This window comes from Moschus berezovskii, chromosome 12 (assembly GCF_049115385.1).
Source record: "Moschus berezovskii isolate FMDL1 chromosome 12, NW_MosBer_1.0, whole genome shotgun sequence".
NCBI lineage: Eukaryota > Metazoa > Chordata > Mammalia > Artiodactyla > Moschidae > Moschus > Moschus berezovskii.
The window spans coordinates 59,255,328-59,700,741 of NC_142471.1; the positions used below are offsets into that span (position 1 = coordinate 59,255,328).

At 39.3% G+C, this 445,414-nt stretch overlaps 4 protein-coding genes and 2 pseudogenes across 10 annotated transcripts; 3 read left to right on the plus strand and 3 right to left on the minus strand.

The window, feature by feature from the left end:
* Positions 1 to 7,219: 7,219 nt before the first annotated feature.
* BTAF1 (B-TFIID TATA-box binding protein associated factor 1) lies at positions 7,220 to 100,260 on the plus strand. The gene is made up of 38 exons (XM_055425091.2): positions 7,220 to 7,549; positions 21,427 to 21,550; positions 26,563 to 26,677; positions 28,351 to 28,497; positions 37,531 to 37,694; positions 40,614 to 40,750; positions 42,352 to 42,481; positions 42,737 to 42,805; positions 43,797 to 43,886; positions 44,797 to 44,892; positions 44,999 to 45,175; positions 45,878 to 46,018; positions 46,837 to 46,961; positions 49,408 to 49,528; positions 61,335 to 61,439; positions 63,162 to 63,311; positions 63,596 to 63,738; positions 64,335 to 64,509; positions 65,832 to 66,035; positions 71,079 to 71,505; positions 72,476 to 72,666; positions 74,530 to 74,683; positions 75,095 to 75,204; positions 76,571 to 76,772; positions 78,404 to 78,552; positions 83,472 to 83,624; positions 83,858 to 83,979; positions 84,070 to 84,237; positions 86,245 to 86,322; positions 86,458 to 86,587; positions 87,443 to 87,584; positions 87,733 to 87,863; positions 90,238 to 90,363; positions 91,732 to 91,884; positions 94,001 to 94,212; positions 95,434 to 95,593; positions 96,107 to 96,277; positions 97,616 to 100,260. Exons 1-38 carry the CDS (start codon positions 7,536 to 7,538, stop codon positions 97,757 to 97,759), a joined length of 5,550 nt encoding a protein of 1,849 aa, XP_055281066.1. The 5' UTR covers positions 7,220 to 7,535; the 3' UTR covers positions 97,760 to 100,260.
* LOC148776003 (uncharacterized) lies at positions 12,122 to 137,207 on the minus strand. 2 transcript variants are annotated; one of them, XM_088842139.1, is made up of 3 exons: positions 136,950 to 137,207; positions 48,109 to 48,187; positions 12,122 to 12,257 (listed from the first exon to the last, which is right to left on the minus strand). In XM_088842139.1, exons 1-2 carry the CDS (start codon positions 137,202 to 137,204, stop codon positions 48,131 to 48,133), a joined length of 312 nt encoding a protein of 103 aa, XP_088698265.1. In that variant the 5' UTR covers positions 137,205 to 137,207; the 3' UTR covers positions 12,122 to 12,257; positions 48,109 to 48,130. The 2 variants fall into 2 exon arrangements, with proteins under 2 accessions (XP_088698265.1, XP_088698266.1); XM_088842140.1 differs by lacking the exons at positions 12,122 to 12,257; positions 48,109 to 48,187 and adding an exon at positions 114,575 to 115,569.
* A 1,317-nt stretch (positions 137,208 to 138,524) lies between these two features.
* On the minus strand, positions 138,525 to 340,162 carry CPEB3 (cytoplasmic polyadenylation element binding protein 3). 6 transcript variants are annotated; one of them, XM_055425088.2, is made up of 10 exons: positions 340,053 to 340,162; positions 292,265 to 293,280; positions 253,815 to 253,974; positions 246,243 to 246,299; positions 216,063 to 216,230; positions 214,256 to 214,345; positions 193,774 to 193,892; positions 179,975 to 180,089; positions 170,635 to 170,816; positions 138,527 to 143,507 (listed from the first exon to the last, which is right to left on the minus strand). In XM_055425088.2, exons 2-10 carry the CDS (start codon positions 293,267 to 293,269, stop codon positions 143,280 to 143,282), a joined length of 2,124 nt encoding a protein of 707 aa, XP_055281063.1. In that variant the 5' UTR covers positions 293,270 to 293,280; positions 340,053 to 340,162; the 3' UTR covers positions 138,527 to 143,279. The 6 variants fall into 6 exon arrangements, with proteins under 6 accessions (XP_055281059.2, XP_055281058.2, XP_055281063.1 ...); XM_055425087.2 differs by lacking the exon at positions 340,053 to 340,162 and adding an exon at positions 339,811 to 339,963; XM_055425085.2 differs by lacking the exon at positions 340,053 to 340,162 and adding an exon at positions 296,061 to 296,218.
* MARCHF5 (membrane associated ring-CH-type finger 5) lies at positions 340,091 to 394,162 on the plus strand. Its single transcript, XM_055425090.2, has 6 exons — positions 340,091 to 340,410; positions 357,068 to 357,270; positions 383,279 to 383,409; positions 389,535 to 389,718; positions 389,841 to 390,007; positions 391,263 to 394,162. Exons 1-6 carry the CDS (start codon positions 340,376 to 340,378, stop codon positions 391,377 to 391,379), a joined length of 837 nt encoding a protein of 278 aa, XP_055281065.1. The 5' UTR covers positions 340,091 to 340,375; the 3' UTR covers positions 391,380 to 394,162.
* Positions 370,368 to 377,717, minus strand: LOC148776004 (glycine cleavage system H protein, mitochondrial pseudogene; annotated as a pseudogene).
* A 9,557-nt stretch (positions 394,163 to 403,719) lies between the features above and the next one.
* LOC148776005 (cytochrome c oxidase subunit 6C pseudogene) lies at positions 403,720 to 404,144 on the plus strand (annotated as a pseudogene).
* Positions 404,145 to 445,414: the final 41,270 nt, after the last annotated feature.

Sequence of the window (445,414 nt, forward strand, 5' to 3'; positions counted from 1 at the left end):
AGCAGATTAGCTTTCCAAATGATTTGGATACGACTCTGCAAAGTATAATGGCAAGCCACTCCAGTACTCTTGCCTAGAAAATCCCATGGATAGAGGAGCCTGGTAGGCTGCAGTCCGTGGGGTTGCTAAGGGTCGGACACGACTGAGCGCCTTCACTTTCACTTTTCACTTTCACACATTGGAGAAGGAAATGGCAACCCACTCCAGTGTTCTTGCCTGGAGAATCCCAGGGATGGGGAAGCCTGGTGGGCTTCCGGCTATGGGGTCACACAGAGTCGGACACGACTGAAGTGACTTAGCAGCAGCAGCAGCTGCAAAGTATGGGCTTCCCAGGTGGCGCTCGTGCCAGTGCAGGAGACATAAGAGATGAGGGTTCAGTCCCTAAGTTGGGAAGATCCCTTGGAGGAGGGTATGGCAACCAGTATTCTTGCCGGGAGAATCCCATGGACAGAGGAGCCTGGCGGGCTACAGTCCATAGGATCCCAAAGAGTCAGATACGACTGAAGCGACTTAGAACACAGGTTTTCTAAATAAATAACGCTGCAGTGAACAAGATCTTGTGTACTGGAGTGTTCCCTAGAGTGGTGATCTTTAAACTGCAGTGTGTGTACTCCTGAGAATACCAAAAACTTTTCAAGAAGTTTTTAGGCCTAAGTTGATATTTTTAAAACTCAGTTTCAAGATCCTCAACCTCCATATATGTGCTTTCCTCCATATGTTTATTTCAAGCAGTCCTGGGTCTAGGCCTGTGGTTGGGTGCTGTGCAGGTTGTCATTTTCTACCTCCATTCACAATTGCTCTTCTCTCACCTGACTACAGAAAGGCATAGTTCTTGTCCATATCACCTTTCATTTGATATTTTATGCATAAAATTTAAAATTTATGTGTTCTATATTAAATTTTTATCTTGAAAATTTAACCTTTTAATCTATCTAAAATATATTTTTGTTTTTAGCATGAGACAACAATGTAATTGTAAATCTAATGACTTTGACATAATAGCCTAAATAATACAACTGGACACTTTATACTCTAATATTCATATCAAAGTCTCTTTGGTCATATGAGAAGTATAAAGTTTATGGAAGTATCATTCCACTATCTTCCTAAAATTCCCTGAAGTTATGGTGGCCATATAAGACAATTCTGGTCATGAGATATAATTCTGTTAAGAATTGGTGGAAGCTTTTTGCTTTCTTGAAACAAGCACCACTCTGTTTCCTTCTTCTTTTTGGAGTATGACACCTGATGGCAAAGGAGCCATCTTTCCAGCTCATCTTTCCAGTAGAGCTGTTATCTCAGGGGAAGCTGACTCCACTCTCATCCCCTGGACGGTCTAAGGATATATTCCATTCCCATTGCCAGAGATTGGTTTAGTTTTAGGTGTGACACAATTCTGTATACTCATGTTTGCTGTCAGCTTCTGGGAAAGTTTATACCTGCTCTTAAAAGAGACTCAAGGAAAGCCAATCTTCCTCCCCCTTCCCTTGGATACTTTTCTTTTGCAATATACAAGTTTAGTCAGTTCAAGTTTATGTTTTTTTTTTTTTCCCCTGAATGTTAAGTATTTTTTGTGCATTGAGAAATACTTTCCTACCCTGAGGTAAAAATATTCAACATAGCCTCCTAATAGTTTCCAAGTTGTGCTTTCAATTTCAGAACTTTAATCCATCTAAGATTTATTTGGGGATATGATATGAAGTAGGGATTTGATTTTCCCCTCCACATGGAAAGCCAGTGGTCCAACATTCTTTATTTAATAGTTATTTTGCCGTTGATCTTTGAAGCCACCTTTCTGGTGATAAAAAAAAAAATAGCTAAAATTTATTTACCACCTAGTATTTTTTAAGTGTATCATGTATCAACTCATTTGATCCTTACAACTACTTTATAAAGTACAGGTTCATGATCCATTATTTACAATTCTGGAATTGAAAAACGCATGAACATGATACTTTAAAAAAATTCATTTGGGAGCAAAACCTGACCTAAACTTCCATGCAGCTATTTATTTATTTATGTTTTTGTTTTTTAAAGATATTTTCTATTTATTTACGTTTTGGCTGTTCCTTATGACATGCAAGATGTGAGATTTTAGTTCCCCATGGAACCCATGCCCTCCGCATTGGAAGCACAGGGTCTTAACCACTGGCCCATCAGGAAAGTCCCTGCCATGCAGCTATATAGAGTCTCTTATGTAGTCCTCTTAGTATGGCTATTCATACATTTTGCTGAAGAACTGTAAATTGTACTTGATTATTGGGTGCTGCCCTAGAAGATTTTGGGGGGGTGACAAGGTATATGCATTGGATTACTTTTCAAAACCTAAAACGTTCTAAATTCAGAAAACCATTTAACCAAGGTCTCAGATAAAGGTTGTGTTGTTGTTGTTTAGTTGCCACTAAGTCATGTTTTCTTGCAACCCTGTGGAGTTGTAGCCCACCAGGCTCCTCTGTCCATGGGTTTCCCAGGCAAGAATACTGGAGTGGGTTGCCATTTCCTTTTCCAGGGGATCTTCCCGACCCAGGGATCGAACCTGCAACTCCTGCCTTGGAACACACATTCTTTACCACTGAGCCACCAGGCAAACCCCAAAGGTTGTGTACTAGTACTATTTTTATTCCCATTTCACAGCTGAGGAAATTGAGACATAGAATTTAAGTCATTTGCTTAAGGTTGCATAGTTAACCAAAAATTTACTCAATGGCGTTAATAACACTTTTGGGTGCTTAAAGTTATATCACTTGGTTAAATGCTTTATATTCATTATTTCCTTTAAACCTTGGCCAATAACCTCAGATATGCAGATCACACCACCCTTATGGCAGAAAGTGAAGAAGAACTAAAGAGCCTCTTGATGAAAGTGAAAGAGGAGAGTGAAAAAGTTGGCTTAAAGCTCAACATTCAGAAAACTAAGATCATGGCATCTGGTCCCATCACTTCATGGGAAATAGATGCGGAAACAGTGGAAACAGTGTCACTGCAGATGGTGACTGCATCCATGAAATTAAAAGACGCTTACTCCTTGGAAGGAAAGTTATGACCAACCTAGACAAAATATTAAAAAGCAGAGACATTGCTTTGCCAATAAAGGTCCATCCAGTCAAGGCTATGGTTTTTCCAGTAGTCATGCATGGATGTGAGAGTTGGACTGTGAAGAAAGCTGAGTGCGGAAGAACTGATGCTTTTGAACTGTGGTGTTGGAGAAGACTCTTGAGAGTCCCTTGGACTACAAGGAGATCCAACCAGTCCATCCTAAAGGAGATCAGTCCTGAGTGTTCATTGGAAGGACTGATGTTGAAGCTGAAACTCCAATACTTTGGCCACCTGATGTGAAGAACTGACTCATTTGAAAAGACCCTGATGTTGGGAAAGACTGAAGGCAGGAGGAGAAGGGGACGACAGAGGATGAGATGGTTGGATAGCATCACTGACTCAATGAACATGAGTTTGAGTGAACTCCGGGAGTTGGTGATGGACAGGGAGGCCTGCCGTGCTGCAGTCCATGGGGTCGCAAAGAGTCAGACACGACTGAGTGACTGAACTGAACAACCCTATAAGGTGCTATCATTGTCCCCATTTTCCTGGAGAAGCACTTGAAGCTTAGAAAGGTTATACATCTTCCCTGGACACACAACTATTAAATGTGGTGAGGAAGGATTTAAAAACAAGCTATTCTGACTAATGTATTTATTACAGTATGCCTTACCAGTCTGTTTAACACCTCTCTTCTATATGTCATTTAGAACTACATATCGTATCTAATCACCTCTTGGATATTAAAGAGTAAGGTTTTTTTAAAATGCATATCAGGTCATTTTACCCCCAAGCTTAAAACCCTCCTATGACTTCCTATTGATTTCAGATGCATGCAGCAGTAATTGGCAGCGTGCAGCGAGCAGGAGCTGGAAGCAAGATCTTAGTTTCCCAGACTGGGAGTCCTAACCACCGGAACACAGGGGCCAGCAGTTAGGGCTAGAGGCCCTAGTCTTTGCCTGCCTAATAAAGAATGAATTCAGGCAAGAAGGCAGAAGATAAAGAATAAGTAAAAAGTTTATTTGAAAAGAAAAGTATGGGCAAACTCAGAAGAGAGTCGCACCTTTGGAAAGTTTAAATCCTTTAGAGGACAGTTTTCCAGGTCTTTGTCTTCCTTCAGGCCAATCATCTTGCTTTGTTTCCCCACCCGCCAGGGGTTAATGTGTCTCAGGACCTTCCCCTGAGGTGTGCATGCACCCCTCAGCCAAGATGGTCCTCAAAGTGAAGGCTTCTCGGAGGAGCAAGACTCATTGTGGCCTGGAATTATCCCCCTGACTTTTGACCCCAGTGAGCCTTTCTGCATATATGTAGTGTCTCCCTTGTCCCCAAAAGGGGGGAATGGAGATCCCTTAATCCTTTACTCAAACAGGGTTTTGTCCCTGTTTGTCCTTGCCATTGGCTGAATGAAGCACAAGCTGGAATCAAGATTGCCAGGAGAAATATCAATAACCTCAGATATACAGATGACACAACCATTATGGCAGAAAGCAGAGAAGAACTAAAGAGCCTCTTGATGAAAGTGAAAGAGGAAAGTGGAAAAGTTGGCTTAAAACAACATTCAAAAAACTAAGATATGGCATCCGGTCCCATCACTTCATGGCAAATAGATGGGGAAAACAATGGGAACAGTGACAGACTTTATTTTCTTGGACTCCAAAATCATTGCAGATGGTGACTCCATCCATGAAATTAAAAGACGCTTACTCCTTTGAAGAAAAGCTATGACTAACCTAGACAGCATACTAAAAAGCAGAGACATTACTTTGCTGACAAAGGTCCATATAGTCAAAGCTATGGTTTTTCCAGTAGTCATGTATGGATGTGAGAGTTGGACTATAAAGAAAGTCGAGCACCAAAGAATTGAGGCATTTGAACTGTGGTGTTGGAGAAGACTCTTGAGAGTCCCTTGGACTGCAAGATCAAACCAGTCAATCCTAAAGGAAATCAGTTCTGAATATTCATTGGAAGGACTGTTGCTGAAGCTAAAGTTCCAGTACTTTGGCCACTTGATGTGAAGAACTGACTCCATGGAAAAGACCCTGATGCTGGAAAAGACTGAAGGCAGGAGGAGAAGTGGACAACAGCGGATGAGATGGTTGGATGGCATCACCAACTCGATGGACATGAGTTTGAGCAAGCTCCAGGAGGTGATTATGGACATGGAAACCTGGACTGCTGCCATGGGGTAGCAGAGTTGGACACAACTGAGCAACTGAATTGAACTGTCCTTGCCATGATTATTACCTTGACTATTGCCATGACTATTACCTTAAGGTATTTACAAGAGAGAAAGACTGGTTATTTACCCTGTTTTTGTTGTTACTTTATTTTGGAGGGCAAAGAAGAGGCTGATTGTAAATTCCTCAACTAGAGCCCCTCTATCTTGTCTCAGGAAACGTAAACAAGAGGCTAGTTTTAAGTATTCAGTCTGAAACCCACTTCTTCATACCCCATGAAACGCAAACAGGAGGCCAGTTGTAAATATCTAACCTGGAGCCTATCTCCTGCCTCACTACTGCTAGACAAAAATCCAAATTCCTTACAATGGCGCCTTTCTACCTCTCCCATCTTGTCCCCCATGATAGCCAGCTTCTTTTAGATTTTTACCTGAGGTGTATCCCCTACCTGGAAGACTCCCCAGGTTTTCACATAGCTGACTCCCTCCTGTTAGTCAGGCCTCAGATTAAGCTCCTCCTTGGTTTTCCCCTAATTACCCAGTTTGGAGTCTCTAATCATGCTCTCTATCCTATCATTCTGTTTTACATAGCATATAAACATGGTATTTTCCCATTTACTTGTTCACTCTCTTTCCTTTCATTAGAATGTAAGTTCAACTACAGTGGGCACCTTATCTGTTTTGGTTTCTTTTGAAGTCCTAATCTCTAGTATAGAGTTTAGCATAGCATGTGATAAGTACTTAATTTTGGCTGAATAAATTAATGTAGTGTATGATCAGTAAATGTACCTGTTAGTTTCAGTGGTGGTATATGAACTGAGAAGGCAGGTGGGAGGAGCTGGTGAAATATGAAGGCATTTAAACATCAGTTTTTGTCTAATAGCATAAATAGTGCCTAACAGAGTGTTTGGCATAGAACAGGGGCCAAATTAGTACTTGTTTAAGAATGAACAGTATATATTATTAGTAGCTTGGCTCTTGGGCAAATTTCTTAACCTTCCTGAGCTTAGTTTTCTAACCTATAAAGTGAAGATTAAAATTTACTTCACAGGATTAGCCTACAAATTATATGAGGTAATGCATGCCAAATGTCTAAAACATAGGTTTTTAAATTTCTTTCCCTTTACACTTTATAAACTCTTGTAAGCTCTTCTAGCTGCATGACCTCATTTTATTTCTATAGTGATTCTCATAAGTCTTATTTTATGGATGAAAAAGACTCAGGGGCTGAGGCAAAGCTTCTTCAGGTAATGACAAGCCAATGGACAAGTTTTATAAGCAGAGGAGTGACTCGATGAAAGCAGTGTTTCCTGAAGATTCATCTGTTGGAGGCCTTTAAGATGGGCTCAACTGAAGAAGCTGGAGAAATATTACTTTGACTACTATCTTAAAAATCAAGTTTAAGGTGATAAGGGCATGCACTAGGTGACAGAGAATGTTTGAAAACCTAACAAATTAAGAGACTGAACAGCTACACAGCAAATAAGACACAAATAAACGGCTGACAGTTTTCAAATACAGTTGAGAAAATGATGGTAACAACCAACAACCTAAACAATTAAGATAGCAAACTTTGCACAATGGTTGGCAAAAGTTCTTCCCTCTAATACCTATGCAGAACATACGGCGGTTACATGGCAAACACTTGAGCCGTGTCTTCACTGCCGTTGCACACTTTTGTGGATTTCACCCTCCCACTGGGATCGCCATCTGGACTAGAGCATCATATGGACCTGTGGATTCGGTTTTCTCTAGGAGCAGTCTGGTGAGATGAGAATCGGGGCGATGAAGAATTAGAAGTAAAGGTTTTGAACTCTGAGAGTCTCGGCTGGATCGACTTTTTTCTTTCTATAAAAATTAAGTCCTTCAAGACTTAACGACCCGCTCCGCAAGAGCACAAACAGCCCTTTTGGCAGCTCGTACCGCCAGGCCGCAGTGGCTCGCACTCCCTCGGCTCAGCAGCAGAGCGGAGCACCTCGCTGTGAGCTGACGTCACTTCCGGCGCGCTGACGCTCAGTCCGGCGTGCCGACGCCTGCGTCAGCAAAGAGCGGGGCTGGGGGCACCCGGTTTGAAGTCGTGCGGGTCGGAGCACTGCCGCCTCCGCCGCTCTCTGAGACCCCCTGTTCCCGGGCCGCGGCGGGGAAGAGCTCGGGTAGGCGGCAGGGCAGATGCCCGAGGGCCCGCGCCGGGACGTTCCGCCCCGCACCGGCCGCTCCCCTCTGCTCCGCGGCCTGGGCCTGCGCCGCTCAGCTCCCTGGAAACTAGCGCCTCGGCTGCGCGGCTCGTCGCTCGCGGGGAGCTCCGAACCGCCGGCGTCCGGCCATGGCGGTCTCCAGGTGGGTCTAATTCCTCCAGGGCGAACAGGAGGTTCCCATTGTCACTGGGCTCGGGCGCCTTCCTGCCTAGACTCCGCGGTTCGCCCCTCAGTGTGCGGGGCTTTGGACTCGAGTTACTCCACATGAGTCAGTTCAGGAATGTCTTTTTCTTGCTGAATAGACCGTTTGGCACGTTAGAGCTAGTTTTTCTTTCCTCACCATGTTTGTCTTCTCTGGTTTCTCTTCCCTCTTTCAGTTCTAGGAGAATCTTTTCTCTTTCTTAGTATTCTAAGGCCGATCCCTAACCTCCATTTCACGGGAAAACTTGGTAGTAACTGACGAAGTCGGGGAGACTTTGAGTAACAGTTATCTAAGTGACCTTCTAATTATGTTAAATTTTGTGTTTACGGCTTTAGGGATATGTTCTTACATTATAGTATAATTCCTCGTTTTGTTTGGCAGTACATATTCAGTCGTCAGCTTTGTAATCTTTAGCAAATTATTGTATTAGTATCATCTTTAACCAAGGCGTGAAAGATGTATCACGAATCTTAAATTATTTTAAAGTGATGCCCCCTCGATAGGAAAGTATAGGAAACTATAGGGAGATCAGCAAGACATTTCTTTGTATAGGTAGCAAGAAAGTCGTCTTTTTCTCCAATATGAGAGATTGGGGTGGGGAGTACATTTTGTCAGAGCTTTGACATTAGTGGACATTTATATTTGTAAGTAGGGGATAGCCCCTTCTGTCTGATAGCAGACAGTAAGGGTTCACCAAGTGTCTTAGTTTTCATGAGAAATGGGTCCTTCTACCATATAGACTGAAAGGGAAAAAGGATGACAGTTCAGAAAACATAGTTTTTGTTCATTTTTCAGAGTTAATTGAACAGATTCCTATTTTGCAAGCAAAAGGATAACCCATACCTCACAGATTCCCTAGATAACTGATGAAAAAGTGTGTGGGAGAAACCCAATAGAGTTTGAGTGTGAGGGGTTGCAAGGTACCTGTAATAGGGGGCATCTAATTTTTATTTCATAGATTATTTGATTCCATTCAGTGTGAGGAAATTCTTATTTTGTGATGTATAAAATAGAGAAAAAAATCAAAAGTTTAAAGAGCACCTAATCTGCTTGACTAATGCAAATCTATTTACAGAAGTTTAGGGCACCTACTTTTCTGATTGAAAGAGTTTTCAAAGCAGCTGCTTTTTGTTCTTGACATTGGATTTCAAAGGGTGGTGCTCCCTTTTTTTCTGTAGATCTTATTTAGCTTGCCAAAATTCTGTTAAATTCTACCTTAAAAAGAAAACTTGTCATGGTTTTATAAAAGAGCTAGTCCTGGGCTTATTTTGATAATATAAGAGATTCATGGAAAACACTTTTCAGACACTTTATAATTTGGGGATACTGCCAGTCCTTGACTTTTTCATGTGAGAATTCACTTTGAATAACAGACTCTAGTTTTAAACTGACGTTCTCCATGCACTGAGGACACATGTTTATGAATTACATTTCCTTTCTCTTCTTGGTGTGAAATACAGACTCACTTGGGCTTCCCTTGTGGCTCAGACAGTAAAGAATCTGCTTACAATGCAGGAGACCTGGGTTTGATCCCTGGGTTGGGAAGATCCCCTGGAAGAGGGCATGGCAATGCATTTCAGTATTCTTGCCTGCAGAATCCCCATGGATATGAGGTGCCTGGTGGACTACAGTCCATGGGTCGCAAAGAGCCCAACATGAATAACCACATACACATACCTACAGATTTATTTTAATATTTTATTGTAGAACAGGTTGAAAATGGTTGAAGAGATAAAAATCATTTGTGAGAATCAAATCTAAAATATTTTTTGCACTGTTTGTATCAGTGTGTGACTGAAAAGAAATAGTAATGTTTTTATAACCTTTAAATATTTCCAATAGGAGGGAAATGTTAAGTTCAGATTGCCAGATCCGGAGATCCAGGAATAATATTTGACTTTGCCTTCCCTTCCTTTCCCCCAGTCTAGCCAGTCCACAGATCCAATCTTGTCAGTTCTACCTTTATAATCTTTCTCTGGCCAATCTTTTCTTTCCAGGCCATTTATCACAGTCCTACTCAATACCACCATCATCTCTAATCCAAGACACCTGTCACAGCAGCCGTTCTGCTCTTCCTGCCTCCATTGGTGTCTTTCTAATTTATTCTTTGCATAAGTTATATTATTGTTTGCTAATGTTAATTTTAATGTCGTCTTTTTTTTTTTTTTCCTGTTTAAAACCTTTTAGTTTTCTGTTGCCTTAAGATAAAGGACAAATTTTGTAACAAACACATCTTACCAGATCATTTGTGATCTGGTTCCTGCTTTACTTTTTTAAGCTTCATCTTGTCAAGTTGTTTTGAGTCTCTCTCTCCCTCTTTATTCTGAATCTTTGTTCTTTTTCACCTCCTAGTCTCTAAAACATTAATTCCTACCTTAATCTCTGATACATTAATTCCTACCTTCTCCTCCTACCCCCAACCTTAGTTTTTAGATCTAAACCCTAAGCCTATACATGTGTCACTTTGTTTGGGAAGCCTTCTCTGGTATTACTTCATCTCAGCTGGTGAGATATTGTCTTGCCAGTCATATTTATCATACTTTGTGATTGTTCAACTGTTCGCTTTCTTGCTTGAGTTAACATCAACTCTGTGAGAGAAGTGAATGACTTTACTCTTTCTTTCCCCAGGAGAGTTTCTTTTCTTATAGGTGCTCAATACACTTTTTAAAAAATGGGTGATTGTTTTCTTGTTTAATTCCAGTCATGATTTTTCTGTAACTTTTGTAGAGTATTTCTCGTGTTTTTCAGTAAGTGCTTCTGAGTTTTACAGATTTCCCTAAGAGAGAAAAGCTTTCATTATAGGTTTGAGTATTGACCAGAATTATAATTTAAAAAACAATAAATATCGTCAGAACTAGTTTTATAAATTTATAGTCTAGTACAATTCTCTGATAGCATGGTCTTTTATCATGCAAATTGGATATAATATAACTACATTTTGTGTAATCAAAATTTTTAGACCCCACTTAGTTTTTTAAAAATTATTATTTATTTTATTTTTGGCTGCATCAGATCTTTGTTGCTGCAAGCAGCCTTTCTCTAGTTGTGGTGTGCAGGCTTCTTATTGCAGTGGCTTCTCTTGTTGCGGCCCACGTGCTTAGATGGCTCCAAGGCATCTGGAATCTTCCCAGACCCAGGATGGAACTTGTGTCCTCAGTTTTGGCAGTCAGATTCTTAACCACTGGACCACACTTAGAAGTGTGGGAAGTCCCACACTGAGACTTTATAAAGGCTTAGTTTTCACGTAGTATTTTGAATTATAAGAATGGAGCAAATGGTAAAATGTGTGGTCAACTCTTGATCCCCTGTGGGTGAATTAAATCTTGCCAGAAACACATACCCCACCCCTCAAAAAACCCCACAAATCTTTGTGACTCTGCAATTGCAAATACAATGATAGCATTTGAAGTTCTCCATAAAATGCAGTGAAATATTACTAAAAATGTATGAGTCCTTTAGACCCCTAGTAAAAGACTATACACATGTAAGAGAACAATGTTGCCCTTAATAAGTGAATGCTGGAAAGTCAGCCAAACTTACTCACTAGCTACTTGACTTGCTCTCATAACATCAACCCCAGCCAAAAAAAAAAAAACAAACCCAACAAATTAGTATATATTACAGGCTTTCAGTGTTGCTTGCAAGCAATTTAAGTCATAATTATTAAATCTTTGAGTGCTGTGTTGTTTTGTAAGCCTCTCTCCGTGTATCACCCGTCACTAACTGGAGCTGAGCCACCAACAGTAAAGGTAACTTTAGAGGGACTGTTACAAGTTACGTTCATTACAGAAGGTGGTGGGTGAATCTGTAAAAACGCTGGGTTCCATGGCTTGATTTTTTAAGATTGTTTTTGATACCTTCGCCTGTTTATCCCACAGTTGGTGGTGGTTGTACGTCGATTAGCTGTTATGAATTTAGTTTTTCCTTGATCATATGGAGAGAATGTAAAAATATAATGTAAGAATTTTCCATCAGTGATCTCTGCTATAAAGGTCATGTCTAAAATATGTAGACAATAGTTATGACTTGACTGTTGTAGAAGCCATACCTTAAGTCGGTGACACACATATTTGCAGTTTAAAATGATGCTGTGTTCAGAAAAGATTCTGAACATACCCTTTTATGGAAGAAACAAATTGCTGCCTGTGAGCAGAACTTTGCTCTGTTGTGTTAATTCTCTCTCTGCTGATGCTTCAGAGAAACATTGTTTCAATGACCTATTCTGCACAGTAAAGGGAAGTGTCTTGATGTGGGGGTCCTTGCTCTTGACAGGGAAAATGCTAATATGATCTTACCTGTAGGAGAGCAGAGGTGTTTTTTGTTTGCTAGGCCTTTTCCTCCATTATTACTAATTTTTATCCATTAATAAGATTGCCGGGAGACACTGTTGTAAATTGTAATATATTAAATATATTGTACTTTAAAAATGGGGACCAAAGCTAGGAAAGGTAGAGGAGGCATTATATAAGTATATCCATTTTAATCCGTTCCGTTCTGTCACTCAGTCTTGTCCGACTCTTTGCGACGCCGTGGGCTGTAGCCTACCAGGCTTCTCCGTCCATGGGATTCTCCAGGCAAGAATACTGGAATGGGTTACCGTTTCCTTCTCCAGGGGATCTTCCCGACCCAGGAATCGAACCCGGGTCTCCTGCATTGGAGGCAGACGCTTTAACCTCTGAGCCACCAGGGAAGCCCATCCATCCCTTTGGTTAAATTCCTCCCTGTTCTTTAGTCTGTTTCTCAAAGCACTATACACCTAACAATTCACCATTTTAACCGTTTTAAAATGTACACTTTCAAATGAAGTTTTAATCCACTATACATTTTTTCCCCCTGAAAAATCTAGATTATTATGTTTAAGATAAAGTCGTACAAGAGGCAGAGGTTAGGAAAAAAAAAGTGTCCTGAAGGAAATAATGCACCTTGGCTGTACTTTTCAGCACTCATTTAACAAGTATTTACAGAGTGCTTTCTGTGTTCCAGGTGCTGGAGATACAGCAAAGAATAAAAATGGATTTCCCATTCTCATGGAGTTCCTGTTCTCAGCGGGGGGATGTGGGGAGAATGTAAATATCTAGCACACACCTGCCCTTGCATCTGGCTTTGGTGTTGTTTCACATCTTCATATTTGTTCTCACTGTTCTTTGTGGTATTTCAAATTAATCTACTTTCTTGTAGCATTAACATAGTTTCAAATAACCCACAGTAGGAACTTGAAGGCATACATTTTAAAACATCAGTCTAGGCAATTTCTTAAGTCATTTCTTTTGATCATAACTTCTTTGCTTAATAATGTTATGTAGGACTAAGCACAGTGTTGATACCAGATATTTATGTTCATATTCCCTAAGTAACACAGAAAAGAAAAGCCTCACATAGTAAATGTAAAAATGCATGGCAAAATGGGCAAACTTGACTCATCATTCCCTTTTAGTTACAATTACAAAGCCATCTCTGATGTATCCTGTCAGTTGACCTTCCATAATTTTTTTAGAGTGATTAAATTTATTCAGAGAATACTGAGATTGAAAATAGATTGCGAAAGTTATATCTTAAACACTTTCTTACTCCATCCTCAAATAGCAGAAATGCAATATATATTTGTTTATTGGTGTTGAAGTAGTAGTCTAGGACATTTTTATAGTTTAGCATGCATATTATTTCTTTTTATATTCTTACTTTTTGAATTATGATAACACAAACAGCTGAAGAGAAGTTAAATACCAGCATAACCTCTACAAGCTCCATGTACTTTACTTTTTCTAACAGCCGGTTTTTTTAAACCACATTTTCTATTTTAATTTGAAGTATAATTAATTTTCAATGTTGTATTAGTTTCAAGGATATAACATAGCAATTCAATATTTTATATGTTACATATCATTTAAAGTTATAATAAAATAATGGCTGTCTTTCCCTGTGCAGTACAGTGCATCCTTGTTGCTTGTTTTATATATAGTAGTTTGTGTCTCTTAATTCCACACACCTATCTTCTCATTTCCCTCTTCCCTCTAGGCAATCTTTAGAGCAGTTTTCTGAAATCACAGATTCATAAAATAAACATGGATCATGTCTTTTCTAGTTATTTCTCTGAATTAAAATCCAACTGAAAATGGGCCAGGTTATCATCATCAATAGATTCATAACCAATTTTTGTTGTTCAGTCGCTCAGTCGTATCCAGTTCTTTGTGACCCCATGGACTGCACCGCGCCAGGCTTCCCTGTCCTTCACCGCCTCCCTGAGCTTGCTCAAACTTACATCCATTGCATCGGTGATGCCATCCAACCATCTTGTCCTCTTTCGTTCCCTTCTCTTCCTGCCTTCAATCTTTCTCAGCATCAGGGTGTTTTCTAATGAGTCGGCTCTTTGCATCAGGTGGCCAAAGTATTGGAGCTTCAGCTTCAACGTCAGTCCTTCCAATGAAGATTCAGGACTGATTTCCTTTAGGATTGACTGGTTTGATCTTGCAGTCCGAGGGACTCTCAAGAGTCTTCTCCAACACTACAATTCAGAATTATCAATTCTTTGGTGCTCAACATTCTTTAGGGTCTAACTCTCACATCCATACATAACTACTGGAAAAACCATAGCTTTGACTTTTGTTGCAAAATGATGTCTCTGCTTTTTAATACACTGTCTAGGTTTGTCATAGATTTTCTTCCAAGGAGCAAGCATCTTTTAATTTTATGGCTGCAGTTGCCATCTGCGGTGATTTTGGAGCCCAAGAAAATAAATGTGACACTGTTACCATTGTTTCCCCATCTATTTGCCATGAAATGATGGGACCGGACGCCATGATTGTTGTTTTTTTAATGTAATCAGTGGATACTGTCAAATATAATTACACCATGTTTTATTTAAAGTGTTCTTCTACAGTCTCTGGTATCTTCTGTTCAGCTTGACATTTATTACCTCTTTCTCCTCCATTTGTCTATCCTTTGGAGAATGAAGAGTAGCATTTTTTTTACTGTTAGCTGTTATGCAACATAAGCTTTAGCCAAAAGAAGTATTGTGGTGAGTACTGTGTTCCCTCAATCTGCCCTTCTTTTAACTTTCTTTTGATCACCTGGCTTCCTTCAGACCTCTCCCTCACAAGGGCCCTGTCTGCCCTCCAGCATAATACTGGCTCTGTCTCATACCCTTTCCCTCTGCCCTACCTGTTCATTATACCAGTCTTTTCCATTGTATCCTGACCCTGTGCTTACCCTGCTTGCCTCATAGCTGGCTATCCTGGTGTAATAGGTCAGATTGCCCTCTTGTGAGATCCTGGTCTGCTTATCCCTTTGTTGTTCCTTTTGTGTGGCATCTAATCTGTTATCCTGGAGAGAAGAGTGAAAAACTCCAAAAGGGGCTTTGAGTCAAGAGCACCAAAGATGCATTCTTGTGTCCCCATTCTTCTATTCAGGGGGTCAAATATGACTATCACAGGGTGGGAGAGGTGAGAATAGACAGGTCTGGAATTGGATGAGAGGATGAGCTGATCTCCCCTCAGGGCAGTTGACTGGTGAGGGAGCAGAGGTGACATGACATGGCATTGGGGTATAAGGCTTTGAAGAAAGGAGAGGCAAGAGGAACTGTGCGGTTGTGAGGCAAATTCAGCATTAAGTTAGAGGAGTAGAAGGTCTTTGGGCAGGAGTATGTTTCTGCAGAGGACTAAAGGAAAGTTTAGGAAGGGTAGAAATTATTGAAGGAATACAGTGCCTACTGCCCAGTCGTTTTCAGCTTGCTGTTTGTGGCAGCCATAACTGCCGTGATGTTCAGATTGCTAAACTACTGCTTTACTCATCTTTTTACTTACTGAAACATTGCTTTAGCATCACTTCTGTTATTTTTATAACTTGTTTTTGTGTAGTATAGCTATGACAGATTAAGGATATTTCTCAAAGGAAGCAAAAAAAATATAGTACTCTCTTTGTTTAAAAATGGTGCTTCAACCTGTCCCCAAGAAACCTGAATTTTTCTTTATCTATAATTTTAATTACAGTAAATACCAGGTACTCAACAAATATTTGAATTCTGTGCAAAGACACTTTGCACAATATTGTGGGGGACGAAAAGAATCATTGAAGAAGGTGAAGCCTAATAAGCGTAAGACAAGGGGGCGGGAGGAGAAGGGGACGACAGAGAATGAGATGGCTGGATGGCATCACCGACTCGATGGACATGAGTTTGAGTGAACTCCGGGAGTTGGTGGTGGACAGGGAGGCCTGGCATGCTGTGATTCATGGGGTCGCAAAGAGTCGGACACGACTGAGCAGCTGAACTGAACTGAACATGTGACAAATGTAAAGACACAAAAATGCATAGCAAGTGCCAAAATAGTTATGCAAAATGAGAATCCCTGTGGATTTTAGAAGAGGATGTAATTGTGTAGTAGTCCCGTGAGATGGTGTCAAGAAGGTAAAGAACTTGAACTGAACTTGAATGGGTGGGAGTGAGCTGAAGAATTGGACCAAGAAAAGACATTCCAAGTAGAAGAAACAGTGTAGACAAAATTGTGGAAACCAAAATGGCCCTTGTTTGGGAGATACTTTCTTGTTTTTGATTACAACCTGTTAGGTAAGGGTCGGAGAAGGCAATGGCAAGCCACTCCAGTACTCTTGCCTAGAAAATCCCATGGACAGAGGAGCCTGGTAAGCTGCAGTCCATGGGGTCACTAAGAGTCAGGCACGACTGAGTGACTTCACTTTTCACTTTCACACATTGGAGAAGGAAATGGCAACCCACTCCAGTGTTCTTGCCTGGAGAATCCCAGGGATGGGTGAGCCTAGTGGGCTGCCATCTTTGGGGTCGCACAGAGTCAGACATGACTGAAGCGACTTAGCAGCAGCAGCAGGTAAGGGTGAGCCATTGAAAGTTTTAGAATAAAGTAATAATTTGATTACAGTGTTCCAGGAAGTAAACTTAGCATTGAGATCTTATTAGTATGGAGTTTGGCTCATCAGGCAGTTAAAAGTTTGCACTTGAGCTCCCAAATGGGCTAGATTTGAGGATTATTTGTTCTGTGTTATAGTGTAAACAGATTAGCTTCCTACAGGAGAAACTGATGAGAGATGGACAGCCAAGGATTGAATTTGGGAGAATGTTCTTACTAAGAGTGTTAATAGGGAAACCATGGAAAGAATTAAGAGATCAGAGAAGAACAGGGTAATAGAATGTTTTGAAAACTTAGGAAGGAAAGTATTTTAAGAATGGGGTACGTGCTGAAATCAGATGTCACAGAAGAATCATGAAAATTGGATTTCCAAAAAGCAAAGCTATTGGTTTTAGAGCTTAGAAGTTCATTGGTGACCTTCAGGTGTGCTATTTCAGTAGTAGAGAAGGATAGAAACTTGATCTATAGGGATTAAAATGTATGTGGTGAGAAGATAAAAAAAGTGATTTTAAACACTTGTTCAAGATGCTTGGCAGCAAAAAGTGTTCTGGAAGATGGAGGTCAAGCAGTTTATCTTATTAAAGATGGACCTCTGTATATTTGAAGACAGAAGAGAGTAGGTTAATAAGGCAGTGATGTAAGATATTAGAGAAAGGATAATTGAATGAGGGTAGAAGGAGGTGGTATCAAGAAAATGGTGAGACGTTATGCAAGTCTTGAAGAAAAACAAGGACTGTCCTTTCATCTGAAATTGAAAGGATGAGTGTAAAGACCTTTAAAGGTAATAAGTGAGACGAGATAGTTTGTATTCTAATAACCTAGGGATCTACTCAGTCCTTTCATTTTTAAGGAATAGGTAATGGCAATTGGGACTTGAGGAAAGTGGAAATGATGGGGGTGGGGAACTTGGAAAACTCAATTTTAGCTATTTATACTTACAAACAGGTTAGTATTGTCACTTCCTTAGAGTGTTCATTTTGCAGCCAGCTTTGCTTTTCATGACAAAAGCAGGAACTCCATCACTGAAAAGGAGTTATGAAGTATTGGGCTGGTTAAAAAGTTTGGGTTTTTCTGTAAGATGTTACAGAAAAACAAACGAACTTTTTGGCAGATCCAATAGTTGAAATCTATCCAGAGGTGCAGTCTAAGGAACTTTGCATCAAATAAACCAAAGATATGACAAACATGATATATAAGGGGGAAAAAAACTATGAATAGTTGCAGTGATGTGAAGCTATGAAATATGACTAAATCTAGTTTTGCTTTATAAAATAAGAGGTTAAGTGAAGTTAAGTGAGTTTCTTCTCTAAGCCTTCTAACAAGTGACAAAAATAATACTTTTAAAGATCTCCTAACTTCCAGCCTAATTGTTCTACCATTTTGCAACTTTTCCTGTAGGAAGGTCCTGGATTTATGTAAACTATACACATATGGTTTATATTATTATAAAGGATACATACATCATATACAGATATAAGTCCATTGTTGCATAAATATGACTTAAGACATAACTTTTATAATAAAACATTTAATTTTTGATAATTTTGCTTGTCATAGAATATAGATTTAAAATGAATATTTATTTACCTTGATAGAAAATTGTTGTAGATATTAAATTTTCTTTTTGCAAATTTCTTTTCATTGAGCAGAGGCATTCAAAATCAGTCCTGGCAATAGGCATATATTTGTTGTGAAGTTTCAGAGACAGTTTCAGTAACTTTAACATCACAATCAGTTATAAAGATGAAAATACATCAAAGAGCATTCTTAGAGTTATGTATGGGATGTAGGAGGGAGGTAATTTTATGGGAAGAGGATTTGGGATCCGACTTAGTGTTAGAATTTTATGAAAACCACTGTCAGAAGATTTTTTTCTCCCCTTTGTCCCATTATCTCTGAGTCATTCTTCACCAAATCCTGTAGCAAAGCCTGAGGAGTAAATGAGTGAAGGGAAGTATTTAGGCAGCCTTGGATGGATAAGGAGAAATATTGTGTCAAAAGGTGGGGTGTGTCTATGCACAGTGTTTTTTCGGAATTAATTTCTTTACAATCACTCTGTGTGCCATTCAGTGTATAGGAAGCAAACATTGTGTTGTATTACTCTTTCTTTCTTTATGTCAGTGGCTTTAATTACCTCATATTTTGTTTAAAGTATGTCCTTCTTACATACCCTTAACTGTAAAATTTGAACCTTGCCTCTTAGTATTTTATTTTGAGTCAGTTGAAAAGTTTTCCTGGTACCCTTAGCCTTCTTGACTGAAAAAAACCTATTTTAGTTGCATGTATGTGAAAGTTGCTCAGTCATGTCTGACTCTTTGTGACCTCATGGACTATACACTCCATGGAATTCTCCAGGCCAAAATACTGGAGTGGGTAGCCTTTCCCTTCTCCAGGGGATCTTCCCAACCCAGGGATCGAACTCAGGTCTTCCAGATTCTTTACCAGCTGAGCCACAAGGGAAGCCCAGTTGTGTATATGTGTGTGTGTGTGTATATATATGTATCTTTATATATATTTTTTACTAGTTACCATGATTTTATGTTTATTAGTGACTGGCTAGTTTGATAAATACTGCCCCCTCCAAAGGGCTTCCCAGGTGGCTCATTGGTAGAGAATCTGCCTGCCAATGCAGGAAAAGATGTGAGTTCAATACCTGGGTTGGGAAGATCCCCTGGAGAAGGAAAAGACCACTCCAGAATTCTTGCTGGGAAATCCCATGGACAGAGGAACCCAGCAGTTCTACGGTCCATGGGGTTATAAAAGAGTCGGACTCAATGACTAAACAGCAACAATCCCCTCCTAAAGAAGAACTACTAAGTCTCTTCAGTCATGTCCGACTCTGTGTGACCCCATAGACAGCCTCCTACAAGGCTCCCCCATCCCTGGGATTTTCCAGGCAAGAACACCGGAGTGGGTTGCCATTTCCTTCTCCACCAAAAGAAGAAAAGACACTGCTTATTTCATGTGACCCCTTATAGCTTTATATTTTGTTATAAAGGGATTTTAGAGCTTTGCTTTCTAATTTTTTAGCTCTTTGTTAAAGAAAAATAATCCCAGGGGTAAAAGATGAGCCTCTTTGCAGTTTATTAATACTTAATATTCATGCTTAACTTTGGGACCTTGCTTTCTTTCTCTTCCTCATTAGATGAGATTTAAAGGTTTGTTCTCGAAATCTCCCCTCATATAGGATTGGGGCACAATTAATATCACTTTCTCCTTTTCATCCTTCATCTTGTATAAATACCCATTTGTTCTGTATATGAGACTGCCTTCCTTTCTTTACCTGTGGTATCCATTTGCTTCATTGAACCTGATTAATACTGGGGTGGAAGGGCTAGACCTATATGACACATGGACAGCTGGTAGTAGTTACTGGTTTCTCTTTTTCAAATCTTAGGATTTTCCTATATCCCAGAAACAAAGTGACACAGTTTTCCATTTTCCCCCACTTATTCCAGATGTAAGAGGTTGTGATTTTATTCCAAACTATTTATTGAATAAGTGTCAGAACTTTGAATCGTGGTGCTGTGGCTCTAGCCAATAGTGGTGTTTGTCTTTTACAAACTGTTTCCTCAGAGATCTTATTGCCATTCTGTCACTTCTTTGCAAATGACTCACTTATCTATATACCTTTCGTCTCAACTTTCTTCTGAACATCAGATCTCTTTTCCAGCTGTTCTTTTTGCTTTCCCCTAGCTTTCCTGACCCTGCCACTGATAAACTTGTCATCTTTCCTCAGAAACATTGCCTCCACTAGTTCTTCACATTTCTTTAATGACATCTTCATTTCTAAGATTGAGTCTCAGAATCCTTTCATTTCCTTGACATTACCATGGTAATTCTGCAGCATTTTCCCCAGCTTCTTTCTAGTCTTGTAACCATGATTGTCGTTCAGGTCTAAAGTTCTCATAAAAATTTCGTTTTTACTTCACGCTTCACCCTGCTGCAAGACTAGCAGGGTGAAGCATAGCTGCAGTCCCGTGACTTTCTTTTTTAAAAAATAATTTTATTTATTTGTTTCTGGCAGTGGTGGGCCTTCCTTTCTGAGTGGGGTTTTCTCTAGGTGCAGTGAGCAGGGACTCCTCTCTAGTTGTGGTGTGTGGGCTTCTCGTTGTGGTGATTTCTTTCGTTGTGGAACCGGGGCTCTAGGGCGCAAGGGCTTCCGTAGTTGGAGCATGTGGTCTCAGTAATTGCATCTCCCCGGCGCTAGAGCACAGGCTCAATAGTTGTGGCTCATGGGGTTAGTTTCTCCTCAGCATGTGGGATCTTCCCAGATCAGGGATGGAACCCTCGTCTCCTGCATTGGCAGGCAGGTTCTTTACCACTGAGTCACCAGGGAAGCCCCCATGTCTTTTCTGATCAGAGTCTTTTGTGGCTGAGCTTTCTAGCTGCTTTTATAGCTACACCTTCTACTATTCTCTGAGTGTACCCTGAATTACAACCAGACTGTGATCCTCGCTTCTCTAAATATAGCCTCTTTGTCTTACTGCTGTTCTCTTCTTATTCCCTCTTCCAGATGTTTCTCCCCTTTTTCCCTTTTACTGCCTCATTTTCACCAGTATTGAATGTTTTTTGCTACCATTAAGGTCCAACTCATACACCATTTCTTTTAGAAAGCCCTTTTAATATTATACAGTTGGGGATATAGTATTTGTTGCCTCCATTCCATCTTCTCAAAGAACTTTCTCCTTTTCTGACGTGTGCTTATTGGACATGTATATGCATGTACAATTCCTATATTATACTCTATATTCTAATTATTTGTGTACTTGCCTTACCCACTCACCCCACCTCCATAGCAAGTTCCTTAAGAGTAGATTAGTTTATCTCCTACAACTCTGCCATAACTCTTTCTTCATAGATGCTGAATATGTACATTTATTGACTCAAACATATATGAGGAAACATTTCAGAATAACCATTATATTTTTATTATTTTAGGCTTGACCGTCTTTTTATCTTGCTGGATACTGGCACTACTCCAGTTACGAGAAAAGCTGCTGCACAGCAACTTGGAGAAGTGGTGAAACTTCATCCCCATGAGCTGAATAATCTATTATCTAAAGTAAGAATTCTTTTTTCCCTTTTAGTTTAATACAGTTGTAGAAATTTATCCATGGGTAAAAACATAAAAGGAGAGAAGGAAGTTGTCTTATTAGTGACAGTTTGTGGTCTTCAAATTCATTAAATAAGTCCAGTATTTTCCCAAATATTTAAAATTTTTTACTATTTTTTTGTCATAAGGTTTTATGTCAAGTTTTATTGTCAAAGGGATTTGATAATAAAGAACCTTTGGCCTGTGGTACAAATTTGAATCTGATCCAATGTGGTAATGAACTAAGTTGTTAATCTAGTTTGTTAGTGGTCTAACTTGTTCTTAGCAGCTAATAATTATATCAGTTGACAGTCTTCAAATGGATGAGTACTCATGGGTAATGGTGGAAATATATGAGAAGCTAGTTGTCATTACATTCTTAGTTATTAGCTCTTTGAAAGTGGAGGCTTTCTCCTTTGGTGGATAAGTGTTTTCATAATCCTAGCCCATGTTCTTTCCCTAAGCAGTTGCTTTATTTTTACTGATTTCTGTGGGCTTGTAGAAGTGTGCCTGTGTGATGTGCTCTGCTCAGTCGTATCTGACTCTTTGTGACCCCATGGACTGCAGCCCACTAGGCTCCTCTGTCTGTGGAATTTTCCAGGCAAGAATACTGGGGAAGGTTACCATTTCCTACTCTAGGGGATCTTCCCAACCCAGGGATAGTAAGCAGCAAATTCCATGTGTTTAATTCTCTGGCATGCAAAATAAAAACAGGAGTGTTGGTGTGTATGTTTAGTGGGAGTGGGGGCAGTGGATAGCAGATGGGATGGGAAGCAATATGGTAACCCAAATATTGGAAGACCCAAGATACCTCTATTCCCACCAGTCTTATCTCCTCCTCTAGTTCTGATTTGTCCCTCCCTGATTCCTATGAGTAGGAGTTCTAAGCCCTCGTCATCCTATACAAATCTGACCTCTATTCCTGTCATGGGGGCGAACAGCAACTCTATCTGCAACACACTCCTCACTTAGATACTATCAGAACTTTCTAACCAAGACATCCATGGAGAGAGAGTGATTTGACATCTACAGGTTCCATGTTCTCAGAATGAAGAAAGATGCACATTTGACAGTACTGTACTCATGTGTTAGATGTGGGGATAGAGAGGCACACCCGTTTCTTCTCATCCCAAGGGAAGAGATGGAGGACTGAGTGAACTGAGACTGGAAACAGTGGATAAGACTAACCTCTGCTGAACTGAGAAAAAGTTTCCAGCCTTCCAGTGAGTTGTGTCCTTAACTCAGACCCCATCGTATGACTGCCATCAAATAATTCTAAAAGAGGCAAAGTTTGTTTTTAGCACTTTCTCATCTCCTATCCCCTCTCTGCCCTCAGTGTTTTCCTGTTGTCTCCAGTTTTATTTTTGTGAAAAATAGCTTTATTGAATGGATTTTATATACCATGTAATTCATCCAGATAAAGTGTACAATTCAGTGATTTTTAGTATATCCACAGATACGTGCATCTGTCACCACGATCTAATTTTAAAACATTTTTGTGTGCTAAGTCACTTCAGTCGTGTCCTACTCTTGGCAACCCTATGGACTGTAGCCCACCAGGGTGCTCTTTCCATGGGATTCTCCAGGCAAGAATACCGGAGTGCGTTACCATACCTTCCTCCAGGGGATCTTCCCTACCCAGGGACCAAACTCGTGGCTTCTGCTGTACAGGCCGATTCTTACCCACTGAGCCATTGGGGAAGCCCTGAAACATTTTTGTTTCCCTCAAAAGAAACCTCAGGCCTATTACCAATCACACTCTATCATTCTTCCTTCCATGCCCAGTCCTAGGCAACCACTAATCTACTCTCTTTATAGACTTGCCTGTTTTGAACATTTTATATTAAATATGTGGTATTTTGTGATTGTTTTTTCACTTAAATGTTATTTTCAAGGTTCTTTCATATTGTGTGTGCTAAGTCACTTCAGTCGTGTGCAGCTCTTTGTGACCCAGTGGACTGTAGCCTGTCCATGGGGTTCTCCAGGAAGAATACTGCCATGCCGTCCTTCAGGGGATCTACCCAACGCAGGGATCAAAACCCATGTCTCTTTATGTCTTTGGCATTAGCAGACAAGTTCTTTACCACTAGCGCCACCTGGGAAACCTTCTTTCATATTTTTGCATGTTTCATTTTTCATTCTTTTTTGTTTCCAAATATCATTCTTTGTATGGGTATGGATAATGTTGGATATACCACATTTTATTTATTTCTTTATCAGTTGATGGACATTTTAGTTGTTTCCACTTTTTGGCCTGTTGTAAATAATGCTGCTATGAAAATTTGTGTGCAAGTTTTGTATGGATGTATGTTTTCATACATGGGTGTATACTAGACAGTAGAATTGCTGGGTCATATGGTAACTGTGTTTAATTTTATGAGGAACTGCCAGACCACCTTCCAGACTGGCTCCACCATGTTACATTCCCAACAGCATGTATGAGAGGTCTGATTTCTTCATATCCTTGTCAGCACTTTTTTTTTTTTTTTATTTTGTTTATGTATTTTTGGCTGTGCTGGGTCTTTGTTGCTGCATGTGGGCTTTCTCTAATTGCAGCAAGCAGGGACCACTCTCTAGTTGTGGTGTGCGGGCTTCTCATTGTAGTGGCTTCTCTTGTTGCAGAGCACAGGCTCCAGAGTGCAAAGGCTTCAGTATTTTACTAGTTTCTAGTAGTATACTAGAGCTCGCAGGCTCTAGAACGCAGGCTCAGTAGTTGTGGCACACAAGCTTAGTTGCTCCACGGTGTGGGGAGTCATCCTGGACCAGGGATTGAACTTGTGTTCCCTGCATTGGCAGGCAAATTATTAACCACTGTACTACCAGGGAAGTCTCTATTACATAACTATTAACTGACTGTTTATATTCATACCAGTGTGTATGAAATGATACTATAGTTTTGATTTGCATTTTCGTATGACTTATGATGTTGAACGTCTCTTCATTTGTTTATTGACCATTTCTATATCTTCTTTGGGGATCTGTCTATTCAGATCGTTTGACCATTTTTAAGTGGGATGTTTGTTCTTTTATTGATGAGATGTAAGATTCTTTATACATTTTAGATTCAAGCTCCTTATCAGATATGAGGTTTGCAAATTCATTCTGCTAGTCTTGAGGTTGTCTTCACTTTCTTAATGGTATCCTTTGAAGCACAAAAGTTATTAGTTACAATGAAGTTGACTTTATCTTTTTTAAACACATGACCTGTGTGCTCTTGAGATCATATCTAAGAAACCTTTGCCTTATCTAGGGTTACATAGGTTTATCCCCATGTTTTCTTCTAACAATTTTATAGTTTTAGTTCTTATTTTTAGTCTTTGGTGCATTTTGAGTTAGTTTTTGTGTCTGGTGTGAAGTAAGGATTTTATTTTGTTTTTATTTTTTTTTTAATTTTTATTTATTTTTGGCTGTGCCGGGGTCTTCATTGCTGCACGGGCTTTTTTCTGGTTGCAGCGATTGCAGGTTACTCTTCATTGCGGTGCACGGGTTTCCCATTGCAGTGGCTTCTCTTGTGGAGTGCGGACCCTATGCGCTCAGACTTCAGTAGTTTGGCATGTGGGCTCAGTATTTGTGCTCCCTGGCTCTAGAGCACAGACTCAGCAGTTGTGGCACACAGGCTTGGTGGGATCTGAGGCATGTGGGATCTTCTTGGACCAGGGATCAGACCTGTGTCTCATGCATTGGCAGGCAGATTCTTTACCACTGAGCCACCAGAGAAACCATGAAGTAGGCATTTTAAGTCATTGTTTTGGTGCTGTAGCACCATTTGTTGAAAAGAACCTTTTTTCCCCATTGAATTGCTTGACACTGTTGTTGAAAATTGGTTGACCATAGACACACAGTATTATTTTTGAACTAAATTCTTTTCCATTGATCTGTTTATCTGTCCTGCCGTTACCACACTGTCTTGATTATTGTTGCTTTGTAGTAAGCTTTTAAATCAAAAAGTGTGAATCTGCCAACTTTATTATTTTTCAAGATTGTTTTGGTGATTCTTGGCATCTTAAATTTACATATAAATTTTAAGATCAACTTGTCTATTTCTGAAAAAAAAAAAAAAAAAGCTGGGATTTTGATAAAAATTGTGTTGAATCCGTATTCAGTTTAGAGGGTATTACTATGCTAATAAAATTAAGTCTTCTAATCCCTGAACATGAGGTGTTGTTTATTTGGGTCTTCTTTAATTTCTTTCAATAGTATTTTGAATTTTTTTTAGTCTTCATTATACAAGTCTTGCACTTTTTTGGTTAAATTTATTCTTAAGTATTTTATACTTTTTGATACTATTATAAATGATATTTTCTTAATTTCATTTTCAGATTGTTGAATGTAAAAAAAATACAGTTGATTTTTGTGCAACGTATTGGTCTTATATCTTGCTCTCTTGCTGTGCTTACTTACTTTTCTGATGGTTTTACAACTCTTGCATTAAGTAATGGGACTTAGTGACTAGTACGCACTTTGCTTTTTAGTATGTTAAAGACTTATTTTTTAAATGCACTTAAGCATTCTTTTATTTATTAAGTTTCCTGTTTCCTTTTTTAAAAAGTTAATTATTTATTTTTGGCTGTGTCTGGTCTTGGTTGTGGCATTTGGGATCTTTTGTTGCGATGCTCGGGCTTCTGTCCGTTGTGGCACAGGGACTCAGTAGTTGTGGCTCGAGGGTTTAGTTGCCCCATGGCATGTGGGATCTTAGTTACCCAACCAGGAATTGAACCTGCATCCCCCTACATTGGAAGGCGGATTCTTAACCACTGGATCACAAGGGAAGTCCCCTTCCTGTTTCCTTTTTTTAAAGTGTAGTGATATTTCTTGTGACTGATAGAAAATCTTATAAATGATTTTAATAATTGCAAAGTGTTTTGTATAAATTTGAGAGCTGCTAAATTAGAAATTAATAAGTATGTTTGTGTTCCTCTCTTTTGACTATTTAAACAAACAGTATTTTTTGGTGTGTAACTTTTGTTTTACAATTTTTTAAGGTGTTGATATATTTAAGGAGTACAAATTGGGATACTCGGATTGCAGCAGGACAAGCTGTTGAAGCTATAGTGAAAAATGTACCTGAATGGAATCCCGTGCCAAGAACCAAACAAGGTGCTTTTAAGAGGAAAAAGTAGTTTGTAGTAAAAACTATACATTTTATGTTTTACTAATTCCACTTTTAAAGGCTTAATTTTCATACTTCTAGGTGCGGTCTTGTCAGGAAATAAAATTGAACAAGGTGCTTTTTCACCATGTTTTAAAAATTGTACCAGACAATTTTAAATTATTAATTCTACAATATGGTTGATTTGCAGAGATTATTGCTTCCCTCAAGGATTTATGCCCTAAAAAATGAAATCAATTAAGTATAAATATTTTATATTTAAAACAGTCAAATTTTTCTTATTGCTGTGAGAATAGGGTAGTTGTTTACTAAATTTAATAAGCACAATTATGTGTGGATATTTGGAGAGGTCAGTCTTTAGTCCTTTTATGCCTTTTAGATGTCTTTTAGTGGAAATTACTTGTTCTCTGGTTATATATGACACTTGAATGTATGCTTTTACAAATTTATAAAGGTACACATTTTAATTAAATGAGAATTTAATATGGTGTAACTGCATTTCATTTTCAAGTCAGTTTTAGTAATACAAGTGTTATCCTGTCTTAACTTGTCTAAAATTTTTACTTTAATTTGCTGCACCTATTATTTTGAGGGATTGTGTTAGTTTGTCTTCTCTCATCAAAAGAAATACATAACCAGAAGTTATAAATTGTTTTAGAAAAGAGCCATTTTCTTTCCAGCTTATTACCCCTGCTTATTTTGGTATACAGAGATACTAGGACTTAAATTCTTTTCAAAAAAAAATTTTTTTTTCCCTTCGGCACAACCTTGTTAATGAAATCTTAGTTCCCCCACCAGGAATTGAACCCAAGCTCATTGCATTGACTACATGGAGTCTTAACCACTGGACTGCCAGAGAATTCCACTCCCCAAAAAAGCTTTAAATTCGTTACACTAGCATTAAAATACATAATATCATTAGTATCAAATATATTGTCATCATTAGAAAACATCAAGAAATTCATCAAGTTCCCTTTCAGTTTAGCAAGTATACTTTAGTTTGTAGAGAATTATATGCAAATGACCAGCTCAACAAACTATTGTCAGTGAACAATTTATAGTATATATAAAATTTTACAATGGCATAACCTTTTTGGGAGGAATACAGAACATTTTATAAATAGTTTTAGGCCCCAGATAGATATTTAATTTTAGCAGTTTAACAGGAGATTGTAATTTGCTTATGTTATGAGAAATGAGTCCTATTGATTGAGTAGTTCCTTTATGTCCTAGATAGTCCTAGGTATAGGGAGTGATGATGCTCATTAGTGTTATTTATGAAAATTTATATGAATATGTTTATAAACTGAAAGGTTTATTACTGTGATAAATTACCTTGGTATCTTTCAACTAACAGATAACATGATTTTTATTGTACATATTTCAACATGGGGATACATTTCTTCATGTAATATTGTGCATGTACAGTCAAAAAGTTACACACCCACTAACATTTTGATAGTTTGTAGAAAGGGAGCCATCTGCTAAATAGTTTTTTCGTAAATAAGAACTGATCATAAATAAATCCACAATAGCTTTTCTACTTCCTCCACATTTTACTTTTCTTAAAGTACTACCCACCCACCTGAAGTAATGCTATTTTCTTTCATTCTGCGCTTTGGCTGTATAATCAAATTGAATGTTTTCAAACCTCATCTAGAAACTACTTCAGAAAGTGCTATGGAAGACTCATCTACTACAGATCGATTGAATTTTGACAGATTTGATATATGTAGATTGTTACAACATGGGGCATCACTTTTGGGATCTGCTGGTGCAGAATTTGAAGTACAAGATGAAAAATCAGGTATGTAATAGTCCTGTAGAAAAAAGTCTGAAATGTGTGTTCAAATCAGTTTGTTACTTGGTGTGCTATGTTATCAGTCATACAAAACCCCACAGATGCCATGAAATGTACATTCACAGAAGTTTGCAGTTTGAGATGTGGGGCTTAGGGAGGGTGACCAGGAGCACTTTGTCTAAAACAAATAGGAATATTTTTCATCCCTTAATGGAATATGTGCTATATATATATACATATATATATATATATGTATGTATTGTTAATAGATATTAGTATGTCAGCATACATATTAATATTTTAGTATTTCAGTATAGAAATTGTAAAGTGGTACCCAAGAGCTTTAGTTGAGTAGATTTTAAAATCCAGGATTAGCACAGATTGTGGTAATGTTTTCAGATTTCTTGAAATTTAAGAGACTATGACAGTTCTTTTTATCATATGTTTTAAATATTTAAGTAATTAGATCTACTGATGCTAATGATCAAAGCAAAAATGAAAAATAAGTCTTAGATAGGTAATTGTCCCATTATCTTTAAACTTACAGAATCCATCTGGATATAAAATAAATGTTTTGGCCATTCAAGATTGATGCCTTGAGTGGAAAAAACCTTGATGTTTTTAATGGATTTCTGTAAGTAAATAAATTACTTTTTTGACTTAAACCAAAACAGAACAGTGTTTTGTTTTGTTGCTAATTAATCGTTAGTCAAAGCATATCTATCTAGCTAGATTAATGAAATGATCTTCAGTTTGTTCATCTTAAAAACAAAGTCAGATACTCATTTTCTCTTGCCTGATACGCTTTCTATTGAAAAATCTAGTGTAGTTATTTATAGAGAGAATAAAGAGAAGAATTTGCTTAAGTTCCAGAAAAGCATAGTTTTTTTAAATAAGGGAAGTAGAAGTCTTCAAAAACTTTAAAATTTGAAAAAAGTTATCTCTAAGTTTACTAATCAGTTTACGAGTCTTAGTAGAGTTCCCATAAACATTATGAGAGGTTATTGACCCTTATCTAGGGAAAAAAGTCAGTGTGACTTTTGTCACTAAAAAAGAAAGTGTGCTTGGGACGTGTCTTAAAGATGCTGATTTAATACATCTGTGGAGAGTTCTGGGAAATTGTATATTAAAAGAAAAAACTCCACAGATGACTGATATGTCAGCAGTATTGGGAACCCCAGTTTTTTTAGAATTCAGGTTTTTTCCCTGTAAGTCAGTATGTTAATGTTGATAAGTCATAGCGTGCCGAAGAGTGCTCATTAAAACCCTTTAATTAGGTTTTCTTTAAATGTTTGTTCATCTGTGTTGATCTCTACATATTTATAGATGACACGTACATGATTAGCATAGGTGCTAGTCTGGTTCCTTTGCAGTTGTGTTGGTTATTTTCCCCAGTAGAACTTTCCCTGAAATGGGAGGACTAATTTGGAGCTCTTTGTGAGTGTACTGAATTTATGATCCAGAAGTTTTCATGTTGGATGCCTAGTGCTTTTCCCTCTTGGGAGAGCAGCCTTAATTTTTTTTTCTTTTACTGTAGCTATCAGTTCAGTTCAGTTCAGTCGCTCAGTCATATCCGACTCTTTGCGACCCCATGAATCACAGCACACCAGGCCTCCCTGTCCATCACCAACTCCCAGAGCCCACTCAAACTCATGTCCATTGAGTTGGTGATGCCATCCAGCCATCTCACTCTCTGTCATCCCCATCTCCTCCCATCCCCAATCCCTCCCAGCATCAGAGTCTTTTCCAGTGAGTCAGCTCGTCGCATGAGGTGGCCAAAGTATTGGAGTTTCAGCTTCAACATCAGTCCTTCCAATGAACACCCAGGATTGATCTCCTTTAGAATGGACTGGTTGGATCTCCTTGTAGTCCAAGGGACTCTCAAGAGTCTTCTCCAACACCACAGTTCAAAAGCATCAATTCTTCGGCGATCAGCTTTCTTCACAGTCCAACTCTCACATCCATACATGACCACGAGAAAAACCATTGCCTTGACTAGATGGACCTTGGTTGGCAAAGTAATGTCTCTGCTTTTTAATATGCTATCTAAGAGAGGTATAATTCACATGCCACATAAATCACCGATTTTAAATGTGTACAATTCAGTGAGTTTTAGTGTATTTACAGTTTTGTGTAATTTTAGAACATTGTCATTACCTCAGGAAGAAACTCGATATCTTTTATCACACTCCTATTCCCCTTCACCCCTGCTTTTTCTTCCCAGACCTAAGGAACCATTAATTTACTTCCTTTATCTATAGATTTGCCTATTATGGGCATTTCATATAAATGGAATCGTATGTAGTCTTTTGTGACTGACTTCTTTTTACTTAGCAGAATTTTTCCAACATTTATCTATATTGTAGTATACATGTTAGTACTGTTTAGATTTTTTTTCTAAATAGTGTTTATTACTGTTATAGGGTATATCCGTTTTTTAATTTTGATCAAATATAGATAACATAAAATTTACCATCCTAATCATTTTTAAGTGTATAGTTAAGTAGTATTAAGTACATTCATATTGTTGTGCAGCCAATCTCCAGAACTCTTTTCATCTTGCAGAATGAAACTTTATACCTATTAAACAATAATTCTCATCCCTTTCTCCCCTCAACCCCCCCGCCCCACACCAGCAATCACTGTTTTACTTTCTGTTTTTAAATTTGACTACTCGAGGTACTTCATCTGAGTGAAATCTGTGGTATTTATCCTTTTGTGAGTGACTTTTTTCACTTAACATAATCTCCTTTCACATAACATAATGGAACAACAGACTGGTTCCAAATAGGAAAAGGACTGCATCAAGGCTACATATTATCACCCTGCTTATTTAACTTATATGCAGAGTACATCATGAGAAACCCTGGGCTGGAGGAAGCACAAGCTGGAATCAAGATTGCTGGGAGAAATGTCAATAACCTCAGATATGCAGGTGACACAGCCCTTATGGCAGAAAGTGAAGAAGAACTAAAGAGCCTCTTGATGAAAATGAAAGAGGAGAGTGAAAAAGTTGGCTTAAAACTCAACATTCAGAAAAAAAAGATCATGGCATCCAGTCCCATCACTTCATGGGAAATAGATGGGGAAACAGTGGCTGACTTTATTTTTCTGGGCTCCAAAATCACTGCAGATGGTGACTGTAGCCATGAAATTAAAAAACGGTAACTCCTCGGAAGGAAAGTTATGACTAACCTAGACAACATATTAAAAAGTAGAGACATTACTTTGCCAACAAAGGTCCAGCTAGTCAAAGCTATGGTTTTTCCAGTAGTCATGTATGGATGTGAGAATTGGACTATAAAGAGAGCTGAGCACTGAAGAATTGATGCTTTTGAACTGTGGTGCCGGAGAAGACTCTTGAGAGTCCCTTGGACTACAAGGAGATCCAACCAGTCCATCCTAAGGGAGATCAGTCCTGGGTGTTCATTGGAGGGACTGATGTTGAAGCTGAAACTCCAATACTTTGGCCACCTGATGCGGAGAGCTGACTCATTGGAAAAGACCCTGATGCTGGGAAAGATTGAGGGCAGGAGGAGAAGGGGATGACAGAGGATGAGATGGTTGGATGGCATCACTGACTCAATGAACATGAGTTTGAGTAAGCTCCTGGAGTTGGTGATGAACAGGGAAGCCTGGCGTGCTGCGGTTCGTGGGGTCACAAAGAGTCGGACACGACTGAGCGACTGAACTGAACTGAATCTCCTTTCATGTTTATCTGTATTGTATGTATCAGAATTTCCTTCCTTTTTAATAAGGCTGAATAATAATTCCGGTGTATGTTTATACCATGTTTTGTTTTATCAATTCATCTGTCGTTAGATACTTGGGTTGCTTCTACCTTTTAGTTGTTGTGAATAATGCTACTGTGAACATAGACATGCAAATATCTATTCAAATTCCTGCTTCCAGTTCTCTTGGGTCTATGCCCAGAAGTGAAATTATAGGATCATATGGTAATTCTATTTTTGATCTTTTTTTTTTTTACAACTGCCATACTGTTCTCCATAGTACCTGTTTCATTTTGCATTCTCACCAACAACCTGTGAGGTTTTCAATTTCTCCACATAACTTTATCAGCTGCTGTTATTTTGGTTTTTTGGTAGCAGCCATACTAATAGGTATGAAATTATTTCATTTTCTGGCTGAATAACATTCCATTGTATGAATATAATATTTTGTGTATTCATTCATTGTTTGAAGACATTTGGGTTGTTCCTACCTTTTTGGCTTTTATGTAACGCTGCAATAAATGTTCATGTACAGATTTTTGTACATGTATGTTTTCATTTCTTCTGTGTAGATACCTTTTGTTGACTATGATGGCTACTCCATTTCTTCTAAAGGATACCTACCACACTAGTAGTTATCATGGTCCTTTGACTGTGCAGATCACAACAAACTGTGGAAAATTCTTAAAGAGATGGGGATACCAGACCACCTTACCTGCCTCCTGAGAAACCTGTATGTAGGTCAAGAAACAACAGTTAGAACCGAACATGGCACAATGGATTGCTGTAAAATTGGGAAAGGAGTATGTCAGTGTTATATATCATCACCCTGCTTATTTAATTTGTATGCAGAGTACATCATGTGAAATGCTGGGCTGGATGAAGCATAAGCTGGAATCAAGATTGCTGGGAGAAATATCAATAACCTGGGAGAAATATCAATAACCTCAGATATGCAGATGACACCACCTTTATGACAGAAAGCAAAGAGTAACTAAAGAGCTTCTTGATGAAAGTGAAAGAGGAGAGGGAAAAAGCTGGCTTAAAACTCAGTGTTCAAAAAAACTAAGATCATGGCATCCAGTCCCATCACTTCATGGCAAATAGATGGGGAAACAAATGCAAACAGTGAAAGACTCTTTTCTTGGGCTCCAAAATCACTGCAGATGGTGACTGTAGCCGTGAAATTAAAAGATGCTTACTCCTTGGAAGGAAAGTTATGACCAACCTAGACAGCATATTAGAAAGCAGAGACATTACTTTGTCAACAGTGGTCCGTCTAGTCAAGGCTATGGTTTTTCCAGTAGTCATGTATGGATGTGAGAGTTGGACTATAAAGAAAGCTGAGTGCTGAAGAACTGATGCATTTGAACTGTGGTATTAGAGAAGACTCTTGAGAGGCCCTTGGACTGCAAGGAGATCCAACCAGTCCATCCTAAAGGAAATCAGTTCTGAATGTTCATTGGAGGGACTGATGTTGAAGCTGAAGCTCCAATACTTTGGCCACCTGATGCGAAGAATTGATTCATTAGAAAAAACTGTTGCTGGGAAAGATTGAAGGCAGGAGGAGAAGGGGACGACAGAGGATGAGATGGTTGGATGGCATCACCAACTCGATGGACATGAGTTTGAGCAAGCTCTGGGCATGGAAGCCCGGCATGCTGCAGTCAGTGGGGTTGCAAAGAGTTGGACATGACTGAGCAACTGAACTGAACTGATGTAGATACCTAAGAATGGACTTGCTGGGTCTTGTGGTAACTGTTTTACCGTTTGAGAAACTGCCAGACTATGCTCCAAACTGGCTTCACCATTTCACATTTCTCTGCTGCTGCTGCTAAGTCACTTCAGTCGTGTCCGACTCTGTGTGACCGCATAGACGGAAGCCCACCAGGCTCCCCTGTCCCTGGGATTCTCCAGGCAAGAACACCAGAGCGGGCTGCCATTTCCTTCTCCAATGTGTGAAAGTGAAAAGTGAAAGTGAAGTCGCTCAGTCGTGTCCCACCCTTAGCGACCCCACGGACTGCAGCCTACCAGGCTCCTCCATCCTTGGGATTTTCTAGGCAAGAGTATTGGAGTGGGGTGCCATTGCCTTCTCTGTCACATTCCTCTAGCAGGATACAAATGTTCCAATTTCTCCACATCCTTGTCAATGTTTGCTTCTTATTCACTGATTTTGACTCTTACCTGTTTTTGACTCTTATCTGTACCAGTGACTATAAAGTGATACCTCATTGTAGTTTTGATTTGCAATTTTCTGATGACTAATGATATTGAACATATTTTCATGTGTTTATTGACTATTTCTATATCTTGTTTGAAGAGTTGTCTATTCATATGTTTGCCCATTTTTAAGTGGGATGCCTGTTCTTTTGTTAATGAGGTATAAGAGTTCTTTATATATTCTGTATATAAACCTCTTACCTAATAAATTATTGACAGATATTTCCTCCAATTCTATGCATTATCTTTTCACTTTCCTGGCCTTCGAAGCATAAAGTTTTTAATTTTGATGAAATCCTGTTTATCTTTTTCCTTTTGTTTCTCAAGCTTTTTGATATCGTATGTTAGAAGTTTTTGCCAAATCTGAGGTCATATTTATGCCTTTGTTTTCTCTAAGAGTTTTATAGTTTAACTCTTACTGTTAGGTATTTGATCTATCTTGAGCTTACTTTCGTACGTTGTGAGTCTAACAGTTCTTTTTTTTCCTTTTGAGGTTGTTTTTGGTTGTTAATTATTATTTCTTTGGTTGCACTGGGCCTTCACTGTTGGGCAGAGGCTTTCTCTCTATGTGAGTGGGGGCTACTCTCTGTTGCGGTGCACAGGCTTCTTACTGTGGTGGCTTCCCTTGTTGCAGGGCACAGGCTCTAAGTGCGTGGACTTTAGTCGTTGCATCACGCGGGCTTAGTAGTTGTGGCTTGTGAGCTGTAGTTGCCCTGTAGCATGTGGAATCTTCCTGGGCCAGGGATCGAATTGGTACCCCCTTCATTGGCAGGTGGATTCTTAAAAACACTGTACCACCAAGGAAGTCCCCAATATCATTTTTCACATGTGGCTATCCTGTTGTCTCAACACCATTTGTTGAAAAGATTCTTTTTCCCCCATTGAATTGTTTTTGCATCCTTGTCTGCAGACATGTAGTCTTATTTCTGAACCCTCAATTCTGTTTGATTGTCTGTGTCAGTATTTCATTGTCTTGATCACTGTTGCTTTTTAGAGGTAATTTTTAAAATCAAGAAGTATGAACCTCCAACTTTGTTGTTCTTTTAATGATTATTTTGGATATTCTTGGTCTCTTGCATTTCTGTGTGAATTTTAAGATCAGTTTGTCAGTGTCTGTAAAAACCCAGCTGATATTTTGATAGAAATTGTTTTGAATCTGTATATCAATTTGAAAAGTATTACTGTCTTACTGTTAGGTATTCTGATCCATGAATATAGAGTGTTCTTCCATTTATTGAGATCTTTAATTTCTTAAACCAATATTTTGTAGTTTTCAAAATATAAATTCTTAAGTTTTGCTTTTGATGTTGTTAGTAAAATTACTTTGTTATATTTAAGTCATTTGTTTATTCAAATCTGCCTTCCCTTCCCTGTTCTTTAGATGAGGGACTTTGTATAGCTTTACCTTTGAATTCACTTATACTTTGTCCTGTTATCTCAATTAAGTTGTTAAGCACATTTGTTGATTTAAAATTTTCAAGTATTGTATTGTTTAGTTCCAGACTTACTTAAAAAGAAAACTGGCATATTTTGCACATATAAGTCACCCTTTTCAAGTGTATGATTCTGTTTTTAAAAATAGTTTCTGTAATGAGGTATCCTGTCTTCTCATTGTGACAGTATCTTCCTTTACATTGAATATTGTTATATTAGTTATTTAAAAATTTTGTCTTCCAGTTCCAACATCTGGGTTACCTAAGAGTTGATCTCCATTAACTGGCTTTCTTTTGGGATGGGTTACATTTTCTTGATTCTTTGTATGTCAGTTATGTTGGATTGCATTTCTCACATTTTAAATGTTTATACTGCAGGCTAGATTCTGTTATATTCTTCCAGAGAGTGTTTTGATTTGTTTGGTTTAGTTTGGTTGTTTTTGCTTGCTTGTTTTAATAGGTATTTAATTTGATGAAACTCAAATTGCAAACTCAATCTCGTTTGTGGTGGGCAACAATTCAAATCTCAATTCAATTTTTAGCTTTATTTGGACTATTTGGAGTCTGTGTTGTCCATGCATATTTCAGAGATCATCCAGAGATTTGGCTTTCTGTCTGGTTCTCTTCTTTCTGGGTTTTCTCTATTTTCCAATGGTTATGCTGTTCCCAACTCTCTTACCTCTGGTTCTTCAAGCCAGACATACTGGGTTTTTTACACAACTTTTAAATGTAGACTATGACTGCACAGCATACCATAGACTGGGTCTACCTTCACGCTAAAGAGTTCAAGAATGGGAAAGTCCCTTAATACCATGCTTTCTTCAAGGCACTGATAACTCCTCCAAGTATATGCCTACTTTTGTTCTCTTTCCAGTGCCTTCAGGTGGTTGTTTACTTTTTTTTAAGCTAGAATTTGTTTGTTATCTTTGGAGGGGTAGTCCAAAAGAACTTAGCTATTATTGGAAGCTAATCATGATAGAACCATATCTTGCAGCTTAAATATTTTAAGCCCAAATTTTTATTTTCAGAATGATACCTTTTGATCTGTTTTTGAAATATTGAGGGATTTTACTTGGAACATTCAAAATCTACTTTTATGCCTTTGTCTTTTATTTGGGCTATCAAATAGATTACTAAATAAATATAGGAATGTGTCATTTCAGAATACTGTAAAGGCCACACTTGGAATAAGCTTGTATTTGAGAGATCTTTTCTGTCAAATAGAGTCTAGATTGTTTTTTTTTTTTAAAGCCTGGTTAGATATTTCAGAGAATGTACAAAGGGTAGCTGTAAAATAATAAGATGGGTTTATCTTCATAGGAATAGATCTCATTTTATATATACTTGATAATTGACAGGACTTAGCAGCAGCAGCAGGGCAGTGGGGTAACATCAGTGAGTGATATTACTCCTAGAGTGTTTTTGTTAGCTAGAATGATATTTTCCAAGGTTCAGTAAAATACTTACTCTAGTAGGTAATAAAGTTTATGACATGTTCAGAGATTGTGAGTGGTGTGGTTTGTTTTATTATCAAGAGAGGTGTTCTAATAGTTAAAATTTTTTTTTAATTTAATCGAGTTTGATCTTCATGTATTAGAAAGCTTCATGTATTAGAAAGCTGATTTGAAGAAAATATATTTCTTTTCTGTTTAAAGGTGAAGTGGATCCTAAGGAGAGGATAGCACGCCAACGAAAGCTATTACAGAAAAAACTTGGCCTTAATATGGGAGAAGCCATTGGAATGAGCACTGAAGAGCTCTTTAATGATGAGGATTTGGATTATACCCCAACTTCAGCAGCCCTTGTAAATAAACAACCTGTAGGTAAAACCTTTGGATGTCTGACTGCAACTAATAATATGGGCGATTTGCTTTTATTTTGCTATGCAGTTGCAACTAAAAAAAAAAAAAAAGTATTCTTTATTTCTGCTCATTGTTGCTTGCTGCTGCTGCTAAGTCACTTCAGTCTTATCTAACTCTGTGTGACCCCATAGACGGAAGCCCACCAGGCTCCCCCTTCCCTGCGATTCTCCAGGCAAGAACACTGGAGTGGGCTGCCATTTCCTTCTCCAATGTGTGAAAGTGAAAAGTGAAAGTGAAGTCTCTCAGTCGTGTCCAACCCTTAGCGACCCCACAGACTGCAGCCTACCAGGCTCCTCCATCCATGGGATTTTCCAGGCAAGAGTACTGGAGTGGCTTGCCATTGCCTTCTCCGCATTGTTGCTTAGTGTCACCATAATTTACTATCTCCATAAGTTGAATTTCTAGTGATAGATTCTGAAGAGATAGAAGGTAGCATCTGCCTGCCTCATAGGTGCTAGACTATTAGATAAAAGCTGTGGTGGACCTTTCAGGAGAAATTGGTGTTGAGAAATCATAGTTGCACCAGTTGCTCTTTCCTTTATTCTTCAATGAAGAAAAAAAAATATTTCAGAGGGTAGGAGATAGTAAGGGCTATCATAGTTATCATGCTGATACTAGAAATCTTTAGAGCTGATTCTTTTGAGAAAGAGCAAACATGATGAAAGCTTTCAAACAGTGCAGAAGGACATACGGTATGAAGTAAGTTTCTTTTCTGATAAATGATGGACAAACATTTCCTTGTGTCTCACAGCAACCCTTTTAAAATTATTTGTCCTTTTTTTCCTGAAATTTTCTGTGTATGCACAAGTCCTTTTTAAGCCATGCCTGCCTGTATGTGTGGGCTTCCAAGGTGACATTGTGGTAAAGAATCCATCTGCTGATGCAGGAGACGTGGGTTTGATCCCTGCATCAGGAAATTCCCCTGGAGTAGGAAATGGCAACCCACTCTAGAATTCTTACCTAGAAAATTCCATGGACAGAGGAGCCTGGCAGGCTGCAGTCCACGGGGTCACAAAGAGTCAGACATGACTGAGCATGCATCCACACCCGTCCATATATATAGACTGATCACATTGTTTTTTGATAACTTCTTTCTGTTTGTAAGGCTGTACCATAATTTTGCTCTGTATTTTTCCTGTTTCTATTTTTCCAATTCCCAATGGATCCCTGTGTGCTTCTTTTTTTATACATTAAAGTACTCATAAGCTCCAGTAAAAGCTGTGGCTCTCTCCCCTCAGAAGAATGTACATACATGTGAAGTAGTACCTCTCAGGGGATTTAGTGCTCTTACTTCTTGGCCTGTTTTACATGAAACCCATATCTTCTCATTCCCTTGGCCTTTCATTTTGCTTAAGTGGAGAATGGTTCTATTTGCTGTTATTCTAGTTATCCTCTAAATCATTAGAATTTGTAAGTAAGTTTTTTAGCATTGAGGAGTGTGTGATGATGATGGGACTTCTGTAGACAAGGAGGAAAAAGCAGATTCTGGAGGGAAGAATGGCAGAAAATATAACAACAGACATGAAGGAACAGAAAGATGGAGTATGAACTGAAGCATAAGATATAAATAAAAAACAATAGAATAAAATAAACGAAAACAAATGTGATCACAGTGTGGTAATTGGATATTGTGTAGGGAAATTAATAGGTAGGGGTATTAGAGAAAATAGGCTATAGACAGAATAATTGGATAGGCAATGGCAGCAGCAAATTTGGCAGGATCCAAATTTGGTTGACTTTAGATGTCAGGGACCTTTGGGAAGAGTTGTTGAGGTTTATTGTTGTAGTTTTCATCACTGCTCCGTTACCTTATATATATGCTAGTGGTCCCTGGACCAAGTCTATAGCAAGGCACCCACACCAGTGACCCTGACTGTTTGAGGTAGTGTACCTTTCAGTTGAATCTTAAATCAGTTAAGGGCAGAAGGATTTTTAGGCTGTATTAAAGCATTTTTATTCACAGCCTTAATAATGTCTCCTATGAATGGAAGAAGGAGCAAAAGTGGTATGCAGTGAGTGGTTAAGAGGGAAAGACCAGTTACTTATCAGGTCTTCATTCTTAGTTGTGTCCGACTCTTTGCGATTCCTTGGACTGTAGCCTGCCAGACTCCTCTGTCCATATAATTTTCTAGGCAAGAATAGTGGAGTGGGTTGCCATTTCCTGCTCTAGGGGATCTTCTCAACCCAGGGATTGAACCTGGGTCTCCTGTGTCTCCTGTATTGCTGCAGAATCCTACCTGCTGAACCATCTGGGAAGCCAGTTACTTATGGCTACAGTTATTTTTATATTTTCAGTAGAAGATAATTATAATTTTTTTAAAAATTGACATTCTTTATGCTTACATTACGGCTTCCCTGGTAGCTCAGTTGGTGAAGAATATGGCTGCAGCGCAAGAGACCAGGGTTTGATCCTGGGTCGGGAAGACCCCCTAGAGAAGGAAATGGCAAACCACTCCAGTATCCTTGCCTGGAAAATCTCACGGATAAAGGAGCCTGGTGGGCTGCAGTCCATGGGGTCGCAAAGAGTCGGGCATGACTGAGTGACTTGAGCGACTAACTCATTTATATTATGCTTTTTTTAAAGTTTCACCTCTTCTAAGTCCTCACTGGAGTCAGGATCATACTTTGCCACATTTATGACATAAAGTTAAGAAACCCATGATCTTTTCCCGGCAACTGGAAGAATAGGGAAGAAAGAAAAAGAGAGTAAAATTATGGTACAGCTATACAGCAGAAGAGCATAAATCTGTCAAAGAAGAATGTAGTCAGTTTGTATGTAGTGAAACTTACAGACTTTAGTCCTCTTTTGAGGCTGAGACTGTGGATATATATTTTAACTTCAGAAGTTCAAACTGCATATTCTTTTATTCTTTTAGACTCTCCAGGCCGCTGAACTGATTGACTCAGAGTTTCGAACAGGAATGAGCAATAGACAAAAGAACAAAGCTAAAAGAATGGCCAAATTATTTGCAAAACAGAGATCCAGGGATGCAGTAGAAACAAATGAGAAGAGGTAGTAATCCTTTGTTTGCTCATTTATATATTTATTGTTATACCATTTTATTTAATTAAAATTTTTTAAATTGGAGGATAATTGCTTTACAGTATTGTGTTGTTTTCTGCCATGCAGCAGTGAATCAGTCATGACTGTGTGTGTGTGTGTGTGTGTGTGTGTGTGTGTGCACGCCCCCTCTCTCTTGAGCCTACCTCCCACCTCACCCCCATCCCATCCCTCTAGGTCGTCACAGAGTGCCAGACTAGGCTCCCCATTGTATATAGCAGCTTCCCGCTAGCTGCTGTACATGTGGTAGTGTAAATATGTCAGTGCTACTTTCTCAGTTTGTTTCACCCTCCCCTCCCCCCACTGTGTCCATAAATCTGTTCTCTACATCTGTATCTCCATTCCTTCTCTGCAGGTAAGTTTATCAGTATGATTTATGATTTTTCTAGATTCCATATATATGCATTAATATATGATACTTGTTTTTCTCTTTCTGACTTACTTCACTCTGTATAAGGCCCTAGGTTCATCCACCTTACTACAACTGACTCAGATCTGTCTCTTTTTATGGCTGAGTAATATTCCATTATATGTGTGCATATATATATTTTTATATATATATGCAACAACTTCTTTATATTCATCTGTCATAGACATCTAGGTTGCTTCCATGTCCTGGCTTTTGTAAATAGTACTGCAGTGAACACTGGAGTACATGTGTATTTTTGAACGGTGATTTTTCTCAGAGTATTTGCCCAGTAGTGAGATTGCTGGGCCATATGGTAGTTTATTCCTAATTTTTTAAGGAATCTCCGTACTGTTCTCCTTAGTGGTGTATCAATTTACATTCCCACCAACAGTGCAAGGAATTTCCCTTTTCTCCACATCATCTCCAACATTTATTGTTTGTAGACTTTTTCGATGATGGCCCTTCTGACTGGTGTGAGGTGATACCTCATTGTAGTTTTGATTTACATTTCTCTAATAATGATCCATTTTTTTGCTTATTTAAAACAGTGATGTTGGGCTTAACTTAAATCTTGGTCTGCTTGATTTCCAAAAATATTTGGATGACATTGCCTTTAGCTGTGGAGTACCGTTTGGATTGTTTTGCTCAATTATCAGAGAGCGTATTTACTATTACTAGAAACTAGGACAACTTCCCCAGGAAGATCCATATATGCAGATTTTTCATAATAATTACGAGCTCTGAATGAGGATTGAAGATCTTCCAAGGGGAGTGCATTCCAGGTAAAGGGAACAAGTGTAAATACCTGAATCATGTAATCAAGAAACAAAAAAGTTGTGTGGCTGGGATGAGTAGACTGAAGTAAGAGTATTAGAGAGTGAATTCAGAGAGATGGCCTGAGGGCTACAAGTTAAGACTGCTACTTTTGTAAGGTGAGAACTGTCACCGAATTACATCATCTGTTCCTTTGGCTGAGGGCTAAGCCAAATGGTAGGTAATAATCCAGGCTTATTTACCTAATCCTGTTGTAGGAAAGCTCTGTGGGTGAACTCACTGTCCTTACTCTCTTATATTCATTGTGGTTCACAGTGTTCTGTATTCACTTCTTTTAAATAAATGGTGACCTTTTTTTTTTTTTTTTAAGCAATGATAGCACTGATGGGGAACCAGAAGAAAAGAGACGAAAGATATCAAATGTTGTTATTAATCAGTCTGCAGTTGATTCCAAAGTTCTGATTGATAATATTCCAGACAGTTCTCCCTTAATTGAAGAGGTACTACTGAATTACCCTGAAGCATCCTTTGAAATCATTTATAATTTTTTCATACTAATGTGTTAGTAGATGGTATAATATAATAATCTGTTAATTGAGAGAAATTTTGTTATTAAAAATCAAAGTACTTTTTGTTAGTAACATTTTTTGATTATTTAAAAGCCTATTATTATTAGTCCTGCGAATAAATACGCTTAAATTAGTAGCATAAAATAGATCTTTTTAATTAGTATTAATTTGGTTTTTCTTATTCAGACAAATGAATGGCCTTTGGAAAGCTTTTGTGAAGAACTTTGCAATGACCTTTTTAATCCCTCCTGGGAGGTAGGATTTCTTCATTACAATTTCTCTCAACTCTTGTTTTCTTTGCTAATGATAGGAACCATATCAATCATAATCTGTCTTGTCAGAGTCCTTATTTTTCCCCTATGTCCCTCTCAGAACCACTTGTCAGGGCACTTCATAGAGTTGCATATCTCTCTCAGACAGTAAAAAATTTCCTTTGGAAGTGGACAATTTTGATTAAAACCAAGCAGTTTGCAAGCAGTAGCTTAGCCTCAGAAATATTTCTTCTAAGAAGATCTTGAACAGGTCTCAGTATGTAGCAGAGATGAAAGTGAAGTTCTTTTGGTTGAAATTGAGGGTTGGTAATCTCAAAAGATTCTTTGGTTGGTCTCTGAGTAATTTTAAAACACTGTTTTGGAATACCTTTTAGCTTTACCTTTAGCTTTCTGCTCCCAGATGTACTTCTGTTCAGTGCTGTTCAAGTTTTAACTAAAACGGAGTTTTTAACAAGTGGGGGCAGTGTCAGTGGCATGTTTCCTCCCTTTCAGATGACACTGCAGAAGGCTTCAGGGCTACAATTAAGTATTAGTCATGAGACATTTTATTAAATTGTCTTCCTTTGATGTTTAACACTGGGCTTTGGAACTTAGTTTTGATGTATTTATTTCTAAAATATTGGTGTTTGGACTATAAGGAACATTATATAATACTTCTTTTCTCTCCTTTGCTGTGGATAATGCTGAAAGCAAGTAGAAAGTAGAGGAGTGACAGCCAAGCAGATTAGTATCTCAGGAAGAATTCAGAATAGCTACTTTTTGCCTTTTAAAAAATAAAACCCATATAATCAAACTTGTGAGATAAATATATGTAATTCTTCTTGGATAATAGAAGAAAAACACATTCTTGTGAAGTCCCACTCAGTTTGTTCCAATTTCTTAAAAATCTAGTATCCCTTTTTCATATTGAAGAAAAGTTAAACACTGTTTCTTAAGCATTTAACCTCCGATATTTGCTTCTTGGTTCTTTTTAGGTTCGACATGGTGCAGGCACTGGACTTAGGGAAATCCTTAAAGCTCATGGGAAAAGTGGTGGTAAAATAGGAGATAGCACTTTAGAAGAGGTAAGTTTAAGTGTAGTAAATCAAATTATCATCAGATTTCAGTGGATATCCTCTTTCTAAGACAGGAAAGTAGCAGAGCATGTGCCATGAAGTAGAAATGAGAGGTAGATAGTAAGAAATATGGAGGGGTGAACATAAGGAAAAAGGTTAAAAAATTAGGAAGAGGTTTATTTATATTATAGATAGAGAAAGAATGAGTTCGGGGAAAGATATGTTCAGAAATATTGAGTGGAAAAGTATGTAGAAGCACTCATATTTGAGCAGGGTATAATGGATTAGAATATAGAGTAAGATGAATGAGAGTATAGTTTAAAGGGCAATAAGCAGTATGACTGGTGTAACATGGAGGCAGTAGTAATAGGCTAGATAACAGATACTTTGGCCACCTGATGCAAAGAGCTGACTCGTTGAAAAAGTCCCTGATGCTGGGAAAGATTGAAGGCAGGAGGAGAAGGGGATGACAGATGATGAGATGGTTGGATGGCATCTTTGACTCAGTGGGCATGAGTTTGAGCAAGCTGTGGGAGTTGGTGATGGACTGGGAAGCCTGGCGTGCTGCCGTCTGTGTGGTCGCAAACAGTCGGACACAGCTGAGCGACTAAACCGAACTGAAGAGATGTAATTGATATTACAGCAACCTTAAGTGGTTTCTCAATTTCTCTGGGAGTGCAAGTTAAATAATAGAATTCATGAATTTTATAGATTTTGGTACAGTGTATCTAAATAATCATCAAAGAAGATGTGGTTAATATTGAAGATAGTAATTGGGACTATTCCATAGTTTGGTTTTTGTTCCTACAGCTAAAATAATCTGTCCCAGTGTTTTGTTTTAGTTTGCTGTGATAGTTTAGTCTTAGTTTTTGGACCTAATATGTTTTAATATGTTATTAAAAAGTGATTATTTTAACAGATGATTCAACAGCATCAAGAGTGGTTGGAAGATCTTGTTATTAGACTCCTTTGTGTGTTCGCTTTAGACAGATTTGGAGACTTTGTTTCTGATGAAGTAAGTATCTCCTAAGGGAGGCTTTACCCAATCAGATTTCAGATTCTTAAAATATATATATATATATTTTTTGCAAATGTGAATTTTCTTGCTTTCTCATTTTTAGGTTGTGGCACCAGTTCGTGAAACTTGTGCTCAAACATTAGGTGTGGTGTTAAAACACATGAATGAAACAGGAGTTCATAAGACTGTGGATGTGCTGCTTAAATTACTTACACAAGAACAGTGGGAAGTTAGACATGGTGGTCTGCTAGGAATAAAGTATGCTTTGGCAGTTCGTCAGGTAAACATTTCAGTTTTGAAGCATGTATGGGAGAGTTTTTTCCCCTTTTATTCTCATTAAATGGAATGGCTCTAGATTCTTAGTGTTACAGATAAGCCAGTCCTTCAAAATTTGCCTTCTTGAGGTAGTATCATAGAGACCAGTGATGCTAATAAGAATTTAAGTACGAATTAAAAGAGAATTATGCTTGGAAACCTGTTTCTGTTTCATAGCAAGACCAATTCTTGGTGAGATTTCTAGTGTATGATCACAGGAGTAGCCTTTGGGGGCTGACTCTATTGGGGCAATTGAAAAGAGGGTAGTTTGGAGTAATGAGAAGCAGGAAGAGATGGCTTTCTTTTTTCTTTTCTCTCATATTTCCCTCCCTTTGGTTGTCAGTGGTATTGAATGAGATAGAAGTTCAGGTTCTAGCACAGGAGTATATATGTATGTGTATTCACACTGGGAATTCATGCTTCTGCCTTAAAACATGTCCTAATGTTTCAAGTCACATTGAATAATGAAGTATTAATACTGTTATGTTCTTTTTCAAATGAGATTAATTACATAGGCATCTAATGACACTGTTTTTCATTTCTGTTTACGTGATTCTTTTAAAATAAATATTGGAATTTATACTTTTGTATGTTAATTTAATAAAAGATTTTTAAGCACATCACTTGTACTATAGAAATTAATCAGTTTTGGTGTACTCTTTTACAGGATGTAATTAATACTTTGTTGCCTAAAGTTTTAACTAGAATAATTGAAGGACTCCAGGATCTTGATGATGATGTCAGAGCTGTTGCTGCAGCATCATTAGTACCAGTGGTAGAAAGCCTTGTGTATCTTCAGACACAAAAAGTAAATATTTTTGCATTTTTTTCCTATAGAGCCTTTTACATTTGTTATGTGGCATGTTAGAGAAAACATTGAGGTTGGTTTTTGTTTTTTTTTTAATATTCTTCATTTTTCTTATGACAGCCCTCTAATGCATAAGATCTTGATATATATATTCTTGGAAAGAGTGAATTGTGTCTTTTTGTCTTTCTGTTTCATGTACAGAATATGTAAAAAGAAAGCAACCATTCCTTGTTCATTTCATTCCTGGTTTTTCGGCATATGAGATTTTTGCTTGTTTTGATTTTGATTTTGACTTTTGATTTTTTATTATGTTTTCATTTTTGAAATGTGTCTTTTAAAGTCCATCTGATTTCCCTCTATTGTTAAAACCAGAACATGTGTATTTGAGAGTACTTCGAAAGCTCAGAAACTAAATTTGTCTTTTCATGATGATTAAGGACGTTTTAACTATATTAAAATTGCTAAGAGGGTCCTGACATGTATGTGTAAGCTGTATTGTTTTCAAAGTTTACGTTTTTTTTTTTTTTTTACGGAAAATACAGTTGGAATATCTTATTTCTTGAATTCTCCATCCATTATGAACCTTGCTAGAAAGGTAAATGCCAAAGTGGAGCTGAGTGGCATTAAAAAGAGGGGTAGAGATTTGTTGAAGACGAATAATGTTTCCTCTTTAAATTTACTCAGAACTGGGATTATCCAAGGTCATTGGGGTTGTATATGTTGTTAAATCAGTAGTGACTCCTGAAATACAGTTTGGCATGGATGGTGAATATTTCTTGCAGAATTAATAACTGTATTTTTGATAACTGATCTTATAGGTACCTTTCATTATAAATACATTATGGGATGCTCTTCTGGAACTAGATGATCTAACAGCTTCAACAAATAGTATTATGACTCTTCTGTCATCCTTGTTAACTTATCCTCAGGTTCAACAATGCAGGTAATTATTTCTATTCAATGGGATAAAGTAGAAGGTGTTTACATACAGTTCCAGATAATTAAAAATATGATAGTCTAGCGTCTTTTAGAACAGCACTGTAAGTTGGGGATGCCAAAGACAGTTATTTTCAGGACTGTTCTTCATTCTCTAGCCACCAGCTCTTTTGGGGCAGAAACTTAGGCTATGTTCTTGGGTTAATTCCATTATATAATCATTCAACTTGTTCATCCTGTGATAGTTAACTTTAGATAAACAGTTATACATTTTATTTTCACCTCTAGTTCTAGACTATAGAATTTTGTAGCCTTTGTGACAGTGGTTAATAGAATTATCAGTGAACATCAGTTTTACATTTCCAAATTTTGCTACTCTATTTTCTTCGTAATGGTCACAAAGAAATATTTTCTTGATTTCAGTAATCACTTATCAGGAAGGGAATACATAATAATGTAATATAATGTTCAAAAGCAGAGAATGGGTAAAGCAAATACATAAACCGAAAATTTAGTGTCATTTATTTTCCTCTCTTGATATCTGAAATGAAGCTTAGCTAATTAATGTATTCCCTACCTTTTAGACTGGCTCCTAAATATTAGTATCCTTGGAGGTACAGAAAAAAGGAATTACAGATGAGAAAGTTAATTACTCTTCTTAGGCTAGTGAGTTTATTCAATGAATGTTTATGTAATTGTAATTATAAATGATTTCTGGTTCTGTGAGTAAATCTGTTTCCAATGAAAATCATTGATGTGTGAAAAACATGGAGAGAATGTTTCAAATAATACTGACCTGTGGTCGTCCTTCAGTGTTAAATTTAGGCTAGTGGGACAACCCAAAATTGAAATAGCAAAATAAGTGCCTATAAAGTGAAGAGAAAAATTGAAATAGTAGTGCATATATGGTGTTTCCTAATTTTCAGGCACTTTCTTTGGTATAAGGGTTAAATGAGTTCATCTGTGTGAAAGCCCTTCTCAAGCTACAAAATGCAAGAATTCTTAATTATTATTATATATCAGGGGTTGGCAAACTTTTTCTGCCCAGATGTGAGGCTTTGGCTTTGTGGCCATATGATCTCTGTCAAAGCTATTCAGCTCTGTCCGTGTAGCACAAAAGCAGTTGTAGATAATACATAAAGGAATGAACATACCTGTAATCCAATAAAACTTCATTTAAAAACTCACGTAAAGTGAACTTGAACTGTGAGCCTTGGTTTGTTGGCACTTGCCCTAAAAAAAAAAAAAAGGCTTTGGACTAAAAATGTATGTATATAATCAAGTGGACAGTGTTATAAAGCTAGATAATGTAAAAAAAATCAAAGAATGTAGTGAAAATTCTGTTAATTCAGTGTGAAATAATGTAGTTTTTGATTTTTTTTTCAAAATTGCCTTAGAAAATTTGCTTCATATGTTGTGATATTTGGCAGATACTTTCCACCTTATGTAAGAAGAAATGCAGCATGTATTTGGAGCATGAAGAGTTACACTATTAACAAGACCTGCTATAATGCTTTTTCATATTTGAGTCTATTTTATGTCTGTGTGTGCATGTGTTTAAGTTGTAATTTTATAAGTAAATTTACTCGATGTGTAAATAAATGTTAAAAGGTGATGTTCTTATAAATCTGCAAGTAATGAAAATAGCATTAAAAGACGGACCTCCTGAGAGGAACCAAAAGAACAGATAATTACGCTGACATATTCTTCTTTCCTCATGTCTTTTTCTACCGAGGTATATATTTCAGATGCTACTTATAAATAATTTGCTAATAATTTGAGGTAACTTTTATAAATGACTTGTGGATGTGACAAGAATCCTATGGTCCAAGTTGTTAACCAACTCATACCTTTGCTTGCTTTCACATTTAAAATCTAATCTGTGAGAAGGAAGATAATTTGAGTTTTCTTAATTTAGTAATGCTAGATTAGGATAACAAATTCTGAAGCTACTACCATACCATCTCTTGCTTCTTTTGATATATGATAGAGATGGCCCCAAAGGGGGATATACATTCTGTGCACCTATTGGTTACCCGTTGGAGCTATCAGTAGGAAAGGAGTAAGGATTAACAGTCTTGATATTTGTGTAGGCTGACTGTCAACTAAGATACATGTCCCATTTTCCTGAGTGAGAACAGACTGAGAATAAGCGCAGTTATACTGAAAAGTTCTAATTTGATAGAGGTGATTCATGGTATTAGTGCCACAGAATAACCTCATGGTAATGTTTCTGCTATTCTTTATGACTGCATTTGTTCTGTCTATTCTGGTGTTATAACAACAGTTTTGTATGAGGATGTTAATCAAGTGTTCACAGGAAAATTGTATTGTCTTTTTAGAATTTATTCATCGAAAAAGTTGCTAGGTCCATAAGGAAATGATATTTAGATGATGTATCAACAGAATTTCAACTAAGAATGAATAACATTAATCTGTGTCTTCTTTATTAGTATTCAGCAGTCACTCACAGTTTTAGTTCCACGTGTCTGGCCTTTTTTGCATCACACGATATCATCAGTTCGAAGAGCAGCCTTGGAAACTCTGTTCACTTTATTATCAACACAAGACCAGGTAAGAACTAATAACTACAGTAATCTTGAAATTTTTAGAGATTAATTTTGTGAGATCAATCTGACCACCAGGTTACCCTTGCTTCACATAAAGATAAGGAGAATGCTAGGGCTAATAAAATTGGTATGGTGACTATGTAGATACATAAGAATATAATCATCATAAGGGCAGAAATATTTTAATACTGTTCTAGATTGTATACCCAGCCCATGGAATATTGCTCAACACAAAGGTGGTTCTCAGTAAGTTTTTGTTGAAGGAAAGATTGACTCATCCCTTCCTGTCAAAGATCACGTTATTCATTCTTTGCCTGCTCTATGTGACTGACAGTCGGATGGTTGGCAAAAACCATCCCAGGTTAGAAAGCTACCTGTGAAGCTCTGCAGTGTGACTTGAAAAGACTGATAATACAGTTGCTCGGCACTTACTTCCTTTTAAGGAATACTCAGTCTTAAGAGCATTTTATTTCCAAGGAGTAACACATTGAAATGCCTACAGAGAACCTTCAGGTAATATCACTGTGTAAATAGAAATCTGTTATGAGCTGAGTGATCCTTGCCCTATCTGTAAAAGGCTTCACGTTCCTGCTTTAAAAATAGTCCTAAAGGTCAAACAGAATACTACAATTTAGGGAAACATCATAAAGAATCCATTTCTTAATGCTGTTATTTATGGGTGCTGCAGTTTGAGCCAGTGGTCTTTAAAAAGCAATGGTTAATTTTTTTTTAGACAATATATTAATACTGTGGATAAATGTCTCTTTTGTGTTCACCAACCATTCATTCCTATGTGAATTAGGAATGTTCCATGTAGACCTACTTTAATCTATAGCACGGTATTGTGTTGCACTACCATGAATCAACATTTGTAAATTTCCTTTTGCATTATTGTTTTTGTCTGATCAGAATTTTCTAAGAGAAAACTATCATGTCCATTTTATTAATATAATGCTTAGTTGATCAGGCATGGGTTCATATAAAAAACTGCCGGCATGGGTTCTGAGTTTTCACATTTTTTTTTTTTTTTCGGTTTTGTGAGTTTTGCCTGAATGTTTTTGATGTAAATATTCTTAAATTCACTTTAGGGAGACCTGTTGAAATTATCAAATTTCTTCCCTTCTTGTTGTTGTTTTCTGTGTTTTTAATACACTTTACTTTTAGGAGCAATTTAGGTTTACAGAAAAGCTGAGCAAAAAGTGCATAGTTCCTATATGCCCCTACCCATATGCACACAGTTTCCCCTTTAGCTGACATCTTGCATTAGTGTAGTACATTTGTTGCAGTTGATGAACCAGTATTGATACATTATTAACGGAAGCCCACAGTTTACATTAGGGTTTACTCTTTATAGTGTAGATTCTATAGGGTGACGTATGTACAGTGCTATGTGCTCACCATTAGAGTATCATACGGAATAGTTTTGCTGCGCTAAAAAATGCCTGTGCCACACCTATGCATTTCCACTTTTCCTCCCTTCAAAACCTTAGCAATTACTACTCTTTTATTGTTCTCATACTTTTGCCTTTTCCAGAATACCACATAGTTGGAGTTATATAGTATGTGGGCTTCCCTGGTGGCTCAGATGGTAAAGAATCTACCTGCAATGCAGGAAACCTGGGTTTGACCCGTGGGTTGGAAAGATCCCCTGGAGAAGGAAATGGCTACCCATTCCAGTATTCTTGCCTGGAGAATTCCGTGGACAGGGGAGCCTGGCAGGCTGCAGTCCATGGGGTGGCAGAGAGTTGGACACGACTGAGCCACACACACATGTAGTATATAGCCTTTTAATAATGGCTTCTTTTTCATTTAGCATTACAAAATTAAGGTTTCTCCATGTCTTTTTTATAACTTGATAGCTCATTTCTTTTTATCACTGAGTAATATTGCATTGTATGGATGTGCCACAGTTCATATTTTCACCTATTAAAGGATATTTTCATTTCTTTCTGTTTTTATCAGTTTGAACAAAGTTTTAAACATTTGTGTGCAAGTTTTGTATGGGCATAGTTTTCAGTGCACTTGGGTAAATACTAAAGTGCACAGTTGCTGGATCATATGCTAAGAATATATTTAATTTTATAAGAAAATGTCTTCCAAAAGTGTCTGTACCAATTTACATTTCCACCATAAATGAATTAAGAGTTTCTGTTGCCCTATATCCTTTCCCAGCATTTGATGTTGTCAGTGTTGTTGATTTAGCCTTTCTAATAAGTGTGTAGTGGTAACTCACTATAGTTTAAATTTGAAGTTCTCGAATGATATATGGTGTTGAACGTCTTTTCATATGCTTATCTTTAGTAATTTTGTTTTGTTTTGCAAAACCATAAATCTTTATAAGGAAGATAGCCTGAATCTTACAACTTACCCCATCATAAGTATGTATGCATATATGCTTATCTCTAAAATGTTTTTGTGTAGAACCACAGTTAATAAGTTATTTATAAATTCTCTTTTTTCTTTTTTTAAATTTATTTGCCTGCACCATATGGCTTCAGTTCAGTTCAGTCGCTCAGTCGTGTCCGACTCTGCGACCCCATGAATCACAGCACGCCAGGCCTCCCTGTCCATCACCAACTCCCGGAGTTCACTCAAACTCATGTTCACAGAGTCGGTGATGCCATCCAGCCATCTCATTCTCTGTCGTCCCCTTCTCCTCCCGCCCCCAACCTTTCCCAGCATCAGAGTCTTTTCCAGGGAGTCAACTCGTCACATGAGGTGGCCAAAGTTTTGCAGTTTCAGCTTCAGCATCAGTCCTTCCAATGAACACCCAGGACTGATCTCCTTTAGAATGGACTGGTTGGATCTCCTTGCAGTATAAGGGACTCTCAAGAGTCTTCTCCAGCACCACAGTTCAAAAGCATCCATTCTTCAGCGATCAGCCTTCTTCACAGTCCAACTTTCATATCCATACATGACCACGGGAAAAACCATAGCCTTGACTAGACGGACCTTTGTTGGCAAAGTAATGTCTCTGCTTTTTAATATACTATCTAAGTTGGTCATAAGTTTCCTTCCAAGGAGTAAGCGTCTTTTAATTTCATGGCTGCAGTCAGCATCTGCAGTGATTTTGGAGCCCAAAAAAATAAAGTCTGACACTGTTTCCACTGTTTTTCCATCTATTTCCCATGAAGTGATGGGACCAGATGCCATGATCTTTTCTGAATGTTGAGTTTCAAGCCAACCTTTTCACTCTCCTCTTTCACTTTCATCAAGAAGCCTTTGAGTTCCTCTTCACTTTCTGCCATAAGGGTGGTGTCATCTGCATATCTGAGGTTATTGATATTTCTCCCAGCAATCTTGATTCCAGCTTGTGCTTCTTCCAGCCCAGCGTTCCTCATGATGTACTCTGCATAGAAGTTAAATAAGCAAGGTGACAATATATAGCCTTGACGCACTCCTTTTCCTATTTGGAACCATTCTGTTGTTTCATGTACAGTTCTGACTGTTGCTTCCTGACCTGCATACAGGTTTCTCAAGAGGCAGGTCAGGTGGTCTGGGATTCCTATCTCTTTCAGAATGTTCCACAGTTTATTGTGATCCACACAGTCAAAGGCTTTGGCACCATATGGCTTAGAGGATCTTGATTCCTTGACCAGGGATGGAATCTGGACCCTGAGCAGTTGAAGCATTAAGTCCTGACCACTGGACTGCCAGGAAATTCCTGAAATCTCATTTATATTAGACTCTTTTATGACATACCTTGGCATCTTTGAAGATAAATTGTTTAATCCCTGTGCCTTTATCTCTGATGTTAACATGTGAAAGTATTGGCAAGTCTGGCTTCTTAGCGAGTATGAAATAAGAATTTTTAGGCAAACCAAATTAATTTTATTTGGTAGTAACTTAAAATCAGGATGTAACTTTTTTTTTTTTGGCTGAACTAAGCTTGACAAAGTGAAGTAATTTATCATTTGTTTTTCCTTTTTTTAAAAAATTTGTTTTTATTAGAGTATAGTTGATTTATCATGTGTGAACTTCTGCTGTTTTCTGAATGTTGAGCTTCAAGCCAGCCTTTTCACTCTTCTCTTTTACTTTCGTCAAGAGGCTTTTGAGTTCCTCTTCACTTTCTGCCATGAAGGTGGTGTCATCTGCATATCTGAGGTTATTGATATTTCTCCCGGCAATCTTGATTCCAGCTTCTGCTTCTTCCAGCCCAGTGTTCCTCATGATGTACTTTGCATATAAGTTAAATAAGCAAGGTGACAATATACAGCCTTGACGCACTCCCTTTCCTATTTGGAACCAGTCTGTTGTTCCATGTAAAGTTCTGACTGTTGCTTCCTGACCTGCATACAGGTTTCTCAAGAGGCAGGTCAGGTGGTCTGGTATTCCCATCTCTTTCAGAATTTTCCACAGTTTATTGTGATCCACACAGTCAAAGGCTTTGGCATAGTCAATGAAGCAGAAATAGATGTTTTTCTGAAACTCTCTTGCTTTCTCCATGATCCAGCGGATGTTGGCAATTTGATCTCTGGTGCCTCTGCCTTTTCTAAAACCTGCTTGAACATCTGGGAGTTCACGGTTCACATATTGCTGAAGCCTGGCTTGGAGAATTTTGAGCATGACTTTACTAGCGTGTGAGATGAGTGCAAGCCCAACATTCAGAAAACAAAGATCATGGCATCTGGTCCCATCACTTCATGGGAAATAGATGGAAAAACAGTGGAAACAGTGTCAGACTTTATTTTTTGGGGCTCCAAAATCACTGCAGATGCTGATTGCACCCATGAAATTAAAAGACGCTTACTCCTTGGAAGGAAAGTTATGATCAACCTTGATAATATATTAAAAAGCAGAGACATTACTTTGCCAACAAAGGTCCGTCTAGTCAAGGCTATGGTTTTTCCCGTGGTCATGTATGGATGTGAAAGTTGGACTGAAGAAAGCTGATCGCCGAAGAATTGATGCTTTTGAACTGTGGTGCTGAAGAAGACTCTTGAGAGTCCCTTGTACCGCAAGGAGATCCAACCAGTCCATTCTAAGGGAGATCGATCCTGGGTGTTCATTGGAAGGACTGATGCTAAAGCTGAAACTGCAATACTTTGGCCACCTCATGTGACGAGTTGACTCACTGGAAAAGACTCTGATGCTGGGAAGGGTTGGGGGCGGGAGAAGGGGACGACCGAGAATTACATGGCTGGATGGCATCACCGACTCTGTGGACATGAGTTTGAGTGAACTCCGGGAGTTGGTGATGGACAGCGCGGCCTGGCGTGCTGTGATTCATGGGGTTGCGGAGAGTCGGACAAGACTGAGCGACTGAACTGAACTGAACTGAGCTGCTGCTGTGCAGCAAAATGAATCATATATATTCATTTTTTTTAGGTTCTCTTCCCATGTAGATCATTACTTGTTTTTACTTTCTATAGACTGTATTTATTCATGCAGGTTTATCTATGAATGTATATGTTTATCTGTGAATTACTTTCCTGGAATGTCTAGATTAATTAGTGTTGATAACCGCTATCTTTAATAGTGGTTTTAGTCAGAACTCAACTATGAAACTATATTCTGGACATTAACCTCTAGTTTAGCCATATTTTGTTGACTGGGTAAGCTTTTCCATCCTGTTTGCATCAGAGTCACCTTCTGAGTCATTTGAAAATTTTAGTACATAAAGTATTGATTTTTATTTGAAAGGCAAGCATTAGCATGATGCTTATAAATTTAGCATGAAGATATACATGAGATTGAGTTGGAATTTGGGGGCATATTTAGTCCAGGAGGTAAGAAAATTTAATGTATGCATATGTAGAGAAGGGAATAAAGACTAAAAAAACAGAGTTGACTTGAGACTTTGGCATTTGAGAACATCAGCATAATTAGGTATTGGTCAGATTTTATAAAGGTATGAAAAGAGAGCAAGTTTAAATATTTATCTGACTTTCAATGAATACTGGTTGGACAAATAAATAAAACAAGGTGTTTCAAGTTGTCTAATTATAGAATTGGGTTTTGTTTTTTGGCAATGGGCCAAAATAGGATTTCAGACCAAATTAGTAGAGGAGCTCAGAAATCAGTATGATTCATAACTTTGTTGTAGCATCTTTCCAGATTTTCTTCCCTGCAACCCCGTATCATTTGATATGGAGATAGAAATGATAATTCCTACCAACATGAATCAGGTGTTCATGGTAAACGATAATCAGATTGCTGCTTCCCCCCTGCCCACCACCACATCTGCACACTTTATAGGTGTGCTTGTCGGAAGATAAAAGAGGGGGCATAGCAAAAGGGTGCTGTCAAGATTGTACCCCACCTAAGAGGCCAATTTTGCCAGTTAGGGATTTATTACCATTCTACAATTGTGGAAAGTTTTGCATATTACCAACTATTCCTTGTGACTTTGACTACTCTCATAATCAAGGTGGATTTGTTCAACGGTTATTTTAGTGCCTACAATTTTCTAGATACTGATTTGTAAGAGAAAAGATCTGTTTCCTTCTGTAGAGCTTAAAACAGGAAGCTAAGCAAGACAGGAGAAGACAACTAGACAAGCCCTTATAATTACGTAGTGGCCATTTTATAAAGCCATCATTACATAATGAGGTAAGGATCTGGTCGGGGAAGAAGATGGTGCTACTGGTTCCTTACTAGTAAGGTGAATAAAGGTCAAGGAATTGTCTTGCTGAAAGTACATTTGAAACTGAGACCTGAAGGATGAATGGAATTTAACCAGGTGAAGAGCAGGGTAACAGAGGAAGAACGTGTGTCAAACTCTGGGAGCAGGAGTGAGCATGATGGCACTGAAGAGGAAGGAAAAGGAAACTGGTCTGGCTGAAGGACTGAGTGTAAGGGGATGTAGATGGCTAAAAGTTTCACCTTGATTTTGTAAATATAGTGACATGTCCGATGGTCTTATTTTTGTTTGTCATCAGCGTTCCTTATTCTGAGTTCCACAAAGGCAGAGTGAAGGCGGGAACACCAATCTGAATGAAAGAGCTGTACAGAGACTGCCCCATTCTCTTTACACTGAATAACTATCAGTCATTGCCCTGAGTATTCCCACAGATGCCCACCCCTCCATCTGACCCTCATTATAAAAATGACATAAAGTGCTAATACTGTGTCAATTATTTAACATAAACCAAAATATTTATTTAAAAGCCCTCTTAAAACATGAATTCACTTATAAGTTGAGTTGTAGTAGTATCAGTTCAGTTCAGTCGCTCAGTCGTGTCCGACTCTCTGCGACCCCACGAATCACAGCACGCCAGGCCTCCCTGTCCATCACCAACTCCCGGAGTCCACTCAAACTCATGTCCATAGAGTCGGTGATGCCATCCAGCCATTTCATTCTCTGTCGTCCCCTTCTCCTCCCGCCCCCAACCTTTCCCAGCATCAGAGTCTTTTTAGTGTAGTAAGCTGATCGCCGAAGAAATGATGCTTTTGAACTGTGGTGTTGGAGAAGACTCTTGAGAGTCCCTTATACTGCAAGGAGATCCAACCAGTCCATTCTAAAGGAGATCAATCCTGGGTGTTCATTGGAAGGACTGATGCTGAAGCTGAAACTGCAATACTTTGGCCACCTCATGCGACGAGTTGACTCACTGGAAAAGACTTTGATGCTGGGAAAGGTTGGGGGCGGGAGGAGAAGGGAACGACAGAGAATGAGATGGCTGGATGGCATCACCGACTCTGTGGATATGAGTTTAAGTGAACTCCGGGAGTTGGTGATGGACAGGGAGGCCTGGCGTGCTGTGATTCATGGGGTCGCGGAGAGTCAGACACGACTGAGCGACTGAACTGAACTGATAGCTTATAGTTAATTTAAACCTGGTGAAGTAAACAGTCTGTGGTAGGAATTTTTCTGTAATTTGGATTATACTCTGCTAGACTACTACTGAAGTCATCAAAACTTTCCAGACTTTGCCTAAGATTAGAAGGGAAATTTGTGACTAGTAGGCTTCTAGTTAGTAGCATACTAGAAGTCCACTGACTGTTTTTTTTAATTTTCGAATGGAAAATCCGAACGTGGTTAATTTCTAAGCAACTTAAAAGTATTGTACCCCTCACTGTACCCCACTCCTAACCAATTCAGTTTAATAAACCTATAAATAAAAAGCAACATTAATTATAAAGTAGAATTTACTAGATTAACAAAGTTTATAGCCTGAGAAGACTACTACAATTATATTACATTCACTTTATTAATATGGGGGAAAAATCTTCATCTGTAGGTATGGCCTTGGGGTCTACAAGCAACTGTTTTGATTTCCAGTGATGAGGTTAGGGGTGGAATAAGAATTGGTAAATATGGTAGAGGGAAATGAGAAGAAATTATAGGAGAGATGCAGATGAGACCACCCTTATGGCAGAAAGTGAAGAGGAACTAAAAAAAACCTCTTTTATACAGAGTGAAGTAAACCAGAAAGAAAAACACCAATACAATATACTAACGCATATATGGAGAAGGCAATGGCAAGCCACTCCAGTACTCTTGCCTAGAAAATCCCATGGATGGAGGAGCCTGGTAGGCTGCAGTCCGTGGGGTCGCTGAGGGTCAGACACGACTGAGTGACTTCACTTTTCACTTTCACACATTGGAGAAGGAAATGGCAACCCACTCCAGTGTTCTTGCCTGGAGAATCCCAGGGATGGGGGAGCCTGGTGGGCTTCCGTCTATGGGGTCACACAGAGTCGGACACGACTGAAGTGAATTAGCAGCAGCAGCAGCAGCAACGCATATATATGGAATTTAGAAAGATGCAAATGATAACCCTGTATACGAGATGGCAAAAAGACACAGATGTATAAAAGTCTTCGAGACTCTGTAGGAGAGGGTGAGGGTGGGATGGTTTGGGAGAATGGCATTGAAACATGTATATTATCATATGTGAAACGAATCACCAGTTCAGGGTCGATGCATGTTACAGGATGTTCGGGGCTGGTATGCAGGGATGACCCAGAGGGAGGATAAGGGGAGGAGGGAGGTGGGAGGGGGAACTCATGTACACCCGGGGCGGATTCATGTCAGTGTATAGGTTAAAGCGTCTGCCCCCAATGCGGGAGACCTGGGTTCGATCCCTGGGTCGGGAAGATCCCCTGGAGAAGGAAACGGTAACCCACTCCAGCATTCTTGCCTGGAGAATCCCATGGGCGGAGAAGCCTGGTAGGCCACAGTCCACGGGGGTCGCATAGAGTCGGACACGACTGAGTGACAGAATGGAACGGGATGGCAAAACCAACCAATATAATATTGTAAAATAATTAGCCTCCAATAAAAAAAAAAAGTGAAAGAGGAGAGTGAAAAAGTTGGCTTAAAGCTCAGCATTCAGAAAACTAAGATCATGGCATCCGGTCCCATCACTTCATGGCAAATAGATGGGGAAACAGTGGAAAGAGTGTAGATGGTGATTGCAGCCATGAAATTAGAAGACGCTTACTGCTTGGAAGGGAAGTTATGACCAACCTGCTGCTGCTGCTAAGTCACTTCAGTCGTGTCCGACTCTGTGTGACCCCATAGACAGAAGCCCACCAGGCTCCCCTGTCCCTGGGATTCTCCAGGCAAGAACACTGGAGTGTTGCCATTTCCTTCTCCAGTGTGTGAAAGTGGAAAGTGAAAAGTGAAAGTGAAGTCACTCAGTCGTGTCCAACCCTTAGCGATCCCACGGACTGCAACCTACCAGGCTCCTCCATCCATGGGATTTTCTAGGCAAGAGTACTGGAGTGGCTTGCCATTGCTTTCTCCGATGACCAACCTAGATAGCATATTAAAAGCAGAGACATTACTTTGCCAACAAAGGTCCATCTAGTCAAGGTCATGTATGGATGTGAGAGTTGGACTGTGAAGAACGCTGAGCACCGAAGAATTGATGCTTTTGAACTGCGGTGTTGGAGAAGACTCTTGAAGAGTCCCTTGGATTGCAAGGAGATCCAACCAGTCCATCGTAAAGGAGATCAGTCCTAGGTGTTCATTGGAAGGGCTGATGCTAAAGCTGAAACTCCAATACTTTGGCCACCTCATGCAAAGAGTTGACTCATTAGAAAAGACCCTGATGCTGGGAGGGATTGGGGTCAGGAGGAGAAGGGGACGACAGAGGATGAGATGGCTGGATGGCATCACCGACTCAATGGAGATGAGTTTGAGTGAACTCCAGGAGTTGGTGATAAGACAGGGAGGCCTGGCGTGCTGTGATTTATGGGGTCGCAAGGAGTCAGACATGACTGAGTGACTGAACTGAATATTAAATTATTTGCTTTATTGCTATTAACAGCTTTGCTAATTGTGCCTGTTCTCTCTGCTGAGGAAAGAAGAACTTTTCTTCTTTCCAGTATCCCTTTCCCTTTCAATGAAAAGTAGGTCTTTAAGGCAGCCCCTGTCAGTGAGTAGGCCCCCCCGCCCCCACTGATGATTTTGCAATCTGTTTTAAATTTCTTTGAAGCCATTTTGAGAAACACGTGAAGAAAAGAAGACCAGGGTTATGAGTTTCCTACTGGTAAGAGAACTGTAGGTAGCTTTCTGAGTTATGCATTATCCCTAGACCTTCTCACTCTCTGGAATTTCAGTTAAACATTTTCCAAATTTCTCTTCAGTCTCTTCCAGACAGTTCAGTTCAGTCTCTTAGTCGTGTCCAACTCTTTGTGACCCCATGAACCGCAGAATGCAAGGCCTCCCTGTCCATCACCAACTCCCTGAGTTTACCCAAACTCATGTCCATTGAGTCAGTGATGCCATCCAACCATCTCATCCTCTGTTGTCCCCTTCTCCTGCCCTCAGTCTTTCCCAGCATCAGGGTCTTTTCAGATGAGTCAGCTCTTTGCATCAGATGGCCAAAGTATTGGAGCTTCAGCTTCAACATCAGTCTTTCCAATGAATACCCAGGACTGATCTCCTTTAGGATGGACTGGTTGGATCTCCTTGCAGTCCAGGGGACTCTCAAGAGTCTTCTCCAACACCACAGTTCAAAAGCATCAATTCTTCTGCGCTCAGCTTTCTTCCAGACAACATAGTTTTTATTTTTAAAAAATTGTGGAAGGATGTGATGTTAAGTACTGTGAACTAGTTAATAAAATTTTTAGTTCTTATTCAACGAGCTTGTAATTTGAACAGTAGACAGCATGAGGTTCCTTTTCTAAAATTGTGAGCACACAGTGGATTTAGTTAAGCACCATTTGATTGCTTGATTTGGGTGGGCTTTGATTTGTTGAGAAATTCCTTAGATTGCGGTTTTAAACCTGAGCTTAGGGAAATCCCTGACGCCGAAAGCAAAATATTATACATAAGTATGTATATAAGTGTATTTTTCTAAGAGAAGATTGTGCATAGTCTTTCCCCTATTTTTAGAGGGTCCTTAACCCAAAATAAATTAGGAACTTTGGCTTTAATTTTGTAGTGAACTCAAAGTTGAATTTTCTAGGTTGGATATCATCTCACAGTTCTTTTCTTGCATTAATGATGAGCACATACAACTTAAGCTGATTATCTAGCACAAGAACTGTAGTGTGATCATTTATCAAATTTCCCTGACAGAGCAGTGATAAACAGTGAAACCAAAGAGATGTCACTGGTTAGAGCTTGCTCCCATATACAGGATGATTTCAGTTTATTAGAAGCAAAATTCAGTGTTGTTAATCATAATCAGACTTTCTCCAGGTTCCTAGAGACTGTATGCCATTTAATTTCTCCAAATCATTGGAATAATACGGTGTTTGTGCTCAGAATCTTGTCAAAATTTATCACCAGTTGAACGTTTTTAATGAAGTCGTAACAGTCTTTTCATGGTAGTACTTCTGTTATTTGACTTAAAACTTTTAAAATAAGCTAATGCTGAAGAATTATAATTTTGATTTGCTTTTGTTTTTAGAACTCTTCATCTTGGCTTACACCTATCCTTCCTGATATGCTTCGACACATATTTCAGTTTTGTGTTTTAGAAAGCAGCCAGGAAATTCTGGACCTCATTCACAAGGTATGTGGTGAATATATCTGTACTCCTTTTCCCAGTACCTTGGTAGATGTAAAATTTTTTTTTCATAATTCTGTACAGTTGTCGATCAGGGATTTAAGAAATTAGAAATCATCCAAGACATTTGAATAGTCTGGAGATCAAGGAAATAGACTTTTTATGGATTATAATGGTTAAGTCCTGGTTAGTTGTGTGACCCATTAGGCAGGTGTTTTAAGCACTTTCTTCATAGCCTCAATACAGAAAATAAAAAATGAAGAAAAGACAACTTTTTTCCATCACTTACTTTGCTTCCTATCAGGGTGCTTATCTGTCCTATAGAGTATCTTTTGGGATTTATTGGTAATATATAGAGTCTGATTGTCATAATTTAGACTTGTACTTTTTCCTTTTATTTAGGAATATTGGTCATATGTGTTGGAACCAATAAAGAATAGCCACTTAATATGTTTAATAATATTTATGGGAGGAAATGGCACTGTTGTACCTTTAATACCTGTTAACATAGTCTTGAATCATTGGCCTCTGAAGTGGCTCATTGTTAACAACTGTGGGTTAACATTGGTGGTGTTTCTACATGCTGGCCCTAGCCCATTTAATGTTAGGCATCAAGAAAAGTGCTTTAGGGCTTCCCTGGTGGCACACTGGTAAAGAATCCACCTGCCAATGCAGGAGACTTGGGTTCAGTCCCTGATCAGGAAGCATCCCACATGTCTCTGAGCTGCTAAGCCCTCGCGCCACAACTGAGCCTGTGCCCTAGAGCCTGGGAGCCGCAACTACTGAGCCTGAGTGCTCTAGAGCCCTGCTTTGCAACAAGAGAAGCCACTGCAGTGAGAAGCCCCTGCAGCACCAAGGACCCAGCACAGCCATAAATAAATAAATAAATTTATTTTTTTTTAAGTGCTTTATTGAGTAAGATCATGAATCAAGATTTACATTGTTTTTAACTTATACTAGGATATTACTCTAGTATATTACTCCGATATGGCTTCCCTCATAGCTCAGTTGGTAAAGAATCCGCCTGCAATGCAGGAGACCCCGGTTTGATTTCCTGGGTCAGGAAAATCTGCTGAAGAAGGGATAGCCTACCCACTCTAGTATTCTTGGGCTTCCTTTGTGGCTCAGCTGGTATAGAATCCGCCTGCAATGCGGGAGACCTGGGTTCAATCCCTGGGTTGGGAAGATCCCCTGGAGAAGGGAAAGGCTACCCACTCCAGTATTTTGGCTTGGAAAATTCCATGGACTGTAAAGTCCATGGGGTCACAAAGAGTTGGACATGACTGAGTGACTTTCACTACTCTTATAATACTGGATATTACCTGGATATTACTCTAGTATATACTAGATTTACAGGAGCTGTTATATATTGAAGCATGTATTGAATATAGGAATGCATACAGAGCTTTATGATACAAAGAAAGGATTCCAGATATTTACTGAAATTGTGATAACTGTTTTTATGGGTATTTATAAAATGATTTTTATAAAATACTGAGGAAAATACTTTCTATTCTTTTTTAAACTTTCTTTTGTATTACTTTTTTTTAGCATACAAACTTATCTACCCTAAAACAGTATGTCGAAGTAAGCCTATATGTTGAATTTTAAAATTAATTTTTGTGCTATTTCTTTTGTTTTTTTCAATTCAGTTATCACTAAAAGTATTAGGTTTTATTAGGCCTTGCTAGAAACATTTCATTTTCTTGTTCCCTTCTCATTCTGCAGGTTTGGATGGAATTGTTGAGCAAGGCTTCAGTTCAGTATGTGGTAGCGGCTGCTTGTCCGTGGATGGGTGCATGGCTTTGCTTAATGATGCAGCCTTCTCATTTACCTATTGATTTAAATATGTTGCTGGAAGTAAAAGCTAGAGCCAAAGTAAGTGTCGAGGAACATAATGTATTTGTATGTTCAACTCATAATTATTAATACAGTAACTGTGTTAAAAAATCTGTATGGCTTTATTATAAGTGTGATATTATTATAACAGAAGGAAAAATTATTTTATTGGAACCTTGAAAAAATGTATAGTAATTTTTATCCATTGAAGTTTTGTAAACTGTATTCTAGTGGAATTGTAACAAATGAGATTATTTTTTATGTTGTCTATTAAATTTTAATGGTAAATCTTTAATTATTGTTTTCCCCCCTTATTCACTTAGGAAAAAACAGGTGGTAAGGTGCGCCAAGGCCAAAGCCAGAGTAAAGAAGTACTTCAGGAGTACATTGCAGGTGCAGACACCATCATGGAAGACCCCGCCACCAGGGACTTTGTTGTTATGCGGGCCAGAATGATGGCAGCCAAGTGAGTATACATAAATTCAAAAGTCATTTATCCAAAAGATTCCTCCCATGTGTCTGTCAATCCTTCCTGCATCATACTAGAGTAAGAAAAAAATTAAAATGTAAGAAAACATTTTCATTCTTTTGAAGTTTTAAAAATAAGATTTGTATTTTTTTGGTGCACATATACTTTAATATTTAAGCTTAAGTGAAGTCATCTTAAATGGCAGATACTAAAATTTGTTTGGGAAGGCAACCCAACAATTGCACAGTCCACAACAAAATTTGAACATCTAGGCCACATAACTATGTTTTCAGGCCTAAAAATCTCCTTTGTTTGTTTTGTTGTTTTAGTCACTAAGTCATGTTGGACTCTTTGTGACCCTGTGAGCTGTTGCCCTCCAGGCTCCTCTGTCCATGGGATTCTCCGGGCAAGAATACTGGAGTGGTTTGCCACTTCCTTCAAGGATTTGTGTTTTTTTATGAAGATAAGATAGGAGTTAATTTTCCCTGGGAAAAGTTATAGCTTCAGTAGGGGAAACTTTTTTATAATTATATAAAGTAATTATAATTTTATAAAGTCATTTTTATAGTAACTTCTTTTTTTCTCCCTCTTAGGTTGTTAGGAGCCCTTTGTTGCTGTATTTGTGATCCAAGTGTAAATGTGGTAACCCAAGAAATTAAACCAGCTGAATCCCTTGGCCAGTTACTACTCTTCCATTTGAACTCCAAATCTGCCTTACAGAGAATTAGTGTAGCTTTGGTAATCTGTGAATGGGCTGCTTTACAGAAGGTAAGATTTTGCCCCCAAATAAATGAAGACAATCTAAACTAGGTTCCATTAGCTATTAGGATTATTTACATTGTATTGTACAAACAGAAAAGTGAAAAATTTTTCTGTAAAAAAAATCAAACATTTATAGAAAAAAGTATTCCAAATTATACTGAAACATTGTTTCTCTCTCATTTGCCTTTAACACTAGCCTTTTTTCCTAGAACCCCCAGTTTTGTACCTGAGAACTACAAAACATAAGAGGCTTTGAGAGCTAGAAGTCCATTTGTATGAGTAGTAGCAAGGGCAGATTTTTGGTCACAGGAAGAATAAAATCAGCACATTTAAACCCAAATTTTTGTGTTTCCAAGTAAACCATTCCCTTGCAGCCCCTTTAATTTTTAACTTCTAGTAAGATGTATTGATTTTGTGTAAGACTTGCTTCTGTAAATCAAAGAAACTTCCTGCTGGCTTTGTTTATTCCATTGACTGGAATTCTGGAAATTTAACTGTCTGCACTTGCTGTGAGAGTTGCTTGTTACTGCCTCTTAACAGTTTGTCAAAGCTGTGTCTAAAAGTAATTGAGCCATGCTCTATTGCAACTGAAACCCCAGCTTTGCCTCTGGAAAGAAGCAAGGCTCATCTGTTTTTAGGCAGGACGTGGTGTGCTGGAGAGGCAGTGATGCTGTGTTTTTGTGCCTCTCAGACTCAGCAGCAAGTGTTGACAGTTCGGTTTCTGGACCCTCACAGAGCTTCTCTGGACTTACTCTGTGAAGCCCAGGCTGATCACCCAGATCCCACAGAATCCCTCATGGCTCACCACTGAGGTCATTCCCCCTCTGGTTGGGGCAGGCAACAACCAGAGAGAGTGGGAAGGGTTAGTTAAATTTGGGGGCAGGTGAGTAGCTTTTAAATTATATATCCATTTCTACAGTATGGCATGTGAAACTATGGGTTCAATTGTTAAGAAATCTAATGAGTTTTGAAATAACATTTTTTAGTGCATGCTAAGTGTTCTTTTCTGACTGATTTCTTTTTACAGTTGTATATTTTTAAATCTGTCTTGGAATAAATTCAGAATAAAGTAAGAGTAATTAGGTGGAAAATTTAATGGAATTGTAATAGTTCCATGTGCATGTTCTGTAGTTATTCATATTAAAATTCTAGAGTAGTTTGGGTGTGATACCTTTTTTCTGTGAAACTAACTACGTTCTGGGAGATAACAGAATATAGATTCAAAAACAATAGAAATTTAGACTTGGTAGTTTGCAAGTGAAGATTATGCATTTCTAGAATTAAATTTACATATTTGCCCTGAATATTTGTTGTCTGTTATATTTTAGGAGTGTAGAGCTGTTACCCTAGCTGTGCAGCCACGTTTACTTGATATCCTTTCAGAACATTTATATTATGATGAAATTGCCGTTCCGTTTACACGAATGCAAAATGAATGTAAACAGCTTATTTCATCATTAGCTGATGCACATATTGAAGTTGGTAATAGAGTAAACAACAACGTTTTTACAATTGATCAAGCTAATGACCTGGTGAGTAAAGAAGTGACTTTCTTAATTTTAGAGCATGAAATAAGAAATTTGTCAATGTCATGTTTACCACAAAAACACTTAATTTGTTGAATCTGTTTGTGGCTTGGTAGTCTATCATGTATTCAGAATAAGAGTAATTAGGTGGAAAATTTAATGGAATTAAATTCCCTTTGGAAAGGTTATTTCATTGTGTTGACTTTTCTTCAAATGAGAATGGGGAAGGGATTTTTTTTTTAAAAATCTCAGCTTTGACAAACCAATACACATTTATTAGAAAAAGCTGTTGCCTTTTGTCACTTCTCAGTTTTGCCTAAGACTGGCAGAGTAAAGGGGGGAAAAAAGTTTCTGAGTATTTCTCCTCCCCCTTCCTAACTTACAGTGAAAACATTCAAACATAAGAGAATTATACAATGAATACTCATGTACCTACCAACTAGATTCCAGTTAACACTTTACTAAATTTGTTTTATCATATATGTATTAATTGTAATATGTAACCATTAATCCATATTTTTGATGTATTTCTCAATAAGTTGCAGACAGCTATCGGTACACCTCAACCAAAATCCAGGGTTTTCCCTTTTTTTGCTCTTTTTTGTGTTGTTAACTAAAATTTAGTTTTTATGGTGATTTGCTCTTTCTTTGAGGTAAAACTTATGTTCTATGAATTGTACAGATCTTCAATGGAATATATGATGAATTTTAACAGAAATGTATACCTTTGAAACCCAAACCTCTGTCAAGAGACAGCCAGTGCCATACCCACTCCCCAGTCAATCTCCTGCCCTCAGAGAGCTCTAGTTCTGGTTTCTCGTGCACCATAGATTACTTTTGCCTGTTCTTGAATTTCATATAAGTGGAACCATACACTCTGTGCTGTTCAATGTAAGGATCTTTTTCAGCATAATGTTTTTTGAAATCATCTGTGGTGTTATATGTATCAGTATAGTTCATTCTTTTGTATTGCTAAGTTTTCTTTCATTGTATAAACATGCCACATTAAGTGTAAGCCCTTCTCTTGATGAACACTTGGGCTGCTCCAAGTTTTCAGCTGTTATGAACAGAGCTGCTATAAACATTTTTGTATAAGCTTTTTTTAAGACATGTTTTCATTTCTCTTGGGTAAATACATAGTAGAATTGCTGGGTCATAGGCTGAGATGTTTATTTAGTTTTATAAAAAACTGCACTTTCCCAAAAGTGGCTATATCGTTTTACCTTCTAATCAGCAATTTGAGAGTTTTGGTTGCTCCACGTCATCACATCACTCTTTGTAATTTTTGCCTTTCTGGTGGTTGTGTGACAGTGGCATTGTGGTTTTAACTTGGCATTTCCTTGCTGACTAATAAGTGTAACACTTTTTTATGTCTTATTCACCATTTGTTGATCTTCCTTTCCAAAATGTGTGTTCAGCTCTTGTCTATTTTTAATTAGGTTGTCTTTTTATTGTTGAGTTGTAGGAGTTTTTTAATATATTTTGGATACCAATCCTTTATCATATAGATGCTTTTAGAACATTTTCTCCCAAATATGAGGCTTGCTTTGTCTTTGAATGAGCAGGTATTTTTAAGTTTGATGAAGTCTAGTTTATCAGTTGTTTTCTTTTATGGTTATTGTGTTCTGTGATCTAAGGTACCTTTTTTTCCTCCAAGTGGCGAAGGTATTCACACACATTTTCTTCTAAAGCATTGTAGTTTTAATGTTTAATCATCCATATTTATGTTTATATATAGTGCTAAATAGAGACTGCATTGTTTCATATAGATACCTAATTTTTTCATTGTCATTTATTGAAAAGATTTTCCTTTTCCCATTGTATTGCTTTGTTTCCTTTGTCAAAAATTATTTGAAATGGATGTGTGGTTCTGTATCTGGGCTCTATTTGTTCATTCTGTTTGTCTCTGTATGCCAGCAGCAGTGTTTTCATTACTGTGTCTTTGTATTTAGTAAGTCTTTGAGGTTAAGTAGTGTGACTGAGTTCTTCCTGAGTTATAGAATCAGAAGTTCAGCTACTTGAGTTGATCCTGTGAAGGAGCATATTTCATTTCTTATCCCCCTTTCTTATTAAAAAAAACAAACCACAATATAGTTGAAATTGTTTTTGGTCTCACCTGTGAGAAAAAGCTAAAATTGCTCCAATTTTTATATAATTTCACCTTTTTGCCTCCCCTTCCCCATGCTTTGCTTTTTTAGAATAAAATCTCAAATTTTCTTTAAGGTCCGGGGTCCCTTTTTAGTGTTTCTGACAAGATTTTTTTAAAGCTATTACATGGCCTTTTAAAGCTTTTCTTAATTCAGACCTCTTAGTCCCTAGTGGAACTACTGTTTTGTTTCATCAACTTCCTTAGTCCAGTGGTTTTGACCTAGGATATCAGAGTCTCCAGAAGAGCATATTTGAGGGAAGAACAGTTTTAAAAGATTAATCTTGGCCCTGGCTAAGAGTTGCTCTTTGTATCTTTCTTTGCGTTCCTATTTTTCTCTTACCTGCCAGATACAGGCATTTTCTGATGGTCTTCCTTTGTCTCTTACCATTTGCATAATTTAGTTCTTATCCAAGGGCTGTACTGTCTTCTTTTGATCTTTTATGTTCTTCAGTTAGGCATTTTTGTTTGGATATCTCACTGTCATTTCAAACTTTACCACCACCAAAACTGGAATTTATTTTTTAACAGAAAATAGCGCTTTTTATCCACAGCCTCAAATCTTGTTAACATTTCCTTTCAGAAAGTTTCATGTGTTTATTCTTTCTCTGTTTCCATCACTATAACCCAGTTAAAGGCCTCAGTATTTTATGACTAGGTCCTGACTCATCTCTAAGGCTCCAGGCAGTCTCTGGTTCATTTCACCCTGCCTGCTGTGCCAGACTAGTGAAGTTCTTAGTGCCACTCTGAACACATCCCTCCCCTACTTAAAAACATTATTTTCTTTTTCCTTGATTTTGGTTTTTTCCTTTCTTACTTTCAGCACCACCTCTAAACTCCCCATCTCTTTTCTCATTATTTCTCAAACTTCCTCCACTTAAGCCTAGTTTTTCTCTTGTAAAAGTACACCACCCTTGCTCACTTTCTTTACTTCACTTATTCTCTCTTCTGTGTTTGAACTGCTCTTCCCTTTGCCGAAAATTCCCTACCCTCAAACGTCTATGTCATCCCAAGTTCATTTCTTGACATTCTTTCATCTAAACCCTGTGCTTAAGCCATGATGACTGCTGTCAGTTCCTTGAACACTGCCTCGACTTCCACTCAGCTACCTCAACTCTTTTTGCCAAGATGTCCTCATAACTCCAGACTTAACTATTGTTTAAAAACCTCGCATAAGTGTTAACTGCCTCTAACAAGCTTTCATTGCTTTTGTCATATGAGAAGAGTTAAGCTACCCTTGTGCTACCACAGCAATTTGCACTTAACTTAGTTTCATGTTATATTGTCTTTAATTGTTTACCTGTGTATCTCCCACATTGGTCTCAACATTTTTTTGAATGTATAAAGACATTGGTTTTACTCATGTTTTAGTATTACTCATTAAATATTCGTTGACTGAATGAATGAATGGAATTGGAAAGTTTTACCTAACTAAGCTGCCTATAATCACTGAAAATTGACAGAAGCATAGTGTATTTAGGACAGTGTTTTTAAACTTTTAGTAGTGAAACGCTGTTTCAGATAGTTTTATGCAGAGCTTGAACACATAAAACAGACAAAGCAAAGTGGAGAACATAAGCTAGAAGTGGTATATGATCATGTTTCTTTGTAGAGAACAGATCATGATCAAGCAGATAAAGCTCAATTTAAAGTCTTTCATATTTTATAGTGATAAAAGATCTTAGAGTCTTTCATATTTTTAGTGATGAAAGAAGATCTTATCTGTGTGCCTGTTTTGCTTGTCATAGTAAGAGTCTGGCATTATCAGTCTTGCCCATAAGAAAGTTGATCATTTCTAAGTCTGAAAAATTGGGTTATCCATTTTTAAAAAGTTAGGTTCTTTAATGTTACAGACTTTTCTGACCAACATTGATCAGATTGGATCCATTTATAGAACCTTTTTATGACTCCAGTTATTTATCAAAGAAGAAGACTGTTTTTCTTACATAAGCCATCATACTATCTTTAAATGGTAATTTAAAAAACATGTGCACACAAAATCTTGTACATAAATGTTCATAGCAACATTATTTGTAATATTAACTAAGGTGGAGCCAACCCAGCCATTCATCAGCTAATGAATGGAAGAATACAATATGGTATATTCATGTAGTATAATATTATTTAGCCAAAAAAAGGAATTAAGTAATTATACATGCTAAAATATCAGTGAACCTTTAAAGATGCTATATGAAAGAATCTGGTCGTAAAAGATTATACATTAGTTTATATGAAAATGTCCAGAATAGGCAAATCTGTGAAGATAGAATGTAGATAAGTGGTTATACAGGATGGAGGAAATGAGGTGTTACTATTAATAGGTATTGAGTTTCATTTTGGAGATGATAAAAATGTTCTAAAATTGTGGTGATGATTGTACAATTCTGAATATAGTAAAAAACATTGAACTGTACACTTTGAATGTACTGTATGTGAGTTACATCTCATTAAGTTGTTTAAAAAAGATAAAATGAACAGTCTTTTAATGGAGCTTGTAAAGTAATCTGATGCCACAGTCATAGCTTCAGGCAGTTCTTGGTAATTAAAGAATTAACAACTGTTATACCATTCTCAAAGAATTGGTTTATATTTGCTTACAGTGTTATTTTACCAAAGCACTATGTGGGTATTATGTGTGATTTTTCGCTCAAACATAACTAAATATAAGAAGTCTCTGAAGAGATTGTGTCTTTCTTAAAAAAGTATAATACAATGTTAAATGAAGTCAGATTAAAATAAAGTTTACTTGGAAGGTTTTAGACATTTAGTTTACTGAATACTAAAATGTGCTAGTTATTGTAGAATTTACAATTGAAACAGAAAGCTTGCTGTCTTCTGTTTAAGAATTTGCAGGCTACTTGGGGTTGATGTCATTAATGATTCTTGATTTCTCTCTTTAATAGGTCACTACTGTTTTTAATGAAGTCACATCATCCTTCAATTTAAATCCTCAAGTATTACAGCAATTAGATAGTAAACGACAGCAGGTCCAAATGACAGTTACAGAGACCAACCAGGAGTGGCAAGTGTTGCAGTTGAGAGTGCATACTTTTGCTGCATGTGCAGTTGTGAGCTTGCAGCAACTTCCGGAGAAATTAAATCCTATTATAAAACCATTAATGGAGACAATTAAAAAAGAAGAGAATACGCTAGTGCAGAACTACGCAGCTCAATGCATGGCCAAACTACTTCAGCAGTGCACAACAAGGACTCCCTGTCCCAATTCAAAAATTATTAAAAATCTCTGTAGCTCACTTTGTGTGGACCCATATCTAACTCCTTCTGTCACATGTCCAGTACCAACACAAAGTGGCCAGGAAAATTCTAAAGGTATATATCTAAACCTTTATTTGGGGTAGAGAAAGAATTAACCATTTAAATTTGTTTACAGTTATCTACAGGTATAATTTAAGCAAAATCCAGTTTATGTTGGAGCTTTTTACCATTTTGAGAGAATTTACACTTATTGCTAATAAAATCACAGCCCTCTTAACTCATAAGTTATTTATAAAAGACCTGATATGTTTTAGGTCTTTAAGTTCTCACATTTAAGATGACTAAATCCTATAAGACAGGTATTAACCCTTAACTTCTCTTTCAAGATCATCATTGTAGTGTTTACTGTTAACAAGGCTAGAAAACTTAAGTATCCAATGGTGATTGAAAGTTCTTCCAATAAAATTCTGTTTTCTCTGATTTAGTACATGTCTTATGAGATAAGTGGACTCTGTTATCAAATAGTGTTTAAACAGCTTTTATGTTTTCCTCCAGAAAATTTATATGTAAAGTAGTAACTGCTGTTTGTAGTCTAGTCTGAAGGACCAGTGTTTTGTCACATGCCTTAGTCCTAATTTCCTCCCATCCCCCTGAGAGCTAGCTGAGGCAACAATATTTTGCATTGGTTGGTGTTTCTGAATTCATGGTTAGTATAGACTTTTTTTTTTTTTAAGAGAGGATTTACTTGCAGTATTTTTTAATGTGTTTTTTTATGCCTGGAAGAATTAATGTACTTTTAACAGAAGGAGGTATAGTCAGCCTTGCATTAGATATTTCTGGTTGTTAACAGGATTCTGCAGCCTTGGTTGTATTAAGTATGGTCCTGTGCAGATATCAAAATGTTTAACTTAATGTTGCAAATTACTGATTTTTGTGACCATTTCATTGTCTAGAGAAAATATCATTGGCCTATAAAAATTGAGGCTTAAAAGACAGTTTTAAAATGTGTTGTATCTTTTGGAGCAGGAAACATTTGGTCACCTATATTATGCTTTAAGGATTATTTGACTTTTTTCCTTAATAGGATCCAACTCTGAAAAAGATGGAATGCATCATACTGTCACCAAGCACCGGGGTATAATTACACTCTATCGGCATCAGAAAGCTGCTTTTGCTATCACAAGTAGGCGAGGTCCTACCCCCAAAGCCGTCAAAGCTCAAATAGCAGATCTTCCTGCAGGAGGTAGTGGAAGCCTCCTTGTTGAACTTGATGAGGTAAATAGTTTTTCTTCTTTGAATACTCTGATTTTAAAACAAAATTTCTTACAGATTGAGAGCTAAATTGTTATATCAGCTTCTAGAATTATATATTTAAGTGAATGAACTGGGGCTAATAACTTTTTGGAGTACTTCAGCAACAGAGTTCAGAAAAACTACAACCTTCAAATTTCTCAAACTTCTTATTTTTACCAGTTTAGCTTTCTGATTATCTTCCTAGCAAGAAACCTTCTCAGTAGTGGGTGTATAAGTCATTCATGAATATGAACTAATTCACTCCTGTAACAGTGACGATGGAGATGTTAAGTAATAGTGAAAGCTAACTTTTCTCAGTCTTATTAGTGTTAGGAATTACTGTTGATATTTAGAGGATATGTTTATAGTGTTGAATACCTTGTTACCTTTTAGTCAACTTGAAATTTATTAATTGATGTGAAGTAGGTATCTAAATTTATTTGCCCATAGGAACAACCAGTTATCCCGTCACCGAATCTTTTCTTCCCTAGTTGATGATAATGGCTCCTCTGTTATATATCCGGCTTTTCCTATATGTAAGGATCTCCTTGGGCTTTCTATTTTATTTCATTGATCTACTTGTTCTACAGTACAGTTTTTAAAGACAATTTAAAAAAACATTTGGTGGGACTTCCCTGGTGGTCCAGTGGTTAAGACTCCATGCTTCCAGTGCAGAGTGTGCAGGTTTGATCCCTGGTCAGGGAACTAAGATCTCACACTGCTGTGTGGCTGAAAAAAAAAATGTTTTTTAACTGTTTGGTTTTGAAAAATCTTATAGTCACATTGTTAACAATGGAATTCTCTAGGTAGCTCTACTGGTTGCAAGACATAGGAACTTACCTGAGTTGAGCAATAAACTAACAGTGCTAAAAGACATGTGTTTAGTGTATTTCTATAAAGTATAGGCCTATTTTGTTTTTTTAAACCAAAATCTTATTGTCTATATTCCTTTTAAAATATTCTGTGAATGAAGGCTTTTTCACTAGGTATATTATTCTCATGTTAATTTTAATAAAAAATGTATACTTCGATGATTTGCATAGTTCCTTCACGTAAAAATATAATTGTATCTTTCTGGGGGGGACTTTTTTTGTATTTAATTATTGTGAAATTACTGCTGCGTATGAGGTTATATTAATCTTGTTAAACAGATGCTTATATTCTCTACCTTGAAAGTGAAAGTCACTCAGTCATGTTCGATTCTTTGCAACCTCCTCGTGGACTATACAGTACATGGAATTCTCCAGGCCAGAATACTGGAGTGGGTAGCCTTTCCCTTCTTCAGGGGATCTTCCCAACCCAGGGATTGAACCCAAGTCTCCTACATTGCAGGCAGATTCTTTACCAGCTGAGTCACAGGGGAAGCCCAAGAATACTGGAGTGGGTAGCCTATCCCTTCTCCACGGAATCTTCCCGACCCAGGAATCAAAACGGGGTCTGCTGCATTGCAGGCAGATTCTACACCGACTGAGCTATCAGGGAAGCCATGCTATCCCTTAAGCAAATATATACAAGGGCAGGTCATGGTAAGTTTCTTTGGGGTAGAGAGAAGAAAAAACCATGTCACTTAGGACTGTCTCTAGAAACAGCACGTATTCTTCTATTTCTTTTCTCCAACCCCCAAAAGTATTTTACTTTGGATGTAAAACTCTAGCTCAGGATTTTATGCCTATGTAAATTTATTGAGAGGTGTTTTATAATTATAATAAATATGTCCAGTAATTGCTTCATTGGTTAATGGTAACACTGAATTCTTAACACTGATTTTTAAATTGTCTTAATAACATTTTGAAAGCATTATACTTTTTTCTGAAATAGTGTTTTCACCTAACATTTAATTTTTAGGCCCAGAAGCCTTACTTGGTACAACGGAGAGGAGCTGAGTTTGCCTTGACGACTATAGTGAAGCATTTTGGTGGTGAAATGGCAGTGAAGTTGCCACATCTCTGGGATGCGATGGTTGGCCCATTGAGGAATACAATAGACGTACATAATTTTGGTGTGTACATATTTTTCTGAGTTGGGATTTAAACAGATTTCAGTGTATATCCATTACATATATCTTTATAAAGTAACAGTGCCTATTTATCCCAGGCTAGCTGGTAAGTTTTTAAATAGAAGGTTGGTAAAAACATTGATTTTCATGTCATTTTGTATACTTTCTTGCTTTTTACTTTTCCTGTTATGTATTTAGAAAGAGATTTGAAATGGATCATTATATTAAGCTTCTTTAGTTCTTTAGAAGTAGCACCTCAGCAGTTAAATTAAGGGTGTGGTATTTCATTTTACGTTATAAAGCAAAAGAGACTCTCCCACAGTAGCTGGGGGAGTGCTAAGACTTTTTGTAGGCTCTGGATTTTGAAAGACTATTTGTAAGGTAATATGCACTTAAATCAATGTATCTTAATAGATGGAAAGTCCCTCTTGGAAAAGGGAGATGGCCCTGCCCAAGAACTGGTGAATTCTCTGCAAGTTTTTGAAACAGCAGCGGTGTCAATGGATTCTGAGCTTCATCCCCTGGTAACTAACTAATGCAAGTGTAGTTTTTTTTCTAATAAAACGAGTAGTCCTATTAGAAAGACTTAAGGCTTGAATTAAAAGTGCAATTATGATGTCATCCCTTATGATTTCATTTTCTTTTAGATGCTATAACTAGATTCCTTCTTTTCCTGACAACTTAACTCTTCCAGGCTTTGAGGCAGAGCTGGGTGCGTGAATGAGAGAAAACCCACTCTGAGAGCTTATAATACAGGACAGTAGGAACAGGGCTCTGATGACACTGAAGCCAGCTGCAAACACAAAGCTGCATCCCTGTTCATCTGGACCATTTTAATAATATAGTCCAGGAACAGAAGAGTACAGGTGATAAAACCTCTTCCATAGATAAATGTAATGGTAGGAGGAGGTTACCTCTCTGAGATGAAACTAGTCAGTGGCAAAGATAGAACATGGGTTTATTTTTTGACTATTAAAATATCTCTCACCAAAAAATTAGAATAGAGGGAGGAGGAACATAGACCAGAGAATTAATTATCTGGTTTTTTCCACTGAAGAAAGTATTGATATTATTCTTTCCATGTAACTGTAATAGGAAGCTCTCTGCAATTTATAACATCATAAAGGTTGCTAGCGTCAATTCTCTTCATATAGGAGAGAGTAGAGGGAAATTTTTCTGTTTATATAGTAATAAAGCATATTCTTTTAGTTGTTAAATTTTGTGAATTTATCGTTAGTAAAGAAGGGCAGAATTCATCTGTATGTGCTCAGCCTCCATGATCAAACAGGATGCATTCAGTTGAACTGTAAGGCTAGTTTGTTGAGCAAGTACCTGACTCTCATCAGCATTAATCCTGGCTTCTATGCATCAGACATTTAATAATGGGATATGTCATGTTCTTGTGATTATATTGCGTATGGAAAACCAGGAAGTTAAAGTGGAAAATAACTACCAGAATATGGTGCCTAGAACAAATGAGGATCACCCAACCCAGTGAATACAAAGTATGTACTTAAACCTAAGCCAGATTTGGAGGGGGCTGATGATGTGTAGTGTCATTTTCCAGCCTCAGTAGGAGAATCGTGCAAGTGCCTTTGATGTGTTCCCTATGAATTTTGGAAAGTATTGAGTGTTCCCTGATGCCTAAGAGAATATTGAACAGGGGAGAAGTTCTGCATCTATCAATTCTTTTTAAAAGCATTATAATAATGTAGATTTAGATTAAATTTTTATTGAGTATGTTCTGACAATGTTTTGAGGTAACTGGAGATAATTCTTGGATTTAGCATCACTTGGAATATTGACAACCTCTGAGTAAGGGCCATTATAGTTGTATGTTAAACATTAGATTCCCTAATGAGTCTTCTGACTTAAACTTTTTGTTTTTAGTTGGTACTGCATTTGCCTCATCTTTACATGTGCCTTCAGTATCCCAGCACTGCAGTGAGGCACATGGCTGCTCGTTGTGTGGGCGTCATGAGCAAAATAGCTACCATGGAAACAATGAATATATTTTTGGAGAAGGTTCTTCCATGGCTGGGAGCAATTGACGACAATATCAAACAAGAGGGTGCAATTGAAGCACTTGCCTGTATCCTTTTTCACTTTGAAAAACTACTCAGAAATTATATTTGCTTTATTTAAGAGTGAATAAAATAAAATTTATTCAGATATATACTGGCAGTCCAGTGGTTAGGATTCCACACTGTCACTGCTGATCAAGCCATGTCGGGACCTTGGCAGGTGGGAGGAGAACAAGCCAAAAAAAAAAAACAGCACCAAAAACAAATGTGCACACAACCTGCCTTGTTCCAAAAAAGAAAACTACTTTTTTATATATTTTTTCGAAGTGTTATTTTTATTGCATTATACCTGTATTTACATTTTATTATAATATTCACACAAAAAATTGAATTACTGTTAATTTTAAGAGATATTTTTATAAGCAAAACATTTATAGTCAGTATGTTTTTAAATATTCAGTTCAGTTCAGTCGCTCAGTCGTGTCCGACTCTTTGCGACCCCATGAATCACAACATGCCAGGCCTCCCTGTCCATCACCAACTCCTGGAGTTCACTCACACTCACCTCCATCTAGTCGGTGATGCCATCCAGCCATCTCATTCTCTGTCGTCCCCTTCTCCTCCTGCCCCCAATCCCTCCTAGCATCAGAGTCTTTTCCAGTGAGTCAACTCTTTGTATGAGGTGGCCAAAGAATTGGAGTTTTGGTTGGCCAAAGAAGTTCATTCGGCTTTTTCTATATGATGCTATGCTACTTTTTTTGGCCAACCCAGTATTAATCAGATACTATGTAGGTATTTCTTATAAATTTACTATGTTTGCTTTGTTCATTGATTGTCTGGCAAAAAGATTAATTAACTAGAAATATACAGACGAGCTTTTTTACCAGGGGTATGACATCCACTAACATTGTTTAACGCAAAATACCTAAAAGATATTTTGGTCTAAGAGCAAGAAAGATGGATAGAGATCAAACCAGTAGAAACTCTAGCTAAGAAATGCTAAAGATTATGGGACTGAACTCACTGGGCCTGCTGTCTCCAGTTCAGGGTTGCTAAGATCCTGGTGGGAAAATTGGAATTAATCTTTGACCCTTTAGTTGTGCTCCCTTGCTTGCAGTGTAAATCAATTTATTTTGATATGTGAATTCTAGAAACTTGTAGGAATTTCTCTATGGAAAAAATTCTTAGTAAAGATTTCTTCCAGCATTCCTCAGATGAAAAAAAATCATCTTCTTAATCTTGAGAAAGTTACATAGTTTTTACAAAAGAGTAACCCTGTATATACTTTGGCCACCTCATGCGAGGAGTTGACTCACTGGAAAAGACTCTGATGCTGGGAAAGGTTGGGGGCGGGAGGAGAAGGGGACGACAGAGAATGAGATGGCTGGGTGGCATCACCGACTCTGTGGACATGAGTTTGAGTGAACTCCGGGAGTTGGTGATGGACAGGGAGGCCTGGCGTGCTGTGATTCATGGGGTTGCGGAAAGTAGGACACAACTGAGCAACTGAACTGAACTGAACTGAACCCTGTATATATGCTGTTATAATTGAATCATACACCTTGAGGGATAGTCAGTCCCACATAATACAGGTAAGCAATGAGGAACTGTTTTAGATGTCACAGTCTTGGTGTATCAGTTTATTTATGAAAACATCTACCTTGGAACCAGTTAGAAATTTCCTTAGTAACTTACTCAGGTGTAATGGAACAGCTGGATGTTGGTATTGTTCCATATATTGTACTCTTAGTTGTGCCCGTGTTGGGAAGGATGAGTGATCAGACGGACAGCGTAAGATTCATGGCTACACAGTGCTTTGCAACACTAATTAGACTCATGCCACTTGAGGTAAGTTGATAATAACTTGGTTTATGAACTTAATGTTTTCAATAACATCATAATAATTGTAACACCTTATAAAGAACAGGTTTTAAAGAAAGGTGAATATGTTTACATTGTAAGTGTTACAACTTTTATAATAGGTAATTTTTTTAACACTGTTTTAAATAAAACTATGGTTCGTAAAAGAATGATAATTCTTCAGGTGATGCTAAATTTCTAGATGCTATTATAGAAATAAATTGTGTTCCTGAGTATCCTAGGTAATATCTGAGATTCTCTTCTGGAGTTTACATGAAAGGTAAATTTGAGAGATGGAGGCTGCCCTGGTGGCTCAGAGGTTAAAGCGTCTGCCTCCAATGCGAGAGACCCGGGTTTGATCCCTGGGTTGGGAAGATCCCCTGGAGAAGGAAATGGTAACCCACTCCAGTATTCTTGCCTGGAGAATCCCATGGACAGAGAAGCCTGGTAGGCTACAGTCCACGGGGTCGCAAAGAGTTGGACGCGACTGAACGGAATGGACGGAACTGAAAGTATAAAAAGCAAATGGTATGTCTGTTGGATTATGGAGAAAGCAGAATGCAAGGCTGAAGTTGGACAATTTTGGAGTATATTTATAGGACAGAAATAATACATGTGGCCAATGCATGAAATAGAAGTGGCTTGAAGCAAGAGAAAAGCCAGGGCCCTGTCACTTAGCCACTTAATATATTTTTATGGGATTTTTGTAATTCAAGAAATAAGTATATATGCATTTCATCCATTTTGTAGTATGTATCCAGCAGTTCCTTTTTAGGCCTGATAATACACTAGAATACCACATTTTGTTTATCCATTCATCAGTTGATGGGCATTTGGCTATTATGAGTAATGCTGCTTTGAGCATGCACTTATAAAGTATTTGGGGGTAAGCTTTTTTTTTTTTTTTTTTCTCTTTTTGATTTCTCTGTGAGGCACATGGGATCTTAGTTCCCTGATCATGGATCAGACCTATGCCCCCTTCAGTGGAAGTGCAGATTGTTAACCACTGGAGCACCAGGGAAGTCCCTGCTTTTCTTTCTTTTGAGCAGACATTTAGGAATGGAATTACTGGGTCATATGATGTTTAACTTTTTAAGAAACTGTCAAACTGTTTTCCCAGAAAACTGTACCATTTTCTATTTCTACCAGAAAAGTATGAGCATAATACTTTGGAACAGTCTCTTGGGGGGGGGTTGGGGGGGAAAGTTTGACTATATCTGGTAAAAAAAAACAACTTTGAATCAAAGGACCTACCACAGGGTACTGAATACAGTCTTCAGAAGTACACTGCCTGAGTAGTGGCCCCAAATTAACCCTTGCGAGATTGATTTGAACCCACATTCAGTTCAGTTCAGTCGCTCAGTCGTGTCTGACTCTCTGCGACCCCATGAATCACAGCACGCCAGGCCTCCCTGTCCACCACCAACTCCTGGAGTTCACTCATACTCATGTCTATCGAGTCGGTGATGCCATCCAGCCATCTCATTCTCTGTCGTCCCCGTCTCCTTCCACCCCCAATCCCTCCCAGCATCAGACTCTTTTCCAGTGAGTCAACTCGTCACGTGAGGTGGCCAAAGTATTGCAGTTTCAGCTTTAGCATCAGTCCTTCCAATGAACACCCAGGATTGATCTCCTTTAGAATGGACTGGTTGGATCTCCTTGCAGTCCAAGGGACTCTCGAGTCTTCTCCAGCACCACAGTTCAAAAGCATCAATTCTTCGGCGATCAGCTTTCTTCACAGGCCAACTCTCACATCCATACATGACCACGGGAAAAACCATAGCCTTGACTAGACGGACCTTGGTTGGCAAAGTACCCACATTAACAAAGCCTAAAAAAGCAAGCCTTAAAGGATTGAATTGGTTTCAGAGAATTTAACTACATCCCAGAAAAAATTTAAAAAATCTAAAATATTTAACCCCCAAAAGTTTAGCACCTAACAGCATAAAACTTAGGATATTTAGCACACATCAAAAAATTAACCAGAGGGAATTCCCTAGTGGCCTACTGGTTAGGATTCCAGGCTTTCACTGCCATGACCAGGGTTCAATCCCTAGTTGGGGAACTGAGATCCCACAAGCCATGTGGTGTGGCCAGAGGGAAAAAAAGAAGTTACCCAGGAGAAAAGTCAGTTAATAGAAGCAGACCCTGAAATGACCCAGATAATAGTATACAGGGTCATTAAAATATGCTTAAGAAGGTAGAGGGAAAGCATGAGTGTAATAAAGAGTGAAATGGAAGAAATAAGAACAACCCACACTGAACTTCTTGAATTGAAAGATGCAATTACAAATAAAAACACACTGGATAGGATTAATGACAGAGTAGATGCTGTGAATTTGAAGACACAGCAGTAGAAACAAGAATTCATGCAGGTTAATTCCTATTCCACTTTATCTTGGTTCGCTCTGTTACATTTTCATGAGAAGAATCATGTACTTTTCTTTCAAGGTTTCAGGCAGTGGGTTTGGATAGAAGCTTTTATTCCTTGCACTGTTAGTAACTCTTGCTGCTTTTATAGGAATTGGAGTGAGGAAGATATCAGTGGAAGGGTTCCTGGCACTGTACAATATTTATTCCCTGGTGGCTCAGAGGTTAAAGCGTCTGCCTCCAGTGCGGGAGACCCAGGTTCGATCCCTGGGTCGGGAAGATCCCCTGGAGACGGAAACGGTAACCCACTCCAGTATTCTTGCCTGGAGAATCCCATGGACGGAGAAGCCTGGTAGGCGACAGTCCACGGGGTCGCAAAGAGTCGGACACGACTGAGCGACGGAACGGAATCATTGTTAGGAAATGTACCACATTGTATGGCCTTATGCTAAGTCACTTTAGTTGTGTCCAACTCTTTGTGGTCCTGTGGACTGAAGCCCCCCAGGCGTCTCTGTCCATGGGATTCTCCAGGCAAGAATACTGGAGTGGGTTGCCATTTCCTCTTCCAGGGGATCTTCCCAACCCAGGGATCAAACCTGCATCTCTTATTTCTCCTCCATTGGCAGGCAGGTTCTTTACCCCTAGCACCACCTGGGAAGTACGGCCTTATATCTGGTTGTTATTTATTAAAAGGTCCATGAGGATAAATGCCTGAAGATTTGTTACTTCCATGTAAAGCACTGTGCAGAAAGGCCTCATTTTGATGGTTATCATTAGGATATTGAATGTGTTAAAATGTTAGTTTCTATCTTGATTAAGTTGTTAATTCTAAAACCTTTTGAGGGAAATCCCTGGTGGTCCAGTGTTTAGGACTCCGAGCTTCCACTGCAGAGGGGACAGGTTTGATCCTGGTTGGGGAACTAAGATCCCTTGAGCTGCACAGCATGGCAAGAAAAGAAAACCCCTTTTGAAACTATAACATATAATCATTTTAAGACAATATATACACCTCACTCCTGATACTATTTCTGGTATTATAAGAAACATATATTTGAATTGAATTTAATTAAAGTTCTGTTCTCAGAATGTTACTTTTCTTAACTTTTAAGTTTACATTTATTAATCATAGGGCAGTAGTTTTCAGAGTTTTTGGTCTCTGTACCTCTTTACACTCTTAAAAATTAAAGACCCCAAAGAACTTTTGTTCGTCATATTTTCTGTAGTAGAAGTTAAAAGTGAGAAGTGAAAAAAGGTTTATTGATTCATTTAAAGAATAAATCCATTAGACTCCTGAATAGACCTTTTACAGATACATGCTTTGTAACATGCACTGGTCATTTAGAGAACACTGGCTCACTGAGTTATGTAAATCTTTTAAAGGTTGATTCATATCAGCATACAGTAGCAAAAAACAGACTCATTAGTATCACCAACAGAAAATTTTTAAGTATTGGGAAGCACCTGCAGTGCTGTTTCTTTTGACAGCTTGCATTTTATCATTGGCAACAAGTTGTGCCACTCATTTTCCTTGAAGTGACCAAATTTTTTAAAGAAAATAATCTGCCAAATACTCAAGTCAGAATAACCATAGTTTGTCAGTCCATTCAAGTAAACTTGTTCTGTAAAAAATAGCTAGGTCAACTCACAATTTTAAGAAATCTTTCAAGTGCTTTTCCTGAATATTTTGTATTTCAGTATGCATGGTATACAGCTGAAATACTTTATGGAATACTTCATATTTTGTTGCACAGAATGTTAGAAAAATGTGCCATTCAAAGGTTGAGGTTTAATAAAATTATTTTTACTGCTTCAATGACATTCTTAAGTGAAACCAGCTTTTTTAAAAAAAATGGCTGTTGCATGGCTGCAAGTAATAGTGACTTCTCGTATACTTGGTGTCACCTCCTTGATTCTTTCTGAGGCAAAAACAGTCTTGCCCACCATTACTTTTGTGCATCAGAGCAAAAGTCAACACAGTGAAAAAAGCAAACAATGTCTTATCCTTTGTTATGAAATAGCTGCAGTGAGTAACCCTTTGAAAAGGTGTTAGAAATCCTGAGGGGTCTGCAGACCACATTCTGAGAACCAGAACCCTGGGTAACCGTTAACACTAAAATTCTAGAGAGGCTCTGTAGCAACAGCATTCCACTTAACGACAAAAGTGTATTGTTTGTTTTATCAAGTAACACATGGTATGGGAAAAATAAGTTGTAGCTGTGTTCTTAAAATAGCTTAGATGTGCTTATTTAATAATCTCATTATATAGTGCTTTTAATACCTGTCTGATTCTTAAATATTTGTCTTCCAGTCATTAAAATGATACTATTTTTGGATTGGTTTTTCTTTGCATATATATGTGTGTGTGTGCGCGCGAGCGTGTATTACCTTTGGTATTTTTTTAATTGAGAATAGTTGGTTTACAATATTATGTTATCTCTGCATTTACATTTTGATAAGACTTGAAATAATTTCATAATCTGGGGATGGACAAATTAATAGTAGCAAATTGTTTTAATACAATTAAACAATAATTTTAGGCAGGCATTCCAGACCCTCCAAATATGTCAGAAGAATTAATCCAACTGAAAGCCAAGGAAAGGCACTTTTTGGAGCAACTGTTAGACGGGAAAAAGTTAGAAAATTACAAGATTCCAGTACCAATCAATGCTGAACTCAGAAAATATCAACAGGTAAAGTTTTATACTTATTTTGTAAATACTGATTATTCTTTTTAAATGTACCTTGAACAATTTAAAGATTGATTTAAAAATTAAAATTCTTGTGTTTGGTGTCTTATATCCATTTATTTCTCCCTGCCTGTAAAGATACAGTGTGTTTGGTCTTTGTAAACATGTTCTTTACAGAAAAATATTTTTATGATTTGTTCACATTTACCATTTTTCTCTTTCTCCCAACCTTTCAGGATGGTGTGAACTGGTTAGCATTTCTTAATAAGTATAAGCTTCATGGAATTCTGTGTGATGATATGGGTTTAGGGAAGACTTTACAGTCCATCTGTATTCTAGCAGGAGATCACTGTCACAGGTAATCTTAAATGTTATTTTAACAGAAGGCTTTCAGATGCTGAGCAATATAAACAAGCTGGTTAATTCATTGTGTTTTGCTGTTGTAAAGGGCCCAGGAATATGCAAGATCAAAATTGGCAGAATGTATGCCGCTTCCTTCCTTGGTGGTTTGTCCACCAACATTAACAGGTCATTGGGTGGATGAAGTAGGTAAATTTTGCTCCAGAGAATATCTCAATCCACTGCATTATACTGGACCTCCTACTGAAAGAATAAGGTAAGAACTGTACAGCCAAAAAACGTTTACTCTTTTGTTTTAAGTAGTTTGGAAGAATAAAATTAAAAATGAATTCTAGTTAGCTTTTTTGGTTGTCAGACATAGAAACTTACTTTAACTTATTTAAGAAAGGTAAATGAACATAATAAAAATATAATCAATGAGACTCATCACAATTTAAGAAGTTTCGGGACTTCCCTGATGGTCCAGTAGCTAAAACTCTGTGCTCCCAATGCAGGGGGCCTGGGTTCAATCCCTGGTTGGCGAACTAGATCCCATGTGCTGTGATTAAAAGCCACAGCTAAAACATGGCATAGCCAAATAAGTCATAAAATAAATACAAAGTGTAAGGACATTAACCACTGTCAACAATCAGTTAGGCTCTAAGTTTTTGGAGCTAGGAAACTATCAAGAACCAAAACTGTTCTTGGTGCCTTTCCTAAAGTCTTATGATCATAGCATCTCTTAGGTGCTTCTGTTACTTCTTCATTTTCTATGCACTTTCCCTAAGAGCTACCTCTTCCTTCTTCCCTCTCCCCAAAAATGCTTTTGATGCACAGTGGTTTGCTCTAGCTGCTCTAATCCCATAGAACACTATAGTTCTATTAATACATCTCTGTTCCTAAATACAGATGTTGAAGAGTGGTATATCATTAATTTCAGTTTGTCTTTTAAACTTGGATAGTCACAGATTTCTGATTGGTCTGTAGATTTGCTGCCTTTCTGTGAATTAATAGCTAACATATACTGAGCACTTACCAGTCAGGCATTAGATATTCTAAGCCGTTTTATTTGCATTTATGTAATACCATGTATTCTCTTAATTACCTTATGAGGTATGGGTACTATTATTGTTCCCAATTTGCAGATGAGGAGTCTTACGACATGGGGCCTGGGGAAAAGATCACTCAGCTAATTAAATAGAAGGTCACTAGGTGTAATTAAGGAGAAGGCAATGGCAAGCTACTCCAGTACTCTTGCCTAGAAAATCCCATGGATGGAGGAGCCTGGTAGGCTGCAGTCCATGGGGTCACTAGGGGTCGGACACGACTGAGTGACTTCACTTTCACTTTTCACTTTCACACATTGGAGAAGGAAATGGCAACCCACTCCAGTGTTCTTGCCTGGAGAGTCCCAGGGAGGGGGGAGCCCGGTGGGCTTCCGTCTATGGGGTCACACAGAGTCGGACACGACTGAAGTGACTTAGCAGCAGCAGGTGTAATTAAATGAAGATTTGAACACGGGCAGCTTAAGAGTTTGTACTCTTAAAGAATTTACTGTAAAGGAATTCATCCATTTATAAGTGGTAGAAACTCAACTCAGACTAGCTTAAGCAAACAGGAAATTCATTAATTAAACTGAGCATATTGGGGTGAATTCTTGCTTCAGGTATATTTGCATTACTGTTCTTCCCCATGCATAGCTTGTTCTATTGGTCTCTACTGGACTTTGGTCTACTGTTGGTGTAGATAAAAGGTCATGGGCAGTCTTAGGCCTACATTCTCCTAGCTTGGCAACTGTATTGAACAGAGATATTCTCTCAGACTGGCTGGCCTTGATTGCTTCATGTCCCCAAACCAGCATCCATGATTGGGGAATAAAATATTGTGAATGGCTTGATCTGATTAAAATGCTTCACCTCTTTGGTGATTATGGGGACATGTGATTGATGGCTTGTGCTCAGCCCCCAGCACAACATGGAATGATGAAGGAATAGTGCCTCCAAGGAAGAGGTTTTGGCAAATAAAGTTAAAATGACCTTCACATTGTGAGTCAGGTACTTACCTCTTTTCTAATCAGACTGAGTTAGGGCCACATGACCCAGTTGTAAGGAGAATGGCCTTCAGGTAGCAGGGTCATGGATGTAGAGTAAGCAGAAAGGAATATTGGGTTTGGCTGGCAGATTGAGATCACTTTATACAACGGCATCTGTGCTTTCCCCTTTGAAAGTATATTACAAACTTTGCAGATTCCCCATTTTCTAATCTTACTTATTTTTAAATACAGGTTACAGCACCAGGTGAAAAGGCACAATCTTATAGTGGCTTCATATGATGTTGTGAGAAATGACATAGATTTCTTTAGGTAAGAATTAAAATTTTTTTTTAAAGGAAAACAGTGCCAAATTCAGAGAGAATGAGTATCTTTCTGCCTCAAAGATTCTTTGTATTGTTCCTGACATGTAAAAGATGCTAACATTTTTTGTTTGTTCTTCCTTAGAAATATTAAATTTAACTACTGTATTCTTGATGAAGGCCATGTCATCAAAAATGGTAAAACAAAATTGTCAAAAGCAGTAAAACAACTGACTGCTAATTATAGGATTATTCTTTCTGGAACACCAATCCAGGTAATTATTTACCTTTTCTTTACTTGACATTTGACAATGAATTAAGAGGTGTTTTGTTTTTTTTTTTTTTTTTTAGTTTTTGGAATAATTTCCAATAATTATCTTGCTTTTATAATGGTTCATTTGGTATGTAGCAGTATCTGAGCAGACCAGGTTTTAAATCTCATACTTAAAATGTGATTTTAGGCTATAGTAGCCCATGAGTCAGGAGGCAAAGCCCAAGTGCAATTAGAAGGGTTTCACTGCAGGAAGGCAACCCACCACGGTGAGCCAGAGCTTAAGCAGGGTGAGAAGGGCTTCTGGAAGGGGTAAACAGATAAGATGGTACCTTAGGATCCAAACATATTGGGAAAGCATCCAAAATGGAAAAGTGTTGGGGTTTTCTTTTTTAGTTTCTGTTTTGTGAAACTCCAAGTAGAATTGGAAAGAACCTGTGCTTTTTCTCATGACCCATAAATATTGGGTAGACATGACCTATAACCAAACTCTTCTAGGTTTTCCTGCGTTGAATAAATGGTGATGTTGGCCAAATTTCTTAAATCTTGCTGTCTCAAAAAAAAAACCAGAAACGTATTCATCTTTCTGCTCTATTTACTACTTGATAGAACCAACCAAAAATATTTAAATACTGTGGACCAAGGCTTATTGTGGTGGAAAAGACTTGAAAGTTCCTCTAAATAGGATAGAGTATTTTCTCCAAATTTTACACAATAAAATATAGACTCATATCCAGAAATATAGTGATAATCTCTCTCATCTATGTCATTACAGTGGGCTTTCATTAATGTTCCATTTTTAAGTGTAAGGAAATAATCCTAGTACATAAGATAACTGGTGTTCCTTTCTTATATTCAGAACAACGTTTTGGAGCTGTGGTCATTATTTGATTTCCTCATGCCAGGATTTTTGGGGACTGAACGCCAGTTTGCTGCTCGGTATGGTAAACCTATATTAGCAAGTAGGGATGCTCGCAGCTCCAGTCGAGAACAAGAAGCAGGTAGGAAAAAGAGATACCATTACATATTCTATGCAAGTGAATGTAATTTATATCTAATTTGGGGGAAGTCATTTAATTTTATTATTAGAGAAATTAATAAGAGAATAATAAATAGAATAAAATTAAATCGGTTAATAATTATTAACAGGTGTTCTTGCAATGGATGCACTGCACCGCCAGGTCCTGCCATTTCTTTTGAGAAGAATGAAAGAAGATGTTTTACAGGATCTACCACCCAAAATTATTCAAGACTATTACTGTACTCTCAGTCCTCTCCAGGTTAGGAGTTTGTTGATTGTGGTTGTTGATGCTGTGTTTATTACTAGAATGCTTTGAATAAGTCACAAAGTAGTGAGTGAAGGGGTTTTAGCCTTTGGTTTTATTGCTCTAATCTAGCTTCTACTTCCTTACACTTCAGGAATACTCTGTTTCAAACAGGTGTAGATAAAACCTAAATGAAACTGGGTATATAAGTACACATTTGGGTTTGTGCATTTTCAACACAGCATTAAAGCAAAATCTATTGTCCATAATTGCTTTGTTATAAGTCTCAAGTAAATTGGAAAAGTTGGAACGTTAAAATGATAAAGAAGAAGTAAGCCAGTGTTTTTTAGGGCCAGAAGTCTGCCTGTGATGTCTTTTCCTTACAGCAGCATTATAGGAGCATACATCAGGGCTGAGTTTGGAAGTGGGACCTCATCTCTTCTAAAGTATTGCCAGTAAATTTTCAAGTAAATTTTCAAGAGAAGTATTGGCTTCTGCCCAGTTTTGATTTTGTACATAGAGACCGTTGTCAAAGGTGTTTATTGTATGCCTTTCCTTGTGTAGTATTTGTGTGTGTGTGTGGTATTTTTGTAAGGGGAAGCTATCTCTTGTCTTAGTAAAATATGGCCTATAAACAGAATTTTCTCTTTGAATGTTTACATTGTGTTCTAGGTTAGTAAGCATCAGTCTGTTTCAGTATCAGATTATTTCAGTTCACTTGCATCCGACTCTTTGTGACCCCATGAATCGCAGCACGCCAGGCCTCCCTGTCTATCACCAACTCCTGGAGTTCACCCAAACTCATGTCCATCAAGTCGGTGATGCCATCCAAACATCTCATCCTCTGTCGTCCCCTTCTCCTCCTGCCCCCAATCCCTCCAACCCCTCCCAGCATCAGGGTCTTTTCCAATGAGTCAACTCTTCGCATGAGGTGGCTAAAGTCTTGGAGTTTCAGCTTCAGCCTCAGTCCTTCCAATGAACACCCAGGACTGATCTCCTTTAGGATGGACTGGTTGGCTCTCCTTGCAGTCCAAGGGACTCTCAAGAGTCTTCTCCAGCACCACAGTTCAGAAGCATCAATTGTTCGGCGCTCAGCCTTCTTCACAGTCCAATTCTCACATCCATACATGACCACTGGAAAAACCATAGCCTTGGCTAGATGGACCTTTGTTGGCAAAGTAATATCTCTGCTTTTTAATATGCTGCCTAGATTGGTCTTAACTTTCCTTCCAAGGAGTAAGCATCTTTTAATTTCATGGCTGCAATCACCATCTGCAGTGATTTTGGAGCCCAAAACAATAAAGTCTGTTACTGTTTCCCCATCTATTTGCTGTGAAGTGATGGGACCAGATGCCATGATCTTAGTTTTCTGAATATTGAGCTTTAAACCAGCTTTTTCACTCTCCTTTTTCACTTTCATCAAGAGGCTTTTTAGTTCCTCTTCACTTTCTATGATTTAGTATGGGTCAAATGAATAAAAGATACACAGACGTATCTGCAAAATAGCTCCTTTCCCCTCCATGTATAGATAGTTAACCTTTTAGTATTTATCTATCCAACTTCAGTTTTGTGGACAAAACGCTAATTTAAATGCTAAGACCTCTGTGATATTATCTACGTCATTTCTCAACTTCCATCCCTTGTTTGTAAAAATCGGATTAATATTTCTTGAAAGAAAAATTAGAGGTAGTGAGATGAAGACTTTAAGTATGATAAAGAAAAGGTGCCATGTGAAAAAACCTGAGATATTATAGTGGTATTATAACATCAGCATAAAACACATTTAAGTAGTTTGGAGGAAGGGAGCTGGAGAGGGAAGTGACATCTGGGTTTGTTTTGCACCTGCAGGTTTTTATTCTCTTGACTTCTGTTCTTTAGCACTGTAGATTTCTTCCCTTTCACACTGTTTTAACATATACAAGGCAGGAACCCAGACTCATAAGGAAATACTTTAAATTTGGTGTGGGTTCTGTGGTTAGTATCTTTTTTAAAACTGATCTTTTGAAACATACCTGTTAGGATCTTGATCATGTAACTTACGGAAGATTTCCTCATTTAAAATCTTGTAAAAGTTCAGGTTCTCTTTTATTGGTAACTTATTTACCTTCTTGAATAGAGTGGAAAAATTGAATTTAGGATTATTTGAGTATTTTTTAAAAAATAATTTAGCAGCCAAACAATGTGTTAAACTTGTTTTCTAAATGTAATTTAAAAGGAATCTACCACGATGTAGTGGATCATCTATATATATCAACCTATATAAGTAGGTTGCGTAATTTATTTTCTTTGATGAGGGCTGATTTACATTGCTGTTCTCACTGGCCTTTTCTAGTTATGTTTTGAACAACTGAAAAAAATATACTTACTGCTTTTGTGGGGGAATTTACAGGTTCAGCTCTATGAGGATTTTGCTAAGTCTCGTGCCAAGTGCGATGTTGATGAAACAGTTTCTTCAGCTGCACTTTCTGAAGAAACCGAAAAACCAAAGCTTAAAGCTACAGGTCATGTATTCCAGGTACATATTATAGCCCACTTTTTAAATGCTGTTGAAGAATGCTCTTCAATACAGCAATATTTATATGAAGCATTGAAATATGGGTTTATCTCATTTTTTAAATTTTGTGTATACATTCTTGAAAATAGGTAAAAATGCCAATTTTCATGTTCATAATTAGTAATAGGTAATTTAATATTAAAATTAAAGTGAAAACTGCAATATGTTATTACATGAAGAATTTTAAAATAGAGAATTTTTGTTTCCTATTCAAAAAATATTTGAATACCTACCACAAGGCAGCAATTTTTCTAACCTCAGGGGTTAATTAAAGCAGTGAACAAGACCCTAGGGGTGAAAAATATAGTAAAAAACATGTATCATGTAAAAGAAAATCAACTATGGGCTTATACAGTATAGGAGTCAGGGTAGGTTGTAGTTTTTCAACAGGGTGATCAGGGATGTACTGAGAAGGTGACATTTGAGCAAAGATCTGAATGAAGGTTGGGGCATATAGATTCGTGGGAGGAAATGATTCCAGGCAGAGATATTACATACAGTACAGAAGTCCTGAGACAGATGATGAATGAGTTTGAGAAAAAAAAGCGTCAACTCATTTTTTCCTTCCCTTTTGAAATATTCCACTGTAGAATATCTCCCAACCCCCCCTTGTCACCAAGATATTAAAGTAGTACAGCATTTTAAAGATAGAAATGGGAAAAGGCGACTTTGAAAGCTCGTACCTCCCCCAGTTTCTATCATAGTGCCCAGCAGTGGAGCTTACTGATACAAATCTGTGTGCCAAAAGTGAGACACAAATCACAGGTGAAGTGAATGACAGACAGGAAACGAAGACCTTAGAGGGTTTTGATTCTCAGACACAACTACATAGTTCCACCTTCCCTTTCCCACCACCAGACCTGTTGAATCAAAATACTGTGTAGAGGGGAGAGATTTACAGATTTAAAAGGGTCTTATGAAGTTTTCATACCCACTAAAGTTTGAGGAACCTTCCTTTAGGAAATAATGTCTTAATTCTAGAATCATCTAGCAACATTATCAGGCACTTTCAGTTCAAAAGGGTTAGCTATAGGAACTAACAAGACTTTCTGTCATGAGAACATCACTGGTCTAGTGGGAAAGATAGAGATAACAGTACAATTTATATATTATAAATTCTCTCACAGAAATAAACACAAATTGCACAAGAAGCACAGATGAAGACATCACAGATGAGATATTTGAACTGATTCTTGAAGGATGAATAGGAGTAGTAAGAAGACGAAGAAGGGCATTCTAGACAGATGCAGCAGCACAGGAGAAGATGCTGAGACACAGATATCTGTGTCATGTGAAGGAGACTTACATGTACTTTTCTCTCTCTTAAAGGCATTACAGTACTTACGTAAACTGTGCAACCATCCAGCATTAGTCTTAACACCTCAGCATCCAGAGTTCAAGAGTACCACTGAAAAACTTGCAGCTCAGAATTCTTCTCTCCATGATATTCAGCATGCCCCTAAACTCTCAGCTTTGAAACAAGTAAGTACATCTTTTAAGTGTTAGATGTGTGCTGTACATTCCTGATCTGTGACAGTAGGTAAATTTGCTTTTCTAAAAGATTACTGATGTGTTTACCATTTTCAAAAAATTTGGTTTGTTAAATTTTTGATACAGCTTTTTAAAAAATTGTGGTAAAGTATATAACACATGCCACTTTAACTGTTTTTGAAATGTAGAATTCTGTGGCATTAATTACATTCAGTGTTATATACCCATCACCACTATTCCAGAATTTTTCCATCATCCAGATAGAAACTCTGTACCTATATTTATTTATTTTTGGCTGTACTATTCAGCATACAGAATCTTAGATTGAACCCGTGCCCCCTGCATAGGGAGTGAGAAGTCTTAACCACCTGGCTGCCAGGGAAGGCCTGAAACTCTACCTATTTAGCAGTAACTTCCCACTCTCCTTTCCATAACCCTGGAAACCTCTAATCTACTGTGTCTGTATAAATATGCCTGTTCTAAATATTTCATGTAAGTGGGATCACATATTTGTTCTTCTGTGGTTGGCTAGTTTCACTTATTTTCTAGTTTCCTTCACGTTACAGCATATATCAGTACTTCATTTTTATGGCCAAATAATATTCTTCTATTGTTGCTGTTATTACCACCACCACCACCACCATGACGTTGTGGGTTTCCCTGGTAGCTCAGATGGTAAAGAATCCACCTGCAGTGCAGGAGACCAGGGTTCCATCTCTGGTTCAGGACGATCCCCTGGAGGAGGGCATAGCAACCCAGTCCAGTACTCTTGCCTAGAGAACCCCCTGGACAGAGGACCCTGGAGGGCTATAGTCCATGGGGTCACAGAGTCAGACACAACTAAGCACAGCACAGCAAACCACATTTTGTTTATCCAGTCATGTGTTGATGGACACTTGGGTTGTTTCCACCTCTGGCTATTGTGAATAATGCTGCAGTGAACATTACCTTGCAGTGAACATTACCTTGTAAGTATCTGTTTGAGTTCTTTTAGGTATAGATGTGAGAGCAAAACTGCTGGATTACAGTTATTCTGTGGTTAACTTTTTAAGGAACTACCAAACCTTTCCACAGTGGCTATAACGTTTACATTGCAACAAGCCATGTGCCAGGGTTCTGATTTCTCTACATCCTCCCCAAGATTTTCCTTTATTTAATTTAACCATCACTGTAGGTATGAGATGGTGTCACATTGTTGATTTGATTAGTTTTCCCTAATAACTTATAATGGTGTTTTTTTCATGTACTTATTAAGACATATCTTCTTTGGAGAAATACCTGTTGAAGTATTTCAACTTTTTCATTGGACTGTTTCTTTTGGTTGAGTTTTAGGAATTTATATTCTAGATGTTAAGCCTTTATCAGATATATAATTTGCAGATACTTTCTCCAGTTCTATAGATTCTTTCCACTTTCTTGATAATGACCTCCATGGCTTCTGATGAGAAAACAGGTGTTAATCTCATTGAGAATCCCTTTCACATGAAGTCACTTCTGGGCCTTCTCTGGTGATCCAGTGGTTAAGACTCGGCACTTTCACTGCCAGGGCCTGGGTTTGATCTCTGATGAGGAAACTTAAGGTCCCACAAATCATGCAGTGCAGGGGTGGTGGGAGTCACTTTTCCCTTCCTGTTTTCAAGGTTTCTCTTTGTCACTGTGATTATCACTCTGATTATAATGTATGGTCTTGTGGACCATTTGAATTTATTTTTCTAGAAACTGCTTACTCTGCCATTTTGCTCCTATCACTTGTAGTACATCATATCACAGATTGTGAGCTCCTTATTGCAAAACTCAGCTTTTAGTTTATCTACCCTTAAAAAAAAAAGCCTGTTTTAAAATCTGGACTTCAGTTATTGTTTTAGCTTTTATAGCTTTTCTGGCTTAAGTTTTATTGAGAATAACTAATGGATGAACAATAAGAGTTTTGATTTCACATGGGCTAGAGTAGAAAATATTATATAACGATAGCCCAAAATGCTAACCTGTTTTTCAGGTCACAGGTAAGTTAACCTTTTCTCACCACAAAGAGAAGCATTTATTTCAGTGAGATTGATTGCCTGCTTTTATGGGACACCCGTATATAACAAGTGATTCTTTCTTCAAGTTGCTGTTGGACTGTGGTTTGGGAAATGGCAGTACTTCCGAGAGTGGCACAGAGTCTGTAGTAGCCCAGCACAGGATACTGATCTTCTGTCAACTTAAAAGCATGCTTGATATAGTAGAACATGATCTTCTCAAACCTCATTTACCCTCTGTCACTTACTTGAGATTGGATGGTAGCATACCTCCTGGTCAGAGGCATTCCATTGTTTCACGGTAAGTGTCTTCTAAAACTCATAAATCAAGTTATAGTCAGTGTATTTGTTACTTATGTAGAAGTTTGCCCACAAACTACTTTGACTAAATATCTGAAAATGTGTTTTATTATTATATAATTCAACTCAACTAAATCTTTAGCTTTTTAAAATACAGAACTGCAGAAATGTAATTGAGTAGTTTGTTTAGCTAGGGGGAAAGAATTGTATTAGGAAAGCATCCTTAAGGGCATGAAAGAAGTTTAAGGCATCAAAACAGAGAGATAACTATTTTCCCTTCATCTGTCTTTGGTGGCTGGGGGTAAGAGGTGGCAAACAGGTGGCTTAACTAGCATCTCTATCCTCATCTCCCCATCTGCACTGAGAACAAGTTGGAAGCTGGCCTGGCTTGGAAGCAGTCTCTGAGTGCAGTGTTTCTTATATGTGGTCTGCTTTAGAAATCTCAGTGGTTCATTTTTTAAAATGCAGATTCCTAGGATTTGTCATGCAGGCTGCTGACTTCAAAGCGTTTTTAACAGGCATTCCTAAGAGATTTTAAGGCACAAAACAGAGACCTAGGAATGGACTTAAAACCCAGGTTTGACTCCAAACTCCACCATCAAAGCAGTGTTCTCTTGGGCACCAATGTTTATAATCCACACAGCCTGGGTGTCTTTCAAATAGTAATATCGTTATAGAGCTACTGTAACAAATAATATAAAGAATATCAAGTAAAGCCTGGTGTTTGTCTCAGTCAGTAATAAATGATAGCTTGGTAATGTTAGTTTTTCTTTTTCCTAGAAGCTACTAGATGTCTTTTGTCAATATCTTCTAGGACTAGTATGATTTTAGCAACCCTTACCACCCTCATCTTCTGCCTTCCCTGACTGATCAGACCTTTTCCCACACTATTCTGTCTCCATATGTTAAAGGTTCATAGTTGGGTTTTGTCTTAGTGTTCCATTTTTGAAAATTACTCAAGTACACTTTGCAGTTGGACTGAATTGCTAGCTATGGAATTTCTAATATGTTCTAGAATACCTTTTTTCTACTACTAAAGATGTTATGTATATTTAAAAGAAGATAGTCTCAACTCTAGTGGTCACAGAAATGACTGTATCATGGATTTATAAAGCAATGTTCTTATTTGTGCTCTTTAATATTTATTAAACTTTTAAGTGTCTATTATTGGAACTTTAGGAAGCAATGTACTAATTTTATTTTTTAATATCTGTGTTTTTAGGTTTAACAATGATCCATCCATAGATGTTCTTTTACTTACAACTCATGTTGGTGGCCTGGGGCTTAACTTAACAGGCGCTGATACGGTGGTATTTGTGGAGCATGACTGGAATCCCATGCGTGATCTACAAGCCATGGACCGAGCCCATCGCATTGGGCAGGTAAAAAGTCAACACTCACAGGTGTTAACTTGCACACTGGGAGTAATACTCCCCCCAAAAGACAAAGTCTTGGTTTGAGTTCCTATTTTTATGTTAATAAGTGTTGTGACATTAGTTCAGTTCAGTTCAGTCGCTCAGTCGTGTCCGACTCTCCGCGACCCCATGAATCACAGCACGCCAGGCCTCCCTGTCCATCACCAACTCCCGGAGTACACTCAAACTCATGTCCACAGAGTCGGTGACATTAGGCAGGTCACTTAATTTTGTTGCACGACTTCCTCACACATTAAATGAGGTGCTTGGGCCAAGAAAACCTGGGATACTATCCATTCCTAATATTCTGTGATTGCAGACATTTTAAGGTCTTAGGCACAGATTTTAAAAAAACCTGCAATCCTAATTCAGTAGTAGTCAAGTACCTAAAACAAGCATACAAATCCCCCTGATTTGGTGAGTCTCAAAGCTTATCCATTTATTTGTGGTACAGTTGCTTAACTTCTTTTTCTCATTCAGAAACGTGTGGTTAATGTGTACCGATTGATAACCAGAGGAACACTGGAAGAGAAAATAATGGGTTTGCAGAAATTCAAGATGAACATAGCAAATACTGTTATTAGCCAAGAGAATTCTAGTTTGCAGAGTATGGGGACAGATCAACTCCTTGATCTGTTTACTCTTGATAAGGTAAAGAACTTACACAGTTTTTGTATTTATAATATATGTGTTCACAGACTTCCTGGCACTACTTGGTAAAAGTATTAAAAGGGGCAGCAAAGGTGTTCACTTTAGTATCAACTAGATAACCCTTTGAGGGCATTTTTGATGTCCATGTAAACTCTCAGGTAGTAGGGGATGTTTGAAGTTTTGACTTTCTGATTGATGGCTCTAGTGTGCTCCCTGGTTTTCTTTCCTTAGCTGTCCTTTAGCAGGTAGGAACTATCTCGAGTCAGCTAGACCTGACTCTCCATTCCTTGCCCTGCCTCCTATTAACTGGTGACTCGAGGCAAATTAACTTCTCTGAGCATCTTCAGCCTTGGCAGGATAACAATGCCTATATTACCACAAAGGTATGAAGATAATAGTTATTTTTGTTATTGTGGATGATAGAACTAATAGATAACAATCCATTAGCAAAGAATGCACCAGCTGGAAATACTGTATTTAAAGTCCTGTGTAGGTTCAGAAAATCAATTGTACACTCAGTATAAATTGTGGTAAGAGATGGCTTTATATAATGCAGTTAAACCAGCTGTAATAACAGGGTTATCATGTCCAAATTTTAGAGAAAGTAGTTCCCCTCTGTATGTTAAGCCACATTTAGAATTTTATGTCTGATTCTGGGTGTGGCATCTGCAACAGTAACAATTTAGTCCCCAAAAGGTAGCCAGAATGGAGACGGGTTCCTTAAGAGTGTCATGTAAGATAAGGTAGAGAGAACAAGATCTGTGTAACCTAGAAAAAAGGCTCAAAGAAACATGGATTGCTTCAAATGTATTTTTATTTCATCAGAATATTCTTATGGGTGACTTCTTTCATCAAGCAGAACTGGGCTCAAGGGGTCTTCCAAGGAAGCAACAGCTGTTGCCATATGTCTTAATAGCAAAATCTGAATATATGAGATCTTGATTTTTGTACTTTGGTTATATAAGAGTGTCCTTGTTCTTGGGGTAAAGGGGCATAAATAATATCTACAACTTTTACTCTGAATTGGTTTGGAAAAGGCTGATAGTTTATATCCAACTTTGTAATATTATACAGGGAGGAAGAATGATAGAGCCCAATGTGACACAGTTAACAATGAATTCTTTTCAATGTTCTTAAAATTCTTTTCAGAGAGCATAAAATGGTAAATTATTAGGGCAGTGGAAAATAGAATAGGCTGTCTTACGAGATATTGAGGTTCCCCGTAGTTTGAAGTGTTTTCAACTCTGTTGAAAAAGTGCTATGTTAGAAACAAGTGTGGTATTTTAAAGAAAAATAAAATTTTTGAAATCTTCCATTTTATCTTTCTTCCAATTAAAGGATGGCAAAGCAGAAAAAGCTGACACCTCTACTTCTGGAAAAACAAGTATGAGATCAATTCTTGAAAACCTGAGTGATCTTTGGGATCAAGAGCAATATGATTCAGAGTACAGCCTGGAAAATTTTATGCATTCTCTCAAATAACTATCAAATATTTTAAATGCAATTGCTGCTAGTTCAGTAACATTTCTGCTGATATTCAGCAAATTTCAAAGTTTATGGTGAACTTTTAGCTCAATTTGTAAATAGATCTGAAGAATATTCAGCATAACGCTGGTCCTTGTTTCACTGGGGGGAACAAGTTATTCTCAAACATTTGCACTGTATTAAATTTAAATGTTAATGTGAAAAATGGTTTAAATTTTACATGCTGAATAGCTGCAGAGCAGAGGAGCCAAACCAGGTTTACATGTGTTACCATGGGGTGTTCTTATAGGGAACGAGCCTCCTATCTTTACATAGTCACACTTTGTACAGGATAATATCCATGAGTACGTTAGTGTTCATGTACATTCTTTCATGTACATTCTTTCTTTTAAATAGAACTTGTTTTTTATAAATGATTAAAACTAGGGCTTTTTTTTTTGTATAAAAGCCTTAATGAGCCATAATTTTAAGAATAATGACTACAATTATTGGTTACGCTTGGAACATGAGACTCTTAGAATGAACTGAACCAGGCCCTTGCTGGAAACGTTTATATATTTAATGCAGAGGCATAGTGTTTTTCAAATCTGTAACATCATTTTGTCAACTTTTAAAATATTATCAACTATTCTAAATACAGGTAATGTTCTATTTAAGCCTATCATAACATCCTGTTAAGAGGGTGTTTTTTTAATTTATCTAAGGGCTAGGATATAGCCAGATTCAGAGAACATATGTACTCAATAGGTTTCAATCATATATATAATATATTTTTTGTAACTATGAACATATACAGTTTTCCAGAAGTAGATTTTACACTGTTTAGAATTTCAAAACCTATGGTGAAAAGACTGTTTATTGTAGTAATGCATGACTGACTGAAGCGTAAAAGGGAGAAATGATTCCTTTATGTCCACAAACATACATAAATACACATATCTATATGCACAGGCAGACCTGTCCTGCATCTGAAAAGGTGCTTGTTATTGGCACTAAAATCATGTAGTTATACTGGGCAGCAATAATTGGGCATGAAGCTGATTAGTGTTAGAAAAGTGAGCTCAATAGCAAGGGTGGGTATATGTATATAGATATGCGTGTATGTATATAATTTTATAAATCTCACATAAATTAATACATGCCTGTGTGCATATAAATATGTATGGATATATTTGTATATACATGTACAGGAAATAGACATCCCCCAGGTTTGTGGCTGGCCATACACATAGGCATCGGTTTAAAAACCATCAGACCTCAGCTGTAAAATAACTTTGTTTAAAGTTATACTGTTCTGCAGCATTTAGACATGGACATGTGTCACATTTCAGTAGCTTTGACAACCATACTGTAACATTAAACATAGCATTCCACAAGAGAATAAAAAAAAGATTTAACTGTAAAATATGTGTAACTGTGTGTTATTTGTAGGAAATGATCACTAGAAAAAGCAAAAGATTAATTTAGACAGATCCTAAAAAAAAGAAAAACATCTTTTTTCTTTCTAATGGTTATTTTTTTCACTATTGAGAATTTATGTCAAATTCAATAGAAGACCAAAAGGAAATTCTTGACTTTATATAGAACATCCATTCTATATAGCACACAGTAAAGCTGTTTGGGAATGTGGCCACTTAGAGGCAAAAGTGGGGAGACTATAAGAACATAATAGAAATTACAGAAAAATAAAAACCACTGTATCCAAAAAAAGCACTGTTCCAGATACTTAATCTCAGTACAGTCTTACACGTCCTCATTAAAGATCAGTTCAGTCGCTCAGTCGTGTCTGACTCTTTGCGACCCCATGAATCACAGCACGCCAGGCCTCCCTGTCCATCACCAACTCCCCGAGTTCACTCAAACTCATGTCCATCGAGTCAGTGATGCCATCCAGCCATCTCATTCTCTGTCGTCCCCGTCTCCTCCCACCCCCAATCCCTCCCAGCATCAGATTCTTTTCCAGTGAGTCAACTCGTCGCATGAGGTGGCCAATAAAGATAGACCTCCTCAATTTCCCAGAACGCTTGCTGGCATCAGTGGAATCTAAGTGAAATTGACTGTAGGAGCATGTGTTACCAACTGCCAGAGTAGACAATGTGAGGCTATAAAGCAAAAACTTGAGTCGTGCCAATTAACAAAGTATTTGCCATCCAACAAGTCAGTGTCAGGCATCAGAAACTGCCTCTTGGGACTTACCTGCTGGTCCAGTGGCTGGGAAAACTGGACAGCTACATGAAGAAGAATGATATCAGAACACTCCCTAATACCACAGACAGAAATGAACTCTGAATGGATTAAAGACCTGAATGTAAGGCCAGACACATAGAACTCTTAAAGGAAACCATCAGAACACTTCGTGATATAAATCACAGCAAGATCTTTTTTGACCGACTTAAGCATAATGAAAATAAAAATAAATAGGACCTGATTAAACTTAAAAGCTTTTGTACAGCAAAGGAAACTATAAGACAAAAAGACAACCCTCAGAATGGGAGAAAATATTTGCAAACAAAGCAATTGACAAATGATTAAAATAACAAGCAATTCATGCAGTTCAATATAAAAAAACCAGCCCAATTCAAAAAAACATGGGTGGAAGACCTAACTTGACATTTCTCCAAAGACAACATACTGATGGCCAACAAACATGAAAAGATGCTCTACATTGCTAATTTTTAGAGAAATGCAAGTCTAAACTACAATGAGGTGTCACCTCACTGGTTAGAATAGTCATCATCAAAAATCGACAATAAATGCTGGAGAGGGTAAGAAGAGAAGGGACACTTATTAATGAGAGTGCAAGTTGATGGAAAACAGTATGGATGGTCCTTAAAAATTAAAAATAGAACTACCACATGAACCAACAATCCTATTACTGGGCATATACACAGAAAAAACTAGAATTCAACAAGACACAGGTATGCCAATGTTAACTGCAACAATATTTACAATAGCCAGGACATGGTAGCAACCTAAATGTCCATAAACAGAGGAAAGGATAAAGAAGATGTGGTGCATTTATATAATGGGATATCACTCAGCCATAAAAAAGGAACAAAATTGGGTCATTTGTAGAGACATGGATGGACCTAGAGAGTGTCATGCACGGTGAAGTCAGAAAAACAGATACTGTATATTAACATATATGTGGAGTCTAGAAAAAGGGTACAGATGATCTTATTTGCAAAGCAAAAGTAGAGATGTAGAGAACGAATATACAGATACCAAGGGGGAAAGGGAAGGGGAGCATTGGGAGATTGGGATTGACGCATATACACTACTGATTGCTGTTGTCATTCAGTCGCAAGGTCATGTCTTACTCTTTTGTGACTCCATAAACTGTAGATTGACAGACTCCTCTGTCCATGGGATTTCCCAGGCAAGAATACTGGAATGGGTTGCCATTTCCTCCTCCAGGGGATCTTCCCGATACCAGGTATCAAACCTGAGTCTCCTGCATTGCAGGCAGGTTCTTCATCACTGAGCCACCAGGGAAGCCTATTGATACTATGTATAAAATAGATAACTGATGAGAACCTACTGTATAGCACAGGGAACTCTACTTAATGCACTCTGGTGACTAGAATGGGAAGGAAATCCAAATGGGAGGAGATTATATATATATATATATATATATATATATAGTTGTACAGAGGAAATTAACACAACATTGTAAAGCAACTATACTTCAATAAGAATTTTAAAAAGTTGCCTCCTGGGACTTCTTGGTGGTCCAGTGGGTAAGACTCTGCACTCTCAATGCTGGGGCCCAGATTTGATGCCTGGTCAGAGAACTGGATCCCACGTGCTGCAACTAAAGGTCCTGCATGCCACAGTGAAGATCTGGTGCAACCAAATATGTTTTAAAATTGCCTCCTCTTTCAAGAAGGGGTTCCTACCAATCTCTGATAAATTCCCTCCAACCAATGAAGTTCCGTTGAAGAATATAGAGGTTGAGATCCTATTATCTGTGTAGGGGCAAGAGCCGTGGTTTCTGGCTTACAGGAGAAAGAGGAGCTATAACTGAATTCTCTCCATAGAGCCACAAGGAGTTCATGTATTGAAACAGGACAGGCAGAACTGTCCATGACCCAGAATCCCCATGTCACCTAAGAGAAATCAGAATCCCAAAATACCTGCACCACATGTAAGCTTAAGGCTGGGTTTATGCTAAGCATATAGCTATAGGAACCACAAGCCAAAAAATAACCAATCAACTCTAGGACCCTTGCAGAAGCAAACAGAAAACTTCCCTACAGGAGCAGTTTCAGATAGGGTCCCATAGGATTACCTTGGGGGGAAGATTCCAAGATTACGCTCACACACAACCTACAGGAGGCCATGAACTACCAGGAGGAAGAGTCAGCAGATGCAAATAGAATTCATTATTTAAAAACTGCAAAGAGAATAATTTGAAAGACCATAAAATAATAATTAAATATGAAAATACAGAAAACATTATTTAAAAGTTAAGCAAATTAAAAAAATTTTTTCTTTTATACTGGGGTATAGCCAATTAACAATGTTGTGATATTTTCAGGTGTACAGCAAAAGGGCTTGGGCTTCCCTGGCTCAGCTGGTAAAGAATCCACCTGCAATGCGGGAGACCTGAGTTCTATCCCTGGGCTGGGAAGATCCCCTGGAGAAGGGAAACGCTACCCACTCCAGTGTTCTGGCCTGGAGAATTCCACGGACAGAGGAGCCTGGTGGGCTACAGTCCATGGGGTCGCAAAGAGTAGGACACAACTAAGCGACTTTCACTTGCTTTCAGTTCAGTTCAGTTCAGTCGCTCAGTCGTGTCTGACTCTCCGCGTCCCCATGAATCACAGCACGCCAGGCCTCCCTGTCCATCACCAACTCCCGGAGTACACACAAACTCATGTCCACAGTGTCGGTGATGCCATCCAGCCATCTCATTCTCGGTCGTCCCCTTCTCCTCCTGCCCCCAACCTTTCCCAGCATCAGAGTCTTAAAGGACTCAGCCATACATATAATAACTTAATGTAGCCATTCTCCCTCAAACTCCCCTCCCATCCAGGCTACCACATAACACTGACCAAAGTTCCATGTACTATACAATAGGTCCTTGTTGGTTATCCATTTTAAACAGCAGTGTGTACATGTCTATCCCAAACTCCCTAACTTTCTCTTACCCCATCCTTCCCACTGGCAACCACAAGTTTGTTCTGTTAAGTCTGTGAGTCTGTTTCTATTTTGTAAATAAGTTCATTTTTATCCTTTTTAGGTTCCACATATAAGGGATGTCATTCGACATTTCTCTGACTTCACTCATTATGACAATCTCTGGGTCCATCTATGTTTCTGCAAATGGATGCTGCAAACTTTCTATTTGATTAAAAGTTAGGCAAATCTGAAACAGATTCATAAATGAAATAAAAGTTATTGGAGTTCAAAATTTGATGGTTATCAATGGAGATTAGAAACAAGCAAAGAGAGAATGTGACTTGGGAGATTGATGGGATATAGAGATGAACTGACAGAAACTGAAAGGAGTACCTCAAGGCTGTATATTGTCACCCCAATTATTTAACTAATGTGCAAAGTACATCATGTGAAATACTGGGCAGGGTGAATCACAAGTTGGAATGAAGATTGCTGGGAGAAATATCAGTGACCTCAAATTTGCAGATGATAGCATTTTAATGGCAGAAAGCAAAGAGAAACTAAAGAGCTTCTTGATGAGGGTAAAGAGTGAAAAAAGCTGGCTTAAAACTCACATTCAAAAAACTTAAGATCACGGCATCTAGTCCCATCACTTTATGGCAGATAGATGGAGAAAAACTGGAAACAGTAACAAATTTTATTTTCTTGGGCTCCAAAATCACTGTGGATAATGACTGCAGCCAGGAAATTACAAGCTGTTTGCTCCTTGGAAGAAAAGCTATGACAAACCTAGATCACATTAAAAAGCAGAGATATCAATTTGCCAACAAAGATCTGTATAGTCAAAGCAATGGTTTTTCCAGTAGTCACATACAGCTGTGAGAGTTGGACCATACAGAAAGCTTCATCATACCCTACCATATTTACTGCAGTCCAGTCAGTCTGTCTCCCTGCTAATTCCTCAATGTAAAGCTAAGTGTGTGACATTTTGGTATCTTTCATCTGACCATCAATATCAAATGTTCCCAAACATCACCTAGCATCATGATTTACAATGAAAAAACTAGTCCTTATGTCTTGTGGCACTCTGAATATCTTATGCCATGATACTATAGCAGTATCAAGAGCATTTTATGGAAAACTGGGATAGTGTCTGTGGTCAAAGTTAAAGAACAAGCAATCTGCCTTGTGGGTTTTGCAAAGATTAAATTTTTTTGTTTAATATTTATTTATTTGGTTGTGTTGGGTCTTTGTTGCAGCCTTCGAATTCTTAGTTGTGACATGTGGGATCTAGTTTCCTGACCAGGGATCGAACCCGGGCCCCCAGCATTGGGAGCACAGAGTCTTAGCCACTGGACCACCAGGGAAGTCCTTGGAAAGGTTAATTCTTAACAGTCCATTCACCCCACTGAGACCCGTTCTAGCAGCAGGACAGTTACTTACTTGAAAAGCAGTACCCAAATGCTTTAAGTAGATTGATATTGACCATAATTTTTTAGATTCTTCAGAGTTCGTGTAAGCCTCTAAATCAGCTTCCAGTTGTGTTTCATCGTCATCTGCATTTTATTTGGTGTTTGAAGAAAGGAAAAGAGGAAAGCAAATATGATTTGTACTGTTTGTACTAAAATCTGTGGGATTTGTTGGTAAACTTATTTCAGAGTAAAGTGTTTAGAAAAACAAAGATTTGTTTCTCAGGCTGAAGGTCTCAGTGATTATAATACATTTGACTTGTGATGAGAGCCTGTTCACTCTTTCACATGAACATGCTCTGCAAACAAATGAAGAGCGCTGGCCTCCTCCCCCCCCCAACTACGTGTTCAGGTGTGGCATGCTCCTGCTGCATTCCAGCTGGAACCCGTGTGCTACCCTCTGTTCCTGCTGCTGGGTTATTCTTTTCTCTTTATTCACCAAAGTGGACGCAAACAACATGATCCCAAAGAGAAGCCTAGTTAATTCCAGCTGATTGCAGACCATAAGATTTGTAAATGGATGGTTTGATGTTACTGCAAATAATAATAATACAAAACAGATCTGGGGAAAAAAAATGAAACCAAATGTGTCTCCATCTCCATTTTGGTTCTTGCAGAGCTGGGTAAATGGTGTCATGAGGGGATATGGAACACTGAAAAAGGAACAGATTGGGAAAGGGGAGAGTAGAAAATCAAGAATTATCTTCTGGTTGTTAAATTGAGATCCTTGTATCAAAGGAGAGATGCTGATTTAAAGGAAAGGTCAACCTGGAAATATAAATTTAGGGAATACAGTATTTGTAAGACATGTGTGGGACCGAATGAGATCTCCTGCAGTATTATTTATATAGTGAAGTACTATACAGCAGGGAAAAATCAATGAATATAATAAAACATGTATAAGTCTCAAAAACTTGAGGTTGAATGTGAAAACAATATGTATAGTCAAGTCTATTTATATACACTAAAAACAGACAAAAATGAAACACTTATTTGATATATACAAATAAATCACATATATTGTTATTTCACATTTGAAAAATAAAAAACTGAGTGACATTCATATGAACAACGCATTGATTATGTCCTACTCTGGTGATGGAAGTCGAATGATGTAAAGAACAATACTGCATAGGAACCTGGAATGTTAGGTCCATGAATCAAGGTAAATTGGAAGTGGTCAAACAGGAGATGACATCAAACAGGAGAGTGAACATCGACCTCCTAGGAATCAGTGAACTAAAATGGACTGGAATGGGTGAATTTAACTCAGAGGACCATTATATCTAGTACTGTGGGCAAGAATCCCTTAGAAGAAATGGAGTAGCCATGATGGTCAACAAAAGAGTCCAAAATGCAGTACTTGGATGCAATCACAAAAACGACAGAATGATGTTTGTTCATTCCCAAGGAAAACCATTCAACAATATCACAGTAATCCAAGTCTATGCCCCAACCAGTCATGCTGAAGAAGCTGAACGGTTCTGTGAAGACCTACAAGACCTTCTAGAACTAACACACAAAAAAGATGTCCTTTTCATTATAGGGGACTGGAATGCAAAAGTAGGAACTCAACAGATATCTGGAGTAACAAGTAAATTTGGCCTTGGAGCACGGAAAAAAGCAGGGCAAAGGCTAATAGAGTTCTGCCAAGAGAACGCGCTGGTCATGGCAAACACCCCCTTCCAATAACACAAGAAAAGATTCTACACATGGACATCACCAGATGGTCAATACCGAAATCAGATTGATTATATTCTTTGCAGTCAAAGACGGAGAAACTCTATACAGTCAGTCAAAACAAGACCGGGAGCTGACTGTGACTCAGATCATGAACTCCTTATTGCCAAATTCAGACTTAAATTGAAGAAAGGAGGGAAATACACTAGACCATTCAGGTATGACCTAAATCAAATCCCTTACGATTATACAGTGGAAGTGACAGATCTAATAGACAGAGGACCTGAAGAACTATGGACGGAGGTTCGTGACATTTTACAGGAAGCAGGGATCAATACCATCCCCAAGAAAAAGAAATGCCAAAAGACAAAATGGTTGTCTGAGGAGGCCTTACAAACAGCTGAGAAGAGAATCGAAAGGCAAAGGAAAAGGTATACTCATTTGAATGCAGAGTTCCAAAGAATAATAAAGAAGAGATAAGAAAGCCTTCCTAACTGATCAACACAAAGAGAGGAAAACAATAGAATGGGAAAGGCTAGAGATCTCTTCAAGAAAATTAGAGATACCAAGGGAACATTTTATGCAAAGATGGGCTCGATAAAGGACAGAAATGGTATGGACACAACAGAAGCAGAAGATATTAAGAAGAGGTGGCAAGAATACACAGAAGAACTGTACAAAAAAGATCTTCACGACCAAGATAACCACGACAGTGTGATCACTGACCTAGAGCCAGACATCCTGGAATGTGAAGTCAAGTGGGAAGCATCACTACAAACAAAGCTAGTGGAGGTGATGGAATTCCAGTTGAGCTATTTCAAATCCTGAAAGATGATGCTTAAAAGTGCTGCACTCAATATGCCAGCAAATTTGGAAAACTCAGCAGTGGCCACAGGACTGGAAAAGGTGAGTTTTCATTCCAATCCCAAAGAAAGGTAATGCCAAAGAATGCTCAAACTACCGTACAATTGCACTCATCTCACATGCTAGCAAATTAATGCTCACAATTCTTCAAGCCAGGCTTCAACAGTAAGTGAACCGTGAACATCCAGATGTTGAAGCTGGATTCAAAAAGGCAGAGGAACCAGAGATCAAATTGCCAAAATCCGTTGGATCAATGAAAAAGCAAGAGAGTTCCAGAAAAACATCTACTTCTGCTTTATTGACTATGCCAAAGCCTCTGACTGTGTGGATCACCACAAACTGTGGAAAATTCTTCAAGAGATGGAAATATCAGATCACCTTCCTGCCTCCTGAGAAATCTGTATGCAGGTCAAGAAGCAAGAATTAGAACTGGACATGGAACAACAGATAGGTTCCAAACTGGGAAAGGAGTATGTCGAGGCTGTATACCGTCACCCTGCTTATTTAATTTATATGCAGAGTACATCATGCGAAATGCTGGGCTGGATGAAGCAAACTCTGGAATCATGATTGCTGGAAGAAATATCAACAACCTCAGATATGCAGATGACACCACCCTAATGGCAGAAAGCAAAGAAGAACTAAAGAGGCTCTTGATGAAAGTGAAAGAGGAGAGTGAAATAGTTGGCTTAAAACTCAACATTCAGAAAACTAAGATCATAGTATCCGGTCCCATCACTTCACGGCAAATAGATGGGGAAACAATGGAAACAGTGACACACTTTATTTTCTTGGACTCCAAAATCACTGCAGATGGTGATTGCAGCCATGAAATTGAAAGATTTCCTTGGAAGAAAAGTTACGACCAACCTAGACAGCATATTAAAAAGCAGAGATATTATTTTGCCAACAAAGGTCCATCTAGTCAAAGCTATGGTTTTTCCAGTCGTCATGTATGGTTGTGAGAGTTGGACTATAAAGAAAGCTGAGCACCAAAGAATTGATGCTTTTGAACTGTGGTGTTGGAGAAGACTCTGGAGAGTCCCTTGGACTGCAAGGAGATCCAACTAGTCAATCCTAAAGGAAATCAGCCCTGAATATTCATTGGAAGGACTGATGCGGAAGCTGAAACTCCAATATATTGGCCACCTAATGCGAAGAACTGACTCACTGAAAAAGACCCTGATGCTGAGAAAGACTGAGGGCAGGAGGAGAAGGGGACGACAGAGGATGAAATGGTTGGATGGCATCACCAACTCAATGGACATGAGTTTGAGTAAGCTCCCGGAGTTGGTGATGGACAGGGAAGCCTGGTGTGCTGCAGTCCATGGGGTCACAAAGAGTTGGACACAACTGAGCGATTGAACTTAACTCTACCAAACACAATGGGAGAAGCTTAAAAACCAGTGAGGAGCGAGGATACCTAAGCCAACAGCTGATACAGTTACATTAACTTCAGAAGTAGACCTCGAGGCAAAAAGAGGGGTATCTCATAATGATAAAGTGATTTCAGTTAACCATGAAGTCAGAACAACTCCATATTGATATACACCTCAAAATCCATAAAGGACAAATAGACAACTACTTAAAAGGAAATGGACAGAATATTAAGAGTGTTCTTGCCTGGAGAATCCCAAGGATGGCGGAGCCTGGTGGGCTGCCGTCTATTGGGTCGCACAGAGTCGGACACGACTGAAGTGACTTAGCAGCAGCAGCAACACACCTCCTTCAGCAGAATAAGCAGACCCTCCCACTCCCAAAAAAGGCAGTAGTGTATAAGTAATTTGAATAATACAGTTAACAAACATGACAACTGACATAACTGCAGAATACATTCTCTGGAAGCTTATGTGCAACATTCACCAAAACTGACCATACGCTGAGTCATAATGCAAGTCCCAGCAAATTTTTAAAAAATTAAAATCATATATACAGTGTTTACTTTCTCCACTCCTTTTGAAGAGTGTAGTATTGGCATAAAGACAGATCAAAAATATGTTTGAGGCCCTTCCTTGTGTAATATGGCAATAAAAAAGCACACACATCAGAAAATAAGATACACAACTTCTGATTTACAATGATTGTCTATGTAGAAAATTCCGAACAGTCTACAAGAAAAGCTACTAGAATTGAATTTAGGAAGTTATCAGGATACAAAGTCAACATACAAAAATTAAAATGTATTTCTATACATTTGGCAATAAAAAATTGGAAACTGAAAGTTTTAAACATTTATATAATAGCACCAAAGTCCATAAAACAAGTCTTAGAAGATATTTAAAAGGTGTGCTGAAAACTACAAAATGCTCATGAAAAAAATAAAAAAGATCTTTAAAAACAGAGATACACATTACATTCATGGATTCAAAACTGTTATTAAGATTGTAGTTTTCTCCATATAGGTCTACAGGCACAAAGCAATTCCAATCAAAATTCCAGGAGAACATTTTGTAGAAATAAAACGGACTCTAAAATTTATATAGAAAGGCAAAGGAGGGTGTCCCTGGAGGCCTAGTGGTAAGGAATTCGCCTGCTAATGCAGGAGACACATGGGTTCCATCCCTGGTCTGGGAAGATCCCACGTGACGCGGAGCCTGTGAGCCCTGGAGCCCGTGCTCCACATCAAGAGAAGCCACTGCCATGAGAAGCCCAAGCACTGCAGCTAGAGTGGCCCCCACAACTAGAGAAAAGCTTGCGTGCAGTAACAAAGACCCAGCACAGCCAAAATAAAATTTCGAAAGGCAAAAGAACCACAATAACAAACAACTATGAAAAAGGAAACAGCTGGAAGACTTAAACTGCCAGATTTTAAAGCTTACTGTAAATGTAATCAATAGAGTGTAGTACCGGCGTGAAGACAAATTACTGGAACAGAATTGATTGCCTACAAAAAATGACACTAAAATTCTCTATAGTAACACAAATTACCAATTGATTTTCAACAAAGGTGCTAAAGCAATTCTTTTTTTTTCACACTATTACTTTATTTATTTATTTATTTTTTAGTTTTCATCACAGATTTATTCAGGACTGCTGATAGTTCTGTGTCCAGGAGAGTGAAATAACAAACACTTTTTTTTGTTGTTGTTACTGTTATGGTACCTGGCACCATTTTTTCAATTATGTTTCTCAATCATCATCTGGAAAGAATACATTCCAGAATAACGTCATTAAAAAGAGATCTGATAAAGCACGATCACTACTACATATCATAAAGCAGGTACAAGATATTTTACATTCACAGAGGTATGATACAGTACTGTCCTACATCTATAATACTAGAGGATATAATTAAAAAGGCATTATTTGAGACTTGATTCTACTTTTCCAGCAGAGGGCCCAAAGGATGGTTATGACACAGCTCTGGTACAGAAATGCACCTTTTTAGTTCATGTATGATAATATACATGTTTCAATGTCATTCTCCCAAATCATGCCACCCTCGCCCTCTCCCAGAGTCCAAAAGACAGTTCTATACACCTGTGTCTCTTTTGCTGTCTCGTATACAGGGTTATCATTACCATCTTTCTAAATTCCATATATATGCGTTAGTATACTATATTGGTGTTTTTCTTTCTGGCTTACTTCACTCTGTATAATAGGCTCCAATTTCATCCACCTCATTAGAACTGATTCAAATGCATTCTTTTTGATGGCTGAGTAATACTCCATTGTGTATATGTACCAAAGCTTTCTTATCCATTCATCTGCAGATGGACATCTAGGTTGCTTCCATGTCCTCGCTATTATAAACAGTGCTGCAATGAACATTGGAGTACATGTGTCTCTTTCAATTCTGGTTTCCTTGGTGTGTATGCCCAGGAGTGCGATTGCTGGATCATATGGCAGTTCTATTTCCAGTTTTTTGAGGAATCTCCACACTGTTCTCCATAGTGGCTGTACTAGTTTGCATTCCCACCAACAGTGTAAGAGGGTTCCCTTCTCTCCACACCCTCTCCAGCATTTATTGCATGTAGACTTTTGGATAGCAGCCATTCTGACTGGTGTGAAATGGTATCTCATTGTGGTTTTGATTTGCATCTCTCTGATTATGAGGGATGTTGAGCCACAGTCATCAAGACAGTATGGTACTGGCATAAAGACAGAAATATAGATCAATGGAACAAAATAGAAAGCCCAGAGATAAACCCACGCACCTATGGACACCTTATCTTTGACAAAGGAGGCAAGAATATAAAATGGAGAAAAGACAGTATCTTTAACAAGTGGTGCTGGGAAAACTGGTCAGCCATTTGTAAAAGAATGAAACTAGAACACTTCCTAACACCACACACAAAAATAAACTCAAGATGGATTAAAGATCTAAATAAGACCAGAAACTATAAAACTCCTAGAGGAGAACATAGGCAAAACACTCTCTGACATAAATCACAGCAGGATCCTCCATGACCCACCTCCCAGAATATTGGAAATAAAAGCAAAAATAAACAAATGGGACCTAATTAAAATTAAAAGCTTCTGCACAGCAAAGGAAACTATAAGCAAGGTGAAAAGACAGCCTTCAGAATGGGAGAAAATAATAGCAAATGAAACAACTGACAAAGATTAATCTCCAAAATATACAAACAGCTCCTTAAGTTCAATTCCAGAAAAATAAACGACCCAATTAAAAAATGGGCCAAAGAACTAAACAGACATTTCTCCAAAGAAGACATACAGATGGCTAACAAACACATGAAAAAATGCTAAAGCAATTCAATGGAGAAGATAATCTTTTCAAAAATTGTGTCCATATGCTAAAAAATATCCTCACAACTCCAAACATACATCTTGTGCAAAATTTATTTCAAAGTTAATCATGGACAAACATAATAAACCTAAAGCTGCTTAACTTCTGTAGAAACAGAAAACATCAGAGAAAAAGTCTGTGATATTGGGTTGGGTGAAGAGTTCTTAGAAATGATACCAAAAGCATGATCCGTAGAAGAAAAAATAAGTCGAACTTCCCTAGTGGTCCAGTGGTTGGGAGTCTGCCTGCCGATGAAGGGAACCCAGGTTTGATCGCTGGTGTGGGAAGATCCCAGGTGCCGTGCAGCAACTAAGCCCTTACCACCACTACTACTGAGACCATGTTCTAGAGCCCGAGAGCTCCCACTGCTGAAGACAACGTGCCTTGGAGCCTGTGTCCTACAAGAGAAGCCACCACAAGGAGCAGCCTACTCACTAAGATGAGTAGCCCTTGCTTGCCACAACAAAGACCCACTGCAGCCAAAAATAAATAAATTTTTTTAAAAGATGTACTTTGGAAACAATTAAGAACTTCCACTATTTGAAAGACACTAGAAAGAATGAAGAGTCACAGCATGAGAGAAAATACTTCCAAATCACATATCTGATATCAGGCTTGTATCTTGAACATATCAAGAATACACAAAGAACTTCTAAAACTCAGTAAGCAACCAAATTTAAAAACAAGCAAAAGATCTGAACAGGTACATCACCAAGTAAGACACACTGAAGATAAGTAGGGACACAGAAGATGGTCAAGGTCTTTGCCAACAGTGTATAGTGGTATATCCACCACAAGTACGCCCCTGCGAGAAGAACTCAAAATTTTAAAACCGGACCATACGAACTGCTGAGAAGATGCAGAGCAAAGTGTATGGCCACTTTGGAAAAGAGTTTGGCTGTTTTTTTAAAAAGTTAAACCAATCCCATTCCGAGTTACATACCTGAGTGTAATGAAACATGTTCACACAAAAACCTGTACAAAAATGTTTATAGCAGCTTTATTTATAAATAGACAAAGGGTGCAAACCACCCAAATGCCCATTAACTGACAAATGGATACACTTGACAAATGATTTTTTTGGCCATAAAAATGAATAAAGTACTGATATATGTGACAGTATGGATGAACCTTGAAAACATTTTCCTAAGTGAAAGAGCTTAGTCACAGAAGACCACATAGTACATGCTTCCATTCGTATGAAACTTCCAGAAAGGGGAACTATATAGAGATACAAAGAAAAGTAGTGACTGTTAAGGCTGGGAGTGTGGTATCAGGTGGGTGATAGGGAATGGGGTCAGATTTCTCTGTGATGAAATGTTCTAATATTGACTGTGGTGATGGTTGCTGTATCTGTGAATATATAAAAAATAACTGAATTGCACACATAAAATGGGTGAACTATATGTGAATTTTATCTCAAAAAATTGTTTTTGGGTTTCTTTGGCCATACCACATGGCATATGGGATCTTAGTTCCCAGACCAGGGGTCACACCCATGCCTCCTGCAGTGGAAGCATGGATTTTTAACCACTGGATTGCCAGGGTAATCCAAAAACTTTTTTAAAAGATAGTTTCTAGGGAAACTCAAAGGAAAGAGGAGAGACAAAAACAAGAACACTAGAGGAAACTGAAGCCCCAACACCTACAGTTCAGTTCAGTTCAGTCGCTCAGTCGTGTCCGACTCTCCGCAACCCCATGAACCACAGCACGCCAGGCCTCCCTGTCCATCACCAACCCCCGGAGTTCACTCAAACTCATGTCCACAGAGACAGTGATGCCATCCAGCCATCTCATTCTCTGTCGTCCCCTTCTTCTCCCGCCCCCAACCTTTCCCAGCATCAGAGTCTTTTCCAGTGAGTCAACTCGTCGCACGAGGTGGCCAAAGTATTGCAGTTTCAGCTTTAGCATCAGTCCTTCAAGAAAATTAGAGATTCCAAGGGAACATTTCATGCAAAGATGGGCTCAATAAAGGACAGAAATGGTATGGACCTAACAGAAGCAGAAGATATTAAGAAGAGGTGGCAAGAATACACAGAAGAACTGTACAAAAAAGATCTTCACGACCAAGATAGTCACGATAACGTGATCACTGACCTAGAGCCAGACATCTTGGAATGTGAAGTCAAGTGGGCTTAGAAAACATCACTACGAACAAAGCTAGTGGAGGTGATGGAATTCCAGTTGAGCTATTTCAAATCTTGAAAGATGATGCTGTGAAAGTGCTGCACTCAATATGCCAGCAAATTTGGAAAACTCAGCAGTGGCCACAGGACTGGAAAAGGTCAGTCTTCATTCCAATCCTAAAGAAAGGCAATGCCAAAGAATGCTCAAACTGCTGCACAATTGCACTCATCTCACACGCTAGTAAAGTCATGCTCAAAATTCTCCAAGCCAGGCTTCAGCAATATGTGAACCATGAACTCCCAGATGTTCAAGCAGGTTTTAGAAAAGGCAGAGGCACCAGAGATCAAATTGCCAACATCCGCTGGATCATGGAGAAAGCAAGAGAGTTCCAGAAAAACATCTATTTCTGCTTCATTGACTATGCCAAAGCCTTTGACTGTGTGGATCACAACAAACTGTGGAAAATTCTGAAAGAGATGGGAATACCAGACCACCTGATCTGCCTCTTGAGAAACCTGTATGCAGGTCAGGAAGCAACAGTCAGAACTGTACATGGAACAACAAACTCCTATGTTAATAGCCCCCTTCATGTATCACAGCCTTGTTGTGATGAAGGGGCTTGCATAACTCAGTGAAGCTATGAGCCACACCTTGCAGGGCCACCCAAGACAGATGGGTCACTTTGAAGAGTGCTGACAAAGCGTGGTCCACTGGAGAAGGAAATGGCAATCCACTACAGTATTCTTACCTGGAGAACCCCACAGACAATATGAAAAAACACAAAGCTATGACGTCAGAAGATGAGTCCCCCAGGTCGGAAAGTGTCCAATATGCTCTGGGGAAGAGTAGAGGGCAATTACTAACAGCTCCAGAAAGAATGAAGTGGCTGGGCCAAAATGGAAACAATATTCAGTTTGGAGATAGCATCACTGGCTTAATGGACGTGAATCTGAGCAAACCCGAGGAGACAGTGGAGAACAGAAGAGCCTAGCGTGCTACAGTCCGTGGGGTCGTAAAGAGTCAGACGTGACTTCGCGACTGAGCAAGAACGACAAATGTTAACGGCAATACTACTTACAACAACCAAGACATGGAAACAACCTCTATTATTTGGACAAATGTCCATGGACAGGTGAGTGGATAAAGAAAATGTGGTTCATATAGTGGAACACTCCAGTCATAAAGGAGAATGCAATAATGCCATTTGCAGCAACACAGTTGGACCTAGAGATGATTATACTAAGTGAAGTCAGTCACACACAAAATGTCAAACACCGTTAAGATACCACTCATATGTGGAATTTTAAAAAAGACACAAATGAACTTATCTATAAAACAGAAACAGACTCACAGACATAGAGAACAGAACTGTGGTTGCTAAGGGGGAGGAAGAGAAGGGGAGGGATGGAGTGGGGATCTGGGATTAGTAGATGCAAACTATCAGACACACAATGCATAAACATCAAGGTCCTACAGTATGGCATAGAGAACTATATTTATATTCTGTGATGAACCACACTGAAAAAGAATATGAAAAAGAATGTATGTATGCACACACACACGTATGTACATATATAAATAATTTAGTCACTTTGCTGTCCAGCAGATTAACACAACATTGCAAAGCAACTATACTGCAATAAAATTTTTTTAAAACAATAAAAATGTTTTTAAAAAGAAAATGTAGAAGTGAAAAACACTGTAACAGAAATGAAAAATACCTTTGGTGGACTCACAGTAGAGTTGACACTGAGTCAGTGAATTTGAAGATGTGTCAATAAAAACTTCCCAAACTGAAACGCAAAGGGGAAAAAAAAATGAAAATGACAACACTATTCAAGAATTAGGAAACAATTATGGTGTAACATGTGTAATGGAACAGCAGAAGGAGAGAGAGAGTAAAGAGCAAAAGAAATATTTTAACTAATAATGATTGAGAATTTTCCAATATTAGCATCACAAAGCAAACCACAGATCCAGGAAGCTCAGAAAACACCAAGCAGAATAAACACTCCCTCACCCCCAAATCTACACCTAGGCATATCATATTTAAAGTGTGGAAAATCAAAGACAAAAGTTTTTGAAAGAAGCTAGAAGCAAAAAAGACCTTGCTGCTGCTGCTAAGTTGCTTCAGTCGTGTCCGACTCTGTGTGACCCCATAGACGGAAGCCCACCAGGCTCCCCTGTCCCTGGGATTCTCCAGGCAAGAACACTGGAGTGGGTTGCCATTTCCTTCTCCAACATGTGCAAGTGAAAAGTGAAAGTGAAGTCGCTCAGTCGTGTCCGACCCTTAGCGACCCCACGGACTGCAGCCTACCAGGCTCCTCCATCCATGGGATTTTCTAGGCAAGAGTACTGGAGTGGCGTGCCATTGCCTTCTCCGAAAAAAGACCTTACCTATGGAGAAACAATAATAAAAATTACACTGGACTTGTCTTCACAAACCATGCAAGCAAGTATAGAGTGCAGTAAAATATTTAAAATGGTGAAAGAAAAAAACCCACCAACTTACGAGTCTGTATCAAGCAAAAGTATCCTTCAAAAATGGAGCAATAAGGAGTTTCTCAGACAAACAAAAACTGAGGGAATTTGTCACCAGCCAACCTGCCTTGCATGGAGTATTAAAAGAAATTCTTCAGAGAGAGGGGAAATGACAAAGTAAGAACATGAAAGGAAGGAAAGTGAAATAAAATCTTTTAGTTTCAAAATTCTTAATCTAGTAGTAACTATTCAAAATAATAGCAACAATGTATTTGATGATTATAGCTTATGTATAAGTGGAATGAATGAAAGCCATGCTACAAGGGACGAGGAGGAGGAACTGGAAATACACTATTATACGGTAACAGCACTACCCACATGGCTTCCCTTGTGGCTCAGATGGTACATAATCCGCCTGAATGCAGGAGACCTGGGTTCAACCCCTGGGTTGGGAAGATCCCCTGGAGAAGGGAACAGCTTACCCACTCCAGTATTCTGGCCTGGAGAATTCCATGGACAGAGGAGTCTGGCAGGCTACGGTCCATAGGGATGCATGAAGCACAGAACAGTGTTATTTGAAAGTGGACTTCAGTTCAGTTCAGTCCCTCAGTCGTGTCCGACTCTTTGCGACCCCATGAATCACAGCACACCAGGCCTCCCTGTCCATCACCAACTCCCGGAGTTCAGTATAAATGCAAACTGCAAATCCTAGGGCCACTAATAACAAAAAATTGTAAAAGAAGTACAACTGAAGTTCTAAGAAATAAGAGAAAATCGAATCTTATGATTTACTCGATAAATGCATAGAAGGCAGAAAAAGAGGAAATTTTAAAAGAAACCAAAAATGAGAGCAATGTATAATAAACAGCTGTGAATATGATTGCTATTGATTCAACTACATCAAAAATCACTAAGTGTAAATTACCTAAATACACCAATTAAAAGGTAGAGAGAGAGTAATGAGTCCCAATTATATGTTATCTACATGAGATCCACTTTAAATATAAAGATATAGATTAGAAAGAAGTAAAAGGATGGAATCACATCACACTCATTAGGGTAGGTATTATTCAAACAAAACACAACAGGAAACAACCAGTATTAACAATAAAGTGAAGAAACTGGAAACTTTGTGAACTCTGGTGGTGGGAGTGTAAGATGGTGTAGCCACTATTGAAAACAGTACAGTGATTCATCAAAAAATTAAAAATATAATTACCACTTGGATCTAGCGAAAACACTTCTGAGTATCCAATAAAACTAAAACCAGAATCTTAAAGAGACAGTTGCACACCCATTTTGATAGCAACATTATGCATGATAGCCAAGAGGTAGAAGCAATCCAAGTACGCATCAATAGATGGATGAATGGATAAACTGTGATACCAACAAGCAATGGAATATTACTCAGCTTAAAAAAAAAGGATATTTTGACATATGCTACAATATGGATGAAAGATACTACGCTAAGTGAAACAAGCCAGTCATAAAAAAAAAATTACTGTATGAGTCCACATAAATGAAGCATCTAGAGTAGTTAACATCATAGAAACAGGAAGCAGAATGGTGGCTGTCAGGGGCTGGGGAGGAAGACAGTGGGGAGTTGTTGCTTAATTGCTTAATGTGTATAGCGTTACAGTTTCACAAGAAGAAAGAGTTTTCAATATCCACTGCACAACAATGAATATACTTAATACTACTTGAACACTTAGAAACGGTTCAGGTGGTAGGGCTGTGTTATGTTAGCTTTTTTTTTTAAACCACAATTAAGAAATTTTTTAAAGTAGAGACAAAGAAAGATACATCATACTAACACAAATCAAAAGAAAGCTGTAATATGGGACTTCCCTGGTGGCACAGTGGATAGGAATCTGCCTACAAATGCAGGGGACGTGGGTTCAATCCTTGGTTCAGGAAGATCCCACATGCCGTGAAGCAACTAAGCCCCAAGCACCATTACTGAGTCCACACGTCCCAGAGACAGAGCTCTGCAACAAGGGAAGCTACCAGCAAGGGAAGCCCGGCCACCGCGACCAAGAGCAGCCCTTGCTCACTGCAACCAGAGAAAGCCTGCCTGCAGCAACAAAGTGTCAGCACAACCAAAAACCAACAATAAAAAAGAAAGCTGTAGTAGTTACATTAATTTTAGACACAGCAACCTTCAGAATAAGGAAAATTATCCACAATAGAAAGGGGCATTACATAAATGATAAGTGAATCAAGTCTCCAAGAACACATAACTATGCTTAGGACATGGCTCTGACAACAGACCATCCAAATACTTGAGACAAAAACTGATAGAACTGAAAGGAGAAACAGATAAATCCACTGTTACAGTTGGAGGTGTCACCACATCTCCATCAATAACTGAAAGATCCAGCAGGCAAAAAATCAGTAGGGATATAGTAGAACTGGACCTAACAGAAGCAGAAGATACTAAGAAGAGGCAGCAACAGTACACAGAAGAACTATATTAAAAAGACCTTAATGACCTGGATAACCACGATGGTGCGATCACTCACCTAGAGCCAGACAACCTGGAATGTAAAGTCAAGTGGGCCTTAGGAAGCATCACTGCAAACAAAGCTAGTAGAGGTGATGGAATACCAGCTGAGCTATTTCAAATCCTGAAAGATGATGCTGTGAAAGTGCTGCACTCAATATGGCAGCAAATTTGGAAAACTCAGCAGTGGCCACAGGACTTTTGAAAAGGTTAGTTGTCATTCCAATTACAAAGAAGGACAATACCAAAAAATGTTCAAACTACCACACAATTGCATTCATCTCACACATTAGCAAAGTAATGCTCAAAATCTTTCAAGCTAGGCTTCAGTGGCATGTGAACCAAGAATTTCCAGATGTACAAGCTGGATTTAGGAAAGGAAGCAGAACCAGAGATTGAATTGCCAACATCCTTTGGGTCACAGAAAAAGCAACAGAATTCCAGAAAAACATCTACTTCTGCTTCATTGACTATGCTTAAGTCTTTGTGTAGATCACAACAAATTGTGGAAAATTCTTTAAGAAATGGGAATACCAGACCACCTTACCTGCCTCCTGAGAAAAGCAACAATGAGAACCAGACATGGAACAACGGATTGGTTCCAAATTGGGAAACGAGTATGTCAAAGCTGTATATTGTCACCCTGCTTATTTAACTTACATGCAGAGTACATCATGCAAAATGCCGGGCTGGATGAAGCACAAGCTGGAATCAAGATTGCCTGGAGAACTATCAATATCCTCAGATATGCAGATGACACCACCCTAATGGCAGAAAGTAAAGAGGAATTAAAGAGCCTCTTGATGAAAGTAAAAGAGGAGAGTGAAAAAGTTGGCTTAAAACTCAACATTCAAAAAACGAAGATCATGGCATCTAGTCCCAGCACCTCATGGCAAACAGATGGGGAAAAAGTGGAAAAAGTGACAGATTTTATTTTCTTGGGCTCCAAAATCAATGCAGACAGTGACTTTAAAGTGCAGACTGCACTTTTCGTGCAGCCACGAAATTAAAAGACAATTTACTCCTTGGAAGAAAAGCTATGACAAACCTAGAAAGTGTGTTACAAAGCAGAGACATTACTTTGCTGACTAAGGTCCGTATAGTCAAAGCTATGGTTTTTCCAGTAGTCATGTACAGATGTGAGAGCTAGACAATAAAAAAAGGCTGAGCACCAAAGAATTGACGCCTTCAAACTGTGGTGCTGGAGAAAACTCTTGCGAGTCCTGTGGACTGCAAGGAGATCCAACCAGTCCATCCTAAAGGAAATCAACCTTGAATATTCACTGGAAGGACTGATGCTGAAGCTGAAGCTCCAATACTTTGGCCACCTGATGCAAAGAACTGATTCATAGGAAAAGACCCTGATGCTGGGAAAGACTGAAGGCAGGAGGAGAAGGGGACAAGAGAGGATGAGATGGCTGGATGGCATCACTGACTCAATGGACATGAGTTTGAGCATACTCCGGAGTTGGTGATGGACAGGGAAGCCTGGTGTGCTGCAGTCCATGGGGTTGCAAAGAGTTGGACATGACTGAGCATCTGAACAAAAACAGCAGCAGAATATATGTATTTCTCAAATTGACATGGATTATTGACCAAGACAGGCCATATTCTCAGCCATAACACACACTTCAACAAACTTAAAAGAACAAATATCATACAAAGCATGCTCTCAGATCACAATGGAATTAAACTGGTAATCAACAGAAGAAAGATAGTTGGAAAATTAAAAAAATATTTGGAGATTACACAACAAATTTATAAATAACATGGGGCAAAGGAAAAAATCTCAAGAGAAATCAAATTAATATTTTGAACTAAATGAAAATACAAATTATCATCTTACAATATTTTATATTACAAATGACAAAAGATCTAAAATCAAAACTTAAGCTTTCACTTTAGTAAACTAGAGAAAGAAAAGTAAATAAACCTAATGCAAGCAGAAGAAAAAATGAAATGAAGTCACCATCATGCTGATACCAAAAGCAGACAAAGACACAAAAAATAAAATTGCAGGCCAATATCTTTGATGAATATGGATGCAAAAATTCTCAACGAAATAAAAGGAAGCCAAATCCAACAACACATAAAAATGGATATACACCATGACCAGCTGGATTCATCCCAAGGATGAATTCATCACAAGGATGGTTCAGTGGGATACACCACATAAACAAAAGATAGGAGAAAGCCACAAGATCATCTCAATAAATACAGAAAAAGCACTTGATAAAATTCAGCATCCATTCCTGATAGAAAGAAACAAAGTGGGTATAGAGGGAACACATCTCAATATAATAAAAACTATTTATGACAAACCCACAGCCAATTGAATACTCAATGGTAAAATCTGGAACAAGACAAGGATGCCCACTATCTTCAACATAGTATTGGAAGTCTTAGCCACAGCAAGTAGACAATAAATAAAAGGTACACAAATTGGTAGGGCAGAGGTAAAGCTGTCATTATATGCAGACAACATGACACTATATACAGAAAAAACTAAAGACTCTACACAAATACTACCAGAACTGATCAGTTCAACAAGGTAGCAGGATACGAGATTAACAGACAGAAATTGGTTACTTTTTTTACACTAACAATAAAATATCAGAAAGAGAAGGTAAATAAACAACCTCTTTTAAAACTGCATCCAAAAAAACCACTCAGGAATAAACCTCACCAAGGAGGTGAAAGATTTCTATGCTGAGAACTATAAAATATTAATAAAGGATGCTAAACATGATTCAAAGAAATGGAAAGACATACCATGCTCTTGGATTGGAAGAATATTGTTAAAATGCTAATACTACCCAAAACAATCAACATATTTGATGCAATCCCTATCAAATTACCGATGTCATTTTTCACAGAATTACAAAAAATAATTTTATTTATTTTTAGAACAAATAATTTTAAAACTTATATGGAACCATAAAATACCCACCCCTTCATGGATCACTGCTTTGTCGTGGCAAAGTGGCTTGAATAATTCAATGAAGCTATGAGCCACGCTGTGTTGGGCCACCCAGTGGGAGGGTCAACGTGGAGAGTTCTGACAAAGTGTGATCCACTGGAGGTAGGAACGGCAAAACATTCCAGTATAATAGCTGTGAGAACCCCATGAACTGTCAGTTCAGTTCAGTCGCTCAGTCATGTCTGACTCTTTGCGACCCCATGAATCGTAGCATGCCAGGCCTCCCTGTCCATCACCAACTCCCGGAGTCCACCCAAACTCATGTCCATCAAGTCAGTGATGCCATCCAGCCATCTCATTCTCTGTCGTCCCCTTCTCCTCCTGCCCCCAATCCCTCCCAGCATCAGAGTCTTTTCCAGTGAGTCAACTCATCGCATGTGGTGGCCAAAGTATTGGAGCTTCAGCTTCAGCATCAGTCCTTCCAATGAACACCCAGGACTGATCTCCTTTAGAATGGACTGGTTGGATCTCCTTGCAGTACAAGGGACTCTCAAGAGTCTTCTCCAGCACCACAGTTCAAAAGCATCAATTCTTCGGCGATCAGCTTTCTTCACAGTCCAACTCTCACATCCATACATGACCACGGGAAAAACCATAGCCTTGACTAGACGGACCTTTGTTGGGAAAGTAATGTCTCCCCTTTTTAATATGCTGTCTAGGTTGGTCATAACCATGAACTGTAGAAAAAGGGAACAAGATATGACACCAAAAGGTGAGCCCCCCAGGTCAGAAGATATCCAGTACGCTACCGGGGAAGAGCAGAGGACAACTACTAAGAGCTCCAGAAAGAACAAACAGGCCGGGCCAAAGCGGAAACGACACTCGGCTGTGGATGTGTCTGGTGATAAAAGTCAAATCCGATGCTGTAACAACAGAACTGCATAGGAACCTGGAATGTTAGGTCCATGAATCCAGGTAAACTGGATGCAGTCAAGCAGGAGATGGCAAGAATAAACATCGACATCTTAGGAATCAGTGAACTAAAAATGACAGGAATGGGTGAATTTAATTTGGATGACCATTGTATCTAAGAATCCCTTAGAAGAAATGGAGTAGCCATCATGGTCAACAAGAGTCCAAAATGCAGTACTTGGGTGCAATCTCAAAAACGACAGTATGATCTCAATTTGTTTCCAAGGTAAACCATTCAATATCACAGTAATCCAAGTCTATGCCCCAACCAGTAATGCTGAAGAAACAGAAGTTGAACAGTTCTATGAAGACCTACAAGACCTTCTAGAACTAACACCAAATAAAGATGTCCTTTTCATTATAGGGGACTGGAATGCAAAAGTGGGAAGTCAGGAAATACCTGGAGTAACAGGCAAATTTGGCCATGGAGTACTAAATGAAGCAGGGCAAAGGCTAACAGAATTCTGCCAAGAGAATGCACTGGTCATAACACCCTTTTTCAACACAAGAGATGACTTTACACATGGACATCACCAAATGGTCAATACCAAAATCAGACTGATTACATCCTTTGAAGCCGAGGATGGAGAAGCTGTATACGGTCACCAAAAACAAGATCTGGAGCTGACTGTGACTCAGATCATTAGCTCCTCATAGCAAAATTCAGGCTGAAACTCAAGAAAGCAGGAAAAACCACTAGGCCCTTCGGCTATGACTTAAATCAAATCCCCTATGAATACAGAGCAGAGGTGATGAACAGATTCAAGGGATTAGATGTAGCAAACAGATTGCCTGAAGAATTATGGATACAGGTACATAATACTGTACAGGAGGCAGTGAACAAAACCATCCCAAAGAAAAAGAAATGCAAGAAGGCAATGCGGTTGTCTGAGGCACTTTACAGATAGCTGAGGAAAAAAGAGAAGCAAAAAGCAACAGAGAAAGGGAAAGGTATGCAGAGTTCCAGAGAACAAGGAGAGACAAGAAGGCCTTCTTCAATGAACAATGCAAAGAAACAGAGAGGAAAACAACAGAAAGGGTAAGACTATAGATCTCTTCAAGAAGACGGGAAATAACAAAGGAACATTCCATCCAAAGGCAGGCACAATAAAGGACAGAAACAGTAAAGACCTAATAGAAGCAGAAGAGATCAAGAAGAAACGGAAAGAATACACAGAAGAACTGTACAATAAAGGTCTTAATGACTCGAGTAACTACAATGGTGTAGTCTCTCACCTAGAGCCAGATATTCTGGAGTGTGAAGTGGGTCTTAGGAAGCGCTGCTGCCAATAAAGTTAGTGGAGGCAATGGAATTCCAGCAGAACTATTTAAAATTCTAAAAGATGATGCTATTAAAGTGCTGCACTCAATATGTCAGCAAATTTGGAAAACCCACCACTGGCCACAGGACTGGAAAAGGTCAATCCTCATCCCAATTCCCCAAAAGAGCAGTATTAAAGAATGTTCAAACTACCGGACAACTGCACTCATATCCCATGTTAGTAAGGTCATGCTCAAAATCCTCCAAACTAGGCTTCGGCATTATGTGAACTGAGAACTTCCAGATGTCCAAGCTGGGTTTAGAAAAGGCAGAGAAAGCAAAGATCAAATAGCCAACATTTGCAGAATCATTCCCATGATTTCCCAGAAAGCAAGGGAATTCTAGAAAAACATCTACCTCTGTTCAGGATTATGCTAAAGCCTTTGCCTGTGTGGATCATAACCAACCATGGAAAACTTATAAAGAGATGGAACTACCAGACCATTTTACCTGTCTCCTAAGAAGCCTGAATGTGTGTCAAGGTATAACAGTTAGAACCCTGTATGGGACAATTGACTGTTTCAAGATTGAGAAAGGAGTACGATAAGGCTGTTTATTATCACTCTGCTTATTTAACTTATGTGCAGAGCACATGATGCGAAATTCTGGGCTGGATGATTTACAAGCTGGAATTAAGACTGCCAGGAAATACAACCTCAGATATGCATATGATACCACTTTAATGGCAGAAAGCAAACAGAAACTAAAAAGCCTTTTGATGAGGGTGAAGGAGGAGAGTGAAAAAGCTGGCTTAAAACTCAATATCAAAAAACTAAGATCATGGCATCCAGTAACATCACTTCATGGCAAACTGAAGGGGAAAAGGTGCAAGCAGTGACAGAGTTCCACTTCTTGGGCTCTAAAATCACTGTGGATGTTGACTGCAGCCATGAAACTAGAAGATGACTGCTTCTTGGCAGGAAAGCTATGATAAACCTAGACAGTGTGTTAAAAAGCAAAGACATTGCTTTGCCAATAAAGGTCCGTATAGTCAAAGTTATTGTCTTTCCAGCAGTCATGTACAGATGTGAGAGTTGGACAACAAAGAAGGCTGAGCACCAAAGAACTGATGTTTTCAAACTTTGGTGCTGGAGAAGACTCTTGAGAGCCCCTTGGAAAGCAAGATCAAACCAGTCAATCCTAAAGGAAATCAACCCTGAATATTCATTGGAAGGACTGATACTGAAGCTGAAGTTCCAATACTTGGAGCTGAAGCTCCAACTCAGATGGAAAAGACCCTGATGCTGGGAAAGACCGACGGCAGGAGAAGAGGGCAACAGAGGATGAGACGGTTGGATGGCATCACCGATTCAATGCATATGAACGAGGGCAAACTCTGGGAGATGGTGAGGGACCAGAAGGCCTGGTGTGCTGCAGGCCATGGGGTCGTGAAGAGTTAGACACGACTTGGCGATTGAACAAACACAACCTAAAAGACCCAGAATTGCTAAAGCAATCCTGAGGAAAAAGAAGACAGCAGGAGGCATAACCCTCCCAGACTTCAGACAACACTATTAGATTGGTGCAAAAGTAACTGTGGTTTTGCACTGTTGAACTTTGTCATGTGATACTGGAACACATTCTTAAATGTGGTTATGTTATACAGCACTTTAATGCCTATTTTTCACTTTGATTTTTTGCTAATGACTTATTACTTGCTTTTTATTTTACATGTATTTCAGATTACGGAAATGATGTTAGACAAAAAGATAATACAAGTGATTTTCTTATTTGAGTTCAAAATGGGTCATAAAGCAGCAGAAACAACTTGTAATATCAACAATGCATCTGGCCTAGGAACTTCTAACGAATGTACAGTGCAGTGGTGGTTCAAGAATTTCGGCCAAAAAGACGAGAGCTTTGAAGATAAGGAGTGCAGAGGCCAGCCATCAGAAGTTGACAACGACCGATTGAGAGCCATCATCAAAGATGAACCTCTTACAACTACAGGAGAAGCTGCTGAAGAACGCAACGCCAACCATTCTACAGTGGTTGGTATTTGAACCAAATTGTAAAGGTGAAAAAGACTGATAAGTGGGTGCCTCCTTAGCTGACTGGACATTTAAAAAGTGTCATTTTGAAGTGCTTCTCTTATTTTGGAATGGGAAATGGCAACCCACTCCAGTATCCTTGACTGGAGAATTCCATGAACAGAGGAGCCTGGCAGGCTACCATCCGTGGGGTCGCAAAGAGCTGAAAACAACTAAACGACTAACACACACACACATTCTTATTCTATGCAACAACGACGAACCATTTCTCAACTGGATTGTGATGTGTGATGAAAAACAAGATTTTATACAATGACAACCAGAGATGACTAGCTCAGTGTTTGGAAACAAGAAGAAGCTCTAACGCACTTCCCAAAGCCAAAGTTGCACCAAAAAATGTTAACAGTCACTGTTTGGTGGTTGCTGCCTGTCTGATTCACTACAGCTTTCTGAATCCTGGCAAAACCATTATATCTGAGAAGTGTGCTCAGCAAATTGATGAGATGCACAAAAAACTGCAATGCCTGCAGCGAGCACTGGTCAACAGAAAGGAGCCAATTCTTCTCTGCGACAATGCCCAACTGCACGTCACACAACCAATGCTTCAAAAGTTGAACGAATTGGGCTACAAAATTTTGCCTCATCCATCATATTCACTTGACCTCTTGCCAACCAACTATCACTTCTTCAAGCATCTCGACAACTTTTTGCAGGGAAAACCCTTCCACAACCAGCAGGAGGCAGAAAATACTTTCAAAGAGTTCGTTGAATCCTGAAGCATGGATTTTTATGCTACAGGAATAAATAAACTTATTTCTTTTGGCAAAAATGTGTTGATTATAATGGTTCCTATTTTGATTAATAAATATGTGCTTGAGCCTAGTTATAGTGATTTAAAATTCACGATCCACAACCACAATTATGTTTGCACAAATCTAATACAAACCTATGGTAAACAAAACAACATGGTAATAGCACAAAAACAGACCTACAAATCTATGGAACAGAACAGGGTGCCCAGAAATAAATAGAGAGCCCACATGCCTACAGTCAATTGATCTTCAACAAAGGACGTAAGAATATACAACGGAGAAAAGAAAGTGTCTTCAGCAAGTGGTGTTGGGAAAGTTGGCCAGCCGCATGAAAATTAATGAAGTTTCATCATACACAGAATAGACTCAAAATGGCTTAAAGGCTTAAACATAAGATACAACACCATGAAACTCCTAGAAGAAAACACAGGCAAAAAGTTATCTGACATAAATTGTACTAATGTTTTCTTAGGTCTGTCTCCCAAAGCAATAGAAATAAAAACAAAAATAAGCAAGTGAAACCTAATCAAACTTACAAGCTTTTGCACAGCAAAGGAAAACATAAAAAACATCTTTTCTATGAAAAGAAAACCTACTGAATGGAAGAAATTATTTGCAAATAATGGGACTGACAAGGGCTTAATATCCAAACTATACAAATAGTTCATACAACTTAATAACGACAACAAACAACCCAATCGGAAAATGAACAGAAGACCCAAATAGACATTTTTCCAAAGAAGAAACACAGATGGCCAAAAAGCATATGAAAAGATGCTTGACATCACTAATAATGAGAGAAATATAATGAGACAAAGCCTCACATCAGTGAGAAGGGCCATCATTAAAAAGTCTACAAATAACAAATGCTGGAGAGGATGTGAAGAAAAGGGAACCCTCTCACATTGTGGTAGGAATGTTAATTGGTGCAGCCAATGTAGAGGTTCCTCAAAAAACTAGAGTTGCCATATGACCCAAGAATCCCATTCCTGGGCATATACCCAGAAAAAACTATATTTGAAAAGACAGACCTACTCCTATGTTTATGGCAGCACTATTTACAATAGCGAAGACATGGAAACCTAAATGTCTATTGACAGATGAATGGATAAAGAAGATGTGGTATATATAAACAATGGAATATGACTCTGCATCAAAAGAATGCAATAGTTCTATTTGCAGCAACATGAATGGACCTAGAGATCATCATACTAAGTGAAGGAAGTTAAAAAGAGAAAGACAAAAAACCAAATGATATCACTTATATGTAGAATCTAAAATATGATACAAGTCAACATATCTACAAAACAGACTCACAGAGAACAGATTTGCGGTTGCCAAGGCTGGGTGTGGCGGGACAGGGAGGGGAGGGGAAGAATGAGAGTTTGAGATTAGCAGATATATAGGATGGATAAACAACATGGTCCTACTGTGTGGCACAGGGAACCATATTCAATATCTTGTGACAAATCGTAACAGAAAAGAATATATATACGTGTGTGTGTGCATATACTTACATAATTGAGTCATTTTTGCTATACAGAAGAATTAACACAACATTGTATATCAACCATACATCAATAACAATTTTTAAATAAATTAAAAATGAGAGCAAAAAAAATCAATGACATCAAAAACAGGAAGATACAGAAAATGAAACCAAAAATGTTGGTTCTTTGAAAAGATCAATAAAATTGATAAACCTCTATCCAGCTAGGCTAACCAAAAGAAAAAAAGAGAGAGAGAAGGCATTGATGACTAATATCACAAGTGAAGGAGAGCCCACCAGCACTGAGTCTATGAACGTTAAAAGGTTAATAAAGGATTGTGAACAACTCTCTCTCTATGCCCATAAATTTGATAATTTACATGAAACAGACCAATTTCTTGAAAGGTACAATCTACCAAAACTCACACAAGGAAAAACAGATAATCTGAATAGACATATATCTATTAAAGAAACTGAATCAACTGTTAATAACTTTCTAAAATAGAAAGCACCAGACTCAGGTGGTTTCACTAATGAATTCGACCAAACATTAAAGGAAGGAATGACATCAATTCTCCACAATATCTTTCAGAAACCAGAAGCATAAGAAACAAATCCCAATTCATTCTATGAGGAGAGCATTACTCTAACATAAAATCAAATAAAGGCATTACGAGAAAGCAAAACTGTAGACCAGTACCTTTCATGAACACAGATGTAAAATCTCCAACAAAATATTAGCAAATCAAATCCAATTATGTACAAACAAAATTATACACACCATGGCCAAGTGGGATTTATTCCAAGTATAAAAGACTTTTATACTTAAAAATCAAGAAAAACTGTATCATCATCTCAATAGATTTAGGAAAGACATTTGGCAAAACCCAACGCCTATTCATTACAAAAAAACAGCAACAGAGAGGAACTTTCTCATCTCAATAAAGAACAATTATGAAAAACCTATAGCTTACATCATACTTAAGGCTAATAATTTAGATGCTTTCCCACTAAGATTGGAAACAAGGTAAAGATATCTTTTTCTCACCACTCCTGTTCACTATTATATTGGAATTCCTAGCTAAAACAATAAGAAAAGAAAAGGAAATAATGGGAAGGAAGACATCAAACTGTTGTTTGCATTTAACACAGGGTTATCTATGCAGAAAACCTCGAAGAATTGACCAAACAAAAATCCCTGGAATTTGTGAGAGATTATGTAACAAGGTTTCAGGATATAAGGCTAAAAAATAAAAAGTTCATTGCTTTTCTATATATCAACCTTATCACCCCAAAATGAAATGCTTAGGTATAAATCTAAACTATATATGCAAGATTTATATGAGGAAAACTACATATTCTACAAAAAGAAAGGAAAAGTAAAAAATGGAGATATATTTCATATTTATCCATAAGAAGACTCAACTATTAAAGGTATCAATTCTTCCCGAGCTGATCTACAGATTCAATGCAGTCCCACCCAAATGCCAGAAAGTTATTTTGTGGATCCTGATAAACTGATTCTACAGTTTGTATATAAAGGGAAAGAATCTACAACATCCAACACAACACTGAAAAGGAACCAACTTGTGAGACTGACACTACTGCTGCTGCTGCTGCTAAGTCACTTCAGTCGTGCCCTACCTGACTTTAATACAATACTATAGTAATCAAGAGTACATCATGAGGAACGCTGGGCTGGAAGAAGCACAGGCTGGAATCAAGATTGCTGGGAGAAATATCAGTAACCTCAGATATGCAGATGACACCACCCTTATGGCAGAAAGTGAAGAGGAACTAAAAAGCCTCTTGATGAAAGTGAAAGAGGAGAGTGAAAAGGTTGGCTTGAAGCTCAACATTCAGAAAACAAAGATCATGGCATCTGGTCCCATCACTTCATGGGAAATAGATGGAAAACAGTGGAAACAGTATCAGACTTTATTTTTTTGGGCTCCAAAATCACTGCGGATGCTGTTTACAGCCATGAAATTAAAAGACGCTTACTCCTTGGAAGGAAAGTTATGACCAACCTAGATAGTATATTAAAAAGCAGAGACATTACTTTGCCAACCAAGGTCTATCTAGTCAAGGCTATGGTTTTTCCCGTGGTCATGTATGGATGTGAGAGTTGGACTGTGAAGTAAGCTGATCGCCGAAGAATTGACGCTTTTGAACTGTGGTGCTGGAGAAGACTCTTGAGAGTCCCTTATACTGCAAGGAGATCCAACCAGTCCATTCTAAAGGAGATCAGTCCTGGGTGTTCATTGGAAGGACTGATGCTAAAGCTGAAACTCCAATACTTTGGTCACCTCATGTGATGAGTTGACTCACTTGAAAAGACTCTGATGCTGGGAGGGATTGAGGGTGGGAGGAGAAGGGGACGACAGAGAATGAGATGGCTGGATGGCATCACCGACTCTATGGACATGAGTTTGAGTGAACTCCGGGAGTTGGTGATAGACAGGGAGGCCTGGCGTGCTGTGGTTCATGGGGTCGCAAAGAGTCGGACATGACTGAGCGACTGAACTGACTGAATTGATAGTAATCAAGATGGTGTAGTTCTGGCCAAAGAATAGACAAATAGAACAATGGAGCAGAATGTCCAATTCTTTGGTACCCCATGGACTGTAGCCCACCAGGGGATTTCCCAGGCAAGAGTACTGGAGTGGGCTGCCATTTCCTTCTCCGGGGAATTTTCCCAATCCAGGGATAGAACCCACATCTCCTGCATTGCAGGTGGATTCTTTACGAATGAGCCACCTGGGAAGCTGATGAAACAAAATACAGAGCCCCAAAATAGACCCTCATAAATGGGGTCAACCAATCTTTCACAAAGCAGCAAAGGCAATTTAATGGATAAAAGATGGTTTTTTTCAACAAATGGTGCTGGAACATCTGGACATCCACACGCAAAGAAGTCAATTTAGATACAAACCTTACACGTTTCACAAAAATTAACTCAAAGTAGATCATAGACATAAATGTTAAAAGCAAAAGTATAGAACTTCCAGAAAATAACACAGATGACCTATGGGTTTGGGAGTTTTTACATACAACATGAAAAGCATTATTCATGAAAGACAAAATTGATAAGTTGAACTTTATCTCCAAAACATATAAAGGACCTGTATCTAATATACACAAAGAATTCTAAAAAGTCAACAATAAGAAAACAATGTAAAAAATAGGCTTTAAGAACTCAACAGACTTCAAATCAATGATAATACAGATGGCAAATAAGCACACAAAAAGCAACCTCATATATCATCAGAGAACTATGAATTAAAGCAATGAGATGCCACTACACACCTTTTAAAATAGCTAATACCCAAAACCCTGATGGAACCAAATGCTAAGAAGGATGTAGGGCAACAGGAAGTCATTTCTGGTGGCAGCGCAAAATGGTACAGTCACTTTGGAAGACAGCCTGGCAGTTTCTTACAAACCTAGGCATGTGTTTATCATATGATCCAGCCAGCAACTGTGCTCACAGGTGTTTACCCAAATTAGTTGAAAACTCATGTCCACACAAAAACCTACACATTTATAGCAGCTCTATTTATAACTGCCAAAAAGGAAGCAACCAAGATGTCCTTCAGCAGGTGAAAGAATCAGTAAACTGTGGTACATCCAGACAACGGAATATTATTTAGCACTAAAAAGAAATGAACTTTGAAGACATGAGAAGGCTTGGAGAAAACTGAAATGCATATTACTAAGTGAAAGAAGCCAGTCTGAAAAGGCTTCGTACTGTATGATTCCAACTACATTGACATTTTGCAAAAGGCTGAAACTATACAGAGAGTAAAAAGAAGAGTGACTGCAAGGGGGAAGGGGAAACTCATGGAAATTTTAGGGCAGCGAAACTATTCTATATGATACTATAATGGTGGATGCATGACATTATGCATTTGTCAAAATCCATAGAAATGTACAACATAAAAGTAAACCCTATATATATATATATATATATACACACACACACATATATAGAATGGATAAACAACACGGTCCTACTGTACAGTGTGTTCAATATTCTGTGATAAAGCATAATGAAAAGAACATGTATGACTGGGTCACTTTGCTGTGCAGAAGTAACTAACAAAACTAGTTCAACTATCCATCAATAAAAATAAATTAAAAAAAGAATAAAGCCTAACATAAACTTTGGCCTTTAGTTAATGATTTATCAATATTGGCTGATCAACTGTAACAAACGGACCACTGTAAGGTATTAACAGGGGCAAAGTATCAATAGCGGCAACCTGAGCGGAGACGACTGAAAGGGGTGTATGGGAGCTCTGTACTACTTGATCAAGTAAAGTGAATAAAAAATGATAAAAAACCACATGATAAAAAACCCCAAGCCAATTAGAAAATGGGCAACAACAGAGACGTCTCACTGAGGAGGACACAGAGATGACAAGTGTGCACATGAGGGAAATGCACGTTAAAACAACAGCGGGCTGCAACTGCACACGCATCAGAATGGCTAAGCTGAAAGGCAGCGACAAAACCAAATCCTGGATACAGAGAAACTGGATCATCACACATTGCGGTTAATGTGTAAAAAGGTACACTGGACTCTAGAAAACATTTTGATAGCTTCTCCAAAAGTAAACATGAAAATACCATACGATCCTGTGACGGCACTCTTGGGCATTTACCCCAGAGAAAATGAAGACATGTTCACACGGAAACCTGTACATGAATGTTTACAGAAGCTTTCTCTCTCATAGTTTGAAGCTAGAAACAATCCAGATGTCCTTTGAACAAGTGGTTAAACGAACCATGGTGCATCCATGCCATGAAGGCTGAGCGCCGAAAAATTGATGCTTTTGAACTGTGGTGTTGGAGAAGACTCTTGAGAGTCCCTTGGACTGCAAGGAGATCCAACCAGTCCATCCTAAAAGAAATCAGTCCTGAATATTCATTGGAAGGACTGATGTTGAGGCTGAAACTCCAATACTTTGGCAACCTGATGGGAAGAGGTGACTCATTTGAAGACCCTGATGCTGGGAAAGACTGAAGGCAGCAGGAGAAGGGGACGACAGAGGATGAGATGGTTGGATGACTCAATGGGCATGAGCTTGAGTAAGCTCCGGGAGTTGGTGATGGACAGGGAGGCCTGGTGTGCTGCAGTCCATGGGGTCGCAAAGAATTGGACATGACTGAGCGACTGAACTGAATCAAAAAGAACAAATTACTGATAAAGACAACAACCAAGATGAATTTCTAGAGAATTATGATTGAAAAAAGCCAGTCCCAAAGGTTATACACTGTATGTTTCCATTCTTTTTTTTTTCTGGCTGAGCAGCATGCTGGATGCAGGATCTTAATTCCCTGACCAGGGATCAAACCTGTGCTGCCCTGAAGTGGAAGCATGGAGTCTTAACCACTGGACCGCCAGAGAATTCCCTATATTCCATTCTTGAAATGAGACAGTTACATGACTGGAGGACAGATAAGTCATCACCATGGATTTAGGAGGATGGGAGAGGGAGGGTAGTAGGTGTTCTTATGGTGATGAAAATGCTTTTCATTTTGTCCGTATCGATGTCAGTATTTTGAGCATAATATTTAATACAGTTTTGCAAGATGGTAGGGGGAAACTGGGTAAAGAATACATGGGATCTCTGTCTTATTTCTTACAACAGTATCTGAATCAACATATATCTAAAAATAAAATATAACGTTAAAAGTCAATCAAGGGACTTGCTGGTAGTCAAGTGATTAAGAAGCTGCCTTCCAAAGCAGGGGACACAGGTTCGATCCTGGTCGGGGAACTGGGTTCCCACACGCTGCAGGGCAACTAAGCCTGCACCCTGCAACTAAGACACCCCCCCAAAAATAAATAAATATTAAAAAATGTCAATCGGGCTACATGAATGTGGAATTGGGTCAACAGATCTTGCATGTTAAACAAGACTGCATGTAAGTCAGTCAGCATATGTACGTATGAGATTAAATGGCTTTCAATGTCTGAGGCTCAACCATCAACTGCAGAGACTAGTGGATGGAGGTTTTTAAAGTCCATTTCTCTCTTCTACCTCTCTTTCCAAATTGACTAAATCAAAACAAATCCTCCTGGGTGTTGGTAAGCTTAAGGAAGAGTGGAAGGGAGCCTAGAGATGGGAGGGAGGAAGCTGGGGAACAGGGAGACTGAGGTTTGGGTGATTGGGAAAGCGGGCCAGTATGGATGGGCTCCCGGTAGCAGCAATAGCCAGAAAAGAAATCGGGTCCAGGGGTAGGAAGGTTGCCTGGAAAGAACTGCATTTGTGCCAAGCATCAGCTTTTACCTTTCACAGAGCCTCCCTTTTTCTTTTAATGCTCCACTGAAACAGAAAAGTGCAGAGATCTCAGTGTATGGCTCAGTGAATTTTCACGAACTGCACACACCCTGCATGCAATACCCAGATCAAGAGAGTTACCACAACCCCATTTCGGTTACTCCTTCCCTGTTTATATACATGGGAGTCATATACATGGGGTTATGTACACTTTGTCTAGTTGATTTTGATCAACATTGAGTCTATGGCACACATTTGTAGATTTTCATTCTTATGCTGTTATACAGTATTCCATTTGTAGCCATTCTAATGTGCAGGTCATGGGGAGAGCCTCCAGATGGGGGCTGTAGGAATAAAGCTGCCTTTCTCATAGTGCCTTGGGAACAAGTTATACATCTCTGTTGGGCTTTTGCCCCTGAGTGAGAAGACAGTCACAGGATATACACATTCAACCCTTGTAAACAGTTTTCTAATATGGTTGTACCACTTTATACCTCTATCAGAATTTAACTAGATTCTTCTTGATACTTAATAGTTTTGGTCTTTTAAATGTTAGTCCTTCTTGTGGGTATGTGTTGGAACTGTGGTTTTTTGCTCATAATGTAAAGTAGTGAAATTGAGCAGAAGGGCCCTTTTGAAAGGAGAGACCAGGTGCACAAGATAACTTCCTGCCTTAGGGACCAGAACTGGACCAGGGAGTCAGGCCTCCAGTGAAGATGACAAGCTGGAATGTTTTCCTTATACTTAGCATTAGCAGTTCAGCTCAAACCCATCTTAACCAAAGATTCCACCAGAAACAGCAAAGAAAACGCCATGACAACGTGGGCCATAATTAAATACTAAGGTGAAGGTACACACAGTCACAAACACTTACACGTTTGTCTTTATCTAAACACAAACAATGCCCAGACTTGGAATTTTGTTCCCTTCACAATACTATGTAATGGGACAGGACACAGGTAACTTTCAGTTACCTGTCCTAGTGAGTCATTCCAGCCATTTATTTGTGAGGACCCCTTGGACTCCCAGAGTTGATGCGAAGATTAATTTAAACCTAAGACATCTGAAATTCAACAGATGCAAAATAAGCATTTTCAAAGCTTCCCTTATCCGACTAAAGGCAAAAGCTTCTGAGAGTGAGGTTGGAATCAATCAATGCTCTCTCCTGGGGAGTTGCACTCACCAAAGAACACAGAAAACGCTTGCACCTGCATAAACAAACATTATCACAAACTTTTTTAGCTTCCATTTATTCCCCTAAAAACCCGTCTTCCCTAAATCTATAAAAATATTGAATCCCTATGTTGTACACTGAAACTAATCATGTAAATCAACTATAGTCAAATTAAGAAACAATTGCACTGGAAAGCTTATTTAAAAAAGAAACCATTTGATCTTCCCATAGAATTCCTTTTCTCCCCCTATTAAATTAGATTATAAACATCTACCTCTAATTTGGAAGGACCACTTCTTTGCTGGATTTATGTGCATATGAACAAGCTTTGCCTTTTCTCCTGTTAACCTGTCTTTTGCCAGTTAACTCACAGGCTTCTAATCACTGAGTCTAAATTAGAGCCAACAGTTTTCCTTCCCAACAGTCCTAGAGCCAACAGTTTTCCTTCCCAACAGTCCTTTGAAGAACAGGACTCCTCAATTCGGACTCCCCTCATCTCATGAGTAATCATGAACCTATTTAGTACACTTGCTCTGGTTAAAATATATTGTCTTCCTATTTAAGTGTCCAAATGACCCCACGTGCCATGGGTCTGGTACAATTTTTAGTGTGTCCATCAGCGCTTGCGTGTAAGGTTTTTTTCTTTCTGTAAAGGAGGTACTTTAGACATAACCCCAGCCTTCTCAGCAGGCAGGGTCTGTCCCCTCGGCGAGGGCTTAGTTAGCGTCCAGCCAGGGGGCTGCTTCAGAACCGCCGCTTCCAACCACACGCCCCAGAAACGCCAGGCCTCCTGGCTTCTCCTGGAAATAGCCAGCTGATCGTCATCTCAGCACCGTTCATTTACCTACGCTGCCTCCGAGCCAGGGTCCCAGAATCCTTATGCCAGGAGATGGGGCCCAAAGCAGACTAACATTCTGAAAATAGGATTCCATTTGTTGTTTAGGGCATAATATATTTTTGGAAAACAAAGCGTAAAAGGGACCTGAAACAGTAATTCTCTTCCCCTTTGGGAAGGGGCTGCACAAGGTACAGTCACAGAGCTCCAAATGGTCGATGGAGTCTGCAGACGCGGCTGCGCTGAACCCCGGGCCTCCCGCACGAGCTTCAGGCCTCGGGACGCAGCCCGCCGCTCGGGAGGCGGTTGCTGAAGCCACAGCGCCCGAAGCCCGAAGCCCGGGGGGAGGCGGGTGGGAGTGAGCATGAGTCGCGGGTTAGCTTACCTGCGGGACGCCGCCACGCGCGGGGGCCACCGGGGAAGGGCAGCCTGGGGCCGGTTCTGGGGACCAGCAGCGGGAAGGGGCGCGAGGCGGGGCGGGGAGGCCCGACAGGGAGCCTGGCGGCCCCGCGCCGCCCGGCCAGCTCCCCTGCGAAGCCGAGCGACTGGAGGGCGGAGCCGGGACACCCCGAGAGGCGGGGCGCTGCTTGGCACCGGCCCCGCCCCCTCGGGTGCCCGAGGCTCTTGGGACGGAAAACATCTGCGCCAGATCCCACACCTCACCACTGAACCGCTCGGGGTTGGGACGCTGGTACCTGAATGTTATAAAAGCGCCCGGGGGATTCTTTCGTGCGGCCACTCGGGGTCCGCTTTCTAAAAGGACCGAAGTTAGTGCCAACAAGAGAGCTTCTGGCATGTCCAGTCACTACAGGATTGTAAAAAGACCCATTTTCCGAGAGGACCCCTGAGAGCCTAGCGTAAAAATTAAAACAGAAGGGGGCGTACTTACGTTTTCATTGACGTTCTTGGTTTTGATTTTGAAAATTGGTTTCCCGTGGCAAGCGCTGGCATGAAAGCCCACTTGCACCTTAAAATCTTGCATACACACACTCACTTGTGTCAACAAACACCTTCCTGTTTCAAATACACTAGTGTTATTTTTTTTAAACGAGTGTTGTTCACGTCATTAAGAAGGTGAATGTTGCTGCATTGAACCTGCTGTGAAGGAGTTTGTCCTCCCTCCCCCTAAAAAAGCTCATCAAGCAAACGAGTGTGCAGATGATCCCAGACGCAATCCATATACTCCAAGCTACTCCTTAGCAAGTGCAAAGGATGACAAGTGTCAGTACTTCATACAACTAGATTTAATAAGTTGTTATTACAGAAAAAAAAAGAAGTCCAAACTACAAAGTTTAAGCATTTGTAAGCAATAGCTGCATTGAGCTCCATGGTTAGTCACAGTACTGCAGTTCCACACAAGCAATTATCAGTCCAAGCCCCAAAGGCGGAAGCTGAGTAAGGGTTACTAGCAAAAACAATCTAAGAGAACAGGTAATAAAAGATACAATACATTTAAAATTAGTTGTTAGTTGAAAAACAAATACAGAGATCTTAGCTGTGAACACTCTAAAATTTATGTCCATTATTTTGACAGCAAAAATACAAATACCTAATACTTTATACCCCAACAGAACTATATCCAGAAAAGAAAAAGAGCAGAAGTTGTCCTGTATTAGCACCCAGGTTTTCTACTTGTGATTAACTTCATTGTCATACAAATTGAAACACCCCCAAATTACATATCCATTTCTTGACCCTTTTGGGGTATAAAGTCAACAGCATTAATTATAAAATACTCTGTGGTAAAATGGAACACTATTGCAGCTGAGATAGAGTTTGGTTATTATAAAAAAAAAAAAACAGAAAATGTTAGATGACATACCATACAAACTGGTGAAAAAGCAACAGTTCATACAAATAAGCCAGTTTTAACAAAAAGATAACTTTTTTTCACTAATCTGTGACTAATCTTTCACTCAAACCTTGCAAGTAGAGATGTCACAATACTCAAATATTTAGGTAGGAGCTTTACCCAGTTAAATGCCATTTTGTTGCTAATAGATAAAAATGAAAACTAGCAGTTATTTGCTAATTGCATAAATGCAGTACATTCTGCATTAGCCCATGCCTCACTAACAAGCTATAAAACACAAGATATAGGCAGAAATCTAAGCATAATCTTTATAGCACTAAGCAAATTTTTCCAATTTCTTTTCTTCTGTTCCTAATCACTTATTTGTAGTTAATGTAAAATTCCAACCAGTAGTATCCAATTTGAGTTAAAATTTTACATCACAACTTGATCTAATCTATATATTATTTACAAAACTGAATACATAGAGCATACCCAAGAGCCAACCCTGGACATGTGTTTCTCTGAGTCATTGATAACCATGCTTCCTTGACTAGGGCCCTGGAGGAAGCTGTCAAGGACTGGGAGAAGCACACCCTCTGTCGAGAGCAAGTCATAGGATGTTCTGTTTACGCAACACCAGTTTTGCAGTTGTATGATTTTTGTTTAATTTTAGGTGCCATGACAGTGACACACTGCCTTAATAGCACAGCTTCAAGGTGAGTTTGGGTGTTGGAAAAGCAGCAGGAGGGCAGACAGATCATGCTCAGAGTGGCCAGATGTGTTGCCACAATAAGGGACAGACAAGGGCCACCATTAACAGGGAGCAGGAGGGGTTGGGGTGGGGGGTGGGGTGGAGGAAGACGAAGTCTGAGGCTATCCATGTACAGTGGTGACCTCCGAGTGTGCCGCCTCGCCAGGTCACCCATGTGCTCGGGGAGGTCACTTGGGCAAGACACTGAGATCCAAGTCTAGCCACCCAGAGGGCTGGTCCTCTCCAAGACTTCCTTTCACTCTCAGACGTCACCACTGTAAATACAAGGCAAAGATCTGGCCTGGTGAAAGGTACTGTCTCATACGTGGACGGCAATCAGTGGCAGATTCTCACACACACACACACATAACACACACACAACAGAATGAAGAGTTAGAGGGGGGGAAAGCAATGGACCACTCTGTTGACCTGACCAGGTTCTCAACCTGGTGGTCTCTCAGTAACGGGTGACTTCATCATCAGGGCCACAGATTTGGCTGCACCTGGTGTTGTATAAATCCACTGTGACATCCCCAGAGGACTGTACTGTGACATCCCTAGTCTTACACTAAACCACTGCAATAAAGGAAAAGGCTTGTCAAAATCTCACATGTTCTGCTCATTCTGTCATTTTATTACCCAATTATCCATTACATTTTCCAATCACTTTACATAACCAACCATTTTCATCGTTGTCACACTATTGTAAACCACATCAGCAAGTTAATACATAAAGCTTTGCATTTCAAAAAACTAGACACTTTAGTAACAATATTACAAAGGTTTTAGCTTCAAAAATAACTGAAAATGAAAAAAATAAACTTTTAAAGAATTAGCATCATAAAATTAATTTATTCCAAGTAAAAATACAAAATAATATTATGACATTGACCAGATATGAAAGTCCCTCCCAGAAACAACTCTATTAATGATTGAGAAAGCACTCCTTAAAGAAAATACGAAATAAAATGAAAAATATGTAAATATGTTTAATTTTTTTCTTAGCAAAAAATCTTTCTAAAAATAACAATGAAAATTTGTCTCAGTACAAAGGCTACATTACTATTGAAAAAATACCAGCATGAAGAAAAGGTACATATTTGACAGTAGAAAAATGATTTCAGTGAATCACAATGTCTAAAGTTTGCAATGAAAATAAATCTGCAATAAAGATTTATGCCTTTTTTCTTTTCTTTTTTTTTCTATTTTTTATACAAACAGTACAAACAGTATTGCACATAACAACAAATAGTCGAGGTTAGGTTATAGCCTTCAAAAAATCGACTAGTTCAAGTGTCACATCAAGGAAAGGCCACAGCAGGACCTGTGATACCCGGGGGCTTCCCATTAAGTTGCAGGTCAGAACACCTCTGTGTTTTTAAAAAATAATTTTTTTCGAAGGACCCTCTCTTTTAATATAACATTAACAACTTGGGGGCACACTTATTTACAAAACAAAAGGGAACATGTTATAATTTAATAAACTAAAAAAAGTTCTCTTTAAAAAAATACAAACAGAAGAACTCTTTCACAATCCTGGTCAGTCGTGCACAATCAACGCTTGATTATAAATATACAAATTAAGGGAAAGTAGTTTCCACCACCTATTCACAACTTTCAGCACCAAATGGAGTTTATTTTTTGTAACCTATTCTTCATGACAATGTTTTTTCGCCTCCACATTAGCTTTATGCTGTACAATCTTTCAGCATTTTTTTTTAAATCTCAGTGTTACTTTAGTACATGAAAGAGGGGTGCTTCTTCAAAAAGTTTTGCTTCTTTCACATAATTAGGTAGATTTCTGTAGGTTAGATATGATCTTTAATATTATAGTTATAAAGCTCTAACTTCATTTTCAAAAACACAAATAAGCATGAAAAAAATAAAGTTACCCATCTGTTAAATCATTTTTCTTGCAGAATTAAATTAATATATATTTTTCTGAATAAACTTACTTAGAAAATATCATTTTCTTTCCTATATTTCAAAATTGAGGTATTGCAAAAGATCATGTCAGTCAGAAAGCATGCCTTTTTCCTTAAAAACAAACAAACAAAAAATCTTCAGCCAACTTTTGAAAACTGTCTAGAATACAAAAAGTAGTAGTGCATAACAAAATTTCTTGTACAGATGAAAAAAACCACAAACATAGAAAAAAACAAACAGAAAACCACAGCTGGGCTGGAAAAAAGCAATTATTACCAAAAAGCCCAGAGGTAACTTCAAAGGGGGAGAATTCTAATAAGCATTTTTAATCCAGTAAAAAACTATTTCGTTTTTTTTTTTCTTTTTGAAAACAAACTATAGTTTGAGAGCTGGTAATTGCAACTAAACACTGAAGAAACAAAACAAAACAAAGCGCTATTAACTTAAGACAGAACAAGGACATCACAGCACATAAAACACAGTGACTTAAATCTATTCTGCAGTGTCATATCCAGTCAGATTGTCCCCAGAATTCCAAAACATAGGAAGAAGATTTAAAAAAAGACTTACATAGTCTCATAATCATTATGTGTTTATATATTTCTATCTGCAGCCCAAGAGTGAATGCTAAAAAAATGTCCATGGTAGTACTAGCAGGTCTGAATTCTATTCAAGCTTTACAGGATAAATCCAGGGAATTAAGTAGTTAATTTCTCACCCAGACAACCAGCCCTGCTCAGGCCATCTTATTTTGTCCAGACATTTCTTTAGCATCACGATCACACAACTTTCTTAAAATGTGCCTAGTTTGTCAATTGACAACTTATCTCTATATACTGTATATATTCCTAGTGTTTGTAAGCTAAGATGAGCTCTTTGGTTTTCTGGACAAGGTCTGAAGCTATGTAAAATGGTGCAAGCACTAGGAGATTGTAACTAAGAGCTCATGTGTTAGTTAATAATATACCAGTTATGAACTGTCAAGTTCATTAATGTCTGACACAGAGGCTTTAAACAGTTAAAGTTTGATCACAGTTAGACATAATCACTTTACTATGTAAAATAAATTGCACAATATATAACAGAGCACCGCAAAGTACTTCATCTACCATCCACAAATTTGCTTTAAGAATATCCTACACCTAGGGTTTTATATTGGTTGTAATATAGGTCATTCTGTTATGGGCTCTTCCTAATTTCAGAAGCATTCCATTTATTGAGGCATGCCTTCCTCCAGTCAATTACCATTTCTTTGAATGAAAAAAAAATTTTTTTTAAAAATCAGTATTTTATAGCTTATATAGATTCTTAATTTGTGCATTGTGGGAAGGTTTTATACTAGACATCAGATATAAAATTTATTGCATGCAGCAACCTGATTAAGTAAACATGCAGTCAGAACTAGTGACCTTCCTTTGAAGCTTTCTCAAGTCTATTCTGATCTCCTCTCGGCAGCTGATTCTATCCCTAAATCACAAAAGTGTGTTGTTGGGTTTTTTGTAATTGATACCTTAGCCTGAATAGAGTATTATGGTATTAATAATACCATTTTAATAGCAGCAAAAGCTATTGCAGCATAAATTTACATAACACTAAAAGATCTAACCAAAATCCTCAGCAAAACAAAAATCAAACATGAAGGAAAAATAAAGATTCAGCTTATGAGGTATCCTTACATGTCAAAATAGAGAGCAACTAAAGGCTTATTTTCATTAAGGGTTATCCTTACTCTAAATGACCCCAACTAATGATTGCTGAATTGTTGTGAAGTTTTTGCTACATCTGCCACCTACTCACGAGTATTACCTTTGGTAAGTCTTCTCCTAGGGGCGATTCTCTAAGTTTCTGAAAATAAGTGCATGCTCCAGTTCAAAAACGATCAGAACAACAACAACAACACAACAACAAACAAACAAAAAAAAATCACAGACATCAACCTGATGGCCGCTGATGAGAATGGCAGTCTACGAGTGACAAATCAGGTGTAAGGAATCAAGGTACCAAGCAGACAAAGGTGAGAATCAAAGTGCAAATCAGTACCGTTATACACTCTGCAATTCTGCGTTATACTGGACACTGAGTTCAGTAATATGACTGTAAATAATAATAAAAAGACCCATTTCTTCTTTAAAAATCGAGAACAAATGCACAGATTTCCAGAACACTGTAAGCCCTGAGGCAGTGCCCTCTCTTTTCCCTCCTTGTTATCTACTCCAGTACTTGTGGCTGGGTCTGCCCTGGGCTCAGCTCCAGCGGAACGGGACGTGGCGAGGGCGGTCGCCTCCCTCCTTCACCAGCGGTTTGTGGAATTCCCGCCCGGCGCGGGAATGTATGCTCGCCCAGCAGTATTCGCAGTAATACTGCAGACAGGTGACGTTGGCACAGAAGAACGGGGCAAACTTCCCACCACAGCGTGTGCCCTGGCACTCATCACACATCTGATCATCCAGCACATATGGCTTCACTTCCACCTGGACCCAAAGAGGAAAGAGAGGAAAAAAGATTTTAGCAAAGCTTCCTCACGTTTCTTCCTCTCCAGAGCTTATAACGTAGCTTAATATGTCTCAGTCCGGCTCAGTGTTGAACTCAGCTGGTTATCAGCAGTGGCTGAGTGTATGGGCTTTGGGATCCACTCCTTAATGTGCTAGTTGCGCGACAACAGGTGAATTCTTGACCTCTCTCCATGTTCCTGTTGGCTCCATCTGTGGGTCTGTAAAGTAGGTGTAACAGTGATGCACAGACACACACTTATCTGTGTATCTGTATGGGCATTAAAGCGTCTGCATCAGAGTCTGGTGACGATTAAGAGAGGAATTGTGTGTGGAAAAGCACATGAGCTGAATCCTGAAGGCCGGCAGCACCCGGCGATGTGTGACAGGCAACAGTGTTTCAGGGAGAGGAACCAGCGAGGACAAAGCCCCGAAGCAAGCAAACGGCAGGAGCTGGGTGGAGGGGAAGTCCCCCATCTCGAGGCCTGCAAGGCCGGCTAAAGGGTGACCAATGGGACTCTGGGCTTTGACATTTTAAACACAAGCTTTCAAAACACTAACCTCTCTCAGTACTGTTTACAATGGACCGGGAGGAAAAGCAGGACAAGGGGGATATTAAGAAACTACTATAACAATTGAGGCTGTTTTAGTTTTAGATTTTATTGCCTTAATCTCCCTCCAAGACTGGAAGCTTCAATAGAGGACTTTTTACCACAGTCCTGCAGGGGGCATTTTATTCTAAACGAAGCAGTGCTGTATTATACAAAAACCAGAAGAGAGGAAGAACAAAATTACCCCAGTTTCCCCCCATGTTCTCTTCCTAGAACCTCAGACAGGGAATGCCATTCATGTTTTCATGGTGAGTGTTAGAAATAAGTAGGAAGGAGGCAAGTCTCTGTGTGATCAGGCTCTTTCTCACACCAACCATTCTGGGCAAGGGCAAGCAAGCTCTCTGGCCACCGGGGCTGTGGAGACGGAGACCCACGTTTTTTCTGATATGAGCCAACTGCCTGATGGGTCGAATTGCCTCTGGACACAGTCAGGAGGTTCCAGCAGGGTCTGGGGCAGAGTACCCAGAGGCTGCAGGGGACAGGGTGGAAGGAACGGGGACGTGAGGATGGCTGGGACTGGACTCTTGTGTTCCTGGTCCTTCTCTTCTGAAGGCCCCTCCACCAGCCTCCTCTGGAGTTCTGTCTCTAACCATCAGCTCAAGTCACCGGTCCTTAGCCAGCCAGAGATTTTTGCTTGAAGGCCCACTGGAGATGACCTGTCCCAGCCCTTGGTTACCCAGGGGGATTCACTCTGGCTCCAGTTCCCTTCCTTTCCCCTCCTCAACCTGACAGCTTAGTGAGTGGGCTTCAACAAAAAACCTCACATTCATCTCTCCATCATAATTAAGACTGTCATGGCTCTGAGGTCATCTGTCTGATTCAGATCTAGGCCACATTACTAGCTGTGCAGGCTACTCAGGCACTCTGGGCCTGTGTTTCCTCATCTGTACCCTGGAGGAAAAGAAGAGCTCCTCTGAGGAGCAAGTGAGCTGAACCACATCAAGCACACAGAACAGTGCCTGGCATGTCATAAGCCCTAGTTTAGCAGTTACCCCAAACTTCTCTCCCACCCCGTTCCCTGTGACAACCTCTCTGCTTTCTGTCTCTGCCAACTTACCTATTTTGGATATTTTATAAAAATGGAATGACAAAACTGTGATGTTTTGTGTCTGGCTTCTTTTACTTATCATAATGTTTTGGGGTTTATCCATGTTGTAGCATGCAGCAATATTTCATTCCTTTTTATGACTGAATAATATTCCACTGTGTGTGGATATATGTGTATGTAGATATATACATAGTATTTTGTTTTATTCATTCATCAGTGGATATTAGGGTTGCTTTTACCTTTTGGCTATCATGAATGACGCTGCTATGAACATATGTGTACATATGTTTATTTGAATACTTGTTTTCAATTCTTTTCAGTATATACTTAGGAGTTGATCTGCTGGGGCATATGGCAACTCTATGATTAGCTTTTTGAGGAACTGCTAAATTGTTTTCCACAGCAGCTGTACCATTTTACATTCCCACCAACAAAGTACGAGGGTTTCAATTTTCCTGTATGCTCACCAACACTTGCTGTTTTCCATCTTTGTGATTCAAGTTATCACAAAAGAGGTATGAAGAGGTATCTCACTGTGGTTTTGATTTGCATCTCCCTACTGACTAATGATACAGAGCATCTTTTCATATTCTTGTTGGCATTTTACACATTTGAAGAAAGGTCTATTCAAGCCCTTTGCTTGTTTTAAAAATTGGACTGTTGAGTTGAAAGAGTTTCTTTATATGTGCTAGATACTAGACTTTTATCAAACATGACTTTTGGGGAAGGGGGCTGTGCTGGGTCTTCACCGTGGCGCACAGGCTTCTCCGGTTGTAGTGCTAAGGCTCTACAGTGCATGGCTCAGTAGCTGCGGCATGCGGGCCTAGTTACCCCAAAGCATGTGGGATCTTAGTTCCGTGACCAGGGATCAAACCTGCGTCCCCTCACTGGAAGGCAGATTCTCAGCCACTTGACCACTATGGAAGTCCCTATCAGACATATGGTTTGCAGATATTTTCTTCTGTTTTGTAGGTTGTACTTCACTTTTTTGAAAATGTTCTTTAATTAAACTAAAAAGTTTAATTTTGAAGAAATTTAATTAATTTATTTTTTTTGCTGTTCTTCTTGATGTCATAGCTAAGAATCCACTGCCAAACCCAAGGTCAGGAAGATCTGTCCCTATGTTTTCTTCTAAGAATTTAATGGTTTTAGCTCCCATATTTAGGTTAATCGATTTTGAATTAATTTTGTATACAGTGTGAGACCAGGGCCCAACTTCATTCTTTGGCATGTGGACATCCAGGTGCCCCAGGACCATTTGTTGAAGAGACTATTCTTTACCCATTGAATGGTCTCAGCAACCTTGTTGAAAATTAACTATAGGCTGACCTTCCTTAGCTATTTCTGTCCTACAGGGAACTCCTCCTTCCTCCTTTGAACTTAAAACTCCACTTTGCTCCTCTGGCATTTCCTGTCTATAGTCCTGCCTTGGTCAGCATCTTTCCTAATCGTCAAGCAACTTGAAGACAGAGTCCTGGAGCAAGACAGGATGCTGGTAGATCTGTGGAAGCACGTGGTCTGTAGAGACAGTGGGCTCCTGGCGGGGGAAGGGAGCTGCAGGCTCATTAGAGTGTATATGAGCTAGACTGAGCTCCCTGCACTTGGAGGCCAAGAAGAAGAGAAGGGATGGACTGAGTGCCCTCTATCCGAGGTGGGAGGACTACTCATTGGCAAGCATGCCAGGAATTGGAAGTAGTCAGCTTCTCCACCTGCGGTCCAAGAGCTGAGGGCTGCTCTGCTTCTATCACCAGGTAGACACCTGTACTCAGGATGCTCCAGCAACCAGATCTGAGCCCCCAAAAGCCCAGAAAGAGGATCCAGCAGTAAGAGGGAGGACTGGTTTGAACAAAGAGAATTCACACTCAGCAAACAAAAAAAAGCTGCCTGAGGAGAATGGGATGACAGCTCTTTGTAATACATACACACATGAAAAGTACTTAAGGAGAATAGTTAAGTAAGGGCAGTTTCCAGTTTTTTATATGTATACATTAATGTTACTTTTGTTCAGGTGTAAAAGTGACATTGTGGTTATATGGGGTCTTTTGTCCTTCAGTTATTTTTAAGAGCTTAAATTAATTTTTTTAACTGAGGTTAAAGTCATAAAGAATTAACCATTTTAAAGTGAACAGTCTAGGGGCATTCAATACATTCACAATGTTGTGTAACCACCACCTCTGTATAGTTCCAAAACACTTTTATCACCCAAAAGGAAACACTGTACTCCAATTTTGTTTTTTAGAGAAACTTTTAGAGATATATACTGAATTATTTCAGTATGAAAAATTATATGATCTCTGGGACTGCTTCAAAATAATCTAGAGTGAAGGTGGGAAAGTGGGCAGAGGTGTAGATGAAACAAGACTGGTCACAAGTCGATAATGATTCAAACTGAAGGACAGGAACCTTGTATGTTGATAACTGTTCTAACTGTATGATGGGGTTCGTTACACTATTCTCAAAGGACAGGGAAGCCTGGTGTGCTGCAGTTTATGGGGTCTCAAAGAGTCAGACATGACTGCGATGGAACAATACTCTTTTATTAGTAAGACATTATAAATAAAAGTTATTTTATTTATATAAAATATTTTTGTAAAAAATTATTTTAAAATTTTTAATTGTAAAAATTGTATTGTAAAAAATTATTACTGTAAAAATATTATATAAAATATTATTAAATGTCTATTATTAAGACATTCAGTTCAGTTCAGTTCAGTAGCTCAGTCATGTCTGACTCTCCGTGACCCCATGAATCACAGCACTCCAGGCCTCCCTGTCCATCACCAACTCCCGGAGTTCACTCAAACTCATATCCATCGAGTTGGTAATGCCATCCAGCCATCTCATTCTCTGTCATCCCCTTCTCCTCCCACCCCCAATCCTTCCCAGCATCAGTCTTTTCCAGTGAGTCAACTCTTCGCATGAGGTGGCCAAAGTATTGGAGTTTCAGCTTTAGCATCAGTCCTTCCAATGAACACCCAGGATTGATCTCCTTTAGAATGGACTGGTTGGATCTCCTTGCAGTCCAAGGGACTCTCAAGAGTCTTCTCCAGCACCACAGTTCAAAAGCATCAAATAAAAATTATTAAGACATTATAAATAAATACATCAAAACTGTGACTTTTTGACTAATTATCAGATGAACTGAAGAGAGGATAACATTGTTGAGATTCACTTTAGTGGGCTAGAAGATCAAGGAGTATAAATACTTCAAAGTTCTAGGGAAAAAATAATTTGAAGATGAGAAAAAAAAAGAAAAATTTGAGACTAGGTCCAGGAGAACCTAATAACGAAACCTACATAACTTAGTGAAAGTGAAAGTGATGTCGCTCAGTCATGTCCGACTCTTTGTGACCTCGTGGACTGTAGCCCACCAGGCTCCTCCGTCCATGGGATTCTCCAGGCAAGAATACTGGAGTGGGTTGCCATTTCCTTCTCCAGGGGATCTTCCCGACCCAGGGGTCGAACCCAGGTCTCCTGCATTGCAGGCAGATGCTTTAACCTCTGAGCCACCAGGGAAGCCCATAACTTAAATAAACCTAAATAACAAGAAGGGGGGAAAAGTGAGGAAACGTAGTTAGATGACAAGAGTCCTGGAACTGCGTATCAAAAACTCCACCAAGTCCAGTCTGGAACAATGAGAAAAAACACACCTCCAGGTGTTATTTCAGATATTGAAACCAAGTCCCCCTAAAACCTCCTTCCCCCTGTCCAGTTATGATTGTCCTCTCTATCTCAAACTTTATGTTCTTTCCTGTCCTGCCCCCTGTTCCTCCTAGGATTTCAGTTCAGTTCAGTCGCTCAGTCGTGACTCTTAGGATGGAGGAGTATAAAAAAAAAAAAAAGAGGAACTGCAACGGAGCAGGACCACATGGGGCTCTCCTAGGTGAAAAAGTCTCTCTGTGCTCCTTGTTTCTTATTTGTAGAAAAAGGCTTTAGTCTCCTTCCTGAAGGTCCAAAGAACAGACTCAAGCAGTTACTAATCAGGGGAGTGAGGAAATACAGAAACAAAGAAAAACCAGTCAAGAAGTAAGAGTCCCTGTTCCTCCTTAAGAGAAATTCATGACAATCTGACATGTATCTTTGAGCTATTCTTATTCTTCAGGAACTAAGACCCGCAGCCAGGAGGAAGGTGGTGACTACATGCTGACCATAAGCATACACACCCCAGACTGGTTGGAACTAGAAGGTTAGTGATTAAGATTCTTGAGACACCACCCTATTACCTCATCACCAACCAACCAGAAGAAAGTCATGTCCCCTGCAACCCTCACCCCAAATGCTGCCTTTCAAAGCCCTTCCCTAAAACCCATCAGGGAGTTCAGGTCTTTTGAGCATGAACTGCCCATTCTCCTTTACTGGTCCTGCAATAAACACTTCACTACAAACCTGGCATCAGTGAATTGGCTTTACTTTGCCATGGGTGAGGGGATCCAAGTTCGGCTGGGTAACACCCATATGTGTACAGTTACTTTGTTTTTTTAGTTTTTTGCTTCTATTGGCAACTCTGCAATAAACATACCTTTCATATGGTCTCATATCTGTGGTTTTACTTCTAAGCATTGGGATTATGACATTAACAACAACCAGCAGTAGGATTACTGGGTCAAAGAATACACCCATTTTGAAGAATTTGCCAGTTTGCCTCTTTAAAGGGTTGTAGCAATTCACATTTCTATCAGTAAATGATAAATAGTTATCACCTCTTTTAAATGGTCTCCGGATGAGAATAAAATGACATTAATTTTCTTCTTCCTGACTACAAAGAAACCTGAACATCTTTTTAGGTGGATTGCCTGTGAATTCTTAATGTGAATTATCTTCTATCCAGTATACCACTATGTTGTATGTCTTTTTCTTGCCAATTGTTAAGAGTTCTTTGTATGGTATAAATAATAATCTGTAATTTTTTTCCAAATCCACAATTTGCCTGTTGACTTTTTTCACAGCATCTTTGCCATTTAAATGTATTTTATTTTTACATAGTCTAATATATTTATTTCCTTCTGAAGCTTCTAGGTTTCTAATCTTTTTTATAAGAGTATCACCAATTTTTTACATTTAAATATTTCTTTATGTGGATCCTATCTTTATGGTTTGTTTCATTACAAATAATTTACAATTTTTATTCAAACTGTGACTATTTTCTCCCTTTTTTCCTAGAATAGCATAAAGCTGCGAGTGTTCTTCCAAGCCTTCTTTTTTTCCCCCTAAGGTTACAGTCCTTTCCTTTATTGGATTTCCAAATTTTAAAAACTTACAAGTCTCCTGACAGAGAAATGATATCTTGACTAGATAAAGGATTTGGGGGTCTTTTCCTTTTCTCTCATACTGATTGATAGTATTCCTTGATGTTCAAGCTCCTAGTGCTGCATATGAAAACTCTGATGCCAGTTTCCTTCTTTTTCCTTCAGTTTGTAGAAGATAGTAATAGTAACTAGCTCTTTCACATGGAAACATGCAATATTTTCTTTTTATCTTCAGCGTTCAGAAATTCTAGTGTTATGGAACCAAACTTGGGTCTGTTTGCCCAGCATGCGGCAAAGCCAATCACTGATACCAGGCTATGGTGAAGGAAAGTAAAGCGTTTGTTGCAGGGCCCAACAAGGAGAATGGGAGGCTCATGCTGAAAAGACCAGAACTCTTTGATGGCTTTAAGGGAAGGGCTTTAAAAGGTAACAATTGAGGTGAGGGTTGCAGGGGGCATGACCTTTTTCTGGTTCGTGAGTAGTGAGGTAACAAGGTGGTGTTTCAGGAGTCTTAATTATCAACTTGGTTCCAACCAGCTTGTGGTCAGCATGTAGTCACCATCCTCCACCCAGGGGCCGGCCGGCGCCAGGGCAGGGGAGGTCTTAGTTCTTGCTGAACAACTCAAAGATGCATCATATTGTTGTGATTTTCCTTGAAGAGGAACTGGGACCCTGTTTTATCACTGAACTGTACTTTCTTGACTGCTTTCTCTTTCTTGACTGCATTCCCTCACTCCTCTAATTAGTAACTGCTTGAGTCTGCTCCATGGAACTCAGGGAAGGCCTAGGAGACTAAAGCCTCTTTCTACAAACAAGAAACAGGGGACACAGAGAGAGGCTTTTGTACCTAGGAAGGTATTTCAATTCTTAATACAGTGGCACGCAAGGAACAGGTGGTAGTTTAGTCGCTAGGTCAGCTCCAACTCTTTTGCAATCCCATGGACAGAGGCCCACCAGGGTCCTCTGTCTACAGGATTTTCTAGGCAAGAATACTGGTGCCATTTCCTTTGCTAGGGAAGATCTTCCTGATCCAGGGATCGAACCTGCATCTCTTGCATTGTAGGCAGATTCTTTACCACTGAGCCACCAGGGAAGCTCTCCATTTCATAGGGAAATGGTTAAATAAAATGTGGTATATCTACCCCATGGACTATCATGCAATTACAAAAAAGACTGAATTAGTGCTTCATTTGGAGGGATTTCAATAGCAGGGGGATATTAGGATCTAGTGGAATGATGGATACAAACACCTACTGTGAACTGAAGAACACTAAACAAACTTTAGGTCAAGTAATACATTCGTGCTGATAGCTGAAAATGCAGTATGAATAAACTGTACCTTCTGTAGCATTGTTGGGCACCTACCGACCTGGGGAGTTCATCTTTCAGTGTCCTATCTTTTTGCCTTTTCATACTGTTCATGGGCTCTCAAGGTAAGAATTCTGAAGTGGTTTGCCAGTCCCTTCTCCAGTGGACCACGTTTTGTCAGAGCTCTCCACCATGACCTGTCAGTCTTGGGTAGCCCTACACAGCATGGCTCATAGTTTCATTGAGTAAGACAAGGCTGTGGTCCACGGGATCAACTCCTGGAGTTGGTGATGGACAGTGAAGCCTGGTGTGCTACAGTCCATGGGGTCGCAAAGAGTCGGACACGACTGAGCAACTGAACTAAACTGAACCGAACCTTTCTGTGTATTCAGGCTTCCAGCTGAGCTTGGCACCAATATTCCTCACCACATGGGGGTTTGAGGGATCCAGTAAACACAATACTCAGAAGATCTGTCAGAAAGTCCTATCAGTCCAGAGGCACCAGGCACAGGTACACACTGATGCCTTATTTAATCAGCTTCTTTAAGGAATAACAGATTTCTCATAAGTTACTTTTCCATGAAGTAGATATTTTTCCTTTTTGGTGCTAGACACCTTGAATTTTGATATTTTTTGACAGAAATCTTCCTAAAATGTACTATCTGTTCTTTCCCCTCTCTAGCAAAGGGTACTACCAACACCCTTTACAGCTGTGCAGGTAAGACAATGCAGTGGACCGTTTTTTTTGTCACCTCCTTCAAAATGTGTCTGCCTGCTACCACTTCTAATAATACCTTTCAAAGACCCTTTATAATTTTGCAACTTCAAATAATTTTTTAATTGGATTAAAAGCTAGATAATCACATTTGCTGAGACTAGTACATTAAATAAGACTCTGAATAAAGCTGAAAAGTAAAGGATGCGACTTTTGTACCACCATAACCTCTGATGCTGGGAAGGATTGGGGGCAGGAGGAGAAGGGGACGACAGAGAATGAGATGGCTGGATGGCATCACCGATTCAATGGACATGAGTTTGAGTGAACTCCGGGAGTTGGTGATGGACAGAGAGGCCTGGCGTGCTGTGATTCATGGGGTCACAAAGAGTCGGACACGACTGAGCGACTGAACTGAACTGAACCTCTCAAAGGGTACCAGTCACATGGTATCTCTGACAATATGTATCAACAAAGAGAAGTAGCTGCATGAAGGACATTGGTAGTTAGGTGGTCCTTAAGTTAAAGAAGAGTAATTATTTTCACTCAAATGGATTGATTTATTTGATGAATATTTATGGAGCACCTCGGCTTTTTTGGCTTTCCTGGTAGCTCAGTTGGTAAAGAATCTGCCTGCAAGTGCAGGAGACCCAGATTCAATCCCTGGGTCGAGAAGAGCCCCTGGAGAAGGAAATGGCAACCCACTCCAGTATTCTTGCCTGGGAAATCCTGTGGACAGAGGAGCCTGGTGGGCTACAGTTCATGAGGTTGTAAGAATTGGACACAACTTAGCGACTAAATCACCACCTATTCCTTGTATGTCACCATATTAAAAATTGAAAAATAATGGAGAAGAAGACATAGTTCTCCCTCAAAACATTTTATGGTCTATTTGGGAGCTTCTTAAAGGCATTCCCAACTGTTTGCAGTGTTTGCCATATCCAAACGCCATCTGTACTATTACTTGATGTTTTACTTGACTATCTAAATTCTAGTTTTTCACCAATACACAACACATAACTATTAAAATTAAAACAGAAAAAGAACAGATGTATATATAACTGAATCACTTTGCTATACACCTGAAACTAACTCAACACTATAAATCAGCAATGTGTGTGCATGCTCAGTTGTGTCCGACTCTTTGCGACCCCATGGACTGTAGCCTGCCAGGCTCTTCTGTCCATGGGATTTTCCAGGCAAGAATACTGGAGTGGATTGCCATTTCCTTCTCCAACAATGTAAATCAACTATCCTCTGCAAAAAAATAAAATTTAAATTAAATTTTAAGTAAGATAAAAACAGGTTTCTCTGTTAACCACCAAAATTACCATTAAGGTATCATTAAGCTATGGCACTTTGGAGACACCCACCTGCTGGAATCATATTAGAATCATATTACTGATCTACACTACCATTAAAGTTCAAATACTAGAGCCTGACACAGAGCCAATCAAATCACCAAGCTGACCTTCTTGTTCAAAAAGGTTTATAGGACCAGGAAATGAAAACTTCCAGCAGAGAGAAATGCTCAAGTTCATACACACATCTAATGGAGATGAGCATGCCCAAGGATGCTGAAGAACATGTGCAACTTATTGATGCGGGGTAACTATTAAGGATAAGGAACACTGATGTGGGATGCTGGATAAATGGCTATAGGAAGATGGACAAGGGGGAATAATATATGCAGGATGATATAGATGGGAAGAAGCCATACTTTAATAATAAACTGATCTCAATGCTAATGCTGCTGTGCTTCTAACAGACTAGGGAAAATATTTCAGTCTGTAGTCTTGATATCAGTCAACAAAATGACCTCCCAAAGTAAATAAAGCAATGACTAATAGCTCTTGGTAGCAAAGAGGTGATACCCAGGGAGACTATAAACTTAATAACAGGTCCAGAGCTCTCCCTCCTTGAATCTGAAAGGCTGCAGAAATGAGAAAGGAGGCATTAGCCAAGGTCAGGCTCAGCTTGAATTATGTGTTAAAGGTTATGTTAAGAACAGTTACAGGATGGACCCTGCTACAGTCTGCCCTTTGGTGATGGGAAAAAACAAATTAAGTCTGTCAGATACTCAGCCATCCCCAGGAAGGTAAGGCTTGTTTAGGGTGTCTAGCAGAGAAGGGGAGAAGGCAATGGCAAGCCACTCCAGTACTCTTGCCTAGAAAATCCCATGGATGGAGGAGCCTGGTAGGCTGCAGTCCATTGGGTCACTAAGGGTCAGACACGACTGAGCGACTTCACTTTCACTTTTCACTTTCACACATTGGAGAAGGAAATGGCAACCCACTCCAGTGTTCTTGCCTGGAGAATCCCAGGGATGGGGGAGCCTCGTGGGCTTCTGTCTATGGGGTCACACAGAGTCGGACATGACTGAAGTGACTTAGCAGCAGCAGCAGCAGAGAAGGATCAGCAGTGACTTCAGATAATGGAGTCAGAGTGGACAAACTGGAGAGAGAGGCCAAGTGAAGAGGAATAAGGTATAATTTAATAGGGATGACTGTCTGGGAAGGCCTGCCCAGAAGTCAGGTAGGCCATTTCTTATCATCTGGAGCAGCATGCTTCCTGGAAAGACCATTTTATTTGGTATACAGAGAAGTCTGGCGGGCTACAGTCCATGGGGTCATAAAGGAGTCAAGACACCACTTAGTGACTTAACAATAGCAACAAAGCTTTAAACATAATGTGCTCCTAATCTTCTTTGCATGTGTCACAGAATACATCTTTCCAGGTCTAAAATCCACAATAACCTCATTACCATCCTCCCCACTACACACAGTGTCTTAGCAGTTGCTAAAGAAAGTCCTCCACTGGCAGGTAATACTGAGAATGTTTAAAGACAAATTCTTAAGTTTTTCAATGACTATGAACTGGAATCCTGCTGTTCTGAAAGTAGACAACAGATGCCTAGGAAATTAATGCAGCAACATGAAAATAGCTTTTCCTTAGCAACAAACTTACCCACAACCTTCCAGATAGAGCAGATTCACAGTTAGTAATTTTAGAAGAAATATGGGGTAGATTAAGGAAAACATAGCAGAAATGGGTTAGATTTTATCTTCTTTTTCCCTTTTCAAAGGAAGGGACTGACCATTTTTCATATTTTTAAGTTCTAGGGGACGAAAGTTTTTAAAATATCTTTGTACTCTTTCTACCACTAGACATACTTATGTGTGCTAATGCTGATACCTATGCAGTGTATGTCAACAGAGCACACAGAGATCTGCGAGCATTCTGTTTGGCCTTAAAATAACTTTTTCCATGAAACAAAGAAGGTCCAGCTGACAAAATCCTACACAATCCATAGATTCACTCTCTACTCTGGTCCTTCCATGCTGCTTGGGAGTGGGGCTGGAGGCGAGAATATTAATCAGCCCAAACTAATTTTTAGTGGCAGAAGAATGGATTGTGTGGAGAACAAAGGGTAAGAAAATCATTAAAGGTCTGTGAAATGCATGACTGCCATGGCATCACCACCCCCTCAACCCTACAGGATGTAGAAGTGCAGAGCTCTCTGGCTCTATCCATTAACTGGCTATATCATAACCTTGCAGGCCTCAGTTTCCCCTACTATATTAGAGGTTTGGGCCAGTTCTTCCAAATAAGAAGCAGCACTCATCAAGAAACTGCTGACTGACTGATACCCCTGTCTTATGGGGTCAAAGAACTTGAATGTCTTAGTGAGGTAAATACTTTAAAAAATGGTGGCTGTCTTTTTTCCATTAATAAACAACCTCTACACTCAAATATGGGAAGGAAAAAAGAACATTTAATCACTCTAAACAGTTATATTAAAAATGATCACAATTCCATGGTAGAAGACACAAAAAGAATGCAAAGGACAGAAGAGATGAGGGGTTGAGACCACGGAAGGAGAGACAAGACAAAAATGTCCCAGGCAGTTCAGAGAAGAGGAATTATTTCTCTCTCTTTCTTTAGATGACCCAAACTCTATTTAAAAAACTATTTCTAGTCAAAGGTTCTAAGACTCCTAGTGCTTCAAAATAACCCCATGTGGTATTATTTCAGACAATATTTGAACTCACTCCTGGGTGTTGCTTCCTCTCAAAGGGTCAAATCAAACATAGCTACAGCTACTGCTGGGAGACTTTAAAGCCAGATCAAGGCAAGAACCAGTAACAGCAGAAAATTAAAGGCTGGATTGTGGGAGTTCCAGACTATGGTTAGAAGCTGAAATAGTCTGGGAACAGGTTGTCAGAGCCTTCACTTCTTTTGGTGTTGAGTTATCTCATCTATTCCAGCTGTGGCCAGGGACAAGGTATAGTATTATCAGCACTATGTTAGTATGGTTACGGGGTCAGATTAATCTTCATGAAGGCTAAAAATACAAAGCCTTTGACAGTCTTTAGCTAAAATTAGGCCCAATGTGTTTTTAGGTGAAGAGAGAAAAAAATGATTAAATATGTGAAGAACTTGAAGTGCGTGCAAAGAAAGGTACAGTGGATAACATCTGATTAAATAAAAAATTGGCTATTTGGAAAACAAGCTACTGAAAGCAAATATTCCTGTGCTATGGCTTAACTGTCACAGTGTTCCTTAAATAAAAGTATTAGCTCCAAATTAGCTAACAAAGTCAGATTCCCAGGTCCTCTCCACTAAACTAAAATAGAGGCAAAGGAACATTATTTCCCAATGGTATTGTCGCTATTGCTCGGAGAAGGCAATGGCAAGCCACTCCAGTACTATTACTTAGAAAATCCCATGGACGGAGGAGCCTGGTAGGCTGCAGTCCGTGGGGTCGCTAAGGGTCGGACACGACTGAGCGACTTTACTTTCACTTTTCACTTTCACACAGTGGAGAAGGAAATGGCAACCCACTCCAGTGTTCTTGCCTGGAGAATCCCAGGGACGGGGGAGCCTGGTGGGCTTCCGTCGATGGGGTCACACAGAGTCGGACACGACTGAAGTGACTTAGCACAGCATTAGCATCAGCATTGTCGCTATTAAGTCACTCAGTTGTGTTCGACTCTTTGCAACCCCATGGACTGCAGCATGCCAGGCTTTCTGTCCTTCACTACCTCCCAGAGTTTGCTCAAACTCAAGTCCATTGAATTGATGATGCTATCCAACCATCTCATCCTCTGTCAACCCTTTTTCCTCCTGCCCTCAATCTTCCCCAGCATCAGGGTCTTTTCCAGTGATTCAGCTCTTCGTGTCAGGTGGCCAAAGCATTGGAGCCTCAGCTTCTCCAGCACCACAGTTTGAAAGCATCAATTTTTGGCACTCAGCCTTCTCTGTGGTCCAACTCTCATGGGATACTGATTTCAAAACTATTATCCCTTCTTGTATAGGGACTACATATAAGAAAGATACAACAGATAATCTCAAGTAATCAAAAGATGAAGAACTAGAAATACTAAAGGGAATATCGGTCACACTTTCAGTGCCCTCCCCAGCATCCTTGAATATGCAGCTGCTGTTTGCCTGCCCAACCCCAACCTTGTAGATAAAAGATATCCATCCAGCAATCCCATTTCTGGGTAGTTAAGAGAACTGAAAACAGGATCTTGAAGAGATATTTGCACTATTATGTTAACTGCGGCATTAATAACAATAGCCAAAGTGTGAGAGCAACTGAAATGTCAACTTAGAGATGAATGGACAAAGAAAATGTAGTATATACAAAAAGTGGCATATTATTCAGAATTAACAAGGAAGGAACTCCTTTCACATGTGACAACATGGGTAAACTTGAAGGACAACATGCTAAGTGAAATAAGCCAGTCACAAAAGAACAAATACTGAATGATTCCAAATACTGATTTATATGAGTTACCTAAGTAGTCAAACTCACAGAAAGCAGAAAGTGGAAAGGTGGCTGCCAGAGACTGGGGGCAAGGAGAATTGGGGCGTTGCAGTTCAAAGCATATAAAGTTTCAGTTATACAAGATGAAAATGTTCTAGGGATCTGTTCAGTAAAATACTGTGCTTACAGTTAACAGTATTGTACCATACACGTAAAGATTTGTTAAGAGGGTAGATCTCATGTGTTTTGTCACCACAATAAGAAAAAAAAGGAAAGAAACTATATGTGTGTGGAACAAACTTGGAAAAAGAGCCAAGGAAGGGAAAAACACTCAACTATTTATTAAACTTTTGAATTTGAGCATGAAAGAAGAAAAGCTGAAAATACTGTAATTACTCAACTGGGTTCCCTAGAACATTATTCCCAAGAGATGATACATTTTAGAAGAGTTCTATGATCAAAACCTTTGTGAAAAACTGCATATTGTTTCCTTCTTAGGTGTGTTCACTATGAAGATTAGTATATAAAAGACTCCAAGAAGTCCCAGAGTAAACCAGCCCAGTTAACTTCCTTTAAGAAAGCATTTCCAAACCCATTTGACTCAGAAAAGGATTTCTTTTGGTAAAATAAATATTAAAAATCCAATGGATTCATGTTTTATGAACAATGTACAAAATGATGATTTGAAGAACTAATTTTAGGGATAGATTCCTGGGCAGGGAAGACGTTCCTAGTGAGAGTTCCTCCTCCTCTTTCAAAAACTCAAATAACTAACCAACTTTACCCTTACCTTGCCTGAAATATTTAACTCTTTTTATCATGTGAAATTTCAAGCAGATGTCTAATGATCTTCTAGAAGAGCTCAAATATTAGTCATTTATGATTTCATGTAAATTAATGTGTTATCAGTGTGACTGTATATTGACAGAGTGTTTTACAGCCTTCAAAACCACTTTAACACATACACGCATGTCTTTCCTTCAAGGTATATAGTAAGTAAGTATCAGTTCAGTTCAGTTCAGTCGCTCAGTCGTGTCCGACTCTCCGCGACCCCATGAATCACAGCACGCCAGGCCTCCCTGTCCATCACCAACTCCCGGAGTTCACTCAAACTCATGTCCACAGAGTCGGTGATGCCATCCAGCCATCTCATTCTCCGTCGTCCCCTTCTCCTCCCGCCCCCAACCCTTCCCAGCATCAGAGTCTTTTCCAGTGAGTCAACTTAGCTGATTATAGTCTAGTATCCTTTCTACTAGTAAAAAGGCTCTACAGATCGAGTTGGTAAATGATACTCAATGTCAACTGCATGATGTATTTCAAGTTATAAACATTTTTACTTTTAAATTCTGAGGCGACAACATGATCATGTGGTACTAAACAACAGCTGGGGGGGGGGATCCCTGAGATTTTTATAAAGAAATAGTTCACATAAATCAAATCATATGTTTTTGTTAGATTAAGGGAGACTCAAATGAGCCTATCCTTACAAATTTCTCAGGACCATGGAGAGTAGACAAAGGGCAGAAAAATGGACATGTAAAAAGACTGCCCATTTTCTAATGATCTCATTTTTCACACTGCAAAATCTTTCATATGTAAGTGACCTAGACTTGAGTTACAAAGAAAACTGGATTTAGCAGAGCTTTCAAATCTTAAGTGCTCATTTGGCATCACTTCTAAAAATACCATTAAAACAGACAGAATGGGTACAGGTGCCCTTTTTTGCCCTCGTTGTACTTAAACACTTTAAACTGTCCCAGTTTTTCACAGAAACACTGTTCAAAAGAACATAAGTAAAATTTAATCCTAACATTTTACTCAATTTCAGGCTCAAAATCTTTGTATTATCAGAGAAAAGATACTGAGAGAAATACCTCTTTCTAGACTAAAAAGAGGAAAAGTCTTCAATCCTTTAAATAGAAAATGCATCCAGGTATTTACATCTTTAAATGAAACTTGAGTGTCTACACGCATGTCTTGACTAACATCTAACCAATCTGTCTATAGATTGGCACATATATTAAATTTTTTTTTGTTTGTTTAGTGTCAACTTTAACTATTTCATTATCCTTATATTAAAGATTTTTAGTGGAACTGAGCAGGAACTTTAAAGGAAAAAAAGAATTAACTTGTTAGCTTTGGACATATGCTTAGGAGATAAAAGCACTGTTCAAACAGGCCAGGTTCAGCAACAATATAAATCAACATCTGTATAGCCTAATAACTTTCCAGAGTACTTCTTCACCCTCACAGTTTATCTGTGTAATAAACATGAAGATTTTAGGCTAGATGTTCTTACTATCCTGGGACAGTAAAATCATTAAAATAAAGCCTCTAAAATGTTAAATAACTTGCCCAAGGTCACACTGTGACTGGGAGAAGAGACAGGAGTATAAACAGATCTCCCAATTTCCAAGCCAGAACACTTTTTAACTACAGCGTGGTTCTGTAGGGTGGTGAGGACAGGAGTGGGTGTGAGGTGTATCTTCCCCCTTAGATACATAAATACCCCCCATTAGCTTTAGGGAGCCTCTGGTACCCATAAGAGTGTATGCCAAGGCAAAGAAATGCTGAGAACCCTGTGCTGGGTATCATACTACCTTGATATTGTTGCCATAGGGACAAATAACCAATTAGCCAATAACTGGTAAACATTTAGCCATAAAATATGCATAAATATAAGCCTTAAAGGACTTTTATCAAGCTATTATTAACATCTCCTTTGAAGTAAAAACTGAGGCATGAATTGCATTTGTCTCATTTATAATAATTTTCAATAACAAGGGTCATTATGACAGCAAAAATGCCACAGTTTCACTAAATGTTACAGTCCAGTGGAACTGCATTGGCTCACACTGACTTGAAGAAAGGTTTACATGAAGACAACACAAAAAACAAAAGCAACACAACTGTAACACAAAATTTCAAGCTCCTTTTGTTAATGTTCAAAATAACTTAGAGACATACTGGCAAACCCTGGCAGCAGACTCCAGATGTGTCCTGCTCTGTGCAGTGTATGTTCAGCTGAAAAGTTACATGAACTATGGAAACATAAAAAACTAAAGCACCTATAATACAGTTCAGGAATTCCTACCCTGGTTTGTGTGAAAAGAAGTGGGGTTAAAGAAACATTAGACCCTGGATGAACAGCAAGGTTTGGGAAGGGAGTTCCATGAGCAGAGGCAGCTCTCATGTCAATTAACGACAGGCGTCTTGAGAGTCTGTCTCCAAGCCTCTCCTAGGTTCTCCTCTGCTGTAAATAAACTGGGTTAGATGAGGTCATGCCCAAGTTAAAGTCCAGCTTTAATGAACTATAAGTGTTAAAGAATACTTTTTGATATGCCAAACAGCAAAACCTAAACATCTTTATTAATTCAAGTGAATGCACTTCAGTTCAGTTCAGTTGCTCAGTCGTGTCCGACTCTTTGCGACCCCATGAATCACAGCACGCCAGGCCTCCCTGTCCATCACCAACTCCCGGAGTTCACTCAAACTCATGTCCATCGAGTCGGTGATGCCATCCAGCCATCTCATTCTCTGTCATCCCCTTCTCCTCCCGCCCCCAATCGTTCCCAGCACTTAACTAAGTAAAAAAAGAAAGCGGTGCAGAGTGCCCTCTGGTGGACAGCTGGACATGCCAAAGGAAGCTCTCAAATCATCAGCATTCATTCATTCAAATATAATTAATTAATGTGGGTCCACTGTGTGTCACTTACTGAGTATCCAGGAGTTAATACAAGAGACACAATCGTTGCCCTCACTGACTGTACGGTCTGGAAGCAGAGATGGAGATTAAACAAAGCATTGCTTCCTTTTTGTTGTTTTTCAGTTGTTAAGTCGTGTCTGACTCTTTGCAACCCCACAGACTATAGCAAGCCAGGCTCCTCTGTCCTCTACTATCTCCCAGAGTTTACTCAAATTCAAGTCCATTGAGTCGGTGATGCTATCTTATCATCGTATCCTCTGCAATCCCTTTCTTCTTTTGCTTTCAATCTTTCCCAGCATCAGGGTTTCTTCCAATGAGTTGGCTCTTCACATCAGATGGCTGAAGTATTGGAGCTTCAGCTTCAGCATCAGTCCTTCAAATGAATATTTAGGTTTTATTTCCTTTAGGATTGCTTCATTATAGAGGTTCTGAATGCCACAAAGGAATAACAGATGGGATTATGACAATGATCTATGGGAAAGCTGTAAATGCCACTGAAGAGAGGATTCCTAAAATTATCACAAATAATCTGAGACCTGAAGGAAAAGTGAGTTTTAGGCAGGGAGAGGGAACTATCCACAATCACCCTGGAAAATAGAGAAAAAGACCAAGATGAGGAAATGGGAGCTGAAGGCAGTATGTAGTATATGGAGGGTCACGTAGGCAGTGTTAATTGACTTTGACCTCGAACCTAAGGGCAGTAGAACATAATCAAAAGGTTTAAAGGAGGGAAAGATGTGATTCAAATCATGATTTTTTAAAGACTGCTTTAGATTTCTTTTTTGATTTTTTATTTATTTTTGGCTGTGCTAGGTCTTCATTGCCACATGGGCTTTTCTCTAGTTGTGGTGAGCAGGGCTACTCTCTAGTAATACATGGGCTTCTCACTGCAGTGGCTTCTCTTGTCACAGAGCATGGGCTCTAGGGTGTGCAGGCTTCAGGAGTTGCGGCGTGCAGGCTCAGTAATTGCAGTTCCCGGGCTCTAGAGCACAGGCTCAGTAGCTGTGGATCATGGGCTTAGTTGCTCTGCAGCATGGGGGATCTTCCCAGACCAGGAATCAAACGCATATCTCCTGCACTGGTGGGCAGATTCTTTACCACTGAGCCACCAGGGAAGCCTAGACTGCTTTAGTTTTTCATGTAAAGAATGAATTGGAGATGGGCTAAAGTTGAACTGGGGAGACCAATGAGGAAGCAACTGTAGATGTCCAGGTGAGAGGTGACAGCGACTCACTCCAGTATCCCTGACAGCCTTCCATAGTTACTCCCAGTCCCTGCTCCCTCATTTATCATCCTAATTTATTCTACACACTTACTGAGTGTGACCCATGTGCAAAGTACTCCCATTCAGACCTCTGGGAACAGTGGCAGAGTCAAGATCATGGCAGCAGTCTTGATCTGTAAGACAGTGGTCGCCAACCCTTTTGGCATCGGGGACCCACTTTGTACAAGTTAACTGTTCCATGGACTGAGGTGAGGGGGATGGTTTTCAGATGATCCAAGTGCATTACATTTACTGTGCACTTTGTTTCTAATTTAATGCCACTGCTGATACGACAGGAGATACTGGTCCATGGCCTGGATGGTGGGGAACCTGACTGTAAGGAACCACAATTGAGAAGCTTCTTCCACCTCTGGAGTCTTCTCACTGCTGTGCATACTGTGGCATAAAGCTTGCTGATGTGTAGATTTATCAGCCCACTCCAACAGGTGACATATTCTTGGGGGACCTTAATTAATACATAGCAGGGGGCAGAAATCTGCCAACAGCCCAGCCTACCTTGTTCCTGTGACTTTGAAGAACACAGGTTAATAAGTAGGATTCCCTGCCTCTAATGATCCCTTTGAACTGTGGTGCTGGATTTGTATGGCATATGAATTATACTTCAAGAAGGTATAAAGTTGTGACCAGAATAAAAATAAAAAAAAAACCAAACCTCTTGCCCAAGAGGTGAAGAGATACCCCACGTCCAAGGTAAGAGAAACCCAAGTTAGACGGTAGGCACTGAGAGACTGCATCAGAGGACAGAAAGATTAAAACCACAATCACAGACAACTAGCCAATCTGATCACACGGACCACAGCCTTGTCTAACTCAATGAAACTAAGCCATGCCATGTGGGGCCACCCAAGACGAATGGGTCATGGTGGAGAGGTCTGACAGAATGTGGTCCACTGGAGAAGGGAATGGCAAACCACTTCAGTATTCTTGCCTTGAGAACCCCATGAACAGTATGAAAAGGCAAAAAGACAGAACACTGAAAGAGGAACTCCCCAGGTCAGTAGGTGACCAATATGCTACTGGAGATCAGTGGAGAATAACTCCAGAAGAATGAAGGGATGGAGCCAATGCAAAGACAACACCCAGTTGTGGATGTCACTGGTCATAGAAGCAAGGTCCGATGCTGTAAAGAGCAATATTGCATAGGAACCTGGAATGTTAGGTCCATGAATCAAGGCAAATTGGAAGTGGTCAAACAGGAGATGGCAAGAGTGAACATAGACATTCTAGGAATCAGTGAACTAAAATGGACTGGAATGGGTGAATTTAACTCAGATGACCATTATATCTACTACTGTCGGCAGGAATCCCTTAGAAGAAATGGAGTAGCCATCATGGTCAACAAAAGAGTCCGAAGTGCAGTACTTGGATGTAATCTCAAAAACGACAATTGATCTCTGTTCATTTACAAGGCAAACCATTCAATATCACGGTAATCCAAGTCTATGCCCCTACCAGTAAGGCTGAAGAGGCTGAATGGTTGTATGAAGACCTACAAGACCTTCTAGAACTAACACCCCAAAGAGATGTCCTTTCCATTATAAGGGACTGGAATGCAAATGCAAATTTGGAATTGAAGTACAGAATGAAGCGGGGCAAAGGCTAATAGAGTTCTGCCAAGAGAATGTACTGGTTATAGCAAACACCCTCTTCCAACAACACAAGAGAAGACTCTACACATGGACATCACCAGATGGTCAACACCGAAATCAGATTGATTATATTCTTTGCAGCCAAAGATGGAGAAGCTCTAGAGAACCAGCAAAAACTAGACTGGGAGCTGACTATGGCTCAGATCATGAACTCCTTATTGCCAAATTCAGACTTAAATTGAAGAAAGTGGGGAAATCCATTAGACCATTCAGGTATGACCTAAATAAAATCCCTTATGATATTACAGTGGAAGTGAGAAATAGATTTAAGGGACTAGATCTGATAGATAGAGTGCCTGATGAACTATGGACAGAGGTTCGTGACATTGTACAGGAGACAGGAATCAAGACCATCCCCAAGAAAAGAAATGCAAAAAGCAAAATGTCTGTCTGAGGAGACCTTATAAATAGCTGTGAAAAGAAGAGAAGCAAAAAGCAAAGGAGAAAAGGAAAAATATACCCATTTGAATGCAGAGTTCTAAAGAATAGCAAGGAGATAAGAAAGCCTTCCTCATTGATCAATGCAAAGAAATAGAGGAAAACAATAGAATGGGAAAGACTAGAGATTTCTTCAAGAAAATGAGAGATACCAAGGGAACATTTCATGCAAAGATGGGCTCAATAAAGGACAGAAATGGTATGGACCTAACAGAAGCAGAAGATATTAAGATGAGGTGGCAAGAATACACAGAAGAACTGTACAAAAAAGATCTTCATGACCCAGAAAATCACGATGAGTGTGATCACTCACACTCACCTAGAGCCAGACATCCTGGAACGTGAAGCCAAGTGGGCCTTAGGAAGCATCACTACGAACAAAGCTAGTGGAGGTGATGGAATTCCAGTTGAGCTATTTCAAATCCTAAAAGATGATGCTGTGAAAGTGCTGCACTCAGTACGTCACCAAATTTGGAAAACTCATCAGTGGCCACAGGACTGGAAAATGTCAGTTTTCATTCCAATCCCAAAGAAAGGCAATGCCAAAGAATGCTCAAACTACACCACAACTATACTCATCTCACACGCTAGTAAAGTGATGCTCAAAATTCTCCAAGACAGGCTTCAGAAATACGTGAACCGTGAACTTCCAGATGTTCAAGCTGCTTTTAGAAAAGGCAGAGGAACCAGAGATCAAATTGCCAACATCCACTGGGTCAACGAAAAAGCAAGAGAGTTCCAGAAAAACATCTATTTCTGCTTTATTGACTATGCCGAAGCCTTTGACTGTATGGATCACAATAAACTGTGGAAAATTCTGAAAGAGATGGGAATACCAGACCACCTGACCTGCCTCCTGAGAAATCTGTATGCAGATCAGGAAGCAGCAGTTAGAACTGGACATTGAACAACAGACTGGTTCCAAATAGGAAAAGGAGTGCGTCAAGGCTGTATATTGTCACCCTGCTTATTTAACTTATATGCAGAGTACAACATGAGAAACGCTGGGCTGGAGGAAGCACAAGCTGGAATCAAGATTGCTGGGAGAAATATCAATAACCTCAGATATGCAGATGACACCACCCTTATGGCAGAAAGTGAAGAAGAACTAAAGAGCCTCTTGATGAAAGTGAAAGAGGAGAGTGAAATAGTTGGCTTAAAGGTCAACATTCAGAAAACTAAGATCACGGCATCCAGTCCCATCACTTCATGCCAAATAGATGGGGAAACCGTGGAAACAGTGACAAACTTTATTTTGGGGAGCTCTAAAATCACTGCAGATGGTGATTGCAGCCATGAAGTCAAAAGACGCTTGCTTCTTGGAAGGAAAGTTATGACCAACCTAGACAGCATATTAAAAAGCAGAGACATTACTTTGCCAACCAAGGTCCGTCTAGTCAAGGCTATGGTTTTTCCAGTTGTCATGTATGGATGTGAGAGTTGGACTATAAAGAAAGCTGAGCACAGAAGAATTGATCCTTTTGAACTGCGGTGTTGGAGAAGACTCTTGAGAGTCCCTTGGACTGCAAGGAGAGCCAACCAGTCCATCCTAAAGGAGATCAGTCCTAGGTGTTCATTGGAAGGACTGATGTTGAAGCTGAAACTCCAATACTTTGGCCACCTGATGCAAAGAGTAGATTCATTTGAAAAGACCCTGATGCTGGGAAAGGTTGAGGGCAGGAGGAGAAGGGGGCGACAGAGGATGAGATGGTTGGATGGCATCACCAACACAATGGACATGGGTTTGGGTGGTCTCCGGGAGATGGTGATGGACAGGGAGGCCTGGCGTGCTGTGGTTCATGGGGTCGCAAAGAGTCGGACACGACTGAGCGACTGAACTGAACTGAAACATAAAAGTGAAATCTACCTTAAAAAGCATCTACAGCACAGGGTGCAGTTAACAGAGACTCAGAGTACCATAGGCAACAAAATAAGGTATTGCTGAAAATGAAAGTGTTAGTTACTCGGTTGTGTCCAACTCTTTGCGACCCCATGGACTGCAGCCCACCAGGCTTTCTGGCCATGAAGTTCTCCAGACAAGAATTCTAGAGTGGTTTGCTATTTCTTTTTCCAGGGGTCTTCCTGACCAAGAGATCAAACCTGAGTCTCCTGCACGCAGATTCTTTACTGTCTGAGCCACCACGGAAGCCCGAAGGTATTGCTGGCTATGTTCAAAGCAATAAGAGCAACAAGAGGAGAGAGTAATGTTTGCGGGAAGGGAGAGCAATATCCACAGAAAACCAGTGAAAAGGAGCCCCACTCAAGACAGAAGCTGGCCTCCATCTCTCATAGTAAAGAATATGGTCTGCACCTTGGTTAGCATGAACAAAGAGCATGAAAATGGAGCTGGGAGACAGGGAGAGAAGGGAATCCATCACTTGCAGTAATTTTCATTTTTCCCACTCAAATAATTCTCATTCCAGGGCACTGAAGGAATCAACAGATCGCTTTTGACACCATGTGACATCACAACAGTCCCACTAAACACTTGTCCAGTGAGTCACACTGTATGTACTGCTTTCTTATACAGTATCTCTTCTGGACTTTTCAACAATCCAGTGGGGTACACAAAGCTATTACTGTTATTGTCCTAATTCTGAAACTCAGAATTTAAGTGACCTGCTCAAAATCACACAGCCCTCTGGGAACAGGACCACATCTAGACCCAGCCATCTGACTCTGCCCAGGGTTCTTTTCACTAACCAGTGTAACTTTTCACTGCATCTTCAGCAGAGCAACGATAAAATTCAAGCCATTTAATATTAACATCAGTGTAAGTACACTTCTAGCAAGATGAATACTGTTAAATCAGCACGTTGCAGGTAAACATCTTAACTGCCATGTGACTCTGGATGTTCAGTCTTCAAATCCCACTTAATCTTCAGACTTTCCCCAGGAGTTACAGATGAGGACCCAAGGCTGTGGGCATTAAGTAACTTGTTTGGGGTCACCAGAGGTCTGGTGATTGGTGCAGCAGAGGTTTAAATGTACTGGGATCTGTTCTGGCTCCAAACTCCATACTCCTATTACAACTGTCTGCTACCCTAAATGTTTATCAAGGACCATCCTAAGGTATGGAGGGTATAGGTAACCCATATGCAAAGAGCAGAAACCGTCAATGGCATTCCTGAGAAGTTTGATGAGTCAAACACTTTTCTATAGCATGGCCTGTGATTATGCTAACAAAAGAAACGTCACTTCCTTCTTTCTTACCTAGGTCTAAGTCTTGTGGGAATCAATGCTGAGGGCATGAGTATAGCAGAGGTGAGAGTAGAGGTAGGCAAAAAAACAAATAGTGCCTGAATTTTCTACAATTCTTAAAGGAGTTCAAAGAATACCATAAATCCTGGAGTAAATGCACTTCCTTCTAACTAAGGAGTAAGACAGGAGGTTGTTACGGTGGGGGCAAAGGAAAAGTGGAATCTTCTTTTATCGTCTTTACGCCCTACCTCCTGAGCAGTCTCAGGCCTTCTGGTTTCAGAGGGGAACAAAAAGAAAGCTACTTGGATACAGATGAGAACACAAGCGCTTTTCAGGTTAAGTTTATTGCCTGGGATTCACCACTGACAGGGGCAACAGCAGTCTAAATGTAATGGAATCTGGGGTTTCAGATTCACAAACATACACGCACAAGCAAGTCCACCAGAAGTTAACAGAACCCTCCACAGAGCACCATTTGTCAATCCAACAAAGGTTTACCAAGCACCTACTGTATCTACACCTGGAGAAGGAAATGGTAAACCACTTAAGTATTCTTGCCTGGGAAATCCCATGGTCAGAGGAGCCTGGTGGGATACAGTCCATGGGTTGCAAAAAGTCAGACATAACTGAGTGACTGAACAACAGCAATAAATGTATCTACATATCAAGCGGTGGGGAAGCAGGGAATAAGATGGACACAGTGCCCAGCTTTGTGGACCTCACAGTCTGTAGCAGAATTACTGCTACCAAAGGGGTGCTGTGGGCGCTTGAAAACTAGGAATGGAGTTGAATCTTTATCACCCCTGACTTTCCACTGATTTAGAGTATTTCACAATTTTGTCAAACAATCATTCATTTTAATTAAAAAATGAACCACCACTACTTACTTTTAAGGATCTCAGAGATGTAGCAAATAGACTGTTTATTTTAAGCACTGGCTTTTATAATTTGATCTATGTCTTAAAGAAAATGTTATCTTATTGACTTAAAAAAAAATCTATCACCCATTGAAACTTTCACCTCCTAACACACTTAGGTCTGCTACACAAAACCAGTTAGTCAACCATAGAGAGGAGTTGACACCTGGTAAGAGAACACATTTACTACTTTATTTATACCCGAGTGTACGCCCCCCAAACAGCCTTGACTGGAAGCATTAACAGCCATTGAACAACTGCACATGGAGGTGTTTAAGGCTTGAGTTTTCCCCCTTGCTCCATTACTCTATCAATCAGGTCTCAGATTAGCTCCTAACTCCTTCTAGTTCCCCAAGCTTCCAAACAATGGCAGAACTGGGGTTTAAGGATTTAAACCTGCATCTGTCCCCAAACCCAACTGAGCACACCAATGCTCTCCAGCTCTACTGTCTCCTGTTTGGATTTGTTCTCGCAAATCTGAGTGTCTCGACTGGCCAGGCAGGCAACATCAATGAGCAAGGAGACAGGTAACGTATATGTCTATTTGCTATGAGCAGGAGAATGACAGAGAGTTGGAGAGGGGACTAGAGGGGACAGTAAGCAGCTACTGCTATCAATAGCTCCAGAAATTGCTATCACATATGATCTTGCAAGTTTAAGAGAAATGGGAACTTCAAAATTTTACGTCCACTCCTGAATGTTAACATTAAATGTCAGTTCAAGTTCTTTGTTTTGAGAGGACCATGTGGGTCAAACAGGCTCTCAATTTTTGTTACTGTGCTGTTGGCATCATCTTTTTTCAAAAATATTTATTTATTTATTTGGCTGTCAGGACTTCCTTGCAGCACAGGGGATCTTCAGTTGTGGCATGTGAGATCTAGTTTCCTGACCAGGGGTGGAACCGAGGTCCCCTGCACTGGGAGTGCTGAGTCTTAGCCACTGGACCACCAGGGAAGTCCTGGCATCATCTTTTAAGCAGCACTTGTTTGCTTCACTAAATTGTGCAGCATTACTTTCATAAGTGTAACATCACCCCAGGGACGGGGGAAACAGAAAGTTCATTAACGCCTTAAATACCAAGGGTACTCTCTTTTTCAGGCAGCCTAGATGGACTCATGGACTAATGCCACATAGGGTGTTTTTCTCCTCAGGGGCCCATAGAATAACTTTCATTTTTTTCCCATAGCAATAATACCCCAAGCAGTTGCTTACCCGTTTGTCAATGTCATTGTGTTGGAGCTGCACAAAGCGAGCGCTGATGGCTGCGATGTAACTCTGCTGATTGGAGAACGCCACACGGCCGGCACCTTTGGGGTACTTCAGCTCGGGGTCTGTATCAATGCCAGCATAGCAGACACCACCATATAAACGGTCCATGATCATTGCCAGTTCAACTGCAAGAAAATAAACACCACTTGGTATAAATGTTTAGAAGGGTCTCTTGTCCAGGAGAAGGAAGGACTATATGGAAGAATCATGCAGTGTAACTAAGAAATGGAAAACCCATGTTAAGTATCATGAAGAGTGTCCACACCAGTCTTAGAACTCAAGAAGGGGAGCTCCTCATAGGATATTTGAAAACAAAATGAAAAAAGAAAGAAAGAATTTACACACACAAATTGACATAATAAGAACTTCAGCAATAGTATAAAAGAAATGATCTATTAGCAACCCTCCTTTCTAATTTCTAACTGCTTAGTCCACTAGAGTGGACCCTGGGTAGGCAAAGCATTTCAGGTGCCCTAACAAGTTAATAAGAAATAGTCTACTTACTGACCCCTAGGGCTGAAAGTAATTACTAAAGTCACACTACTAAATTAAGATTAAGCTATAGAAAGAATTGATTCTAGAGGCAATATGTTTACAGCCTAGAAATAACTCTCTACAATTTTTTAAAAAATAAAAGATTTTTAGAGTTTATTTCAATTGAGGAATCTCCATACTAACTTCTCACACTAAATTCTAAATAACAATACTAAAAATGATAATATCAGCCATAAACATTTATTGAGTGCTTATAATTACCAGGAAACACTAAGCTGCTACAAAGGCAGTAAAAGCACACTCATCCTGTACCCTGCTATAAATCCAGAGGTCTGGTCTGCACTCTTCACTAGAGCTCTTTGGTATATCTACAAAACACCTGGACAGAAGGCATTTGGAAATTGGACATTCCAAAGGTCTGATATTCTACAACTGTCCTCATCAAAAGGTACCATGGAGAGACATACAGCAGTTACTTACCTGGATCCAAACTGCCTGAAGTTAATTGTTTACTTGATACTGGATGGCACCTCCTCCAGGTATGACCACTCCTTTCAGGCCACTCACATGGTTTTAAGTCCAAAAGACTTGGCCCTACTCTTAGGGAATGACCCAAGAATCCACTTCCTCAAATACCTACACGTGGTATTTGGAAAGGAGCGGACAGGGAAGACAGATGAAGACCTGGGCCACAGTGAGTGTGCAAAGGCCCCCAGACAGCTGAGCTCCACAGGAATCAGTATCTGGGGAGAAGGGAGCTGCACAGGCTGGAGGGGCAGGAGAAGAACTCTGCAGCAGGTTCAAGGGCTAAAGGGCTGAACGATGCAAGAACTCTCCCAGATTTCTATGAACAGAAGGAAAGCCATGTACTACTGGTTTCTATAATGGGCAGCTGCTGAGGCAGTAACAAAGTTACATCACTGTGAAAGAAAGGCTGTCTTTCTATCTGACTTCTTCAAACCATACTGCTTAATACTGGTGATTGATTTCTAAGCTTCTGTTTCTAATAGGAAGAATGACTTAACAACCAACAGGTAATTTTCAGAAGATGAGTAAATAAGCTAGCAGTAATTAAGCCAGAGAATAAGTGCTTTTAAAGACAGAAGAGCAGAAAGCTACCCCAATGATCCCATTATGATCAGAATTACTGAGTCATATCAGTCAAAGAAACACTGCTGGTTAGAGCCCAAGTGGACCCTGACTTCGGTCTTGGGGCAGGATCCAGGAATCACATTCATTCAAACAATGCAGCAAGAATCGTGTCCCTGTTGTTTAGTTGTTAAGTTGTGTCTGATTCTTTGGTGACCCCATAGACTGCAGCCCACCAGCCTCCTCTTTCCATGGGATTTCCTGGGCAGGAATAAAGAATACTGGAGTAGGTTGCCATTTCTTTTTCCAGGGGATCTTCCCAACCCAGGGATCGAACCCAAGTCTCCTGCTTGGTAGGCAGATTCTTTACCACTGAGCCATCTGGGAAGCCCAAAAATCACGTATGTACCCTGAATATCAGAATTTAGTGGGTCCTTACTTTGTCTCAACAACTTATGATGGCTTAAGGACTTCCTCACATAGCTAATGTTATTCCAGTCACAGAGAAGAAGAAATTGAAAGCTGAATTTATTCACCTTAGTCGTTAATGAATTTCCTTTATTAGTCAAATTGGCTTAGTAAAATAGGTAACCTTGGGGCCTGGAAATTAAACACTAATTTCCCAAAGACCTGGCTTCTTCTGGAATAGAGTAAGACAGTGAACACTCCCTCAGTTTGGTGAATGGCCAGGAGACTAATGTTGGCAAAGAATTGAATGCGCTTGTCTTCTACCCTTAGGAAGGACTCAAGAAAGTGTATAATTTAGAAAGAGAGCTTGAAGCTCCAGCTGAAGACAAGAGCTACTGTAACCAGAGGTTCTTCTACGGCACCTCGGTCTCCAAAGGAACTTTAGGGATCCGCAGATGCCAGAGATAGCACCTTCCACAAGCACTTTGTGAATCTGGCTGTTGGAAAATCATCTTCTCTGCCCAAAGATTCAGTCACGGCTGATGCTACTGGCAGTTAAGCAGTTCTGATAGGAAAAAGAAACCCTCATTCACTTACACTTTTATGAAAATTATATAAATTAATAATTTCCACTTAGAAGCTTATGTGCAGTCATTTTCTTGGCCACCCAAAAGTCTGCAGGCATTTGAGCCAATGAAGTCTTACTCAAGTGAAGGACAATTTACTGAGAAGCTAGAAGAAAGAATCCAAGGTGACTACAGAAAGTTATTTTAGGGGAAGAATATGAAGACTACTCATTTCTCTAACTTGATCTGTATTTTAATTACAAAAACCTCAATAGTCTGATGATCCTTGAAGAAAAGTAAATAATAACTCAACAACTGCTGTTTGTACTTGGTCCTTAGTCAGCAAGTCCTCATTAAAAGTGTACTTCCTGCTGCCTAAACTCATGCTGGACTCAAACAACAGAGAGATGTCACTTAAGTACTAAACAGCATTTCTAATTATTGAGAAAAGTAACCAGTTGGTAAAAACAACATAAAAAAAAAGAGTAATATAATTCATCTACTACACAGGCAACTAACAAACACAGAGCAAGCTTTCCTCAAGTCCTACAAAATTCTAATCTGAAAATACTTTTTATATGGAAGATACAAATTTACCTACAGATGTCATAATATGCAACTACTCATACAGACTAGGTTTTAAAGGATTCTTTACAGTGAGCATTATCAGCTAATGTAGGAAAGTTCCATATAAATTCCCTTCCTCTGAATGAGGAGGAAGCTGAGCCAGCAAGAGGGCTACCATTTTGACTACTTGGGAGGAAGAGAGAAAAACAGAAGAAAAGCAGTAAGGATCTGGTAAAAGTCAACTAAAACCTTCATGGATGTATCTATACATTATGAACTCCATCCTGCTCTTGAAATGTGAGTCCTTGATCAAGGATATGTCTTATCCGGAAAATGTAGTCAAACCACCTACTAAATGTATGAGAGTGAATCCTCATGTGAAAACGTCCTCTGTAGATGACAAGGACAACGTTATCTCCCAGGAGCGTGTTCTTAACATTTAACCTGAGGAAGATGAGGGTACAGAGGCTGAAATTCGGACCAATGGAGGTGACAGCAGGCATAGACAGAGTCTGTGAGGATGTCAGATGTCTCCAAACCACTTCTCTTTTTTCTTTCCCATTCAGACAGTGTTCACAGGGTCTCTCTGGTCACCACAGGGGTGGGAAATTAGGCGTTCTGGTAGCCATATCCAAGGGCATATGTTACTTACTGTGGTTAAGATGTTCTATGCTCTTATGATAACTCAAATCAGCTCATAAACAACTGTAAGTCTAACCCACACACTGGCTCTTGTGATGAGCTTCCCTGTGTCCCAGACTAGAGAGGGAAACACAAATACTGCAGTTGCATGTAGCGTACAGTACGTCCGTGAATTCCTCTGGGTTGTGCTGACCGTGCCCTGGAGGCGAATCTGAACCCCAACTTGTTTTGCTCCTAATTCTTCATAAAGATCTGAAAGGGATCAGCTCAACAGAAAGAAAATCATGATGACTCTCCCATCCTGCCCCACCCCAGGATCCTGTTCCGACGGTTTAATTAGATTTCAAAGTTAGCCTAAGGCAATGTAGAAGTCCAAGATACTGTGAGAGCCAAATGGGACAGAGCAGGAATGAGGGTTCCTGAGGGAAATACTAACACATTCATCTTTTCAGATTTTAAATCGTGAATCCAGAAGCTCCATTTCTCCTCTTTGGAAATAACAAAGCAGACAGGAAAGAGACATAAGGCACCTCCAGCTGACAAAGAGGCCTGCACTTCTGAAAAGGAAAATTCAACTCGAAGGTGAACTTTCTGAGTTTACAACGGCCGAGCTGGATCACAAAAGCGGTTCACATAGCTTCAGTAGAGGAAATGCTCACAAGCTTCCACTCTGCATGAGATGTTGGGAAGTTATGAATATTTTCAAATAAATGGTATGAACAACTAACTAAGTCTGAGCGATAAGAGTATTTAAGTTGATTAAATCGAGCTGGTACTAGGCTGACTGTTATTACTGTTACAGAGACAGAATCTCAGATCTCAGCCTGATAAAGCAGCTTCCTTCTGTGTAAAGAGTCCCAGACTTGAAGTCTGGAGATCTGAGTTTGAGCCTTAGCTTTTTTTTGTTGTGGTCCTGACTAATCACCCTCTTTGAACTCTGCTTCCTTATCTCTATGATGAAAAGTCTACCACTTACAACCTCACAAGGTTTTCATGAGGATTAAACATATATGAGAACTCTGGGCATATTTCTAGGCACAGAGTGGTGCTCAAATGCTTCGTTTTGTCCAGGGGTTGTTTTTCTTTAACATTTGCTTAACTCATAAATCTTTGCTTAACATTAACTTGGCCTGGTTTCTGTTCCATAAGCACCAGTTCATCCCAGTCTTACTTTAGCTTTAAGTCAATGTTACTCAAACTGCCACTGATATGGCAACCTTTGACATTAGCTGTGGGTGAGGGTGTGCTTTCCTAGAGGAGGGAGCTCCCAAACTCCCTAGAAAATCAACACTAGAAAATCCTTAATCTTAAGGGCAGTGCAGTGAATTAAGTCAGTATGCCAATTCTGGAGTTTATCTGAGACAACTCATTCTGAACTTGGAACTGGGTGAAAGAAAAAGCTTCTGGTGTTGACCAATTTGACATAAGATGATTTGTCTGCTACCACTTCACAGAACAAAAAGGATATAATACTTCTCTTTCCTAAATCATAAATCAGGATGTGATTCCTAATATGTGTGGCCTACCAGAATGTATGGAATAAATGCTCTTAGAAAAATTCATCATATTCTCTAGATGTATGCCATACATCAGTGAATATTTACCTCAAAAAAAAAATGTTTTCCTCTAGAATTTCCATAGAGAAGCCATCCTCACAACAGTTGGGGTGGGGGAGAAGAAGGGCAGAATGAGGAAAATATCAGGATCCATAGCAGAATATTAGGGAAAAAAGACAGGAGAGACTCATCAGAACAATAGTTAAGAAGGTGAGAGATCCAAAGATGACAGGCAACTGGCAGGCTCCAGGAACTCAAGACTGATCTTTTCTGCAGGACCTGGTCAGATAAACTGTCAGGAGGAAGTCATAAAGTGGAGGAACAGCTCACAGATACCTCTAACTAGAAAAGAAGACTGAGGGTTTTTCAAGCCTGATCAAAGTTGGAAATGCATGGCTCCCAAAGCTGGATTACTGAGGCAGCCCCCAAATAAGATGTCTAGGCCCAGAAGCTCGAGTTAGAAGATACTTATGTTACAAAACCAGGGGAGAGTACGGGGACCAGATCCTTCCTTTTCCATTCTTTCCTGGTGGTCTTTACTCAAAACTCCCAAGCCTGGCACTTACTTGCTATCAGAGCAAAGACATACTGTCAGGAAAGGTTCTCATGCCATAAGGATATGCAACAGGGAGATTTCTGCACTGAGATTTAGGAAGACATGTTGCTTACAACATCTGAATGAAGAGTGCCAAAATGCTCTTGCATGTCCAGGTGGTAGCAGGAGGAGAGATAGACAAGAGAGATGGACCACCTCTTTCCTAGTACTGACTCTCTGAAGAATATGTACACTTTAGCCACACGGTGGCATGGCGAGCCTACCCACAGCCTTTCCTAGTGTAGGGGTGGAGAGAGATAGGAAATGGAAGGAAAGCAAGATCTAGAAACAGGAGACTTCAGGCAAACCATCCCTGGCCTGCCACTGTCACCGACAGGAGTGACAGAAGGGAGAGACAAGAGACAGTAGAAATTACTTGACCTAGAAAAGGCAAAAATCCAACTTTGGGTAAACTCATTGAGACTTTCCATCGATATTTTCCCACTTTCAGGCTAATTTTTCTAGGCCCCTGATTCTTTTTCCAACCTGAATTTTTAAAAGTCACGCTTGTCAAAAGATCAGAAGGAACAACCTAAACTCACTCAAGACAATCCGCTTAAAACAGGTTGCCTTGTATCTTTAGAAGTGTTTGTGCATTTCTATTTAGTGGAATAAAGACTATATCATCATTTATTAGTGATAATGGTCCCTGTCTTACAATGGGAAAATATCAAAGACAAAAAACCTTATGAGATCCAAAAGGATAACTCTTGAGTGATAATGTTTTATTCACTGTAATGTGCTAAAGGACCATTTCTGGCCCAGGATAAGGTGAAAATCAATCTGGACACACAAAATCTCACTTGTTGAGTACCAGCCCTACTATCTAGTTTAGGATCATCTTCTATATAGTGCCTAAAATAGTTCTAAGACTTTCCAGAATTCAAACCACAATACCCCTGGGGAAAAATGCCCTGAAATATTTTAAAACCAAAAATTGAGAATTATTATGTTAAGGAAAATAATTCAGTATTCAAGTAATTGGGTTAGTATTCTATTAGTATATTTCTGAAATCTTTGACTTTATGGGTGATGACCGGTTCAACAAGAGTGGGATGTCCATTCAGTGTGGCATGACGTGCACCTTCTCAGTGCCAGTAGCACAGTGTGTGCTCAATACATGTTTACTGTTCAAGTGAACTGCACTGTATTCAATTTAAGATTGTCTAGCAAAGTCAAACTGAATTCTTTTAAAAACAGTCTTCTATTCCAAGACACACACCGGTCCACAAAGCTCAGTGTGTTCCAAAGAAATTTAATTCTATGCACAGGGATAAAAGCTAAAGATGTTAACTCTTTTCATCCAGACTACTTGGCCTCCAATCTGGAAGTCTTGGATAGAGTAAAATTCCAGGACACTAATGTAGATTGTTTAGCCTTCTAGAAACTAGCTACATTTATAGGAGGTGCTGGCATGGGGGAACCTTCATTAGACTAAGTGAACACAGATTAATATCCAACAATGGCAGAAACAAAATTTTAAACCAAAACAAATTAGTTTACTTTAAAGAAAACGAACTTTGAAATTTATAAAACATGCATTATCTAGGCAGGGAACACAAAGTCCAATTTCTGACTAGATAACTAAATATAATTCCTGTTTAACCCTAGAACATGTATCATCTTACAGACACAGAATGTTAAAGAAAGAATACAATTCAGCATCTTGGGTTTCCTGTCTTGTGCTGTCAGTGTGATCACAGAACAGATGATCACAAATAGAGGTCCATATCTATCCTTTCAAATCAGAAAGAATAAAGGATGAATAATCTTTAAAAAGGCAATTTAGTTATAAACTATTGTGTCTGTGACTTAAAACAGACATGAGATTAAAGTCAGTTTTATTATTTTTACAACTGCAGGAACTTTTCTTTCAGAAAGCTTTTTTTTTTCAGATTCCCATCTAAGAAAAAAGGGAAAGGGCTAAGATATTAAAACTACTTTGTGTTTGTCTTTAGTTGCAAAAAAGAACAGCGAGAATATTAGCAAGGAATGTCCATTTTTTTAAGAATATATTTGCAGTGTAAACTCTATGAAAGGGGATTTTTCTCTTTCCACTCCTAAACATATCACCAGTTAGAAAAAGCCAGGAATATTACACAGTGCCCCTACTCACACATTTTTTTTTAAAGCACAAGCTCTTTAGAAACAAAGGGCTGTATTGGCCCTCAGCTCATAATGCTGTTCACGTTTGAGTTGGCCCTGCTTAGACTTTATTCTCTGATGGCAGATAAAGGGGGAAGCATCTCTGCTGCTCTGCTTTCTTTCTTTGGGCAAGTTTGCCACTAGGATGAGAAAAAGACCCAAGACACCTGACTTTCTGAAATACCATAAAATTATAAACTCCAGTCATAATTAATTTGTTTTAAGGTCTTTCTTTTAATGGAATTACGAATACATCTTTATAGAGACCTAAACTTTTAGCAGTAGCTTGGAGTTGAGATCTGAATAAATGCATTAGAAAAGTTGAGGAACATTCAGAATTAAGAAGTCACCAAAGTCACAGAGCTGTTTCACAGCTTGATTTAATGATCTCTGCTTTTTCTTTTACTTTTTAAGTAGAATTAAGTCTACTTGTTAACACTAACATGAGATAACTGCCCTTTGCTACTACAGTGGCAATGGTTAGCTTATTTTTTCATCTTAGTTTAAAAAAATAAACTCAGCTATTTTAAAGCACTTTACAAGCTTTGTTCTTACAAATAATTTTACTATATTCCATAGGCAATCATACTGAGCTGACAAGTGATTAGATTTGTCTTTGGTGCCCCAGTCAATTAGCATACTGCCCAATGCCAGCAGGCACAATTATTTAATCATTGGAAAGGAACCGAAAAAAACAAAAAAATAGGGGTGCTTTCATGAAGTCAAATTAAAGATGCTCAAATACATAACTCACTTTTCAAAGTACTTAAGAAAAAACAGGAATCTGTTTTGCTTGGGAAGAGTTCAGTCTGATTTCCAGGAACACAATTTCCAGCAGTGGTTTGGTTTGTCACTAAGTGCACACAGCTGCACTGGACAGATTTCTGATGGGGTTCTTTTTCTGTTATACATAACAAAACTAACTGGCTAACAATGCACACTGCATTGTTATTATTTTTTAAATAATTGGTTGAACAGGGAATCACTAATTAGAATCCAACCCTCTGAAATAACAGTTTAATGAAATTCATTCTTGCAGCAAAAGAAAATACAACATCTTGGCAGAAAACATTTAAGGGTCAGCTCAGTGAACTGATATGATGGCCTTCTTTTTGGAGATTGTGTATAGCTGACCAGAAGCCTAGAAAATACTGCAGACTAAACACACTGGGGATTGTTGTTGTTGGTTTTGTTGTTGTGGTGTTACTATTTCCACTCACCAGCTCGAAGGGGTCGTGGAACTCCCCCAACAAAGATAGTTTTTCTGGGGTCCAAAGGCTGTGAACCATCCATTACAAAGTCACTGTCACTTAGGTTCCATGGTCGAATTTGCACCTGAAAAAAAGTCGTTTACTTGGTCCTTACTTCATTTCCATTAACCCCAAATGAGAATAAGGTGACTAAAGATAAACCCACTGATTTGTGCATTGTACAATATACACAACCCAAACAAAATCCAGTTATTAGTTAATGTAATCTCTAGACATATGCTGTGAAACCTTCAGAAACCACCTGTGGTTTTCAAAAAGGGTAGTCTTTTATAGATAAGAGTCTGGGTTTTGAATAAGATCCATTTTAACACGTTAAACTGTTCATAACCTGTCACATTATAGCACTTAGCTTTTTAAGAGCTCACCTAAAGAGGGAACAGGAACTTTTAGAATATTTTCAAAAAATTATCTATATGTCTGGCTTTTAAATTATCACCCCCTAAAATGAAAACATTTATCTTTCAGCAATGTGATTTAACACAGTTTAACACTTATCAAGTTAGCACATAATTACCAGCAATATCAAATACTGAAGGGCACAGAGTTATCTACTTTTGGTTGATCTGATTTTCCTAAATAAGTCCAGTAAAATAAAGGTAAGTCTAGAAATTCAAGTAAATTTTCAAAGAATAGGAAAAGAAATCTCTATGACATATTTCTATTTAGTAATATCTCTTCACTGGGACTCTGACTCCCTGCCCATAGTTTATAGTATGCTATCCTTATAAAAAATATTTCACCAGAATCGTAACCTTAAAACATATTCCTTTCAATTCATAACCGAACTATCAGAGAATAGCTTAAAACAAAACAATCACCAAAAAACCCTCTCATACAGAAAGGCCAGTTTCAGCACGGCCTGAAAACCACCAGGCCATGCACTCAGTTGGCCATGCGCTCAAGCAGGCCAGTTGTAAAAGCGAAGAAACGAGCACTGGTTTTTAAGGAACATGCCTCTCCATTCACCTCATTGATTAGGATAGGAAACAAAACAGCTGAATTTTAATTTCCTTAGTATCAACAAAATTTTTCACTTTTCCCATTGCTCAACCATCAACACTTAATGAAAGGAAATATATATGACAATTTTTTATTTGGCTTGCCTTATATCCAGTAGTTCTTCTATTTGAAAGATAAATCTGCCAATGACACTTTCAAAACACCTTGAATCAACTCCAAGACTGGCATTGCTCATTAGAAACAGGCTACACATTCGTTATGACTGTTACAAAATTTATCCCCCACACAACTTTTGGAGCTTTTATGACACAGTTGCCTTCACCAGTTACTGGAAGCCATAAAATCTCCACATGGGGGAAAAGAAAATCCAGTTCTTTCCTTGTAAAATTTGGTCTGTTTGACTAAATTATCAATCCCTTGATATTTACCACAAAGACAGATTCACCAATACCATAAAACATCACTTTCAAATGCCTTCATGAGGGCTCATTATTAATGTTTAATTAAAAACACAATCTCCTGACACCAAGTAAAAGGATTCTAATGTCAACACACAAAAGACAGGGCAAATCTTTTCCTGTACAGAGCCTGTTTTTCTTCTAGTCTCATCCCTAATAAAGTAGTTAAGGTAGCTTTAGGATCTGGTAATTCTATTTACTTTATGATAATTGAGTTCAATCATATGGCTCACAAATAAAAACAATTTGTGTGTAATATCCATAGTGTTCTGGTTTCATTTAATCAGAAGTACAGAAAATGAAGCCTCACACAATAGCTGGAGGTTGCTGTTGCTTCAAAGAATTCTGCAGAAGATCTCAAACCCGCCTGCTGAGAGGCTTCACTGCTGCCTCTTCTTCCCTCTTACACCCTCCCCACCCCTTCATTACATCACACACAACCCGTTCCCTTACCCTATTCTTGGGGAAAATACAGGAAGAAGACTAGGGAGACAGTAATGATTAACTATATTCACAAAACCCACATTTCCCAGCTGCCATCACAAAACAGCTCCTCAAAGCTCACGCCACTGCAAATTCAGAGAAATGTCAACACAGGCCAACATCAGCACACTCTACGTGCTAAGCAAGAAATATTGTGGTACTGTTTCCACTGAGAAGTTTCATTCACACTTCAGTTTCTTTCTGAAATATAAGACCATTCTTACTCAGGAATGTTCTCCATCTTCTAAGGTTTATTCTCAGATCTCAGGGTCTAATATTCATGTTCTATCTTTCTGACTTACTCTTTGAATAAATTCTCTGGTCCCAAGACAGACAGACAGACAGATACACACACACACACACACACACACACGTTTCTCTACTCTTTTAGTCCCATACTTTGTTAGCTGACTCAAAGAACTTTTTATTATCTTTATTTCTTTAATAATTATTTTTAAGAAATGTTGAAATTAGACCTCTATCTTAATTCAAAACAAATTTCCCCTGGCAAAACAACTTTTGCATCCACAGTGATTACTTTGTGTGTGTGTGTATGTAACAATTCTTCTACTATGTTGTCAAATAGGCTATACGCAGGGCAGTAAAAGCCTTAAAAACCTAAGGAAAAGATAAGGCTGTCATCAGAATGGTGAAGATTACTTTAAATGAAACTGACATGGTTCCAATACCACTTCCTGAAGAAACCTGATCACATTTGGTTACAAAGGTGACTCCAGGAAGAGGCTATCTGGCTGACAGCACCCACAAGTCCTTTGGCCATGCCACAACCTTACAGCAACGGTTACGCAACACAGAACGTCTGTAGGGCCGGACAGGTAGCACAAACATGTCAGGTTGCCAGGACAATAGTTAGTAGGCAGGCAGTGACACTATGGAGTAAATCACTCCTTTTATTTTGTTTTATATTATAGTTGATGAACAATGTTGCATTAGTTTCAGGTATACAGCAAAGTGATTCAGTTATACATACATGCGTGTATCTATTCTTTTTCAAATTCTCTTCCCATTTAGGTTGTTATAGAATATTGAGCTGAGTTCCCTGTGCTATACAGTAGGCCCTTGGTTATCTATTTTAAATATAGCAGTGTTAAACTACTCCTTTTAAAGGAAGCAGACACTTCTCTCAGCTAGTATTTATCATTTGTGAATGTATTGTCAGACTTTTCCATTTCTCAAAAATAGCTAGAAATTCAGATCTTTATGTGAAACTCCAAGATTTCTAAATATTGGGAACTCATTCAAATGTGAAAGTCACTTGTACAGGCTAGACAAAATTAACTGCAGGCCAGATCATTTCTGTGGACTCCAGCCTGTGATCTCTGGTTAGAAATGTTTAGTTACCACACAGTTCACAAAGGAATGTTTTGTTCCATAAGCACTTATGAGAGAAAATATTAATACAAAAATGATTTTCCCTTAGTTTCAGTTCCTTTTTTAAGCATATATTCTAATGGAAGTTCTGGTGAGGACCATAAACCTTCTAGCTGAATTATTAGTCTTCTAAATTTTTATTCTCTGATTTAATAATTGGCTTTGTATAACTGCTTATCTCCAAAGGCAAAATCTTTTTAAGGATAAAGGCAAAAACCAAACATAAAGATTGATAGCATAAATATACAAATTTATACCATAAAGTGACTTCAACAGCTTTCAAGAAATCTAAAACAACTTAATATGTAACAGCAACAGTTAGTACTGAGTTCAAAATGGGTTGTAAAGCAGTGGAGACAACTTGCAAAATGCATTTGTCTCAGGAACTGCTAACGAATGTATAGTGTAGTGGTGATTCAAGAAATTTTGCAAAGGAGATGAGAGTCTTGAAGATGAGGAGCGTGGCTGGCCATCAAAAGTTAACAATGACCAACTGAGAGAAATCATCAAAGCTGATCCTCTTACAATTATACGAGAAGTTGCCAAAGAACTTAACGATGACCATTCTATGGTCATTCAGTATTTGAAGCAAATTAGAAAAGTGAAAAGGCTCTATTAGTGGGTACCTCATGAGCTGACCGGAAATTAAAAAAAACTGTCGTTTTTGAAGCGTCGTCGCTTTCTATTCTATGCAACAACAACGAACCATTTCTCGATTGAATTGTAATGTGTGATGAAAAGTGGATTTTATATGACAGGTAGTGACGACCAGCTCAGTGGTTGGACCGAGAAGAAGCTCCAAAGCCAAACTTGCACCATAAAAAGGTCACAGTCACTGTTTGGTGGTCTGCTGTAGGTCTGATCCACTACAGCTTTCTGAATCCTGGCAAAACCATTACATCTGAAAAGTATGCTCAACAGTTGACGAGATGGACTGAAAACTGCAACGCCTGTAGCCTGCACTGGTCAATAGAAAGGGCCCAATTCTTTTCTACAACAATGCCTGAATGCACATCACGCAGCCAACACTTCAGAAGTTGAACGAATTGGGCTACAAAGTTTTGCCTCATCCACTATATTCACCTGACCTCTTCCCAATCTACTACAACTTCTTCAAACAACTTGGCAACTTTTTGCAGGGAAAATGCCTCTACAACCAGCAGGAGGCAGAAAATGCTTTCCAAGAGTTCACTGAATCCCGAAGCATGGATTTTTATTCTATAGGAATAAGCAAATTTATTTCTCATTGGCAAAAATGTGTTGACTGTAATGGTTCCTGTTTTGATTAATAAAGATGTGCTTAAACCTAGTTATAATGATTTAAAATTCACAGTCCGCAAGCACAATTATGTTTGTACCAACCTAATAACTTAAATATCATTTTATTTAAAACAGAGTCATTAATAGGGATAAGACTAGGCTAAGTTCTAGAGGGAAAAACTTATATAATACAGGTCGTTTATTTTGATAGGATGCTATAACATTATTTCCTAAAAAGAAAATGTCATTGAAAATTTGCAAAAGCCTCTAAGTTAAATAAAAAATGCATTTTTATTGTATCTTTAAAAACAGGATAAGAACAGTTTTAAACACAAGTCTTAGGGCTTCAAGTTTCTGAATATGACCAAGTCTCCCTATAGCTCTGGAACTCTCTCAGTTCAGACCACTATTTAGAATTTAGACATGACCTTGGTGGGCTATAGTCCATGGGGGTCGCAAAAAGTCAGACACAACTGTGCAACTAAGCACACACTACCAATAAATAATGTTATATTGAGCTCACTTTGCACATCTCATCCTATACCTGCTCCGGTCCTCTCCTTAGGTTACAAATACCTACCACTTGAACGGTTCTACTGTGTGGTGCCTTCCTTTTCATTTGCTGGGCTCAAGGCAGCTCCAAAGAGCAACCAAACTTTCAGAGTCAACAGTGCAATCTGGTGGTCAGTTTAGGAAATTACCTGACCAAATCCTTCTTTCAGGCCATTTGTTCTCTTTCCCACAAATTACCCAGAAAGCTTATAGTTCAGCATCCCCCCAACCCGGCCCCATTTCCTTTTTCCTCTTTTCAATACCCTGCAAACTCCTACTCAAGCTCTTCAGGAAAATGTCTCCATTTTTCTTTCCCTAATCCTACAATCCTTTTAATTGACATGAATCAGAAAAACTACAGCATAGAACTATCCGGACTGCTTTCCCCAGTAAGCAGCATCCCAGCTCTTCTGACAGCCAGGATGAGTCAGCTAAACCTAGGTCTGTGGACATACAGCTGCAACAGCTCAGCTGTAGTGGTAATGAACCCGAACCCACCCCAGCTGTCAGCAGTTCTATTTTAAGCATCACAGACCTCACAGAATGACTGGAGTGCCCCATAGTATCACAGATAAGCTAGTCTGTGGTTTGTGAGGCATCTTTATCTTATCCACGGTGCAAGGGCTTGTTTTATTATTATGACCACTATAAAACCAAGAGTCATAATGGCAATAATTGTGGTTAAGACTCTTCAAAGTATTTTCGTATTTGGTATTTCATCTCAACCTAATTTCCACCACATAATGCCCTAACAAACAGTTCAGCCACCTTTGAGGACTTTGGGTGCTACTTATTATTCTCAAATACTGTCCTCCACCCAATGGAGAGGAAAAGGAAATGCCCTCCCTGTATCTTCTACAGTTAAGTGGCCAGAAAGGACTTAATAGCTGCTCAGAGTCATTGGCCTTGATATGACTCCCGTACTCTGGGCAGGTCTGGGGCCACCAGGCAGAACTCCACTGGGACTCAAAGCAAATGAAGATTATTCCTCAGACACCAACAGGTTGCCGGCCCTGGAGAACCTCAGCAAAGTAGCCAGGATTTTTCCTAGACAGGGAGCCAAAAGTAATCCCGGGAAATTCTCTTACACCCTCCTAGGATTCTCCAAGGCCCACCAGCAATAACAGGAAATAGTGCAGGTACAAGACGGAAACTGCTGCCATCTTTGACAAGTTGCACAGCCTGATGCACAGAAACCCCAGGCTCCACTGGGACCTGCAGCTATTGCTGAACAATTCAACTGCACTCTGTATACTGTTTCATAAGGGCACCCAGTACAAAAATAGAGCATGCATAAACTGTGCCCCTAAAATGGTAACGTACACCTTCTTGCTCTATACTTGATATAATAAAGCCATTATCAATTAGATAATATGATTAATATCTGGACTTAACATTCATAAGATTCAAGGAAACACCTTCCCGCTAAAGGTTTTCCAGAATCCCTCAGGGACACCTACATGTGTGTTAGTCACTCAGTTGTATCCAACTCTTTGAGACCCCATGGACTATAGCTCTCCAGGCTCCTCTGTCCATGGAGTTCTCAGGCAAGAATACTAGACTGGGTTGCCATGCCCTTCTCCAGGAGATCTTCCCAATGCAGGGACTGAACCCAGGTCTCCCGCATTGCAGGCAGATTCTTTACCACCAGATTCCAGCCACCAGTGAAGCCCCAGGGACACCTGCTCACTTTGCTGTTTGGCTCCCCTGCCCAACTACTGTCTATAAAACTTCCATCATAGCACCTTGACTCCTTACCCCACCTACTGTTACATGGCTACTTCTCTCCACTGGACTCCAGGGGCCTCTAAGGCTGAGACCACTTCTCTGTGTGGGTCCCGACCCTCAGCACAATAGCCAAGCCTTAGTGAGTGCTCTGAGCTCTTCAGTATAATGGTGAATTAATGAAGGTTTTCCCGAGGGGCAGATAGTGGTGCTGTAAGAACCTGTCCAGCAGCTGTCCCTCTATAGCTGCCTGATCACTCTCCTCACTCCACCAAAAGCTACCTTCCAGAGACATGGAATTATAGTATGTCTACTCACCAGTGGGTGCCCCATGGCTTGGGCCTAATTTGCGAAAATTTCTGATGCTACCAGGGGACCCACTCAGTGATCAGAATTACCTACTGCTTGTCACCACTTCTGATGTTCCCACATCACTTAGAAAGCATAAGCATAATAGATGATTTCCTTTTGAAAGAAAGAAGAAACTAGCACTTTTGAGCACCTACACTGCCCTACACTGTGCTAGGCAGTTTACACATACCATCACATTTAAACTCACCATAACTGTTATGCTATAAAATTATCCCTACTTTAAAGACAAAGAAACTTGTCAGTGTGAAACCAACTCAGGACTGAAACAGGTTTCTCTGACCCCAAGTCTCTCTTTCCACTGCAATGATGTCGTGTGCCTGCAAGGCTCCCTGTCCTCCAGGTCACTGGCCACCAGCTCTGCTTCACAAGAGTTTCCTTCAAAAGTCAAAATACATTTTTATTTGTGAGCAATTAATCTCTCTCCTTTTAATCTCATATGGCCTGTTCTCAATGCATTAAGAAATGACCCATAGACTCTTCTTAAAGCTACTAACAAAACTAGCAGTTAGAAAAGCTCGAAAATGATTTAACAATGAAACTGGCACTATAGTCAGCTATTTTAACTTCGAGGTTCATAGCCTCAGTCACTCGTACTCTGCAGCCAGACAATTTTGTCCAATGTCTACATAAATGTGTATTTTCAGCTCCATGGTGCTAGGGCAAGGATGTTGTCCCTGGCATGCTGTTCACTAAAACTCTTGAGAGGAATGTACACATAAAAGCTCAAGTTACCTAAGTTTTTCCTGGGACGAAGCCTATTCTTTGAGCGAGCTTCACGGAATACTAATTCCACCAGAATCTTCACAAGTATAATCCCCAGAGAGGTATATAATATGCTGGATTAAACAATTTTACACACATTTATTTATTGCAAAACTCCTCAGAACTTTAATATATCAATGTTTCCCAAATGTTCTTGGCTATGGAATCTTTAATTAAAGGAGAAAGTGGATATAAAATCTACAAAAGTGCCCAGTAAGCAACACCTGTTGTTATTAAGAGCAAACCTTCTTCGTCAGTGATCCTCTCAAGAGACCAGTGTGTGATGAGACAAGTGTTCTTCAGAACACACTTTGGAAAACACTGAATACAGTCCTTTAGGGGATGGGGTTGGCTATTTCATGCCCTGGTTACCACCTTGTACACTGGAACTGCAGCAGCTTTTAGGCTTTTCTAGAAACGAATAACAACTTCCAAAGACTTAAGCACTACGAAACTCTGGACCCCTTTGCAAATTCAGAGATTCAGGGAGGGGAAAAAAAAAAAAAGGACTAATGAATAGGAGGTACTTCTCTCATTTTAGAGGAGGAATTCTTTCTTTGGAGAAATTCTTATGATGGGAGGTGCCCAAAGCAGGAATTTAGCCTGAGGACCCAAGGAACAAATAAATCAAGAAGATCAGAGTGCTAAAGATTTCCAAGGTTGAGATAGTACACAAAACCAGATTTGATTGAGTCACGATAAAATTATTGTTATTGTCTTAGGAAGTAGTAGGTGGGGAATGAAAGAGTTTGAGCAAATATACCAAAACCCAAGGACTGAGGCCATCAATCAAGATTGCCCTACAAGTCCTTACCTGTTTTTCCCAATTTAATTTCCCTCTATTCCCTTCATACACTGGTGTTCCATCTGAGGTGTTCTGCATTCATACCACACAATTTCTCATTTCTGTGTTCTCACTGTTACGTTTCTCCAAAATGTCTAATCCCCCACATCTCCACACTTCTGGTCAATCTCCAAACTCCCCTCATCCTTCAAAGCCCCATTTAAGTGACACTTCATCCAAGAAGCTTTCTTTCATCACTCATGGTACATATGAATTGTTCAAAATACTTAATCTACATTTTATCTTCTTCGTAGTCATTATTTTTCTTAATTTGACAAATATTTGAGAACCTTTTATGCACCAGGCTCTATAAATTTGTGTATTTAAACACTTTTTTTTAATCTACTCGTTATACTATTAAGCTTTTGAACACTTGTTTTTATGTCTGATTCAAAGTATTCTGATTCACAGTAACCAATACTAAGGCCTTGCCCCTAGTAGGCAATCAAATATGGTTTGAAGGGGAAAAGGAGGGCATAGCATTTTTTAAAGTTATATGTGGGCTGGAGATAGCTATAAAAGAAGGTATGATTCACTATAGGATGGTGCAGTGATCAGAGAAGGCTTCATAAAAGATATGGTATTTGAGAGGAGTCTGAAAATAAGGGTAGGAATTAGAAATTGAAATGGGGGCAGAAATATTTTAGTTGATTGGAATATGGGGTTCAGGAGGAAAGCAGAAAAAGTTAAGGTTGGAAAAAAATTTGAAGTCAGACTAGAAAAGTCTTAAATCCTAGGCAAAATAATCCCGGTTGTTTTTGTAACTTAAAAAAGTGACTAAAAAATTCTAGAGATTCCTCTGATATATAAATGGGGGTAGGAGACACTGGAATGATAGATTAGGTAGAATTAAAAATTAAAGAAATAAATCAGCTTCTATTTCCAGTTTCCTTTTTTTCCTCCACCATTTGTTTTTCAATTTTTGTCTTTCTAGTTTTAAGTGGATGGCCTGAACGATAACCGGAAGAACTGACCTTACATAACCATATTATCAGTTTGTAAGACAGTTTTAAAAATATATAGCAATGTCGATCTACCATGTTTTAGGATATTTATAAATTGTGATTGTGCTATAAATTATAAGGAGGCAGAATTAAGAAACTTCTCTAATGCTCCTTTGGTATTTGCTATGGACAGGGAGGCCTGGCGTGCTGTGATTCATGGGGTTGCAAAGAGTCGGACACGACTGAGCGATTGAACTGAACTGAACTGATCCCATATCTCTGGCCAAAGTGTTCTAGAAGTTAAGAACCAAGACATCCTCTTCCTCACCTCCTTTTCAGGGTTAGTTTTCAGCCCCTCCATCTGTTAGACCCTCTTAGGTTTCCTCTTCTATCAGTCTGCTGTCTTGAACCTTTAGGTTCAGCCTATTTATACATTCAAAAAGCAGAGTCCCCTTAACAAGAGGGACCACTGTCAGAGTGTCTGCCTGCTTCACCGGAAGCACGGACAAGGACACAGCTGTCCTCTGGGACGCCTGGGACATGTGAGCTATGGAACTGCTCTTGCCAGAGAAGGGGAAGAACAAACATAAATCTAGAGACTGTGCAATTACTCCTGCTCTTGCCAATTTGTCTTTCATTCTTTAAGACTGAGGGATCCTCTACTCAATACTCTGTAACGGACTACGTGGGAAAAGAATCTGAGAAGAGTGAATATATGTATATGTATAACTGATTCACTTTGCTGTACTTCTGATACTAATACAACAATATAAATCAACCATACTCCAAAAAACTATATATATAAAAAAAGACTGAGCAGTCAATTATCAGGCCATAAATACAGTTTATTTTGCCATCTTTCAGGATTAGACCTATATATAGAGTAGTCTGAGTGGAGTCATTTAATGAAAGGTAATCACTGACCAGAAATAGAACTACCTGAAATCCACTAATTATAGATTCATTTGAGTTAAAAAACAAACACAATCTTAGAAAGGGTAAGTAAGGGGAAGCTTTTTATCAGGCACTGTATTAGGAAAACCATGTGATTAACCTAATCCACACAAAGGAAGCGGGAGGCTGATTTGCGGAGAAGGGAGAGGACAAAGGATAGAAAATCTGTGAGATCACTCCGGAACATGGTGTATATTTCCAAGGAGAAATTCAGGGAGAATTGGAGAGAACTAAATAACAGAATGAGGGCACTAAGAACCTGAAAAGCGGCCAAGCTAAAAAGTAGGAAAAGCAGGAGAGAGTCACAGCTCTGGTCTGGTGAGTGACCTCTAGAAGCTGACCTTACCTCGAGCTATTGCCCAGGTCCTCATTTACTCCCAAAGGTTCAACCCAGCTCTCACTTTCTGTGGGAGCATCCAAGATGAGGTGGAATGTACTAAATCTGGGCAGGGGGAGGGGGGTGGAAATGGGGGGAAGTGTGGCCAAATAAGGCTGGGAATGGAAGATGCGGAGCTAACGCCAAGAAAGAGAAGGTTTCAAAAATGGAGCCAAAGAGCCGGAACCCAAAATGGGATCCAGTTCATTAGAATTATAGGCATTTGGGGACTTTCATGTTTCCCATGCTAAGTTTTATTTAAATTGCTTATGCTGGAAATTCTGAGTATGCCTGGGTCAAAGAAATATGTGATCAGCGGCCACCGTTCAGAACTCACCAAGTTCCAATAAAACTGCTTCATTTGAGCTCAGAAAAACGGAAACTGCAATAAGGCAGAAATTTGTAGAGACACAAACAATGGAAGTTAGTTTCCCTATAAACATTTCCAAAACAGAAAATTACACTATTTAATTTCAAAAGTCCTTCATACCAAGGGTAATACACGTTTGGCATGAAAATATTCAACAGTAATGGTGCTGCCTCCATACCACCTCTGCTCATCCCCTCTCACAGGGACATCCAGTTCGGGTGTGAGCTTTCCCTGACCAAGCACACGGTCCATCTCCTCCCACACAGCCAGGGACACGGCCCTGCTAAGGTATACAAGCTCCATCTGCTCACCTCCAGGCTCCTCCCCTCAATTCACCAGCTTCTCCAACTCCTATGGGTATAACTCTCTCAGTATGTACCTCTACCTGTCTGTCATTTGATAGATACAAACATATCTCGAATCCCCTTCTACAGTGTGCAACCAACCCCAGCTTAACACTGCCAGCTCACCCCCACACCTCTTCCACTGATGTGTCAGTGGCAGACTCTCTGAAGAGTGACCATTTCCCCCTGACATCCGACCCTGCCAAATTGGGCTCAGTCTGTCTAATTTCATATTACTCCAAAGAGGTTTACAAGTTACTGCAGCTTTCTTATTATTATCTCAGAAGAAACACACTCCCATTCCAGTCAGTCCCCATGTCTCCTTCAACACAGCCTTTCCACGCTGTTTAAATTAAGACCAAAGTTAACAAAGGCCCCCTACTCTTTTTCCCAACCTACTATTTTCTACTGTTTTTCTGTATAGCTTCCTGAATAGCTACCCTATCCAATGTTGTTTACTGCTGTTATAGAAACTGGATAATGGCCCCAGAAATTGAAAATTACAGAGGTACTTTCAAACTTGCTAAAATCCTTGCCTCTTCTTCTGCATCAATCATTGTGACATGACTCAGGGTTCCCTTTCCTTAGTAACTCGCTCTTCTGCTTACCCGCTGCATTCTCCCACTTAGAGATGGCCAGTCCTGGCATCATTCTTCTGCAAATAATTATAAACCCTGTTCTAGAGTCACCATTTTTTTTCAAAAGATGTTGCTCAGTAGATAAGCTCTGATCTCGCTCTCCCCAGTCCTCTAGCACCATGTAGGACTAGCAGCACTGTTTGTGCAAGTACCCAACCTCATCAAATGCTTTTACATACATTTTCCTCTTATCTGAGCCTCTCAACATCCCAGAGAGGAACTACTGGTCTTCTCATTTTATTGGTGAGAAAACCAAGTTGCAGCAAGGATTAGGTGACTTATGCAGTCAAGCAGATATTTAAATGCTAGAATCAAGACTCAAACTGGGAGCTTTACATCTGACCACAACTCCTTCCCCATACATGTTTCTGAGAGCAAACCTTGCTGTTAACCAAGCCCACACCTCTGGTTAAGTCTTATAGGGGATGCTACAGGCCCTGTGGTAAATATGTACCTTGGCCCCTTAGTCCACGCTACTGTTTTTACTCTATTTCACACTCTGAGCATCAGGCCTTGACACACAAGTCTCACCCCTCTCCCAGCCTCCTTAGGGATCATTGTTGTTGTTGTTTAGTCACCAAGTCGTGACCATCTTTTTGCGACCCAATGGACTGCAGCACGCCAGGCCTCCCTCTCCCTCCCGGACCACTGATATCCCCCCTGTCAGGGGAAAGGAAGGAGTCATCCTTTCTCACCCAGTGACTTATTCACTCACACTCTTTGGCTCAGAAACCACAGACTCAACCACAAATTCTGCAGAAGTGTGCATTAGTTATGGCTTTGGGTCCATGTTCTCCATCTTTCCCCTCCCTTTCTCTGTTTGAAGTTATCCACTCTAGAGTGTAAGTTCCTGGCCCAGAAGGCTCTATTTAGTCAGCTGTGGGTACCCCCAAGCACAAAGCTTTGCATTCAAAGGCACATAAACATCGAAGATTATGATCTTTAATTCTAAATAAATACATAAATAAGTCGCTCCTGCCCTTGATCTGAAATAATGACAGAAACCAGCTGCCAAAACCACTAAGGGCATTATTTACTTCAATTCAGAGTTTCTGAATAGGAATTAGCTTAAAAGAACTGTAAAGTGAAAGACAAGGGCACATTTGTCTATAGTAGTCCCAAAGGTATAAAACCAAAAACTGAGAAATTTGTTATTAGCTCCCCGTCAACAACAGTCCAGCGCTACCAAATAGCGAGGTCACCCTGGGTAAGAGGATCCTAGTTCCCAGTATTCTCATGACAAGGGGAAGGTGATCAGCTATTCTGATTGCATACATGCTCTGGAAAAGCAACAGCTGGCTGCACGTTACTTACTGGTTTATCCTTGATGGTGGGGCTTGACACACACAGGTACAGTTTCCCATCTTCCTCTAGGCAGGCGTCTATCAAAGCTTGTACCGAGCTCTCCTCCTGGAACAGCAGAAAGGCATAGCCTTGGGGAGGACAAAAACAAAAGGGTGGGGGGAGGAATCAGTAAATTAAACTCAAAGTACCAATTAAAAACTCATCTGTTGTTTCACTGTGGTAAGTTCTTACTAAAATCTAAGAACCTGAAGTGGGACACAGGGAAGAAATAGTCACTGAGACCCTCATGTGCCAGGCACTCTATTAGATACTCATAAATTTTACCTTGATTTCTAAAATGACTCAGGGAAGCAAGTTCAGGTCATATCTATGGAATTTTCATTATATAGGTTTGGTCAGCTTTAATGAGGGTTGGATACAACTTAGCGACTGAACAACAAGAGGTTCACCACTGGCCTGAGCCACAACTGCTCTTGAAACAAGCGTCACCTGGCCTCCAATTTCCATAAAGTTCTAGGCTTGACACTGGATGTGTGCTGAAGACACTACGCTAACTGAAAGGAGCCAAGCACAAAATACTGTATATTTTATGGAATGCCCAGTATAGGCAAATCTATAGAGACAAAAATAGATTAGTAGTCTACTGTCCAGGGCTGGGGGAGTAGAGGGAATAGATACTGTGTTTCTTCTGGGAAGGATGAAAATCTGCTAAAATTGATTGTGCTGGTGACTGCATAACTCTGTTAACATACTGGAAACCACTGAACCGTATATTTTAAATGAGTGAACTGAGAATTATATCTCAACGAAAGTTGTCAAAAAAAAAAGCAACTCAACAATAGGCTAGTGTTGTCTTTATATATTATGTCTGATGGGGTGATGCTCTGTTTCTTCAAGGATATTCTCCTGCCTCACAGCTGAGTACATGATCTGCAGGATGTCCATGGACATGCTGAGCTTTGTCCTATTCGGTAAGATTTACTGAGCAACTGTTACAAACGACACACAATCTATAGATTATGAGGAATAGTGAGAGGAACTAGACTAAGTTCCAGTTGTCCAGAGACTTACATGGTTGAAGAAACAGATTTTAAAACAATTAACTACTTGCTATAAAGCTGAGGGAGATAAATGGAAATATATAGTACTGTGGGAGCCCAGACAAGCAAGGAAGCTGACTTGAGAGAATCAGCAAAGATGTCAAAGAGGACAATAGGTGTTGAAGAGGCGAGTTTTGGCACGTGCTGGCACATTGGAGAAGGCAATGGCAACCCACTCCAGTACTCTTGCCTGGAAAGTCCCATGGATGGAGGAGCCTGGTAGGCTGCAGTTCATGGGGCCACTTTGAGTCAGACACGACTGAGTGACTTCACTTTCACTTTTTACTTTAACATATTGGAGAAGGAAATGGCAACCCACTCCAGTGTTCTTGCCTGGAGAATCCCAGGGATGGGGAAGCCTGGTGGGCTGCCATCTATGGGGTCACACAGAGTCAGACATGACTGAAGTGACTGAGCAGCCACGTTGGCAGCTAAGCAAAGATCCATCATGAGTTAGTCTAAACTTGAGTTCAACTGTTTGACCTCTCCACAATCCCTTTAACTTTGCTAAGTCTCTCAGCTGTCACCTGTACTCCCAGTCCTGCTAGTGACCTCAAAGGAAATCATCAGCAATAGGGCCCTCCTCTGGCACTCTGAGGGCCAGAAAGATGTAAGTGGTGAAGGAGGATAAGAACCACCATATTCAGAAGCTTCTCACACATCAAAAAAGCTCATCGACTGGCCTAGAAGCAAAGCTCTCTGGAGTCCTGAGCAGCATGTAATGACAGTGGCAGTGGACAATGAATAATGGGTACTCTTTATCTTCTCCTCCAGCTCCTCAACTACTATACAGAGCATCCAAGCAAACACAACAGGAGAAAGATCAACCATGAGGCAGCACACCAGGAGTGGCCAATGCAACAGGCAGACGACAGGACACAAGAGAAAGCACCAAGCCCACAGGAATGGGTATGGAGCCACAAGAATGAGACTGCCTATGTGGCAGGACCCAGAGCTGTTTCCTGGGCTTCGCTTCCAGGAGGGATGGGCTAAAGAATTCAGCAGGTGGCCAGGCAAGAACAATAAAACTTAACTGAAAAACCAGAAAGGATAATACATCATTTCTTCATACCCTCTCTTTTTTGGAAATAATATCAAATGATTACCAAGCCCCAGGGAATCTATTAAAAGTTCAGTGTTTTCATTTAATGTGAGAACATTAATTAAACTTGCCAAGGAGAGTATTAGAGGTCAGCGGGTTAAAAAATGCAAAGATCACAAAGAGGAGGCCTTGGCACGTCTTCTCAAACCTCCTGCCTCACCAAGTTAAATCTTGTGCAAATCTTCCATAAAGGTCCTGAGAGGCACACTGAACATCCTGTTTTTGGATACGACCCCGTCTGTGTACAGTAAATGCGGCAGGCACATCAAAAAGGCCTAGGGAGGAACAGCTCAGTGCGCTAGCTGAGCTAGCTCCTTGCCTCTGCAGGGCCATGGAGCTGGATGCACCTTTCCTGTACATTGCTGCCTGCCTCCTACAATCTTCTGCATCACATCCCACACTGGGTTCAACTTGAGCATCAGAGGAAAGGGAGGGTATCGCCCCATAGCAGCTGAGTAGCTACCACAAAGTGCACAGATTTTTCACTCAGGCCTATTTCACAGCCATAAATGTCAACACTGGTGGTGGACAGAGTAAAAACAACTGGGAATCCCAAGTAAAAGCCTGCTACAAATGTTATTATCAAGAAAAAGATCTACAACTTCTTTTCCTTTCCCAGAGAATACGCCATAATACTTTACCGATTTCTTCAGAATGGCTCTTTTACAACAAATGATCTCTACTGCCTGAAGCTGCTACTCTCAGACATTCTCTTAGCACCACAGAGAAGGGGTGTAACTCAAGTGCAGCCAACCCTGCCTCCTACCCCAGGCCTTTCAATCAAAGTAAAATTCAGAGAAACCCCAACAAACCCATGAGAACAACTTCATGAGACGTTCGCCTACTAAAACACCTTCTGATACCTCAAGGTCAACCAAACCCAGACAACAACAGAAGTCAGAGGATTAAAAAAAAATCAGGAAGGAAGAAAACTTCAAACACATTCCCCTTTTGATCTTCAGAAATCCGAGGTCAAAGCAAACAAAGCAGAAAAAGATGCCTTCAAGAATAATAAGGTCAACATGAGATGGAAATTAAACCAATGATTTACTAAAAGGCAGATTCCACATGGTACTGGAGACAGAGCTCTGGATTAGGGAGCCAACACACCTGGATTGGGGTCCTAGTCCTCACACTTACTAGCTGTGTAGTAATAATAGCACCTAACATTGATGGAGCATCTGCTATGTACCAGGTGCTATTTCAAGGTGCCCTCTGTGTATCTGGGCTTCCCTGGTGGCTCAGAGGTTAAAGCGTCTACCTGCAATGTGGGAGACCTGGGTTCGACCCCTGGGTCAGGAAGATCCCCTGGAGAAGGAAATGGCAACCCACTCCAGTATTCTTGCCTGGAGAATCCCATGGATGGAGGAGTCTGGTGGGCTACAGTCCACGGGGTCGCAAAGAGCTGGACACGACTGAGCGACTTCATTTTTTTTTTTCTGTGTATTAACTTGTTTCATCTTCACAACACTCTGTGAGGCAAGCACTACTTTAAATTCTGCTTTACAGTTAAAGAAACTTGAAGAGGGACCTCTTTGGTGGTACAGTGGATAAGAATCTGCCTGCCAATGCAGAGGACACAGGTTTGATCCTTGGTCTGGGACGATTCCACATGCTGCTGAGCAGCTAAGCCCCTGTACCACAACGACAAAGCCTGTGCTCTAGAGCCCTCGAAAGGTAACTTCCGAAGCCTGAGTGCCACCATATACTGTGCTCCACAACAAGAGAGGCCACTGCAATGAGAAGCCTCTGCACCCTAATGAAGAGTAGCCCCCGCACAGCAACCAAGACCCAGAGCAGCCAGAAAGAAAGAAAGAAAAAAAAGAAACCTGAAGAGTGATTACATGACTTGTTTGATGGTGACTGTTCCAATACCCAGTTAAGTGGTGAAATCATGAACTAGAATGCTAAAGTTTAGGAATCTTGTCTCTTTTGTCTGTAAAATGAAGAAACTAGTTATTTGTTCTGATTATCTTACAGAGATGAAGGTTGTGAGATGACATATGGAAGGTGCTTTGAAAACTAGGATATTGTGCAAGTGTCAATTTTTCTTTTATTGCATTTTCAGTTATTTTTGTGTTATGTAAAATGTTTTAAATATTTATTTATTTTGGCTGTTCCAGGTCTTAGCTGTGGCCTGTGGGATCTAGATCCCCTGATCAGGGATCGAACCCAGTCCCCCTACATTGGGAGCAGGAAGTCCTAGCTACTGGACCACCAGGGAAGTCTCTGTGATACGTAAAATTAAACTGAGTTCTGCATATGGTCTCATTATAAAAATCAGAGTTCAAATGAATGAGATACACTCTCTTCTTTGCATTTGTAAGCATTTGGTGAATAAAGGGAAGTAATCTAGATACTAAAGGAAAACCTTAAAGGTTTTTGAATGACAGCTTGAATATTACTGTAAACAAACAATAAGGTAACTGAATATTTGCTTTTGTATATCATTAGCCAGTTTTATTGGGAGACAGAATGATCCAATGTGGTACTATTTGTTGATTTTAATATAGTCTTTAAATAAAAGCCTATTATACCTAAAAATCAAACTCCTGAAACTGTCACAATGATGGCAGGTTCTTCTATTTGTTTGGTTTGAAAGGTGTTAAGAAAAAAAAAACTTGGTCTCAAAATTATAACTCCCTCCATCTTCCCATGCCATCTGAGCCAGCCAAGAGATTATAGGATTATAAAATTCAAGTTTCAGAAATGGTGACCTTCTTACCCAAGTACCTACGAAGTGTGATGAGCTATGGGAGGCCCTCAACTCAGAGCCAATCTGTGGGTGGAAATCTGGGGAAGCAGTAAGAACTCCTGGCATGGTCACCATCCCCACCCTGGGATATGGGCAGAATGGGTGGCAGGAAACTACTTGCTTTCCCACTAGCGCCAAAGAGGTTGAGGAGGAAGAAGAGGACTGTGAGGGATTTGGGGACAAGCCTGAACTGACCAATGCGCTTCTCTGGGGAAACAGGTATGGCATGAGGGCAGGGACTTAAAGGGCTAATTCCATTTTGTTTGGCCAGGTTTTTGAAGGATAAATTAAAAAAATTTTCCCCCTTAACACTTGAGAACGCATTACCACAACCTTCAAAATGTTCTTGGCTACCTTTCAAAAACAAAGCTTCCTAAGTTCCCGAATACATAATTTTTCATGTTACTTTTTTTTATATTTGACCCCTAGCACAAATAACAGTCACCACCAACTTTTCCACCACAAACATCAGTTATTAAGTGCTTACAATACAGGATCCACTTTGCTAAAAATAAACACTTTTACCTCACAGTAATTCTGAAGTAAGTACAGTTGTTGTTGTTATTATTACTATTTTACAGATGAGGAAAACTGAAGCTCTGAGAGGTTATGGGATACCTCAGATTAAAACCTAGAGATTAAACTTGAGACTGAAACTTAGGTCAGCTTCCAGTGGCCTCATTCTTTATCCATTAACTTGTACTGTCTCACCTAAAAATGATGACATAAAAATTTTAATACTACTAGCAAACAAGTACTTGACTATTTATTATTTGTCACTTTTGTGACAGTGATCATTTGACAGTGGTTTAGTGGCAGGAAGTAGTCACCTGTGCTTTAGTCCTACAATTTAAGGTCTATGCAGATACATCCACCCTAGAGCCCACAAAAACTACATTAAGAAGAGCTTATAAAACCAAACAATCTCAGCTAAAAAAGAAAAACAAAACTCTATTAAGAAGAGTTAAAATAATGAATTTCAAAATAATCAGGAGAAGTTTAGTTTTAGTTTTATTTAGGTCAATCAAATTTTCATATTTAGTAAAGACTTACCAGTTTTCAATGTATTTTTAGGTAACATATTTAGAATGAAGGCTCTTGAGGGAGTTAAACAGCAGATCTCACTAAATTATATTTTAATAAAATGAACATCATCTTCATCGTAATCATCAACTTATGCAAGAATCTTCAGTGGATGCTAAAACCATGGTGTAAATTTGGGAGGAGATACAAGTTACTCATGCAATCTTAAGGTATCACTTCAAAGATTAATCAGTATTTGCAAAGGGACAAAAAGGCTCTTTCACAAAGGAAGAACCTGGCCGACAACACCATAACCAAACAATCACACTGAGCGTCACCGACAACAGGGCCAACTAACCTTAATGTGCTTCTCTGATGTGCTTGGTGCAGCACGTCACCTGCTAACAGCGTCTCCCCTGCATCTCATTATAAGGAAATAACCAAGCATTCAAATTAAGTGATAGTACATAGAGCATCCAACAAGAACCCATCAGAAGACACAAAAGACAAAAGGCCTAGGAAACCATGTAAATTAAAGAAGACTAAAGAGATATGACAACTAAATGTATGGCTACACTTTGACTGGATCTTGGATTTTTTTTTTTTTAAAAGAAAAAACTCTAAAGGACATGACTAGAACAATCTGGATACCTCTTGCTTTCAGAAGATATGGTGAAGTATTTAAAGGTGACAGTCTTAATGTCTACAGCTTACTCTCAAACGATTCATCAAAAAACACAGGGGCTCTCCTGGTGGCTCAGTGGTAAAGAATCTGCTGGCCAGTGCAGGAGACATGGGTTTGACCCCTGACCCAGAAAGATTCCACATGTGGTGGAACAACTAAGCCCATGAGCCACAACTACCGAGCCTGTGTTCTAGAGCCCAGAAGCCACAGCTACTGACGCCTGCGCACCCTAAAGCCCGCGCTCCGCAAAGCCACTGCAATGAGAAGCCCACACGTGGCACCTGAAGAGCAGCCTCAGATCTCCGCAACTAGAGAAATCCCACACAGCAAGGAAGACCCAGAGAAGCCAAAAACAAATAAAGAAATATAGGTGGATATACATACACAGCCTCCCCTGGTGGCTCAGTCAGTAAAGAATCTGCCTGCAATGCAGGAGACCCAGGTTTGATCCCTGGGTCAGGAAGATCCCCTGCAAAAGGGAACGGCAACCCACTCTAGTATTCCTGACTGGAGAATTCTATGGACAGAGGAGCCTGGCAGCTATAGCCCACGGGGTTGCAAACAGTTGGACACAACTGAGCAACTAACACTTTCACATACATATACACATACTGACATGAAAAAAAGAAAAAGCAAATGAAGCAAAATTTTAACAACTTGTGAATCTAGAGGAAGGCTATACAGACGTTCACTGTACTCTTATACTTTGAAATTTTTCAAAATAAAAATTTGTGGAAAAAAACTGGAACTACAAGGTCTTTCTGGCAAAGAAGGTAATATACTCTCTCAGTCTCTAAAGAAGTATATGATCTTTTGAAAGACCTAATATTTCTTAAAATCAACTAACATTCTTAGTGATTTATATGTTTAAGTTAACAACTACAATGGTTTGAAAACAATTCCAACTTGCACAGCTGTGCCCTGAGCTGCAGCTGCAGTCACAAAATGGTGACCGACCAGGGAGGGCCAGTTTCTGGCGAGAGGAAATCAGCAACAGAAGGAAGGATCCAAGGTCTGGACAGAGACAGAGCTGACTCCCTGCACAGAACCCAGGATCCCTGATTTCCTGTGACCTTCCTAGAGAGACCAGAAGGACACCTCTCTAGCCAGAGCTGTGTGAGTTCAGACGTTTTCTGGCACAGGGAGTCTGCTCCAAACATTCTCCCTGACCTTGGCTTTCGGGTCAGAGGACTTAACTTGGTTTGCCTCAGGAGTCTTTGCCTTTGGATTCAATTCAACAGAACCAAAAATGTTTAGGAGTTTCAAGGTACGACACTAGGCACTGAAGCTATGAAGATAAATAAGCCAAGAAAGAAATCCTGCCCTGGAAAAACTCAGCCTGTAAATAAGTGACTAAGGAACAACAAGAAAAGTGTTAGTTTGGGGTTATATCATATAAAACACTGAGAAGAAACAAATGTAGCAGAGAGGCCCAAACATTAGGAAAGCCATACCATAAAGGGTATATCTAGACTGGAGGATAATTGCTCTTCTAGGAAGGAAGGGCAGTCCAAGTTCAGCACAGGCCAAGACTTGGAAGGGTCAAAGGATTGGCTTCTTTGGAAACCAGGGAGTAGAGTTTATTAGTTAAGAGTATGTGATTGGGGGTGGCAGATGAGAAAGGATGAAGCAGTTCATCACCCCCTTGCCTGCACCTGGAGAACATGTTAGATCTCTGAAGTGGATTCCTTATTCATCCCAATCTTGGATGAGAACATCTGATCTCCAAGATGTACTGAACACTTACTATGCACCCAAGGCAATGCAGGGGAATTCTAGCATGAGCAAACCCTTATACTCCAGAAATTTATATACCAGTACATGAAGATCATGAAGAATAAGTATCAAGAAAACTCTAACCTAGGAATAATACATTCAGGGCCCTTAGAAGTATTTTCTAAAATGTATTTTAAGAAGTTGGACTTCACAGAAGGAAGACAGATCTTTCAGCGAAGAATACATGGATGAAGAAATCAGAGAAGACTTTCTATTGGTGATAGCATAGGAGACAAGTCTTACATGAAAAACTGGAGGAGGACCTTCCAAGGGAAGGATTTAGCCTAATTAAGATGCAGAGATGGCTCGCAGGTACTGCCCATGGATTCCTAAACACTTCCCTGAGATTTGGAACCAAACATATTTCTTTGGCTATCTTTACTACATAGAGCTGAGGGAAAAACACTTTGGTTCAAGCCTGTTTTGTGTTTTCTATTACGCTAGTAATGTTGCTTGGTGGGCTTGCTTGGCAGGAGGTATGGAGGAAGGGGAGAGTGGACAAGAAAAGTCTGATGGGTAGTGAACCACCTCAGAACTGAAAACTGGCAGTCTGCTTCCTGTGTTCTTAGTAAAGTCCTGCAGCAGTGACCTGGGGCATTTGGGCTTAAAGTCTGCTGTGTTTACATAACCACACATTCCCTATATAAAGAGGTCCTTGTGAAGTCTGCCAAATCTGTCAGTTCTAGTCACAGTCAGTTCCAACAAGCACCTGACCAAGAAAACTGAGATCAGACTGGGGGTGTGGGAAGGAACTGGTCAAACTAGTTGGGCAGTTTTATTTTTACTGAGCAACATATTTTCAACTGGGGGAAGGACACTAATACTATTTAACCTCTATGAAACTGATGCGTATGTACACTGTCTCATATTAATTCAGATGAGTAAACTGAGGTTTAGGGATTAAATAACTTGCTCAAGATCATCTAGCTGATAACTGCTGGTGCCCACGACTGAGTCCACAAATATCTAGTTCCTGCCCTACTGCTTGTTGTTCTGTCTCATTAGACAATTGGCAAATTCTCCATTTTAACCCAGGAGACACTTCCCTGCAGATGAAGCTTTAGTCCGACCCTGCTTGTACACTGCCTGAACTTTGACAATCTAATTTCTCCTCCGTGCACTTTAACACTCCTCTGATGAGTTCTTAATGCTGCTGCCAAGAGGTTTTCTTGGTGTCACGGCTTCCCTTTCTCAAGATGATGTCTATCCGTTCTATTTTGGAAGACAACCCAAGTCTGTGCTCTCAGCTTTCAAGATGTTTCCCCAGATCCTCTCAGTCAGCTTCCCATTCTGAACTCTTTCAAATGACACATCCTCTCTTGGGCTCGCTGGCTCATGGTCTTAGCCCTATCCCAACTCCTGTCAGCAAGTCCTGCCCCAAGCCACACCCTATTCTAAAACATTCTCTCTGCCTCGGCCTACCAAATTCGCACCTGGCATTTTGGTTCCTACATTTCACTGTCTCCAAAACAAAGTTCTCATCGGACGTTAACTCTGGCTTCTCCAAATTTAATAAACATTGCCCCTTCCCAGCACCTCTGCCTGGGAATAGCATGACAGGTCCTGCTAAGACAGAGGGCACGGTGTCTCTGTTATTCAAGTGGCTACTTGGCTTTGTTTGTGGTCTGTACATTCCTACTGCCCATTTCTTTCTATACAGTCTCTCAAATTATTAATGTTTTAAAATCAAACAGTAACTCTTACATCTATAATATAACCCAAAAGAAAGAGGTATTTAACAGAACAGCTTAAACTGAAGGTGTGCTAGGCTGTTAAAAGCAACAATATAACTGCTCCATCTGTCAAAACAGGACAAAACAGAACAAAAAGCCCACTCCTGCTGCTCTGCAATTTCCATATTTTTTTAATAAGAAAATTCATCCTGAGAATGAAAATTCTATAAATTAAATATTAAAAAAGGGTTCATAATTCATCAAAGGCTATGAGTTTTATAAGCCAGGAACTGTTCTTTAAAAAAATAAAATGGCCAAGTATTACTCAAAAGCTTACAAACTGCAAAAGGTTAAGTACAGGCTAAAACTCCACTAGGTTCCCAACTTGATCAGTTTATGTAACTCAGAAGGTGGAAAAACTTGGAATCGGGGCCTAAAACAACACTGAATTATTTCCATCCAAGTTACGCTACAAGGAAAAAAAAAAGTGAAGTTTGAAAACTTTCCTTTCAAAGGCCAGATTTAGACAAACTGAAGGAAAAAGGAATGAGATGCTGTGAGTCCAGCCCACTGCAGCTTCACAATGACCTATTATGCCCTTTTCAAGGACAGCGCTCTTTCCTATTCCTTAAACAGCATCTGCTTGGCTAGTCAGCTCAAAGTCAACGTGAATCCTACGTGGCCGGGTTTATGCCAGGTTCACAAACTATGTTGGTATTGTGTAAACTTCCATGACTGCATGACCTTGGTCACAAGGACTAGCAGTTAAGGTGGCCTGACCAGTGTGGAGAAAATACACGATCAGCAGAAACGCCACTGAGAAGTACATACGTTACTCAAGGTGGGTGAGAGTCAGAGAGCAAGGCCCGTGGGTCACTCTTGCATAAGTATGCATGACTGTCACTGTTCCGTCTGGCTGTGCACCTGAACTGCCAGGGCCAATGCTGGCTCTCGTGTGGGCTGAGGATGCCAGCACCACCGACGTCTCCACACAGTTTCAGAGCCATGTGGCCAACTGCCTGTCCAACATCTGCAGCTGGCTGCTGGCCTTGCCTTTGCCCCAGAGGTCTCTGCCAGCAGGGGTAGTACAGCTGCGCTCACTGCCCAGGAGATGCCAACTCCTCTCCCTGGCCTCAGCCCCAGCACAGGAGGTGAGACTGTTGGCAGCATGGGGAGCAGCTGCTTGGTACAGAACCAGGGGCAGAGGCTGAGGGAAGGCACACTTTTTCTGTCGCTCCAGTAATAGCAACTGTGGATGTGGGCTATTCTCCCCGGAGGTGATGAGGGAGGTTATGAGAAACACATTTACTGTCACAAAAGTTTGCCATGCCCAACCTAATCTTCCCACATACACAGCACCATGCTCAAGGAAGCAGAACTATGACATTCGCTTTGTTTTATTCTTTATTAAGCACTCAAGGATTCTACGGAGAAAGGAAATGGCAACCCACTCCAGTGTTCTTGCCTGGAGAATCCCAGGGACGGGGGAGCCTGGTGGGCTGCCATCTATGGGGTCGCGCAGAGTTGGACATGACTGAAGCTACTTAGCAGCAGCAGCAGCAAGGATTCTAAGGTCACTACCATTAGGATGGCCTTTGTCACAGCAAGGGGTTAAAAGATGAACTGAACTGATCAGATTCCCTCTCTCTGGACTCCAACTAGAAATATGAAATCAATTTGTCCCCTGGAAGCACAGAAAGGAGCACATATGCAGAGAAGAGCTGATTCATGATAATGTGGAACATTACAAGGAAGAATTAATAGTGCCTACTGTTCAAATCCCTGTAGCCTGCCACCCCCGAGCACAGTCTCCATGACACCTGATTGTATCATGGCTCCTATTTTGGGGCTTTCCTTGTTACTCATAACCATAACCCTAATTTGAAGTAGCACAAGAGAACTCTCTGATCCTTGCAGTCAAAGACCTTGCCTACAGAGCAATGCATTCATGTCCAGAAACAGCATGGCATCACCCAAGAGGCAGAATCCTCTGGTTAAGCTACAGCTAAAGGGCAGCTCAGACCTACAGCCTTCACTAAACCAGCTCTTTGGAAATACCCTCAGCTAGTTAAGTGTGACCAACAGAAGAGAAGAACTCAGGAAAAAACCAAGGATCACTTTCAGTTTTATATAGCTATGAAGGTGTTACCATGGATCATATAGTTTAAGTTGCTAAGTTTTATATAAAATCCAACCTTGTAAATAACAGCATAAGTTATCAGACTATATAGTTTAAATCTATTTACCTTTCCCACAAATTACACACCCTAGCAAAACAAAAACTACTTTTTTGATAATTCACCAGGTGAAATAGTATATACTACTGGTCAGCCAGGTTCAAGCCTGTCTAATAAGAGCTGTGTGCTCTTAGCAAATGACATATCACATCTTTGAGTCCCAGCTTAAAATAAAGGCTGGATAGAATGAGATGCTCTTTAGGGCAGCTCTAACATCTGATGGACTCTGCTTCTCTCTGCAAAAGTAATGAACTCATCATTTGCAAAGATAAAATCCATTCATTTAGCAAATATCTGAGGGCTAGCCACTGATGCAATGAAGGCAATGGCACCCCACTCCAGTACTCTTGCCTGGAAAATCCCATGGACAGAGGAGGAGCCTGGTAGGCTGCAGTCCATGAGGTCGCTAAGAGTCGGACACATCTGAGGGACTTTCACTTTCACTTTTCACTTTCATGCATTGGAGAAGAAAATGGCAACCCACTCCAGTGTTCTTGCCTGGAGAATCCCAGGGACGGGGGAGCCTGGTGGGCTGCTGTCTATGGGGTCACACAGAGTTGGACACTACTGAAGTGATTTAGCAACTTAGCAGTAGCAGCCACTGATGCAGGTGTGTAAGGTACTGAGTACAGAGCAGAGAACAAAAACCCTGGTCTTATAAAATTTACATTCCAAGCTGGAAAACAAAAAACACATATAATTTTTTTTCAGGTTGTGATAAGTATACCTTATCACAAGGAAGAATAAATAATGAGGCTGGAAAATAAAAATGAGGGTGAGGGCTAGAGAGCAATAGAATAGAGGGGCTGCTATTTGAGATACGGAAGTCAGGAAAGATCTCTCTGTGAAGGTGACATTTCAGCAGAGTCTGTCTATGGGAAGAGAGGAGCAATCCATTTAGAAATCTGGGGCAAGACGGTTTCAGACAAAAGGAAGTTTCAGACAAAAGACTAAGACCCTGAGAAGACTTTGTGTACCTCAAGGAAGGGCAAAGAAGTCAGTGTGGCCAGAGAAGGTAAGGCAGAAAATGACCGGAGATGATGTCAAAAAATACACAAGATTGAACAGATGAAGAGGACCCAAGAGGAAAAGGTTTAAACTTCAAATACAAGAGTCAGATCAATGTGATTTCTGGCTTCTGTAGGGGTCCATTACATTCCAAACACATAGGCAAAAAGGTAAGTCCACAACTGCAATGTACCATTCATCTGACTTAAAACTAAGCAAAAAAAATGTGCTGCAGATGTCCAAATTAGCATAAACTTCATAAAGAAAATTGCTTTGGGAAGCCATGTGATATCAAATCCGGAGTCATTAGGACTTTCATTTCTTTCAACTCTGGTTAAGCTTCTGCTGCAAATTTATCCCAAAGAATAACCATACGAAAGGATATATGAACAGAAGCATTATTTATAATAGCCTACATGACCAATAAGCAAGTAAATTATGGTGTAATAATAGGTGAGGCAGCCACTTAAAAAAATAAGAAAATTAAGCAGAAATATGGGAGGAAGGAGAATAAAAAAACTGTATGTCTGCTATTATTATACTCTCACAAAAAAGATATACATGAATCAAGACTGGACGGAAACAAAAATGATGACAGTGGCTCTGCTAGGGAGGCAGAATTATTATTTTTCCTTGTAAAATAACACCTATTCACTGCAAAACAGATTGCTTTCTACTTCATTACAATACTAATGCCTAGAATTAGGATAACAACAGAAATTACTATATCCTGTACTTGACAAGAGAGCCACAAGCATCTCTACTCCATGAAGGACTTCTCAGTAACCCTGAAGTATCTGTTGCTACTGACTGTTCTTGCTTGAAGCTTCTTTCCTTTAGCCGCCATAGTCACAGACACAATGCCAGTCCTTCACTCCCCTTCATCTCTACTGCCATGTCCTCTTTATCCTTCTGGTTCCTGACAGAACTTACTAATGGCTTTTCATTTTCTTCTCCCTCCTCTCTATCAAGTTGACTCTCAAGAGATGTGAACCTCCAGCTTCAGACTCTTCCCAAACTCCCTAGCCACAATGTCAAGTGCCCATGAGGAATTTCCTCTCAGATAAGATGTGAGGACATACCAAACTCTGCATGTTTTTAATCAGATCAACACTACACCAAACTGGTTTTCTCTCTATTGACTGTCCTACATTCAACAGTGCTGATTCTCCCATTCAGTGGGCCTATCATTTAACACGTGATAGTGAACAAATTGGAGAAGGAAATGGCAACCCACTCCAGTTCTTGCCTGGAGAATCCCAGGGACAGGGGAGCCTGGTGGGCTTCCGTCTATGGGGTCACACAGAGTCAGACACGACTGAAGTGACTTAGCAGCAGTAGCAGCAGCAGTGAACAAATTACACTCTTCTGATTTCTTACTCTTTAAAATGGGGCTAATAAGGCTGCCTATCTTGTGGAGTTAAAAATAAGATTAAGCACAGAAAATAGTAACCCACTGCCTAGCTGACAGCAAGTCCTTAATAAACATTTGCCATCCTAATTACCATTATTCTAGCCCCCAGAATAATTATCATTATTTTGCCTCTTTTATCCCTGTCTAGCTTTTAAGAATCCCAGGGACAGGGGAGCCTGGTGGGCTTCCGTCTATGGGGTCACACAGAGTCGGACACGACTGAAGTGACTTAGCAGTAGCAGCAGCTTTTAAGACTCAGGTCTTGCACAGCCCACAGTAATCTAACCTGTGCCCCTGCCATAAAAGTGTGAAATCTTAACCACTGGACCACCAGGGAAGTCCCCAGCCCATGATAATCTATTCCTCCTCTGGATGCCTAGAATTTTTTTTTACTCATTTGTCATTAACCATAAGTTGATCTGTATTTTCTTTAATAAAAATAACATCACTCATAAATCTACTGTATGCCAGGATGATTTTAAATACTACACATGGATTCATCCATTTTAGTCCTCATCACAACTTTATGAAGTAGGTACTCATATTGCCTCTCTTTTACAGGTGATGCAACTAAGGAACAGAAAGGCTAAACATCATGCTTAAGGTCATACAACTAAGAGGTGGGGTAGCCCAGCAAGTCTAGTTTCCAAATTCATGGTCTTTACCATTACTTAATGTTTCACATCTGTGTTCTCACTTATCCTCTGAAAAATTTCAGTCTTCTCAAAAACAAGAATGGTTTCTTCTCTAGATGCTCCGCAAGGAGGGTATAGATAGACTCTTCCACAGACAGATGGGCAACAAATATTAGATGGATTGATAATCTCAATGCTACCTGATCATTTTCACCAGGACGCAGGCTCTCTATACACTTATTCTGCTCTCTCGCCATCCACTTGTAGTAACTATCTTCCAACTACCTTAGCACCCAAGCTACTTACATAGTGATGCTGATTAGCATTTTGTATGAATGCAGGGATTGGTTCATGTGCTAACATTTGGGAGAACCTCTCTTTCCAGCACTCACAATTTCAACGCTGCTATTTCAGAACTAAAAAGCATGAGGATTCAATGTCAGGAAAATTCCTCAATATTCTGATTAGTTGAATTTCTTTTCACCATCAAGAACCAAATGCAGAAAACACAAAGCAAGACTTTGCTTTAGTTTTATCAATAACTATTTGGAAGTAATGTTAAATTGATATTTCTATGTGACCCAACTCCATTCTGTCTTCACCCCAACCACCACAGAAATGCCTTTATATCTACTCTCTCTGGGAGACTAGAGCAATTTAGGGAAGGGGAAAAAATTGTATTTCTTTACAAGGCTTTCTTTTGCATCATTTTTTCCTTCATCACAACATTCCAACCACACTTCCTTCATTTCTTCAAAGGAAATAAAGCCCTTTTCTTACTATTTCCCACATGGTATTCCTCTGGTTGAAAATTGCTTCCCTACACTTTCTAGCTAACTCCTCAATAATCAGTTCTACCTAATCCCTGTTTTCTCAAAGAAACTCTATATCCTCAGTCTAAATTGAAGTCCCCTTTTTAAAAGTCACTGCATTCTCCATTCTTCCTTCAGAGAACTATTATAGTTTGTAACTGTGTTATTTTATGATTTCTCCCAGAGGACTCTATAAAGTTCAGAAGGTCTGAGAACACATCATGAAGACACAATATGATTTCCATGCTTTCTTCCTCCTTCCATGCTCTCAGAGATGCTCTGGAGAACACCAAGCAATGACCTGCTTGTGGCCCACAGACAAACTGCTCCAGAGGGTTCTGCATATCCTCAAAGAGTTGATCAGAGCCTCAGTGGCTCTGTGCTGGTGAGAAGTCCAGCCTCCATCCCCTCTCACTCTGCTGGCCCAACAACACTTAAGAGAACAGTTGACGTATGTGGTCACTGCTTCTTTACATAGATATTAAGCTCTCCATAGTTCAATGAAATGGCCATGGTTTGACAAACCGTACTCCAAATCTGTACAGGCATACCTGCGGGATACACGAATGATTCTGTTTATTTCATTAGGCACACATGTTCTGAGAAAAAGACAGAAGGACTTCATAGTGGATGGTTCTTATTCTCCTCTTATCTACACATAAGCCTAAAGCATAAAGCCAAAGAAACTGTACCTAATGGCCAAGCTGCAGGGACCTAAGAAAAGTATAACTGACAAGAGGAGTATTACCAAAAAAGCAATGACCTGAATTAAAACCTGAGGAATTCAAAGAAAAGCAGAAACAGCACGAGGGGGCATTATTAACAAGGCACAAAACAGTTTGGAATAAACTACTTAGGTGTCCCCAGTGTTCAAAGCAATGGGCATGGAATTTCAAAGTTATTTCAACCTTGGACTAACAGCAAATTTCTTTAGGTCCTTCCAAAATAGGTCAACCTTCAGACTTTGGCTGAGAGCAAAACACAACAGGAGCCAAAAGTTTAATAATTATTTCTCCTTCTTGACCCCAAAATCACCAGAGAGGCAAGCTGCTCTCTGAGGATGCAAGCCTGAGGACCAGAATCAGGGGATCCAGATTCTCTGCTTGGCCTGGCTCTCACTAGTCCATCTCAACACTTAACCTCAGTCGTTAAAGTAAGGGCAACTTCTCTAATGTCCTATGATTCTATGTTATTGTGCTATTAAATAGGAAGGGCACCCAAACCATGGAGAGTTCATAGAGCTTGCTCACACCAACCCAAATGTTTTCTCTTTAACTCTCAGAGACAAATTTAAGTGGGATGTTGCGGAGATGACACATGTACCGAAAAGGCAGACAAGAATAATGGTGGTCCATTATGCATAAAATATGAGTAGAGATGTGAAAATATTTAGCTTGGAAAAGAGAAGACTTGAAGGGGAACTAATAGTCCTCGATGTACCAAAAACATATGTCACAACAATGACTTGCTCTGTTTATTTTATCGGCCACAACTGACCAGTGGGTAAAGGCTGTATGACCATGTATATGCTTATTTTCACTGCTACTTTTCCAGTGATCATCTCCAACAGAAGAACAAAATTTAATAGTTATTTATGTCTACAAATACACAGACTTCCTCTGAAATAAATGCCTCCTTTGTCACTGGATGTCTCAGAAGGTAAACAATTCTCTGGGCTACAGAAGTCAATAAACAAAGAGAGTTTGTTGACTTGTGTTCTGCAGGTGTGCTGTCCAATAAATACGAGTCACAGATATAATTTAAAATTTTTCAATATCTACATTTAAAAAGCTAAAAATCAGAAACAGGTGAAGTTGATTTTAATATATTTTAATCCAATATATCAAAAAAACTATTATTGTAACATGTAAACAAAATTACTAATGAAATCCTTTACCTTTTTAAAAAATAAATCTTTGAAATTCAGTGTAGAAAAACAAAAGAAATGACCTTTCAACCAATACTGAATTCTAATGATTCAAATCAATAAGGAAAAAAATGAACTGTCAATAAATGACAGCTGGGACAGCTGGCATACTACCTGGAAAAACAAAGGTGGATCTTTTCTTGTGCCTTACTCCATTATTAATCCCAGACAGAAATGAAATGTCAGTGAAATAAAGTAAAATAATAAATTCAAATGGCTAGTAAGAGAAAAAATGCCAGAAAGGATGCTATTTTAACCATCAGATTGGCAAAAACTGAAAAAGAGCCATATCTCCAGACCGTCAACAGAACAAAGTTTCACAAATTACGTACTACCAGTGGAATATAAATGTGCAAGATCTTTGTTAAGGGCAGCTTGGCAGTATGTATAAACATGTACCTCACTTTTGAAAATTCACCCTAAGGTGTCATTAGAGAAAAGCAAAAAAACGAATGCACAAGGATATTCACTGAAGCAGCATCCATGAGAAAAAACAACCGAAAGCAACTTAAATGTCCTCTATAGGACTGACTAAATAAAACAAGGTCATTAAGGATAATGTAAGTTTCTTATAGAAAGATGTTGACATCGCTGGGGGGAAATGCAGGTTATTAAATATTAGCATATATATTGTGATCCCAATTATGTACAATTTTAAATTTCATATAAATGTATGTATTCACAAAGAGATATAAGAAAGATAGTTCATAAAATGTATACAGTGATCATCTCTGACAGAGGTATATTTGGGTTAATCTTCTTTGGACATGATCATAGATGTGCTTATTTTCATTTTTATTTTTTACAATGATCATTCTGCATCTTTTATCCAAGAATCATTTTCATAACCTTCTCAGAAAGATTTTTTTCAACTAGCACTCTTAAAAATATCTCTTACATATGTCTAAAGCACAATATCGTTGGTTGTTTATAAGATGTATTTGAAATTTAATTTCAAGAATAAATACATACTCAGTCTCGGGGAGGCAGAGGGAAGGGTATCCTTTATACATGTCATTTTACAGAGTGTATCACATGCACCACAGCATGGTGGATACATTCTTTCCCTAAAATGAGGCTGTCTTCATTCACATGTGCAACTAGTACTCTCAGGAATATCTTTTTATACACGTGACTTTACAGAGTGTATTACATGCAGCACAGTATGAATGAACTCATTCATTCACTGAAATACCATGATTCTGACTCAACGAACCATTAAGCATTGTTAAAAACATGTTTTAAATATTTCTTTAGTGTCATATATGCACCACAGTGAATACATTCCTTCACTGAAATAATCAGCATAATGATTTTTTATCTTTTTAGACTGTAATATAAAACTTATTTTTAATTTTAAAAAATTATTGGAGAGAATTAACAGAAGAATGTTAAAAGCAAACAAATAACCTTATATTTAGTGAATAAATTATTTTCATAGGCAATAGAGTGGGGAGAAGTACAGGTGACAAATCTAATAAACCAGACATAAAAGGAAGCTTCCTGCCATTTCTAGGCTAAGCTATAATTCAATTCCTATACAAGGCACAGGAAGGACAGGTATTTGGACTCCATCTTCTTGTGGTGAGTATTGCTACACAATAACACACATCAAAGCCCAGTTCCTTAGAGATGAAGGACATCCTTGAAACATATAGACCATACACAAGAAGAAAACTTTCTCTGTAGCTCAAAACACTCTACAATATAAATGGAGGAACATACCCAGAATTAATACCTTCAGAAAAGTTCCCTAGATTCCACAAAATGATAAACTATAAACAAAGTGATGTATTTTCATGCCCTCATAAACCATCAAAAAAGTCTACCAAAAGTAAGGAAAGCAAGGTCATGGAAAGGGAAGCAAGGTCATGCTACTTCACCTTCTACCCATCATCAGGCTAAATCACTTAAGATACAGTCATGGATAAAGGTAATTTCATATAATGTCATTTCTTCTTCTGTCACTAGCTTTTCCAAGTTTGGGGTTTTACAAGATCTATAAAACTACAGGGCTACGGGCTACAAATAAAATTTTATTCAAAATAATCTTCTCCATTGTTAACAATCCTCAAAACCTGAGATCTTTTCTTTCAATTAATGAAAAGTTAGCCAAGGCTCCTTCACAGCAGACTCACAGGATCTCATTGTCAATAAAATAGACGCCATGAAACAATCAGTACGCTCCTGGGGGAACAGTCTCCAAGACAATCAACATTAAAATGATTTCTTAATGGGAGGGGGAAAGTCAAAAGCTATTTCCAGAGTTAAACTGCCGCATTTTATTGAACTATCATGCTAGTTTTCCAACCGGCAAACAGTGTGGACATTTTAAGCGCATTACCTTTAGGAGGAAAATACGACTTGCTTTCAGCTTTGTGAGGCCAGTCTACGACAAGAGGTCCAAACCTTCGAAAGCTGGCAGTGATCTCATCTACAAAACAAAGAAGGAATGTTAGCAGAAGAGAAAACAATACTGCAAACAGAATAGCATCAAACACATTTTTTTATTTTAAAATGTTTTTTGAGAGCTGTTTTCTAGAGCATTCTTTACAGAAGTCAAATTTATTAAGTGAAATACCATTGTTAGGGGGGTACATTTGGTCATCTACTATCAACCATGCAGAATTGTGTTTCAAACTAGAATTCACTTCCCTTCACTTTCAATAAGCCTGATATAAAGAATCTGGAAGAAAAAAAATCTGACATTAGCGAAGGTGACTGCTCTGTCAAGGAAAAAGGAGTAAAAATAGGAATGTTCTGTTTTTAGGAAAAAAAAGGCAAAATACACAAAATATTTAAAATACATTTCTACTTAAGTGAAGTAATCTCTGAGATTATTAATCTCAGATTATTATTATTAATATAAGATTCTTTTAGAAATAGATACTATTCTTTTGGTGAGGAGCAGGGACAATAAGTGACTTAAGGATAAGAAAAAACTAAAAGCCAATGGACTCTTTCTCTTAACACATATCTACCACACATCCTATAAAGAAAATGTTTCAAAAGTTATAGCTTAACAGATTTATCTTTACCTTCTGACTTTTGATTCAAAGCAGAAGGTTATAACTGAGCTCCTAATCAAGTTTAAGTTGCCACTCTCTCAGGACAGGGAAGCCTGGTGTGCTGCAGTCCATGGGGTTGCAATGAGTCAGACATGACTGAGCGACTAAACAGCAGCCATGATCAAAAACTTTGTCTTAAAGAAAAATCCAAGGGGTTTTTCATTAACAGGTATCTCTATAGATGAGATTAACACTAGTAAAAGAATAGTTTAGAGAAAACTGAGCCTTCAGCTGTGTACAACTTCAAAGCAGTAAGCCTAAAAATAAAACCATTTCTCTCATTATGAAAAAAAGAAAATTATGATAAATTAAGAGAAATATTATAGTTTGAATAATGCTGGCAAAACAATTCTGTTTTAACAATGTTTTTATAGCAGATCCAAAGCCTACTAGAACTAGAGTTGTTTTCTTCCCTTGAGTTAACTCTGTCACAATTCCATTTCATTCTTCTATTCAACAAATATTTACTGACAACCTACTATGTGTTGACCAGCTTTAGGCAATAGTGAAACTCACTTCTGGATTGCCAGTATCTCAAACACATTATTAAGAAATATTCTAATTAGCCTCAATTCTTTCAAAGGCAAGAGGGTTTATTTCATTAGCAGGTATCTACATTAAAATATGAAATGGTATGGTGTGATGGATAGGAACAAAGTTCTGGAATCAGATGGATTTTGATTCCAACTGCACCACTAGTTACATAACTGTTTCTCTCTGATCTTTAGTTTCCTCATCTACAAAATGGAGTTGGCAGGAGATGACTTAGAGGAGAGCTGTGGAGTTTAAATGAGATAATATAAAGCACTTAGCACACAATGGGCTTATTGGAAGAGTTTCATAAATATTAGCTCTCATTATCATTTAAAAATGTGACCCAAAATTAATAACAAGGAAATAAGAAGCTGTTTGGAGACTACCATGTCTGAAGAGCAGACCAGAGTCCTTTCCATCTATTGAGCATCCTCATCTCCTGACACTAAGACATGAAAGTCCTAAAGCTGTCTTCGAGAGGAGAGGTAGGGTCAGATCACACAAGTAATAACCCTGGCCTTTATTAAGCCATTAGTGAGTGCATGGTACCTTCATCGATATCAGGAGGAAGGCCTCCAACAAACACCTTTCTAGAGTAGCGCTCTACTCGCTCCCCGTTCTGACAGCGAGTGGGAGAACTTAAGCCAGATGACAAAGACTGATCGCCGTGACTGTCGTCCAGGAAGGCATCTTCAAAGGGAAAGAGAGAAGATCGACCTGAAACAAATGTGGGAGTTTGTATGGTTAAAAGTAGTTTCCTGGACAATACATGTTTTATTAGGAGCCAAAGTACAGAGTGAAGCATTCCAAAAAATACATCCTAAACTGTGATTTTTTTTTAAAGTATTTATTTATTTGGCTGTGCTGGGCATGCAGGTTCTTTGATCTTTAGTTGCAGCATGTGGAATCTAACCAGGGATCGAACCCAGGCCCCCTGCATTGGGAATGCAGAGTCTTAGCCACTGGATCACTAGGGAAGTCCCAAAAACAGTGATTTGTTTCAATAGAATAAGCAAATGCAGATTACCATGTCTAGACAAGTTTATAGCATCAATTAAAAAAAAAAACTTATTTATTTTGTATTGAGGTATGGCCTCTTAACAATGTAGTGATAGTTTGGGGTGAACAACAAAGGGATTCAGCCATACATATACGTGTATCCGTTCTCACCCACACCCCACTCCCATCTAGGCTGCTACATAACATTGACCAGAGTTCTGTGTATAGCATCATTTTTTGTGTAAAGGTATGTACAGCACAGAAGTGACCGGACTGATACTAAGCAAGAAGCATAAAAAACCACAGCTGTTTTGTGCTGCTAAAAAATATCACTACAATTTACTCATACAGCCCCTATCTCTGTTGCTAAGAGTATTCAGCAATTACTTTTTCTTTCCCCAGGCATTTCTTAAAGGGAAGAATAAAATAAATCTTTATTCACAGATTTTGATTGCTCTTTATGGTAACCTCAGAGATTCAGCTTTAAAGACTGGCCCTGATAGACGGGGGAATATTAAACTGATGACAGAAGCTGATAATTTCTCTGAGAGCAGGACTAAAAATGATCAATTTGTCCCTGCCATTCCAAGCTACTCCCATTTGGAAATGAACATCTACAATAATAAAAGGTGGGGCAAGTGAATGAAAACATATAAATTAAGATGGGGATATATAGATGTAGATGTGGTTGTGACTAATCTAAACTGTATTTTATATCACTAAAAAAAATGATTTCCATTGTTAACTCTATAGTCTGAGAAGCAAAGGCCCCTATCCTCTCCACATGACTATAAGGAAGATGCCAGAAGTTAAGATCTGTTAATAAATACAACACAATAGTGCCATCTGGCATTACAAAATAAAATTTAAGTTTAAAAAATATTTTTTTCCTGTTTGAGTCAGTGAATTCCTGGTAAAACTTTCCATTAGGTTCTACTCTAAAAATGAATTATCTTGAACTTTCTAACTTTTGAAAAAGAGAAAAACTCCCCTCTAAAATAAATTCATACACTTTTCAAAAAAAGCACACTGTCTTTCTCATTTAGTCTCTCCACTCTATATTTCCGTGAGACCTAGGTTCTGCATCACTATAGCCAACTCTCTAAAACAGAATATAAATAGCCTTAGAAAAATACTGAACATTTATTTCTTTTATAAAAAAAAAGTTACTAATATAACTCTGTTTATTTTATGAACCCAGGTGGTATAAGAAAGGCACTGTTTTGATGTTGAGAGTTAACAAATAAAAGGACTAAAGAATTTTTTGTTCCACTCTTCCCAGCTTAGCTACAAAGAAACAGAACACAATTTGTCACTTCATGTCACCTAGCCTTTTTAGCCTGGCAAGGGCAAACAACAGACAGTAAATTCTCATGCCCTGATGTCTGTTTTGTTCAGTGGGAGTAAAAGAACTAGATCTGCAACAACTATAGGCAAAACAAGCTTCCCAAAGACATCCAGTGATGTTCGCCCATGGCCGTCGGGTTTGCTTTTCATGGAATCCACACTCAGTGTACTATGTCCCTTCTGTGATAAGCATACATCCAAACCAGCATTTCCCACCTTTGTTCCTATCGCCAACTCCTACACTCAACAATAGTAACATGAGACACTCAGAAAATAAAATCTGGTGGGGGAGAGGTTGGGAGAACTAAATAATATTGGAAAATACTACACACGTTATGCCCTTCCAAGAGATTCACAAGCCATATTAGAATACAAAGATTGGGGAAAGTTCTGTAGTAAAATAACTTAATCTAGTATTACCTGAATTTAAGATAAAGGAAATCTTAACATACTGTGTAACTCAGTGGAAAATACTTGTAGAATTGTTCATCCACATTTGGAGAACATCAAACAAAGAAGAGCTATTTGGTAGTCCCTGCCCAAGAAATCAAGTCTGGGGAGAGAGAAAGGCAAGCACATAAATTATCAAATGTGTGCATGCATACACGCTCAGTTGTATCCGATTCCTTGGACCCCATGGACAGAGGAGCCTACCAGGCTTGCTGTCCATGGAATTTCCCAGGCAAAAATACTGGAGTGAGTTGCCATTTCCTCCTCCAGGAGATCTTCCTGACCCAAGGACCGAACCCAAGTTTCCTGCACTGGCAGGCCGATTCTTTACCACTGAGCCATCTGGGAAGCCCAATTATCAAATAGAGACAGAACTACTAAGAGAAGACTTTACCAAATGACACAAGGGCACAATTTACTGCTCTATGGAAAATGGTAGGGGAAGGGGGTTCAGGGAGCTTCAGAATGATTTCACAGGAGGGCAATTCTGAGCAGAATCTTGTGGGAGTTACAGTTTCAAACACGAAGAATAAGAATCCATAGAGAAAGAACTTTCAAAACAGCTCTTATCTTTCCCGTCAAGCCTGCTTCTCTAACATTCCTACAGTCTCAATGAAAATAACTATTATTCGCATTCAATTCAATCATGAAATCTAGAAGTCAATCCTGACATCCCCTTCTTTCATATTCCACACCTAATTCATCTCTCACTAAGTCCTACCAACTCATGCTACAAAATAATTCTTCATTCAGTTCTCTCTCCATACTGCCATCATCTCTCCCCTGAACTAACAGTCTCAAGAGTCTATACAATAACTTGCTCAGTCTGCTAATTCCTACCTTGTACTCCACAATGCTTTCTCTACAAAACAGCCAAAGTCACCATTTTCAAATATTAATCTGAACATGACCACACTCTTTGCCACATCCTTTAAATCCCTCACCCCTAATTTGGGGATAAAGTACAAAAACGTCTCTGTAAACTGTAAGGCCTCTGCCTAACCCTGCTTTGTTAAGAGTTGCTGCCTCTCCCTCTGGTTCACTAACCTCCAATGACATAGGTCTCCTTAGATATTTCTGTTATTCCTTCCTGCCTCAGGCCTTAAGGAAAAGGTTTTTCCCCACCCAAAACAAACATCCTCCTCTTAACTCCCCAGTTTTCTAATTAAATCCTATTGATTCTTCAGGTCTAGGCTAAAAAGTCAGTGAAACTCAATTGGAACTTTCCTGACCTTCTAGATTAGAATAGATGCCCTTTCCCATCCATTCACAGCACTTTTTCCTAACATTTTTCCCCCCCTAGTTACCATCATGCTATCATATGGGTTTTTACTTGGTATCTCATTCCCCAACCCCATGAAACTGTAAGCTCTGTTAGGACAAGGACCAATTTAATCCTGTTCACCACTATATTTTCACGTCCTAATAAGGGCACACAAAATAGGTATTCAGTAAGTAACAGTGAGGCAGCAGACAAGAAAGGAAACTACCATGTGCAAATAAATAAATGTTGGAACACAACAGATGGGTTTGAGGACGGCAGGGATCCTTCTGGGATCCTGTTTCCAGAAGACTGAGATCTCTTCTCTTGCTTCTGATTGTTTCAAGCATTACATATTACACTCTATATTGTAAAAGCAAATTTCCACATTTTCCAAATTTGCTATTTCATTCTAATACTAGCCTTTCTTTAAAAACAAAAAAAGTACTCACCCCCTAGAGACTGGTACTCCCATCTAATCCATCTTCCTCCTGTCACAACCTGACCATGTTCTTCCCTCTACCCCAAATCCAACAACAGCTACCATCACCTCCATTAACAATGTGCACCCAGGGAGAGGACGGATAGGGTGCAATTCTGAAGAAATCTGTTACTCATCCACCTGGGAGATGAGGAAGTCTTGAACCAGAGCAGCTAAGAGAAGCAGCAGATGTTCAAGATATTCTGGAACAAAGAGAAGTTTCTTTCTGTGTAGCCAACATAACCACAGCTTCCCCAGAGTATTTTGGCAAAAATAAATAAATAAATAAAAGCAAGAGTTAACTGCAAAAATTTGACCTGTTTTAAAAATTGGTTGTGGGTACTTAAGAAACTTTACAAGGTTTCGAAAGTAAATTTCTGTCTTCGCATGTAAAGTTATCATAGACTTCAGTAAGGAATTTGCCCCTGGAAATGAAACTGCTAATAATTCACACATATATGATATTTCTCTAACTGCAGGTAAGACCTAAGAATAAACTCAGTCCCCAGATCTACTTAATCTGAATCAAAGAGGTCAAACTTGAAAATCTGCACTTTTAACAAATTTCCCCAGTGACTCCTATGCTCCAATTTAAGAACCACTGAAAAGCAGATGATCTGTCTGTAGCAAACAGCCACTAAGAGAGACATTGTGTGAAGTGTATGGAGCCTTGGGAAACATGCAAGTTCAATCAAGTTAATAAAAGTATCTTCAGGAATGGAATATAAAATCTATAATCTAGTCCACCTTACTGTAACGTGACTGCCTCAAGTCCTGTCAGAACAAAAAATCAGTCTGCAGGAAGCATTTAAAAGACAGAAGGGTAGATTAAGAATCCGTTGCATTTCCCAGTGCAAACCAAAAGGAGAGAGGAAGATTTTATCATACTGCTGGGATGACTCTGTGGGTCAGAATGGCTCATCTGATCTTTCCAGATCTTGAAAACAATTTATTTCTCTGTGCTCCGATTATAAGCTCCTGAAGGACTGTTCTATTAATTAATTAATTATTATGAACAGGTGACTTGACCTACTAGATAAATAACCAGCCATTGAAGTTTTATTTCTGTTATATCCATCTCCATGATAAGTTGAAACACTGGCATTCTAGTCTGCCCAGGCATTCATCTGGTTGGCATAAATCATTCCCCCACGATAAACAGTCCCTGGGAAGACTGGTATAATTTTAGTTTCTGGACACGTGCTACTAGAAACTGAAACTTAAGAGGCTGTACCCAAATTGTGTCCCACGAGAGGTCCCGCCTCACTAACACTAGTAGCTCTCTGACATGTTTCTTTTCTTTAATAAAAGCATTTCCCAAGAGCAAAACATTTTAAGTTAGTCACGTTACTTACCAAAACTTATATTCTTATGTACCTAGTATATAAAGCTGCTTTAGAATCTTATACTTTCACATAAAATATTCATACTCAATAAGTCAGCAAAAGCAGGAGAAATATTTCTTAGTTGTTGCCCTTTGGTCATTTGGCTCTCTCTTCCACCAATGGTCTGGTTTTCTGATATCAGTTTTCAGTTAAGAAGCAGAATGGCAGCCCACTGGCCATGCTGTGCTGCCAAAACTGCCTGGACCTCCCCTCTGAGCTCCCACATCTCTGCTGTCAATCCAGCAGCTCCAGGACACTGTACCTCATCCTTTTCCTCTTAGTTTTGGAAAGAACTCAGAAATGAACTACTCCGGGGATGTTTTAATAAATGGCTTATGAGGCATTTCTCCCTTCAGTTCAGTTCAGTTCAGTCGCTCAGTCGTGTCCGACTCTTTGCGACCCCATGAATCACAGCACGCCAGGCCTCCCTGTCCATCACCAACCCCCGGAGTTCACTCAAACTCATGTCCATCGAGTCGGTGATGCCATCCAGCCTTAGGCGGGGGGAAAAAAAAGCTGCCTATAAGTCAAGATAGTCAAGTTACAGCCTAGGCTTTACTCTGTGACCCTGGATAAAACATTTCACTTATCTGAGTTTTGTTTACTTAAATGAGAGATGTGAACTAGATGAAAGATTTTCACATCTCTGAGGGTAGCAGCATTCCTTTGATTACACAAAAATCTTACATAAAACCCTAATACTAGAATACAAATAGATAAAAATACATCTTACTTGATATTACTATGTGCTTATCTCTTAAGCATCACAAACTTAATGTATTTATAAATGAACTCAACCTCTACCTGAAGCCTATTCTTGCTCAGTCTTATTTCAATACGTGGCATCACACTTCACTCAAGTGTTCAAGCTAGAACCTGAACACCATTTTTTAGTCTTCCTTCTTATTTGCTCTGCATATTCAATTCCTCGGTCTAACGCCATTAGAGAGGGTTGAGTCTGTCCCCAGAACATACCTTCCAATTGTTCACTTCTTTCCAACTCCATTGCCATTCAGTTCAGTTCAGTCGCTCAGTCATGTCTGACTCTTTGCCATTGCCATTACCCTATCTTAAAACACCATCATCTCTTGCCTAGTTACCATCATTCTGAATTAGACAACCCACTTCTCCTCTCACTCCACTCCAAACAAAAGCCAGAGTGCTCTTTTAAAAACATAAATCTGATCACTTGACCCTGCTTTAAAACATTCATAGACTCCCTCTTATATCTGGATCAAATTCAAAATCCTTACCAGGAGCTAAAGCCCAGTGAGATCAGATTTCCTTTCTTCCTCCAACCTCTTATTAAGACACCCCCCTTCTCTCCTACCAAGCTCAGCCATTCTGGGCTCTATTTATGGATACTTCCTCAAAAACACAAAGTCCTTTCTTGTCTCAAGCTCCTCTCCCCTTCACCACTACCCTTTTTTAATACTTTATTAAAAATAATTCACTTATTATACAATTCATCCTTTTAACCCATTAGCAGTCACTCCCCATTTTCCTGGAACCCTCTCAGCCCTAGGCAACCACTAGTCTACTTTCTGTCTCAACAGATTTGCTTATTCTGGACATTTCATAAAAGGGAACCATCCAATATGTGGTCTTTTGTAATTGCCTTCTTTCACTTAGCATAACGTTTTCAAGGTTTATCAATGCTGTAAATATTTATCAGTACTACACTTCAAGCCTCTTAAAACAGTTGTATTTTGATGTCTGGAATTTCCTTTAAAATATTCTAAAGGAAAAAAGGAAGGGGACTATAAGAAACAAGATAGGCAAAAATGTTGATAATCATTGAAGCTAAGTGATGAATGCATAGTTCATTAAACAATTCTATTTTTGTGCATGTGGAAATTTCCAAAATAAAATATTTATTTAAAGATAAATAAATCTTTCTAGACTTTCCATCTTGTCTTTCCATCCTTAGGATTTGAGTTTAAACAACATCTCTTCAGAGCAAACCATCCTCCCTTAAATGATCCTCCCATTCTTCCTTCCTAGTACTTAACAAAACTTTTGAGTATAAAAATATTTGTTTGAATATAAAAATGTATCATCCCTCTCTTCTCCACTAGAATGAACACTCAGAAGAGAGACAGCTAGGGCCTAGCACACCATCTGACCCACAGTGGGCACACAAACATTTAATGAAATTAGGGTAGACAGCTCAGAACCCCTCCTTCATAATCAATGTAGGTTCCTTCCAGACCAACTTCTTTGCAAAAGCAAAAGAATAGTGATCTTACTCCACTCACCTTCTCCTGTGCTCATATTTTCCTATTACTACAAGCAGTAATACTTCAGATACCATAGCTATGAACAGTCAGATATTTCTTCAGCTGTCCATGTTTCACTCTGGAAACATCCATTCCTCTAGACAAGAAAGCTCTCACAACCCGGTTTGAATTAGCAGGATATCATGTTTGTACCATGGTCTCACTGATACAGCTGATCTCTCCTCCCTTGGGCAGGCTTTTGGCAGAAAGACAACACCAAATTCATACACAAGTTTGTTTTATTGGATTCTTAGAACCTTTGTTATTGAATAAATCATCCATTAATTTCAACAGATTTTTATGGATTAAGTATACACAGAACTACATTTTACAATAGTAACACCAATCCACAGTAAATCCAATAGTAAAGTAACTCCAATCATTCTTTCCATTTGCTCATTCACTTTACTTAAAAAGATCTTTCATATTTTCCTTGTTGCTCTTTAAGAAATTCTGTTAAACATCAAGAGCACTGGCATAGCCAACATCTCTGCATATGGACAAAAGTCTCCCAGAGACCATAAAAACTCGTATGAGATGAAAACACAACATATATTTTAATCAAGTGTGCTGTAAAATGTGTAGGCAAATATCACATATAACACCAGCTAATAGGCAATGGCAACCCACTCCAGTACTCTTGCCTGGAAAATCCCATGGGTGGAGGAGCCTGGTAGGCTGTAGTCCATGGGGTCGCGAAGAGTCGGATATGACTGAGCGACTTCACTTTCACTTTCATGCATTGGAGAAGGAAATGGCAGTCCACTCCAGTGTTCTTGCCTGGAGAATCCCAGAGACGGCGGAGCCTGGTGGGCTACCATCTATGGGGTCGCACAGAGTCGGACACAACTGAAGTGACTTAGCAGCAGCAATAGGCTAGTTTCTAACAGGGGCTGCAGCTATATGGGAAAACACACACAAAAGTCTGTGAAACTCAGAACACTATGGAAGAAAAATGTTAAGATTCTTTGCTGTCATTCTGATTCCACAAGGGAAATCAACATTTGTCTACTGGAACACACCTCTAAAATAAAAGTGGGAATCAATGGGAAATACAATTGAATATTTAAATTCTTTATATACAACTGGGGCTTCCCCGATGGCTCAGATAGTAAAGAATCCACCTGCAATGCAGGAAACCTGGGTTAGATCCCTGGGTTGGGAAGATCACCAGGAGAAGGAAATGGCTACCCACTCTGGTATTCTTGCCTAGAGCATTCCATGGACAGAGGATCCTGGCGGGTTATATATAGTCCATGGGGTACAATCAGTATTCATTTTCAAATCCTATTCTTTCACACATAATTGTTCTCTTCAACTGCTACTGCTTCCACTGTACTACTGGAGGCACTTGATTTGCCAAAGTCTACCCTCCAATACCTGATGCCCCATACAAGCTGTCAACCAATGTCCAAATTCTCTGTCTTCATTACTTGTATCATGAAACCCTGCTCCTAAAGCCTGACAGTATCTGTGTCAAAAACCATTCATCAGGGTAGCACAGATCATCTCACTGCCAAGTTCTCCTCTCCAGCTGGCCCCCACTGCATACACTCACAGACACATGCTCCAAGCATCTGGCCATGCCAGTCTCACCTCAGAGCTTTCTTTTAAGTTGAATCAGATACCTGGAGTGTCTCACTTCCTATTCCTTTTCTATCACCCAAAGAGTTCTTGAAATTCTTCCTGTTCCAGGAAGCCTTTCCAGGTTTTATCAGAAAAGATGGAAGGTTTCACTGGCCTAAATTTTGCTGACAGATCTCAAAACTGTCACAGATAATTCCCTCTGCCCTCTATTCCTAAAATGTTTACCAATATGTCTGTAAAACACAGACTATAAGTTACAGCCAACACACATCAGCAAGTTCACGTTTTATGCTTTTAGGGGAAAGCCTAAATTTTGTTTACAGGAAAGAAACCAAGCATTAATACAATCCTTGATCATACAAATAAACAAGTGTGAGGAAATTGGCCAGATCATCAAATTTATACCATGTAATGTTAGTCCAGATGAATGTATTTCAGAAAATGAGAGTAAATATGAGGTATATCTGCCCTATCCTGTATGACTACGTTACCACATTTTTAAAAGATGACGTTTCTTCTTCTTCAGTTTTGGGAACAGAAGACTAAATAAAAGCATGGAACGAAAAATTACTGGCTGTTCTTTTCTCATTACAGAAAGTCAATACTCAAGTATTTCGGTGCTCTCTCACGCTCTTTCTCTGTCACGCACGTGTGTGTGTACACGCAGACACATATTTCTGTCATTATCTTCTTCATCTACAACTATCAAACTGCAGACTTATACAGAGCAGTAACCAAGTCATTCTAGGCAGTATTGAGCTTAACACTTGATGGAAAGATATCATGGCTTCTGAAAACGATTAAGTCAAACCTTACAAATAAAGATGGGGAAGGTAACAGGGAACTAGGAAGAGTGCTTATTTTCTCAGGAGTTTAGAAACTATAGGTGATCTTATACTCTTGATGCCTAGTATTTAATATACTATGATTTTTAAGTATACAATAATTTAAAAATACAAAGTCAAATTCTGGTCTGCATAGACATGGAGTCTGACTTCAAAACAATCCTGATCAATAAGCATTTAAGTGCTAACTATATGTAGGTCACAGAGTAAGGCACATGAGACAACTGTCCTCAAAGAACTTATCTCCCGTTGAAGAATGAGGGCATACAGAAAAGGCAGAAGGAAAGTAAGGCAACAGAAGCAGAGGAAAACACGGCCTGTAAGGCCACCAGGCAAGGCTTCCTGGACTGGGTAAGGCTTGAGTCAGGCTTGAATGCACGAACTAAAGATAGGTTTTAGTTAAGTAAATGAGAGGAAGGGTGGACAGTACTTGCAATGGCTAGACAGTGGGAAAGCACAAGGGCTGGTCAAGGGGAAGGTGAGGTAGGAAAAATGGGAGATGATGAGGCTGGTGAAACAAGGAGAAATCAGATGACAGAGATCCTGAATGGAGAAAGAGGGTAAGAAGGACAAAATGGTGTTTCAGAAAGATGAAACAGCAGAATGGAAAGGGACAGGGAAGGCCTGAGAAACTAGAGGAAATATACTGACAAGATCTGGGGACTGATCAGTGCCTAAGATGAGAACAGTCCCTGTTATCTACCCCTGAGATGCTGTCCTTCTCTATCCCTTCCCTGAGAGCAATCAATTCCCTAGCACCAAGAAAAAAAATATGTTACATAATAATTATAGTAACATTATTTTCTACACTTGAAATTTTAAAATTATAAGAGGAAAAAATGTTAAATGGTCTTGTCATAATTAAAAAATAACCAATTATACAAATGTTTTTCTTCACCATCATGTGAAAACAAAACTGACTATGTGATTCCACCATGAAAGAATGTTTCAATGGTAACTCAAATACATATGAAGTCCTGCTGATATTCACCTATTCAATAAATATTTACTGTGGAATAAATATTATCAATTTAATATTATTATCTTCTCTTCAGGACTCATCTACAGAGTCAGAGACAGCTTGATGAATGATAAACATCACCCAACAAGCAGCCAAAAGACAAAGGTTCCAGTCTTGGCTCACTTTAACTTGAGATCACAAAGCAAATTACTTCATCTCTCCCAGCTTTTGCAAATGAGCACCAAGCAACTGGCATTTGTGGAATGTTTTTAGTTTAGTTTATATGGATAAGTTTCCCTCTTCCATTTTTTACCCTTTACTTCACTAACTTAACATTCTTAAAAAAATTTTTTTTTTTTAGTTCCTGACCCGGGATTGAACCCAGGGCCCCAGCAATAGAAGCCACAGTCCTAACCACTAGACCACCAGGGATGCCTAACTAATTAACATTCTTGAAGTTGGACAAGGTTGACTTTATTACTTCATAACTTATAGATGAGGATACCAAATGTTAGTGATAAAGCAGTGATTCCAACCTAAGTTTTTGATCCTGAATTTCATACCTTTCTACTATATTAGGCTTACCCTACCTACTTTGTAATATTATTTAACAAATTAGAGATATGGAAATGTTTTAGAAAGACTATAGCAATACACAAATGAAAGCAATATTACTTTGCTTGGGTGTGGACAGGAGAGAACGCAAGTTTTATGGACCTTAGAGCCTGTACAAGTAGAGGACCTGTCTTTAAGAAAAGAAAACAAAGATAAGGTAGAAAACTTGGAAGGGATCCCATGAAAGTGAGGGTACCTGAAATTCAAGCTTCATCTAGCTTCAAGGTAAATCTGTCTCTGGATGTAACACAGAAAAACTCACCAGTCAATCTACTAAGATCAAGAATTTCCCTCTAAAGCCTAACTTCTAAATACTGTGAAAAGAACACAGTGAGGACAGAACAACAAAAATTACATATGCTTGGCCTTTATTCCCTTAAGATCATTCACAATAAACCATATAACACAAACTTCCAGTTAGAAACAGTCTTTGCTATTGTCTTTATCGGGATTAAAAGAACAAATTACCAACTAACTCTGAAAAATAATTTTAACAAAAGAGATAGAATTATTTCACTAAAATAATTAAGATAGAACATCATACCACACCATAATTATTGTTTTACACACACGAGTATAAACACACACACACTCATATTTACTCACAATTTGGCAAGCAAAAGATCTCATTAAAAAAATTTTACCTCGTCTTCGCCCATAGCTCCTGGCTGCATGTAAACACAGAAGAAAACCATGGGTATTTGTATCAAAATGCTGAATTTAGAAATAAAAAAATATTCACATAAACCTTTTCTAAGTATTCTCGGAATTAATCTGGAGATACTGTTCAACTTGACTACAGACATATTATATTTAAAAAAAAAACCTTTATGAAGCACAAGTTAAATCACAATTTTAAAGAGAAATTCAACTGGATGTGGCAGCCACTGGAAAGGATATAATGGATGCTTAAGTTTAACAAATCTTATAAGGGTTTATATTGTGGCCCATTATCTATATCAGATATAGATAAATAGAGTTCTGTAAAATTATTTTCTGATTTCTAAATCTTCATTCGTACTATGTACTACCACCAGACATCACTTTGAAGAAAAAACATTCATCCTAAATAAGTAAAAACTGTGGTGTATGGTGGTAATTCTAAATTTCTTCACACACACGTAGACACACACACACATACACACAAACACTTCACAATCTGCCCTGAAAACTGCATAAAAATTTTACACAATTAGCTGTTGCTTTACAGAATGTGTTATTGAAAGTTTTCTCTAAGCCTCCTCATTTACTTTCCATACAGTGTTAATAGGTGTAGGAAACAGTATTTTTTTCATCTAGAAAATGAATGGAAAAAGCAGAAAGGAGGCAATGGGTACATCCCATGCTGAAGAATAGAGTACTTTAAAGATTATCTTCCCCTTCAAAACTCAAGGCCCACAAAGTACATTGTTACAATGTTTAACAGAGCTAGACTGTCATCATACATATACTACTAGGAGATCCTGTCATCTAAAATGACTTTCAAAGTGGAAAGTTTTTCAAATTTGAAACCCCACATTCAGTAAAACTTAAATGAGAACTCTATTTAATCCATTTTTTAAAGGCATGAAATGTTACCATATTAACTTTAAACCAAAAAAAACAAGGATAATTTGGGGTTATACTTGCAGCATAAGGCAGAACTAAAGAAAACTACTTCTCTCCTAGGAAAAAGAATTCAGACTTTTCAGCTAGAAAGTTGAAATACCAGTTGCTAACCTTATCTTCTTCCAGTTCCCTTTTTCTTCAGACACCGTACTCACCCTCATCAACACACTTTTGGCCTCTTCACTTTCCCATGACACAAATATTAAAAAGGGTTAGCCAGATTAAAAGGATTATTCAAACTCTACATACTCCCTAACTCTGTCATCGCTTTAACTTTCAATGAAAAATACCTCTTCTGAATTTACATAGTGTTTACTGTTTACATCACTTACAGGAGGAATGCATTCTAAAAAAAATTTTAGGAACGTTTATACTTTTCATTATTTGGAACCTGGAATTCATCTTCCCACAGAATGTGTAGTAAATGGTAGTTTCCTAGCTTGGTTCCTCCCAAAGCCTACTTCACTCATAATAAATAACATGGGTAAATTAACACTAATAGACAACACTTAAAAAAGAGAGAGGAAAATAATTTTTGACGTCCTACCACTTATTTCTTTGTCCTTTCTCCCATCCCCAGTGATGTCATGCTGCCCAACACTCCTAACTATAAAATCTCTATTTAGAGAAGAAATAAAACATTTTGTATTTCAAAATTACTCATTTCCCTCCCAAACAATACATTCCCATTTTTTCATTCTATCTGATTTCTGGCCAGATACTCAATGAAAAAGAATTTGATTATGATACTAAGGTACAAATGACTCATCAGACTTTAACATCCCTGAAAGATAAATGAAAATACTGTTCACTTAAGTCTTTAACTGCTAAACATTCAGTTAATAGAGAACACAAAGTGAATAGAACCAGACAGTCAAGGGGGAGGGGAAGAGCATCCTGAATTGGGGACGGGGAAGAGTTGCAAAAGACATACTTGGGAGTTTTTTATTTTTGTTTTGCCTTGAAAGAGGTTTTATTTATTTCTCACATTGAAACTGCAAAATAGATCAGTGTTTCACAAATACTCGGGAGTTTTAAACAAAGTTTCTTTAAACGATTCATGATTTTTACAGATTCTTCTCTTTTTCTGTTTCTAATCAAAGACAGTAAATTGGTTCATATCAGTCTAGAGACTCTGATAATATGAAGGCAAAGACGGCACATGGAATCAGTTCAGTTCAGTTGCTCAGCCGTGTCTAACTCTTTGCAACCCCACGGACTGTAGCACGCCAGACCTCCCTGTCCATCAGCTCCCAGAGTTTACTCAAACTCATGTCCATTGAGTCGGTGATACCATCCCGCCACCTCATCCTTTGTCGGTCCCTTCTCCTCCCACCTTCAATCTTTCCCAGCATCAGGGTCTTTTCAAATGAGTCAGTTCTTCGCATCAGAAGGCCAAAGTATTGGAGTTTCAGCTTCAGCATCAGTCCTTCCAATGAATGTTCAGCACTGATTTCCTTTAGGATGGACTGGTTGGATCAAGCCAATTTAAAGCAGTGATCTGAGATGCTTCAATTTGCTTTAATCATGCATTGTGGAATAATTACTTGCTACCTTGGTCCCAATTTCAATAGTTTACCTATGATATCTGTGGTAATTTTCATTGTAACTGCTAAAACTTAATGAGTTTTTACTATGTGTGTGAAATAATTCAAAATGCTTAACATTTTAATATCATTTAATACACTCCACAACTTTATGACATAAGTATTCTTTTGCTCTCTTCTTACAGATGAGGAAAATGGGACACAAAATTAAGTATCTTGCCTAAAATCACACAGTTAGGAAGGGTGGACTTGGAATATGAATTAAGCACTCTGGCTCCAGAGTCCACACTTTCAACCACCTCTCTATACTGTTAAATTCCCAGAGGAAAAGTTCGCTATCTTATGTTTCTTTTAATACTCTCTAATCCACCAGGCAGAACGCTCTGTATCAAGCTAGTATTCAGCAAATATGGCTTGTTAGCTATATATGCAATCAAAGGAAGGAGTAATGCATGTCATGATGGCCTTTTGAATGTAGGCCACCTGTGTTGGTGATTAAAAATTTGCTCATAAGGGCTATTTGCAAATAGACTAATTAGAGTCAAACTCTTCCCTAAGGGAGAGGTAATGAAAAGAACACCAAGGAGAGAAATTTGGGAGCACAACAGCATTGCTTCCCCTGAGAACAAATATAGCTTTAAACAAGAAAGAGTATTGAATAACAAACCTAACATGAGCCAGCACAAAATGATCCCACATTAAAGGAAGTAATGTGACTGCTCAGTATTCTATACTAGTAATGTAGCCTATAAAAGTGTAAATTTATACCAGATATGACAAGATATGATACATTTTCAAAGTCCTATCTACTTCCTCCAAAAACTTTAATTCTTTATTAGCAATCATCACCATTATAGATAAAATTCTTTTACCGTTCATTATGTATTAAATAACTTTAGACCTCATTAAAAAAAGCTACATTCAGTTTCTAGAAGTCAAGGTAGTGGTTACCTTTGGCTAAGGGTATTAACTGGAAGGAAACCTGAGGTGGGGTTCTGGGGTATTGATCTAGTTATGGGTTAATTTGTGTTAAGTTTGTGATATACATCAGGCTATGTATATATTTATGGTCTGTGCATTGTTTGGTATATAATTACACTTCAATAAAAAAAAATAGTACAAACATTTTAGACCAATTCCCTGGGATAAAAGATGAATGCAGAAAGACCAAAATGTTAAATTTTTGTAGTCTTCAAAGCATAAACCTGAATAATCCAAAACCAAAAAAAAGTATTTTGCAATCCATCACAATAAATATAAAAGGATACATGTAATATGGGATATGGGATATGCCAGTTACTCTAAAAATAAGTTTACATGATCAATGACCAGTACGTTGTGAACGGCACCCTCATGTTAATGGCATAGTGCTGTGACTGGCACCCTCATGTTAACTGCATGATGCTCTGTTAGGCACAGGAGGCACTGCTATAAAACGGACTGTTACTCCTTAAGACTTGGGCCTCACTAGGTTTTAAATGGCTGCACTCACACACGTGATTCTCCAAGGATAACCTGTGATCTGATTTTAAAATCTAAACTAAATCTTCATCTACATGGATTCATCCAAAGTTGCTGAAGTTTCTGTAGCAAAGTAACATCATACACAGATTCAACTATAGAGGTTCAACACTTATGCATGGCATGAGGCGGTAGGAGAGAGCTCTATCTTTTTTTTTTTTTTTGTGGATCAAAGTAGCATGCACCCATTTCAGGAACTTAAGCCGAGTCCCTGAGATGCTATACTTAGGAAAACAAACAAGAAACAAAGATCTTAACACAACATTTTAACTAACTGTCTTGGAAATATCTGTCAAAACTGTTGAATATAGGGACAAGCTGTTAATTCCTTTACTTGCAATAAAATCAGTTTCTAAGAACACTGTGTAAACTTATTTTTTGAATACCATTTCAATATTCAAAATTAAATTCTATTAGAACACCTAATGGTCCCTTCTTTTCAGCTTCCATCTAAGTACTAGTCACGCAAAAAAAATCTACCTAAGATGGGTTAGGATCTTAAAGTTAGTACAAAAATATCCCCCTTTTCCTAGTTAAGACTGTAAATTCCCAAAGAGGAGGAGTGATGGAGTTTGTCCCATGAATGCACTGCCTCTATCTTTGTCTTTATAATGGCAGGTGAGGGTTTTAGCTCATAACTTTCAAATCTGACAATTTATAACTGAAAAGATCAATTTATTCATAAACTTAGCAGCTAAAATGATGCCTGAAGGGATGGGATACATTTTCATCTGCTACATTCCCATAAAGTATTTCTATGTTTCAAACTCCCATCTTCCTACCCTTTTCTCTTTAACTCTTACCCATTTTTCTCAGAAAAATCTTTTCAAAAAATAACACTAATAGCTGGCAAGTATAATACTAGCGTTGCTAACATACTTCATAAAGGAAAAGAAATACCATATAACAACCTAATAATTTACTGTGATCCAGGCACTATATGCTAAATACTTATGTTCTAATTCCCAAAGCAACTACCATAATGTATATTTCCAGATAGGCAAACTGAGGCCCAAAGAGAATGACTGGTCCAGGTTATTCAGCTATATAAACACCAGGGCTGGGATGGAATTCAGGTTCACACTGGCTCTAAAGCATTTATTCCTTTTCTCTTTTAAGTTGAGGTATTATTTATATTCAATAAAACTCCTCCACTGTAAGTTTACAGTTTGATCCATTTTGGTAATCATATACAGCCATGTCACTTGTACCATCATAATCAAGATACAGAACAATTCATCCCCCTAAAACATTTCCTTGTGCCTTTTGGCTGTTGATCTTATCCCCCGAACCATGGGCCCTGGCAACCATTAATCTACTTTCTTAGTTTTGTCTACCCTTTATACAACTGCATATGAATGGAAATCAATGTGTTTGACTTCCTTTATTTAGCATAATGTTTTTGAGATTTATATATGTTATTACATGTGTTTTGTTTCTCTTTATTGCTGAATAATATTCCATAGTATGGAAATACGACAACTGATCCATTTACAAATTGTTAGGAACTGAAATCCATTCACCCTAAAATTCAAGGGTTGAAGCCCTAACCAGCGATGTGACTGTATTTGAAGACAGGGTCTTTAGAGAGATAAATAAGTTGAATAAGGCCATAAAGGTAAGGTCCTAATCCATAAGCACTGCTGTCCTTTTAAGAGGAGGAGATACTAGGGGCACCCATGCACAGAGTTAAGGCCGTGTGAGGTCACAGCAAGAAGGGAGCCATCTGCTAGCCAAGGAGAAAGGCCTCAGGAAAAACCACCCTGCCAACACCTTGATTTTGGACCTGCAGTCTCCAGAACTGCAAGAAAACAAATTTCTTTTATGTAAGCCACCCAGTCTATGATATCTTGTTATAGGATCTCTAGTAAAGTAATACATCAGTCAATGGACATTTGCAAAGCTTTTATTCCTAACCACCAAGATCAAACAGCCAGTATTTCAAACCTGTACAGTCCTTGAAAATACAAATAAATTCCCTTTAGGATTTCCACAAATTTCTCATCCTCCAAGAGTTTCCTCTTAGCATTATGCTGTTGTTTAGTCGCTAAGTCTTGTCCAACTCTTTTGAGACTCCATGGATTACAGCCCTCCAGCTCCTCTCATAATCCAAGGTTAATAAAAAGAAACATCTCACTCAAATTTTCACTACTAATATGGTAGTACTATTACTACCATAATATTCTGTCTCATTGCTTACAAAATGTTATAGGAAACTTATAGATCTTTAATCAACCTTCCAAACAAAACAGGAATTACTTCTATAACCAACACAAAGATATTCTCCCTGGTTCTGCTAGAATAACTTCATCAAGGTGTTCTTGATGGGCTTCCCTAGTGGCTCAGTGGTAAAGAATCCATCTGCTAATGCAGGAGACACGGGTTCGATCCCTGATCCAGGAAGATTCCACATGCCCGGGAGCAGCTAAGCCCATGTGCCACAACTACCAAGCCTGTGCTCTGGAGCCTGTGCTCCGCAATAAGAGAAATCACCCCAATGAGAAGCCCCCACATTGCGACTAGACAGTAGCCCCCGCTCAGCCATAACTAGAGAAAGCCTGAGCAGCAACGAAGACTCAACACAGCCAAAAATAAAATTAATGTAAAAGAAAAAGAGCTAAGGTTTAAAAAAAAAATGAGGCTCACTTCAGTCTCTTGAGTCATTTTTCCCCCAAGCTTTTTTCTAAGTATTAGAAGAATCCTCTCTCCTCCAGCAAATGAACCCCAACAAATACACCTGTTCCCCGAACATAGTTGTTCAGGTGAAGCAGTATAGGGATTCAGAGCCCCACCTCTTAGATATTCCTCCCCACAGTGGTCCTTAAAGCATCTCCTCAGGTGCAGGGGTTCCAGAGAACATGACTGAAAACTGAAGACTTATGCTCCATGGTAGGACAATTCTTTCCAATTAGAAAGTTCTTTTTATACTTGCCTCACTACTATTCTTAACCACAGACACCAGCCCCTCATTTGAGGATCATTAGTTCATCTTCTTTTAGTTCTCTTTTCTACAATGAAGTTATAGTTAGCTATTCCTCATAAGAAACAGTTTTCCTTACCCCACATCACCCTTAACATCCTCCTTCAGATAAACCTAATTTTCCAGTAAGACAACACTTGTTGGTCCAGGCTTCTCAGAAGAACAAACACCAAAGCCCTTCACCATCTGACCTCTGACCACCTTTCAGATCCTCATTCCCACTTTTCCACACATCAGACTCATATATTCCAGTCATACCAATTCAACTATTCTTCTGATAGTATCATTATAATATAATCACTTATCCAGTTAACATAAGGATCCAGATACCCACATCTTAACATCTTTCTTCTCTGCTTCCTAGGGAACTCCTAACTCCCCCTTCCCTTTCTATCCACTATTATTTTTCCTATCTTGTCCAAAATGGTTAATTCAAGGCTTTACTATACCATTCTGCAGTGTCCATGCATACCTCGTATTAATGTATAAACTACATTTACCATATAGGTTACTAATTAAACCTCTCAATAAGTGACATGCTATCAAAGTAATCACTTCAGAACTTCCAGGTCCATGTCTTAAACTTCTCACTGAAACAGAGAAAGATCATTTAAAATTTGATCATCTGACAAGATTTCTGTGGAAACAAACCTAGGTAAAGAATCTCTGCATGTCACTGCTGTCACTGGTTAGAGAGCACGGACATGCACATGAGCTGGCATCAGTTGATGCCCCGGCACCCTCACACCTGTGGCCTAAGAGCTTTCCACGGGAGTAACTATTACCACGTTCCTTTTAATTTCAGTAGCACATTGCTAAATGGCACACTAACTGCCCTCCCCTAAAGCCAGAAAATCAAGCAAAGTTCTGAGGATCCTAATCACATACCAGAGTATTTTATATTTTACACAGACCAAGCTGTCAAGGTCAGGCCTGAAAATGCCTACAGCATGCACCCAAATATCTGGCATATGTTGCCAATAAAGCATCTTCACTATGGCAAAATCTCATGAAGCCTCTTTTACTCACTCAGCTTTTAGATTGTTCAGGATAGTCAACACTTGCCAACCCTACACGTCTGAATCCCCAGATAATGTAGGAAATCTATACAGAGGAGGAGCTGCTTCTGTACCCAGGCCCCTTACTCAGCCTCTTTGGCTTCTCCCTCCCAACAAGGCTCCTCTCAAGTGGGCAGGAGGGCTCCTTTATGGAAGAAAGCTATGGGAAAGAACTGACCAGAGAATGTGGGAAGAACTCTGGCACCACAGAGAAAAGCTCATTCCCCTCCCTGGTACCACCTTTGGTTCCATTTTGATTGTTGAGCCAAGATTAAGAATTATTGCTAACTCAAAAGGAAAAAAAGGGGGGTAAATGGGTAGAAGAGGGAAGATAAGAGACTAACATCTGCTAGGTGTGTGTTTCTTTCCAGGTTTGGTAATCAAACACTGCACACTTAACCTTATTGTTAGTAAAGAAGGGATTAACACGTCCATTTAAAATAAAAAAACACAGGCAACTTTCCCAAGGAAACAAGTGATGGGTCCATAATTTAAGCCCAGATCTGCCTGGTCCTTCTAAACTGCATTATTTCCACTACATTTGTCTGGAAAAACAACAAGACAACAGTAACAACAACTTCAGTCATATAACAAAGGTAGGTGCGTGCATGGAGACTAACAAAGAAGAGAAGGCAAAGTTTCAGGTAATAAATCTTCCCTCCAGATCATCTGCATACCAAGTCTTTGTTCAAGTCTCAGACTCACAGTCTACATATACCAGAGGCTTAAGTGACAATGTGCTAAAATTCTTGCCACTAACAAGGGAGGCTATGTTCTGAAAGTAAAAGTGATCATTTTCAGAAATGTACTAATTCTCTACCATCAATAAAGCATTATTTAGTTAGTTGCTACTAAAGGAAACCTGAGTGATCTTTCCGGAAAAACCCAAAAGGACAGAAGTCAATGCTCTTTCTGGATTAAAGGACTGGTTGGCAGAACAAACTGTGTGTCTAAGCCATCAATGGCTATCTGCTGGCTGCATGACATCAGCAAGTTCCAGAAAATGAAGACACTGCCATGTTTAAAACAAGGATGCAATAAAGAAAGGAATGACCACAATTCTGTTTTCTATCAACAGGCCCCAACAGCAGAAGGAAACAAATCACAGGGCATTCCTAAAACGTACTGAAATCTAGAAAATCCTTTGAAGTCTCCAATTTTCTCTTAAAACCTGCAGTCAGTTGCATAGACTACTCTATCACAGAGCCACATTTTGCTTGGATAGGAGAATAATTCTGGACTGAAACATGAAATTTTGACCATGTCTTGCAAACCACTTAAAGCATTTCAAAGGCGGAGAGAGGTCCGTTAAACACTCTATGAACTGTTAATTGCTAGATCCATACATGTCAGTACCATCTTCCAAAAGGAACAGTTAAAACAAATCTTCTTTTAAAAACATTTTCTGTTTTTAGCACCGTTTTTCCTTATTTACTTTTGGCTGTGTAGGGTCTTCGCTGGGCACGCTTTCTCCAGTTGTGGTGAGCAAGCTTCTCACTGCAGTGGTTTCTCCTGTTGCAGTGCATGTGAGCTTCAGCAGGTGTGGTGCACAGAATTAGCTGCCCTGCAGTACGTGGAATCTTCCTGGACCAGGGATTGAACCCCTGTTCCCTGCATTGCCAGGCATTTCTTAACCACTGGACCACCAGGCAAGTCCACATTAAAGCAAACCTTTAAGAAGAAATTAAGGTGGACTAGATATTCTCTAAGGTTGTTATACTGCGCTTTTCACAGTCTCTCTGCGATATCATGACTGCAGCCATGAAATTAAAAGATGCCTGCTCCCTGGGGAAAAAAGCTATGACAAACTTAGCATATTGAGAAGCAGAGACATTACTTTACCTACAAAGGTCCGTCTAGTCATGGTTTTTCCAGTAGTCGTGTATGGATGTGAGAGTTGGGACACAAAGAAAGCTGAGCACCGAAGAATTGATGCCTTTGAATTGTGGTGTTAGAGAAGACACTTGAGAGTCCCGTGGACTGCAAGGAGATCAAATCAGTCAATCCTAAAGGAAATCAATCCTGAATATTCATTGGGAGGATTGATGCTGAAGCTGAAACTCCAATGCTTTGGCCACCTGATGTGAAGAGCTGACTCATTAGAAAAGACCCTGATGCTGGGAAAGGCTGACGGCAGGAGGAGAAGGGGATGACAGAGGACAAGATGGTTGGATGGCATCACCGACTCAATGGACATGAGTTTGAGCAAGCTCTGGGAGATGGTGAAGGACAAGGAAGCCTGGTGTGCTGAAGTCCATGGGGTCACAAAGAGTCAGACACAACTGAGCGACTGAACAACAAATATATCATTCCGTCTCTTCCAGTCTCCCAGACTTAATACCTACTCCATGGACTGGGCACTGCGCTGGAAGCCAACAAACAGCTATGAATAGAAGCCAGTCTCTGCCCTCTTGAAAGCATACACATTAGAGTGAAACACCAACATTAAATAGTTAACTGCAAAGTGATGAGTGTTATAAAAGAGAGGTCCAGGTTCTACTGCTGACACAAGTGCAGGAAGCAAACAGGGAAATCCACAGGGGAAAGCAGGTAAAATTTCAGTTTCTTGATCTTTATTATTCATTTAGAGCACAATACTTGAGACATATTTACACACAGAGAGAACTTCTTCCAAAATCCAGCAAAGTAAGTCAAGAATATTTCAGACTTTACTTCTTTACAATATTTAATGCCAGGCCATGTAGACCAGGTATATCACTCTATGTTTTGGGAAAAGAGGATTTACTGAGCATTCAGGGCATAAACGAGGTGACAAATAATATTCTCCCAGAGACACTGAATTTGTGTATTTGTGTTAAACTAGTATAAAAATAATATAACCACTTTTAACAATGAATTATTTAAAGAAAAGTTTATCATCTTCAACCTGAAGGCAGAAGGTTCTGGCTCCATCATGTCACCCTAGCCAACTCATAGTCTTTTTTTTTTAATTGGGAGGATAATTGCTTTACAATATCATGTTGGCTTCTACCATACAACAACATGAATCAGCCTTTAGTGTACATATGTCCCTTCTCAATAAATTTGAGAAGGGACATATGTATATCCCTTATGCCTCATAAATAAATGTATGCTCAATAAATCCTCTCTCGAAACTTTCCCTCCACCCCGTCCTACCCCTTGAGCAACCAGTTGAGCCCCCTGTGCCTATACAGCAGCTTCCTACAAGGAGAGGATGGGACACATTGAGAAAGCAGTAGCATTGACATACAAACACATAGTGTCGAACTCAGCTTCCCCATTTACTAAATGAGAAGGTCAAAATAAAACAACAATATCCTTAGGTCCCTACCATGTTCATGTGCAGCATCTATGCAAAACAGTTTGAATTTTGAATGCTTAAAACGTATAGATCATTACATGTCCTTCTGATTACTATTCTGCTTTTTAAATTAGTCATCGTTTAGAGTATATTCATTCCACAATTATATACTAATTTGACTTCTAAATCTGTTCAGATAGAAACAGGGATCTGGTCTTTTAAAAGTTCAAAACACTCAAAGACAATATCTTTGAGAATCTCAAAATAATTCCTTCACTATCGTATCACTTTGCTTAAAAAAAAAAACACAAAACACTACTTAGATCCACTCATGGTGAACAGAAATACAATGTACTCTTCAAATTTTGGAAAATTCCATCTGAAATTCTAGCAAACCTGGCTTTATTCCCACTTTAGCATCAAAGCATCACGTGTTCCGCTCCCTCTCTGCCACTTCCTCTCAGCTGAGCTGCTCCCCAAGGAGATCACTCCCAACAGAGAACGAAAGGGAGGGGGAAGAGGAGTCTGCCCGGCAAAAAGTTCATACCAAAACCCTTTTACATTGCCCTTTTGATTCAACAAATGCACTGGCAGCCCTCAGTGCAAGTAGAAATAGAGGCAGAGTCTTCAAAAATATTTTCAAGGTATTAATAACGAGGACAAAGTGGAATGCAGCATAATCTTAAGCTCCAGGTTTCTTGGTGCGTCAGCTGTGTAACGTGTTAGCTATAAATGACCTCAGAGTTTCTCAAGTAGATCAATGTTGGTTTTTTTTTTTAATATATTAATTTAGGTCTTCAAACATCCAAGGTTTTCTTATGGGATGCCTCAATTTATCAGTGTTTTCAAAAGTTTGATAAGGAAGAGTGATGGCAAACAGTGATTTCTCCCTGTCAGAAGGAAAGTGACACTTCAAATTTCTTATTCACCTCTTAAAACCTGGAACAGACTATAGTCACGAGGTGAGAAATATCAAACAATGAATGGCATGAAAAATTTAAATTTAGATAAAACTGAACCTATTTACATTACAGAGCTATTGTCTCAAAAAAAAAAGCCCTCTACTCTAAATAAGACTATGCCCTTTACTTTCCAAACGTAGCAATATTAATATCTTATTTGTACATGTGCCTAACGTCATCTAAATCTCACAAAAATAATGAGGTACTCAGAGTATCATAACTGTCTTCTTGTTGGTTTAACTAAGAGATACTTAGGAGATTCACAGACTTGCGAACCAGAAGCCATCCCTATCATATGACTCCTCTAAGATCTAAGCCCTCAGTTTTGTTCTCTAAGGGGATGATATTACTTCAAAATATTCTTAAAGCTGCTGTATTTTCTCTGACCACAGATTAGTGTTCACTTTCTAGAATGTAACATTATTCTAGTTTTTAAAAGTCAGCCTATTTTGAATCATTCATGTTGCTGAATGAATCAATAATTTGTTCCTCTTTACTGCTAAGTAAAACTCCACTGTATGAATATACCACAATTTGTTTATCCATTCTCCAGCTGAGGGACATGTGCATTATTTTTAATTTTGGCTATTAAGAATAATCTTACTTTAAACATTCACATACACGCCTTTGTGTGGACATCAGTCAATTCTAAGATAGAACTGCTGCATCCTATGGTAGGTGTGTTATGTTTAACTTCTTAAGAAACTGCCAAACTGCTGTCTAAAACAGCTATCCCGTTTTACATTCTAAATATCACTGTATACCACCTTTGAAAGTGCCAAACACCATCAAAGATATAGCAACTCTAGGCCCCAAGGAAGGTGTATGTTTCGGTCAGGGGACAGAGGCAGATAGCATTTCATGCAGAAAAAAGATTCACACAAAAAGAGATGTAGTACACCCCAGGACAGCCATTCTAGCCTGTGAGTGACTTGTAGGCATACTGCCTTAAATTCCATTAGGAAAATATCTATCTAAGTACAACCAATGTAAGATATGTTTTGGAAGTCTAACATGCAAAGAAAAGGAAATCCTAAAAGGCAGCCATAAAGCTGATGCAAGCAATCACAACAGCAGTTCACCAGAGCGTTATCTACAAGGCAGCTACGCTAAACTTTAAAAGATTTATATACAGCTCCTCTAGTGATCATGATCTCCATTTTACAGTTGAAGAAACCAGAGGCAGAGAAGGTAAGAATGTGGCCCCAAAGTCACATAGCTTATAGAAGGTGGGACCAGATCTGTCTGATTCTAGACAATGTTTTTCTTGACTATGCTAATTTATTGCTCCATCTCCATGTTTCACAAGCCTCCTAGCCTGCTTGGAAGGTACCTCCTTGAAGCTGAGTGATCCCGTCCCTTAAGCCATACTATAGAGAAGGAAGGGGCAATGCATTCCAGTATTCTTGCCTGGAGAATCCTATGGATAGAGGAGCCTGGAAGGATACAGTCCATGGGGTCTCAAGAGTCAGACATGACTGACTGACTGACTAAACCACCACCAAGCAATACTATTTTCCGTTTCTAATGTACTCATCTGGCATCTTTCTGGTATTTCACTGTTTTTCCAAGCTGGTTCTCTACCTGAAAGAAGAGGAGCTGACCAGTCAAAAGGAACAAAGTGGATATACTTGGCAGTGATCTGCAGTGATTTTCCTAGTAAATCACAGCACCAGGCATTCTGGTTTTGAACATTAATTTGATCATAACTTTGATTCATTTGACTGATGATGAAGGCACCAATATCCTTTTCTGAGGATCATCATAACATAGGAAAAAGCACCAAGGCAGATATCAATCCCCTATAAATCCATAACTGCTAAACTCAACTCTATACCTAGAGTGTTATCACACACACACGCACACACACAAACACAAGAAAGAAAACACACAAGCTATGATTAAGTGTTAGAAAAAAATATGGCTAATAGAACTACTACATATATAGCTGGAAGCACTCTCAGTAGTCTCCTTCCTTCTAAAGAAGGAAAAATAAAACTACATTATGCAAACTTCTAGTGTTTTTGGTGTAAGGGTAAAGGGGATGAAAAGAAAGAATTATTAAAAAACTAAGAAAAAAATACACAAACAGCTTAAAAGGCAGAGGCATACTGTTTCAAACCTAACTACATTTTGGAAATAGCAGACAAGTAGCAGAACTTACCAATGGATCAGAATCTTCCCATCTCCGCTTCTGTAGTTCTCTGATAGTTGAGAACTATTATTTTGGGGAGCAGCCCAAATTTAGATGTGTCTCTTAAGTTTCCTCCCCAGTGGCTGGTCTGCTAAATCTTACTAGATTCATTGTTTGCTTGTTTTAAAATTTATTTATTTATTTTCCTGGCTGCATTGGGTCTTGGTTGCGGCACACAGACTCTCTAGTTGTGTCACACGGGCATGGGCTCAGTTACCCTGCATCATGTGGAATCCTGGTGCCCTGACCAGGGTTCGAACCTGCATCCCCTGCATTATAAGGTGGATTCTTCACCACCAGACCACCAGGGAAGTCCCGATGCATGGTCTTGAATAGGAAAAATCAGGAGACTCTCTGGCATTCCACAAATATTGCCAGTTTTTTCACACTCTGAATGTCTACCAGTTTACTGTTTTCTACAGCTACCCTCTTCTCCCAAGCTCCATTTTCTGGCTTCTAGATGACATTGGCAGTGGTGATTCTGAGAGGAAGGTATAGCTAGAAGACATGCACTAGGAATACCCCAAAATGGGAAACTGGCCTATTAAAAGCTGGGGAGTGGAAATGAGACAGGAAACCTGACAACAAGGTACCTTCAGGAGAGTGTTGGGTTTGAGCAAGATCAAGAAAGTAAAAGAATGGGAGATTTTCTGAAGATATAGCAAATGGCAGCATTACGAACAGAGCTGGGAAGCATCAATTTTGCATAGCAAAAAGGGGTAATAAAAAAAAAAAACACTACAACTGACTCACATTTCCTTTTTAAAAAGATTTAACCGTTGGCTAAACTCTAATTTTCTTAGCCAGTCCCTTCTGGCCTGAAAATATAGTTCAACTTCAACCCAGCCTCTTTGAATAATCACAAATTCTGAATTAATAAAGATTTACTGATCTGTGACCTCATCTCAATGTGATTTGTGACCTCATCTACGTGAAGGCTGAGGGAAAATAAGTACAGACCAGTCACAGGACAGTAACTGCCAGGCTGACAAATTGTACGCATAAAAGGTAAGACAAAAAATACACAGGTGTGTTTGTGAATGTTCTATACAAATTACCAGGTGGGCTGGGTCCAACTATACAAGGGGAAAAAAAGGATTATCACAGCAAATCTGCCAAAACCTGTAGACCTCATAAGTATCTACCAAGGAGAATATTTTGTTTATTCTGATCATTTCAAGTTGAAGTCAACTTTGAAAGCAAACTGACAGTAAGTAATGCAAATGTCAAACCCTGGTTGTTTCTCTGGTTTACTCTCAGGAGCCTACAGGGCAGTACCCACAGTCATTTGAAGATGGATGTGCTCTGGTATCTGCCATAATGTTGTAAATATGCATAATTCATCAACATTTGATACAGATATTGACAAAATGACCCTTTTGGTACTTTAAAAAATATTACAGCATCACAGAATCTTCATTCTGAAAGCAATCATTAAGATGACCTAATTCAGTCTCCTTCTCTTAGAGATGAGGAAATTTCAAGGCTAAACGGGAGATTTAAACAACATGTACAAAGTGGAAAGAACAGAAATGAAATCTCGTGTTTAAAAGCAGAGATTAAAGAGAATCAAATCAAAGAGAATCAAAACCTTTTAAAAAGAAAAGTGTCCTTAAGCTTCATTTTTTACACAGAAAATCATAAATTATATCCTCTCCCTCTTACAGAAGAAGACTTATCCCATGGCAAATTAGGTCGTTTCTAAAATACACACGTATTCCCTCAAGCAGATACACTATTATATTGTTCTTTCCCTTTACATTCAATTCTAAATCCCATCATATAACTGAAGTGTTCTCACAAAGGTTCACAAAATTGCTGTATTTCAGCAAGCTAAGCATGTTTATTAATCCTCACCCTAAAATATCTACTTCTAGGAAAAAAGTTAGAGGTAGCAGAATCCAACTGTAAAGTGACCTTTCTTCTAGAAATTAAAAAACAGAAGTGGATAGTCTGGAATTTTCATTGTTTTCAAGACTCCCGAAAAGAGGAGATAGTAGCTATTTAGAACAAATGCATGGAATGAATTAGGACCCGCCTTATCAAATAATGCCAGTGGTTCTCAGCAGTGCTCCTTGGAAGGCAGGCTACATGTCAGAACCAAGAGAAATATGGAATATATATTTTCAGTTCAGTTCAGTCCAGTCGCAAAGTCGTGTCCGACTCTTTGCAACCCCATGAATCACAGCACGCCAGGCCTCCCTGTCCATCACCAACTCCCGGAGTTCACTCAAACTAAATATGCTCTAAGGAACACCAATGGCATTTCACCATTCTTACTCAAGCAAGAAGAAAAATGTTGTAGACCCAGATTGACCCAGTATGTCTTCTATGTGTATTGAGAGTCAGCTTGGATGTTAGGGAGGATGAGAGGGGACAACCTGATATCACTCATTTGATGGAAAAAAAAAACTTATATCCTGAAGGATTCAATGACTTGTATTGTCCTTTAGACAAGGGACGACTTCCATTTAGGGACTGTTCTGCAAAGCTATTAGGTTCATAGACACTAGGAAGGAGAGTTGATGCCAGCCAGGTATTTCTTGCAGTATTATTTAATGCAACGACTTTCTGGCTAATGAGGCTTTGATGTTCCATAGCTCAGTCCAACAACTATACTGACAAAACTATCACTAAGCAGCAAAGCTACTGACACATTGCTATGCAAATTCCACTAATGGGGGACTCCTGATGTCCAGTTTGAATTCAGCGCCTGTTGGCCATCTACCACAATGAGAAAATTCTGAGTTACAATAAGGTGATCTATTTATTCATACTCTCTAGCCCAGTCCCTCTCTCCTTTCATCTCCCACTTTCGTCCTGCCCTCCTTCCTTCCCCCACTGCAACAGTATACAGCAGAGGTCAGCAAAGTTCTCTGTAAAGGGCCAGACAATAAACAGTTTAGGGTTTTTTTGGTTCTGCCATTGGAGAACAATAATAGCCATAGACAATCCATAAATGAATGGGTGTGGCTGTTTCAACAAAACAGGCAGGGGGCCAGATATGGCTCCAAGGACTATAATTTTTCAGTCCCTTGTATACAGTAGCAGTTCTCAAACTTTAGCCTGCATCAGAATCACCTACAGAACTTCGTAATATACAGATTTCTGGGCCTCATCCTTAAAGTTTCTGATTTTGAAGATCTGTAGTGGGGACTGAGATTTTGCATATTTACTAAGTTCCCAAATGATGCTGATGCTGACGGTCCATGGACCACACTTTGAGAACATACTCTGAAAGTGACTGGTACAAAATAATGGTCCTCACTGCAGTCAGTGGCAGGCTGAAATGTAATGAACAACTGAGAAAGTGAAATTACATGCTGTCGATTGATAATTTTACATAATATTTCATATGAGACTTACTGTTAAGTGCCATAATGTTATCTGTTCCTGGATGATGGAAATTTATTCCCATGCGTCCTAAAAAATAAAACAATTCTGTTTTAAGCACAAAGAAAAGAATGTTTAAATATAATCACAAATATATTGCACCATATGAGTATTACAAAAAACTAAAACAGATTATAAACAATGCTATCAAAGGCCACAGCAGTTACAACAGTTTTAAATCAAGTCATAAAACATACACATAAAAAATCTTAAAACAAAGCCAAAGTCTCAATAACAACAAATAAAATAAACCAAAACAAAAAAGAAGCTTCCATTATAATAGGAAATTTTAACGCATCTCCCGCATTCCAATTTAAACATGCCAACTCCCTTGATTACACATTTTATTTAAACAATTTATACTGCCCTTCAAATTCAAGCAGCAAAATAATGAATTCAAAGAAGTATATAAACTTGAAGCTTAGAGAGAATTCAAAGACAAACATTTCAAAGCGGCTCAAAATGCAACATAATGATCAGAATGGCGAGCAGAAGAAAGATGTAAATTTACGTAACAGATATAGTGGGGAACTGGCTAAAAAAATTTAGGGTTCCTGTGCTGTCCCTATCACTAACTAGTTAGATGACCTTGGACATAATACTTATGTCCAGACCTTTGTCCTTATAGTAACAAGGAACTAGATGCTTGTTTTTGTATGCTATACGCTGTCAAGTGAAGAATCATTTTTATATTTTTAAAGAGTTGTAAAAACAAACACAAAATTTAAAAAACAAAGAATAATGTGCAACAGAAACCATATGGCCCACAGGCCTAAAATATTTACTCTCTGGTCTATAAGATGCCAAGTCTGAATCAAATGTTTTAACTAATAGCCTCAGTGGTTTAAGAGTGGAAGATGTATTAATTATTTGGGAAAAAGGAGGTGGATACGATTTACTTCTCATATTCTGAGGTATTCAAACTTAACAAACAACCAGTCACTGAAAAACGTGCCCTAAAAAAATCTAAACACTGTCAATCAGAATTTAAGAAAAGGGTGAATTGAGAGGGTCTCTCAATCTCTGACCTAGGAATATTCAGATACTGGTGTTGTTCCCATAAAGCAGGAATGTTCCCTAAATGTTTTCATAACTATAAAGGGCTATCACGGAGAAGGCAATGGCAAGCCACTCCAGTACTCTTGCCTAGAAAATCACATGGACAGAGGAGCCTGGTGGGCTGCAGTCCATGGGGTCGCTACTAGTCGGACACAACTGAGCGACTTCACTTTCACTTTTCACTTTCACACACTGGAGAAGGAAATGGCAACCCACTCCAGTGTTCTTGCCTGGAGAATCCCAGGGACGGCGGAGCCTGGTCGGCTGCCGTCTCTGGGGTCGCACAGAGTCAGACACGACTGAAGCGACTTAGCAGCAGCAGCAGCAAAGACCTATCAAGAAAACCAAGCAAGCCTAGATTTAGCTCATTCAACTTCTATTTCCTGTGCTACAATCATTTATGGTAAAGAATTGTGTAGCTTATTACTACTACATCAAATAATAGTTTTTATGTCTCTGGAACTCCTTTATGTTCCCTACCATTAAGGGGCGCCCCTATGTAGTCCTCCAGAAGTTGGATCCTTTTTATACTCTTTCCATCAGGTCTTAAAACTTTTCAGCCTGGAAAGATGAAGCTGAAAGGAAAATCTGTAGTTCGATTCTAATTATCATCCTCTACACTGATTACTTCCAATTCAATCTTTCTAAAGATATAGCAAAACAAGAGCCTTAGGCAATGTTTTGTAAATGAAAATATCACTACTTGCTGAAAAGAAGAAAATTTTTGCCCTTCCTGGTATCCTTCCTACTGCTGTTGGCCAATTCGAGGTCACTTTAATGATCTTTAGATCAAGATCATCCACTAAAGATTTTAGGAGAAACTCGAGTTCAGTGTCAAATCCATCATAATCAATTACTTAAATGTAATCTATAATTTTTTCTCAACAATATGCAAAACCTTTTTAGTAAACTGTTTATGGCTTCTTTAAGCTACTTTCTCTACCTCTTCAAAAATTAATGTCTAGATTATAAAATACATTTTCAATGGAGAAAATCAGACAGTATAGAAAAGTGAAAAAAACAAGATCATCAACTAAAGACAAGCTCTGTTAGCATTTTGATTTATAGTCTGCCAGTTTAGGAGTATATACGTGTAAAGGTTTCTTATCTAAAATGAGGTTTATTTTATATTTTTTAAATTTAATATATTGCATGCCTCAAGTTTTATGGTTATTTGGGATTCTGAAGGAGAGAGAAAATATCAAAAGCAAAAGAAAAACTGACTCCAAACTCAGATGAGGCCATTTCTTTTTTCTTCCCTTTGTCCAACAAATACTGCTGTTTAATCAGCTGTGAAAATAGAATCAAGTGTGTGACATCTGGTGATTTTTGTTAATGCAGTCTGGTGCTGCCAGCGTGACATTTTGTCACCTGTCCATGGTCTGCTATTTTTAAATTGTTCTTGTCAGCTAGCTATCTTTTAAGTATAGTGTAAAATATAAGGTTTCGAAAACTAGAAGGCATACTTGGTTTTACTGAGTTAAATGATGCTGTGGAAATCTGAGACTGTGTCCCACTTTCCCCACTGCATAAGGCCTGATAAATGGGGGTGGGAGAGGAAGGGAGCAAGGTTGGAGAACAGGGTTGGAGAATACATCTATTCAGACTGTAAAACTCATAGTCTTATAAGCTCAGTTCATATTCATATTTAAGATGCTAGTTATAAAAAACTGTCTCTATTGTTATTTAGAGTTTCAGAGTCAAACTAAACATATACTTCTATAAGTCCAAAGTAAAAACTGGAATTTTTGTTAATTCGTAATTGATTATGAAAGTCACCTCTTCACTTCTAGAATATTGTTATGAAATAGGGAACAACTGCTGTATCTTGCTCTAATCATTCCCGTATGTTCTAAACAGTCAAGTCCTTTTGAGACCTTTATATAACAGAAATGTGAGTGCTGTGTTCTAGAAAACATTATAAGACAATGCACATTCCACTGGATTCTATTTCCTACCAATTTTCCCGATAAAGTTGAAGAGACAGTGTCTCAGAAAAAGTATCTATGAGATAAAATAATGCATTAGAATACAATAAAATGGTGCTTCAAATCCCTTTTAAGGGAAATTTATATAAGTATGGCACAATAACACTAAAAATATGTTTCAAAGAACCACAAAGCAAAAGAAATGAGGGTCAACCTGAGGTCAAATCCTAGTTTCTTTGCATACCAGTAGTGAATAATTTTTGGTATGTTATCAATTCCTTTGTGCCTACATTTCTTCATTTCAGGCTGCACTCTAGAACAATTAAAGCCAGAAATTTCCAGAAGTACACCCAGGATTAAGTACCCTTAATCTTTTTCTTACTCTCAGGTGATTATAGTGCTATACTAAAAGGATCACTGGACAAATTAATGGGAGTTACCTACTTAAGAAAAAAAAAGATCACTCAACTTCTATGTATTGTCTTCCCTTTTGTGTAGAACAAAAACAATCACTTCTTGCTAACTTAGAGCCTGTGCCCTAACAGTTTCTGCAATCAGCTAACTTTTATACAAGACGGACTGATATGGGCCAAAGGGAGGTAGTACAAAAACAGAACTGGAGCAGTAATTCCAGTAAGCAAAGAGACCGTATACTTTTCTGAATCAACTAAACGTCATGAAGGTGCACTTTTTCTAAAACAAGGTGACCTCAACATTTCAGAAATGGAGCCAATTTTCTGTAAGGCTGTGTAATGCAAAATGTTTCATCAGGTACTACCCCCAAATATCCAGCCAAGCTTACTCCTCTGTCATAACATGCAGACTAAATGGGATGAGAGGAAGGTGATTCCTTCCTGTTTTCTTGCCAAGGTGTCTGCTTGTGCTACTCCAGCCAGGCTGAGGTGACTTCATAACATCACCTACCCTGCCCAGTGCACAGTTGTTGGTTTTTCCCTATTATTCTTCTCTCACATCGCTTAGTCCTCTTTGAATAAAAATCCCAAGAGAGGGTATGAACAATCAAACCTAATGTCCCTGAGTTTTCAGAGGGGTTCCCCCAGTGGCTAGGTAAAGCCTCATCATTGGTAGCAACTCAGGAGGGTACAAGGATGAACCTTTCCCTTACCTCTAATCATAACTCTCTTGATGCCAGAAATCCTGCTAATTCTCATAGTCAGGAGAAGAGTTAGCATTCCCTAGGTCCACTAGAAAAGAGGACAGAAGATAACTCTTCCTACTAAGGTCTCACTCATCCTTCCCCCCACCCACCGAATTAAGAGAAAAGTTGAATAAAAGGATTTCTTATTGAAAACATTTATACAATGAAATATCACTGTGAACTTATTTTCATCATGTTTACTTTATGTACATCATGAAGTACTTTCATTTTGCAAGAATGTGATATCCTACTTAATTACATTTTTTTACACTATTCAGATAAAAAATTTTGGAAAGCCAATAAAACTTAGGAGGATTGTTTTTCTTTCTCCTTTAGGTAGTTTTTTATAATGACAGAATGCTTATCCTTCAGTAATCACTACTTGTATCTATGGCAAAGACACAATTTTGACAGCCTGCATTTGAAAGCCTTCAACATTTAGCTGCAGCCTAGCTGGAAGGAGTAAATACTGTAGGGATAAAAAGGTTTACTTTATTACCTAGGTCAGGCAGAGGCACACCACTACCACTGCTGTGGTCTTTATCTCTCCTTCACTTTATGAAATAGGTGCTTTATTTTAATGATGAAGACACTAAGGCTTTAAAGAGGCTAACTAATCTATCTAGATCAATAGCCAACTAAAGGCAGAACCAGAATTCAAACTCAGGTTTGAATGACTGCAAAATCAGAAAGGCTGGGTTGAAATTTCATATCCTATAGAGAGAATATAAAGTGTCTGAAAAAATGTTAATAAAAATAATAATCTTTGTTATCTCTAGGTAGTAAGGTTCAGGTGTTTTTTCACTTTTCTTTTGTCTTTTTTACATACCATTTGAATTTCTTACAATGAGAGAGAGTGTATTATTTTCTAAAGAAAACCGAAATCTAGAAAAAGCACACAAAAAACCAACGACTCTAACTTGAATTTAGAGACCCTCAAAATAGTCTTCAAGTAAAAGAGAACATTAATGGCAAGAGGAAGAAAAGGATAGATAAGGAGCAGTGTTTTTGGACAGACTCATACAGAAGCCACATGATAGGTACCCTAGCCTATCACCTTTCTCTTAAAGCTTGATTCATCTAGATATTTCCATCTTTTGACCCAGAGACCCTCTCTACGAATTTACCTTAAAAAAAAAGCTACGTGCAAGAACTCGTCCATGGCAGCATTACCCATAATGGAGAAAAAGCTAGAAGCAACCCAAGAGTCCAAAGTTAAGGTCTATCAATAAATTATAAAGACCAGATAAAAATAGTGTTCATTATGCAGGGGAAAAAAGATACACCATCACAATGTTTTTTTTATTTTTAAATTTCTTTTAGTTATTATAATGTGCTCCATTTTTAAAGTAAAAAATTACTGAAAATCTTTCCCTTAAAATGCTGGCATCATAATTATGTTTTTAGAAATAATAAGGATCAAACATATGGTGCTATAACCAAATGTAAAAGTCTCCCAGTTGGAAAATGGAAGCAGGAAGTTCAAACACCCTAACTAGGGGACAATAACATGGTGATATAACTGACCATGGGAAGTAGTTCATTCATAGGAAATCACTGAGTTGTATGAATTGTGAAGTTGTAACCATATTGAGACTGTCAAAATGCACATATTAAGTGCTTTCCAACTTCTTAGGTCATATTGTAACTTAAAGTACAATTCAAAAGCCTTTTACAGATGAAACCTCACATTTGCAAGTGTACTGGAGAAATTTATGCAGAGGTAGCTGGACAGATAAGAAAAAAGGGCCCCAGGGTTGGGGCCGGGGGGAGGGAGATTTAAGAGAGAGGGGCTATATATATATATGTATGTGTAGTTATGACTGATTCACAATGATGTATAGCAGAAACCAACACAACATTGTAAAACAATTACTCTCCAATTAAAAATTTTTTTAAAAAGGGGGGGGCCACCACAAGTGGAATAAGGTATTTACCTTGTCCCACAGTAAGGTATCCTCCGTGCACTTTAGCAGCGCTACTCTCAACAGAGCACGACAGCTCCTGCTTAATCAATATTCACAAAAACTCTAGAAAATTATTTTATAGACCATAATCTAACATCCTTTCATAATCTTTTATTGCTAGAAGAATACAGACCAAGATAAGACAGACATGCATAAAGAACAAGAACTGACTTCTTTAGAATAATAGGGTGGGCTTACAGCTGTTCCTGGTAGAGAAGGATGACAAATGTAGCCTTAGAAGACACTAAAAACACAAAACAGTCTGTGAATATTATGTGTGTGTTTTTTTTTAACACCATTCTCACTTCTAAGTGAAATTACCATGTACCTAATCTTTACTGAAGAAAGATGTGGTAACAGTGACTAAATATAACAATGGCAAAATGAGAGGCAGTTTTTTTCCTACTTCTGAAGGCCTTAAAATATAGCTTTTCTCAAAATCTTTTATTTTCTTCACAGCCTGTTAACTACTTTCTTTTCACTAGAAATTGAGGAAAGCAGCAGAAAATCATGAATGTGACAAGAAAATGATGAAATAGGTTTTTGGTGTGGCGTGAGGAAATGACTATCACATTCCCAGTCAGTCATATCCTACATAAGAGCCTGCAGAGAACCAGAGGGGATCAGATTCCTCACAATTCTAGAGGACATAAGGGTTCATACAAGATCAGTGTTCCTGTGGCTAATTCTTCCGGTTTCCAGATAGTTAGGCTCTCAACCCAAGTACAATGGCTATTTCCACAGAAAAATTCCATTTTAGTATTTTACAATATCATAATGCCCCCAAGAATTCCTATAATCCATAATAAGAACTATCTGTAATCATGAATGTAGTATCACCCCTTCTCCTGAATTTATATGGGCTCTAAAAATAGGAAATCCTAATATTGCTGACCTTGGGACTATATGCCTTATACTTAACTCAAAACATTTTCCCTGTGTTTAGCCTTAGAGAATGCAAAGTGTCACTACCTGCTCTTAAAGTCTGTGCAGTGATACTTCCTACCCTAGGAAAGTGATTGTATTTTAATAAAACGCTTTTCTACAAAGTTTTCTGACAAAGCCTTTGGAGATTAAATCTCATACTTCCTTGTAGTAGACTTGGATTTAAATGAATTAATCCAGGTTCCGCCAAGGATTTCAAATACACAAAGCCCAGAAAACTTGGCTTCTGGTCTCATGCTATAAACCACGACCTCAGCTACCCAACACATGCTTCTGCCAGACATTATGATTAAAGCAGTCAATCGTGATTATGGTAGGTAGCTGAACCCAGGTTTAAAAAAAAAATCAACTTTAAATACATTCCACAATGCTTTACAGAAGCAAACAAACAAACAAACAAAAAGAAAGAAAAACAAAACACAATTAATAAAAAGCCAATTTTTGTTTAAAACACCAAGCAAGGAATGGACATATGAATATTCCTAACCTGCAAAATGATTCCTCCACATTATATCAGCGAAACTCATTGGTGGGCCACTGGGAGGGTAGTGTTTACCTTTCAGAGGCTCATGATCTGTCCTTATCATATCCATTAAGGAGTTCTCCAACGAGTGCAAGTTAAAAGTGTCATAGGGCCTACTCCGGTCCTAAAAATGAAAACAAAATAATACGTAAAATTACTTCATAAAATTAATAACCATATCATTGGCTTCTTGCCATGGATTAATGACATGAATCAAAACTCAAGGTAGTTTAATAACACAGTCATTCTTTTCATTAAGAATAATGACTTGACAACATGAAGTTTAATATGTTTTCACAATTAATTAAATTGTACCCTTTCCCCTAATAATTCTTTAATGTATATGCCCCACTACTTCAGACCGATTTTCTCTCAAATGAACTAAAAAAAGTAAATTCAAAAAAGAGTCAAGTGAGTCGACTTTGCCTTCTACCCTTCAACCTTTGCCTCTACTATCAAATCAATGTTCTAGTCAAATGAATAGATTTTTTTCCCTAGAGAAAGACAGGAAGAGAGCTCAGTCTACAAATGGAAACATTTCCCTGAAAAATCAAAACAAGGCTATAGTTTCAATGTAATTAATTGTATTGGGCATCTTTAATAATTATTACTAAGTTCCATACATTAGATATACTTTATAAAACTTAAAATGTATCCAAAGTACTAAAACTACTTTTTGAAAAACACTACATGAAAAATCCTTTAACCCAAGGTTGTATGCTTTCATGATGTTAGATTCAACAACATTTTGAAAACAGAGAGCTAACACAAACTAAATGAAGAAAAAAACTGTTCTACTGTGTTTCATTTCAGCCCATGGGAGACCATCATCTACAAATTATTTTTAGTAGTATGAGCCTAAAAGGAAGTGTGGTTCCTGGCCTAACTTAATACTATAGAACAGACTTAGTTTGCTTTTGTTAAAAGAAAAGCAATACAGTCATAAACCTCAACAACCACACCAAATCAAACTACAGCAATGAGAGATTATTTTCAGGGTCCTGAAGAGTTTATCCAGCTTTGCAAATGATCACTTATCCTCCCCTTTGAGCAACAGAATAACAAAATGACTGCCTAGACGAGCAAAAAGGGATACATTAGGTAAAAACCTCAGCTACAGTCATCATTTTCCAGCTTAAGTCTCAAAATCTTGGGAAGCTGTTTCCTTCTGGTTTCTGGAAAGTGTGGCCATATACCTATCCATGGAGGCGGAAAGGAAGGTGGCATTTCCTCAGCACTGAGGATAAAGTGGGAACCCAGAGGGTTACTGAATGAATGAATGAATGCAATAAGTTTGGCTGCAGGACCCAAGAAGAGCCCTAAACTGAGAACCAGAAGCAAAAGTGCTAGAACAACCACAATCAAGGAGGGGCTTCTGGACATCATTATCTACCTCTCCAGTCTGAGCCTGAAATTTCTTTCTTTATACAAATGAGAGGATTGAACTAGATAATTTATACTATCCCTTACAATCCAATACTTGTTTTTAACTCACACATTAAGAAGGGCACAGATGTCTTTTTAAATTCACACATGAGGTAGAGGGCACAGATATTTTCAGATGCTTCAGAGAGAAATTTCGTTCTTACAAACCTTTAATGCCCAAGCTGAGGGCTAGGTCCTGGTGATTCAGAGATGAATGTTATAACCTAGTCCGTTTGCAAGTAATTAGTAGAGGGAGACATAACCAGTTAAAATAAGAGTATGACAGGTGTTTTAACAAAGGAATGTGAACAGTACAATGAAAACAAAGTTACATATATTTCTTAAAGAATTACTAGGGGCTTCCCTAGTAGTCCAGTGGTTAAGACTCTGTGCTTACAATGCAGGAGAAATGGGTTCAATCCCTGGCAGGGAAACTAAGATCCCCCATGCCATGTGCTGCAGTCAAGAAAAAAAACAGACATATATTTGTGTGTGTATAGTTCTTTTTCAAATCACATTCTATAAAATTGTGTCTTAAATCTGGACCTGTCATTTAACCAGCAATTAGGCTTGTCTTCATTTATTCTTTTTTTTTTTAATGGAGGCTAATTATTTTACAATATTATATTGGTTGGTTTTGCCATACATTGACATGAATCCGCCCCGGGTGTACACGAGTTCCCTTCCTGAACCCCCCTCCCACCTCCCTCCTCCCTTTATCCTCCCTCTGGGTCATCCCCACACACCAGCCCCAAGCATCCTGTAACATGCATCGACCCTGAACTGGTGATTCGTTTCACATATGACAACATACATGTTTCAATGCCATTCTCCCAAATCATCCCACCCTCACCCTCTCCCACAGAGTCCCAAAGACTGTTCTATACATCTGTGTCTCTTTTGCTGTCTCGTATACAGGGTTATCATTTGCAACTTTCTAAATTCCATATATATGCGTTAGTATACTGTATTGGTGTTTTTCTTTCTGGCTTACTTCACTCTGTATAATAGGCTCCAGTTTCATCCACCTCATTAGAACTGATTCAAATGCATTCTTTTTAATGGCTGAGTAATACTCCATTGTGTATATGTACCAAAGCTTTCTTATCCATTCATCTGCAGATGGACATCTAGGTTGCTTCCATGTCCTCGCTATTATAAACAGTGCTGCGATGAACATTGGAGTACATGTGTCTCTTTCAATTCTGGTTTCCTCGGTGTGTATGCCCAGGAGTGCGATTGCTGGATCATATGGCAGTTCTATTTCCAGTTTTTTGAGGAATCTCCACACTGTTCTCCATAGTGGCTGTACTAGTTTGAATTCCCACCAACAGTGTAAGAGGGTTCCCTTTTCTCCACACCCTCTCCAGCATTTATTGCATGTAGACTTTTGGATAGCAGCCATTCTGACTGGTGTGAAATGGTATTCATTGTGGTTTTGATTTGCATTTCTCTGATTATGAAGGATGTTGAGCATTTTTTCATGTGTTTGTTAGCCATCTTTATGTCTTCTTTGGAGAAATGTCTGTTTAGTTCTTTGGCCCATTTTTTGATTTTCATTTATTCTTGATGTCTTCAGTATTCTCACTGGAAAAATGGGATCTTACCTGGGAAGATTAGGGTGACATAAGTTTTCATTTTACTCACATTGTATTTGTCAAAGAGCTAGCATGCATCATTTCTTTGCTTTTTAATAATTTTATTTACTTATTCATTTTTGGCTGTGCTAGGTCTTTGCTGCTGCATGGGCTCTTCTCTAGTTGCAGAGAGTGGGGGCTACTCTCTAGCTGCAGTGCATAGGCTTACTGTAGTGGCTTCTCTTGAGAAGGACGGGCTCTAGGGCACTCAGGCTTCAGTAGCTGTGGCATATGAGCTCAGTACTTGCAGCTCCCAGGCACCAGAGTACAGGACCTCAACAGTTGTGGTGGACGGGCTTGGTTTCTCCAGTAAGAGGTAGATCATAGTGGAGATCTTCCCAAATCAGAGATCAAACCAGTGTCTTCTGCATTGACAAGCTGATTCTTTATCACAGAGCCGACAGGGAAGTCCAACATTTATTTCTTTACTGCTGCCCTCCCACCCTTTTCTGCCTACACTCCATTTTTTTCCTTTTTAACACTCAGCAGTTACTTGTGCACTAATGGATAAGAAAGAGACATGAAATACTTTCTTTGGTTCTCCATTTTGGTCCCTATATAATTTAAGAAGGTCCCTTCTTTTGCCTTTAGAATCTTGCTGCCGATTACTTGTTTTGCTTTGGGTTCAAGTTATCAGTGGAAAGAAACTCCAATTATTTATGGAGCAAAGCTTAATTTTCAGAAATGTAAGCTTCTCTGTACCCAAAATAATAAGTATCATGTTCTTTGCCCAAAACATGAAGTAAAAAAGTATGCTGAGGAGTAGTCAAAGGACAGACTATTTCTGGATTGTGCCTAAAAGCCCTCTATTATATGTACCCACACTTCTAACTAGACCCCTGCAGATGTGGGACTACTTCTAAAACAGCTGATGAGGTGAAGGAACTATTAAAAAAAAAAATAGCTGTTTGAAGGCATTTTAGAATCTTTCCAGCTAGGACAGTGTTTTGTTTTGTTTTTAATTTAATTCTTCATATGATCCTTCAAGGTAGATAACATATTCATTTTACACAAGGAAGGTAAGGTTCAGAGAAGATTCAAACCTGGATCTGACCTCCAAACTAATACTTAAGAAGTATAAAAATAGGTCCAAAGAAGTTGATCTAAGCTATATGGGATGGTAAACGAAAGTTCTATGGAAGCACAGCACTGCATCTAATTACCAATGAAATGACCTTCCTGGCAAGGTGGCAGTGAGTTTCTGTCAAAGGGCTATCAGATATTAGATGACTGCCTGTCAGGAAAACTGCAGCAGACATTTGAAGAAGGATTCACGTATCTGAAATTGTTCCCAACCTGTCAGATAGTTAAAATCACATGTAGAATGGTTAAAATGCAGGTTCCTGGGCTCTGGCTAAAAGCAACTTAATTATAATTTAAAAAGAAATGAATGGGACTTTGCTGGTGGGTACAGTGGATAAGAATCTGCCTGCCAATGCAGGGAGCATGGGTTTGATCTCCGGTCCGGGAATATTCCACATGCCACAGAGCAACTAAGCCATGCGCCACAACTACTGACCTTGCACTCCAGAGACTGTGAGCCATTAACTACTGAGTTCAGTGGACAACTACTGAAGCCTGTGTGCTAGAATCTGAGCTCCACAAGGGAAGCCACCACAATGAGAAGCCCAGGTACCACAATAAAGAGTAGCCCCCACTCGCCACAACTAGAGAAAGCCCATGCACAGCAACAAAGACACAGAGCGACCAAAAATAAACAATTGTTTTAAGAAAAGAAATTAATGTCCTGGTGATTCTTATGACTGGCTAGATTTGAGAGCCACCAGACTGGATGATTCTTCAAGCTAAGCCTTTATACCCATGAATCTGATCACTAAAATGGGACAGTAAATTGAGGGGAGAGACTAGACAGCAGCAAGAAATAAACAAGCTGGGTCACTTTGACAAGGGTCAGCTTTGTAGTCTCCTAATTGATTGTGGGTGAGAGAAGCAGTTGGTGGCCTAGTTTTTAAAAGGACAGACTTTGAAATCAGACATCTGATTTTCAAATTCTGGCTCTGCCACTTGCTGGCATGTCATTCTGATCTAAGCCTTGATCATCTACATTTATAAAATGGCAGTGAAAAGAATTCTCTTTTTATGGCTGTTTTCAGTACTAGATGGCAAAGTACCATGAGGCATCTGTACCTTGTTGTACTAATACTGAAATCTGTACTAATATTGGAATATTAGTGCTCAACAGATGAAACAAGTGAAATGCACAGTTAATTTCTTCTTAACTGAACAAATGTCAATAAGTGCTGAGAGACTTACTTTCTCACTAAAATTAATTCTATCTATGCCTCATCGATTTATATTTACATACAATTCACCCTTCTTAGTTTTATAAGTAGTAAACATTGCTGAATTAACTGATTAACCAGGAACAAAAAAGATAGAAAAACTAAAAAATCTTAATTGAAATTCATCAGAAATTATGCACACAGAAAATCAGGCCACAATTTATCATTTAACACCAGAGGTGACAAATGGCAAATAATCTCATAAAGTCTTTTTTTCCCATTAGTTCTGTTTCCAGGTATAGGGAATAACAAATAAGGAAAACACCTTTTAAAGTTTATTTTTAATAAGCAAACATATCAGGATGTATTAGTACATGTATAAATAATGTTTCCCATTACTGACTCTCTTCTCCAGAGATAAGGAAGGACAGATGGTATCAGTTATATGTACACAGAGGCAGCCCACCCTCACTATACAGTTCATTAGCCCTGCTTTCCTTCTTCCCCTAGCTTGACTTAATGTTAATACACTTACCAAGTACTTAATATGTGCCTGACACTGTTCTAAAAATGCTAAATGTATTCCCTCACAACTCTGTGAGGTAGGTAGCTTTTACCCCATTTTATAAATTAAGCAATTAAATTTTGGAGACAGAAGTAGCTGGCTCAAGGTTACAAGCAGAACCAGGACTCCCTGTACTGCTTCCCTGACTTCCTCCTACTCCTTCCACCTTAAATCTTTTTCACAAACACCCACCTCAACCTAATCCTGACACAATCACAGAGAGGACTCTTTGATCCCACTCTCCCACACAGGCAACCTAACCCTTACTTGTCCTTGGTCAATGACCCTGGTTCTACTGACAACTAGTTAAATTCAAGAGGAAGTTTGATCTACCCTCCAGGACAACCTCAGGTAAGCCTCTACCAGCCCTGTTTCATTTACTTGCTTTTTTTTTTGGGAGAGAAATCCAGGACCCTTTCCAAACCTTTCTGGCTTATCCCCAGACATTTCCTCTCCTACAGATACAAAGTCAAAGCTGCAAGGGAACAAGAGAGCATTTGGAAAAGAAAAAAAAAAAAGCAGCTCTGGAACCACATGATAAAATTAATCACGGTTATATAACTATTCAAAGTCACAAAGCTGGTCAGAAATCAGGATGTGAACCCAGATATGTGACTTTCAAGTTCACACCAGTAATGCTTCAGTGCTCTACACTGATCAGTTGCCATGAGTCCCGTGAACAACGGGAGCTTGGCTGGGAGCAATGGGGCAGAGACAAGATCAAAAATCAAAAGGAGGACAGGTGTCTGAAAGGGCTACCAAAGGATAAATGGGGTTGTGAAATGATATCAGAGAAAGAGGAGGAATTCCTGAAGGAGGTGTTTCTATTTATCACAGGGCTCCAACATACGTAGGATAAAATATTTCAAGGTTAAGGGCATTCAACCCATAAGCAAGAACCCACAAAACTAGCCATTTCTGAATTTCTACCACGTTGCTTTTATTATCTGATCAGTTTACATTATTTGAAACTATCTCAATTCCCTGCCCTATACTATAAACATTGTTTAAGGGTAATGAATATGCTTTCAGTTCAGTTCAGTTCAGTTCAGTCGCTCAGTCGTGTCCGACTCTCCATGACCCCATGAATCACAGCACGCCAGGCCTCCCTGTCCATCACCAACTCCAGGAGTTCACTCAAACTCATGTCCACAGAGTCGTTGATGCCATCCAGCCATCTCATTCTCCGTTGTCCCCTTCTCCTCCCGCCCCCAACATTTCCCAGCATCAGAGTCTTTTCCAGTGAGTCAACTCGTCGCATGAGGTGGCCAAAGTATTGCAGTTTCAGCTTCAGCATCAGTCCCTCCAATGAACATCCAGGATTGACCCCCTTTAGAATGGACTGGTTGGATCTCCTTGCAGTATAAGGGACTCTCAAGAGTCTTCTCCAACACCACAGTTCAAAAGCATTAATTCTTCGGCGATCAGCTTTCTTCACAGTCCAACTCTCACATCCATACATGACCATGGGAAAAACCATTGCCTTGACTAGACGGACCTTGGTTGGCAAAGTAATGTCTCTGCTTTTCAATATACTATCAAGGTTGGTCATAACTTTCCTTCCAAGGAGCAAGCGTCTTTTAATTTCATGGCTGCAATCAGCATCTGCAGTGATTTTGGAGCCCAAAAAATAAAAGTCTGACACTGTTTCCACTGTTTTTCCATCTATTTCCCATGAAGTGATGGGACCAGATGCCATGATCTTTGTTTTCTGAATGTTGAGCTTCAAGCCAACCTTTTCACTCTCCTCTTTCACTTTCATCAAGAGGCTTTTGAGTTCCCCTTCACTTTCTGCCATAAGGGTGGTGTCATCTGCATATCTGAGGTTACTGATATTTCTCCCAGCAATCTTGATTCCAGCTTGTGCTTCTTCCAGCCCAGCGTTCCTCATGATGTACTCTGCATATAAGTTAAATAAGCAAGATGACAATATACAACCTTGATGTACACCTTTTCCTATTTGGAACCAGTCTGTTGTTCCATGTACAGTTCTAACTGTTGCTTCCTGACCTGCATACAGGTTTCTCAAGAGGCAGGTCAGGTGGTCTGGGATTCCCATCTCCTTCAGAATGTTCCACAGTTTGTTGTGATCCACACAGTCAAAGGCTTTGGCATAGTCAATGAAGCAGAAATAGATGTTTTTCTGAAACTCTCTTGCTTTCTCCATGATCCAGCAGATGTTGGCAATTTGATCTCTGGTGCCTCTGCCTTTTCTAAAACCTGCTTGAACATCTGGGAGTTCACGGTTTACATACTGCTGAAGCCTGGCTTGGAGAATTTTGAGCATGACTTTACTAGCGTGTGAGATGAGTGCAATTGTGCGGTAGTTTGAGCATTCTTTGGCATTGCTTTACCTATTTTTAAATGGATATTTAATTACATAATTAAAATATGAATATATTCTTCTCAAACACACACACACACAATATATTACAGAGAAAGCAAAAACTGCCAATCCTCTTGCCTTTTATAAACTCTCTAAGACCACTACATACATCTGGCATATCTTCTTTCAGATTTTTAAAAATACACACACACACATATATAGAAAACATATTATTTTGCTATTTTTTGTTAAATGTGAAAATATGCATGCTATCTTGCTATTTGCTTTCTTTGATCAATATTGTGCTTGAGATGTTGTTTAGTTGCTCAGTCATGTCCGACTCTTTGCGATCCCATGGACTGCAGCACACCAGGCTTCCCTGTCCTTCACCATCTCCCAGAGCTTGCTCAAACTCATGTCCATTGAGTTGGTGATGCCATCCAACTATCTCATTCTCTGTCATCCCCTTCTCCTCCTGCCTTCAATCTATCCCAGCATCGGGGTCTTTTCTAATGAGTTGGCTCTTCGTTATCAGGTGGCTTCTGAGATAGGTCCCTTTTAACATCTGTTCTTGCCTCTCCCCTACCCAACTATACACACATACCTCCTACAAGGTAAATGCATAGTGAGCATGTTAAAAGAATCAAGTGATCATCCCAGTGTACAGTCTATAAAATAATTTCTGATTTTGAGATTCTTTTCCCTATCCCCCAGTTTCTCAAAATTTCTGTTCTGGTCCTTTAATTGCATTTCTTCCATACTTTGTCTCAGTTCAGTTTAGTCGCTCAGTCACGTCCAGCTCTTTGTGACCCCACGGACTGCAGCACACCAGGCTTCCCTGTCCATCACCAACTCCCAGAGCTTGCTCAAATTCATGTCCATTGATGATGATGGTGATGCCATCCAACCATCTCATCCTCTGTCGTCCCCTTCTCCTGCCTTCAATCTTTCCCAGCATCAGGGTCTTTTCCAAGGAGTCAGTTCTTCACATCAGGTGGCCAAAGTATTGGAGCTTCAGCATCAGTCCTTCCAATGAATATTCAGGACTGATTTCCTTTAGGATGGACTGGTTTGATCTCCCTGCAGTCCAAGGGACTTTCAAGAGTCTTCTCTAGCACCACAGTTTGAAAGCATCAATTCTTTTGCTCTCAACCTTCTTTATGGTCCATACATGACTACTAGAAAAACCACAGCTTTGACTAGATGGATCTTGGCTACTTTAGTACAATGGTTTCCTGACCCCTGGTTTCTATGAAGGTCACCACTACTAATGAAACATAAGGATCTATGGAATCTGACAGCCCTGAGTAAAAATCCAAGAGGCAATACATGCTGAAGATCAGCATGTAGTAATCTCAAGCATAGAATATGCTTAAGAGTACCAGAAAGAACAAACAGAACATTTCATAACAAATATTAGATAGGGACAGGAAACAATTAGATGAGTAGTAATATAAAACTTCTATTTATCACAAAGTAGAAGTCTAGGAATTTATCGTTCTAAACTAATACTGCTGTTATTTGTCAGACCGTATCAAAAGCATGAGGTCCCTGTATCAAACTGAACTTTACTATAGTACCAAGCTGCTTGATAAACATTTGCCCAAAGATTAAAACCTTTCTCACATAAAGGAAAATCAATGTCACTAATCTATGGGGAAGAGAAAAAAAAAATAACTTTTCAAATGTAGATTTTCATCTCATCTTCAGTAGGTATCAAGTCCTTCAGTCAATTTTAACCATCCCAAATGAGATTATCATATTTGTAGCCCTCTTGAAAACGTGATTGTAGACTCTCCCCCAGTCACTCAATAGCAAGCAGATGCACCTTTTATCCAACCTGAAGTCCTTACAAAGTTGAGATCTCTCTCACTTTCCTATCTTCAGAAAAAAATAATTGATCCCAGCACCTGCTATGAATTTTAATATTCTTTAACATTATTGTCAAATCAATTCTCCATGCAAGAAATTCTCAAGAACCTGCAACACAGCCGTACATAAAGAAATCAAAGCTTTCTCATCCTTTTCTTCATAAGGATGACTAATTCCAACCACTCAAACTTTTCATCAGATCATATTTTTTCCTTGCTGTATAACAGCAAAAGGATAGTTTGACCTGCTCTGAGAGATGCTAAAAAAATGAGATGAGCATGACAACTTGCGGGACAACCCAGGAGTTTCACCTCATCTCGTCCTGTTCCCTGTCACCCCAAGTCTTCCTGCATAGCTCTCCTCACTGGTTTGCCACAAGATGCGGTAAGAGGCCCAGTTTATCAGACACAGGGAAACATGGCTCTTAGAATGTTAGTCACCATAAATGACATTCACTTTGAGGCCAGATCTAGCTGGGTAAATACTGACGGGGTCAACTGGACAAAAAGTACAAATGCCTATTGCTACCACTTCTGACTGTGGTAAACAGCTCAGAGCTAAGTACATAAGCACTTTTTAAAGGAGTGATTATACAGTTTAGCAGTGTGGTAGGTAAAAGGCAGAAAGTCAGACCTAGAAAGGACACAGAAAGGGAAAGTGGTTACTAGAGAGGTCAGAAGAGCAGGGTCCAAGGAACTCCGAAAATTAAAGTTCCCCTTTTCCTGGTTATTGTGCATATGTGACTAGCTGGTGTTGTCCCAAAACTGTTAGGCGGCAGAATATTATCCCAAGTAGCTGATTATTAGGACATGACAACGTAAGGGGAGCTTGACCTTCACAACCGAAACCTATCTTAGAATATTATGCAAAGGTACATATACTCTCTATGTCGTTTTCTTGTTACTGACCATAAATGTCAGAATCCATCCACAAAACTGACCATTTCCAGGTATTGTTGGATTCTACTGGTGTTCCTGACCCAAAATCTTAACTCCAGATAATCAACACTAATGCCTGTTATCCTCAATAAACTGTAACTTCCACGGGAGCAGAGATATACCTTATTTCTCCATATTTTCACCACCCAGTAGAGGGCCTGGAATATAACAGGCATTCAGTAAATGATTGCTTTACATTTAAATCATCCTCCCGATGGCTTCATACTGCAAGATTTTCATTTAAAACTAACAAATACCTACCTATTAGAGAGGCTAAACCCCAAACAAACAAACAAAACATCCTGACAATTCCAAATGCTGACTAGGACTTGGAAGAACTCTCATAAATTGCTGGTGGGAATGCAAAATGGTACTGCCACTTTGGAAAAACAATTTGGGAAAAAAAACACATGTCCATACAAAAATCTGTACATAAATGCTCACAAAACTTTGTAACAAACAACTTTACTTACAATTTCCAAAAACTGGAAACTACGCAAATACCCACCAAGTGGAATATTATTCAGCAACAAAAAAATAAAATACTGATGTTCTCTAACATTGGCGAACCTTAAAAATACTATGTTGAGTGAAAGAAGCCAGTCACTAAGAATCACATGTTGTATAATTCCAATTATGAAGGCGTCCAAATCAGGCAAATTATCCAGAGATAGAAAAGTAGACTGGTTATAGCCTAGGGCTAGGAGAGTCAGGAGGGAAATGGGGAGTGACTGCTCATGGGTACAGGTTTCTTTTGGCAATGCCAAAAATGTTCTAAAATTAGACAGAATGACTGACACACAATTTAGTAAATATACTCAAAGGGTGAATGAATTTCTTGGTTTATGAATTATATCTCAATAAAACTATTATTTAAAAAAAGAAAAAAGCTTTCCTATGATTTAAATAGGAATTATGATACTGCCTGAAAATCATCTAGTTTAGTCACAGCATATAAGTCCTAACAACTTCTTGAGCTGTGACTGAAGAAGGCAAAGTATGTTCCATTCAGGAGCCACTGAAGGATCCAGGTAATTAAATCTAAATCACACAGTAGTGAAATTCAAAAGGCAACCCTACTGCCAGTCATATAACTAATGCCACCCATTGTCACAGTATGTGTCATTTCTACTTCATTTTTTGGCTGTACTTCGTGGCATGTACGATCTTAGTTCCCCGACAAGGGATCAAATCAAACCCATGCCCACTGCAGTGGAAGCGTGGAGTCTTGACCACTGGACTGCTAGGGAAGTCCCTTCATTTCTGTTTATAAAGATGTCTTTAATGTTCCTCCGGAAACCCTCAAGCAATTGCTAACCATATTAGCCACAAACAGCACTTTTTCATGTCTCCTATTGTTTCTGACCAATTTTTTTTCTTTTTTAATCCCAGAGATTCCAGTCTTATAATGACAGTACCATGACTTTCGAGACCCAGCTTATTCCATTTACAACCTTTTAAGAATGATATGCTCCAGCATCTACCTAAAAGCACTACGAGGCCATAAAATATATCTACATTCATAAACACCAAAACATGCTCTGCTGCTGTTCAATTGTTTGGCTCCAACGGTTAGGTGAAGTGACAGCAGAATTCGCAGATTCACCAGAATCTGACAGGGGCCACGACGTGACTGCTTCTGCTCTGGCCCCTTGTTATCCTTTGATCCCTGTATTTAAAAACTGGTCAGCAAAATACAGCTGCTTTAAAGCAAATAGTCCTATGGCAATGAAAACAATAAAGCAACAACTCTGCCAGTTTGGGCTAGCACCTGTTTAGGGTTCTTCTCCCCTTCAGAAACCAACAGATGATGCCATGCCCAGCGTCCATGTAGATTAACAGCTACGGACTCTAGCTTTTTGATGTCACTCCCCAACCACCACTGGAGATGTCAGCAATGGGCTGTGTGTTTATTTTTAAGCAGGGAACCTGATGAGTACCAAGAAAATTCACCCCACATTGATGGACTAGAACCAGAGGAAGAGAAGCGCATTATGTTTTCTGTTTCCAAACCCCTCTGTTCTAATGGAAGGAGGAAAAACAAATCCCCCAAAACCCTGCTTCTCCAGTTTGCTGTACAATCTCAACCGAGACCAGATGAGACCGATAATAAAAACAGATTAACAACAAATATAATAGGATAAGTATAGTTAAAAGCTCTGTCTTAACCATTTTTAAAAATGTCTTCTTTTTGAATTTGAACAGGCTTACACCCCCACTGGCTCTGACATAAAACAATGCTGATTTACAAAAATAGCTTCCAATCTATCTCGAGAGAGAGGGAAACGGATAGGTATACTGGTTTTCATTACAAGTCTTATAGAATTTATTAGGTCACAGCTACTATATAATGGATAATTAATATGTGCCAGACCCTGTGCTCAGTACTTTACTTGGGTTATTTAATCTTTACAATTTTCCTATGAGGTAGATATTATAATCTCTATTTTACAGATGAGGAAACTAAATCTTAAATTCGGTTCTCAATACAAATCAGGTATCCTTGGAGAAGGCTAACCACACACAAGAAATTATTTGTTATGTAAGAATTCCAGGAAGAAAAGAACATCCGTAAATCCTCAGCCTAATCTTCCCTTTAAATGTTATCACATTTAACGTGAACTTGTTAAAGTATCCAAAATGCAAAGCATCTACATTTATTAAAATATTTGGTATTTGGAAGGTTAAAAAAAATTTATTTCAAAATGAAGCCCGTATCATTCTTGTAATGCTACTCTAAGGTACTTTAGAGATGATACAGGAAAATGCAATAATTTAGATTAAGGGAAGTTCAGTCAGAATTTCCAAAATATCTACATCACAGAATGTTTTTTAGAAGAACAGCTTTAAATGTTAGTGCTAACAAGATTTTGCCAAGTGTGCTGAGGGCTGTTTTTCTTCATTTATTCCACATACATTTATTAAAAACTTTAATATGTCAAGCATTAAAGATTAAGAAGTTAAGAGAGGCACAGCCTGTCCATAAGAAGCCAGCTGTCTCACTTACAGATAATTACCATATAATGAGGTAAGCACAATGATAGAGCTACGTGCTGGAATTATGGGAGCACAAACAACAGAGACATCAAAAATGTTTCCAGAAAAAGAAGGCCAGAGGCACAGAGACTTGCACAGACACCTGGGTCCAACTTCCTCAAGAAATCTGGAAGGACCCAAAGAGATTTTTCAAAGGAAATATAGGCTATAAACAGATAAGACCCATTTGTAAATACTATTAACATTAAGGATATAGCTTAGGAGACCATTTCTCCAGCACAGTATCAGGTTAATTTGTGTGTGAATGTGCCCAACTTCAGAATAATATTCTACCACAAAAGAGTCCAAATTTAAGGACTATTTTTTTGTGGCCTTAAATCTTTTCCCTGGTATTCAACTTTGGGCATCTGGAGGAGAGTATTACCTTTATCTGTTAAGTCAGATCTGCAAATATTTATTCACTAGCATCCTAAAGCAACAAGTAATCTGATTTCCTCCTGTTACCTTTTATTTACAGAGTACTTTACATCTCTGAAAGCATTTTCCCACACCTCAGCTCATCTGAACTTCATTAGGGTGTTCTTTTGAGACTTACTCAGCACACCCAATTCCATTTCAGCGTATCCCAGAACGCTGTCGTCTTATTAAACTAGCAACAGAACTAACAAAAACTCCTGGAATTAAATACTTGCAGAACTGATCAACACTGGCTATGTGCCCAGTACTGTTTTAAGCACTTTACATGTTTCATCTCATTTTTTTCTCATAAGAGAAACAGTCTATGGAGATAAATACTATTATCTCATTTTATTAGAAACTGAGGCAAAAAGACATCAGATAGGAGTCAAACCCAGGCAATTGTAAGTTTTAAAACCATGTGCTCTTCTGTGTCTAGGTGGGTAATCACTCCTAGTTAATAATTTTCATTTGTTATTATCTATTATTTTTCTATCATTCCTGGTGTGGAGGGGTATTTGTATGAAAAAGAGTTGTACCTTTTTATATTATTGTTTCTTATTCATTAAGCTGAATCCTACAGGAACAAGAGAAAGCAAAAAATATGAATAACTCTAAAGTGGTTTTTTTTCTGTCTATAATTTTAAATCTTTCCCACATCTATTAGATGACTGAAAAAACCCTTATGTTTTACTTCATCTTGCGTTTCAAACACTACTTTGAGGGAAGTGTTTACTTTTAAGTGAAAATTTTTCACTTAACTTGCTTTTTAAAAGTAACGTAGGACCTTGTTTTAAGGTGAAGACATTTGGAGAGTCTTAAACTGACTCATGTGTAGAGTCTTCTCTTGTGTTGCTGAAAGAGGGAGACACGACTGAGCAACTGAACTGAACTGAAACTGACTCAATTCACAAAAATTTATTCCCAAAATCTTGTGAGAATTTGACAGCCTAAAAACGGAGATACCAATGTAAAAAAATTTACATGTGGACATAAATACACAACCACAAATACATGTTTGTGTATAAATACATAGACATTATTCTTTCCATGAACTCTACTGTCACTAGAATATAATATAGCTTCTGGAGACAGAAGAAAGAACAAGCAAGTGGACTGGCTGTTCTGATTATCCTCATTCAACGAGACTATGAGCTATGTACAGTATTCCAAAAGGAAAGACTCAAAAGATGGATTTCAAGGCACAAGTTGAGAAAGGAAAAAAGAAAGAAAAGCCAAGAAGAATGAAAAAGGTAAAAGCAGAAAGAACTCACTATTCGTACAACCATATACAAAAGATAATCAGTCTTGGGAATTCCCTGGGGGTTCAGTGGTTAGGACTCAACACTTTCACTGCCATGGCCTAGGTTCAATCCCTGGTCAAGAAACTAAGATCTCACAAGCCTGAGGCAGGGCCAAAAAGAAAGAAAATCAGTCTTTTCATTGGGATGACCAATGGCAGCCAGAATAACACTTTGCTGCTCTGTAGATAGGCAAAAGTAAAAATTTGTAAATCACAGCACATTGAAAAGCACTCACATTTCAATAGAAATGGCAAGCTACTTAACCTCCCTGTGAATCAGTTTCCTCACATGAAAAATGAGGATAACATGGATGCTATGAAGATATCGGCAAAGCACTTAGTAGACTATGCAACCGAGTGTAGCACCAAGCAAATGTGAAATAAACAAATGAATATTACTCATCTCTGTCATCACCTAGGGAAGTAAAGGTGTCATATAGCATGGTATGGCATTTCAGAATGAACCTTAATTCCTTTTTCATGAAGTAATGATGAACTCAGGTAAAAGTAAGGCATGATTTATAGGCTGCAAACTATGGAATTATCAAAGAGGCAAGTGGCAAATAAATTGCATTCAAGTGGAACTGAATACACACACATACATCTCTCTCTATATGCATGCATGTGTGCTGTCACTTCGGCAGTGTCCGACTCTTTGCGACCCTATGGACTGTAGTCCCCCAGGCTCCTCTGTCCCTGGGATCCTCCAGGTAAGAATACTGGAGTGGCTTGCCATGTCCTCCTCCAGGGAATCTTCCGTGACCCAGGGGTTGAATCTGACTCTGTTATGTCTCCTGCATTAGCAGGTGGGTTCTTTACCACCAGTGTCATCTGGGAAGCCGCCCCCCCCATATATATATGGCACATGAAAAACCTACAGTAATTATTTTGAAATAATAGAAGACAGGGAAACTGTTGGAGATCAAAAGAAAGGAGGGAAATATACACATACCCACATACAGTTCTCCCCTCACATACACACACTCTTTGACTAATACCTAAACTACTGAACAATCTGTAGTTACCTGAAGAAGTCGTAGACATGAACAAAACTTCAAGATATACAGTGCTTCCAAAACTACTTTTCATTTGAATAATTTTATAATTTTGTTTACAACTTATCTATCCTATATGAAAACTATTTCATTCAAAATGTAAACATAAAAGCTCAAAGATAACATCTACGAATATTTTCAGTGATAACAAGAACGCATGTAAAATGTTTCTGTCAACTATAAAGAAAGCACCACATAAAATTAATAGAAACAGTGTCAGTACAATATATGCATTTAGTCATTTCTGGGAAATATTTGTTGTTCAGAATACTCACTAGCTTTAGAAAATCTGATGAAACATTCTACCTGATGGAAACAAAGATTTAGCCTAGTAGACAGTCTCAAGCACATTAAAAACCTCCTATATTTTCTTTGTAAATTACATACTGTATTTCTCTATATGTTGTTTTAATGATGGCATGCTAATGGAAACCATAGATTTATGCATAAAAGAAATAAAATAGAAATCACAAGCTATAAAACGATATAAAATTTTTAATTTATCTACTAAAAAATTCTAATATGCAGTGGAACTAAATGCAGTTTTGTTCTGTATTTTCCAAGTCTCCTGTAAATGTGTTATCATATTTTCATAATTTAAAAAATAAAAAAGAGAAAGAAAAACAATCAGGTGCCCTGGGGGGAAAAAAAACTATACTATGATTTGTAGTACAGATACACTGTGCCAAATCGTGACATAAAGCACAAACTAAGACAAAACTGCTTTAAATATCAGTTCACTCAGACCTATTTGTTCTAAGACTATATATTTGCAATGTCCACTATGGTAGCCTCTATGGTAACCGCATGAGTCTATAGAGTGACTGAAATGTTGCTAGAACAAATTGAGATGTGTTGTAGGTGTAAAAGCACATCCTAGATTTTGCAACATAGTATAAAAAGAACAATGTAAAATATATCATTAGTAATTCTTATATTGGTTACATGTTAAAATGATATTTTGGATACAGCAGGTTAAAAACAATATATTACTAAAATTAATGTCACTTGTTTTTTTTTTACTTTTTAAATATGACACTAGAAAATTGAAAATTATCCTTTTTGCCTTGCAGTCCATTTCTTTGGGCAGTGCAGCTACAGACAGATTTAATGACAACTCAGCTTGAATTCCTATATCCCAAAGTTAAGATCACTGACTATTCCAGAAATTAGGCTAGTTTACAAATTTAACCAACCCCTGCCCAAACTATGCTAATTTCTGACCTAAAACCACCCTATTACTAACCTCAGTTAGTCAGTTCAGTCACTCAGTCATGTCCTACTCTTTGCGACCCCATGGACTGCAGCACGCCAGGCTTCCCTTCCATCAACAACTCCTGGAGCTTACTCAAACTCATGTCCATTGAGTCGGTGATGCCATCCAACCATCTCATCCTCTGTCGTCCCCTTCTCCTCTCACCTTCAATCTTTCCCAGCATCAGGGTCTTTTCCAAGCAGTCAGTTCTTTTGATCAGGTGGCCAAAGTACTGGAGTTACAGCTTCAACATCAGTCCTTCCAATGAATATTCAGGACCGATTTCCTTTAGGATAGACTAGTTGGATCTCCTTGCAGTCCAAGGGACTCTCAAGAGTCTTCTCCAACAACACAGTTCAAAAGCATCAATTCTTCGGCACTCAGTTTTCTTTATAGTCCAACTCTCATATCCATATATGACCACTGGAAAAACCATAGTCTTGACTAGACGGACCTTTGTTGGCAAAGTAATGTCTCTGTTTTTTAATATGCTGTCTAGGTTGGTTATAGCTTTTCTTCCAAGAAGCAAGTGTCTTTTAACTTCATGGCTGTAGTCACTATCTGCAGTGATTTTGGAGCCCCCAAAAATAAAGTCTCTCACTGTTTCCATTGTTTCCCCATCTATTTGCCGTGAAGTGATGGGACCAGATACCATGATCTTAAGTTTTCTGAATGTTGAGTTTTAAGACAACTTTTTCACTCTTCTCTTCCACTTTCATCAAGAGACTCTCCAGTTATTTTTCGCTTTCTGCCATAAGGGTAGTGTCACACACATAACTGAGGTTATTGAACTAACCTCAGCCTCCAAAATTTACTTATGTATACTAACTCCCCCACTTTTAAGATATTCATGAGACTGTCAAGATGGTGCTGGCTCAGCAAGTTTAGGAAATCTGGTTTTGTATGATCAACTGGTTTCCCTGGTAGTCTCTGTATGTGGCGTTAACAAAGTCAATGAATTAAGAGTTGTAAAATGCAATAAGTCATATGAGGAGGTGTAACAGGAACAGTCAGAAAAAGGTACTCATATATAGGTTGTTCTGTCTGGTGATTTAAATTATCTAAATTGCAATTCACACTTGTAGCAATCTACCTTTTTCTGAAAAGTGAAAGAGCAGATCACATGGGCACTAAAGTTCCTGCTACAGAGTAGGAGTATGTAACGTTAAATTAGACAACAGGTATACAGTATCAGTTTCACTGAGGTTTCTGAGTCTTATAAAAAGGCTGGAAACATCATCTAAATTTTCAGACTGTAGAATCCTTATTATTTTCTTGTTTTGTACCCAACTCCTGACAATTTAGAGTAGAAATGAGTGGATTTTAAGGAAGAAACAAAACAAACGTGGCCATCTCTACTACTTTTCTTTCAGTCTTGGTAGTTTAGTCACTAAGTCATGTCTGACCCTTTGGCAACCCCACTGGACCGTCGCCTGCCAGGCTCCTCTGGCCATGCGATTTCCCATGCAAGAGTACTAGAGTGGATTGCCATTTCCTTCTCGAGAGGATCTTCCTGACCCAAGAATCAAACACCGGTTTCCTGCATTGCAGGTGGATACTTCATCGACTGAATCACCAGGAAAGCCCTATCAGTCTTAGAGCTCAGGAAAACACCAATTTAAAGTCCAAAGGCCAGGGTTAACCCCCCAGTCTAGAGCTGATTATAATGTGACAAGTTAGTTGACGTACCCCAAGTTTGCCCAGTACAGAGTGAATTACGTTGTGAATTACATTGGGCCATTTTGATTCCCTTCAATGGCAACATTTAAACTTCAGAATTCAGTTCAGTTCAGTCGCTCAGTCGTGTCCGACTCTCCGCGACCCCATGAACCACAGCACGCCAGGCCTCCCTGTCCATCACCAACTCCCGGAGTACACTCAAGCTCAAGTCCACAGAGTCGGTGATGCCATCCAGCCATCTCATTCTCTGTCGTCCCCTTCTCCTCCCGCCCCCAACCTTTCCCAGCATCAGAGTCTTTTCCAGTGAGTCAACTCGTCGCATGAGGTGGCCAAAGTATTGCAGCTTCAGCTTTAGCATCAGTCCCTCCAATGAACATCCAGGATTGATCTCCTCTAGAATGGACTGGTTGGATCTCCTTGCAGTATAAGGGACTCTCAAGAGTCTTCTCCAACACCACAGTTCAAAAGCATCGATTCTTCGGCAATCAGCTTTCTTCACAATCCAACTCTCACATCCATACATGACCACGGGAAAAACCATTGCCTTGACTAGACGGACCTTGGTTGGCAAAGTAATGTCTCTGCTTTTTAAAATACTATCAAGGTTGGTCATAACTTTCCTTCCAAGGAGTAAGCATCTTTTAATTTCATGGCTGCAATCAGCATCTGCAGTGATTTTGGAGCCCAAAAAAATAAAGTCTGACACTGTTTCCACTGTTTTTCCATCCATTTCCCATGAAGTGATGGGACCAGATGCCATGATCTTTGTTTTCTGAATGTTGAGCTTCAAGCCAACCTTTTCACTCTCCTCTTTCACTTTCATCAAGAGACTTTTGAGTTCCTCTTCACTTTCTGCCATAAGGGTAGTGTCATCTGCATATCTGAGGTTATTACAGCCACTTAAATAAGCCGTATTTATGAAAAGCTAAATACACCCTCAAATCACTAAACAGAAAACCATACATAAGACTCAATTTTCAACTTTTCACCATTGCACACATACTAATCTCAACACATTCCCACTTACTGCAAAATGATCACCCATCCCACCCAAGTTTAACTATTTTCTTGTGAGGAAACTTCCTCAGAGTTCTCCACATCAGTAAACTAGAAGATTTTCTTAATAAATACAGACATCAGATACCCTCCAAATCCTATGGTAACCTAACTACAGAACTTCAGAATAAAAATCTTAACTTGGGAACTATGCATTTTATGACAAAAATACATTTACTTGATTTATTAATACGATGAACAACAATCAATCTTGCAGTTTTACTTTCATTTTCAACAAGCTTCTTATTTCCCCACTCTCAATGAATACTCAAATCAAATCCATATTAACAAATGAAGAATGATTAAGAATGACCACTGAGAAAACAGTATTCCAAAACCAAAGAGAAACTTTTACTTTTATTTTAGATCACTAAAACCACTTCATAATTAAATGGTCTATCCAAAATGTCTCCACAGGGTGCGTGTCTATATGTGTACACACATATGTAAAAGGGAGAGATGCGTTCAAAAAGCTCAAAAAATTATAAGCAGAGACCCTGTTTTCCAGCCTGCCTTCAAGTCTACAATCTACAGTGAGCCAACATAAACTGCTGAACATCTAAGACGACCCTTTTGTGAATTCTGTGAAGGAAGAGCAATAGAAGGTGTTACAGGGAACACTACAGCATGAAGAGACACCCTCATTCACTGCTGGGACCTGACCTTACATCAGTTCTGCATCTTCACTTTTAATTCCATGCCTGCTGCTCACCTTTACTTGAACAGCCCTTCAGCAAGATAACACTCACCCTATTTGAGGACAGAAATTCAAGAAGTAAAAATATCCCTGTGGGGAGTTAGAGAAGAAAACAGGCAACAGCAATTTTGATTTCTTAAGCTTCAAATGATAAAATTCAGACAGAAGGTGGCAAAATTCTGCAAGTGCCAAAGAGAAGCGGGGAAGGCCATCCTCTTCCTCAGTTCTTTTAATGGATAGGGACCTCTGTAGAGAATGTTGTGGAAAATACATTGTTATCACATTTTAGCTGGGGTAAAGCCATGAAGGGAAAGAGAAAGATGAGGGGAGAAAAGACTAAAGTAGATACTGTTTTAAGCATAATAGCTCAGAATAATCCTGCACTCCAACTCCTCAACCCCATCCATCAGCACTCCTGACATATTTCCCTTTGTAATTTCTCAGTTATACCTCCCTTGTTGTTGGACTGGTTTTCATCTGATTCTTAGCCTAGGAAGTAGTCATAAAAGAGCTCACCTTGGATTATCTGTGAAACGATGCATTAGTGTTATTTGAATTTTTCTATATATTGATATTTCAGAATAAACCGTGGGGAGAAATTCAGTTCAGTCCAGTCGCTCAGTCGTGTCTGACTTTTTGCAACCTCATGGACTACAGCACGCCAGGCTTCCCTGTCCTTCACCATCTCCCAGAGCTTGCTCAAACTCATGTTCATTGAGTCAGTGATACCATCCAACCATCTCGTCCTCTGTCATCCCCTTCTCCTGCCTTCAATCTATCCCATCATCAGGGTCTTTTTCAATGAGTCGGATCTTCATATCAGGTGGCCAAAGTATTGGAGCTTCAGCATCAGTCCTTCCAATGAATATTCAGGACCGACTTCCTTTAAGATTGACTGGTTTGATCTCACTGCAGTCCAAGGGACTCTCAAGAGTCTTCTCCAACACCACAGTTTGAAAGCATCAATTCTTTTGTGCTCAACCTTCTTTATGGTCCAACTCTCAAATCCATACATGACTACTGGAAAAACCATAGCTTTTTTGGGTGGTAATGTCTCTGCTTTTTAATACACTGTCTAGGTTTGTCATAGTTTTTCTTCCAAGGAGCAAGTGTCTTTTAATTTCAAGGCTACAGTCACCATTGGCAGTGATTTTGGAGCCCAAGAAATAAAGCCTTTCACTGTTTCCATTGTTCCCTGTTGTATTTGCCATGAAGTGATGTGACCAGAAATATCGAGATTTGGTGATAGGATATACCTCCCTGGATTTATGCTAAACCCAAAATTATCATGCCTTCTCACCAGCCTCCCTGCCCCCAGGCTGCATTGTTGCAGGCGCACACATTTCTTCAAACTATCTGCCTTATCTTTCTAAAAACATATTTTTATTGTGCTACTGCTCTATTAGCCCTTCAGGGCTCCCCAGGGTCTGCAGGACAACCTTGCTTTCTACAGCCAGACATTCAAAACTGTCACCATCATGATAAGCATCTTCAGTATTAGTCTAATTCTCTGCTCCATTTTCCCAAAGAAAGGCATCCTTTATCTCTACTTCTAATCTAAGTTCTCTTATATGCTTTTTAAAACCAAGTGGAATCTAGTAAATAAAATATTTATTTATTTATGTATAATCTTAAGGAACAACTAATCCATCCTTATCTCTCAGTAAGACCTAAAAGTTCCCAGCTCTCATCAGAAAAGTCTTTACAATAAGCCCGCTGATAGCTCATTGCTCTTTCCTTAGTTTGGATTTCCATGCTATTGAGTCAAATTCTATTTATCCTTTAAAATGGAGCTACAGGGACACTAACACAATCACTTTTTAAATTTTAAAAAAATTTATTTTTTTCTTTTTTGGTCACGCAGCTTGGGAGATCAGGGGTTAAACTTGAGCCCTTAGCAGTGAAAGTATAGAGTCTCAGTCACTGGACCACCAAGGAATTCCCTATCACTTAAAAAAGAAAAATTCTAGGCCAAATCATTCTCGCCCCTACTTGGCCATTCATGGCAACTAGCACATCACACAATCTGGTCTTCACTTTTTATATTAAGCTCCATTGCATGTATGTTAGCTCCTAGAGATAGGATTCAGATAATCTGAGTCATCCATAAGACCTAACACCAGTCCAAGAACATAGTCTGTACTTTGTAAATACTGAATTCAAACTCCAATTAACAGCACTGCCACATATATGTGAATTTCTATAGATTTATAATAAAGAGAAAATATATAAAAGAGTATATAAGAATTTTACACAGCATAGATAGTTTCCACAGCTTTTTCTACAGAATACAGATCTACAGAACATATATTTTCTACACAGGCCATCTTTTTACAATTCTGACTATTGTGTGAAGTCATTAGACTAGATCATTAATAATATACACAATGCAAATTATGCTGAACACACGGTCTATCTTTCTTTGATGGTTTAGAACAAACGAACTGTCTTAGAGGCATCATGAATATTATGATCATGCCACAGGAGATTAAAAGACTGGGTTTTGAACTTGCTTCTGACATTCCCTAGAAGAAATTTTTTAATATAAATCCCTGATGTCAGCTTACTTGCCTATGGCTTGCTTGCATAAAACTGGAATATAAAATGGGCAATTGCTTAACTTCCTGGATAGGATAAAGTGGCTGCCTTTTTGAATATTTAATTATTGTAACAAAAGCTGAAGCATCCTTTTACCTTGCTTTGTCCTCTTCGTTGAAATATTCAATGTCTTTCAATGTCCTTTGACGTCTCAGTATTCAATACATTCTCTATTATTCATATCCCGCTAAGAGAATGTGTCACTTCAACTCACTTGTCTGCTTCAGTACTCCATTATAACCCTCAGTGTGACGGAATACCTTCACCATCAAGAGATTATTCTTCCTTTCCTCCTCACTCCAGGCCTTACATTTTTTAAATGAAACTATAATATCCTTTAAATCCCCTTCTACCCTGGAGTAGGAAATGGCAACCCATTCCAGTATTCTTGCCTGGAAAATCCCAGGGACAGAAGAACCTGGTGGGCTGCAGTCCCTGGGGTTGCAAAGAGTTGGACACAACCGAGCACGCACATACAAAACAGACTCACAGACATAAAGAACAGACTTGGGGTTGCCAAGGAGAAGAGAAGAAGAGGAGGGATGGACTGGGAGTTATTTAGCATGGATTAGCAACAAGGTCCAACTTTATAGCACAGGGAACTATATTCAATATCCTGTAATAAACCACAACCGAAAAGCATATGAAAAAGAATATATGTATGTATAACCGAATCACTTAGCTATGCAGAAATTAACACAATATTGTAAATCAATTATACTTCAATAAAATTAAAAGACAAAAGAAAAAAAAATCCCCTTCTATATTTCACATTTAACAAAACCTAGGCTGCAGTCCATGGGGTCACTACTAGTCAGACACGACTGAATGACTTCACTTTCACTTTTTACTTTCATGCCTTGGAGAAGGAAATGGCAACCCACTCCAGTGTTCTTGCCTGGAGAATCCCAGGGACGGCGGAGCCTGGTCGGCTGCCGTCTATGGGGTCGCACAGAGTCGGACACGACTGAGGCGACTTAGCAGCAGCAGCAGCAGGCCTAAATTAGAATATAAAATATCCCACTGTATTTTTAAATGAAAATCTTGTGTTATGCCTGGATGATTCATCAACTTTAAAACAGCTGCACTGGAATAACATTTTATATGCTAGATGACATCAAAGTTGATAGGTCAAATGGAATCACCTACTCTGCCAAATAAGTAGGAAGTAGGCAGTAAACTCTAAAACGTTAACTAAATAATTTTGCTACCTTCAGATGAGCTCATGTCTTTGGAATGTTGAGGAATTCAAGGTCACAATGATAAAATCAATCTCCCCACCCAGTCCCAAATCCTCTAAAATGCTAAATTTATAAAGCCTTTGAAAGTAGGGTTTAAAATTTTCCATTCACCAAGTTTTACACTTTGCGACAGCCTGAAACATTAACACATTAGTCTGTCTGTATACTGCTTAAAATAAACACAAAATTTAATTTAGACAAACACTGCAAAATAATATTTCATCAGCATTGTAAAATGATTCAAAGTATTCAGACTGTGCTTTTGCAGCTTAAGAGACAACTATTTTCAAGCTTTTCTCCCCACTCAGATACCTTTTGAACTCTGAGTGAACATGATGGCAATGAGGTGCCTGGTAAAGCTTCAATTTAAACTGTCACATTAAAAACAAACAACAACAATGAAACCCTCCCCAAACAAGCAAACTAACAAAACAGTCTTTCTGGTTTAAGTATGTGCAGAATATGATACTGCGAAAAAATTCAGAACTGGCAAAAGTTTGGTCACTTTTTCTTACCAGGCCTTCACGTTATACATCTTAAAGACACTGTATTCCAAAATGCTCTATTGTTAAAATGGCTCTTTACCAACAGAAACTAAGTAACAGGACTGGAAAAGGTCAGTCTTCATTCCAATCCCAAAGAAAGGCAATGCCAAAGAATGCTCAAACTACCGCACAATTGCACTCATCTCACACGCTAGTAAAGTCATGCTCAAAATTCTCCAAGCGAGGCTTCAGCAATATGTGAACCGTGAACTCCCAGATGTTCAAGCAGGTTTTAGAAAAGGCAGAGGCACCAGAGATCAAATTGCCAACATCCACTGGATCATGGAGAAAGCGAGAGAGTTCCAGAAAAACATCTATTTCTGCTTCATTGACTATGTCAAAGCCTTTGACTGTGTGGATCACAATAAACTGTGGAAAATTGAGAAACATGTATGCAGGTCAGGAAGCAACAGTCAGAACTGGACATGGAACAACAGACTGGTTCCAAATAGGAAAAGGAGTATGTCAAGGTTGTATATTGTCACCTTGCTTATTTAACTTATATGCAGAGTACATCATGAGGAATGCTGGGCTGGAAGAAGCATAAGCTGGAATCAAGATTGCTGGGAGAAATGTCAATAACCTCAGATATGCAGATGACACCACCCTTATGGCAGAAAGTGAAGAGGAACTCAAAAGACTCTTGAGGAAAGTGAAAGAGGAGAATGAAAAGGTTGGCTCGAAGCTCAACATTCAGAAAACAAAGATCATGGCATCTGGTCCCATCACTTCATGGGAAATAGGTGGAAAAACAGTGGAAACAGTGTCAGACTTTATTTTTTTGGGCTCCAAAATCACTGCAGATGCTGATTGCAGCCATGAAATTAAAAGACGCTTACTCCTTGGAAGGAAAGTTATGACCAACCTAGATAGTATATTAAAAAGCAGAGACATTACTTTGCCAACCAAGGTCCATCTAGTCAAAGCTATGGTTTTTCCAGTGGTCATGTATGAATGTGAGAGTTGTACTGTGAAGAAAGTTGATCGCCAAAGAACTGATGCTTTTGAACTGTGGTGCTGGAGAAAACTCTTGAGAGTCCCTTGGATTGCAAGGAGAGCCAACCAGTCCATTCTAAAGGAGATCAATCCTGGGTGTTCATTGGAAGGACTGATGCTTAAGCTGAAACTCCAATACTTTGGCCACCTCATGCGATGAGTTGACTCACTGGAAAAGACGCTGATGCTGGGAAGGATTGGGGGCAGGAGGAGAAGGGGGCGACAGAGAATGAGATGGCTGGATGGCATCACCGACTCAATGGACATGAGTTTGAGTGAATTCTGGGAGTTGGTGATGGATAGGTAGGCCTGGAGTGCTGTGATTCATGGGGTTGCAAAGAGTCAGACAGGACTGAGCAACTGAATTGAAGTGAATAGGTGGTAATTAGGTGTCCATGCTAGCCTATAAGTAGTTAATTGGTTACAAAGCTAAACAACAATAAAACACCTGTATCATACCAGCAACATTGTTTCTACATGAAAAACGTAAGATCTCTTGGTATCTTGCAGGTCTATCATTGAGATTTAGGACAAATGCTCCTCTACCTGTCTAAACTTCCAATTTTTACCCTCTCCTCTAGCTCAGTCGATAAAGAATCTGCCCGCAATGCAGGAGACCAGGGTTCAATTCCTGGGTTGGGAAGATCCCCTGGAGAAGGAAATGGCAACCCACTTTAGGATTCTTGCCTGGAGAATCCTAAGGACAAAGGAACCTGGAGGGCTATAGTCCATGGGGTTGCAAGAATCGGACACGACTTAGCAACTAAACCACCACCACCACCTCTAGTCTACTCTCTATTCTCTTCAGTAGGTTATAACAGCAGGAAAAGCAACAACAAAGACACGAATGGGAGAGGGGAAATATTTCTCTGAGGAAAGGAGGTCACATATATTTGCAATTTCTGCATGCAGTATTTCTAACTGAACTAGAAATGGATCAACAGCCCTCTTTTGAATCAAAAATTTCTAGTCCAGAAAAAAAGGAAAAAATAGAAAACAAAAACAGATTAAAAGACTTCTAGTCCATTTATTTATTCAATACATGAGCATCTACTAAAGTTGAAGCTTTGCTTAAATTACTTTTCAGGTTTACCCACAAGTTCCACCTTTCCAATAAAAAAAAAAGAGCCCATAGTATATTCACCACCAGTGATCAATAAGCCCATAAACTTTTGTCCTACCAGGTTACTTACAAGTCTACCTAGAAATGATGAGTTTGTCCCCTAATCTTTTTAATGTTAGTGTTATTGTAAGTATGTGATTTAATATATATAAACCAATTAAATAAATGCCAAAAAATTATGATGAGATGTTAATTTGAGTGCTCCAGAAAAACCTAGATAAAAGAGGAGTTAGATGGCTTCTATTTAGAAAGTTCTCAAATTATAGTTAGGGAAAATTCCTTTGAGGTATGATGAGGGAGAAAGAGAAAGTTTACAAGATGCCTAAGTTTTCATCTTTTAAAGGTATAATGGGTGCCTTGACAGCGCTTTTATTCTACATCTGTGATACTTAATCATTTTCAGGTTATACAGTCCTTTAGTAATTTAATGGATGTTAAAGCCCACTTCTCTCCCTAGAAATACAAATGAACAAACACACAATTCTGGTGGATCTTATACCCTGTCCCCATCTCTCCTTCAGCCTCTCAGAGAGAGCTCATCTCCCTGTGGCTCCATGGATCTTAAGCTTCAAAACATTTCATCATGTTTACATCCATTTAAAAAACTAAGCATTTTATTAGTACAGAAGAGCTAAATTCCATAAGATCTAATCTCAACTTTGCTAAGACCTTATTAGTGATACTTCAGCCTGGCTAATAACATATACTGACCTCTCAAGTGAGGTTATTCAACTTAAGTAATAAAGGATGCCAGGTCCCGTTTCTCTTAATTCTTATTACTCTCCCATAAAATCAATTGGTTAGCAATTCCTTATAGCTTTTGCAATGCCAGCTGTAACCCATACATAAGATGACTACTCGGCTAACACATATTCTAATTCTCAGAGTACCATAAAAAAAAAAAAAAATCAAGACTAGGATCAGAAAAAGCTCTTGACTTAGAACGGTAGTTATTTCTTCTCTCATATTTCATGTTTTAATAAGTAGTCCACAAAGTAATCTATCTTAATAAGGCCTTCTTCCTATGCATTAAGAGTCACACAAAAGCATGGGTGGATAAGAAATGTCAAATTACTTTCTCAAATATTCCCAACACATAGTTTTCCCTCCTGAAGTTCCTTCACTCTAAACCCACCTGGGTTTATGAGTCATGAAAATTCTAATCTGCCACTATTAAGCCTTTTCACCTCTAAATCATCCTTCCCAGCTGCCTAACCAAAACTTGAACAGTCATTCTAAATGCCTCCTTCTCCTTTATTACCCACATCCAAGCAACCACCACTGCTCCAGTTGGTCTCCTAACTCACTTCTCAAATCTGTGGCTTCCTCTCAGTCACTTTAGGTCCTTACATGTTAACTGGTTTCCCTGCTTATGTACAGTTCCTGAACATCCATATCCCAGAATAATCTTTCTGAAACAAAGATTGATCACTTCATTGGCCAGATTAAATCCTTGCAATGGCTTTCTCAGCTTAAAAATCCTTCAGTGTTCCTACTGAAAAAAGATGAAGGCACAGAAATGCTGGAATGTCCTTTGTGATCTGACCCTACCTACATCTCCAGGCTCATCTCCTACTAGTCTCAGCACTATGCTGAATCTTCTGCTTCCTCAAGACACCATGTTGTGTGTGTGTGTGTGCGCGCGCGTGCGTGTGTTTTCCTGTGACTCTGTTTTTCCCTCTGTTTAAAATAAATCTTTGCTGCAATGCCAACCATGATGTCCTGGTCTGTCTGTGGAATCCTATCCATTCACCTCTACATAAAAAATTTAAATGCCCAAAGATGTTCATGACACCATTATGTTTAACAGTTAAAAACTGAAAAGGGAAATCCTCCAAATACAAATGTAATTTGTTAAACTGCAAGCGATTCCTGTGATGGACTGTTATTCAATAATAAAAAAAAGTTTATAAATTTAATAGTATGAAAAGCTAAAAAATATGGAAATAAAATTATTTACAATAAAATCATCTCAACCATATAAAATATACTATACATATAATACATTAAAGACAGAATTATCAGAAAATGCACCAAAACTTTAAGAATAATCGTTTCTGGGTCAAAGAATGATGGCCACTCTTTTTCCCTCAAGTTTATAATGAACATGTATTACTCTCAAAATCAGAAAACATTTGAAAATATTTTTAACTACAAAAGACTTTCCTAGAGCCTTTCCAGCCCACCCCTTACCCCTTCTCCACAATTTAATGTGTCCTTCCTCTGATTCAACCACACATTCTCCTTGCTGTGTGATATCACCCCATTATAAAACTTACCATCCTATATTTTAGCTCACGTTTGTCAGAGAGTTGGGTGAGGACAGGCTATGGCTCAGCTTTTATCTGCAGTGCCTGACCTTGGGTAGCAGCCAGTTAAATGTTTATAAGATGAAATTGCTCTTACATTGCTAACTACATGCAAATGACCAATAAATACCTTATCGATCACTTGTGAATCATTCAACAAATATTTACCATGTGCCTAAAATATCCCAGGTACCGTTACAACCCCAAAAACACAACAGTGAAAAAGGTCCTTGTCTTTGTGGAACCTACATTCTAGTGTGGGGAAACAAACAAAAACCTCATCTCATTTCAGTGAGTAAGGAGTGCTCATAGGAAATGAGGGATGAGGGGGAATCACGGAATTTCTGGGGAAAGAGTGAAACATCAAAGGCACACTGAAAGAGCATTAAGTGTGTTAACAGACAAGCAGGTGTAGTAAAATGAGAGAACTGGACATAGAGTCAAAAGACCTCCTCTGTCACCTTACTAGTCTGGTGATAGTCTGAGTCTTAGGAGGATGATGATCCCTAATTTACAAGAATGTGTAAGGATTAAATAAAATAGTTTATGTGAAAAGGGTGAGGCCAGTGCTTGACATGCAGGGTCCCCTGTATTTGTTAGCTGAATCTGTTTGGAGATGACATCAAAAATAATACAACACCCACAAGCTGGAGTACATGGATTATGCCTGTGAACAAAGATGCCAAATGAAACTTAGTACAAATCCCATCCCTTTGATCAGGGAATTCTGTAATAGAATGTGATTAACAAAAATACCGCATAGGCTGTTTATCTGAACACAGGATTCTACCATTGATTACAATCACTTTAAATAACAATGTACCAAAGAGTTGAATAGTTTACCCGTAAAATCAAATGCAAACACATAAATAATGGATTCATGATCCAAAAATTGTCTCTCGGCCTTTCCCCACAATCTTTATTCATAAACCTCACTGGTCTTCACTATTTTTAATCCCCTGCATATCTAGTTTATATGTCTCTAGTCCAAAAGAGGAAAGGAAAATTTCCACAACAGATTGCAAAAGAGAGGTGCTTCTGAGCACATTCACTTCTTGTCCTTTTTAACTGCTGGCTATCTGAAACCTAAGAACTAGGTCTCCTGGGCTTAGGGGGTTAGAATGTCAGATCACTAAAATGTTTCCTCTGAAGTATTTAAATCCTTAGCTAGTCCCCAGACTCTATCATATACCTAAGATAGAATGTCTTTTGCCCCTTACATCTCTGCTTTCCAATCTCACAATCTTCAAATGAATGACTAGATGAACGGGCCGACTATAATCTACTTCTCTGTCAACCTCTTAGACCAAAGAATTGTCACCTTAATATTTCTAAGTGTTATTGTCAGAAGTATTCTGACGCTCATTCTGGTCACTTCAAATATTTATAACCTGATTTGGGAAGACAGGAATAAAACAGATCACCATGACAGGGTCAGTTAACTCCAAAAGAATGAGTTGATTAATAGTGAAGAAGTAAAGAAAAATTTAGCTCATAGGATACAAGTTAACGTTACCCTCTATTGGTTGCCAAAATTTCTTATGTCGAAGTAAGACCCTTGCTTACTTCTTAGCATACCAAACCTACAGAGTCACAGCCTAGAAACTACGTGAAGATATCCTTTATGACATTCTGTACATTTGCCTATGTTTTCATATTCTATGAACACCTTGTAGAGAAATACTATAGTGGAGAAGTCTTGAAAACGTTAAACATGCGGTATTGTAGAAAAGACAAAACTATAGCAACTTGTATTTAAATGTCTATTCATTCATTTAGTGAGCACCTACCCTCAGGTGTTCATGAACTTCTAGATGCTGGTTCAGTTGGTCACACTGGCCATTTAATTCACTGCACTGAATTCCTAAAGACAGGGAGTTAAGTTTTTTCTCCTGTACTTGACCTTGCTTTTGAAATAAGTTTGAACACTCGAGGAATGAAGATATTTGGCTGTACAAGTCTTATCCAAACAATATCAGTACACAACATTTCTTTTCCTCTGTGTACATTTATTCTATGATCACTTCAAATGATATAGGTGCCAATTTCTGTTTCTCTAACTCTGAAGACTGCTAACAACATTTCATATCATACAGTCATTATTTCTGAGGATTATGTAATAGTGCTTCTGGGGAAAGAAAAGTGGTCTTGATTCTAATATGCTAATTTACTGTATTATTTTAATTCACTAGTACTTCCCTACATCAAATTAGGTCAAAACATTATAATGGTTTCACATTAAGAAGAAGTTTACATGCCTAGTACTTGTAATGAACACCGAAGGATATGAAAACTAAATGTAACAGAACTGAAGCATAACAGATGCCTGCAGAACAAGCCACTTACAAGGTATAAGAACCAACTGCAGAAAATTCCCTATGAAGCCGGCTACTACTGCAAGCACAGGGATCTCTCCAGGAAAGCACCTTTGAAGCTGTAGCTAGAATATAATCCTCAACTCTCAAGATCCAAACTTGGGCCTCTATACTGAATTCTCTTTCTTATAACTATCCTGCTCCCTACAGAGTTTGGCGTGGTCTTCAGGGCAGTGGTGGTAAGGAGCTTCAGATCAGAGCCTTTGGGGCTCCAGAACAACCAAAATCTCACATTTGCATTGGTGACTTAGCCACAGAAGAAGCAGGTAGTTGCAAATACACACCATCCTTGTGACATAAGTCAGAGCACCTTCAAAGCACCATGACTGGTTTCTAGGACAGGTAGTCAGCATAACACAAACACAGCCTTTCATTGCTCTTCTGTCGCTGCTGGACACATCTTTCTAGGCCCTTTCTGCTTCCAGATGCCCACTAGCATTTAACCCTGGACTACTGGGTATCAACAAGCATGTCCTCTATTAAACTCAAACTGTCTCTAGTTACCAGTGGTTAGGCAGACATTTAAGAGCCATACCAGTATCTAATTTTCTGGACACCTGTATACATTCTCTCATAAAAGAAACCCAGAAGACAGGCTCTCTTTCCACTTCTGCAGACTTGCAAAAATGAAATCATTGGATAAATGACTTGATTCTAACCGCCAGTGACAGAGCTGGGGCTTCAACCAGCGTTTTCCTCATTCCAAACTTCAAAGGCTGTCCACTACTCTATATTCCCCTCCATTCCCTTCCTCAGTAAAATCCACAAGGCTTCATCAAATTTTTCATATTGTAGTAAGCACATTCTTTTGACACTTGCAGATCAAAACACTACAAAAACTATCTAAGCAATGACATCCTCCAAGTGGATAAGCATTTTATCCCTTATGCAGCCCTTAGAAGACAGAAAAATAGGCCAACCAATGGAGAAAGCTATTTAAGTAGAAAATTATGTCTTAGAAGATATCTAAACTCATTACAATTCTGAGAGCATATTTTTATATCAACTTGCTATAAGGTCATGAAGAGTTTAAAGCTAAGTCCTTTTCTACACGCAATTTTAAAGTATATAGTTTATATATTAATGTTTTCAGTAGTATAGAAAATCTTCCAATATTTCCTAACCAATGCCTCTTTTAAATAGAATATAGATACTGTGGCTTTTCTGGCATACATATTAAACATACCATAATAAGTTCTGAAACAATTTGTGGAATTGGGTGGACTTTAAGTGGTTTTGCATTAGAGCAGTAGTTAAGAAACCAACTATAGAAGGGTCTCTAGCTTTAAATCTAGGCCATACATACTATCCTTACTCAAAAGCAAGAATTAACTAGACAGTTTACCTCCTGAAAAGATAGTTTCAAAAATAAAAGAATAGGTAGATTGAAAATATTGATGTTTCTTCAAAATTCATTATGCATAGGCATATTTATTTTTTTAATAATTTATATTCCCATGAATTCATGTAAGGAATTTCTTTCTCTGTTACAGACAACCCACTAGCACAATTAACACTAAATTACATTTAAGTAGATTTATGCCAGAAAATATAAAATCTATAGAGTTGTTCTCAATCTGAGATAGAAAAAGACGGGTGGTATAAAGATAAAAATGCAGAGAGGAAGAATACAACTTGAATTTCTTCCCAAAAATACAAATTCAAAAATACACAGAATAAGTAAATATGTAAATAGGGAAAATTTTGATTACTGTTGAATCTAAATGGTAGCATATGGATGGGCACTGTATTTTTCTTCCTCTGCTTCTCACTATACAAAAGTATTTTAACAACACGATTTCCAGACTCTATCATAAAGTCAAATACAGATGCCACTCAGTCTCCTGCATGGTTAACTGATGTCCTGGAGGTATGATACACCTCCACAGGCTCTGGAGGCAGATCTCCTGGGTTCAAATCCCAACTCTGCCAGTTACTGGCTATGTGACTATGAGGAAATAATGTAAACGCACTAACCCTCAATTTCTTTGTCAGGATAATGAGGCTAACAATAATCCTCTACTTTAAAGGAGTTAAAAAAAAAAACTACATATGAAGTGCTTAGCAAAGGGCCTCGCTCATAAGTAAGCGGGATATCACCTCATTGTTACAGTAACCAGAGAGTACCTTCAGACAGATGAAAAAAAGACTAAATAACATTACACAGAAGTTTGGGGTTTTTCGTTTGCACAGGATGAAAAAGCAGTAATCCACACTATGATAAGATCATACAAAGCCTCTGGTCACCATTATAATTAGCAATAATCATAATTCAACATTTCTAAGGTACTTTACTAAGGGCCAAGAACTCTGTTAAGCACTTTATATGCAGCTTCTCACTGAACTCCTATGAAGCAAGTAATTATCATTATTCCCATTTTACAGATGATACACTTGAGGATCAACATGTATACACACAATTTACTCAAGATTACCAGGCTAGGAACTGGCAGAGTTAAGATGTGAACCTAGCAATCTGCCTCCAAAATCTGCTTCTGATAGAAACTACTCACCTGAACTTGAGAAAGCCATTTGAACTTTCATTTCCTCTTCTGGAAAATGAGCTGAGTAGTGGAACAGGTGCTCTCAAAAGTCCCTTCTAAATGTCTCTGGACAACAACAGTATCTAAGACCAAATTCATTACATATAGAAAATACTTCTGGTTCTAGTCCTTTTACAAACCTAGGCTTCTCTTTCTTACATAAATAAGAGAATGAAGCGTAGTATAATACCCCACATGGGGTAACTCACTGCTCTTGAGCTCTGATGGTGGGTGGTACAGCACTAAGAGCCAGATAGAGAACCTCATGAGACAGTTCCATAAATAAGTCCCTTTGAATGGAGACCAAAGAGAGCCTGATGTTAAAATGACTTGTACCTGACAGGACTAGTGCTACAGGGAAGTTAAGAACACACATCAACAAAATTAGCCAAAGTGCTAGCACCTTAGTTATACCACGCTTCCTCTCAGGACCTCAGTTTCCTTATTTATAGAAACGAGGTGGCTTCTAGGTACAAGTAATCCCTAAGGAAGGAGCCACCCTAACGCAGAGAAACCAATCAACTTTGTTAGAATTAAGGGAAGGGCATAAGAAAGCATGTGTAGTTCGAAAAATCACATTCAAATACAGTGACTGCTTTCACAATAGAAACCACAGAAGAAAAGTTCCAAAAACTATTTTATTAGTTGGTGAAAGAGGGAACCAGCATTGTTGGGAATGGGCAGGAGACATGGATTTTTTTTTTATTAAGATACATTAGTGTAGATCACTACTGAAAGCCCCTTTTAGCTCAGTCTGTGGAATAAAAACAAATTAAGTTGGTATTCTATGAAATAAACTCCTAGATTTAAAGAAAAAAGTCCTATTTATCAAAATAAATTTTTAAAAAGTCATTAAGAACTACTTAAGGCATTTTCTTTTTGTAGAAAAATGATTCAAATACATACACAAACATGCAAATTTCTGCACTCAAGACTCAAGGTATTTTTGTCTTTTTAAACTTGATATATTTACCAATAGAAACCTAGTCTGATAATATTCCAAGCCAAAACACAGCCAGGTTACTCCTACTCTGGTTCTAATATTGCTTCAAAATCCTAAAGCTCCATTTTAAATAATTTTTAAAAAGAGAGAGACATAAAGTCCATGTAATTCTTCCTAAGGCCAAATTTATAAAGCTCAATTTTCAATCAAATCTCTCCTCCTACAAATCTTTTGGCCATCTTTCCCTACTCAATAGCACTACCAGGGATGAAAAAACAAGAATCCAAACTCAATCCAGTCCATCTGGCTCTTATTAGCATGGCTGGTAAAGGCTTTGCTGAGAAACAACTGGCAATCCCCACATTACTTGTCAATATCAGTTTGGGGGAAATTTTATGGATTTAATCTCTCCCTAGTCTTCATTTCTGGAAATAATTAATCAAAACCTAGTTGTATTCAGATTCTACTCTTAGAAAAAGATAGCTGATATCTACACTATCAGCTTCCAGGCCCGAAATCTCTGTTAGATTTTAGGTTATCTTCTAAAACTAGATCTGGGTACAGGGCATTAAGAATAAAAAGAGAGACTGTTACAAAAAGAGGGGCTCTCCTATCAAAAGCAGCCTGCCTGTCTAGCCCCCCAACACACACACACACAAGAAAGCACATAGAAAAATTGGACTCTTCCATCCCTGAAGCGATCCTGTAAAAATCTGTTAAGATTGCCTCATTAAAAATGCTCATACACATAATTTATGGGTGTCAGGGACCCCCTTGATCTGACAAGGTTAAAAATTCTTGCTCAAGCTTACAGCATCATGTGCTTCTTAATATCCCTACCTCCTCCTTCATGGATGGGAGCCACGCCAAACATCACATCTTAAATGTAAAGAGCAATAAAATAAGGCTCCAACCGCACCTGATGCTTTAAACTAACGCTGTCAAATGTCGGTTCTGCCATTTTTCAGCAATGCTCAAAGGATTTCTGTTTCATTTCCTTGGATCCAAAGATCCAAGCTGGGTCTTATCCAGAGCCCTCCTCGCTCCTTCTTTCTTTTTTAACCGAGCCTGGAAGCCTATAGACAAATCAGTTTGTAAGTGAAGGATGAATGTTTTCCTGAGAACAAAGGCCTCCAGTGAACCCTCACCCTCACCACCCTTTTCCAACTCAAGATGTCTAGCACACTGCCAACTGATGTGGCCACGCACTGGATCAGAAAGCAAGTACAGAATAAGGACACTCCATTCAACCTTTTTGTCTGGGGCACTTCCTGAGTTTTTCACTGGCATTTATCACCAAGACACAAGACTCATTTTTCATTAAAGTTGCAAGACTTTCACTTTGCCCGGTTTCAAATAGTGTAATTGATCTGCACTGTCTTCTTAAATAACCCAACTGAAGGACACTGCAGCTTTAAATATTTCAGTGCTAGCTAGCAAATAGACTCCATTGCAATATGGCTCTGAAGGTCGCGTCCTATTGTCTCTATCCTCTGGATTAAAAAAAAAAAAAAAACAATTTCTAAGTCCTAGATAACAAGGGAAGGGTTACCCCTAGAATTTCCACTCTTCCATCTTGGTTCCTGATACAGTTCCAGTGTTTATTGGAATCTCACACTCTAATTTTCCCGGCAGGGGCAATATGCTGATTGCTATTAATGATGCCAGCACCTTAGCGAGACATAAACACATGTGTTCACATTAGTTTAATTGAGCATATGCAACTGTCTGAAATAGCACCACTCCAGGGCTGTTAACCCCTTGAAGAGTAGAGCCAGGGTGGTTTGGGAGTGGACGGCTTTCCAGAGACACCCTGAGCCCGGGATTGCATAACGTGAAAAGTGCAGCCACTGAAAACGACAGGAATCTCACTCAGCCTACTCAGCCTGGGACTATGCCGGCACCTTGCCATACACTTGCAGCTTTTCCTGTCAAAGAAGGTCAAAAGAAGAGGCACAAGCACGACGAAGAGAAAAAACAGGCTAAAAGAAAAAGGTCCGTTTCTATCTCGTCAGGGCGCATAAATAAGATTCCTCCAGCAGTCACAACGTTTCCCCCACCCTGTCCCCGTAGTGGGACACCCCCAGTGAACTGAAGGCTCCGGAAAAGGGCAGGGGAGTTGGCAATCGCTGCCTTTTTTAAAGAACCACAATCAATGGCCGATTAAATGGCAGGGAAGACAGGGAAAAGGGAGCGGAGTGGAAGCAAGGCGTATACAGGTGCACCGGAGCATTACCTGAAATGGCAACAGATTGTTACCATTATCGGTCCGGAAAGCGTTATCCTCCATCCAGGACTTGGAGGTGAGCGGGGCCGCGCGGGGGAACTTGGGCGGCGCGATCACGTTGCTGGAGAAGGGCTTTTTGAGCGGCGAGATGGGGTTGAGGGGCGAGGGCACCCCCACACCCACGCCCACGCCCACGCCGACCGCCCGGCGAGGGTCCCTGCCAGCCTGCAGGCCGCCCCACGGGTTGGACGGCGCGCTCCAGGCGGCGTTCACGCTCTGGTGCGTGTTCCAGCTGGACGACGCGGACGAGGCGGCGGCGGCGGCGGCTGCGGCCGCGGCGGCGGAGGACGAGGACGGCTTGCTAGTCATGATGGGCTGATGACCGTACGCCGCCGTGGCGCCCCTCTGCGCGTAGGGAGCCTGGCTGGGGCTAGCAGGCGAGCGGCGCTGCTGCGAGGGCTGCGCCTGCGGGGGCTGCGCGGGCTGCGCTGGCTGCGGCGCGGGCGGCGGCGGCTGCTGGTGGTGCTGGGTCTGCGCCAGGCCGATCTGCGGGGAGAAGGTGCCTCCGAAGACTGGGTTGACGTGGTGCGGGAAGTTCTGGAAGAGCATGGTCCCGTTGACTGGGGTGATCCCCTGGAAGAAGCTGTCCTCTACCGCGTTCGTGGTGCCTGTGGACCAGGTGCTGCCGAAGGACGGCGACAGAGACGCGCCAGGCGCCGCGGGCTCCTGCGGTGGCGGCGGCGGCTGCTGAGGGGGCTGGTGGAAACCCAAGCCCGGCAGGAGCGGCGATTCCATCTGCATCTTGTCGGGGCCGTTAGGGGCCGGCGGGGCCGCGGCGGGGCTGAGGGCCGGCACTGCGCTGCTGTCCTCCGGCTTGGGGGTCTCTGAGGACAGGGGCGTGGACGGGGCTTCGGCGGTGCTGGGCTCGGGCTGGGGCTGCTGCTGCTGCTGCTGCCGCTGCTGCTGGGGCTGGGGCTGGGTTTTGCTTTTGTCCATCAGTAAATCATCCTGCATGGTTTGCGCAGCTGAAACGGGAAAAAAGAGAAACGCGTTATTGTCAGCGTGTTCGTTAATGCCGCTTGCTGGAGCGGGCGGGTGTTTTAGTTGCGAAAATCCAGTGCCACCGCTACTAGCCAATTGCAATGCAAATCCATAATCTCCCATTTAGAAGAACAGGTCGGGCTGGGGTGGGGGAGCTCGTGCAAGGTCTCTAAAAATACTGTGAGAGCGTCTTCACCCTTTCTGATGTCTAGGTTCCTTTTCTGTATTAGTAAGAGATGTGCTTATAAGACAGAAAGACAGCAATTTCGCCACGTCTCTTTCCCCTTCACCGGAACTCAGAGCGTTCACCCTGCAATGAGAAACTGATTCTGGTTCCTGTTTTTTCCCAAGCACCACCCTCCCCCAGCTATTTGCATACGTCAATAAATACAGCTGCGTCCTTCAGCAAGGTTAAAAAGACACCACACACGACCCTTTCTTCCCCCTTCCCCGCTCGGGCACTTTAAAGAAACAGTAGTCTTATCCCCCTTGATTAGCAAACTGCTTTCTTGCCTCGATAATTGTTTCATTTAGCCGCAGCGAACCACGAGGGAGGAAATCCTTGGCATTTGTTAGGAGGACTCAACTGAACAACCATTCTCTGGCCTCCCAGAAGCTGCAGCTACTCCATTTTGTTAGGAGACATTTAAAAAAAAAAAAAAACAACAACCAACATCCTTTTTAAAAGAGGTAAAAATCTACTGAAACATTGCAAGTGCTTGCTTCTTGTTACCCTAAGGATTAGATGGGTGGTTTTTTTTTTTTTGCTTATTCTACAATGTTCTTACTTCCAATTCTGCCTCACAAGAGATTTCTTGGCATCTCAGTAGTTCAAGTCTCAACAGGAACCTGAGAATTTCTCTGCAGAGTGAAGAAATGTTCTCGTTGGATTTGAGGTCAGAGAGAGGGAGGGAGGAAAGAGGAGAGAGAAAGGAGGGAGGGGGACGGGGGACTATGAGATGAGGTGGGGGTGGGGCTTTAAAAAATCCCTCAGATTTAAGTATGAAGTCAAGATAATACTGGGGTTGCCAGATTTTTCATTTTTTTGAATCCTCCTGCTGCTGCCTTGGTCACAAGACTTTGGCAAATTTAGAACCTATTCTCTTATCACTAGTATTAACAGTGAAAGATTATGGTCTGAAGACCCTGAATTACCATATGCTAGCTAACGTGTTAAAAATAGCATAGTACAAAGTCGCAAATTCTCATACATTGTAATTATAGTGCATTGCCATCACTGCTTCATTTAGCCATATAAGGAGTGTGTGGTATTTTCCATTTCGCATAGAAGGGCTATATTCACCTCTGCCATACAGCCTGTTTTATCATTCAAGGATGAAAATAGTAATCGCTCAAAACCAGGAGATTTCCATACCCATAGTTATCACTGAGCTCGTTTGTCCTTTAGAACACGTTAATTGCTTTAAATATATGAATATTACAGTGCGGAGACCCTGAAAGCAAGTATTTTGAAATGTTCAAGGTGCATATGACCAAATATTTAATTATTTTTAGATGGTGATTCAGTATACTTGCAACAAAGTTATTAATATATTTAATACAGTTAATTAACTCAGATACTCAGAGAAGCATCTTTCTCAGGACACTCCTAAAATGGCATTCAGATACACACAGAAGTTCTGCCTTTGGATATTCTCATGATAATAACTGCTGTAAAATAAATGTGTTGGGAAATAGATTTGATACTGCTCTTAAGCAAAATATGTCAGACTAAGAAATGGGATTAAAAGTAGTTCTACTATTTTATTGAAGAATATCTTCAAAATGGTTAATATCTCATTCTAAAGTTTCATACATAGACAAAATAGTGGGCTCAAAGAAAAGCTTCACAGCCACCTTAACTCCTCCCTCCCCAACCCACCCCACCAAAAGAACCCAACCCAGTATAATACACATCACAAATGGCCAACTACTACCAATAAAACCTATTTAAGATTGGTTTTGTGTTCCTTAATTCCCTTGGTCTAAAATAATAACTTTGATCAGTATTGTAAATATGACAAAGAGGCAAGGAGAGCCTGGATTCACAGCAACACAAAGTTCTATTGTTGCCAAAGAAAATGGACATAGAGACATTTTTATACTTGGTTTAAGCAGTGCTGCAGTAAACCATTATAATCTGGAATTTGAGTCTCTCCCAGTAGGCTAGAATTGTCTTTACAATAGCCATATCATCATGGCTGAAATATGCATTTGACTATAATTTTAATATCACTCAGCTTTTCTGATGCTAGTACCAATGCCTTCTGTTAATGCCTTCAGTTTAAACTATATGTTTATAGTGTAAAATTAATGCTGTCCTATACCAAAAAAAGCCACAAAGTAAGCTAGACTCAGACTATTTTAAGGCTATAAATAATATTAATATATTAAATTTTAAAAAATTTATCATACTAGGAACACTCATTTCTCTTCTTAACATTTCTTAAAGACATTAATTTTACTTTCTGCATAAATTCACTCTGTCAAGGTCAAGACCCATCTTTAATAAATAAGACCCTTTTAAACAAAAGATAAGCAATAGATTAAAATAACATTTACAAAATTAATGTGCAATGTCAGTAACTGTTTGTACAGTCTATTCGTTTGGGTGGGTTTTTGTTAGTCTTTTTTTCTTTTTTCTTATTTACAGCAAAGTCCGGGAAATAGATACCTCCTTCCCCTCCCCCCACCACACACACAATAGATCTTCCTTTACATGCAATCACCCAATCTCAAGTAACAAATTCTTAGCAGCAGTTACCTTTGAGGGTCCAGTTTTTAAGGATCGATAAAATTAAAAAGTGTACAGTATTTATTTTCTTCTTTCAGGTTGATTATGTGACCGCTCTGGCAAAAGCACTTTGACAACTGTAAGAAGAGAGGGCATGCGCACACAGGGAACTGTGGGGGCTGAAGTCCTTCACTAGGTACTCTGCCTGACTTAAGCACGCTCAGCCACGAAAGGAGGAAGCCTTTCAAATACTGATAACAAGGGAAAGAGGTTGTGCCGGATTACATTATATCTTCCTAACCAATCTAAATCACGAGTTGTTAAGAGAAAAATAAACCGGTTTGTCAACTGATTTAGGAAGCCAGGTTAAAAGAGAGACTGGATTACAGGACTCAAATAAATAAACCCAGCGGAGCTACCTTAAATGGTATTAGAATGGTAATGACTGGGTAGCCAGCAGTAGGAACCCAACCACACCAAAAGAGGTGGGGTGGGGAAGAATAAAGAAGGGAGGAGGTGGACTACTAGGGCAAGATATTTTAAATCTTAAAATACATAAATACATGTAATACTTAAATACATGTAATATTATACTTAAATACATGTAATATTATAAAATGAAAAGTACCTTAATATTAAATATGATATTAACCTTGGAGGTCAGGTTAAAGATAGGTGTCAGTCATAAATTTTGGACATTATCTATCCACCAAGATTTCTATTTGATTTTCAATGAAGGTACAAATCACTTATTTCAAGATTCTATTTGATATGCTCTAAATCATATCTATTTGATATGCTCCTTATTTTACTTGTCAAAATGAAAGTTTACTTTGCATTATTCATACAATGATCAAATAAAATTCAACTCTAAAAAAAATTCAACTCTTTAAAACTAAAACAGTGTTTTAGTTAAATATTAAAAAACAATTTGACATGTTTATTGCTTCACTGCATAGGACAGTGACATCTTTATTCAAGGCAGAAAGTAGATACAGTTTCTTTTAAAACTTTTTTTCCCCTGATGGACATTTTTCCTATCTTAACCTCATTACCCCAAGGTGCAATCTCACAACACCTAAACATCAACTGGTGTTATCTATAGCTTCTGAGAGCAATACTTCAACTACCAGTTTGCTCACATAGGCAGAAGGTATTATCTCTTGTGGGATCTGGTTCAATGCCATTCAGGCAAGGGGTTCAGAATAAAGTCATTTGATGACTGTGCTGATTGAACTAAGAATTAAAAATGTCAAACATCATTTAAAACTATCTTAATTCTCTATTTCCCCTCTTCACCAATTAGAACTAAAGTAGTATTATCAGAGACTACCAATTTGCAGCAGTCAGTTGTCTTTATTTCTACTTATTTCCAAGGGAAAAAACAATTTAAAAAGAAAAAATCATTTTGAATCAATCTACTACAAGCTCTTTTTAAAAGAACTAAATAAATGGTCCTCTCATTCCTACTATGAACTTACTGTATACTCCCCATTTTTTTTCCTTCCTCTATCTTTCTAAGGAAAATTTTTCCTCCGCCAACATGTTATATGTACCATACTCATTCCAGAGTCTATAAGGATGAACTCAGTTAATCTTACTCCTGAAGACTTCCCTAAACTACCAAACTTCTACATTTTCAAGTACTTCAATAAAGTTTAAAAAAACAAAAGTTCCCTCATAAAATCCATATAAAGACTTGTTTTAAGAAATAGATTTTTCAAGATTATTTAAAATTAATATGCCAAGATTTTATTGGTAAGGTAGAAAATCTTATTATTCAGGTGTACTTGAAAATTGTTTAATTGGGCATTTATCAAGCCACCTGACCCCAAGTACAGGTCTACTAATAATACACACAATTAAGAAAAATAAACTTTGGTCTCTGACCCTTTGATAAATGACAAAAATAAATTAGCACTGCCTATACTTAACATAATTTTATTATATTTGAAAATGAACTATCTCTGCTCTTCCATTCCTAAAATGAACACTCAAATTCAAAAAGAAAATGACTCATATATTTATATACCAAGGTATAAATACATACCAAGCAAATGATAAATTATAGGAGGACTCCCAAAAAAAACTTTCCCTCCTGAACCCTTGTTTTTTATTTAACCAAAAAGGAAGCACTTTCTAAAATCGTGTCTTTAAGTCACAAAGCTCAACCACAGACTCCTTTTGAATAATCATGGAAAGCTCTAAAAATAGAGATTTTTGCAATTATTGCAAAGTTAATTCATTGAGATATACCTGGGTCAAATACATCTTTCCAGGCTTCCTTTTTTCCTTTCTTTCCCTACTTACATCTCTAATACAATTCTCATGAGTCCTGGGTGGTTGCTCCATGTATACTTGCTGGATAAATGAATAAATGGATGAATGAATGGATGGAAGAAGTATGGTTTTGGATTATCTAAAATAGCCAAGGTTTGAGTAATATTAAATTATTCTCCATTTACATTAAAAGAACAATTACTTTTTCATCAGCAGCAAGAATGGGAAGTGGTATAAAATAGATAACCATTTTGGCCCTTAGGATGCTCAGTAGTATACAGATCATTGGATGATCATCATGCAATAATATTTATTAAGCACAAATTAAACGAGTAACTTTGTTCCTATCAAAGAGTTTACAATCTAATAAAGACACACACCCTGCCCTCTACAGAAACTGCTTCGTTATAGCAATAGACTATCAGAGCTAAGTCCAAAGGATGTTTTGTTAGTCTTATCTTGCTTGACCTGCAGCAACATTGATCACACTTTCTAGATATACCTTCTTCCCTTGCCTTTCTTCAGGTTGTTCTTTGTTGGTTTTCTTACCTTTGGGGTATTACTCGCTTGCCCCCATATGCACACTCATGCTCTCTTTCAGTCTTCTTTGCTGACTTTGAGTTCCTCAGGACTCTATCCTAGGCCCTCTTCTCATCTCTATGTGAGTGGCTTCTCCAACTAAAGAAAGGACCATGCCTATCTTACTAACAGCTATATTCCCAACATATATCACTGTGCCTAGGACATAATAAATAGGTATTCAGTAAATATTTGTTGAATTAAATTTACAATTGTATGCAAAGGGCAACAATGCCAACAATACCTAGGTGAAAAAAAAAAAAAACCAAAAACTTAGAGGGACTTATACTACTAGATATCAAGATTTATTATAAAGCAACAGTAATTAGATTGTGTGGTTACTGGCACAAGGATAAGCAAATAGACAAATGGACCAAAAAGTCCAGAAACAGATCCACACATGAATAGTTCTTAGGGAACTGATGACCTAACCACTTGTCTTGGCCAGACACGATGATAACTGCTTGCCTGAGTTGTCCACAACAAGAGGTCCCAATAAGGAACATGGTCCTGCCTCCAAATACTAACTAGAATTCAGCAGAGGCCAAAAGAATGAGGAGACAACCAGTATCCCAGAATCCTTTGTGCTGGAACCCATCCTGGCTGAAAGATCAATGTGCCACCAGGAAGGACCCTGAGTCTGACTATGGACCAGAGATGACTGGTCATAGACAACCCGGAAACTAATCATAAAACATAAGACTACAAGCCACATGGCAGAGTAAATTCTCCAGGGTTCCCTTATCCTCCTGCTCTCCACTCAGGCACCATTTAACAATAAAGGCTCTTGCTTTTTCAGCACACATATTTCCTCGGACAATTCATTTCCGAGTGTTACACAAGAGCCCACTCTAAGGCCCTGAAAGGGGTCCCCCTTCCTGTAACATGGTGACCAGATTTCTGAAAACAGTGGTGAAAGGATGGTCTTTTCAATAAAGGATATTGGAGTTAACTGAATATCCATATGGCAAAAAAGAGACCTTCATCCTTACCATTCCATACACAAAAATCAATTCCAGATGGATTGTGGGTCTAAATGTAAAAGGTAAACAAGAAAGTCTTTAAAAGAACATATGAGAATATTTTCATGACATTAGAGTAGGCAAAATTTTTTTCAACAGGTTACAAAAGCAATAAATATAGAGGAAAATTTTAATAAATTAAACTAATTAAGAACATCTGTTTACCAAAAGTCAGAGTGAAAAATCAAAGGGAGAAATATATGCAATATTCAAAATAATTATAATTCAAATACATGAAGAACTCTTACAAATTAATAACAGTGAACATCCCAAAGAAAAATGGGCAAGAGGCTTAACAAAAGATACTCAAATGTTCTAAAAGCATATGAAAATGTGCTCTACGTCACTTGTCACCAAAGAAATATAAAATACAACCAAAATGCAAAAGCCAGAAAACACACAAATACCATATATTTGCAAGGAGGTGTTCATTTTGCAAAAGCTGAAACTGCAATACTTTGGCCACCTCATGCGACGAGTTGACTCACTGGAAAAGACTCTGATGCTGGGAAGGATTGGGGGCGGGAGGAGAAGGGGACAATAGAGAATGAGATGGCTGGATAGCATCACCGACTCGATGGACATGAGTTTGAGTGAACTCCGGGAGCTGGTGATGGACAGGGAGGCCTGGCGTGCTGTGATTCATGGGGTCGCAAAGAGTGGGACACGACTGAGCGACTGAACTGAACTGAAGGCCCCTGCTTATTTAACTTATATGCAGAGTATATCATGAGGAACGCTGGACTGGAAGAAGCACAAGCTGGAATCAAGATCACCGGGAGAAATATAAATAACCTCAGCTATGCAGGTGACACCACCCTTATGGCAGAAAGTGAAGAGGAACTAAAGAGCCTCTTGATGAAAGTGAAAGAGGAGAGTGAAAAAGTTGGCTTAAAGCTCAACATTCAAAAAACTAAGATCATGGCATCTGGTCCCATCACTTCATGGGAAATAGATGGGGAAACAGTGGAAACACTGGCTGATTTTATTTTTGGGGGCTCCAAAATCACTGCAGATGCTGACTGCAGCCATGAAATAAAAAGACGCTTACTCCTTGGAAGGAAAGTTATGTCCAACCTAGAGAGCATATTAAAAAGCAGAGACATTACTTTGCCAACAAAGGTCCGTCTAGTCAAGGCTATGGTTTTTCCCGTGGTCATGTATGGATGTGAGAGTTGGATGGTGAAGAAAGCTGAGCACCGAAGAATTGATGCTTTTGAACTGTGATATTGGAGAAGACTCTTGAGAGCCCCTTGGACTGCAAGGAGATCCAACCAGTTCATTCTAAAGGAGATTAGTCCTGTATGTTCATTGGAAGGACTGATGTTGAAGCTGAAACTCCAATACTTTGGCCACCTCATGCGAAGAGTTGACTCAATGGAAAAGATTCTGATACTGGGAGGGATTGGGGGCAGGAGGAGAAGGGGACAACAGAGGATGAGATAGCTGGATGGCATCACCAACTCGATGGACATGAGTTTGAGTGAACTCCGGGAGTTGGTGATAGACAGGGAGGTCTGGCGTGCTGCAATTCATGGGGTCTCAAAGAGTCGGACACGACTGAGCGACTGAACTGAACTGAACTGAAGGCAACTCATTCTCAAACACTGCTGATGGAAGTATAATTGAATTTAACTATACAACTACACTGAAAAACTATTTACTAGTATCTATTAAAGCAAATGTTCACACAACTTTCTTGTTCTTGTTCAGTCAACTCAGTCGTGTCCGACTCTGCAAGCCCATGGACTGCAGCACACCAGGCTTCCCTGTCTCCTGGAGTTTGCTCAAATTAAAGTCCATTGAGTCAGTGATGCCATTCAACCACTTCATGCTCTGTCATCCCTTCTTCTCCTGCCTTCAATCTTTCCCAGCATCAGGGTCTTTTCCAATGAATCAGCTCCCGGCCAAAGTACTGGAGCTTCAGTTTCAGCATCAGTCCTTCCAATGAATATTCAAGGTTTATTTCTTTTAGGACTGACTGGTTTGGTTTCCTTGCAATCTAAGAGACTCTCAAGAGTCTTCTCCAATACCACAGTTCAAAAGAATCAATTCTTCAGTCTTCAGCTTTTTTATTGTCCAGTTCTCACATCCATATATGATTACTGTTAAAACCATAGCTTTCACTATACGGCCCATTGCCAGCAAAGTCAAGTCTCTGCTTTTTAATAATTTAACCTAATGTCTAGGTCTGTCATAGCTTTCCTTCCAAGGAGTAAGCATCTTTTAATTTTATGGCTGAAGTCACCGTCCACAGTGATTCTGGAGCCCAAGGAAATACACTCTGTCACTGTTTCCACTGTTTCCCCATCTATTTCCCATGAAGTGATGGGACCAGATGCCATGATCTTAGTTTTCTGAAAGTTGAGATTTAAGCCAGCTTTTTCACTTTCTTCTTTCACCTTCATCAAGAGGCTCTTTAGTTCCCCTTTGCTTTCTGCCATAAGGGTGGTGTCATCTGCATACCTGAAGTTACTGATATTTCTGCTGGCAATCCTGATTCTAGCTTGTGCTTCATCCAGTCTGGCGTTTCACTGCACACAAGTTAAATAAGCAGGGTGACAGTATACAGCCTTGATGTACTCCTTTCCCAATTTTGAACCAGTCCATTGTTCCATGTCTGGTTTTAACCATTGCTTCTTGACCTGCATACCGCTTTCTCAGGAGGCAAGTAAGGTCGTCTGATATTCCCATCTGTTTAAGAATTTTCCACAGTTTGTTGTGATCCACACAGTCAAAGGCTTTAGCACAGTCAATGAAGCAGAAGTAGATGTTTTTCGGGAATTCTCTTGCTAGTCTATGATTCAATGGATGTTGGCAATTTGATCTCTGGTTTCTCTGCCTTTTCTAAATCCAGCTTCTATATCTAAAAGTTATCGGTTCACATACTGTTGAAGTGCTTATAGCTTGAAAGATTTTGAGCATTACCTTGGTAGTATGTAAAGTAAGTGTAATTGTGTGGCAGTCTGAACATTCTTTGGCATTGCCCTTCTTAGGGAATGGAATGAAAACTGACCTTTTCCAGTCCTGTGGCCATTGCTGAGTCTTCTAAATTTGCTGGCATATTGAATCCAGCACTTTGACAGCATCATCTTTTAGGATTTGAAATAGCTCACCTGGAATTCCATCACCTCCACTAGCTTTGTTCATAGTGATGCTTCCTACAGCTTCCTTGACTTCACACTCCAGGATGTCTGGCTCTAGGTGAGTGATCACACCATCATGGTTCTGTGTATTCTTGCCACCTCTTCTTAATATCTTCAGCTTCTGTTACATCCATACCATTTCTGTCCTTTATTGAGCCCATCTCTGCATGAAATGTTCCCTTGGTATCTCTAATTTTCTTGAAGAGATCTCTAGTCTTTCTCATTCTGTTGTTTTCCTCTATTTCTTTTCATTGTTCACTTAAAAAGCCTTTCTTATCTCTCTCTGCTATTCTTTGGAACACTGTATTCAGATGGGTATATCTTTCCTTTTCTCCTTTGCCTTTGCTACTCTTTTCTCAGCTATTTGTAAGGCCTCCTCAGACAACCATTTTGCCTTTTTGCATTTTTTTTTATTTTAATACATATTTTATTTTATTTTATTTTTTATATATCTAAAAAAGAATTTTATTTAAAAAGCACAAATGCAAAGAAATGAACAGAGGAAAATTTATGCATCGAACCTGGACTGGTCACTTATGATAATATACATGCTACAATTCCATTCTCTCCAATCATTCCACCTTCACCCTCTCCCACAGAGTCCCAAAGACTGTTCTAAATGCCTATGTCTCTTTTGCAGTCTCTTACACAGGGTTCAGGTTACCATTTTTCTAAATTCCATATATATGCGTTAATATACGGTATTGATGTTCTTCTTTCTGGCTTACTTCACTCTGTATAATTGGCTCCAATTTCATCCACCTCATTAAAACTGATTCAAATGCATTCTTTTTGATGGCTGAGAAATACTCCATTGTGTATATGTACCAAAGCTTTCTTATCCATTCATCTGCAGATGGACATCTAGGTTGCTTCCATGTCCTGGCTATTATAAACAGTGCTGCAATGAACATTGGAGTACATGTGTCTCTTTCAATTCTGGTTTCCTCGGTGTGTATGCCCAGGAGTGCGATCGCTGGATCATATGGCAGTTCTATTTCCAGTTTTCTGAGGAATCTCCACACTGTTCTCCATAGTGGCTGTACTAGTTTGCATTCCCACCAACAGTGTAAGAGGGTTCCCTTCTCTCCACACCCTCTCCAGCACTTATTGCATGTAGACTTCCTTTTTGCATTTTTTTTCTTGGGGATGGTTTTGATCACCACCTCCTGTACAATGTTATGAACATCCATCCATAGTTCTTCAGGTACTCTATCAGATCTAATCCCTTGAATCTGTTTGTCACTTCCACTGTATAATCGTAAGGGATTTGATTTAGGTCATACCTGAATGGCTGAGTGGTTTTCCCTACTTTCTTCAATTTTAGTCTGAATTTGGCAATAAGGAGTTCATGATCTGAGCCACAGTCAGCTCCCTGTCTTGTTTTTGCTTACTATAGAGCTTCTCCATCTTTGGCTACAAAGAATAAAATCAGTCTGATTTCAGTATTGACCATCTAGTGATGTCCATGTGTAGAATTGTCTCTTGTGTTGGAAGAGGGTGCTTTGCTATGACCAGTACATCCTCCTGGCAAAACTGTTAGCCTTTGTCCTGCTTCTTTTTGTATTCTAAGGCCAAACTTCCCTGTTACTCCAGGTATCTCTTGACTTCCTACTTCTGCATTCCAGTCCCCTATGATGAAAAGGACATCCTTCTTTGGTGTTAGTTCTAGAAATCTTGTAGGTCTTCACAGAACTGTTCAACTTCAGCTTCTTCAGCATTAGTGGTTGGGGCATAGACTTAAGATCACTGTGATACTGAATGACTTAACTTGGAAATGAACCAAGATCATTCTGTCGTTTTTGAGGTTGCACCCAAGCACTACATTTCCAACTCATTTGCTGACTCAGAGGGCTACTCCATTTCTTCTAAGGGATTATTGTCCACAGCAGTAGATATAATGGCCATCTGAATTAAATTTTCCCATTCCACACACCTTATGAGCCAGCAATTCTGCATCTAGATATATACACAATAAACATGGCAACAGATGTTCACCAAAAGACATGCTCAAAACAACATTATTCATAATAGCCAAAACCTGGAAACAATCCAAAAGCCATTTACAGCAGACTGAATAAGTAAATCATGATAGAGTCATATAATGGAGTATCATAAGGCAAAGATAATGAATGAATAGACTCCAACTTTATAGAACAACCTAGATGAACTGCATGAATGCAATGCTGAGTGAAAGAAGTCTGCCATGTAAGAATATATATGATTCCACTTATATGAAGTTCTAATAAAACTAATTTATGGGTCCAGAAGATAGTGTGCTGGTAACTTTTGCAGAGAAATAATGATTTATGGGGGATATAAAAGGGGGCTGCAGGGATACTGGTGATACATTCTGTTACACATGTGTATTTACTTTAAAAATTCAGAAAACAGGACACATGATTTTTGTACTTTTCTTTCTGTTATGATAGTAAAAGTGTTAGTTGTTCAATCGTGTCCCATTCTTTGCAACCCTATGGACTGTAGCCCATCAGGCTCCTCTGTCCATAGGATTCTCTAGGCAAGAATACTGGAGTGGATAGCCATTTCCCTTCTCCAGGGGATCTTCCTGACTGAGGCTCGAACCTGGGTCTGCTGCATTGCAGGCAGATTCTTTACTGTCTGAGCCCATTTTTTGTTGTACTTTCTTTAAATGTATAAAACATATACATGTATTTGCAAAGGTTAACTATCTTCTCTAAGGCAGAGGCAAAAACAGCAAAATCTGGCCAAGAAGGAAGAGGAGTCTTAAGTCTGAGTCATTGAAGCTAGAGAAATAAACTGGGAGGCCAGTGGAGGGAAGCGGGATTCCTATGTGCCAGACCAGTATTAGAGGCACACACACATACACACAAAAGCACAAATCCCTTGCCTTGGAAGGAAAGGAAAAATCATTCTGGTCAACTATGATAAATAAGATATCCCCTAAGTCATCTAGAAAACTGCTAAGATTGTTATAGCCTAAGGCAATTTACATGCAGGAAGTCCAGAGCATCTGAGGAAGGACTTGTTAAGCAATTCTAGAGCAGAGTAGTTTGAGAATGGAACAAGAGAAAGGGAGCAAAAGAAAGCCAGGTGACTCAGGTGTGGTTTGGTGGGCACTCTAAAGAGCACCTGGGGTTCTTTATGCTTCGTGCCTCTCTGTCCTTAGGTTTAAGTTTGTTCACTCATTCATTCAACAATTTTATGAAAAACCTAGCTGTAAAGTAGCAATTCCAAAACTTCACCTGCTTTTTATTGACCCTGTCTCTAACCTCTACGGAAAAACTGAGGATATTACACAGTAATTTCCTCAATTTCTCAGCTGCCTCCCTCCCTCTTTACAAATTTACCCATATCCCCACCCATACCTGCTTTCCTCCTACCTCAAAAGAAACTAAGTTCCCCTACAAGTCCACATTAATCCCTCCATCTGTAGTCTAGAGTTCATTCTATCTTGTTTCCTTGAGATCCATTTCATAAGTTAATTATGTCCAGTCTTCTCCTTCCCATTCCAGAGAAGCTACTTAAAAGAAACCTCTAAATCCAAGCTTCACTTCCTTTGACTTCCAGTTGACTCCCTAAATTTACTGCATCTAGCTTCTGCCCTACCATCCTACAAAAATTGCTCTGGCTACTGATACTACTCATCAATGACCAACTGACAACTTTTCAGTTTTTATTTTAATTGCCATTTATCCTTCATAACACTCTTGTAGTAGGCAGAATTCTAAGGCGGGCCCTCCAAAGATTCCAAGCTAGAAGGAAAATAGGAACCCTAAGGCAATGGCACGGAGAAGGCAATGCCAAGCCACTCCAGTACTCTTGCCTAGAGAATCCCATGGATGGAGCAGCCTGGTAGGTTGCAGTCCGTGGGGTCGCTAAGGGTCGGACACGACTGAGCGACTTCACTTTCACTTTTCACTTTCACATATTGGAGAAGGAAATGGCAACCCACTCCAGTGTTCTTGCCTGGAGAATCCCAGGGACAGGGGAGCCTGGTGGGCTTCCGTCTATGGGGTCACACAGAGTCGGAAGCGACTGAAGTGACTTAGCAGCAGCAGCAGCAGTCCTGCAAAGGCAATTCAGCCAACATGAAGAATGAACCTGAAAGTAATCTGACACCCTAAACAGAGAACCCCAGTCATAAAGAACTACAAATTAATAAATGAACAGAGTTTCTTTAAGCCATTAAGCTTGTGGTAATTTGTTACACAGCAGTAGCAAACTAATACAATATTCCATTGTCTTTGAAGATACAGATCTCCTGGTTCTTCACTTCTGAAGTTTATTCTCAGTTCTCTTGGCCTCTAAATACAGTTTCCCCCAGAGTTCTCCTAATTCTGCTTTCTCCAAAAGAAAGTGTCACACTCATGAATTGGAAAACTGAGTTCACCAATATCTAGGTTTCTAGAATAAATCTTTTTACTAAGCTCCAAACCACTATTTAAGTAACAACTTCTCTTAGGATACTATAGCACTTCTCTTATCTAAATCCTGTTAAACGGTACCACCATCCATGTAGTCAGTCAAGTTAAGAATCTGGACATGATTTCATCCTTTCTCTTCCACCTCACTTGTCCATCACCAGATGGTGGATTCTTTACCAACTGAGCTATCAGGGATTGGTCACTAAAACTTGTTAATTTTGCCTTCAAATTTCTGCTTCCCTTGTGGCTCAGCTGGTAAAGAATCCACCTGCAATGTGGGAGACCTGGGTTTGATTCCTGGGTTGGGAAGATCCCTTAGAGGAGGGAAAGGCTACCCAGTCCAGTATTGTGGCCTGGAGAAGTCCATGGACTGTATAGTCCACAGGGTTGCAAAGAGTCAGACACAACTAAGCAACTTTCACTTTCAAATTTCTGCTTAACATTTCCCCCTCTGCATTCACAGGCAGCACTTTGTTTCACCTAAACTATGGCAGTAACATCCTAATGTCTCTCATTGCTGTGCTCAGCCGCTCTGTCCTGTCCGACTCTTTGTGACCCCGCAGACTGTAGCCTGCCATGCTCCTCTGTCCATGGGATTTTCCAGGCAAGATTTCCTTCTCTAGGGAATGTCTCTCATAAGTACTCTTCCAAATGTGGCCTCCACACTGAAGCCTGAGTAATCATTCACAGTTTTATCATTTTATGCCCCTTTCTAAAACTCTAATTACTTTTCCCTTGCCAAGAGGATACAATACAACCTGAATCTTCTACTCTTCTTCCCAGCCATACCAAACTACTGCTACAGGTCCCTGGATGGATTGTGCTGTGTAGTATAATGCCTATGCACATATTCCTTCTGCCAGAAATACCTTTGTACCTCTTGATAACCTGCTCCTACTCACCCAAGAGAGTTGACCCTGACCATGTAAGCATAACTGCCCATTCCTTTCTTTATATACACCTCTGTCCCACACACATATCTTTATTATAATATTCTTCATATTTGAGTACTATCTGTTTACACATCTGTCTTTCCTCCAAAAGCTCCAGGATCAGGACCATATTCATCTTTGGAGTTCAGGCTCCAGGCCTATAATGTAGAGATAAAACCAAAGGAGAAAATATATTGTACTTCAGTTTAGAAACTGAAAGTACTTACTTAACTTTAGATGAAGCAAAATTCTCTTGCCATTAAAGGCATTTCAAAAACACTAGCTTAAAGACATGATATTTAATGTTTAGTGAAGATTTTCCACACTAAAATTTGGTGGGAGACTTCCCCAGTGGCTCAGTGGTAAAGAATCCACCTTGTAATGCAGGAGGCACCGGTTCAATCCCTGATCCAGGAAGATCCCACATGCTGCTGGGCAATTAAGCCCATGCACTGCAGCTACTGAAGCGCCCAAGAGCCTGTGCTCTGCAACAAGAGAAGCCACCACAATGAGAAGCCCACACACCTCAATGAAGAGTAGCCCTCGCTTGGTGCAACAAGAGAAAAGCCTGCACAGCAATGAAGACCCAGAAGAGCCAAAAGTAAAATAAAAATTTAAAAAAAAATTTGGTGGAATTAATTTACCCTTTCTCCTGTTGGAGGACATTTGTTTCTAAATTTTCATTATTTTCCAAACTTGTTTCCTCAAAGCTATATTTCTAAAGAAAACAGGACTTGATGAAAGGCATAACATTAAAGCATCTGATACATATTAGCAAAATTTTTAAGCTTCAGCAGTTTGTATTTCCTGAAGAATTAAGCTTCGAATATGAAAACAGTGTATGAATAGTGTATGTAGTCCATAGGGTCTCAAAGAGTCTGACACATGACTGAGGGACTGAACTGAACTGATACAAAAAAGAACAATATAGTTACTGTTCTGATAATAACCTAATGTAGAAAGATTTCTCTACTCTTTTGATTTACCAAAAAAGATTAAGTCTCTTTCAGCATCCTAATACGTTTACTACTTTGTCATTCTTCTTTATCGTAATTTCATGTGACGGTGAAATAGTAAAGATGTGGTTATGTACTTACATCCTATGTTTGTGGGAGATTTCATTTCAAAGAATGACATGTAAATGTGTACGTGTGTGCTTCCAGATGGCTCAGTGGTAAAGAATCCTCTTGCCAATGCAGAAGAAGCAGGAGATGTGGGTTTGACCCCTGGGTCATCAAGATCCCTTGGAGAAGGAAATGGCAACCCACTCCAGTATTCTTGCTTGGAAAATCCCATAGACAGAGGAGCCTGGTGGGCTACAGTCCATGGGGTCACCAAGAATCAGAGACGACTTAGAAACTAAGCATGTGTATTCTGTTAGAGAAAAAAAGATGAGCAGACTTCATCTATGCTCCCTATGATTCTACACTTTAACCGTACTAAATCTAAAACCTAATATTCATGGAGGTTGTCAAAAGGTACAAACCTCTAGTTATAAAATAAATCAGTCACACAAATGTAATATACAGCACAGGGATTATAGTTAATAATACTGTATTGATATTTGAAAGTAGCTAAGAGAATAGATCTTTAAAGTTCCCATCACAAGAAAAAAAAATTGATCAATCCTGGTTGTTCATTGGAAGGACTGATGCTAAAGCTGAAACTCCAATACTTTGGCCACTTCATGCGACGAGTTGACTCACTGGAAAAGACTCTGATGCTGGGAAGGATTGGGGGCAGGAGGAGAAGGGGACGATAGAGAATGAGATGGCTGGATGGCATCACCGACTCGATGGACATGAGTTTGAGTGAACTCCGGGAGTTGGTGATGGACAGGGAGGCCTGGCGTGCTGCAATTCATGGGGTCGCAAAGAGTCAGACACGACTGAGTGACTGAACTGAACTATTAGTGATGATGAATGTTAACTAGATTTATTGTGGTGATCATTTTGCAATAATCAAATATCAAATCATTATGTTATACACATGGAAGTAATATAATGTTATATGTAATTATATTTCAATTTAAAAAAACCCTAATACTCATAAATATTTCAAGTACCCATGTTCACCTTGGGTCTGAATAATGTCCAGTAGGCCAAGATATTTTACATAAAGAGTTTTATGCATCAAAAATTTGTAAACATAAACAGGAACTAAATTTATTTTCTTAAAAAACCAACCCTAACTATTTTTAGATTTTATCCAATGGCAAATTGAGCCTCCTAACCACAAGGTACTCTCCTCTACAAACTGTTTTTGATACAGCATACCTTCCTTCATCCCATGGACTGAGGAGCCTGGCCCGCTACAGTCCACAGGGTGGCAAAGAGCTGGGCACGACTGAGCGATGGAGCATGCACGCACCTTCCGTCAATCAACTACAGCCTGATCATTTTCCTCCTTTTGTCATGGTAACTCACTTAAAAGAACCTTCTGGCGACGGCAAAAATTGCAGAATGAATTCAGAAAATATAATTAATCTTTATATGAGTTACTTCTTCTCCCCCTAAAATAACTGCCATTTTATTTTTAAATTTTTCATTTTAAAATATTATTATGAAAGGCCGTGAGCTCTTTCAGAAGACTTCAAAAGAGCAAAACCTACCTAAGCTTTTAAGTTGTTCTTCAAATCTCCTGACAGCTTCACCATTTCATTTTAAATGCTGTTCACAAGTTGCCCTCATTAGACTGGAGTCAACAGGCACCTCTCAAGGAGCTGCTGCAGAAGTATCACCAGCTTCCACAATTTCAACCTCCATCCCCAAAGGTTTAGCTACAGCTTTAAGCATTTTCTCAAGAGCATTCCAATTGCCTGCTGGACAATTTCATGTTCAAGTTTTACCACATCACTCGTAGTTATCTACTGGGCAAGAGCAAACATTTACCTTAGTATTTAGAACTCTCCCCTTCTAATCCCAACCTATGTTATTAGATAGCATTGGCACTGCTTCTCCAGGTAAATATGTCTACTGAACCCTACTGATGCTACTGGTCCCATATGGGGTACCCTTCTCATCCTCTCTGCTGCTGCTGCTGCTGCTGCTAAGTCACTTCAGTTGTGTCCGACTCTGTGTGACCCCATAGACGGCAGCCCACCAGGCTCCCCCGTCCCTGGGATTCTCCAGGCAAGAACACTGGAGTGGGCTGCCATTTCCTTCTCCCATGTGTGAAAGTGAAAAGTGAAAGTGAAGTCGCTCAGTCGTGTCTGACCCTTAGCGACCCCACGGACTGCAGCCTACCAGGCTCCTCCATCCATGGGATTTTCCAGGCAATGGTACTGGAGTGGCTTGCCGTTGCCTTCTCCGCTCATCCTCTCTACTTATTCTAATTCCACCTTTCTTGAGGGCCGAGTTCAAACACCAGTTCCTAAAAAGAGCATTTATCTGTACCACACATTTATAGCTGTGCATTTCTATTTACCTTTTCTGGTATAATTATGTTAACTCCTCAACCAGAACTCTTTAAGTTTTTTTAAGGGAAAGCACTAGAACTCGTGCCTCTGTTCTCCCTCAAAGACAGGTAGAGTCTATTGCAGGGAGCCTTGGAATAAAGGTAACATTTATGACACATACACAGTGTGCCAAATGCTTTCTACTTATTAGTTCATTTAGCCCATGTAATAAATCTATGCAGTAAGTACTGTTATTGTTCCTAATTTGAGACAAGAAAATGGAAACTTAGGTGGTTTACAAAATTAGTTTGAACTAGGACTTAATTTCAGGCTTGTCTGAGTCTAAATTGCCTTCTGATTAGTGACTCATACAAGCAGAGGCTCTTGTCCTCAATTCAGTTCAGTCCAGTTGCTCAGTCATGTCCAACTCTTGGCGACCCCATGGACTGCAGGACTCCAGGACGCCCTGTCCATCACCAACTCCTGGAGTTTACTCAAACTCATGTCCATTGAGTCTGTGATGCCATCCAACCATCTCATCCTCTGTCATGCCCTTCTCTTCCTGCCTTCAATCTTTCCCAGCAGCAGGGTCTTTTCAAATGAGTCAGTTCTTCACATCAGGTGGCCAAAGTACTGGAGTTTCAGCTTCAACATCAGTTCTTCCAATGAATATTCAGGACTGATTTCCTTTAGGATGGACTGGTTGGATCTCCTTGCAGTCCACGGGACTCTCAAGAGTCTTCTCCAACACCACAGTTCAAAAGCATCAATTCTTCTATGCTCAGCTTTCTTTATAGTCCAACTCTCACATCCATACATGACTACTGGAAAAACAATAGCTTTCACTAGATGGACCTTTGTTGGCAAAGTAATGTCTCTGCTTTTTAATATGCTCTCTAGGTTGGACATTGCTTTTCTTCCAAGGAGCAACTGTCTTTTAATTTCTAGGCTGCAGTCACCATATGCAGTGATTTTGAAGCCCCCAAAAGTTAAGTCTCTCACTGTTTCCACTGCTTCCCCATCTATCTGCCATGAAGTGATGGGACCAGATGCCATGATCTTCATTTTTTGAAGTTGAGTTTTAAGACAGCTTTTTCACTCTCTTCGTTAACTTTCAAGAAGTTCTTCATTCCTCTTTGCTTTCTGCCATAAGGGTGGTGTCATCTGCACATCTGAGGTTATTGACATTTCTCCCAGCAATCTTGATTCCAGCTTATGCTTATCCAGCCCAGAATTTCTCATGATATACTCTGCATATAAGTTAAATAAGCAGGGTGACAATATACAGCCTTGACATACTCCTTTCCCTACTTGGAAACAGTCTGTTGTTTCATGTCCAGTTCTAACTGCTGCTTCCTGACCTGCATACATATTTCTCAGGAGGCAGGTCAGGTGGTCTGGTATTCCTATCTCTTTCAGAATTTTCCATAGTTTGTTGTGATCCACACAGTCAAAGGCTTTGGCATAGTCAATTAAGCAGAAGTAGATTTCTTCTGGAACTCTCTTGCTTTTTCGATAATCCAACGGATGCTGGCAATTTGATCTCTGGTTCCTCTGCCTTTTCTAAATCCAGCTTCAACATCTGGAAGTTCACGGTTCACATAATGTTGAAGCCTGACTTGGAGAATTTTGACCATTACTTTGCTAGTGTGTGAGATGAGCATAACTGTGCAGTAGTTTGAGCATTCTTTGGCATTGCCTTTCTTTGGGATTGGAGTGAAAACAGACCTTTTCCAGTGCTATGGCCATTACTGAGTTTTCCAAATTTGCTGGCATATTTAGTGCAGCACTTTCACAGCATCATCTTTTAGGATTTGAACTGGAATTCCATCATCTCCCTAGCTTTGTTTGTAGTGATGCTTCCAAAGGCCCACTTGACTTCCAGGATGTCTGGTTCTAGGTGAGTGATCACACTGTCTTGATTATCTGGGTCGTGAAGATCTTTTTTGTACAGTTCTTCTGTGTATTCTTGCCACCTCTTCTTAATATCTTCAGCTTCTGTTACATCCATACCATTTCTGTCCTTTATTGTGCCCATCTCTGCATGAAATGTTCCCCTGGTATCTCTAATTTTCTCGAAGCGATCTCTAGTCTTTCCCATTCTATTGTTTTTCTTTATTTCTTTGCACTAATCGCTGAGGAAGGCTTTCTTTTCTCTCCTTGCTATTCTTTGGAACTCTGCATTCAAATGGGTATATCTTTCCTTTTCTCCTTTGCCTTTCACTTCTCTTCTTTTCACAGCTATTTGTAAGGCCTCCTTAGACAACCAATTTGCCTTTTTGCATTTCTTTTTCCTGGGAATGGTCTTGATCCCTCCCTCCTGTACGATGTCAGGAACTTTCATCCATAGTTCTTCAGGCACTCTGTCTGTTAGATCTAATCCCTTGAATCTGTTTGTCACTTCCACTATTTAATTATAAGGGATTTGATTTAGGTCATATCTGAATGGTCTAGTGGTTTTCCCTACTTTCTTCAATTTAAGTCTGAATTTGCCAATAAGGAGTTCATGATCTGAGCCACAGTCAGCTCCCAGTCTTGTTTGTGCTGACTTTACAGAGCTTCTCCATCTTTCGCTGCAAAGAATAGAATCAATCTGATTTCAGTGTTGACCATCTGGTGAGGTCCATGTGTAGAGTCTTCTCTTGTGTTGTTGAAGAGGGTGTTTGCTATGACCAGTGCGTTCTCTTGGCAAAACTCTACTAACCTTTGCCCTGCTTCATTCTGGACTCCAAGGGCAAATTTGCCTGTTACTCCAGGTATTTCTTGACTTCTTACTTTTGCATTCCAGTACCCTATAATGAAAAGGACATCTTTTTTGGGTGTTAGTTCTAGAAGGTCTTGTAGGTCTTCATAGAACTGTTCAGCTTCTTCAGCATTACTGGTCGGGGCATAGGCTTAGATTACTGTGATACTGAATAGTTTGCCTTGGAAATGATCAGAGATCATTCTGTCATTTTTGAGACTGCATCCAAGTACTGCATTTTGGACTGTTTTGTTGACTATGATGGCTACTCCATTTCTTCTACGGGATTCTTGCCCACAGTAGTAGATATAATGGTCCTCTGAGTTAAATTCATCCATTCCAGTCCATTTTCATTCGCTGATTCCTAAAATGTCGATGTTCACTCTTGCCATCTCCTGTTTGACCACTTCCAAGTTGCCTTGATTCATGGACCTGACATTCCAGGTTCCTATGCAATATTGCTTTTTACGTCATCAGACCTTACTTCCACCACCATTCACATCCACTGCTGGGTGGTATTGTTACTGGCTCCATCTCTTCATTCTTTCTGGAATTATTTCTCCAGTGATCTCCAGTAGCATATTGGGCACCTACTGACCTGGGGAGTTCATCTTTCAGTGTCCTATCTTTTTGCCTTTTCATACTGTTCATGGGGTTCTCAAGGCAAGAATACTGAAGTGGTTTAGCATTCCCTTCTCCAGTGGACCACGTTGTGTCTCTTGTCCTACTTTATATAAACAGCCAAGCAGATAGTTTGGGCTTCAGAGGTGTGAAGAGAAAGTAAATTATGGTTCAGCAACTTTCCTTTCTCTCTTTGACACAAAGTTTTTATTCAATGACCCTCTTCCAACAACACAAGAGATAAATCTACGCATGGACATCACCAGAAAGACAATACTGAAATCAGATTGATTATATTTCTTGTAGCCAAAGATGGAGAAGCTCTAGATAGTCCAGCAAAAACAAGACAGGGAACTTACTGTGGGTCAGATCATGAACTCATTGCAAAATTCAGACTGAAACTGAAGGAAGTAGGGAAAACCACTTGGCCATTCAGATATGACCTAAATCAAATTCCTTATGATTATATAGTGGAAGTGACAAATAGATTCAAGGGATTAGCTCTAATAGACAGAGTACCTGAAGAACCATGGATGGAGGTTCATAACACTGTACAGGAGGCAGTGATCAACACCAGCCCCCCTCAAAAAGAAAATGCAAAATGGCAAAATGGTTGTCTGAGGAGGCTTTACAAATAACTGAGAAAAGGAGAGAAGCAAAATGCAAAGGGAAAACAGGAAGAATATAACCATCTAAATTCAGAGTTCCAAAGAACAGCAAGGAGAGATAAGAAACCCTTCATAAGTGAACGACACACAGAAATAGAGGAAAACAACAGAATGGGAAAGACTAGACATTTCCTCAAGAAAGGTAGAAATACCAAGGGAACATTTCATGCGGAGATGGGTACAATAAAGGACAGAAACAGTTTAGACCTAACAGAAGCAGAAGATATTAAGAAGAACTGGCAAGAATACACAGAAAAACTGTACAAAAAAGATCTTAATGACCCAGATAACCACGATGGTGTGATCGCTCATCTAGAGTCAAGCATCCTATCATGTGAAGTCAAGTGGGCCTTAGGAAGTATCACTACAAATGAAGCTAGTGGAGGTGATGGAATTCCAGCTGAGCTGTTTAAAATCCTAAAAGATGATGCTGTGAAAGTGCTGCACTCTGGAAAACGCAGCAGTGGTCACTGGACTGGAAAAGGTCAGTTTTCATTCCAATCCCAAAGAAAGGCAATGCCAAAGAATGTTCAAACTATCACACAATTGCATTTATTTCACATGCTAACAAGGTAATGCTCAAAATGTTTCAAGCCAGTATGTGAACTGAGAACTTCTAGACATAGAAGCTGGATTTAGAAAAGGTAGAAGAACCAGAGATCAAATTGCCAACATCTGTTGGATCATGGAAAAAGCAAGGGAGTTCCAGAAAAACATCTACTCCTGCTTCACTGAGTGTGATAAAAACCTTTGACTGTGTGGATCACAATAACTGTGGAAAATTCTTAAACAGATGGGTATACCAGATGAACTTACTTGCCTCCTGAGCAACCTGTATGCAGGTCAAGAAGCAATAGTTAGAACCAGACACAGAACAGTGGACTGGTTCAAAATTTGAAAAAGAGTATGTCAAGGCTGTATATAGTCACCCTGCTTATTTAACTTGTATGCAGAGTACATCATGTGAAATGTCAGGCTAGATGAAGCTCAAGCTGTAATCAAGACTGTCGGGAGAAATATCAATAACCTCAGATACGCAGATGACTCCACCCTTTTGGCAGAAAGCAAAGAGGAACTAAAGAGCCTCTCGATGAAGGTAAAAGAGGAGAGTGAAAAAGCTGTCTTAAAACTCAACATTCAAAAAACTGAGATCATGGCATCCAGTCCATCACTTCATGGCAAATAGATGGGGAAACAATGAAAACAGAAACAGAGTGTACTTTCTTGGGCTCCAAAATCACTGCAGATGGTGACTGCAGCCATGAAATTTAAAAATGCTTGCTCCTTGGAAGAAAAGCTATGACAAACCTAGACAGCATATTAAAAAGCAGAGAGATCCCTTTACTGATAAAGGTCCATATAGTCAAAGCTATGGTTTTTCCAGTAGTCATGTGAGATTTGCACTGACTATAAAGAAGGCTGCGTGTTGAAAAATTGATGCTTTTGAACTGTGTTGTTGGAGAAGACTCTTAAGAGTCCCTTGGACTGCAATTAGATCAAACCAGTCAATCCTAAATGAAATCAATCCTGAGTATTCATTGGAAGGACTGATGATGACAGTGAACCTCCCATACTTGGGCCACCTAATGTGAAGAGCTGACTTGTTGGAAAAGATCCTGATGCTAGGAAAGATTGAGGGCAGGAGAAGGGGGAGAAAGAGGATGAGAATGCTTGGATGGCATTATTGACTCAATGGGCATGAGTTCAAGCAAGCTCTGGGAGATGGTGAAGGACAGGGAAGCCTGGCATCCTGCAGTCCATGGGGTCACAAAGAGTTGGACACAACTGAGTGACTGAATAACTTTCCTTTCTCCCCTTGACACAAAGCTTTTATTCAATGACCTTTGCCTGAAGACCAAAGATAAATTCTAACCAAAAGATTGCAGATTCCATCTATGAACAGGACCCAGTCCCACTCCAGAGTGTTCTAAAAACATGATTGCTCCCAAGAGGATGAATCATCAAAAAACTGATTTCAATCTTAGATCTAGAGAAGGTTAGTCCAGGCCTGAAAAACATGGACAAAATCTTTCTTGGCCATAGTCTCTATACAGGTATGCAGTAGGTATTGTACAAGTTAATGAGTCACCAGAATCACCAGAACCAAAGGGAAGGGCAATGGTCAATGTTTCTACCCACGTCACCCTCAGATCCTGGTATCTGAAACTGTGTGATATCAGTGCCTTACATTCACAGAGGGGATTAGACTTTACCAGACTCCAACTTATTATCTCACTTGCTGTGAAGAAATAGCACTAACAGGGCCCTCATGTTTGCTTTTGCAGTGCACCAGAAAGCTGGCCAAGGAGGCTAGTGGAGACTGAAATCTCACACAGGCTCTGCTCACCAGGCTCATGATTCTTAGTGGCAGACTTTTATCTGCCTAGAGGAAAAGGTACCTTTTCTTCCTTTCCACAAAGAAATTGTATGAACAGGTGACAGCACCAAAGGTGACTATTGGGATCCCTATGTAAAATATGTGGGTGTCAATTATACCTCAATAAAGCTAGAAATATAAATAATAAATAAAGAAGTGGAACCCCAGGCTCAAAGATGTTACAAGATACAGTTATAAATGGTGGATCCAAGATTAGAATTTGAGTCTTCCAACTTACTAGTTAGCATGCTTTTTCAACTATACTACAAATCTCCCATTGTTTCAGTTTAATGTAGGCTGTCTCTAACTTCTCATGTGGCAGACTGGTATCCTTAGCACTTTGCTCCAACAAAGTCCCAAGCTTTTTGGTGTATCTCTGTCCTGAAGCCACAGCTGTCCTGTTATTGAGGAAGCAGAGAAACAGATATGTGTGCCAACTGTACCAAAAGGAATACTTTAGATGGATCTCCTACCACTTTTGCAAAAACAAATTAGACCACCTGTCCTAATGTTATGCATCATACATCATCACAGTGGCAGAGAGTCAACGTTATTAATATTATGGGAGGTGGTGTGTGGAAAAGTCATGCAGTATGAAATCCAATTATCTAAATTTAGAGACTAGCATTGCCATCTATTTGCTGCCTGGCCCTGGGAGATAACAATTACAAATATTCACTGAGCACATACTATTTGCCTATACTTTGTTCACATAATGACTAACTTCATACAATCCTAAGAGGTATGTATCTTCCATTTCACAGGCAAAGATACTGAGGCTCTGGGAAATTCAGGTAACTCACCCTAGGTTATACCGTTGGGAAGTGGAAGAACCAGGAATAAAACCCTAGCAATATGACTCTAAAACCCATGTTCTTAATTTCTCAGTCTTTGATTCCTCTAGAATAAAACAGAGATAATAACAGCTGCCCTACCTAACTAACAGAATTATATTAGCAAGTACAAGGGCATTTTTAATAAACTATGAAATAATAGAGGTCAATGTATGAAATTCAAAGCTAACACTGACAAGCAGATGAGTTTATCTGGAAGGACTACACATATACAGATTTCCTTGTCTCCTCTCCACTTAATACTGAGAGTCAAACAAGTTGTGTTAAGCCCATGCTTCTTCTAACAACAATGATCTTGCTATCCAGACATTTCTTATCTTACCTCTTTCCATATCTTGAGTTCCTACTTATGGAAGCAGAAATCAATGTTATATATCCTTAAACTAGTAGAGAGTACAGATTTTTTATTATTAGTTTCAACACCTATAGTTTAAGAGAATTTCTTCACCATCTGGTGATGATGTTTATACTATCTGATCACTTATTTACATGTTGTGCTTAGTCACTCAGTCATGTCCGACTCTTTGCGACCCCACAAACTGTAGCCAGCCAGGTTCCTCTGTCCATGGGATTCTCCAGGCAAGAATACTGGAGTGGATTGCCTTTTCCTTCTCCAGGAGATCTTCCCGACCCACAGATCGAACCCACATCTCCTCTGTCTCCTGCATTGGCAGGTGGATTCTTTACCACTAAGCCAACTGGGAAGCCTAGTGGGTGAATAAGCTCAGGTCTATTTTGACTCCAGACCTCAAGTTCTAAAGCTGAACACTTGTCCCTCACATCTTGACATGCCCAGAGGACAATGCCCATATTTTCTTTACAATTACTGCCTCCCATTGCTTTAGTGACCATATTTTTTCTGGCCTGATCATCTGAAATAATTAAACTCCAGAAAAATCCAGGACCTGTGCTTACTGGGCCTTTCTCTTCCTGCATCGTACCTGATCACTTAGAACAAGCCCCATTCACGTTGTTCTCAGCTTCTCTTTTGAGCGCAGGCCTGGCTCCTCTTTGTGTTAAATCCATTTCTCAAGCAGGGGCCCTATCTAAACCCTTCACCCAAAGGTCTCAGAGGTTCCTAGAGAATGTGACCTTGATTAATCTTACCATTCTAAAAAATTCTTCTCAAAAATTAAAACATTGAAAGAAGAAACTTTTTTCCTCTTTTTTTTTCTTCTTAAGATGTCCTTGAGACTCCTGGGGAAAGCAAGGAAAAGGAAAAGAGAAGTTTATCTGTTTTCTTAAGGGAGAGCCATTGTTTGGCCTCTCCTTTCTAAAGTGGCTTTTCATTGCAGTTTGACTTGTAGGTCCTCCCAGAGAGGACAAAAAAGAAAGCACAACCCCTAAACTTCATATGCAGAAACAATCTGGAAGTTCATTCATTCAACACATTTTCTGAGCACCAACTATGCAATAGGCTCCCAGTATTTACTGTTCCTCTCTTTCATCTAAAATGCAAGGTCAAGAATAATCAAAAGTAGTATATGAGAGAGAAAAGATATTTCTACATGGGAGAAATGGTTATTGAAAAAATAAAAATTAATAAGAAATACCAGATAAGTGCTCAAAGAACAAAAAAGGTGATGTGATTAAGGGACTCCGGTAAGGTATTTATATTAGGTAGTCATTAAAAGCCTCAAATTGGAAAATTTGGTTCCAAATTGGGAAAGAAGTATGTCAAGACTGTATATTGTCACCCGGATTATTTAACTTGTATGCAGAGTACATCATGAAAAATGCCAAGCTGGATGAAGCTCAAGTTGGAATCAAAATTGCCCAGAGAAATATCAATAACCTTAGATATGCAGATGACTCCACCCTTTTGGCAGAAAGCAAGGAGGAACTAAAGAGCCTCTTGATGAAGCTGAAAGAGGAGAGTGAAAAAGCTGTCTTAAAACTCAACATTCAAAAAACTGAGATCATGGCATCCAGTCCATCACTTCATGGCAAATAGATGGGGAAACAATGAAAACAGAAACAGAGTGTACTTTCTCGGGCTCCAAAATCACTGCAGATGGTGACTGCAGCCATGAAATTTAAAAATGCTTGCTCCTTGGAAGAAAAGCTACAACAAACCTAGACAGCATATTAAAAAGCAGAGACATTACTGACAAAGCTCCGTCTAGTCAAAGCTATGGTTTTTCCAGTAGTCACGTATGGATGTGAGAATTGGACCATAAAGAAAGCTGAGTGCCGAAGAATTGATGCTTTTGAACTGTGATGTCAGAGAAGACTCTTGAGTGTCTCTTGGACTGCAATGAGATCCAACCAGTCCATCCTAAAGGACTAAAGGAAATCAGTCCTGAATATTCATGATGCTGAAGCTGAAACTCCAATACTTTGGCCACCTGATGCAAAGAGCTGACTCATTGGAAAAGACCCTGCTGCTGGGAAAGATTGAAGGCAGGAGGAGAAGGGGATGACAGAGGGTGATATGGTTGGAGGGCATCACTGACTCGATGGACATGAGTTTGAGCAAGCTCCGGGAATTGGTGATGGATAAGGAAGCCTGGCATCCTGCAGTCCATGGGGTCACAAAGAGTCAGACACAACTGAGCGACTGAACTGACTGAAAAGCCTCAAATGTGAGGTGACGCCTGAATTAAGTTCACACCTGAATTAAAAGGATTTCTTGGTAGCTCAGTCAAGAATCTGTCTGCAATGTGGAAGATCTGGATTTGATCCCTAGGTCGGGAAGATCCCCTAGAGGAGAGAATGGCTACCCACTCCAGTATTGCCTGCAGAATCCCATGGACAGAAGAGCCTGGCAGGCTACTGTCCATGGGGTCGCAAAGAGTTGGACACAACTGAGCAACACTTTCTCTTTCAGCCACATGAAGACTGGTAGTGGAGGACACAAAGAAACCAGCTAACGTTAATGCAGGAGGAATAAGCCTTTAAAGCAGAAGTTGGCAAACATTTTCTGTAACTGGGCCACATAGCAAATATTTTAGGCTTTGCAAGTCACATAAGGTCTCATGTTGCATATTCTTCTTTGTTTTTGTTCCTGCTGTTGTAAGTTGTTTTACAATCCTTTAAAAATGTAAAAGCCCTTCTTAGTTCCCTGCCAGTATAAAAATAGGCTTCCAACAAAATTTGGCCCCTCGTAGTTTTCTGACCCCTACTTTAGAGGAACATCTAATCTATTGTAGCCAGAGAACAAGTAAACAAGGAGAAAGTGGTACAAGATGAGGTCTGAGAGGCAGTCAGGAGCCATATGGTGCAGTGCCTTTTAGGCTAAATTAAGATTTGGGATTTTTTTTTCCAACTGTGATGGGAATCCTCTGGAGAGTTTTAAGCAGGGCAGTGGCATAATCTGATTTATACTTTTAAAAGGCCATCGTCGTTGTGTGTGAAAAACAGACTCTGGTGGGGCTAAGAGTAGAAACAGAGAGAGAGTTGATTAGGAGGCCAGCTACCGTATCACTCAGGCAGGAGAGAACAAAGGTGGTGATGTGAAGAGACAGAAAGAATTGAACAGAAGGGGAACTTAAACACTTTCGATGAAAGTGTTATTTATTATAAACAAAAACATGGAAGAATTCTTGAAATTTTCCTTTAAAATCAAAAGTACTATAAAGAGTTTGATTAACAGAAAAATCTTGGTTACTCAAAGTTTTAGCAATATTTTGACATGTTTGATTTATAGATATTTTACTTTCAGGAAGACCATCATTTCCCCTCTCTCTCTGAATCATTTCCTCTAGTGAAATGATGCCATTTCTCCTCTGGTCCCTGATACTCATTATTTTCCTCTTTTCACTTAAATGAAGCATACTGAGAATGTTCCTCTCACTTCAGAGTGCATTGCAGTCAAGCAAAAGAGCAAAACTGTTTACTCTTTTAAAATCCAAGAAATTTCCAACTTCCCTTTACCATGAGGAAGCTGTAAATGTACGTGGTTCTCACTCTATCCAAACTCATTTTCTTATTCTTTCTCTGATAAAAATGAAGTTGAGTTTTTGAAAATTCTTCAAAGTGTACGTTTAATTTGGGCACTTTTGGTATATATTTGGGGAAAAAGACTAATTAGATAGTGTCATAGGTTAGGTTCCTTGGAGATAGATTCTGAGACCAAGTTTCTCAAGGAAGTGATTTATTAAGGCAGGACACAACTGGCAAATACATCTGCAATGAAATGAGGATGATCAGGACAGTCAGAGAGAGTCACTGACTGCAAAGTGGTTGTAACTCAGCCAATACCTGTAGTAGCTGGGACGGGTCCCTCAGACTTGTCTTCAAACGAGACAAGGAGGCTGGGTCTTTGCATCTTAAATCAGCCGGTCACTGGCCGTGGGCCTCTGAGAGGATAACCTAAAGAGAGGCAGTTCTCTGCAACCTAAGGCAACACCCAGCAAAAACAAAGCTTTTCACCATCAGGAGCTATCCTAGCAGCTGAGGGATGAAGAGAGAGGCTCTGGGTTGGAACACCACAGTACCTACTGCAAAGGGACACTCCAGTATTCTCATATGGTCATTTCTATCATTTAATATTTATCAAGGCACATAGTATTTTGCCATGACTATGTATGGATGCGAGAGTTGGACTATAAAGAAAGCTGAGCGCTGAAGAATTGATGCTTTTGAACTGCGGTGTTGGAGGAGACTCTTGAGAGTCCCATGGACTGCAAGGAGATCCAACCAGTCCATCCTAAAAGAGATCAGTCCTGGGTGTTCACTGGAAGGACTGATGTTGAAGCTGAAACTCCAATACTCTGGCCACCTGATGTGAAGAGCTGACTCATTTGAGAAGACCCTGATGATGGGAAAGATTGAGGGCAGGAGGAGAAGGGGACGACAGAAGATGAGATGGTTGGATGGCATCACCGACTCAATGGACATGGGTTTGGATGGACTCCAGCAGTTGGTGATGGACAGGGAGGCCTGGCATGCTGCGGTTCATGGGGTTGCAAAGAGTCGGTCACTGAGCGACTGAACTGATATAGTACTTTTATTAGCACTTATAGTATACCAAATACACTAATTAGCATGCCAATTGGTATTTATCACATAAAACAATATTTTACCACATAAAGTATTTTTATTAAATATAGAAACTTCATGTTCAAGTGTTTAGGAACACACTTTCAAAAAATACTGCTGGAAAAGTGACTCAAGTGTCATTTCGACTGTGTATCTTTAAGAGCTGATGATTAAACCAGTCATTTTTGACTCTTGCTCCTCCCTCACCAAGTTCTATGGCACCTTTCATGATAAGACACCTCCATCTCTACTTTTTTGTCACTGCCAACAATTCTGGTCCCCACCTTCATTTCCTCAAACTTAAACATCTTTTATGCCCAGTTTCATCCAAGTTGTGTTTTTTGGGGGTGGGAGAGGGGGGATGCTCCATTGCATGACTTGCATTAAATTACTCAAATAGCCACTGTGTAAGGCACCAGGAAAATAACATTGAGTAAAAAAAGACAATTCCACCATCTCTCATGAACGTGAATTTCTAGTGAATGAGAAGGACTTTAAACAGTAAATTCCATGATAAACCATTTCATGGCAACTGTGATAAAAATGCAATGCAAAAGTAACTGATGTTATGAAACCACATAATGTTGGGACCTGAACTAGGGGGTCAGAGATGGGTTTTCTAGAGTAAATAAGATGAACCTTAAAGGATAACATTCACAGGAAGCATGCTTCATGCAAAGAGAATACTGTGTTTCTTACCTTCAGGATCTGAAAAAGAGGAAGCATGGTGTATTCAAGAAACTAAAGAAGAAAGCCAGTAGCCAGCATGCTAGACCTCAGGGTTCATTTGTGAAGCAGAGGAAGGTGTTGGGGAGTAAAGTTAAGCAAGAGAAAGTAAGCAAGGGCAATATGAAACCATTAGAAATGGGGTTTTTACTTTTAATGTTTCATTTTAAAATAATTTCAGAATCACAAAAAGTTACAAAAAAAAAAAATTCCCTATACTTTTCACCCACATTCTCCAAATGCTCACATCTTAAATTACCTCAGTATAATTATCAAAATCAGAAAATTAACACTGCCTCAAAATCCCATGGATGGAGGAGCCTGGTAGGCTGCAGTCCATGGGGTCACTCAGTCGGACACGACTGAGCAACTTCACTTTCACTTTTCACTTTCACACATTGGAGAAGGAAATGGCAACCCACTCCAATGTTCTTGCCTAGAGAATCCCGGGGACGGGGGAGCCTGGTGGGCTTCCATCTATGGGGTCACACAGAGTTGGACACGACTGAAGTGACTTAGCAACAGCAGCAGCAGTACTATTATCTAATTTAGAGTCTGGGAGGGGGGTTCAGGATGGGGGGGCCACAGGACACACATACACCTGTGGCCAATCCATGTTGATATACGCCAAAACCGTCACAATATTGTAAAGTAATTAGTCTCCAATTAAAATCAGTTACTTTTTAAAAAGTCACTGTGTCAGATATTAACCAATAATAATTGTTTAAATTTCATGTATGTTTTTCCAGAACTATTCATTTTTTTGCTTAATTGATATAAACTACTGGATTTCCTTTTAGCATAATTCCTAAACTTCCCCTATTATGTTTATTTACTTTTGGAAAAATATCTTTTAGACATCAAACCAATGACAAGAAATAATATATAGTATCACTATCTTCAGTTGGTTTTGCAAGAAAACAACCTGTGCTTTAAACTAAAAAAATTAAGTTGATGCAGTCTAAAAATAATAATAATAATTACTATTATTATTTCCAGTCCGTATTTTACCAGCTAGCCAATTAATGCCCCTTTTCAGAATCCAACTGAGAATCACATACTGCACTTAGTTATCATGTCTCCTTAAATATGGGACAGTTCCTGAGTCTTTGTCTTTCATAACCCTGACACTTTTTTTTTTTTTTACTACAAGGCACAGCATGTGGGGTCTTAGCTTCCCAATCAGGGATCGAACCTGTGCCCCCTGTAGTGGAAGCATGGAGTCTTAACCACTGGAATGCCAGGAAAGTCCTGACCTTGACACTTTAGAAAAGCAAGCCAGTTACTTGGTAGAATGATCCTCAACTTTGCTGTACCTGATGTTTCCTTGTGACTGAATTCATATCATGGATTTTTGGCAATAATATCACAGAAATCCCATGCATCTTTTCAAAAGAAAGGTTATGTGGACATGACCCATGGTGGTGATCATAACTTTGATCACTTGGTTAAGGTACTATCTGCCAGATTTCTCCACTATAAAGCTACTGTTTTTTCCTTTTTACTTAAATATCTTTGGGAAGATACTTTCTGACTATGTGAACATCCTGTTTATCAACATATTTTTACCCACTGATTTTAGCATCCATCAATGATTCTTGCCTGTATCCCTTATTCCTGCAGTGTTTGCAAGTGGTGATTTGCTATCTTCATCAACCCTTTTAATTAGCTGGAATGCCACTGTAAGGAAGAATTTTTCCTTCTCCCCTGATTTATTCATTTATTTTTATCAGCATAGACTCACAGATTTGTATTTATTCTATAGGTTATAATTCATTATTTATAAGGTTATTCAAAATGTCCCTGATTCAGCCACCAGGGCCCCATCAAGTTGACACCTAGGCCCTTTTGACATGACCCCGTCATTTTTCGAGCACATCCCTACTTTCTGGCACTGTAGATGTTCCAGGTTGATGTACTTTTCCTACCAGTCTAGAATTAGCAATTTCTCTAAAGAACCCTTGTTGCCTATATTGGAGATAGTACTAGATATATTCATTGGTTTGGGGAGGTAAATGCCTTAGGCCCTACCAGCAGATACAGCCAAAAGAGTATGTATGCACACATCTGTGTGTGCTTATCTATGTATCTGTATTGTATCTATAAAATCAAGAGTTTGTACTGATACTTCTAATTCCAAACATCTCAGTGTTCATTCTAGCCTTAGAAGTGTCTCTCCCTTTTAAAAATCACTAAATATTTACTGAACACCTGCCAAGGGCCAGGCTCTGTGCAAGGAACTGGGGGCACAAGAGTGAACAAAACAGGTAGGGTCCTGTCCTGCCCTCATGAAGCTTAAAAGGCATAATTTATGGATTACTCCCCTTTTCTCCAAATCGCTAAACTTATGCTTTCTACTGACTCCTTCTCTCCAGGATTTAAACAGGCCAGAGAAGGATTTCAAGCAGGTAACATGATCAGTTCTACATTTCTAAACAAGTCATTCAGCTTGGGAATCAAAGGAAGAAAAAGTAAACTGGAGAGGTCAATTTTCAAATCAGTTGAAACGGGATGAAAGCATAGGTGGGGATACTGATAATGAGACTAGTAAGTAGTCCAAGGTAAGAGAATGCAGGCAACTGGACTGGGGTGAAGGGAGGGACAATGGAAACAAATAAATGGATTCGAGAAGCATTTAGGAGATAAACGAACCATACCTGATGATTCACTGAAGGGTAGGGGGATGAGGTGAAGGAGAAGGATGACTGAAGGAGGACTCCTAGATTTCACAGATTTCCATGTACTGTAAACATATGACAATATGTTTCTTCATTAAACTGTAAACAACCTGATGACAAGAACACACAAGTATCATCCACACCTTTGTATCTCCAATATTTTCTACAGTGCCTGGTACACGGTTGGAGCTCAAGAAATGATGCTGAATAAAACAAATAGGTGAACTTTCTCAGACTTATCAAGTCGAGATTTCAGCTGTAGGGTATCTAACTAGTTATAATACATTCATAAAAGCTTTAATAGAAGCAAACTACTTATGCTAAATATCTATTCTCCCCAAAGAGTATATCCTGGTCTTTTAGTACATTACGTACACTTTCTCTTCCATCATTAGTTCATCTTACCCAAGAGGTAAAACCCAGAAGCTATAAAATAGAAGTAAACATTTGACTAGAACAATGAAATTTCACTTCACACCCATCAAACTACCAAAAATTAATGCCTATTAATTGCCTATTGCTTGCAGGGGAGTGAGGCTAAGGGGAGGCCTCTGTTTCCTCACCTTGCAAATGGAACCACAGGGATTAGGTGAAATGGTTCTAGACTCAAGCAGGCATTTAGTAAAAACTCACACACTGCTTCTTTACACGTCCATATACCCCTCCTTCAAGACCCAGTTCAAACCACTCCTCCACTAGGAAGCCTGCCCAGACCACTCCAACATGCAGCTACTTCTTTTCCCTTCTCTGAGCTTCTGGGATACCTATCTGTAAAATTTTTCAAAGATTAATCATAGGTGGACCTGTGATTGCTCTTGCAATCAGTCACTTTCTTCTTTACTTGTTATTTCACTATTTGTATACTCATACACTGTTCTCCAGTGAAGTCAGATGCCACTTATCTACTATGACTTCATCTTTCCAATGTTCACGCTCTTCTGTGTGATACAGGAGACACAGCCATCTACCTGTTAAGGTCATTGTTAGGATTTGGGATAACGTGTGTAAAGGGTCCACATATTAGGTGTTCCGTAAGTAGATGCCAACAAGCACTCGTTGAGAGCAGCTCTCAGATCTTTTTCAAATTTCAATACCCTTCTAGATGTAGTACCTCACAGAGTGCCTCACACGTGGCTGCTGCTTGATGGTTTATTTACTTACACTCTACCTTATCCAAAAAGGACCTAACGCAGGTAGGTGCTCAACAAATATTTGTTGAGTGATTACAGGCTACACTTTCCTGTCATATTTTCTCTTTCTTTCTGTTTTTCCATAATAAACAGAATCATCATAATATTGTGAGATTTTTTGACCACACAGCTTGAGGCATCTCAGTTCTTGACCAGGGACTGAACCTCAGGCCATGACAGTGAAAGCCCAGAATCCTAACCACTAGATCACCAGGGAAGCCCCCATATTATGACTTTTTAAAAGCCTTTACTCATCCTTCACCTGCACCAATTATTTTTTTAATTTAATTTCAAAAATTTTAACTATAAAATACAGACTCCTGGCAAAAATGAAAACATCAAAATGGAATAAAATGAAAAGTAGGTTCCTTTCCTGATATTCAGTTTCACTATCCAGAGGTAATACTTAAAAAAAAAAAAAAAATCCTATGTGTCTTTTTATTGGCCTTAGTGTTTGGCAAATACTCAACCTTCTTTAAGCTATTACTTAAAGATTTTCCCTGATTTAGGATCCTAAGAACATAAGCTCCATAAGAGCATTTTTGTCCCTTTTGTTCTCCTCTGTTCCCAGCACCTAGACAGTACGTGAATCATAACCATATGTTCAATAAGTGCTCGCTAATGCATGGACTTCCTTTTGAGGAATTGCCGCCACTCAGGGTACACTGCCTTCCTTTAGCCAAGTGGCAAGGAAGACTGATTAGATGTTCTCTCCTCAGATTTTGATCTGTGAGCAGAATACAAACAGTTGGAGGGAGCTGAACCCATATAAGAGCATGGAGTGTTCCTGCAAGAAGGTGGTCTGTGATGGCTGCTACCTGACTGCTTCCAGCCTGGTCCCCCTGCCTTACTTTCAATCCTGTGAGCTCACTCAATTCCTTCCAATAAATTGCCTTTTGCTTAAGTTAGCTCAGCACTTCTCACCCTCAGCACTATTGACATCTTGAGCTACATTATCTTTGCTGTGAGGGGCTGTTCTTTGCCTTATGTTCAGCAGAATCCCTGGTCTCAACTTGATGGATGCTAAGAGCATCCTTAGTATAACTATCAAAAAAGTCTCCAGACATTGACAAGTGTCCCCAAGGCGCCTGAATTAGCTAGAGGTGATTTCTGTGGAACAAAAAAGTCCTAACTGCTGAATACTACATCTCTGCCAACTTTTCATTATGGCCTACATAGAAATAGCTCAACTATATAATATTATGTTATATTGATAGGTCCTAAGTTATTAAATCAGTCAACTAACAATGGATTTTAAAGTGTTCACCTGTTGTGATGTTAAACAACCTGGTGGCTGCACACTGAGCAGTGTGGCCCATCATAATTCATCTGGGTGGCGGATCGGCCCCAGGGCAGCCAGGTTAGACCAGGGAGCTCTCCACTCCTGGGTATCCTCCAACATCGACTGGCTCCAGCCTTTCCCAGACCCCACTTGTCAGCAAGTCCAACAGAGCCTTTGTCCAGGCCCCTGAGCGGTACACTGATCAACAGCCAGCATCCAGTGAAGGTTTACACACTCAAGAGAACCAGCAGTAGGACAAACAAGGTGCCAGGTATGTCCTCCAGCTACGTGGAGCAACGAAAGGGCATGTCCCTGTGAAGTTAAGTGGGCCTTAGGAAGCATCACTATGAACAAAACTAGTGGAGGTGATAGAATTCAGGAGAACTATTTCAAATCCTAAAAGATAATGCTGTTCAAGTGAGGCACTCAATATGCCAGCAAATCTGGAGAACAGCCATGGCCACAGGACTGGAAAAGGTTTGTTTTCATTCCAATCCCAAAGAAAGGCAATGCCAAAAAATGTTCAAATTACGGCACAATTGTACTCATTTCACATGCCAGCAAGATTATGCTCAAGATGCTTCAACCTAGGCTTCAGCAGTACATGAACCAAGAACTTCCAGATGTACAAGATGGATTTAGAAAAGGCAGAGGAATCAGAGATCAAATTGCCAACATCCACTGGATCATAGAAAAAGCATGGGAATTCCAAAAAAAATCTACTTCTGCTTCATTGACTACACTAAAGTCTTTGACTGTGTGGATCACAACAGAATGTAGAAAAGTCTTAAACACATTCTTAAAGAATCTTAAAATTCTTAAAAATTATTGAGGAAAATTCTTAAATTCGACCACTTTACCTGCCTCCTGAGAAAGCTGTATGCAGGTCAGGAAGCAACAGAACGTTGGAACAACGTTCCAGTTGAACATAGAACAATGGACAGTTCCAAATTGGGAAAGGAGTACATCAAGGCTGCATACTGTCACCCTGCTTATTTAACTTCTATGTAAAGCACATCATGTGAAATGCCGGGCTGGATGGAGCACAAGCTGGAATCAAGATTGCTGGGAGAAATATCAGTAACCTCAGATATGCAGATGACACCACCCTTATGGCAGAAAGTGAAGAGGAACTAAAGAGCCTCTTGATGAAGGTGAAAGAGCAGAGGGAACAAACTGGCTTAAAAGTCAACATTCAAAAAATGAAGATCATGGCATCTGGTCCCATCACTTCATGACAAATACATGGGGAAAAAGTGGAAACAGTAACAGATTTTATTTTGGGGGCTCCAAAATCACTGCAGATGGTGACTGAAATTAAAGATGTTTGCTCCTGGAAGAAAAGCTATGACAAATCTAGGTAGTGCATTAAAAAGCAGAGACATCACCTTACCAACAAAGGTCCTTATGGTTAAAGCTATGGTTTTTCCAGTAGTCATGTATGGATATGACAGTTGGACCACAAAGAAGGCTGAGCACCAAAGAATTACTGCTTTCAAACTGTGGTTTTGGAGAAGACTCTTGAGAGTCCCCTGGACTGCAAGGAAATCAAACCAGTCAATCCTAAAGGATATCAACCCTGAATATTCACTGGAAGGACTGATGTTGAAGTGTCCAATACTTTGGCCACCTGATGCGAAGAGCTGATTCACTGGAAAAGACCCTGATGCTGGGAAAGATTGAGGGCAAGAGAAGGGGGTGACAGAGGATAAGATGGTTAGATGACATCAGACATGAATCTGAGCAACCTCAAGGGAGACAGTGAAGGACAGGGAAGCCTGCGTGCTGCAGTCCATGGGGTCACAAAGAGTTAGATACGACTTGGTGACTGAACAACAACAACATTAAACAACGACTTTAGGGAGATACAAGTCAAACACCAAATAATTCACCCATTTAAAGTGTACACTTAAGTGACTTTTAATATATTCAGAGTTGTACAATCATCACTACAATCAATTTTAGAATATCTTCATCACCTCAAAAATAGGTGCACATCCCTGCACACTTTAGTTGTCACTCCTCAAAACTCCAGCTCCCTCGACTGTCAGAAACCATTTAATCTACTTTCTGCCTCTACAGACTTACCTATTCTGAACACTTCATATAAATGGAATCATAGAATATGTTTTCTTTTGGACTGGCTTATTTCACTTAGCACAGTATTTTCTAGGTTTGTCCATGCTATAGCATGTAACAGTAATTCATCCCTTACTGTTGAATAATATTCCACTGTATGGACACATTTTACCTATCCATAAATGATAAGCATTTAGGTTACTACACTTTGTGGCTATGATGAATAATGCTGCTATGAGCATTTGTGTACAAGTTTTAGTGTTGATATAGGTTTTCATTTCTCTTAGGCATATACCTGGGGGTAGAACTGCTAGGTTAAATGGAAACATTATGTTTATCTTTTTGAGGAAGTCCCAGACTGTTTTCCAAAATGGCTACACCATTTTACCTTCCAATCAGCAGTGTACTAGAGCTTCTTTCCTCACTTCTCACCAACTCTTATCACTAATCATTTATTATTCATCTTTTTTTATTATAGCCATCCTAGGGAGAGTGATGTAGTATTTCATTGTGGTTTTGATTTCCATTTCCCTAATGACGAATGTTGGTGAGCATCTCCTTCAGGTGCTTACTGGTCATTTGTATATCTTGAAGAAATGTCTACTCAGATCCTTTGTCCATTTTCTAATTGAGTTATTTGCCTTTCTATTGTTGAGTTACAAGAAATCTTTATATGTTCTAGATATAAGTCATTTTTCAGATATATGATTTCCAAAAAATTTTCCCCTTCTTAAATGAGTGAAAGTCTTTTCATTTTCTTAACAGCACAAAAGTTTAAAATGTTTATTGTTAGTCTTTCAGGTAAAAAATTGAGTGGCTGGTTCACCTTGCAGCTCAATCATGTAATGTGTTTTTCTCTAAGACAACTATCAGCAGAACTTCTGCTCTATGACATCCATGTTTATTTAAAAAGAATATAATTATTTACATGTATTTTTTCTCACAAAATTGATTCTCCTGGAACAAGATACAGGAAGGAAGATGTGGCATGTCATCCTGTGATTTTTACCTACTCCTGACACACCACTGACTTATCCAAAGGACACCTGACCTGGAGAGAGGAGTATAAGCAAGGACAATGAAGAGTAATGGTTCTTCCACAGTATTTATGAGGAGGAAGAGAAGACTAATTAATGGATGATGATTTTTTTTGTAAAATCAATCACGTTTTGTAAATATCTTTTTCACTAGACTTGATATAAGATGTTAAGATTCTATTCTCTGAATAGCAAATGAAGATAGACAGGTTTTAGACTGTCCTATACTTTGGCCACCTCATGCGACGAGTTGACTCACTAGAAAAGACTCTGATGCTGGGAAAGGTTGGGGGCAGGAGGAGAAGGGGACGACAAAGAATGAGATGGCTGGATGGCATCACCGACTCTGTGGACATGAGTTTGAGTGTACTCCGGGAGTTGGTGATGAACAGGGAGGCCTGGCGTGCTGTGATTCATGGGGTCGCGGAGAGTCGGACACGACTGAGCGACTGAACTGAACTGAACTGAACTGAAAGTGGCCAGATAGCATATTAAAAAGCAGAGACATTACTTTGCCAACCAAGGTCCGTCTAGTCAAGGCTATGGTTTTTCCCGTGGTCATGTATGGATGTGAGAGTTGGACTGTGAAGAAAGCTGATCGCTGAAGAATTGATGCGTTTGAACTGTGGTGCTGGAGAACTCTTGAGAGTCCCTTAGACTGCAAGGAGATCCAACCAGTCCATTCTAGAGGAGATCAATCCTGGATATTCATTGGAAGGACTGATGCTAAAGCTGAAACTCCAATATTTTGGCCACCTCACACGACGAGTTGACTCACTGGAAAAGACTCTGATGCTAGGAGGGATTGGGGGTGGGAGGAGACGGGGACGACAGAGAGTGAGATGGCTGGATGGTATCACCGACTCGATGGACATGAGTTTGAGTGAACTCCGGGAGTTGGTGATGGACAGGGAGGCCTGGCGTGCTGTGATTCATGGGGTCGCAAAGAGTCGGACACGACTGAGCGACTGAACTGAACTGAACTGAAGTGGCCAGTGAAGCCTCTGTCCAGAATTAAGAAAAGAGCAATTCAAACAAATCCTATAGATGCTCAGTAAAATATATTCTGGAGATCAAGTTGTCCCTATACAAGTCCTTTAAGAGGTCCAGGAACATTATCTATTTGAAAACTACTTAGCCTATATAAGGCTCTTCAAGAACTTTTAGCTGTGTTAAAGCAAACTTCTGAAATAGTTACAGACCATGGTTAAGTTACTGAAACCTAGGCCAGTTCTAACTTGCCTTTGTTCCCAACCCACTCTGCATACCATTGCAAAATTAATCCCCCTAAATCACTGTTACCTTGACTTGAGAATTTTTAGTAATAAATAAAAGCTAATATCAATGGAGTTCTTAACTATGTGCCCAGCATTGTCCTAAACAATTTAAATGGATTTTCTCATTTAATCCTCCCCGTAACCCAGTGAGGTAGGTTCTGTAATTCTCCTGAAGATGAGGAAACTGTGGCTTATTCAGTAACCCACCCAAAACTGCTGAGCCCCTGAGTGGCAAAGCTAAGATTCAAATGTAGGTTTGAGCTGAGGCTCTCAACCACTACGGTATTTCTGTAGAGACACCACTGCTCTAGTAATCACTTAGGGGGACAACTACAAGGCACATGCATCAGAATTTCCAGGGTAATTCTCTGACTCACAGCAGGTCTGGGAACCACTACAAGTTAATTCTCCATTTCCTGCTGCTGCTGCTGCGTCAGTTCAGTCGTGTCCGACTCTGTGTGACCCCAAGACAGCAGCCAACCAGGCTCCCCCGTCCCTGGGATTCTCCAGGCACTTCCTACTGAATATCTAAACTCCTCTTCCAAGAGGCTTCTAGGATAAAGGCAAAATTCCTTAAATTGGCTTATAAAGCTCTTCAGAGTCTGTCACTTGACTGACCCTTCTGGTCCCATTTTGCCCCAAGCCCCCTTTTTGTTTCCGTTTCTATTCTTTATCACAAGAATTTTCCTTCTCAGGGTATTTGCACAAGCTGTTCTTTGGTCTGGGATGCTCTTCTGTCCTCCCTGTGTTCGATTAACTCTTGCTCTTCCTCAGGCTTTAACATGATGGGCACTTTCTGAGAAAAAAATTTCTGATCGCCCTGTTTAGGTCAAAATCCTAGCTATTATCTCTAATAACATCATGTACTACATTTGCAAACTAAGAAGTGTCTTTACATGATTATCTCTCTTTCCCGCGATAAAGAGTAAACTCTACAAAGGCAGGAACTGTGCTTCTTTCTCAATATTGTACCTCCAGTGCCTGGCTTAGTTGTTGTTTAATTGTTAAGTCGTGTCCGACTCTTTGTGACCCCATGGACTATAGTCCGCCAGGCTCCTCTGTCCAGGGGATCAGGCAAAAATACTGGAGTGGGTTGCTATGTCTTTGTCCAATAGTATCTTCAGTGCCTGATTCAGTGCCTGTCACATAAATATTGCTTGTTCAATAAATACTTGTCAAAAGAATTAATGGCTTCAAGGCCTTTTAACTATTCCGTACTTAACCAACCAACCATATTTTTCACTCTTGCTCAACAGAGATGTACAGTGCCATTTACAGCGGTTAATTCCTCTCCACATCTCTTCATCCTTATCTAAACCCAAAATCCTTTTCCACCTCTTTACCTACCTAATTCCTCCTATTGCTACAAGGTAGAGCCTAAATTTCTCTTGTTTCACAAAATTCTCTAACTCACCAACCCACAACAGTCTCTTCTAAACTGCTACTTCACTTTGTATTTCTAGGCCACTCACTTGGCACTTCATCATATACTGCCACGTATCCTCATGTAGTATTTCACATGTAAGTGGTCTGGTTACTTTTTTAAATATAAGTATGATAGGTAGTTTGTATGTTCTCTGTTGTTGTTCAGTCACCTAGTCGTGTCCGACTCTTTGTGACCCCATGGGCTGAAGCACACCAGGCCTCCCTGTCCCTCACCATCTCCTGAAGTTTGCCCAATTCATGTCCATTGCATCAGTGATGACATCCAGCCATCTCATCATCTGATGCCCTCTTTTCCTTCTGCCCTCAATCTTTCCCAGCATCAGGGTCTTTCCCAATGAGTCACCTCTTGGCATCAGGTAGCCAAAATCCTGGAGCCTCAGCCTCAGCGTCAGTCCTTCCAATGAGTATTCAGGGTTTATTTCCCTTAAGATTGACTGGTTTGGTCTCCTTGTTGTCCAAGGGACTCTCAGAAGTCCTTTCCAGCACCACAGTTTGAAGGCATCAATTCTTTGGTGCTTTGCCTTCTTTACGGTCCAGCTCTCACAACTGCACATGACCACTCGGAAGACCAGAGCCTTGACTATATGGACCTTTGTCAGCAAAGTAATGTCTCTGCTTTTCAACACACTGTCTAGGTTTGTCATAGCTTTCCTTTGTTCTTAAAGGGTAATCATTGGTTAATTTGTGACTAGAGTACCCAAGCACATCATAAATACTCTGTAAATGTCTGCTAAATAAATTAATGAAGTATATTCTATAACCTACAATGTGGACTCAGCCTGCAGTTTATCAGCAAATTTGGTAATTGACAATTCTCCTTGAAGGACACCTAGATATTTTATATCTTTGGAATATCCTAGGATCCCTTGGCAGACAGTTCAAAACAAATGTCAGGGGAGAAAATTAAAGTAATATACTACTTTAAATTTCCTATAGTTCTATACTCAGGTATTTCTAAATCCATTATAAAATTATTAATACATTTCATTACTCTTTAGGATAACTCTACATTATCAATCCTAATCCTCCAAGGTTGGGAGAATCTTTAAATATTTTCAGTAGATTAATTTCTATTTCAAAACATAACACTGAGGAAAATATTTTTGTGGTCATGCTATTAATCTCTTGGCTAAATATCATTTACCATAAATCTTAAAATCTATGTAAAATAGGTAAGTGCATTTCAACTTTTTATTTGGAGGGGGTCAAACTGAGATCTAAGCAATTAAGAACTTTTTACTTCAAAATCAGAATAAATTATGATTCCAGTTATTCTAATTTAAAAATCCTAAAGCCAAGGAAAATAAAGTTGACAAACAGTGAGGCTAGTGGTAAAGAATCTGCCTGCCAATGCAGGAGATGAACAAGACCCAACAGACAGTGGTTCGATCCCTGCAATGGGAAGATACCCTGGAGTAGGAAATGGCAACCCACTCCAGTATTCTTGCCTGGAAAATTCCAAGGACCGAAGAGCCTGGTGGGCCATAGTCCATGGGATCGTAAAAGAGTTGGACATAACTTAGCAACCAAACAACAACAATTTACATACTATAAAATTAACTCATATTAAATTTTTTAAGTCTATTTTACAGATTTGTGTCACCATCACCAGAATCTAAAATTTGTTTTATATTATTTTTGCAATATAATTTACAAAGTTGTGTAGTCATCACAACTCTAACCCTGGAACATTTTCATCAACCCCAAAAGAAACATCATGTCCTTTAGCAATCTCTCTCCATTTCTCTCCAGCCCCTCCAGCTTTTGGCAACCACTGCAAAAAGTTGACTCACTGGAAAAGACTCTGATGCTGTGAGGGACTGAGGGCAGGAGGAGAAGGGGACGACAGAGAATGAGATGGCTGGATGGCATCACCGACTCTGTGGACATGAGTTTGAGTGAACTCCGGGAGTTGGTGATGGACAGGGAGGCCTGGCGTGCTGTGACTCATGGGGTCGCAAAGAATCGGACACGACTGAGTGACTAAACTGAACTGAATCTACTTTGTCTCTATGAATTTATTCTTAACATTTAATATAAATGGAATCATACAATATGTGGTGTTTCATGACTAGCTCCTTTCACTTAACATGTTTTCAAGATTTATCCATATTGTCACATGTTTCAGAACTTCATTCCTTGTTGTCAGCTAATAACATTTTGGGCGTGCATGTGTACATGCTCAGTCACTTCAGTCATGTCCGACAGTTTGCAACCCTATGGATTGTAGCCCGCCCCCCCAGGTTCCTCTGTCCATGGGATTCTCCAGGCAAGAATAATGAAGTAGGTTGCCATTTCCTTCTCCAGGGGATCGTCTGGACCCAGGTATCAAAACTGTGTCTCCTGCATTGCAGGCGGATTTACTGGTTTATCCATTCATCAGTTGATGGATATTTGGGTTGTTTCCACTTTTTGGCTACTAGGATAATGCTGCTATGAATGCTGGCATACAAGTCTTGGTATAGATATATATCTTTATTCCTCTTGGGTAGATACCAAGGAGTGGGATTACTAGGTCAGGGGCTAATTGCTTCATTTTTCCCTAATCAGTCTTAAGGTGAGTAACAAAGTTTTTTTTCCTATTTCAAAGGATTTTTGACACAGCCAGGAAGCAGAATTTTCATGAAAATGCTAATATAATTTTATATTTTTTTTAAAAAGAAGGATAATCTGCACACCACTTTGCTAACAATAGAACTGTACTACATTACTTTCCAGTTTGAAGTTCAAACAGAAATTCTAAGATGAGGTGAAAATTCCTTTTAATGTAAGTCATAAAATTAAATGGAGTCTGCTCTAACCTATGTAATCAATATGCTAGAATAAAATTCTGTTTTTTGAGCAGCATGTATGTATCCATTTCCTTCTGGCTGACAATTGCTTTAACAGATAAACACACAGTAAGAAAAGACTTAACCAGTAGGAGTAGTAATAAATAGGAATTTAAAATCTCAAACGCCTTAATAAATTACCTATTTCCCTCCAGTGTCATGGGCCTGCTTCTCATTTCATGAGAGAAGGGTAAAGCATTAATTATAATTAGTCATGTAAATTCCCAAAGTCTTTCATAAAAGCATCTTTCAGAAATCAGAGGCCAAATAACTTCTGGTCACATGTTATTTTTATTTTTCTTCCTGGCGATGTACACTCTAGTTCAAATATATTCAGGAAGCAGACTGTAAGCAAGAAATTAAGAGCTGATTGCAAAATTCTGCGTAAAAATTAAAAAAGCTTTAAAAACACATTTTGATGTAAAGAAAAATCAAACATCTTGCGGCAGAAATTAGGCATAATCAGAGGAAAACTACCAAACGTTCTACCAATCACAGCACTAGAGAACGCCACAGGTCGTCCAAAAGACGCCTTCCTTTTAGCCAACAGTTCTTTTCCTCCCGCCAAAGCTGTCCCTAGAGCGTCAGAGAATAACTCAACGAGCGATTTATGATTTTTTCCTTTTGATCTCTCCCCCACACACATCCACCTGCTTGGAGGTGTCAAGGCGACTAGAAATGGTTAACACTGACCAGCAGCAGACAGTGAAACAAACATCCCTGACAACCCACAGCTGAGTAAGCAAGAGCTGTTTATTCACGACCATGTTCCATTTGGAGACTAGCGGCGAGCCCTTGAAAGCCCAGGCACATTTAGAAGGTTCCTAGAGAGGGAGGGAATAATCTGCCCCCGACACACACGCACATACACCCCACCCCTCTCCCCCTGCCCTGAGAAACATACACTGAGAGGTGGGAACCATCTGGTCAAGGCAGCCCCTGCCCTCCCGACCCCTCAGGAATAACCTCTCGCACTACAGCATCCGACCCCTTGTGGGGGTGTGTAACTCCCCAAAATAGGTTCAGACGCCGCAGGGGCTGGCCCCAGCGCTAAGAGCTTCCGAGGACGCTTTCTGCCACCCCCACCCCCGCCACGGCCCACCCCGACGCCACGGCCGGGGCTGGAGACCCTGCCGAGAAATGGCCCTTTAGATCCCACCCCTCACCTGGCTCGGTCCCACCTGAGCACCAGAGCTGAGAGAAAACAGGCAGGGAGAGCTGACCTTGATGCTACTGACAGTGGAGCGGCACATCCTGCTGCTTCCTGGAAAGCGGCCCGCAGGACATTTTTCCCCCTGGAGGAAGGAAACGGGAGGGCGCCGGCCGGGCGGCGGCGGGCGCGGCGGCGGTGGTCCGGGCGGGCTGTGTAGCCTCTAGCGGGGACGGTCCGAGGACTACATCTCCCAGGCTGCTCTGGGCCGCCTTGCGTCGTGACCCCAGCGCGCACGGAGGCGGTGACTCTTACCTCACAGAGGTAGCTCCTCCGCCGGCAGCAGCTCGGCGCCCGCGGTCCATGGACCGGAACCCCGGGCCGACGGGCAGGAACCCCGGCCGCGATCGCCGTCTCCCCGCCCTAGGCTCCTCCTCCTCGCTCCCCACCGCCTCCTCCGGACGCCCGCGGGCCGCGCACCGCCACCGCCAGGCTCGCGGAGCTGCCCCGGGAGGCTGGGTGGTGGGTTCGCGGCTGCCGCCGGACTGAGGCCTACTCCGCCGCCTCTCAGTGCTATTGTCCTGGGCCCGGCCCTGACCGGGCTCACCGGAGAGGCGAGTGCGCCGGCTCCGCCGAAGATGCCGGACCAAGCCCTACAGCAGATGCTGGACAGGTACGGGCAGCCTTTGGGGAGGACGCGAGCCGCTGGCCCTCGTTCCGGCCCTGCCGCGCCCGGCCTCGGCGCTCTTCGGAGCGGAGCCCGGCCTGCCGGGAGGAGTTCTACGGCCTGGGGGCCGGGCGAGGGGCCGAAAGTTTGGAGTCCGTACTTGCGGGAGGACGGAGCGGGCGGCCTGGGTGCGTAGACTTAAAGCGAAACTTAGTTAGGGAGTGGCGCCTAGTTTGGTCGGAACGCCTTTGCGAAGTGAGAGGGGCTTGTATGAACCCAGAGAATTAGTTTCTTTTTCTCACTCTCCTTCTCCCCTCCCCCCAAACTGTGTTGTAACGTGTTTGTCCGAGATCTCACTGGCAAGAAGAGCCAAACTAATTTTCTGAGGAATGATCCTCCTCCGATTTTAACAGTCTTTGCAAAAGCCAAGGAAAAATAAGCATTCGTTTGGAAAGCTTCATAGGCAAACTTCATTCTTCCTTCCTCCGCATCCCCAACCCTAAACTATAAGGTCAAGAGTATCCGCAAGGGACTGTAACGGTCAAACCAGAGTAGAGGTTATGGGAAACAGACATAAATCCAACCCTGAACATTTCGCGTATTTTACTATGCGCTGAGTTCCCTGAGAAAGTTTCATCTTGTCATGGGGCAAGTTCCTGTGGGGGCTCCAGTCGGTAAAACCTTCTGTGAAATCGGCTGCAGAGCCCTCTGCTGTTGAAATTCTAGTCTCTGGGTTCTACCACGAGTTTCTGGAGACCCTTACTCCACATTTTCCACTAAGGACATAATTTCCTGGCAACGCCAATGCTATTGGCTAATGTATGTTTTCGTTGCCTACAACTCTCAGTAGACAGACAACTCGCCACCCAGTTCAGCGTGTGGTATACCTCTGTACTGAGAACAAATCCGACTGGAAAGTGTTAAATGAAGAGGCTCCCTTAAATGAAATTATGCTTGGATCACACCCAGAACACAAATCACTCAAGAGTACGTCTTCTTCCAGAGTGACAGAGATTTCCTTCGGAGCTTAGAATTTTGAGACGTCTAAGTTGATAGAAATCATGGTACTGACTTTTTTCAGTTGGGGTGACCCAGTGATTAATCCAGCCCTTGTTCTAGAGAGCATTCAAATCAAGTTGTATTGACTACTCCCTTTTTATATAAGTAGTTTACAAGCTCCTGGAAGGCAGAAGTCATTATTTCAAAGTCTATAACCCTCTGTACAAAGCAAGTCATCAGTAAATACTTTTATGAACAAATGCATGAACTTTTTTTGACATTCTCCCCAGTTGTGTAGTGGTCTAATAATTTACCATACTGGCAAATTACACAGGACTACTGAAATATGCCCAGAGGAGACCATTTTCTGCCACTGCGAATTCCAATCAGAGACCCTATTTTGGTGCTGGGTATTTTGTAATTAATTATTACCCCCTCTGAGGGCCTGCTGCTTTCACTTTTATGTAGTTGACTTCTGTGTCCAAAAGCTGATCTGGCTTTCATACACTCTTTGGAGATTTCCATAAAAGTAAAAAACCCAAGGAGTGTCAGCAAGACATTTACAATTGTCTCAACAGAAACTTGGAAATTCTGGCTGCATATACTGAAACAAGTGACTATAATACTGGCTTCCTTCATCTTCTCTACCTTTTCGAGATATCTCAAGGTAGATTCTTAAGATTATATTCAAAGATCATTTTGCAACCTGGTCCCTTGTTGGAATCACCTGAGGAGTATTTTAACATGGATGGATGCCTGACTCTGCCCACGACCAGTTAGTTCACAGATTTCTGAAGAATAGGGCCTGATCATGGGTATTTTCAAAAGCTTTTCAGATGTTTGTTGTGGTTGAAAATCACTTTTAAAGGGTTTTTTTTTTTGGCACAGCTTAAGGGATCTTAGTTCCCCAACTAGGGACTGAATCTGGACCTCCTGCAGTAGAAGCAGAGTCCTAACCACTGGACCACCAGGGAATTCCCACTACCCTAAGCCCTAAGTGATGATTTCATGGGGATAGTACTTTTTAGTGAGGTAAGCTTGGACAGATATCTTGAAATTCTCGTTTTGCCACTTCCTGGCCATATGACTTTGGATTTAAATTCTGAGGTTCTACATCATCTTTAAAAAATGGTAATGTCCTACCTTACAGGACTGTATAAATGAGAACAAATACTTTGTTGTTGTTCTTGTCCAGTCTCTCTGTATAAGTACTTTATACAACAATAAAATGCTATTTGTATGTTAGGCAAACAGAAGTTACTTAAGATTCTAGTGTAACCAGTATTTCCCTGGTGATGCAGTGATTGGGAGTTGGCCTTCCAGTGTAGGGGATGTGGGTTTGATCTCTGTTGGGGAAACTTAAGATGCCGGAGGTAGAGAGAAGCCTGTGTACATTGATCTAAGACCCAATGCAGCAAAATAAATATTTTTTTAAAAAATTCTAATGTAACCAATCAATTAGCAACACACACACACACCCCTCTGCCCATCTCCTATGTACTATCATCTTAATCTGGGCTTGATGGGTTCATTTGAGGAATACTGACAAGTTCAAGAGACTAAAATATGTCCACCTGTTAGGACCCAGAATTCTTGCTTGAATTTGGCTGCCCCCTAGCTTGGTCTTTGGGTGGCAATTTTTGAACGACAGAATTTACTTCAGAAACTTGCCTCTATGTTTATTTCTTCAGTACAAGTTCTATCCTTGAGAAGATTAAGGAAATGTATATAACATATACTATTTTGCCTCTAGGTTAAGATTAGGTATATTTTAATAGTTTATTAAATTTGTATTCATTGAATGGATTTAATAAATGTTGATCCATTTGCCCAGTATTATTCTAAGCCCTCAGTATATGGTTGTAATGAACATAAGCAGAAATACTTGTGTCGAGCTTTAATTTTAGTGAGGTTTGTGTTCCACAAATGTCATATAAAATAAAGATTATATTTACAAATATGATGGTATGTTCAGTTTATACATTCAGTTTTTCACGGTTTTTTAATAAATAGCAGCTTACTAAGAGCTGAAGTTCAATTGCTTGTCCTTTGTGAATAAGTGAAGAAAGCTGATCGCCAAAGAATTGATGCTTTTGAACTGTGGTGTTGGAGAAGACTCTTGAGAGTCCCTTGGACTGCAAGGAGATCAGTCCTGGGTGTTCATTGGAAGGACTGATGCTAAAGCTGAAACTCCAATACTTTGGCTACCTCATGCGAAGATTTGACTCACTGGAAAAGATTGATGCTGGGAGGGATTGGGGGCAGGAGGAGAAGGGGACGACAGAGAATGAGATGGCTGGATGGCATCACCGACTCGCTGGACATGAGTTTGAGTGAACTCCGGGAGTTGGTGATGGACAGGGAGACCTGGCATGCTGTGATTCATGGGGTCACAAAGAGTTGGACACGACTGAGCTACTGAACTGAACTGAAATCTAGTTTAGCAGTTGTTTATCTTAATAAATTTTATTCTTGCCATATTTGTAGCTGGAAAGAGTATATATAGATATATATTTTTTTATTTCCTTTCATTTTTATAAACAGTAAGCAGCTGTTTTAAGTAAATTTATCATTTGAACCTTTTAAATTGAGAGTGGTGGAAAGGGGGTGGTTTTCTAATGTCATGAATGATAGGGGGTCACACATCATTGCCCTGAAATTATAACCATTCATAAATTCAGACCCTTTACATGAGGCTCTCTGAGTCTTATTTTCTCTTCCTTCCCTTCATTACCATACTTTTTTAAGAAGTCTGTTATGTCTACTCTGTCACCATTATATTTTCTCATTTTCTCTTTTACTTCTCAAAATGAGGATTAAATGTATAGCGAATACAAAGAATACTATAAACAAACTGCAGGAATGGACCTCAGGTTTAAAGCCTGGTGAGAGATGCTTCTGGAAACTTGACTTTTGTGTACCCCTTTCACATTGAACACTTAGGGATTTGTTGAGGATTTTTTGCATCACTTAATTGCACATGATGAGTAGGCAAGGAATGGAGTCAGTGTCCCCAGAACAGTCAGATGGGAAGAAGAATGGAATAATAATCTGCTCCCCACAGGCCTCCTGCAGTAGCAAGTGAGTTAGAACCCTCTCTCACAGGATGTTACCAACTACATGGACATCCCTTTAGAGGTTGTAGATGTCCTCATAGGACCGAGCTGTATTACCTGCTGAGTTGTAAACCGTCTCTAGCTTCCAATAAGCAGCTTCTTATTCTCTTTGGCATCTTTCCTCAATCATATTACAATCCCATTTTGACATTTATAACAATATCTGGAGTTAAGAACCATTAGCCATTAGTTGTATTTGGTTCCATCTCTATATAGAAAGCAGAAACATTACAGATAAAGTCCCCTTTGGCCATTATCCCCCAGTCCCATATCTTCTCCCATCCCCAGTCCACTATCATTAGTGTGTTTATGTTCTTCCAGTCTTTGTTTAATGCTTTTACATTTATTATATGTAATTCACAGTTCTGTTTTTGTTTCTAAAATTTAAATATATGTCTACAATTTACTTTTTTAAACACTAAGTTCTGTGATATTCAGCAATTAAAAAGTATACATATATAATCTATTATATTAACATACTACATGTAGTATGAGTATGGATACTCGTAGTATGGATCATCGAAAAAGCAAGAGAGTTCCAGAAAAACATCTATTTCTGCTTCATTGACTATGCCAAAGCGTTTGACTGTGTGGATCACAATAAACTGTGGAAAATTCTGAAAGAGATAGGAATACCAAACCACCTGACCTGCCTCTTGAGAAACCTGTATGCAGGTCAGTAAGCAACAGTTAGAACTGGACATGGAACAATGGACTGGTTCCAAATAGGAAAAGGAGTACGTCAAGGCTGTATATTGTCACCCTGCTTATTTAACTTATATGCAGAGTACATCATGAGAAACACTGGTCTGGATGAAGCACAAGCTGGAATCAAGATTGCCGGGAGAAATATCAGTAACCTCAGATATGAAGATGACATCACTATGATGGCAGAAAGTGAAGAGGAACCAAAGAGCCTCTTGATGAAAGTGAAAGAGGAGAGTAAAAAAGCTGACTTAAAGCTCAACATTCAGAAAACTAAGATCATGGCATCCATTCCCATCACTTCATGGCAAATAGATGGGGAAACAGTGAGAGAGGTTTTTTTCGGGGTTCGAAAATCACTGCAGATCGGTGACTGCAACCATGAAATTAAAAGATGCTTACTTCTTGGAAGAAAAGTTATGACAAACCTAGACAGCATATTAAAAAGCAGAGACGTTACTTTGCCAACAAAGGTCCATCTAGTCACGGCTATGGTTTTTCCAGTAGTCATGTATGGATGTGAGAGTTGGACTGTGAAGAAAGCTGAGCACCGAAGAATTGATGCTTTTGAACTGTGGTGTTGGAGAAGACTCTTGAGAGCCCCTTGGACTGCCAGGAGATCCAACCAGATCATCCTAAAGGAGATCAGTCCTGAATGTTCATTGGAAGGACTGATGTTGAAGCTAAAACTCCAATACTTTGGCCACCTGATGCGAGGAACTGACTCATTTGAAAAGACCCTGATGCTGGGAAAGATTGAAGGTGGGAGGAAAAGGGGATGACAGAAAATGAGATGGTTGGATGGTATCACTGACTCGGTGGACATGAGTTTGAGTAAACTCCAGGAGTTGGTGATGGACAGGGAGGTCTGGCATGCTGCGATTCATGGGGTTGCAAAGAGTCAGACAACAACCGAGGGACTGAGCTGAACTACTCTAGTGACATTTAGATTCTTATTACCTCGTTATGATTTGACTTTCATCCACCTTTCTTATCCGTAGCTCTACTTAAAGTGTATTAAATTTTACTAATAATTTCTTAATCGGTAAACCTAATGACTTTTTTCCTTTGTCCTCATGTCCTTGACATGTATGTAATGAAGATGAAACTGGTGACCTCCACTCACTAACTTGAAACTGTGTTCTAGTCTACTACATTTTTTGTGTGTCTTACTTTTTCCCCCTCTTACATATCACTTTATCCTTACTCGCTTCAATCACTTAAGTGTGGTTCAATTCTCAGCACTTATTCTTCAAAAAGTAGATATACTTTTATCACTTACTATCTCACTTTCACCTTTGAGTGACTCCCAAATGTATGTTTTTATTCTTGACCTCTTTCCCACATTTTAGTGTCTGCTTTCCAGCTGCCCAGTAGACATTTCCATTTGTGTATACACAGTATTACTAGTGTCTTCACCTGTCTAAAACTAAACAACTGCTGTTTCCCTGGATTTTACTTATTTTGACTTCCCAATTTCTGGCCCATTCTTCTAATCCACCAGCCATAAAACCTACATCTTTTTTTTACTTTTTGCTTTTTTTTCCCCTCTAAATCCACCTGCTTATCAAATACTATAGATTCTTCTTTCTCTGACTCCAGTTTTTCTCTTCCAGTTTGACTTACAGAATGGTACCAGAATTGCCCAGAGCACAATTATACTCGTGTCATTCCCATGCTTTAAAACATGCCAGTCTCTACATTACCAATAGGATAAATTCTAAACTTTCAAGACTTTGTGAAGAGACTTAGCTCTATTAATCCAATCCAGCCCTAACCTACTTTAACCATACTCTTCTGCACTGCACTTCATTGTCCTCTGAATATATCCTGCTGTACATCTTATTTTTTGCTTTAGAGGCCTTCCTGTCTTTTGACACCTGGCTGACTCTGAATCATCTTTAGAATTTAGCTCAAATATCACTTTGAAGCATTGTACATCTCCTTCAGGCAGTGAGTTACTTCTTCCAAAATTTGCATAGAACCTTTATATACTCATTATAGTACATCACTCTGAATTGTAATTTTTTTAATGCATGAATCCCATGTCTCAGAGCCTGTATCACCACCACTATGGACATTCAAGTTGGAGTTCACTGAGAACAGAAACTGTTCCATTTCTTGAGAATGGGAATGTGCATTGGCGACACTGTTGAATCATGCTGTCTTTTCACTATTTATGACATATCAGCGCTTAGAATAATCTTGCTGAAGCATCATTTTAAAAATATCTCATTTGTCCAAAATCTGTATTTTTTAAATTGCTTACTAAGCTTAAATTCAAAATTTTTTAACTTGGCCTTCAAGACCCTCCACAGTCATATTTGTTATGCTCTCTATTATGTTTAAGACACAGAGTACATGGCTGGCACTAGCTGCCTTCTTAAAGCTCTGCTTCTGTTTAAAAGTGAGTATGTGAGTATACATCTTTTGCCCAGGCCAGCTTGATATGCCCACTGTCCTGTATTCTTTTCAGCATCTTGTCTTTGAAAATTCTGCCCACTCTTCAAGATCCATTTTAGTTTCTGCCTCATTTATAAAGCTTTTCTGACTATTTCAGCCAGAAATATTTCCCACTCTTCTCCAGACTCTTGTAGCAATTCTTTACATACCATATATACATAGATGCCTCCCAGCTCTTTATATGCCACAGTTAAAAGATGAGAGGTGGTAACATTTGTATGGCACATTAGGGTACACTGGAAGAGGTTTAGATTTCTAGTGAAAGCTCCTTATGGCTGCTTAAAAGTACCCTAGCAAAAATGAAACACATAATGACTTGCACTACCTATAATTTCCTTAAGAATGAAAAATGGAAAATTTTCTCCAAATACACTATCCATATGGCAGCATGGTGCAGTGAAAAAAGCTGATTTTTTTTTTAATGGCGTATAATTTACAAAAATCTGATGTTTTAGAGTTGAGGCCTAGGTTGCATTCATGCCTTTCTATTTAACCATGAACCCTTGGACAGACTGTCTAACCTTTCTGGGCTTTTGTTTCTTTATTTAAGGGGGGAAATAATTATATTTGCAGTCTTTATGAAGATCAGAGATAAAGAGCATGGCATGAATATATGCTCAATAAATGATTGCTTTCACTGTGGTATATTTCTCTTCCCCTCTTTCATAATGTGTTAATAATTGTGGTAGCTCTTTGATAAATTCAGATACTTTTAACTTCCATTCACTTGGGTAGACAGACATATAAAAGGGTTTTTAGTCTTGATGGCATAGTTTTTGTTTAAGAATACATGGGATGTGATACTTTTAATCCTGAGACAAAGCAAGCAGTTTGCAGTTTTTTTCCATTGTTAAATTTAACCATTCCTTGCATTAACCAGAGCATGGTTTGCTAAACATGTTTTGAATTAAGGACATGTTATCTTTCCTTAAAACACTCATGCAAATACATTGGTAAGGCACCATATATAATACAATAACAATTTAAAGCCTGTTTCATTGCTCTCACGCCTGTATTCTGGAACTCTTCTGTTCTGCTACCCTCCATTTTTCATCAAAGTAATCTCTAGGGCAGATTTTCCAGATCTTTCTGATAATCCAAGATAAACACCTGCAGTCTAAATCTGCAAAGATAGACTTTACTGTCAGCTGTTTTATTAGATAACCATACTAGTTAATTTATGTGCCAGTGAAAAAGTATTCTATTGATAAGTAAAGTTTCCTCCCCCTATTCCCCCCATATACTTTTTAAATAATTTAACCATATAACCTGGTTTAGTCACATATGAACCCTATGAAGTAGGTTACCTTTGTCATCCATCCTTTCCCAACTGGTTTGTAATATCTAGCTTTATTTTAAAATTTTTCTGCTCTAACTACATTGGTTTTCTCATGGTCCATGGCCATATGTTCATTTCTGTCTCTAAGCTTGGTAATGCTGTTATTCTTACTTCAGATACCCTTATTCTTTTCATTCCCTAATTGTCATCTCAATTGTAGTTCTGCCTTTTCATGAAACCTTCTCAGCTATTTCATCCTGTGTTTCTTATGGTCATCATCACATTTCTGTATTAGCTGGTCACCAGCATTGTTTCTTGACAGTTAATGTTCTGTGTAGTTGGTTTTATGTGATTCTTCTATGCATATATTTGTTCCTTAACTAGACTGTAAGTTCCTTAAATGTATTTCTTCTGACATCAAATAGTGAATGTACTTAGTATGTTCAGGTTAATCTCAGAGAAATCTTGAATACTCTTATTAAAGACAAACTAGATATGTATTCCTCAAACTGTTTATAAGTTTTGCTATCAAGAAGGATTTATAAATGGAAAATGTTTGAATTTAAAGTTAAAATCACGTAGAATTAACTGTTTTTTTTTTTTAAATAAAGAGAGGCATGTTATGCATGTAGATCAGTGATATTACCAGTACCAATAAGGCCGTACATTTATTTTAAGGAATAAGTAATAGACTTTAGATTTGTTTACTTTAGTTCTTCCTCATGTCTTTATAGTATAATAGTGATTTGTTCTTTGATCTCTGAACCAGTTGTGATAATTCCTAGACCTCCTTTTAGTCTGTAAACCAATGAGCCTCAGCTTGGCTGGCGGAAAGGTGTGGAAGTATTATAAATTGTGAGTGTAAAGCTGATATCAGCAAGCAAGTAGCATTTACAAAACCTAGTGGAAGGAAAAAGAAGGATGGAAGAAAGTAAATTGTGGATTTGAATGAATATCTTATGCAATGGTGTTGGCCTACTGAAAAACTAAAGAATGTTTAGGAATCCAGGACTTTTTCCACTGAATACCAGGGTGCCAGGCAGAACTACTTTATGAGCTAGGTAAGAAAATGCATCCATAAAATCTAAGCATAGTTATAAAGTCGATAGCATCTTTCTTGTCTATCCGTGCCATTATTGCTACTGTTCATTTGGTGGTTATATATATGCCAGGCAATTAAGCTGTTTCAAGATCACTTGTTTAATCCTTTACAATAGAGAATCTTTTTTTAATTTACTTTATTGAAGTATAGTTAATTTACAATGTTGTATTAATTTCTGATGTTCAGCAGAGTGACTGAGCCACACACCTACATACAGTCTCCTCGTTCTTCTCTGCTGTGGCTTATCACAGAGTACTGAACATAGTTCCCCATACTATACATTAGGATCTTATTGTTTATCCATTCTGTATGTATATTAGTTTGCATCTGCTAGTCCCAGACTCCTAATGCATCCCTCCCCCTTGGCAACCACAAGTCTGTTCTCTATGTCTGTGAGTCTGTTTTTACTTTTTTTATAGGTAAATTCGTTTGTCAGTTTAGATTCCACATGTAAGTGATGTTATTATGGTATTTGTCTTTCTCTTTCTGACTTAGTGTGATAACCTCGGTCCATCCATGTTGCTGCAAATGACATTTCATTTTTTATGGCTGAATAGTATTTATTAGATAACCATACTAGTCAATTTATGTGCCAGTGAAAAACTATTCTGTTGATGTGTGTGTGTCCATGTACATGTGTGCACATACCACATCTTTATCCATTCATCTATCAGTAGACATTTAGGTTATTTCCATGTCTTGGCTATTGTAAATAGTGCTGCTATCAACATAAGGGTACATGTATCTTTTTTGAATTATGGTTTTGTCGTGATTCATACCCAGGAGTGGAATTGCTGGATCATACATCAACTCTGTTTTTAGTTTTTTGAGGACCCTCTATACTGTTTTCCATAGTGGCTGTACCAGTTTAATTCCCACCAATCAATCACATGAAGGATTTGTTAAAATACAACATTGATAACTCCTCAAAAAGTTAAAAATAGAATTACTATATGATTTAGCAATTTCACTTCTGGGTATATATCCAAAAAAAATTAAAAACAGGATCACAAAGAAATACTTGTACACCCAGGTTCATAACAGCATTATTTACAATAACTAAAACCTGGAAGCAGCCCCACTATCTATGACTGGGGTAAGCAAATAGAATAGTATTCAGCCTCAAAAAGGAAAGATAATCTTCAATATTATCTGCTACAATGTGGATTATACCTGGAAGACATAAAAAGACAAATACTGGATGATTCCACTTGTGTGAGGTTCTTAGAATAGTCAAAGTTATAAAGACAGAAAGTATAAGGGTAACTGTCAGGGGCTTGGGGAGTTTAATAAGAACACAATTTGTTTTACCAGATGAAAAGAGTTATTTGGGGATGGGTGGTGGGGATGGGTGGTGGTGCTGGTAGCACAACCTGTAAATGTGTTTAATACCACTGAATTGTGCACTTAAAGATAGTTAGGATGGAAATTTTATGTTATATGTTCTACCACAATCAAAAAAGAAAAATAATTTTTGAAGAAATTTAAAATAATTTTTTTAATGTAATGTTGGGTCCCATCATAGTTTCTGATTCTGCAGGACTGGGGTGGGACCTGAAAATCTGCGTTTCTAGCAAGTTCTCAGATGATGTTTGTACATCACACTGATCGCTGCCTTCTGAGAGATGGAGGATTGAAGAGGAAAAGGGTAGGAAATGACTCAAAGAGAAGCTCTTAATTAGAGTCTTGTCAGAAATTACAACCTCTCCTTGGGTGTGGACTTGAAAGGTTTTTGGCTTTTCTTTTGAAATGGCAAATAGCCAGATGTTCTCACTTTTTTTTTTAATCATTAAAATCCAATGCTCAAATTTATTAAGATAATAATGGGGGGCGGGGAGGAGATGTGCCTCAGAGCAGTTTTAAGGGTATTAAAATTGCCATCCCATAAATTATAACATTAAAATATAACTTAAAGTAGAATTTAGTTAAATTGATCCTGCAGTGGAAATATTATAGCACTGTCAGTAAGAATTTTTAATTTCAAAGTGTTTGGTTTTATCTTTGTTGGCTGTCTCTAAGAAATGACCTGAACTAATAGCCAAAATCAGGAGCATATTTTTGCTCTTGTGTGAGAAACAGAAAAACTTGCACGACTCAAAGTACTTGGCAGTGGAAATCAGATTTGTTTAAGTCTTTCCTGCTCAAGTCTGGTCAGTAGGAAATAAAGCCATTGACAAAAATACCTGTGTGTCATTATAAAAGCTGTTTAGGAGTTCACATCATATAATTGTTGAGGACTATCTCTTTATTTCCAGTTTCTCACACTCTATAACAAGATTGTTTGGGTTACACCTGAAAGATCTGCCCCAAACAGGTTAAACCAGGAAGGAAAAAGAAAACCTATGGGTTTATGTAAGTGAACAGTGCAAGGTTATATTTAGCTTTAAGCACAGCTTGATCCATGTCTCAGACAAAGTCATCAGATTCTATCTTTTAGCTTCCTCTGGGTTCTTTAGGCTCCATGTTGTGGCTTTCCTGGCAGCAAAGCCTCACACCCTCATTTAGCTCCTCATTTTTCCTGCTTTCAAGCCCAGTGGAAAAGAAAGTATGTGTACCAACTTTCCCAGCAAAAATTCTGAAGTTCACTCTAATAAAACCAGCTTTATGGGCCCAGACTCGTCACTGTAATCTAGGACGTGGGATACTCCCCTTAAACCAATCTAAGGATTACTCTTCCTGAACCTGGGAATGTGGGACTAAGTGCCTAAATAAACCGCACACATGGCTGATGCTGGAGGGAAGAGTGGTTTTCCTTAAATAGTGTGGGATACTTTTTGCTCCTAATGAAGAGAAATCATGCTATACATTAAACCACAAATTTCTGCTTTCCTAAGATCTTGAGAGGAGAAGGCAATGGCAAGCCACTCCAATACTATTGCCTAGAAAATCCCATGGATGGAGGAGCCTGGTAGGCTGCAGTCCGTGGGGTCGCTAAGGGTCGGACACGACTGAGCGACTTCACTTCCACACATTGGAGAAGGAAATGGCAACCCACTCCAGTGTTCTTGCTTGGAGAATCCCAGGGACGGGGGAGCCTGGTGGGCTTCCGTCTACGGGGTCGCACAGAGTCGGACACGACTGAAGTGACTTAGCAGCAAGATCTTGAGAAACCATAAACCCATCATTTTCAAACAACCTCTTTTTCATTTTCAAACAGCCTCTTTTCTCCTTAAATGGAAGAAGGAAAGGAATTGGGGAATAAATAGCTGAAATAGATTGCATCAAGGAGGGAGTAGGGTATGGGGAAGCAAAGAGGGAAAGCGTAATTATAAAACCTTCATAGGTGATATTCCTGGTCAGACTATTATAAGTTGTTTTTTTTTTAATGAGGGAAGAAAAGATTTCTGTACAGACATTGTTCCCTCCCCTCATTTCCAGCCCTAAAGACTAATAACTGTCTTATAGGCTGTCTGCCCATGTGACCATTTTTATACTCTTTAAGTTAATTTCCCACATTCAGTTCAGTTCAGTCGCTCAGTCATGTCCAACTCTCCACGACCCCATGAATCACAGCACGCCAGGCCTCCCTGTCCATCACCAACTCCCGGAGTTCACTCAAACTCATGTCCACAGAGTCGGTGATGCCATCCAGCCATCTCATTCTCTGTCGTCCCCTCCTCACGCCCCCAACCTTTCCCAGCATCAGAGTCTTTTCCATTTCCCACATACCTGGCCCTTATTTCACAGACTAATGTTCTTTCCATATCATGTAGGTTAAACTCATAAACCTATTAAGGTGGTGTATCAGTTAATATATTCTTTAGAACTTAACATTTTCTGTACTGTTATTAAAAATATGTAGTCATCAGAAGCTATTATTTCTACCTTAAGTAAGTCCAATAATTATCCCTTTCACACAGTTTGCTTTCTGCAGTCTCTTTGGTTTTTTTTTAACCTGCGATTTTTCTGTACTAGCAGTTCCCAAACTTTATTTAATATCACATCACCTTGGGGGTTTGTTAAAACACAGATTTCTAGGCCCTCTTCCTCTTGAGTTTCTTATTTACTAGGTCTGGAGTAGAGCCAGAGAATTTGCAAGTTTCCTAGTGATTCTTAGTGATTCTGAACTGCTGGTCTCAGAGAACTTTGTTTTGAGAATCCCTATGATAAAATCACTTGCCCCTGCAAATTTCTACTGTCACGCCTTCCTGAAGCCTTCTCTGATCTATCCAAATTGATACTTCCTTCTTCTTAAAATAGGGAAGGATATACCTATGGTAATTTCACTGGAACTTTAAATATCTTATATCTACTCGATGTAGCCCAAATTAAATTATAGAGTTTTCCAGATAGGTACAATCTTCCATTTATTTTGTTTATGCAGCTTCATGGAACCGATGAAACTACATGGCATCAGTGAATGCACAGTGTATGTTACTGGCAATTTCTTTAGTTTTCAGTTGCTTGCATGTTTTGTACTATTAAGTTATAAGTCTTCGTTTCATACTTATTTGCATCTAAATTATTTTTAGATGCAGTAATTTGGTGGTATTATTAGAAATTTACGTATTGTGGGCAGTACTATTTGATCTCAGATGACCATCATCAGATGTAATGTTAAGTGATTAGAATAAATGGAAAATGTATGTGGTAGGTTGGTAGATGTTGAAAATCAGCAAACCTTTTGGGCATATTGTTATCAATAAGCGTTCTTTTTTTTAAATATCCCCTCTATAGAATAATTCAGTTAATCTCTAATGACATTAGCTTAAAAATCCAACTTTTTAAGCTGTATACTCACTATGAATCAAACAATGTACCTAATAAGTTCACTGTAAATCATTGTACAACTATCTTATCTACCATAGATGTAAAATTAGAAAAAAATCCAGAAGTGCCTCTTTTAAATGTCACCTGAGTACCTTCTATAAAGTAAAACTGTAAATGTGTTTAGGGGTGAAGTGCACTAATGTCTGAAACTTGGAAATGCATCAAAAAGTAAGACTGGTGAAAGAATATGTAGCAAAATGATAGAATCTGGGTGTTAGGAATATGGGTATTCACCAAACAGTTTTTCATTTTTTTTAAAAGTTTGAAAGTTTTCATATTAATTGGAGGGGTAGAAATAGGCTTGTTCTTATCCAGAATTTGTAGGGATTATAGCTATACAAATATTCCCATTAGATTGAAATATGCATCTGCCATTTAAATAAAAGTTAAACACATAAATATAGGTGGTTTCATTTGGTTCAGCCTAATTAATACTTTTACATTTTGTTTTTTCCTGATGACTGGAAATTGGCTTAATTTAAGATTCAGTTTAATTTAGCTACATATATGTTCCATTGTTGATATGAAAAACTTACAAGAACCCAGAAGTCTAGTTTCTAGATATTTCTGCCTATATTTTGTTACCAAAATAATACATTTCATTCTTCCAGCGATATACAAATATATTTACAAAATTACCTTGGTTATGGGGAAATGTATATACTAATACCGCAAATAACTGGCCTATTTGCTCTATACTTGTCAACTGAAATTTTATGAAAAAAACTAAGTTGAAACCCAGTCAAATCACAGGTAGTAGTGATGGTTGGACAGCAGTGTGAATGACTTAGTCCTACTGAATTGTAGTCTTAAAAATGGTTAAAGTAGTAAGTTTTATGTTGTGTATATTTTCCCACAATAAAGTTAAAAAAAATAAAGTGGAGGAGGAGACATTTCTGTTTAACCATAAGATAGCATGAGGGCCCAGACAGCTTGGCTGAGGTGAGTCAGAGAGTTAAGCATGCTCAAACAAATGCTGCCTCCCTCCAGTTTTACCTAGGTAGGTCATATGAAATCTGACTGATTTTGAAAGCTAAATTAAAAACACAATTTTGGATATTGTTACCATGATTCAGTTCAGTTTTTTCCCCCTATTCTAAGAAGTTTTAATTGGTGCATGCGATTAAAATTCATGATGATCTACAAAGACTAGAGACTTATCTACAGTACCTGACTATATAAGTCTTTCCCACTGAGTACAGTTAAGCTAGTTGTTGTAACAGAAGCCAGCTTATCTAATTAAGCGAAAAGTGCACAGTAGGTGACAAGCTTTAATTAGCAGTTGTTTTCCTCTTGTGCAGTGGTAATAGAAGGGAGTGAATGATGTCATTGAGTTAAATTGTAATATTTGCCCTAATGGAAATAGATGTCAAAACTTGTGTTAATTGGGAGGGAAAAATAAGGAATTGCAAGCTAATTCCACAAGAACAAATTAGAGTTCATGAAGTACCCGTAAGAGCAAAATGGGAAAAAGTTTAAAAATTAACCATCTCAATAAAGATTCTTTTTTATAATATAGGCATCCCAGACTTGAGACTTCTAGGTTTCAAATATAATAAATATAATTTAATTCCCAGAAAAAAGGAAAGCCACTCATACCTATAATGGAAACATGTAAGCCCAAATTTATCATCTCACTGTCCAAAAACAATTTATCCTGATGTCTTCATCTGTTCTTTCCCTTGTGCTTTTAAATTTAATCATCTTTTTCTCTTATAGTCATACTTTACCAGAAAGAGAAGTGACTGGGTTTTTTCTCTGTCTCAGGTGAAAACTGAATGAGACCATATGTGAAATCATTTGTGTAATACTTTTGTTCTCCAAGTTCAAGAGGTTAAGAGATTAATGTTGAAATTGGAGATACACTGAATTTCACATATTCCTGTACTTACCACTCCTCAAGAATTATTAGGTCTTATAAAAGCAACTTGAGGGTTGTTTCTGCATTCTGGTTCATTAGAGAAGGTGAAAAATTACTAGAAAGATTGAGGAAGTTATATGAAAACAAAATTCAGGAAACACAAGACTCTGAAGAACACAAGGGAAAACAGAAAAAAGGAGAAGCTACTCTACTGGAAATGTGTTGGTTATTTTTCCCCTCAGTCTTTTAATATAGAGTTAAAGGTTCTGTAATATAACATGGTAGGTTCATCCCATCAAGTAGAGCTGCAGTGAAGAGAAGGCTGGAGTGTTAATGATAATATCATTGTTTTCTCTATTAATTTACAGAAGTTGCTGGGTGTGTTTTGCCACTGATGAAGATGATAGAACAGCTGAATGGGTGAGACCATGCAGATGCAGAGGATCTACAAAATGGGTTCACCAGGCTTGTCTACAGCGCTGGGTGGATGAAAAACAAAGAGGAAACAGTACAGCCAGAGTGGCATGTCCTCAGTGCAATGCTGAATACTTAATAGTTTTTCCAAAGTTGGGTAAGAAGATCCCTAAAACCAACACACACACACACACATATATATATATATATATCATGTTCTTACATTGTATGTGACTCTTTAAGATCCTAGGCTTGTCTTTAAGTGATCTCTTTGCTTTTATGTGAGTTTCTCTATTCCATTTCTGTTTTATCTCTAAATGTCAGATATTTATTTGTTTTGCTAACAGTTTACCTTATCCTTAATATATTCCCAAATCTATCCATTTGTGTATTAAATGTTTTCATTTGGTTGACGGATAAAGAATTATGTAGATAAAATCAAGTAACACAACTATAATAAAAAGCTAAGGAGCCTCATTCTCTGGAAACCAGTGGTGTGGGAGAAAGAAAACAAGAGTTCTAATACTTATTCTTCTTAATTTTTATATTAAGGAATAAAAGTAAGGACATTATTTAATCAAATACAGTGTTAAATTCATCTCTGGAGTCCAATTTATATGGCTGTCTTTCGTGAAAATTACTTTCCTTTTTCTGTGAATTGGCTGGCAAGAAATAACCAATAGTCTTTGAGAATGAGGCTAGAGTTGAAATAAGTGTAGCAGAACGTTTAAAGGAAGCTGTAACTAACACTGATATTTAGTTAGCATGTTTCAATACAGCCATGTGATTATGAACTGGTGTCATTGTCTCTGGTGGTTTTGCCATACCACATAATAAAAATGTTGTTAAACATTTTTAATATCATCCTTGACTACAATCTCAAGAAGTGTTTGAAAGCAGTTTGATTTTTTGGAAGGTCCGAAGGAAAAGATGACTTTGTGGAGGAATGTTTCAAGGAGAAATTGGAAATTATTAGATATGTTATTTTTTTCTAGGTGCTATACATATTGAAATCAGACCTTTTTTTTTTTAATAAAGCTACATAAATGTAGATGATGAAGTGCTTTTCTAATGTGAGAAGATTAATAATAAGGGCAACCAAAATTTCCATAGTTATCTGTATTTCTCTCACGTAATGCATAGGAAGAAGTGATAGTTCTCTATGAAAGAAAAATAGTGTAGTAGAGAAAGTACCATTTTTTCAACATTTAGCGTTTTTGGATGGGTCTTTTAAACATCGTGAAAAGCAATTACTGCTGCAATCTTTTACCACATTGATACCTGGCTCACTGAAGTCAAAGCTACAGTTTCTTGTCCTCCTTATTAGTTCTGCTAAATCAGATAATCCCACTTTTCAACTATAGATTGTTGAATATTTCCAACAACCAAGTATCGGATGATTCTTCTAGATGTTTTAGATATTCAGATGGATGAATACCAAAATTATTGCAAGAATTCTCAGTGAAAACTACCTGCAGTGTCTGAGTTGACAAATGTATGGCACTCAGCAATGAAGTTGAATATTTCAGTTTGGAAAGTGGCACTGGGTAAATCTGTCCTTCTGGTGTATTTCAATTCTAGGAAATACATTTTTTTAGGTCTAGTGTGGTAACTGAATAAATTTTTCTAAGTATACTAATAGTAAGACACCCGTTTCATTCTACAACAAGGATAGAGCATGGCTAGATGTTAGAAAAGTCAAACTATGGTTAAGCTGTGTGTATCATGATTTGGTCTTTGTATTTTATCCTGAAGAATTTCAGCTATGATGGGTTCGGGCTATTCCCTGTACTATATGTCTCACAGAGATCTGCCACTTGAGTAAGCCACAGATAATCACAGAAATTTTTTTATTGACCTTATCAGTGTCATGGGGTGGAAATCTATATCCTTCATTTGAATAGCTTTTGGTAGCATCTTTCCTCCCAAAAAGATAAAAAATCAGAGTGTTGTGCTTACTTCTTTTTTCCTGACATAATATGCCAAGGATATCTGCTCAGGGGCTACAGTTGAATATATATTCACAATTTTCTATGCAATCTTTAACAGACTCAATGGAAAATTTAACTGTCAAACTCCAACTGTTGCCTGTGAATTGACTTTTAGGTGCCATAATGTTCCTGGCTACACATGACTAGTGCTTTTGGCTATGTTGATCCTAGTGTATGTTTTCAAGTTAAGGTTCAAAGATAATTGTTGGTTAAAAGAAAATCCCTTCTCTAAAGCATGTTTTCATTGATAATCGGAATTAAAGTTTTATTTAATTATTTACAGGTTATATGTATGCCAAGAGTTGATTGATACTTTGAATACTAGTGGTTTCTTATAGTCATAAAACAAAATTAAGAGCATACACCTGTGATACTAACTTTTCTTACTCACTGAATATGACACCTGTTATATAATGTCCAGTAGTGTCATCTGATACAGAAATATACCAGTAGACTGTTTTCTTTCTAAGCATCAGTTCAGTTACTCAGTCGTGTCCGACTCTTTGCGACCCCATGAATCACAGCACGCCAGGCCTCCCTGTCCATCACCAGCATATTTGCCATTAATTTTGCAGCTGACTGTGGTTACACTGGATTTTGTTAAAATAAGTTAAAGTTCCTTTACAGTCTTTAATCTTTGCTGTCAATGACAAAATTTGTAATGCAGGTGTCAGTTGGTTTACTAGAGTGGTTGAAAACTATATGAAGACTTCAGTGGCTTTGTGGTTGAAAATTATTTGAAGACTTCAGTGGCTTTTTATTACTGTTTTATAATGATTTAGACCCTGTTTTAAAATGTGTTGTACTGTGATGGGAATAAGGAGGTCCCCTAGTACAGACTAATAACTTGAAATTCACTGGTCACAGCCCACTCTTAAGATCCTACTGTTTTCACTCTGTAAGATCATACTATTTATCATTTCGAGTCAAGTATGTTTTCATCACTTCTACTCTTCAGTGAATGCTTTTGAGGCATTTATTACTTAAATTAGAGACTTAACACACTGATAAGAACAACAACAAAATAATGTATTTAGCCAATGTAAACAACTTATGATGTCGAAGTTTGTTAGCTGAAACAGTCAGTCTCTTAACCTTGTAAAGCATATGTGACCCTTGGAACATAACAGTTAAGAACCTAAAAGAATTTCCTTGAAAGTCATAATTAATCTTTTCAATTTATGAAATGTTTGTGATCAAAGTTTTTATTCCTTTTTTTTTTAACCAAATTGTCTGTAGTAAACCAGTTGATTGCCAGGGACCACTATTGGTCCCCCAGAGACGCTTAGGAGACACTGGCCAAAAGAAGGAATAAGAGACAAGAGAAAAGATGCAGAGAGGAAGAGCTGATGGTTGACATTCTATGAGATGGTCTTTGTGTAGCAGGTATTAAAAAACAGTTTTCATATGGATTTAGTCTCAGTCTATTTGACTAGCTGGCCAAAGTCCGCATCTTTTCTGGTACTTAGTGGTGACCAGAATGGAAGGATGGTGGCAAGTGTCTTTTCTTAATTGTCAGTAGGGAATATATCGTGTCTGGCTATGGAAAACTTAGAGACAGTCCATCAGACTTTCACTCCTTTCATTATTCGCTTTTTTCTAGTGAATGAAGACAGTTGTGTGTAACTACAGGAAGCTACTCAAAATATGATCTCAGAACCAGCAACATTAAAATCATCTGAGAGCTGTTAAGGATGAAAAACCTGGTGAATTCCCTGGTGATACAGTGGCTAAGACTCTGTGCTCCCAATGCAGGGGGCTGGGGTTTAATCCCTGGTCAGGGAACTAGATCCCACATGCCACAACTAAGATCCCACATGCCTTATCAAAGATCCCATGTGCCACAACTAAGGCTGGTTGCAGCTAAAAGAGTTAATTAATTAAAAGAATGAAGAACCTTAGCTCTGCCCCTAGTTATAATTAATGATTTGCATTTTCATGGAATCATTAGTTTATGTGCATATTAAAGTTAAGAAGCATAGATTTAAAACAGGAAAAGAACACCAGCTGAGAAAAGTTTGTCTTTTATTAAAAATAAAATATTTCAAAAAAATAATGTTTATATGCAGCTTAAGACCAGATAGTTATTTTGTTTAGCTAAACAGAAGGATCCAGGGACAGTATGTTTGTGGTGTACAGGTCTCTTCATTTGTTACATTTATTCGTAACTATTTTCATTCATTCCTTTTTTTAAGTAAAGGATTTTTTTTTTAATTGATGTATAGTTGCTATACTACATTGTATAAGTTACAGATATACAGTATAGTGATTCATGACTTTTAAAGGTTATTCTCTATTTATAGTTATTATAAAATATTGGCTGTATTCCATGTTGTATCCTTATACGTTATTTTATACCTAGTAGTCTATACCTTACTCCCCGAAATTTGTTAAATTTATTTCTATCATTCTTTTTGATGGTATTTTCAATGCAGTTTTCTTAATTTTATTTTCAGATTGCTTATTGCAAGTGTGTAGTATACAATTGATTTTTGTATTTTTATCTCATATCCTGCAACCATGCTGTTCTCATTTAATAGTTCTAATAATATTTTAGTGCATTGCTTAGGATTTCCTATATATAATATCATGTCATCTGTGAATAGAAGCAGTTTTGCTTCATCTTTTCCAATCTACCTGCTTTTATTTCATTCCCTTGCCTAGCTTCCCTGAGCTTCCCTGGTGGCTCAGATGGTAAAGAATCCACCTGCAATGCAGGAGACCTGGGTTCGATCCATGGGTTGGGAAGAGTCCCTGGAGGAGGGCATGACTACCCACTCCAGTATTCTTGCCTGGTGAATCCCCATGGACAGAGGAGCCTGCCAGGCTACAGTCCATGGGGTCACAAAGAGTGGGACGTGACTGAGCAACTAAGCATAGCACAGCACAGTTGCCCTGGCTGCAAACTCCAGAACAATGTTAAATGGTTGAAGTGGTAAGGATATCTTTATCTTATTTTTGATCGTAGAGCAAAAACAGTCTTTCACCGTGAAGTATGTTATCTCTGGGTTTTTTATAGATAGTTTCTATCCGGTTGAAAATTTTCCCTTCTAGTTTGTTAAGTGTTTTTTACCATGATAGGGTGTTACATTTTGTCAGATGTCTTTTCTAAGTCTATAGAAGTGATCATGTAGTTTTTGTCCTTTATGCTATTGATATATGGTATATTCCATTAATTGATTTTCATATGGTAAACCAGTGTTGCCTTTCTGGGATAAATTCTACTTGATATTGATGTATAATCCATTTTAGGTATTGCTGGATTTGGTTTGCTAGTATTTTGAGAATTTTTCTGTCCGTAGATATTGGTCTGTAACTTTTTTTTGGTGTTTCTCAGTGGTTCGAGAACTAGGTGATACTGGTCTCATAAAATGAGTTGGGAAGTGATCTTTTCTCTCACATTTTTGGGAAGGAGATTGTGAAGGATTGGTGTTAATTCTTTAAATGTTTAGTGATAGTGAATCCATCTGATCCTGAGCTTTTCATTTTTTAATTTCTGTAAGGTTAATATTAATGTCCCCTCTTTCATTCATGACTTTATTTTAGTAATATGACTCTTACCTCTTTTTTCTTGGTCAGTCTAGCTAAAGATTTGTTAATTTTGTTGATCTTTTTAAAGAACGAACTTACGGGTTTTTTTTTTCTTTTTCATTTATTTCCACTTTAGTCTTTATTATTTCTTTCTACTTGGTTTGGGTTTAATTTTATTTTCTTTTTTTAGTTTCTTAAAAGTATAAGGATAGGTTAAGGGTTTGAGATCTTTTTTGAAACAGACATTGCATTTTAGAACAGTTCACAGGAAAATTGAGAGGAAGGTACAAAAACACCCCATATACTCCCTGCCTCCTCACGTGCATATGTGCTCAGTCACATGTCCCAATTCTTTTGCGACCCTATGGACTGTAACCCACCAGGCTTCTCTTTCCATGGGTTTTAGCCTCCTGCATTAATTAACGTGTTTCACCAGGGTGATATATTTCCAGGACTGATGAACCTATATTGACACATTCAGTTCAGTTCAGTTCAGTCGCTCAGTTGTGTCCGACTCTCTGCGACCCCATGAATCACAGCACGCCAGGCCTCCCTGTCCATCACCAACTCCCGGAGTACACTCAAACTCATGTCCTTCGAGTCGGTGATGCCATCCAGCCATCTCATTCTCTGTCGTCCCCGTCTCCTTGTACCCCCAATCCCGCCCAGCATCAGACTCTTTTCCAGTGAGTCAACTCGTCGCATGAGGTGGCCAAAGTATTGCAGTTTCAGCTTTAGCATCAGTCCCTCCAATGAACACCCAGGATTGATCTCCTTTAGAATGGACTGGTTGGATCTCCTTGCACATTACTACTACCCAAAGTCCAAAGTTTACATTGGTATTGTGCATTCTATGGGTATGGACAAATATATAATGATGTGTATCCACTATTACAATATAATACATAGTATTTTCACTGCACTGAAAATCCACCTATTACTCATCCCATCCTCTTCCCTAAACCGTGACAACCACTGATCTTTTCACTGTTTTCACATGCCTTTTTCAGGATGTCATGTAGTTGGAATCATACAGTATGTAGCCTTAGTTTCTGTATTCCTTTTATAGTTAGGTAATTCATTTCTTGTGAGCACTGAATAAATATCCTGGTATCTGGACATATCACAGCTTATTTTTCCATTCACCTACTGAAGGACATTTTGTTGTTTCCAGGTTTTGGCAACTATAGATAAAGCTGTAGTACACAGCTACGTGCAAATTTTTGTGTGGACATATATTTTCAGCTTATTTAGGTAAATAACGGGAGTGTAATTGCTGGATCATATGGTAAGAGTATTTTTAATTTTGTGAGAAACTACCAAATTATCTTTCAGAATGGCTGTACATTTTGGATTCTGACCAGCAGTAAGTTCCTGTTTCTCTATATCCTTGTCGGCACTTGTTGTTTTCCATTTTGGGGATTTTAGCCATTTATATCATATTGTTTGAATTGCAGTTCCCTAATGATTTAGATATTAAATGTCTTTTCATATGCTTATTAGCAGTCATATCTTCTTTGCTAAGATGTCATAATTGGTAATGTCTTTTGATCATTTTTTGCCTATTGCTGAGTTTTAAATGTTCTATCTTTTGGATAACAGTTCTTTATCAGGAATATCTTTTGCAAATATTTTTATCCCAGTCTGTAGTTTGTCTTTTCACATTCTCTTGACCTTTCTTGTTTTTTAATGTAGTCATTTACATCTATAAATTTCTGTAAGCAATATTTGGATTTCTTCTTTGACCTGTTGATTATTTAGGAGCGTGTGATTTAATTTTAACATATTTGTAAATTTCCCAAATGCCATTCTTTTATTGATACTAATTTCATTCCATTGTGATCAAAGAACATACTTTGATATCTGTTCTTTTAAATGATTAAGGCTTGTTTTGTGTTCTAGCAAGCTTTATCCTGACAAATATTCCATGTACACTTAAAAAGGTGTGTATTTGGTTGGTGGTTGTGGTAGAGTGTGGTATAAATATCTAGTTGACTCATAAATTTTTGAAATCTTCTGTTTCCTTGTTGATCTTTTACCTATTCATCATTAAAAGTGAGCTACTAAAGTCTAAGCTATTGAATTGTCTTTTTCTCCAGTTCTGTCCATTTTTATTTTATTTTACACTCTATTGTTAGGTGCATAAATGTTCCTAATTTGTTGTGCTTTTCTGATGGATTGCCCCTTTTATCATTATAAAATGTCTTTCTTTGTTTCTAGTAACAATTTTTGTCTTAAAGTTGATTTTGACTGATATCAGTGTTGCCACTTCCACTCTTTTATGTAAATTCTTAGATTACTTTCAATTTAATTTTTATTACAGCTTTGTTTTCTATTTTATTCTCAACTAAGCATTAATTCAAACTTCTGTGTAGAGTTGAAGATAACCAACAATAACCTCAAAAACTGGTTGTCACATGTTAGGTGGCCTGTAAATCTTAAAAGGAAAAGATATTCTCTAGGGATGATAGGAATGATTCCTGGGAGAAAACTTTCCTAGAGAATCTAGCAAATAAAATTAATAGTTATTACTATTTTATTAAAAGACGCTTATTCCTTGAAAGGAAAGTTATGACCAACCTTGATAGTATATTGAAAAGCAGAGACATTAGTTTGCCAACCAAGGTCCGTCTAGTCAAGGCTATGGTTTTTCCCGTGGTCATGTATGGATGTGAGAGTTGGACTGTGAAGAAAGCTGATTGCCGAAGAATTGATGCTTTTGAACTATGGTGCTGGAGAAGACTCTTGAGAGTCCCTTGGACTGCAAGGAGATCCAACCAGTCCATTCTAAAGGAGATCAATCCTGAGTGTTCATTGGAAGGACTGATGCTAAAGCTGAAACTGCAATACTTTGGCCACCTCATGCAACGAGTTGACTCACTGGAAAAGACTCTGATGCTAGAAAAGGTTGGGGGCGGGAGGAGAAGGGGACGACAGAGAATGAGATGGCTGGATGGCATCACCAACTCTGTGGACATGAGTTTGAGCGAACTCCAGGAGTTGGTGATGGACAGGGAGGCCTGGCGTGCTGTGATTCATGGGGTCGTGGAGAGTTGGACACGCCTGAGCAACTGAACTGAACTATTTTATAATGTTTTCTTTTAATAATATTAACAGTGATATCAGTAGCTATCACTTGCTAACAGACCTGACTATTTGCCAAGCACTATGTTGATTGTGTTAGCTCTCACAGTAGGTATTGTCCTTATTCTAAAGTTAAGGAAACAGAGTTAGCGTATTTTTTTAATGGAAGTGCATGGGTTTCTAGCAAGTAAGGAGCTAGGATTTTAAATTGCTGAATTTTATGTTGCTTGCAGTCAGTGAGTCAGTTATCAGGCCTTATGTGGATAAGTAGTAGTTTCATGTACCATAACAATAGAGAGACTGGGAATTTGTGTTAATTTGAGATAATGTTAATAAATTACATTTTTTTATACGTAAACGAAAGATTTTCTGTGATTTGATGCTATTGGAATCAAAGTGTATATTTTCCTTCCAGATAATACATTTACATGGACCAAGATTCAAAGTAGGGTGTTTAATGAAAAGTCCTTTTACCATGTCCACCAACCACAATGCCACGTAAATTTCCTTCCTTGGCGGCAACCAAGGTTACAGGTCTCTGGTGTTCCCCAAAGTGCTTCTCTTTTTCTTTCTTATCCTTTCTTCCCCTTCCTTCTCATTTCTCTTTCTCTCCCCATCCCACGCCTGCCTTCTTTTCCCCTTCCTCCCTAAACACACACACGCACGCACACAATCTATAAACATTAGGGTAGAGTTAAAGGAACAACAGGGATAGAGAAATATTCAGTAACTGGCAACTATGAAAACCATTTACGTTCCTAGGTCTGAAGGTATAAGGCAGGGGATCTGTTAACAAAACTTCACAAGAGCTTTGGATGCTCAACAGGACCTGTGCTCTTAGAGAAAGACAGGCTGCATACAACCAAGGTGCCAGGGTGGGGAAATTGCCTTAACACTTTTACCACACTCTGATTTTCTAGCCATTCCACTCATTGTTTGAACACATGAGAAGGAAGTGGGCAAGGTTACCTAAAGGATGCAGTTTGTTTGGTCAGCTTCCCAATACACAAAGCAGGGTGGAGAAAGAGGAGGAGTAAACTTGGAGAGGCAAACAGAATATGGAGCACATGGTTACATGGAGCACAACAGCTTCTAGACTAGTATACTATACATCATGTTCTATGCTTGCTTTTTTTCTTAGCAATATATGGTAGATATTAGTGTATAAAGAGCTTTCTTTCTCTTTGTAGTTGTATAGTATTGTTACATAGATGTATGATTATGTAACCAGACTCCTAACAATGGACATACAGACTTTGTTGTATAATCTTTTACTACTACAAAGAGTGCTGTCATAAACAGCTGTGTAAAATAATTTTACATGTGCAAATATTTCTATAAATGACTAGAGTGGAATTGCTATAAGTCGAAGAGTATGTGCAGTTATAACATTAATAGATACCATCAAATTGGCTTTTGTAGAGATTGCTGCTAAGTCACTTCAGTCGTGTCCGACTCTGTGTGACCCCATAGACGGAAGCCCACTCCCCCGTCCCTGGGATTCTCCAGGCAAGAACACTGGAGTGGGTTGCCATTTCTTTCTCCGGTGTGTGAAAGTGAAAGTGAAGTCGCTCAGTCGTGTCCGACCCTTAGAGACCCCACGGACTGCAGCCTACCAGGCTGCTCCATCCATGGGATTTTCTAGGCAAGAGTACTGGAGTGGCTTATGTCTGTTTAATCTTCCCAACAGTGTGTTGGAGTGCCTGCTTTTTCATTGCTTTTGCCAACATGCTGGTATCAATATATAGAACTAATTATATCTGTGCCTTAGCATTTATCAAAACTCAGCAGAATGTTCACTCGGGTATTTTTTTAATAATGAAATTTCATTTGCTGAGAAAGAGTATATCATAAATACATATGAGGAATAATGACTAATAAACTGTCATTCATTTACCTATCCCTCAGGTTTAGAAATAAAATACCCTGGTGATTTCAACTTTTTAAGGACTGTTTTGTCTATAAGAATTTTTTTGTCTTATACATAATATAGATATGATAATATAGTTGCCCCTTGGTATCCATAGGAGGTTGGTTCCAGGACCCCTGCAGAAACCAAAATCCATGGATGCTCAAGTCCCTTTTTAAAAAATGGCATAGTATTTACATATAGTTGATGTACATTCTACTATATTCTTTAAATCATCTCTAGATTACTCAAAATATCTAATACAAAGTAAATGGTAAGTAAATAGTTGTCATTGTGCAGCAAATTTAAGTTTTGATTTGGGGAACTTTCTGGAATTTTTTGCCCCAGATATTTTCCATGTGTAGATGGTTGAATACACAGATGCAGAACCCTTGGATATGGAGGCCCAACTCTAGGATGAATATATAGTTACACCAGCTTTTTAAAAATTGATTTGTTGTTATTTTAGGACAATTTTTGATTTACAGAAAATTTGCAAAGATAGTATGGAGAGCTTGCATATATACCGTATGTCGTTTTCCTCTGTTATTAACACTTTATGTATTATGGTACATTTGTTATTAGGTTGGTGCAAACGTAATTGTGGTTTAAAACTGAATTTTAAATCATTATAACTAGATTCAAACACATCTTTATTAATCAAAATAGGAGCCATTACAATCAACACATTTTTGCCAGTAAGAAACGTTTATTTCTGTAGTGTCCAACCACTGAGCTAGTCATCACCGGCTGTTGTGTAAAATCCATTTTTCATCACATGTTACAACCTAATTGAAAAAAGGCTTGTTGTTGTTGCGTAAAATAAGAGAAAATGATTCTTCAGAAGGATTTTTTTTTTTTTTAATTTTCGGTCAGCTCATGAGGCACCCACTTACTGAACTTTTTCACCTTTCCAGTTTGCTTCAAATACCAAACAACTGTAGAATGGTCAACATTGAGTTTCTTCAGCAAATTCTCATGTACTTTTAAGAGGTTCAGCTTCAGTGATGCTCTCAGTTGGTCATTGTCAACTTCTGATGGCTGGTCACTACATTCTTCATCTTCAAGGCTCTCGATCTCTCTTTTTGAACCACCACTGCACTGTACATTCATTAGCAGTTCCTGGGCCAAATGTGTTGATGTTGTGAGTGGTCTCCGCTGCTTTACAACCCATTTTGAACTCCAATAAGAAAATCGCTTGAATTTGCTTTTTGTCTAATACTATTTCCATAGTCTAAAATAAATATACACAGCAAGTCATCAGCAAGAAAAACAAAGAAAGGTGTGCACATTAAAATGATGTATAATATAACCACATTTATATAAGAATGTATTCTAATATCAAATGGCAAAGTTCAACTGTGCAAAACTGCAATTACTTTTGCACAAACCTAATATAATTAATGCACCAGTACTATTATTATTATTAACTGAAACCCATACTTTATTCAGGTTTTCTTAATTTTTCCCTAATGTCTGTATTCTGTTCCAGGATCCTGTTCAGGATATTACATTTAATCATGTCTCCTTAATGCTCCTCTTGACTGTAACAGTTTCTCAGACTTTCCTTGTTTTTGGTGACCTTGATAGTTTTGAGGAATACTGATTCCATGTTTTATATAATATCTCAGTCAGGATCTAGCTCATGTGTTTTCCATCATCTGCTGGGGTTACGAGTTTTAGGGTACAAGACCACAGAGATGAAGTACCATTTTCATCATGTTACCTGGCACATACTATCAGTGTTACCTATCACTTGTGATACTAACCTTGATCATCTCAGTAAGGTTGTGTTTGTCAGGTTTATTCACTGAAAAGTTACTCTTTTTCCCCCTCTCATACCAGCTTTTTTTTTTTCTTTTTAATATTGTTGCATTTGCTTATCTTTTCTCATCTTTTTATTTTCAACTCTTCTGAATTCTTTTTTACACTCACTGTGATACTCATATAGTTGGATTTTTACTACCAAATTTAATGCATTCTATTTCTCCTTTTTTCTCTTTTCCCCTTTAGTTGATCATCATCTGGATTGAAATGGTTTTTCCTCTCATACTAAATTTTCCCCTGTACTTGTTACTAAGTTTTATGTCTCACTTTCCTTTTAAGAGACTATCTTTGAAAAGTCTTAGCTTTGTCCCTTCAAATATTGCTTCTCCCCCATTCTCTCTGTTCTCATATTCTAGAACTCTGATGAGAGTTCTGTTAGACATTTTATTTTTCATGTCTCTTCTGTGTTTTTTATCTTTTGGTCTCTGCTGTAGCATTATAATTTCTTCGTAACAGTTACCCTTTTCTCAGATTCTTTCTTGAGCCAGTGTCTGGTCGAGGGGAGGGTCGGGGGGAGGTGGGGTTCCCACTATAAGTTCTAATTGTTTCTGAAATGTGCCTGATCATTTCTTTAATAGTCTCTCGCTTCTTGTTCATTTAGAATTGTTATTTTATTATTTTTTTATGATCAGATTGATAGTTCCATTATTTAGCCTTTGGTAGCCTGATTTGTTTTCCTCTGGCTCTTGCCCATGATACTTTATTTAAGTGTGGGAACTCTATTTATATTTGTAGGCTATGCATATCCTGAAGGTGAAGGAACTCTAGACTGATTTGCATTTGCTGTTGGTAGATACCAGGGGATGTTGCTAATATGGGATCACTTTAATATGAGTTTGGGTTTTCTCCCATAGCACAGACAGATTTCTAACCTGAAATCAGCATGCTAATTTTTTTTTTGTTTGTTTGTTTCAAAGTAGTTTATTTAGGGGTTCCATTTTCACTCCTCAATAGATTTTATGTATTTCTCATATGCTTCTTCACTCATTAGTTCATCTAGTTCTGAAGGGTTACTGAATGTCATCTTGATCAGCCAACCATCTTCATAACAAGACTTGTTGACAAGTCCTGGATTTTCTGCTAGAGCTTTATTAATTTCCGTTACTTCTCCTGATAGAGGAGAATAGAGTTCACTAGCAGCTTTCACACTTTCCAAAGCACCAAACTCCTCTTGTTTGTTCAACTTTGTCCCAACTTCAGGCAGACTACAGTAAACAACATCTCCCAAAGCTTCCTGTGCAAAATTGCTGATTCCCACTGTTCCAACACCGTTTTCTGTTTTTACCCATTCGTGTTTTTCTGTGAATTTCCGCACCGACAGCAGAGCAGGGCCGGTGCGCAGCGCCCGGACGGCACCCGCCCGCAGTCCCCAGGGCCGCGGCGAGCAGCGCGCGCTGGGTGCCGAGATGGCGCGCAGGCTGCCGACCGCGGCCCGGACGCTCCGCACCGCGCCAGCATGCTAATTGACTATGTTTACAAATTCTTAGAAGAAACTCTCCTCCTCATCGTACTTTCCATCTTTTGAAAATAAGACAAAGTTTTCTTTGTTGGCTCATTTTATTGTCCTGTGGATTTTTTTTCTAGCTTTTTACCCTTTCCTCCAGGGTTTATATAACCCTTTTGAGGGTTTGAGGGTAAACTCTGGCTTTGTATGTCACACAGAAGACCTAGTGTGACTTGTAAAACTGAGTATTTTACCTTTCCTTATAATTTTTTCATTGAATAAAAAGATCATCTGTCATCAGGAATTTCCCATTTGGGGGTTTTGTTATTACCCATACCAAGAATATGTCAGTAATATATTGCTTTATTCTTTCCTTTTCTTATATACTGGTTAGATCTCATTGATGGGGTTGCTGTGATTTTTTTTTTTTCAAAAATATTTCGTAGATGTTTCTGTGTACTTCTTTTATAGCACAACATGAGGTACATATGTGTAGTTGTCTTTCAAAGAGGAAACATAACTGACACTTCCAAAATACAAAGGATCTTAACACATTATTAACCAGGGGATTTTTACAGAAACTAATGCATGTGGCCAACAATTTGTTATGTAAGTAAATATAGAAACGTCTCTGGTCAATAAGCTTCAGGTAACAAGACATATTAATACATCTCTGGTCAATAATGTGTTAAGGAAGTACTGTGAGCAGCTGTATGCCAACAAATTGGATAAACTAAAAGTAAAGATAAATTCCTAGAACCGTAAAGTGTACAAAAAATGAATCATGAAAAATAAAAAATGTGAACAGACCAATAAAAAGTAAGATCATCAAGCTCCCAATAAAGAAAAGACCAGGACTAGATGGTTTCACGGTGAATTCTGCCAAACACATAAAGAAGAATTAGTACCAATCCTTCTCAAACACTTTAAAATTAAAGAGGAGGGATTCCCAAACTCGTTTTATGAAGCCAGCATTACCCTGATACCAAAGCCAGATATAGACACAATAAGAAAACTACAGGCCAATATCCTTGATGAATACAGATGTAAAAATTCACAACAGAATATTAACAAACCAAATTCAACAGCATATTGAAAGATCGTACACTATGATCAAGTGGGATTTATCCGTAAGGTGTAAGGATGTTTCAATATCTGCATATCAGTGTGGTATACCACATTAATAGAATGAAAGATAAAATCTTAGTATCTCAATGGATGCAGAAAAGTATTTGACAGAATCCAACATCCTTTCATGATAAAAACTCCCAACAAACTGGGTATAGAAGGATGTACCTCAACATAATAAAAGCTGTATATGACAACCCCACAGCTAATATCATACGCAACATACCCACTAAGATCAGGATCAAGACAGGGGTGTCTGTTCTCACCACTCCTATTTAACATAATACTAGAAGTCCTACCCAGAACAGTTAGTCAAAAAAAAGAAATAAAAGACATCTGAATTGAAAAGAAAGAAGTAAGCCCACTTGCTGCAAATACTGAAGCCCGTGCGCCACAAGAGAAGGCACTGCAATGAGAAGCCTGTGCACTGCAATGAGAAGCCTGTGCACTGCAACTAGAGAGTAGCCCCCACTCGCCACAGCTAGAGAAAAGCCCACACAGCAATGAAGACCCAGCACAGCCAAAGATAATTTAAAATTTTTTTTAAATCCCCATTTCAAAAAATAAAAAAGACACAAATGAGTGGAGAGCTATCTCTTGTTCATGGATTGGAACAATTAATACTATTAAAGTGTCCATACTACCCAAAGCCATCTATATTGTCAGTGTAATCCCTTCAGGTTCAATGGCATTTTTCACAGAAGTAGGGAAATTAATCCTAAAACTGTATGGAAATACAAAAGATCCTAAATAGCCAAAGCAGTCCTGAGAAAGAAGAACAGAGCAGGTGGCATCACATTTACTGATTTAAACTTTATTACAAAGCTATTGTAAAGCAACATGGTAACTCAAAATGGATTAGAGATTCAATTTATTTTTTTTGTCTTCACTGGCTCTTCACTGAGGCATGTGGGCTTATTTGCTCCATGGCATGTAGGATCTTAGTTCCCCAACCAGGGGTCAAACTCATGTCCCCTGCATTGGAAGATGAATTCTTAACCTCTGGACCACCAAGGAAGTCCCTAGAGATTTAAATTTAAGACCAGAAAGTGTGAAAGTTTGAGAATAAAACATCAGAAAGTTTCCTTGACATTGGTCTTGGCAATTATTTTTTTTGAATATCCATTATAATTATTTTTGGATAATTATTTTTTGGATTTTTTTCTTCATAAGCAACAGAAACAAAAATAAACAAATTGGACTATATCAAACTAACAGATATCTCCACAGCAAAATAAAAAGATAAACCACAGGATGAGAAAATATTTGTAAATCATCCTAAAGCATCTGATAGGGGATTACTATCCAAAATATATAAGAAATTCATAGAACTCAATGTATGTATGTGTGCATGGTTAGTCATGTCTGACTCTTTGCAACCCTTTGGACTGTAGTCCACCAGGTTCCTCTGTCCATGAGGTTTTTCAGGCAAGAATACTGGATTGGATTGCTACTTCCTCCTCCAGGGGATATTCCCAACCCAGGGATCGAACCCTCATCTCCTACATTACAGGCAGATTCTTTACCCTCTGAACCATCAGGGAAGCCCCCATACAACTCAACTTCCAAAAACAAAACCCACACACAATCTGATTTTAAAATGTATGAAGATCTTGAAAATTTTCTGTGTAAGACATACAAATGGTCAACTGATGCATGAAAAGATACTCAGCATCACTAATCATCAGGGAAATGAAATGAAAAAACCACAGTGAGATGTTGCTTCATGCCTGTGAGAATGACTGTTAACAAAAGACAACAAATGTTAACAGGGTTGTGGAGAAAAGAATAGTGTGTGCACTGTGGGAATATAAATTGGTACAGCCACTGTGGAAAACTGGAAATTACTAAAAATATATATATATTTTAACTATCGTGATCCAGCAATCCCACTTCTGAGTATGTATCTGAAGGAATGAAATCACTGTCTGGAAGAGATAACCTACACCCCCACATTCACTGCAGCATACTTCACAAGAGCCAAGATATGGAAGCAGCCTAAAGGTCCATCGACAGGTGATAAAGAAAACGTGTGTGTGTATGTGCAGTAGAATATTCAGCCATTAAAAAAAAAAGGAAATGCTGCTTTTGCAACAACATGGCTGGATCTTAAGGTCATTGTGTTAAGCAAAATAAGTCAGAGAAAGAAAAAGAAAATACTATATGTTCTCACTTAGATGTGGACTCTAAAATACCCAAATTCAAATGGAATTGTTGGGACTGGTGGTTGGGAAATAATGGGAGATATGGTCAAGGGGTACAAACTTCCATTTAAAAGCTGAATCAGTTCTAAGGATCTGTGGTGTGGTGACATAATTAACACTGTATTATATAAATGAAGGTTAAGAGAGTAGATCATAAGTGTTAACACCACAAAAATGTTAATTATGCAAGAGGATTGAGGTTTTAACTAACTTTATTGTGGTAATCATTTCTCAATATATATTATCAAACTATTGCATTCTAAATCTTCAACTTGTTATGTTTCAGTAATATCTCAGTAAAGCTGGAAAAAATGTGTATTTTTTTTTTTTTTTATAAGACTGATCAGTGGACACAGGTGTTTATCACCTGATCCATCCAGTGGTGTTCCCTGTCAGCTTCCACCTACTGGTTTTAGCATTGACTGATGATTTTTTCATTCACTGCCTCCAGATCTATTATTTCATTAGATGGTACAGAAGAATGATATTGTAATCCTCCTTTTTTGTGTGTTTGTTAGCTTAGAATACTTATTAAAGATGAACTGAGAGAGGATTGCTAAGTCAAAGTGTGAACTGCACATATATATATGCTGGATATTACCAGATTCCCCTCCATAGGTACTGTATCATTTTACATGTACCAGCAGTATATGGGTCTACCTGTTCGCCTATAGCTTTGCCAATAGATTGGCTAATGTTTTAGTTTGTCAGTATAATCTATTAGATAAGAAAAGTTTTTATTTCACAGTTTTAACTTACATTTCTTTATGAATGAGGTGGCTAAACCATTGGAAAACAAAAAAGAATGTTGTTTGAAACAGGGTCCTAAAATAGATATTAAATATATTTCCCCCAAATTTAAAGATGTTTTTCATGGCTTCAATTTAATGAAAATTTTACATTTTTAATGTTTTCTAAGCTATCAGTTACTCTCTAAGAATAGTCTGTACTGTTTCCTCTAACTACACAGCCCTCTATTAATAAATCCAAGCCATTTACAGCTGACTGCTCTCATAAAATATATTGTTGTCTTATTTCGTTACTTGAAAACCAGTTTAGACTTAAGAATTCAAGTACTTTCTTCATATAAATATAATTAAGAGTTTCTAGTAATATTTACACTTGGCCATTAGAGAAGTGTTTATTTTTACTTTGCTTTATATCTAAACTCCTATGGATGATCAAAATGACAGAATTTAAAAACCAAAATCCTACTCCATAATGATTCAGTCTTTGAGTACCTTCTGATGTTAAAGTTTGTAGTTAGCTATCTCATTACATCTTCTTTGGCCCTCATTCATATACCCTCTTATGAAGCAGATGACTAATATACCTTCAAAGTAAGGATTTCTTGTATTTATTGCTGGATCACTCCTAGTCTCGTTCCTTAAGATTTAAATATAAATTTGTTTTAATAAGTATCTTCCAACAGGGTAAACCTTTTTGGGTGTACACTATGTATAAATACAGGTATCTGTATAGGTCCAAAACACAATTGCAGAATCTTAAAATTTTTTTGATTTTAGTGTCTTCTCTCTCTCCATTCCCAGATTTCTTGGCTCCATGAATTTCCCTCTTCCTCCTTGTCCTAGACCTTTAGGCAAAAAAGATTTGTCCTTTATTTACCTAAGATTTTCATGAAACAGTCTATTTTTATACCAGAACCTTATTCCATAAATTTTTCCTCAAATATATGTCATGGATTATACCTGTATTCCAGAGTTCTAGTATACTTAGTATGCCATTTTTGAAAGAACTAATACCTGACATTATTATAGTGTAACATCATATCCTATATTGAGTTTTATATGCATTAATTTTTCACAAAAACTCTGAAGTAGATATTATTTTCATTATCATTACATATGTAGAAATTGAGGTCCAGAGATAGCATTTTGTCAAAATTCACACAGTAGACCCTACTGAATCCTCACCACCTTGTTATTTTGCCTCCTAAGGAGCCTACTGTGAGTTTCTCATATAAAGGGGAAAAGAAAATGAGACAGTAATGTCAGGTTTGACTTTCCTTGGGGTATAGTTACCTGAATTTTATGATAACTTTTTGTTATTCTCTAGAAAGTAGTTTTTCTTATTAATAAAACTATATTCCCATCATGGAAAATTTTTTAAATATAGGTATGTTTAAAGAAGAAAAAAGAATATGTAATAGTTCCTTGGCATATATGTAGTGTGTGCATAATTAATATTGCCATCTGTTTTTGTGTATTAATGATAATTGGTAGTGGTCTTTCTTTTATCATGACTTAACTTTTTCAACTTTTAAGTTTGAAATTCAAAGAATAATTCTTCAGGCATGATTTCTCCTAAAAGCAGACACACAACATTTTTTTTCTAATAAGGTTTAATATATCTTTATCATTTTTAACTCATCACTTTTATATTAAGCCTTTTTAATATATAGAGAAAGATTGATGCTTTCTCTCTTTTTTTATACTTACTTTGGATACAAAATCTTGTGGATTCTATTCTGCTTATTCTGACTTTAAATATTCTTAGTTTTCCTAAAAGATCAAATTCATTTTAGCATGTCTCTCACCAGGGACTTCCTACCTATTGTGTCATGTCTTCAAAGATCCAGCCAACTTTCTATCAGTTAACTCTTGTTAGCATACTAGCTTTTATAAACCCTTTGAATAAAATCTTTTATCTCTAGTTAAAAGGTCTTTTAGCATAGACTTATCAGATCAAAGACTTCAAGGTCAAGATTCACTTCTATTGATTAGTAAGTAAATACATACATACATACATACAAAACTCTTTGTATCCTTACCCTCTCTATAATCTTAAATTTTTGTTAACATGTGTCTGTATAGTTTGTATGATACTATCTTAAATTTGTCAGTTTTCTATAAAGTTTTCCAGTTGTTTAATGTGTATTTATTGTTTGTCCCTAACTAGATTGTAGCTCCTTGGAGGCAGAGGCTAGTGTATTAAATTTTGTTTACATTTTAAAGCATAGTAAAATTCTATGTGTACAATAGGTGCTTAATAAGTACTTAGTAGTTGACTTTATAGCCCTCATATATTCTGTGGGCTATTCTGTTCTAATGAGGAAAAATTTAAGCTTTACCTTGGCACAAACTATGTACTCCGAACTACTTCAATGGTCTTTAGCTACTTTTCTTGGTCATACACTATATATATTCATATATATACACACACACACACAGAGACATGGTTCTCATCTCCTTTGACTCTGAATCTTTTATTCAGTGTTGCTTATTTTGAGGGATTTGGGATCAATTATTATTAGTTTGGTTCGATAAATAATTGTCCAAAACATATCCTTCTGTTTACAATCTAATGACTGACTTCTTGTTATTAGGCAAAGAAACTTACAGCCTGAGTTTGCAGGATGTTTGTTTTTACATTAAAAAAATAGTAACATCTCACCCTACAAGCAGAGCAATTAAAGATGAAACTTACATAAGCTTGTCTGAGGCTCTCAGACCTAGCTTTCGGCATGTTAGTGTTGGAAACAGAGATGAACGCTAGAGAAAGAGTTAAAGCTCTTTACTATTCCATCAAAATTCCCACATATTTTTAACTCTTAGTTGAATTGGTGGTTGTGATATTAAGTTGTTTCTTAACAATGAATTTAGTCAAATACTTGCCACAGAGTGCTGCAGCTAGCGCCTGTGCCATTACATTCTAATGCCCTGTAGAACAGGCCAGTGTGCCCTGTTGTACTGCCAAGTACCATGTGCTGAAGATAGCTGGAGCTTAGAGAGTCCCTGAGAGTGGTACCAGTCATCATTAAAGAGCATTTTTTAAGCACCTATCTGTACATGGTTCTATCCTAGGCACTGTACAAAACGAGTTAAACAGACATGGCCCCTGCCCCCTGGGAGTTTTCAGTCTAAGATGATGCTGACATGGACAGACATAAAGGATACTGAGACAACTGAACAAACATTGAACAAGAACATAAAGTACTAACATTATGCACAAGCAAAGGGGTAAGTTCATTTTGTGGGATAGTGTGTATAGGAAGCTTCATGAAACATGAACAGGGTGGGGTAGAGCAATTAGTCCACTTCTATCAGGTTAGGTTAGTTTTCATTGGGAAGTTGGATTTTCATACAGATTTAATCAAAGTAGGGGCAGTACATTCCGGAAATAGTGTGCAAGGAAAGAAGTTTAGAACTATATTGTTAAGACTCCTGATGGCCTCCAAAATCTGCAATTCTGGATACTTCTGAACCTGAAAGTAGGGTTGATAATTTGGCTTAACAGATTGACATTTTGAGTTGGATCTGGATCAAAGATAATTCTCTGCAATCTCTCTTACAAATTTGTCTACTTAATAGAAAGCTTGGAGTTCATGGAAGCTGTTACCTCCTCAGGAGCTTATAAAAGGTTACCTTGTGAAACATTAAATAAATTATGTTTTGTGTTAGGAGCTTTAGCACTCTGGCAGCATTTAGAAATTATTTTCAAGAATTAGTCAGAGGTGTTTTTGAGGATACCTTTCTTCCCCAAGAAAGGGCCTGGGAATTCTGGGTATGACTGTAAACAGTGCTGGGAGATTTTGAAAACTAAGTATTACCTGTCCTTAAGTCATTAATTCATAAATTTAATAACCATGCATATATAGACTTGAATTTAAATCACAACAATTACAATATATCTACTTTTGCAGTGTCTGCCAGATAAAACTAATTATTTCTTTTCAGTAGACATGGACTTAGGAGTTTCCCCAGTAGTTCTCAGCTCACTATTTGATGTCACTCAAATCTGAAATGTGAAAATCTGAACTTACCCAAAACATTAGATATAGTTATTTTCTTTACAAAAGCGTTATAGTTTTATTGTACAAAAGAATTCACAATAGATTTTCTTTTAATTCCATGTTTCCCTAGCGACCTTTTATTCAACAATTGTAGAATTTTCAAAACTTGTATTTATACATAGCTTCTTCAATTGCCATTCATTGTGTAAATACGTACTGTTGGAAACATAAGTGATGAAGCCAACTGAGGTATTAAAAATTCATTAATGCCTTCTTAAAATACTAAAACTTTTTTATGCCCTTACATATTTAACTTTTGATTTACATTTAGTCATACTTCTTCCTTTCCATTAGAATTGAGGTTTTCAAGGGCAAGAGTCTTGGCTTTCTTCATTTCCTGCAACTGTTTGCACTGTAATCTTAACAATGAGAAGAATCTAGTGACTGTTACAGTTTTCCTTTTAGGACCTGAAGTCATGGGATAGTGACACACGATAAGCTTCCTAATAAGAAAGGTATTATTGAAGGATTGCATTCGGAGGATTTTGGTGATTATTCTTATTCATCAAATAAGATATTCCTCGATAATCTTTAGCTGTCAGAAAGAAATACCTGACAGTTTATATTTCTGTGGTAATATTTACCACTAGGCATTTATTCTCCTTTAAAGTAATAAACTAATCTTGGACTAGTCTGTCTGGAAGAGACTTGAGAGGTTTAGGCAAAAAAAACTTAAGACAAAAGCCTAGACAGAATTTTGTCAGAAAACCTGGAACTGGGAATTATAAAATGCAGCTAGTGTCTTCATTTAATCCAGCATATCTGTTGCATATGACACAAGGGATGAGTAAAAAATTTCCAGAAGGAAGTATGAGAATTTGTCTGTTTGTTTAGTTTGTACAGAAAGAATTCATATCTAATGATTCAGAAGAAAATTGAAAACTGAGCTTATTCTGAGATATTTAAAGGAAAGAATTCAAACATCTCTATATTGTCCGTGTTCACAGCAGATAAAATTGGTAGTGATGGATTACTTTTTAGGAACTATGTTTTCATCTAAATGACCTATTACTTTGCTCCATCAGTAGATCTTTCCAAGCACCCTTTTTGAAAAGATAGGGGGTGGGAGGAGGTCAGTTGGAAGCAGGTAAAATACCTTATCTTCTAATACATTCTGATTCTGACTGTGTAGAAAATAGTTTCATAACTTGGGCTTCATACAAAATAATGAAAAAAGAAGACCTAGAGATTTTTGTATCATAGTTTAAAATAAGTACCTCAGTAGAAAGTTAAGCAAATTTTTGAGAATCATAGGAATTTGGAATTCATCAATAAGCAAAATAAAAAGGTTACTTTCACTTTGGATCTTGTGTTCTAGTTCAGGAGCCAGAACACTTTTTCTGTTAAAAAAAAAAACAAAACAGTAAATACAACTGACCCTTGAACAGTGTAGGTAGGGGAAAGGGTTGCCAACCTCTGTATGGTCGAAAGTCCACATATAAATTTGTAGTCCTCTATCCACAGCTCCTCCATATCCCTCCAAATCCACGGAGTCAACCAATAGAGGGTTATATAGAACTGTAGTATTTGCTGTTGAAAAAAATCCTAGTATCAGTGGATCCATGCAGTTCAAACTCATGTTGTTCAAGAGTCAACTAACTGTATTGTAGGCTTTGTATGTCACCATGTTGCGATAAAACATTATTTACAAAAACAGCAGGGTGGATTCAGCCTATGGGCCATAGTTTCTCAACCCCTATTCCAGTAGGTAGAAACAATTAATAAGGAAATTAGAGTATGTTAGGTGATGGATGCTTTGGGAAAAAGAAAAGTAGAGCTGAGTAATCAAATATGGAGTATGATGAAGTAGAAGTTGACAGGATGGGCCTTACTGAGGTCAAGAAAAAGAGGAGGAACCAGGAAAGGAGACTGAAAAGTTAGTGAGTGGTGAAATAGAAAACCAAGAGATGGTGAAGTCCTGGAGATGCCTTGAAGAACCATATATTGGGAAAAAGGGAACATCTGTCAGATGGTGGTAGGCCAAATAAGAGGAAACCTGAGATTAGACCACTGGATTTAGCTGTGTGTAGCTTGTCAGTGCGGAGAAGGCAATGGCAAGCCACTCCAGTACTATTGCCTAGAAAATCCCATGGATGGAGGAGCCTGGTAGGCTGCAGTCCATGGGGTCGCTAAGGGTCGGACATGACTGAGCGACTTCGCTTTCACTTTTCACTTTCACACATTGGAGAAGGAGATGGTAACCCACTCCAGTGTTCTTGCCTGGAGAATCCCAGGGACGGGGGAGCCTGGTGGGCTTCAGAGTCGGACACGACTGAAGTGACTTAGCAGCAGCAGCAGCAGCTTGTCAGTGACCTTGAGGAGCAGTTTTGATGGAGTGAGTTCAAGAGAGAATTGAAGGAGAGAAAATGGAAACTGAAAAGTCTTTTGAGTAACTTTGTTGTATAGGGAGCAAATAAATGGAGCAGTGGGAAGAAAGGATCAAGAAAAGAGGTGTTTGTTTTTTAAGTAAAAGAAATAATGACATGTTTGATAACAATAATCCAATAAAGGGTAGGCGAGAGATGCTGTAGGAGTGAAGGAGTGAATTGCCGGAGCCATGTCTTTGAGTTGGTGAGGGGATGGGATCTAGAGTGAAGGGACTGACTTCAGATAGGATAGTTGTGATGGTAGGTGGAAATGTGCTGTAAAGAGTCTGTAGTTGTTCTCTTGTGGCTTCAATTTTCTGATTAAAGAATTATCAGTAGAGAATATGAAAGCTGAAGTTTTGAGGTTTTATGTATACCCATTGGCTTTAACTTTTGGTACTAGCATTTCAGGGATCTTTGAAGACTCACTAAAAAAATTTTTTAGTTGCACCTTCTGAGGGAGTTACAAACTTAACCCAGCAAATTTGTGTGTTTTAAGGATTAAACCCTACATTATGAGATTGATTAATGATACATATATTGTGTCACACAATGCCTGCTGTCGTGTAGAGTGTAGAGTCAGTATGCACTGCACTAGGCTTACTTTTTCTCTTTGCTCCCAAAAGATAACTTGTCATGATTTTAAATGTTATATAAGTTAGACTTTGACAATAGTAAGTTTATATGCTGAATTTAAATCATAGGTCCCTTTGACATCTCTCCTAGTGTCCTTTCTTCTTCACAATATGGTCTCTCTGTATACAGTGATTAGTGATATTACTGGCTCCAGAAATCAGGAATTATAAATTAGAGCTCCGTAGATGGATACTTGTTCTTGTAGTGATTTTATCATCATATTGCTATGTGAATTTCTTTATACCCTGAAAAATATATTGGCTTTATATACAGCATCTTCTTATAGATTGCAAGCCCTCAGGGGTAGATACAGCTCTTAATCATTTCTGAGAAAATGTCTTAAGTACATTGTGCATAGAGAGCATTCAACAAATATGATGATTACTAAGTCAAGATTTTTATGATACCTTAGTTAAACTTAGATATTCAGTTCTTTAGGCCTTGCTGTAAATCAGTTTTGAGGCTTTTCTGCTATTCTAGGAGATTCTGGAGCTAAATTATATCAGGCTTAATGGCAGTTATTAGACTTCCTCCAAGTGTAGTTATTCCAGATAATTACCAGAAGAGGTAATAACCAAAGTTCACTTAGTAAACACATAATAATAGAAGTATAATTGACACATCCAGCTGTTAGAATGCCACAAAAACTGGCATGATCATTAAAAGTTGTTTGTTAGAGAATAACGCTCAACTAAATTGGATATCAAAGTAAGATAGACTTGTGTAACTACAGGAAAATAGCCTTGGGTACCACATACTATCAAGGAAGTAGTAAGTGAAGTCAAAAAAGTGACACTCTTACCAAGTGCTATAGAATCTGACTGTGGCTAGGAACTGTTTATGGAGAGCAGGTAGAAATGCTATGTCATTCTATAGTCTTCAGTGTCATTAAGAGAAACAAGAGAACTATTTTCCTTTATAAAAAGCAGCTGTGTTTGAGGCTTTACTCTTAGGTTTACTGGGTTTAATATTAGAGATAAAAATTTGAAGAGGCTATTTCCTAGGGTTTAGGAAGTGAAACTTAGCTATTAATGCAAATGACTGAGAAATTCTAAATCTATTAAATCTAGGTTCCCATTACATTTATAACATTTATAACTGTTATAATAAAAGTTATTTCTAAAGCATCAGTGGATTCAACTTCATAAAAGTATTTTGTATCTGTGGATACTGAACAGGTCTTTTTTTAAAATCTGTCTTAATGTTGAAGCTTTGTTTTCTTTATATTATAGGTCCAGTTGTTTACGTCTTGGATCTTGCAGATAGATTGATCTCAAAAGCCTGTCCATTTGCTGCAGCAGGAATAATGGTTGGCTCCATCTATTGGACAGCTGTGACTTACGGAGCGGTGACAGTGATGCAGGTTCACTTTTCTTCCATCAGATGATGTTACTTTTGATATGAAGATCTATTAAATAGATTTTTGTTAGGAGTTTTAAAAATTATTATTTTTACCAAATAATATTTTCATGGCTTAAAAATAAGAAAATATATAAAAAGCTCTCTCGGGGAAAGTCTTCTTACTCCAGTCCTTCACTTGCCCAGGTTCCCCTCTCCCCAGGTAGCCACTGCCTAACCCAAACCTTCTTCCGGACTTTATTTGTGCGTATGTAAGAAAAAATATGTTCTCCTACACACACTATTATTTTCCTCCCAAAAGAAAACATTAGAGCTGAATCCCTCTTTTTCCAAAACAGTGAATTTTAAAGATCTTTTCACAAAGTATGGAGAAATCTGTATAGCATTGTTTGTATAGACTTCAGTCACTTAGTTACTTCTAGTTTTTTGCTATCACAAAACAATGCTACAATCACTGTTGATAGAAATTAGAGACTTAAATTTCAAGATTTATTTAGTCCCAAGCCCTTGACTTTTCTCTTTATACCTTTTCCTTAAAGATTTCTGCCTATCTTAACCATGAGTTTTGTGTTCAGATTTATGTCTTTCATCTTAATATTTTCGTAAAATCAGTCCTATAACAGCAGCATGGCCTTTCTCCTTAAGTGACTTCTTGTGACTTCACACTCAGTATTATTGAAATCAAACTTGTCTTTTCCTCAGTTTGAAGCCTAAATTTATTCCCTGTTATAATTTCCTGTATCTTTGATTGCTACAGTTATTTTCCCATCTACTCAATAAATAGCCTACATTCTTAGGATTACCTTTATTTTTAACTCTTTCTGTTTCATAGCCCTATATTCAGTCCACTGACCAAGTCCAGGCAATTTCCATTTTGATATGTCTTAACATCTATGGCTTTCTTTCCACTGTCTTTAATGCCTGACTTACTGTCAGTTCCCCCACCCCACCCCCATCATACCTGGATGGCTAATGGAGCCTCTTGATTATTTTCTTTAACTTCATTCTTTTTGTCAGTCCAACCTTCTAAATGAATCTTCCTAAAATAATACCTTTCAATATCTTTCCTCAAAGCTTAATATCGCCTCTAACTTCAGTGATCAAATAATTGTTTTATAACTAATTCAGTAAGATATAACTTGCCTTTCTTTAATATAAATTAAAGAGTATGTGAAAGAAAAAGGGATCAAGGGATTATCTGCAATATTCTAGAAACTGCACATAACCAATCTAGGCTGGGTCAAGAGTGAGCAGCCCTTCTGGTTGCTCCATTAATAATCATGATGAGATGGGATTTGCGGTGCTTTATAAAATGTTGATGACACCTCAGAAATCTGGATATAGTCACTAGAATGAATCACAAATCATTTGTCACAGGATAGTGGATAAAGATTGAGAATCACTGACTTGAAAAAGATTCCATTTCTTTAATGTGATTTGTTGTGCAGTGTTCTCCACAATCTTAACTTTGTTCTAATTTGAGGCCTATTGGGCTGCCTCCTCCAGACCATTCTAAGTTATTTAATTTTTGCTGTATTCAGGCCTTACTCTTCCTATTAACATGTAGTTTTCTTGAGAAAGTAGAGACTATCTGATATCTAGATATTCCCTATATAGTATATATGCAGATATTAACTTTAAAAGCTTTCATAAATAATTATTTTTTTAATATGACCAGTTCTGCCAGGTAATAACAGGTTTGTCTGACTGACAATAATTTATTAAACTCCAGTAATGAGAATTAGTATATCAGTAGATCAAGGAATTTCAGGACCATTCACTAGGACTGCCAAGACCTGAAAACTTAGGAGATTATACATTGTTTAATGTACAAATACATTATGTAGACATATATGCAGATAAGGAAGCTAAGGCCTTTTGAGACTGAGTGATTTCTCTTTAAGACCTAACTGACTATAAGTGGAATGACTTTTTTTTTTTTTTTGAGGAAAAATTTTTAATTGACAACACTTCAACAACAGGAGCCAATTAAAGGATATAGTTTGTATCTCCTAAAAAGGGCTATCAGCTGTACTTTGGCATTTTGAAGCATATTGGTATGATTCATTCAAAAAATAACACTGAGATCTATAAAATACAGAACAAATTGAAAGCCCTGATCCACAGCCTCAAGGAATACAGCTTAAAGCAAAGTGTACCTAAGTGAGCAGCTGGCAAACAGTAATAAGGTTAAATAAACAAATGGGAAGAATACAAAAGACTACATTAACAGTATTTTAATTTTGTAAAGATGAAAGGTCATTTGAAGTTATGAAAAAAATCTTGAGCTAACTCTCGAAGAGAATAATTTGGATTTGTATAAGAGGAAATGATGTGAGCAAGGAGACAAAAATGAACATGTTAATGGTGACAGAAAAGAGCTAAAATGATGATAATACATACATAGACGTGTATGAGTGTGAAACGTGTTATACCATTCAGAAGTAACCTTCACGTGTACTATCTCACTTGAAAAGATTTTTTTTAGCCCAGAGAGAGATCAGCCATGATAGCAGGTAGATACTGTTGTACAATTTAAGAGTATTTTTAAGGCTTTTTATCTTTCATCAGAGTATTTGATGGCAGTCATGCCCCCTACTCCATCAGCAGAATTTGGGATTTTCTTTTTAACACTTAACTATTTTTTTTCTTTTGTTCTCTGACTGCTCTGAAGTTCAAGTAAATCAGATTAAGGAATCAGATCATTATTTTTTTCCCTATTCATTCGCGTTTATTTCTTCAGGAACCAGAACCAGTCCTAGGTTCAATCTCTGTTCTTCGTAAAGACCTTGAATAGCCCCTTCGACTTAAATTTCTGTCGAAAAGAGAACATGATAGTTACCTTTTCCCCCCCAGCACCTGAGTTAAGACCTTTCAAGCACTGATGCACATAATTCTTGCAATAGTCTTGTGATAAAGATACTACAAGTTATTCCTGATTTACAAATTCAGAGAGCCTATGTATGTCCAGTACCATACAACAGGGTAGAAGCATTAGGACTACTGTCCCTAATCTAGGGCTCCTTAAGGGAAACTTGATTCCAAAAGCAGCTAGAACATTTTTCCTAAAACAGTGGAACCTTAATACCCACCCTAGTTCCACAATGACTTCTTGTGACTTCACACTCAGTATTATTGAAATCAAACTTGTCTTTTCCTCAATTTGAAGCCTAACTTTATTCCCTGTTATAATTTCCTATGTCTTTGATTCCTGCAGTTATTTTCCCGTCTGCTCAATAAATAGCCTACATTCTTAGGATTACCTTTATTTTTAACTCTTTTCTGCTTCATAGCCCTATATTCAGTCCACTGACCAAGTCCAAGCAATTTCTATTTTGATATGTCTTAACATCTATGGCTTCCTTTCCACTGTCTTTAATGCCTGACTTACTGTCATTCCCCTACGCCACCCCCATCATACCTGGATGGCTAACGGAGCCTCTTGATTATTTTCTTTAACTTCATTCTCTTTGTCAATCCAACCAATCTGCCTCTAGTGTAGAACCCCCACAGGATTGACTGTTCTTAATTATGTTACATTTAATTATCCTTAATGCTAAGAAGACCTTTTAGTTCATCACTGTTCCATCCTACTGTTTAAAAAGTAGGGTTCTATAGGAGGTGCTTTAAAGGATCAGACCGTAATTAAAACTCTTAGCTTTTCAGCTTTGATGAACTGCAGGCCTAGCTGACTATGGAGACTAGCCTGCAGTTTCTCTAAACCTACAATTCCATAGGCCTTGATTTTATATATGAATAAGAAATTCTTAGCAAAAGCATTCTACCATTCCTGAATCTAACCTCAAAATTTAAGTCTTGAAAATAATCTCTTTTTCCATCTTAGGGCATAAAACCAGAATGTACATGATTCTACACAAGGTTTGCTGGTTTCGTTTTGACCAAAGTTAAATCAGCCTCATTGCTTAATTCAGCTTTCATTTATTACCCTTGACTCTGACCTCTGGTAGCAGGTAGTATGACACTGCAGGTGTTATACTATCCTAGTTCCTTAACATTTATGTTTGTACACTTGTTTGATTTGATTGTCACCTCCAAAAGATGTCTCTTTAGTTCACATTTTATTTCCCAGCACCGAGTTCTGTGTATGGCACATAATCAATATTCAGTTGAATGAATGCATGCGAGTATGTACGTAATGGTCAGCCTCAACTTAATGCACAAAGCATGCCTCTTGAGCACACATGGGAAAATGGACTTTTGCTCACTATTTGCCCTGTTTCCTTTTTTATTTCCCCATCCTTGGACACCTGTTTAGAAGATTTTTACTAATACCCATGAGTAATAAATTTTCCTTTACTATATATAGTCCATACCTGAATACATACTCTGCTTTATATTTTTAAAACCTAAATTCTAAAAAGAAAACATAACCCAACGAAGGAATTTTTCAGTTTCCTGGATTTATTTGCTAATACTCCAGAAGTATTTAAATCACATTTAGTTATAAAGTGATCATAATGTTGAAAATAATAAAATGATATAAAAAACGGTGTCATGGAGCAAGCATTATAGGTAAGGACAGTTTGGGCTAATCCACTTTTGCCCTCAATGTGTGGGATATGTGTTTATGAAATATTGTGAACCAGAATAATTCACTTTAGGGCAGCTTTACCTGGAGACACAGAAGAATATTAGATACTGACACGATGGGTTTTGACCATGTGGAAGAGGCTGGTCTCTACTCTTCAGTGTTATATCTTGGTTAGATAAATCAATCATGTACAAAAGTTTGAGCTGGAGCTTTAATAATGCCCACTTTGGTCCGCTCCACATGGTTTCATAAACTATTTCTACCTGAATCAGGTCTGTTGCCTAGAATTTCAATTTGCCCTGATCATTGTCAGCTTCCTTATTTCACATCTTGAAGTCCACCTTAAAAAAAAAAATCTGCTGTAATAGCTGACATAAAAGACATCTCATTTAAAAAAAAAAATCCCATTTACTTTTTCATGAGTTTGTTTTTCCAAGTAAATGTCTGTAGTGCTTTTAGTCTTCCCTACCTTCTTTTTTCCCTTCTCTCCTTGCATTTCCTTCCTTTTCCCTCATCCTTCTCAGAGATACAGACAGATAAAGATGTCTGTATCAACAGGTCTCTCTTCACAGTTTAATCCTCAAGTGTATACAGAAAAACTATATAGAATCCTTCATAATACTGTCCTTATATCAACCTATGATATCCAGATGGCCTCAAACCCCAAAATTCTGAAACAGTCTCCCCTGTCATACTGCCAAGAATAATCCCTCACAGAAATATATTTAATTTGTGAGCAGTTGGGACTTTTAGCTAAAGGAAGGTTATTGGAGACCTGTGAAAGAGAATCCAGGGGCATATTCTAATTAAGACACTCACCAACAGAATGGCCATGTTGAGAGACATGTAAAGCCAAGATTGATGAGCAAGTAAAAAGAATTCTGCCAGGAGGGGAAGTGTGGAGATTCACAGATGAGAATTAATCATGTCCTTCTTGCCTTCTCAGATCTTAAAACAATTGAGAAATAACCCCAAGACCCAGATGAGAGGAAAAGGATTGTTTTAACTTTACAACCTGATAGAAAGGCACCCTTGGGTTCCTGGATTAGAAAAAGTGACTGGAACCTATAGCCAAAACTGGACCTCCTATTGCATTCCCTCAAATCTAGACCTTGGAATTGCATTTTTGTGTTTGGTCTGTAGAGCCGGCATTTAGCCAGCCAGAGAAATTACACTTGATCCCACTGAGCAGGGAGAAAGCCAAAGAGAAATGAGGTTTCCGGCCATCTCCTGAAGACTAGTCCCACCCCTTGGCTGACAGTGCTTACCTCCTGGTAGGAAGAGCAGGAAAACAGATGCTCTTAGGGAGATACATGAAAATCTAAAATTATAACCCAAGCTAACCAAATTAAATAAGAGGAACATAAGCAAGAAGCAGAAATCCCCTTCCCTCCATTGAAATGTAATCAATGTGGGTTTTAAAGCTTTTATTCCAATTTAATGTGAAACAGCTTTGGTTTACTTTTTAAACTTTTTGTTTCTAAATTTAGTAGTTTTCTCTAAAATGAATTGCACTCAAGTATGCAACCCTTCATTAGACAAGGCAATGACTAGAGCAAATGCTGTCTGTTTCACAGGTTGTAGGCCATAAAGAAGGTCTGGATGTTATGGAGAGAGCTGATCCTTTATTCCTTTTAATTGGACTTCCTACTATTCCTGTCATGCTGATATTAGGCAAGATGATTCGCTGGGAGGACTATGTGCTTAGACTCTGGCGCAAATACTCAAATAAACTACAAATTTTGAACAGTATATTCCCAGGTAAGGCCCTAAATTAAGAAGGTAATGAACATACCAAATTAATCTTGTGGATGAATCCTACCATGCAAAAATATTTTAGCTTCTGATTTATTAGCACTAATACCCCCCATCTTTTTCTCTAGGGATTGGTTGTCCTGTTCCTCGAATTCCAGCTGAGGCTAATCCTTTAGCAGATCATGTTTCTGCCACCCGAATTTTGTGTGGAGCCCTTGTTTTTCCTACTATTGCGACAATAGTTGGTAAACTAATGTTCAGTAGTGTTAACTCTAATTTACAAAGGACAATCTTGGTAAGATGGCTTTAATACTACTTTTTTCAAGTGACTATACAAAGAGAATGAACTATATATTTGTTTAAAAAAAATAAAGACTGGGACTGTATAAATATTTATACTATTGCTCCTATGCCTTAAGCCTCTATTTGATCCCCACTGTCATCCAACAGCAACAAAAAGAGGAGGATCCACTGTAGTAGCTCTGGTCTTCTGGAACTATGCTGTGGGTGATTTCTCTCCTTGATTAGGCACGAATCATCACTCCCAAAAGATACTGGTGAAGAGCTTCTGCTGTAGGGTCAGACTGCCCAGTTGAAATCAGAGACATTGCCTTGCTGAGAAACCTAAATAAAATTGCTTGACTTCCCTGTGCTTGTAGAATGGAAATAGTCGTGGTAGCTACCTCAGAATTATTATGAGGGTTAAATGAGATCATACATTTGAAATGTTAGCACAGAGTAATAAATAAGCCTTTATGTTGTTTGATGTCATTATTATTATTCCCACTTCTCTCTGGAGGTAGCCTACATATAATGCCTGAGCATTAGAACTAAGTAGAAGGAAGATTCAGTTCAGTTCAGTTCAGTCGCTCAGTCGTGTCCGACTCTTTGTGACCCCATGAATCACAGCACGCCTGTCCATCACCAACTCCCGGAGTTCACTCAGACTCATGTCCATCGAGTCGGTGATGCCATCCAGCCATCTCATTCTCTGTCGTCCCCGTCTCCTCCCACCCCCAATCCCTCCTAGCATCAGAGTCTTTTCCAGTGAGTCAACTCGTCGCATGAGGTGGCCACAGTATTGGAGTTTCAGCTTTAGCATCAGTCCTTCCAACTGATTACTCAGAGATGATAGAGGCATCTCTGACCTGTTGGGCTTCCCAGTGGTTCAGATGGTAAAGAATCTGCCTTTAGAATCTCTGCAATGCAGGAGACCTGGGTTTGATCCCTGGGTCAGGAAGATCCCCTGGAGAAGAAAATGGCAACCCACTCCAGTATTCTTGTCTGGAGAATTCCATGGACAGAGGTCCACAGGGTTGCAAAGAGTTGAACATATCTGAGCAACTGACACTTTTTTCTAAAAAAAGTGACTGACATATTACCTGCAGTGTCTGTCTCCCTATCTAACTGATTAAAAAGAGAAAAAAGTACTGTTTCATTTGCAGCCATCTGAATTAGCAATAATGACAATGTCTTTTGTGATATAAGTAAAATGATTTTTATTTTCTATAAATTGCATTATAAAAAGCTAATTTTTATTTTTATTTTAGGGTGGAATTGCTTTTGTTGCCATTAAAGGAGCATTCAAGGTTTACTTCAAACAGCAGCAATATTTACGTCAGGCACACCGCAAAATTCTAAATTATCCAGAGCAGGAAGAAGCATAAAACTGTGACTTCTCATTGTTCTGCAGTCCTCTCATTCTTATGAATCTGTTGTGTTGTTCTGATTCCATCACTGATGCACAGTAGTGGAGACTTGTAATAAGCTGCTGCTCTCATATTTTTAAGAAATATAATAAAGCACTTAGGACAGGGGAAACCCTCTCAGTAATCACGGAACCTAAGGATGTGATTTGTTTTCATTGTTTTGTATGTACTTCTTTCATGGCAGTCATCTGAACCATTATCTTAGCATGGTGAACCTGAGTTTTGTTCATATTTTCCTCAAGACAGAAGTGTAAAGATCAAACTGTGCAAATATTTAAAAATACACATGCTGTTTTATTCAAATGCCTCTTTTGTACATGTTCATGTTCAGTGTTTTCTTAGAATTAGCAACTCAATGAAGGTACTGTGAGGATTTTTCTCACTGGCATAATTTGATTACAAGCTAAGCAGCAGTATATGTTAATATGAGGAAATGTAAATTAGTTATAAATAATTAACAAACCAAAAATGTATGTAAACATTCAAATGATTATCTGAACAAATGCAATTTTGTTGTGTTTTTCTTAACCCATGTGACATCCTCCAAAATGTGTAGGGTAAAAATTCACAGGGCTTCCAGATCACTTTTTCACTATTAAATTTTATTTATATAATGTTGACATCTCATAGTTCATGATGTAATTTTGACTCATGCAGTCTTAATTACTGTGTGCGTGTGCGTGTGTGTGTGTGTGTGTGTGAGTGAGAGAGAGACAGACAGACAAACTGATGCAGAGACACTGACATCAGGTCCTTCCATCACTGGAGAGAATTTTTTAAATTCATATTTCTAGAAAATAGAACTGACAGTTTATAGTAGCTTGAGCACAGAGAATGATCTGCAGAAAATCAATAGTTATTTTACTCTCCTCTCTCTTTGATTCAGTTATTCAGGTATTTGTTGATCACCTCTTGCTTGCCCAGGCACTATGCAAAGTGCTGTGTGGGATACAGTGGTGAACACAACAGACTTGGTTCCTGCATTTATGTAGTTTACAGTCTAATTTCAACAGACAGAAAACCAGCAGTGAGTAAACCAAGGTGAGGCCTTGAGCTCTTGTTTTTATACCAGTCAGTGAGGAATAATTATGAAAACAAGAAGTCTTGAGCAAATATTAAGGTCATTGTTTTTGTGAGATTATTATGAGGAAAAAAAATACTAATGTTTTTAAATTTAAATTGCTTGTCATATTGAAGAGGCTAGCACCTTAATAATCACTGTATAACTAGTTTTTTCAAAAGCATTTATTTTAAGCTGTTCAGTGGTGGCCCTTTTAATGTTCAGCAATCTGAATGGTCTTGGAGTTATTTTCAGGAATTAATATTAAATTTTTTAAAGATCGTTCCAAAAACCCTATTTATTTTCTAGTTCACAGTATCTAATGCATGACAATATGAATGTTCCCCCTTACCGATTAAGTGGCCACTTTTCTTTCGGATTGTAGCAAGTATAGATTGAGCTTTGTTAGATTGCAATGATGTATGCTAATTTAGTAATTTAAGACTGGTACCTTTCTATAGTATGAATGTCTTAATTTTGAGTAATAACATGAAATTTATGTGAATGACTATTGAACATTCAAAGTTGTATTTACTTAGGAAGGGAATATTTGACTGACAGCCTTATTAAGAACCCTGCTACAGTTCTGAAGGGGAAATATAAAAAATCTATGATTATATATAAAAATAGCAGATTATTAGCTTTAATTATAAAATATATTGGCTTTTCTTTAATTTTCGATATGAAAAGACTGGATATTTCCTGCATAATTTTGTTATATAGAACTGCTTCTAGCAGCCTTTACTAAAGTTATACAAGCACATAGTTCTCCGTTTAATACTTTATGCCCAAAATAGGGGAGTAACTGCTTGGGTTTGTTTGGCATCAGGGCTTGTGAGGCCAGAGGAGCAACTGTAATCCTTTGGGGGCAGGGAGAAGGAGTTTCTAGGGCTCTGAGGGGAATTGCAAGTGCCTGGGGACCGGAGGAGCCTCAGCCTCAGGATGGAACATTTGGAAATCTAAAGAGCCTTAGCTCAAGAAGTACCATGTACCAGTCTCTTCAGAAAGTGGCCCACACCACCCTGAAGCAACAAAATCGTAGGCTGACTAAAGTTGGGTGGACCTGGGTTGAAATCCTAATTCTGCTTTTAATAATAGGTATGACTTTGACCAAGCAACTTACCTCTTAGCCATGGTTTTCTTCATCTCTGAAATATGAGTAATACTTTGTTTCAGAAGACTGTTTCTAGGATTAACTGAGAAATTAAAGGAACAGAGGCACTTTAAGCTCAAAATAGCCCCTACAGAGTAGTAGTGTCTCAATTGCTAATCTCTAGGAAGAGGGAATGAGGTAGTAAGAAACACCAGGGGACAGATTAAAGGAATGCTCTAGACTTTGGGGATGGGTGGGTATATTTGTGTTTTCCAGTTTATTTTCACATTGCTTTACTGTGTTATTTCTATAAATGTTAATGTTTTAAACCTCTTTTATAAAATTCAGTGACAACTAGTAGAATTCTCTTGTTTGCAGAAATTAACATATCTCAAAAGTGGCAGAAAATATTGTTCATCATTACATGATTATCAAATGACTGTGAAGAATATAAAATTAAACTGAGTGACTTAATTAGTCACTGCCTTGCTAACTGTGCTGTAATTTTTTTAAATGTCTTGTTTTTAACATAGACTATCTCAACACTGGCTGGATTAGGTTAAATAAAGAATTTTTATGTTCTCTAGGTGTACTCTGTCTGTTGAACAACTTCCAAAACATAATTTGTTTATTCCATACCTAATTCTTTTTAAATCATAGTAATTGAGATACTAGTGACATTTGCTCTTAATACAAGTAATCTATATTTTTTGAGAACTATAAAGAAATTTATCTTAATTTTATAAGCAAGCCAGCCTAAATTCCAAGTATGCTCTAATTTTTAAAATGAAACCCCCCTCACCCACCCTCAGTGCCACTTGGACTATGATTAGATCAGATCTGTGGGTGGTCTTATGCTATGAAGATTAGAATCTTCTAGAATGAGTACATCAAATACTCCCCTCCTTAGGAATTGTGTCTAAATCATGCACTGCCACCATCTGAGAGAGTAGCCAAGAAACTGTGAAGTCAGTCCTGGATGCATATTCTAGTTGATGTTTAATTGTCGGGTAAATTACCTTTCAGATGACCCTCAACTTCCTCATCAATAAGGTGAAGATTATAAAACCTATCTCCTGGGTTACTGTGAGAATTAAGTGAGAACACTTTGATACACAGAGAAACTAAATCTATGCCAATTTGTTGTTCAGTCAACTCAGTAGTGTTCGACTCTGCAATCCCATGGACTGCAGCAAGCCAGGCTTCCCTGTCCTTCACTGTCTCCTGGAGTTTGCTCAAACTCCTATTCATTGAGTCAGTGATGCCATCCAACTATCTCATCCCCTGTCATAGCCGTCTCCTCCTGCCTTCAGTCTTTACCAGCATTAGGATGTTTTCCAGTGAGTCCGCTTTTCCCATCAGGTGGCCAAAGTGTTGGAGCTTCAACTTATGCATCAGTCCTTCCAATGAATATTAGGACTGATTTCCTTTAGGACTGACTTGATCTCCTTGCCAGTTGTGCCAATTTAGAGGGTTTTGTGGGTTTTTTTGCCCATAGCCTTTCTTTGGTTCCCTGGGATCTCAAGGTTGCCTCTTCTCTGCTTCCTGCCTCCCACATACCCATTAGAAATGGTGGAGTGATGAAATGTCTTGTTTAATTGCCTTCCTGGAACAAAGAGCAAAGGGAAGAGATGTGTTTGCAGCTGAATATAAAAGACTCGGGCAAAGGCTTGACTGTTCTGGTCAACCCCATGTGACTTTATCTTACTGCTAACAGCCTACCAAGGTTACTGTATGTCAACAACATATCCTGCTTCACCAGATGTTTGTTGAGCACCTGTATGAACCAGGCACTATCTTGGGGTAAATGAGAAATAAACGGGCTTTGAGATGTTTAAGACTCTATTACAGATCTTACTTAGTCTTACCACCTCCACAAGAATGTGAGATCCATATGGGGTGGGCGGTGTTTGTTTTTAGTTTTGTTTATTCCACAATTAACAGCATTCATGAGCCACTGTTGAATACTTTGAAACCTTAGAAGATGTACTGTCCTTAAATATACATCAGTCAGGAAGTAGACATCAAACCAGTTATTTGAGCAGGGAAAATGTAATAGGGTGGAAAATCCCATGGACTGAGAAGCCTGGTAGGCTACAGTCCATGGGGTCGAAAGAGTCAGACATGACTGAGTGACTTGACTCACTCTGTTAACTAGTGGGGAGTAAATGGCTTCCCTTGTATTTCAAATGGTAAAGAATCTACCCCCAATGCAGGAGACCAGGGTTTGATCCCTGGGTCAGGAAGATACCCTGGAAAAGGTAATGGCAATCTACTCCAGTATTCTTGCCTGGTAAATCCCATGGACAGAGGAGCCTGGTGGTCACAAAATACTCAAAGAGGAAAAAAGGACTTAGCAGAGCATTAAAAACCCGAGAGAAAAAAAGGAGCCACTGCCTCTAGGCTGAATAAGAACGGACGGTAAGGTAACTAAGCACCCCTCCCAACTCCTGAACAGCTGAGACTCCAGCCTCTTGGAAGAGGGCATTGGTGGGGCGGGGTGGGAACTGTATCAGGAGCAGTGGAGGAGCTTGCCAGAGGGCAGACTGGAGCTGGTTCGTGGGGCAGGTGAGGCCTGAAGGTCACAACCTGACTTCTGCACAGGCTGCTGTGCTCAGCCATGTCTGACTCTGACCCATGCACTGTAGCCCACCAAGCTCCTCTGTCCATGGGATTCTCCAGGCAAGAATATTGGAGTGGGTTGTGACTTTCTCCTCCAGAGGATTCTTCCCTATCCAGGGATTAAACCCACATCTCCTGCATTGACAGGTGGATTCTTTACCACTGAACCACCTGAAAGCCCAAACTCATTTAGAACTAATTTCATTTACATATAAAATCTTGACTCAATAAACCTCAATTTTTTAAATAATCAAAATATGTCATCAGATTACAAAAAATATATATAAAGTATATTGAAATATATAAAAAGGTATTCAGCCTGATTCATAGTATTGGTTCCTTGGTGGCTCAGACTGTAAAGAATCCCTGAAATGCAGGAGACCTGGCTTCAATACCTGGGTTGAGAAGATCACCTGCGAAGGGAATAGCAACCCACTTCAGTATTCTTGCCTGGAGAATTCCTTGAACAGAGGAGCCTGGTGGGTTACAGTCTATGGGGTCGCAAAGAATCGGATATGACTGACTAACAGACACGTAATAAGTATCCAAGTTATAATGAGGGTTAATATCTCATTGCATATGACACAAATACAGTGTATACAAACAGCTCATACAACTCAATATCAAAAACCAAGCAACCAAATAAAACATGGACAGAAGACCTAAATATTTTCAAAAAAGACAACACAGATAAATAGATATTTCTTCAAAAAAGACAACACACAGATGATGAACAGGCAGATGAAAAAATGCTCAGCATTGTTAATTATTAGAGAAACACAAAGCAGATGAAAAAATGCTCAGCATTGCTAATTATTAGAGAAACACAAAACCACAGTGAGGTATCACCTCACACCGGTCAGAATGGCTATCATCAGAAGGTCTACAAATAATACATGCTGGAGAGGGTACAGAGAAAAGGGAACCTTCCTACACTGTTGGTGGGAATGTAAATTTGTACCAGTAATGGAAAACATTACAGAGTTTCCTTAAAAAACTAAAACTAGAGCTACCAAAAAAAGATAAAAACTCTAATTCAAAAAAACGCATGCACCCCAATGTTCAGAACAGCACTATTTACAAAAGCCACGACATGGAAAAAATCCAAATGCCCCAAAACAGATGACTGGTTTAAGAAGACGTGGTAGAGCCTAGACATTATCATACTAAGTGACGTTAAGTCAAAGACAAATATATCATTTATATGTAGAATCTTAAAAACAACATGAATGAACTTAATTACAAAACAGAAATATGCTCACAGACACAGAAAACAAACTAACAGCTATCATTGTGCTCGTTTCAGCAGCACATATACCAAAAAACAAACTAATGGTTATCAAAGAGGAAAGACAGGGAAGGATGAATTAGCAATTTGGGATTAACAGATGCACAACATATGAATTACTAGGTAGATAACAATAAGGACCTACTATAAGCACTATATTCAATATCTTGTAATAATTATTATAAAAAAAGAATCTGGAAAAGAATATAGATGTATAACTGAATCACTTTGCTATACACCTGAAACATTGTAAATCATCTATACTTCAATTTAAAAAAAGATGTAGTATGTTTCAGTACTTCACTCCTTTTTATGGCTAAATAGTAATCCATTCTACAGATAAAATCACATATGGCTTATCCATTCTCCCACTGATAGACATTTCGGCCCTTTCTCTTTTGAACCTACTCCAATTGTGTTTTTACCCATGACATCCCACACTTCACCAAAACTACTCTAATCAAGACCACCAATTATCTCATTGCTAAATCCAGTGATCAATCCAATGGTCACTTCATTTAATTTATATAAAGTATTTGACAGTCTTAGCTTCATTCTTAAAACAGTTTTTTTTTTTTTTGGCCACATCTCACAGCATGTGGGATCTTAGTTTCCAGACCAGGGATCGATCAGACCCACACCCCCAGCAATGTAAGCACAGAGTCTTAACCACCGGACTATCAGGGAAGTCGCAAAAAAAATTTTTTTCCATTTGGCTTTGGGGTACCACAATCCTGATTCTCTTCCCACCTCAGTGACTGCTCATTTCCAGTCTCTTTCATTAAATCTAATTTATCTCTCCAACATTTGAAGAGCCCCAGGGCTCAGTCTTGAACTTTTTTCATTTACATTCCCTAAGTGAACTCATCCAGACTTCTGACCATCCATCACATGATCTACCAATAGCAATATGGTAATAATTCCCAAATTTGTATCTCCAGCCCAAATTACACCCATAAATTTCCAACAGGCATTTCCTATTCAATATCTCCAAATAGATGGAGATATTGAATATAATATACATAGGAATATATTATGTATATACAACATATGGGGCTTCCCATGTCTAATGGTAAAGAACCCATGTGACAGTGCAGGAGACATAAGAGACACAAGTTCAATCCCTGGGTCAGGAAGATCCCCTGGAGGAGGGCATGGCAACCGACTAGAGTATTCTTGCCTGGAGGATCCAATGGACAGAGGAGCCTGGCAGGCTATGGTCCATAGGACTGCAAAGAATCAGACACAACTGAAGTGCCTGAGCACGCATGCATAGAATATATATGAATATATACATAATTTGAGACGGTATCATGGAGAGAGGAGGGTGAGGAAGACATGTGAGTGGAGCCAACTTGAAAATGAATCCTCCAACCCCAGCCTGACCCAGCCCACGCCATGTGGATCGAGACAAATTACTTGGCTAAACACTTCCTGCCTGAATTCCTGACACATGAAATTGCCAGTAAAGCTAAATGAAGTGATTTGTTATGCAACAGTAAATGAGACACACAGTGACAACCATTAGATACTGGTGTGAGGCATCTTAGAGGGTGGACCTCAAGTATTTCTGGCTGAACCGTTAAGGACATCCCTATGGCGAAGAAGGCATAAATGTCCCTCACCCTGAAGCCAACACACTTGGGAGCTATTCAGCTCTTCTTGCCCTAATGCCATGTCTGCCAGACAACTCTCTGTTGCCCACGGAGACCAGACTAAAGGAGATGCTCTCTGCATCTTTGGAGTCCTATCCTGGCCTTGATGGCACCCATGGTGAATTAATAAAATAATCCCTTCATCTTTCCCTGCTGCTTAGTCACTAGGTAAGAATGTGCTGATTATGAGGTCACAGGTATTCTAGTTTATCCACATGAGAACTGTAATTCTCACCATAACTTAACAAATGGGCATTCTACCATCTGCCTACTTATGAAAACTTTTCAGTTAACTGGTCTTCAAGGACGGAGGAGAGTAAGTGCTTGAGTCTTCAGGGCAGAAGAGGGACAATTTCCACTGTTTTTTGTTTAGATGACTCACCTGTGAGCCAATTCCAGTTGTACTTGTTTTCTACTTATCTACACTCTTTATTCTACCCATTTAGCAGATGAGAACATGGAGGGTAAGTGCCCTAAATGGTCTCGTCTCTTCTTTCTGCCTACTCTATTTGTTCATTCTTCAAGACTGTGACATCTCCCACATGTCAGTGATTTTATGTGAGGTTTTTTGGTTTTAATTTTATATAGTAAAATAAACAATTTTAAAGGTAACAACACAGTGGGCCTTTATACTCAGAACTTATTGAAAAGAAATGTACATGTAAGTCAACCCACAAAGTTCAGCCCATGTTGTTCAAGAATCAACTGTATTCCCCTGTGTGACCACATCAACTCCATACAGAACATTTCTGTCTCCTGAGAAAATGCCCTTCCCAGTTAAGACATCCCTCACAAGAGTCAAACCTATTCTGACATCTGTCAATAGTCTTTCTAATTTTAGCCATACTGGTGGGTATACAGTAATAGTATCTCATCACCGTGATGTAATTCTTAACAAAGGTTGTTGAGGTTCAACCAAATGTGCTACCTCAGCCCTCAGGCTGCTATAAACGAGTGTTAGTAACTGGCAAGAATTTGATGGTTTTGGCTGAATAATCAAGCAACCCCAACTTTTAGTTATTTGGATAGTGATAATTCAAATCATAATTCTATTTCCTCACATATATATAGAAATTTATTACTATACATATAATTAAAATCCTATAGTTATATTACTAAATCAGAAAAGATAAGCATTCATAGCAAACAGTGCATTTCATTTATTCTGCCAGATAACCGCTGTATGACTACCCTGTATGCAACAGCAATGAATGAAATAAAACGAGTCCTGCCCTCATGGAGCTCGCAGTCTATTTTTATAAGAAAGCTCTTATTTCTAGTTCAAACAGCCATTCATTTAATTTACCCGATTTCTAAGAGGCTTTGAAGGCTTTGTTGTACCCTGTTCAGCAGCAGCTGCTTGTCCTCATTTGTTTGGCTGTGTAATTCCATGTTAATTAATGGTTCTTTTTCTTCTTCTTACAGTAAGTAATCAACACCATAAACTTTCTGCAAAATTGTAACCAGTTTGACATCCCTCTTTTTCTGAGGTATTAATGATGGCTCCGTTCCGTTCCGTTCCGTCGCTCAGTCGTGTCCGACTCTATGCGACCCCGTGGACTGCAGCCTACCAGGCTTCTCCGTCCATGGGATTCTCCAGGCAAGAATACTGGAGTGGGTTACCGTTTCCTTCTCCAATTAATGATGGTTATTTCTTTTCAAAGCTTCTCACCAAAGTACTCTCTATAGCTCCAAAAAGTGCTTTTTTAAATTGTGGTTAGAAATAACACAACTTAGCCTCCCTGGTGGCTCAGAGGGTAAAGAATCTGCCTGCATTTTAGGAGACTAGGGTTCAGTCCCTGGATCAGGAAGATCCCCTGGAGAAGGGGATGGCTACCCACTAGTATTCTTGCCTGGAAAATCCCGCGGACAGAGAAGCCTGGTGGGCTATGGTCCATGGGGGTCTCAAAGAGTCGGACATGACTGAGTGACTCACTTTCTTCAACCTCAAAATAAGTTCTTAATATCATAAACTGACTCATATTTATAAAAGGTTTTCTCTTTTCATACATTACACACTAGTGCTATGTTTATCATTTTCACCAAATGCAATTTAAACAATTTTACAATACCTCTGAGGAATCTCTAGGATGATTTTTCATCCAGTAGTAGATAATGAGCTCCAGTGATTTTATGGGCTTCCGCAAGGCTCAACAGTTAATAAAAGAAATAGGAATAGACCCTGGTCAGTGCATCTCTTTTGCAGCTTCTACAGATAGGGGATTCTAGGTGGGGGACATTTAGACACCCCATGGTCCACAGGAGTCTTCTCTACAGTTACAGGAATTACTGAGCTGTCAAAAAGTAGAAGGCATGAAGTGCTGATGTCAAGGACCAACTTCTATTAACATCTTTTTTGCCTAAAGCTTTGGTGAGAACAACTGCATTGAATTTGACCTGACAATTCTAAGTCCTTTGATTAAAAATTAAAATTTCCGGACTTTCCCGGTGGTCCAGTGGCTAAATGGACACTGCACTCCCAATGCAGGGGGCCCGGGTTTGATCCTTGGTTAGGAACTAGATCCCACATGCTGCAACTAAGAGTTCACTTGCTGCAACTAAAGATCCTACATGCAACAACACCTCAACTAAGACCTGTGCAGCCAAATAAATAGTTTTTTTTTAATTAAAATTTTCAAGTACTGCTATTCACATGCAGTTATTTCATACCTGGGCCTGAAAATTGATCTATCTACCTACCTATCTAGCAGCACTGTGAGCCTTGCAGGATGTTAGCTCCCCAACAAGAAAGCAAACTCGGGCCTTGGCAGTGAAAGCACTGAGTCCTAACCACTGAACCTCCAAGGAACTCCCATGAAAATCTATTAAATTTCATTTTTATTTTCATCAAAGTAACACCAAAAGTAAACACCAGATCTCCAAATTTCACTTCCTAAGATATCAGTTCAGTTCAGTTCAGTCGCTTAGTCGTGTCCGACTCCTTGCGACCCCATGAACCACAGCACGCCAGGCCTCCCTGTCCATCACCAACTCCCGGAGTACACTCAAACTCACCTCCATCGAGACGGTGATGCCATCCAGCCATCTCATTCTCTGCCGTCCCTGTCTCCTCCTACCCACAATTCCTCCCAGCATCAGACTTTTCCAGTGAGTCAACTCGTCGCATGAGGTGGCCAAAGTATTGCAGTTTCAGCTTCAGCATAAGTCCTTCCAATGAACACCCAGGATTGATCTCTCTTTGAATGGACTGGTTGGATTTCCTTGCAGTCCCAGGGACTCTCAAGAGTCTTCTCCAGCACCACAGTTCAAAAGCATCAATTCTTCGGCGATCAGCTTTCTTCACAGTCCAACTCTCACATCCATACATGACCACAGGAAAAACCATAGCCTTGACTAGACGGACCTTGGTTGGCAAAGTAATGTCTCTGCTTTTTAATATGCTATCTAGGCTGGTCATAACTTTCCTTCCAAGGAGCAAGCGTCTTTTAATTTCATGGCTGCAATCAGCATCCGAAGTGATTTTGGAGCCCCCAAAAATAAAGTCTGACACTGTTTCCACTGTTTCCCCATCTATTTCCCATGAAGTGACGGGACCAGATGCCATGATCTTCGTTTTCTGAATGTTGAGCTTCAGTTCAGTTCAGTTCAGTTCAGTTCAGTCGCTCAGTCGTGTCCGACTCTCCGCGACCCCATGAATCACAGCACGCCAGGCCTCCCTGTCCATCACCAACTCCCGGAGTACACTCAAACTCTTAGCCTCAACAATTTCAGGTACTTCCCCGAGCATCTATCTATATATTTCCAAATAATACATTTCCACAGTCATTTCTTGTTTTATCTTTTTTTTCACCATTATCTATTGATTTCCCACTCTACTGTATAAGAATTAGCTCTCTCAAAAGACCAGCAAACTTATTTTCCCATCTCCCCATTTCTCCAACATATAGTTATGTCACAGTATTAGGACTGTGTAAATTGCTTAATGTTGAAGCCACACCTTTTTTCCTATTATCTCTTCATTTTTCCCTGTAGGTCATAATTACTTCCTTTTTTTAAATCTGACTAACTCTGTATGTTTTTATTAAAAAAATTTCCCCAATCCAATACTGTCTACCACATAACTATCAATAGTATTTTCCATTCTAATATATTAGTTCCATTTTGTTCTAGAGACTTTTCTCCTGGAGACTTTTGTCTTCCTGCTCCAAACTGTAAGACTTGCTGACTAGGATTGTCATGACCGAAATCACAGGACTTCAGTTCTCCTCCTTGTTGACAGAGCTGCCTCAGTTTGTGCCTAGCTGATGGGGCAAACCAGGAAACCGGTTCCAGATCGGGAAAGGAGTACATCAAGGCTGTATATTGTCACCCTGCTTAATTAACTTATATGCAGAGTACACCATGAGAAATGCTGGACTGGATGAAGCACAAGCTGGAATCAAGATCGCCGGGAGATCAAATATGCAGATGACACCACCCTTATGGCAGAAAGCAAAGAACTAGAAAGCCTCTTGATGAAAGTGAAAGAGGACAGTGAAAAAGTTGGCTTAAACCTCAATATTCAGGTCCATTTCTCCATCCTGAAAGGACGTTGCGGTTGAGCCATCGAGAAGAAAAACTACCATGTCCGCTGCTTTGGCAAAACCTCAGATGTGTGGCCTCCTGGCCAAACGTCTGCGATTTCATATTGTTGGAGCATTCATGGTCTCCCTGGGGTTTGCAACTTTCTATAAGTTTGCTGTGGCTGAACAAAGAAAGAAGGCATATGCAGATTTCTACAGAAATTATGATTCCATGAAAGATTTTGAGGAGATGAGGAAGGCTGGTATCTTTCAGAGTGCAAAGTGATTTGGAATACAAAGAATTTCTTTGGGTTGAGTTCCATGGAAGTTTGTCACTTTCCTGTGTTCCTGAACTATGAAACTATGACTATCTGGGGTGAGAAATAGTCTCTCAATAAATAAACAATTAACAAATACTGTGGACGTTTAAAAAAAAAAAACTCAACATTCATAAAACTAAGATCATGGCATCTGGTCCCATCACTTCATGGCAAATAGATGGGGAAACAATGGAAACAGTGACACACTTTATTTTTGGGGGCTCCAAAATCACTGCAGATGGTGACTGCAGCCATGAAATTGAAAGATGCTTTGCTCCTTGGAAGAAAAGCTATGAACAACCTAGACAGCATGTGAAAAAGCAGAGACATTACTTTGCCAACAAAGGTCTGTCTAGTCAAAGCTATAGTTTTTCCAGTCATCATGTATGGATGTGAGAGTTGGACTATAAAGAAAGCTGAGCACCAAAGAATTGATGCTTTTGAACTGTGGTGTTGGAGAAGACTCTTGAGAGTCCCTTGGACTGCAAGGAGATCCATCCTAAAGTCCATCCTAAAGGAAATCAGTCCTGAATATTCATTGGAAGGCTGATGCTGAAGCTGAAACTCCAATACTTTGGCCACCTGATGCAAAGAACTCACTCATTTGAAAAGACCTTGATGCTGGGGAATATTGAAGGTGAGAGGAAAAGGGGATGGATAAGATGGTTGGATGGCATCACCAACTCAATGGACATGAGTCTGAGTAAATTCTAGGACTTGGGGATGGACATGGAGGCCTGACATGCTGCAGTCCACGGGGTCGGAAAAAGTCGGACACAACTGAGCGACTGAACTGAACTGATGGGGCAAAGAGTAGAAATCTAGTCTACCCTTGGCTTAATGAGCTGTCAGCTGCAACTGCCCAGAAGGGATTATTTTTTTCCTAATTTATCCTTATAAAAGGGGGATTGTTCTCTAGTTCACATGAAATCTACATTGAGGCGGTCCTGGTACTGGATTCCTTTTTCCTTTCCTGATCTTATTTCTTCTTTTGTCTTTTGTTTTGGTCTTTCTCTCCCTCTCTCTGAATACATACTCTTGCACAAAGAAAGTTTTTTGAAACTTTGTAGGTTTTATTTTTTTAATATTTTCTTATTTGTGGCTGCATCAGATCTTATTTAGGTACGTGGGATCTTTCACTGTGGCGTGTGGGCTCCAGAGCGTGCAGGCTTAGTAGCTGTGGGGCTCAGGTTTAGTAGTCCCGCAACATGTGGGATCTTAGCTCCCTTAACCAGGGATGGAACTTGCATCTCCTGCATTGGAAGGTGAATTCTTACCCCTGGACTACCATGGAAGTTTCAAAACTTTGTATGTTTTAAAATGTATTCTGCTCTTACAATTGAAAGAATTCTGGCTCAGAAATGATTTTCCTGCAGAATTTCCAAGTATTACTTCATTGTGTTTTGCTTCTAATGCTGCCGTTGAGAAGGCCAATGCCATTTAATTCTGATCCTTTGACCATGACCTGCATTTTCTCTAAATGTTTTTAGGAACTTCTCTTTCTCTCTGGTATTCTGAAACCGTGTGACCATGTGATGGATACTTAGTGGGCTCTTTCAATCATAAGACTCATTCTCTTTGTTTATAGGGAATTTCCTTAAATTGTTTCTTGATAATTTTCTCCCCTTCATTTGATCTCTTTGCCTGCTTTTTTTTTTTTTTTTTTGCTATATCTATTTGTCAGATATTTAATTTCCTGAATCAATACTTTAATTTTCTTATGGTCTCCCTTTGATGATCCAACACTTTTTCAAGAGTTACTTGACTTTAACTTTCAACCCTTCTGTTGCAATTTTCATTCTGACTATCCTGTTTTGAATTTCTAAGAGCTCTTAATTATTCTCTAAATTTTCCATCTAGCAATAGCATCCTGTCCTTGACCTTGGCTTGTGGATGTAATATCTTCTCAGAATATTATTAGTTTTATTTTTTTAATGTTTTTCTTTTACTCTGTGCATTGCCTTGTTTACTCTGAGCTCTTTTCCTTGAGAGCCTGGTGATCCTTGGTTATCCTTTCATATTTAAAAATACTGCACTAAATAGCTGACTGGGAGCTCTGGAGGGATGAGAAATGCTTGTCAATCAGTTCACTTCACTGTGTAGTGAAAAGATAGAGAGCCAACTTTTCCTGGGGGATGACCTCTGTCCACGGGGATTCTCCAGACAAGAATACTGGAATGGGTTGTCATGCCCTCCTCCAGGGGATCTTCCCAACCCAGGGATAGAACCCAGGTGCATTGCAGGTGGATTCTTTACCATCTGAGGCACCAGGGACAAATAACCCAATCTAATATTCCAGGCAGTGTTTTCAAGCCACTCAGTGTTCTCCCCAAACAGCCCTGCCATCTCCTGTCGGGGTGAATAGACAAGCTGCAGGTGTTCTTGAGAGCAGGTAGGGGGACTAGGGCTCTCCCTGGCCAGTGACAGCAGTCGGTCCTCTGCTACTCTCCTTTTCAGTCTAGCCCTCAACTGCTGCCCTCCACGTGCTCTCTGCTCTTAAGTTCTGAACTTCTCAGGTTCAATTTCTCCAAAGAATACACCTCTGGTATCCTGTGGGAGTGAAGGAGTGAGTCTTGCTTGATCGTTGGAGGTGGTTTTGTCTAAATGCTCTTTGAAAAAACTCAAACTAACTTGCTTTCACCCCGCCTTCTGAGGTGCTATGACTGCCAGTCTCAGTGGTTCTCTCTTCTCTGGGAACGTGTATTTTTACCTTGCCTCTACTTGGTTAGTTCCCACTCCATTATCTGCTTTTTGACAGGAGTAGTTGGGATTTACAATTTCATCAAAGAGATAGTTTGTTTTTATCCCTCATTGGTTTGCTTTTGTTTGGTTCTGGAGTGATTTCCAAGAGTTGGAAAGGCTAAAAAAGGTCTTCTATTCTCATCCTTAAAACTAGAAATCTAGGGAATTCCCTGGTGGTACAGTGGTTAGGATGCTGCACTTCCACTGTGGGGGGAGACACAGGTTTAATCCCTCGTCGGGAAACTAAGACCCTGCAACCTATTCAGAGTGGCCAAAAAAAATTTTTTTTTAATAAAACTTGGAAGTCTAAAGGAAAAAAACAATTTTAAAGCTACCATTTATTGATTGCTAACCATGTGCATACATGACCACTGGAAAAACCATAGCCTTGACTAGACGGACCTTGGTTGGCAAAGTAATGTCTCTGCTTTTTAATATACTATCATGTATGGATGTGAGAGTTGGACTGTGAAGAAAGCTGATCGCCGAAGAATTGATGCTTTTGAACTGTGGTGGTGGAGAAGACTCTTGAGAGTCCCTTGGACTGCAAGGAGATCCAACCAGTCCATTCTAAAGGAGATCAATCCTGGGTGTTCATTGGAAGGACTGATGCTAAAGCTGAAACTCCAATACTTTGGCCACCTCATGCGACGAGTTGACTCACTGGAAAAGACTCTGATGCTGGGAGGGATTGCGGGCAGGAGGAGAAGGGGACGACAGAGAATGAGATGGCTAGATGGCATCACCGACTCGATGGACATGAGTTTGAGTGAACTCCAGGAGTTGGTGATGGACAGGGAGGCCTGGCGTGCTGTGATTCATAGGGTTGCAAAGAGTCGGACACGACTGAGCGTCTGAACTGAACTGAACTGAACCATGTGCAAGGCACTCCACTAAGCAATTCACACACATTACCTCATTAAATCTTTACAAAGTCCTGAGAACTAAGTATAATTATGGTTATGCCCATTTTATAGGGCAGGAAATGGGGGCTGAGTGAAGTAACTCAGTCAAGACCAACAAACTAAAAAACAGTTGCATCAAGATGAGAAGTCAAGTCTGTCTGCAAGTCTGCACGGTGGGTAGATTTTGTACGTGGTACCTATTTACCCTTCATTCTTTGCAAAGAACAAGCTCCAGACCAGGTGACTGGGGCTACACAGATCAGCCCAGGGGGCCCTGCTCTCAGAGAACTGACTTTTCCTGGGACTCCAGTTCAAAGTGCTTATCCAGTCCTTTATGTGGTTACAATTCTGCCAAAACTGTCACTTGGAGAATGTACTCCTTAACATGCCATATTTACCAGGCACTAGTATAGGTTTCCTCAGTTCTGAACATAGATGTGCCAGGAGGAAATTCTTTCGCATTCTACTCTATCCATCAGTGTTTGGCTGTCTTTGGAAATTCACAAATCTGACACATCCTGTCAAAGGTAATCACTGTCTAAAAATGTGAAGGATTGTAGAAATGACCAAATTCCATTTTTTTCAACCAGAAAATACTTCGTAATGTCAACTTAGAAATGGTCTAAGAAAATTCCCCCAATACCACACATTCAAGAAACACCACATGAAAAATATATCCTTTTTTAAATAAAAATAAAGTATAATAATAGTATTGTATGCTATGATTTATAAAAAGTCAAAAATAAAAGGACAAAATAGAAGTTAAAATTTGCCCTGTCCTGTTTCTTTCCTAATTTTCTAAATATCATGTTTGTTGTAAACGCATCAATTGAATCTGTAAAAAAACCAAAACAAAACAAAATACAAATTAATAACCAGAAACCTTAAACAAAATAGAGTAAGGAGACCAGAATGGTGAGCTCTCATGGTCTGGATGACAGTGGGGCTCAACAGGAAGAAGGAAGACTCGTCCCTTGTTTCCCAGCAACAACTCAGCCAATGAGAGGCCATGGTCTCTTTACATAGCCTGCCTACTCACTCCTCTATAAAAGCTTCTCTTTCTGCTGTTGTGGGGGCACTTGCACTTGGTTGCTGACCCCAAATTACAATTCTTTCCTGACCTCAAATAAACCCCTTTTTGCTGGAGAAGTAACCTGTGGTCCATTTGTTTTAGGTCAACAAAGCATATTCTCAACCCTGTTTCCCACATGGAACTAGCATCGCTCCGTTTTTGATCTTTCCATCATCTCTTTAAAAAATAACTCGGAGAATTCTTTGAGACTGATAACTATATTCTGCTGAGCATTCCTCGGGTACCATCAACTATGTGTAAACCAGAAAAAACTATACTTCAGTCTTAGGGGATTTTGTTTCCATTTGTTTTGATTGTTGTGTTTTGAAGTCCAGGCCCCAGTGAAAGATTCCAATTGAAAAAGCAGCCAATCCCTAAACACCCAGCACAGTTCATCTCAACTGTAGGGTAGTTTTTAGGAAATGAAGTACCACCTTCTGAATAACACTAATACTGGAAGTAAGGAATTGTGTTACAGGGGAAAATTGCAACTAGGATTCTAATGACAAGATGCTATGAATCTCTCCATTTCCTTACCAAGGGAACTTCCTTTTGTAGAATGTACATTTTTGTGTGTTTTTCACCTTATAAAATTAATACATTCCTTTGGTTAAAATGTTAACAGGGTTTTTTTCTATAGAGAAATTTTTTTTCTGTTTTCTTAATGTCCTAAATATTATGTGCTTGCTGTAAAAATCTTCAATTGATAAAGATGCATGTCAAAATTTAAAGTGAAGATTTTTTCCCTTCCACATTCTAATTTTTAGAATTAGTTTGGTGTATACTTTCCTTTATAGATATACTTTATACATCTTCCTTTTTTTCTACATAGATATTAAGACATCAGGTTTCCCAGGTGGCACAGTGGTAAAGAATCTGCCTGCTAATGCAAGAGATGCAGTTTCAATCCCAGGGTCAGGAAGATTCCCTGGAGGAATAAATGGCAACTTACTCCAGTATTCTTGCCTGGAAAGTCCCATGGGCAGGAGAGCGACAGTTCATGGGGTCACAAAGAGTTGGACATGACTGAGTGACTGTGCATGCACACACCAAGACATCTATATGACTTTTGTTTTTAATATAATAAACCTATTCTGTAACATACTATCTTTCACAAACACTGTATCTTGGGCTTTTTCCCATGTCTATTCATGTAACTCTGTCTTGGCTATTTAATTGCATAGTGTTCAATGGTACTGGATATACCAGTAGTACCCAATCCATTTTGGTTGTTTCCTTTTTACACATTTGTGCAAGCATTTCTCAGGTCTGGTACAGAGGTTACCAGGATAGACTCTGCCTGGATTGATACCAGTTCCAATTCCACCACTCTATAGCTTGAGCAAGTTACCAAACTCCTTTGTAGCTCAATTTCCTCAGCTCTAAAGTAAGAATTATAATACTCTGTAATATCACAGGGGGCTTCCCAGGTGGCTCAGTGGTAAATCCACCTGCCAATGCAGGAGACTCAGATTCCATCCCTGAGTCAGGAAGATCCCCTGGAGAAGGAAGTGGCAACCTGTTCCAGTATTCTTGTCTGGACAATCCCATGGTCAGAGGAGACTGGCAGGCTACAGGCCATGGGGTCACAAAGAGTCAGACACAATTTAGTGACTGAGTTCACACATACAATGCTTATCTTATTGCTCGGCACACCTAAGTACTCATTAAATATTGGTTCTTAATTTTTATCATCAATAAGATTAATAAATAGTCGCTATCATTCTAATTATCATCATTCTCAAGAAAGCAAAAAACAGAGTAAACTGAGAAAACAGTAGTTAGTAATTAGTGGTTAAGAAAAATTATATCATTACCACTTAATGATACTTACTCTACCTGACAGGTCAGTTAATTAAAGTGTATTTTAGGGTGTGGAGACTTTTACATTAAGCTAGTTATATGAGAAAATCTGAACAATTTACATTTCAAATAAGAATAAACAGGCCTTCTGAGGCCCAGAAGGGATGACATTAACTGGTAATTAGAAAAATCAATCTCTTAGCTGAAAGTTTTAATAGCTTCCTTTGTTCTTGCATCCTAAATGCCACTGGACCTAAGCAGTGGCGTGAGGGAAGAGCCCTGAGGGTTCCTGGTGGGGCTTCTACTCAGGGGCTCTGGGGGACTAGCAGCATCTCAGTCAGGGTGGGGCCTGCATCTTGGTCACTTTAATATCATGAATAGAGATTAGTGTCCCTCTTCTATAGCTTAGAAAACTGAGGCTCAAAGACCACATTGTTTAGGGTTTTGGTTGGCATCTCTCAGAAACCAAGGCTGCTGGAAGTAAAGAGGATTTGGAGGCAGGGATGTTGGGAGCTCACAGGGTGGGAGGGGTGGCTGGAGAGCCTGGACCAGAAACAGGCAGGATTTTGCAGGTAACATGAGGCAGGGCAGGAAGCAAGTCCGAGTTCTTCAACACTCAGGTTCTGGTTCCGGCATCTGGAAGCATTCGATGGCCGAATGCTTGAGAATAGGCCCATGGGCCAGCAGCTTCAACATCTGGGAACTTGCAAGAAATGCAGCATTTCAGGCCTCATTCTGGACCTCCCAAATCTGGATCTGCTTTTCAAGAGATTCCCTGTATCTGTGCATGCTACAGTCTGGGAAGCAGTGGGCAGACTACCTAAAGAACACCTCATCTCTCATCAACTTTCCCTTGGGGAAGAGGTGATTCTTCCAAAGGAAATCTGGGGTGTTGCTCAGAGAAGGAAGAGGAATGGACTCTAGGAGAGCCATAAAAGGCATCCCCAGGGTTCCAGCTCAGGATGCTCTCCATCAGTCTGCCTCCTCCTATCCATCCTCAAGACATGTAGATAGATAAGACAGTCCTGTTGGCAGCAGGACAGGATTTTCCACTCTAGACCAGATTTCTTGGAGCTGATGACAACTGGGAGATCTGAGAGAGGCCTTTGCTGTAACATCATTGATCTTTTAAAGCCAATGAATGTTAAAAAGAAAACCTTTTCCCCTCTTACACAACTTTATGGACAAAGATGGAATGTTAAGACAGCAGCTGTATTCCTATTTCTCAGTGGTGCCTCTTTCACAGGAGCCTGCTATAGATTTACTGCTATATAAAAGGAATAATAAAGATTAAATTTTGTAGGGCCCTGGATGCAGGTGTCAAAGGGCCAAGGAAGCACTTGGCTTTGCCAGCACAAAGGCTCTGGGACAGAAAAAGCAGGATGCAAGCACTGGAATGGAAAAGAAGGGCAGCTTCACATTCCTGCCTCTGGGATTACCTTGATGAGGCACTTATAGAAGAGAGGCCTCTTTGGAGACTCCCCCACCCCTCCTTTCTGGAGCCCTGCCCCTCTTTCTGCCCAGGTGTCTCTTGCAAGAGCAGAGCAAGCCCACGCTGATCCTGGTAATAGAAAGACACATGGGCCACTATCCTTGGTCCTGAAGCACAGTTATGTGTTGCAGCAGTAATTCTCAACCTGGCTACAAATCTGTCAATGGGGAAGGTAGATAAACATACTGATTGCAAAACCCCACACACAGATATTCAAACTCAGTGGGTCTCTGCATCTAAAAAAAAAAACAAAACAAAAAACACCAGAGACCAGATGAATCTGATAGTCAGATTATCCTGTTTGGAAATCACTCTGCTAGGCTATGCTTATTGCTCCTAACCCAATGCAGCAGGCACCTATGGCTTTTTTTCCCCTCCATGAAGATTTATTCCCAAGTCTTCTAGAAATGCACCCTGGTTCTTATAATGGAGCCAACCCAAAGGCTGGTAGAGCTCAGAGGTAGAGACTGTCCAAATCATCTTGTTGGAACCTCTAAATCAAGTGTCCCTGGATTCTGAAATTCCCCTGGACTTTTCAGGGCTAATATATTCCTGTTATTGCTTAAGCCAGTTTGGATTGGACTTCTGTCACTTGTAACCAAATCTGTCTAATATTTCTTAGAATTGTGGTGGTGACTCTTAACCATCCTGTCCAGAGAATTCTCTCCCATGAATTCTGAACCAAATGAGAGAAGAGGCAGTATGGGGGAGAAAAGCTGGGACCAGAGTGAGAATAAGGAAAAGATGCTGAAAAGTTGCCAAGAAAAAAATGACTCCAATTCGGACAATGTTTCCAAATAATCAGTTTCGAAGGACAGAACCTCCGGAGAAGGCAATGGCAAGCCACTCCAGTACTATTGCCTAGAAAATCCCATGGATGGAGGAGCCTGGTAGGCTGCAGTTCGTGGGGTCGCTAAGGGTCGGACACGACTGAGCGACTTCACTTTCACTTTTCACTTTCACACATTGCAGAAGGAAATGGCAACCCACTCCAGTGTTCTTGCCTGGAGAATCCCAGGGACGGGGGAGCCTGGTAGGCTTCCGTCTATGGGGTCACACAGAGTCGGACACGACTGAAGTGACTTAGCAGCAGCAGCAGCAGCAAGGACAGAACCTCAAACAACCATAGCCTAAAGATCACTTGACTGAAGGAGAGTCATAAGCATGGGTGGACTCGGGACCAATGTCAGTACACCTCCAGTAGAGACATCCTAGGTTGTGTCGCTGAAGTGTTCACAGATTTTGTTTCTACTTCCTATCCCTAAAACCTTGTTACCTCTACCCTGTCCCTCATATCTTTGGTTTAGGCTATATGGTTTTCGCAGTTATCTCACTCATTTTTTTCTCTGACATTTCCTACGTGTGTCCCCTCTGAGGAGCTGGGGCAGTAGGAACCCCTCTATCAGCCCCTGGGCTCAGGGTTTGCTCCCTCTAATGGCACTGAGGGGTGGGAGACATGTATGATGCTTACACTCCCAGGAGTTTTAAAGCCATAACAAAATACACTGAAAGATCAAAAGGTTTTCAGGAAGGAATAACACCCAATGGTTTTCAGACCAGAGCCTCATTTTTCCAAGTAGGAGGTACATATGGGAGTAGGGAAGCATGACAAAAAACACCTGAATCCTCTCCACATGACTTTGAGAGTATTCCTATCTGGCTGGGGCAGGAAAAAAAAGTTTAATTAGTGGATGTTGAAGTGGGTTAATGTCTGTGTTAACTGCCTGCCAGAGATTCCAGGACAGAGGTAATTAGACATAAGGAGACGGTCCAGAAGAAAGAGCACTGGGGAGATATGAAAAGTCAGGGTAAAACATAAAAGGAAACCATTTATAGGGACAGGGATGCTAGATCAGAATGCAGAACAAGCAGATTTAGGTATCTGGCAATGATCATTAGAAATGGCTTGAAATTCAGTAACTCTGAACAAGAGTGTTAGGGCAAAGTTGTGGTGTTTAAATGATGGCAAAGAAACGTGCAATTTTTAACAAATTCTGGACAGTTAGATGCCTCTGAGCTATATGCGAAGGCTAAGAAAAGGAGACGTCCCTTTTTGAACAAAGGTTGCTCCTCTAATTTGGTGCAAAGTCCTTAGACCATAAACAACATATTACACTGACCTTTAACAGTATTGTAGCTGAACATCTGGAGCAAGGAGGGAGCACACAGTGGGCTCTGGGGACTGGCTTTCATCTGATTCTTGGCCTGGGAAGTAGTCATAAGAGAGCTCACCTTGGATTATCTGTGAAACTATTCATTAGTGTTACTTGAACTTTTCTATATATTAATATTTCAGAATAAAACAGTGGGGAAAAACTATCCAAGTGCTAACAGAGGAACATTCTGAGTCATTGAGAGAGGAGGGAATCAAGGAGGAGAGCACAGCCTCTCGGGGGGTGTTATGATGTGGCCGTTAGAGCATTTATGAAAAGTTTTGATGTGACAAAATGTCAATGATGTGGTGTTAGGTGAACAAGTAGGCTACAATATGTGTATGTACACAAATATGTACAAAAACTGTGAAAGCACTATAGGTAAAGGAAAAGGATTGAAGAGAAAGGTTCTATCACTACCCAGCTTACTACCTCTGCTTCCTAAAATGAAGGCAGGTAGCTTTGATAGCGCCCTGACTGGTTCCTGGACAATAAATACAGGGTGACAGCTTAAGACTTAAAGATCCAAACCCAGAGCCCCCTCTCACTAGTTAGGCCCCTGTGTTGTTGGGGAAATAACAATGTTGGGGAATAATAATGCTGGGGAAACAACAAATAATAATGTTGTTGAGGAAATAGGTCCTGGACAAAACCTGCCAGCAAGGTTTAGGGAGGCCTGATTTATTAAGCACACTCCATCCCAATATCTAAGAGATTTTCATAATCTGTACTTTTTCCTTAGTATGGATGGGGCTGGTGATGATTATTAAGGATTCAGAACCTCTTTGGGCCCATGACTTGCTACTGTCATCTCTTTTTTTGTCTGTTTTGTTTTGTAATGGTGCTCCTTGATTCTATGTGGGAAGTTGGAAGAGGTGAACTGCAGCTCATGCCATGCCCTAGGACATGAAGATATACCTCATTGCAGCCTGCCCCTGACCCACAAGCAACAGGGCTGGCTGGCAGAAACCAGGTTCCATTGACTTTGATCCTATTCAGGGAGACAAGCTTTGGAAATACTAAAGGTCAAAACATTTCTCTGGCCAGATCACCAGTATCGAATTGTTTTGGACCTATCAAACCTCTAAAGCCAAATTCCTTTCTTTGACCTTTGATAATCAATATGACCCATGGTTGTCCTTTGGGAGAGAAGGACCTTTATACTGAGTTGAGGGAAATTCCTCAGGTGAGCGTGGGCCACCATCCCTTTCTTGTTTCCTTATTCTATTCTGGGCTAGAGAAACATAACCAGAACTTTTAAAGTGTTCTCTAAAATACCTCCCTTGAAAGTCACTTTGGAGATCTGGTGAGAATGCAGCAATGGCAGGGACTCAGTTTCTAGTTCTGTAGCCAGTCAGCTGCAGGAATCAGGACAAGATGCTTCACATCTCAAGCCTGGCTTTCCACTTTGAAATGGGGATTATTCTAATCCATGGTCTTCTGGGTACAAAATATCAAAGCTAACTCAGGGCAACCCAGGTAAAAAGTGTCTGTGCTGATATTGAGTGGGAAGGGGGAGAGATGACACAGAAGCCAAGCACAGGACAGGAGGTGCTGCAGGGCTTCATGGGAACCTTTCTGCCTGTCTCTCTCAGGGGCAGTATGGGTGTGTCTCTTGGATGGTTTCTGCAAGTTCTCACTGTGTCCTCCACTCTTCTTTCCTGTTTGCGTGCCCAACAACTGACTCTGATTTTCCAATCTCTTAAATCAACTCCAAGAGAAGACATTGGGTTGATCATTTCATATCTGTCAGGGCAAGGATATAATAAGTAGCAAGGTATTAGATGGCCTTTGAGTTGGCTGTTTGAGTAAGATATCCACCCCTGGTCTAGGACCGTGGTTGGGGGTAGGTATATGCAGATCTGTCCTTGATGAGGCTTGGTTGGGCAAACAATGAATTCCATTTTTTGCAGAAATAATAAAAAGCCTCATCATAAAGATCATATGACAATAAATATGAAATTGCTTTAGAAAGAATGAAGTATAAATTTGTTATTCTAATTATTATTCAAAATTATTCAGTTCAGTTCAGTCGCTCAGTCGTGTCCGACTCTCCGCGACCCCATGAATCACAGCACGCCAGGCCTCCCTGTCCATCACCAACTCCCGGAGTACACTTAAACCCATGTCCACAGAGTCGGTGATGCCATCCAGCCATCTCATTCTCTGTCGTCCCCTTCTCCTCCTGCCCCCAACCTTTCCCAGCGTCAGAGTCTTTTCCAGTGAGTCAACTCGTCTCATGAGGTGGCCAAAGTATTGGAGTTTCAGCTTTAGCATCAGTCCCTCCAATGAACATCCAGGATTGATCTCCTTTAGAATGGACTGGTTGGATCTCCTTGCAGTATAAGGGACTCTCAAGAGTCTTCTCCAACACCACAGTTCAAAAGCATCAATTCTTCGGCGATCAGCTTTCTTCACAGTCCAACTCTCACATCCATACATGACCACAGGAAAAACCATTGCCTTGACTAGACGGACCTTGGTCGGCAAAGTAATGTCTCTGCTTTTTAATATACTATCAAGGTTGGTCATAACTTTCCTTCCAAGGAGCAAGCGTCTTTTAATTTCATGGCTGCAATCAGGGGACTTAAAACAAAGAATCAGAGTCAGGAGGCAACGTGAAGGAGCTCCTAATGGCCCAGCCTGTTATAGTTTGAGTAACAAAATAATGACAATGATGAATTATTGACCACAGTAAAATGAATAAGCCCTTGATGATATAAATAGTTGAATAATCTTTAAAATAAAGGAAAAGGGAAAACTCTTTCTTAGACTAGAATTCCAATTAAATTAAAGTACAAGGAAGGACTGCAATATAGAAAATCACCACTTGGCAAATAACATAGTAATAACTGTTACAAACAAGGATCATTGATGAATGCCAAAATCATGGGCAAATGTATGATAAAAACAGCATGTTTACACTGTCTCAAAGTAGCTCTCCTAAGATACATATTAACTGCAAAAGGGAAAACAGTAACTTTACAGAGGAGAAATAAGGCAGACATCTCAACTGTTTGAAGTCAGCATCACTGGTAATGTAATACAGCATCATATGCCTCTCAATACGGTGCAAAGACAAGAACACATCACTTTCAGGGCAGTCTGTTAAAAATGCAGAACCTGAATTTAGCCGTAATGAAACATCTTATAAACCCCAATTGAGAAATATTCTCTAAATTACTGGACAATGCTCTTCAAAGGTGTCAAGGTCATGAAAGATAAAACCAGAAAAAAAAAACTGAGAAACTCTCCAAGACCAGAAAAATATAAGGAAACATGAAAACTAAATACAGTATCCTAGATTTGATCCTGGGCCAGAAAAAGATCATTAGTGAGATAATCAGAGATATGTGAATAAGGTCAGGAGATTACTAGTAGTATTACAACAATACTCATTTCCTGGTTTCGATAATTGTCCTGTAGTTATAGATTATGCTAACATTCAGGGAAGCTGTAGAAATGTTATGTAGGAATTCTTGTACTATACAGTTTTATTTTTAAACTTGAAATTGTTTCAAAATTCAAAATTAACAAACCTAAAAAAATAAAATGAGACAGCTCAATAATACTGGATATGGAATAGTCTCCAAAATAAATTACTGAGCAAAAACAGTTACCTTTTGTGTAAAAGGGATCTCTGATTCTCTTTCACATACTCTCTCTTTTGACTCTACACAGAATGTCGTGAAGAAAATGCTAACAACTGGTAATAGTGATTGCCACTAGGGTGGGGAACTGGAATTGGACAGAGTTGAGAATCCCATGGACGGAGAAGCCTGGTAGGCTACAGTCCACGGGGTCGCAAAGAGTCGGACACGACTGAGCGACGGAACGGAACGGAACGGAGAGAAAGACATTTTAACGTATGCACTTTTTTATACTGTTTAAGAATTTTTTAAAAAATCATGCATGTTTTATCTTTAAAATATCATTAAACTACGAAAATCTATTTGTTTTGTGAAATCTGAATTCATTTCACCCAAGAAAGCTGATCGCTGAAGAATTGATGCTTTTGAACTGTGGTGCTGGAGAAGACTCTTGAGAGTCCCTTGGACTGCAAGGAGATCCAACCAGTCCATTCTAAAGGAGAGCAATCCTGGGTGTTCATTGGAAGGACTGATGCTAAAGCTGAAACTCCAATATTTTGGCCACCTCATGCGACGAGTTGACTCACTGGAAAAGAGTCTGATGCTGGGAGGGATTGGGGGTGGAAGGAGACGGGGACGACAGAGAATGAGATGGCTGGATGGCATCACCGACTCAATGGACATGAACTTGAGTGAACTCCGGGAGTTGGTGATGGACAGGGAGGCCTGGCGTGCTGTGATTCATGGGGTCACAAAGAGTCGGACATGACTGAGTGACTGAACTGAACTGAACCATGCTTTGAAACACACCAAACGCCTAACAATTCTGCCATTAAAGAGCATGAGTTTTATTACTAAAACCAGCAAAGGAGCCCTCGTTAGTGCTGGGCAATGTCTGGATAACTAGGACCAATATAAAAGATACAGGTATGTCTCCTTGTGCTTTTGGATCTAACTGGTACAAGTGGGGCTTCTCAGGTGGCACTAGTAGTAAAGAACCTGCCTTTCAATGCAGGAGACATAAGAGATGTGGGTTCAATCCCTGGGCCAGGAAGATCCCCTGGAGGAGGGCATGGCAACTCACTCCAGTATTCTTGCTTAGAGAATCCCATGGACAGAGAAGCCTGGTGGGCTATAGTACATGGGGTCGCAAAAGAGTTGGACATAACTGAAGCAACTTAGCATGCACCCATGGTGCAAGAGAAGCCTCTTGGAGAGAAGTTTGGCCCCAGATATTAAAATCTTTAAAATGTGCAGAAATGAGACTTTTGGTTATGACAGTATGAAGAGGTAGGCAAATATTTTCTCACCAAACACAAGAAAAAAAAAACGTAGAAAATTATCAAAATCAAACCATTTCAAGGCTCTGGATGGAGATCAACCAAATGCAAATAACAAACTGAAAGATGTTTATTCCTAAGGAATTTGCTGCAACTTTGTGTAAGAACAATAGGAGTCTGCAGCCTCCTTGACCAGGATGGCTTTCATTCCACACCCAGCTTGGAAGGTTAGGTGCAGCTTGTTTACGAGGGCAGGACAGGAATGGGAAACCACAGGTTGGCTGCAAGTAGGAGCAGACTTGACTTGAATGGAGAGGGAAAAGTCCATGCTTGACGACTTCCCTGGTAGCACAGTAGATAAGCATCCACCTGCCAATGCAGAGGACCCAGGTTTGACCTTGGTCAGGGAAGATTCCATAAGCCGTGGGGCAACTAAATCTGTGTGCCACAACTACTGAGCTTGAGTGCTACAACTACTGAAGCCCATGAGCCTATACTCTGCTCCACAAGAGAAGACATTGCAACGAGAAACCCGTGCACCTCAACAGAGAGTAGCCCCCACTCACTGCAATTAGAGAAAGCCCACAGAGAGTAGCCCCTACTCACTGCAATTAGAGAAAGCCCACACACAACAACAAAGACCCAGTGCAGCCAAAAAAAAAACAAAAACCAACAAAACACGTCCATGCTTGGTAGCATTGTCAGAAAGCACCACGCCCAGTAGGAAAGAAACACAGAAAGCCTGTGGCTTGCTGGCCTGGGGCTGTGGTCCCAGGCAGGGTGAGCAGTGGATCAGCCAGAGGTTCAATAGGAAGACTCTGGAAGAGATAGGGCAATAGAAGGCCTAAATAAGCTCTCCACATATCTCTGGCTGACTGGAAAACTACACACATGATCAGGGAAACACAGGAGGGCCCAGGGAAATGTAAAAGCTACAGCCAAATTGGCCGACTTGAGAACGGCCTGAACTTTGAATGCCCTCCTCACCCCACACACAGACCCATCAGAGACAGGCAAAAATGTTTTGAGCCCAAGCTATTTAAACACAATCTCTGCCAGAATCATTGGGTGACTACTTAGCTATGTTGACAAAGAGTTTCCCTTAGGAAGTCAGGCTAAAAATAAGAATAAAAATACTGAGCAGAGACATCAACTGCTATACACTGAGAGGAAGACAGATTGTGCAGGTTAAGTCAAACCAAAAAAGAACAAACAAAGAAACAAACTAAAAGAAGCCCTAGGGAAAAGAAAATCAGAATCTCTCGGTGCTATAGAATATATAATACTGAATTTTCTTTAGCTTTCGACAAAAACCTATGACACACACAAAGAAACAGGGACGTATGGTTCACACAAAGGGAAAAAAAACCTCTCTATTGAAACAGACTCTCAATGAGCCCAGACACTGATTTTAGCAGATAAAGGTTTCAAAGCAACTGTTTTGGGAGTTTTTTGTTTTGTTTTGTTTGGAAGAAAGAAATGGAACTTTTGATTTGAGCCAACCTGAAGATTATATCTCAGGAGACAATCTTTCAGAAAGCTCTGAAGGGTGTTCCCTTAAAGCAACTATTTTAAATATGCCCAAATAACTCATGGAAATCATTAAAGAACTAAAGGAAAATATGACAATAATTCAGTAGATAAAGAATCTCAGAGAAAATATCAACTAGACTACAACAAAACAAGTGGAAATTCTAGAGTAGAAAAGTAGAAAGAAAAACAATCAAAATGAAGAATTTCATTCACTGGATAGGCTCAACAATGGATTTGAAAAGACAGAAGGCAGAATCAGAATCAGCCAGCCTGAAGGATAGACAGTTCAGTAGAAATTAGCCAATCTAATGAATAAAGAGGGAAAAATAAAAAGAATGAAGAAACATGAATGGCGCCTCAAAGACCTGTGGAAGGATATCAAGCAAGCCGACTAATATGTAAAGAGAGTTCCAGAAGTAGAGAAGAGAAAGAGACATCGCAAACATTTGAAAAAATAATAGCCAAAAACGTTTCAGATTTCATGAAAAGCTCAACAAACCTCAAATAACAGACACAAAGAATCCATGCCTGCACACATGCCTAAAAGCCAAAACAAAGAGAAAATGGTGAAAATAGCAACAGAAAAGTTACTGCATACAGAGGAAAGTGAAAGTGAAGTCGATCAGTCGTGTCCGACTCTTTGCGACCGCATGGACTGTAGCCTACCAGGCTCCTCCATCCATGGGATTTTTCAGACAAGAGTACTGGAGTGGGTTGCCATTTCCTTCTCCAGGGGATCTTCCCAACCCGGGATCGAACCCGGGTCTCCCGCATTGTAGACAGAAGCTTTACCATCTGAGCCACCAGGGAAGCGTACAGAGGAACCACAATACAAAAATATAATAATTATTCATGGTCAGAAAGAAGTGCAAAAGGCAGTGAAATGGTATAGAGAACTAAAAAAAAAAAAAAAAGTCAACAAATAATCATAAAATCAGCAACATCATCCTTTAAAAATGAAGGGAAAAAAAAAAAAAGATGTTTCCATATAGACAAAATCTGAGAGAACCTGTTGCTAGTAGACCAAACTTTTAAGAAATACTAGGGACTTCCCTGGTGGTCCAACGGTTAAGAAGCCACCTTCTAATGCAAGGGAGGCAGGTTCGAACCCTAGTCGGAGAACTAAAGATTCAACACACCACGGGGAAGCTAAGCCACCCGGAGGCAGGCACTGAGCCCTAGTTCTTAGAGCCCGGGGGTGGGGGTGGGGGTGGGGCACAGCTACTGGGCAAGCGCACCGCAACTAGTGCGCAGCCCGCATGCGCAACAAAGAGCCGACGCGCCGCCACGAGAGATCCTACGTGCTGGAGTGAAGACGGTGCCTTGCAACCAAGTCGGGAGGCAGCCAAATAAGTAAATATCAGTGAAGGAAGAAAGACTAAAGTCCATCAGGGGGACAGAAAATGACACGGATAGAAATTTGAATTCACAAGTTTAAATGAAGTGCCCGGAAAATGTTAAACATACAGGCAAATTAAAGACAGAAGATCCCCTGGGGAAGGAAATGGCAACCCACTCCAGTATTCTTTCCTGGAGAATCCCATGGACGGAGGAGCTTGGTAGGCCAAAGTCCACGGGGTCTCAAAGAGTCGGACACGACTGAGCAACTTCACTTTCACTTTTCTTTTAAATATGAATACTTCTCAGTTCTGTTAATTTCTTATAAAATGTGATTGCATAGTAGAAACCATTGACTTGTGCACGTTGAACATGCGGATTTTATGGGACATAAATTATATCTCAAAACTATTCAAGAAATGCAAAAACGCATAAAAATTCTAACACTGTATTGTTGTATTCCTAACATAAATATGACCTTAGCACAAAGGAGGGGAAGGAAATGTTGCTTTATTGGAACTAAGTTTCTGTATTTTAGCTGAATCAAGTCAGTATTAATCTCGAATACTTGTGATAAATTAAGATGTGTACTGTAATCTTGGCACTACTGAATTCTGGGCCAGATAATTGTGGTGGGCTATCCTTTGCATTGTAGGAGTTTAGCAGCACCTGTGCCTCATCCCAGCAAAATACTGCTACTCTCACTTGTGGCAAATAAAAATGTCTCTAAATAAATTCTATTCAGATGGCTTAGTCGGGAACCACCATCCTAGAGCAACCATTGAGAAATTAATCCGAAGAAATATAGCTTAAAATCAATAGAAAAAAAATCAGCAAAAGAATTAGAATGATACAGTATTTGTTTAGCTTAAAAGAAGTCAGTAAATAAGCAAGGCATAATACATATAGAAAAAAATATAAAAGTGGTTGACTTAATTAAAAAAAAAAGCATGTAAGGGGCAACTCTGTTTTCCATAAAAACTAAGGTTTCCCCACCACTTTCTGCTCCCCCGAAGGAGAAAGCTGGGGACGATGGAAAAGAATGTTATGTCACATTTAATGGAATGTTCCAATTCACAAGTAATAATATTATTCCATTAGAGTCTATCATTCAAAATGTCTCATACCAGAGAATGAATTATTATTTAACTAGGTGTTCAAACCATACTTCGGAAGGACCCATTCATAATACATCACAATGTTCTCAAGCTGAGAATGTGGGTCATTTTGGCACTTCCTGTGTCCTGCTTTCATTTGCAGCCAAATCTCAAAACCAGGGCACTGAGTGTCAGCACTAAATGCCCCCAGTCAGACAGGGAGAGAGACATTTACAGAATCAGGCCCAGCCAGGGGAGGCAGGATTCGGGAGGCAGGATTCAGGTGGCAGCTTTGTGTCTGCTGGCAAGCGTGGGCTTTGGAGTCAGGCTGGGTTTGAGTCCTGGCTTTTATACTCTGTGCCCCTGGGCAGCAAATCACTTAGCCCCTCAGAGCCCACTTCATGTCATCTGCAAAACAGGAGTGATGAAATCTACCTTACAGGCTGCTGTGAGGGGAATGAGGTGATGTGTGTCAAGAGCTTCAAACGGGGCCTGGTATCTACACAAGTGGTCAGTAAGAGCTGTGATTAGCGCAGCAGAACTGGTATCACAACTTTGACTTCTGGGTTTTCAGTCCAGCATCCTGAGCTCTTTACCTTCCTCTCCCCTCATCCCAACCTCTGTTAATTTCTGCACTTCCAGTTGCTCAGCCCCAAAATCTTGAAACCTTTTTTTAAAATATGTTTTTAAATTTTATTTATTTTTTGACCACACCTCTCCACATGCAGGAGGGATCTTAGCTTCCAAAACTTGGATCAAAGACACACCCCCTGTAGTGGAAGCAAGGAATCTTAACTACCTAACCACAGTCCCTTGAAACCTTTCTTTTTAATTGAAGTACAGTTGACTTACAATATTAAATTGGTTTCAGGTGGTACAACATAGTGAATCAATATTTTTATGGATTAAACACCATACAAAGTTATTATAAAATATTGACTAAATATCCTGTGCTGTACATATTATATCCCTGTGACTTATTTATTTTATAACTCGAAGTTTGTAACTCTTAATGCCTTTCACCTGTTTCACTCCTGTCCCCCATTCCTTCCCCTCGGGTGATTGATCACCCGTTTGTCCTCTGTAACTCTGAATCTATTTCTGTTCTATTAGTTTGTTTGCTTTTTTAAAAAAATTCCACTCCTGGATATTTACCCCCCGAAAATGAAAACACTATTTTGAAAAGATCAAAAAAAGATCAAGAGATGCCGGCTCCGGCGGTGCAGATGCCAAGAAGGTGTGAGAGATGCCAAGAAGCACAGCCGAGAGGAGCTACCCCACGCCCAAGGTCAAGGCGGTGGCCAAGAGGAGCTGTCCCACGTCCAAGAGGCGGTGGCTGCGCGGGCACAGGAGGGCTGAGAGGAGCTACTCCACGTTCAAGGTCAGGAGGGGCGGCCTTGAAGAGATACTGCTAGTCCAAGGTAAGGTACAGCCGCTGCACTTTGCTGGAGCAGCTGTGAAGAGATTTTCCACGACCAAGGTAAGAGAAACCCAAATAAGATGGTAGGTATTGCGAGGGGGCATCAGAGGGCAGACACACTGAAATCATAATCACAGAAAACTAGTTGATCTGATCATATGGACCACAGCCCTGTCTAACTCAGTGAAACTAAGCCATGCCGTGTGGGGCCACCCAAGACGGACGGGTCATGGTGGAAAGGTCTGACAGAATGTGGTCCACTGGAGAAGGGAATGGCAAACCACTTCAGTTTACTTGCCTTGAGAACCCCATGAACAGTATCAAAAGGCAAAATCATAGGATACAGAATGAGGAATTCCCCACGTCGGTAGGTGCCCCGTATGCTACTGGAGAGCAGTGGAGAAATAACTCCAGAAAGAATGAGGGGATGGAGCCAAAGCGAAACAAATACCCAGTTGTGGATGTGACTGGTGATAGAAACAAGGTCCAATGCTGTAAAGAGCAATATTGCATAGGAACCTGGAATGTTAGGTCCATGAATCAAGGCAAATTGGAAGTAGTCAAACAGGAGATGACAAGAGTGAACATAGACATTCTAGGAATCAGCGAACTAAAATGGAATGGGTGAATTTAACTCAGATGACCATTATATCTACTACTGTGGGCAGGAATCCCTTAGAAGAAATGGAGTAGCCATCATGGTCAACAAAAGAGTCCGAAATGCAGTACTTGGATGCAATCTCAAAAACGACAGAATGATCTCTGTACGTTTCCAAGGCAAACCATTCAATACCACAGTAATCCAAGTCTATGTCCCAGTAATGTTGAAGAAGCCGAAGTTGAATTCAGTTCTATGAAGACCTACAAGACCTTTTAGAACTAACACCCAAAAAAGATGTCCTTTTCATTATAGGGGACTGGAATGCAAAGTAAGAAGTCAAGAAACACCTGGAGTAACAGGCAAATTTGGCCTTGGAGCATGGAATGAAGCAGGGTAAAGGCTAATAGAGTTCTGCCAAGAGAACACACTCGTTATAGAAAACACCCTCTTCCAACAACACAAGAGAAGACTCTACACATGGACATCATCAGATGGTCAACACTGAAATCAGATTGATTATATTCTTTGCAGCCAAAGATGGAGAAGCTGCATAGAGTTAGCAAAAACAAGACCAGGAGCTGACTGTGGCTCAGATCATGAACTCCTTATTGCCAAATTCAGACTGAAATTGAAGAAAATAGGGAAAACCACTAGACCATTCAGATATGACCTAAATCAAATCCCTTATGATTATACAGTGGAAGTAAGAAATAGATTTAGGGGACTAGATCTGATAGAGTGCCTGATGAACTCTGAACGGAGGTTCGTGACATTGTACCGGAGACAGGGACCAAGACCATCCCCAAGGAAAAGAAATGCAAAAAAGCAAAATGGCTGTCTGAGGAGGCCTTACAAATAGCTGTGAAAAGAAGAGAAGTGAAAAGCAAAGGAGAAAAAAAAGATATAAGCATCTGAATGCAGAGTTCCAAAGAATAGCACGGAGAGATAAGAAAGCCTTCCTCAGTGATCAATGCAAAGAAATAGAGGAAAACAACAGAATAGGAAAAACAAGAGATCTCTTCAAGAAAATGAGAGATACCAAGGGAACATTTCATGCAAAGATGGGCTCGATAAAGGACAGAAATGGTATGGACCTAACAAGCAGAAGATATTAAGAAGAGGTAGCAAGAATACACAGAAGAACTGTACAAAAAAGATCTTCACGACCAAGATAATCACGATGGCATGATCACTCACCTAGAGCCAGACATCTTGGAATGTGAAGTCAGGTGGGCCTTAGAAAGCGTCACTACGAACAAAGCTAGTGGAGGTGATGGAATTCCAGTTGAGCTATTTCAAATCCTGAAAGATGATGCTGTGAAAGTGTTGCACTCAATATGCCAGCAAATTTGGAAAACTCAGCAGTGGCCAAAGGACTGGAAAAGGTCAGTTCATTCCAATCCCAAAGAAAGGCAATGCCAAAGAATGCTCAAACTGCTGCATAATTGCACTCATCTCACACGCTAGTAAAGTGAAGCTCAAAATTCTCCAAGCCAGGCTTCAGCAATACATGAACCATGAACTTCCAGATGTTCAAGCTGGTTTTAGAAAACCAGAGGAACCAGAGATCAAATTGCCAACATCCGCTGGATCATGGAAAAAGCAAGAGTGTTCCAGAAAAATATACATTTCTGCTTCATTGACTATGCCAAAGCCTTTGTGTGGATCACAATAAACTGTGGAAAATTCTTCAAGAGATGGGAATACCAGACCACCTGACCTGCCTCTTGAGAAACCTGTATGCAGGTCAGGAAGCAACAGTTAGAACTGGACATGGAACAACAGACTGGTTCCAAATAGGAAAAGGTGTACGTCAAGGTTGTATATTGCCACCCTGCTTATTTAACTTATATGCAGAGTACATCATGAGGAACTCTGGGCTGGAGGAAGCACAAGCTGGAATCAAGATTGCCGGGAGAAATATCAAATATCTCAGATATGCAGATGACACCACCCTTATGGCAGAAAGTGAAGATGAACTAAAAAGCCTCTTGATGAAAGTGAAAGAGGAGAGTGAAAAAGTTGGCTTGAAGTTCAACATTCAGAAAATGAAGATCATGGCATCTGGTCCTGTCACTTCATGGGAAATAGATGGGGAAACAGTGGAAACAGTGTCAGACTTTATTTTTTTGGGCTCCAAAATCACTGTGGATGCTGATTGCAGCCATGAAATTAAAAGACGCTTACTCCGTGGAAGGAAACTTATGACCAACTTAGATAGCATATTAAAAAGCAGAGACATTACTTTGCCAACAAAGGTCTGTCTAGTCAAGGCTCTGGTTTTTCCTGTGGTCATGTATGGATGTGAGAGTTGGACTGTGAAGAAAGCTGATCGCTGAAGAATTGATGCTTTTGAACTGTGGTGCTGGAGAAGACTCTTGAGAGTCCCTTGGACTGCATGGAGATCCAACCAGTCCATTCTAAAGGAGATCAATCCTGGGTGTTCATTGGAAGGACTGATGCTAAAGCTGAAACTCCAATACTTTGGCCACTTCATGCGAAGAGTTGACTCACTGGAAGACTCTGATGGTGGGAGGAATTGGGGGTGGGAGGAGACGGGGACGACAGAGAATGAGATGGCTGGATGGCATCACCGACTTGATGGACATGAGTTTGAGTGAACTCCAGGAGTTGGTGGTGGACAGGGAGGCCTGGTGTGCTGTGATTCATGGGGTCGCAAAGAGTTGGACATGACTGAGCGACTGAACTAAATTGATTTTGAAAAGATACATACATCCCAATACTTGTGGCAGGATTATTTACAATACCCGGTATGGAAGAAAACTTCAGTTCAGTGGTTCAGCCATACCCAACTCTTTGCGACCCCTTGGACTGCAAACTTAGTGCCCAGCAATAGACGAGTGGGTAAAGATGCAGTGTGTGTATTCAGTGGAATACTACTCAGCTATAATTTTTTTTTTTTTTTTTTTTTTTTTTTGCCGTTTGTGACAACATGGAGGTTGTTATGCTTCAGGGAAGACTTTTTCTTTTACTCCCCACATCTAACCCATCAGCAAATTCTGCTGTCTCTACCTTTTAAACACCATCCAGAATCCAACCACATCTCACTACACTGCCGGCACCGGCTGACCCAAGCCACAGTCCGAACTCCCGACATCTTTCACCTCTTGACTGGTGTCAGTACTTCTGTTTTTCTCCCTGGCAGACTAGCCACCAGAGGGATCCTATAAAAATGCCAGATACTTTCTTCTCCTTCTCAATGCCCTCTCAAGGAAGCAGTTTGGCATCATGTGCGTGAGTCAGTGATGTACCCTGAGGCAATGGTGATTCCTTGACCCAGGAAGGATAGGAGAGACAGGAAATACAGGGAGGAAGTGAATTTGGGAAATGAGTTTCCAGAAGTCTAGGCCACCAGCTAATTTTTGGACCCTCAGAGCAGCACTTACCTCTAGCAGACCTCCAGAGGCAGGATGTAGAACCAGAGCACAGGCTCAGAGGCTGGAGTGAGAGTGGGGCTTCCTTTCATTCCTAAGCATCTGCTCCCTGAACTCCACGAACCTCTCCAGCAGCCTCCCTTGTCCCCCTAATGCGACAGAAATCGACACTGGCTTCACGGGTTTCCTATGAACCAACAGACCAATTTAATCAAAGCCCACAGCATACTGCTGTGCTGAAAAGGATTGACTCTACCTGTACCATGAACTACTGACTTAAAAAAAAACAACCTTTATTGAGGTATATTTGATATGTATAAAAATCGCACACATGTAATACACACAATTTAATGAGTTTGAACATATGTGTATACCTGCAAAACCATCACCAAAATTAAGGTAACAGACATAGCCAGCACCTCTAAAAGTTTCCTTATGTCCCTTTTGTTTCATTTGGTTTGTTTTTTGTGAGATTATATGAGATTACCCTCTTAAATTTAAAATGTATAATACGGTATGTTGACTATAGGTTCTATGCTATACAGCAGATCTCCAGAACTAATTCATCTTGCATAAGTGAAACTTTTACCAGTTGAAAAACTCCCATTTCCCCTTCCTCCCCACCTAGCCCCTGGTAACCACTGTTCTAGTCTCTGCTTCTAGGAGCTTGACTATTTTGGGTTCCTCATGCAAGTGGCCACAGGACTGGAAAAAGTCAGTTTTCATTCCAATCCCAAAGAAAGGCAATGCCAAAGAATGCTCAAACTATAGCATAGTTGCACTCATCTCACATGCTAGCAAAGTAATGCTCAAAATTCTCCAAGCCAGGGTTCAACAGTACATGAACTATGAACTTCCAGATGTTCAAGCTGGATTTAGAAAAGGCAGAGGAACCAGAGATCAAATTGCCAACATCTGTTGGATCACAGAAAAAGCAAGAGAGTTCCAGAAAAACATCTACTTACGCTTTATTGACTATGCCAAAATCTTTGAGTGTGGATCACAACAGGCTGTGGAAAATTCTGAAAGAGATGGGAATACCAGACCACCTGACCTGCCTCCTGAGAAATCTGTATGCAGGTCAAGAAGCAACTGTTAGAACCGGACATGGAACAACAGACTGGTTCCAAATCAAGAAAGTAGTACGTCAAGGCTGTATATTGTCACCCCGCTGATTTAACTTATATGCAGAGTACATCATGAGAAATGCTGGGCTCGAGGAAGCACAAGCTGGAATCAAGACTGTCGGTAGAAATATCAATAACCTCAAATATGCAGATGACACCACCCTTATGGCAAAAAGCGAAGAAGCACTAAAGAGCCTCTTGATGAAAGTGAAAGAGGAGAGTGAAAAAGTTGGCTTAAAGCTCAACATTCAGAAAACGAAGATCATGGCATCCGGTCCCATCACTTCATGGCAAATAGATAGGGAAACAATGGAAACAGTGACAGATTTTATTTTGGGGGCTCCAAAATCACTGCAGATGGTGACTGCAGCCATGAAATTGAAAGATGCTTGCTCCTTGGAAGGAAAGTTATGACCAACCTAGACAGCATATTAAAGAGCAGAGACATTACTTTTTCAACAAAGGTCTGTCTAGTCAAAGCTATGGTTTTTCCAGTAGTATGTATGGATGTGAGAGTTGGACTATAAAGAAAGCTGAGCGCTGAAGAATTGCTGCTTTTGAACTGTGGTGTTGGAGAAGACTCTTGAGAGTTCCTTGCACTGCAAGGAGATCCAACCAGTCCATCCTAAAGGAAATCAGTCCTGAATATTCATTGGAAGGACTGATTTTGAAGCTGAAACTCCAATACTTTGGCCATCTGATGCGAAGAACTGACTCATTTGAAAAGACCCTGATGCTGAGAAAGATTGAAGGCAGGAGGAGAAGGCGATGACAGAGGATGAGTTGGTTGGTTGGCATCACTGACTCAATGGACATGAGTTTGGGCAAACTCTGGGAGTTGATGATGGACAGGGAGGCCTGGTGTGCTGCAGTCCATGGGATCACAAAGAGTTGGACACGACTGAGCAACCGAACTGAACATGCAAGTAGAATCACTCAGTAGTTGTCCTTCTGTGACTGCCTTATTTCACTTAACATGACGTCCACAGGTTCATCTGTGGAATCTTAAAGAGATTTCTGCCCTCCTGTGTTCACTGCAGCACTCCTCACAATGGCCAAGGTATGGAGACAACCTAAATACCCACTGACAGATGAATAAAGAAGATGTGGTACATATATATGGTGGAATATATTTCAGCCTTTAAAAGAAGGAAAACACATCATGAGCTTCTGGAGAGGAGCTGCCTGTGGAGCAGGAAGGACATGCATGTTGAGAAGTAGTAGACCGAAGTCTAGAACATTCTTCTCAAAGGCCAGTGGGGACTGGGTTACTTTGGAGTTGAGGGAGAGAGAACATAAATACAGCAAAAGAGAATATTAAGGGCCCAGAAAAGAAATCAGAGGAAGTAAGGACTTTTAGAAGTTCTTTCTAATTGCTGCAAGGAATTGATGAGCATTGTGACCAGGTTTTCCTCATGTCTCATTTATTGCAGTATAACAAATCACCCTCAAACTCGATTTTAAACAATGAGAATTTATCACTGCCTACAAGTCCTCAGGTGATTTTGGTGGTTCCTTGGGTCTTGACTGGGCTCTTTTACGCAGTTTCTCTCAGTTTTTGTCAGCAGTTTCTGTCAGCTACTGGGATCTGTTAATCATGGCTGCGGCCTCTATCTCCCCTATTTGGGGAGGTCCACAGGCTACTCTAGGGTGGCTCAGAATAAGACTCCTGGGCTGCCTCCTATGGGCTCTGGTCAATGGAATGTGGCATGCAGGATGTTAGTTCCCTGGCCAGGGATCGAACCCTCACCCGCTGCAGTGGAAGCACAGAACCTTAATCACTGGACCACCAGGAAGGTCCCGGAAAAGGGTCTTTTGTCACCTTCACCAAACTTGACGGGGCTGTGACCCCTCATTTGACTGGCTTCTGCATACATCTGTTTGTGTCTGCGTGTGAGGAACAGGCAGAGAGACACATGCTCAATAAGAAGAAAAGAACTTCATTTAATAATAAGGCTATGGGAGCCAAGAGACCTTTTGGTTTATCCTTGTTTCAGATGAGCAAACTGAGGGAGTGAGGCCGAGCAGTTCTTGCCAGTTCACACAGCCAGCCAGCTTCTGAGCCTGGGCCAGAACCCAGGGGTCCTGCCTCCCTTGATACCAACTGCAAATCCAGGTTTCCAAAACCACCCTTGGGTTGAGTAATTTGCTGCAAGGAATCACAGAACTCATTGAAAGATGTTATACTTACAGTTACAGTTTATTTCTGGGAAAGGACAGAGATCAAAATTAGCCAGAAGAATAGATACAGAGGTAAGAGTATGGGAGGGTTCCCAATGCAAACCTCCTATTGTCCTCAGAATGTTTGATACTCCTGGAGTTGATATTAATGTACAGAATTTGCATGGAGTATTGTCAACCAGGGAAACTCAATCAAGCTTCAGTGTCTTGAGGCTTTATTGGGGCTTCATCCCATAAGCATGAGTCATTGATTTATTATCCATGGGACTGAACTTAGATTCCAGCCCCACCCCACTTCCTGGAGGTCAGACTGATATCACTTGGCCTGAGTCATCTCATTAGCATAAACCATCAGGCGTGAGCTAAGGGGCCCACCAAGAATGACAAAGACACTCCCATCACTTGGGAAATTCCGTTTAAATGTTTCGTCCCAGGAACCAGGGACAAAGGCCAGACCAATTTGGGTAAGGCCAAGTTCTTCACTACACACCTTGCATCTGCTACGACTCGGGAGCCATAAAAAAGGCTGAGCACGGAAGAATTGATGCTTTCAAACTGTGGTGCTGGAGAAGACTCTTTAGAGTCCCTTGGACTGCAAGGAGATCCAAACAGTCCATTTTTAAAGGAGATCAGTCCTGGGTATTCATTGGAAGGACTGATATTGAAGCTAAAGCTCCACTATTTTGGCCACCTGATGTGAAGAGCTGACTCACTGGAAAAGACTCTGATGCTGGGAAAGATTGAGGGCTTGAGGAGAAGGGGCAACAGAGGATGAGATGGTTGGATGGCATCACTGACTCAATGGGCATGAGTTTGAGCAAAATCCAGGAGACAGTGAAGGACGGGGAAGCCTGGCGTGCTGCGGTCCATGGGGTCATAAAGAGTTGGACAAGACAGAGACGGGAAAACAACAAAAGGGAATTGCAATGAAAAATAAAAATAGCTATACTGAGTGTGTGCCAGGTGCACATATTTTGTACACATATTTTGTCAAATTCTCACAACAACCCTGCAAAGCTGATGTTTGGTCTTTTTACTGATAAGAAAATTGAGGCTCAGAAAGTTGCCTAAAGTTTTAGAGCTGGAAAACAAACAGATCTTCTGGCTATGCTGACAAACTCCTTGGGCCCTTAGATTCATGTTGCCAACTTCATTCATTCATTCAACAAACATTTATTCAAGCCCAACTATGTGCCAATAACAGTTTTAGGTGTTGAAGATGCAGCAAAGAACAGACGAAACTCTCACTCATATAGAGTTGATATTCAAAAGGGAGAGATAGACAAGCACTAAATGTATAAAATAAATATTCTGAATAATTTAAAGCAATGAATGTAGTTTGTATGTGTGCATTTGATTCAAACTTAACTGTAACAATTGTGGACTGCTATTATATACTATTAGTTTTGTTTCAATGATGGCACAGAACTATGTTTTCCCAAAATAAAGGTACTTATCTATTAAAGATGCAGGCTAAAGTATTTGTGGATAAAATAAAATTATTAAATGTTCCTAATTATTGAAGTTGGATGGTAAGATCCACAAAGAAAGACCTTTGGATTGTTCTAATTCAGTGTGTATTTGAACACTTTGTTAGCACAAAGTACGGTGTTTTTTTTTTTCTTTGGTTGGTTGTTCTTTAAGTGGATGGGGTAACAGATAGGATGTGTGAGAGTTATTTCAAGACCAAAAAGCAAATCAAGGAAGACTTCACTAAGGTTACAGTGGAGCAAAGACAAAGGAGACAGGAAAGAGATTTATGCAGAGACATTCCTTTGCCAACAAAGGTCTGTCTAGTCAAGGCTATGGTTTTTCCCGTGGTCATGTATGGATGTGAGAGTTGGACTGTGAAGAAAGCTGATCACCGAAGAATTGATGCTTTTGAACTGTGGTGTTGGAGAAGACTCTTGAGAGTCCCTTGGACTGCAAGGAGATCCAACCAGTCCATTCTAGAGGAGATCAATCCTGGGTGTTCATTGGAAGGACTGATGCTAAAGCTGAAACTGCAATACTTTGGCCACCTCATGCGACGAGTTGACTTACTGGAAAAGACTCTGATGCTGGGAGGGATTGGGTGCGGGAGGAGAAGGGGACGACAGAGAGTGAGATGGCTGGATGGCATCACCGACTCGATGGACATGAGTTTGAGTGAACTCTGGGAGTTGGTGATGGACAGGGAGGCCTGGCGTGCTGTGATTCACGGGGTTGCAAAGAGTCAGACACGACTGAGCGCTGAACTGAACTGAACTAGGAAAGAACATTCCAAGCAGAAATGGGAGCCCTGAGGTGGGAGAGTGCCCGGTATGGTATGTTGAAAGCATAAAAAGCCAACTGCTGGAAAGGGATGATCAATGAGTAAAGTAGTAGGCGGTAGCATCAGAGAGTTCAGAGATGGATGAGGAAGAGAGGAAATGCATACAGAGCCCTATTCAACAGGGAATTCACACCCAAATTTTGTAAGAATACACACAAAACACTAAGGGATAGTGCAGTCAACTTCAGAGAAAAACTGGCAAAAGACTTTAGCTGGCACTTTACAGAGAAAGTTATGGCCAATCAGCAGAGGAAAAGGTGTTCTATTTTATTAGGCACTGGGGAAATGCAAATTAAAACCACAATGCTACACTTTCACATACCCATAGATAAAAGGCAGGCAATGCTAGGTATTAGAGAGGAAACAGAACTCATATACACTGCTGGTGGGTATGTAAACTGGCACACATGGTGTCTACCAAAACTAAAAAACATGCAGCCCTCTTAAGCAATCCATCCCATTTCCAGGTATATATCCAACAGAAAGCCATGTAAATATTCACTGAACACTGGAAAAGTATGTTCAGAGCAGCACTCTTTCTTAACAGCCCAAACCGAAAACTATCCAAATGCCCAGTGACAGCAAAATGGACAGTCTACAGTATTCAGAATAACAAACAAAAGAAATTAATCTCATAAAAACAGCGAGCAAAGGAAGCAGGCACAAAGGGCCTAACACTGTGATTCCAGTTATGTTCAGAAACAAGCAAACCTAATCTGTGCTGTTAGATGACACAGTAGTGGCTACCACTGTGGAGAAAGTGATTGGATAAGAGCTTGTGGGAGGGGAGGGGAGCTGATGACAACCTGTTTCTTGGTCTGGATGCTGACTAAGTAGAAGAGTACAATTTGTAAGCAGCCACCACTGATCATCACCACTGATAATGTGTATAATTTAGATACTTTTCAGTATCTGTATAATAGTCAAACATTTTAAAATCATGCAGGAGTGTGTTAGTTCCCTCCTCTGTACAACCGGTGAAAACACCCAGCCACCCCTACCCGTTTCATGCTGCAACAGAGGGACCCAGAGCACTGTGCATTTTTGGCTTAAAAAAAGACGATAACAAGCTTTCTCAACTCACAGCTGCAACCCCCATGTTTAAAGCTGCTGAAACCATCGCAGGGAGCTCTCTGGCTCATGGGAGAGGGGAATGTAAGAACTGGGCAAGACTGTAAATAAAGTCTGAGAACTATCTTCCCTAATAGATGTTAATAATGTACCTTACTCACAGAGTCGGACTCGACTGAGCACACACACACACACATTCCATATTATGCAACAGAACAGTTTCAAACACCATCATGATGCTAGTTAGGTAATGGCATTGTTTTGGGAGCCATCATTTTGAGTTTAAAGAAACTGAATATTTTAAGTGTAGGCATCATGAGCTCTTTTTAAAACCAATTTTAAAACCAAAATTACAACTTTTCAAACTAGAAATAAAGAGGCGCTGAAACATCCTACAGGTTTTCATTTCTAACAAGATACAGACCGGATAACTCATATAAACAAAAAGCATGTTGGGGGCCTCACTTAAAAAAAAAAAGAGTAATAGTTCTCAACCTGAGATCAAAAAATGAGAAAATCACTGTGAATTTCCCCCTAACCTATTAATAGGTCTATTTCTTCCTATGCCCTCATAAGGAGCTATTGTTTCAGAATTCTAAGAATTTCAAATAAGCACCTGGTTAGGACCAGTTTATCACTCCTTCTGGCTCAATAAGCTGCTTTTCAGTAACCTCAGGGACTTTGACCAAAGTGAGTTTGTTTCCTCCTTGGCATTTTGGTTTGGAGGTTTTATTTTTTCCCCCTATATTATTTTCTCATTTCTTTAAATTTTTACTTTTATCATGTTTTCCTTTCCCTCAGTTTTTCTTTTTAAATCTAGTTTCTTGCTATTTGCTTTTTGTTCCATTTTATCCTTCTCTGGCATTGTGTTTTGATTCACCATAAAGACCAGTTCATGGGGTGAATTTTGAACTGATTTGATTTGGACCAAGCTTCTCATCAGTTCTTCCCAAACGTAAGCTGACATCAGGACTGACTCCAAGCACATCAGTGAGCCCACCGTGCTGAGGGGCCTCTGAGCCTTCTCTGCTGAGGAGACACTCAGATTCACATGGTCTCCTTCAGACCCTCAAGACCATCGGCAAGGGAGACTAGACTCCAGCACATCCCAGCTGGGAAGGCGACAGCCATGAAGACTGTTGATGAGACTGGACAGAACTCTTCCAGCCTCCAGAGACAGTCCCACAAAGCAGGAATCATGAGGGCTTGGACCATCCCAGCAAAGTGAAATCTCTAAAGTGACAGAGGCTGAGGAAACTCCCCACCTTGTTCAGAGGACGCTAGTGGAGGAGCAGTGTGTGAGCACCCATGGCTCAGGGCAGTAGGAAAGCAGAGAGGCTGAAGGCAGAGTCCACCAGTAGTGTGCTCAGTGTGACTGGTCACCAGGAGGGTGCTGTCCACAGAGATTCACAAGCAGAAAATCTGCTCTTGGATGTGAACACAAGCATCATGCTTTAACTTCTTCAGCAACAAATTCACCTTTTACAACAAGCTGGACACCTTCTGGGGTGGTCCCCCTCATGCTGCCCTGGAACTCTCGTAGGTAAGAACCACAGGAAGTTATCCTGGCCACAGTGCGATGGATTCCTGCCTTTTGATGGACAGAACTTCAAGGAGCTGCCAGAGGGGTACTAGAACAGAATACATTAGTTTCACTTCTGGATGGATAGTTATGGAATGAAGAGCTGTTTAAGAAATCTCTGATTCTCAGTAAGAAATAAGAGCAAATTGTGAAGGATCCGTGGCTTATTGTGGGTCATGGATATGAGGAACTAAAGCTCTACATGGAGCCACTTTGACTATAAGGACTCTGGGCAGACTGACTTCATGGCATCCATGGTTACCCCTGGAGATGGAGATCTAGGACTTGTTGATAGGCCAGAAACAGGAGACAATGTTCCAGCATCCCCCCTGGGTTATAAGGGATCTGAGCTGGAGGGCTGCCGGATCACGCTGAAGCCTCAGCCCTCAGCTGATCTAACGAACAGCAGCCTTCTTCCCCACCCACTACGTGAGGGGATAGGGTCCCCACCAACTGTAAGCAGCACATCCTCACCTCTAAACTGCTACTTAGAGCATTCAGAGGAGGAAGGCAGATCTGGAGGGCGGAGGACCACAGCATAGCCAGCTGCCTGCGGGGAAGAAGACCACACCTATCCCCTGACAACAGCACCCTCTCCACCAGCACAAATCAGCACAGCCCCAGCCTGTCCCCATGTTCACCCCTTTCCCTGCAAGGTCAGCAGCTGGAGTGGAGCCCTGGGTCTGTCCAAAGGGAACTCTGCCCACAGGGGTGGCCCCACAGGTGCCAAACCCTAGGCTTCTGCAATGAGGTGAGACCCCAGTCTCTCCCCATGGAGCTTCTCCAGGAAGTTCAAGTTCAAATCTATGGGAAGAAATTGAGGTTTGCCAGAGGAACCTGAATGAACCTGAAAGCAAAGACAGAGGGAAGACACTCCACCTTCAGGCGGTGGGCAGCGGAGGCAGTGATAAAACAGTGAGCTGTGTCCAGTACACTGCAGATGGAGAATGGAGACCACAAACCACTTCGAGAGAGAGGAGATGATGTGGGGACAGGAGATGATGCAGGCCAGGCGGCTGCCCCAAGAGAGTAGTTGCTGGTATAGTCAAAGTGTCTCCACGGCCTCCTGGAGCATTGCCTCCAGATCCACCCTCTGGGGACCAGAGAAAGGGCTGCTCTGAGCTGAGGCCACGCTCACACGCCTGGCCCAAACCTCAGCCAGTGTTTCCTTGGAGCCCTGCTTCTGCCATGATCCCCTCTTCTCTTCCACTGAGTGCGGAGCTCTGTAAGATGAACACAGGCAACTCCAGTGAGAACACACAGCTGTTTACTCAGAGCTGGTCAGTCGACGGAGTCGCCACTATCACTCAGGTTTGGTGGGGAGCCCAGGCCGGCAGGGCGGCGGAATGCTCCCAGGTGGAAAGGGAAGGCTGGGAGTGCATGGATTGGAGGCTGGTGGCCAGTGGCCGCCTCCCTTCTCCGCTCCACTGGGTCCATGGAGACTGACTGTGGGGTTTCCTGGGAGGGACCTGGATGGGTTAGAGAGTTCTCTGTCCAGCCCTCCCAGGCTCACTTCTAATCTATTTGCTCCCCTCAACTTCTCATTCAGGCAAACCACCGGTGCAACCTGTCCCCACCTACCCACGGACCCTGGGCCTCGGGCTGCAGAGGTGAAGTAGGGGCTCTGGCCTTCCACCCCGAGCCCTGAGCCCTCCTCCTTTCCCAGAGCAGATGTTTCTCCACGAGGTGCTGTGCAAGGGTGTTTGTCCCCCTTGTCAGGTCTGTGCCATCGCCTTCCCCACCACCCTCTGGGACCTGGAGTGTGGAGGGCTGCAGAGACCTTAGGGCCCCCTGGGGTCCCCTGGGCTGTGGGCCTCCCTGGTGACAGGGACACTGAGCATCTTCATCTAGGAGAGCCTTTGTCTGAAAGCACGACTACTCACCACCCTCTTCCCCATCATGTCCCGGGCCCACTGTGATCTGGGCCACAGCCATCCCTTCCTGACGATATTGCCTGTTCGTGGACTGGGGGACAGACTGGGCAGAGTGGACCCCTCCTGCTAACCCCGTAGCTGGTGTAGGGTGCAGGCTGTGGGGGCCGGCTGACATCACACCCCTTTTCTAGACCAAGCACTTCCCTTCCCTCCACTCCCTCTTTTGCTCCGAGGGGTCCAAGAAAGCCTCGCTTTGTTCCCAACTGGGGTGGGGACTGGGAGGTCCCAGCAAGTGGCCCCTCCTCTCCCAGCATCCCCTCCTGCACGTAGTTTCTCCTGGGAATAAGAGAATGTTTTGAGGGGGAAAACTTTAGTTCTCTATACGTAACTTAATCTGAGAGGAATGGGGAGATTTTGGGGAGAGTCTTCACAGAGAACTGACATTGGCTGACTTATGTCTTATCAGGAAAGCAAGAGTTTGGCATTTTCCTCTCCCACAGGCTGAAGCAACCTCTCCACCCCACTATGGCTGACAAGGCTGGGGAAAGCTCAGACATTCAAGGGATTGCAGGGTGCAATGCACAAGTGTCCACAGAGAAAGTAGATCAGATGGGGAACAGTGAATGAACTGATTATAAAATTACCAGACTGATTTTACCCTGTGACTCTAATCCACACGACTAGAAGGAAAACCCAATAGATAAATTACTCTCCTGAGGGAACTACCTCAAATGAAACACTTGCTTGGATATTTGTTTAAATATTATTGTCAACAGCCTGATAAAATTTTTATAAAACAATGTTTGTGATGGACAGATAGATATAACACTTGAATCCAGACAACATCATTTGACACCCCATTTGATCTAGTTATAACTAGAGCTGAATAAACCCTTGAAACTCCCAGGTATTCAAATAAATAAATAACCTTTCAGCCAGGTAGTTTGAGATGAGTTTCTGTCATTTGCACCCAAGAGAATCTAGGATAAACAAATATTTGAATAAAATTGGCACTTAACATTTGTTAATTCTGTTTGGACTATAGATATAAATGGACTTATGTGAGAGTACTTTTAATTCATAACAGAAAGAAATAGAAAATAAATAGAGAAATGATTATAGATTTTTATAATCCTTTATCTGCAAAAGCTTTGTTAAATTTCATTTTCTTTATAATTTTTCTTAGCTTTTAATGTTTAATTTTTCTTAATATATGTACATGGGACAAAAGCATGTTTAACAAAAATGGTCAAGGTCCTACTGTATTTTGAAATACTTTACATTCCAGGCAAGGCAAGTTCTACTTGTTCTTGAAAGAAAGAAACTTTGACATAGATTTAAGGCCAATGTGCGAAAGAATAATTTAAAGACAACTATTTATAAAATATGAGGGAAAAGGAGCAAAGAAGATTACATTTGTGATTAATTATGGTAATAGTACAAAACTAAGGGTCAATTAAACATTTGTCTAGCACTGATGCCCTCTTATCCTCAATACATACACACACATACACACAAAGCAGTTACCCAGCTCAACAGGTTCTAAGACACTAGATTAAATTTAATGTATATGAGAATTTTTGAGATAGCTTCCAGTAATCATCAAAAAATGAACAAAAAACTTATCTCTACTCCCTCTTATAACTCCACTGAAATAAGACTAAACAGATTCAATTAAAACTTCAACCATAAAGAAAAAAGTGGCAGGGAGACAATAGCAATAAGAGTTTGGAAGCACAGAGCACTGGATTTGAGCTCCCTGTGTCATACAGCAAATTTCTACCAGCTATTTTGCAGTGAGAGGGAGCCTCAAGGGGGAGGGGACATACATATACCTATGGCTGATTCATGTTGATATACGGCAGAAACCAACAGAATAGGCACTTCCCTGATGGTCCAGTGGCTAAGACTCTGCAGTCCCAGTGAAGGTGGCCTGGGTTTGATCCCTGGTCAGGCCCCCTGTCGTGATCAGGTGGGTGGAAAACTGGGGGAGTCAAGGCAAGTCTGAACACAGAGTGGCTGGAGTCTATATCACCTTGCCACTGGCTGAAGACTAGAGGTTTACTCCCTGGAGATGCTAACTCAGCAAAGCTCTGGACTCGGGGGTCCAAGCCTCCCCTGGAGGTGGTAAGGCTGTGCTGAAAGCAGGGGAACAAGTGAGAATCGATATACCACCAGTGTGAGCCTCTTGTCCACTAGGATCCCTGAATACTGGGCATTAACTTAGGGTACAGCTTTCGGGCTACCTTTACCTTCTTCTTTCTGCTCATTATTACATGTTTTGAATTTTTTACAATGACATGTATTATTTATGTATGTAAACTAAATTCAGGAGGTAAATTACTTCCAGCAGACAAACCAGACCCAAAGAATGTGTTGCTTTGCGCCAACAAAGAAATGACATCTTGAAGAGCAGCTAAGTTGGAGTGACCCTCTGATGAAGTTGATAATCCACTGTTATTCACCAAGATCCAACTGTCCTTTGCAGACTTAATTGAACAGTCCTTTAGAGAGCAAATGGGGTTAAGATCGCACAACTGATAAATATCTGACCATAATTCAAACCCATTTGCTGGGCCCCAAAGTCTAAGTGGAGGTCCCACACACACATGAGACCTCTGTATCGAGTTGCCACTCACAAGTCTTGACTTGCAGCTCTATCACTAGAAATTCGGAGAAAGAAATGGCAACCCACTCCAGTGTTCTTGCCTGGAGAATCCCAGGGACGGCGGAGCCTGGTGGGCTGCCGTCTATGGGGCTGCACAGAGTCGGACACGACTGAAGCGACTTAGCAGCAGCAGCAGCACTAGACATTAGTTACTCTCACTTTTTGGTAAGAGAATACATTAACAAAAAAAATTACCCTCTCCCAAACATTAAATGAATTGTAAGGTGGATACCAAAGTAAGAACCATTCCTTCTGCGATACCTGGATGATCTCTGATGATGTTTGAATCATGACCGGCTTCCCAGCCAGCAGTTTGGTAACGAATCAACATCCTTAACGGCCCAGACGGCGCGAGCGGCGGAGCTGCGGAGCGGCCGAGTGTCCACCGCCCTCCGGCCTCACCCCGGGTCCGCGGCCGCGCTTGGAGCCCCAGCTCCAGGGACTCGGACCGCGGAGCCCGGCAGAGCTCGGGAGGCGCTGAAGCGCCAGGAGAGACTGTGACCACGACAAATTCACTTACAAGTTGCCCACTGAGGGTGGGCAGAGCTTCGACTCTGTGGCCGAATTGCAGATTTCGAGGAGCTCGGAGGACAGCGAAGGGTTTCACCCCGGAGACGGTGCCCCAAGGCGAGAGCCATTGAGGGTGGACACGGAGAAGGCCCAGCATGCTGACAGCAACTCGAGACATTTCGTGACAGTTTCTGGCTGTTCCTCTGCAGGTGACAGCAGGTCGTCTAAAACAACCTCACACAATGGGGCTGCAGGTCCCCTTCACAAGCGGTGGAGAGAGTGCGGAGGCGAATCCGTCGAGGGCGGCCTTCCCGCTGCAGAACCGGGCAAAGAAAATGATAAGGGATAAAGAAGGGACATACATGATAAAAGGGTCCCTTCCCCAAGAAGCCGTAACAGTGTTTAATAGGGATGGACCCAACAAGAGAGTCAAAATTTGTGATGCAAAGATGGATAGAATTACAAGGAGAAATAAACCAATCCACTATGATTCCAACACCCCTCTATAAGAAATGCACAGATCCAGCACGCACAAAATCAATAAAGATGTAGCTGACACCAGGAGCACCTTCATCGATTGTATCTGTCGACATCTATAGATTACTTCATCCCAACAAGTGCACAGTATATATCTTTATCAAGCTCGCATGGAACATTCACTAAGATAGACTACATTCTGGGGCAGAACACGGACTTTAACAAATTCAAAACAACAGAAATAGTATACTCTGCATCACAGTGGATTTAAACTAGAAATCAAAACAGAAAGATAACTGGTAAACCTCCAAATAGCAGAAAATTGAATAATGTAGTTGATACATAAGTAAAAAACAAATCTCAAGAGAAATTTTAAAAAATTTTATGAACTATATGAGAATACAACTTATAAAAACTGGTTGGACCAGTAAAAGCGATACTATCTATATGGAAAATATACAGCATTGAAGGCATGTATTAGAAAAGAAGAAAGATCTAAAAAGAAAAAGAAAAGATCTAAAACTGAAGCCTCCACCTTAGTAAACTAGAAGACTAAATCCAAACTGAATAGATGAAAAGAAAGAATAAAAATGAGGACAGAGATCAATGAAACTGGATATAGGAAATCAATAGAGAAAATCAAGGAAACCCAAAATGGTTCTTTGAAAGACCATTAAAACTGATAAACCTATAGCCAGGCTAACCAAGAAAGAGAAGACACAGTTTGTTAATATCAGACATGAAAAAAGGGCCATCACTACTGATCCCACAGATATTAAAACAACAATCAGTTCAGTTCAGTCGCTCAGTCATGTCCAACTCTTTGCGACCCCATGAATCACAGCATGCCAGGCCTCCCTGTCCATCACCAACTCCCGGAGTTCACTCAAACTCACCTCCATCGAGTCGGTGATGCCATCCAGCCATCTCATTCTCTGTCGTCCCCTTCTCCTCCTGCCCCCAATCCCTCCCAGCATCAGAGTCTTTTCCAGTGAGTCAACTCGTCGCATGAGGTGGCCAAAGTATTGGAGCTTCTGCTTTAGCATCAGTCCTTCCAATGAACACCCAGGACTGATCTCCTTTAGAATGGAATGGTTGGATCTCCTTGCAGTCCAAGGGACTCTCAAGAGTCTTCTCCAGCACCACAGTTCAAAAGCATCAATTCTTCGGCGATCAGCTTTCTTCACAGTCCAACTCTCACATCCATACATGACCACGGGAAAAACCATAGCCTTGACTAGACGGACCTTGGTTGGCAAAGTAATGTCTCTGCTTTTTAATATACTATCTAGGTTGGTCATAACTTTCCTTCCAAGGAGTAAGTGTCTTTTAATTTCCTGGCTGCAATCAGCATCCACAGTGATTTTGGAGCCCCCAAAAAATAAAGTCTGACACTGTTTCCACTGTTTCCCCATCTATTTCCCATGAAGTGATGGGACCAGATGCCATGATCTTTGTTTTCTGAATGTTGAGCTTCAAGCCAAACTTTTTACTCTCCTCTTTCACTTTCATCAAGAGGTTTTTAGTTCCTCTTCACTTTCTGCCATAAGGGTGTTGTCATCTGCATATCTGAGGTTATTGATATTTCTCCCGGCAATCTTGATTCCATCCTGTGCTTCTTCCAGCCCAGCATTCCTCATGATGTACTCTGCATATAAGTTAAATAAGCAGGGTGACAATATACAACCTTGACGTACTCAATAGAGGAATATTATTAACAACTCCATGCTCACACATTCTGTTGATCTTTTTAAAGAACCAAATTTAAATATTGCTCATTTTCTCTATTCTTTATTATTTCTCTAATCTTTTTAATTTCTTTTCTCATATTACCTTTGGGTTCAGTTTTCTCCTCTTTTTCTAGCTATTTAATGTAAACAATTGATTGATTTGAAAGATTTCTAAATTATTATTGTATGTCTTTACAGCTATAAGTTTCCCGCCTAGCACTGCTTTGGCTGCACCTCATACTTTTTGATATGTTGTATTTTTATTTCCATTTTTCTCATGCTATTCTCATTTCTCTTGTGATTGCTTCCTTGACCCATCGATTATTTAAGTGTATGTTAATTTCCACATATTTGTGAGTTTTCTATTCCATTGAAATAAAAAAGGTACTCTGTATGATACCACATAGAAGATAGAGTCTCTGCTAGGAGAGGAAGGGAAAGAGGACATGGGCTTGAGAAATATTTAGGACATCAAATAGGCAAACTGTTTTGGTTGGTTGTATGTAAATGGTAAGAGAGAGAAAGGAGAGGACAACAACCTGGGTGACCAGGTGGGTAATATTCTGCCTAATTAGAAGTTCCCCTGCTAACTTTCCTCTGGTGTCCATTCCTTTGTCATCACGAGGTGGACTGAAATATGTAATTATCTGTGTGCTTATTTATTTAGTGGAGTCTGTCCCTCTAGGCTGAAAATGCAGTGGAGTAGAACCATGTCTGGCTTTGTTCTTCCTTATACCACTAGCACTAGCAAAGTGAGAGACATGCAGTCAGCACCGAATAAAAACTGTGCAAAAAACATACAGAATGGGAAAGGGAATAAACAGGAAGAAAAGATATTTTAAGGGGCTCCTTTTTGGACATTGTGAGTTTGACAGACTGTGCAAGCATCCAGGTGGCAGGTGGAAATGAGTCTGAAAACTCAGAAGATTTGCTTTGGAGATGAGAGTTACCAGCATTTAATGACGGAGAGGTCAATGGCAAGCCACTCCAGTACTCTTGCCTAGAAAATCCCATGGATGGAGGAGCCTGTTAGGCTGCAGTCTATGGGGTCGCTACGAGTCAGACATGACTGAGCGACTTCACTTTCACACATTGGAGAAGGAAATGGCAACCCACTCCAGTGTTCTTGCCTGGAGAATCCCAGGGACGGGGGAGCCTGGTGGGCTGACGTCTATGGGGTCGCACAGAGTCGGACACGACTCAAGTGACTTAGCAGCAGCAGCAGCAGCATTTAATGAAAGCCTGAAAGTGAGAAGAGCATTAGGAGCAAACCCTGATAAGGTTCAACATTTGAAAGGATTTACTTCCTTCTACTTCTTGCCTTCTGATAGTGCACCTTCACTGTCCCCTGCAGTTCATGGAGCAGGTGTATGACAGTTCCAGGGAGAAGACACCCACACCTTCACGACCTTTCCAGGGAGACATCATATGACATCATATAATATCTCACCCCCCTTTGTTCTCCCCAGTTCTTTAA

Coding starts and splice junctions, on each gene's coding strand:
- BTAF1 (XM_055425091.2), top strand. Junction 21,551..26,562: donor TGAATAATCTATTATCTAAA/GTAAGAATTCTT, acceptor CAATTTTTTAAG/GTGTTGATATATTTAAGGAG. Junction 78,553..83,471: donor TTAGACTCATGCCACTTGAG/GTAAGTTGATAA, acceptor CAATAATTTTAG/GCAGGCATTCCAGACCCTCC.
- LOC148776003 (XM_088842139.1), bottom strand. CDS start 137,204: ATGTTTTCCGTCCCAAGAGCCTCGGGCACCCGAGGGGGCGGGGCCGGT. Junction 48,188..136,949: donor CGCGTGGCGGCGTCCCGCAG/GTAAGCTAACCC, acceptor TTTTTTTTTTAG/GGCAAGTGCCAACAAACCAA.
- CPEB3 (XM_055425083.2), bottom strand. CDS start 293,419: ATGGGAGATTATGGATTTGCATTGCAATTGGCTAGTAGCGGTGGCACT. Junction 246,300..253,814: donor GTGGAGGAATCATTTTGCAG/GTTAGGAATATT, acceptor TTTATTTTTTAG/GACGCATGGGAATAAATTTC. Junction 216,231..246,242: donor TAACATTATGGCACTTAACA/GTAAGTCTCATA, acceptor CATTTGTTTCAG/GTCGATCTTCTCTCTTTCCC.
- MARCHF5 (XM_055425090.2), top strand. CDS start 340,376: ATGCCGGACCAAGCCCTACAGCAGATGCTGGACAG. Junction 383,410..389,534: donor GAGCGGTGACAGTGATGCAG/GTTCACTTTTCT, acceptor TCTGTTTCACAG/GTTGTAGGCCATAAAGAAGG. Junction 390,008..391,262: donor ATTTACAAAGGACAATCTTG/GTAAGATGGCTT, acceptor TTTTTATTTTAG/GGTGGAATTGCTTTTGTTGC.